The 576,716-nt window shown below is 39.0% G+C and overlaps 1 protein-coding gene and 1 non-coding gene across 3 annotated transcripts; one reads left to right on the forward strand and one right to left on the reverse strand.

Annotated features, from left to right (window-relative positions):
• Positions 1 to 17,774: 17,774 nt before the first annotated feature.
• Fbxl7 (F-box and leucine rich repeat protein 7) lies at positions 17,775 to 340,032 on the reverse strand. 2 transcript variants are annotated; one of them, XM_090332112.1, is made up of 4 exons: positions 339,710 to 340,032; positions 250,667 to 250,756; positions 22,756 to 23,367; positions 17,775 to 18,537 (listed from the first exon to the last, which is right to left on the reverse strand). In XM_090332112.1, exons 1-4 carry the CDS (start codon positions 339,744 to 339,746, stop codon positions 17,801 to 17,803), a joined length of 1,476 nt encoding a protein of 491 aa, XP_090188238.1. In that variant the 5' UTR covers positions 339,747 to 340,032; the 3' UTR covers positions 17,775 to 17,800. The 2 variants fall into 2 exon arrangements, with proteins under 2 accessions (XP_090188238.1, XP_090188239.1); XM_090332113.1 differs by lacking the exon at positions 339,710 to 340,032 and adding an exon at positions 298,843 to 298,892.
• A 218,614-nt stretch (positions 340,033 to 558,646) lies between these two features.
• LOC150064660 (small nucleolar RNA SNORA8) lies at positions 558,647 to 558,756 on the forward strand. The gene has a single exon (XR_016535312.1). It is a non-coding gene; the product is annotated as a small nucleolar RNA SNORA8 (small nucleolar RNA).
• Positions 558,757 to 576,716: the final 17,960 nt, after the last annotated feature.

Raw genomic sequence — 576,716 nt, forward strand, 5'->3', positions numbered from 1 at the left:
TACATCAGAACTAGGAGATCTTCAGGGGTAAGCCCTTGAATAGATAGATAGATAGATAGATAGATAGATACATAGATACATAGATAGATACATAGATAGATAGATAGATAAGAAACTGGTTCCTACTAATCAGCTATAGAAGTGGAACTGAAAATAAACTCAACAGCTCCACAGGGTTTTTGTTTAGATAAAGACATTATCTGCTCTACCTTGAGGACTCACCTAGGTGATTTGATGTCCCTGTGTTGATATAATTATGAATGTGGTAGGTTCGTTATGCATACTTTTACTATGCGAAACTTTGGCCTTGGTCACCTAGATTAGCCAGCAGTGCTTTGGCAGGAAACCTGGGGAGTTAAAATTGCTCATCTCTATCTGGAAAAAGTTTGATGCTTTCTCCCAAAGACCTCTCCAGAGGCACTATATGAGGATCTAAAGCCAGACTTGTTGACATATATGAAGATAAGGCAGCTTCCCAGGATAACTAGGGCAGAAAAGAACTTCGTAAGATGAGGAGTTATGCTCTGGGAAGTGACAGGTTGGTGCTCAGGAGCACTGGCCGCAGAAAGACCTTCTGTGATTTAATGTGCACACGAATGGAATACTCCTTGCATGTAATTTCTATTGAGATGCTTTTTTTCCTTATAATCTTCAGTTACTCATATTTGTTGTCATTAATTAGAAAGTTCTGATTAGAAAGCCCTGTATTGCTGCAGGTGGAGAACTCTTCTTTTGGCTGATTAGATTTGCTGGGGGCAATTTCAAGTTTGTTAGCTATTTCAGAGGCATTTGTGTATGGATTCTTTGAATTAAGTTTTATTCCCTTACGTACTGACCATGTGATAAAAAGAACGGTGTAAGATAGTATTTATCTAGAAGATAGATGGGAAATTCAAAATTCTCCCTAACTTGTCATCAGAGGTAATATGAGAATATGATATATATATATTTATAATATCCTAGGTAGGAGTATTTTAGTATATTATTTGTGACAACCATGATTTAAAATTTTTTAAATAATTTTCAGGAAAGGTTCAGTGGATGCACCTAACAAAGATCAACTCTTCCCTTCCTTCTGCTGAGCTTCACCTTCCAAGCTGCTTAGAGTACAGCTTGGATAACTCACACATTGTGGTCCTCTTCACCCATCTGTGGCAGCGAGTAGATCCCGTTCAGCCAGGCTCCCCTTTCAATCCTACATCCATCGTTGCTTCCACAAGCCACACACAAGTTTTGGAGCCTACTTCCTCATCTGAGTGCAGTCTACCTCCTCAGCTACTTGCCACACTCACGGCTCAAGTGTCAACGCTGCTCGTTGAACTCAGCCCCACAGGATGGTTAAATACGTGCTCATTGAGGAATGTGTCCTGAGCAATCTGTAGCCATCAGACCCTCCTTCCAAATTCCCAGGCTCTATCATTCCTGGCTACTTCCTTGTCACATAAATTTCTCTGTCAACACCAAGCCACCACCTTCTTTCCTAGGCCAGAATAGCACAGGGCAGGATGAGGGGAAGAGTTACCCCAGAGCTGAAAATACACAGATGCTTTATTTACTCTGCTTTTTTCTTTCTCCACCCACATTAGTAACTTTATTTTCTTCTAGCTAGATTACTGTTACTATTTTGAACCATTTTGATTTATTTTTAAATCAGAGAGTGATCAGTTACCAATGAAGAGAGGAGACCAAATCTAAAACAATTCAGTACTGTTAAAACCAAATCTCAAAAGATTAGGTTAGCTCTGAATAGTTTCAAAACTACTCCAAGTATAGCAAATTGATTATTCAGGAGACTAACACAGAATCAGGCAACAAGGCTAATTGCTGAGCCATAAAAATGTTACAATGATACTAAGGGTTTGTTGTTATTTAAATGTATCATGTTGGTATTTAGATATGCAGATTATTTTTTCATTGCTTTAGAATAGAAAAGCAAAGAAATTTGTACCAAGTTTCCTGGTGCAAGTTTCTTCTTTGAAGAAAACTGTTATACAATCCAACAAGCAGTGGACTTTGGGGTTTTTTTTGGTGGTTGTGGTGCTTGAATTCTGGGCCTGGGCTCTGTCCCTGAGCTCTTCAGCTCAAGGCTAGCACTCTACCACTTTAAGCCACACTGCCACTTCTGTTGGTTAATTGGAGATAAAAGTCTCATGGACTTTCATGCCGGGCTGGCTTTGAACCATAATCCTCAGATCTCAGCCTCCTTAGCAGCTAGGATTACTGGCCACCAGAGCCACCAGTGCCCATGTCTTGTAGATGAGGGTCTTACATACAAAAAAAAAAAAGCCCTTCACTGAACTAAGAAAGCAAATAAACCAATATGTCATCAATACTTTAATTCAGATCTTATGATCTGGGAATTCTAGGCAATATTCTAAAATTCACTCATGGCATCTGAAGGTAGCTGTAGCAATAGTGTGTGAATAAGAAACCAGGAAGCTTTGTAAATAAAAGGAAGTGAGCAAGAAATTCTCGAAGATAATCATGGATGATTTGGCAACCAGAACATGAAAACAGATACAAAGTTCTTCCGGATTTGCAGACTGAGGGCTTTAGTGGAAATGCAGGCCACTTATTACTCATACTTTTATAGCACTTTGAGGTTGATAAAGCACGTTCATTCATCATTTCTCACCCCTCACCCTATAACCTTGGGGAAAGATCTGGATCAGTGAGAAATAAGATTGTAAGAGAGAGGGGATAAAATGCCTTTTTTTCCCCATACTACTCTCCTTGTTTCACTGGAGACATGCAAAATAGAGCAACAAAAGATAGATTATCAAGAGCAAAATAAATAAAAGTTTATTAGCATGTTCACTGTGAATTCATATGGGAACACTCACAGAGGAGCCAATGGGTGGTTCGTGTTTGAGAACAGTAAGTTCAGCGGAGAAAGGAAGGGAGAGAAGAGCAAATGACTGTTGGAAACAATAAATGGGTGAAGAGAGAAGATGGGAGAAGTCACAGCTTGTCTGTCGGGTGTGATGCTGCTTCTCGGGAAAGGTTATTATTTCTGTGAAGAGGGTGATTTCTGAAAGTTGAGCTGTTTTTCAGTCTATGCTTTTAGGCAACTAAAAGATTTCATGAACTCATATACTGTAAACAGAATAATTCTCATTACAAAGTGATGAATTCTGAAGTGACATATCCTGTTTCCCTTCAAGGCCTCTAAGAATGGAAAAATTCTGAGTTCTGACTGGTTATGAAGCTACAAATACACAAAATTTGTGATTTTTTTTCTCTAAGCCTACCTGTATCTCCCTAATCCCAGACATTTTAGCACATGGCAGAGACCACCATGCTTGGCCCTTTGTCCTAATGAAATGCAGGGTACAACTACTGGAAGCAGCAAGGATAGAGACCAGTGATTGCCACCATTACTGATGTTCTCACTGCCACGGGCTACACTTCCTGAGGCTTTCCAGGAAGGAAAGATAACTGATGAATGACAATTATTAGTCCTTCCACCATGACACATCGTGGCCAAGCTATACTCCAGGCAGTGCTCTTCCTGATGGATCTATGTCTGGCCCCTGTGCCCTTAAATCAGATAAGCATTTTGTTTTATTTTATTTTTTCACAGAAAGCCTTTCATTTTTTCCATGGTTCAGTTCCACTGGTATCTTGCATAGAAAAATATCACCATGTACATTTAGCAGACACTAGAATCTTGCTTATCAAGTTTGGCTACTGGCATAACTGGAATGTTACGTAGCTCACATGATGATAGAGGCTGGGTGTCATCGGCAAGCTCATCTTTGGATGTACAAACATTTGCATCCCGTTTATCAAAGGGAAATACTACTGTAATTTTAAAAAGCACAGAGGAAAAGGGGAGAAATATTTGTCTATCTTTAACTTATCTACAGGAAACAAGTTTTCTTTTATCTTTCCCCAGTCCCTCCAGAGAGCTCTCATTTCCCTAAATGAGAACAATAACAAAGCAGATGCTCAGAATATTAGTGTGTCATGATTTCAGCATTCTTGTATTATTTCAAAACTTCTCTGGGCTCCTGTGCCTCTTCTTGAGGAAGTTAGAAAGGATAAGTCAATGAGTTCTTTGTGTGAAGGTCTGTGATGTCCATCTTACAAAATTTAACTCATCTTCACTTCTAGGAGCCTTTGGACAAATGTTCAGGTATAGTTAAGCAATTTAACATATACAGAGATTTAAACTGTGACTGACCCCATCTTTGCCCTTGACATGCTACAACCCTCTGAGATTCAGAAGTGTGAGCTGCTGATCAGTCTGACTGTAAGATATGGCCTTTGGAAAGTGATTAGGAATTAAGTAAGGTCACCAGGGTAGTTGAATGCCAATAGTTTTGTAAGAAGAGACAAACCAGATAAGGGAGAAATCTACATGTGCTTCCTGCTAGGTGATATTTTGTGCTACCTCAGGATACTGCCAGCTAGATGAAGATTCCAGAAATGTGGGTTATATAACATGCTTTTTTTTTCTTCACCAATGTAGCTTCTCTGTGGTATTTTGCTGTAATAGTTAAAATAGACTATTGTGTATATATGATCATGATTGTGTATTTTCATATGTATTTTCATATTTTAACCCAGACAGTGGCCAATTTTGCCTTGATCCTGGTTGTGAAAATGATAAAAAATCTTTAGTTTTTACTCCTCTCTGGGTCCCCTGGGGAGCTCCTTTTGAAGCCTCTCTTCTTGGTTTTTAGATGGCCATCTTCATTCAACCTGTGAGAACTCTGCCTGGGCGCTGTCCCTGTGCTCATCAGCTCAAGGCTACTGCCCTACTCCTGAAGCACAGCCCCACTTCCCCTTTTCTAGATAGTGATTAATTGGAGATAAGAGTCTCATGTTCTTTAGTGCCTGGGCTGGCTTTGAACTGTGATCCTTAGATCTTAGTCTCCTGAGTAGCTAGGATTATGGGTGTGAGCCACCGTGCCTGGCTCTAAGTAACTAATTTCAATTTAATTTTTAAATTACTCATTTTAATTACTTCCTCACTACTTCATTTCTCACATTTTGAGATACTAGAGATTAAACCTTCAATATAAGAATTTTCAAGGATGAGAAAGGTAATTCATCCTATAACAAACAAAGTCCAGCTTGACTCCAGGCTCAGAGGAACAGAAAGTCTAACTCATCTTCTGAATAAGAGATAGTCTGTGAATTATAAAATATAGAATGTCTTCAAATAGACTTAATGACAGTAATCGTTTATAATGAAAAATGCATTATAGCTAGCTTCCACCTTATTAAAAGGCATGCTTGCTATGACTCATATGCTTGGAAAAATAATTCTTATAGAACTTCCTTCTTTTGATATGGTGGTGACATTAGGAGAAAAACTTGGTGGAACTGCATGGCAAAGAAGCCTATAATCAAGGCATTGCACACTTAAGGCCTTAAGGTCTTACACTTTAAGAAGAATGTGTTGATCCATGTTTGGTCTTACTTCAACAGCTGGTGGGTAACTTGAAGGTAGGAATTCTGTGTGCTTTTCAGAAGCAGGATGATCATAAATAAAAAGACCAGTGAGTTGAAAGTGACAGGCCTTTGACGTGTCTCCCTGTGGTATTACCATTTGCAAATGGAAAATTTGGTATATATGGGTGAACCTGAAGCTTGTGGACTCTTTTGTTTGTAGCTCTGGTTTTCCCTTTTTATCAGACATGGAGAGTGTAGAGGCTCCTTCATTTTATAGTTTAAGAGAAACTTACCCAAGCAAATTGATTCTCCTATCACCAAGCCTCCTGTAATCTCTGATCTGAACAATCCTTTTTCTTTCCCTATTCCGAACATGATTTTACACTTCTGGGTAAGACATATTTTTTTTTGTTTCAAATATATTTCATTCTGAAATAAGATCTCTGTGATGAAGTGGTTTTCACATCTTTGAAATACTTCACATCTTCTGCCATTTAGCTGAGTCTTTACACAGTTCGATCTAGCCACTCCATCAAAAAGAAAATACCAAGAGGCAGCACGGGCAAAAGGTTGGATGTGATCTTTGGAAATGATTTCCATAGAATACTGGCTACTTCTGATTATCAATGGTTTTCTGGAAAATAAGTCTGGCTAGAGGATTCTAAAAGTCAGAACAAAAGACGCATTTCACTAGTACCACATTGAAAAAAATATTGTGTTTGGCAAAGGGGAGTCATTTGAATGCCCTCAGTAAATATCCCCATCTTCAGTCCCAGTAACTGGAACTGGGAAAAATATCTAGGCCATGAAGTCCTGTCTGCATCCTAATTCATATGGGTTATTTATCCTCTTGGCTTCCTCCTACGGCAGTTCAATTTTATTGGCTGAGACAAACATCTTTTTTGTCCCCATTCCAGCTGCCATAGAATATCTTATTCTTCTATTCTTTCTTGTTGGACAGACTGGCAAGATTTAGAATGATTCCAATAAAAATTGAGGGCAGATGCAGCACTCAGTATTTTTGATAGATGTGGCTCCATTCTTATTTTGTGTCTTGAAGTTAATGTGTCTTCTAAAACGAAATATAATACTAAGCAAGTGAGAATTTCAGCATCAACTTTTTTATAATACTATCAGCACTGAGCATTCCTTAGACAAAGATATGCATGGACATAGTTATTAGGTTTTTCCTTCCCTCTCTCCCTTCCTCCCTCTTTCCTTCCTTCTTTCTTCCTTCCTTCTTCATTTTTTTTTTTTGCTAGCCCTAGGGCTTAAACTCAGGGCCTTGGCACTGTCCTTGAGCTTTCTCAAGGCTATTGCTTTACCACTTGAGCCACAGAACCACTAATGAGGAATTAGACCCAGGGCTTTGTGCATGCTAGGCTGACTCTCTCCCACTAGGCCACATTCCTAGCTACCTTTCTTCTTTCCTTTTCTTCCACCTGACATAGGCCTATCATCTATCTTACAAGTACGTATCCTCTACCTTTATGTATCTGTTTATCTGTTAGATGTGTGTCTACATATAAAAATACATTTATATGGAAACCATCTCATTGTAGAAAATATAAACAATGGTAAACTTTTAAAACAATATGACCATCCCCCAATGAAGGATGAATTCTTTTGGCCATTTTTCAGTCCTCTACTTAATAAAGAAATTAAATGATTCTCTCAAATATGAACATCAAGCCATTGACCAAGCTAGAAGCAACTTCTAGACTCTGAAATCTTAATTTACTAATTAATTAACTTGATGAGACTTGAATATATTATAAAAACTTAAAGGAAACCATTTATCTCTGTACTGTCACAGGCACTGTCTGTGCTGCTTTGTGGGGAGGGGTGTCTGTGGTGACAAAGATTTCTGACAGTGGTACTCCACTGAGAGCCTACTCCCATAGATTTCTAATGACTGCAAGAATGCCATTGAGAATGCAGGCAGTAATTTAGGAAACACTTTGGTGACATCCTGTCTTCAGAACCGTGGCACACTCATGGACATTGATAAGTTGTTCATGAAGTCAGGAATGAGTGAAGTATGTTTGCTCTAATATTAGTATTACTCTACTTTTCTTTTCAATTGGAATAGTGGGAAGTTTTCAGGAAGGCTAGAAAGGGGGCCTTTTCATAATTCTACTCTTTATTCTGATTCTCCTTAGGCAGTAAGTTGATGAGAAATAAAACTGGTTTTGTCTAAGTCTTTCCATTTCCTAACAAGTGAAGTAAGCCAGACTCAAAGGAACATAGGCTCAATGGTTTCCCTCATTTGTCATAATCAGTAGAAACCTTGGGCTCTGCAAGAAGAGCAAAACCTAGATGCATAAGGCCGTATAGTATGACACTAAATGAAAGGACCTCTAGGATATAGAAACAAAAGCCATATAATGAGTGATTGTTGTCCTTAATGTACTATGTTATCTCTCATCTCTTTTGCTGTCCCTTGGTTATCTTATATTGTTAGTGTATCTCACTTCGTTATCTGATATATTGGATATATTTGTATTTGGTTATTTGAAATTGGATACGGAATGGGGGAAAACAAGATAAAGGGTGGGGGTAGGGGGGAGGGAAATGGGGACCAAGACATGAGAAGAGGTATCAATGTATGTGAATTAATGCACCTTCTATCTGGCAAATATAGTGTAACCCTTCTATTAATTACAATAAAAATATATGAAAAAAACTGGTTTTGTTCTGATGCGTAAAAAATCCTCCCAACATTACATGCTTAATGTTAATTTGAAGTGAGCTAAAAATTTTTGTATTAATGATATCTTGAGATAAAGACATTATCAAGAGCCCTTTTACTATGTGATTTTTGTGTGCAGCACTCATTAAAACTGGAAAAATGGAAAAAAGGGTTTCTCCTGTTATGAAATATTTTAGGAACAGCAGGTATTCCCCCAATACTGGTGAATTGAAGTGTAAAGTTTCTAGCTACTGTCCTTTCAACCTAAAATGAAATTTAGTGTTTTTAAAGTTCAGCTATTTATATGTTGAGTGCATTGCTGGGCATGTGGAAAGGGTATCTTCGGGCTTTAAAACAAGAGAAAGCTCAAAAATTTCTTGATACTGTGATATTTTTTGAGAAACCAGTGTCAAAGAGAGCTTTGGTATATTTCTTTAAATGGGTTTTCAGAACGATTGAACCATATCTATCAGAAGGCTGTTATTTAATTCACCTACAGCTTTCAAAGGACATCTGATAGTTACAAGGAACATACCACAAGTTCTCTATTCTCTTAGAAACAAAGCTTAACACCATAAGTATGACACCAGGAGCAGGAAAATGAAGAGGAAATGACAAATGATGAACATACAAACTCATGATCGACCAAACAGTTGCCACACCCTTCTGAATACCCACGATCTATAAAAGATAATAAAATCCTTTAAAATAATGAAAGAAAAATAAAACCCTACAAATATGCTAACAGAGTCCATAGTCAATGGAATAATTAAATCTTGGGAGAATATGGTTATAAAATTTAATAATTATCCAATGAAGCTTAGGAAACATGGGGGCAGGGCTGGGTTAGGTAAGAGGAGGGAGAAAGATGGAAGGTGATATTGATCAAGATGCATCTCTCTCAAAAACTGACATGTTGAATGGCAACCTCTTTGAATGACTACTTAAAACACTGAAATATGATTCAGAAAAATCCCTGAATGAACTCTGCCATTCATATGCCAAGAATGGCATGGAATACCTCTCTGGCTTTCCACACTGATTAGTTCCCTTCCTAAGAGTGTCTCCCTAAAAATTTTGTGTCCTTGAACAATGATCACTTTCTGTGCGACAGTTATATTTTTGCTGAACATTGGTCCGTTTATGTTTAGAGAGGTTTCTGAAAGTACCTCACACACTAATGGGCACAAACATCCCTCTATAATGTGTTTAACACCTAATCAAATGGCAGTTCTTACGAGCCCAACTAGTGGTCATTGTAACCCAAACTAAAACAGGGACCAAAATATGTAAGACCAAAAGCTAAAAACATAATATTAGGTATAGGGCTTATATTTCTTGTATTATTTTATAGTGTGATTTATATGATAAAATTGATATCACATAATTATTGAATATATTATATAAGAGGAAATATAAGACCACGCCTAAATTTGTATTTTATAGCACAAACAACTTTCAGTTGAACTATAGAAATAGAAATGAGTTCATGAAACTTATTTTGCTACAAATAATTTATTAACATTTATGTAATATTATATATTTTTAGAAGTTGATTTTGTTATTGCCATGTGTGTGTGTGTGTGTGTGTGTGTGTGTGTGTGTTAGATACATGGAGATATATGCATGTGTATATATGTTTGGGTATATTCATGGATGCCTGTAAGTATTTCACAATTTTGTAATTGTGAGACTAAACAGATTAGAAAGGAGGAGGAAATGAAGATGTTAGTGGGTGAACAGTATCAACAGACATTGCATTTGTGAAGCGAAGATAGCAGAATGAAAATGAAAAATTCTATGGTGAAGGGCCTTTGAGCAACTCAAAATCACTTAGCAAAGTGAGGGCATGGATAGAACTGAGAATGGTGGAAGAGAAGGATAGAGGGGATAACACTGATCAAGAAATATTGTATTCAGAATCTAACTTGGCAAATGAAAACCCCTTTGCACAGCTACCTAAAATAAAAGGGAGAGTGATGGAAATGTAAAAGAGGCTCTGTTAGGGTGTAGGCACTAGTGAAAGAAGGTATGGGAATGGAGAGGGTGAAGGAGGGTTAATATGATTACAATATTTCAAGTTCATGTGTGAAACTGGAACAATGAAGCTTGATGAGATTGATTGGAGAAGAGGGGGGAGGCTAGCGAGAACGACAGAGCAGGCAACATCTGATCAAGCAAGGTACATTGTATGCATATGTGTACATGTCAAAATGAAACTCCCTTAACAAATAAGTGGTGCTAATTAAAATGCACAGGAAAGAGAAACAAAAATGTTCATCACTCTCAAATGTGGAACTTTTAAAAAAAATCCAAAGGAGTCATTACATAACGTAACATGATGACCTTTACGAGCATCCTGCCACTTGTGTTTGAAATTAAAGACACGCTTTATAAGGAGTGGGGACTAGTGCTCTTCTGTGGTGGTAGGTTTCGTATTTCCTATTGCTTTCCCGTGCTCACTATTTTAAAAAGAAACATTACACACGGGAGCCCCAAGGCAATGGTGCCAGCAAAACAGTGCCAGCTTGGAAATGTGGAAGGAAACTGGTTTTCATTCTGTGAGTGAGAGGTCATTATTTGAATGTCTCCCTCTCCTTCTTTTAAATCCACAGTTTCTTGATCTCCAGCCTTCCAGCACAGCCGTGGTCATTATTCTTCGGATGTTTTAAAATTGTAAACACAGAGGGGAGCCAACTCCAGTCCTACATGAGTCCCACAGTCCTGGCTCACTAATGGAAAGATTTTGTCGATGCCATTCACATAGATCAACCGTGCCATAAATCACGTGATGGCCCAAGTGGCTGCAAGGAGAGCAAGAGAAATGGTCTGATGTGTCTCCCATGCCTGCTTCTCTGAAGGCAATGATTTGTTGGGCAAAATGATTTCTTCAGGCAGTTTACTAAACGGCAACTAGCTATAAAACACTAGCCTTTCTCCATTAGCGGGGGGTGGCATTGTGAAGGAAGGAACTGGACAGTTGAAATCTGGCACATTTGTATGGATTTCCTAATAAGTAAAACATATAAAATTTTACCAAGGCAATTATATCTACTTTGGTGTCTATCTTTAAAATAAAAGGCTTTCAGATAGAAAGAAAGGAGACTTACTTTTTGCTAGTGATAGTCTTATCCCTTCATCATAAATGAAAATGACCATGATGAGGTTGCTTAACTTTTAAAGGTAAATACCCATGAAGAATTCACTTAGGATGTGGAACTTGTGATTTTGGGGGGTCAATTTTCTTGATCGAGGGTGGCTATGTGCATTAGTGCTTGGGTAAAGATAGGAGAAAAAGGAAGAATCAATTACTGGTTAATCTTTGTAATTAGAAATCCTCTCTCCATATTTTTGCCGGCCTCTCTAGACATGAGCTCAATAAATCTACCTAGACTCTTGATGCTCTTAAAAAGCCAAGACGATTGTCTGTATTCAGTGCAGAGAAACATGTGGCAGGTCGAAGGTCTTTCTCTGTTTAGTTCATTCATTTTGGATAGATTAATTTATATTCATAGCCCTATGGGGCTGGACGTGTCAAGAGACGTTCTCAGCAATTTTAGCAATAAAATCCATTTCTTCACAATGTTAAAGATTATTCACTTAGTTTCAACCCCAGTCTTGAAAAGTACCAATCTCTTCTTTAGCAAAGAAACATGGACGAACTGAGAAACTTTAATCTGAACTGATATAGGTAGGTTACACTTACATGACACCATAAAACACATTGGCTGAAAAATTCAAGGATTATGAAGGGTTGGGGTTATCGCATCTCTGAGCTAGTTTTTGGAAAATTATGACTGCAGATTCCCAGGCATAGGGAACCTGGGTGTGGAGTATTTTTGCTTATGCTGGGGTTTTATTGGTTGGTTTATTTTGTTTTGAAGGAGGATCAACAAATGGTTCTAAAAATCTTTTTTTTTTTTTTTGCCAGTCCTGGGCTTAAGCTCAGGGCCTGAGCACTGTCCTTGGATTTTTCTCAAGGCCAGAGATCTACCACTTGAGCCTCAGCACCACTTCTGGCTTTTTCTAAGTATGTGGTACCAAGGAATCGAACCTGGGTCTTCGTGCATGCTAGGCAAGCACTCTTCCACTAGGCCAAACTCGTGGCCGGTTCTAAAAATCTTACATAGTCTGTCAAAGAAACTATGTTCCAATATTGTGTTCTCATAATTCTCCCATCCAATAAAACATGCACACACGTATGTCTGTGCATTTGTCTGTATAAAACAATGTGCTATTGTTTTCATTTGACTAAAAAGAGGTAGTACAAATAGTTACCTATAATTGGCATAGCTATTGTGATAATATTAGTGTATAGTAGCAATTATTTCATTAGCCTTATCAAATACTGTCAGAATAGGCTCCATGCATCCTGCTTTGGACAGTCAAGAGCAATATGGTTGGTTTCTGCTCAATGTCTACTTGTCAGAAAGTCCCAGATCAAAAGTCTTTTTTTTTAAGAAGTCATTTAAATTTTGTATGTCTCTCCTAACATCATTTTGTAAATTCTACCAAGGCAGAATTCCTAGGGACAGAATGCATTAGATTTTCAATAAATAGTTGCTGGATTAATGAATAAATATTGTTGTGCTTTATAAACTATGTCATCACCAACTGTTATTTGTTCTAAGTCCCTTTAGAGTAAGGACATTCAAGTCATTCTCCCAGAGTCTGATATAGCACCAGACCTACAGTAAATGGTCAGAAATGGTTATGAGCCACTTTTGTGATGGAAGATAATTTTATTTTCCAGTCTCTATTACCTATGGCTCATTATTTGGGCCAGGATAGGATTAAGAACACACTACTGTCATCAGAATAACATTCAGTAGCTGAACAGTACAAAGGCAAACATTTCACAGCGTGGAAATGCCTAGCAGGAAATATTTATGTCAATGATTTTTTAAAATGGTTATTCACGCCACTCTTCACACACTTGAGTGAAGCAAAGTGACTTTACCAAAGAGCTTAAAGACAAATTTCCTGTGTAGGACATCAGATTGATATCTGAGAAGGAAATTGCTCCTTGGCTAGCTCTGCAGGTGATGCTGCATCTGCTGGGTTTTTTTGGTCATTTCATATATTTCATTATCTTTACAGAGTTGTACAAGAGGTTTCAAATCAACTTTGTCCTTTTATGTGTATAATGCGGATTGGTCAGTGTTCCCCCTTCCACCCCATACTATCTTATCTAAATTTTATCCATCCCCTCAAGTTTCCTAGCTCCATTTTCACACATGCAACATCTGTCAGGGCAACCTGACTCTCAGGTGCCCTGTACAGCTCTCAAGGGGAGATGCTCTTTTGTCCTGCTTACAATGTAAGCTGCTCTGCTAGGCCGAACCGGTCAAAAGCTGGAACTATGGCACTAGGAGATGACATCAATCTAAAGAAGAAAAAGAGAAATAAGCATAACCCTTTGCATTTCTGGATGCAGTGTCCTTTATCTGCATGTTAATGGGAATGTTTCGTACCCCTACCTGGCAGACCTCTTGATGAAATGTGCCTGAGCTACTTTTAGGCACCAGGATCTGGGTTTAGATAATTGTGATAGCATTGGCATCCTCTGTGCACAAACGACATATCCCTGATCATCCAGTGTCTCTCCTCACTGCAGAATGATTTCCTGGGTAGATATCAAAACCAAGGAACCAATGGACTAACAGCACATAAGAGGAAAACCAATACTGTGGCACAGATTTTCTATGTGAACACATTCTGTGAACTGTTTACCTAGCCTTTTCACATTTGCTTTCCCTTTTCTATTAGCTACCTAGATTTCTTCCCAATTAGCTTTTCTCTGAAGTCACTGTGCCTGTATGGTATAGGACAACTGGACCACCTTTGTTTAATTTCTCTGTGACAATGCAGACATGGGAAAGAACTTTACTGTATTGCTTTTTCCCCTCAACACAGCCATTTCATTTTGTATGTTCTTACATACCATATTTTCCAAAGACTTCTTGTAATTGTGAAAAAAATTCACAATTTTAAGAAGTCATGATTCTCAAAGGTGAATTTCATTTATTGTTAAAATTACTCAAATATCAATAAGGAGCTACCTAATTTATGTCTCAAGACAACTCTATTGGTTTATGATTTAGCAGTAAAGTATAAACCAATAGCATTAGTTAAGGCAATGCAGGATGAGAGGAAGTTGGAGAAAAAAATGCATTTAAGTTTCTAGCATTTAAAGCCATTCAAGTTGCTATGGACAAAGTTCTGATTAACAACCAGAGCTTGCTTTCTGCTGCATTGGCTTTTGCCATCTAGAGCTTTGGATGCTTTTGGCATATCCTTTTTTTTCTAGTTGACTGATGTTCATTCCCATTCAAATCAGGCTGCTATGCTTTCATCTCAGGTCCTAATGCTTTCAGATTAGGTCTTCTGTCTTCTCTTTCTCCTTCTCTTTTTCTCACCCCTCCCTTCCTTTCTTCTATTCCTTTTCCTCTCCTCTCTTCTCTTACATCTCCTCTCTTCCCTTTATCTTTTTCCCCCTCTCATTTCCTCACTTTCTTCTCTTCCTCCTCCTCCTGCCCCCTCCTACTCTTTCGTCTCCTCTTCCCCCTTCCCTCTCCCCTGCTCTCTCCTCTCCTTTTCTCTTCTGTGTTCTTTTTGCTTTTATTGAGTTGATACTTGTTGGTGGTTGGCATGGTTCTGAAGATCTCCTCCAGTCTTTGTAACCAGTTCCAGGGGCAAGTTTATTCCAGTGCATAGTACTTCATCTATAACTGTGTAATCTACATAGCTCCGAAGATTAAATTTTTATGTATTACACAAATTAATCTGGTAACTAATCTGACCTGAATCGACTACTAATGTATAGTCTAAAAATAATCTTATGTAGAGTCACTGCCTACATGTAGAAATATTAACATGCTTGATTAAGGGTTCTGTTCAAATTTTGGTTATACGTGTTACAAAATGCATCTAATGCAATTCCCTAAAATGTACAAAATTATGAATTCCTGAACTGCTACAAACATACTGATTTTTAAGCCCCCAATCATAGGGCTCAGGAGGGTCACAAAGGCATGACTTCAACTTTAGAGGAACAACAGTAGTCATGGCTTGGGTCTTTCAACATGAAGTGAGTTTCTTGCTTGCTTTTCAGTGTTAGCATCTAAACTACACCATCCTCTGGCAAGAGTATTAAAAAATGAAGCTGAGAGTTATTACCAACATATTGCTTTATTTCTTGGTGGTAGTAAATTAAGGCTTTCTAGAGTCGTACAGCACGCAGTGATTTGAACATTAGAATTGAAAAAAAAAATAAAACAAAACAATGAGCTTTCAAATTTAGCAAAGCCAGGAAGGAAGTGATGTTTTGAAACATATATTTTCCAGTGAGGCCATTTGCTTGGCCTCTAAAACTTGGCTGAGCGATTTTCCCAATAGCCCTGGTCACAGATTCCTACCCTGATGAAGAGGAGACTGGGAGAAAGGAACGGAGAAATGGAACAGGTGCAGGGCCATCAGTGTAAAAAATCTGGTAGGTCTCCTGGCTTAGAAGGTAGTACGGGGAAGTGGTTTCTCTGCTCTTTCTGTGGCCTACTCTAGCATCAAGGGTCACTGACAATTCTTTGCGATTCTCAAATTCTGTAACTTTATTATATAGAGTCACAGGTCACACCGCAGCAGTATTCTACTTTCAACTTCTTTTATAGTTCTGAACTCCAGCTATCATTAGTACTGACTTGAGCCAAACAATCTGTTTTCCCCAATGCATAGCACATAGTCTTGATTGCATGTGTGGACTGATGGTGATATTATCAGGACAGGAAGCCATGACTATATGATGTATGGAAAAATTGGAACAGGTGCCACCAGTGAATCCTCCTTCCTGACAAAAGACAAAAGTATCCACAGGAGCCTACAGCGAGAGTGCAGTTGTCAAGTGGTGTGCAAGCTTGATCTGAAGTGAATTCAGTGCGCTTGGCTTGGAGATGTAAGAAGTTCTGTGATTGATTGGTGGACAACTGAGAAGGATATGGTGTGCAGTCTTAACTTGGATGAAGAAGGAAGGGGTGTGGCCAGAGAATAATTTGGGAAAGGTCAACTTCACTAACAAAAGACAACTGAGATTTGTGAAAATGAACAATGGAATTTCTTCTGGCTATTTGAGTTTACATCATTCCTGAAACTAGCACATTGATTTCTGTCCAAGTAGGACAATTTTTAAATGTCCCCACTCCAATTTCATATTTTGTAATGGTTTGAACATCCTTTACCAAGTGCTTGGTTGGTGGATTGGCATCTGCCTTAGTGGGGTGTCCCCTGTTCCATTTGTCTGGCAATATTGAAACCCCAGAGTCAGCTTTGGATTCTTTACTGGAAGACTTGGGGATGGCAAGAGGGAAGAGGAGAGGGGAGACAAAAAGTGGCAAACTGCACAATTCAGACACTTCTAATCAGACCCCCAATAGGTTTCATGGGATGAAGTCTGGATGCATAAAGAAATAAATAGATGAACAGAGTCACAACATGATCTGAATGACAAAGAAGCGAGGCATGTGTCCCTGCCAGCTGCAGGACAGATGTGCCTGAGGCATGCCACATGTGCACTGAGAGAGATTTAGAAAACTTTTGAGGACATGTGCTCCCCTGGGCCTCACTTGTTAATGAAACATGGTGAGGCCCCTTCCTCCTGTTTGCAAACACGCGGGAGACGCAGCTTCACTGGAAACCAGTGAAGTGGATTGTGCTTGGCTGTGATGAGGGTTTCATCATGCTGTGCTAAGATGGTTCAGAGTGTGTGGGGGGGGAGGGGAGAAGGGATGGGGGGAGGGTAGGAGGGATGCCGAAAGCACTTGTGCATAGAAACCAGGGCATCCAGAGAGCATGAATGGCAGTTGGACAGGAGCCAAAGGACATACGGGGCCCTTTGTGCACTGATGTCGGCTTTGAAGGACCTCCTTTGTCTATCTACAAAGTCTGTCTGATCAGAAGTGAATGTCTAAGGACTGCGAAGTTCCACGTGTGAGCATCTGCTCCTTCAACTCGACAGCAGGCACCGAAGCTAACTCTCTAGCTAGGGTGGCTTCTGACTCAGGGGTGGAGAAGCAGAAACCCAAGGAAGGGAGATGCTTTCTCCAAATCACACAGCTGGCTGGGGTTGGTGGCGGAGCAGGGGAAGAAAATACCTCGGGTCTTTTCATCCACAAATAACCTTTGCTTGCTGTGGGAAGGAAGTTTAGGCCTCAGACCCCCCGCGCCCCAACCATTTCACAGAGCAGGGCTGTGGGAATGTTCTCTTTGCTGGGGTGGAGTCTGGAGAGGGGGGTGTGTGGAACGGGGGTGGGGAAGGGGTGTCAGGGCGCAAGGATTTCCCAAGCCTGAGGTGCATCTTGTGTGAGAAGGGAAACTAAGCACAGATGGCCCGACCCAAACACTGGGAGACGTTTGGCTTGCCCCTTCCTAATGTCCACTTCTGTTGCTCAAGAGAAAAAGAGACAAGGGGGGGGAAAGAGAGAGAGAGAGAGAGAGAGAGAGAGAGAGAGAGAGAGAGAGAGAGAGAGAGAGAGAGAGAGAGAGAGAGAGAGAGAGAGAGAGAGAGAGAGAGAGGCCAGATTTCCAACAAGAACCTTTGGAAGAAACAGCTGCTGCTAGGAGTGGGTATGGGCGGCTTTCCGAAGCCCCGGGAGCTTCCATGGGGCCCTGGCGCGCGTGGGGTGGGGTGGGGGGGGGTTGCCTGGCTGTGTCCGCTCAGAAGAAGGCAGGGTTGGTGTGCTCGATGGCGCAGCGCTTGCAGTGGCGCTTCACGAACCGCAGGGCCTCCACGGACACGTCGCAGTCCTGCACGTTGAGCATCTGCAGGTCGAAGCAGTTGGCGGCCACGATCTGCAGGCCCTGGCCGGTGATGCTCTCGCAGGACTTGAGGCTGAGACGCTTGAGATTGAAGCAGTTCAGGGCCAGGCACTCCAGGCCCGTGTCGGAGACCAGGGGGCATTTGCCGATGTCCAGAGACTTGAGCTTGGCGCAGTTCTTGGCCAGGTACTCCACGCCGTGGTCCGTGAGGCCCTCGCAGCCCCTGGCGTTGAGGTAGCGCAGCTTGCTGCAGTACTTGGCGACGTAGCGCACGCCCACGTCGGTGACACGGCTGCAGTGGGCGATGCTCAGGTACCGCAGGCGCGACTCCAGCTTGGCGATCTCGCGCAGGCCGAAGTCGCTGACGAAGCGGCAGTCGCTGACGCTCAGCTCCTTGATGGAGGCGCAGTAGATCATCAGGTAGCGCAGGCCCTCGTCGGTGAGGCGCACGCAGCGCCGCAGGTAGAGGTGCGTGAGCCGCGTGCAGTGTGCCGCGATCGTGTGCAGCCCCTCGTCCTCCAGCACGAAGCAGTCCGTCATGTCCAGGTAGCGGATGGAGATCTGTTTGCCGTGCAAGGGGGACAGTTTAATGGAGGCCTCCCGGGTCAGGCTGATGCACGTCACCTTGGAGCACCCTGCACAGAAAGTCACAGAAGGCATGCTCAGAGCAGCCCAGGGAATGGGGGGGAGGAGGAGGAGGAGGATGCCTCATCCCCGGACCTGCTCCCCGCCCACACCATCCCCACCCCCGGCTCCCCACCGGGCCCTGAGGCCCTCTCTGCCCACCCGCATCCACTCCTTCCTGCCCTGGCCAAAAGAAAAGGGCTCCCCGCGCTCTCTCCACTGGCTATGGCCCCTGGATAACCAGAAAGACAAGGCTCGTGCTAACAAATGACAGGGAACGAATATCCCTACTTCTTTCCTCTTAAAAGAGTTCATCATCTATAATTAAGTGTACAGTGTCTGAATACATTGCAACTTTACACATGCAGTATGTTCCTTACACATGGACTGTAGTCTATACAGTATACATACACTTAAATGTACTGAACTACTTAGATCTATGTGTAAACAAATACAAATAGATGTGCATATTGCATCCAAACATATATACCAAAGAGAGACATTCGTTTGAGCATTTGGGACCAATAGACACACATATGCCCAAAGGCAAGAAACCAATTGAAGAAGAAAGGGTTATCAAGACAATAAGGAAAAAGTTTGGTTGCAGTATGTATGGAAGCAAACCTACTAGTGATGTGAAAAATTGGAATAGGCAGATCTTGAAGCTAGAATATCTGGAGTCAATATTTCATCTTTCCCACTCTTCATTGGTTCATCTGTTAATATCTACCTAAAATGTCTAAAAGGAAATCCCAAAACATTTAGAAAGGAGATGATCGTATTCTCAGCAAAGCAGCTGTGAAGAGGTGAGAAAATACTTTTGTTTGGATCCTGGAAAGCTCAGCCATTCACTAAATGTTTTTTAGCTCCCTTCCAAAGCAGTGAGATAAGATGACAAAGTTTAGCATGTCCTTGGTGTAGCAGAAAGGACACGGAGTTTACTATATACATAATTTTCTCTCTGTACTTTGCAAATCCCTGTGGCAGTTCTGCAGTCAGATGACTCCACTTCAGACACCTCTGCACTTTGGCTCTTTTCTGCAATATCCAGGCTTCTCCATGTCTATACAACAGCATTATTGGGGACTTTTCTCTCACCCCCTGGCAAGCTTCCCAGAAAAGTCTGATAAAACACAGGTCCTGAGAATAGCAGGGTTCAAAGGTCATGGGCTACCATGGCAAGAATTTGAAGGAGGAGTGAAGTGTACAATGCAACACCAGAAAACAGATGTGACCCATTGGGGGCTGAATCGTGCTATTCAGAGAACTCTGTGCTTTTGTGAAGTGTAATTGCTCTCCCAAAGTTGAGCTCTGAAATCTCCATTTCATTTGAGTTTCTTTCTGTGGGGTAGCTGTAATCCTGCATACATTGAATTTATTTGTCTATCTGTGATATCTACAAAGGCATTCTGTTTACCCAGATCACATTAAACTTTTATCCCTATAATTTTGGTTCCAATTTCATCTTTATCTAAAAATATCTAGCAAATCTGTTGGACTCCAGGAAGGATATAATATTCAGCCTAGGAAAATATATACCCTATCTTACAAAATGAATCCTAAATTTAATGAAAGATTAGTTTAGCTGGGGTAAGCTATTTTGATAAGATTGTAGTATCTTATATCAATAATTGGGTTGACCACAATCTTCTAGATTTGTTGAGTTTAGACTAAAAGGAAAATAAATTGCTTTGTGGATATGCAGGTAATATTTATGGGTAGTTCACACATTCATCTATTATAGATATGTGGAGAAGCTGAGAAATCATCCACTTTTGACTTCATTTTTAAAAGATGAGACATCTCAGGCTCATTGAGTTTATGTCCCTTGGACACTCAGAATAGTCTAAGTCTCTTGACTGCTGATTCAAGGATTCCATGGAGAAGTGGTACTCAGTTGAAACTATGTTGGAAATGAACTATACAACTTGTGGATGGGGTTGGGAGGGAATAAAAATCTGGCGGAGAATGACATTGTCCAAAAAGAAGTATGTGCATTACTTGACTAATGAAACAGGAACCCCCTGTACATCGTATTTATAATAAAAATAGAAAATCACAAAAAAGAGTGTGTGTAGGTAATATATGACTAACTGAGTCATAGAATTTTTGCTTTGGAAAAGGGTCTGTAACACCTGGTGAACTTCTAGACATGGAGGAACAAGGTGATGGAAGTGATGAGATCTAAAGGAATTGCTGAAAGAGAAATGGTTTGGATACACACAGAGACTTGGTCAAGAAATGAAAATAAGGGAAATATGAGACAAGAAGACAAGGTGGGTGACTGAGGAGTGTCTGCAAGGATTTGATGGAAAGTAAACCTGGAAAGGTCAGCTGGGATCAGAATACGGAGGGGGCTGCTTTAATATAAGACTAGGGTGGATAAATATTCTTCTGTAGGGAATGGAGAGGACAGATGAAACAAAGGTGACCCCTCAATTAATTTGTTCTTCATTACCATTTCCTTTTATTACTGGGCAAATGTCTACTTTGGGATATAAAATAGAGAAAACCTGCTACTGACTTCTGGGCAGGTTAATATGACCGTGCACCCAGTGTCAACAGCTGTGAGGAGCATGTGGCTAAAATTTCCATTTTGAAATAGCCAATGTGATTTCATCATTTTGAAATTTAAAAAGGATCCCAAAGAGAAACCATAATTACTCACAGTCTGTACAAAGAATGCATGGGATGCTCCTTTAACACAGATAAAACTCCCCAAAGTTTAAAATAACTTTTTCCTAACCTGAGAAAAGTAAAATGTAGTACTTATAAAATGTTCAGTCGATCTGACTGCAAAAGAATAGAATGTTGTGTTCCAAAACCTTTTTAATCAGAGGTAACATTTAGAAAAAGCTTCGTGAACTGTCCCAAATCACAAAGTGTAGAAGTGAGTTTCTACCACACCACAATGTTTTCTTTTTCCAGAATTCCTTGGAGAGAAAAAAAAATGTAAGAAACCCTCCTCATTTCCTGTTGCTATATGCCAGTGGCTGCTCATGACTAACCAAACACAGTTATGATGGTTTTGTCCTGCAGCCAGCTGAAACAGAGGAACAGCAAGCTGTTCTCCAGCAAGGAAAGAATCTGCAGAAAGTAATCGACTGCCTGCTGAAATATTTTCAAATGTCCCTTTCTGAAAGGTAGCAAGCTGAGAGCCAGATTTACCTCAGATTTTGTTGGAGGGCATCATTTACCTCAGATACTTGTAAATCCCAAATTCTGTTTATTTGCCCGGCACAGTGGGTTTGACTTTATGTTCCCTCCCCAGTAACCTCTGAGGCTGAGCCTCTCGCTCTTGACTTCTTTCCTTCCCTGCCTCTCAAGCCTTCATCTTTTGACTGTGCACTGGATGAGATAAAGGAAGGCTGTTAGTTAGGCTGGACCCCTGTCTGGCGCCAAAGTTTGACTCTCAGCTTTAATTCTTCCTGCTTGAGAGATTTTTCAAGCAAAGCAGCCATAGTGGGGATTCCCCCCCCCTCTTTTTTTAAGGAGGAAAGGTTTGCTTCGATGAACTTTCTCTTTCACTGTGTGATAGAGAATACAGCTAAAAAAAGGTCTGAAAGTATCTGAGGTGAGAAGGGTGGAGGTGACATAAAAGGCACTAGTTCCTCATAGTGGCTTTCCTCAACACTGAGAGAATGACAAGCCATCCTGAGCATAGCCTGCAGCTGAGGGGGTTTTTGTTGATTGTTTTTTGTGTGTGTTTTTGGGTGTGTTAGTCCTGGGCCTTGAACTCATGGCCTGGGCAGTGTCCCTGAGCTATCCAGCTCAGTGCTGGGACTCTACCATTTGAGACACAGCTCCATCTGTCTTTATAATGCTTAATTGGTGTTGAGTCTAACCCACTTATCTGACCCGGCTGACTGCAAACTACAATCCTCAGAACGCAGTCTCCTGAGTCCCCAGGATTACAAGTGTGAGCGCCTGGGCGCCTGGCCACAGCTAAGTCTTTAATTAATTTATTTTTATTTATTTATTTTTTTGAGGCCTGAGCACTGTCCTTGAGCTTTCTCAAGGCTTAGCACTCTACCACTTGAGCCTCAGCACCACTTCTGGCTTTTTCTCAGCAGAAGACTGGGTCGGAGACCACACGGACCCTCGACGGCCTTGATTTCAGCGCCCCAGGCTCTCTCCACTGCCCCTTCTCGGGCATCCAGCCAGTCGGCCCCTGTTCTGGTCCTCTGGATGGAGGCAGCCCGCGGGCAGGCGTCGCTGCCTCGACTTACCCGACACGTCCAGGTGCTCCAGGTTGGGGCAGAGGGACACGACGTCGAAGACGGCCTCGTTGGAGATGTTGTAACAGCCGGAGACCTCGAGGCGCCGCAGCTCGGGGCAGCACTGGGCGATGGTGTAGAGGCCGCGGTCGGTGAGGCGCCGGCAGCCGCTCACCACGACGGTCTCCAGCATGAGGCAGACGTTGGGGGTGTCCTGGCAGAGCCGGCGGGTGAGCACCCGGAGGGCGCGGTCGGCAGGCACGGTCTCCCCCGCCAGGCGGATGGTCCTCCAGAGGCGCGCGTCCCAGGCCAGGTTGTACCAGCGGCGGCACACGCGCGCGCAGCGGCACAGCTGGTTGGTGGGCAGGAAGGAGAAGACGTGCACCAGGGCCGGGTCGGGCAGCCGGTCGATGCTGGCCTGTTCCTTCGGGGGCCTGGAGGCCAGGCGGATGAGGGGGTGCGTGAGGCGGGCCGGAGGCGGAGGGTGCACCAGGGCCACTGTCTCCCCGGTGATGGATGAGGACGAGGTGGACGAGCCCCGTCCATTCTGAAATCCTGGCAGAGCGGGTGGGCAGATCAAGGCTGGGCTGGGCGTGCTCAGGGTGCGCATGCTCAGGTCCGAGTCTGGGGAGGGGGACAGAGGACACCGCGTTAGGGAGGATGGCCTGCGCGCAGAGCCCCAGGCGGGCGGGGGGCGCAGGGGGACGCAGGGCTCTCCACGACCGGGGGCACCCCCCACCCCAACCCCTCCAACAGCAAGGGCTCAGCTGGGATCCTTTCTTGTGATCCGGACACAACAGCCCTGGGGTATAATAACAGCACCAAAGAGCCTGGCATGGCGGAAAGTCATTCCTGTCTGCGCTGCTATACCAAAGGAACCCTTCCTTCTCTCTTGTGTACTCGGTAGCAGATGATCAGGAGAGCCTTAAACAGAAACCAGAAGCATGGCACGGCAGCTCACGCCTGTAATCCTAGCGTCTCTGGAGGCTGAGAGCTGAGGATCGCGGTTCAAAGCCAGCCTGGGCATGAAAATCCTTGAGACTCTTATCTCCAATTAACCACCAGAAAACCCGACGTGGGGCTGTGGATCAAGGGGTAGGGTGGTAGCCTTGTGCCAAAGAGCTCAGGGACAATGACCAGGTCCAGAGTTCAAGTCCTCCTTCCCCTCCAAAATACATACCAATTAATGTGTGTGTGTGTGTGTGTGTGTGTGTGTGTGTGTGTAAACCAATTAGGTCTTTTATGTCTTCTATTCAAGCTATCATGAAACAGACCAGGGACATCATCCAAACTTAGAGCACTGCCTCTGTTGTATTTTTCTTAGAGCAACAAACAGTGTACTTGGAACCAAGAAAGAAAGATCATCTTAGGCTCTGAATGCTGATGTCCAAGCAGTTATGGAAGATCTTCAAATCTCTCTCTAGCCTGGATTTATTCCATTCCTCTTGAAAGATAAGACGTTTCACATGGCCCTGCAGACACCTGGACAGAGTTAGGTCCCTGAGGCACAAATATGTTTACTGTGAATGAAAGAGTGTGTGTGTGTGTGTGTGTGTGTGTGTGTGTGTGTGTGTGTGTGTGTTACAATGTCTTTGCTTGAGTCCTACAGCACTGAAGGGAACAGAGTGAATCCATGCAGGGTGCTAAGTTTACCCGTGCCTGTTCTTTGCCTGTAACCATACCTGAGTGTCAAAGGAATTGCTCAGGAAGTGATGGGGAGCCCGATCGTTCTGGGGAGCATTCTGCTCTGTGGGATGCAGCCATGGTATCTTCCCTACTCTCCTGCCTGGGCTCAGCAGCAAACTCTCAGGAGAAATTCTAGACTTCTCTCCCCTCCTCCAAAGAGGGGAAGTAGTGTGCAAGGTTTGTGATTTCAGGATACACACTAGTGCTGGCTGCACCAGGGCTTTCCTGCTCATTCTACAGGGGTTGAGGACATTTGCAAGGATACAGTTCATCATCATTGGATAACTAGCATCATATCATTAAAAACTGAGAAGTGATAAATACCAACTACATATATGCAAGCCCAGAAATTATGCCAAAATATCTATGCTTGGTAGTTTTCTCACATATAGCTATTTACATGTATGAATGCATCTACCAGCAATATAGCTCCTATATGCAAGCCATTAAGTTTAGAAATATATTTTATTATAAATAAAATATGCATAGTTTCTCACACAATGTGTCCAGAAGTTATTAATGATATTAGGTATGACTTATAGACATATAAATTGTTATGTAGAACTATCATGTCTACCAGAATATGTCTGGAGACAAGGAATAGAGCATAGCTTCAAGTCCAGACCAGAAGAACAGACTGGCCAAGTCTGCTTTGTACATAACTTCCTTTCTGAGAAGCTCAGCTAACATAACAATTACCTGATTTTTTTTTCCTGAGAACTTTGAAACAGGGATTTTAATCCCTAGATTCCAGACATACATGCAAGAGAGGGGAGCTAATGAGAGCCCTGAGATGACAGGCAAGAGACAGCTGTATTCTCCTTCTGGCCTTAAGATGGTGTGACACAAGTAAACAGATCGACAGCTGTCTATATTGAACTTTGGATAGTTTGTGTGTGAACATTTATTGAGACTTGAATATTTCTTTCCTGTGATTTTCTACTTACTGTCACCTTGAGATGAGATCACACTCTTGACCTTAGTTATCATGGAGCTGATTTTAATACCTGGTATACTTTTGTGCTAGTTGTGTGTGTGTGTGTGTGTGTGTGTGTGTGTGTGTGTGTGCCATTACATCTTTTTTTAAACTTTCCCTTTCATTAAATGAAGACATTCGTGAATGGAATATGGTAGAACTCCTTACTACCAGAGATATTTTTGAATGGAGAAAATGAGATTAGCAAAAAGTGCCAAATAAAATATACATGACCAAAGCTTCTGTCAAAAAACAGATTATCTGCTGCTTGAAACTGACCTCAAATTCTGGTTTATAGCAAAGACTCTAGGTCATTTTTTTGAGGGAAAAAATGTCACCTGAAATATCAGAAAGAAAATGCCCGGATTTAAACATAGTAGTGTATTTCTCTAAAATACTTTAAAATCCCAGAACATACATAGGGTAAGTAGCCTTCTCCATCAAGACTTGCTCTATTTGTTGGCAGTCTTTGAGAAGACTTTTTTTTAAGGACTAAGTACATAAACTGATAATGAAATCTGTTAAAAAGTGAGTTCACTGACTCATAAGCATGCACCATCTAATAGCATTTCAGTCAATAACGGACAACAAAAAGATTGTGGCCCAATGATAAAGCCATCATAACTTCATAAATAGACTTATTCTGTGATGTTCTCATAGCAATGAAATCCTCCATTGATCCATTTTTTAGTGTGGTGTGTGCGTGTGTGTGTGTGTGTGTGTGTGTGTGTGTGTGTGTGTGTGTATGCTGGTCCTGGGGCTTAAACTCGGAATCTGGTCCTGTCCCATGAGATTTTGCTCAAGGCTAGCACTCTACCAGTAGAGCCACAGCTTGACCTTTGGCATTTTAGTAGAAAATCTTTTTATTTAGAAATTAGAATTTCAAGAATTTCCTGCCTATGCTGGCTTTGAATGATGATCCTAAGATCTCAGCTCCCTGAGTAGTAAGATCATAGGTGTGAATCATTGGCATCCTGCTGTAGCTCTGCTGTTCGAAGATGTATGAGAAGGTGGGAAAATGAACTGAGTTGTAGAAAGTAAGAAACTTCTCATGGGAAATGTTCCCCATGTACCAAGAATGCACATTTGATTAGTATCAAATAAAAGAATTAGAAAAGATGTTAATTGTATATCTGTAAGACTTGAAGAAAGATAGATATTAACACAATCAAAAATCATGAAAGAAGAATTAGAAGAGAAATGAACACAAAATTGTATAGGGCATATACTTTGAGGTCTGTATCTCTTAAAGATATTGGAAAAGAAGACAGAAAAAGAATAAGACCGAATAAGCAGACAAGATGGCTGCTAGAAATGTTATTGATAAGGAAGGGATGCATAGAGGAATATTAAAATTCCATAAGTTACACTAATTTAATTACATTTGTAGGCAGAAAACAGTATTCATTTATTCAGTGAGTGATTTAACAGACCATTTTACTTGTGCCCAGTTTAGATCTAGGAAGGGAGCTACTGCATTTGACTAAATTATAAACTAAATCCTCCGAGCCCACCTCCTTTCTGTACTCCCAAACCTGTTAAAAATACTGCCACAGCCTAGACTTTGGCATATACAATTTCTTGGAATCCATTAGGATAGAAAAGTTTGTCTAATTCTTAGGGCAGGAGACATCAATTCTCAAAAATCTGTTTGACATAATGGTGTTCCTTAATTCAAATAAATATACTGTACTTTTTATGTATTGATGCAATTTTCTGTTGAATAATTCAAGCTAACAGATAAGGGGTGCTGTAAAGTTTAAGGAATTCTGGCTTCATTAATAATGTAGAATAGCCTCAAATATGTCATTTGTGCTAGAAAAATCTGGTTTTTGTTCTTAAAGGACTTTAAGTGTGTTAAGAACACAACAAATATTAACTCTATTTTTCTTGAAGAACCCCCCCCCCCAAACATTTGGTCTCTCTCTCATGGTTAAAAGGTTCTGAAAAATTTACATCTTTAGTAATTACAATACAGTATCAAAAGTATTCAAGGCATCTTTTACACACATGCTTATTAACTACATTTTTGTGTAACTAGTGAGCTGCCTGTTTTGTACAAGTTTTTATTTTCAAACCACTGCTGTTTATACTCTAGAAAGTTTATTTATATTATGGGCTTTGAAAGTCAAAATTTACAAAGCTACCTTGAATTTCCTCCTTCTGATTACTAAAATTTTGTGCAAGATGCTTTCCATTAGAAGTTGTGTTTCTCCTCAAGAATCCTTGCCATAAAAAGCAAGGTTCTTTTCTTAGCTTAAAACTCAAGTTTAGAAAAATAGATCCACAAAACCTAGCTACTGAGAAAATAATACACTCTTGAGAAGTTTCTTATCTTCTTGTTTTATTTTAAAATACTTTCTTTCAATGTGTTCAGATCATGCAAGCAACCTGGAACTGACTTCAGGCACTAGTTACTATTTAGTAGAAATTTAGCTAGAGAATCAAGCCTTCTCTTTCATATGGAAGGATCCATGTTAGGACACAAGAAAGAGTTCATCGGGGAACTTTTATTGGGAAATGATACCTACAGGATCAAATGATGGCTGACTCCTTCCTGCAGACATAACACCTGTTCTGCTAGTCACCTGGAACAGCTTCATTTGTGTAGATCTGTGAAGATCTTTTCTGAAAATTATTTTTTGTCATTTGTGGAACTTGATCCCAGGGCCTGAGCACTGTCCTTGAGCGCTTTTGCTCGAGGCTGGGGCTCTACCACTTTGAGTCACAGCACTACTTCTGGTTTTCTGGTAATTAATTGGAAACAAAAGCATCGCAAACTTCCCTATCTGGGCTGGCTATGAACTGTGGTCCTCAGTTCTCAGCTTCCTGAGTAGTCAGGATTACTACTATATCTAAGCTAGTCTGATGTCTAGCTCTTTGTTGACGCTTTAACACCAGTTTGTCAGTGCTATCCAATATTTGATTGCTATGTAAATTAAGCCTAGGTTCTATTTTGCCTTTAATTCTTCTGAAAGAGAATATTCACCCAGCACTTAGCTAAAGAAACTTTTACACTGCAGTGATCTAAAACCCATAAATAAATAAAAAAAGCTAGTGCAATGTACAGAACAACTTCTTTGGATTTTGCCTACATTGTGCGTATCCAGAAGGATATTCCAGGAAATTTATGTCTGAGGAAAGATTAGGTAACTTTGGAAACTATCTTAATCCTAGATCATAATTCACCAGATTCTTTTTGATTTTAGCATGTGTTGAAATGGTGCTGTCTTAGAAACCTACTTTACTTACAAGGTGGGAAAAGGGGGATAGGTATTCCTTGATGGAAAGTAGAATGTCTTGTCCCAGAAAAACTACTAGTAGTAGGAGCTACTTTTGTCACAAGGCAAAAAAACGAATCTATGAAGGAACGAAGGAGGAGCTTTTTAAAAATATATAAACTTCACTAAACAGTTGTCAATCTTCCATTTTGATAATAAAAAAACAGAATGGGTGGGAAGAAGGGAAAACGAGGTAATTGGGAAGGGATGAGGGGAGGGAAACAAGGATAATACCATGAGAAGGGTTATCAATGTGTGAGAACTAATACACCTACTACCTGATGAATGCAACTATAACCCCTCTATACATTATCCCGACAATAAAATAAAATAAAATAGAAAACAGAGTGGGTGCCAAGGGCTCATACTTGTAAGCCTAGCTACTCAAGAAGCTGATATCTAAGGATCGCAGTGGTTTGAAGTTAGTTCAAGCACAAAAGTCTCTGAGACTTCATCTCCAATTATCCAGCAAAACAAAGAAAAAAAAGAAATGAGACTGGAGGCCTGGTTCAAGAGGTAGATACCAGACATGAGTGAAAAAGTTGAGTGAAAAGATAAAAATCCTGAGATCAAGTTTCAGGACTGAAGCAAAAAAAAAAAAAAAAACCCAAACAAACAGAAAGCAAGAACCAACACAAAATCAAATCCAAAACCACAACTAGACCTTAGGTTCAAAATCTTTCACAGGCAGTACCTGGCCTTTAGCAACATTTTTACTGGTTTTTGTTGTTGTTGTTGTTGTGGTGGTGGTGCGTGTTAGAATTTATTTTTACTTAAGCATGATTTATTTATAGGCAGGGGCATGCCAGTTTTCCAAGTGTTGAATAGAAGTGCAGTGCTTAATAAATGGCCTGAATCTGGGCAACATTGTTGAGGTCAATGATAGATGAAGTTGGATTCGTATGTCTTCTCTATCATATACACTTTGCCTCATCTGCATGGAGCCATTGAAACTCATGAGCCACAAAACAGGAAATAATTTCACCCTCTTCACAAGCTAGCCTAGCAAAGCCCCTGACAAGAGATAGTATCATCAGTAGAGGCTTTTAAGACATTGCTCATTCTCTACTGATGTCTTCATGGGAAAGAAGTTTTGGGCTTCTCTACCATGGCCTCTGTTCTAAGGGACATGGAGGCCTGCTACCTCTTTCAGCTTCTCCCACGACTGCTGCAATAGTGCCTCTTTCTCTTCTGCTTTTCCTTTTCCCTAAGCAGTCACTTGCTGACCCTCTCTGTGGCAAACCCCTAACAGGGAGGTGGCCCCGGAATTGTATCCTTCATTCTTTTCCGTCTCTCAGCATCTGGTCTCTTCACAACTGTTTTTGCTTCCTGCACAGCTATGATGAAAATCAGTTGTGACACAGTGACCCACTTTTTATTGATTGTAATGGACTCTCATGGACCTTTTGCTTAGTCTGGACTCATATACACAATTTTCCATCTTTCGGCCTCCTAAGAACTAGAATTACAGGTGTGATCCACTGTGCTGAGCTTCAAAAAATGGATAAATGACTAATATCATGCTTCACTATGAGTAAATGCATTACCTAGGAAATAAAGTATACTTTTATAGAATGTGTGTGTCAGACTTCCAGAAAATTCATACCTCTGAGCACATGCTCGTGATACATGAAAACTCAAAGTGAATAAAAAAGAGAAATAATTTTAAAATTGGCCTAGAGTTTTAGGACTTGTGTGTGTGTGTGTGTGTGTGTGTGTGTGTGTGTGTGTGTGTGTGTGTACGCCTGCATGTTGACTTTTGTGCATGTACCTCAAAGTAGTATTGTTAGATCATGCAGAAGTTATATTTTTAGTTTTGTGAGGAATTTCAACACTTTTCTATTGTGGTTTAGCACTTAATAGTTTGTATTTGCTTTGATATTGTATTTCATGCTAGTGGCTTGAGTTTTCTTCCAGGTATTTTGCTACTGTCATATTTGTCTAGTGTTAAAATACTTACTTCTGTTAAATTAGTAAAATATTGCCAAAGATACAAAAATATTTTGGATGCCTTCTTTATGGGTTAACCAGAGGAACTGTTTGAGCCAGAAATAGTTTCAGTTGATTCAATGAACTGCCTAAAGATAGACTTAAAAAATATTTGGGGCCAGATTATTTGTAGGCTGATCTCTATGTAATGGATTAATTCTTTCTGGTGAAAATTTCAGGTGTCTTTAGATGATTTATAATAAGAAAAATATAAAATTACGTGGTTATTTCACCTCTGATTACAAAACAAAATACTACTACTTCATTGCTTTGGAACTAGTATTAAGTAATTTTGGAGAAAAAATAGCATCGTTTATAGTTAAAAGTTTGCTTTGCTATGCCTCAATCATTAAGACAATGAAAAGATGATTAAAATATCCCCTTGCAAATGGTGATTTTGACTCATTCGCTGATGTTGAGTCATATGAAATAACATAGATGAATACTCAGTGATAGCTATTATAGTATTAAATGCAGTACACAAGAACATACATTATTTCCATTACTAAAAATACCCCAGCCAAATATAGTCAAGTAGTTATGAAATAGAAATTTTGAGTATTTCAGGAAAAAAAATTGAGGAACATTGTCACCAAGGCTGGCATGTGACATAGCAAACATGTAGTGTATAATCCAACTATTTTTTTTTATAATTTTTTATTGCAATTAATAAAAGGGTTACATGATATTTGCCAGATAGAAGGTGCATTAATTCACATACATTGATACCCTTTCACATGTCTTGGTACCCATTTCCCTCCCCCCCCCACTACCCCCATCTTGGTTTTCCCCCCTTCCCTATCAAATTTCAAATAACCAAATACAAATAAATTCAATATATCAGATAACAAAGTGAGATACTGTAACAATATGAGGTACCCAAGAGACAGCAAAGGAGATGAAAGATAACATAGTAGATTAAGGACAACAATCATTCATTATATGGCTTTTGTTTCAGTATCCTGGAGGTCCTTTCAATTAGCTTCATACTATATGGTCTTATGTATCAAGGTTTTGCTCTATTGCAGATCTCTGCTAGTAGAGCCCAAGGTTTCTCCTGGTTATGACAAATGAGGGAAACCATTGAGCCTAAGTTCCTTTGAGTCTGGCTTACTTCACTTAATATGATTTTTTCTAAGTCTTTCCATTTCCTAACAAATGGGTCGATGTCATTTTTTCTGACAGCAGCATAGAATTCCATTGTGTACAAATACCACAACTTGTTGATCCACTCATCAACTGAGGGACATCTAGGTTGGTTCCATATCTTTGCTATGGTGAATAATGCTGCAATGAACATTGTTGTGCTAGTGGATTTAGTATGCCCTAGATTTTGGATGGTTGGGTAAATGCCAAGTAGTGGAATTGCTGGGTCATAGGGGAGTTCTATGTTTAGCCTTTTGAGGCACTGCTATACTGCTTTCCATAGTGGTTGAACGAGTTTGCACTCCCACCAACAGTGTAGTAGTGATCCCTCCTGGCTACATCCCCTCCAGCATCTGTTGTTATTAATCCAACTATTTTTAAACTTAAAATTCCTAGAAATACTTTTGACTCAAACTATCTTTCAATATTGGAAATAGTTTTACTTTTTATAACTTGAATTAAAGACTAAAAACTAGAAGCAACCCTTTCCAACCATAAGCTACCTAATATTTCATCATAGCAAGGAGTATCTACTTTCGCCACAAAATTCCTGAAAAGTATAATTACTCTTCTTGGCATTTGACAATGCTGTATAATCAAAATAAGATATTCACATCAGAGTTATGAATTTTGTGTAAGTCCACTGTGACTTAGTCCCCCATATCATAGTCGGTTGAAACTACATTTGACTGATGAATAACCTAGTAGGAACAAATATGGCTCCAAAGTTGGAAGCATGTTACAATATAAGAGTCTGTCTTCTAATTAGATTCTTCAAGAGAATAGCACTTGAAGTGATCCTGGAGTAAAGCGTGCCAGAATGCAAGAGGATGAGGAGATCCTAATCAGATTTCATGCCGCTCTACTTTACACTCCTTAACCCAATCTCTAAATTAGCATGGACTCCAGGTAGGTGTGATTTGGAAGAAACATTTACCAAAACAATTTAGAGACAGATCCTTTAAGAAATATTTCGTTTTCTAGACAGGGCCCTTTCTCAACTCTTCATTTCTAAAATATTACATACAGAGTTTTGACATGGGCTTCTCTCCTCCATGAAGTCTTGTTGTTCGCTTAGCAGCATGGTGTCTTGTAAGAAGCTCCCAGATGGATCAGTGTGGGAACCACTGTGTTTCTCCCTCTTAGCACTTTTGCTAAAGAGATCCTGAGTGCAGTATGGGAGATGGATACTATTCAGTGTCACAGGGCTGACACCAGAATTACTCAGACCTGTTACATGGAACCTAGAGATCTGAGGAGAGAGACTGAATCCCCCTTGATGGATGGACCTCGTGATCTTCAATTCTGAGAATGGTCCCACTACTTCTCTTTGTTTAGAGGCCTCCATGAAGAAACTGGACTGTTGCCTCCAAACTGTGCAGAGCCAACTTGAAACCTACCAAAGGAAATTCTCTCCTAATGAATGAGTATTCAGCTTGAACATACCATAAAAAGACATGCTATAATAAGAGCAGATGTTAGTGTATTTCATAGAAAGCAACTCGAGCCAATTCCTCAAGTCATCCAGATACTTCTTTTAATCCAAGAATCTGAGTTCTTTTCTGTATATTATTCAGTTCTCTTCAGTCAACATAATGGCAGCAAATGGCCAAAACACGCTGGCTTAGAAAGCAGATCATTTAGATAATGATACTGGTGTAGACACAGATGTGACACTGGGACCACAGGGACATGCAGAATTCTCAGCTTCCCATGTTGGGGCATCTGTACCTTTTAGGGAAAACAAACTTATAACTTCACAGCTTTAAACATCCGGTTCTATCCAAACTCTTAAACATATGCTGCAAAGAAGGGAAAAATTCCCCAGAGCCATGTGAAAGCAAGATGAGCATATAAAACTGTCACTGTCACCAGGCACTGTGGCACAGTGGCTCATGCCTGTAATCCTAGCTATTCAGGAGGCTGAGATCTGAAGATCATGGTTCAAAACCAGCCCGGGCATAAAAGTCCATGAGATTCTTATTGCCAATTAATCACCAGAAAACCGGAAGTGGCACTGTGGCTCAAGGAGTATGGTGGTAGCCTTGAGCTGAAGAGCTCAGGGACAGCGCCCATGTCCAGAGTTCAAGTCCCATGACCCACAAAAAACCAAAACCAAAACCAAAACCCCAAACTGTCACTGTGCACGCTGAAGCCACAGAGCAAGTATTAGGAGCAACTACATGAGAAGTAGCTACCTGGGACCTTTCCCATTTGGAGTATCAGACACTGAACTCAGCTGTGGATCATTGGGGTTGATGTTTATAGGCCTTCCTCAAATGCAGTTTTCTGCCTGTGGTCATCACAGCATCTTTGATTGAATGAACAAGGCAAGTTCATGCCATTGGAATCTTTAGGAATTGGTATTCTAAATGATTACTGATTTTTTTTTTAAAAACCTGTACAGTACACAACAAGATATGACATTGCACCTGGATTAAAATTCCTTAAGAAGGGAAATACAGTTATTTATATTCATGTGTGAATACTTTGTGGTTCATGCTGAGGTGAGAGAATCAGTCAGGCCTTGGTCTCACATAGATGGACAAAATTTGGTATGACATCTGATTTAATTTTGATTTTGCCATATTCTTATTTGTTCTAATACTGTAATCTCACATAGGAAGCATCTTGGTAGGAAGTTAATTATAGCTGATTAATTAAAACTCATAATAACAAGTAGCTAGTACCTGATTCATCTCAAATCCAGATGCTTATATCCCTGAAAAATACTCAACGCGATAGAATTCAGGGATGGGCCTAAGTGAGAGTACTAGGTCATGAAGATGGGTCCTTTGTGAATAGGAATTGATACCCAGATAGCTCTCTTGCCTCCTTTTCCATGTGAGTATGAGATCAAGAACACACATGAACATAAAGAAAACCTCTAGGAAAAGATGAAGAACCTCCTTTCTGGATTTTCCAGTTTCTAGAACTTAAGAAATAAATTTCATTTCTGCATAGTCCACACTGTCTATCATATTTTGTTATAGCTGCTTGGATATACTAAGGCATTTAGGAAGCTATGGAGGCCAAATATACAGCTTTTATAAGTTGTAGTAGACACTGTAGAATCTACTAAGATGAATGCTAAGAAATTGTCCTTCTGATTATTCCAATATCTCTAAATCTCTTAATATCTCTACATGTTTTGGAAGTTACATAAGTTTCTAATGTGTTTCTAAAATGTTTAGGTTTGGATAAGAGTCCAGAGTGTTCTTAAAGATTTTTACAGTTGGGCTCATTTCACAGGTTTCCTATGTGATTTATCTTTGAATTATGAATTGAAATCATCCTTTACAAAACTGGAGGTTGTTAAACATGACAGCGCACACCTGTAATCTCAGTGCTTGGGAGGTTGAGGCAGGAGAATCACTAGTTTGAGGTCAGTCTTTGGAACCTCCTGAGGTCCTGTCTCACAAACAAACAAACAAAATAGAACCAGAAATCTATGAATGAGGCCAATGGCTGCTTATGTTTATAAAGAATACCAGAAATTAGTATAATGATGGTTTTCTTTCTCCTTGAACCAAACTGTTTACACTTGAGTCAATCAATTCTACTTCAGTTTTTACCTTAATAGTCTTTGGTTTTATGGTTTATGTGTGATACATGTTCTAGGTTGTATGGTTTAACTAGCTGATTTGGTTAATGGACAATGATAATTATCCTGGCATTTATGAAGGCGTTCATGTAAAAGGCATGGGGACTATCTTCCTCATGCAAAGTAGGTGACTCTGATTTCCTGTCTCTGTTGGTCATCTTGCATCTGACAGTGGCTCACCTGTCTTTTAGCACGAAGAATAATCCTGAGGACCAAGAAAAGAAGATTTTTTTCATTTTCTCCTTGTAATTCTGAGCCTGTTCAGAGGGTGGCAAAGACCCAGCACATGAGAAAGGATTACATGTAGTAGGGTTTAGCAAACTTGTCTGTGGAGCTGCCCTTCAATCATCTCAAGTGAAAGAATATCGTAGTCAGGTGCCAGGGCTCATGCCTGTGATCATCGCTATTCAGAGGCTGAGCTATGGAGGGCCGTGGTTCAAAACCAGTCCAAGCAAGCAAGTTGAAGAGATTCCATCTTCAATTATCCAACAAAATACCAGGATGAAGTTATAATTGAAATGGTAAAACCTAGAGCAAGATTGCTAAGTAAGAATGGGAGGCCCTGAGTTCCAGTTCTGATTCTGGCACAGAAAAGCTCTGGGGAGGACATCTATGAATCAGCGAATGAATGATGAATACAGAGTACTATCATTTATTTTGTATAAATAAACTGATTATACATAATATATGTATATATACTAAATACAGACACAATGAGGATATCACAAATAGGGCAAATTCTATATCCAGAAAAAAAAAATCAAGAATCTGAGAAAGCTGGGCCGAGAATCTGAAAACTGGAATTGGAATCTAATGTATTTACATGGTGCACTTTTTTTTTTCTTTTTTTTTTTGTCGGTTGTGGGACTTGAACTCTGGTTCTGGGCATTGTCACTGACTTCTTCAGCTCAAGGCTACTGCCCTACCCCTTGAGCCACAGCATCACTTCTTGTTTTCTGATGAGTAATTGGAGAGTGGAGTCTCACAGACTTTTTAGTTCCCAGGCTGGCTTTGAACCTCGATCTTCAGATCTCAGTCTCCTAAGTAGCTAGGAGTGTGAGCTACTGCGCCCAGCTTACATGGTGCATTTTGAAAATAGACCTAAGAGCCAATTACTCTTGGTACTAGTGGTCTGCCGGGGCCTACCGGCAGCAAATTGGGGTTCCTGAAATAGGGGGCAGGGACTGGAAAAAATAGAAGAGAGCCAAACACATCGGGTCCGGGAGGTCTGCAGCCCAGGCAAAAACTGCAGCCTCGTTTATTATCAACTCAAAGCTTATATCCCTTCTGGAGACCAGGGTACTGCCAGGTGTTACATCCAGATGGTTAATCAGGGAACTGTTGGGGGTTACATTCATATGGTAAATCTCAGATCAACTGAACAGGAGAAGGCCAAAAAACAATAAGACAATCAAGCAATTATCTGATGCAAATCAAAGTACAGTTTGATTCCACTCTGGCTCCCAACAGTGGTCAATACAAGGAGCAAATTTCTGATGAATGACTCAACAGACAATGACGTTTTCTTAGGTATGTATATTTAACAAAGCATTACTTTTTACTTTCTTAGCTTGGATATTTCTGTCAACATTCTTCTAAGAAGCCATTAAAAGCACCTTTTCTTATCCATCTATATCTTGGAACATGCTTAGAGACTCTAGCTATATTTCTTTGGCATTAATGATTTATTTTGTGGGGTTTCACATTCAGGTCCCTGGGTAGCTCCTGTTTGACTGATTGCAAGGCCTCCCCCTTCTGGTGTGTGTAATACATTGATGTGGCTGCTCATCTCTTAAGATGAGCTGGAGGAACTCAGAGAGGTTTTATACACTCCTTGTTTCTCAAGTATTCAGAATTTAAGTAATAAAACATTACTTTTTTCAAATCCATTTATCTCAGTGGGAACTTCTCTACCTAAATGATCTCACATGTTAGCATTTCAATCAGCAGAACCTTCCAAGCAGAACAATGTTTCAGAACACTAAAGTAGGGGCTGGGAGTTTGGCCTAGTGGTAGAGTGCTTGCCAAGCATGCACAAGGACCTGGGTTCAATTCCTCAGTACCACATACATAGAAAAAAAAAGCCAGAAGTTGTGCTGAGGCTCAAGTCGTAGAGCTCTAGCCTTGAGAAAGTCCAAGGACAGTGCTCAGGCCCTGAGCTCAAGCCTAGGACTGCCCCCCCCCAAAGAACATTAAATTAATATAATGCAATTATTAAATTAATGATAAATATAGCAAATTAATATAAATGATATAATGATTGGCAGCACATGAGACTATACATTATTGTGGTGACCCTCTCTATCCATTGGTTCATTCAACCAGTGGAAGACTGAAAATCTTCAGGAAGCTACTTGTCCTGAACAAGGGCAGACTTTTGTCTTCATTCCTTCAACAGTGCAGTATACCAACAACTCATATAAAATCTGCATTTTGTTAGGTGTTGAAAGAAACATAAAGACTTAAAATTTATGGGAAGATGAGTATAGGTTATATGCAAATACTGTCAAATTTTATGTATTATACTTGTGAATCTCTGGAATTTAGAATTAGTTCTAGGACAAATACTCTAAGAAGAACAGTATATATAAATGCTGTGTATACATTATATTAGGGATATATATCATGTACATATGATATACACATGCACATACACTTATCTTAGGGAATATATATGTCTATATATCTATGTATTGTTTTTGAAAGTTCTATGAACTATTTAGTCCTCTTGAAGAAGAAATGGGAAAAAAGTCATTATAAGAAATGGGATTTGTTGGCCAAAAAGTAGATACTTGGCAGGAGGGGAGCAGTACAATGAAGTGACTTCCCAGCTGGAAGGAACAATACACCTAGGGAATAGGACTGCAAATGCATAAGCTATTGAACAGGCTCAGAATGTAGCTCATAGCTACAGTCCTTCTCTAGGCATAATGGATTAACTGAGCTAAGGATATGCTGAGCTTTATCTACTTCTCTATGAAAGCAGCTCAGGAAGACACCTTTGTCCTTAGTACATATTCTTAGCTCTAGATTTAAAATCTAAGGATAATTTTATTAGAATATATGCATAAACTGGTCTTTGAGAGAGAGCTAAACTGCAGCTCCTCATTGTTCCCTTCTAATATCATCTCTTCTTCCTCTCTTCCTCTGTCAGTCTTTATCTCTCTCTTTTCCTCTCTGTCTCAGTCTGTCTGTCTGTCTGTCTGTCTCTGTCTCTCTCTACTCTCTCTCTCTGTCTCTCTCTCTCTCTCTCTCTCTCCCTCTCTCTCTATCTCTCTCTCTCTCTCTCTCTCTCTCTCTCTCTCTCTCTCTCTCTCTCTCTCTCTCTCTCTCTCTCTCACACACACACACACACACACACACACACACACACACAATCTACCAATCAGCCAAACTAGTGGCTAGCATTGGGGGGGGGTCACTGGACATCAAGGCCAAGTTTATAGGTTATGGCCCTAGTATTTTCAGGCAAATCAACAAAAATTTAATATAATTGGGAAGAATAGCCGTTATCTTTGTTATACCTGAACTAAGTGGCTTGATGGAGATATTCTCCCTGTAGAATTGTCCTAACTCATGGAGTTCCAGGGCTGCTGGGAGGGGTGGGGGTGAGTGAATCTGATTTATGGTGTTTACATGGAGGAAGCCAAAGGTCAACAGAAAACTCTGGCTAGATAATGTTTTCACTTTTGGCACAGGCACATCAATTGTATTACAATTTTAGGCTGATTTTGTGATGTATCTTGTTCTTATTTGGATGAATCACAGTGATACTAGTCTGGATGTGTATCTCAGAGGCAGAGCGCTTGCCTAGCATGTGCAGAGTTCTGTCCTCAATTCCCAACACTGTAAGAAAATCACACACACACACACACACAAGAAGAAGACAGATGCTGATTGTCAGTGATGGCTTCCTAGTTCTGCATCTTCTATTCTTTTTTTTTCAACTCAGTGCTTTCTCCTTGGCTCAACCATAACTGGTTTCTGCACTGTCAGTGGAATTCAGAACCATGCTTTTGCTTATCCAAAGGCCGACCTTGTTCAGACTTCAATGTCATATTTCTACTTTTTCTTTTAATTCCTCCTTGATATGACATGAAATACAGATGAAGAAGACACTTCATTCTTTTACTGAAGCTTGACTTCTAATCTCCTATACTAACACATTACCTCTGTTTCAACTCTTCCTTCTCATCCTTCTTGTGAATTTATCTACTGATTTCAAAATCTTTTTAGCTCTAGAATGTATGCCTAATACAAACCATCACTCCGCTCTCTATCTAATTAAAATATGTATTTATCATCCTGAACACCAGTCTGTAAGCTCCATTATAAATAGAACAAAATATTCAAAATATTTGCTGAATAAGTGGCAAACAAATGAAGGATTTAGAGTCTATACACTTTCTTCTTTTATTTTCTTTGCAGCAAGCTGAATAAGTAGATAGAAGAGCAAATAAATATTTTTTGAAATTAAAAGATCCTATAGAGGAAGTAGCACTGTGGCTATAAGTGGTAGAGAGCTAACTGTGAGCAAAAAAGCTCAGGAATAGTGACCAGGCCCTGACTTTAAGCCCCACAGCCAACAAAAAAACAAAACAAAACAAAACAAGATCCTCTAAAACATTTAAGAAAAATTATACTTTCTGTTGTAGTTGATAAAATACCTTTAAAACATGTTAGCCTTTTTCAACTTCAGATTCAAGAATTTTTTTTCTTTTTTTGTGGTTCATGGGGCTTGAACTCAGCCTGGATGCTGTTCCTGAGCTCGTCAGCTCAAGGTTACCATCCTACCCCTGGGCCTGGCATTGTCCCTGAGCTCTTCAGATCAAGGCTACACCCTGCCCTTGAGCCAAGCCCTACTTCTCATTTTCTAGAGGTTAATTGGAGATAAGAGTCTCAGGTCCTTTTATGCCCGGGCTGGCTTTGAACCTTGATCCTCAGATCTCAGCCTCCAGAGTAGCTACAATTACAGACCTGAGCCACCACGCCTGGCTCAGACCTGAGAATTTTTATATCATGTATCCCTCTATCTTTCTGGCTTAAACCATTAAGTTCAATGCAAAGACTCCATTATTAAGTTGGTATTGAGTTCAGACCCCAAATTTGAACTCCACCACCAAGCTTAGGTATAACAAATATGGATAAATGATATGCAATCTGGATGACCATTCCTAGTGACAATGGAATCCCATTATCTTAGTTGTAATGTGTGCAGAGAAAATACCCACTAGCTGCAAGGGTTCCAGTTCTAGCATCTTCTTTTTCTGAATTAGAATTTCAAATCTTCTATAAAGTTTTAGAAGGATTTTCAGTTGTTTTAACACACACTAAAAGCTTCAATTATATCTAATTTCATATGTTTGATAGAAAGCATGAGTCTCGATTTCCTTGAAATTAACTAGATAGATGTTGTAAGATGTAACTTACTCTTTACATTTCTACCAGACAGGTAGCAGAATCTTTTCCTTGGGAGGAATCTTTTAGGCAATTCCTTCAAATAGAAAGTATGATTGTATTTATCAGGAAATCTGTGTTGTCAATCAATAACCTCTCCATAGTTCTGATGACATTGAAGACTTGTGCCATTGTGATTTATTTACTGTTTATGCTCTACTTCAGTTGTAAGTAGATAGACAAATCTTATATTTCAATACATTCCAGAATAAAACTGTTAACAAGTCTTACTTTTGTTACTAGAATATTCTTTCTTTGAGATAGTTATTAAAACCAAGAAAAATCCCAAAAGTGTCATTGACACATATTTTACTTTGACAAATATGTCTTAGTACTGAGCACCTGGCTTATCTGCATGTTGGCAGGAAGGACTGGAGTTCTTTTCTAGGTGAGAATCTGATCATGGCTGTGGAAGGTGAGTTTGACTCTTTTTTATGTGTAATGAAGAGAAATAATACAATTCATCTTATAGCATTATACACTTGAACAGAACATGAAATTTGAAACATATGACTTACATACCTCATGATTAGATAAGGCCATTTCAACGAACTGACCAATTTTGGCCTATTGCTGGATTACACATGAAAATAAATGCTTCATATGGTTATTTTTCAATTGGACCCTGTAGATAATATCACATTCATAATTAAAATAACAATCAATTCATGGCGTGCTTTTATGTAATAGGGTCACTGAAATTCAATGGGCAATTGTCTTTCTGATATGGATGGTTTTTATGATTCAAAGGAATTGGTCAAATGATGAATTTGTTGATTCTAAAAAGCTCCTTTTTAAGGTATGAACTCAGTACTGATTTGTAAAAACCCTAGGGGATTATACTCATTTCTCATTATGAAAATGAATGGGAAGCTTTCATGATTTCATTTGATCCTTTGTAAGAGTCCCTGTAAAAGATTTTGTCCAACGGTATACAACAAACCCGTCTCTGTCCATTTTTGGCTCTTATTGCTGGAAGCATTGTGCTTAGCACTGATTTCTGCAACCATCACAGGTCACCATCAACTAGGTAAGCATTGATTTCTTAATCTGTAAAATGAGGAAAGTAATATTTACCTCATGGCATAGTTAAGAAACTAGAAATGAATATGACTAAGTCCAGGTAAAATACTTTGGGAAGAACTTGCTGTATAAACATTCCCTTGTCTTCATGCCTTGAATTATACTAATGATTTAATGAACATCTATGAGCTAAATGAAAATACAGTAGGTTAACAGATATAGGAATACAATCCCAAAGAAGAGTGCACTCAATCTTCTCAACCATTTCTATAACCCATGTCACTGTCACCTTATTGAAATGATTGTCATCTTGTACCTGTACTTTGGCTGTTATGTCTGAGTTACTGTTGCCATTTGCATTCCAGTCTCTGGAGGATCTGTTTTTCATAAGGTGTTAGACCTGTGTCCCGCTATGCTAAAAATACCCGAACAACCTCTTCATCTCCCTTCATCTCTTTGCACACTCAACATGGTCTTCTATTATCTGCTCCTTTTTACCTGTATGACCTGACTTTCTACAATTCCATCTCTGGTCTCTTTAAGTCTTTAATGTCCCAAGAACATCCAGAACATCCAGGACTCATCGTCTACCCAGAGTGCTGTCCTGCAGGAGCTTGGACAATTCCTTCCATTTGCACCCAAAGTCTTTCTGTATCACAGGCTTGTGGAAAACCAGAACTGCTGCTCCTGACTCCCTGTTCTACAGCTCTTGGTGGCAGCATTGGCAGGGGACAGTGCTGACAGGAGGAGACAGAAGAACAAGAGGTTGATTTTGACTGGAACTCACTCTTGTTTCTTTCCTGTTGGGTGCTATGGGTAGTGATGCACTGACTCCCTCCACATGTGGTTCTCACTGTTGTCAAGCAGTCTCTTCCTCTTGGTCACATCTCTTGACCCTGCTTGATCCCCAAAACCAGCACCTGCTCCACCATACTGTCAAGACTGTAAGAGATAAAAATCTTCCACTCCAGCTTGTCCCTGTGGGTTGGCTGTACCAGGTCATGTCATGCTTCTTCTATGCTGTTCTCTTCAGTTACTGCTTCAAATATCCTTTAACTTGCCTTTTGAATCAAAGAGGCCTCAGAGGTCATCTCTAGCAGAAAAGCTTTCCCAATAATCTCCTCAGAGCGATAATCTTCTTGCCCTTTTTGATTACCATCTCATTTTCTTCCTACTTACAGCCACCTGCCACTCAGTATATTAGCTTTGAATATAACCAGTTTAACTGTGTGTCTCCTTCTAGATGAAAGGTGCAGAGGACTTCACCTTCCATTCCTGATGCCTCGCCAATGTGTCGCTTGTGCAAAGTGTATGCTAAACAAATGTTTGCTGAGTGGATAGATTCTAAAATATAAAATCCATATTTGCCCTTTTTCTTTTCAAGGTTAAGTGGTAAAGGTAGTATGAACAGAAACAACCCCAGTTTGTCTAGACTAGCAATGAAGCTCAGAATGCAATGCTTCAGGAAGCATGATTATCCCTAGATCATGCTTATAGTAAAGGCACTTGGTACATTGCTGACTTGAACAAGAACTTAAAGATAATGAAAAGATTCTACTTCCCTGACATGGTTCAGTACTTGTGATTGAGGTGCCTAGATTATATCATGATGCAAATAATCCAATTTTGTTAACATATTATCACCAAGCTTAGTTAATAAACTAATAATTGTCTTTATATCCTTTAAATTCATTCATAGCACATGGAATTTAAACAGTTAAAGACAGGGTGAATCAGAAGCTCAAATTCTTGTTGGAATGACACAGGAATGGCCTTTTTCAGGTCTTCTGCAATGTTTAGAAATCCCCAATGTTGAGATCTGTCAGTGATCTGCTCTTTCTCTGAAAAAAAAAATGGTCTAAAGCAGGTTATCATAAAAAATCATCTCAGGATAAAAATGATTTATTTCCAAACCACTCACTTGCAAGTTGGCTTGGGTGACTGAACTAGGATGTTGTTTTTGTGGACATTTTGGTTCGGTTTGCTTTATATCTTAGTCTGTGTTTTCAGCCTGGGGTAGCTGTTGAATAATCCTGTGTTTGCAAAAGTAAAGAATGAGTGGATACTGGAGACAGAAATGTTCAAAGCACAATGCTATGTGCTTGCAGACATTTACAAATACACTGGTTCACAAAATGTCCACATGTTGAATTTACCTAGGGAATTTTAAAACAACACAAATGTCTGGATTCCATCTTCCCCAGAGAGTTTAACTTGATTTGCATTTAGAGTGCCTCATAGGCCCTGAAGTTTTTCAAACTCATGAGTACTCTAATGTGGAAGAAAGCTGGAAAATACTGGCTTAGGGAGTCTGAACATCATGCTTTTTTTTTTTTGCCAGTTCTGGGACTTGAACTCAGGGCCTAAACACTGCCCTTGGGCTTTCTCAAAACTAGTGGTCTGCCACTTGAGTCACAGCACCACTTCCAGCTTTTATCTATGTGTGCGGTACAAGAAATTGAACCTGGATCTTTGTCCATGCTAGGCATGCACTCTACCACTAGGCTAAACTCTGGTCCAATCACTGCCATGCTTTAAATGCAGGTTTCTATTGATTCCAGTAAGAAAGATGTGACTTCTGCTATTTTAACTTCAAAAGCACCACAGGTACTTCTATAGCTTCTTACAATGGTAATTAGGAAAATCTCTGTGGCTCAATGTTTTTTCAAGCTATATGAGCCTTGTTTTTAAATAATCAAGATACTCAGAAATCATTTGTAAAAATAATGATAAACCATGCAAAAAAAGAACTTTCTTTTAATTTTAGATATTATTTGGGATATATTTAGAAGGACTAAATGTCAACTCCTGCAGAGAAGAATGCACTGTCAATATGCTGATTTTCATACGTCTAGAAGAGTTTGAGTAAAACTTCAAGAGGAATGTTTCAGTAGTGGTAAGCTATATTACAGGAGCACAAAGGCTTTCTCTACAGTGATTTATACGATTCATTGTCTACAGAAGGGTGTTAATATTCCCATTCTGTCTCACATTTTTCTACATGTTTATCCACTTAGATTCAACATGACTATCCAAACTACAGAGGAACCAAGTTCAGATGTTCTCAACAACATGATCAAAGAAACTAGAGGGATGAGCATTGGGCTTCACTCTACTTATTGCAGAAAGATAAAGGTTACTGTGCCACTTATCATAAAGTAGAGAGAAATTTCCATCCAAGTAGCAGGATGGGCAGTGAAAATTGGTGCAGAAGGTTATGCTTTCAGTTTCGTCTCTTTGTGTTTGAAACTTGACCAAAGGCTCTGAAAATGTTACCTGGTTATAAAGATCAACCCTGGATGTGATGACTGTGCCTTTCAACTTGATTAGAAGCACCTAAAGCATATTAAAGCATGCTATTATTATTATTATTATTATTATTAAAGCATATTCTGGGCATTTTCACCGGGTGCTTCACAAAAACCCACTCTGATCGCAGGTCATACCATCAAAGAGTTTGGGGACCCAGACATAACAGATGCTGTAAAATGAGGAATCTGGCCCAGTACAGGCATTCTCCGTGTTTGCTTTTTTTGTCACCATGAAGTGAAGAAGCTCTTCTACCACGCATGCCTGTTGCCAGGATTCTCTCCAGAAACATATGGGGCTGCATGACCAAAAACTGAGCAAAATGATCCCATTATTCCTAGGTTATTTCTGTCAGGTATTTGGCCATAGCAATAAGAAAGCTTACTAATCCCATGGACAAAGGTTAAAATCAAAGAGAAAAAGGCTCAGTGGCTTCTGGAAGAATTTGTGTTGGCATTTAAGGTAGAAGTTAAAATAACAGCAACGCAGATAGTTAAATCAGTATTGGATACTTCATCAATGTTAATTAATATTATTTATTGTGGTCACTGCCTGAGTGGTAATGCAGCATAAATTATTTTAGTTACCATAGATGTACTTTTAGGCATACTAGCATATACTCCCTGCACAAAGGGCTGTTTGTGATATTTCCATTCATGTATGTCATGTACTTTGATGACAGCCACCTTCTCTATTGCTTTTTCTCTTCTTTCCTCATAATTCATTCCTTTTTTTGTTTACATTTATTTTTGCCGGTCCTGGGACTGAACTGAGGGCCTGAGCACTGTCCTTGGACTTTTTTCCTCAGGGCTAGAGCTCTACCACTTGAGCCACACCATCACTTCCAGCTTTTCTATGTATGTGTACCGTGGAATTAACCCAGGTCTCTGTGCATGCTAGGCAAACACTCTAACCACTAGGCCAAATTCCTGAACGTACAATTTTAATGAGTTTTGTTATTCCATTTTTATGCAAAAATTGTGTTTTACAATCAAAGCCCTGTATTAAATCTCCTCCTATTTCAACTGCTCTCTCAGATTGCTGAGCTGGTGTTGGGAGGAGTTGAGAGGATGCATTTAAGAACTTCCATAGCTTGTGGCACCATTAAATCAAGGTAGGGGTGGCGGTGTTGGTCAGATTCCTGGATACCTAGAAGAGCAAGTGGCTGCTGAGGAGAACATGGTAGATACGGAGCAAAGAATCCTGAATTAAGTCATTATTTCTTAAAACACTGGCATTTCCCCTGTGTCCTTTCCATTACAAATGGAAGTATGTACTTAAAATGATTTCACAGACCTCAACACATAGTCAGCCATGCTTCTAGAGTTTACTAAAATAGCAACATGAGGTGCTTTTTAATTTCTACAAAAGAGCTATGGCTATACATAGATGGACAACATCATGGGTGGCAGTGACCATCCCGTAAGTATGTTTACCAAGGTGCTCATTAGCTAGCTGTCATCACAGCCACCCCTCCACAAAGCTGAGAAATGCACATGGTCAATGTTTATCACTGCTAGACATGTTGGGCTGGTTTGGAATCATTTCCAACGACAGCTGTGCAAATGGATGATGCTGTATGACTATGCAGACTTAAGTCTCCATTTGGCAGTGCCTATGTATGTGCAAACACCAAAAATATGTTCACTTTTGATATGTAGGGGACTCTAATTTGGGATTTAAAAGTCAATCCAAAAGGGAATCTTGCTTTCCCTTCTCCACGTTTTCCTGTCACCTCCCTCTCCACAGTGATATTGTAGACTGCCATGCCTTTCCCTTGAGAACCTCCCAGAGCTTGCTCTTCTCTGCTCTCATAAACATAAGGAGTGAAACATTAGCTGGAAATGTAAACTTGGACCACGCTTCCAAACACAACAGAACAATTGGTGGTCTTGTCAAGTCCAGTCTCTTCATTAGATAGAACTATAGCCTTGACTACACTGTATTGTTTATAAGGTTCATCCCCATATATAAACGATTTTTTAAACTTATGGGAGATCCACATTTAAAAGTGAAATAAGTCTTTGTTTAGAAAAGGCAATTTATCTGTCTCTTGAATTGGTAAGCCTTTTTCTTTCCTCTTTCCAGGCGAAAGCAAAACAAAGCACTTCTTAGCCTTCTAATTGAGGTTGAGTTACAATGAAATAGTTCAATACAAAAAAATAACAAAAACCCATCCCAGTACGTTAAACCATATTTGGGATGGCACAGTTGTTAGATCAGCAATGTGGCTGGCTGAGACATTACCCTTGGAAAATATGTGGTGAAGAGACACATACGTGCATGAGTATGTACTTGGGCAAATGTATATGCAATTTCCAAAGACTTGTCAGATTTTATTGAGACAGAGGATTTTCTCCTTGGCTCTGTATCTATTATTTCTACTGTTAATGAAGGATACTGAAAGATGCCTGGTGTATGGGGTAAAAAAGCTCCACACATAGGAAAAGCATCCACAAACCAGTATAATGGGGGGGGGTAAAGTAAGGATAATTGAACTCAGTCTCTGAGGATACAGTATAACTTTGGACATGTGCTAAATAGGATGCATGGAGATTGCTGCTTATAGAAAAAGAGAATATACTTCTGAGAAAGGAGAGCCCCTGGGAAGCAGGGATAATTTAGTTCTCTCCAACTTAAATATTCTGTGCCTAGTTTTATAGCCATTATTAGTAAAGACTTAGGTAAATATACCAGGTCACCTACTGGGACAAACGCCCTTTGCTTTGTGTGTATTCTGACTGTACAAAAATACATATGGGCACAAACATACATACCCATGTGTGCATACACACACACACACACACACACACACACACACACACACACAACTCACAGAGAGAGAGGTAGAGACAGAGATACAGAGAGATAAGAGTGACACAGACACAGAGAAAGACAGAGGACAGAAGTAAAGAAATGGAGGGAGAGAGACAAGAGAGAGATAGCGATATGGTAGAAAATTATTTCTTGATATTCTTTCAACAGATTTGTAGAAATTGAGACTAGAACAGGATACATTCAGAGTATATGCAGCACATGACATTTCAGCTGCATGACTGAGGTGATTTTCTTCTTTCTTCACACTCACCATTGTCATTCATATACACAAAACACCATAAAACCTCATTTAACAATGTGTCTAATGAAAATAAGGATTTGGACCCGTCTTTTGGGTTACACTTTGCCAGATAAACAGAACTAGGCTTAGAAAGAAAACCTGATAATGCATCAAGGTGCATTTATAAATTGATTTGTTGAACTAAAATCCCTACAACTAGTTAAAGATGACAAAAATAAACAATGACTATTTGTATATTTTTATCATGTTAAAGGAAAATCATGTTGGGGTTAAAATTTCTATCCTCTTCCACCTGTCATGAGTGGAGACTGAGGTAGAAATTAGCAGCCTCACATTCCTCTGGTAGTCTCACTTTCTGCTTACATACTCATATAGTCACCTCCTCTTGAATGGGCACTGGATTTAACAATATGCTTGGGAATACAATCAGCAAAAGTGGCAAGAAGCTCTGCCAAGAGGGCTTTATAAAAGTGCACTATGTTTTCCTTGCTTTTCTTTTTTCTCCTACATGCTTACGGATGAAACAAGAAGCCATGCTGGAAGCTGCCTCAGAGAAATGTGTTCACATGGGAAGAAACCAGAGCAACAGACGGCTCTGTCATGGAAATCCTTCATCCGCCAGTCAGCCAGCAGCTGCTTTCTGCATTCACAGGAGAGACTGAAGTGGATTCTTCCCCAGTTAAGCCTTGATGACACCTCGATCACCATTTTAAGACAGATGTAGGGCCAGAAGTCCTATATCTTAGCTATGCCAATGATCTACTCTCAGAATCTGAGAGTTAATAAATTCTATTGCTTTCAGTTACCAGATTTAGGAGTGTTGAGTTACACAGCAATAAATAGCTAACATGTAGACATTCTTCATTATTGCTTGGAAAGCTGGATTTTTTTTAACAGAAAGAGGTAAACACATGCACAGAATTTAAATTTATTATAATTTTTGACTTCTTTTCTCATGTAGAGATATTTTATTTTGAATCTGTCTGCTATTTTTTCCTATCCCATTACATAGTTAGAAACACAGTGATGTAAGTGGTAAAAATATTCCCATATATTAAATTAAATTCCTTACAGAAAATGGTATTTTTTACCATATCAAATTTCTCCATCTTGAATTTGCTATGTTTGCATTTTCACAGGCTCTGGGAGACAGTTACCAGCCCAGTTTAGTTGATGTGTTCTCTGTCCTACACGTGTCAGAAGGCAGTGCTGAAGGGATTGTCTGGGAATGATTTTTGTTTAGGAATTGCTTTTTAGTCAATTACACACTAATTGTTTTGACTTAAAATTTATACATTGAAGGCCTAACCCCAAGTATGGTGATATTTGCAGGTAGAACCTTCGAAGAAGTATATAAGGTTAACTGAGGTCACAATATTGACAAGGTTTTAACTGAGTAGGTTTTGTGTTCTAAAAAGAAGAGGCATCAGAGAGTTAACACGTTCTCTCTCTTTGTGGGTACATAGGGAAGAAATGATGGGAGCTTCCCAGCAACCTCCAAGCCAAGAGAAGAGGCTTCAGAAGGTTTGCCATTTTGGTTGGACCTTGAACTCACTTTCCAGTCTTCAGAACTGTGAGGAATACATTTCTCTTGTTCCAGCCTCCTACATTTTTATATGGCAGCCTGAGCTGGCTCATGTGGTTTTGCTTGTCCATTTTTTTTTTGCAACAAAATATTAGTCAAGAAAGATGCACTTAGAAGGGTTATTTTGTCATATAAAAAGGATGATTATCTAATAGAAAATAATTCCATATGCAGTTATTGTTAGGCAGTTACCCTCGTTTGAACTTCCATAATACACTTAATGGAACAGCTTGATATTTAAAAGTGGATTGCTTCTACTTGGTATAGCTTCTTTAAAACTGGAATTAATGGAGAGGTTTCCATTTCTACTGTTTGATGAAAAACTGTCATCAACTTCGTGAGCAAAGTTGAGTGACCGGCAGTTTGGGCCAAGCAATTTGAGACTTAAACGAATAAACAGGTGACCATGTCTGGAGTTGCTATCAAAACTTTTCACAAACAAAAATAATATCTGCAGCATGGCCACAATGTTCAATGTCTTCAGGCCATAATACTCAATGGATACACGTGAAATCTGAACGAAGACACTGGAGATGGGTGGGGCTGCGATAAATGAGCAAGGAGAAGCATGAAAGGGGTGATTGTGATCCAGGTGCATTGTACACATAAATTCACATGTTAAATGGAAATGTTTTTGCACAACTATTTGAAGAAAACAATAGAAGAGTTTGTTATTAAAGTAGTGTTTATGTTACCACCTGTAGAGTGGCAAATACCTCCACAGTGCCCAATTGAAGTGTATAAAATTCGCTTCCTGTGAGTTTCAGAATCCTGTGTAAAACTGAGGTGAGGTAGCAGTGTTTTCTCAATGGTAAACCTGGTTTGATGACTGACAGCTTTTTCAGACCTGGGTTTGGTGGCTGCTGAGAATCTCATGAAGTATTTTGGTTAAACTAGCAGCAAACCAGTAATATTTTCACTGCTAGAAACAATGAAAAATGAATCAAAGGCAAACCAAACCTAAATCTCCCGCCCCCCTCCCCGTGGTGACATGAGAGATTCAGACTTTCTTACCCCATGCCCTGTAGTGTTAATCCTCAGAAAACAAGTATGCCAATACTAAAAGCATAGGTAACTGAAAACATAGATTCTCAGGTTACCTTTTTCTCTAGGATGACTGAAGGGTGTGTAAATCATAAAATATGAGGGCTAACTAGGAAAAAGGATGGTTTTCAGTTAGTGAAATTTTCAACATTGAGAATAAGCTGTGATTTTGAATAATGGCCTTATTCATGATACTGCATCTATACCTAAAAGACAGTGAGCTAGTTACCTTTTATTCATGTTTCTAAAATGACTGAACTAACTGACACAATCAGAATACATAATTTATAATACCTGTATCAGAATTCTTGGCAAAGTTTTTTTTATGTGAAAACTCTGGAAGAACTCTCTGAGTCGGTGATTATATAATCATGAGATTTGCTTTCTACAAACCCAATAGCTTGACCTCGGCTTACTCTTGAGAGGTTTCGTTCAAGAAGAAGCAGTTCTCTGATCTGAAGGTATGATTTCCTCCTAAGGAAATTGTTGGTATTTCATTACGCTTTCTGTCAGGTATGAAATGTGAGGATTATAGAAATCTCAGCTGTTTAAGAACAAGGAAGCAGCTGGAAGCACAATTCCTATTTTGTGAACAGATTAATTCCTCCTCTCATTCCTACACAATGAAGAAGTCACCTGCCCAGCAAAAGCTGTCACCTCATCCCCAGCCTCATCTGCTCCTGAGAACACCTGGCTAGCTGAGCTCAGGCCACAAACCACAGATAACCTGGGACCAGCTCTTTCCCTATGGTATCATCTAGAAATTAGGTTCCATAGATCGGATATGACTGCTCAGACAATCTGGAAGCTTTACTTAGAATTAAAACCAGTGAACCTGGCAGTAGTGAAGATTGTTTTCTAAAAGTAACCAATCAGCTCATAATCTCTGAATACCATTAAGAAGTTACCTTCTGGGATTCCACAGAAGGGAAGGGCAGAGTGCTTTAATGGAAGAGTGACAATTCTGGAATCCATCTTCTTGGGGAAGTTAATCTCTCTAGATTTTCAGATCTCCAAAATGGGAATAAAAATGGTTTGAGAATGGCTCTTTTGAGGGATGAGTATCACCAGGAAGGGTCAGGATGGATGGGGACAGATAGGATCCAAGTACTTTCTATGTATGTATGAAAACACTGAGATCTGCTGAATTTGCTTTAAGAAGGGGTGGGGGAACGGTACGGGAGAGGAAAAGATGGGGGGCACCTTAAATGCCTGTGTGGAAGTGTCACAGTAAAATCTCCCATGTACAACTGATTTAGCTGCATAAATAATCTTAACAGAATTTGTCTTAAGACTCACAGCATACAAAACCTAAATAAGCATACTGCTGCACCAGGCAGAAATTTTTAAGTGCATAATTCAATAGGATGTGCTCAGTGTTGCCTTTTTATTATTTTAAATAAAACTCAGATTACCTTAGCATCCATGAATTTACTAAGTCCCTATTACCAATCAAATCACGCACATGGTAAGAACAGGCTCTTCTCAAACAGTGGTGAAGGACCAGCTGTTTATTTTTAGGCCATTGTAGACTGCTGGTTGTGCAAACTTTAATAAAGTGAACTATTGATAAATGAAATGAGAATAAAACACAGAAGTGTCCCTAGACTGCTGTAAGATATAGTTCTAAATGCTTCCTCTCCATTCCTGTGCTTGTCTGCTTTGCACTCAGCCCGTACAGCTCATGACTAGACAGGGGGGCAGGCCCTCAAGGTAAGCAGCTGTGTCTATCCCTGCATGGGGGACTTCCTGCTTTCCTCACAGTCAATAGTCCCTCTCAGTATGGTGCTGGGCACGCACAGGCTTGCATCCTCAGTCTGTCTGATAGTGAGATCGGCCCTTGGTTTCTGCTGGCCCACAAATGCATTGACTGAGAACAGAGCTAAGCATAAGGAAAAGCAGGAAGGACACAGACTCAATTCCCTTGCCAGGTGGAGACAGCAATGGTTTCTACTGTGACTTCTGGAGGTGACAGTAGCAGTGAGCTAGGGGCATCCTAGAGGTGCAGAGGGCAAGGTCATTGCTACGGCCTACTGTCCTTGAGCTGCAGGTTCTCTGGATCAGAGATTCTCCTAAACAGTTAATGAGAAACTTAACCTTTTAAAAGCTGTTTCTGCATTAATCAGCCAATAGATTTAATTCTTTGAAACTCAGACCTATGCGCGAATGGATTTAAGACAAAATGGTGACAATAGATTACAGTGGCATGTGGTATCTATCCAGCATCCATAAACCTAGATGCTTAAAATATTTTGCTTTGATCTTAGTATTCTTATTTCATTTAATAATTCTATCTCTACTGACTTCATTTTTGGTCTAATTCTCAAAGTGATGCTCTAAAGAAATATTTCATTTTAGTTCCAACACCAAGCTGAAAAATCAATGGACATTTTAAAGTTACTACCTGAAAAGTTTAAGTGACAGAGGTTAAAAAAAAATAAGCCATCTGTCCACTCATAAAGGGCATTGGTTTTCACAGGTTGTCCTTGTACTCTGGATGAACTGACACCAAAAAGTCACTCTTGTGAGATATTAGGCAAAGATTTAATCTCCTAAGACCGATTAGCCACATAGAAGACCACTCAAGTGAGTGTCCTGGCATCTAATAGGTGACAGCAGTGGTTTTCTGCTCAGTTGCTATGGGCCTCTTTAATCTCCATGGAGGTTCAGGAAGGAGTCCAGTCCACTCATATGCTTCCTGGATACATGTGTTTGCTGATGGTCAAGTGCAAGCAGAGTCTGTGCAGATATCTTTTAGGATGCTTTAGATTTAGCAAAAGGATATTGGAACTCTAGATTGCCTTTTCTCTCTCAAACTCTAAGAACCAATTTGCTGCCTTGAAAGATTTCTTCTGGCCTTTATGAATACTGGACTTCCAGTTCAATCAGTTAGTTTACTTCTAGCAAATCTAATAATGTCAGGATTCTGTGCTGAGAATCACTTCTTTGCATTCCTGAGGGGGCCATGCAAGGTTTTCACTTTGGTGGTCAGGTGTGGCCTGAGTTGAGGACAGCAGGGGTGCATTTGTAAAACAAGAAGGTATAGAAATACCCTGGTTACAAAGGATACAGGAAGAGGGGAAGCACAGTGAACATTCCCAAAACACAATGTAGGGATAGAAACACTCAGTGAGGCCACATCTCCAAGTCCTCTTACTTCTATCCCTTTCTCTCAGCTGATTATGTGACTCCTGCTTTGACATAAATGAAAGGCAGTATGGCTCAGCAGAAAGGAATACCAGAAGGAAAGAGTCAAGGTTTTCTGTAAATAATAAGACATTATAGCAGTCCTCAAGAACTTGCAGATGGGGAAACTAATCGCAATTCTGAGAATGAGTTCTATATTTTGAATCCATGCAGCTCTACCATCTCTTACTTCCAGGTGGTATTTCTTGGGAATATGGAGAAAGCTTTACAAGAAAAGGGCCATCACTGGTCAGTGGGCATTTGGTAAAGAGCTCTAATAGACACTCCTTTGTGAGTGTGTGCTGGTCGTGGTGTCTGGGTGTTGTCTGTGAGTTTTTTGTTCAGGATTAATGTTCTACCATTTGAAACATAGCTCCACTGCCAGTTTTCTGGTCATTAATTGGAAATAAGAGTCTCACAGACATTTCTGCCCTGGCTGATCTTCAGATCTCAGCCTCCAGAGTGGCTGGGACTAGGAGTGAGCAACTAGCTTCTAGCAGAGAGTATTTAAAGGCGATCCTGTTAAGTTGGTACCATGCATTCATGTATATAGAATTGGGCTGGTGTTAGTGTTATTAGGAAGTGCTGGCCAGCCTTAAGAGAAGGGTCCTCAGGAGACATGCTTAAGTCATTTACTGGTTGTGAACTTCCTGCTATCTTAGGAGAACATTGTTATAAAAGCATGAAACTGGGCCTGTCGTGAGGGCTCAAATCTACTTAAGAACAGCGATTGGAGGATCACGGTTCAAGACCAGGCTGGCATAAAAGTTCACCAGGCTCCATCTCAACCAATGGCTAGTTGTGGTTGGGAAAACTTGTCATCCCGATGACAACAGAAGCAGAAAATAGGATCATAGTCTAGATTTCCCTTGATATAAAGCAAGGTCCTATTTGGAAATAATTATTGGGGTATGGCTCAGTGGTAGACTGCTCTGCCTAGCAAGCAGAAGGCTTTGAGTTCAAACTGGAATAACAACGAAGTAAAAAACAAGAGAGAAAGAAAAGAACTAGCTAAGGATTCAATGGCTCAAATCTTAGCAACTCAGAAGGCTGAGATCTGGAGAATCACAGCTCAAAGCTAGTTCAAGCAGAAAACTCTGTGAGACTCTATCTCCAAAAATGTCTAGGATGACTGATGTTGGTGGCTCCTGTCTGTACTCAGGAGGAGACTGTGATCTGAGGATTGCACTTGAAGCCAACCCAGGCACAAAATGACAGTGCCCAGGGCCTAGGGACAGTACCAGGCCATGAGCACTATCCCTGAGTTCAAGCCCCAGGTCAGGCAAAAAAAAAATCCATAAAAAAACAACAACAAAAAAATGACTAAGAAGAATCTGGGCTAGGTGATAAAGTACCAGCCATGAATGAAAACTCTGTGAGGTCTTAAGTTGAAACTCTGGGTGATCCTGGCCTCCTTGAGTGTCCTGGCTCTCTGGTCAAGATCTGTATGCTGCCTCCCCTGTGCTCATCTGAGCTCCCAATATGGGTATGTATGTACTCGCACACAGAGTTTGTGTCCTATCCATCACAGGACCCTCACCAGAACCGAGATCCCACACCGTCCAGGTTCCAAAACCTGGGAGCCAAAATAAACTTCTCTAAATAAGTAGCCTGCATCAGGAATTTTGCTTCTGTGGTGAAAATCTGATAAGCTGTGGATCCACCAGACTGCTTTCATAGGGCTGAGACCATCATCACCAGTGGAGCAGGCCTGAAGGCAAGCATGGCAGATTACCCAAGATACCATGTGAGAAGTGACAAAGTAGGGTGGACCTTAGAACACGAATAAGGACAGGTGTGGACACTCTTCTGGGATAACTGTTGACAGCATCATGCTTCTCTTTAGCAGAAATATTAAGGAACAGTCATTTCTTTAGCAATCGTGGGACTATGGTAAGAACTTGTAATGCATTACAAATTATTTTAAGGGAGAAATTGGCACCACAGATGGGCTCAGCAATGCAGAAATGAGTCCAGAGCAGATATTAATGTCATTACTAATTTTCTCTGGCTTGTTAATTTTCCCTATTACAAGATCTGCCTTTTAATACCTATGGAGAGATGGATCCAAATATTAGATTGAAATTATTTCATTATTCTGTGTTATTTACCTTGCCGAGTACAATGATCTAAACAGCAAGGCATTAGAAGGACAAAGATAGATGCTCAGATTTTCCTAATTGCATCTCTTTACTCTCCATGGGTTTGAAATATGATTAAATAGACTTGTCACATAAATTAAAAGACAACATGAAGGAAATTAGTCATCTGTTATTATTCACATTAGTCTAACTTTGCTTAGAGTATTATATTATAAAATCAACAGAGACTATGCAAAGAGTATAAAAGTCTTCCATTCAGGTACTAATACAGGCCTCATTCTTGTTCCATAGCCAAAATAAAATCATGAAATAAGTAGGGAACTTTTTGAAAGCTTGAAAAGGATGTATATATGTTGCTATGGAGAAAAACCATTGCAAAAGTCAACAGTTACAGGCACGCTGTCATAACTTAGGTAAGAATGGATACTAAAACTAGACATCTGATCTAGCATGGTGTTAATGTGTGATCAGAAGTAAAAAGCAAAGTGATCTTGAATTAAACTCTCAAATAACCAACCACTCAATAAATGGGCTAACAACCCAAAGAGAGACTTCTCTAAAGAATTGAAAATGGCCAATAGACACATGAAGAAATTCTTAACATCTCTGTTCATAAAGAAAATGCTAATCAAAAGAACACCGAGATTCTACTGCACTCCAATTAGAATGGTCATTATCAAGCAAACAATAATGAATGTTGGCATGAATGTGGGCTAAAGAGAACATACTGCTGGTAGAAATATAAGCTTGTTCAACTACTCTGGAAAGAAATATGGAGGCTCCTCAAAAAGGTAAAAATAGAAGTACCCCAGACATTCCTCTCCTGGGCACTTATCCAAAACATCACACTGGATTTAGTAAAGCTACTAACACAATCATATTCATTGCTGCGCTAGTCACCATAGCCAAAGCATAGAATCAGCCCAGATGCCCAACAGGAGATGAATGGTTAGAGAAAATGTGATCTCTCTCAATATAGACACACACACACACACACACACACACACACACACACACGCAGACACATAATGGAATTTTACTCATCCTTTAGAGAGTATGATATTGTACCATTTGGAAAGAAATGGAAAGATTTGAAAAAAAATGTGTTAAGTGAAGTAACTCAGGCCTAAAAAGACAAAAGCTGCATGGGTTCTAGAATTAGAAGCTACAATTAGACTATAAACCTAAAAGTAAACACACTGGATTGTATACCAGTGGTTATAAACACACCAAGTGAAATATGGTAGATTTTCAAGGAAGATCTCAAAGTGTGATTCCTTAGAAAGGCAAAGTCAAGTGCAACAAATAAGCACCAGGAAATGTACTTGTAGGAGGTGTGGTTGGGCCAAGAGGAAAGGGGCTGGATGAAGGAAGAGAAGGGAGGGAGAATGCAATCAAGAATTCAGTGTTTGCCTGGTACTGGTGGTACATGCCCGTGTAATTCTAGCTACTCAGGAAGCTGAGATCTCAGGATCAAAGTTCAAAGCCAACCTATGCAGGCAAGTATGTGAGATTCTTATCTCCAACAAACTACTCAGAAAAAGTCAAAAGTCGGATGGTGGCTCAAGTGGTAGAACACTAGCATTTTTTGTTTTTTCTTCAAGTCCTGGGGCTTGAACTCAGGGCCTGGACACTGTCCTTGAACACTTTTTGCTCAAGGCTAGCATTCTACCACTTGAGCCACAGTACTATTTCCTGTGTATGTGGTTCCAGGAAACTGAACCCAGGGCTTTGTGCATGCTAGGTGAGTACACTACTACTAGGCCAGACTTCCAGCCCCAGAACACTAGGTTTGGGGACAACGAAGTTCAGGGACAATAGTGTACCTAGACCTTGAGCTCAAGCCCAGGACTGGCAGAACAAAACAAAAAAACAAAAGAAATAATTCAATGTATATTCTACAAAATTAAGAAAAAAAGTAAGGAAACAGATGGGTCAGGAGGGTGGGAGAGAATATTGAAAGAATTCACCCTGACCAGGGTATTCATAAACTGTTGGTTTAATGGCAACTCCTTTGAACTACTAAAAGATAATTTTTAAAAAGGAAAACTAGAGTCGTTGAAAAATGCAAGTTATCTAAGAAATTGTTTATCTATACAGAAGCAAATTCAGAGACCTTAAATACATAAGATCACAGCTACAGACTGAAGTTCACAAGATAAACATAGGTTTTAGTGTCCCTTCAGTTTTACATTTATTAATTCTTCAAGTAATTATTGACAAGTTTATGAGGGGGACTCTCCATGTTCTGCTGATTAGTTAAATCAACAGACTAAGTTAGTTGAATATAAACAATTAAAATGAAACAAATTTGGTAAATTTCATTACTTCTGGCAGGCCATTATGCACCACAAAATGAAAAATTTTCCAAAAAAAGCTTTCCCTGAGTTTAACTTTCAAATTATTTTCAGAAGGTAGTGAAGCAGGAACATCCATTTATCAAATGTTAAGTGGAATTGAGATTACAAAAATAGCCATTTATGAGGTCGAATGATTCAGAATGTGATACAATATAATGCTTTATTAGTTTAAAGGAGCCATTTTCTTGTCTTGAAGCATGTGTTCTGAAGCTGGCAGTTTTGAGATTACAGAATTATGAGCTTGAGGAAGGGTGATTGCTTAAGAGTAATACACTAGTGAGTACAGAGTCGGCACATTAGACATAAGATAATCTGCTAAATGACTATTAAATATACTCAAATGACTCCATTTCCAAACTAACTTAAAATGCAGCATGATATTTATCTAGCTTAAAGTGCCAGAAACAGTTTAATATGATTTAATTCATTTTGCAAGCGGCATACAACTACACCATAAGAAATGTGAGTCATAGTCACTATACTCAGCAAAACCAGCATGCACGTGTTTGATCATTTCCTCCCATGCTTTGTTGCAATGTAATACTATATAGTTATATATTTACAGATTCCAGGGCTTGGCAAATGGACACACTGGGAGCCTTTTTTCGTCATAACGTCGAGGAGGACTTCAAGAAAATGACTTTAGACTTTTGCATTCCTGTGGAATGCTCTCTGTTGAATAGCAAGTGAATCAATCAGTGCTGTGCTGATTATGAGATCAGAGAACATTCTCAGACGGGGTACTGTCAAATGAGCTATCTGTAGAAAGTAGGCTTGAACTACATCTTGCAGGCTATGGTGGAAAAAACCAAGGGTATATGGACAGGGCTTTCCAGAGAGAGGAAGCTCTGAGCAAAATCACTGAGTTGATAAACAGTATGCTGTCTTAAAGAAGTGTGTAAAACTCTGTCAGATCACCTTGTACATGGAAGTAACGAGTCTGAATGATTACAAAACTAGAAATGAACACAGAGCTTTATGGAGGGCTATAATACAGAGATAGCATGGTGGTAGAATTTTATTATGAAGGTTATGGATTTGAAGTTACAAGCTCTCCTAATTAAGAACAATCATATGCAAGTAAAAAATATATGGTAGTCTATGGCTCTAAGTTGCTTCTCTATTATAACATATCTTTCTAATCTTTCTAACTTCACTTTCAGGTTAGGCATGGGCAAAAGTTGGATCATCTTACTGTAGTCCATAGAAGTAAAGACTACAGTCACAGATAAAACTAAGGTAAAGATAGAGGAACAATTTTTAAAGTAACACCTGGAAAGGGGTAATCACATCTGGCTACGGGCACAATTTGTAGCCTTCAGTGGTTTTCTTGGATAGATGGGCTATTTATCAGACATTGAAGTCAGTGGTTTAGTTAAATGTAGATGTGACCAATGGTATATATTATCTCCACAGCATTTGCTGTCTTCATGCAATTAATTCTCAGTTTTTATGGATCATTGCTTATAAATTATAGAATGGCTGCTGTTTCTCAGCGTAAGCAAAAGCACAAATCTTCATTTAACCATTGGTAGAGCATTTTAAAGAAAACTGACATTTTCCCAAGATTTAGTGATATGGATTTGGTTTTAAGGGAAAAGAAATTCACACAATTGGTTTTTTTTTTTTTATGGATTGGCCTTTTGGGCTGAGAGGTCCCATTGTTGGTGTCTTTGAAGATAATAAGAATAGGCAGGGGATGTTTATTCTTTAGGGAAAACTAGAGAATTACATGTTTTAGTGTCTGGAAGGGAGAAGTAGCTTTATGTGAGTATTTTCCCTGCAGTAAGTATTTAGGGGATTATTTTCTGTGACCTTTGAAACACTTTTAATTTTCTCAGCATGGAAGCTCAGTATTTCATCTCAGCAGCAATTATGGGGAAAACAGCTCTAAGTAAAAGTGGACAGAAAGAATTGTCCTCACCAAATGGAACTATTGTATATTGTTTTCAAATAAGTATTTTCAAAGGACAAGGAAGGACGGAGGGAGTGAGGGGGGGAGGGAGGGAGGGAGGGGTATAAACCAAAAAGGAGAGGGAAATGGGAAGGAAGGAAAGGGAGAGAGATCAAGACACCGAGGATTGGAGATTTTGGTTATATGACTATGAAGATGAAGTCTGAGTCACAGAATCCTCTCTGCCTCTGCTTCTTTTTTTTTTTTTGCCAGTCCTGGGGCTTGAACTCAGGGCCTGAGCACTGTCCTTTGCTCTTTCTCAAGGCTAGAACTCTACCACTTGAGCCACAGCCCCACTTTCGACTTTTTTGGTATGTGGTACCAAGGAATCCAACCCAGGTCTTCGTGCATACAAGGCAGGCACGCTACCACTAGGCCTAACTCCTGCCCTGCTTCTCTATTTCTTGGAGAGCTACATTTCCTCTTGCATCCAAGTAACATCAATTTGCTTTCCAGGCTGCCTCTGTCTCTGTAGGACCAGGCTCTCAGGTGATCCTCGAGTATAGAGCTGTGATTCCCATTCTCCCTCCTGGGAGCCTTTCTTTTGGTCATATTCTTCCCCTGTCTTGCTGTGGGTAAGGGTTCGATCCTTTCCCTAAAATTATTCAAACATCTGCATTTCCATCAGGGACCAACAAAGAATGGGAACAGGTGCCTGGAGCCAAAGATGTTTCCCTGGGCTGTGAAGACTTTGATTTTAAGAACCATCCAAGTTTATACATCTAGCCTTCCAATCATGTAAAGAGAACCCTTAAACAAATGAAAACACTATAGCAATCAGAGAGAAGTTCTGATTAAAACTTAGTTGTGTAAGATCATTATAGGATACTTGAATTTAGTCAGATGAACGCCAAGAAATGTTTAGAACTTTTTGTTTGCACCAGTCAATACATTTCATCTTTAACTTTAGGTTAGTTTGAGCTTGCTTTCCGCTCACTGCAATGTTAAAAATGCTTTCGATAATGCAATATTTCCTTACTATTTTCTAAATTTGGATTCAGAAATCTCAATCTACTTTTCCTATAGAATCTACTCATTTGTTTTTACTGAAATCTAAGCTGTATGACTTGAGATTCATTTGGGCATTATCAAATCTTTTTTAACTTTACTTCTTTCACAGCTCTAGAATGCCTGGGTTAAATGATTTCTTCCAAGAGTGGAGGTGAGCCTTTGACATTCATCTATTCACTTTTCAGTCCCCACTGTACCCACCGAGCACCACATTGTGTTAGCTTACCTTAGTCTTCCTGTAGTTCTGCTAAAGGAACACCTCTGTAAGAAAAGAGGTTTATCTTGGTTCTGGCTGACAAGGTCTCCCTGCCTTATCTGATGATACGATAATGTTGCTGGCTAAGTCTGGAGGTGACACAGAGTATCATCAGGCAAAAGGAAGCAAGGATGCCCAAGGGGCCTGCTCTAGTCTGTCTCGTTCTTCTCATAAAGCCACCAAAACTTAATCTTGCTGGCCACACCTTCATAACTGTACTTAATGCTCATCACGTCCCAAATGCCCTACCATAGTAAGATGAAGTTTTACTCTCTGAAAACCCCACAATGGGGATGATATTTTCAGACATCAAGCCTTGAATTTTCTTCAGGCCTTTGAGGATCCAAGGCAGAGATCTCCACGATGGAACAACAGCCTGTCAATCAAGAAGGTCTTGTCATCAAGGCAAGACCATGCCTACCACTCTGTCTGTCTCCACAGAGATGCCTAGAAAAGTCTCATCTGTTGTTGACCTGTCAACTTCCTGCTCTTGTGGGTAGAAACAGAAGCCTACCCTCTGGCCCAAGGTGACATCAAACCTCTTTAGGTTAAAAAAATAAACAAACAAAAAACAAAAACAAAACTAAATGGGGATCCTAAAAAGAAAATAACCAAATAGCACCAGCTGTAAGTGAAAAAGATTCATACTGAAAACCTTAGGATTTCCTCAGTTTTTGCACAGTGTTTTCTCTTTAGCATTCCATTCTTGAGGTTTTTATTACTTATAGGCACATGTATTAGAGAATCGATAAAGTAGAAAGTTCAAGTTTAGGATGGTTAATCTGCCATCTACCAGTGCTTTTGGGGAATTTCCATAGGCCAACTCAGTGACAAAACCCTTTGCTGTACATTATGTGTGGGGATTGTGATCACCCAGGCTGTCTCTCTGCAGAATGCATCCACACACAAGAAGCCCATCCCCACACATGCTGCTGACAGATTCATGCTGTGCAATGCCTGCATTCCTGAAGGGCCCTTCTCCGATCTGTTCATAGGCCTCTGCTTGGATTCTAGGAAAGCCTGCGTGTAGATCTTCTTAGTCTTAAAGACGGAAGACTTCTTTAAGACTTGCTAGTCTTAAAGAAGATCTGGAGAATGAGGCTCTATTATAGTTAATGACTCAGAATCACCAATGCTGGGCATTTTTCCATTGGGTCAGTTTCATAAATGCCACTTTTTGAGATGTCAGTGTAGCTGTTTCTATTTTGCTCCATGACCTTGGGGGTGTATATAAAGATGCTTCTTGCCTTCAGCCCTACAGGTGGCAGAGCAAAAGAAGTCTGATTTGTCAGAAGATCTCAAGGGTTAGCCTTTGGTCTCCCAAAAGCAATGGTATGGGAGAAATGTACCTGTCAATCACTGGGAAATGTTATGTATCTGTGGTCTGTTATGCAGGCATTCTTGAAGATCTGTACCTGTGTCTGGTTTAAAAGAAGGATATGAAGAAGCAGTACTTCTGACTCACGTACTTCAGCAAAGGTGCCACTATTATCACACCTAGACTCCAGCTACCAGGTGTTGTCTTGAAAAGGTGAGGTAAGTCATAAAAACATTCACTGTTAAAGAATACAGTGGGAAGAAGCATGCCACCCTAACTAAAGCTTATTATATACTGCAGAAAATACAAATATTGTCTCAAAATACATTCAAATAAGTTTTGTAACTGGAAGGAAATTTGTTAAAAAGTACAGAGAGCACAGGAAATAAAGGAGGACAAGAAAGAACTGTGGCTTTGTCCAGGCCATACCCATAATAGTAGCTACTGAGGAGGCTGCAATTGGAGGGCTGTGTTTTGAAGCTAGCCTGGACAGCAAAGTTCATAAGTCTCTATCTCTAATTAACTACCAAAAGCCTGGCTGGAGATGTGACTTGGGTTGTAGAATAGTAGCTATGAGCAAGCAAGTAGAGCAAGAATTATGGTCTTGAGTCCAAGCTCCATGAGTAGCACTTAGGAAAAATGAGTTGTGATTTTATCATGATCCCCAATCTGATGTTGGCTAAGACATGCAACTCTTTAACCAGTAGATGACTCCAGAGATTTTCTAATGGTCCTGTTAACTCTAACACACATGATCATCAGGCCCATAATAGTGAGAGCCATCCTTCTCCTAGGTATTAAATTGGCTAGAACAATGTTTAAATTGTTTGACCTTGGGGATGAAAATGGAAAACTACATTATTACATAGTTAGTAAGGGAATATTCATACATACATGGATAAATGTGAGAAGAATTGAAATGGAGCAAACAGTTTCCCAAGATAGACTCTCAAGCATCTATATGTATATCAGAAAATGAAGTAATCCACCTTCTAAAAGAGTTAAAAATCTTCTTTATAATTGGGACCTCTCAATATGAAAATTAGAGGGCACTTCTCCATAGCTGTAAGTAAAACCTGAAGAGATTCAGTAATAACAACAAAAATAAAGAATTTGACTTGATTTTTTTTGTTTTTGGACGTGGGGCTTGAACTCTGGGCCCGGGTGCTGTCCTGTCCCAGTAGCTCAAGGCTACTGCCCTACCCTTTGAGCCACAGTGCCACTTCCCATTTCTAATGATTAATTGGAGATAAGAGTCTCATGTACTTTTTTTTTTTTTTTTTTGGCGAGTCTCACATTTTTTTTTTGACAGTCCTGGGCTTGAGCTCAGGGCCTGAGCACTGTCCTTAGACTTTCTCAGGGCTAGAGCTCTACCACTTGAGCCTCGGCACCACTTCTGGCTTTTTGTATATGTATGGTACTAAGGAATGAACCTAGGTCTTCATGCATGCTAGGCAAAGAGTCTACCACTAGGCCAAACTCCTGACCCTGAGTCTCACATTCTTTAGTGCGTGGGCTGGCTTTGAATCAGGATGCTCAAATCTCAGCATCCTGAGTAGCTAGGATTACAGGTATGAGCCACTGCACCCAGCTTCACTTGATATTAACAGGAATTTTCTATCTCCCACGAATTTTAGGAATTACAGGCTGTTAAACATGAGACATGTGTGAATATGTACAGAGGAACACATTAGACATGAGAATTTGTGATCATTAAATTATATGAAAATGGAAAATTTGTGTCTGTTACTTTCAGATCCTTCATTGAGATTTGATTTCATAGAAGTCTTTTTTTATTGTATTTTAGTAGGGATGATGTATGGAGGGGTTGCAGTACATTTGTCAGATAGAGGGAATATAACTTCTTCAACATTGATCCCCTTCCCATGTTTTCAATAATTCTGAATCGACATCTTCAGTGTCTACACACTGAAAGCTAGTCTTTTCATATTAATTTATATGTTCTAATCCTTCTCGTGACCCTAATAGTGGTTTATTTATAACGAGGTTCAACTTAAGAGTCAAACCTGAGTTAGCTTCCAACCATTACAGTCAGAAATTGTGGAGCTTTGACAAGGTAATCAAACAAAGCACGAGCCTTGATTTCTTTGCCTGTGAACCAGGGAAGAGTCTCTCCACTTTGGTCCTCTGAGCATAGCTGATGGGATAACAAAGTAGTATCCCTAGCCTCTCAGAGAAGCCAGTTCTACCCTTGAAGTTATGACAATCAACAATGTCTCCTCACAGTGTTCAGAGTCTTGTGGGGTGAGATCACTCCACATTCAGACTCTCTGAGCTGAAGTACGTATGTTTACTTATTTGAGTGGGTGATGGGAGGATGGAGTAAAGGATGGATTAAGAGCTCCAAGTATAGTCTGTGCTGAGTGGTCATCAATTCACCTGCTCTCTTGGTTTCAATTCTAATTGGAAACTCTGAGACCTTCAGAGGCTTCATCCATCACCTCTTTGGATCATTCCACCATCGATTCTCTACTGGGGTACGGACACTTTAATGACTGCTTTAGACTCGTTCAGCACTCCATCTTGATGAATAGTATCGGAAACTAACTTTAAATAGTTAGGAATATTAGGGAGAAGAAGATAAGAATTTAAGGTATTTTAAAAAATTCCAGCATATTAATAACAAATGTTTTCTATAGAAAAATTTATTAGATTATAGTAGTGAACACATTTCCAGACTATATTGTATATTAATACATCCTACTTATTAGCCATGAAATAATATTTTATTATGTTAAATAGCTGGTGATCTTTTACAGAAATATAGCAAAGGTGGCTATATTAAACATCCTCCTAGATCATTAAAAGGTAAAATAAAGGGAAAAATTTGTAGATCTGTACAGTTGTTCTAGTTTGGTTTTGATAAAAAGGGAGGCAAATAATTTAACCTAAAACATGAAAGTAACTCAGCTATTTTAAGAAGAAAACAAACAAAAAAGATGAACAAAAACTAATGACTTTCTCCATTTCTCCATGGTGTGTAAATTACTGAAGATATAGCAGTAAAAATGTACACATCAGATAATTTCCACCAAAGTATCTTTTTGAAGACAAAAGTTATAGACACAAAGATATTTTTTAACCTGTCTTTCTAAATACAGTATAAAAATGTCTTCAAAGAGTCATACTGTTCTCAGCTCCCTCTGGAATTAACATATACAGACAGCATAACACTGCAAAAACCCTTTGCTTCCTTCTGAAAACCCTTCTTTCATTTAGTGAAAACCAAAAAGAAAACCAAAAAATTCTGCAAGACAAAAACATAAAACAAAGTCTTCTCAGAATGAGATATTAGCCAAATAGTTTAGTTAAAATGATGATGTGTGATTTATACTTACCATAAAATTAATTTGTGAATGTCTGACACATCTAAAATATGCATTATGTATGTACATATAAATATAATCTTCCCACCATTTTTAAAATTCTTTAATAGCTTTAAGGACAGATTATACTATAGTTCTCTAGAGGTTGTTAGAATTGTAAGATGAAAAGAAAGAAATGGAATAAGATGAATGCTACATCATGAATTACATTACTCAGTAATCCTACATTTTTTTTTTTTGCCAGTCCTGGGCTTGAGCTCAGGGCCTGTCCTTGGACTTTCCTCAAGGCTAGAGCTCTACCACTTGAGCCTCAGCACCACTTCCAGCTTTTTTCTATATATGTGGTACCGAGGAATCGAACCCGGGTCTTCATGCATGCTAGGCAAGCACTTTAACCACTAGGCCAAACTCCCGGCCCTAATCCTACATTTTCTTGAGCCACTGTGCTAATTTGGAAAATTATTTAATGTATCAGTTTCCACTTCCTTCGTATATACCTGCTGGTCCTGGAACCAGAGACATTTCAAACATATGCATCAAATAACTACCCTTACACATATAGATCAGAAACTATTATGTTTTAATGAAAATCATCCCTTGCAAACTATCTTATCATATATCTGTTAGTAGTTTGAGCTGTATCACCAGAGTAAGGAAATTATTTCGACAACATTTTATGCCAATTCAATTGTGTTGGTTTTTGCACAACAACAAGGAAAACATTTGCTTCTTTCACCAACTTACTCCCTTACTAATGGCCTTAAGTAATTCCTTGCATAGAGACTAGCGGCTTTCAAGTGCTATGAAAACCTTTACTATAGACCTGTATCTACATAATTGCTGGAGAGCTATGTAGAGGGGGCTTAGGGGCTCTTCTGTACTCTTACTCTTCATTTGCATAGCTTTAATTCAATCTAAATATTACATGTAATATCAATACTTTAGTATTGATATTTGGGGCACCTCTGGAGCCTCAAATTATTTTGAGTTTCCTAAGCCCTTTGGAATGATAATTTGGACAAAAGAAAGTGAGCTCATTTCATTAAATCTTATTCAATCTGTGGTCACACTCAGGCTGTTTTGAGGGGAAGGGTGGGAATGGAAAAGGGGAGGAACAAAATGATCAGAGGAAAGAGTTGTAAAGAACAAAAGGTATGAGGATTGGAAAAAGACAGCCCCCACTGGTTTCTATAGGAAAGAAAAACCAAGTGGGTCTGGTTGTACTGTAGATAGACTCAGAAAATGGGCAGAAAGTGCATCTGGGCTAGTAAGGCAGGAGAGGTGCCCCTCGGGGAGAGACAACACATCCTAGCAGTGCTGTGGGCTTTGCAAAGGAGAGCAAGATGTCCGGGCAGAGAGGTGCAGCATTGTGGGAAATCTAGTGTGTAACGGGAGGGGCAGGCTTGTCATGGAAAGGCAGGTAATGTTTGCAGCATCTTCATCGTCCCACTAACCCTAAAAACTATCTAAAAGAATGAGCTCTTTCAACTTGCTATGCAGAAACAACATTTTGTGTAGAAACTAAGTATGAAATACTTTCACTGTAGGGCCATAGTTCCGAATAGGAATGGTAGCCTGGTTTCACGCTTAATAAGCTGACTGAGGAAAGTCATGTGTCCCTCTGAGTGTATTGTTTTTTGTTGGTATTTGTATTTATTTGGATTAAAATCAGAGGAGTTGTGAAGATTAAATAATTTTTAACTTACAACAGTGTTTCAAACTCTGAAATTGTGGCTCTATCTGCCTATCACCTACTTGTTCACTGATTGTTATGTTTACACTTTTCATCTTTCATACTGTAATTGAGTGAATAAGCAACCCTTTAGACCTCTTACTTTCAGTCTTCTCTTTAGTGAAATCCAAGGAAATACATGATCTCTACATCTCTCTTTCATTTAGGGACTATTAATTAAGCCTGGCCAGGGGGAAGTAGGCACTTTCGTTCAATTCTATGCTTGCACAAACTGGCAAAAACTTCTGGAAAGGTACTTTTACAATATTATTTGTAATTTCTTACGTTCATACTTTATTCTCAGAACATTTTTTATTAAAGAATTTATTAACATTGATCTTTACATCATATTTCAAATGACAAGTTTAACAAACAAGTGTTCAAGAAGAGAATCTCTATATAAAATCACTGGACTTTGTTTTTAGAACTTAATCAAAATTAGGCTAAGGGTTTGTATGTCATAAAAACATTAATTTATGAAATAAAACATTATATCTTTAGAGTCATATATTTTTATGTCTATATAGTTATGTTTATATTTCCATTACCATGTCCATGGCATTGGGTATGCAAATATTGAGTCCTCGCTCTTGTACTCTTTGGATTTAATAGCCACATATTAAGGATACCATGCACCTTTTGTTCCTTTGGTCTTGACTTTTCTCACTCAACATGATTTGCTCTAGATTCATCCATTTCCCTGTGAATGCCATTATTTTATCTTGTCTGTCGGCTATGTAGAATTCCATTGTGTATATATACCACATTTTCTGTATCCATTCATCTGCAGTAGGGCATCTGGATTGTTTCCATCACCTGGCTATTGTGAATAGTGGAGAGATGAACATAGCTGAGCAAGTGTCCTTATCATAGCTTGGGTTATGAAGTTCAGGATAGATGCCCAGAAGTGGTATGGTGGGATCGAAAGGAAGGTCAATTTTCAGTTCTTTAAGAAACCTCCACACTGCTTTCCAGAGTGGCTGAACTAGTCTACATTCCCACCAGCAGTGTAGTAGGATTCCTTTTTCTCCACAACCCCGCCAGCAACTGTCATTGTCTGAGTTCAAAATCTTGGCCATTCTTGTTGGGGTAAGGTGGTATCTTACAGTTGTTTTCATTTGCATTTCCTTTATGACCATAGATGATGAATATTTTCTCATATGCTTTTCTGCCATTTTAATCTCTTCTTCTGATAAGTCTCTCTTTAGTTCCCTTGCCCATTTAGTGAATGGTTTGTTAGTTTTGGGCGGATTAGTTTCTTGAGTTCCCTGTAAATACTGGATATTAAGCATTTGTCAGATGTATTATTGGTAAATATCTTTTCCCAATTGGTTGGCTGTCTCTCTACTTTTGCGACCATGCTTTTATCTGTTCAGAAACTTTTTATTTTTAGGTAGTCCCATTTATTGAGTCTCTCTCCAATCTGTTGTGACCCTGGGATTCTGTTCAGGAATCTTTTGCCTGTGCCTATGAGTTCCAGTGTCTCTCCTACTTTATCATGTAGCAGTTTCACGGTTTCCAGTCTTTGATCCACTTTGAGTTAACGCTGTGCATGGCAAAAGGCTAGGGTCAAGTTTTTGTTTTCTGCATGTGGCTGCCCAGTTTTGCCAGCACCAATAATTGAATAGACTGTGTTTGTTCCACTGTGTATCTTTGGCTCTTTTGTCAAATACATGTTGACTATTGGTAAGTGGTTCTATTTGTGGGTCTTCTATTCTGTTCCACTGATCTTCTGGTCTGTTTCTGTGCCAATACTATGCGGTTTTTGTTATTATAGCTCTAGAGTAGAGATTGAAGTCTGGTATTGTAATGCCACCTGTATTTCTCTTTTTACCTAGAATTGTTTTGGATATTCTAGGTCTTTTCTTGTTCCATATGAACCTTTGGATTGTATCTTCTCTTTCAGTAAAGAATGCCTTTGGGATTTTGATGGGGATTGCGTTGAATTTGTACATTAATTTTGGCAGTATAGCCATTTTCACTATGTTGGCTCTCCCTAGCCATGAGCATGGGACATCTTTCCATTTCCTAGTGTCCTCTTTAATTTCTTTTATTAGGCCTTAAAGTTGGTTCTTTGAAAGAGTCAACAAAAGATACAGACCCCTGACAAGATTAATCCAAAAGAAGGAGAAGGGAGACTCAAATAAACAAGATTAGAGATCCTACGGGAACAATCACAACTGATATCCAAGAAATTCAGTCCATAATGAGTAAGTACTACCAGGATCTATATTCAAAGAAACAAGAAAATCTAGTAGAAATGGATGATTTCTTAAATAAATAAAGGCTACCCACACTGAACAATGAAGAGGTAAACAAATTGAACAAACCAATCTCTTACAGTGAAATTGTGGAAGCAATCAGGGAAATGCCAACCAAAAAGAGCCCAGGTCCAAATGGTTTCACTGCGGAATTCTACATGACCTTTAAAGATGAAGTAACATCTATACTCTTGAAACTCTTCCAAGAAATAGAAGCAGAAGGAGCAATACCAAACTCATTTTATGAAGCTAATATTACTTTCATCCCCAAACCAGGGAAAGACCCAACAAAAAAAGAAAACTACAGACCTATCTCTCTAATGAACTCAGACACAATACTCCTCAATAAAATATTAGCCAACAGAATCCAGAAACAAACTAAAAAAATTATACACTACGATCAAGTAGACTTCATCCCTCAGATGCAAGGCTGGTTTAACATTCGCAAATCAATCAATGTAATACATCACATCAATAGAGCTAAGGATAAGAATCATATGACAATTTCTCTGGATGCGGAGAAAGCATTTGACAAAATACAACATCCATTCATGTTGAAACCACTAGAAAAAATAGGAATAAGAGGTACATTCCTCAAAATAATTAAAGCCATATATGAAAAACCTACAGCCAGTATTATACTAAATGGTGAAAGACTAGAACCATTCACCTTAAAATCAGGAACTAGACAGGGATGCCCACTCTCTCCATTTCACTTCAATATAGTGCTGGAACCCTTAGCCAGAGCAATAAGGTAAGAGAAGGACATCAAAGGGATCCACATAGGGAAAGAAGAAATTAAACTATCCCTATTCACAGATGACATGATCCTTTACCTGAGTGACTCAATAAGCTCCATTCCCAAACTCGTAGAATTAATAAACCACTTTAGCAAACTGGCTGGATATAAAATTAACCTGCAGAACTCAGTAGCCTTCTTGTACACCAACAATATAGAAACAGAAGGCCAAATCAAGAAAATGACCCCATTCGCAATAGCCCCCAAAAGAATAAAATACTTAGGAACTAACTTAACCAAAGATGTAAAGGAATTATTTAATGAAAAGTATAAAAGCCTAATGAAAGAAATTCTCAAAACTTTTAAGTTCTGGTATTTTATCTTTCAAAAACACTTGTATATAAGGAGTTTGTTCTATGAAAAAATAACATAATTAACAGACCCTTAGTAAATCTTACCAAAAAAAGAAAGGAGCACACCCAAATAAACAAAATCACAGATGAGAATGGTAATATCATGACAGAAATTACCAAGATCCAGAGCATCATAAGGGAATACCTTTCAAACCTTTATGCCAAAAATTTTGAGAATTTACAAAAAATGGATGAATTTCTAGCCAATATTAATAAACCCACACGGAACCAAGAAGACCTAATCCAACTAAACAGACCTGTTTTAAGCACTGAAATAGAAATGGCAATAAGAGATCTCCCATCCAAGAAAAGCCCAGGACCAGAAAGGATTCACAGCTGAATTCTATAAGGTCTTCAAAGCAGAGCTTACACCAATACTCCTCAAACTCTTCAATGAAATTGAAAACAAAGGCTCTTTGCCAAACTCATTCTATGTAGCCACTATAATCCTCATCCCCAAACCAGACAGAGATTCATCAAAGAAAGAGAACTATAGACCCATTTCTTTGTTGAATATTGATGCACAACTTCTCAATAAAATACTGGCCAACCATCTTCAGCAACTCATCAAAAAATTATGATCAAACAGGATTCATCACAAGGATGCAAAACTGGTTCAACATGCACAAGTCAATTAATATAATTCAACATATCAACGGACCAAGGACAAAAATCATGTGATTTTCTCAATAGATGCAGAAAAGGCATTTGACACCCTTTATGTTAAAAGTTCTGGAGAAACTAGGAATCCATGGAACATTCCTCAGTGTAATAAAGGCTGTGTATGACAAACCCACAGCTAGCATTATACTTAATGGCAAAAAGCTAAATCCATTTCTTCTAAAATGAGGAATGAGACAAGGATGCCCACTCTCTCCACTCCTCTTTAACATAGTATTAGAATTCCTAGCCAAAGCAATAAGACAAGAAGCAAGCATAAAGGGGATCTAAATAGGGAAAGAGGAAGTGAAACTTTCCCTCTTTGCAGATGACATGATTCTGTATTTAAAGCACCCTATACACTCCACTCCCAAGCTGCTTGAGCTGATTCAAAATTTTGGCAAGGTAGCAGGGTATAAAATTAAACCTCAAAAATCAACTGCCTTCCTATATGCCAACAATGAGAGGAAAGAGGCAACAAGTAGGAAAGGAACTCCTTTTGCAATGGCCTCAAAGAAAATAAAGTACCTAGGAATTACCTTAACTAAGAATGTAAAGGACCTTTTTGATGAAAACTTCAAAACTTGAAAAAGGAAATTAAAGCAGAACTGAGGAAATGGAAAAACCTCCCATGATCATGGACTGAAGAATTAATATCGTGAAAATGGCAATCTTGCCAAGGGCTATATACAATATCCCAATGTCATTGATTAAAGAAATAGAAGATGCAATCCAAAACTTCATATGGATAATAAAGTACCCTGTAGAGCAAAAACAATTCTTAGTACAAAGAACAGTGCAGGAGGAATTTTAATACCAAACTTTAGACTATATTACAGAGCTATAGTAACCAAAACAGCTTGGTACTGGTACAAGAACAGGCCTGAAGACTAATGGAATAGAACTGAGGACCCAGATATTAACCCACAGACATATGGCCACCTAATCTTTGATAAGGGGGCCAAAAAGTAGAATGGAGGGACCCAGGAACACAACAAATCAAAGAAAGTCTGGATAAGTGGGACTGCATTAAACTGCAGAGTTTGTGTATGGCAAAGGACATAGCTAGCAAATTAACTAGAAAGCCTACAGAGTGGGAGAAGATCTTCACTAACCATCCAATGGACAAAGGCCTGATATCTAAAATATATCAACAGCTCAAAAATTGAATCACTCCCAAATTAATCTTCAAAGAAACAACCATCCCACTAAAAGATTGGCCAAAGACTTAAAGAGAGTCTTCTCTGCAGAAGAAATAAGAATGGTCTATAGACACTTACAAAAATGCTTGACTTCATTGGCCACAAAAGAAATGCAAATGAAAACCACTCTAAGATTCCACCTCACTCCAGTTACAATGGCCATGATCAAGAAACCTAATAACAACAGATGCTGGAAAGGATGTGGCCAGGAGGGATCACTACTACACTGTTGGTGGGAGTGCAATCTCATTCAACCACTATGGAAAGCAGTATGGCAGTTCCTCAAAAGACTAAACATAGAACTCCCCTATGACCCAGCAATTTCACTACTTGGCATTTACCCAATCGTCCAGAAACAAGGACATTCTAAATCTACTAGCACAACGATGTTCATTGCAGTGCTATTTACCATAGCAAAGATATGGAACCAACCCAGATGTCCCTCAGTTCATGAGTGGATCAAAAAGATGTGGTATTTATACACAATGGAATGCTATGCTGCTGTCAGAAAGAATGATATCGCCCCATTTATAAGGAAATGGAAAGACTTTAAAAAATCATATCAAGTGAAGTAAGCCAGACTTAAAGGAACATAGGCTCAATGGTTTCTCTCATTTGTCATAATCAGTAGAAACCTTGGGCTCAACTAGCAGAGATTTACAACAGAACAAAATCTAGATACATAAGGCCATATAGGATGACACTAAATGTAAGGATATAGAAATAAAAGCCATGTAATAAGTGATTGTTGTCCTTAATGTACTATGTTATCTCTGATCTCTTTTGCTGTCCCTTGCTTATCTCATATTGTTACAGTATTTTACCTTGTTATCTGATAATATATATGTGTGTGTGTGTGTGTGTGTGTGTGTGTGTGTGTGTGTGTGTGTGTTTGGTTATTTGAAATAGGATAGGGATGGGGGAGAAACAATATGAGGGGCAGTGGTGGGGGGAGGGAAATGGGGACCAAGACATGAGAAAGGGTATCAATGTTCATGAAGCAATGCAATGGTGAATACAATGTAACCCTTGTATTAATTAAAGTAAAAATATATTGAAAAAATACTTGTATATATGCATAAAGATAAACATTCTAGAGTATATTGAACATGGTTGTTAGTGATACCAAAATATGCCTTTGTTAAGAATGGTTAGCTATGATAAATAATGTTATTTAAATTTATAGCTATTTGAGAAGAGCTTGGTATTGGAAGTAAATAGCCAAAGTGAACTTTTAAAAAAGCACAAGTCACAAAATATTTATATATGTAACATATATATGAAAATGTAGAGAAAAAAGATGTAAGGAAGAAAGAGTAAATGAAAAAAATTATCTATACATGTTTGTGTGTGAATATATACATATGTATATATGTATACAGTACATACACATTCCATACTCAGTTAGCCCCCTTCCCCAGAGATCTTACTCTTCTCATTACTTCTTTGTTCTCTAAATATTTTAACTGTAGTTAAACATTACTTTGGAAGTCAGAAAAACAAAGCTATTCAAGAATTCCCTTTAAAACCCATCAACATCAGACAATCCTGGGTTCAAGTATATGCTTACAGTTTTTTAACAGTGCAACTGGGCAAGCTATTCAAATGCTAAAATATAATCTTCTTTACTGCACAGTGGGTTAGACTGAATTCTCTTTGATAGGCAAGAGTTAATTTAAAAAGCATGTCTTCACTCCTTATTGTAAAACCTGGAAAACAAGATATTTCACAAAGCTTCATTTTCTTCCTTCTTTTCCTCCATAGTTAGAAAATATCAAGACAGCAAGCAAGGCCTCTTATAAAGTAGAAATACGCATCTAGATTTATTTCATTTACTTTTGCCTGCTAATCCAACCTATGGAGTGCGTGGTCTCAAGGTGGAGCAAGCATGTCCTGGGGTGCTCAGGCTGGAAGGACAGTGTGTGATACGCTGCAGCTGGAGGATCTGTCCTCCTAGCTACTCTCTGGCTAGGAGTACGACTTATCACCAAGGTCTCCAGAACACGTGTCTTCCCTGTCCCTTCCCCACTGCTCCAGTACCTCTCCTCAACTCCAGGCCTTTTTGAGCTGTCCTTTCTGCTTGGTAGACCCTTCATGCCTCCTCCTTCAATTAACAAGCCACTTCCCATCTCTTCAAGATGTCCTTTCCTTGAGAAGAAAGAAGCACAGCTAATACTCTAGGTCAGTCCCACCTCATTAAGATGCAGTCACGAGGCCAGATATCTCTTGTCTCTGTTGTCCAGGATAAAATGCTCACAAATTCACAGAACCAGTATCCATGGGCTCTAGTCCTGGGAACATTTACCAGAGGGCTATGTTACACAAGTAGTATGTCTCCATTGCCTTGCATTGTAACAGACCTCACTGCAGGACCTTCCTCAGGAAAAAGACTCAAAAAACCAATATACCACATTCTTCTAGTGGTGAGTCCTCAGAGAGTGATACAGCGCTCACCTTAATCTGTTCTTGGAATAGATAATTTAGATGCTCAGATATTCCTTGATCCTGGCATAATGTTTGGTATATAGAAGCTCCATTTTACATAACAGCCAAAAGGAAGCTGTGAAAATAAGCACAATTCCTGAATCACAAAACTCGAGTCCTAGAAACTTCTAAATATCTATGTTCAGCTCCAAGTTCAAGAAGCCAGAAAGAACTTATCTACATAAACACTTTTTTTCTTTTTCTTCTTCCTTTTTTTCTTAAGCAAGGAGAAACAGTAAAATCCTCAGTTGATTCAACCTTAAACTGCAGCTCAACACCTTTTCTCTGGTAGAGCACCTATCTCCTGACTAAAACTCCAAGCTTTCATGCTCATGCAGAATATTCTATTATAGTTTCTAATCCAAAGTGTAAATTACAGGGGCCTGATAAATTCATCCTGAAATATTAAAAAAATCAGATGCTATTTTCCAAACCTTATCAAATGATTCCCGTAGTTTAGAGCCAAAAATGATGGAAAAGTAATTTGCCTTCCCTGATCACTTACATGCTCCACAAGAGAGGAGGCGGGTATGTCACACAAAGTAATTTTCCCATAATCTCTTCTTTCTCGGGGTAGTTAAAACACAACAAAGTGTTTGATTTCCCCCAACTTTTTTCCACTGATGAAAGATGACAGATAACAATACCTAGTTTCATAAATGGAAACCTTTATTTTGTGTGATTAGAATCTTTTGTGCTCGTTTGTGTCTATGGCAACCCATCTCATACCTTACAGGTATGCTGAAAGCATATCAGCTGCCAGTGCAGTACTAAGTGAGCTACAATTTAGCAGAGACTGATGGGCATTTCACCCTAATATCAAATCCAAGCATATTCACACACCAAACCAGCTCTGACCTTGACACCATCAACAGAGCCCATAAAAGGATAGAGGATTGGCTATGTCAGCTCCATGGTTTGAATTCTAACTATCTCTATTAGATTTTAAATACCTTTCACCAGCTAATAGTAGGACTGTTCTACATATTTTCAGGAATCAAGAAACTGTGAGTATAGGAGGCCACTGGGGTACCAGCTCACAATTTTAGATTATTTATCCATACACTGTGCTTTGAAGATTTAGTCTTCCATCACGCTGTGAAATTCCAGGAATATAATAATATCCAAGCTCATCACATCTATCTGTCTCTCTGTCTCTCTGTCTATCTATCTATCTATCTATCTATCTATCTATCTATCTATCTATACCTCCTTCACAGTACATTAACCCTTTCTTTCTTTTTTCTTTCTTTCTTTCTTTCTTTCTTTCTTTCTTTCTTTCTTTCTTTCTTTCTTTCTTCTCTTCTTCCTCCTCCTCCCCCTCCTCCTCCACTTCTTCTTCTTCTTCTTCTTCTTCTTCTTCTTCTTCTTCTTCTTCTTCTTCTTCTTCTTCTTCTCCTCCTCCTCCTCCTCCTCCTCCTCCTCCTCCTCCTCCTCCTCCTCCTCTTCTTCTTCTTCTTCTTCTTCTTCTTCTTCTTCTCCTCCTCCTCCTCCTCCTCCTCCTCCTCCTCCTCCTCCTGTGGGTCATGGGGATTGAACTCTGGGCCTGGGCGCTGTCCCTGAGCTCTTCAGCTCAAGGCTACTCCTCTACCCATTTTTCTAGTGGTTAACTGGAGATAAGAGTCTTATGGTCTTTTGTGCCTAGGCTGGTTCTGAACCTTGATCCTCAGATCTCAACCTCCTGAGTAGCTAGGACTGCAGGGGTGAGCCACCGCACCAAGCTACATTAACTCTCTACTTGAGATTATTATGAGAAAAATGTAAGTTATAAGGCAAGAGAAATAAATATTAAATCTCTATGGAGTTACCTTGAAAATTACTGTATACTATAGGGTCTCGCTGTACCATAGATCTCACTCACAATCACAGAAGGCTAAAGGGTTCTTATATTTCAGAGCAGATTTTAAACAAGTGGAGTGAGTCATTGTTTCATGAACTCAAGTAGGTATCTGGCAGCAGTAACACGAGTTCTATCCCAGCTACATGACACAGAAAGAACAACCCTTCCCCGCCCCCGGCAGCCCTCAGCAGGCAGCATCCACCAAGAGTAGTCTGAAGAATATGTGGCCATGTGAGTGATTCTGAACAAGAGTATGCCTGCTTTCAACTTGGCCTTAGTTTACAAACAGGCTAAAGCAGGAAAAGAAGCCATTTATGTTTCATTTTCAGAAAGAAAATACTTCGTGGACAAAAAATTCTCTGCCCAATGGTAAGGTTCTCCAAAAGGACAAATGGATGCCAAATGAAAAGAGTGGTTGCAAACTGCCCTGGCAGCATGCTTCAGGAAATGGCTGGGTGTGTGTAGCTTCAATTACACATATAATAGCTCTACAAGTTTTACATCAAGAAAGGCTGTGTTGAAAAGCTGTTTTCAAAAGCAAAAGAGAAATGGTCCATTTGCCAAGGGGTAAAGTAGCTTTAGGAGAAAGGGAGGAGGTAGAATTTCCCAGAGCTGGGGACAGTCTTGACATAGGAGAGAATAAAGGTAACTCTTCTTGATACAGGAGTTTTCAAACAGACAAAGGAAAATCAACCACTGAAATCCCCCTATATAGTAAGCCCCGCTCATTAGCTACTTTGTGGATGAAAGAGCTTTGGAACAAACAGTGACATCCAGATGTTAACTAGTGTGTCTGAGTCTCACTGGAAATAGACACGTCTCCTGACAGCTTCGGGAATTCCACTGGCTGCTAGCCCGGGCAACTGGCAGGAAAAGCTGTGAGAATTAAATGAGATAATGCTTGCAAACACTTGTGTAGCAGTGTGTTCTACGAAATAGTCACAATTCTTAGTGATATTGCTAACAATCATAACAACTGCCTGGAGACCTTTCACCCTGCTATCATGGAGATGGCCTTAAGATGTTCAGTTTGTACAGTTGTGTCACCACTGGATCCAGAGATGGAAATGTCTTCTGCACACATGCTGAGGTCAAAAGGGACTCAAGCGAGAAGAATGCATCTCGACCACTGTTACCCTTTCATCATTCTCCCCAGCCCAACTTCCTTCTATAATGTGTCTTAGTGCTCCCAAGAAAGTGTGCCTTCTTACGTGTTATTGGAATTGAAAATCTTTTACCAGCTTTAACCAATGATGGCGTGTTTTTTGGAGGAGATGATGCAAATAGTTCAGGTATCTAAGCTCCAGTGGATTCAGACATTATCAGACAGGTGCCTTGGAAGGCGGGCATTAGAAGCAGTTCCAATCTTAACTCCATCTGTATCTGGTTAGTAAACCATGAAGCCCTAAGGCACCGCGTGCCTCAATGTTCACATTTGTGTATTGGGAATGAAAAGAGTCTTTCACTCAAATCCATCAAGTTCTGAAACAGAGTGAGAGTGGAAAGAGGATTTTAATGTACTTTTCATCTGAACAGGTATACTGGATGTAGGCAAACTATCAATCAGTGAAACTGCTTTCATGTCACAAGATTACAAATCAAGTTAACAATCAAGCTCATGCCTGTTAATCCTAGCTACTCAGAAGGCTGAGATCTGAGGATTGTGGTTTGAAGCCAGCCTTGGCAGCAAAGTCTATGACATTCTTATCTCCAATTCTTATCCCCAAATCCCCAAACTCCAGATGTGGAGCTGTGGCTCAATTGACAGAGTGCTAGCCTTGAGCAAAATAGGTGGGAAGGAAGGAAGAAAGGAAGGAAAGGAAAGGAGGAAGGAAAGAAGGAGGGAAGGAAACACATTTTGAAGTAGTAGTGATTAGTCTGATTGGTTCATCACTAACTCCTTCATTTATTTATTGTTCGGTAGCTTACATACCAACGTGTAAGAAAGAATAACTGATGCTAAGGTTAAGGGGAGAACCCTACACTGTGTTCATTGTACAATTACCTTTACCACAATTCTGAGCCACAATTTCCCATCCTGCAGCTTCAGTTACCTGTGAACAACTGATGTTTAAAAATGTCAAATGGAAAAGCTCCACATAAAGTAATTCATAAGGTATTGTTACACATCATTCTGAGTGGTGGGATGCAATCTAGTAGCATCCTGTTCCATACTGCCCAGAATGTGACTCATTCCTTCGTCTAGGATGCCCGCCGGCCACAGCCAACAGGCCCCTGAGCCACTTAGTACCTACCCCAGTTATGAAACTGATTGCTATAATATTATAGAGGGTTTGGGACTGTGTGAGAGTCTAGATCTCCTTTGGGGGCTTAGAATGTATCATATCATGTAACTGTAATCTCTCTGAACATCACCTTACAATACTTTTTTCATATATTTTTTATTGTAATTAATAGAAGGGTTACATGATATTTGCCCGATAGAAGGTGCATTAATTCACATACATTGATACCCTTTCTCATGTCTTGGTCCTTATTTCCCTCCCCCCACCACTGCCCCTCATCTTGTTTTCCCCCCTTCCCTATCCTATTTCAAATAAACAAATACAAATATATCCAATATATCAGGTAACAAAGTGAGATACTGTAACAATATGAGATAACCAAGGGACAGCAAAAGAGATGAGAGATAACATAGTACATTAAGGACAACAATCACTCATTATATGGCTTTTGTTCCTATATCCTAGAGGTCCTTTCATTTAGCATCATCTATATGGCCTTATGTATCTAGGTTTTGCTCTATTGCAAATCTCTGCTAGGAGAGCCCAAGGTTTCTACTGGTTATGACAAATGAGGGAACCATTGAGCCTATGTTCCTTTGAGTCTGGCTTACTTCACTTAATATGACTTTTTCTAAGTCTTTCCATTTCCTAACAAATGAGGCGATGTCATTCTTTCTGAGGGCATCATAGAATTCCATTGTGTACAAATACCACATCTTGTTGATCCACTCATCAACTGAGGGACATCTGGGTTGGTTCCATATCTTTGCTATGGTAAATAGCACTGCAATGAACATTGTTGTGCTAGTGGATTTAGGATGTCCTTGTTTCTGGACGATTGGGTAAATGCCTAGTAGTGAAATTGCTGGGTCATAGGGGAGCTCTATGTTTAGTCTTTTGAGGAACTGCCATACTGCTTTCCATAGTGGTTGAACGAGTTTGCACTCCCACCAACAGTGTAGTAGTGATCCCTCCTGGCCACATCCCCTCTAGCATCTGTTGTGATTAGTTTTCTTGATCCTGGCCATTCTAACTGGAGTGAGGTAGAATCTTAGAGTTGTTTTGATTTGCATTTCTTTTACACCTTACAATACTTTTTTTTCTTTTAAAGAATTTATTAACATTGATTTTTACATCATATTTTAAATGACAAGTTTAACATACAAAGTGTTCAAGGAGGGAATCTCTATTTACAATCACTGGGACTTAGTATTTAGAACTTAATTACAATTAGGCTAAGGGTTTCTATGTCATAGAAACATATTAATTTATGAAATAAAGCATTATGTCTATAGATTCATAGGTTTTTATGTCTATATAGTTATGTTTATATTTCCATTACCATGTCCTACACCTTACAATACTTTTTAAGAAGAATGTCCTCCCTGTAGAAAGGTAAGATTTGCTCTAATTACACATGGCTTTATATTTGCAAATAATTAAATTCCTAATCAAGAGATAGAATTTAGGAATGGGTGAAGATTATTAATTGGTGCCTAACACATGAAAAAAAATTTGCACAAACCCCACAGGAGTGGAATTCACTAAGCTCTGTATTATGAGAGCAATAATTCATACATTTTAGCCTTAAGAAAGCCCTTAAGTAAATTCAATCTCAGCAGCTGCCATCTTGAATTTTAGTTTTCAAGAGAAAGTATAATTTCAGGCAACCACATTTGAAAACATTAACCCCTGGCTTTGTTTCCTTAGAAATAGCTAAGGATTTGGGGGTTTCTCCAAGACTGAAATAACAATGAGGCCCCTAGAGTTTCTGCAGAAGGGGGCTTCTTCAATTTCAGGAGACAAATTTCAGGCTCTCAGCCACAACAACGTTCCCAGTTCTGTTAGTTGTATTAGAAAGCTTTACTTTTGTTTCTTTTTAAGTTAAGTGATTCCATTAAATTATGTTCACTGGCTCACACAGAAAATTATCTTCTGGCCAGAATTTTTTGTCTGTTACACTAAATTTCCTTTCAGAAAGGATAAGGGAGGTACTTAAGGCAGCTGCTGTGGTATAAAGAGGCAGAACTGCCTTCCAAAGGGATCACTGATTATTAGGAAATATTCTTAACAAACAGGTGTATGTGGGACACTCTACAGTGGTCAGTCTATGTTTGTTTGATCTTTTTCTACAAAATATAGTTACTGGCTATAGAACTCACTTGGTGCTGTGTAACAAATCACTCACTACAAGCTTAATGTATTTAAGCAATGCTATTTGTCACCTCACAGTTTTTGGCCTGGGCAAGTCCTTAGCTTAAGAGTCTTACAAGGCTGCAGTCAAGGTATTAAGTGTTCGTTTTAAGAGTCTGAACTCCTTTTGCAAATGTTCATGGTTGTTGGAAGCATCGAGATTCTGTGATAGTACCGCAAGCAAAGTCGGCCATTCTCAACTTTTAGAGTTTCACTTCCCCATGCACTTGTTAAGATCTCCCAAACCTTCCTATAGTTCAGGAGGAAATTCTCTCTACAGAGGCTCTGCTGTTTCAGCTGAGAGCTTTCCTATGGTTGGGTTAGGTCCAGCTAGGATAAACACGTTGGGTAAAATTAAAACCAACTGATGGGAGAGCCCATTTATATCTACAAGATTCCTTCACCGTTGTTATGAAAAGAATGTAACCTATTCAAGAAAGCCTCACACATTTGAATAAAGAGATCTTGCTCACATCAAAAAGAGGGAATCCTTCAGAGAGCTAGAGTCTTGGGGACCATCACAAAATGCTGGATATTGGCTAGATTGTACCTCTAGAAGGTTGGATAATTATGTCTGCCAAAAGTCTGAAAGTTCCATTCCACTCATCTCAATAGTCAAGGTAATTAATTCTTTATTCCCCCTTCCTCTGCCCCATCTGTGTGGAGGAATATATTTGAGGGTGGTTTTTATTTCAATTTCATTGATGAGGAGATTGAACTTAAATTTATGTGTTTACATATCTTCTATGAATCATACCCTTTGTTTTTTCACTTTTAGCTTTTGCATTTACTTATGAAAATTATTTCAAAGCACTTTCTGTTTTCATGTGATATGAACACCCTCTTCTCACTCATTTACTTGTAGCCATTGAACTATAATAGTAAATAAAGAGTCATGTCTGAAGGATATCCAAGCAGACACTGCCCCCTACGCTAACTTGCTTGATTTAGACACATAGAAAAACTGAACTATGCTTTTTCGATAATTGGAATTATTAGATAATTAGAAAGATATTTAGAACTAAGCTTTGATGGAGCCAATAGGTTGATGGTCACATAACCAGAGACTTCACACTGGAGGGAGCAATACACTACTTGTAACCAATTTTGTTATCAATTGTAAGCAACCATCTGTCTTCTTTGCCTTAATTCTGTCTTTCCTGTTTCTTTCCAGGAGCTCCTAAAAATGCTTCTCTGTTGGAGTTACCCAATTCATGACTTACTGTTTATGAAGCACAATTTAAAATTGGTTTTACTTGGATTTTCTTTTATGTAGATCTTATTGGTTTATTTTCTTTACCATTAAAAAATCCATTTTTAATACAAATACATAGGGGGAAATCACAAACATTTACATGTTCATCAGTTTGTTGCATAAATAGACTTAAATGGAAGTGCTGTGTTCTTCCAACAGAAAATGAAATGGACTCCTGTGTATGTAATGACACAAGGATAGGCAATCGTACAGTTAGTAGGGAAGCAAGCTCTAATGGATGAATAGCTATGATGTCATATGTCATAAAAGTCTAATTATGTGTATATTTGCATAATTACATATTCATAGAAAAAAGTTTGGAAGGACATACACGAACAGTTCCCCACCCAATGTAGTGGGTACAACATCAGAATGAAATTAGTCACTGGGCTTTGGCTTTTTACTTTAATCAGTTCTGTGTTCTTTCATTTTCTAGACAGAGTTTTATTTGATAGTTGAAAAGAAGATAAAGAATGATGCTATGAGGCTTAATTCACTTTCAATAGGAATCACTGCATTTGATTGTATCTGAGTTATTTGAATAATATTAAGTCATGCTTTTTATCTGAAGGACATTCATTTAGCAATATGAGCTCTTTCCAATTCTTTAGGCTAAGTGACTTCATCTTATTTTTTCTCAACTGAGAAAACCAGAGTCTGGTTCTTAGTTTAGATCAAGGCACTGGCTCATAGGAACACTGATACTGTGAACTGCTTTGTTAAATGGCAAATAAATTCAATACACCACCTAAACATTAAGAAAAGAGAGAAAAGGAGGGCAGGGATGGATGAGAATGTTGAGGGGTGATAGTGATCAAGATGCATTCAACAAACTGCTTTGTTGAATGGCATCTCCTTGTATAAATACCTAAAGGTAACAAATAATTTTTTCATATATTTTTATTGCAATTAATAGGCGGGTTACATTATACTCACCAGATAGAAGGTGCATTATTTCACAAACATTGATACCCTTTCTCATGTCTTGGTCCCCATTTCTCTCCCCCCACCCCCACCTCTCATCTTGTTTTCCCCCCTTTCCTATCCTATTTCAAATAACCCACTATGCATATACACAATATATTAGATAACAAAGTAAAATACTGTTACAATATGAAATAACCAAGAGACAGAAAAAGAGATGAGAGATAACATAATACATTAAGGACAACAATCATTCATTATACGGCTTTTGTTTCTATATCCTGGAAGTCCTTTCATTTAGCATCATACTATATGGCTTTATGGATCTAGATAACAAATATTTTGAAAAGCAATTTATGTATAAGTATGTCTCAAAATATTGCCTTGTAGTTGTACAGATGTTCAGTGTTTGCATGTAGCTTTTTTAGGTAAAACGGTTTTACATGAAAATGAGTGTATGGAAAGCAACTCCCATAGGGACATCTGGGTAGCATGAAGAAAAAACAAGGAAAGGAAAAGGAATTGCTAAGGAGCAAGGGTAAGTGTAGCAAATAAAAGGCCCATTAAAAGATACTTTTATACTTTTATAAGGTTCGTAAGACCAATAAAATTTAAAACCAACAAAATGAAATCTATACCTATGGTCATTTGCTGATAGCTGCCGTTACAATACATCTAGAGTTGAGATAAGCCTCAAGGCTGAAGTTTCCTGTCAACAGAGTAATGGATAAAGAAACACAGTATATATTCACAGTGGAGAAGAATGAAGTGATGTCATTTGCTGGAAAAATGAATGGAACGGGGTGAGGATTATCATTTTAAGTAAGACAAGCAGGTCTAAAGGGTAAATGTCAGATTTATCTTTCATTTGTGGCAGTTGGGGTGAGGAGAGAGAAAAAGTCATAAAAGTAAAAAAGGAGCTCTGCCAGAGGGGTAGAAGGAAACAGAGAGAAAAGGGAGGAGGAAGGGGGGGAGTAAGGAAGAGTAATAGAGGGGATGAATTTGCTTAAATTCATTATATATAGGGATGAAATTGTCGTAATGAAACCGCTCAATTTGTACAATGAATACCATCCAGTGAGTATTGGCCAATAAAAATCTGCAAGTACTTGTATATTTGCTTCATGGATATTTTTGTTACATTTGGCACTGATAGCCTCATCCTCTTGCTTTATCACTCTTAGCTGGTGGAACTTGACCAGAACTAATTTCATCTCCTTTCTTTTCCTGCCCTCCTCCTGGGCAGACTTGAATGTTGGTCTTTCTTGGTGTTCTCATATCATACTTTCTTTGTACAGGGGAAGTTTTGACTACTTGAGGATTGTTTGAAGAAAGATTCCTTATATTTAAGCTATTAGAAATGATAACCAACAAAGACCGTGAAAAGTTTCTCCACTATGATATGCCTAGCACATAGAACAGAGAGCAGCAACTGATTCACTGAATGAATAAAACAAAAAACAAGAGCCAGCAGCTTATTGGTTCAATGAGTAAGAAAAGGACAATGGCCAGCAAACAAATGGTTGAAATGAGTACAAGAGTGAATGAGGGATGGGGAGTTTGGCCTATGGTAGAGTGCTTGCCTAGCATGCACAAAAACCCGGGTTCGATTCCTCGGTACCACATATATAGAAAAAAGCCGAAAGTGGTGCTGAGGCTCAAGTGGTAGAGCTCTAGCCTTGAGAAAGTCCAAGGACAGTGCTCAGGCCCTGAGCTCAAGCCCAGGACCAGCAAAAAAAAAAAAAAGAGTGAATGAGGTAACTGCCTGAGGAAAGGGCAGTTTGAAAAGTGTACTGCCACCTCTCTTATTATCTGAGGCAGCGTTCAGTTCCCTATGGTCAGCCATTGTCACAAAATCCAGAAATAAACAAACTCATACACTTTAAATAACTTTTATTACAATACATTTTTAGAATTATTTTTTCTCTTTATTAGATAGTGTTGACTGTGCTTGATGTATGAGTTAAAATTTTTTACAGAGGGGTATTCATAAGGAAAAACATAATAGATGATAGATAATAAAAAGATGCATAGACAGACAGACAAACAGACAGACAGAGAATTTGGTAAAGTTTGTAGTTTTAGGCATCTAATGGGTGTCTTCCAACAAATTCCCATGGATGGAGTAGGGAACTATGGTATTCAGAAAAAAACACAAATTATTTTGACTAGGCTTGGGGTAAATCCATGTCAAAATATTTCCTAGCATTCAGTAATCTGCTTTAGGAGCATACAATTACCCCGGGTGCTAAAAGAAAGATCATTCTTTTCAGTTACCTGAGACTTCCAAAGAGCTACAATTTAAAAGAAAAGTCCTGACAAGGTGACAACGTCTCTTATGCAAAGCTAAAAATACGTGAAAATGATTTATTCAATGACAGATTTGTGCAGGACTCTATTACAGCCTGAAACTTCACTATGCAGTACTACTTTACTGTATTTGTAATGTTACATTCTGGGTTTTAGAGTCAGAGAGAATACCACTAAATGCCTTTATGTCTGTGTGAATCAGAAAGACTCTCTAGACTTCTATTTTTCATATTTAAAATAACATCCAAACCCCTAGATTGTTTTGAAAGTTGAAAACAAATTGTAGAGTAAAAGACTTATTAAACATTCCAGAAAAATATCACTCAATGTCTTTTCGTACATAGTTCTAATAATTCTACTATTGATTCTAAAGATTCTATTACATATTATAAATGCACAAAATGAAAAAGTGCATACTGTAATTCCAAATAAGGCTTTGTCTTTCAAGGTTGATTAGGCTACTTTCCTTCCTTTATTTCCTCTTGCATTTTACATTGACACTAGAGAGTAGAAAATATCCAAAGAAATGGAGTTATAGTATAGGCCATTCACTTCACTCTTTCCCCAGTGCTAATCTAGCTTGTGACTGTCACTATAAGAATCTATAAGACAATCAGCTATAAGACTGATTTCCTAAAAAATTACAGTTTGACTAGAGGGCTGGCCTAGTGGCAGAGTACCTGTCTTGCATGCATGAAAACCTGGATTCAGTTCCTCGGTACTACATACATAGAGAAGCTGGAAGTGGTGCTATGGCTCAAGTGGTAGAGAGCTAGCTAGCCTTGAGGAAAGCCCAAGGACAGTACTCAGGCCCTGAGCTCAAGCCCCAGGCCTGGCAAAAAAATTATAGCTTGCATGGGAATATTTACTAAGAGATTAGAGCAATAATTCATAAATCACCATTTATTTACATTTGGAAAGTACCTGATAGTATGTATGTATGCAAAAATAGCCCTGGAAAGTCATGATTTGATTATCAAGCACAAGTGACCATTGAAATATGAAACTATTGTTTACAGTGAGGAGTCCAGCTCAAATACTTGGGGATATTTCTTAGTTAAATGGGATTGACATTTAGTTTGTTTGGATTAAAGAAGTGAATTAGTATCTAGTGGATATGGCCATTTTTTTTAGTTCTGTAGGTCTGACATCCATATTGCCCTGTGCAACCTTGCTGAGAACAGAGCAAACTGCAGACTGTGAGTCTGTCCAGGCTTTTAAGTTTCAAAGCCATGGGCTGGGTAGGCTGCTAAGGGAGGGAGCCATGGGAGCTCAGAGGATGGAGAAATATCTCAGGTTCACTGAGCTGCTCAATGCAAGGAGAAGTCACTGAAGGTCACAGACTTTGTACCAAGGGACACGGGCATGCCAAGACCTGGGTCTTGGCTGCCACACTATTATTATCTTTTTAGTGGGGGGATCTTTCATAGAAGACAAGACCCTTCGGGGGTGGTGAGGGAGGTGGAAAAAAGTCTTCAAACTACTCATCGGAAAGCATAATTTTCAGAAGTGTAAGAATATGAGTAATACATGTAGAACAAACAATGGGAAACTCCTCGTTAATGAGAGAACCAAGAGGGTGTTGATTCAAAAACAAGTGAAGGCCTGGCAATGTGGCTTAGTGGTAGAATGCTTGCATTGCATGCATGAAGCCCTGGGTTCAATTCCTCAGTACCACATAAACAGAAAAAGCTGAAGTGGCACTGTGGCTCAAGTTGGTCGAGTATTAACTTTGAGCAAAAGAAGCTCAGGGACAGTGCCCAGGACCTGAGTTTAAACCCCAGGACTGGCAAAAATTAAGAACAACAACAACACAAAAGAAACTCTCAACATCTCCAATACTCTTTATCACAACAAATTCCAAGGATTGGAAATGTTATTGTTATTCATGTTGGTGTTTTATTGTTGTCGATGTCTTTTTAGGGGGGCAAAAAGGAGGGCTCAGGAATGAAGGGAGGAAAGACGAACATAGGCAGGATATGCTATGTGAAAAAATTAACTACGAGACGTTTCAGAGATGGGAGGGGAAACCCGGGGAAAGGAAGGAGAGGATGACACTGTCCAAGAAGCATCGTGCTTATTACCTGACTTACGAAATTGTAACCCCTCAGTACAACTCCTTAATGAAAACAATACAGTTAAACACACACACACACACACACACACACATACACACACACACACACACACACACACACACACACACGACAAATGAATGGAATTTATGGGCAGTAAATGGAGAATTTTGTAATAAGGTTTCTGGGTCAGCTGCAAACCTGGACAATGCTCCATAGAGCAGATTATCCTTTTTTATGGTGGACAGAATTCACTTGGACTGCACTGGACAAAAATCTGCACATTCCCATGTAACACCATAGAATCTAGGCTTTTAGTACAGCTTAGTGAGTCAAAGCATGCTCCCTGTATCAGTACACAATTCTTGGGTGGTCTGATTAATCAGTGTCCAATAAGAAGCTGAAATGACATGTTTCCCTCTCTCTTTGCCTTCTTTCAAAGTTTTAGATAACTTAAGTCCTAGTGTCAGAATCTTCCTAGAAACCCCCGAGTAGAATAAAAAGTATACTGAAGATTCTTGGAGCATACTTCTAAGAAGGTACTCCAAACTCCATTACTTTTCAATTGCTTCACATGGAAGCATAATGTTGATTAAGGAATCAGTGACCACGCTTGCTGTATTTCCTACTAAGAATGAGTTTCAGGTTTCTGGGGACAAGATTGAAGCAGAAGTCACACAATAATATTTCATGATAGCACTCAGATGCTCCTCTCAGAGGGTGCTTGCTTCTGTAACGTAGTTTTCCACTGTGGGAGGGACTCACCCAGATCGCATTGTACACTGCCCGCAGGAAAGGAGTCACCTCTGGAGAGTTTCTAATGAGACTTGTGAAATTCAGAGCAGAGACAACTGTCTTCAAAGGTAGATGCATGTAACTTCCTAAGGAAGGCCCAAGACTTTCCAGAAAGGAAGATATTAAGTTCCATTAACCAGAGCCTGCAGTAGTTAGAGATTTTATACCATAAATCCTAGACTGGGGAGGGCTGTTTTAAGACTAAACAGCTACCTTTGTTTTGACCCTGAAGGAGAGGATTGGGGCAGAAAGGGTTTCAGAGAGCCAGAAGGTTGTGGATGGAGTCTCACAACAGGGCCATGTTTCTCTGTGGGAATGGACTCCAGAAGCCCATAAACACAGACATCGCCCCTCTAAGAGTCCTGCTGTTATGTTTTGCTTTCTGCCAGAGTTGGGATGGCAGCATACCACAACATTCAGTGTCTTCTGTGAGATGGTGTGTCGTGGCTAAGCTGGCTTGTAACCAACATCTTCCAGATGTCAGCTTCCCATGGAGCTTGAATGGCAAGGGTGCACCCCTGTGCCCAGCCAATGATGCAGAGGGGGTGTGGTGTGTATATCCAGTGTGGCCTGGAATCACAGCCCACATCTCAGCCTTCGAGGACCTAGGATGACGGGAGTGCATCGTTGATTTCTGGATTAAAACTATAATATTTAGTGGCCGGGTGTTTGGCCTAGTAGTAGAGTGCCTGCCTAGCATGCACAAAGACCCGGGTTCAATTCCTCGATACCACATACACAGAAAAAGCTAGAAGTGGTGCAGTGGCTCAGGGTAGAGCACTAGCCTTGAGGAAAGCCCAAGGACAGTGCTCAGGCCCTGAGCTCAAGCCCAGGACTGGCAAAAAATAAAAATAAAAAAACCTATAATATTTAAAATGCAGATCTTAATATTCAACTTTCCAAAGTTATGGTCCCACTGTAGAATAGCAACTCATATTATTACTGTCAGAAGCTCTTCTAGGAAAATATACATTAAGTGAAGACTGATACATTTTTATGCCAAGTAGTGAATTTTAAGGCAAAGAGGCAATGCTATTAGAATTAAATTAATTATACACAATTTCAACTCTCTAATCGTTACCATATGTTGCGTAGGTGACTCCTCACATTAGAACAAAATATAACAGTGGAAAAGAAAAGTCTGTTTTGTTTTTAACTATTCATTTCTTGAGATGGCATTGAAATATGACTTTGGAATGCACATAAAAGTGTAGCGGCAGCTTTCCAAAAGGATAAGTTTTCTTTAAAGATACTATAACACTTAGTAACTTTGCAGGTATGCATTCCCAAGGATTCAAAACAGAAAACAAAGAGGAATTCGTAACCAGTAAACTGCAAAAAAAAAAACAAAGAAAATAAAAGATAAGAATAAAAAAAGGCTCGAGGTGGCTCTGAAATTTGAAGTGGCAACCCTAGGGTTATTCTTAACTAAGGAGATAAGAGTTCCCTGCTATTTTATTAGCTACCTAATTCATGTTGAGAAAGCCAGCCATCTTACCACTCCAAGAATATAGGACTGGGGTATGGGCTTCAAGCAGTTACTAGCACATTACCATCACTGATTTTATGTTTTATTTCTGCTATAATTAATAATGGTATTAACCTAAAGACCAAATAACTTTTTCAGAAATCCAAAAGTAGTGAGGTCAAAAAGAACCATACATACAGTTTACCTGTGTGTTTACTTTTCTTCAATCTTTCTTAGACCACAGAGGTTTTTTTTTTCCCCCAGGGCTATTCAAATGTGCCTTGATCAGATGCGGGGACTCACCCCGTCTTACTAGCTTCTCAGGTGGCTGAGATCTGAGATCTATAGTTCAACGTTAGCCTAGGCAGGAAAGTGTGTGAAACCCTTAGCTTCTATTAGCCAGCAAAAAGCCAGAAAACAGAGCTGTGGCTCAAGTGGTAGAATGTTAACCCTGAGTGCAAAAACTAAGGAACATTTTGTAGGCCTTGAGTTCAAGCCAGTGTATATGCACATAGCAAGCAAGCAAACAACAACATAAAATCATGTACTCAGATAGTCACTCTATTTTCTTTCTTTTTTTTTTTTAAGGGTTCCACTGCAAATTCTCGTGCGCCTTTCTAATGCTCAACTGCATCTCATGGCAACACTATACTCAGCACTGGTCCCTAGAGCTTTGAACCTTTAAGCCACCCAGAAGCCTGGCACATTCTCGGCGCCTCCCACTGCATTACCGGAGGCCATGGTGTAATCTCAGAAGGTGCTTGGTGAATGAGAGGAGGCTCCCTACTGGAGGAGGTTTACACATTCTATACGACTGATGACAACGCCGCTTAAAATGCTAATTTTGAACTTCCACTGAGCTTTATTCATGTACTCAACCTCAGGCTGCCAGGTTAAATACAGAACACGCAGCTCCATTTCATAAAATGAATATTTTTAAGTGTAACTACATTCCAAATATTGCCTTGGTAACACTGAAGAAATTACATGTTGTTTTTACTAAAAATCAAATTTAACTGGGTGTTCCATATATACTAAATTGGACAAGTCTAACACCATATTGTACAAATAATCACCAGCAACAGTACCCACTCAGCACTGGAGACAGCAAGTACTTAAGGTGTTTTATGGGATTTTTCACTCTTGTGATAAACTGGTGGGCCACATATTATCCAGAAGATAAAAATGGAGTAAAATAAACATAGTATTGTGATGTTAAATATCTTAAATCTTGATCTGAAAGCTTGGCTGGCTCCAATCTTTGCAGAGAAAGGAAGGGCTAGGGTTTTCCACAGCAAGAGTCCTGAGCTCCTTGAATATAGGAAATGCTTAATCAAGGTCCTTAACAGTCTTTGGCATGGAGGATTGTTGTACACACACACACACACACACACACACACACACACACACACACACACACATGCTGGTCTGGAAAATATTTATAACAGGTGTTACCAATTGCCTCCACAGAATACTGGATTTTATGCAATTAAATTTGGAGTGAGCCTTCCAACATAAATGCGTGGCTTATGACTCTGAGTAGGTGCAATGGATTCAATACTCAAGCCTGCCAATATATGGAATCTTGGGAGGTGGATGTGCTCTGTGGGCTCTGGAAGTAGATTTGATATAAAATGGTGATTTTGCTACCCTTGGGAAGACCTTCTCACCCATGTAATGACATAGCAGGAAGACCCTCACCAGATGCAACATCTTCATTTTGAACTCCCCTGTCTCCTGAACCGTGAGATATTTCTTTGCATGGAAAGTTTCCCAATTGCATTGATTTCATTACAGACAGAATCACAGTGTGGACTGAGGCAGTCTGATTTAACTTGCTATTGATTTAGGCGATATAGGTTATACAAATGAGTATCAACCACTACTGTAACGATGTCAGTTCTACTGCAATGTCATTTATTATGTATGCATATCAGCTCTAGGAAATGCAAAGATACTTGAGTCAGAGATAGGGAAAGATATTTAAGAAATTTAAATGCACCACAAGCAGTGTGTGTCGATGTCCAAAGAAGACAGCCCTCCTATTTTCAGATGAGATCATGACTGAATGAAGCCAGAAAGAACAAGGCTGAGTTGTTTAGGCAGGACTTGGGACAGCTGTGGGAGGTGTGAAGGGCAACAGAGAACAGAGAGGACCTGGCCACGCATCAGTAGATGGCTGGATCTGCTACTCCTCCACACGCCCCTGGTGCAAAGAAAATGAAGCCACAAAGGAGGAAAAATGCAGCTGTGGGACTCACGAGACACTATGTGGAAAATAAACTATATAACTTGTGGGTGGGATGGGAGGGAAACACTGGGAGAGAGCAAGGGAAGGGTGACATTGGCTGCAAAGAATTTTACCTATTACCTGACTTATGAAACAGTAACCCCCTATGTCACTTTCACATGAAGAATAAAAATTTGGAATTGATTCCAAATGGTGATATATAAGGATCTAACTTTAGTTTTTAACAGATGTTTAACTAATCCTGCTAACACCATTTGTTGGAGAGGCCATCTTTCATCCATTTTTTTTTTTTGGTCCCCTTATTGAAGAATAAGTGGCCCTAGGTCTGTGGGTTCATTTCTAGTCTTCAGGCCTCAGGCCTGTTCTAGTGCCACTACCGAGCTGCTTTTAATACTACAGCTTCGTAGTAGAGTTTGAGGTTTGGTATTGATATTTCTACAGCACTTTTCTGGCTGCTAAGAATTGTTTCTGCTTTTCTAGGGCCTTCATTATTCCATGCGTTCCCTCATTTGTAATAATGAAAACTGCGAGGACAGTCCTAGCAGAGGATCACAATAGCTCAAAAGGTATGTACACATGACCATATAAGACTAAGTGGAATGAACTCATAGATATGGAAACATGCTTTAGTTATCATTTTTAGTGTATTGTGTGATGTTATTTCTTTTTTCTTTTTCTTTCTCTTTCTTTCTTTCCCCTTTGGTTTATCCCCTGTTGTCACTGTATTTGATTTTGGTATTCTGTCTTGTTTATACATTTATCTGAATTAGGGAAGGAAAGGGGAATAAGAAAATGATGAGACAAAGGTCCACTGTAAGAGAGATATTCACGAGACACTGTTGGAAATGAACTTTACGACTTGGGGGAGGGGGCAGTGGGAGAAAAATGAGGAGAGAGTAAAGATGTTCAACAAGAAATGTACTCATTACATATGCAACTGTAGCTCTTTGTACACAACCTTGAGAATACAAGTAATCTTTTTTATAAAGAAGAAAAAAGAATAAAAAATATTCAGTGAAAAAAATTAGAAACGAAGCCACAGGAACAGTGTAGAGGAGAGTCTGGTTCTTTGCAATGTCCAGACATAAGTGTGCGGAAATAAGTTTTTCCCTTCACTTTAGGACTCTTCTCACTTTGACATTACTCTTCCTGATGCAGTCACTACCTAGGCACCTGCTGATCTGAAATGTGGATTGGGGGGAGCAGAGAAACTACACAGGCCCCAGGTCCCTACAAAATGCCATGAAATCCTCACTCTTGAGCCATGATTTTCTCCAAGCACATAGCTAATGTATCTTTTCTAACAGCACACATTCACTATGATGAGTTCTTACAATATTTTCTTACTATTATTAATTTGATAAAGGACATTTTATTATGTTTAAACATGCATATTGCTTGTTTTCACCCCATCACGCTCTGTTGCCTCATTTCCTCTCTTTAGTCTCCCCTTTCTGCTTCCATACTTTTTTTCAGCTTATTTATTATTTTTAATGTGAAACTTGTCTAGTATTTTCAACTATGTGAACACCACATATAGGGACATAAAATAAGGACTCTAGGACGCTGGTACTGATGCTGGTCAGAAATACCTCCAAAAGATAATAGAAACATTGGCTTTGGAACATTTTTGTCTTGCTTTCTGGATCCCATTCACTAAAGAAGAAATTCAAGATTCTGGCCTCTATCTCATAATTTTGTGTTTATAAATTTGTGCTGTAAGGAAGCCTCAATGATATACTGGCTAGAAAATTTAGAGAATCGAGTTTGTTCTTGTTTTTGTTCTTACTTAGGCAAGTTGTCAAATGGCTGGGTTTCTCCTTTGCTGCATCTCTGTAAAGAGATGATTAAAATACACAATGCCTCTCAAGAATTCTCATACTACAACCAAGGCTGTTAGATGGAATTACTTTTACCTATTTGTATTTCAAATCTTTAATAGTTTAGAAAAATTCCTGAAACCTTGGAAAGTATTCAGAAAACAAATGATAGTATCTCCCACCATCACAAATACATGTTAATTTAGAAATTAAGAAACTATTTATGATACAACTTCACAGCTTTGTTTTCTGCAATAGGAAGTGTGTGTGTGTGTGTGTGTGTGTGTGTGTGTGTGTGTGTGTGTGTGTGTGTGTGTATGTTGGAACTAGGGCTTGAATCAGAGCCCTTCAGAGCCTGGCTTTTCCAGAGCCAGAGAGTATGGCTCTCTGCCACTTGAGCCATCCTTCCATTTCCAGCTTCTTGTTGGTTAATAGGAGATAAAGAGTCTCATGTACTTTTTGGCCTGAGAGGCGTGTGATCCTCAAATTTCAGCCTCTTGAGTAGCTAGAATCACAGGGAGAATCCTCCACTGCCTGGAAAGTAATTTTATTAATGATATGAATATGGCAAGCTGACTTTATTCAGATGCTATACCCTGTGATAACCTCGAACTATCCTAAATAACTGCAAAGTGTACTTAGAAGAATCAGTTCCAAGATATATTTGGTATTCTACAATAAAAGATGTAGTGTCTTACTGGACAGAGATCTTGCATTTTCTATGAAGTCTCTTTTTTTAACCAAATTAAGATTTTACTGGACTACATTCAGATAATATTAACATTAGTGGACAAATTCCAAGCTTTCTTCGGTTTCTGGTAATTATTTAAAGAGTGACAACCAAAGTTCTATTAATATACTTACTTCAATCAGAAGCCGCATTAGCAAGCATAACAAGAAAACATAAGAAAATAAACATTGAAAATTGGACTTTTAAGGCATCCCATCATAGCTTATGGGTTTTATTAAATAAATGCCAAAATAATTAAATTACTGCAAAATTTTAACTAAATGCTTATTATTTATTTTGGCTTAAAATAAAACACCCTGATAGTTTATAATATCTCATGTTCCAAAATTAATATATTTGATTTACTAAAATAAAAACATATCACAATGAATTAGGTTCACATCTAGGTCTGGAAACTTCTAAACTCAGAATCTGATTTTTTTTTTTTTTTTTTGTGAAAAGCCTGGCAATTTTTAGACCATCTCCAAGCTATGAAAGTTTATGATTCAGGAAATGGTTTTCAGAAACTACCGACAGGGCCCTGAAAGTATTCCATTATGTCAATTCCAAGGATGTAATGTAAAAAAATGTGCTGTGTTTTCCAATATGAGTCAGTGGGCAAGACCCGAGTTTCTCCCAACATGTTGCCTGGGACCAGGACTTACAATGTTTATCTGCCAAGCAGAAGAAAATTACTATGGTTTAAAACCCAGGGAATGGATGATCTTTTTAGCTTTCAAATTACTTTGATTTCAACCATAGAAAACCTTTAAACCTTTGTCTAAAAATAAATGCCATCTGGAATTTTCAGGGTCGGGTGGGGTGGGGTGGGGTGGAGGGGGTGGGGGAGAGAGACAGCATGTTAGGAATGCTAAGGAGCAGTAGAGGGCGCTGCAGCCACAAGCAAAGCCAGCAGGAACTCTGACATCCTTGTTGGTTGGTACCAGACAGCTCCTGGGGGCACCTGGGGACGGAGGCATCCTCAGGTAGACAAAACACACTAGGCATAACTCAGGAAAGCACTCTAGTCTGCATTTAATCTTTGCACCCATTGCATTTGGGGGAGAGGTGGCCCAAATCCAGGGTGGTACAGGAGGAAGATGGGGGAAGTCACTGAAAACAAAGGGCAAGCCTGGCTCAGAGACTAGAATCCCCAGGGTAACATCTCTGGGTTCCTGAGATGGTCTCTGTGATGAGGGATACGTTTTTCTGTTACATATCAAAAAGTGGGCAAACAAACTCACAGGAGAGAAGCTTTTCTGTAAATGTGCGAAAAGGCCCTACCGTTAGTCTGGTGATTGACTACCTGAACTTTGTGCACAGATTTCCCACTTACGAGCCTGGCATGACACAGGAGATGAAGACGAAAGAGTTTATCATTTCAAATACAATATTAATTGCACTTGTCATTATGTCAAATTGCAGTCGTGACTCTGACTTCCTTCCAGGAGATAAGTACACAGGCTTTTAAACACAAGCCCACTATTTTTCAAATGACAGGCTCAGAGGTCTGTTATTGAAAGAAGCTAATGATCGTAATTGTTGAGTGTAAGAATGATTCAAGTATTTGTTAATGGTTATTCCTGGTTGACACATATTAACCTTAGTGGAGTGTTGGGTTGCTACGTACATGCTTCTCTTCACCCAAATAGAAATACAGATACCCACCTGAACACGCAAATTGGAGAAAACAGCTTCTGGAGAAAGTTGCACTCTTGTGAAAGCAAGATCTAGTCTGCTGTTCCCTGACGAAATACAAAGGCCTCTGGGGCTCAAACCCTGGGCTTGAATCCAGATTGCCAAATGCAAGCTATGTAACTTGCAGCCATTTACTCCATCTCACTGCTCTCCAATGGTACCTGACATAGCATGTTACCATCAGCCTCACCAGTGCACTGCCTAGAAAGTCTCTGCCCATTTTCCTCCTGATTCAGAAACTGCTGGTGGGACTCAGGTTAATTCTAACCTATGAGGTGACGTCTGTGATACCTGCCTTGCCTCTGGGCCTCAGTCTCTTCATCTCCCAGATGGGACAGGTGGAGTGACGGTGAGAAATACAAGTTACTTCATCCACAATAAGGACAGGATAAGCATTTTCTTGTTGTGTGCTGGTCCTGGGTCTTGAACTCAGGGCCTAGGTGTTGTCCCTGATCTTTTCTCCTTTCCCACCCTCCCATCTCCAAGGCTAAAGCTTTACCACTTGAGCCACAATTCTACTTCCAGGTCTTTTGGCAGTTTGGGGAAGATAAAAGTCTCATGGATTTTTCCTGCCCTGGTTGGCTTTGAACTGTGTTTTTTAGATCTCATCTTCCTTAGTGGCATAAAGTGTGAGCCAATGGTGCACAGTAATAGCAGGATAAGCTATATGTGATGCGGTCTAGAATTGCTGTGTACATTTTCACAATGAAGGAGAAAAAGAGCAACCCTGGACAATTCAGGTTATTAACAGAAAAGAAGTAGAAAAGTGTTATTTTGCTATCTCTATAATCATTACTAGAATGGAAACCACTTGAAAAGGAGAGATATCTGGACTTCTAAAATCAGGGCTACAGGAATTCTTGGTGAGGGAAGGCCTGCCATACTTCAGAAATAGCCATATAGACCTCATTTGTTTGCTCTATCCCAAACCACCGTGTGTGTGTGTGTGTGTGTGTGTGTGTGTGTGTGTGTGTGTGTGTGTGTGTGTTGAGAGTGGGGCTACAGTAGAAAAGACACCAAAGTGGCATCATTTGAATAGTTCAACTTTCCTTTTCACCCCAAAGAAGGAAGTTAGCTGAAGTTTTGCAGCGACTCATGACTGAGAACTCAGAGTTCTAAGCTCAGGCTTGTAAGATGACAGGAAGGCAAATGTTTCCCCAGGTATTCAGCAAGTCCCCCTCTAATGCATGGAAAACTCATTCCTACCCTTCCACTCCACTGGGAGGCAAGAGAGCATGATGATTATAACCAAGGAACAGTCCTGGACACTAAAAGTCTGGAGTTCTAAGTTGCTAAATGTGTAAACCAGGATGGTGGTGGTGGTGATGATGATGATGATGATAAGGTACTTTCCTTGTAAATCTGGAAGGCTCAGAAATGAGAAAGGGCAAAGTGTCCACAGCCAGTAGGAACACAATGGCCGTTCACCATAGTCGAATTAGTTATCAAAGCTCTGAGAGATTCCAGGTTGGAATTCCAGCCTGGAACAGCTACACTAGAAAAAAAAATCCACTCTCTAAACTCTTTTTTTTTTTTTTGCCAGTCCTGGGCTTGAGCTCAGGGCCTGAGCACTGTCCTTGGACTTTCTCAAGGCTAGAGCTCTACCACCACTTCCAGCTTTTTTGTATGTATGTGGTACCAAGGAATCGAACCCGGGTCTTCGCGCATGCTAGGCAAGCACTTTAACCACTAGGCCAAACTCCCGGCCCGTCTCCAAACTCTTAAGAGCCCTGATGTTAAATCAACTTGAGATTGGTCTCTCAGGAATGACCAGAGACATGTTTCATATATAATTATGAAATTAAAAAAGAACTCTTCATAATAGGAAGATGGATGCTAATAATCTAAAAACTATTTTAGGGAAAGCTCTTTCTCAGTTGAGAATATAAGTAAAATTATGATTCTAATTAATGAAATGGGAATGATTTCTTACCTTTGAAACTTAATTCACCATGAAGCTATCCGATAAAGAAAACATTTGTCAAGGACCTATGTGGTACCAAGACATTCACTGAGAGTGAGCGGTATCTCTGTCACTGGGGAGAAGGTACTCCAGTAAGAAATCAGCTTGGGCTGGGGATGTGACTTAGTGGTAGAGTGCTTGCCTAGCATGCATAAAGCCCTGGGTTCGATTCCTCAATACCATATGCTCAGAAAAAGCCAGAAGTGGCACTGTGGCTCAAGTGGTAGAACACTAGCCTTGAGCAAAAGCTCAGGGATAGTGCCCAGGCTCTGAGTTCAAACCCTAGAACTGGCAAAAAAAAAATCAGCTTAATTTTGTTGTAGCACTACAACCCCAAAGTTTTCTAAAACCTTCTTGGATACAGGCAGGCTGAAAACCATGATAGAGGAAGAAGCTGGCTTTCACCTAGACTCCAGTTAAATCTTGGGATGCATTTCTTTTCATTGCAGATGCTGTGAGGAGAGATGGCCTCTGTGTGTGCGTGCATGTGTACACATGTGTGTGTACGAGTGTGCATGTGCATGGGCACCCCCACACACACCCTGTTTCTTGACGGGGAAAATAATGCAGAAGCACCACTTCCAGTCAATATGCAAAAATAAAAGGATAAAACAGAGGGGGCGGGGAAGTGCACCGCAAACAGGAAACAGGGACATTGTTGATTATGCTGAAAATGTTGATGCTGTAGTTTGTTATGGGCCCCCACACACATCCAGAGATTGGAGGAACAATGTCTGGGGATGGCCCTCTCTACCAGGACAGAGAAGGACAGCAGGAGGACAGTACTTGGAATGTGATGGTAATGGGGTAACCGAGAGAAGGATGAGGGAAGGAGAGAAAGGAGAGTTGAGGGTGAAAGGGTCTAAGTGCCAATCATGAAGCAGGATGGAGGGAAAGACAAGCTAAAAGAAGTTTAGGCAGGAAGAAATAATGGAGCACTTTTAGAGAAGAAAAGGGGTGGGAGTCAGAAGTAGGTACTTGGTGGAGGAGAAGCTTCTTTAAATAGTGATGTGCTTCTCCATGAGAGCACCTGAGAGGAGGTGAGGATGAGTGCAGAGGCTGCAGAGCCAGGACAGTGTCTAGAAAGTGTAACCATCCAGACTCAAGAACAGAGCAAGAATTCTGGAAGGGATGGACACAATGGCTCTCGCCTGTAATGATGTCTATGTGGGAGGTAGAGATGGATAGGATTGTGGTTTGAGGCCAATCCAAGTAATGTTTGGAAGATTCGATCTCTATCAATAACAGCTGGGGCTAATGGCACACGCCTATTACCTCAGCTATATAAGATGTGTAGAGAGGAGGAACACAGTCCAGGCTGGCTTAGGGAGCCCTAATCATAACAAATAACCAAAGCTAAAAGGGCTGAAGTTGTGGTTCAAGTAGCAGAGTGACTGCCTCCTAAGACCATTCCACTAAAAAGAATTCTGATTAGACAAGTATCTTATGCTGTAAAATCAACATAAACGCTCTTCTAATGCTGAGGTGAGGGCCTGCCAGATCCTGGCATGGAAATGATTCTATAAACAAAGAAAGAGTGTATTCTTGCTTTTTCAAGGAACACAAAACAATCCTAGTGTTTATTTCCCCTGATTCTGGATAACAGAGCTGGTCTATTTTCATTATAAACTCAATGTGGGGATCTAGCTATGTCCTCAACACTGTTTGGAAAAGGAGAAGTGGCCAGAAGAACGTGGCTATGACATTGCACATTTGATCGCTCAAGTTCAACAGCCACCAGCCAGTTGGGGCAAGGTGCGAGTCTGTGCCATCCTGGCTCTGCAGAAGTAGCTGCCGTCTCTGTCTGTAGGCTTTCGTTTCAGCAGAACTCCGTGGGGAGACTCAACCTGGGAGGTGGCTGCTGCCAAAACCTCCTTCATCTGTTTCGATCTGGTTTGACCTCATTGTCTTCAATTTGCAAAGTGGTTGACTTCAAATAAACCCAAAGCTTTCATTATGTCCGTCTTAAGAAGGGATCTGATATTCAAAAAAATTATCTTTTATTAGGGACATCTTCCCCTCCATTGGCCTTTGTTTAATAAAATATTAAAAGCAAAAATAAAAAGGTATTATTTTACTTGTTCTTCAGATTTTACATAGGTTGAGATCACTCTTGGAATGAGTACATACATGCTTGGTTGTAATCATAATGATAACGTAATAGGTGTTTGTTAAATTGCAGCTAGATTCCCAAGTTTCCAGATGTTTGGCCTTAGCTGACAGTATCCAGATGAACAATCACTTGTTTTTTCATTTTTCATATAACTACAAGATTTTATGGAGACATAGCTCTTTTAGTCTCAAGCAGTATAATTAGAAATAAACATAATCCTATCATGTAGGACTCACTAAACCAATGAAGGCATTCGGGACCCATCCAGACCTGGCCACATTAATATTCCTTTTGGCTGTGTGCAAGGCACAAGGTTGGTGACTACCAGGGAGGTGCCATGGCCCAGACAGCTGAAGATAATGAGCTCTTGGGCCTTTGCAGAAAGAGCTGTCTGTCCTTGTAAGCAGGTCATCTCCCAGGCTTAGCTAATTGGCTTCCCTGAGATCATCGCCTGGAAAGTAGCATCAATCAGTTATTTTATATGAACATCAATGATAAACATCTTGAGAGGCTAAACTAATGCTCAGAGGAGGGCTTAATGGAGTTTCCCACTTGGCAGGCAATTGGGTTAACTGCTTTTCATCTTGGAAATCATTTTGTATTTGGTAGATAAACTTGCCAATTTCAGACACCCAGGTAAATTAATAACCAGAATGTTTTCTGCTCTATTTATAATGTACACACATTTATAATCACAAGGAATCATAGAAAACTCAAATTCATTCCAACATAAAGTCCCACTAAATTTCATTATGAAATAATTATTACTAATTTGCTTATTGATGACCTATGATAAATAACATCTATCAACTAGAAGTCAAAGCATTAGGAAAATATGTAGATCAAAAAACTATGATTCACACATACACATATATGTAGTATATACCACCCACCAATGGTGAATGAAATTATTCTGTTTGCTAGAAAATTGATGGAATTGGAACTCATCATGGAGAGGGAGATAAGCTGAACTTAGATAAACAAATGTCTCGTTAGTGATGAGCGATGGGCCAATACGACCAAAGTACATTTTCTGTATATCATTCGTCCATAATACAATCCACTGACAAGTGTTTTCAAAACAGAGAGCTAAATGAAAGGACCTCTAGGATATAAAAACAAAAGCCATATAATGAGTGATTGTTGTCCTTAAGGTACTATGTTATCACTCATCTCTTTTGCCATCCCTTGGTTATCTCATATTGTTACAGTATTTCACTTTGTTATCTGATATATTGGATAAATGCATCCTTGGTTATTTGAAATTGGATGGGGAAGGAGGGAAAACAAGATGAGGGATGGAGGTGGGGGGAGGGAAATGGGGACCAAGACATGAGAAAGGGTATCAATATATGTGAAGTAATGCACCTTCTATCTGGTGAATATAATATAACCCTTCTATTAATTACAATAAAAAATATATTAAAAAAGGCAAAAAAACTAGAGGGCAAGGAGAAACAGGAGTTAAGAAAGACCTACAAAGAAGGTGAAATGTATGTTATATCCATGGGTATAAATTTCACAATGAAACATCTTTGCAAAATCTATGTGAATTTAAAACATCTTTTGGAAATAGTTACTTTACATTTTTTCTATATCACTTAAAATTTTAAGTTTTGATACATTTTCTTTTTCACACTATGATGTAATGTGAGTGAGTGAGTGTGTGTGCGTGTGTGTGTGTGTGTGTGTGTGTGTGTGTGTGTGTGTGTTCTGATCCTAGAGCTTGAACTCAGGGTTAGGATACTATCCCTGAGTTATTTTTCCTGAAGGCTTGTGCTCTACTACTTGAGCCATAACCAGCTTTTTGCTGGCTGAGATAAAATTCTCACTAACTGTCCAACCTAGTCTGGTTATATTTTTTTTAAAGAAAAGATTAAATGAGCATTCTTGGTGCAAATTTACATTATTAAGTATTTGGCCACAAATTTCAAAATGACCTTCTCTCTCAAGATAAGAAGGGCTAATATTAGTTCCTTTCACTTGCAATTTCTAGCTATGAAAATCTTTTTAAAATGATGTTTACTTAAAAAATATGGCTTAAAAAATGTGAGGTGGCTGGGTTCTAGTGGTTCACACCTGTAATCCTCGCTACTCAGGAGGCTGAGATCTGAGGACTGCGGTTCTAAACCATCCAGGGCAGGAAAGTCCATGAGACATTATCTTCCATTAACTATCAAAAGCTGAAGGTAGAGCTGTGGATCAAGCGGTAGAGTGCTGGTGTTTAGCAAAAATAGCTCAAGGATTGTGTCCAGGCCCTGATTTCCAACTCCAGGACTGGCATAGATCAAAAATGCAAACCTCTCTAAATTCTCTCGAAGTAAATGACCTGCTCAAAAGTGTGCATCAAAACTGAAGCCAGTGTGAGGATGTGGGTTCTAAATCCTGCAAACTCACAGCAACCTCACTTGCAATCACATAGTTTCCATGGACCAAGGAAAGAAAGACACCTAGACAGAAGTTAGGACATGCTCATTCTTTGAAATGCTGTTTGTCCCTGACAATGGCTTCATCTGGTTTGGAATCACACTTTTGTTTTCTGAATAAACCCTTAATATGATTGCTCATTGTTATGTTGTGACCAGATTATTAACTTTGGTGCCACTAGAGTAAAAAAAAAAACAAGAATATTGCAATGCACAAAGTTTAAATCAGTTTGACATCTAAAACATGCCAAATAGTTGTACCTCGAAAATACGAACATGTAAATATATTAATACATGCATACATACATATACACATAGAGTTGAAGATTTCCTGTTTCAGTGTTAAGGAAAATGTGAACAGAAAGTCATCACACCCTTACTGTTCATGCAATTCTTTCATGGTTAAGCCTTCCTGCCTTGTTAACATATGATTTGGATGCCAAATTAGCTCTGTGTTCACTGGATTCAGAAAGGCAACATGATTCCAGAGGCAGGAAGGACAAGAGCTTCTCTCAGTAAAAGAAGGATTATCACCTTCCAGAAAGGAAAAAAAAAGAAATCTAGCTATTGATTAATATTTCAGCCATTTGTAAACTTTTTTTCCAATTTACATTTACAAAGATATTTAAGAGATTAAATACTTTTTATTTGTAGATGTAAGAACAGAATTGAGCAGGAGGTAAGTTAAAAAGAAAGAAAGATATGTTGGTCATTATCAGTATGACCTGATCATTTCAGTGGACTTTCTAACAGGGTGACCAGATCACACATACACAGACACAGACACAGACACAGACACACACACACACACACACACACACACACACACACACAATGATAATAATGGTTTCTGTTGTAATAACTTATATTTGTAGGCCTCAGCTGCCTAGGCATATTTTAATTAGGTTTTATATCGAATTCATGAGATAGACATGGAAAATTTGCACTAGATTGGTGAGAATCCAACAGTATTTCTCAAATATAAATATATTTTCATAACACTCTACAGATAGTTTCAAATGAAACGTATTATGAATTAATCTGAAATAAGTTACATTTTCTCAATTGTAGTCATTGGCTATCACTTTACTTAAGCCATCCGTCAGCCCAAATCCAATATCTAGCCATTTGATTTAATGCAGACTGCTGAGGTTTGCTGAAAGCAAGAATGTGAGAAATTTTAACCCCCTCAAAGAAAATATAGAACGTTTTATAGTTGATGAAAACAACTATATATTATTTCAACCTCTCTCCCAATTATCCTATTGTAAATAGTCAATTATTTAGATTGAGAAAATCTTAAAGTTCCAAAAATAATCTACCAAAGCAGAGATTTCCCATCAGCAGCAGACAACTGTCATCTCTTTCAAATAATTCTCGTTAAATAAGGATTAATTCACATGGCCCTTACACTGTAAATATGCAAAAGTTCAGAGACAGTCACTAACATCATTACTATAGGCACTAAATGTCCTAAAGGGCTTAACAAATTTTCCTGTGTAATGCCTGCAATGAAGATTTGTTTCTTAGATGTCGGACAGGTATTTTGTACTGAAATCCTGTCAAAGTTTGCAAATACTTGTTGCCTTGTCTCTAAGGGGTGTCCCACATTGCATCCTTTATTTTTTATCATTCCTTTCAAATGAAATCATCAGCTGCAAAGAAAAAAATGTTATGAAATGACTATTGAAAATGCCATTGAAAAAAGACAATCTATTGGTACATCCAAAACTAGAGCTGAAAGGCTGATGAAATAATGGGTACGACATGTTTGTAGAAAGCATAAAGGTCAGGGTCAGATAAAAATAAGATACCACCTCAAGCAAAATCCTCAGTGAAATGAAATAAAGAGCATTTTGGAGACAGCACCAAGTTGGAAGCGTTTGCACAGGACAGATGAGCTGTGTCAGTGGATTACTTAGGCTCGGATAAGGGAGGGAGTCGCAGTCCTCAGAGGAAATGCTGGGATTCAGGGCTGCTGCTGATGTTGGTTTTAATGTGTATTAATTGGAGCAAAGTTTTCACCAAGACATTTCAGATGTGCACATGTTGATGAGAACAATGCTCTTTTGCTTTCTTAAATGTTTTCATTTTTTATAGTTTTTAGGACTTGAACTCAACGCCTGGGTGCTGTCCCTAAGCTTTTTCATTTGAGGCCAGTGCTCTATCACTGTGAGCCACAGCTCCGCTTCCGGTTTTCCGGTGGTTAATTGGGGATGAGTCTCAAGGATTTTCCTTCCTGGGATGGCTTTGAGTCTGACACTAATTCTCAGTTCTCAGCCTCCTGAGTAGCTAGGATTAAGATGGGAGCCACTGCATGATCTTAGTTTTAAAGAAATAAGTTACCATACCAAAACAGATAAGAAAGCTGTTTGCTATAGAAATTTTTCTATTTCTTAAACCTCTGCATTCATAGGAGCCTGCCTGTTGCACACGCGTGAACGGCATCTGTCTTTTATGTCACTGGGGGAGTGGATGCATATCATGGTTGGTAGCTTTGGCTGAGGAAGTATTGTACCACTCAAATTCTCCAAATGAGCATGTCAACGCTTCCTCATTTATGTCAAGTAAGTCATTTTCAAGGCATCTTCTGAAATCCCTCTTCAATTTTACCTTAATTCCTCGAGAGTGTTCATTAACTCTGTAATCCTCCTACTTTGTCTTTCCTAGTAGTCTGGGTAGATACACCAAATAGTAAGGAACACTTAGGTCTTTCCGAGGCCACATACAATAATAATGACAATAATATTGAGCATTCACTCTGTATTAGGCTTTGTGCAAGAAACTTTATATACTCTTAACAAAATTAATCATGCCACCTGACAGCCCTTGGATGTTAATTTTAAGCCTGAGCACTCGTTTTTGCAGTTCTTATTTGGGGGAAGAGGAAATGAGGTTTAGCGAGTGTGAGCAATAAGATTTTCAGCCAAGGTCCACAGGTCTGTTTGATGAACATGATTTAAGTGGGTGAAGAAAAACCGATGGGCTGTTCTGAAAGCTTGGAGGGGTGAGGATTTCCTGACAGGTGATTCACTTTCAAATGAAATGACCATCTTCATAGATTATCCAAGAGAGAGAAGTCTGCCACGGTGCTAGAAAATATACTACTACACAGCTCTTAGCTGTTATGCTAAGTTTAGCAACTCCGTACAATGATGATAAGCTGAGTGCTAGCAAGAAGAGATTTCTATATACTTAAGTCAATAGTCATGGTATAGTCTCAAGAAAATGTGATTCTCTAAAGTTCCACTTAAGGAAAATGTCTTGGGGTTGGCTAGTTAAGATGATGGGCAAAGTGATGTATTTAACGTAAGCAGACTTTTACAGGGGTTCCCACATGGATCCTGACAGACAGCTGTTTGCAAAAATGAAGACAGTTAACACAGGCACGTTAGTGCTGTCAAGACTCTATTCTTCACCTTGAGCCCCAGCTGTGTGTCAGGAACAGACCAAGCAATGAAGAGACAACAAAACACAAGTTCTGCTGTGTGCTCTATGCAAACTTACATTTAAAAGGACACCATGGAACTGCCATTCGGGACAAGTATCTCTTAATCATAATTTATTGGGTCTCAGTTACATCCTATCCACCACTGTCCTCAGAGGCTATCCTGCCATCTTTTACTCAAATTTGTACTGAAGAACAGAATCCAAGACGTCAGGAGAACACACAGCCGTGTCCACAGTGTCAAATAAAGATGAGAAAGGATTAGACTAACTGTGAAGAAAGAGTTCTTGGCAAAAAGAACATAGTTGGCTGTCATAAGACTGTGGTCAACTCTGAAGGGATTTAGAACTGCATACAGAGTCTTATAAAAATCCCCCAGCTTCTTATTCCACTTAATGATGAAATGTGTGGCCTAGAGCAGATTGTCAAGATTTGATACTGAACTCACAAAGACAATGAAGGAGCTTGAATGAGAATTTTCAAGTGTGCACAGAAAGCAGACTCAGCCACCTTCCTCAGGACTGCTTCTCCTCAGTCACTTCTTCTAAACCTGAGCTCCTGCTCCCTCCTGCTGAGTATCCATCCATTCACGATGTACACATTTGGGTCTACAGATCTCTGTGAGTTAAATTTCCTAAAGAATAGGTGATCATATGTTCAAGTTTGTTGTAAAATTCCTATTTAGTACTGCTATTCTTAACTCCTGCTCTCTTAAACTCTCTTCTCTGTGCAAGATAATCCTGCCTTATTGACATCTTCCCACTCAAAATCTTTGAAACGCTTTGCCATATGATTCTGATTCCATGAACTGTGAAAGCATTCTAAAATAATAATTCGTTTATAGCTTGCTGAGTTTTTATTCAGTGAATCATCTATAAATCAATGCTTGGATTCCGGTCTTGGACGCCATCCCTGAGCTTTTTTGCTTCACTTGCAACTTTTTTTGTGGTAAATTGGAGACCAAAGGTCTCATGAACTTTCCTGCCAAGGCAGTCTTTGAACCACCATCCTCAGATCTCAGCCTCTTGAGTAGCTAGGATTACAGGAGTGAGCCACAGTTTCTTGGCTTAATTTTCTTTTTAAAAATCTTGTTGATAATATAAATCTATATTCCTAAGTAGATTTTGTTACTATTCAGTCACTCAGTGGGATGAATAATGCCTTTAGGGTCCTGAATGGATAATTTATTAAAGATAAAATATCTTTATTCATATAACATGGCCATTGTGAAATATGTTCTCCAAGAACATTTTACCTAGATATTATTATATGATCAACTTTAGGTAGATCTCAGGTTAGATCCACGAGGAATTAAAAATTACCCCTCCCCAATGAAATAGTTTAATACGATAGTTACACAGCTTCTGAAAGTATTACAGAATCAAGTTTTAGGCTAAGAAAGGCACAATTTCTTCCTCACTGGCTTCCAGATGATGTCACATTGAAATTTAGCACAGTTATCTTTTTTTCTTTCACTCTTTTTATTGATGTTTATGGGATTCATTGTATCTCCTTATAATTTGTACCCACTTTCTACTTCTAATTCTTTGAAAACTCCACCCTTTTTACATCACCAGATGCCAAGACAGAAGATTCTGCATCAGTGGTAATAAAAATGAGCATTAAAGAATTATTTATTCTGTGTATATGTAACATGCTTCTATGTCAAGTCCCAAAGAACTTAGTGCCCATAATGTATTTCTAATTGTCAAGAGGCAGGGTGGGAAATATAGCGGTCCTGGTTGGACAGGTCCATTTTCTCATTATTTACCAAGGAAACTCAAAGAAGACACACTTTGTAGGGACAGCAGAACAGACCATCTGAGGTCTTGTTGCTAACAACTCCTGCTGTTCGGTGATGAGGCAAAAGAATCCTTTATTCAAACCTTTGATTTTTGAGATATGATGAGTTTATTTTCTTTCTTTCTTTGGGTAAGAGTTTTGAGGGAAGTGCCTAAAAAGCTGTGCTGCTGCTGATATCCAGTGGGATACTGATCCATCTCACATGAGGGCAGCTGCTCTGTCTCCTGCCTATCCACACAACTCTGATTAGCCATCTCTTTTATGACTACATGCAGCTCATTTGTGACAATGCTTTGGCAGTGCATATTTAAAACAGCTACCTCCTCAGTTCCACTGAGAGCTCCATTGGGCAAAGTGAAGGTCTTGTTCATGTTTGCATTCAATTATCTAGCCAATGCCCAGCTCATGCCACTGCTTCTTTTAGAAATGAGTCCCAGGAACATTCCTTTGTCAGCACATAGGAAGATAGCAGACTATCTGCAATAAATTCTGGAAATAGGAATTATGGCCATGTGCCATGTGGTACTTTAACTCCCGGTATACACTGCATTGAATTTTTATCTAAGTCAGAGCTCTCATTTGCAAATAGAACATTTCATCTCCCTGAGAGTCACAGAGGTGCATTTAAAGCTGAAAATTCATTTAGACCTTCTGATACCAGGATATTCTCTTTTCAAGAGAATATTTGCTAAACTCCAATATGCTACCATGAATGAGAAAACTGAACCATTTCTTCAGTCTGCTGCTGCCTTATGTGTGTGTGTGTGTAGTTTAATTTTTTAAAATTGATAACATATTCACATAAATGCAATGAAAGTAAAAGGATCCATAGGGAAAATTCTAGCTCTTAACTGCCTATCAAACTCCAACTTCATCTCTGTTATTAATTTTGGTGTATACTACAGAGCTAATTTTATATAAACAAATATGTTATTTTATTTTGGATAGACTATTAATATATCTGTGCTAAAAGGGAGTTTCTAATGGTGTAAAGAAACTGGTCTGAAGGTTCATACATAAAATAAATTAATTCAACTGAGTGGACGGGAAAGGGAGATAAAGAAAAGAAAAAAAAGCCTCAGTGATTTTTGTTTTGTTTTGTTTTTCTGTCATTGTTTGAGCAAAGGGAAAAAGAGAGGATCTGTTCAGCACTTGGCGAGCCTGGGATGCCTGGGTGGTTTAAGAAAGTACTGTTTGGTCACCAGTCTTTCCAAATAAAAGTTTAGGAGCTGCCAGGAACTTGAAGAACAATAGTAGCCTGACTGGTTTGCCACAGCTGTGGTCAGGGCAATGATGTGAAATTGCACCAGCGTTCTTCATCCCTTGGCCAGCTGGTTTAATTTCTGTGTCCTGAAGTTCGCGTTTTTCTTTGCTACCTCTCTTTGCTCATCTGGGCTATATTAATGGAGAAGTAGGAAGGAACCACAGCAATTATCTGGAAAATTAAGTGGAAAAAAACTCCAAATTACCTTCTCCTGAGAGGGCCTGGGCAACTTTAAAAGCTAGTATTTCCTATGATGAAGATGACTTCAAGTATTCAGAACATGTAATTTCTTTCAGGAGCCTAAAGTTTCATTTTTTTAAAGCACAAGCATTGCACATTTCTCGTCTAAACTCTAGGCTATTATTGAGATGTCTTAATTTGTGTTTATTAACATCTAGTCTGCTCCAAGTAGCCAAAAGCAACTTCCATTGATTTTAGATCAAGGTTGAAATGCTATCTATGTTGAATAGGATGCATCCCCACCAACCTATTTCCATGACCATTACAGCCATATAGTGTTTGGCCTTGCCAAAGAGTTGGCCACTGCAAGGCAGAAACGGAGACTGAAGATTGTCTTCTGGTTCAGAGTTTACATCACTAGGGCAAATTGGCCCACAGAATCCACTGCCTCCTAAGACTTCCAAATCAGACACAGGATGCTCTAGCTCAGCTCTGAAATGAAATGTGTTTAAACCGCTGGAAGTATTGGATGCTATCAACAGCTACATTTATATAGGGAAATACAGGGAAGTGGCTATGGGGTCAATTCAAGATATTCATAAATGTTATACCAGTTGAGGTGTCCTACTAGTTTATTACTAATGCTGTGCTTTTTCCTTTTTTGGGGGGCAGAGGGGTGCTGGTCATGGGTCTTGAACTCAGAGCCTGAGCACTATTCTTGAGTTTTTTTTTTCCTCAAGGCTACTGCTCTCTATTACTTAAGCCACAGCTCCATTTTCAGCTTTTTTGGTGGAAGGGGAATTACAGTAGAAATGGGTATAAAAGGTAAATCAATGCAACAGTGATACTCACTAGAGACTGTATTGGAAATGAACTTTACAACTTGGAGGTGAGGAGACTGGGGAGAGAACAGAATGGGTAACATTGTTCAAAAAGAAATGTACTCATTGCCTTACTTGTGTAACTGAAACACCTCTATATATCACCTTTACAATTAAAAAACAAAAACAAAAAACAAAACACAGTCTCCTAGACTTTTCTGCCTGGGATAGTTTCGAACTTTGACCCTTGAATCTCAGCCTCCTAAGTAGCTAGGATTACAGGCATAAGACACTGGTTCTCAGCTATCATGTCTCTTTTTCTTTTTTTGCCAGCCTTGGAGCTTGAACTCAGGGCCCGGGCCCTGTCCTTGTGCTTTCTCAAGGCTAGCACTCTACCACTTGAGCCACAGTACCCATTCTGACTTTTTCTGTGTATGTGGTACTGAGGAATCAAACCCAGGGCTCTATCATGTTTATTTTAAAAAAGTGAGAGTAGATGAGCTAATAATATCATATGCTAAGAACAAGCCTATTTATTTTAGATGTTTTCTAGAAAGTAGGTTTACCTAGAGGATAAAACTAAATCCCTTTAGACACGTGTAGCCAAAGGGATCCCTTATTTACACTCTGGTTTTGAAATCCACTTTGCAATTCTATCTACAAATAATTTGTATTTTTTTAAGTCAGAAAAAGCAATTCCTTTGACACTTCTGTTCTTCTGTTTAGATAGATAACCCAATTGCTTTGATGCTTCCCTTGTACACAATTACCACTGTCAAAAGCTAGTAGTCTTTGTTTTCATTTTGGTGGTTTCGGTCAAGAAGTATCAACAGACTGCAACTAGATAAAATAGTAGAGTAAGGTTGACGGGAATCCCTCTGTAGAGGAAGAGGCAGTAAATACGTTAGGATATGTAGACCAAACAATCTCTGTTGCAAATATTCAACTCTGACAATTGATAGGAAAGATGTAAATGAATGAGCATGCCTATGTTCCAATAATAATGTAGTTAAAGTAGCAAGTAGAGAGCAGTAAGCCAGACTTGACCTATGGGACAGCTTATCAGTACTGCAGTTAAAAGATTCTGGTCTTCGCTGTGGGTTCTATGTTGGGAAATGTGTCTTTATCATCATTGTGTTTTATAGCAAAATTCCCAGTGCCTCTTTCTTTAATGCCTAACAAGGCATTTTTGCACTCAATGTTAGAAAACCATAAAGATTTTGATAGGATTTTGAAAATCCTATCACACCTCAAGATTTAGTCATAAAATTAACAATTTATTCTTCAGGCAGTCTTATTCAAGGGAGAAATGTATAGTCCTGAAATATTATGGATCAATCAATAGAAGGGGTTGATTTCAAATAACATTATGACTTTAGTGAGAAAAATATGTCTTTAGAAAAGCTTTCCTAACCAAAATGTATGTCATGAATTGGAAAAAGAACAGATCACAGATTGTCACTGAACACGTGTGGGGAAAGGCAACATGATAGTTTTCTCCCTTCTAGTATTTCCACTTTAGGACATGTCTTCCTCCATTCCTACTCTGATACATTTATGGCAGCAATTTCATGAGTATGTCATGAAAGCTATGACATGCTCAGCTTCCATGGCAACTGATTAAGGAATCCTATTAAGGTGAGCAGTCCTTTCATTCTCACAAGATAATTAGCTTATAATTTATTGTATTCTACTTCCCCAGTGAAACAGCAATGCAAGGATCCATATTTGCCTCTGGAGAGAAGACCAGGAAGCAAAATTTGCCACCTGTATGTAGATATTTCTATGACTAAGTCCTTGAGGAAGTTTTGGTTATTGTTGTTGTTGTTTAAATTAGGAATGCATATAGGACATACATTTTTAAGCTCATCTTATACAAAAGTACATAGATGGCAACTGTAGTATATGGATCTTATTTTTCATTAGAATTTTTTCTCTGTCTCTGTCTCCATCCCTCTCTCTCTCTCTCTCTCTCTCTCTCTCTCTCTCTCTCTCTCTCTCTCTCTCTCTCTCTCTCTCTCTCTCTCTCGTCCCAATCTTGAGGCTTGATCCCAGGGCTTGGGCTCTGTCCCTGAGCTTCTGTGCTCAAGGGTAGCACTCTACCATTTGTACCATAGCTTCATTTCTTGCTTTTTAGTGGCTAATTGAAGATAATAAAATAAAATTTAACAAAACTGAAAAAAGAGTGTCAGGGGCATTCTTGCCTGGGCCAGGACTGAACATTAATCCTCAGATCTCAGACTCCTGACTATCTAGGACTACAGATATGTGACACCAGCACTCAGCTTAGAATTCTTTCGATAAAATTTATTTATTTAATTATATTTGTAGCAACTCTACATAGTTGTACAAAGGAATTACTGTTTAGCAAATCCATTTATGCATCTTCATTGATGTTACGCTGTTAATCTTTCTCCTCATTCCTTCCAGTCCCACCATCCTTCTCAATTGATTAAAATCTTTAGAGCTTAGTTCCTAGATTACTGGATAGGATGCTAAGCTTCCCAATTAGCACTTAAGATTTGGGTGAAAGAATGATATTGTACCATTTGTAAATACATGGAAGACTTGGAAAAAAACATGTTGTGAATTAATTCAGACCCAGAGAGATAAGGGATGCATGGCTTCCCTTATATGTGGATTTACCTTACAAACTCGTAAGTAAATATGTTGACATGTAAGTGTATACAGATGTATTAACTGAAATATAGTTGATTCAAGGGAGATCTCAGTCTAATTCCTTAGAATATCAAAAGACAAAAGTTCATTGAAATAAAACACCAGGAAGGGAGTATGCACAATAGTGATGGGTGGGTAAAGAGGCCAGAGGTTTATGAATGAAGAGTTGAAAGAGGGGAAAATGCAGTCACAAATCAATGTCTATCCTATAAAATTGAGAGGAGTGTAAGAAGGGTTGGATAGGTGAGGATGTTGAAAGGGGTAACAATGATTAAGATGCATTACGTTCTGGCACCAGGAGTTTGGCCTAGTGATAGAGTGCTTGCCTAGCATGTACGAAGACCTGGACTCCATTCCTTGGTACCACATACATAGAAAAAAATCAGAAGTGGTGCTGTGACTCAACCGGTAGATCACTAGCCTTGTGAAAGCTCAATGACAGTGCCTAGGCCCTGAGTTTATGCCCCAGGACTGACAAAAAAGGGGGAGGAGATTCACCACATTCATAAACTGCTTTGTTAAATGGTCACTCCTTTGTGCAATTACTGATTGTGGTACAAATCAGTCATCTCTTAACTGCATACAAGACTATATTTAGGAAAATGCAAGTCAAATTACAATACAAGAGAATCACTTTAGGTTTGTGGGGTTTTTTTGTTTTGTTTTTTTGCCAGTCCTGGGCTTGAGCTCAGGGCCTGAGCACTGTCCTTGGACTTTCTCAAGGCTAGAGCTCTACCACTTGAGCCTCAGCACCACTTCCAGCTTTTTGCTATGTATGTGGTACCGAGGAATCGAACCTGGGTCTTCGTGCATGCTAGGTAAGCACTCTACCACTAGGCCAAACTCCCGGCCTAGGTTTGTGTTTCTTATCTCTGTATTCTACCCATCTCACTACACAGACTTCTATTCTCTCATGGAATTTCCCTACCCTCTCAGGTCTACTTGAGGAATCCCTGGAGAAACAGAATGCACACAAGCATATAGTGGGGGTGAAACCAGCAAAGAAAATGCACAGAATCAAACATGAAGCATCCACTGGCTCAAATCCCATGATATATCCACCTAAACCTTCAAATGTCTTTTAAAATTTTATGAACCATTTGTGTAAAGGATCATGCTAAAAGCAAAACAAAACAAAATAGCAGTTAAATTTCTCACAGGAAATGCATCCTGCTTGCTCTCTCCGGCCTGTACTGAAGCCAAATTTCTATCTGTAGAGGAAAGACCTTTTGTGCTGCTTTTTCCCCTGCTCCTCTCTTACTTACATTATTCTTAGGTTGAAAACAATAGGTTTTTTGTTGTTGCAAGGCAGGGATAAAGGAGCCTAAAGTCAGCACACAATTGTGTGATCCTTGGTTTGTCTTGAATCTCAAAGTTGTTAATAAAAAAATAAAATACACAGTCTTTACAAAGCCTGTCATCTGACTCATACCCAGAGATAAGGCAGTGCCAGGAGTCTGTGAGTCAAAAGCCTGATGGTTCCACTTGCAAGGCCGCCCTCAGTACTTAGTACTTGCCCATTGGAAGCACTTTTCCGTATGCTACTGACCCATGTGTAGTTCAGCTAGGTGTTTATGTGGGCTTCGTAAGCTTTCATTTGGTTGTCCTTATGAACATGGGGGTAGAAAATGAACTTAGGAAATGATGATGGCTTGAAAACATACATTTGACAAATCTCATTTTTTGTTTTACCTTTTAGATCTTCATCCTAATTTCCTAGCCCATTCGCTTATTAGATGTCTACAAGCTACCTCTCCTCTCAGCCAGCAGATGTCACTACAGTTGGATTAAATGATCCACAAAATATTTTTGAGCTATTCTGAAAGCAATCTGAGAGTTTAAACATCTCCTAAAACTTACGAGAGTTTAGAAGGGCACTCTGGCATACAAGTACCCAATCTATTCAAGTGGGATTTTAGAGAAATAATGATGGGAAGGTGACACTGATCACATGCATTATACTTATTAACTGACATGTTGGATGGTGACCCTGTTGTAGATAATAAAAGAAAAAAGATAATAAAAACAAAGAATAAAAATAATATAAAAGAAAGTAGTAATTAACTTGTGCCATACTTCAGATAAAAGGAGAATGCTTGTCTCCTTTTTCCTTCTTTTCTAATGTATAAATAGACCTGAATGAAATATCCTCATTCACTCAGTGGCTAACGGATTGGTGTGTATAAAGAGCTGGGGAGGATACAGGAAGGAGAGAGCTCTCTTTCTAGCAATGCCCTACCACCAAATAGAAACAGACTGGCCTATCAAAGGGTGGGCAATGGAACAGATGGGATAAACATGGCATGCACTGAACACTGCCAGGTGTCCAGTCGGCAGATATATTGCTGCTGTGGGTTTTCTTTTTATATATAAGGTATTCTTCATGCTACAAATGTCCCAATTCAGGCACATTAAGAGCAAAGTTCAAGTTCATCTGATTCACTGCTTAAAAGAGGTGTGCAAATATTTGTTGAACAGACAAGTGGATGAAATCACATCATCAACCTAAGAAGAGAGATGGCAGACGTGTGTGAAATTTAGAAACACTAAGGAATGTGAACTCATTTTTCATCATCATCAATAATTCTTATCACTATTCATATTACAATACTGGGGGACTCCCATATACCAGGCCAACACTGTACTTCCTGAACCATGCTCTCAGCTCTTCTGTTTATATTTTTTTCTTTCAATAAGATCACTAACTTTACCTGGGCTCCTCTGGGACACACAATTATCATGCCTATGGTTTCTGAGTAATTCAGACTACAGATATGTTCCTTCAAATTTAGCAAGCTAAACTCTCAAAATAAGTCTATGTATAGGACTCTTCCTATATTACGCTGGGAGGAGATAGCTGGCCTTCAGATCATAATAGGCCCCTGAACTCATTTCGCACATGACAGGACTGACAACTATATTTTTTCCTAGGCTCCTCATTGGCTACCTGTAGCCTCTGCCTGTACTGATAATTGTGCATGGCCTGTGAATGATGTTTATCCAATTGTCTTTGACAGAAAAAAAGTTTTCTCACTGCTGAATGGAATGGATGGTGTCCTTCTGAATGTGAATTTAGTTGGATAAAATGATTTTTGCAGATGTAATTAGGTTAAAGTGTTTTGGATAAGACCATCAGATTATTCAGGAATTCCCAAATCCAATAAAATACATCCTCTAAGAGATACTCAGAAGAGAGACACTGAACAGAAAACAGAAAGGCAGAAAGTAAAGTCATACAGTTTCAAGCCAAAGAGCTCCAAAGCCACTGGAACCCTGGGAATCTGCGGAGAGCCTTCTAAGGGAACACAGCTCTGCTAGCCCCTGGACATCAGACTTCTACCCTCAGGAGCTGTGGAAGAACTGTGGAACAAGAAATGTCTCCTGTTTCCTTTCACCAGGTCTTCAGCAATCTGTCATAGGGAACTACTGCCTTATTTACTGGGCACCTCAATCTTCCTGTGTAGCATTGCTTGCTAACACTGCTCCTACGCGGGTCCTGCCTGCTACAGAGGGTCTTGCAGCACCCTTCCCGACCTGGCTGTTACAGAGGTATGCAGCTGGCTCACACATGGAATCGGGGCAGGGGCTGTTGCCTGGAAGTATACAATCTCTTTCCCCTTTAAACTTCCCCCTTTCCCAAAATGTTCTTTATGTAACTTCTCCCAAGTTCTCGGTCCCTACCTCTCTGCCCAGCTACACTATGCAGGTCAGCTACAGAGTTGTTTAACTGTCTCTGGTTCACAACCCAGCGAGCTGTGGTTCAGTGCCAACAATGGCAGAAATGAAGGTTCTTCATCCACACTCTTTCTTTATATGCATCAAGGATATGAGCCAGGTTCCAGTACCTGGGTGAAGATCATGAAAAAAAAAAAAAAACTCCCTCAGTTACCATCCAAGATCCCTGGAGAAAGCTGCGTGCCCTTTGTCCAGTCTGATCAGAGCCCTGTCCAAACTGCCTTTTAGGGAGGTGATTCCAGCAGCCCAACCGCTGCATGTCCTTTGCGCTGTCAGAGAATCCTTTGAGTTGTCAGAGTGTTCCTTCCACCCACAGAGAAGGATGGCACTTGACATTCATTTGACTCTCACATATTTAATTTTCAGATGTTTTCCTGCACGCATTGAGGACACAGGTAAGCACAACCCCCCTGTTTTATATGCTGCTCTGGAACGAGGATGAGCTGCTTTGCTGGACTATCACCAACATACAACCAGCGTGGCGCTTCCCCTAGGAAGAGTGGCACTGCATTGTTCAGTTCAAGCGTGGAGAGGATGGTTCACTTTAACGTCAAAAAATCACACTCTATAGCTAGGACTATGGGCATTAGCTACTGCATCTGGCTTTCATTGATATTTTCAGGGTAACTTGGCAGAAGAGAAGATGCCTATAGAATTGGAATCTTATTCTGGATCTGTCATTATGTAAGACCATCAGTCTCTAAGCTTCCTCATCTATCACAGAATTCTTGGTTATTACTGTCATTAGCATAAAATTAAATACAATGAATTTAGAAAGTGAAGAATTAGAAAGTACAAGTTAAAGGTAAAAATCTTGAATATTTGAGGAACTTGTTTATGGTTTACTATAAATCACATAAAACTTATGATATATAAGTGGAAAAACTTAGGTCCAGGCTATCTTTCCATATAAAGTTGTATGATATTTTAAATACTTAAAAGTAGTTCAAATTAGGCCACTCTTTTGTGGTCTTTTCCTTCAAATAGTATAAATGTATTTCTTAAGCTCTGATCCAAGAATTCTGTGAGAATTCTGTCTTTATGGCATTAAAATGATCCATTACTCCTGTTTATTATTGAGTTAATAAAAACCAAATATCAAAACAACAACAACAACAAAACACACTCTACAACCTCCTCTGTTCTGTTGTGCTTCTTCTGTGATTGTAGAAAATCATTTGGGCCTTTGCCAGGAGAAGGGAGGCATCACCAATTTTGCCATTCAGCACCTGCTCAAGTGAGCTGTCCTTCCACAAAAAGAGGCCTCTCGGAGACACAGCACCCCCTCCCCCTGTGCCAGATGCACCTGGGGTTCGGGCTCCTCTTCCCAGCAGGCCGAGGAAGAAGGCATCACATGTCTTTATATCTGCCCCCTCTCCCACTTTGTGTAATTATTTCTAATAAACTCCTTCTGCTTTCCTTGTTTAATTGTTCTACATGAACATCTCTGGGCCGTAGGTGGCACCCAAGGCATGAACTATGCTTTTAATACAATTTAAATTTACCATTTTGATGTGCTGTGAAATACACATCCCGTATAATTGCTTTACATTAGGGATATAATTGCTTTTAACTGGAGTTATCAAGACCAAGTTCTTTCTGGAGAGAAGGCAGTTTGTAGAGATAAGAAAAATACTATATATAAGACCATAGTATTAAGCTTTTACAACTCAATAATATTTTAGTTCTTGATTGCGGTTTATAATATTAAATGCAGCTAACATATATTGCGCTACCACCACTTCAACATAAGCCATCCATAATTCATATATGATAATTTTACAAAGCAGGTCTTATTTTAGACTTATATACATGCATTCACTGTCCCTCTCCATTTAAAAAAAAAATCATGTCTACCCAGTACCTGAGATTGTGATCTTATTTGGAAATAGGATCTTTGCAGATGTAATTTGTTGTGATGACATCATACTAAAATAGGCTAGATTCTCAATTATCTGATGTCCTTAGCAAAGAAAAAGAAGACAGAGTGGCACCTGGAAAAGGAAGCAGTATCAAGAAAGAGGCAGAGACTGGAATGGTGAGTCTATCATAGACAGAATGTTGAAGAGAGTCATGAATGTCAGAAAGATGCCCCAAAGGATTCTTTCCCTGACCTTCAGAGAGCAGAGACAGATGCTACCTTATGCCAGAATTCTAGTCTCCTGAACAGGCTGATAAACATTCACGTATTTACAAATAACCAACTTATTGCAGTATGTTGTGGAAACCCTGGAAAACAAAGGATATCTTTTCCTGTTCAGATCAGTCAGGAGGAATGATAGAGTCACATAATAGAAATTACTGTGTATGTAATACTGTAAGATTATATAGCCAAGGCATTCAGACTGCTAAGAACATCCTTGAAATTATTTCTTGCCTCTCTACATTTATTTCTTACCAATATTTCCCAGGGAATATATTTTCTTGGAGGAAAAAGAATTTTAGATGGAAGGAGATGGGCAGGGTAGTTTCCTCTATAACTGGAGTCTAATATCAGAATGTTTTCTTTCTTTCTTTTGGTATTTGAACTCAGGATCTTAAACTTGCTCAATAAATGCTCTACCATTTTGAACAACTCATTCTGTTTCAGTTTACATTTCAAGTGGTGTCTTGCTTTTGCCACAGGCAACCTCAGACTGTAATCTTCCTACGTCTACCTCCCACTTATTTGTGTTTATAGGAATGTACTACCATGCTCAGTCTTAAGAGTATCTAAGTGAATTCAGGCTTTGTGCATTTTTTTTTTGCCAGTCCTGGGTTTGAGCTCAGGGCCTGAGCCCTGTCCTTGGACTTTCTCAAGGCTAGAGCTCTACCACTTGAGCCTCAGCACCACTCCAGCTTTTTTCTATGTATGTGGTACCGAGGAATCGAACCTGGGTCTTTGTGCATGCTAGGCAAGCACTTTAACCACTAGGCCAAACTCCCAGCCCGCTTTGCGCATTTTTGAACCCAACTAATATTAGCGTTTCTTTTGATGACATCACTTCTTCTGTCAGGACCATACAGACTCAAATATTTCCTGCTGCTGAATTCCTCTGTATTAACTCAGCTTCCATCCATTAACACTTCCTTTTGTCCCATCTTTGCACAACCTCCATTCATCTTCATTAAAACCCTGGTCAAACTCACCTCCTCCTTCAAAAGGCCTTTCCAGCAAGCATGATTTGAAATAAATTCCCCTTTGTCCTTAGACTTTAATGCTTTCAAGTTTACAATTTAAACAGGTGCCAGATATTCTCTACTATGAGCTCTTCCAATGGGATTGTTTTTACCTAGTTGTTTTACCTTTCTCAGGCTGTTATACATTGGTACTTTGAAGTAACAGATATTTCAACATCAGCAGGCTGTAAATCTGAAATCAAGGACTCAGCAGAGCTGCAGTCGTTGGAAAATACTGGAGGACAAAGATCCTTCCTGGCCTCCTCCAACTTCTGGCAGCTTCTGGCATTCCTTGACTTGTTACATAACTCCAATCTCTGCTTCTTTCCCCATACATCCTTCTCCTCTCTGTACTGTATGTCTTCTAAAGCCTCATGCCACTGGATTTAGGGTCCCCCCCCACAAATAACTCAGGATAAGCTCATTTTGAGATCCTTAATTAAATTACATCTGCAGAGACATTTTTGCAAACATGGTCATATTTACAGGTTCTGGTGGTTAGAACACAGGCACATAGTTGATGTGTGTGCAGGGTATCATTCAGATCACTACATTTATTTCATCCACCTGTACATGTATGTCACATATATGACAAATGTTCTGCTATATATTTGTTTACTAAATGGATCAACTAAAGAATGAAGGCATTACAGGTCCCAGGTCTAGATTTTTACCAATTAATTATCATGCATTGGATGAAAACCTCAATACTGCAAAGGTACTGTAAGTTTGCAAAGGATGGTTGTAGTCTTGGCATGGAGAAAGCAGAATAAGCTAATAGGAAGGAGGGGGGAAATTTAAGTAATACAAAACATCAAAATATATCATCAGAAATCGGCTCTGTGGAAAGTGGTAGAGCTCCAGCCTTGAGCTAAAGAGCTCAGGAATAGTGCCCAAGCTCAGAGTTTAAGCCCCATGACTGACCAAAAATACATACATACATACATACATATATATATATACATATATATATATCATCAACAGCCATACTTAAATATTCCTTAAGGGAAACCCAAACAGTGATAGATCTAATTTGAATTCTGTCTCTACCTGTAATCATCTAATTGCTGCAAGTTCTATATTTCATTTTTCGTTTTTATCCAATAAAGAAAAAAGACAATAATTGGAGAAAAGTCAACAGATCCCCTAAAAAGTTCTCAAATGCTAAAATGTTGGGAATGTTCAAGGCCTTTGCAAAGGCCCATTCTTGAAAAGACCTGGGCCTCAGGGAGGGACTTTCCAGACTTGATGGAACCAGTGGGAGCTAATGCCAAGTGGGAGTCGCTTTCATCACTGAGGCATTATCATCTGGGGAGGGGAGGAACTCAAGACTCCAGCACTGCCTCTTTCTCTTTTTTTTTTATTAAAGAATTTATTAACGTTGATTTTTACATCATATTTTAATTGACAAGTTTAACAAACGAGTGTTCAAGGAGGGAATCTCTATTTACAATCACTGGGACTTAGTATTTAGAACTTAATCAAAATTAGGCTAAGGGTTTGTATGCCATAGAAACATTAATTCATGAAATAAAACATTATGTCTATAGAGTCATAGGTTTTTATGTCTATATAGTTATGTTTATATTTCCATTACCATGTCCATAGCTTTGGGTATGCAAATATTGAGTCCTCATTCTTGTACTCTTTGGATTTAATAGCCACATATTAAGGATACCATGCACCTTTTGTTCCTTAGGTCTTGACTTGTCTCACTCAACATGATTCACCCTAGATTCATCCACTTCCCTGCGAATGCCATTATTTTATCTTGTCTGTTGGCTATGTAGAATTCCATTGTGTATATATACCACATTTTCTGTATCCATTCATTTGCAGTAGGGCATCTGGGTTGTTTCCATCACCTGGCTATTGTGAATAGTGCAGAGATGAACATAGCTGAGCAGGTGTCCTTGTAATATCCTGGGTCATGATGTCCAGGATAGATGCCCAGAAGTGGTATGGTGGGATTGTAGGGAAGGTCTATTTTCAGTTCTTTAAGAAACCTCCACACTGCTTTCCAGAGTGGCTGAACTAGTCTACATTAACACCATCAGTGTAGTAGGTTCCTTTTTCTCCACAACCCCACCAGCAATTGTCATTGTCTGAGTTCAAAATCTTGGCCATTCTTGTGGTAAGGTGGTATCTTAGGATTGTTTTATTTGCATTTCCTTTATGACCATAGATGATGAACATTTTCTCATATGCTTTTCTGCCATTTTAATCTCTTCTTCTGATAGGTCTGTCTTTAATTCCCTTGCCCATTTAGTGAATGGTTTATTGGGTTTTGGGCGGATTAGTTTCTTGAGTTCCCTGTAGATACTGGATATTAAGCATTTGTCAGATGTGTTGTTGGTGAATATCTTTTCCCAGTTGGTTGGGTGTCCCTCTACTTTTGCGACTATGTTTTTATCTGTACAGAAACTTTTTATTTTTAGGTAGTCCCATTTATTGAGTCTCTCTCCAATCTGTTGTGACCCTGGGATTCTGTTCAGGAATCTTTTGCCTGTGCCTATGAGTTCCAGTGTTTCTCCTACTTTATCATGTAGCAGTTTCATGGTTTCCCGTCTGACGTTGAGGTCTTTGATCCACTTTGAGTTGATGCTTGTGCATGGTGACAGGCTAGGGTCAATTTTTAGTTTTCAGCATGTGGCTGCCCAGTTTTGCCAGCACCAATAATTGAATAGACTGTGTTTGTTCCACTGTATATCTTTGGCTCCTTTGTCAAATACAAGTTGCCTATAGGTAAGTGGTTCTATTTCTGGGTTTTCTATTCTGTTCCACTGATCTTCTGTCTTTCTCTCTTTTTGACCTTAGCAACAGAAGTTGGCATATTGCTGCAGAACACATGCACACCAGGATGAACTGCCTCATCCCAGGTCCAAGGCAGCTGGACCACCAATTGTGGACCTGCTAAGATCATGAGTCAAAAGAAACCTCTTCTCTATCTGAGGTGATTATTTAAGGCATTTCTTCATCATGACAGAAGGTAGACCCATGCCAATGCTGTCCACTTAGAATATCATAACATTACCCAATCATTGAAAATTCCCCTGTGAAAACAATGGTTGCATGGACTTGTAACATGTTGATTCATTTAGTAGCACTTGAGTTAGGAGAAGACAAGGCCTAGAAATCTAGGTCAGCAGCAGAGGCTATTTTTAGGTGCTTCATTCCTGAACAAGGGCTCACTTCATGGTGACAGTCCAGTCCAATTAGTCAGAAAGACACGGGCATTCCAATATTCAGTTATTTTTAGAAACTGTTTTTTTTTTGTTTACTACCCTAATGAAGAGGTATCTGTGCTCTGGAGATGTCAAAGTTCGAGCCCATAACAGGCTCCAATATACACCAGATGCAGCTGAACTGCAACCTGGCTTATGAGGATCTGATTGAAAATTGTCCTGCATCTACTTTGCCCAAGAATGATTATGTGGTTAGTAGGCTCTTTGGCATGGAAATAAAACCAGCTGCTAGCTCACCTCCATTCCCAGGGCAGTAATCCAGTTACTTTTCATTTTCTTTCTCTTAAGCATGGGACTTCATATTAGAAGGTTCAGATTCCCCTGTATGGACTCATTTCTTTCCTGTAAATGGAGAGTTGCAGTGCAGTGACAGGCTTACATGCTTGGATGCACTGATAGGATGAATGTACCATTTTCCTATGATTCTCCTCATTTGTGTATAAAGCACTTCAAAGGAGCTTATGTGAGTTGACAATCAGTTGAATGGAAAGGTAAGCTAGTTGGTGCTGGAAGCATGCCCATTATTTGAGAGGTCTACAGGGCATGTGTGTGTGTGTGTGTGTGTGTGTGTGTGTGTGTGTGTGTGTGTGTGTGACAATGAGATTCAGCTATTCTGAATTGTCTCTGAAGACATTTGGCAATTTCTGTCTTTCTTCTAGGGTTGCCTTTACTGCTACTTGGTCAGAACAATGCAGAGCAACAAAATACCTGGACACACACGACCACTAGCAATTATGAAGGCAGAGGCAATTTTATTTCCTTCTGGAATCATGCCCTCTGTTTCTTAAGTGTTGATAACCTCGTGGAATCTTCTGAAGTTGAGACAGAAGGTTGCTATATCATTCCTAATGCTGTAGTGTGGACATGACCAGGAAATAGGCGAACCTACCCTCAGATGAATGGAAACATAAAGGGAAAAGGATATCCAAAATAGTGATGAGGGTTAGGCACATCAATAGGGGTATTTTGATATATTTATTAAATTACAAATAGCAGCATAGTATATATAGTATACTATATATATATAGTATATATAGCATAATATATATATATATATATATGACAAGGAAGTCCAGTAAAAAGCCAATATTCTTTACCATCTCCATTTGATAATATGTGATCAAATCCTTCATTTAAAGGTGCTGCATACCTATCTTCAGAGATTCCTTTTCTATAATAATAAAACTTGAAGCCTGGAAATGGCCTACAGAGCTATGTAACTCACTTCTCTAAAGGCAAATCTCAGACTGAGCAAAGCCCCTAGATTTGACCCAGATCACCAGCAAGGATGTGGTAAGAGACATGCTTGTTAATCTCAGCTCTTCCACTGTCCATGAAGCGCCACACAGCCATATTCTTCAAAGTAACCTCCACTAAAGCAGCGACATTGACTAGTGAGGAGGGTGGAGAATGTGGTCTTCCAGGGCTGCAGTAACAATACAGGTGGTCAGGGATCAGCCATGGCCCTCTGACCAGTTAGGGATCATCTAGGTAGAGCGGAGTGCCCACCTGATGAAAAGAACCCATTGGAAGCGAAGTATCATAGTCCTCATTCTTGTTTACTTTGGCCATGCTCTACAAATCTGTTTCCTGTGAAAATGATCACAACCCACATTTCCATTTCCATCTTCATACCTTCTGTATGTTCTATTGTTCTGATCTCTACTCTTGCTGACACCATTTTGTCCCTACAAACCAACCCACTTGCTTTCATTTGCAATTTGATAGCTTATTTCATGCCTTTGGTGCAAAAAAAACTTCAACTTTGGTTTTGTCCTCTGTGGTGGCCTCACTTATTGGAAACCCCAACCTCTGTGACTACATCCTAACTGATTTCTGTAGTTATAGAAAACCAAACAGCTGTTTGGTTTCACTTTAAATTTATTATCGCAAGAATCAAAGTCTCAGTACTGTTTGTCAATCCTACTATATTTCCTTCTTAAATCCATGCTTTTACTTCATGGATCTTTCTCCTTAAATATCTCACAGGCATTGGCTACCTCTTCAACATCAACATCTGCTCTTAAAATGGGAAAAAAATCACTTAATTTTGCATAGAAAAATGCCTTCAAGTAGAATAAAGTTCTCATCCTTACTTTCTCAAGAACTTTGCTACTTTGTCTCTTTATTATGCATAACCAGCAGCTCCATTGTAACAGTCTAGCCCTATCCTTATCAAATACATTCATCAACTTCTCTCCTATGAAGAAAAGGCTTTCTCTGGACTTATTAGCTCTCTGCACTAACTGCCCTACTTTTAAGTATCCCTTTACAGTTTCTGGTCGATTTCTCATTTATACTCATGACACTTTAAACAAATCAAGCAAGTTATACATTTTATTATTCCTTCTCTTCCTCCATTTTCTTCCCTCCCTTTCTCCCCCCCTTCCTCCCTCTCTGTCTTCCTTCCTCCCTCCCTCCCTTCTTTCTTTTTGTGCTTGCCTTGGGGCAAGAATTCAGGCCTGAGTGCTATCCCTACTACTTGAGTCACAGATTTGCTGCTAGATATTTGGTACATAATTAGAGATAAGAGCTTCAAGTTCTCTCCTGCCCAAGCTGGCTTCTAACTGTGATCCTCATATCTCAGCTTCCTAAGTAGCTAAGACTATAGGTATGAGCCATTGGCACTCAACTGTACTTAAATATTCAAAAAAGGTCCAATGATTTTTCCCCCCTAGGAAATTATTTTAACTGAATCTCCTGTCATTTGCCTCTAAAGCAAGTGCTTACAGGATTCTCTTTTCTCAGTGTTACATACTCACGTTAGCTTCTAGCTGTGGAATATGCTTTCTTCTTTTTTAAACAATATGTACCAAACATAGAGAGCTCCTTTCCCATCTTCGAAAGCACTTACAGTTTATTTGTTAGTTAAAAGAGTATTCAACAAAATAAGAATTATAATTGTAATTTTGATGGTTTTACAGTATATACATATTATATTTTCAATAATTTTGAAATTATTCTACGATAATCATTAGCTCAAGTTTTTGGATTATTTTGTTCTATTGACCAAGTAGGCAATCTCTACTACAGCTATAGAATTGCTCAATATGTTCATACATAACAGGTAAACTTTTGGTTACAGTTGGTATGGACAACTCCGTTCCGAAATCTTTTATTTTCTTACTGACATTGCACCGTGATGGCAGTAAAAAGACATTTTAATGAAAGAGGGAATTAGGACCACTGTAACAACAGTCAATGCAATATGCCTTAGGAACTGAATGCAGCCACGTTGAAAGCAATGATTAGGAAAATGACTTAAAAGTATCACTTCCGCTTCAAGAACCTGTAAGCACACTCTTTACAACCATAAAGAGCTTTTGTGTAGAAAGGCAGTCTTTCTGATCTTCATAGGGTGGCATGGCAGAAACATACCCAAATCCCTGTGTGAATAATTACTCTGGCTCATGGATTAATGTCTATACTACTCTCTTCAGAACATTAAAATCTGGACTACTGTATAAAATGCTGTGGTCTGAATGAGTCATTTTTGTAGGGAAATACCACCACAAATCTTCAAATTGCTTTCACAAAGACAAAAACATCATTAAACTCACAGTGTCTGGAATGTACTGATTCAATAGGATGGCTATGTTGAGTTAAAACTCCATGTCTAATTCCTAATAATTTTGAAAGTAAAGAGTAAATGATCTTGTATTTTTTCTGTATAAAATAACATGTGTAACTTCTGGGCTTTCTCCTTTAAATTATGCTACATTCTGAATTAGCGGAGTATAAATAATTTGTGATGCCAAAAATATAGGTAGAGCTTGTTCTCTTTTTCTGATTGGTATCCAGTAACAAATGTGGTTTCTTTATGTGAAGTAAAGGAAAAACAAGTCACTTTGATCAACTTTCAGCTTTTGCTTCAAGTTACTACTACTTAATGTTACTTAGACAAACAATGATTCATTATTGAATATTTTTCATACTCCTTGCTTTTTATTTATTGAAACCCAATTTTTGTACTGTTTTTAGCAAGGAAACATAGACACAGTAATGTGAAGTGTAACTCCTATACTCCCCTTCCCCTTCCTCTTCCTTTGTAGACCCCAAATCGCCCCTCTTCCTTATGTTACAAGGACAATGGCCAAGGAGAAAGCAGTTAATGTACCTGGTACCCACATGATGTGGCAATTAATTTTCAAATCTGTTTTTGACAAATATGAGTTGGATATCTGGAATGAGGCAGGAATGATTAGGTTTGGAGTAAAGAGAATAAGGAAAGGGGAGTTTCTGAAATCTGTTACTAAAGAAATTAGTGTTCCAAGTGTCTGTGGTTCTAGCTTTAAAATGAAAACTTTTTTTTCCTGAAATAACAAAGTGCCAAGTTCTATGTAATGAACAGGTTTTTCCATGATGAGTTTTGTGCAAACGCTATAAAGTCGAAGCTCAAGACTTTTGGAAAAAAGAAAGATCAGGCTGATTTGTATGGTTTAAAATTATATATTATATTGCCACGAATTTGCTGACTGTATCTAAAAGACTTTAAAATGCTCAAAATCCATTCAGAATTATTCTGATTCATGTGCAATTTCATCTAATATGAATTGCTCTATAGGTTCTGGTTTTCTTTTTTATTGAGAAAGCATGGAAACAAGGGGTGAATTACATCTCTCCAAAGGCAGCTTGCATGAGAGAAGATGGCAACTGTTCTAATTAATTAATTAATTCATTCATTAATGTAAAGGTGATGTACAGAGGAGTTATAGTTCTCTAATTCAGGTAATTAGTACATCTCTTTCAGGATAGTGTCACCCCTCCATTTTTTATCCCAGATTTTTCCCTCCCCCACAAGTTATATAGTTCATTTCCAACATAGTGTCTGATAAGTATTACTGCTGCATTTATTCATTTCTTTTCTTTCCAATAACATAGTTTGTCTACTCTGCTAAAGAAACAGTGATAATAACCACCAGAAATATGCATATGACTAAATGCATTAGCAACTACCAACAAACAAGAATTTTACACATGAGCTATAAAAATCCAAAAAAAACACCCCTCAATTGACAGTATCCATCACCACAGACTTAGTACAGCTAGTCTGCTTGTCATTATGAGAAGAGAGAGGGAGAGAGATTTAAAAATGCACCAGGACCTTTGATGACTCTTTGATAGCTACATTCTCTAAGCACACATCTTAGATAACCATGGATTTACTGGATTCCGTGATGTCTTCAAATTAATAAAGTATAAAATAAATCTATTTTCTTTGGTTTGTCTAGTGATTTTTAAATAATTTTAAGAGAAAGTTTAACAAAACATATATTTTCTCTCAAAAATTATATTTAAGGAATATACAAATATTTTCATGGGTTTTTATTTGGTTTCGTACATTGCTGGGTTCACATGAGAGAGTGGAACTGTATGTGATTTATCTCCCATTATCCTCCAATGCGGCCAACAAGAGAAATTAGCGTTGTCTTAGATTAAATTGCCTTGCACAAATGAGTATCACTCGAATGTAAAACAAAAGTTATTTAACCTTGGAATTTAACTATTCTAAAAACCAGAATAGAAGTTTTCAAACTATATATAGTTCATTTCCTTAAAAGGAAATTCTTATGTGTCTCTTAGGATACAGAAGTTCTATATATCAGACTTTTAAAGCTTCATTCAACTTCTCCTTTATTTTTCAAAATTGTGCACATGCACAATAATTTTCTATGTCTAACATACAAGATTTGAACCCACTGGTTGTTTGCCATATCAGGCTAATTGAATTCTTTCCTCCAATCACTAGAAGAGAAAGACATAAACATATGATATGGAATCTGTTACCTATGCATTACCCATGTGGGAGTTAAGAGTCCAGAACTGTGTTATTTGGTATAATAGAGGTTGATACCCAGGTGTATTTAATTTTAAGTGAGAGAAGCCATGTTACAAAGTAGAAAAAGAACTTAGTCTAGAGGTCAAGGTGGGGATTTGTCCCTAGTTCATAACTATATACAATCTGTAAATTTCAGCTAGTCCCTAGCTTTTGTTCTCTCAGTTCCCTGATATATAAAATGAAAACTGCCCATTTTACTAAGTTGTTATGAAGAGGAATGGACTAATGTATATAAAGCACATTTTAACATGTATTATCTTTGATTAGTTCATTTATTGTAGAAATACATTCTGTTGGGTTATTGAGCTTCATAAAATAAATTGGTAGTATACAGATTAGAGATATATAAGATTCATATATACATAGATGTTATACATCATATATATGTAGAATGCCAAGAGTATACATTGGTTCAACACCATAACTACTAATTGATATTGTCCTATAACTATTACTTTTATGAAAACACAACACATTGTTATGAATAAGCAAGGAACCCAGGGAAGTTAAAATAAGTCTTAGGAGGACATTTCTGAGAACTAATCTACAGAAGAAGTTGTTTTGCTTGCGTTGATGTTGGTGCCACGAGGTTATGAAAAACATATGAGAGAAATTACAGCAAAAACAAGTGAGAAATTTTCCCTGCCTCACCATCACATATGCTAAGCCCCAGACACAATTGCCCTTTTAGAATGCATTACAGAAGCTATGCTTAGCAAATGGGTGCAAGATGTTTGTGCAGATATATACACTTGCAGGCCAGAACTAAGGAAACTGGCAAACGCTTATAGCAGGCAACATTTCTAGTAGGTTGCCAACCCAGATCTACTTTTTTTTTTCTTAAGAGTTTTGGCAGCTGTCTTCCATCTCTTCAGATTACACTTGTAATTGGTTGTTTCCAAGGAAACATGGACTTGAAACCATGATCATCTTTATTAACTAGCTTTAACATGGAGGCATGCCCTAAGTGAAAACAGGGAGGGAGAATAGCAATTAGGATAGCAATTACCATCCATATGTGTAGGATGCTAATTCCACAAGCATGAGTAGTACACTCACAGTTCGTTAATCCAAATGTAAGTCAGCACATACCCTACCCTCATTTGTTAATGATTTGTTTAACAAAGAGCTTTAGATTTATATATATGTTTATTTATTGTCCAGGTTTATTATTGTTGCTATTACTTTGGCTCAAACTTTCCATAGGAAAATCCAGGAGAGTTTAAAGGTTACTTTTATTACTGAGCAATAATAAAAATACAATAAATATGTTCTAGGCCTTCCTTAAAAAAAACTCAGTATTATTGGATATATTTGTATTTGGTTATCTGAAATTGGATAGGGAACGGGGGAAAACAAGATGAGGGGTGGGGGAGGGGGGAAGGGAAATGGGGACCATGACATGTGAAAGGGTATCAATGTGTGGGAATTAAGGCACCATTTATCTGGCAAATATCATGTAACCCTTCTATTAATTACAATAAAAATATATTAAAAAAACTCAGTATTCTTGTTATCTGATATATTTTATATGTGCTTAATTGGTTATTTGAAATTGGATAGGGAAGGGGGGAAATCAAGATAAGTGGGAGGAGGGTGGGAGGGAAATGGGGACCATGTCATGAGAAAAGGTATCAATATTTGTGAAGTTATGCACCTTCTATCTGGTGAATACAATGTAACCCTTCTATTAATCACAATAAAAATATTTTTTAAAAAACCTGCAAAAAAATAAAAAAAATAAAAAAAACTCAGTATTTTAGGTGAAAACTTGCCTGGTCACACCATTACTGTACCTGCCTGTTCAGAATCTCTAGTGTGTCTCAGCAAAGACTGATGATGAAAACAGTATGGGTGAATATGTTTTGATAATGCAATTTGACAATGAAGTTGTGTTGGCTGAAATTATTAATATGTAGGACTAACTTATCATTTTTCATTATCAAAAGTATACAGAAATGTGATAGCTTCATCATGCAATTCTATGCCTCATTATAATTGTGAATGATCTGATGTGAATATATAAAGCACTAGTTTTTATACATTCTGTAGTTTTTCCCACTGAATAATGGTACTAGCCAATATCCAATACCCCCACTCAATCCTGATTCATATTCTGTACCAACTTTGAGAAGAAAGGCATTCAAGAAGGAAGACTTGGTATATAATGTGTATCACAAATGAGGTTGAGTATCAACAACATGAGTTCTGTTTACCGAGGTGCAGTGGAGAGTGGCCCGAAGCTAAAGAACAGCCCATTCCTCACCAGTTTCTCAGTGTGTGGCGATGGGATCTCAGAGTGTATTGGTAGATAACAGGTAGGTATAGATAGTAACTTCCAGAAACAGGAAGAAACAGTTGAATGTACGTGACATAAAAAGTAGAAGGAATAATTCATATAGTGTAGTTTTCTATCAAATTACAAAAAAGAAAATTATGGGCTCTCAATAATGCATCAATCAATTCTAATTCAATATATAAATCAATTATAATCAAGAAATAATTTGCCTTTGCTTACTGGTTTTCCTGTTTCTTGTTCCATAAGTAGATTTGTTTGTGTATTCAGCAAACAAATCTCCTACTATCTCTGAGTTATATGATATTTATAACATGTTCAGTTGTGGTTACGCTTTCTTAACTTCAAATATTTAAAATTAGCATCAACATATATGTATATATTTTTTTACTTTACATTCTTTTTTTACCTTGCATTCTTTAAGGACTGTCTTTGAATAAGAGTCTCTGCATATTTTATAATCTGTCACTAAGTTACCTTCACATCTCCAGTTATTTGTTTCTGAATTTACTACAGTAACAAAGAACATGGACAGGAGTCCCTTCTATCCCAGGGGTCCAGGAGAATCAACTGAATTCTCACATCTGGAATCATTCAGAACCATGGACAACAACCAGACACACATTCCCATCCACCTCTAAATTCCAAAGTCAAAACCAGCGAAGGCGAAGCTTTCATTACTTTGCAATTAGTCATTGTTTATTGTTAAATTGTCGTTATTTTTCTATTTTTAGGCTATGTCAAAATTTTCACTACATGTAGCTTAACATGATTTAATTAAAATTCCTTACTCTTAGAAAAAGAATGCACTGGTTCCACTTACCAGTACAGAATAGAAATCTGGACTTCATATATTATAGTAGGGTTATGCCAAGCTTGGAGGTGAAACTCCTGAAGATGGAACATGATTCTGTAGTCTAACATGACAGTGAAGTGGACTAAGAAATAAAAACTCACGGGGAAGCAGTAAAACCCTACATCTAGCTTAATATATAGGCTCAATGATATCCATGCTGTAGTTACTGGAGCTTGAGAATGTTTATTTATTAAGCAAAGAAATACAGATCAAATAAAAACTATTGAGAGGAAGAAAAGATCCTGGATTATCCTTGTGGGCCCAAGGTAATCAAAAGTGTCCATATAAGAGGGAATTGGCAGGGTCAAGGGAGAATTCAAATACTGTAATTCCTTAGAAATTCAAAGTTCAACAAAATAAGCTGCAGGAAACTAGTACTTGAAACAGGTAGGATGGGGTCAAGAGGAAAGGAGTAGATGAATGAAAAGAAGCAGGGAGAATATAGGAGAGAATTCAATATATGGCCAACATAATTAAGAAAAGTGAGAGAAGGAGTGGGTTGGGAGAGATGGGTGAGAATGCTGCAAAAGGTAACATTGACCAACATTCAATGTATTTATAAATTTCTTTGTTAAATGACAACTCCATTGTACAACTACTTAAAGGCAATAATTTTTCAAAAGGACATAGGGACATGCTTCAAAAAGCAATCTTCAGGTCTCAACCTCTTGAGTAGCTGTAATTACAGGCATGAGCAAACAGCACCTCACATATACCATATTATGTTTAAAAATACTTGAGCTTGAGCTCAGGGCCTGATCCCTGTCCTTGGACTTTCTCAAGGCTAGCACTTGAGCCTCAGCACCACTTCTGGCTTTTTTCTATGCATGTGGTACCAAGGAATCAAAGCCGGCTCTTCATGCATGCTAGACAAGCGCTCTACCACTAGGCCAAACTCCTGGCCTAAAAGTACTTTTAACCACAGTGTGAAGAGGTTATTATTATTCTCATTTTTAAAAGGGACCTAAGTAGCTGCCCCGCATTCATTTGACTTTTGTGGCTGAGCTATGTGGTCTAATTCCAGCAGCATCCCCGGTTCAGCCTTCAGAAGTGTGAACAATACTACAGCAAACCTCTGTATTTAAGCATCTTCCCTGGGCAAAGAACAAGAGAGGATGTGAAAGCAGCTGGATGAACAGCAAGACTAAGGGGCTCATGCCACTTCAGCAATCTTTTATGGATAATTCACTAATTCTTTGCAGCTTTTAGTTTCTTTAGTAGATAGTTTCACTTTGAAAAGCTAGTTCATAATATGACTCCTTAGTTCAGAGCCCCATGTTTTGAGAAGAAAGAAAGGACAGACAGCATTCCAGGCTCTTCTGCAGTAGCCAGTTACACTATAGATCAAATGCCACCTAAGAAACAGATCTGTACTCCACAGGTTGTCATTCCTGATCCGAATGACTGCATCCAGATATGTCTTTCTCCAAAGAAATCCTAGGATGTTTATGTCACAGATTTTCTATCACATTGAAATATGAATATATATATATATGTGTGTGTGTGTCTATGTATGTAGATAGTACTATCTTACTTGTGCAAAGGAGCTCCCATTTAACTAAGCAGCTTATGAATACAATGCATCTTGGTTGAATTCTCCCCTTTGATCACTCTCCCTCATTGCTCCCAATACCACCTCGATTTTCTTTTTTCTGATTTAAATTTTTTGAATATTTTTATGATCTTCAGATTCAGTCTATGAACAGTGTCTCTCGACCAATGTCACACTTTCAACTTTCTCACCCACCCCTCCCAACTTATGCTTTCCATTACTTATCTTCATTTTAGATTATGTAGTGGTTTTTGCAGTTTAACAGTGAAGTTTATTTGTACAATGCATCACTTCAACATTTTCGCATCCTTTTGGACTCCTTTCTTTATATTTCTCAATGCTGTCGTATCTACAATTGAATGCTTGCCAGCACTCTACTTCCTTCCCTCTACATTCTTCTCCCCTTCTCCCTTGCCCTCACCTTCCAATCTTTTACTTTCTCAATTCCTGGTACTTATTTTGTTGGACTTTGACTTAGTCTAAGAATTCTGGTATTTGTGCTCTCCATGGAGTCTATTCCTCTTTGGTTAGTTCATTTGTAACTTCTTGTTTACCACCAGTATGTTCACTAATACAACATATTTTTCTTTGGGTCTGACTTGCTTCTCTTAATGTAATTTCTTCCAAGTTTATCCATTTAGTTACAAATAGTAAGAAATCATTCTTTCTGATACACGAATAGCATTCCACTGTGTATATATACCACATGCTTTTGATCCATTTGTACACTGACAAACATCTGGGTTAATTCCCTATCTTGGCTATGGTAAATAATGAATATGGTTGTGTTGGTAGCTTTAGTGTGGATTTGTTTGTTTTCTATTAAATAAATACCCAGGAATGGAACTGCCATGGGGTAGGTCTATGTTTAGGTTTAGGCTTGAACTTGGCCTGGATGCTGTCCCTGAGCTCTTCAGCTCATGACTACCATGCTACCTTTGAGCTAAGCCCCACTTCCCGTTTTCTAGAGGTTAATTGGAGATAAGAGTCTCAGGTCCTTTTGTGCCCAGGGTGGATTTGAACCTTGATCTTCAGATTTCAGCCTCCTGAGTAGCTAGGATTACAGGCCATAAGCTACCACACATGGCATTATGTTTAGTTTTTGAAGATCCTCCATACTGCTTTCAAAAGTGGTAAAACTACCAATAATGTAATTGAGCTCCCTTTTTGTGACAACCCCACAGAATTTGTTTTTGGTAGTATTTTTTAATATTGGCCACTATAACTAGATTGTTGCATTAAGCAGTGAGAGTTAACAGATATCTACAGAATGTTACCCAGCAGAGCTGGAATATATATTCTCAGCTGCCCATAGACTATTCTCTGAAATAAATTATATCTTAAGTCACAAAGCAAATCTGTCTTTTAAAAGTAAATCTGCATTTAAAAAAAATGAAATTATTCCCTATATCTTGCCAGTCCACAATGGAAAAAAATAGAGCTCAACAGCAAAAACTATCATAGAAAATTCTCAGACTCACGAAGACTGAACAACCCATTGCTGAATAATGTATTTTCTTAATTTCATAGGGTATGCATTGAATATTATGACTGTGTTTTCTCACTCATCTTTTTTAAATATATTTTTATTGTAATTAATAAAAGGGTTACATGATATTTGCCAGATAGAAGGTGCATTAATTCACACATATTGATACCTTTTCACATGTCTTGGTCCCCATCTTAATGGTACCAATGACTCATTTTTGATTATCAGTATGTTATTCCATTCTTCTACAACATTGACTTGCTGGTGTGAGTATGAAATTTTTGTAAAAGCTAGAATGTTTTACTACTTGTTGTGGTAACAAGAAAACCGTTTGTTTTAAAGTTTGGAGTATGCAATGTCAAATTGAAAATTTTCATTACTCTGGTGCCTGGAAAATGAAATTGTTGAATTGCTATTGTTGATTGGCCTAATAGTCAATTACATCAAGAAAACACACAGACACACAGACACACAGACACACAGACACACACACACACACACACACACACACACACACACACACACACACTTCCAAACAGAAAAGACGAAAGGATGATGCAGATGGGCAGAGTATAAGCTTATAAGGAATTTCTGCATTTCACTCTGGCATATGCTAAATTTCTTCCTCAGAGGATTTTTTTCTGCCCACAATCTATTCATTTAGTGTATGATAGTGTGTAGATTTGGACAGTTCCAGATGGAAGCATTCAAGATAAATACTCTAATAAGGTAACTGGCTCCACCAATGCAATATCACTGATTGGAGAATTTCAATACAAAGCATTTGGTAGTCCCTGGATTGCAGCCTCTTGCTTTGTCCTGGGAAAAGGTAACTGGTGGAAGATTGAGTCCCATGCCTTATGGCAAATTGGCAGAGGAAACATATTTGCCTTTATGCTCTGTGGCCTGCCTTCCCATGAAATCACAGTGATTTATGTTTGGTGCAAACAGATTTATATATTATGCCAATGTTTTTTGATCAATATGTACAAGCATTTCCCTATATGATACAACATACTGATTCTTGCCCTGGTTGTTATTTTGATAAATTGAGACTTGAATACCCTAAAATCGCAGGCAAATGAATCAAGTTGTCAACATTCTTGAATCTGATTTATACATATGTTGCTACTGCTACATAAGTAGCAAATGCATGCATGCATATACAGTCATCTTCCACCTGACCCCTGGGTACCACTGTAGCCACAGTGCACAGAGGTGCACAGAGGATGCAGGGATGCAGGGATGCAGGGATGCAGGGTTGAGTGGCTCCTTTTGGGTCTGGCACCAATGGTGAATATAATACTCCAGGATACCATACACTCTACACTGCACATGCACCATCATGACCTATGCATGGATCTCAGGAATGGCTCATTTACCATTGTTCAAATTTGTAAATGCAGACTACCTTCTTTGGTGCCTTTCCATTACATTTCTATTTTAAAAATAGTTTCTATTTTAGAAAGGTATGGAAACAGCTCAGATACTTTTCATTATGCTCATTATATATACACATATATATATATATAATGGATTTTTGGGGTGTGAGAGTATTAATGTTTTATTTATTTATTTTTTATTGTCAGGACAATGTACAGAGAGGGTACAGTTACATTCGTCAGGTAGTAGGTGCATTACTTCTCACACATTGATAGCCCTTCTCGTGTTTTTGTGCTCATTTCCCTCCTGTCACCCCCTCCCAATCATCTTGTTTTCCTCCTTCCCTTTTCTGTTTCAAATAAACAATTATACACACACACACACACACACACACACACACACACACACACACACACACACCAGGTAACAAAGTCAGATGCAGTAACAATATGAGATTAACCATAAGGGCAAAACAAGAGAAGAGAAATAACAGTATATTAAGAACAACAATCATACAAGATAAAGCTCTTGTTTCCAATCCTAGAATTCCTTTCATTTAGTCTCCTCCTATATGACTTTATGTATCTAGGTTTTGAGGTATTGTAATCCTCTGTGAGGAGAATCCTAGACATATACTAATTATTACAAATGAAGGAAATCATTGAGCCTATGTTACTTTGGGTCTGGCTTACTTACAATGGAATTTTACTCATTCATTTAAAAGAATGATATTGCATCAAATGAAAAGAAATGGATGTAGCTGCCTGGGAAAAAAATTACGTTACGTGAAGTAAGCTCCAAGAGACAAAGGTTGAATTTCCACTCTCTTATGTGGGTGCTAGAACTAATTTCTCAACATAGAAATTTGGCGTTAATATTTTTGGGCAGGGGCTGGGAGTTTGACCCAGTGGTAGAGTGCTTGCCTAGCATGTACAAAGACCCGGGTTCAATTCCTCAGTACCACATGTCTAGAAAAAAGCTAGAAATGGTGTTGTGGCTCAAGTAGTAAAGCTCTAGCCTTGAGAAAGTCCAAGAACAGTGCTCAGGCCCCGAGTTCCAGCCCCTGAGACTGGCAAAAAGAAAAAAAAATGGGGGCATTAAGATTTCAGGATTCTGGATTCCAGGATTTAATTATAGTCATCCCCAAATCATTAGGCCTCTGAATTATACACTGATGACCATGGATCTCCACCTTCACATAAAAAATTGTACAATTTAGCCTACAGAATTGTGTGACCTAGTTCTTTTCTTTGTATTTTCTCTCTCTCATATGCACATAATATGCTTATCCACACATATATAAATTATTTATATATATGCATATAATATATATCTACTTCCACATATCAATTTTATAAAAGCTTTAATGGGATTTTTATATGCATTACAATTTATGAAAATTTCGTATACACCTATAAACTCCTACTTTTTCTCTTTCTCAAAAACCTTGATGAATACAAGTTTTAAATTGTTACTAATGAGAAATAGACCAAACATTTCATGTTATTTTCCACTCAAAACAGAACTGGAAAACTTTCCTTAGAGTAGAAATCTGTGAAGTCATAGGGCAGTAGTGTTTTGATGTGGGAGGAGAAATGATTCTATACAGCTTATATGGAAAGATGAGCTCATTATTTTAACTTGCCTAGCATCTAAGGACATCCTGGGGAAATAAACACAACTTACATTAGCTATAACTCCAGAGCAGAACAGGAATGACCTAGAACTTGCAAACATTTTTACAGATGCTTATATACTTGAATCCAAACAGAGGACCATATTTCAGAAAATTTGAATACATTTATGTATGTATGTTGATTGTGTAATATATGTCAATAGACGAAGAGATAGCCTTATCATATAATTACCATGTACCATACACAGGGGATGTGTGTGATTTAAGTTACTGCTATCTAAATATTTAATATGATTTTTCATGAATAAACACACTGAGGTACAGGGGAGTGGGCATTTCAGTTAAGTGCATAACTATTATGCACAGGGACCAAGTGGAAAGTGATTGGATTTGCATTCACAATTACCTTATGGTTTTAAGTAATAATATATACTGATTTTGATTTTCAGCCCACAAAAAGATTAGAAACCAAACATTTGGACTATGTAAGAGCTGGTACATATAACTTAGAGATAAAAATGAAGTGTACCGTATAGAAGTATTAGAGCAAGAGAGGAAAAATAAAACAACAAATAGAAAGCAGATGTAAGCCCTTTATAATTACAGTGCTTTGCAGCCATTTAAGGATGCGAACACATAGCACAGAGCAAATAATTAGATTTTTTTCATGATAGCCAGAAAGTATCATGACCCAGTGCTGTTCAGCATGAACTGTTGGAGAAAATAATCCTTAATGCATTTTAGTTACATCTAAAACAAAATGCTAAATTAGAAAATATAGAGAAGCATTTCATTAGTCTTTCAGTATTCTGCACAATGCATACAACTGACAATACTTCATTCTCTGAGCACAATGACAATTTTTTGCAAGAAACATTTCAATTAGCTTTCAAAACAAATGTGTGTGGGAAGCAGTACTTTCATTCTTCCTCTGTAGATTTGTAGTTTGGTGTAGGAAGGTTAAATCATTCACTCGGCCACTGCCGAGTAATTGTTACGTAGACAGATGGCACATGAATTTGAAATCTCAAACCTAGTTAGAGTAAAATGAATACGTGGAACTGGAGTCACTCAGTAAGAAAGGGACTCTTGCAGGTAGTAGTCTGAGATTGCTCTTCAGTAATCCCCATCTCCTGTATTCATTCTGCTATGACTCTCCCACAAGCATGCAAATGAGCAGCAGAATGGAGCACACATATGGCCCAATGTCGTTCTGTGATTAGGTCATTGAAGGCCCACTTCCACCATGCCAGTAGATTCTCTAATGCTGACTTGGATGAAGCAAGCTCCTTGGTTCAGAACTTGCATGGACTGGAGTCGAGTATGGTCTCTGATGAACACACAGACGAACAGAAATCTGTGTAGTTTAACAACTGGTGAAAAACTGAATATTTCCAACCAGGCCAGGAGTTTAGAAGCAGATTATTTCCTGGGAATGCCTGGAAATATCTCCAGCCCCAGAAGCCTCCTTGAAGCCAGGAACCTAACTAAGCCGCACCTGAGTTCCTGGTCCCCAGTCAAAACTTTTGTGAGAAAAGTTATTATGAATGTATTTAAAAGCATCGACTTCTATGTTAATTTTGGATTCATTAGTATTTATACTTCTTCATTTTTACCAGGCTTTTAAATGTGGTTTGCTATTAATAGAGTCAGACTTGTATAGAATTTAAACTAACTGCATCAACATTTTGACAGCTTTATTGTAATTTCAAGATTAGAAAAAGCCTAAAAAACATGTCATTGAAAAAATATATAGCATTGATTTTTGAAAACACCCTACTGATTGATTAATGGTTTATAATGTATACCTTAGACTTATGTGGGGGCCATATACTATAGCAAATCGAAGCAACTATAAAAAAATGTTGCTCAGATATATGCTAGACTATTTCAAATGTGTGTTTATACTTGCTACTCTGATGACATGTGTTTATCTTAAATATTTAGTAAAATTATAATGAAAGTCATGAATATTTCCTAACAATATTAGACTATTGTGACCCTAACATATAAGTCAACCAGAATTGGTCCTGTTCATTTTATTCTTACCCTATAAGTAATCCAAGATATTAGACAGCAAAGATAAGTGAAAACTTATGCACAATCATACCCAACCACATAAGAACAAGCAAACACTACCAGTAATTTGCTGTAGGTATATTTTATTAAGGCTGGATTTTAATTTAAAAAATGGTTTCTAAAATTAACACATTGCCAAAACAACCTTTGGGTTTTTTTGTTGTTGTTTTGTTTTATTTTTTGCTGGTGTTTGAACTTTCAGCACATTTCCTCAGCCATACCAGGAACCAGGCCTTCCTTCAGTCCCGCTGGCTCAGGGTTCCTCTTTAGGACAGGATCTGCCTTCCAGCCAGCACATAGCTAGGGAACATACACCACACTGACCACAGCTTCTCATTCTCACTGGAGTCAGAAGCATGCCTGCACATATAGCTTCTGAGGATGAAGCTGCCTGGAACCACAATTCTCCCAAGCTTACATTCTCACCTAGCTTGGGATGACAGCTTTGAGCCACTGTGCTCAACTACAAGTTGAGAAGGGGATTCCACACACTTTACTGCCTGAACCATGATCATCTCAATCTTAGACACAAAACAGCTGGGATTACAGGGGTGAATCAGTGACGTGTGGGTTAGACTTCCCATATGAGCAGAGGGATGCATTTCTGCATTATGTTAATTGCTGGGGAACATTTCATTATGCCTAAGGTATTGGGTCGGCCTTTTGTTTCTCATTATTTGGTAAACATGAAATTTAGCTAACACTTAAAGATAACAGAGTTTTGCAGTGTCAGTACTCCTAACATTTGGGGCTTCCTCGTTCTTAAGGTTGGGAGTGTTTTCTATGCATGTTAGGGTTCTCTGTAGCATCCTTGTCCTCTTCTCACTTCAGACAGTAGCACCCCTGACTCTCAGCTGTGAAAACAGAATTTCTCATCAGATATTACTAAATTGTCTGTTGGGAACAAGAGTATCCATAGTTGTGAATGGCTTTTGTTGACAAATAATGGGATGTCCAATGGACTATTTTCACTGGACATTTTCCTGATGTAGCCTGGACTGGACCAAAATGTGCTTCAAAAGCCTTCTGTGTGTGTTCACCTGGTTGTTCTTTCAGAATGATTTGGAAATGTGCCTACCAACAGCTTAACAGTGAGCCCTTCTGCTTCTCTCCCTCCCTCCCCCCCTCCCTTCCCTTTCCTTCCTTCCTTCCTTCCTTCCTTCCTTCCTTCCTTCCTTCCTTCCTTCCTTCCTTCCTTCTTTCCTTCCTTCCTTCCTTCCCTCTTTTTTAGTCATGGGCTTGAACTCTGGGCCTGCTGTCTCTGAGCTCTTCAACTCAAGGCTAGCATTCTACTACTTGAGCTACAGCACCACTTCTGGTTTTCCGGTGGCTAACTGAAGATAATAATAGTCTCAGGGGTTTTCATGCTATAGCTGGCTTTGAACCTTGATTCTTAGATCTCACCCTCCTGAGTAGCTAGGATTACAGATGTGGGGCACCGGTACCTGGCTGTTTCTCTCTTTCCTTCTAGTATTGAACAGCCAACAGTGCCCTGTTTATTTTCAAACCTATGTCAATTTAACACCATCTCATTGCTTCATGTAATGTATTTTTTAAAGACAGGTGTCTTAAAATATGTCCTTGAACTTTTTTTTTCATCTGTCTTTATATGTATGTGTGTGTTTCTTTCCTGTCAATTTTTTCTCTTTGGTTTTCTAAGAGTTCTTTAGATATTAAAATATATAACATAAAATCTCTTTCCATTTTCTCATGCACCTTTATTTTCATTTGCTTATTTATTACCAAAGTTTTTAATATTATATCAACACAGAGTTGATTTTACAAATTCATTCCTCAGTACCCATTTTATAAAGTCCTTTCCTTCAAGACTATGTAAGTACTAAATTATGTTTTCTTTTTAAATATTTTCCTCCTTTTCTCCAGTTTTAAACCTGAATCTATTTTAAGCATCTGACACTGATTTATTTCTGGAGCAAGGTGTAAAGTGATTTGTGAAAGACATGTGGCATTGGGGAGTCAGCCTCGAGGGTGGGACAGTTGAGGAACTTGTACTTTGTCATCAACATGTCCTGACTTTCCTGCTTTGTTTGGTTGTTGCATTCTCTAGTTCCACTTGCCCCTGATCCCACCAGGATCATAATTTAATCATGAACTGTAAGCCAACCAAGACAAATGGAAGGTGAGAAAAGAACACAGTAGAAAAAGAAACCACTTTGATGTTAACTTGAACATAGGAAGGTTCCAGTTGTAGGGAGAGTGAAGATGTAATATAAAGGGGTTGACTCATTCCCATTTCGTTTCTTTCACAGCTTTGGGGATCTGGAGAGTTCTTTTAGCACACGGACATTTTACACATGTGCAGCCCACTCATATCTTCAAATGAACCTTCATGGAAAGTCTACTTGTTCTCATTAACAGACACAACAGTTCAGTGGTTCCTGACTATCCTGTAGCTACAATCAAATTATGGATAGTTGTGTACATTGCCCCCTCTATTACAACACCCGAATGCAGCTGGTTACAGCATAGTTTTGAAAAACTGAAACTGTGCAGAGCTTTGACAGGAATTTAACTTTCTGTTCATAACGGGAGGTTGATGTATTGTGGATTCTACGACTCTCCTTAGGATTAGCATGGATGTCCTATAGCCTCTTAGGAGCAGGACAAGAATTCAAAGCATGATCCAGAAAAATAAAAGGAATTCAAAATACCCAAGTCTCAGGTCCTCACAATGCTAAGCCAGCCTCCTCTTATGCAGTGTGAATGGAGGCAAAGATCTTTCTGGTTTTGAGTAATTCCATGCACACTTTGATAACATTTCCTAACTTCCCCCCCTGCCACCACACACACTTCTATGAAAGAACTGGTGAAAAGATTGGAAAGTCAGGGTGAGACGTGGAATTTGAGACGACAAGGCAGTTTTTGTACACTTATCGCTGATTGTTTTTTCACATATTGATTTATTTTGGAGGCTCACACAGTAAAATACCATTTATTCTCTTTGAGGCTATCCTATTGAGTACAGAACTTCCTACTTCCAAAACATGCTTAGAAAAAATGGCAAAAATCAGCACACAGGAAATATTCACATTCATTCTTGTGCTCAATTCACTTGTGCCAATTTTTATGAATAATAAAACATGCAATTTTTCTTCAGATTTTTCTCACCATATTAATATTTCTCTTTTTTCTTATTGCTTTCCACCAGTACCATTTCTGGTAGTAGTCAGTGGTCAACAATTATCTGTGTTTCCATTAAAACATTTGAGAATGAGAAAAGCCAGTCTTCAACATCTTCAGTTATTCGATCCACAAGTTGCTAATATGAAGCCATGAATCCCCTGGAGGCTCTCACCTTCTGGCTGTGGATTCCACTTCGAAAACTTTTATTCCCCTAGTTAAGAACAATAGAGCTATGAATGACTAGAATCATCCTAGATCACCTAAGTCCAAAGTTGACAGATGAAATGTGATGATGATATATCAAAACATAATGACCTCAAGACTTCCAATGGCACAAGCCATTGTTTGGCAGCAGTATTAGGACTGAATGGTCTCAGAATATTCTCAGAATCCTCTCTGCTTTGGGAGAAGATGTGCTGAGAAGACTGATTTATAGCCATTGGAGGTATTCTCAGGAGGCCCTTGAACACTGTAGCAACCCATTGCTATTGACATTTTTTGTCATCTGGAAGGATTATTATTAATTGCAGGTATTTCCAAATTGACCTATGAAAATAAAGAAAGGAGGGTGAATAATTAGCTCTCAGCTAACAAGGAAGGGGTAAAAATATAACTAAGCTATCACAGAACTAAACTATTTTCACTTACATCAGGGCAGAAAGAAGTATTGGAAACACATCCTTCTTTGCAGGATTGATTTATTGCTTCTGTTTAGCACATGGTTAGAAACTCTGTATGAACTTAACATTTTAGAGTTAAATATATTTGAACAAGCTACGCGAAAAAGTCAACTAGATTTAGTGAAAAAGAAAGGAGAGCTCAGAAAATCACTTAAGTTTCAGAGCCAGGAGGATTAACCACTACAGTGCCTCATTGGCTTGCTCATGAAGCAGGGGAGAGGGGAGTGACAGAGGTACTCAGGCCTAGGAAGGGCTTCTGTTTGCTCATTCATGTTTCTAACCTCTATCTATTGTAGTAGGGATGTGCAAAGATAGAATTTAGTGATATTCTTTATTAGTCCTTCTTTTTCTGTGTTCTTCCTACAGTTATTTGTTCCACAAGTAGCTAAAATGAAGTCATGAAATTCCTGGGCATGCTAACTGTTTGTCTTGCATTTAGAAATACAGCTAGTATGTGTATCATCTTAAAATTATCTGATTCTATTTAATAAAGACCATTGATAGCTCTTCTACCATTACAATGATCATAGCCAATGAATTCACAAGCTGCTAACATGAGACAGTCAACTTCTCTTACAACCAGATGTTCTCTGCTCAAAGACCTCACATATTTAGTGATTCTCAAGGTCAGTCCTCAGGATCCTGGACTATTTCTGTGTGACTGTGACAACGCTTTTAAGAACAACCTAGAGGAAGAATGATTTATTTTGGCTCACTGTTTCAGAATATTAGTGTCATTGTTAATTGTCTCCATAGTCTTAGATAGGGAGTCGTGGCAGCAAGAGTTTGTGGGGAAGGAAGCTGTTTATCTCATGGTTGACAGGAAGCAGTGTGGAAAACAACAGGGATAGCTTTCTCCTCTTTCTTAGAGGTTTTCACAACCTCCAAGACAGCTTCAGCTTCGTAATCTAGGAATCACACATTCAACACAGGAGCCTGTGAGGGACATTTTAGCTCAAACCATAATAAACCTTGCAGAAAGGGCAGATTCTCTGGTTGCCACCCAAATCTCACTGAATCTGGAGGCAGGCAATTTTGTCATATGCATATAATTAAAAACCACTTATCAAAATCCAACCCAATCATTTTGCAGGTGACAATGTTGGAACCCATAATGTCAAATAAGTTTTTCTATGTTATCACAACTAGTTGGCTGTGAAGTCAAAGTCAGTATGCATATGTAATAACCATTCCAGGATGTTGCCTGTCCAGAAATTACAGATTTGCCCATTAGGACACAGTTGTCTGACTCTTATCCTAAACTAATAAATACAAATTAGATACCATAAAAACCTTTGAAAGAGATTGGACTCAGTGGAAACTAAAATGTGTCACTCTAAATTCATTTGCCAGTGTATCATTCCATTCCACCCTGCAGATATTACTTCCTGAATTTACGAATCAATGAACACCTCTCTGAGAGGAACTGGATTAAGGACTTAACTGTCTGACTAATAGGATTCAACAGTAAAACAAGTACCTCTGTTCTAAATTTCTGAAGGGAGAAAAACAGTAATCACTCAAGACATATGGATGCATTTTCTCAAAGAGAATCCCAAGAGAACTTCCTGTCCATACTTCCTTATCTGAATTTTTCTAAAAAAAATTACGCAGATTCTTTTTTGAAGAATGAGTCCTTTTAACACTTATTTTGTACATACACTTTAAGTTTTTTCATGTATATTCACAGATAGAAAAAAAGCCAATTGCAATCAATTGCTTCACTAAGTCCAAAGGCTCCTATGAAAACTGGAAATCTTCTGAAGTTGAGGTCAGCTATTTTCCTTGATCGTCCTTGAGCTACTTGAGATAGCTGATTAGTCACTTGCCAAAATAAGCGCTCAAGGAAATAAATGGTCTGCTGAAAGAACAAAGCAAGAGATATTCAAGCACTTACTGAATGCATCAGTCACAAGCGCTATAGGGGGACAAGGAAAGATAGAGAGGCGGTGTCCCGGGGAACACGTATCTGGCTCAGCATCCAGCCTCTGCATGCAAGAACAGAAAAGCGCTACTTCAACTGCAGTGACAAAATCTATAAACTCTTATCACAACAGCAACAGAAACAACTTTGCCCTCAAGTCAACATTTCTCTGAAGGAAGAGATTAATTAAAGCAAGGGAGGGGGGAAATCCCTATACACATCCTTCTGAAGTAAGAATGAATGATGGGAGTGAAAGAGCAGTCTTCCCTGGAGTTGTTTACAGTTCCTCAAGAACCTTCTAGAAGAATAACTTGCAGTTGATGGATTTAAAAATGTGGCTTTAACCAGGAAATGGAAACAAGAGCTTTTGTTGTTGTAGCTGTTGTTCTTCTTCCATGTTATTTTTGTTTTCTTTTCTTCTTGCTTGTTTGCTCATCTTTGTGAAGGTAAGGGAGGCACACAAATGGAAGGACAAAGGGTAAACAAACGCAGTAGCTGTGCTCACAAGACATCATGTTGAAACGAATTATACAACTTGTGTGGAGAGTAATGGGAGGAAAGAAATGTGAGAGAGTAAGGGAAGGTATAACGTTGCCTGACTTATGTATGCACATTACCTGTATAATAAAAATTTTAAAATGTAAAGGATTTTACTTTAAGAGAATGACTACGAGCCGGAGGCTAGAGGTGAATGTGTTCAAGTCTGAACAAATGTCCATATAGTGAATAAAATGAAGCAGTAAAACATATCATGGGGGGGCCAGGAGTCTGGCCTAGTGGTAGAGTGCTTGCCTAGCATGCACGAAGACCTGGGTTCAATTTCTTGGTAACCACATACCTAGAAAAAAAGCTGGAAGTGGTGCTGAGGCACAAGTGGTAGAGCTCTAGCCTTGAGAAAAGTTCAAGGACAGTGCTCAGGCCCTGAGCTCAAGCCCAGGGGTGGCAAAATCATAAACAAAAACAAAAACGTATTATGACCAAGGCGCTACTGGTTCAATAATGTGCCTGAAAATTATGTTGTTGTAGGATAAAATGAATATTTTAAAATTCAAACCTAAATATATTGAAATTACCTTTGCCCTAGAGAGTCAGGAAAATCCAAGGGTTTGACATAAAATAAAGTAATGAAACCAAATGCCTTAGCAAACTCAAGTGGGTTAACTAATTATCAAGCTATCCCCTTATCTATAATTTCTGTCCAGGAAAACATCATGACAAAGCACAGGCTGACAACTGCCTGTATATGTTCAGGATCTTTCCCTTGGACATATATGCTAAACACGTGCCTTGTTCTTCCAGCTCTAAGACTGCTTTATAAGATCTCTGCTTTCCCAGATGACTTCTGCTTTAAATTTCATTTTCTATTCTCACGCTGTATTTTAAGAGTACTCTCTCAGAACCCTGTGCAATCTGAGCACTCAAACTCAAATTCTGAAGACTTACAAGATAGAAATTCAAAGTATTTGCGTATTTGCTTTTTTCAAGAGCAACTTGAGTGTTTGACCACAACTTATAATTCCTAAAAAGAAAGTAAAATGATTTCTTTGCTTTTCTTTCCTGTGATATTCCCAGAATGTTAACAGACTTTCTAATTTTTCATTTACAATGTGGATTATGTTTTCCATCCATTACTAGTTTCCGGTTGCCGTGAAATCGTTATGTAGCCAGGGAACACATTCTTATCTAAAAACTAATCTGACAAAAGAAATATGACTTCAAATCTAAACCCACTGCAAATATAAGAGAAAAAAACACTCCAAACATTACATTTGAATGTTTTAAGATAATTCATGATATCAAATCATGCTGACTGTATTTATCTTTTATGAATAAACTTGTTGAAAACTGGAAAAGTCCCAAGTTTCACTTACTTCTCTGTATAGTAATATTCAACTTCATATTCAAAGTGATAAACAATGTGCCTCTTTTTTTAAATGCATGAATTCAACTTACTTCAGAACTGAAACTAAACTCATTTTTTATTTCTTATTTTTCATTTACTTTATTTATTATTTTTATTATTTTTTGCTTTTGTGTCAGTACTGCAGCTTGGATTCAGGGCTTTTCTTAGCTTTTCTGCTCAAGATCTGGCATTCTACCACCTGAGTCACAGGCCAACTTCTTTCTTTCAGCTGGTCAGTTGGAGATAAAAGCCTCACAGACTGTTTTGTACAAACTGACTTCAAACATGACCCTCAGGTCTCAGCCTCCTGATTTGCTAGGATTATAGGTGTGAGCCCCTGGTGCCCATCTTAAAGTCACAAAATTTAAAGATATGTTAGTTCAATTCCTCATACAGTTATTAACCAACATGCTTTGATTTGTCTTTGTTGGTTTTTTGTTGTTCTATAATCTAAGTAGCCATTGAAAGTGTCCAAGAAACTGAATGGACTGAAATATTCACAGGGAGAAGATGACTCAACAGAGAAGTACAGGTCAATATTCGTTTGCTTTGGCCCTGCTGGCTCTGGGGTCATATTCTGTGATGGAGGAGGGTTTCCTTTGCACTGTAGTACGTTGAGCAACACTGATGATCTTTATCCACTGATACCAGTACTATCGCACCCTCCTCCCCTCACTTGCTCCAAGTCGAGTCAATCTTCAGGTTGCAGAATTTTCCAAAAGTTCTCTGGTTTAAAAAAAATCACTTTGGATTGTGACCCACTGGAATTGGTAAAGATGCCAAACTGAAATTGTGGTAGAACCAGATGTTTAGACATTCTTAGACAATGGAGAGGAATTACAAGCCAAGTTTTAGAATGGCGTTATGCCCTGACAGCCCACTTGGTGACAGCCCAAGTCAGTTCGGCTTCTCCTGTTGGCAAAAAGGGATTTGGCAATAAAGTGGCCAAGAGCAGAGAGAAGCACTGACTGCGCAAAGCAAGACAACTGTAAATGCAAGAATAAATACCACATGGAAAAACCCTTTCAGTTCTGTATCTTGTCATCTTATGTTGGATCCATCTGTGTGTATATCAATCTAGTGACTCTTTTCTATGGCTATATTTTCCTTCACCTGAAAAATACTTGTGAGCCTAATTCACATGTGCTGATTGAAACATTCTCTGCTGATAATAATATAGGACACCAGAAGAACTAGAAAAAGTTGGCTTCATTATGACTTGAGTGGCTAGGTTATCTCATTCTAGTCTCTTAGAGTTGGGCCACTTGGCTTGTGGCTCCTTTCATGTAGGGAACAAAAAAAAAACCACTTAAAATTGTGATTCAACTCTAATTTGGTCCATCTCATCGTGCTTTGGGAGGATTTCTCTACTGAGGTTTGTTCCCTAGCCATCTTTACATAGGGCATGGAAGAACAAAATTTACAACTAGTGTATCTGTATTCCGAGGAAAGTTGGAGGAAGAAGTTGAAAGCAAAATAATATCTCTACTACATTCTAAGCATGCATTTTGTACATGCCACAGAAGCATCCACATAAGTCCAATTTTAGCTTTCTCAGGACTAAAGCTGGGACCCATGTTGCTTCTCTCTCTCCCTTCACTGGATGGGAGTGCAGCCACTGCCATGACTCACTGGCAGGTTCAGTGCTCATGAGTAATATCACAGACCACATGACTATGTGACCCTCAGACTTCATAGGTTAAAATTGAATTCCCAATCCAATGTTATTAGGGGGTGGGCTTTTGAGAAGTGACTAGCTCAGGAGGGTGAGACCCTCATGAATGAGATCAGTGCCCTTTAAAATGGGACCTGAAGCCCATGGTTTCCGTTGCCCTCTGCTATCACGTGACATGGTGGAACTGCAGGTGACACTGTCTCCCCTGTGTGTGATAATACTGCGTGAAAGTTGGGCTGAACTGAGGCAAATACCACCTGAACACAGCCTGCATCTTTGTGTCTGTAGCTCTGGTATCCTTTGTGAGTCTTAAGACAACCTGCATCTCATCTTCCCTCCCAGGTCAACAAGTATCTCAAAGTCAACCTGAAACAAAGCCTTGCTCTTCCACCCAGTCGTCCAGGCTATGCACTTAGAAGTCACTCTTCTATCAGAATCACCCTACAATCCAAGGATAGGACTTACTAGGAAACAAGTTTCCTGCCACTTATTTGCATGTATCATAATGGATCTGCCCCCATTTTTCTGACCTCTACTGGGTTTGCTCTCCTGTTGGCCCACCCTGCTCCCATCACTGTGACAATCTCTCTTTTTCTAAATGCTAAACATACACTCACTTCAGAAACTTAGGAGTTTTGCTTCTTTGTAGCCGAAATGTTTCCAATCTTATACTTTTTTTTTTTTTAGCAGCATGGGAGTTTGAGGTCAGAGTCTTAGACTCCATCAGCTGGGCTCTGCCATTTGAAATATACTTCCAGACTGGGAATTTGTACTTGCTGTTTTGGAGATAGAATCAGGTTTTCCTTCCTTGGCTATTTTTGAACTGCAGACCTATGGATTTCAGCCCCCTGGGTAGGTACAGATTTCAGCACAAGCTACCCATGAGCTACTAAGGCCTGGGCATTCTTACCATGAGCAAGGCAGCTCATTGTTTTACTGAGAATACTTTTCTATGCTCTTTTTTTAACCTCTTCCTATCCTCTCTTTCTTTTCTTTCCTTTCTTGTACTAGGGTTACGATAAGGCTTCGTTCTAGTCAAGTGCTCTACTAAAGATGGGGTCTTATTCTTACCTAGGCCAGTTTCAGGTGGTGATTTTTCCTACCTCTGCCTCATAAATACTTGCATTTACAGGCATACATCAGGATGCCTGGCTTTTGGAAACTTTAACACCGCTGTCATGCCCCACTACGTTAATCACTCTAGTTAGTGCTATTCACCATGACTAAGTTTCAGCACGATGTCACTGTTTTCCAGTTTGTTTATGGCCTCTTTCCTCTCCCTAAGTTATGAGCTCTAAGAAGGCAAGAATTTTTATTTATTTACTGATGCTGCTTATGTATGACAATGATCAGATTCCTTCAACTATGTTTAAACCCAATTCAAGCTACATTTGAATGAGCTACTTACTGCATGTTGAGCACTTGAATGAATATAGACTATATTTTAAAAAATAACATGTTAGCTAACATTTGAGTTGTTCTATCTAGGCTGAGTACTGCATTTTATAGCTTCAACATTTTTACTGAGAAACTGATTCCTCATAGCCATAGTCTCCAAATAATTAAATATTTGAACCAAATATTTAGACTATTCATGGAGAAAGGTATTAACTCAGGATGATCTGATTCTTAGTCGATGGTAACAGTTTTAAGTTTGTTCAGTAGACTGCACGGAAATTTCATATGATAAGTTACACATTGAAAGAAAATGTTTGTAAAATTAGAAAGAAGCCAACACTGAATTGGCAGGAAATAAGTTATAAAAATGCAAATGCCAGTTATAACGTAGAATCTTCTGTTCATTTGCAAAGCTCATGCATTGGGCCTTGCCTGTTCATTCATCAGAGAAGCACCTATGAAATATCTCCTTTGTATACAGGATATTGGTATATAGCATCTGTGTAGAGTTATAGGGACTGGATGAAGTAGCTATCAACAACATACAGGCTCTGTCTCTGAGCTGCTTTTCCAATCACCTGTGTCTGAAGGCAGTAAAATTATTTTCATCAGCCAAATTCTGTAATTCATTGGCTTTAAGGAGCTTGAGCATTCTTGTTAGAGAATTGTTTGCTGCTCGTCTCCCCAGACTCAAGATTTTTAAAAAGTCTGAACAGCTTCAAAATTAAGATGTATTATCTCTACCACCACAGGAGGAAAACGTGTAGGAGTTGCTTCTCAGATTTTGATTTATGAAAGACAAAAACGTTTGTATTCTTCACCAGGGAATATTTTTACATAAATCCCTTCTCATCAAGTAGCTTTAGACAGAACTATCTCTGGGGGAAAGGAAGTAGAAAGTTATGCATTGCGCAGAAGTGGACTTAAGCAATCTAAGCACACATTCAATGACTTGCCCTATGTCCATTTCAGCTTCAGAAAAACCATTAAGTCCACCTTCATCTCAGTCCTAACAGGAACCATTAGGAGGAGAGGGGCTGGGTGTATTTGTTCTTGACCTCCAGTCCCGATGGTTTGTTTCACTACCTGTGCTTTCTGTTCCAGGCGAAGGGTGTCTTTTCTTCTGGAGTGGAAGTGTTTGGAGGTTGCATTTCTCTTCATTAAATGGTGCTAAAACTCCTAATAAGAGATTCATTTTCTTTGCAAAAGTTAACTGGAATATATATTTTCCTTCATTCTTTTTGCCTCACATCTTGCTTTTTCAGCAAGAAAATGTTGTGGGCTCACACAAACCAGATGTGCTTTCACAGTCTATAATCTTTAACTCTTTTTTTACACCCAAGTCTCTTCCTTCTCTGAAAAAGAAGAAAAATACAGAGAAGGAAGGAACTTTTAATCTCCCACAAAATGTGGAAAATGCCAGCAAACAGCTTCTCAGATACATAATTCCATCCAATTATCAATCCACAACTTCTGGAGCAAAAAGATCAAACTTGTTTTCAAGGTTGAAAATTCATATGAGAACTAAGAACACACTTCCAAAGATACCTTTGTATTTATTAGGCAGTGGAATTGTTACTAAAATTAAATTTCTGTCAGTGTCATTGCTCAGGTCCAACTAGGCAATCTAAATAAAAATACCAACAGTATCATATTTTGTCTATAAAAATATGTTCTAACATGGGCTTCATTATCTTTGTGTTGTGTTATTTGTTGACAGGTTTAAATGAAGTGAGGTATGTTTGGTTGTCATTCATTGAGAATATACCTCCAAACAAAAACAAGCAGGTGATATGTTATGCTCGCTTAGGAAAATGTTGAGCAAAGATCTTCTGTGTGTCACATAAATGCGTTGAGTTGTGAAGCTGATTGTGTTCTTTTTGTCTGAATGTGACAGGCATTTGGAATAATCTCTGCCCACCCCAGAGACTGAGCTGATGCGAAGCACTTGGGAGAGTACTAGTGCCTCAGTTGGTTTTGAGTCTCCCGACCTTGCTTCCTTTTTCCCAGTTTTCTATTAGTCTTGTTGCTCTCTACCGCTTGTATTTTTCTTAGCCAGATAAAATGCAGTGTATGAAAGTAGGCAAGAATTCATGGAGACAGAGAAAACACATCCATTGGCAGAAAAAAGTTCTCCCCAGATACATAAGCAATCTTGTTTTGTTTGAGGAACAATTTTTTCTTTGATTGTTAATAATTACCTTTCTCAAAATGTTTCACATAGAAAAATTTCAGTGAGCATTCATTATATAAATCGATTGTGTTGTTATAAATGCATCAGAGTATATGACAAGTAAAATATTTTCTTTCACCCAAGTTGAAAATGCCGTGAAACTGACAAAGACAATCAAAGCAATCTTGTTTGTTATTCAAGATTCCTTTGCTTACTTATTACTTTTTCTTCATGATCCACTGCCACCAAATGCAATTCCAGGTTATGTCTGGAAGGAAGCAAGTGGCATATTCAAGAGAACTCAAAATGATTCTGTGCCTAAATCAGGGAACTGTGGGCAGATCGGGAAAGGAAGACTCATGCCTTTAAAAATCGTGCAGGTGCTAGGGAGGCAGCTTGGGGAAGATGCACAGAACTTGCTTGGCATGCACAAGGCCCTTGCCTGGGTTTAATCTTCAGCACTTCAGATAATCATAATAAAATAAGGGTAATTTATTTGTAACATGATATTGAATCCTAGAGCCTCTATATCCAACATGTAAATGTGAAATGTAGGCCACCCAGTAGCTTGTGGGGAAAGAGATGAGGGAAACAGAGGGCGGTGACTCATAAATTTCTCCGCCTCTTAGAGATAGAAAGTTCCAGAGGCCAGAAATTAGAGAATAATCTTCAAAGAACTTTCCTTTGGAGAGAGTTTTGCTGTGAGTGCCCGTCCCCAAGATCCACAGAAGTGGGCTGAGGGTATCCTTTCCGCACTTGGTTCTTGGAAGGAAGCCTTCAAAATGAAATGCTTGAAAATACACTGAAACATCCCTTTGCACCCATTATGGTGGTTATCATGAAAAGATAACAATATGCGTGAGTGATGATGTGGAAAATGTGATGCTCACAGGAATAGACGGTTGAGTAGCATGAATGGACAGTCTTACTCTTCTTCATAGACTAACCAGAATGACCAGAAGTAGAGGATTTGCCTGGCATGTGTAGGGTCCTTGGTTTGGTCCCCAGCATCATAAAAAAAATGAATTACCAAAAAGAAACCCTCAGCTATGCCAGTAATTCCACTCCTATGTATTTCTGCAAGACATAAAACCACATACACACACATGCACACACACACACACACATACACACACACACTTGCACAAATGTTCTCAGTGGAATTATACCTGAGAGCAATAAAATGGGAATAAACCCAACTCTCACCAACTGATGAACAGATCAATAAAATGCATTACATGTGTGGATGGAATATTGTACAATAAAATTAATACTGATACACAGTGCAGAATGAATTTGCCAATCTATGTTATGTTAAATCGAAAAAGACGACAGAAGACTAGAAACTTCCTTTTAAAGGAAATGCTCAGAATATGCATATCTACAGAGGCTAAACAAGTTTATGAGTTGTCTAGGATGGAAGAAAGGGGCAAATTGAAGGATAAAACTAAAAGTGTTGGACTTTCTTACAAGATCGATGAAAGTATTTTAAGCTGCGTTTGTGGGGATAATCATACAACTGACACTGATCAACTACACAATTAAATGAATGGTATGGCATTAAGTGAACAGTATGGCATTTGAATTATACCTCAGTAAAGCTCCAGTGCAAAGGAGACATTGCAGCTGGCAGCACTCGAAAGGCAGAGTCATGGAAAATGAGGAGGAAGAGAGTGCTGCCAGACATTCTCTCCCTGAAACCTAGAGGGAGAGTCACGGATGGATATCAGGAGTATGGATGCCTTATCACATGAGGGGAACCAGTGGCATACAATTATTATTTCAACCCAAAGGGATGTGTTCTCTTAACATAGAAACAATACTCACTCCTTTCCTAAGGACCATGTCCTTATTCTGATGTGGCCACTGTGAGGCTTTCTGACTCACAAGTGTGTGGCATGGCTCACACATCGGTGCTGCCTGGGAACAATCGTGGATATGAACAGAAGTGTCAAAGTATTGGGGACCGCGATGGTAATCGAGGGACAAACATCTAGGTAGGGTACAATGTAAGGTTCCCTTTCTTTCTAGATCTGGTGAGAGCTTCTCAGCTTTCTGTCCAAGTTGGTGCTGTACAGATAGAATGAAGAAAAAGTAAAGTTGTTCTGCTAAATAAAGGAAGCCAAAACAGGGGGTTCAGAACAGAGATTCATAAAAGAAGAGTTTATGTTTTGGAGGACATGTTTTCTTGAGCACAAGATGCGTACTTGCACAGAACGGTACCCTTCAGATAATCATGCATACGCATGAATAAAGCATCAGCATTTTCTTCCTACTCTTTCGTAGATTAGAAAAAAGCCAAGTGTGTATGTTGCAGTTTTCTGATATGGCTAACCTCACAGACCACAATCCCACCAATGTGAGAGACCACACCTTGAAACATCAGGACTTACAACTGGATGTAAGAAATCCCCAGTAGTTTACATATTAAAAAAATAAAGTAGTACCAAATAATCTCTGCAGGTCAGAAAGCATTTTCGTTAGTTCAGTATTTCATTAATTATCACAAGTACTTCTTCGATTTCTCACTTGAAAATTCTGCAATTGAAATGGAGACAGATGGGCCGGGATCGTCTGGGTGGACAGTGAGGACTGAGGACGGCTCCGTTCTGCCTCCTGGGGGTAAGGGCTCCATGTCACATACTGAATGAGAACCCCAACTGTGTGGTTCCCAACTCACCTGTGTGACGTGCATAGAGGAAATACAAGATTTTATGTCTGAAATTTCTTTTGATACTTTTATTTCTTTATTTACTCAATTTTAATCAGATGTGGTCAGAACTGCGTCTAATAAATTCACAAATAAGATGGACTTAGTATATCTCATACCTAAGGTGCAAAGCACACATGAGCATGAAGCTTAATACTTTCCTCATTTCTCAAGAAGGGACATGACTTCAATATAGAAAACACAACCAGAGCATCGATAACGACCCCGTGTTGCCTGATTAACTGGTGATCCCAGTGACAAACTCCAGAACTCTTAGAAGTCCAGAAGTGATGGATAATAGGATGCTTTGCTAATTACAGGAAAGAGTTTTTCTGTGAATGCTTGTCTTATGGGACTTTGGGAACACAAAAGATAGTAAGACCTAGGACTCTCATCCCACCCTGTCTGGCAGGAACAGAGGGGAGAGGACAGCCACATCTGCACAGACCATTCTGCAAACATTCTGGCTTCTGTCCAGCCCATTGCAAAATTAGCTTTCCTTTAGTTTGGAACTTTTCCTTAATCATTCAGTTCTAACACTGGTTAATGCAGAGATCATCATGAAAAGTCATCTCTGTCAAGTAAACGTTTACCTTGTATCTGGTTTTACTTAATTACTTCTAGATCTCAAGGAATTGCTGCTGGATTTGAGATCCTGGGATTTTTTTTAAAGATAAGTTCATCTATGAAAAGTGTCAATCTAATAGACAACGAGACAGTTTTTCATTGGCATCAGCTGAATGTTTTCTCTCAAATGTGGAACCACGAATTTCTACATGTCAAGTAACCACTTTGGGTGGCATGCAAGTATACACAACTGTATTACCTGAAATATGGTAGACTCAGGGAAGATGTTAAGCAGCATAATTATTTAGAAAGGCTAACTCACACTCCAACAAGATAGACACCAGGAAAGGGATATTGAAAAAGATAGTGGGATCAAGAAGAGGGAGGTAAATGAATGAAGAGGAAAGGAGGAAAAGAATGCAGTCATTAAATTCAATGCATGTACCACAAAATTAAAAACATTGACAGAAGGTGTGGGGCTGGAAGGACGAGTGAGAATAGTGGGAGTGATGTGGCTCAGGACGCTCCAAATTCATAAACTGCCTTGTCAAACAGTACTACGACTTAAAGATAAAAAGTAAAGCAAAGGTATCTGCTAAACATTTATGAAGAAATAATACTTTGGCTTGTTTGGGGGATGTATGAAAGAATCACACAGGATGCGAAACAAAACAGCAAGGACTCTCATCTTTATTCAGCAGGAGAAGCGCGTCAAGTACTCTGTGGTAGCAAAACAGGCTGGAATGAGACATTTTCATTTTCCAGACTTTAGGCAACAGAATGGTAGCTTAGAAGGCACGACTGTGGTTGACAGCCCGGATTCCTTAGTATACATGCTCCTTAAAACTAGTGAGGGGCAAAAGAGACAAAACTAGAAACATTCACTGCATTAATAGTCTCTGTGTGTTTTGTACGTGCATATGCATCCTACTTTGTGCATTGATGTATTTCACAATTAACTAGGTATCCTAATTTGAAACATAAACCAAAAATGTACTACTTTATAAAATAAGTTTTGGGACCTCTAGGCTCAACATACTTAGAAATCCCACTATACATACATAAATTTCTCCTGAACTTAGTATCATCTAATTTGTTCCGTCTTTGAAAAGCTTAAGACAAAAAACAAATATGTTAAATATATTCCATCATGCTTCTTAAACATTCAATGGGATTTCACTGACTGTCTTTTCATTTTGTCAATTTTGGGGCTTAAATTCAGGGCTTGGGTCCTGTTCTTGAGGCCTTTTGCTCAAGGCTAGTTCTCTACCACATGAGGCACAACTGTTACCTCTGGCTTTTATTTTTTTTTAACTGGTTAGTTGGAGATAAAGTTAAACCTCAGGACCTTTTCTGCTTGGGGTGGCTTTGAAGGACCATCCTCAGATCTCAGCCTCTTGAGTAGCTAGATTACTCATGCTTGGAATTACAGGATTACAGGCATGGGCTAATAGGGCCGGCTCTCCTTAGCTAACTTTTGGAAAGTCTCTTGAAAGTAGCCATTAGCTGTACATGATTTACAAGTAGGGTTAGTTTGAGTTAAACGTCATGCCTCAAGGAAAACTGAGTTCTGAATTTTGTAAGTTGAATACATGAAATACCACGTTAAAAATACAAAAGCTTATTCAAATTTCCTTTGTGTAAAGAATATGAAGCACCCAGAAAAGCAACAAATCTTACCTTGAGAACAGTTAGTAAGAAACAAATCTTGATTTGAAACTGTCAAATAAAATATTATGACTTGTATGAACCTCTATACTCCCCTGGCCTGCCTGGCTGAAATCGTAGTATTAATGATTTTTCAAGGACCTCCAGTGACCTCTGCTTTGATAACCCAGTAGGCTTAAAACTCCCATCTTGCTCAAATCCAGTGCACTTTGGCATTCGAGAGCTCAGTGTGCATTCTTTTCTGAGCAGTCCAGATTCTTGGTTTCTCATTTATCTGGATCATCACTCACTACTCAGAATAAATCTCACTATCCCTCAGAGCACCTAAAAATGGCCTATTCTTTCTTGCATTATCACTATACTTTATCTCTTGCATTTAATCTCTATTCTAAGACTTCTGTAAGCAGTATCTTACGAGCTGTAAATTCAAGTGTGTTGTTGCTGTTGTTTTTTCTTTCACTGTTGTGTGTTTTTTAATTGTATTAGGACTTGAACTCAAGGCCTAAGTGTTCTCACTTAGCTTTTACCTTTCACTGCATTCAAGACTAGATCTTCATTAACTGCTTATGGAGTAAAAAAAATCTCACTGACTTTTCTGTCTAGATTGGCTTCGAACCATGATCCTCAGCTCTCAGCCTCCTGAATATCTAAAAAAGGTGGAAGTGGAGCTATGGTTCAAGTGATAGAGCGCTAGTCTTGAGTACAGGAGCACAAAAGCTCAGACTGTGCTCCGAGTTTAAGCCCCAGGAGTAGTGCTAATGTACACATGCATACCCCACTCCCCCACTCCACACACAATATCAACATTCATCAGCTTGCTCCTGAAACACCTTTCACAATAATGTCACTTGGGTCCTTAGAGTCATTAAGCTTAAAACTCACATCACATATTCTCTCATGTTCCTTGTCATTAGCTATGAATCCTAGCTATACCAAACGTATCTCTTAATGGTCCCTTCTATTTTTTTCATATATTTTTTATTGTAATTAATAGAAGGGTTACATGATATTTGACAGCTAGAAGGTGCAGTCCCTTCTATTTTATCACTACATCTTGCTCAAAACCTCTGAAATATTCTCTTCATCTCTATTTGATTCACCACAAATGCCATTTTCAGAACCAACACCTTGAAGGATACCTAGGACATAAATTCTGAAATGAATTTCAAAGCCTCCATACAAAATTAAATAAGTGACAATCATTTTGCCGAACATGAAAGACCCTCGAGCGTGTTCCACACTTTCATCCCTCACCCAGACTTTCTCTTGGTCTTCTCTATATACATAAAGTTTACTTAAACTATGTCAAGTGCTCAAGACCTTTGTCAAGTGCTCCCCTTAAATATTTCTCTTGTGTCTTTATTGAGGAACTCCCTGATTTGTTTGAGCATGATAGCAGACTTTCTTTTGTGACTATCTTGTAGTATCCATTCTTCCTAATATCATGTTCCAGTACTTTTAAAATACTCAGGACACAGTGATCGAATTTTATTTGAATTCCATTAAGTATTTGAGAAAAAAAGTTATACTAGTTTCATTTTCTGAATATTAAATTTGTGTTGGGTTCACAGCAATGGATACTACCTAGTGTTCACACCGTGCTCAATCAAATGCCTAACACGGAAAAATTTACCTGCCTTAAGGGAAATAGATTTGTGATAAACTATTAATCACAATAAGAGCAAGACAGGGTAGGAAGAGTGAGCAAGAGAGAGTCATTGATGGTGCAAACTTCTTTGTGCATCCTGATCAAAGTGCAGGGGCAATATCTTGATTTTGAACATAAGTCACATCAGTCTACAGTAGAGTTCCACAGCTGGGTGGTATGGTGGTTCACACCTGTAATGCCTGCTACACAAGACTCCAAGACAGCTCAAGCAGAGTGAGTAAGACCCTATGTTGAAAACAAATGTTTTATAAAAGAGAAAAAGGGGCTGGATCCTGGCTCTAAGGATAGAGTGGTTGGCCCAGTAAAAGCCCTAGATTCAATTTCTAGTATAAAAATAAACCTATCAATAAAAATTAATTAATGTAACTAAACAAACATATACTATTACCCAAATAGTCTTCACTCATGTCTGTAAAAAAAAGAAACAAAAACTCCAAAATGGTAGGAGTCCTACATCTAGCATGTTAACATTATTTACTTTTGTATAAAATATTGCATACTCAAAGCAAATATAAACGAAAGAGACAAGAATAAACAGAGGCTTCATTTTAATCCCCCAAACCAGTTATGCTGCTTTTTGCTATTTGGTGCATCAGTTCATTAAAATTATTAAACATAAATGCTCATTTTTATTCATTGTGCCTCTCTCCTTGTTTTTGTTTTCTAACAAATAGATTCTTAACTCCTGAATAAAATAGCTAATTTTTGTCTTGCCCTAGTTATATGGAACAGAAACTTGAGGAAAGAAAAGTATTCCAGACATGAACAAATAAACACATCTGTGGAATTAACGCAAGAGCTATTTGGTTAACTTTGCCAGAACCAACTTTCAAATATTGAATTTTATATCTGGGGGAAAATGTTGAAGTATGTAAAACAAACACATCCTGGGTAAAAGAGCTCCTAAGATTCACCAAAGGGAAATGGAACAGAGAATTCCTCCATCTGTTCATACATTTTTTTTTCACAACATTTGGAAACGTGCTGGACAGAGAGATAACTTTGTTCAATCCTGAAGTGCGAGTTGACATGCTTGTTGTTTCTGGCACCTTGTGGCACCAGGAAGGATCTATGAAGTCTGAAGAGCTGGCCAGGAAAAGGTGGCTGCCAGTTGCTGGAGGGGAATCAGAGCCCTGAACACAGCCTGGTCCACCTCTCTCCTCTAATCACTTTCAGGAATTCAACTCATCAAGGAAATTCATCATCTGGATTTGCTGAGAGCAGAACTGTTGGCATGAAAAGGTAATCCATGTGTTCTGAGATGTGTCACCCACCACAGAGCTGATTAGAGGGCTGACAGAAAGCGACTAGCAGTAATCCATGGTCCACCGTCCTTCATTAGTTCATTCAGAGGAACTATTTTCCCATTTTCTTTCTTTTCCTCTCTGGTATTGTTCTCCTCTTCCCCCCCTTCCCCTAGAAGACATCTACCTTCCTTTCTGCAGCTTTCCCTCCGGTAAACAAGAGGCCTCCCTCTGAAGGTGGCCCCGCTAAGGTACAACTTGCCTAGAACATTTATAGCCTCCTTAAAAGAGGCCAATTAGACATCAGTGCTAGAGTGTTCAGCTACTGGACTGGAGTCCGGTCGCTAACCTCGTCTTCAGAGGAGGCATGAGTCTCTAGCTTTCCTTCACAGGCATCTGAATGTCAACACACAACCAATTTTGACATTACCAAAAGGGCTCCAATCTAATGTAGATAATGTTCTGGTTTAATCCTTGGTATCAAGCACTAGAAAGTGGTTCACTTATATTACCCAATACACCCAGTGTATTTTCATATTGGAAAATATACTTTGCGAGTAATTTCTATCAAATAGAACAAAAAAATCCCTATTTTCAGTTTAAGATAAGTGATGGGGTGAATGTGATAAAAGTATATTATATATGTCCTTCTACCCATATACGAAAATAGCATACTAAAACTCACCAAACTTGTTTTAAGGAGGGGAGGAGAGAAAGCAGCTATGCAAAGAACAAATTGCATCTATATACACCTATGCATACATGGTGATGTCCCAAAGAAACCCTCTGTACATTTTTAAAATGTAAATTTTATTGTAAAGGTGGTACACAGAGTGGGTACAGATCCATAAGTTAGGTAATGAGTACATTTCCTTTTGAACAGGGTTGCCCCCTCCCTCATTTTCTTCCACTTTCCCCCATCCCAACCCCCCCACTTTAAGTTGTAAAGTTCATTTCCAATGTAGTATCTAGTGAGTATTACTGCTGAGTTGGTTCTCTGTGCAATTAACTGGCACAAATTCAAAGACAAAAATGAAGAACAAAAGGATGTGTATATGTATTTATACACATATAAATAGGATGTATATAATATTGTATGTTTACATATGCATAATATGATCCCTACTCACATTAACAATCTAAATGTTCTACATTCAGCTAATAAGATAAATTATTATTATTATTATTATTATTATTATTATTGAACCAGAGTTTGAACTCAGGGCCTTATAGTCACTAAGCTTGCTTGCTGAGCTGATAGTATACCACTCGAGTCATGTCTCTAGCCCTGGTATTTGCTGGTTATTTTGGCGATTGAGTCAGTGTACTTTTCTGCTTGGATTGGCTTTGGACCAAGATCCTTTAAATCAGACTTCTAAGTAGTTCTTGAAGGAATTTTCATAATAGAACATAATGAACAAAAAATGTTGTACAAGAATTGTTCTGATTTCTTTTGTGTAACTATAACCCTATGTACATTACCTTTACAATAAAAAAATTGGGGAGACCAAAACTACAAAGGCATGGTGTGATTATTACCAAGACATACTAAAATCCTATGCAATTATTACAGGTATGCTACATATTTCATGAAGAATTTATAAGCCAACAGGATCAGTTATAAGACCAATGGCATCAATGGAAAAATTTGTGACACTTGTCACAAAATCTATATGAAACAGGAAAAATGTTTTTAAAATTTATATTAAGCTCACGCTTATAATCTTAGCTTCTGAGAATGCTGAGATTTGAAGATTGCAGTTCAAAGGCAGCTCTGGAACTAAAGACCATGAGACTCTTATCTCCAATTAACTATTAGAAAACTGGAAGTGGAGCTATGGCTCAAACTGGTAGCCTTGAGTTCAGGGACAATGCCCAGGTCCTATGACCGACACCCCCAAAAATACTGTATTAAAGTATTGTGTGGCTAAGTAAAATTTCAGGTGTATATATCTATGAGGCTACTGAGGGAGTGTCTTGATAAACAATTACTGCTTTCTCTTAAGTTTGTTTTGCAAAGCATAGAATGTGTCTTGCATTCCTTAGTTATGTGTTGGTATGGCATGGTATGTGAGGGAAGGTTAAGGTTAAGGCCAAGGAATTTGCATATAACACATTCAACCTGGTGGGCATCATCTGGCTATCATTTTTCTAATTTGTAAAGTTGGGATGAGTTTAGGTGTACTGAAATAATCAAATCAAACCATTATAATATTGCCAGGAGTAGAGTAAGCATCAAAAAGTTAATGATTATAATTACCATTATTATTTAGTGTCAACATCTATATCCACGTACTAGATGTAACTAGTGCAAATAACTACTATTTTCTCTTGTTTGACAAAGAATCGTGTTGATATAACAATCTACAATGATGATGCCAACTAGTCTTACAATTTATGAAAAAATGCAAACTATTATTGACAATGCACCTTATTATTGACAGACTAAGCTAGAACATTTTGCCCAGTTGAAGTTTGTGTGCAGATTTCTACCAAATTAATTCAGAGCTGGATTGGAATCAAAGTATTTGTTTTCACTCACCTTATAAGGTATTTAAAATCGAGAAAAGATTCTAATGACAGAAAATTCTCATGGTATTGTTGGGAATGTTAATCATAAAAGGAATAAATCATCAGATTTATGGCTGTCTGTGATGTGGCATCATCACAAAAGTTTTTGGAAGACAGAGATTCCAGCACAAGCTCGCTGCTGGTGTTGAAAGGGGAAGGCAATGCTAAATTATCCAGAACAATAAATGCAGAAACAGAAAAATAAACGTTCAAAACTTGACACCAATTTCATGTGGAAAGGGTTTATGAATGGGAAAATACAAAAGGCCCTGATGTCTTTCCTGGCTTGTTATGCCCTGTGAGGAAAGACAATCCTTAATTTTATACATTTTTGGTTCCTATTTCAGGGTATTTCTATTATTAGTTAAATCTATAGAGATTACTTCTCTCAATTCAATTAGATCCATACATTCATTAAATATTGTAGTCCTCCAAGATGCTAATGTCATTCATCATCCAATCCTAATTATACAACTGAACCAAATTCAATAATGTAGGATACAAATCATCTTGCTCCTTTTGTAAGAGACTCATAAAATGCCTGAAAAAAAGCCTTTGTTCCTTGCAAAACAGACTTGCCCAGAACAATTAGAAGACCTTTGTAGCTTCGCTTAACCAATCACGAGCTTGGGATTTTGGCTTAGATAATCTATTAGCCTCATTTTACTTGAAACTAAAACAGAAAAACAAATTATCTCTAGTTTAATTATTGTGAGGGATATTATGAGGGCCATATGAGCTGTTTGTCACAGCCCTTGAAAATTAGAAAATACTGTATAGGACTTTGAACCTCACATAGTTTACATTCCGTTTAAGTAATTCTCTTTGATGAATAAATTATGAACCTGAAAGACATTATTTTTTAAACCTAAATTCCTGGGCATAATGGATCCAAGCTTTGTATGCAAATAAACATAGGGCCATGAATATTTGAGTCCTTTTAGTGACAGAGGTTATATTTAGCAGCCTTGCTTTACTTATTTGTCAATAAAGATTTATTGGAACACAGTTATGTCTCCTTACTGACATAAAATCAAATGTTGTAGGCATACCACTCAGCAGTTAAGTAGTTCTAACTTGATGAATCAAAAGCTGAAGTTAGTTATCTGAATCCCAAGGAAAAGTTTGCTAATAAATACCTGCTCTATTAATCAAAGCAGTCTTTAATACACACATACACACACACACGCATCACATCACAAATAGGACACTAAAGGCTTAAATTGGTTATCAATAGCTATAGTAAAGGCATTTGATAACATCTAATATCCATTGATTAGGACAGGATATGAGAGAAGGGTACCAGCAGGAGAGCAAGGGCCAATGGAGAGGATGAAGAAATAGGAATATTGTCCCAGTATGTTACATGCAATGAAATGTGCTAAAAGAGTTTTAAGGAGGAATGAAGGGAGATAAGAGTGGTGGTGAGTTTGATCAGAGTACTTGGTATGTATATATTAGGAAAATGAACTCTCACCCCTTTGTACAACTAATAGATGCTAATAAAACATCTTGTAAATGTTAGGTAGCAAGCACATGATGAAAACAATTTCCCGAGACCATTTCTGTTTAAGTTATTTTTAATGTAGGGTCTAAAGACTTTGCCAAAGACAGCCTTGGACTTCAATTCCTCCCAGTCATCCTGCAAATCTGGGAACACAGATGCAATCAATGCTACCATATCTGGCGTATTGATTGAGATGAGGTCCTCACTAACTTTTTTCCTAAGTTGATGTCAAACCGTGTTTCTCCTCATTTCCACCTGCTACATAATTCAGTTACAGGCATGAGTCACTGTGCCCAGAACAAAGTCTTTATATAACAAACACAACAATAATTCAACTTAGTATTGAAAGATGGAATAATCTATTAAAGAAACAAGAGAGGTAGGTGACCTCTCATACCTGTTTTCTTAGTTACTCAGGAAGATCTGAGGATTGCAGTTTGAAGCCAGACCAGGCAGGAAAGTCCATCAGACTCTTATCTCCAGTTGGCTGCTAAAAAGGTAGAAGTGCAATGCACTCCCGATCACATAACATGTTTCTCAAAATAAATTCCAAGAAATAGAAACAAGAGTTGGTTTTGTTATTTTACTTTTTTATTTTCCCTCTGCTGCTATTTTTGATTTCTGCACTCTTGCATGTTCATTTATTGTTTTAGGGAGGGTAATGGGGGCACAGAAATGGGGGGGGACAAAGACTGAACTAATGCAACAGAACTAGTACTCAGGAGATGCAAGGCTGAAAATGAACTACACAACTTGTTGGGACAGGGGCTGAGGGCGAAAACTGGAAGAAAACAGGGGAAAAAGTGGTTCTGTTCTAAAAGAAATGTACTTATTACCTGCTTATGTAACTGTAACCCCTCTGTATGTTACCTTTAAAAAAAAGGTGGAAGTTGAGCCATGGCTCAAGTGGTAGAGCATTAGCCAAAAAAGCTCAGTGACAGTGCCATGACCCTGACTTTAAGCCCCAAGACCAGCACCAAAAATAAAAATCAAGGAAGAAAAGAAGGACGGAAGGAAGGGGAAGGAAGGAAGAAAGAAAGGAAGGAACGAAGGAAGGGAGAGATAGAAAGGAAGAAAATCAAATTATACCCTTAGAAGAAATTCAATGATGTCCAGTACTGCAACTTTAACACTGAATGTTCTGATCAGCATAACAAGACAAGAAAAAGCAATGAAGTCTGTGGGATGAAATGGAAGAAATCAAAACATGATTAGGTCCAGATTCTACTATTAGTGATATTCAAAATACAGTAATCTGGGGTTAAATTACTAAGTTCAATTACAGAGCTTTACAAAATAACTCTAAATAAGATCAATCTTCATAAAAGATAAATTTCCTTTCCATCCACCAGTAATGTTCAAAGATTTTATGTTGGAAAAAAGAACATAATGTTCAGTAAAATATGCCAGACCCTAGAATATTACAAACTGCATGACTCCATTATTTATGAAATTCTAGCATAGGAAACTAATTGATAGCGACAGAAAGTGAATCCATAGTTTCCTGAGGTTTGATAGAGATTTGACCCTGAATCAGAGCAGCAGGGAACACTGGGTGACAGGAATGTTTTCTCATACTGATTATGACGTTGTTAGTAGGCTTGTATACAATTTGCTAAAATTCATCAAGTTATGTCTAAAGTTGGTATGCTCCATTCTATGTAAATTAGACCTCAACACAATTGACTTCATAATAAAATTAAAAGATGAAAATTATACTTTTAGTCAAACCCATAAGATTTATGACAAAAATCTTAAAAATATAAAATTAAAGACATGAAAGAGACTTAGAGAGCTATAAATATTAATTCCAATGAAACTTTATCATCATAACGTTATGAGCAATCACCAAAATTATTTAAAATTCAGTGAAATTTTATTCTAAATTCCAAGAGGTGTTTTGTGATATTTTAATATCAGTTCCAAAAACAATCTCAGCAATAAAAAATATAGATCAGGGTCCAGGAGTTTGGTCTAGTGGTAGAGTGTTTGCCTTGCATACGTGAAGACCCGGGTTCGATTCCTTGGTACCACATACATAGAAAAAAAGCTGGAAGTGGTGCTGAGGCTCAAGTGGTAGAGCTCTAGCCTTGAGAAAGTGCAAGGACAGTGCTCAGGCCCTGAGCTGAAGCCCAGGACTGGCAAAAAATATATTTAGATAGATAGATAGATAGATAGATAGATAGATAGATAGATAGATAGATAGATCATTCAATCCATTCAGCAATACAGTACAAGAGAGTATAATTTAAAATTGATTCTGTCATCAGATTGTTATATGTGTAAAATATTCATTTCTCATATTGTCTTTATAGAAAAGGAAATTATATAAAGCTAGAATTATGGAAATTATATCTGAAACAAATGCTAGAAGTACTTAAAAGTTATCTTAAAACTTAGTATACTATATCTCAGTAAAATCTTTGCTTTTGAGCTGGGAAATGGCCTTTATATATTTATGGTAGAAATACTAGACAATTTGCACTGTGATACACTCTTCTACTGTGTACAGAAACTTCCTGTCACAGGCTTCAAATTGGCAACTGTAGAGTTTATCCAAAGGAAATTTGAGTGTTACAGAGTAGAACATGGTGAAACTTGCTCAGAAAATACTTGATATTATGATAACAAAAAAAAAACCCACCTCGGTGAATCCAATATCAAGAAATGTGTATGCACAGAAAATGTGGTGTATGTGCACAATGGAATTTTACTAATCTATTAGAAATAATAATATTGTACCATTCATAAAGAAATGGAAAGACTTGGAAAAAATAATATTAAGTGAATTAAGTCAGACCCAGACAAACAAATGAAACAATGGTTTGTTTCTTTTTTGGTAGATCGCTGGTACCTATAAATCTATAAACACCCTGGGAAGCATACAAGTGGTTTCAAATGAGTTAGCAAAAGCGTGATAGCACTAGGGACAACTTAAATGATATAATCTTGTTGGTCAAAGCCCAACAAAATCAACACCAGGAAATGGATACAGGTAAACCAGGGGACGAGGGGTCGACAAATGATGGGGCAGTGGGTGGGGGAGAGAATACAGTCAAGAATTCATTATATATACCACTAGATTAAAAAAAAAGTGAGGGAAGGGGTGGTGAAAGGGGGTGAGAAGGCTGAAGGGGGCAACACCAATGAAGAAGCACTGCATCCAGAAACGGATTTGTTATATGGCACCTCCTTTATACAATTACTTAAAGATAATAGAAAGTTTTAATAATATTTTATATCCTGAGTGATTTCATTAGCTAAACTACAAACTGTGCTAGTCATTCTTGCTTAAACAATAACCTTATCAAAGCAGAGAATTACGTTAGGGAAGTTGTTGCTGCCTGGCTACCAACTAAAACAACAGATAGAAAAATGGGAAGTGAGGAAATGAAGGCAATAAGGAAAGAAAATGTTTGGGTGACTGTAACTGTGACGGGTTGCTGAAGACTGGCATGGTGGAAGGGGAGGGTCAAGAGGGTCAACTGACAATGCCATATTCAAATGGTGGGCCTTATTGGGAAAATTACTGTTGGCCAACACATTTGAGATAATGAACTTTTTTAATTTATTAAATAGGAGAGGCGAATGAAAGTCGCCAGGTATACATACAAAAATCAGACTTATGATTTACCATATCATATTTTACTGAATTATTAGATGACCTTATGATATTTATAATAAATAGATGATTCCATGTGCTTATAATCCAATTTGACCAATCAGCAATGATATTATTTGATAAGGACATTTCAAGAATGGAGAAAAGCCAAAACCATTACTGAATCATTCAAAATAAATATAATCCAAACATAATGCTTTTAGTGTAGAATTCTCTAAATTTGTTGATATTTTAATCCACAGTCCTCTTTCCAATGCATCCTTCCATATGCCTCTCTGAATAATGTTTTCAGAGACAGCCCAAAGGAAGATTACAAGGGAGATGTCCTGGAGGTACCCAGAATGTGAGTCCTTTATTAGTATGCTCGGAAGATAATGCTAATAATTATGACTAATAACTGACTGCATTTATATATGCAGGCACTTGTGACTCTTCCTTTGAATGACTTTAACACACAGCCCAATGCCTGGCACAGAACTGGTATTCTGTGATTTTAAGGATAAAAAGTAGTATTTTGTGCCAGGTGTTGGTGCTTATGCCTATAATCCTAGATATTCAGAAGCCTGAGACCTGAAGATTACAGTTCAAAACTAGCTAGGGAAGGAAAGTCCCAGGAGACTCTAATCTCAAATTTACCACAAGAAAACCAGAAGCTCACAGTTGTAGAGTGCTAACCTTGAACAAAAGAGCTCAAGGACAGTTCTCAGGTCCTAAGTTCAAGCCCAATGACAGAGAAAAAAGGAAGAAAGAAAAGAAGGACAGAAAGGAGGAAGGAAGGGAGCGAGAGGGAGGGAGGAAAGGAAGGAGGAAGGAGGAAGCATTTTGATACTCAAATAGACATCAAATCCTTATCCACTGTGTCTCTGTGAGCTTCTGATGGGAATCTCTTTTTAATTCAGAATCTCAGTGCTCTGTGTCTTCTCCTGGGTTGTCCTTTGAGCACTCAGCTGGAGTATAGCATGATCATATATCTTACTCAAGGCATTTATTGTGCACATTGCACATTAGTCATTGCTAGAGAATACCCAAGATTTCTCTTTCTTGGTCATACATATTTTTATAGAAAAATTAATTTCTGCTCATATAAGACTTTAGTTCAGGAGGAAAAAAACTGTGAGAAAATCAGGGAAGTGGCGACACTTCAAAAATTGTATTCAACATCTGACTTACATAACTGTGAACCCCTCTGTACATAATTTTAACACAGAAAAATTACAAAGGACTTTAGAAAATGAAATACACTCCTAAAGGAACAAAACGACTGGATGTTAAAAAAGGAATTTGTTCTCATTTATTGTTTCTGAATCCTTCTCATCATGATTCTTGTTAAATAGATGATGAAATAAAAAAAACACTGGTGTTGGCAATTTGCAGTTGGCACTGTAATGGAATGCCAGAAGCCAGATGATATTACCAAACTACAATTGCTGCTAGCTGAGCTTTAAAAAAGCCCATCTCTATAAAATATCTTAATAATAACTGCTTTCTGAAAAACCAAAAGCCTTTTTGAGTTGGAATGAGATAACTCTTTAGCATGGTGCTGGAAAGTCACAGCTGGTCAGTAAATGATGTTTATTGTAGTTCCTGATAAGTTTGTCAGTGAAATCAGGAATTATATGGTAGAATGACAGCAGAAGAACTATTTATTTTCTACAAAGATCTGTCCTGTAGATCTCAGAGAAATCTCAAGAATAAAGCCTGGACTAGTTGTTATTGTTTTCCCAAGGAGAAGAAAAAAAATGAAGGTGTGAAATTCCACCAAGAAACATGCCTTCAGATGCTTAGCTCCTCCCTGGAGAAGTGTGTGGATTTTAAAAATACTGTCCTGAGACTCGTAAAGTCAGCCATGCTCCTAAGAACACACTAGTTTGAGTAAGATCCTAAGAAGCGATGACATCCTCTGAGCTTGTGACTGACTCTGTATGATGTCCACTGGCAAGACCCGCTCTGCTGTGGGAAACTGCAGCCAACAGGCCCAGGGAAGAGTTAATACTTTCCTTGGGAGCCAGTAAAATGGTTGGTGAAAGCCTTTCTTTTTTTTTTTTAATCACACCGTGTTCAATTCAAAATTTTGTCTGAATTCTCATTCAGGAAACCTTCAAAACGTCTTATTACTGAAAGAGGAGAAAAGGACCATTTTTGTTTTCTCCACACTGAAAAATTGGCCAAATGGTATTTCTTTTAAATATCATGTATTTTTCCCTTAGTGGAACAGCCTGCTGTTATTACAGCTGAAAGTAACAACTCCCCAACTAGGAAATATTTCCAAATCAAAATCTTGTGATGATTACATGGCACAGATGCCTGACTTTTCTCTATTTGTTGGCTTATTTACAGGCCAAGGCAGCCTTTAAATGGCCAAGTATATATGAAGATGCATTTATTTAGTGAGTCTTCAGCTTCCCTTTCCAAGTGGACTAAAATATCTAAATCTTATAACGGTTTAGGGCAGACTGACTATTTATTTGAGCAGTTTGGAGATTTTCCACTCCAGTTTATCTTAACCTTAACTAATATCCATAAGCCAAAAAGAAAGATTTGAGATTTGTTGTCATTTGTCTCCCCTACTTTTATACTTGAACAAGTACCATTAAATGTATTAAAAACAAAGCACTCTACAAGAATAGTACAGTGAACAGCTATGTGCTAAGAGTTAAGTGTTAATATTTATCTTCTATCGCTGTCAATTGCATTTAATGTTGTCTCTTGGTATGTGAAGGGTTTATCCTTTTTCACGTCTCTCTTCTCACAGATACCCAAATCACTGGATGTTCAGGTTCTTTATGTAAAATGGAAGAGCATAGTTTCTGATGTAACTTAAGCCACTTTTAGGTGATTTACACCACCAAATATAATAAATAAGTTATATACAAACCATTGCTAACTACTCCTATATTGCTTTTCTCCTCTATTGTAGAGGGAATAATGACAAGAAGTATTTTTTTAAAGTCTGTGGATGTTCAGCTCAATATTTCATTGTTTTAGATTTGTGGTTGTGTGAATATGTGGCTAGAGAACCCATGAATATAGTGTATTTATACACTAACTGTATTTACACACACAGCCATTCCTATGTGCATTGTAGTGTCTTGGTCTGAGTGCTCAAGTTACTTGTGGAACTTGTGACTGAATCCTCAAAATACATCAGCCTATATGTTCTCTGTGGTCACAATTATTGACTAAAATATGATAATAACTCAATATCATTATTAACACAGAGCCACGTCCTCTCCAATGCCTCAAAAAGGTCCAGGAAAGCTGAGATTGTTATTCTGTCTAGTTTATAGCCAGAATCTTCCAGTCCTTGAATAGAATATTTCCCCAGGCATTTGTCTTTTGTGACACTGACATTTTTAAAGCACCTGGGCCTATTATTTTGCATGCTGTTCCTCTAGCTCGACCTGTGTGTGCTTTCCCACACATAGATTCAGGTGTGTACCACTGCAACTATACTGCTGAGGTGTACTACTCTTTAATCTCAGTGTGTCTGCAGGAAGATAGGCCAGTGCTTTGAGTTTCATTTTTTATTACTCAAGGTCCTGGTCACTGATGTGCAATATAACTGGACATCGGATTTGTTGCACTGACTAAAGAAGTTATCATGATCACTTTTCCAGTAGAGTGGATGCAGACAAGTTAAATAGGATGGGCCTTGGGGTTCAGTGCCTTTTCCTTTAATTCATTTTTATTTACTTTAAAATTTGTATCATTATTTTTAAGTTCATGAGCCCACTGCATGCTGGTCAATGGCACCACTTGCATCACCCTTTGCACCCCTCCCACCCCGTCCCTTCTCTTAATTTTCTTAGTTTTTTAGAATGTGCATTGAATTTTATGACTACATTCTTCTCGCTTCCATTATGTAACTTAACATGATTCATAGATTCCAGGAATAAGGAACCGAAAAATGTCTTTGGAGAGATATTGTTGGACCCACCATAATAGACTTAAAAATATACATTCCAAAGAAAGTATAAGATTCTGAAGAATGAAACCAAGGCTGAGTATAGTATAAAAATATCAACATATAATGCTCACTAAACCTTCTGTACATTTCTTCATTCTCCAGGGTTTTCCAGGGAATATTTGTTCATCACTGTACTGAACTGGCTTAGAAGACAATTGAGAAGCATCCTTGCATTAAAAACTTAACCGTTTCCATTCAGAACCACAGAAGTTTGGTTAAAATATTTTAAACCTAAATTCCCTTGAATTTTTGCTAAGCACAAAAAATCATTTTAATAATTTAACTCCCTGTACACTAACATGGAACTATAAAATGGGGTAGGAAATCAAAGAATGTGGCTCCAACAGCAGGGACAAGGTTTTGCTGATGGAGAAGTGAGACAGAAGGAATGGCTCTAAATAATTGCCGTGTTGGAGGCAAGGTCAACAAAAAGCCTAAGAGACACATGTTGGAAAGCATCCAGAATAAGCAAGTCACAGGTCAGTGACAGTCTGAACAAGAACAGTTAGATAGTGCACAGATATGGAAGGATTTGCTGTCTATGTAGATTTTGGACCTCAGAATATTAGTCTGTTTGAATTTTAAGGTAAAAAAGAAAAATGAGATGTTCCTCTATCTTTCATGTCCCAGAAGCAACATGTGGCTACCCTCAATACTGCACCAGCCACAGGTCCTTTGCCTTCTGCTTTCTTTAAGAGTTTATTTGCTGCATTTCATCATCACCTTGTGGCTTTCATTACAAACAACAAAAAGAAAGAAAGAAGGAAGAAAGGAAGAAAAGGAGGAAGAAAGAAAGAAAGAAGAAAGAGCTTCCCCCTACAAAAAAAAACAGAATTTATGAGACATATCTTCTGCTGTGGAAAAGAGAATAAATAAAATATTAGTGCTTCATAGGTTGATAGCTATATGGGAAAACTAAAGTGTATGTGTGTGTGCATGTGTGGGGGGGGTCAGAGAGACAGAGGCAGAGATTCAGAGACAGAGGAGAGAGAAACAAAAAGAACTTTTGTGCCAGATTTAAAATACTGTTGTTTTTAAAATTTTTTTATTGTAAAATTGCCAGATAGAAGGTGCATTACTTCACATACACTGATACCCCTTCTCATGTTTTTGTCCCATTTTCCTTTCCCCACCCCCTCCCTTCATCTTATTTTCCCCCTTCCCTTTTCTATTTCAAATAAATAATCATATATAGGATATACCAGATAACAAGGCAAGATACTATAACAATATGAGAATAACCAAAGGACAAGAGAGATGAGAATGCCTCGCTATGAGTAAAGGGCTGGGCATGCCAGGGCTTGAGTGAGCCATGGGGGTGGGATTGCAGAGCAATCTGCAAATGCAGAGGCCCTGCAGTGGAACCTTTCCCTGGGTGCTACTGAAAGAACCAGGAGCAGAGTGTGGTGGGAGGAAACCTGGTCTTACCTGAGAGCCTGGGCTGGATGTGTGTGTGGCTCAGTCACTTGTGATGACGGATGGTGGGTAAGGGCTGGCTCACATTTTCTTAATTGCTATATTGAGAACAGGCTAAAAGGCAGACGAGTAGGGTGAACCAGACCACCGCTTGAAAGGGCAATGCTTCCGTGCTTGTCCCCCTGTAGGGAGCCAGGACAAACGCCATTAGATGGCGCCCGTTTCCTGACTCCTTAGAGGTAAACGACTTCACATAAGGCAATGCGGTGCTCGACTACGTGTCCTAAGTTATGCGCATGCGTGAGTCACATGATGATCCCTGGCCAATCCCGCGGCACCTCGTTGTGGCTGTAGGGCGGCAGCCAATGGTGGAGCGATCCGTGTTCCTGTTCCCTATATAAGCTGCTGCTTTTGATGCCTCGGTCCTTTTTCGCTTCCTGCTCCCCCTTCAATCAAAAGGCTCTCCATTAAAGTATGATTTGAGAAGAATCCTCGCGTGGTGGTCGTTCTTCCTCGCTGGTCGAGGAGCTCGCCGCAACTGGTGCCGGAAACCCGGGACCTTGGGAAGACAGGACGACAAGCGAAAAGGCCGAGGAGGATTCAGAACTCGACATACGGAGAGGAGACGTCGGTAAGTATCAGCCTGATCAGCTGAGATCCCCAGGTATGCTGTTTCTTTGGGTACAATTCTGGGTGCTTGCTGTTGTCCTTCCTTGCTTGCTGCTGGTGTGTTTTTGTTGCATTTGTCTGCGTTGCGGCAACTCACAGATTGTTAAGAGAGCCAGTAGGACATTGAGGAAGCACCAGGATAGTCTCTCTGAGGCAGAATCAAATGGGGAGGAAAAAGGTAGGCCAAGAAGAAAAGGGAAAGAAAATAAAAAAGGGAGACTTTATGTCAAAGAACAGAGGGTGGACGCACCCTTTCAAGATACCGGGCAGGAGGGAGATAAGGAGGACCAAGGCATAAGAACAATGGAGCCGCCCCCAGGGCAGTCTTACCCGGATCCGGGCAGGTTTCAACTTTTACAAATAAGGGAGTCTAGAGATGAGGAGCTAAACGATTCAAATGAGGAGTTAAGCAACTCAGATGAGGAAGTGACTAACAATTCAGATGAGGAACAGGACCCGAAAGAGGGAAAAGGCTTGGAGGAGGCGGCTGCTAGGTATGAGGAGGGTAGGTATGGAGTTCAGCGACCTCTTCTGGCCGGAGTGTCTAAAGGAAATGAGCAAGAGAGAGCCATGCCCTCTGCGCCCCCGCCTTATCCTGTGGCGGCCGGAAAAAGTCATTTCATAAAAGAAAGCACGTGGTCCCACCTGGCGGCTGCGTTCCCAGTTTTTGAGAACCCAGTTACCCAGGAGAGGACCTTTGAACCAGTCTCCTATAAACAGTTAAAGGATTTGATGGAGGCAGTACGTAATTATGGAGTTACGGCCAGTTATAGGCTCAAGTGTGTCGTTATAATCCAGGTCAATTACTTATGTTGTGTATTTTAAAGACAAAGAATTATCCTACAGGGGTCTTATGGCAGGACGGCCCTCTGTGGTGGCTTCATGGTAATTCTCTTGGAGCAAGAACTGTTCAATATTTTCCTGAGCTTGTTGCAACTCAAGCCCTATTGGGCCTAAAGTATTGTTTGATGCATTTTGCTAAAATACCTGATAAATTAATTATTCCCTATACCAGGAATCAGGTGGAAACTTTGGCTGCCACTGTGGATATATGGGCGATTTTATTATGTGCCTTTCCCAATATTATTGATAACCATTATCCCAAGCATCCCTTGCTTGCCTTTGTAGAGAGAAATTTGGTTTATTTTCCTATTATTACCTCTAAGAAGCCTTTGGCTACAGCCTTGACTATTTATACTGACGGGTCAAAAACTGGCCAGGGTGCCTTTGTGGTGGAAGGTCAAAATCCAGTCGTGTTATATTTTCGACCGGATGTTCCCCAGGTCACGGAGTGCCTGGTGGTTCTAGAGGTGTTTAAAAGATTTGAAGAGCCCTTTAATCTTTTTTCTGATTCACAATATGTTGTTAATGCTGTTAATTCTCTTGAAGTCGCCGCCTCAATTAGGCAGGCCAGCATGGTTTCTAACATATTATTACAGATTCAATCCCTTATTTTGGCAAGAAAGAATCCCTTTTATATAGGGCACATGAGAGCTCATACCTTGTTGCCAGGTACCATGGCTAAGGCTAATGCCCAGGTAGATCAGGCAACTAGGGCCATGGTTTTGACAGCTATTGATTCTGTAGAATCAGCAAAAACTTTTCATCAGTTATATCATGTACCTGCTAATACTCTTAGAATAAAATTTAATATAACCAGACATGAGGCACGAAATATTGTTAAAGCCTGTCAGTCTTGTGTGATTTTTCTCCCCTCTCCTAATGTGGGGATAAACCCTAGAGGCTTAAAACCAAATGCCCTATGGCAAATGGATGTTACTCATTTAGCGGAATTTGGAAAATTAAAATATTTACATGTCTCAGTGGATACCTATTCTGGTATAGTACATGCCACGCCCTTGGCAGGAGAAAAGGTTTCCCATGTAAAAGTACATTGTTTAGAAGCCTGGGCGGCCTGGGGAAAACCCCTTCACTTAAAAACTGATAATGGCCCTGCCTATACTTCTCATGGTTTCCGCGCCTTTTGTGCGCAAATGCAAGTAGCCCATACAACAGGGTTACCATACAATCCGCAAGGACAAGGAATTGTGGAAAGAACCAACAAAAAATTAAAAGAAATACTTCAAAAACAGAAAGGGGGAATTGCGGAAGGAGCATCTCCCAGGGAAAGACTTTCCCTTGCACTTTTTACTTTAAATTTTTTAATTTTAAATAGTGATGATAAGTCAGCAGCAGATAGACATGCTGCCCAAAACCCAAAAATTATAACTGAGATGGTTAAATGGAAGGATGTTATTACAAATAATTGGTGCGGACCGGATCCCGTAGTAAGGAGATCCAGGGGAGCTGTTTGTGTTTTTCCACAGGAGCAGGAAACACCGCTTTGGGTCCCGTTGCGATTGACGCGAAAGGTGGAAGGAGAACCCGAGAAAGGCACTGACGATGAAGATCATTCTCATGTTGGTGGTAATACTAGCAGATCCAGTGATGGCCCAGGAGAGGATTTTGTGGGCGCTGATGAAGATCTTTCCAATACCGATGCCTGTGAAGCATGACGCTCGTGGTTTCCGGTATCTTTTCACGACCAATTCATCATTGCAGTTACCTTTTCTTCCCATGGACAGACAGTTGGACAATTATGTCTTTATACCGTTAATTTATCAAGGCAATTAGGTCAAATGTTAACTGGACAATGGTCACATGATTTTGAAAACCTTACAAGCCAATTGAGATATGAAATTATGATTGTTAATTCAACCAGGGTAAATGTGGCCCCTTTTCGGGAAAATTACTGATTGGATATTACAGGCGTCCTCCTGGGTAAAAGAATGGGCTGGAAGTTTAGCCTTATTGGGATTAATGATGTGTGGGTTGGGGATTTTGTGTTGGATGCTATGTAAAATGAGTTATAAACGAAAAGGAGATAATGCTATTATAAAACAGGCTTTTGCAGCATTAGAAATGCATGACTCCCCCCAAGTTTGGTTAAGTATGCTTGGAAAGAAAAGGACATGTGGTCTGCCTATGGTTGGTCTGTCGCCTGCAAGCCCAAACACAGAGGGATAAGGTAGTGATTTTCGCAAGCATTAGCCGCCTTGGAAGTTGGATCCTCACCCCAAATATGGCTTTCAGCCTTAAAGGGCAATTGAGCCTATTTTTCTGCATAGCCTTTGCACCCCGGGGGACAAGATCCCATTGCACAGGGACAGGTATGCAGCTTAAGATCTGGAGCAAACAGGATGCGAGGCGTATGCACTGCACTTGGGAAAAGGGAGATGCCTTTTCTCGAGAAGAGCACGTCTGTTTGCATGTGGGTAGATGCCAAAATTTCCCACCTCTGAAAAAAGGGCATCGGACTGGCGGGTCACCCTCTGGGAAAGAGCCTGGAGAGGAGGCCTTGCACTGTCCTTATCCTCTTCAGAGAACAGACCCCTACTCTTGCCTGATGCTCAAAACAAGAAGGGGGAGCTGTAGGGAGCCGGGACAAACGCCATTAGATGGCGCCCGTTTCCTGACTCCTTAGAGGTAAACGACTTCACATAAGGCAATGCGGTGCTCGACTACATGTCCTAAGTTATGCGCATGCGTGAGTCACATGATGATCCCTGGCCAATCCCGCGGCACCTCGTTGTGGCTGTAGGGCGGCAGCCAATGGTGGAGCGATCCGTGTTCCTGTTCCCTATATAAGCTGCTGCTTTTGATGCCTCGGTCCTTTTTCGCTTCCTGCTCCCCCTTCAATCAAAAGGCTCTCCATTAAAGTATGATTTGAGAAGAATCCTCGCGTGGTGGTCGTTCTTCCTCGCTGGTCGAGGAGCTCGCCGCATCCCCCTACAACCCACATGTTGGAACCCACACAGATGGGCCTCCTTCTTCCCTGCACACCTGCTGCAATGTCCGGACAGAGTTCATTCCCTTTCGGTCCTCTGGCCCTCCATGATGAGAGGACACAGTCAGAAGGCAACATGGGAGGATCAGATCCTCGCCAGCCGCTGAATCTACCAGGAACTTGATCTTGCATTCGGGAATAGTGAGAAAACAAACCCTGGTTTCTAATACATTACCTAGTCTCAGGTATTTTGTTACCACAATACCAAATAAGCCAAAGACAGAAAGTGGTGTCAGTCATTTACCACAAAGATTTTTTTTTAAGACCAGAGAGGCAGCAGCAGACACCAAATCTATTTTGAAAGGATAGAAGGATTTTCATTTTCAAGGATGGGACTGGGACCACACTGTAATGTGTTAACTTCTCCACTTGATTGTAACTTTCCTGTAACTATTATGTGTCTCCTGGGACCTGTCGAGCTTTGGCCTCTACAGTTTACAGAGAGCAGGTGCGCCACTTGGAACACATTCCGAGTAGAGTACTCATTACAAAGCAACACAACAGTGTCCAGAGACACACAGCGCCTTGAAAATAGGATTCCAGCATACTTACCATTTGAATCCATATGCAACTATGTGACAAAACATAATCTGGGACAATTCCCAATCTGAATTCCCTTGCCAAAAGCCTAACAGCATTATTGATGCTGCTTTGGCTGTATTGAAATAGTCCAAAACTGTATTATTACGCACTGAAAACATTTTGTATTCCATAAACTTTTCTTAACATGCTCTTTTGGTTTGAACACACATAAACAAAATCCCAAAGAGAAAGACGTAACTCGAAGAAGTCATGCAAAACAGACAGAGCAAAAGCACATTAGATTATTGGCCCTGCTTCCTTTAAATGAAAGTGGGGGGCGGATTATTTCTTTGCTTCTGCAAATAATGTCCTGGAGACTTAAAAATGATTAGAGGATCTGATTACTGTTTGGTTCCAGAAACAAAAATTAACCAGCCAAATGAACTCCTGGGCATGGAGATGGCACATCTTGTGGATTTCAGCACCATCAACTAAATATCAGCACCCAGCTTCAGCTCCTTGCACACTATGTTATATGCACTCACCGAACACTTACTTGCTGGCCTGTTTTGGTTTTTTTTTCAAGTAAAGGGAATGAACTGGGAACTTTAGGTCAAGGTTCCACTTTACACCTGCTAAGATTTGGCACCTCTGGCTTCTGTTTGGAGACAAACTTTCTTGTTTCATAGTTGCATGCCTCTGTCTCATTAGCTGAGAGATGGGAACAGAATGAGAGGCCAGATTCCTTCCCATCCCTAAAGAAGAGGCATACAGAAGAGTACATACAGTCTCTGCACTGGGCAGAGAGCAGTGGGGAAGAATGACCCGCTCTGGGAGTCTCCTCCCAAACTCAGATTTCTCTCTGACTAGAAACCATGGTAGCAGAAAACCATCCATGATCCAATTGCATCCCAGCCCTTGGGAACAGATCAAGAAGGGGTAAGGAGAAAAGCTTTGCAGATTGTGAAAGAAATAAATTTTTCAGTGTTGGCCATGAAAGTTGCATCTGATCAAAGATAGGAACGAGACGAAAACTGAATTATGAAGCACACTCAAATTGTTGAAAAAACAGACTGAAAAGATGGAAAATAGAATAGGAGTAATAAAGGGTTTGGAGAGGCTCAAAGTGCATTATATGCAAGAACAATGAGGCCACATTTGCATAATGAATATGTAATGATAAACAACATAAAACCAACCTAGTTGTGAGGGTAAGCCTGTGGCATACGACAACAAAAATCAATACAAATAAATGTGTCAGCCACTTCATGAAAAGGAGAAGCTGATGCGGCAAAAGGAAGAGAGAGGATTTTTTTTAGAGATGGACAGAAAATAAAACAAATTAAAGGAGGTTGAATACTATCAAAATACATTATTTGCAATCATGGAGATGAAACAAGAATTTCTGTTAGGGATGATATTTTAAGGGGAATAGAGTGCATGAGATGGATTGGAAGAAGATAAAACACTTATAGAGATGTAACAGTTCCCTCCCTGTATCTAACCAATTTAAAAGTGGGTGAGGGGTGGACTAGGAGATGAAGGTGGTAAGGGACACATACACGGAGGGAAGGCTGAGGGTACAAGCAGGCACACATCTCCACCTTGGTGTGCACCTTGGTTTCACATTTCCATACTGACCAGATCAAATGCTCCCTGAAGACCAGGCTGTGTAATGAGGTAACCACAGTGCCCTCATGGTTGACAAGCTGAGTTTTCCCAACAGAGCAGACAGTACATCCCCAGGGAATGAGCCTTGCTTTCCTACTCTCTGCAGAACTTTTAACATTGATGCTTGAATATTTGGTGCACTTCACTCGCCTGTGTGTGTTAAAGCCCTTCTATAAGGTAAGACAAGGACCTGATTTCACCACGGGAAATTATGCATCAGCAGGAACAGTGATGTTCTCCCATCAGGAGCATGGAAGCATGAAGTCAAAGTAGTGAGATGAAACCAATACTCAAAGATGGGAGTACCCCCCAGAAAGATCCATGCTAAAACATAATGGATGAACCCATCCCGAAGATGTGCTGACAGAACTTTCACCCCTCTCTGCACCACTCATACCACACAGGAAACACAGACCTATGTGAGAAAAGATTGTATAGATTATATTGCTCACCTTCCGACTCTCATCATGGCACTATTCAGGGAAAAGGACATTAAAAATATCTCATATTGTTACACTATCTTACCTTGTTATCTGATATATTATATATATATATATGTTCATTTGTTTACTTGAAATAGTTTAGGCAAAGGAGGGAAACAAGATGAGGAGAGAGCGTGGGGGGAGGAAATGGAGACAAAAACATGAGAAAGAGTAGCAATGTTTGTGAAATAATGCACCTTTATCTGGTGAATATAATGCAACCATTCTATTAATAAAAATATTTTTGTATTTTTTCCCTTTTCAGTGCTGGGAATCAAGCGCAGGATCTTGCATGGAGACACGTCCCTACCCTAGGTAAGAATAAGAGGTCCACCAGCAGATTACAGTGTCAATATCCTAGAAAAACAATGGCTCACCCCAGCTTCTGCATGATGGTTTACTCTCTATAACAACACTTCATAGAACTCCATTATCTCATTGCAGAGTTCTTTCTTCCAAAGAAGAATCAAGGATTTCTTATTCTTAAAAACATTTCTGCTGCAACCTAAAAGTGAAAATGGTCGCTGCCTTTCTCTGGCTTTTGTGTGGCTGCAGACCAAACACATATCCCCGCACAGGCAAACGTAGTGAATGTACATGTGTCTTAATACAGCCAGGTAAAAATATAGATCTGTGTTCTTGAGATATTTTATACAGCTGCATACTTTCTGCATTAAAAATGAGAGATCTTGCCAAACCATTTCAATGATGCTTGCTATCCTTGCAATGCAGGAGGATGAAATCTGAGGATTGCAGTTCAAAGCCAGCCTGGACAGAAAAGTCTGGGAGATTGTTATCTCCAAGTATCCTAACAACTAGATGTGAAGCCGTGACTCAAACTGGTAAAAGCCATGACTCAAAGTGATAAACAAAGGGGCTTAGGGACAGTATCCAAGCTCTGAGTACAAGACTCATGACCAACAAAACAAAAGAGAAAGGGAGAGGGAGAAGGAAAGTGAAAGGGAAAGAAAGTAGTGGAAAAGAGAGAGGGAGAGGGAAAAAGAGAGCAGGAGAGAGGGAGGGAGAGGGAGAGATCTATAATAATCTACAATTATTTATAGAATTAAGTATTCAGGCATTATATAAAAACAATTGGCATTTTAAAAAATATAGCTCCCATTAAATTACAGTTATTTTCAATAATTATAATGATTAATGTGTACTTTAAAAATTAGTCCAATCTTAAAACTATGTATGTTAAAATGTGTGCAAAAGTTGCTTTCAATAGTCTTTTGGGGTCTGAAAATAGAAAAACTATATGAAGATGATTATTAGCCAATTAGACTTTCAGGCATGAATAATTAAGAGATTTGCAATCTGTAAATCAATATAGCTACAAAAAATACCCCACAAACCCTCCAAACTATCCCTGTAGATGGATCTCATTTTCAAAGGTATTTCTTACAGAAGTTGGGGGTGTAGAAACGGTAGAGACAAGGCAATTTGAGAACATAAACCAAGGCTGGAGCAAGCTTCTAGTTGAGTAACAATCCCCATCCTCCTGCCTCGCAATGGAACACTACATGGAACAGCAAAGCAAACTGTGCCCAGAAGAACTCTGGAAACCAAGCCTGGTAGTGCAGCCGAACCAGCATCACATGTGCCAGCAGTGCAAGTGGCTGCAGAAGGATCACAGGGAAACAGGAGCAGCAAGGAGCTGAGATCCCTGTGCAGGACAGAGACCTCCCAATCATATCACAGAACCCGGTATGAGTTAGAAGGCAGTCCTGTCACTAGACCAGGTACACCTTGGAAAACTCTGCATTTGCCTAAGCAGGGGCACATAGTGTGTCATTTTCCCTTCCATCCTAATTAGATGATAAATCTTGTTTATTCATTAGAGCCTTCCCTCCTATCTTCTTCCAATTCCTACTCTCATAACTACTGCCTTTCTAGCACATGAAGCATTATCTTTGTTTGTTGGCTTCCTATAAACACTGGAGCTGTGGTAGTAATTGTTCTTAATTCTTTATTATTATACTTTATATCATGGGTATATCAATCAATCCTGATTAGTTTTACAGCTAATGTCTTTCTTGCGGAGCTGAGGGAAGTCTCTTAAGTGCAATGGTCAGATATGTGACTACTGATTCATTCTGCTAGTACAGTGGCAGAATCTAGTCACCACAATCCAGTCACTACCTATTCTAAACACTGTGAATCCTTCATCTGAAAGAAAATAGAAAAAGAAAACTTACAAAGGTACACTTGGCCTTACATTCATGCATGAATCCCAACACAGAAACACAAGTTATATATAAAAAAAAATCATTCAGCAACCATGAGGACACCGTTCTACAAGCTGCTCAGACAGAATACAGGGTGGTTCCATCTTCAAAGTGAAGATAGTTATTTTTACATCCCTTTACTAGATTTAGCCTGTAAGACAGAAGTCTCCATATGTATCCATGGATTTTGTGCCCAAACTTAGCTAGACAAATACATGTGCATTGAAATTCAGTGAAAGTACTTCGTATCATGGATGTCATGAAGGTGTAAAAACCAGAGGACAGGGCAGCTAGTGCAAGAACCGTGATTACTTTGAGCCACATAAACCAGAAAATAATTGACTGTTTAAATCTAGTCTATCCTACCCAATGTGAATGAATTCTGTAGGCACCAGGCTCTGTGTTATGCCTATGGTCACTACAGGGATTCAAGAGTGAGAGAAAACAAACAAACAAAAAAGAATGCCTGGGCTTCACACACTACTAGGTGGAACAAAAGAGAGCAACTACTCTGCCCTTTGAGGGCTCCAGTAACTTACACCACATTTCAGACATGTGATTTCACTCACTAAATATTTTAAGTAGTTTCATATGTTATACTGCCAAATGTCATAGAGCATTCTGGATTTAAAAATAAATAAATAAAAACACACAGTCCAGTCTCCAGTACAATTAACAGGGACAAAACAGAAGAAATGTAGTAGGTCTTGAATTTGGGCACTACCATTAAAAGATGGAATCATTTACAGGACTTGAAATTCATTCTGTTTAACATCACCGAGTGGTGCTCTGCTTCCTGGGTAGTTTGTTGAAATCCTTTCTCAATCCTATGTTCAGTCCTAAATTTCAATATGAATAATCTCAGAAAAGAACATTTTTGATCTCAAGGAATTTTCCTGTTCAGAAAAAAAATCAGAATAAATAAGCTCTAATACCAGTTAAGTACCACTGATTGTAAACAAATTTAAAAAGAGAAAAATGGTTGGGGCCTGGAGTTTGGCCTAGTGGTAGAGTGGTAGAGTGCTTGCCTAGCATGCACGAAGACTCAGGTTCGATTCCTCAGTACCACATACACAGAAAAAAGCTGCAAGTGGTGCTGTGGCTCAAGTAGTAGAGTGCTATTCTTGAGAAAATGTCCAAGGACAGTGCTCAGGCCCTAAGTTTAAGCCCCATGACTGGCAAAAAAAAAAAGAAAGAAAGAAAGAAAGAAAGAAAGAGAGAAAGAAGGAGTGACTACCACTAAAGTTCAGAGCTTAGAACTTTTGAATACCAACGATATTTCTTACGTAGTAACTATATGAGGAATTCTAGGTCCTGAGCAATTCCCCAAGGTCATTTCTAGGAAAATTTAAAATTGACAAATTGATGAGTGACAGCTCTCCCAGGGTTTCTACCTTTCTTGTTTTCCTCAACTCTTCTGGTCTCCACTTCAAAAATTTTTCTTTTTTTTTTTTTTTTTCCCTTGTCAGTCATGGGGTTTGAACTCTGGGCCTGGGCCCTTGTCCCCAAGCACTTCAGCTCAAAGCTATCACCCTACCCCTTGAGCCACAGCACCACTCCCAGTTTTGTGGTTAATTGTAGATAAGAGTCATACGGACTTTAGTGCCCAGACTGGCTTTGAGCCCAGATCCTCACATCTCAGTCTTCTGAGTAGCTAGGATTACAGGCGTGGCCACCGCCTATATTTTTTCCCTTCTCAAAATTTTCTAACCTCATGAAATCTATAAAACACATCATCTACTTAAGAATTATGAATATATGTGGGCCAAAGTTAGAAGTTATTTTAGAAATACTGCGTCTGAAATTAACAACTTACGTGCTTCTTGCTGTGAAAATCATGAGCCATGACTTTTTATTTATATCAGTCAATGCCTGCTGACTTCATTATGCTTCTTTTTAGTTCCAAGCTGCTTCACACATACAGATAGCAAAGTGATAACTGTCTGTATGTGTGCTCCATGAGCAGGACTCCAAAGTTAAAGGAAATCAAATATTATGACAACAGCGTCAACATGTTAAATGGAAAATAAATTTTATTCCACAAAGAAAGTTAGGGTTGGTAGCAAAAATTGTGGTGTGACTCAAGTGGTAGAGTCTCAGCCTTGAGTGAAAATGCCAAGTGATAACTCAACACCCTGAGGTCAAGCCTCAGTACTGGAAAACAAACAAACAAACAAACAAAAACAATAAAACAATGTGAATGCCTACTGTAAATTCAGTTTCAAGTTTTAAATGCTGAAGCATAGAAATCTTCATAGCAGATAAATGCCGGTATAAAGTATGATATTCTAATGATTAAAAATGAAATATAACCTCCTTTTAGTATTCTACTCAAAAGGTGGCCGACAGTTAAGTAATGGTAAGGAACGTTTGCTCATTTGAAAATGAAGTGTCCATTGGAAATGCAGTTGCAACAAGATGAAGTCTTAGGAGTGCCTCTGTGCCATACTACTTTACAAGATGGAGTATACATGAACACAGTAAGGAATGATGGGAGGAGGGTCAGAGTCGGTAGAGAGCAGGTAACAACGTGCAGCCGAGGGACTCGTTGGTGGAACCACACATTGATGAAATGGAACTAAGCAATGCAAGGGCAATGATGGGAGGGAGGAAATGAGAAACAGAGGACAACCTATTCCCTAGCAAAGGGAAGAAATGTACATAACACCCGACCTGGAAGAAATGGTTTTCTTGTCAATGTTCGAATAGTTAAACTTTTTTTTTTCTATGTTAGAAGTTTTTATACAGTTCACTGTTCATAAATTTTGTTGACTAGAATGATGATGCTAAGTATTATAAAAGTAAAAAAGTGATTGTGACTTTAAGTATAACTATACCACAGTACTGTGAAATATATGTAAATAATTAATCTCTTTAAAGAAACTTTTTAAATGATGACATCAAAGGGTTCCAGACGTCACATTCTCTTGGGGAACAGTCTCCCTTTTGATGCTGTGAGAATCACTTGCACTTTCCACTGCCTGATTTTTACTTGAGCTCATTGGACTGAGCTGGTTCTTCCCAAATTTCCCAGCATCCCTCACTTTGCCTATTGTTCAAGTGACTTTGCCATTGTCTCCACATGTCAGAGCCCAGTTGTAGGAAGCAGTATTGCACAGTGCCTAATTCTTCATTCACTTGTCTGTCTTCATATTCTGTGAGTCTTTAAAGCAAAACTATGATCTGGCCAATCCTGAGTACAGTGGTCAACCCAGAGGCACTTAGTAAATTGTGATCATTGCTTTTAATGTACTATGGGAAGTTATTTCTTTTCACTGTTTTCCCACTTACAACTTCTCATGTTGTTACTGTATCTATCTTGGTTACTGTTATATTGTATATATGTTTGTTTATTTGAAATAGGGAATGGGAGAGAAAAAAAACAAGATGGTGGTGGGGGAAGGGAAATTGGGAGAAAAACATGAGAAGGGGTAGGTATCAATGTTCAAGAAGTAATGTACCCACTACCTGACAAATATAACTGTAACCACTCCATATGTTACCCTGACAATAAAATACAAAAAAACATAGCAAGTAAGTATAAAAATCAAGAATCTCTTCTTTATATAATTATAGATAATAAGTATTCCATGAAAGATGCTGTACTGCCCTGCATCTCATATTACTTCCTTTATGAATTTTATTGTGTTTTCCCTTTCTATTACATTCTTATGATTTATCTTGTTCCAATATTAGAATTATTTTTCTTATGTATTTATCTTCTAAAACACTCATCATACAATGCTGATAAATACTGTTAATTTTAAGACACACAATACACACATATTCTTTCCACACATATATACAACAGTGCATATGTGTGTATGTATGTACAGCATTCTTTTCACAAATTGACTATTTTCTAAATGGACTGTTTGCGTAATATGCCACACCACTGCAAGTAATTTCAGCCTGTATTTTCCTGGTTCCCACTGATAACTTTTGATATAGAAACGCACAACACTAGATCTGTCAAAAAGATGTATGACTGCTAGAATCTAGAATCTAGAGTGTAGAAATCTAGAATCTAAGCAAAATAGTTTATATACTATACCAGCAAAAAACAATCATGAAAACTCCCTACCTTCCTTTTTATCCCAAATCACCAAGGAATGCCATAGTGCATTGGGAAAATTCAATACAAATAAACACCACTGACAATGCAGAGAAAGAAAAGAATAAGTCCCACTGGAACATAAAGATAATCAAAACATTCCCAAAGGAAAACAGGAACTGACTAAAAATTAGTTCAGTATAATGGAGTTTGCTTCTTCCAAATGTGTTATTTAAAACAATAAACTATATATACATACATTCCCTTCTACATGCCACTTAGTGATTCTGAGATACACTTGTTAATGTTAGAATCAGCATTTGATGAGACAGGGACTAAATACTGAACTCCAGTTTTTGAGTCACATGAAGGCCCGATTCTTTCCTTTAGCCTGACTAGCTCATATAAGCAACCAACCACCAGCAGACTCCCCTTATTATCATATTTAAGGACATATAATTTGAATTATCTTAGTCTCCCAAATCAGAAAAATGAATTCCATGCAGAAGCCTACAATTACTTGGAACTAGCCAGGGATTAGCAATGCATGTATTATTGAGCGTGTCTGTGACAAAGAATACTTTTGGCTTTTGTCTATCCATATTTTATCTGTATTCTATCTTGAGAGGAAGCTTTTTAAACATGTCTTTTTGATCACATCCATGCCTCTGGAAGTCTTTGAGGGTTGGGTGTCCTCAGTATTGACATCTTTGTTCCAATTCAAGAACAGCCACTCTTAGTGAGTAGGAGAGAGTCCTACTGAGGACACATAACCACTTTTTCATCAACCTTTAGATAGGTTTTTTTTTTTGAGTGTAAAAAAATGGAAATATCAACATATTTGATTCCTTTTTAAAGACCAATCTTGGGATGAGTTTAATTTTCTTTAAAACAACACGATCAGTTCAGCAAACAATTATTGGAAACTCTGCTTTCCCAACTTGTACAAACAGTGTTTTACAGAATTTATGTATTGTCAAAGGCATCATTTGTGGCTTTGTGTGGCTATTACATTGAGTTTTGTGTAGTGATAACTTAGCATTTACCTAGCATGCTCAACAGTATTGCAATTAAAGGGATGCTTTATATTATGTATACTATACTGTACTACATATGAACTCAGAATCAGGAGGTCAGCTAAAGAAGTCTACAATTTCCGTATGTTTTCCAAGAGACCTCTAGACAAGCTGTCTGGACCCATTACTAACTTTGATGTGGGAACATCTAACCTATTTCTGCTGGCATTTTTTTCTCTCTCCCTTTATGTGCTTGTTCCATAAAAGGAAGCCTTGGTTTGAAAACAAGACTCTTCCTAGGAAGTGAAGTAGAGAAGGTCACATAGAGTTAAGGCAGTCACTAATCCTGACGCTGACTGGAGCCGCAGAGGGACCCCAGTCCTATGGATTGCCCACATGTGAACGTCTAGGCTCCTAAAGTATGAAGCGATACACAAATGATGCTGTTGAAAATCACAGCATGCCAAAACCATGGCCATGACCCTGTCTCCTGTCTTCTCACTGGAGCATCTCTTCTCAGAACTCGTGCACTGCACCGCCAGGTGCTCATATTTTCTCACTTGGAGTCACCCAGATACTCCCACAGATCTGAATGAGTTCCTCAGACATCTACTTCAGAATCTGTAGACAGTGCTCAAGGAAACAAGAACAGCAATGCACGTTCCTAGCTCAGGGTACAGTCTAGCAACTCAGCTTCTCCTGCAGCTAGACCCAGAATCTGCATATTTCATAGACACCCAAGCCATCCCTGCCTCTTTAATCAGCTTGCAAATCCTATCTAAAGGGATATTATTTGCTGATTAATTTGAATTAAAGTTAATGAACCATTAAACAGCCTTTGATTTTAACCTTTGTAATTTAAAATGATTCTACATTTATAGTCTACATTCTTATGCAAATGAATTCAATAATGCCAATTGTGAGTCACTGTAGAAAACAGATACTTGAGCTCTGTAACTTTATTGAAAGAGTGACAGAGAAAGAGAAAGACTTCACCTTAAGTTGAAGATAACCTAAGTGTGGCAACCAACATTGATTGTTATTGTTTCAAATGGAACTTAGAAATAAAGGACAGTTTCCTATACTTACTGTTCTACCTTTATTTTGTTCATTTAACTATTGACAAATAAAATTAAAAGTCCCTACTGTAGCTCTGTGATTCTTAGCTTTTTAAAATTAAGACTCTTTTTTCAAACTGTTTTCTCTAAAACCTATATGCATTTACAAAATTTGTATGCAACTTAATAGCCTGATTTTAAAGACACAAGATTTTATAGTTATATAAGGGATAATGGTTTGGAACATGTACTGATTCTAGGTTTTCATAAAAATTCTGGATAATCATTAGGGTTTGTTTTATGGCAATAGTAAAGTTTGAACTCAAGGCCTCAGATTGCTGGTTGGGTGCTCTAGACCATGGAGCCATACCTCAAGTTCATTTTTGTAATGATTAATTTTTAGGTAGGTTCTTTCTCTTTGTTCAAACCTCATGTTTTCTAATGCTCACTGTAGCTGAGATAACAGATATACATCACAAAACACATCTATTAGTGCAGCCTTGGTCTCTGGAATCTTGGTCATAGATAGCCTCAAACATCAGTCCTCCTGGTTTCAGTCTCCCTTTTACTTAGCTTCTATTAGCTATGAAAAAAGAAACCTACAGATAATCTGGATGATAATGATGATGATGGTGATGATGATGATGATGTATATGACTTCAAAAAAATTCTCACCTTACCCTACTTGCAAACTTGAAAAGATTACTAGCATTTCTTTAAATCTACTTTTTGGTTGGTTTTGGTAAAATTAAAAATAGTACTGGCTTTAAAGTTGATGAGCAATCTCATGTTTAAGCTCACTCAGGGGAAAAGAAAGGCATGATTTCATGATTTTGCTTGTTTAGGCAAGTTTTTAAAATATGCAAAAGAGAAGTAAATGAGTTCCTGTGATAGCTTAATTAAGACTTGTGTGCATAGATGGTCTGTCATCTCTTATGAGAAATGTCTCTGTCACCTCCAGCATTCTGTTTTCACTCCCTCTACTCCCAATCTGTCTTCTTACTTTGAAGCTACAATGTGGAAGCCGTCTGTTTTGAGTTCTCTCTGCCCCTTCAACTTACCCCTAGAAATCCGACAAACTATGATCACATTCATCTCACAGCACATATTTAATCTTATCATTCTTTGGCTCAAAGCTCTATATTTGTTCTCCAATCACCTTCAAAATTAAATATAGTTCTTTGACCAAACCCTTAAACAAACCCATTAAATGTGTCATCAAAATAAGCCACTCTCTCTTCCATCTTACATCATATTCCAATGGTGAATGTAAATGTTATGCACTTAGGCTGTCTAGAACTGATCATTTTTATAATCCCTTATGCTTGGAAAGCCTTCTCTGTCACCCTTTACCTAAACAAATGAATTCTTGAAATCCAGCAGAAATAGCCAACTCCCCTAGAAGTCACTCTGATCTTCAAAGGAATGTGATCTTCCATTTCTGTAAACCTTGACAACATGGTAGCTACAAATGCTGGAAATTCCTATCATCTGTCCGGTATAGAATTATCTGAAAGCTTCTCTTTGCTGTCTTAGAAACATTTACAAAAGATTTTTCCATCACTCACCCATGAGTAGTCTTACTGAAGAAGGAAGCCTTATGAAGAAGGCCATAAGCTGCTTGTGCAACCATTTTCACAATGGGAGCAAAGATATCAATGATTAAGCACACAGGTGTTATAGGAAAAGACTAATGGAGGCCCTGAGCCACTAACAACACTTGTTTTTCTCCAGGAATGACTATGAGTACAGCATAGATTCAAGAATTAGAATTGTTCCACAGGTTTTCAGTGCCTACCTTGGAATTTACTCAGCGCTTACTCTGGTAGAAATCAATATATAAGCTATTTTTTTGAAAAAGAACACATTTGAGTTTCTATAAAGCACTGCTAATGAAACAAACCAAGCATACACTGAATGCAAACATTCTGTAAGAAGTCCAGCAGTGAAGTCTAGGCATGGTAACTCACCTTTGTAATCCTAGGTACACAAGAGGCAGAGATCAGTAGGATTGTGGTTTGGTGTCAACCAGGTAAAAAGTTGGTGAGATCACTTCATAGCAAACCTGTAAGGCAGACTAGCACATGTATCTGAACAATCCAAGGCCCAACAAAGGAAAAATGTGTGAGATCTTATTTAAAAAATCGCTAGCAAAAAGGACTTGGAACATAACTTGCATAGTAGAATGCTTTCCTGGACAGCCTAAGGCCCTGAGTTCAAACTTAACATGCAAGCACTCATGTGTGTGTATACACATACACACACACACAGACACAGACACACACACACACACACACACACACACACACACACACACACCAAGCCCGATAGAGATTTAATATCCTAAAGCAATATCCTAAAGAAATTGGAGAATTTGGATGCAATGACTATAAGGTGAGAAAAATTTGTACACAAAGATAATTTGTTGTGGGAGTGTTTGGAGGTGAATGCAGGGCCTTGCTTTGTTAAGCAATTGCTCTGATATCTCTGCCAAAATTCTATCATTTTCTGCTTTCTAGCTTTTTAAGATAATTGCTTTTTCCCCCTTGCGCTATCCTAGACCATGATTCATGTGTCTAAAGCCACTCACATTCCCAGGGCTGCATGTACATATGTGTGCATCATCACACTGAACTTACTGGTTGAAATAGAATCTTGCTAAGCTGTAGCTCTGGCTGGCTTTAAACTAAGAGCATCTGAATCTCTGTCTCCTCAGCAGCTCGGATCATAGATTTCTAGCCAGCAGGAAATCTTTACAAGAATTCAGGAGGAGGCTCAACTTATAGAACTGGGGGAACAAAAATCAAGCAAAAAAGTCATGGTGTTATTTATTTATTTTAAATTCTAATATCTGGACTGCTTCCTGATTCAAAATAATCTGTTACATCCCCTGTAGACCAGTACCTGTCACTTAGAAGATAAGACATTGACGAAAATGAGTTTACCTTTAATTTGTGTTGAAAAATATTGAACTGCGTTGTATCCATACACTGCTTTGCTAAATGGAAACTCCTTTGTACAACTACTTAAAGAGTATTTAAAAAATACTAAAGTGCGCTTGAGGGCCGAGAGTTTGGCCTAGTGGTAGAGTGTTTGCCTGGCATGCACGAAGACCCGGATTCAAATCCTTGGTAGCACATACTTAGAAAAAGCCAGAAGTGGTGCTGAGGCTCAAGTGGTAGAGTTCTAGCCTTGAGAAAAATCCAAGGACAGTGCTCAGGCCCTGAGCTGGACTGGCAAAAAATAAATGAATAAATAAATAAATAAATAAATAAATAAAATAAAGTGCGCTTGCCTAATATTGTCTAATATCTGAGGCAGTGATGGATATAAGCTGAGTCCCAAATGAAGAAGGACCCAGGTGCAGGACTCCTTTACTCCTGTTGGCCATTGTTGAGCCCCACCTGACACATGAACTCCACCATAGTGGTATCTGTCCTGAAGGACAAAGAGTTTCAAAAAGAAAAGAAAACAATACAAGCAATACAAAAGGTGGCAGAAAGAGGCAGACAGTAATGCTGAGAACACAGTGGGTATGCCTCCTCTACAAATTTTTCTGGAATAACTGCAAGTATTACATCAGATTCAAGCTCAGACCTGGTATTTTAAGTGTCAGAGAAAGCTTCTAACTGAAGCTAGAAACGATATGTCAACTCCATGACCCTAGGATCTTTTCTGGTATTGTAATAAAGAGCCAATTTCTTTCACTTAAGCAGGCCAGTGTTGACTCTGAGCTCCATTATTTATACATTGTGTGAAATAGTTTCTCTGGAGATGCTGTCCCTCTGTGACAAATGGAGATACCAGGTTTCTGGGGCAGATATGAAGATAATCCGTAGAAAGAGCCATGCACAGTGACACACAGTGAAGATTCTATTGATTGTGCAGTTGTCCCCAGGGACTGTCAACGATGGGAAGGTATTTTAAGTTCAGCTGCTGGAACTCAATCTTCTTCAGACTAATTTAGGAGGGGGCTGCTATTGTCAAAGAACTGTTATTCAAAGGTAATTGAGCCAGACCCCTTCCCAGTACAGGGCTGTATTGAATTCTTGCCATGAAACCAGCTGCATAGATCTATGAGAATAAAGACCCATGAGAGATCTCTTCCAGAGGCCCGGGCACCCTCTGGCTTGGATTTGCTTCCAGCCTGGAGAATCCAGAGTTGGTTTGATCCCGGGAGAATCCTCAATCATCCTTTAGAACTGTGCAAGTGCCCAAGAAAAGAACCATAGCCGAGGGAAACCTAAGTTCAAGGTCAACCTTCCTTCACATTTTGATTCCAAAAGTAAAAACAGTTATTAATCCGGAGCCTAAAAAGGAATTATCCTAATCCCAGTCTTTACTGAATTGGGTTAGACTTGCAGACAGCAATTTCTGTTTTTGTTTATTCCTGAGCAGGTCTGTTGCCTATACTTAAATGCTCTTGTTAAATCTCTCTGTTTTATAGCTAATCACATTTTTATAGCTGCATGAAGCTTTCTACAAGGCCCTTGCTGAGCTTTTCCTGTAAATCAAAACCTTGCTTGGCTGTTCTGACTGGGGGGGAAACTGGGTTAGTTTTACCATTTATGGTTGCAAAGTCCATCCACAGTTTTTGTTCCTTTCAGTGTTTTGTCTTTTTTTTTTTTCCTTTTCACTCAAGCCCTTCCCCTGTTCTTGCCTTAGTGATGTATATCCCAGCCTCTGCTGATGCACACAGGAACCGATCATTTCACTCCTCGCCACAGCACATTCATAAAGGTGTCAGAAAGACAGGGGGATCCTTGGCAATGCAACTGCTTCCTGGCAGAGGACTGCCAGGCTGGCCTAAAGCTGTTTAGGGAAAGATGATCTGGTAGGCTCCTGGAAGCAGTTCTCCAGGGTCTATTTAATGCATTAGCATACCTTCTAGTGGAATATTGTAGAAAGTGCACAGGACATTTGGCCCAGCTTATCTTCTTGGGCCACTTACACCTCAGGATTGTCCTTACTGCCCATCCTGCAACAGGCAGGAAGGATTGAACACATTTTGCTTAGGTGAAAGACTGAACAACATCAGCAGCCATCTGTATTATCATTCAGAATGAAAATTCTCCCACCTACTGTGGGGTCAAGGATATTAATGGGCTAGTAGGTAAATATGATCAAAGTACCTATGAAAATATAATGAAACTTCCTGTTAATGACACAGCGCTTACATATCATTGCTGTACTATCTCCCATATACTTTCAGTCATTTCTAGATCTCTCCTAACACCTACCGCAGTAGGTGAAAATAGTATGAAATTCATTGCTCTACCATATTTTTTAGGGAATGATGCCATAAATAAAAAAATCTATACATGTTTGTTAGTTTGTTACAGGTGTGAATTTAATCTGAATAGCTTCAATTCATGATTGATTGAATCCAAGGTTTTATAACCCAAGGCTACATGATCCATGAATACCAGATGAACCCTGTCTTTTAATCTAAAGAAAAGGAGCAAATAGTCCAGACATTGCACTTCATGCTTAAAGCCCCACAAATTTTGTCTCACTAAATCTAAATCTACCCCAACAATTGCTATAGCAGTAAGCGCCGCTGTTCACCAGTGTAAAGAATCTTCTCTCCCAAGGTCTGTCTTCATTCCCACTGTGTTGAGAGAAGAACTCTGAAGAACAATGTATATTTATTCTAATCACTGACCAAAGGGACAGTTTCCTAGCTGCACGTGGTTATTTGTTTTAATTGCATTGGATTTGGGTTGCACACACAAAGCTGATTATTTACAGTAATTATATAGCTTTGAACATTGGAAAGCAAATGTTTCTTTTTTAAAGGGAAGAAATACTTCATCACTTACCTCATCTGTTTTTTAAAAAAGCATACAAAAAAGCATTTTCCTATGTAATGAGGATAGCACAAAGCCTGGAAAGACACAGGGCTATTCCAGTGGTTCTCAGCCAGAGACGACGGGAGCTAATTCCCATCTCTGTCTGGGGACGTGGCTGGTTATCCTGGAATGCAATTGGCTTTTGGAAGCTAGGCTAGGAATGTGGCAAACCACCCTACAATGCACAGAACAGTCCCCTACGGTGAGGAATTGTGAAGAACCATGTCAGCCATGCCATTGTGGAGAAACACTGGTTTAGCTGTCTCTGGATTCAGCTCCACCCACTATTCGTCAAATGAGCCGGTCACTTTCCCTTTTTGAGACAAGTTCCTTTCTTCAATCTCACACATGTTTTCATGAGCAACTATAAGTTACAAAGAATTATTTCTCTGTGTTACAGATGAGAAACCAAAGCAATAAGGCCCTATGCTGCTCAAAGTAAAGAGGTGATAGGATAGGGGACAAAGGGCCTGCCAGAGGAAGTGTGCCCAGTGGTGACCTCTGCTACCACAGGAGGTGCTGTGCTTAGGGATCTTCAACAGTGAAGAAGGAAATCTCAGAAACTGCCTCAGGACCTACTCCATGAGCTTGCTAGAGAGAAATCATTATCGAACTATAAATATAGGTTTCATATGTGCCTTCTACCTCATTGAAAATCTACATCTTTTCCTGAATAAGAATAATAATTAGGATTCATGGTAATAACATAGACCTGATTAGAGGGAAAAAACAGAAAATAGCAACAAAGAGAGAGAACGAGAGAGAGCGGCGAGAGGGGGGGAGGTAAAGCCCTTGAATTGGTATAATATACCAGTCTAGCAAACAGCAATGCTGTCAGCTTAGCTATCAGGTCAGCCTGCAGCTCCTAGCAGGGTCTAAGGAACGGAAGCGTAGTCCATGATGATGTTTCCAAGTGATCTTTCTTGGCTGTGGACATGGATAATGAGACCTGCTGCTCTGGCTTTGCACTTAGCAGTTGAGCACAGAGAGAACCTAGACTTCTACACCAATTGCAAGTATGAATTCTAGAATTCCTTTTCAGACCTACTGTGTGGTTGTTTTTGGTCCTTGTCAGCACCTCTAGAATCTCACCAAATAAAAGCATCAGGTAGTACACACCAAGTATGTGACATACCAGTTATACAGTCATCTCACTGCCATCTGACTTTGAACACTATCAGAAAAGAAGATCAGATACTTTCTGATCTTACTGATGGCTGGAAATCTGTGCCCTTGTGTCCAAGTTCACTGCACAACTGTGCCTAGGTTGGACATTTATAGGAAAGTGCTCAGTGATCTACAATATTTCAAAAGAAATAATGCAAGATCCTAACTGCACAATAATGAAGAAATAAGAGAAAAGTAAATTAGAATAAAAATAGCATGTGAGGATGAGAGCTATGCTTACATACTAACCTTGGAAGTGAACACATATACAAGCATTATACCTATTAGATGACATGGCCACTGTCGGGAGTGGTGAGCCTTCTTTCTAAGAAGGCTCTGATTCTGGGTAGTATCGTTCATTGATAAAAAATTCAATCCATATGCGATGTGCACAAAGCAAATTAGCATGTTTATTTAGATTCGGGAGATGGACTCTCTACTCAAATTATTATTGAGCTTTTATCGAAGCTTCACAAATCTCTGATAAGGTGTAAAATCAAGGTGGCTTGCACATATTTCTTTACTATCTGTTGTTTCCAATAAAAGTCATTGGCTTCATTAATGCTTTTCAATAGCAGTCATCCAATCGTGATGATAATCAAATTCGTGCTTATGAATCCCCAGTCAAACATGACTGGCAAGTGGGGTAAAGAAGGTCCACAGTTCCTACATAAAGTCCTAGAGTTCTATGAAACAATTGCTATTTATTTCTGTATTCACATTGCATTACCTGCCCTCAGAAGGAGCTTTCTAATCCTAAGTGGAGGTACTGAAAGAGACTGGGGAAAGTTGGAAGTAGGGGGAAAAAGCTCAACCCTAAGCACCTATCTCCAAATGCTAGCCCTGCTCTTACAACTTGGGCCCGCTAAGAAGATTATTACCCAGAGGACCACCGTGAAGCTCGAATGAATGAAAAGGAAAAGGTAACTCTTATGCTCAGAGCTTTTGCTTTAGAACCAGCCGTGTGGGTTTCTGAAGATTCCCCCAACATAGTTTCCTGAACAGAAGTTCTGTTCATATTGAAACCACCTCTTCTCATCCATGGTGGCCTTGAGTTGTGAGTCCTTCTCAAGTTTTATTATGGGAGAAGACAGCTGGGTATTCTAATTAATTTAACAAGCATTTAGGTTTCACAACCTGCCAGAACTTGAGTGAGAATGTAGGGATAGGCTTACATGAAACATTACATAAATGCTAAACCCACAAGACTGCTTCTAGAATTTCTCTGGCCCAGGTAAAGACTGTCTTCACTTAATTCTTATTGGCCCACGCCTGATGTTTGGCAGGCATGGCACTGTGCTTAAAAGTCCCTGTAGGTGGTCACCCTGCTTCCCTGTCCACAGGTTCCATCCACTGGCACTTGAATGGGTCATAATTCCTGCTATTTTTTCCTTCTCCAGAGATGTATTTCTAAGTGCTACTGCACTTCCAAGCCATTAAAACCCCATTCACTAAAGACACAGGTCCAAAAAAGTCAATTTCACCTTCTAAATTACACCAAAACTCCATAAGCTGCCATTTTTCCTAATTCTATATGCTCAGGTCTCGTATAAAATGCAGTAATTAAAATAATAACGGTAGAGGTCATATGTTTTGTTCATCGGCAGAGAGCAAGAGGTTCAAAGATGAGAAGGGCAATAAGCAGAACTGCAACCAAGTCTTTAGCTCAGCTCAGGTAATAGGACTTGCAAGTAAATGAGCAGGTTTAGATTAAGGTTCATATGCAAAGGAATCCTTATGACTTGTATGATATCGAGTGCATCTGGTGTGGTATTGATATTATTCAAACTCTAAAAAAACTGAATGGAACTTTACTTTGGAAATCTCAGACCTGGGGACATAGCAAAAAGATCTACTTGGTTCTTTATGATCCCAAAGCACTTCTGTGAAGAGTAGATCCAACTACATTTCAAAGACAAGACAACAGATAAAGTGAAACTACTCAGATTCCAAAGAACTTGGAGAGAAAAGAGCTGTCTAAACAAATCCAGCCCAAAAGCTAACTGGAAACAGCATGTAGAACCAGAGTCCAATGTAAGCTTCAGTACATGAAGCCCATAGGCCCCTTATAAGGACCTTCTTGGAAAACCACAACAGCTGCTTGCTATTCTCTGGCAAAGACACCAACAAAGCCATGATGAAAAGCATTTTCCCCTAGTAAAGGGTTGTTTATTTGTATATCTGTTCTGCTCTCTGCCAGTCAACTCAAAACTCAGGTTAGTGGCTTCAGACCTGATAGCAGGTCATGGAAAGACAGACACTGTAGTTGTAATGCAATATGTACCCATTACTATGGGTATGACTAAGAAGTGTGCCCCAAGGGGGAACAGACATCTCGCTAAGTTCTCCAGATAGACGATGGAGATTCTCCTTGTTTTTCTGGTTTGTTTCTGTTTTATTGGTGCTGGTCCTGGGGCTTGAACTCAAGGCTTTGCGTTCTTGCTTGGCTTTCTCATTCAAAGCCTGTGCCTTACCACTTCAGCTACATCTCCATTTCTAGCTTCTTTCTGGATGATTATAGATAAGAGTGTTACGGCATAGGAGTATACACTCGTTCCACCACTCTGGAAAACAGTATGGCAATACCTCAACTAAACATAGAGCTCCCCTATGACCCAGCAATCCCACTCCTTGGCATTTACCCAAATGCCCAGAAACAAGGGCATACTAAAGCTACTAGCACAACGATGCCCCTCTGGCATCTGGGTTGATTCCATATCTTAGTTATGGTAAATAATGCTGCAATGAAAGATGTGGAACTTATACACAATGAAATTCTATGCTGCCATCAGAAAGAATGACATCACCTCATTCGTAAAGAAATGAAAAGAACTGGAAAAAATCATATTAAGTGAAGTAAGCCAGACCCAAAGGAATATAGGCTCCATGTGGTTACTATATCTGATTTGTTACTGTTATATTGTATATATGTTTGTTTATTTGAAATAGGGAAGGGAAGGAGGAAAACAAGATGATTGGGAGGGTGAGGGGAGAGAAAGGGGGACAATAACATGAGGAGGGGTGTCAATGTTCAAGAAGTAATATACCTACTACCTGACAAATGTAACTGCAACCCCTCTATACATGACCCTGACAATAAAAATTTTAAAACACTGAAAATTAAGAAAAGTGTAATGGCTTTTCTGCACAGGCTGACTTCAAATCATGATCCTCAGATCTCAGCCTCTTGAACAACTAAGATTACTTACGTCATTTCCTACCTCCCTGTGGAAACTCTCCACTTAGGCGCTTCTGTACATCTTTCAGCACGAGCCTTGTTCAAAGATTCCCTCCTGCCTTGTGTTCGCACAATATCATTCAGAATGTGGAGAAATCATCAACCAAGTGCTTTTACAAACTTTATGATTTAGTTATGTGCAAAAGTAAAGGGTTTTTTTTGTTGTTGTTGGAGATGTATTTCTATCTGGATCAATGCTGTTTGTCACAGAAAGTGTTAGAAAAGCTAGGACCAACTGCCCAAAATGTCCTATCAGAAAAGAAATGTCTTTAGTAAGTGTATGAGTTAGCTTTTCACTGTTGACTGCTGTGACAAAAAAAGTCTGACCCACTGCTGCTCCTCATGCCCCACCAAAACCAAAACAAAAACTTAATGGCGAAAAATGTCTATTTTGGCTCAGCGTTTTAGAGGAGAGGGCTTAGTATATAATGATGGCAAGGAAGCATGGAACACGAAGCTTTCAAAGATTATTCCAGCAGCCCACTTCCTCCAGCAGATCCGCATATCCTAAGGCAAGGACAAAGCACGCAAACCATTAGTCATGCCCGACTCATAGCATTCTCGTTCTGGCTTCATAAAGCTCAGAGTCATCTACAAGGCAAAATGCATTCAGTCTACACCCAGGAGTTCTAGTAGTCTTCACAGTTACAACACTTCAAAAAAGGGTAAGTTGAAAGACTCTTCTGACAAGGCAAAAAGAGTGGTGAGCCCACAGAGAATCACAAAGAAAGAGCTATCAATGTGTGAGAAGTAATGCACCTAATACCTGGTGAATGTAATTCTAACCCCTCTATACATTACCCCAACAATAAAAAAGAAAGTTGCACAATTCCAATATATAACAGCACAGGGTAAGCACTCCCATTCTGGAAGGGGAGACTGGGGAAAGGGCATAGTAAGGGAAAATAGGACCAAAGCAAGGTCAAAACCCAGCTTGGAAAACTAGTGGTAAGCCCTACAGACCTACACCTGGCATCTGTGACATGACATGCAGGTGGTGTGATGTGAGAGTAAAGGGCTTGGGTAACCCCATCCTGTGGCCCTGCTGCTTGTAGCACATGTGGCTCATCTCCAGTTGAGGCAACTCACTCCTGGCAGTCCCATGCTCCTGGAACGGGCAACCTCCTGCGGTTTCTACTGGGCAGCTGCCTACAGGAGCTCTGACCCTCGACAGAAGGCTGAATTTTCCAAGCCCTCCATTGAAATCTTGGAGCAGTCTGCACGAGCCCATGACTCTTACATTTAACATGCCTACCCCAATTCTCAACTTGGGAAAACATATGTGGAGGCCTGTACAAGGAAGGAATCCCTGAGGCTCTCTCTTTGATCAAAAGAAAGTCTATCAAATGAATTTACTTTTCTTAATCCAGAGTCTACATGCTAGCTGGAATCTGACTAGTTCATAGGATGACCACAAGGCCTCTTTCTTCTTGCTGCAATTATAACGTGCATCTCCTCTCTTTAATGATTCGAATCTCTGATTCCCTAATTACCTTCAAATTCCACCTTGCTCCTTTCCGCACCCCATTGTACATTTTTCTAACCCTTCAGCTCTGCTTTTTGCTTTTGATTCTCACCATGAACTTGGCTAACTGTAGATAGTTATATCCATGCTACAGCCTGAACAAAATGCTGCCTGAAATTTCCTTGGCTAGACTACTTACTGTGATCTTAAACTTGGCCTTCCACAAAGTTTCAGGGTACAGACAAACAGAGCAGGCATATTCTTTGCCAATCCCCAGGGGAGCTCTTGCTCCTATCTGAAACCTCGGTAACACAGGCTTTACTATCCTCATTTCTATAGGGGTCCTGGTCTTCTGAGCTCTCACAGGAACCACTCATGAAGCCTTGTTTATAGCATCCCAAAGACTCTGTAGCCCATATCTCCAACCACACCCAAATTCCTTCTGGCAACTGGGTCATACATAGTTTCTTTTCTTTCACTGAAACCACCATGATGTTATCTGCCACTATAATTCTGAAAAGGTCTTCAGATCAGAGCTAATCTGCTGCTGGTACCATAACCTGGACTTCCAGAAATATGAACTTAAATAACCATCCACTTCTTATAAAAAGTTCCCAGTGCCGGGTTGTTTTGATAGTAATATAGAACAGACAGACATAGTGTATCACATAAGATTTACCTACTTCCCTTATCCATAATCCACCTCCTACCTAGGATTATAGAAGTCAACCACCATACTCAACTTTGAGTTCTATTTTACTCCCAAAAGAACACTTGAGAGGAATTACAGTGCTTTCATTTTCCACTCAAGTAAACTAGAATTTCAGTAAACTAAAGGGATCCAAACACACACGAAGAAGGAAAGAGAAGTAACAGATTTTTATAATATTACATTTATAATTTTATGTTACTTGCTGAATAATTTTCCCTCTACATTATTTTAAAGAGTATCATTTTAGTTATCTAAAACTACTTCTCTGGCATCCGTGCCACATGGGGAAGGACACACAGGAGGGGAAATGCTTCATGTCATTGCCAAGGTTGCCTCTTAGACATGCTCTGAATGGAGTTCTATTAATCAATTTATTTTCCATATCCATTAACATCCTTGCCTTCTTTGTGATGTCCCAGAATGCATGCATGGTGAAAATCTACAAGGGATCTCATTTGTCTGAGCACACGTGAAGAATCAGGACTCAGGCCCGGGGTAGGAATTCTTGCAGAGCCCATCCCTGGATGACAGGAGGGTGACTTGGGCCTTCATTGCCACTTAGTTCTGACACAGTCACACTTTCACACCCATTTCCTACACTAAAGCCACATGACTCCAAAGTGCCTCTGTATAAATCACAGCGTTTTCAAAAGACATTTCTTAGGTGGCTAAAAATAAACAATTCACTTAGTTGAGGGTTTGGAGAAGAACCAAAGTCAAGTTTTAGTTCTCTGGAGACAATCTCTCATCATCCCTGAAGCAATGGTGAATTAATTAATTAATTATACGTGGGAAGCAGACATTTTCCCCTCTGTGTTCCAAATGAAGAAGCAGCACACCACCATTTCCTTTCAGTTAGCTCTCTCATGCTACTTCACTATGCCCCTGGCTGCTTGTTAACTTTGCAAAGAGGGATAATTAGAGCAACGTTTATTTATTGTGACTAAACACTGTCTAAAGATTAGATCCAAACACAATGGAATCAGGTGATTCCATATGCTTGTGCTACCATCCAACAAATAGAAAATGTCAGACAGGAGAGTGTTTTCCCAGTGTCTGTTACAGCTGAGGAGTTTCCAATCAGACATAAACACTTTTGAAGCCATGGGACAGCAGACTGTGTACATCAGGTAATACCTAGCCCACAGGAACTATTAAAAAGGCTAGTAAAAAGCCTTTCTCTTCACTGAGAGTCTTCTGGGAGATATATTGTTTCATTCATGGGTATAGGTTACTCTGGAATAAATATAACTATAATTTCTTAGGTGGGTATATATATTTTAGTTCAAACTAAAATAGAAAGAATACATGGACAAATTACTTAAGATAATGTTTACAATCAATATTCCGTGTATGTTAAAAATAAAAGAATGGGAGAAAAACATGGGAAGGGGTATCAATGTTCAAGAAGTAATGCACCCACTACCTGAGAAATGTAAATATAACCCCTCTATGCATCATTCTGACAAAAAAACAATTAGAAAAAAGAAAAAAAACTCATAAAAATAAAAGACAATGCTGACATGATCATCTTTATATAAATAAAGATGAATCATAATATTCAAAGCATACCTCATGAAACTGGGAAAACTAAGGTAGGTGGAGTCAGGAAGGATTAGGGAGAAGGATGAAAGGGGTGGCATAGATCCAGGAGCACTGTACTCATAAACTGACATGTTGAATTGTAACCCTCATAAACTGACATGTTGAATTGTAACCCCACTGTACAACTACTTAAAGACAACAAAACTGTAACTAAATAGAAAAAAATCTATTTTTGTGCCTCCATTTTCTAAAGCTAATACATTATGTGTTATTTTTGAAGCCAATGTAAAATGAAAATAAATTAAAAATCACTTTGCTCAATCCTATGGTATGCTAGCTAGTACTAAGCACTGTAGGTGTGATCTGCGTGTTTTCTTTTTCTCCTGCCAGGTGGTAAAGCTATTTCTCCAGCTTTCTTGCAGATAACATAAAGCAAGGCTTCTGACTGAGTACTGGGCACAGAATGTGAACAGAGGTGACCACACAATTAGCAGTTAGCTTCCTCCTGGGAATTGCCAAAGGAATTCTTCTAATGTGGCATCTTTATTGAGGGCCTTGCTGGTCACAATGGACACAGCCTGAGCAAAGCTCTTTCTCTCCTTCCTCTTGCCCTCTCTGTGACCATACTGGTTTATAATGGAACCAATCAATACATTTATAATAAACCTACCAAATTAAGTGGCTGATACTTTGGGTGCCATTGTTTTCCATTAGCATCTTCAGACCAATAGAAACCTGAGTTATTCAGGTGACTGACACATTGTGATCATATTTATCTAGCTCAGGGAAACAAAACAGACATTACTTACTAATGTAATAAAGTTATCTTGACCAGGTGGTGCCAGATATTAGTTCCACTCTAAAAAAATAAACATTCCTATTCATTTGTGTTCTTACTCCAAGTCTTCAAATTTCCTCACAAAACTGAAAGAAAATGTAAAACTAAGATAAAACAACCACCAACAATTGGTGAGAATCAATTGCTGTTGCTGATGCTGAGCTGAGACAATAGAAGTGTGGGGTATCTCTTTGTACACATTTGATGGAAATTGTCCCTCAGAAAACTTGTACCAGGTTTTTAGCACTCTCACATAATCTTTAAATGCCATACACTTGTTTATATTTTTAATAATTATGTTTTCTGAAATGATGGTTGATGAATATGAAAATACTACCATTATAATTTTTAAATCTTCTAGCAATTTTACAACACAGCAGTAAAATATTCTCAGCTCTAGTCACCATTACTATGTTGTATAGCACTACCACTTACTCTTCCTAGCATGTTGTATCCATTAAATAACTTCCTCCTGGCATTCTACCTTCCTCAACCCTTCTCAAAATATGAGAAACATGATTCTATTCCTCATTTCTATATCAACAATTTTAGTTGCTATACAGAAATGAGAACATGAAGTATTTGTGTTCCTGCCCCTATGATTTTCACTTATCCAAAATCATCTCTAGGCATGTCCATGTTACTTCAAATGACAGGATTTTCATTCTTTTTAGGGTTGAGTAACAGTCCGTTTTCCATCCATACTACGTTTTTCTGGTGAAATGAAATTTCATTGAGATTTTTTTCATATGCATTTTTCTGATGATCAGTGATGGTAAGTGCTGTTTCATAGCTTTGGGGTAGCTCTATATCTTCTTTTGAGAAATATTTATCCAAATCCATTGGCCCTTTCTAAAATGAATTCTTTGTTGAGTATTGTGTTTGTTCATATGTGTTAACTCTTCACATGTTCTGAATATTAGTCTCATGTTTAGTAAATAGTTTGCAAATACTTTTTCATGTCTGCAGCTTTTCTCTTCACTTTTTTCCATATATCCATTTCTGCTTAGGAACTTTTTCATTTTACCAAATCCCATTTGTCTACATCTGTCCTGAACAATTTCCCTATGTTTTCTTCCAATAGTTTCATAGTTTTTATTTTACACTTGAGTCTTTGCTCCTGAATTAATTAGTTTTTATAGATAATGAAAATAGAATTTGTGTGTGTGTGTGTGTGTGTGTGTGTGTGTGTGTGTATTTAACAATGAAATTAATCAAAAGCAAGTTTCTTTGGTCTTGTCTTTTAGGGGTTGACAAAAACAACAACAAAAAGTCAACGTTTTCCAGATTTCCCAGTTTGGTAAGTCTATTATCTATCTGGTAGCCTGATGCTTATCAAAAAATAGTGTCAAGGAGCTAATCAAAATCATTTTAATCATTTAAAAATTTTAAAAATGTGATTTTCAGCTCTCTAATAACTCACATTCCCTGCCCCACTCAACAATCTTAATTTAGAAAAATTCAAAGGTTTTATGCCTATGTGGGCTATCTACATGACCTTTTGGTCATTGACATTTATAAGGTCCAAGAAAGAGTCTACATCTGTCCTCTTATCTCAAAATACAGCAACTGTACGTCGAAAAAGGGTGGCTTTCTATTACTCCTTACCAAAGCAGTAGATCAATGGCATCTGTCCATCTTACCAACTGAGGCATGTTTCCTTCCATGCATAGATATCACTGAGAAACCTGGAGTATTGTAGAATTACATCAGTCTTTGTGCCTATGTCTAAAAAGTCAAAATTCTCAACACTGGCTTGACAGAAGTCTATGCAAAGGCTCTGATTTCTAATCTCTAAACTCAGGAACAATGCATGCATGCTTTATTTGTCTTTGGAGAAGATTAATTTAATTTAGTTTCCTTTCTCTGTGTTTGCTTTGGACGTGTTCACATATGGAGCTGAAACTGACCAGAACTTGGCAGGGCAAGGCTGTAATGTGATGTATATCCTTTCAACCACCCTCAGCCAACTTGGTGAGGCCCTCAGAGGAGGCAGTGAGGACAGCTCCATCTCCCATACATAGGAGTAGATGAGAAGGAAAGTCAAAGTGCACAGTTTGGGGCCAAAACACTAGGGAGAGTTGGCGCCTTCCCTGTTCCCTATGAAAAGAATTCTTTATACGCTGTTGTCTTTCTTAGAACAGACAGCTTAAAAGCAAGGGGACGAAATAACTAGACAGCAAATCAACTGAAATTTAACATTTTTGGACTCTTTTTTGTTTTCTGCATGAGGTTGATATTTTATGAATGGCTCATCAAATCAGTAGTTAAGAAATTACTACTATGGTCTGTCTCCTGAGAGATGTACCTAGAAACATCGTGTTGTCTTGAACAAAAACTATTTGCTTCTGACTTTGATCGAAGACTTCATAAAATTCTCCTCAGAAAAAGAATGATTTCATCAAAAAACTAAATGAGGAGTAAAGTGGTATCTGTTTTAAAAAATTGTGTTGTCACATTCAGTATCTTCTCTTTCCAGAAGTTTCTTGAGGTCAGAGATTCTATTTCATAATCATTTCTCTATCATAAAGAAAATCTAGACAGAACTACTAAGCTATAAATCTTATCCTTGTCCTATTCCTGATGATAAGGAAAATGGTTTCACCAACACAAATGCATATTTCTTTTTTAACACAAGAACTTAACATGTGTGTTTGAAAAGTTTGCTTTTAAAGTTGAGGACCATATTTAATCCAAAGCTCTGCAATAAAGCAATAGAAATGACAGATGCAGGTCATTTAACCAGATTGGGAAGATACTAAATTTCTTTCTTGTTTTATTGTTATTATAAAGGTGATGTACAGAGGGTTTACAGTTTTGTAAGTCAGGTAAAGAATGCATTTATTTTTGGAAAATGTTGCCCTTCCTTCACTCTTTCCCAGCTGGAAGATAATACACATAAGTAACAACCTGTTGCCCCTGCAGTCTGATGGACAATTTTGTTTGAGGGGCAGAGACACTTTATGAGATGTTACCTATGTTTTCTTTCTTTCTTCCTTCCTCCTTTCTTCCTTTCTTTCTTTCTTCCTTTCTTTCTTTCTATCTTTCTTTCTCTATCATTGCTAGTCCTGGGGTTTAAATTCAGGGCCTGGGAATTGTTTATTCTTTTTTTTTCAAGGCTAGTGCTCTACCACTTGAATCACAGCACCACTTCTGGCATTTTCTGTGTATGTGGTACTGGGGAATTGAATCCAGCACTTCGTGCATGCCAGGCAATCAATCTACATCTAGGGTACAATCCCGGCCCTATGTTTGCTTGTTTTCTTCTTTAAACAATTTGTTTCATCTTCTGTTTCAAGTGATCAAGGAAGTGTTTTTCTTGGCCAGCCCAACCTTCATAAGTAGCTATGGTTATACCTCATAACGAGTTCTAAAGTAAGAAGACTTCTCAATTTACAGATGAATTCCAAGGGCAAAATCACAGAAGATCAAACCTCTCATGAGGTAGGAATCCTTTCTGTGGCAAAAAGAAATGTTTTCAGTAGCACTGTCAAAGACAGCCACTTAGAACGAGAAATTATTGTTTCAGAAAGTGTCTGAGTTTAAAATTACAAAAATAAAAAGTTGTCATTGTTTTCTAAAGATATAATCATTTTTTCTGCTTCTCAAGTTACAGAGTTCAGTGAAAATGTTGGCATCATTATCGTCTTGAATTTGAAGGCTCAAAAGTGGGGTCAACAAAGTATTACACACAAATCAGATATGACAGCACAAAAGTGAGGAAGAGAAACCTAAGTCTTCCTTAGTTCACTTCCAAACCAGCTTGTCACTTTAAAAACATCTGAAAAAATGGTGGAGACATGGAATATTGGAACCAGAAAGGAGCCCTTGAATTTTACAGCCAAGAAAATGCTCTCCAACACAAAACCCTGTATGCAACAACTTCATATTGCTTTATTCAGCATTTTTATTCTTAATTTACAATATTTCTTTCACTTATCGTAAAAGCATTCAATGTATTAACTTGAGTGCTCCTTGATTTTTAAGAGCAGTATAGCTTAGTTGCTGTTAAAACACTTTGTGAATAACTTGAAATGTTCATCTTTTAGGATATTCAGAACCCTGCTCATCTTTGTGCATTCTTCTGTCACTTAGGAGAGGGATATATTATTGCATCATTAGAGATTTGACGTTGGATCCAAAAATCTAGGATAAGCTTCAGCTTTAATTGATGCATCCACATCATTTTCTCTCCCAGGAGCACATCCTCTACTGTACCTCTTCTTGTTTTCCCACAAACCCTGGATTTCAGAATAGCACTAATGTGGAGAGCCAGTCCTCTCACACTCGTGTCATGGTACCTGTGTCCTTGCTACCTAGTGTCCATCTCAATGAGATTCCAGAGCCAGATAGCTTGCTGTCCTAAGCGGTGCAGCACAGTCTTGCATATAAGCATTTTAACTTCAAAGATCAGAACCCAACACTTACAGACACTGAACTACAAGACACTGGTTACTGCCAATTTCCTGCTAGGTGCAGCCCATACTGGCAGCCACCAGCAATGAAACAGGTTAAGAAGAGTGAAGACTATTGTACTAACATGAACCATGGAAGCAAAGACTGACAAAGTCTCTAGCAAGGGTAAGAAGGGTCTTATGCTCCACGCATGAAAACTGCTTCCTAGTGCTGGTTTCTGTGTGGAAACAGCAGCAAGATTTCCCAGAGGAACTGTGTCTTTTAGGTAGGTGGATGTTTCATTAGGAGTTGAGGAAAAAGCAGAAGAAGCACAGAAAGAGTAGCATGATTCTACAGTTGGTTGGGACCTGGGGCAAAGATGAGTGGAGTGTTGTAGCTAATATGTATCATATAAACCTGGGGATTGGTGAGAGAAGAATTCCAAGATCGCTCACATGGAACCATACATGACATGCTAACTAACAGTGGCCTTTTCTTTAAGGTCTACTTTTTCTTTAAATGTGTATTCGAGCATAGTAGACCACATCTTTGAAAATACAAACAAGAAGGCTGAGAAACAAAACATTCATTTCCAAATAAATTAATATATTTACTACAAAGTGTCACACATCATAAAAACATTATTATAGGTATAGGTTCAGTTATGCAGTAAAAAGTAAACCCACTCAACACTGGCTTTACACAGCAATGGGAAAAAGAATGATTTTGAAGCAGTGTTTACATGCTAAATAAGCACTAAAGGGAACATAGCTTCAGAAAAGAGGGAAGAGACTGAAAATTTTGGAAGAGGTTTTAGGTTTAAAGAATCAATTCATCCAACATGCATTAGGAACACCAGAGGCAGGGTAGCCTTTAAGAAAGATAAAACTAGGCCCATATGGATTAGTTTAATTCCAGATGGAAAGAAGCAGATCCAGAAAGCTGGATGGATATAAATTAGAAATTATTAATAATATGGAGGGCTTGATTTATGGAGAGTACATGCAACAATGAGTTGGAAGGAGTGAAAATTCTACTTACAACCACTTTATCTCAGTTCATGTTCTCAGTCTCATGATGCTACTAGCAGAGACCATTTCAGTGGCCAAGTTCTCTTGTACAGAAGAATGAGTAATAACTGAGGAATAAAACAATCATCTATCCCTTCTGTTGATGCCAAAGGAAAACTAATCCAAGCCAAGAGTAAATATTCATCTGATAAAATAAGTGGTCCCATCTAGTGTAATCAAAATACATTCAGAATCCTTCAAACTGCACCTTTAAGTACAACCACTCAGTTTGTATAGAACAGGAGTTTTATGGGAGAAATGTTAGCAGGTATTAAATCCAACAAGCCTACAAACAATAGCAATGAAAGCCTTCTGCCAAAGGTCAGCAATGTATGTGAAACTTTCCCACTGCTTATTTCCTTCAAATGGACAATCTCTAACAAAACAAGACCTATAATTCATTTCTATTAGTAAAAAGAGCATTTATGTAAAGATACTGAAATGACAATTGGAAGTAACTAAGGAGACTTCTTAGACTTTTCAAGGCCCAAATTTATTGCAAAGCATCCAGAAAAACTGAGATGATTCAAGATTGTTATAGATAATACCAAATACAGGACAAAATCTTATGTACATATTTTAATCTCCCAAATAAATTTTATTTCTATGCACAAAAAATTGAAATACAAAAGTGAAACTGAGATGTGAATTTTATTTTGGATAGCACCAAGAAAAATAAACTACTCAGGAATGGATTTATCCAAGGAAACGCAAGACTTACACAAAAATCATAGAATAGTTTTGAGAGACAGTATACATGTAATTAAAGAGAACTATATTGCCTTTATGTATCAACCATAGTATCCAAATTGATTTCTAGACCCACATACTTCAAGATAGCCTACAAAGAAATTATTAAAGTTCATCTACAATAAAAATGTGTTCAATTACTAAAAATAAAATAAAAGTTAAATTCTGGAGACAATTCATCTTTTAACACCGTTTCCTTTTGAGGGCATCACAATCTCCCTTGTATTCAAAATAAACATATAATTTCTATCTGCCTAACTCTAGTACAGCTCAAGGAAATCTTGGGGAAAAGCTGGTTGATATTGGGTTCATTCATGTAGCAGAGACTGACACGGGGCTGCAAATCTAAAGGGTGCCTCTAGAGAGTAGACCTGAAATCTTGATGATCTGTCTGGAAGTAATCTAGTTAACTAAGAAATATGAATACTTTATGATTACCTAAAGCACTAATAAATCCACCTGTAAGTGGCAAAGTACCAGAACTACCTGAAATAACTACAATTTGGATTTTTGTGAGTAGGAGAGACGCTACCACAATGGCTGGCATGGAAGAATTATCCTATGGGCTTTCAAATTTAGCAATAGTCACCTCCCCTCTCCCCTTTCCTTTGGTTAAAAAGAAAAACCCCTGCCTTATAAACACTGGACTTCTGAACCTTGATAGTGACAATAATGAACTCTATGGATTGGAACTAATCCCTCAAGTAAGGAGAAAGTTCACCAAAGTTGGCTTTATGAACAGAAAACATGTGCCCAATCTGGTTTGGTTTGCTATGTATAACATAACCATCCTTAACTGTTTCTTTCAAACCTCATGATTTTATTCGAGTGTCATTCCTTAACAATGTAATTCCTGCAACAATCTTGGACAGTCATCAACATGTCAATTTATACATATATATTTGTGTATATACTATATATGTACGCATATATTAGTTTCCACTGCATAGAAGTTGATTACTAGTAAGATATTTACAGCGATATGAAGCTAAGTACTGTGCTTTGTTATATAGGTACAAATATGAATGACCACTTATATCCTTCTATTTTTTTTCTTATGGTGCTGATCATTGAAATTAGGGTATTTATCATACATGATAGGCACATGCTCTACCACTGGGCGCATTGAACTTTCTCTCAAGCCCAGACCTGAGCCTAGAATGAACCCAGGCATTGCAATAGATTGCTTCCAATTCTTAATCTTTCCAGAAGGTTGTTGATCATGCTTTCATCTCAAAATTGAGCAAGAGGTAGATTACAGGGCTCTAAAAGCTTAGTCAATTTTCTACTCCATAGGATTAAAATGCAGTATAACTGATTCACAACCCCCCACACATACACACAGACACTAGATTTATGTCCAAATGCATGTTCTCACTAGGGAATTACATGCTTTTTCCAGTATGGTGCCATTGATCCATGTACTTTTTGACCTTTTCCTTGTGGAATTGTATTCAATGTTTAAGACACCATTCAATGTTTAAAACACAAATGGCAGTGGTCTTCTGTTTTAAAGATGTATTTATTGACAAAAAATAGTAAGAGCCAAGGTACATAGATAAAATGGGTAATAAAGCATGTCAATGCTATTTGGGGTAAAAATAGGAGCTATAAGAAAAAGCATAAGATTCATTTTCTTCTGTGGCTTTTTTTTTTTACAGAATCTAAAGATAATTCCAAGTAGACCAAAACTACTTAAGCAGTGATAGTATTGTTGGACTTAAGTGTACCCAACCTAAAGGACAAATGTCATTTGGGATGAATAACATCTGCTTCAAAATGAGTTTTTTTCATGATCAGTGGTTACCCCCAGTTTATATGCTAAGACCACTGACTCATCACCAGACTTCAGGGAGCCAAATGGTTAGGTAGGGATGACTATATTTTCAATCCATTACATGCCATCAAAGATGGCACTACAGTCACTATGGATCATGTGTACAAATATATCAATAGTTTCTGGATTCAAATAGCTATGGCTTAAAATTATTCTGACATAAGTAAAAGAAAATAATTTTCCTGTGTTGAACATGTATAGACCTCTTTTGCGTGTGAGGGTTGGTGGTGGGGCTGGACCCTGGGCCTGGGTGCTGTCCTTGAGCACTTCAGCTCAAGGCTACCACCCTACTCCTGTGCCTGGGCGTTGTCACTGATCTCTTCAGCTCAAGGCTACTGCCCTACCCCTTGAGCCACAATGCCACTTCTGGTTTTCTAGTGGTTAATTGGAGATAAGAGCCTTAGGGTCATTAATGCTCAGGCTGGCTTTGAACTGCGATCCTCAGATCTCAGCCTCCCGAGTAGCGAGGATTACAGGCGCGAGCCACCATACCAGGCTCAGACTTCCTGTAATTATTCTTCTAAATACATTGTAACAACTTTTTATATGGTACTTACACTCTATTAGGTATTATATGCAGTTTGCAGTAAAGTATAAGAAGGATGTGTGCAAATTATACAAACTGCTATGATATTTTATAGAAGGAACATGAGCATCTTTGGATTTTGGAATATGCAAGAGTTCCTGCAACCAGTGTCCCACACATGCTGACATTTTTCTCTAACATCAATGACTTTTAAATGCTCAAGAAAACTGTAGTCAAGTTCCTTTCAGCAGCTCTTCTCAAATCTTACTTTGAATCTTTTGGAAAAATCTGGTGAAGCAGTCAAAGCTAAAAATAGCAACCATACACTTTCTAAAAGAAGAAAGGAAAAGTGGTAGATAACTAACAAGAATTAAATATAGGAAATTAAAAAAATCATACGTGAATGTATAAGTTCAGAGATAATTAACATCCTAAAATGTGACTTTCATCATAAAAAAAGTCAAAGACCAAACAGAGAAAGTGAATATGATCAAAATATTCATGTATGGAAGTCTCCTGGTAAAACACCTCCCAATATTCAATTTAATATAGGCCAATAAAAATACATACATATTCAATAAAACCATCACCACAAAAAACCCTCTATGAAAACAGAATCATTTTTAGAAACGAAATGAAAACATTGTTAATATATCTAATTTTAAACAGAAGGAAAAAGAGAGGCAATACTGGCCAAATGTGTTTCAACCACATACAACAAACTCTGTCTCTTTAAAATAATACCTCTTTCAAATAGCTTAAATACGTTACTTGCTGATATTTCCTGGATGAAATCCTCTTAGAGATATTAAGATGTCTTGAAAGTACTTCTCTTTATTGTATTCTGATATGGTCAAACAATATGTATAAAGGCTCAAGAAGGGAGTTCCTTGGCTTTCTTTATCCCTAAAATACCATCAAAGTAAGGAAGAGCCCCTCCCCCACCCCAACTGACATAATCCAGAGGTTAGTCAGATCATTTATCCCCCTTAGTTTAAGAGGATTTTTTTTTTTACAGTTAGCATTAGTGGCTTCCACTAACAGGGACAGTTCCACATCTGCTATAAACATTTACATCTAAACATTTAACATTCCCTTGTTAATAAAATGCCTTTTAATCTACGTAGCCTACAATGTTTATAAAAGGTCATGTATTTCTTTCTGGCCTTATCATCATTAGTAGGTCAGACCAAGATTTCATGATGAACCAAGCAGTCAAAGATGGATCTCTACATAGTAAGTGAACCAAATTACCTGTGTGTGTGTGTTTGCATTTGTGTGTGTGTGAATGTGTGTGTGTGAATGTGTGTGTGTGTGAGTGTGTGTGCATTCCAACTCAGCCAAGCCTGTAAAGTGCATCAGAATTCGCAGTCCTAATAGACTTGGCCCTCAGTCCTGAAGTCTCCGCCACTGGCATAGCTATACTTATAACTGCAATTGATGATGAGAGGAAGAATTAGTCTTATCTCAAACACGAAGTCAGCTTTAGTTAGCCCGACTGACACCTATTGTTCAAAATAATATCAAGTGTCTTAATTTACCTCAAACTTCTAATGTAAGAAAGGATTTATGGGAGAATCTTTTAGGAAAATATCTCCAATTACTGACTCAAGGGGAAATATTTTGTGCTGAGGAAGGAATGAAGATTGGCTAGTGAAAAAGAAAATTAATTGAAAAGAGCACATAAAAACCTCTAGAAAAACAGGAAAAACACAGAATACTATAGACCACTATCTTTTTCAAGTTAGTATAAATTAGTTACACAGGAGTAACTATACATATATCAAGTACACATATCAAGTATATGTAGAATGTACTTGAATCAACTTCACCCCCTATAGAACTCTTTCTTAATCACTCTCCTCCCTCCCCATTATTTTCATCATGCAAGTGTCAGTATCTGAGAACACACTTGAAATCACCCCAATTCAGTAAAGGTAAGGTTCTTCTCATTTATCTTAGATTCAGACCTCCCTATTGTATTGTAAGTACAGTGAAAGAATATCCCAGCAAGTAAAGTAGATGATTAACTAAAGGAAAAGTCTGAAAGCCCGTGTTTCACTTATCCATCTTGGGCTAGACCTCAAGATGAATCTTGAAAGAATTTTCTAATGGACTAAATAAAGAGGGGTGACATTACACATTACAAATGGTTTCTTTATTCCACTGAGTTTGACTATGAGAGTAATCATTAAACTAGGTATTTGTGCTGCAGACTGCAGCTTCAGATCTTTGAGATGTCCTTGCTATGTTCGTGGACAAGTTTGAGGAAGTAGATAGCTGATACAACACCAACCAGGAATATTGATGTAACAATATGATAAAATATTTTTATATTAAATAGAAGAGATGAATCAAAAATTCATTTCTATTGCCAATGACACAGTTAGAAATTTTATCAGTTATTTTTATTGTCACAGGAAAGTTCAGCATGAGTTCTCAATTTACTTCAGATGGAAAGTTCCTGATTTTGAAAGTTCCTGATTTTGGCTATTAATGTTGACTTTTTTTCTGTTACTTAGATTGCTCCATGCAATTAAAAGTCTTACCAAACAACAGGCATGCTTATCCTTCACCATGCATGTTCAACTTCACAAAGACGCCTGAATTTTTTGTGGTCTTTGTGGCAGAGGGAAGCAGAGCAAGGCTAATCTTAAAGTATTCACTATGAAGTGACCCACAATCTCCTCTCACATTTCATTAGCAGGAGAAATGACAGAACAAGCCTGAAAGCAATGAAGTGGGAGTCTATTATACTCAAGAAGGAAGGAGAGAAAGAAGGAAGGAAGGAAGGAAGGAAGGAAGGAAGGAAGGAAGGAAGGAAGGAAGAAAAGAAGCATAGGCAAATACTTTGAAACAATTATACAACTTCTTATAATCATTAAGTTTCTTGAAAGAAAGCTCCACTCTTAATTTAAATTGATGCCATCATGATGATGGTGGGTGTTCAGAGCATCATAGATACACATGACAAGAACAGATTTATTGGAGACAAAATACCAATGGGAGGAAAAGGTGGCAGGAGCAAAAGACCAGAAAGCCATCAGAATAAGAAGTAAGGTTGATGCATGTAGAAGATAAATGGAGGGACAGGGGGTAAGGAGAGTCTCAGATTATCATATTAATTGTAAGACAGGTTTTTTGTTGTTGTTTGTTTGATTAATTGGAGGTAAGAGTCTCATAGGCTTTTTACTTCCAGGCTGGCTTTGAACTGCGTTCCTCAGATCTCAGCCTTCTGAGTAGCTAGGATTACAGGGGTCAGCCACTGTGTCCAGCTTCTGTATGACAGTTTATGCCATCAAGTGTTTGTGGTGTACAAGATGAATGATCTCTAACTCAGTATACCTTTTGATCTACTCAAGAAATTATACGCAAATGGCAAGCACAAACATGAAAATGGGAATATAATAGAGAAAAGTGACTAAGCCAAAGTCTTTTTCTTTACAAGGATCAAGCACACTGCTAGTCTGGTTGATATTCATGAAAAGAAGTGGAGAAAAGAAAAAGGACACAACAGAAAGGTAAAAGATCTCACAGAGAAACTTACAATACAATATGTTGAAAACGAACTTTACAACTTGGTGAGGGTTGGGAGGGAGGAAAATGGGAGAAAAATGTGGGGTAGGTAACAATGTTTGACAAGAAATGTACTTACTACCTTACATATGTAAGTGTAACCCCGCTGTATATCACCATGACAATACAATTAAATTTTTTTCATATATTTTTATTGTAATTAATAGAAGGGTTACATGATATTTGCCAGATAGATGGTGCATTAATTCACATACATTGATACCCTTTCACATGTCTTGGTCCCCATTTCCCTCCCCCAACCCGCACCCCTCATCTTGTTTTCCCTTGTTCCCTATCCAATTTCAAATAACCAAATACAAATATATCTGATATATCAGGTAACAAAGTGAAATATTGTAACAATATGAGATAACCAAGGGACAGAAAAAGAGATGAGAGATAACATAAATCACTCAATATATGGCTTTTGTTTCTATATCCTAGAGAACTTTTAATTTAGCATCCTACTATATGGCCTTTGTATCAAGGTTTTCCTCTATTGCAAATCTCTGCTAGAAGAGCCCAAGGTTTCTACTGATTATGACAAATGAGGGAAGCCCATTGAGCCTAAGTTCCTTTGAGTCTGGCTTACTTCACTTAATATGATCTTTTCTAAGTCTTTCCATTTCCTAACAAATGGGGCAATGTCATTCTTTCTGACAGTAGCATAGAATTCCATTGTGTACAGATACCACATCTTGTTGATCCACTCATCAACTGAGGGACATCTAGGTTGGTTCTATATCTTTGCTATGGTAAATAGTGCCGCAATGAACATTGTTGTGCTGGTGGATTTAGTATGTCTTTGTTTCTGGATGATTGGGTAAATGACAAGTAGTGGAATTGCTGGGTCGTAGGGGAGCTCTATGTTTAGTCTTTTGAGGAACTTCCATACTGCTTTCCATAGTGGTTGAAGGAGTTTGCACTCCCACCAACAGTGTAATAGTGATCCCTCCTGGCCACATCCCCTCCAGCATCTGTTGATATTAGTTTTCTTAATCCTGGCCATTCTAACTGGAGTGAGGTGGAATCTTAGAGTTGTTTTGATTTGCATTTCTTTTATGACCAGAGATGTTGAGCATTTCTTCATGTGTCTATAGGCCATTTTTGTTTCTTCTTCAGAGAAGACTCTCTTTTAGTCTTTGGCCCATCTTTTAATGGATGGTTGTTACTTTGGAGATTAGTTTTGGATTGATTCAATTTTTTGAGCTGTTGATATATTTTAGATATGACGCCTTTATCTGTTGTAGGACTGGTGAAGATCTTCTCCCACTCTGTAGGCTTCCTAATAAGTTTACTAGCTATGTCCTTTGCCATACAAAAGCTCTGCAGTTTAATGCAGTCCCACTTACCCAGCCTTTCTCTAATTTGTTGTGATTCCTGGTCCTAATTAAGAAAGTTTCAACCTATGCCAAGAAGGTCTAGTGTATCTCCTATTCCTTCTTGTAAAGTTTTCAGGGTATCGGCTTTTACCTTGAGGTCTTTGATCCATTTGGAGTTAATTCTAGTACAGGGTGACAAAGAAGGATCCAACTTTAGTTTTCTGCAGGTGCTTAACCAGTTCTGCCAGCACCACTTGTTGAAGAGGCTATCTTCCTTCCATTCTATTTTTTTGACTCCCTTCTCAAAGATTAGGTGGCCACAGGTCTGTGGTTTAATACCTGGGTCTTCAGTTCTATTCCATTGGTCTTCAGGCCTGTTCTTGTGCCAATATCAAGCTTGTTTTGATAATGATAGCTCTGTAATAGAGTCTAAAGTTTAGTATTGAAATTCCTCCTGTGCTGTTCTTTCTGCTAAGAAGTGTTTTTGCTATACGGGGTCTTTTATTATTCCATATGAAATTTTGGATTGCCTCTTCCATTTCTTTAAAGAATCACATTGGGATATTGATGGGTATTATGTTGAATTTGTAGATAGCCCTTGGCAAGACTGTCATTCTCATGATATTTAGTCTTCCAATCCAGGAGCATGGGAGGTGGTGACTTTAACACACCACTCTCACCTTTGGACAGATCAACAAGGCAAAAACTCAACAGAGAAACCTTAGAATTGAACAACTATATAGACCAACTAGATCTCACAGACATCTGCAGATTATTCCACTCAGCAACAACACAATATACGTTTTTCTCAGCAGCACATGGAACATTTTCTAAAATAGACTACATTTTAGGCCATAAAACAAACCTGAACAGATTCAGAAACACTGAAATTATTCCCTGCACTCTCTCAGACCACAAGGGCATCAAATTGGAACTGAACACACAACTCCACCAACGAAAACCCTGTAACTCACGGAGATTGAACAACACATAGTTGAATAACCAATGGGTGATTGAAGAGATCAGAACAGAAATCCAACAGTTTATGAAATTTAACAAAAAGGAGCACACAAAATACCAGCTCCTTTGGGACACGCCAAAGGCAGTACTTAGAGGAAAATTTATAGCTCTGAGTGCCTACAATAACAAATTGGAAAAATCGCAAACCAACAATTTAATGTGTCACCTTAAGCTCCTGGAAAAGGAGCAACAAACCAACCCTAAACCCACTAGAAGGAAGCAAATTATTAAAATCAAAGCAGAATTAAATGAATTGGAATCCAAAAAAACTATAGAAAGAATCAACAAAACAAGGAGTTGGTTCTTGAAAGTATTAACAAAATTGACAAACCCTTAGCAAATCTTACCAAAAAAAGAAGGGAGCATACCGAAATAAACAAAATCACAGATGAAAATGGTAATATCACAACAGAAATTACCAAGATCCAGAATATCATGAGGGAATACTTCTCAAACCTTTACGCCAACAAATTTGAGAATCTAGAAGAAATGGATGAATTCCTAGCCAATATTAACATACCCACACTGAACCAAGAAGAGCTAACCCAACTCAACAGGCCTATTTCTAGCACTGAAATAGAAATGGCAATATGAGAACTTCCACCTAAGAAAATCCCAGGGCCAGATGGATTCACAGCTGAATTCTACAAGGTCTTCAAAGCAGAGCTCACACCAATACTCCTCAAGCTCTTCAACGAAATTGAAAATGAAGGTTCTTTACCAAACTCATTCTATGAAGCCAGTATAACCCTCATCCCCAAACCAGACAGAGATTCATCAAAGAAAGAGAACTATAGACCTATTTCTTTGATGAACATCAATGCAAAACTTCTCAACAAAATACTGGCCAACCGTCTACAACAACTCATCAAAAAAATTATACACTGTGATCAAACAGGTTTCATCACAGGGAGGCAAAGCTGGTTCAACACACGCAAATCAATTAATATAATTCAACACATCAACAGGAGCAGGGACAAAAATCACATGATTGTCTCAATAGATGCAGAAAAGGCATTTGACAAGATCCAAAAGACCTTTATGCTAAAAGCTCTGAAGAAACTAGGAATCCATGGAACATTCCTCAATATAATAAAGGCTGTGTATGACAAACCCACAGCTAGTATTATACTTAATGGTGAAAAGCTAAAGCCATTCCCTCTAAAATCAGGAATGAGACAAGGATGCCCACTCTCTCCACTCCTCTTTAACATAGTATTAGAATTCCTAGCCAGTGCAATAAGGCAAGAAGCAAGCATAAAGGGGATCCAAATAGGGAAAGAGGAAGTAAAACTTTCCCTCTTTGCAGATGATATGATCCTGTATTTAAAGAATCCTATAGACTCTACTCCCAAGCTCCTTGAGCTGATTCAAAACTTTGGAAGGGTAGCAGGGTATAAAGTTAACCCTCAAAAATCAACTGCCTTTCTCTAGGCCAACAGTGAGAGAAATGAGGCAACAATCAGGAAAGCAACTCCTTTTGCAATAGCCTCAAAGAAAATAAAGTACCTAGGAATTTCCTTAACTAATAATGTAAAGGACCTTTTTCATGAAAACTTTAAAACCTTGAAAAAGGAAATTAAAGCAGAACTGAGGAAATACAATTAAATTTTATAAAAAGAATGAGAAAGGGAAAGGGAATGGGAGGGAATGGAGAGAATTGAAGAAGAATTATAAATGTCAGAAAGGAAAGAATGATCACTCACTGCAGAGTCTGTGCATGTGAAAGGAGAATAAGATAATTCATGAAAAATCTGGACTAATTACTGTTTATATATTTGAAAGGCAAAATCCTCGAAATACATAAATTACTACACGTCATGAATAGCAATGTGAATATCTAATCACTAAATTGAATTCATAATTCAAACATCTCCTAACAAAAGTCAAAATAAAAATCTATGAAAGGCACATCACCCAGAAGACTGCCAGATAGTTACAAAGGCTTTGTAACTAGTCCATCCAAGCTCTCACAGAAAATACTTGATGAATGCATTCATACATCCCAATGTATGTTAATACTAGAATTTTCTGATAGCAATACCATACAAAGATTATCTATAGGAAAGGAAATTGATAGGTTATATCATTCTTCAATGTAAAAGAATGCTCAAAACCTATAGGAAAATTCAATCCAACAATTATGGATAAAGAAAAATTGGTCACAAACAAACTCTTGCCTCACAAATTGAAAGCATACAAAAACTGCTTAGTCCAATTCACACTACTGAAGGAAAAGAAACAAAAGTCATAATTAACTCAATTGGTCACCAATAGCTGAACAAATGAAAACTAAAACTAAAGTCATTTGGAAAAAAAACCCACAAAAACACCTTCATAATAAGAGTAGCTAACCGGGATTTCAAGAAAACTTTTTCAATCTGAAAGTGTCCTGTTAAGTTGGGCAACCTGGTTGCTGATATGAGGGAGTGGGGCCACCCGGGGAAGGGGGCTAGAGATGAGAGCAAGCCTGATGATGTTAGAAAGGCGCCCGGTTCCCAGTACCGGAGACGAAGTCACAGGAATAGCCGAGAATAAATAAATAAGGAAAAGAAAAATGTCTACGGCCCTACCGCCCTGAACGCGCCCGACCTCATCTGAAAGTGCCTACAAGAAACTCACAACTAATAATACTAATAATGGAGAGAGCGCAATTTTCTCCTGAGGTTAAGAACAAGGTAAGACAGTATCACCAAGTGTTTGCATGTACGGTCACTACTATCCTCAGAATAGTACTAGAATACATAACACAAAAGTCAAAGCAAACAAGCAAATCTGCGCATTTAAGAAATAGTCTACTGTTTCTTGATACTAGGATGTTGGTAGTGAATTCACTCTAAGCATTTTTCACAGTCATTAAGTTTACAAAAGCAATTGTGCCAAATGTAAACTATATAGAAATATCTAAAGTCAAGTTTATACTTTCTTCTTACCACATTTAATTTCTCCTTCATAATATAAGCACTATTAACCGTTTGGTGTATATCTTCTGTAATATTAACTTGGCTCGCACAGTATGTTTCTATATTGCATAATCTTTCATATTGTGATAACTTTGTAATATGATGTTTTCATTTAATAACAAATCAGGAAATCCCTTCTAAGTTAATACAGGCAGACTTTAATAATGCTATAGAATTCCAGGCTTGGTAACCCATAGATAACATCATTTTCTCTTGGTCAGCTGGGTCATTTTCCGTTGTTTCTATTCCAGAGAAAGCCTTGGTAAACATCTTGGTATAGATTTAAATGTGCAACTGCTTATATATCTTAAAAATCCTGCTTTTTCTTTTTAGGTCTTGGATAAATGACTATGAGGGAACTAATAGATCAATGACTATCCACATTTTAATTATAAGAAAGCATTGCTAGATCACAAACTTCAAACCTATACTTTCCTACCGTTGTGGTATAAGAATAAGTATTTTCCTACATTCTTCCAAGCCTTGAAGTAGAATTCTATTTTTAGGTTTAACAAATTCAATAGTTAAACTTTTGGATTTCATTGTCTCCCTAATTATCTAAGAGGCTCTGTACCATTTTATTTCGTTTTTTTGTTATTGTTTTTTTTTTACTGCAGTGAATTGCCTGTTTATATCATTTGCATATTTTCTTGTTTAGTAGTGTTGACCCTTTGCTATTTAGATTATAATTATCTTCTCCCAGGCTATCATTTGTCACTTGACCTTTCATAGAGTGAGTAAGTCAGAAATCATGCTTGTAAACAGGGTTTGCTTCTGGCTAGCTTACGCAGAAATGGATGAAGAAATATGAGGTAGACAATCAACCAAGATGTCAGGGATCTTTGAGGATACAATTCTAGGGAAATGTCCACACCAAGTTGTTTTTTCTCTGCATCCCCGTTGTCACTGCAAAGACTGACTCCCACTGCTAGATGTTTCTCAGTATAATCAATTCTATGAAGCATCTCCTTATTCTGAGTCAGAGTTTAGAATGATTAATCTTCATTGTACAGCTAAAGCCACAGAGTCAGCTGTAAGGGAAACTGGGATAGTAGATTTCTAGATTGAGTCTTAAAGAAGGAAAAACATTATCCCAAAACATGACTGAATTTTTCGAATGCTACTAAGTATCCAGTAAACAATAATCACTTTATACATCCCAAAAGAAAAAATTATATTAAATTCCAACAGGAGCCAAGAGCCTGGCCTATGGGCAGAGTGCTTGCTTAGCATGCACCAAGCCCTGGGTCCAATTCCTCAAACAACAGAAACAGAAGAAGCTGGAAGTGGCAGTATGGCTCAAGTGGCAGAGTGATAGCCTTGAGCAAAAAAAGCTCAAGGACAGTGCCAAGGCCCTGAGTTCAAGCCCTAGGACTGGCAAAAAAGAAAAAAAATCCAATAGGGACCATATTAAATTTATAAGTTAATTTTTTAAGACATTCTCGTTTTGATGACATTAGTTCTTATCCAAGAACTAGATATATGTGTGTATTTCCTTGGGTTTTATTTCATGTTCATCAATGTAATCTTGCTCCCTTTGTGCAGTCTTTCTTCATTAAATTCATTCCTACCTATTTTATGGAACTATTTTCCCCATCTGACTCTAAACAGGATCTTTCTCATTTCCATTTTTATAATGTCACTCTAGCCAATTTTCTAACTTCATTAAAATACATAAATGAGACTGTAAACTGTAAATTGGGCAAGTACTTTCTAAAACACTCCATATTGATAATTTAAACATTTTATATAGAATGGGTTTCACAGGACACATGACCATATCCTAATTCAAAATGATTTTTACATTTACCAAATATATAATTTTTTTCAAATTGGCATATCTATTAGATGTTCACTCAATAGCTCAATAGTATTCAGTTTCCTTTTGTCTCTGCTATAATGGCTAGAGGCATGTGCACACATCCATTCTACCAATAAGACAATGTTATCTTATATTTGATATGATTCCTATGCAAAGATGCATTCCCAACTTCTCTGAGTTTATTTCTAAGAGGTGAAATTTTAGGTCTCAGTAAGTATTAGGAAATTACCTTTCTCTATAAGAACCCACTACAATCCAAAAGCTAAAACGCTCAAGTGAACATGAACTCGGCAATAAGCACAGAAAGCAGGTTATTTTTCCTGTAAAACACTTAAAGGATTTTTTAACAAAATAAAGATTACAGATATAGCTCAACACAAAAGCAACCCTGATTCTCAGTACAAAATAATCCAGAATAAACATCAGGGCAGCAACAGTTCAGGCTTCTGGTGAGATAAAGCTCTTCATCAAAAGAAGAGACATCCCCCAGCAGACATTACTGGCTTCTGGGATAAGGCAACTGATAAGAGCCTGAGCTGAAGCTTTGTGAGGTGCAGGGCTCCCTAAGTCCATCAACTTCTCATAAAATGAGTGGGTTCACATAATGAGCACCTAGGTAGCTCTCAGTTTCCTTGTTCCAAGAATTTAAGTTTCGTAATGGGGGCACTGTTAATCAAGACCATGGGAAATGGATGACATGTCTGGACTCATAGAAAGAAACAGAACTATTTGGAGAATACTAAAACCATAATTTCAGGCAAACTGAACAACTATAGTTTGTTTATAAAGACCTTCTACTCTTGGCTTGAGGATACCCATTCACACACAAAGTACTGATTCATTTAGTCAAAAGTTGCATTCCTAAATCAATTCTTTTTTTTTTACAATAAAAAAGCAGTTTTATTAGAGAAATGAAAATGACAGAGAAAATTGAAACTGGATTGTAGAAGCATCTGAAATCTTCCTCTAATAGTCTCCAAAGCTCGAGGGTCCTTTAATCTTAGCCTGGAGTTACATGGTTTAGTTATCCTCACTATTCCCAGGCTCCATATAAGACCAGCTCTTCAGATCAGCCAAGGATTCTCACTGGTTAACCTCTTAGTGGAGGTATTTGGTTTTTCCCATTACATACATCCAGGAATAAGATGAAGTTCTTGTATTCATCTTGGAGGTCACAGGAACATTTCACGATGGGTAGCCACGTGCCAAAGCAATTCCTATAAGCACGGGACTGTATGATGATTTGTCTCATTACCTAGGTAGTTCCTTTGACCTGGACCACATTATAAGAGAATGATTCTGTTTTCCCTGTGAAGATTCCTCAATCCTGCAAAAGACAATTAAAAATAGCACCATTTCTAAAATGTAGTTTTTAAAATTCACAGATTGTGCAGGGCTGTCTCCTCAGAGGTCATTTTTTCTCAAGGAGCTCAGTACACGTTGTGAAAAAGTGTTCATCGCAGGCATAAATCAGTTCTTTTGTCACATAAGTTCCGTTTATGCTACGCTCCAATTGATCTTGTTGACAGGGGACTTCAAAAGTGTTGAACTAACACATGTGCTGAGATTTGAAAATGATATTTGTGTGTGATGTGTGTGTGTGTGTGTGTGTGTGTGTGTGTGTCCATATTGAGGCCTGAACTCAGAACTTGAGTGCTGTCCCTTAGCTTTTTATGCTCAATGCTGGTGCTGTACCATTTGAGTCACAGGTTCACATCCAGCTTTTGGGAGGTTAGTTCAGTGACTCTCCTCCCTGGGCTGACTGTGTATCACAGTCTTCAGATCACAATGGCTTGAGTAGCTACAATTATAGGTATGACTAACTGGCACCCGGCTGAAGCCATCAGTGTGGCTCTACCAGGAAGTGTTTCTGAAGCCAGGTACTTTACACATGCCATACCAAATTATCCACGTTCCAGTGAGAAGCAATATCTATTTGAATCACAGCCATTATGAAAAACTTTCTAATATTACATAGTATGAAAAGGTATGATGAACATACAAAACTTACAACAGGTAGTTTCTGCACAATCACAGAATCCAAATCCATATATCTAAATGACTTTAGGCCCTTGTAGAATTCTATTACAGGATTTTTTAGAAGCTTAAAATAAAACTTTAGCCTATTATACAAAATGTATCCAGTATACACAGAAAAACTACCAAAAATGTTGGATATCATTCATATTTCAGTGTTTCAAGGGGCCAGACTAGGCACCTGTATTAGTAATCAGGAGGTTTTCTTGTTTCAGAGATTCATTTTGGGGGAAATAATTAGAGGCTTTAAATCCTGAAGAGAACTTTGAATCTTTCAAGAACTAAATTCAAGACAAAAATGAGCTGTAAGAAACAGACATCAAGAATATTAAAAGAATTGGTCACTACCCTTGTCTCGCCCATAATCCTAGCTACTCAGACACAATCTGAACATTGTATTTAAAATCGCAGACTCTTAGCTCTGATTAACTGACAAAGAGCCGGAAATGGAGGTGCTACTAAAGTGGTTGGTAGAGTGCCAGGTTAAAATGAAAAAGCCAAACAAGAGTGCAAGAGTGAGAGTTTAAGCCCCACTTCAAGCATAAAACGAACAAAAAAGTATATTAAAAGAGATAACACTTCTGAGCATGTATTTGAAATCCATCAGACATTTGAACTGCAAGAGAGACCGTCTATGACTGGCAATAAGTACTACTAAAAAAAAGTAGAGAAGTGATTGTTGGTTTTATTTTGTGTTTCATGTGTGAATTTTCTTTATTTACTAAATTGAGACAGAGCATTCTCTCAGAGTGCCATTCTTGTACAAGTGGATTCCCAGGCTCCTTCCTCAATGATGTAAATGAACTAATTAAAAAACTCTACCATTTGCACATCAAGGTAAGTATCTGTAAATGGCCAAGTTCTTCTGGCCTGATTTCCAAAACGCTTCAGGAGTATGCCAGGGAGTTATGTACACTTATCCTCATGTAAAAATAAACCCTTCTCTGAGAACTAATTGGTCCCACTGTCTGCAGGAGTTTAAGCCAGTTCAGTTAAGTCTAATTAGATCACTATTTGGTTTATTTGACTCAAGTGAAGGTAAGTGGAAATTTGCATGACCATAAAACTTATTTCCATGTGTTGACAGCTTCATTGCTGTTAAGTGATGTTTAATAGTTCTCCAAGTTTGAGTCAAAGTCATTAACATTTTCAGTCAATTGACGCGTTTTGTAAATAAATACCACTCTAAGGAAAAGTGATATCAGGCTGTCCATGCCAAGTTAGTAAAGCTGAGGATGCATATAGGGTCTGGTAGCTTCTATATAAAAATTACTCAACAGAAAATGACATGATCATTGTAGATTAATGCAGTAAAAACAAGTGGGTAAAATCTGTTCCATTAATGTTTTTCTATTAAAAGTATCACGCTGTGAACTGAAATTTGTTTTGGATTTCACATGACCAGAATAAAAATGATTGAGTTTAGAATAGGCCAGTATGAAGCGGGCAGACCTTATAGTCATCAGTTACCAGGCAAAACATCAAGACAGGGGCTAGGACATAAGGAGCACCTTGCCCAGAAATACCAAAAATAATGGGCAGAAATTCAGTCATAGGCCACATTTTTTTTCTTAATGTTCATGAGAAGGTCACATGACCACTCTCTGTTTTGCATGTCTGAAATACAATTGATATACACCAAAAAATGCTTTAAAATGTATGAATAAATGAAGTTTTACACAAGTATATTTCCTTGAAACTGTTAACTATTCTAGGTAAATAAAAGATTACATGCCAGAAGTTTCCACACAACCCTCTGTAGTATTTCTCTCTCTGTTCTTCCAGGATCCCATGCAATTGCTGATCTGCCTTTGGTTTCTAAGACCAATGTGCTTTCTCTAGAACTTAGCTAGACCATACAGTGCAGATCTTTTTTTTTTTAATTTTCCTTAGTTATTTCTCTCACAATGATCATGTTGAAATTCACTGATGGCAGTATATAATCAACAGTTCATTCTTATTTATTTTTATGTAGTATGCCCTGCTATGGTTAATTCCAATACTATTTCTTCACTAATTTACTGATAAACATTTGAGTTGTTTCCAGTTATATTCTATTTATAAATATAAAATTTAATTACAAAGGCTAGTGGGTGAGGAGGGAAGAGAAAAATGAAGCTAATCAGTTAGCAGCCATGAGCCAAACCAACAAAAGAATGTCCAACCCTTAAATGTATGCAAATTTGTTAGTTTATTTTTATTAAGACAGTATCTGTAAGTAATTATGGGATACAATGCAATAATTCAATACATGTGTACAATGGGAAACATTGACTTAAAATCTTTGGAAGCCAACCACCAGGTACCACCGCCTCCTGTTTATAGACTAGTCATCCGATTAAGACAGACAGGAAGAACTTTTCATTCTGGACTGTCCAACAATACCCAGATTTCCTCCACCTTCTTTTACCCAGCATGCCCTATGTCTAGCCTTTCTAATCTTTTCAGTTTTAATAGGTCTGTACTGATGTCCCATTATGGTTTCTACTGAGAGTTCCCTATTCAGTATTTTCCTAATGAGATTGGGTCTTTCTTTTGTAACTTTTTTTTGCCATTCTTATATTTTCTCCAGTGAAACACTGAGCCGAATGTTTGGTTCATTTTTGACTTCTTATTGTCAAATTATAAGAATCATTTGCCAAGGTAAAGTTCTGCAAATATTTTCTTTGAGCCTGTGGTCATCCATTTTTTAATTGTCTTGAAGTAGTTATGCAAAGGAGCTGCCATCCAACAAAGCATTTATGAATACAATGCAAACTGATCATTTCTTTCATCACACTCCTCAACATTACTCCTGCCTTTACTTTTTAAAAAAAAGTTTGTAGGATAGGTATTGAATTTTATGACTCAATTATCCCCATCCATTTAAAATATTAGTAATTCCTTTGAAAAGAAAAATAGACTAAGCTATTTAAAGAAATAGATTCTTTTATATCACATTCAAAATAATATTAATTATTTTTGTGTCTTACTTAATAAACTTTCACAGACTCGAGATGATCAAGATTTTTCTCCAGTGTTCTCTTGAAATCTGATTCTGTTGGATTGTTCTTGTTTTAGTCTTAGCTCTTTCATTGTGGTCTTCAATGCATTTTGAGTTCTTGTTTGTATTGTGAGACAGGAATCAGCCTTTTCATTCTTGTACACAATGACAAAGAGCCAGATAAAAGGATGATACCCAGAGAACACTGTTGGAACACCTAAATCTACCCAGCCAATAAGTCTGGGAAAACTAACACAACAGGCAGACCAAGGGCAATCACAACCACACTGCGGAAGCAAAGGTTCCATGGGACTATTGGGGCCCATAAATTTTGAGTCAGACTCGCAGACATGGATTGAAATGAAATAATCATCTCAGCATCTTTTCCCCCACACTCCTGCCTAGATGACACATGAGCAGTCAGCAGTGGTTATAACCTTTCAAGATTAATGTTTTAAAAATCCGAGCCACAAGAACACCTTTGGATATCTACATGCTGCCAGAAACAAATCTACTTGCCGGAGCACCGTTAAAGTAGTTACTTCAACACATTCCCCTGCCAAAATACAATACCCTCTTCAGTTCCTTTCTACTTTCAGGGCCTCATAAAGTTGTTGTGGTCATTGTCCATGAATAATCCCTAGCTATTCTATTGTTCCCTAGGTTGATACAAACTACAAAACTTATCCATCTATATCGAAAATACAAACCAGTAATATGCTAGTGGGGCAGCCAATAAAGAACACTGGTTAGATTTACAATGCTGAAGTATACATTTACTTGTAAAAAGAAAAATAAGTATGTAAGAAAAGGAAATGAAAATGTGGCCATTTTTTTCCAAAAGTGTAAGAACAAATCTGGCTCCAAAAATGTTCAAATTGACTTGGCCAGGACTCTGAGTGTGCATAGACTGAGGCATTAAAATAGTTACGGAGTCTGAGTTCAAGTGGTCAGTTCTCCATAGTTTCCCGAGAAGTTCATGTTCATCTGGAGTACACTGTTCAACAACCAACCTCAACGGGGCATGGAAGAGGAGAGAAGGGAGGCATAGAAAATTAATGTGGCTAACAGAGGCTGAATGCAAACATGCGCTTCACAGAAGGATGTTTGATAACTGGCTTTACCTTCCAACAAATGTGGCCCCTTCACATGTTCATGTTTGAACAAGAACCTCCTGGCTCTGTGAAAACTCAGCATGTTAGAACATGCTTGAACATGAGCATAATCGTCTGGGCACTATGAAAATTCAATAGTTAAACCAGGCTTTAGATCAGACTGATAGGAAAAACAATCATGAGAGGAATGTTCCAAAGTTATTAAGATGTAGAAATGGCCATGTTATTAGAGGAAAAACAATTAAGGTAAGCCTAAAGCCAGAATCCAGTGTCCCTTCATAAGTGATAACTCATATTATCTAATCCATTTTCTTCACCTATTCTTAAAAATGTGGATTTCAGTAGCAAACAGGTGGCTTCCTTCCCCAATAATATATATATATGTATATATATGCAACAATATGCACTCATCCTCCCCCTGGATTCCATCTCAGTATTTCTTGGTTCTTCCTTTTTTTCTTGGATTTTAGACTTTGCTGTTTCTACCATTTGACTTGGCAAGTGACAAACTGTACAACACCATGGCCTCTACAAATTAAGAGAGAAAAAACAATACAGGTAGTAAGTACATAAAGAATGTTGGACTTGGGGTCTTCTACTTCTATAGTATGACATTCAATTAGGTTGACTTTTAAGGGTTCTTTTCACATTCAAAATGCAGATCATTATGATTAGCCTAATTAAACCATGAGAATTTATGTGGATCAGATGCAATTACTTGTTAAATATCCTTACAGGCTCTCAATACATTTTAATGACTACCATGATTTTCTTTATTATAAGCTAAGTGGATACCTTGAACTAATTGTATTTATGCTTGTACTCATGCTGGCCTCATCACAACACAGTGTAAAATCTCTGAAGACTCATAGTCCATAATATCTCATTCCAAGGGAATAAATATCCTCCATTCCTATCACATGGTAACATGCCATTAACATTAAAAGAGATAATTTTAGGAAATTTCAAAATAAGAAAATAAGCTAAATCAACAATGTACTGGTTAAACATTTCCAGCAATCCCACGGCATCTGGGAGACATTTGAAAACAATTTAAGGGTTCAGATCAGCCAAGGAGAATGTCTAATTTCCACTAATGTCATAGTATCTTTTCAGTCCTTGCCATACCATGCGAGCAGCATTTGAGACAGTCTTGAAGCCTGCTTCCAGCTAAATTTAGTGAGAATTGTTTTTTGGCCTTCTTTCAAGTTCTTCATTCCAGAGCCAAGTTGTCTGAGTTCAGTTCTTAAGCTGACCACTTACCAGAAGCATAATCCTTACCTCTTTCCTCAGTCTCTTTATCTGGGAAATGGAATAACAAAAAGCTACTTCATCAGTAGCTTGTGTAGCTTAAATTGGAGGAAACTAGAATATGTCCAGAAACAAACGAGTTCCTCATTATGTATTGATTATTTTCAGTACTATATTAATTCAAAGTAATAGTTCAAAAATAAATTTTATATGTTCTTTCTAACATAAAAAGTAGTACCTCTCATTTGCATGAGCTATGCTGTATAGTCTATTATTCTCACTTTACAAATGAAGAAACAGTCTACAGAGGTTGAGTTAAGCATGCCAGTAGATTCATCATGATTTTCTACTTAGTACTTTCTTCTCCTGACAAACTACGCCCATTGAACCTCAATGCCTCTAAGAGTTTCTTCAACATGAATGAAGCAATTCGCCTGACCATAATTGTCAGAGCAGAGAACAAGCTGTGAAACAAGCCAAAATTCCATGTTTGAAAGGAAGGCTAAGCAATTACACTGTCATTTTCAAGTGAGCAATGGAGCCAAGTCATTTTGTTATTGGACAGAACTTTTGATCTGTAAAGCTTCTTATAGAATTGAACCATGAAAGCCTATTTCAGAGACACAAAGGGGAAATATACCTTTAAACTAGTCTAAGAACATATGAATGAGTTTTCATGTCATGGATGCATTAGGTATACTTATGACTAGACATTATAGCTTAATGAAAGAGCATCACTAAAATAGAAACATGGATTTTTAAAACCAAATGTCCTCATAAGAAATTGTGTGCATTTTGTTGCAAAAGAATGGCCCAATTCAAATTATCCTTAAGTATCCATCAGCTCATGAAAATTGTTGAATATTAGGATGTGTTAACTGGAAAGAATAAGGCAAACATAAAGTTTCAGGATCTAGGAATCTGTAGAAAGCTTGTATTTCCAATATGTATTTCTCTACCATTGTCTTGGATCCACTGAAAGATGAGAACACTGACCAGGTGTCTCCTCACACAAATAGATGCAGGTGCAGGGGCAGGGGGGAAGGGGAGGGTCTCCCCTTAAGTACATCAGACCCGCTGTGTCTGAAAGCCTCATCCTGAAGAACATCTCAGTTATGACACTTATTTCTGTAAAATCACCTTGATTCATGAAAACTTCAATTATCTTTTGGACCTCTGAGCCACTACGAGCCTCCTAAAAGTCAAACAAAGGGCACTGTGAGACTTAGGAGTGGTTAGCTGGTTAAGAGAGAAAAGGGATCAGGAATTTTCCCATTTTCTCACCCTCTGCTCCTTCATGAGGTGGGACAGAAGGGCCCATCATCTTTTTAACATTGTCCCGTAACACTTTCTGATTGAGGAGTATTCTTAACAGTTTGCTCTAACCAGTAATATAAAATATAAACAACTTGCAATCTGTAAAGATATATTTAGAAAGAAAAAGCTCAGCAGGCTTTTGTGGCCTGACAATTTCTTTATCCTTTTTCATGAAGGAAAGTAGAAATTTTTTAGGTAATGTTTAAGGCAGAGATCATCTATTTTGGCTTTACAAAGGAAGGTTATACCAAATCAGATACATAGAAAAGAATCAGAAATGGAAAGACTTAGAAAAGATCATATTAAGTGAAGTAAGCCAGACTCAAAGGAACATAGGCTCAATGGTTTCCCTCATTTGTCATAATCAGTAGAAACCTTGGGCTCTCCTAGCAGAGATTTGCAATAGAGCAAAACCTTGATACAAAAGGCCATATAGTAGGACGCTAAATGAAAGGATCTCTAGAAACATAAGCCATATAATGAATGATTTTTGTTGTTAAGGTACTATGTTATCTCTCATCTCAATTGCTGTCTCTTGGTTATCTCATATTGTTACAGTATCTCACTTTGTTACCTGATATATCAGATATATTTGTATTTGGTTATTTGAAATTGGATAGGGAAGGGGGGAAAACAAGATCAGGGGTGGGGGTGGGGGGGAGGGAAATGGGGAGCAAGACATGTGAAAGGGTATCAATGTATGGGAATTAATGCACCATCTATCTGGCAAATATCATGTAACCCTTCTATTAATTACAATAAAAAATATATGAAAAAAAGAGAAAAGAATCAGTTTGGACACAATTCCTTCAAGTATTTTCGGGGGTTAACATGAGTTCTAGAGCCAACAGACAGAAAATGCAGTAAGGTGACCACAGCCTTCAAAGGCCCCAGCATTGCACAAATGCACACAGCCATTCTCACAACACCACCGCTCACCACCACACCAGTCTTACCTCCTTGCCTTGACAGATGGCAAAGCTTTCATCAAATTCTCTGAGTTTAGACGACATGGCTTTCTCAATTCAGTGGTAAAAAGAGGATTATTCAATATTCTGTGACTGTTTCAAAGAAGTGCATCAGCACCCACTTTTTTTTCCGATTTTTGCCACAGTACAAGAAGTGAAGAAGAAAAAGATGATGGAAGTGAAGGTTTGCCCATGTTGTTCCTTCCAAGATAAAAGGTCTTCCAGAAGCAAGCACTTCTCACTTTGCCAGGGGTGTGTGAAAGTGTGCGCATCTCTGAGCACTGTATCAAGAATCACAACGATCAAATTCTTTCCTGAGTTCATTCGACTTATGGAAAGTTTAGTCTATGGATATAGTCTAGTAGCAAAAAGCTTCCTTGATATGGGTTCTATCCCTGGCTTCACCAACAAGGAGCCAAAACTCATAGATCTTTAGCTAAAGTGTAGCTAGTTACTTTCTTCTAAAACTGCAACGAGAAGAGAAAAAGATTGGCGAGACTGATAGTTCAAACCAATTGAAAGAGCAAAAGTTCCATCAAACATGATTTTAACTCTTGATGCTGAAGAGTTTGCTTAGATTTATATAGCTTCAGCTGTCTTTGTATGGCCCATAAAAAGTTATTACGTGAAAAATGTGGCAACATACAACATTATTTATTACAGACCCTCTGAAATAAATAACTGTTAAACATATAAAAGTGTTCATGTAGTAAGTGTGAAAAGCAAATGAAACCTGTTATACAAATTATAATTCAATGAGTAAAATGCTACTCTGGTCACAAGAAGAGAGGCAGAAATTAGTTCAAGATTTATACTTAATGGATAAAACAGACTCTTAAATAAAACCAGCAAATCAGTTTAACAGTTGGGCCAGTTGTCACAGGATATATGGATTTTAGGGAACTGGACAAGTAAGATGAGTGACAGATCAAAGTTCTAGTACAGATTCCTTCTCCCAGGTTCCCTAAACCACTGCCACAGGGCCCATCTGGATCTGTCTTAGTCTAAGAATAGAAAAGTTAATTTATTTGCTTCAAGGAATTCAACTGAGTCTAAATCAAGTGAAACTTCTTTCCATTCAAAACCACCTCAGTTATTTTTCACATTATGAAGATTTGCACTTAGGTGTAAAGAATAGATTTCAGAGACTATAAATTCTTAATTTGTACAAAGTCCCAAATCCTTATCCAATTACTCTAAGCAAGCCAGTATCAGAAATCCAGAACTAGTTATGACTCTGGATCTGAATTGGAGTTGAACAGGTGCACGAGCTTTGGCAGTGTTGGAGGTTCAAGGCACAAATTGGCCTGAAGATGCATACTGGCTAGTTCCTAAATGGTTTTAGTTTTCTAGTTGAATATATATATATATATATATACATATATATAATAGAAAATACGGAAAAGCACATATGAAGTTGACTCGTTAATTTTCTATTTTAAGAAAAATACATAAAGCCATAGAGAAAAGTGAAATGAAAGACATCCCTGAAAACTTGGGTTGGAACTAAAATGTTTGCTCAGCAAGCATTATGTCCAGTGGTGCCTTAGTTTAATCTTCAAGTGATGCAGAACAGAAACAGAAGGAGGAAAAGGAGGAACTGGAGGAGGAGGTATAAGAAGTAGGAGGAGGAGAAATAGGAGGAGGAAGAGGAGCAGGAGAAAGAGGAGGAGGAGGAGGCGGAGGAGGAGGAAGAGGAGTAGGAGGAGGAGGAAAAAGGAGAAAACAAAGGCTAAAGGATTATAGGGTTACAATGTTTCTGATATCTCATCTAAACCCATTGAAATTCCCTGTCAGAGAGCATGCTCTTTAAAGTGTCACTGAATCCCAAATCATGGTGAAGGTCACAATAAGGTCAAGGCTCTCTAGAGAAATAAAACCAGTAATAAATATTTTACAGCATCTCTTATAAAGAATTGACACACTTGATTATAAAGGCTTGGAGTCCTGAGGTCTACAATCAGCAATGCAGGAAAGAGCCCAGGGGGCTGAGGTTACAAGTTTTGATCCAAGACCAAAGACAGAAGAACAATGTTCAGATTCTAAGGCAAGCAGGAAAACAGGAGTACTCAACTGTCAGCCTTTGCTCCTGTCCAGATCTTAAACAGATTAGATGAAGACAGCAACATCATGACAGCAAAGTGTTTACCTCCGTGTGACCATTTCATCCTGAAACATACTCACAGGCACCTAGAAAAAATACTTAGCCAATTATCTCAGTACCACTCTGCCCAGAGAAACTGACAGATAAATGATCCTCATAGCAAAAAAGGAGAGTGATGACTGTTGACAGGGAGACTTTCTCCTCACCATTTCCTCTTGCCTTTGTGAGGAGGAATTCCCACACAACTGAGATACTTCCTGTCTCTCATACCTCTTAGTCTTCTAACCAGAAGGGGAGGAGAAATCAATTAGTTGAGTCTGAAGGAGAAACCAAACAGTATGTGTGGGGACTGGCTTTATACCTCACTGTAAGTTTATGCAGAGAATCTCTCGCAGAGTCATGGGAGGATTTGGGGGGATATCAGAGCAACTCCAGAAGTTGCTATACAGCATAGAGCGTAGCAACCATCAGATTCTTTCAACGAGTGTTATAATGCCTGGGGACCTCAACAAATGCCAGTTGGGGAGTCCCAGCAACCTTGGCTAAGGTTGTTTCTCAGCTGTACTATTCCCACCCTGGTATGAAAGATGTTCTTAAAATATAGTTCCTCCACTGGCCCCAGAGATACGGATAAAGCTGAGAGTTGAGAAGAGAACAGACTAGTCTCCTATTACTCTAGTGGGTACTAACTGAGTTCCACTTGAAGATATGCTAAAGTCGTAGCCCCCAGAACCTCAGAATGAGACCTTATGTGGAGACAGAATTGCTATACAAGAAATAGCAGTCATGGAGATGAGGTAATCCTGTAGTGGAGTACTTAATCAAACATGGAGGTCATACAGGTGAGAGGGGAGAGATATGGAGACACAGACACACAGGAGAGAGTCAGGCAGTGGACAGAGCCTGGAGCGATGCATCTACAAGCCAAGAAACACAGGAGTGTGGCTAACTACCAGAAGCTAAGTGAGACAATAAGTCTTTTCTTCAGGCTTTCAATGGAATACAGCCTTGCTATCCTTCCAATTTCTGACTTCTAGGCTTCATAGCTGTGAGACAATAAATTTCTCTTGTCTGGAGCTCATCCCATTTATGATATTTATTATGGCATCCTGAGGAATCTAATATGGATTAATGTGACATTAATCTTTACCCCTCCAGACACATAGAGGATTCTTTGCAATACTGTAAATTGTAATCCAAGGGAAAAGAATCATTTTCCTAGGTATCCCAAAATCTGTCTGATATTCACACTGGGAGAGACACAAAAAGCCGGACAGAGTCCACTAAAGACAGCAAGAATATCAGAATTCCCACACATAACACCATTGGGTCCCCTCTGCCCCCAGCCTCCAGATCCAATGGCAGGCTCAGTCTACTTCTGTAAATTTTTAGGAATATTTAGCACTGATCAAGATGCATTGTATTCACAAACCACTTTGTGAATACTACTTAAAATAATAAAAATACTAAAATAAAATTTTAAAAGAATATTAACCAGCCTGCTAGACAGCTTCCATATATGTTATCTTCTAACCTTTGAGATACAACGAGAGATAGTATTTATCCCCATTTTGATGGACTGAGACTAAGTGTTGCATATATCCCACAAATGAAGAGCCTAGTTTTCAGGACAAGGCAATTTTAGCCTAAACTCTCAGCTTTAAATACCTTAAAGATACTTTTGGACTCAAAGAGAATCATTCCCAAAGTTAGATTCCATAATTTGGGGACTTGTGAATAAACATAACAAAGAATTATTCAACACTTGTTTCTTAGATGGTAGCTCTCTAAGGACCATGACAAAAAGAAACACTACTTCAGCCATAGTGAGACCAAAAGAAGATACTCTCAGAGGAGGAACAGAAAGGCCCAATGCCTATGTGATCATATACAATATTTATCTAAATGAATTCCAGGAAATAGAAACATGAGGTGCTTTCTTTGTTGGTTGTGTTTTCTTTTCATTTCGGTCTTATTCATTTATCTGTCTTTGGAAGTGGAAGAGAGGGACAAAGAAATGGAGGGAGAAGGGTGAACACATACTGCAGTGATTATCACTAGACATTATGTGGGAAATAAACTTCCGAGTGGGGATTGGAGGGAAAAACTGGTAGAGCATGAGGGAAGGGGTGATATGGCCCCCCCAAAAGATAACAATGTAACTGTGACCCCTCCACATATCACCCTTGTAATAACAATAAAATTCGAGTTAAAAATGCTTTTTGGATCACATATTCCCACAGGCTAACTCCTTCATTGGCTTTTACCAATGAGTGTTCATTCTTCTAGAGGGCATGGCTGGCACCGAATGCACCACCTTATCCTTGACTCACCTTGCAAGGCACCTGACCTGTAGGTGCTCAGGCTGGATGCATACATCAGACTGAGGCTTTGACGCCAGAGTACTTCTCTAATTTCTGAAGATATTATAATTGGCTCATCTGTACTTCTTTCAGTACCTTCCATTTTGAGTGGCCCAAGCTTGTTGCCTCATACTGACTTGAATTACTCTTTTTAATCATGCTATCACTTCAGAGCTTACTACTCTGAAGAAAGTGGTCCAGAAAAGGTTGTCTTAGTTTGGGCTGCTTAGAGCTGTAAGTTCTGAAGAAAGTACTTACTCTCATTACTGAAGTGGTTGAAATAAGAGCACCTACTTCATTAGGTTCAAGGTCGCGTGAGTGAATGCACGTGATACCCTTACAAATGTGCCTGGCATAGACTGAACACTATAAGATGTTAGCTGCTTTATTATAGGCCTTGCAGGGCTGACCTGTTTCCTTGTTAGTGAAGGAACTGTTATTTTTACTGTCTTTTGCCTCCTATGATATGTGTGTGACTTGCTGCTTTTTTTCACAATGTTCTGCTTTTTATTCATGTTTGTGCTCATTTGTGCTTTTGCTCCTCAGATACTATCTCTAGAGTGTTGGTATTACTTTTCCCTTGACTCTGTATCTGCCCTTCCCTCTTTTATATGAGCTTGAAAATCTGAGCTCATAAGAGAACCATCCACACTGGCTCTAAACACTAACCATTGGAAATTGACTCAATTACATGATCAGAATTTTATTTTATGTTGTTACTTTATGGCCGCTCCAATCATTAATTTTTCTAACTTCTCAGAGAGAACACTAACCTCTCCCCCCTCAAAAAAAATCTGAACTTCTCACACACTATTTATCAGCAGAAAGAAAATTAAAGTAATGGAGGAACTGAGTTTCCATCACAATTATATCTTTGCTCTCAGCCAAGATGTAAAGCTGGGTCATGCATGGATTAGATATTCCAAACAAAGAGGAAGAAAAGAGGAAGAAGGAAAAGAGGAAGAAGAGAAGGAAGGGAAAGAGGAAAAAGAGAAGGTAAAGAAGTAGCAGGAGGAGACGCTTTCTGCTCCCTTCTTTAATCAAAATGAATTGTACTATTTATAATTTCAAACATGTGGGCTTCTCATTAAGTACAGAATATGACATTTTTAATTATATTTCCTTAATTCTTTCTGACAGATACGTGACTTTTGAAACATATAAGTATATTTTATCCTATTAATTTCAAAACTCTTGAGAACAGGAACTGCCAGAGAAGTTGCTATAAGGTCTAGGACAAGAAAAGGCAACACAGAGCTCCAATTAATCAGCAGCCACATATTCAAAGAAAGGGATTTAGCATGATTTGGAATATAAAGTGATGAGTACAAATGGATGCATTCTGAGTTCAAAGGGCACATTCATATTGCACATACTAATTTTTATGACTCCTTGCTAGAGTCTATTACTTTTCTAGTATTGGCTGGTCACAGACTTGTGCCACTGAAAGACTTTGCACTGCTAATGCAACCAGAGAACACACTTAATAGGACACATATATGACAAATAAAGAATGGCATGATGTTATAAAGACGTGGTCATGTTCTGTGTGTCTGTGGTCCTAGAACTTCATCTCAACCAACAGCTAGGCACTGTGGTGCATCGGTGTCACCCAAGCTACAGCAGGAAACATAAGTAGGAGGATCATCAACTGGGCAACAATTGAGGCCAAATCTAATTAGAGCAAACAGTGACTAGAGTTAAGGCTCAATCAATGGAGAGCCCATCTAGCAAATCCAAGTTTCTATATTCAAACTCTAGTTTGGCTGAAAAAGAAGTTTTGAAAATAAAAAGCACTCATGTTAAGGATATTAATAAACTATTCACAATAATTGTTATATAAAGGTCCTTAGTGAACATGTGTTAAATGACCTGATACGAATGAGTCCACATTAAAATGTTCAGCACATACCATTACAGGTGTTGCTTTTTCATAAGAAAGCCCAGAGAAGTCAGGAAAGACACAGAAGGACGTCCTATGTGAGAAGGTACAAGATTTCTAGAAGGAATGCTTTTCTACACTCGAAAAGATCCATGTTTCCTAAACCTTTCATTCCATGCAAATGCTTTGTCAAATGCAATGAAGACAAAGAGAAACATGAAAGCAAAAGAAGTGGTAAACAGGGCTGGGGGTGGCTCAGTGGCAGAGTGTTGGCCAAGCAGGTGCAACACTCCAGGAGTAATGTAGATTTGCAGTAAAAGGAGCCAACCTCTGTAGCTCTGCTTTCCCCTGCTGCTCACAGTGCCTAGACTGCCACTGACCGTACCTAATAGAACCGTACGGTTCTATTAGGAGTCACTAGGAAGCTAGCAGTGAGGGTGGAGGTCTTTATCACTTTTTACATCCTCCTGCTCAGTCACACAACAGAAAACATAGGTCAGTTCATCCACAAAGTCTGTCAGTGTCTCCTCTCAACTGACAAGGAAAACCCACTACGTAGTCATGGCCTAGAAGGTTTTGCCTGAACACTCCCTTGCCTTCTACTCTACATTTTCTTTATATCTCAAAACCTCTCTTCTGGGCAGTAAAAGGCATAAAGACCAGATAAGAAAATCTACCTAATCAATCATAGTCGCTTACAAGAACAAAGATGTACCACTTGTCCCATCTATGGGACCAAAATTTCTTGGATGTGATTCCTTTGCCCATATGTACCTTTATTTATGTATTTTATTTTTAATTTTATCTTTAAATAGTTTTACAGAGAACTGCCATTCAACAAAGTAGTAGGTGAATACAATGAACATCGGTTGGTACCCTGCGTCATTTCTAAAGTTTTAAATACACAGGATATAGGGAAAATGCTCTTTTCAACTAAAGAGCTTCTTTCTCCTTATTTGCAAATCAGTCTAACAGCCCTGGGAAATCAGAGACATCCTGAGGAAGTTAGTTTATCATCAGGAAGTTAATCCCTAGTCAGAAGAAGTAAACAGACACATTAACCTGAATTTTAAGGTCAGACTACATCCAGGGCAATAAAGAGCAAGTGTTTTCAACATCAGATTATTTGTCCTCAAGCCTTCACATTTCCTCTTTACCAAGAAGTTGGTTATTTGGTGGAAAATCTTCCAAATGCCCAACAGGCAGATAGTGAGTGCAGAATAAGGGAGTGTTACAAACTGTCTCTGAACTCACGCATGATATGGGAGGTTTGCTTAAAACTAAAGTGAGTAACGATTACTCTGGGATGTTCATGCTATCTAAATCATTAAGAACGCAAATTTACTTTTGAAAATTCTTTTTAAAAAAAATGTGTTTTGTATATGGGCCAGTCCTTGGGCCTGAGCTCTTCTTCTCAAGAGTACAAGAGTAGCACTCTACCATCTGAGCCACAGCTTTACTTCTGTGTTTTAGAGGTTTGGGTTTTTGTTTGTTTATTTATTTGTACAGTTAAAGGCAAGAGTTTCACAGACTTCCCTGCATGGACTGGTTTCAAACTGCAATACTCAGATTTTAGCCTTCTGAGTAGCTAGGATAATAGCATTGAGCTATAAACACCTGGATTACTTTTGAAAAATCATTTAGAAGAAACCAAAGCATGGAGAGAAATTATCCTTTCCATTACCAGTTTGTGACCCATGACTGAATATATCTGTGCACCCCATATAAGTGGCTTAATATATGTATTTGAACTTATACTTCATTCTGTAATAAACTCTCATTGAATTAAGTTGCTGAAATTTTTGCCCCTCCCCCCAAAATTCTTAATAATGATTTAAGCCTTCATTATAGACATACTTAGCTCCAGTTAGATGAACCAGAACATTTATGGCTAAAACATATTATTAATTAGAACTTTTTAGTAAAAAGTACCGACCAGGTGGAAGAAATAAACATAAAGGAAATACATATGAGTGATTTTTTGGACATAGAATTAGAATATAAAGATTGAAATGGTGTTTTAGAATGTTATCTTAGATTTCCACACTGACACATCAGTTGTGTAAAACCTAAAACAATGAGTTTCCATTGCTAAATCTAATGCTGGCATGCACATTTGATTTCTTTATTTAATTGGGCAAACTGAATCCACACTTTGCTCAAATCTCCAGAAGTGTCCAGTGCAGGTTTTTTCAACAGTTACCTAACTGGCAATTAGCAACCTCTTATTAATAATACTATCTTGGTGATAGTGGTTTGCTACTCGAATTTGTAAAATATATTCAATTTCAACAGTTCGTGCCTTGCAAAGCTTTTCATTATAATCCAGACATTTTCAGAGATGGTTCAGTTTAAAGTCTGGTTTCCTTTTTTTGAAGTTTTTTTTTAATATATTTTTATTGTAATTAATAGAAGGGTTACATTATATTCGCCAGGTAGAAGGTGCAATAATTCACATACATTGATACCCTTTCTCATGTCTTGGTCCTCATTTCCCTCCCCCATTTGTTAGGAAATGGAAAGACTTAGAAAATAATCATATTAATTGAAGTAAGCCAGACTCAAAGGAACATAGGCTCAATGGTTTCCCTCATTTGTCATAATCAGTAGAAACCTTGGGCTCTCCTAGCAGAGATTTGCAATAGAACAAAACCTAGATACATAAGGCCATATAATGAGTGATTGTTGTCCTTAATGTACTATGTTATCTCTCATCTCTTTTGCTGTCCTTGGTTATCTTATATTGTTACAGTATCTCACTTTGTTATCTGAGATATTGGATATATTTGTATTTGGTTATTTGAAATTGGATAGGGAAGGGGGAAAAATAAAGTCTGGTTTCTTAAGGCAAAGACAAACCTATGCAGTAACTAGTCATTCCCTTCCTCATATTAAGAAAAGAAGATCCTAATGGAATAGTACTTATTTATAATCTTCTTCCTCTTCTAAAGCTTCACCCCATGTTTCAATTTGGATCAATGTATCTTTACAGCTATTTTAAAAGACATTTCTTCAGTGTCACTTGCCCTTACTATTTTCTTTGCCTTTCTAGGTTACAGGTTTTGTCCCAACTTTCTCTTAAATATCATTGGACATGCTATGAAAACAGTATTTTCCACTTTTGGGCATTTCTAACTAATGAGTAACTGCATGGCTCTATTTGAAAATTAATATCATAAATTGCTAATTAATCCTTTTAGATTATATAGGGTTTAGAATGACTGTCATAACTTCAATATCAACCTCTCACACTGTCTGCTGCAAGGGTAGCCTCAATTTGAACCTCACAGTTCATTATGAAAGCAGCCTGGAACACTGACTTTGTATTCTAGTACTAGGAATTCAAAATTGATTCTTAAGTTGTCTGAGGAAGCATTTCAATGAAAGACAATTAAGAGCTGGCATTAGAAAAGATACTTTTAGTAATTACCTTCAAAACATACTGATGGAATATTATACAAATGATTTAGCATGAAATTCTCAGAGACACGTAGGGCAGGAAAAGGCATTAGTTAGGTGGGTAAATATGATCAAAGTATGATCGGTGTATGTATGGAAAAGAAACTGTGAATCAATGGATAGAAATAGTAAACATGCTTTAAAAATTATAACAAAGAAATTCTCAGTAGACCTGCATGACAATTATAGGAAAGGCACTGAGAATAGGTCATAGAAATCAAGGCTAACGGGCATCTTTGTCACTAACCAATTTCTGTGACTTAGGGCCATAACAATCCTGAGTTCCATTTTTGTCTTTCAAAAAAAAAATCACTACCTATGTCTCAGAACATATGAGATAATGACATTAGGGTAAACGCAATAATGCTTATGAAAGTACTACCAAAGGTTTAGAATGTGTGTTAAATCTGCTTGGCAGTTTAAAAAGCTAAAGACTTATTGGGGAACAAAACCCATCTTAAGGGGAACGAATCATTTATACCTTTATGAGTGATTCATGTAAACTGTGTCTGGAAAGAAGAATCGAGAAGTAGAAAGAAGACAACATGAAAAACACAAAGTGAATACCAGAAAAGCCACATGTTTGAGCATTTTCAAAATAACTCTGTTTAAGTACTGGTCTATAGTACTGTCAGCTCTAGTACTGATAAACTGGGAACTTTAGGATCCATGAAATATATATCAGTAAAAAATATTCACAAATCAACTCATTTTACATGCCCCTAATGAGAGATTTAAACATCTAAACTTTTTCCAAGAATTAAACATGCAATTTTGCACTGCGATATGAAGTAAGTCAATGAATACACTATTGAGAAATATCAGGCTGGCTCAAAGACAGTGTAAAATGAATGGATTAGATCAGTTCAGGAAACTGTCAAGGCTTTTTGATTCTCTGAATTCCTGTGACTCCATAGCTGCCTGGTTAGCTAGCCTATGTTTAGAAACCAGCCCTCACATCCATAACTTGTGCTGTCACATGCCAATATCTGAACTTGAATATCTTTAAAGCATAGCTGGGTGATGCCAACACTTCATCAGCCAATTAAGTTTGACCTAGGAAGTAAATGTTCCAGAGGGAAGGTGGAGCTGTTGAGATATCACACTTAAAGGTACTTCCTGCTATCTCTTTGTCCTGTGAAAGGAAGTCAAAGCCCAGATTGCTGTTTCTAAGAGTGTCCTCCTGTTCTAGTCTGATGCAACAGAGTCTGCAACTGATTCACTCCACACTGGTGGTGTTCTCCTCCACTAGCATGCATTAAATGTGACCTTTACTGCTGAAGGTCAATGGGAATTCTTTGCAGAACACCCCAAGGATTCAAAAAAAGACTAAAACAATGTGGAGGAGAAAGAATAGCAACACAACTGGAAAGAATTACACTGTGTCTTACAATGTTGGAATGCAGGTTGTGCTGAGAGGGAAAAAAATCTGAAGATTTCACAAAGAAATGGAAACCGTCCAGCTCTCTACACAGACCCCAAATCCCCTATGGTGTCAAGAAATCAGAGACTTAAACTGTCACAAGAAATACAATGGGTTGTAAAGAAATCCTATACAACTTATCAGAGAGAAAGAGACTTGCTGAATACCAATTCCTTAAAAGGGTTGTGGCATTAGAGTTGTAAAAACAAGATGCACAAACTTTTCTGTGAGACTTTGGAACAGAATGTTAGTCACAGGTGCCATTCTCAGAGGGAAAATTTATCAGTTTTTTTCCTCCTCAACACTGAAAATCCCAACACTACTTCAAAGTGTTGCAACCCGCTAGTACAGGTATGATATATTATCCTTCAGAATATACATCTATTTTTTAAGTAAACACCATTCAGACCTTTAAGCTGTGGATTCTAATATGTTCTTTCCAGACACTATAAAATAGAGGTGAAAAACCAGGACAGGATAGAGGGGCTAAAGAAATTCACCTTAATTCACCAGAAATCCATGGTGAAATCAGCTTCCACTCTGCTGGTGCTTTCTTGGCATCAAACATAGTTCTTGAAAACAGTGCAAAGGACTCAGAGGTGCACTTTTACCTGCACTCTGATATAGTCATCATAAAAAGGCAGAGATCAATTTGACACAGGGGCTCATGCCTTTAATCCTAGCTACTCAGGAATCTGAGAAGTAAGGATCACAGTTCAAAGCTGGACTGGGCAGGAAAGTCCGTAAGACTCTTATATCCAATTAACTACTTAAAAAAAGAACCTCAGAAGTGAAGTGGTGGCTCAACATAGTAGAGCCTAAAGATTCTGGGATACCACATATACCCTGAGTTCAAGCCCCAGAACCAGTACAGGGAGGGAAAAAATTATGTCAGGGATTACTTTGCCCCCCCCACACACACACCAGGGTATTATCCTTAACTTGGGTGTTAAAACACCTACAATCCAAGCTGAAGGCAGACACAGAGCTTATAATCTTAGCTGGGTTGCAGGGAAAGATAGGCTCCTGGGTCAAAACCAGCCTGGGCAAAGAAAAGTTCACAAATTCCTATCGTAACAGAAGAGTCTGGGTACGTGCATACACCAGTCATCTTATCTATAAAAGAAGCATAAATCATAAAGAAGTGACCATGGTTTAGGCCAACCCAAGCCAAACTGGGCAGAAGCAAAACATGAGTAGAGCAAAAAATAACTAGGGCATGGCCCAAGAAATAGAACATCTAACTAGCAAGCACAAAGTTCTGAGTTCAATCCTCAGTAGCGCTAAAACCAAAGGAACACACATTTGAACAAAAAAATTGGGGACTATCAGGAAAATTTAAGAAGAAAACCTAAGAGTCAGTAATCTCCTGTGACTTTCAGAACTTCATGGGAGAAATCGCAACATATGGATAAACTCTCAGCAGGCACCATACACCAGAGCAGATTACAAAATTACCAATCTAGTGATAAAAATGTGATTTAAACCCATAAGAAAATGGCTTTTCTGTTGAGACAGGATCTCAGTGCATAGTTAATGTCACCCTATACACTATAATTCTCATGTTTCAGGATCTCAACTACTGGAATTAAAATTTAACCTGTGTCTACTAGGATGGCTGTGTTACAAGACTGCTGTGAGATTTTTTTATAAATTTAATTCTATTGTCAGGTGATATACAGAGGGTCAACTGTTGCATACCTAAGGCAAGAACAGATTTGTTCTTGCACATTGTTACTCCCTCCCACATTTTCCATACATCTTCATTTGTGATTCCAAAACCAAACCTACCAAGTACCAAAGGTTTATCTAGTAAGAAAAAGCACTGGGTAAAGTCACTCAATGAGGATGGGGATAAATCTTTTAGTCACTCACCCACAGAGGAGACTGTATGGAGATAACACTGTGTGGAGATACCACTGCATGGAGACACCACTGCATAGAGATACCAGTGAGTAGAGATAGCACTTCCTGGAGATACTACTGCATGGAGACACCATTTAATGGAGAAAAAGACATGGCTATATACTTCATCTGGAAAACCAGCCTAGAAAAATCACCTGCTCAGCAAATCACCCTGAAACACACACTGGTAAATTAGACTGACTCCAAAGTGGCTTCTTAATAATTAACATATTCATTGATTCAATATCTACAACAACCTGGATTCATTTTTAAGACTAGCCAAGGTTAATCCATCCTTTTTAAATATTACTGCTGTAAGGGAATGGATGGTCTCTTTCAGGGGACTAAGGCTCTTCCTCTGAAGTGAGATCAGGAAAGAAATGCCACACTACTTTATGAATATCCAGTTTGTAAACATTTGGTTTCATATGAACATCACAATTTCCTGATTTGCTTTTCTACTTCTTCCCTCAGGATGACAGGAAATATGTCAGGGCAAAATGTGTCAAGCATTGGCAGATCTTCACCTACTTCCAAATAAAAAAGGCAAAAAAAAGAAAGCTTAAAGTTCCCAGGTAGTTCATTTTGAAGCATAAAAGGCATACATATGTACAATTATATATAAACATACAGGGTCATTTGCATATATTCACAAACAGGTTAACTAATATAGGGTATACTCAGGGGAGGATTCTCTGGTGCAATTCCTTTGAACAATTACCAGTTTAACAAAATGAATACTGGAAACTGGAACATGTGTTGTCAGGAGTAGGTGAGGTCAAGGGGAGGGGGTAGACACTGGAAGAGGTGGAAAATGAAGTGATAATATTCAATATATTTATGTGAAAATGGAACTAGGAAAATGGAAGAGAGGGATAGGGGCTGGAGAGATGGGGGAGAAATGATGAAAGAAAGCACATTGAAAGCATTGTGCTCACAAACTGATATATTGAACTTTAACCCCTTTTTACAACTTCTTAAAGACAAATTTCAAAAATTAACTAAATAAAAATAAACTTTACTTTCATTTTATTCATTTTTTTGTGGGCTATAGCGCTTACACTCGGTCTTGGCACTGTCCCTGAGCTCTTCAACTCAAGGCTACTGCCCTACACTGAATCAAGCCCCATTTCTCGTTTTCTAGAGGTTAATTGGAAATAAGAGTCTCAGGTTCTTTTGTGCCTGGGCTGGTTTTGAACCTTGATCCTCAGATTTCAGCCTCCTGACTAGCTAGGATTACAGGCGTCAGCAACCACAGCCAGCACTATTACGTTTATTTTTATGCAGTTATTGGCGGTCCTGGTGCTTAAATTCAGTGCCTGGGTATTGTCCCTGAGCTTTTGTGCTCAAGGCTAGTCCTCTATGACTTTAAGCCACAGTGCCATTTCTGGTTTTCTAGTAGCTAATTAGAGATAAGACTCTCACAGACTTTCTTTCTTGGGCTGGCTCTGAACCAAGATCCTCAAATCTTAGCCTAGTGAGTAGATAGAACTACAAGCATGAGTCACTAATGCCCAGCAAGCTTTATTTTTAAATGCATGAAATCCCATAGTTCTTTCCTCCAACAATTGCACAAAGCTCATATAGAACTGTATTTCTGTTTTTGCAAAGGAGGAAAAAGAAAGAAAGAAAATTTAAATAAAAGGATCAAATATCTAACCTTCACTAACCAGATTTGCACATTACATTAACTGAATTTTAACAGTGGTCTGATGTCCATATTTATCTTACCAGGCAGATGATGAAAATGTATTGCTCTCTGGTATCTTCCTTTGTTGAGGAGGAAACACCAACCTGCCTGCCTCAAGTGTCATGTCGGTGACATACAAGAAATAATGCCACTGCTTGATAGACAAGTGTGACCCATCTGTAAGAGCTACTTATATGTTGGTCTGGGGACAATTATCATACAAAAGGTAGCTTTGGGCTATCTAAAACCAGTCAAAACTATGTAGAGAAACTCTCCCAGCAGGGGTAAGCCTTCACCACGAATATATGTATTATTATACATACAGAGAAACCACAGAACTCCACAGGCCATCTTTATTCCACAAGTATGCTTCCAAATCTGAGGAGCAGCAGATAGTAAGGCTCAGAAACAAAACCTAGAATTTTCTTTCCACAATATCCTATGCATATGAGGAAAGGAAACCCTATACAATGCCATGAAAATCTGCTGAAAAGCTTCAAAACAAGTGCAAATGACACTAAAATGTATTCTGGACCTTCATTGCACACCTCATTTAGGAAGAATACTTTCATCATGATTAAGAAGAAAAGAAAATCATTGGTGCAATTTAATATCAACTTTCCCCAAAATAGCTACCAGAGAAACACTCAATCCAAAAGAATGGAGATTTTCTATCTACTAGAGAGAAGATGAATTCCAACATTTGTTTATATAAATAGGTCAAATTCTTTATCAAGAATACCAACCAGACCAATCTCTATATCAAAAGGATGCTTTTCAACTCTTCTTTAAATAACCAAGTAAATCTCATTTGCTAATAGCAATGACAGAACTTCCAGTGTTCTAGCATGTGGTTCTATAACCACATTCACCATATGAAAAACAGTATGCATTATCAGAAAGCTCCCCTCAAGTCAGCCTATCACATCTTCATAAAGGAACTGCATCTGCCTTAAAATCCAGACACACAAATCCCATTACATCTACTTTAATGCACAGGAATAACAGAGCAACTGAAAAGAAACATAGCAAATCCTTTGCCTTCTCCTTTTCAATCATCTCACATGCTCCTCCTCACTAGAAGAGAATTAAAACTCCTAGATTTTCTTTGCCTTCCCCAAATCACCAACCTTGGGAAAGAAGGAGATAATAAAAACCAGATGCCTACCTTCACTGGTAGCCACATTCTTCGGGGCTTTGGTTGGCGTGTGATCTGTACTTGAACTTATGTCGGATGAGATGCTTGAGCTGCCTTTGCCTGGAGAAAACAGAAAGGAGTGGGTTTGGAGGGTTGTAATTTCAGAATTGGTCCATGTCTTCCACACAGGCCCACACAAACCTACATCATTTGTTTTTGAGAAAGGAGCTACTATATCAAGAATGAACTTTATTAAAGGCTTTTGCTTTATGTAATAAATACCTTTGGGGAACTATCTGAGCCAAATTAAAGCAGAACTACAGCCCCTTTATAATAGGTCTTGACTATAAACTCAGATAAGATTATCAAACATGGTCAGTTATGATCACATAATCTTACTTTGGCATTCATGTGAATAAGAAAGTATGTGTGGGGAACACAACTATAGCATTAGTTTTTATTTGCAACTATAAAACATACATTTCTCAGTAAAAAGAAACAAGTAAGTCTAAGAAGGAGGCATTATCTGGGGAGAAGGACCTTGCTGTTTTACATAGATGTACAGCCTAAAAACAAATGCTATGTTTTAATGGGTCCTTTAAAAGCTACAGTTCAATTTTCTAAGGCAAGATTTCTCAACTGGGATGACTGCTCCGTCCAAGGGGGCATTTGGCAATGGCTGGCTCGGTGTTGCTTGTCACAACTGGGACAAGGACACTACTGGCCATCTGCTTGGTAGTGGCAAATGATACAGTTCATCTTAGAACGCAAAGCACAGTTCATCATGAGAAAAGAAAGAGCCAGCTCAAATACAATTAACCTAAAATGAGGGGTCTGGTCTTAGTTCCAACCTTCAAGGCAGGGATGAGTTTGTCCAACTCTAGTTTTTAATATAATCACTATATAATCATACACATCAAAAGTGATAAAAGTTCTCCAAATGCCACAGAAAAGACCTCCCTGTGTGAAACACATTATTACATTATCTCTTTCTGTCTTTATATGGAAAGAACTTGTAATTTGCCTTGAACCAATACAATGTAGAAAAGGTGAGAGGGATTTGGCAGGTGTAATTGAAATTTTTAAGATATATATATATATATATCACATTTATATCACATTTTCTTGATCTATTCATCTACGGAGAGGCAACTGGGTTGATTCCATATCTTAGCTATGATAAGTAATGCTGTGATATGCTTCCATCAGAAAGAATGATATTGGCCAATTTGTAAGGAAATGGAAAGCCTTGGAAAAATTATATTAAGTGCAGTAAGCCAGACCCAAAGAAACCTAGCCTGCATGGATTCTCTCATTTGTAGTAAATAAGACTATATCTAGGATATTCTTGGCAGAGGATCACAATAGCTCAATAGCTGTGCGCATATACAATGATGCTTATCGAAATGAACTCCAAGAAATGGAAACAAGAGGATATTTTTAGTGTACCGTTTGCAGTCAGTTTTTTTCTTTTTTCCTCCTTTCGCTTATTCCCTATTGTCATTGTTTTTTATTTCTGTGTTTTGTATGTAAGTTTATCTGAAGGGGACTCACAGAAACAGAGGGACAAAGTTGGAAATGAATTTACAACTTGACAGGGAGGGGAGGAGGGATGTGGGAGAAAATGAGGGGGGGGTAACACTGTTCAGAAGAAATGTACTCATTACCTTAACTGCTTAATGGTATCTCCTCTGTACATCACCTTTAAAATAATTTTAGTTAAAGAAGCAATTGTAATTAATCCAAAAGGAGATTTCCCTAGGTGGTCATGTCCTAATTAGGCAAATGGATTTGACCGTGTCTGGAGAAGAAATATCCTTGAAGCCCAAACACCATATGGACTCGCTATTGGTGGAAAGGCATGAGTCCGCTTATCAACTGTGGGTGCTGGAAAGGGGACCCAAGAACTAGAAGAAAAAAGGAAGAGGAAGGAGAGGGGGGAAAGGGAATGGGAGAAGGAAGGAGAAGGGAAAAAGAGGAGGAAAGAGAGGGAACAAGGAGAGGGACAGGGAAGGAGAAGAGGAAGGGGAGGGAAGAGAAAGTAGAAAGGGAACAGCCTTGGCCCATGCTTTATTACAGCTTTTTGACACCCTGAACAAAAGACACAGTAAATCCATGCCCAGAATTACAACCCAAAGAAACTGTTATCATAAATGTACCTCAGCATGCTGCTCAGTTGTGGAAATTGTATGCACCAAAAGAAAATTATTGCCATCACCAAGTTATTATATCAGAAATTAATTCTTTCCATCCATATATTTAGAACAAAACTCTGACATTCAACTAAGAAATGGTTGGCCACTAGTATCCCTTGCCCAATGGTAAGTCCAACTGATTGAATGTTTATGTTCCTCAAATTCATATGCTTTAAGGGCTTTGGGAGACAATTAATTCATGAAAGTAGAGCCCTCAACCATGGAATAAGTGCCTGTAGAAGCAGTCCCTGGCCTCTTCAGCCAGGCAAGGACACAAGAAGCAGCTGTGCGTGAACCAGAAAGCAGGTCTCTGGCAAGCCTGCACTGTTCTGGATCCTGGACCTTGGACTTATCAACTCCCAGAACCTTGACAAATAAGTTTCTGTTGTATATGAGTTACTCGGTTTATAAAAGTTGGACAGAGCAGTTTATAAAGACAAAGACAGGCTGGGCACAGTGGCTCACACCTGTAATCCTAGCTACTCAGGAGGCTGAGACCTGAGGATCAAGGTTCAAAGCCAGCCCAGGCACAAAAGGACCTGAGACTCTCATCTCCAATTAATCTCAAGAAAACAGGGAAGTGGGGCTTTGCTCAAGGGTACCACAGTAGCCTTCAGTTGAAGACCTCAGGGACAGTGCCTAGGCCCAGGGGTAGGCGGGTAGCCTTGAGCTGAAGAGCTCAGGAACAGCAACCAGGCCCAGTTCAAGCCTCATGACCCACAAGAAAAAAAGACAAAGACAAACACAGTACATGAGTCCACCAGTTGAATGTACTAACTTTAAAGACTAAATTCATACAAAGTAGAAAAACATGAACTAAAGAGCTTCAGGATTCTGCTTTCTCAGGTTGAATGTCATGGAACAATTCACTCTGGAGAAACATCATCTGAAGAGGGGAAACCAATAGCTGATGTTTTTCTTCTCCCATTGCTCTAATTCACTGTGACTTTGAGCTCTGTGACAGTGCATTATTTACATTGCTTCTGCCTATTTACAACCCCCTCTCCACTGATTACAATGGTGCTTGGTGTGCAGTTAGCCAACCTCTGTCACCTGAAACTGGTCACCGTTATCTTCCGTGGTCCACCATTGGAGATAGACAGACACAACACATGGGGTTCTGAGCTAGATGTGTCTCATGCTAGTCTCAGACTGCAATTTATCCTCCCTTGTTTTCATCATGCTCAGAGTCCACATCTGGCAGGGAAGGCAGATGGCGTAATTCCTAATGGTTCACATAGCTGCTGATTCCATGAGGCCATTACTCTTCTAAGCCAGGTAATGAAAATACTTCCCACCCCCCTGTCCCAACAAAAAGAAAAAAATTATTGAGCATCACCAATATACAGACTTAAATTATTATAATTATATTACTGCTTGGTGATATACAAATGGAGCACTATAAATTCATTCCATGTGCTCTATTTCTGATTCAACCAGAAAACCAAAACAAAATAAGAAACCAGGCACAAGGCAGTAAAACCCATAACATTCAAATTAGCAGACTAATTTAACGTGATAGATGATGTTATTTTACTGAGATTAACTTGTTTTTCAAACTTGAATGCAATACTGGCTGCTAAAGCCAATGTTCTCTTGGTTTTGGCAAGCCTGTCCTAAGCTGGGCTACAGAGAAACCCAACCTACCCATCCCTTTCCTCTACTGCTATGCAGGACTACTTCTGTTACAGCTAGGTGACACATCAAGCAGAGCTCACTTAGTCTTATTGTATCATTACCCTCTTTAAGTTTACTCTTTTCTTCTTCCATATTAGCCCAGAACCACTGATACAGACTCCTTCCTTAGAAGACAAGAACCTTAGACATGGAAATCTTATGCCAGGGCTCTGTTATAAGAAAAAGTACTATACAATTAATATATGTTATAAATGTTCATTAAAGCATAGTGACTGCATATATTGATTGGTTAATTTGGTATTTGAATACATGTATGAATGAGTAATCATAGGTTGGGGTAACTAGATAGCTATCACTTTGTACATTTGTGTGTGTGAGTGTGAGTGTGTGTGTGTGTGTGTGTGTGTGTGTGTGTGTGTGTGTGTGTATTGAAACCGGTCATTTTAATATTATCACCAAAAACCACAAAATAATCCTAGGCTAAGATAAGGAAGATCACCATTTCAGGCCAGTCTTGGCAAACTGACCTCTCCCGAGACAGTCTCTGGGTGCAATGGAGTGTGCCTGTCATCCCAGCTGCTTTGAGGAAGCTAAAATAGGAGGACTGAAGTCTAGGCACATCTCCAGGCAAAAAGTGAGACTATCCCAATAGAGCGAGTGCACAATAAAAAAGAGATGAAGGCACAGACCGTGATAGAGTGCCTGTCAGGCAAGCATGAGGTCCTAAGGTTCAAATTACTACAAAATAAGCATATATGTAAACAGATTTTTGTTGAATTCAAAGCACAAAAGAAAACAACAAATTAACAATTTCCCAAGGAATTTTTCAATCACATCTGAGAACATGTATGCATATCCTTCAACAAGCCACAAGTTCCAAAGTAAGAAATGTTGGTCTATTGTGCACAGATTAAAGTTGTGGGACTGGGATGTGGCTCAACTGGTAGAGTGACAGGCTAGATAGCTCCAGGCCCTGAGTTTAAAACCCAATACCATCACCACCCAAAACAAACAAAAAAGAAAAACAGTTTAAAGTTGAGGGTGCGATAGCATTGATGGTGTTCCTTGGTTAACACTAATTGGGTTATGTACACTAATACTTTGTAAATATTAGTAAATATTCACTTTTAATTGTATATTTCTGAATCTTTTCTCATTATTACCTCCCAAGAAAGGTTGTTAGGTTTTTTTTCTTTCTTTTTCTTCCCTAATGCTCACCAGCTCTGGTAATATTTGCTGTGGTTTTCTCAGCTTTATGTCTGAGGGTAAGAGTTAGCTTTTCGACCCCTCAAACACCAATTTCTGTCCCCTAGATGGCAATGTTATCGTCACTGAGTGTGTGACCTTGAATAACTAAAAACATTCAATACACAGCCTAACATTAAGATAAGGTAAAGGGTTGTTTGGAGGGGTTGATGAGACTGTTTAAAGGGATGACACTGACTAAGATGCACTGTAATTAAGAACTGCTTCACTGAATGGCAACTCCTTTGTATAACTACTCAAAGATAATAAAAAGTATTGTCTAAAAAGAACAAAGTAGCATAAAGATGAGTAGAGTAGATATATGTTGTATGAGGTAATTGTATTTTCTAAAGTTACCCAATACTGAATTAGTGAATATTGAATCATTTCTTGAAAACAAATACCTCTGGACACATTTTCTTCACAAATCAATACACAGCCTTGTGTTTATGCGTGTTTCTGTTGAAAGACATCCTACTTGAACATGTGAACAGTTTGATTAACATTAAACTCAAGGCCAACAGCACAGAAACTCATGTCTAAATGTAGTGTCTAACATGTACAAGGAATATCACAACTTCATTGTTTCTAGGAACACTAGTTGGCAGTTTTCTTCTTTCTTTCTTTCTTTCTTTCTTTCTTTCTTTCTTTCTTTCTTTCTTTCTTTCTTTCTTTCTTTCTTTTTTTGTCTGTCGTGGGACTTGAACTCTGGGCCTGGGTGCTGTTGCTAAGCTCTTCAGCTCAAAGCTAGTGCTCTACCACTTGAGCCCACAGAACCACTTCCTGTTTTCTGGGGGTTAATTGTGGACAACAGTCTCAAGTCTTATTGTGCCTAGGCTGGCTGAGAACTGTGATCCTTAGATCTCAGCTTCCTGAGTGGCTAGGATTACAGGTGTGAGTCACCGGCTTTTGGCTAATCAGCATTTCAATACCACTACTGGACCCTGTAAAACAGTGGAATCACTAGTAAAAAGTGCAAGATGAAAATATAGTATATGTGTATGTGAATATATATATATATTTGTATATGTATATACAAAACCTGTCTATATATACAAATGATTGTATATATACACACGCATACATACATATACATGGCACTAAATAGATCACAAAAATCCCACTGTGTGGTATGAGTGCTGAAACCTGAGTCTTAGGGACACTTGGGCAATCTAGGTCCAAATGAGGACAAGTGAACCGATAATTTAGTATTGAACAAAAATAACCATCAAAGCAAGAGAAACCTAATCCACTGAGGGTTACTATTATCTACAAAGTGATTAGGCTATATCCATTTAATTCCCAGTCCCACTGCGGAGAATTCCATCAATAGATCAATCATCTTAGTCACTTGGTACACACTGTGAAACCTGGGATATTAGCGGAATGTACTGATTTTTTTATTCCCAAGTTTTCACCTCTCTTCCCTCATCTGTGCATGTCCCATAAGTGTCACAAGTATTAATTTACAAGATGACATGCAAACTTGAGCAAGTAGGGAAAATTTGAGAATTTGAAGACTGATCAGACACAATCAGATTGATCAGCAATGTGGTCCTGCAGTTTGTAACTAGTTTTCGGGAGCAGCTAGGATCTGAAGTCAAGAAGCCTGAGTTTCAAACAAAAAAAAGTTCACTAGACACCAACTCCAAAACAACCAGCATAGAGGCATAGCTGAAGTGGCGACAACCATTCCAGTAAGCATGAGTCCTGAATTCAAGCCTCAGTATGGCAAAAAAAAAAAAAAGCCCTACATCTACTATTTTCTGGTCTTAAGCAAATTAGTTAAACTCTCTCCATTTTAGTTTCTTTAAGTTTCTTGGCTTGAAAGGGTGAGGGTACATTTTAGGATCATATAGATGCCTCAGAAATACTCAGTATCTTACAGGCACATTGTCTGGACATTATTAATACTTTTACGTTGCTTCTGGAAGCACACACATCTCCATGGAGTGTTCAAGAGGAAAAGGAATAGCGGGAGGGGTTTCCTTGAGAAGAAATGCCCAGAAAGAACTTACAGGGTACCATATTTTCTCCATGATTGAAGATAGAACTTTATTAAGAGGGATTTATAAACATATTCTAATGTAAAAGTAGTGTTCTCCTCTTCTTTATTCCCTTATTTTGCAAGCTCTACTACTTAAAAAACAGATTATCAAGATTTCCTTTATGATCTATAATTAACATAAGTGTGCCATAAAGAAAAGCTAATAGAAAACCAAAGTAAATCCAGAGACTCCTTGTTTTTAACTTTCTTAAGAGGGAGGCCCAGAAATTTCGGACTAAATTGATTTATGAATTCCTGCATGACAGGGATTAGAGCTGCAGACTTCTAACGTGAAATCCACAAGCAAGTATGTGCACGCACAGTGGTGACCTCACCCCACGTTTCCTGTTCTCTCCAATACCGTGTTTTCAAGCTGCTGCTGGCGGACCCAAAGAACCTGATTTTATATGAAACGTCCACATTAAACACGCACAGGAAAAGAAAGAGATTGTTCTCAATACCACAGAATTAGATCAGGGAAGCACTGGGTAAATTGACTTCACTGTCATTTTTCCTGATTGTTATCTTCAGATACTTGACTCCTTTGATCCCAAGTTTAAAAAATCTCTACATACAGAGTTATATCAGTTATCTCAAAGAACTATTCAGTTTAATACATACTAGTTTATGGAATGAAACTAAATACATATTGAAAATATGTACTGGGTCATTCAGTCCTGAGGTGAATCATTGAATAGATGGTTCCTGCAGCCTTAGCAGCCTAGATGTAGTACACACAACCTAGAATGACTGTCTTAATGTACATTATGTACACATTGAACCATATAACTTCAGGGTAGCGAGGGAATCGGGGGAATGGGGAAGAAAGATGCAAGGGTTTACAGCAGTCAAGTCGCACTGTACTCATAACCTGACTGATAGAATTGCAACTTCTCTGTACAACTACTTAATAATAATTAAGTAATTAATTTAAAAAAAAGAAAGTATGGTCCATGATCCCTCCCTCTCCCTGGGCCAGTTCTCCAAAAAACCTTACCCCTGGCCCTTTCTAAAAGTGCACATTGTGCAGTGACTCTATCTGTGGTAGGTGCATAATTAAACAACTAATAACTTCCTCATTTTGCTCTAGTTAGACCCCAGGTCCCTCTCTCTGTGTCCCTTGTATCTCTGACTCTTCTCAGTGGTACTTGCTAGCCCTCTTCAATGGTAGTCAAAGTCTGTTAATGTCTCTGTCTCCTTTCTTTTTGTCCACAGTCAGCTTCAGTTCACTGTGACTGACACACATTGGGTGATATCTACTTTTCCTTTCTCTTCTGATTCCCCCAACCCCACCCCTTCTATTGCTTGCTTTATGCTGCAGAAGTCAGAAGCAAAGACTGAGAAGGAAGAAAATGAAACAGAGGGGAACCCTCCAAGACAGGCTTTTTCTCTTGCCCACTACCTGATCTTCAATTTCCCAAACCACCTAAAACAGCCGCAGGGCCGATGGCCTGCACAGACTTCTCCCAGGTCAAAAAATGATACAAGCAGGCTTGAGGCAGCATCTCCAGAGGCCATTCAAAACCCTCAGCCCCAGACACAGAGAGTTCTGGGTTTTCAAGGAATAGAGGATGAGAGTTCTGTGAAGAACTCTATGTTCAATTCAGGAAGGGCTCTGCAACCCAAGTGACAAGTCACAGGGAATCCAGATTCTCCCATGTACCAATGACACAGAGCTGGTACAGAGTAAAAGCATCTGAACACACACCTGCTACCCTGGAGCTGAGCAGCAGAGAATGTGTCCAGGGGCTTCCCTTTGTCCCTATGTGTCTGCTTTCCATGCAGCTGCAGCCTCAAGGGAGAGTGCTGGCAAGATTGACTCATCCCAAAGCCACACAAGCAATGCAAAATCAGCCTGTGAAATATTGCCACCGGTATTAAACACATGACTTAGCAGCAGTAAGATGCCTTTTGTATGCCAAAGATCTATTTGCATATTTACAATGTCATCTGAGGACCAAACAAAATTATCAATACAGCTGAGTACCAGTGTCTCACCCCTGTAATCTGAGCTATTTAGGAGGCTAGGATTTGATGGCCATGGTTTGAAGCCAATTCAGGCACAGAAGTCCATGAGACACTTATCTCCAACTAAACTACCAAGAAAAAGCCATTAGTGGAGCTGTGGCTCAAGTGATAGAACACTAGCCTTGAGCACAAAAGCTCAAGGTCAGTGCGTAAGCCCTTATTTTAAGCCCCAAGACTGGTGCCTATCTGGTGTATGTATGGACACTTAATATCTATTTAAATGTGTTTAAATGAGAGTAAGTGACTGCTAAACCTGATTGGACATTTATTCCTAATGGAGTAGAGCTGGCCCCACTACTCCCTACTACAAAACAATCAAAATGAGCAGAGCATGGAAAACACAGCTTCTGAACTCACCTAGATTCCCAGGGGGACACACTGCACAGCATGTCAGTACTCTCCATTTGTTTCCTAAGGGATCATCATAATACATTACCAACAACTGGATGGTAAACTAGAGAAAGGATATTAACAATATGAAATCAATAGCTATATTATCTCTATGAAATCAATAACTTTGAAGCAAGGCTCCACAGAGTCATACTCTCTTCAGGAGGAATCTATTCTATGTCTCTCTCCTAGTGTTTTATGGTTGCCAGCAATCGGTGGTGATCCCTTGTGTTAGGGAGCTTACTTCCAGCCTCTGTCTCAGTCCTCATCATATGGCGGTATACTGTCTTCCCTCAGTTTGGCCCTGGTGTCTCTTCTAATAAGGGAACCAGTTGTGTTGAGTTAGGGACCCTCCTACTCAGTCTCCCTCATCTCAACTAACTACATTTGCAACAAACTTATTTCCAAATAAGGTCATATTCTGATGCTCCAGGAAGGCTACAAATTGGGGAAGAGAAAGAAGGCTGCTAAAACCAGTAGGTACTTCAACATTATTTTCTGCAGAATTAAACAGAAAGCAGAAAATTCCATCATCTCTGTATGATGCCATGCTTAAGTTTCACTATATGGCAGTACTGTTAGGAGAAGAAATGCAATATTAGCAAATAGAAGCTAATACATTGTGGAATGCAACAAGGATGAGCCTCTAAGCTCTGTTTAAAAAAAAAGCCAGGTACTTTTAGCATAGCACCATAGATGGTTTCACATTGAAAAGGGCAGGCGAAATTTCACCAAATGACCCACGACAGAGCCAGAGGCTCTCCCATCCCCAACCCCATAAACACACAACTACTAGCCTTTAGGCAATTCTTCCAGAGTTAACACAGATTCCAGCTGACACAGAGACAGCTGCTGCTGCCTCTGCTACCGCTGCTGACAGATGGTGCTTCCCAGCTGGGTTTCTGAACAGAATAATGAGAGCATCAGAACCTGGGACAGGCTAAAGGCCACACATGTGTGAGGCTCCATTGTAAAAAAGGTCACTCACAAGTAATTGCTCACAAGTCAGCATCACAACAGATTTGATTTGCACCAGCAATGAATCCCTCTTGGCTGAACTCCACCTTCCAAAGGGCTCCTGAGTCCCACAGATCAGAAGACCATGTCTTGCTTCACAGACTTATGCCAGAAGAAACTACTGCTCCTCTTGAAGCTCAGTGTTGTTCTACCTGATTGGGGAGTGTCTTCAGAGCTGTGTATTCAGTCCTGGAATCCACAGCCTCTGGTGTCCACAGCTAATAACTGCCTCTTCTGATTAACTCATTCATTCATCCACCATCCTACAGCACACACGATTCCATGACTTGCATTGGTGGTGGAGGATTTTTCGGGAGGGTTTTGAGGATAGGGAAAGAAAACAGCAAACCACTACCTCTTGTATCCTGATTGAGATGAAGGAGCAAAGGACCTTTCCTAAGCCTGTGGTTTGCTGGGGCTGAGTCCAGTTCCAGTCAGCCCATCACAGACAGTATACTTGCTGCTCCTCACTGCTTCCGGGCTTTGATACACATGCACATGATTCATCTTCATGAGTATGATCCATTTATATCCATGGAAATCCTACATAATAAACTTGTTCAAAGGTTTTTTGACTCCTTATTTGTTGCCTTTCAAGCCCAGCAGCAAACTCACCAACAAGTGAAAGGGGAATAAAAACAGTTACATATTTAAGATCCTAATCTTACCTACCACAAAACAATCTTAGGATCTCATTCTGTTTCCTATCCCACATTGTCCATTTATTAAAGAATTGCAGGCCAAAAAAATCGATTGTCAAAATTCTATGGAAGGAAATGAACAAAAGATTCATACAGCCCTGTTTAGTCATAAGGACTATAAAAGAAGAGGGTTCCTACCTCACAGACTTGGGGACAAAATAGAGCTAAGCAAGTGCTTAAATTTCCATTTAATAGGAGTCTGCAGCAGAGCTCCCTCTCTTCCCCCTGGCTGGTGGGAAGCTCAAGATTTTCCCTGCACAGAGACCCCTCTGAGGTTCCCCTCAACTCTCCATTCCCACTTTCTTTAGTAGAGTCCCCACTTAGAAGCCATCCCCCTCTAACACCACTCAAACCAGCTCACTGCCGTGAAATGAGGTCCCAGAAGACCTAGATGTTACGAGGAAAAGAGGAAAGGACAACGGTATTAACTAACGTTCTCCCTTATGAACTGAAACAGTGCATGTGCATACATATATACATATATGTATAGAGACATATAAATATGCATCTACATATGTATGTATGCATATGCACATGCAAAGACTGTGGGTATATACACATGCATATATGTATATATGTTATATGCACATGCCCTGCACACATACATACACATACATGTGTGCATATGCGTGTATGCACACACGTGTAAGACACTAACATGTAGGTGGCCCATGCCCCTGCTGTCTTCCCTGAGAGCAATATTTTTGAACTTGCTCATCCAGTGAGATCATTCCAAGAGCAGGTGAGTGTCCTCAGTTTCTTCCCTAGCATGCCCCTTAAAAGTATCCTCATGTCAGTCCTGTATCTCTCCCTTTCCTTAGGGTAGGAGCACTCTTCTTTCGCCTGGGCCCATGGTGGGACGCGCACCTCTTGTCCACAGGAGCAGAGGCCAGCAGAGGGGATGAACGGCAGCAGCTGAGAACGCCAAAGGACCCCAGTCCTTCCACTGTGGTGGTTCGAAGGAAGCAGAGACTAAAGAACAGGGAGTGCAGGACCTACCCTACCACCGCCCCAGCTCTGAAGCTACACCACCTCTCCCACCCTCATGTAGCAGCCACACAGTCCAGTGATCTACTCAACTTAGGTTTCAGTAAGGAGCTTGGCCATCTAAAAGGGACTTCCTGAACAAGCTTGTTCACTAGGAGAGAAAGAGGTGTTCTCTCTCTCCTCTGTCTCCTGTCTACCCCATCCCCCCACCCAGGTCAATGCATTATCACAGGACGGGGTCAGGTATCACAAGAGCAAGTCTTCTGTCTTTCTGTTCCATGTCCTGCCTTACCCTCCCTGCTTCCACACAGGACAAATACTCAGTAGAGGCTGACAAGGGTATCTCCTTGGACTTCCCCAACTCCAGAACTTGAGCTAAATAAGCTCCTTTTCTTTGTAAATACTAGTCCGTGGTATTCTGGTATGGATTAAGACAAATGGAAAGTCTGCTTTCCTGTGAAGATATCATGCCCAGCAAAATAGCCAAAAGGAAATCAGGAAAGAATATCAGTGAGATGTTTGCAGCTCGTATCAGCCCTGATGCACACTTGCTGCAGGACTCTCCGTTATGTGGCCTAAGAGAAGACAAAAGCAGAGTCTATCTGTTGCACCCGGTGGTAAAGGCTCAACATGCAGAAAGTTTTTATTTTTTTTAAATTACTTTATTACTACTGGGGCTTGAACCCCAAGCCTTTTGTTCTCACCTGGCTTTTTCACTCAAGGCATATGCTCTACCACTTGAACCACATCTCTATTCTCAAACTGTATACATTTTATACATCACCAAAAGTATACCTTGAATTTAAGAAGGGGGAAAAGTAATCCTTCATGGTAAAGTTGTTTTTCTTTTTCTAAGGGAAAAGAGTCTTGGTAACTGTTGAAAGTATTAAAGGCTGAGAAAGTTTAAAGTAATAATCCTAGCAGTGATGCATTAGAATATTTTAAATAAGCGCAATCAAGTAAAAAATAAAAAGCAGTATACTTAGCCACATGAGAAATCAGAGAAACCTTTCATGTCCTGAAAAATAGTTTAATTTGTTCTGGGCAATAAAGAGGTAACTTGGTAGACCTTTCTTAAAAAAAAAAAAAAAAAAAAAGCTTTAACTTAGCTTCCACCTATAATCTATGTTGTATTTTTTCAAAACTTTATGCATTAAAAAAATCACTCTCCCTAAATTTTACATGTACAGCCTTTTTATCATATAAATTGTGGTCATAACCTAAGTTAAGGTTTTCAGGGGCCGGTGAAGGGAAAGATCTGGCTTCTATAAAAGGAGATACATTAAGTAAAATAAATCTTGCCTGAAACTGGAATGGTTCTTGAGTATAGCAATTAGAAGTTAATCTCTTTTCTCTTTTGAAAGTATAATAGCTTCTGCCTTTTGAGCCAGAATAGATCAAATACTCTAAGGACAGCTGTTGTTTCTTTTCTCTGATGTACTTATTCTTGGTTAATAATCATAAAATTCCCAAGAATCCTTTTCCCACACTCTTCCAGAACAAAGCCATCACTTCATCCATAAAGGCATCAGGAAGTCTTGGACCCCAATGCAATCCAGCCCCCAGAGCAAACAGCAACCTGGGACTGAGATTGCAATGCGAACATTAAAATTTCTGCACTCTAGTTCTTCTTCATTCACCCCATAAAACTAACTATCCTCATCCTCTAAGGCAGATTGCATTCGATGAACACAGGCTGTTGAATTCAGGTAAAAATTTGAGAGGACAAGTACCCTCATAAAGATATCACTAGGATGTAATTTAACTCATTTAAATAAAAAGTTAGAATTTGGGGCATTTGAGATGCTCTTTTTTTTAATATGATATTATCTAGGGTAATGTTTTCAAATATATGATTTGGGACAGATAGAATAATCGTATTGGCCTAAAGATTTATCTGTATCTTACAAAGATGAGATGGAATAAAAATGTTTTGGCCTGTTTTTCCTCATGCCTTTTTCAAGCCTTCTAACATAATAGTTACAGAAAAAATAGAGTATTGTATTTTCCTTAGTTTCTACTCTTCATGCAACACAAATGGGTGGGGATAAAGGGTTTCTCCTCAGCAACTGGCAAGCCAGCAATTCTACAGCAGATTCTCTACTGTCTCCATTCAGTTCTAACACTCTAGCTGAAGGTAATGTCAGGGGACAGATGTTGAAGTCTAGGTTAGAGCCATCCATACCTTCTGACCAATTGGCTACAAATCAAGGCTCCCACAACTATCTTCTTCACCTTGATGGATATGGCTTGAAAATGCATACAACTCAAGGGGCCCCTTACTTTTGTGGGTTTGTTGTAAAGGATGGCCCATTGGTCCAAGATTGGTGGTGCCCACCTGTAATCCCAGCTAATCAGGGTGCTGAGAACTGAGAATCTCAGTTTGAAGACAGCCTGAGCAGGACAGTCCAAGAGACTCTTACTTCTAATTAACCACCAAAAGAACAGAAGGGATGTTGGGACTTAAAGGGACCCAGTGCTAGCCTTGAGCAAAAGAACTCAGGAATAGCACCTTGACAAAAAAAAAGAAAGAATGGACCACAGGCTATAGATGGAGAGATTTGTGGCATTAGCTTTTGTAGGAAGGGCTATTCTGTCATCTTCCAGAAACTCCTCCAGAAACAGTTATTGCGTTCATCTACACAGACACTCTCCAGGTTCTGTACTTGGGGGTTTTTATGGAGACAGGCAAGACTGTCTAGGTCCTTGGTCATTGATAATCAGCTCAACTTTCTGCCCTTCACTTTGGAAACTGAGGAATGAGTCCGCAGATTCAAATCTTCTAATCTCTTGGTGGCTTCCCCAGGGGATAGGCTCCAAGTTACAGCTGTCAAAAGAGGGCCTACTGTCAGCCATCTCATTCTCATACAAATGACATTGTTATCACTCTGGAGGTTCCAGGTTTAGGAGCTGTAAGGAGACTACATATTCATATCACAACACACAGCCCATCTGTGTATCAAGGCACATCATCAAGTCCAGTTCAAAATCATCTGACCAGTTTCCAGGTTGGTTTTGGCTTAAACCTAAATTCTCTCCTGTGACCTAAGAAACTTTATGGGTAGAAAGTTACTGCTCTCTGCTGGAACGACACCCAGGTGATCTTCATAAAAGGGTCCCTTTGTTTACATCTCTGTCAACTGCAGTGACAAATACTTATAGTCACATAAATATCTGTTGAATAAACAAAATAGTAGCTATCAGGTAAAATATTCTCTGTCACAATATGAATACAATATGCCCCCTTTGATACCAACTGCTGAGCTTTAGGGAAATGATCGGATCCTGAGGGCTCTGACCTAATCAGTGGATCCATTCTCAATGGGGTCCTCATACTATGACACCATTGGGTATCGATGAAAAGTAGAAGGTAGAGATTGGGGATAGGAGAGGCCCTGGAAAGATGTGATCTTGTCACCTGCCCCTTCCTCTTCCTCTCACTACTTCTTGGCCACCATAAGGAAGCAGCCTCTGTCACACACTTTCTGCCACTGTGGCCTCACATGCAGTCTCTCCTTGGACCCAAAGCAATGATCCAGCCAAACATGGACTAAAGTCTCAGAAAGAATGATCCAAAATAAATCCTTCCTCCTTTCAAGTCAGTCCCTCAATGTCTTAACTCATAAAGAACAGTCTCATTGCAGCTGGTTTTCTGTGAATTAACACATATAATGTACTTCATTCCATATATATGTAATACATTGCAAATATATTCCATAAAAAGTATACATATGAATGCTGCTCTAAGAGAGCGGATTATCTAGTCATATAGTACTTCAATATTAAATTTCTACAGCAGCATTTTAACCCAAACAATTGATCCAGATTTAATCCAAACAATTTATTCAGATGAATAAATTTTGACCATTTTCTCTACCCCGATGCTTCTTTCATCCAATCTGGATACCAGTTTCCCAATTCATCACACAGGGGCTTTAACTCCAGTCCTCATTCTAACTTTTGCTGGCTAAGAGTAACATCGCTTCCAAACAGGACTGTAATACACCTTCACATCCTCCAGGACAATCTCCCCTGGGTCTCAGAGGCCTTTTCTCAGTTGGAATGCTAGTGCCATTTACAGTCATTTGGCACTTACCAAAGAAATAATCACAACTGACATTTATAGCCCTCTGGAGAATATACCAATTTGTTTTTTTATGTATGTTTTCTCACTGCCTTGCATTCCTATCTCCTTACATGCCCTGGGATCATAGACTTGCACACACGGTAGGTGGCAAAAAACCAATACCACGGAGATCCTGGGAACAGCTTATTGTAGATGATGACAATTCTGTAAGTGTTAGGAGATGAAATTGAAAAGGACATAGTGAACTCTGTTTTATGCACTGTTTCATTACAGAAATATAAAGATTAACCCTACTTCCTCATCACTATACACAGACATACAGAGAAGATTAGCAAACAAGTAATTCACAAGGAGATGGACAAATCATATCTCCACTGACATCAAGAACAAAGGAAGAAAGTCAGTGGTGGCCTCAGCCAGCAACAGCCGAAATGCAGGGCCACTCTCTGGGTTATGGGAAAGCTCAGGCCTTTCTGCAATTCTACCACTGAATACCTGAATTTCAAGGCATTTCATTGAACCGGTCTTTGAATCTCTCTATTTTAGAGCCACTAGCTCAGTAGCATCTACTTCTTTAGGTTCCTGGGACTCCTCTTCAGCTCCATCCTCCATGGCAGAACCTATAGATCCACTGCACCATCTACCTCTATCCCTGGTGGGAGTTGAGAAGAGCAATCCATGCTTCTAGTCCTAGCCTGAATCCCCTGCATGAGGAATGCAGATGTGCACTGAGGCAATGGGTGTTCACATCTTTCATGTACAACATGCCTCCCTCACTACTGAGTAAGGAGCAGAACCTCCCTTTCAAAGACTAGTTAAGTTTATTGCCCTGGACCGCCCAAGATCAGACAGATACACTTTTAACCCTTCAACTGTTTACTTTCCAAATACCTTACCAAATTCCTGACCTGCTTGCCCTACCATATGTCCTCCATCCAATTCTATGACAAGCCTGCAGGACCAAGACATTAAGACATTAAACCTCTGTTTGGCCTTCTCAGACTCATTCCAAAGGAAAATATTTTACTTTCTTTGTATGGTATAGAGGTAGAAGCAAATGCTTTGCAAATCTGCTAATTAGAATCAGTCAAATCATAAACTGATAAACTCCAGGTTTATCAATGAATAAATAGTAACTGTCATATGTAGATAAAGAACAAATTAGACAAAATAATTGTGCCCATTCTATATATTCTATAGTCAGTAGTGCTAAATATGAAAATAACTGAAGTTCATTGGATGAAGTCATAAACTCTTGTTGCTGGTATAAAGTGTAATAGTAAACTACCACTAAAAATATGTAGAGTATTAACATACTTTCCACATAAAGAGAACAAATTCACTACCTTCCAAGCCAAGAAGCATGTCATGCTAATTAAACAAATAAATAATAACAATAAAGCATGCATGTTTTTATACCCATCTCGTATATTATTTAACTTCTTACAAAACTCTTGAGAAAATCAGTTTGCTAATTTCAAACTTAAATCTTTGCACTTGAACACTTATTAAGAATTTCATGATAAGCAGAGAAAGAGTAATTTAAAGAATACTGAAACCTACCAAAGAAAAAGGCAAAGAGTAGAAAAGTCTGGAAGAAGTGGGAGAGGGAGAGAGACACAGGAAAAGTAACAGCAAACCAATTCTAGCCATATTCCAATTCAGTCATTCTTTCTCCCCTTCCTTTTCTTCCACTTTGTTTTTGTTTTTCAGTGACTCAAGGATTTGAACTCAAGGCCCTTTGCACTTGTTTGCAGGTATTATACGACTTGAACCAAACCTGTTTGCCTTCATTATTTTTTAAATACATATCTTGTTTTCTTAGCCAGCTGGGATCAAGAGCTCCCTGTTCTTGATTCCAATAGTAATTTTTCATTTTAAAAGTTCTCTCTCAAACTGGGAATGTTTGCTAAGGGCTGCTATTCTACTAGGTGAGTGGAATTGTGGTCTCTCTTTAAATAAGTCCAATATTCAACTAAATGTATAATCATGTAGAAGCACATGACTTTCTTGTTTGAATATGCAGATTTTATTCTACAATATATCTCTCATCAGCACTCCTTTTATTTTTCATTTTCAAATGTAGACAAAAGTTTAGCTGTAGGCTAAAATATGTAGTGAGCTGAGCATCCACAGTAAATGTCTCCAAATAATGAAAATAACCTCTCACTAATAAAGCTTCCTTTTGCTCTTTGTGGCTAAGCTGTGCTAGATGCCAAGAGTAAATTTCAACATTTAATCTATGTAGAAAATAAAAAATGTTAAAGTAAAGGCTTGGGCTAGATGAGTAAACTAATCTCTTCTTCTTCCTAACGGCCATGTGCAATCAGCTTCTACATGCAAGGGCAAAGAATCCAGCACTGTCATTCAGGTCCCAGGAAAACCCACATGTTCAATAGGAATCCTGAACTTAAACAGCCAACTAGTGTTGATTAGATATTCCAAACATAGGAAGAAAGATTATTAGTGATGGCAAGCCTTATACTTGCCATCTAAATTCTAAAATGTGTCCTAATTATTAAAATTATTATTATGCAAAGTTCTGGAGCAGAGAAGATGAAAACAGAGCCAAAGATGGGCAAACTGAAGTCCTACATTTTAGTTCTAGAATTGTCTAAAAGAGATTTAAGTTCTCTGGGTCTCAATGCCTTCAAAGTGTGGACATAATAGGTCCTCAGTGCATACTCATTTGTTCATCTCAAAGATTTCCAACTATTTCCTTCAGAGGTCTGAACTCAGGGCCTCGTGCTTGCTAGAAACACTATCACTTAAACTACGACTCTAATTGTCTCCTTTTTTGCTTTAGTTATTTTTCTTATAGGGTTTTGGCTGGGGCTGGGGGGATGTGCTATTTTTTTGGTGGTGGTAGTGGGGGTGATGTGAGTTTGGGGGAATCTTTCAATTTTGTCTGTGTATTTTTGCTGAGGACTATCATCCTCCTACTTACACCTGACACATAGCTGAGATTCCAAGCATGCAGCCTTCTCTGTTATTTTCTTGTAGAGTGATGGCTCACTAACATTTTACCTATTCTGGATCGTAGATCGTCCCATCTTCCCTGGTGAGTATCTGCGATTACAGGTGTGAACCACCAGATGCAGCCATTTCTAGTCCTTCCTACGATGCCTTCAGTGTAGAAACATTCTGAGTGTCCTTCAGAACACAGTACGTGAATGTCCCAAGAGGTGGCTAGATATTCCTCACAAACGTCAAGACTCACATTCTGCAGAACCACTGGGACTGTTGTCCCTAAGCTGCTGTCCCTCCCTATCAATTGAGAAAAAAATTCGTAGTGGAGATTCAGTCTTCTACCTACATCGATCCTCCACCTTGCCTTTTTCCTTACCCGTTGACAAGAAAATGATCTGCAAGGGATACAGCGACATTTCTCTAGTAAAGATCACCCTCCTGACCCGTAAAAATTTCCAAACTCAATGGAGAGTCATCCCAATCTGATCCTACGTGCAAGTAGGCAATACACTCAGGTGCAGAGATGCGAAGCTCCAAGACAATCAAATGAGAGTCCCTGAAACACTAAGGAAATGAAAAGGCAAACTAGAGTTCAAGACTTATTATCCATGCCATTCAAAAGCAGCCTTCTTTTTTAAAATAATTTTTATTGTGATTAATAGAAGGGATACATTATATTCAACAGATAGAAATTACATTATTTTACAAACACTGGTACCCTTTCTCATGTCTTGGTCCCCATTTCCCTCCCACCCTCCTCCCACTTATCTTGATTTCCCCCCTTCCTTATCCAATTTCAAATAATCAATTAAGCACATATAAAATATATCAGATAACAAGGTAAAAAATTGTAACAATATGAGATAACCAAGAGATGGCAAAAGGATGAGCGATAACATAGTACATTAAGGACAACAGTTACTCATTATATGGCTTTTGTTTCCTTATCCTGGAGGTCTTTACATTTAGTGTCATACAATTGGGCCTAATGTCTCTAGATTTTGTTCTATTGTAAATCTCTGCTAGGAGAGCCCAAGGTTTCTACTGATTATGACAAATGAGGGAGACTACTGGGCCTATGTTCCTTTGAGTCTGGCTTACTTCACTCAATATGATTTTTTCTAAGTCTTTCCATTTCCTTACAAATGGGGCAATGTCATTATTTCTGACAGCAGCATAGAATTCCATTGTGCATAAATACCACAACTTGTTGATCCACTCATCAACTGAGGGACATCTGGGTTGGTTCCATATCTTTGCTATGGTAAATAGTGCTGCAATGAACATCATTGTGCTAGTAGATTTAGTATGCCCTTGTTTCTGGATGGTTGGGTAAATGCCAAGTGGTGGAATTGCTGGGTCATAGGGGAGCTCTATCTTTAGTCTATCAAAAGCAGCCTTCTTTTTTTATTGTAATTAATAAAAGGGTTACATGATATTTGCCAGATAGAAGGTGCATTAATTCACATATATTGATACCCTTTCACATGTCTTGGTCCCCATTACCTTCCCCTCCACCCCCACCCCGGTCTTGGTTTTTCCCCCTTCCCTATCCAGTTTCAAATAACCAAATACAATTAAATCCAACATATCAGATAACAAAGTGAGATACTGTAATGGAGAATTATTCTTGCTATATAAATAGGACAGCCTTAGGAGATGCATAATAAAATAATAATGCAAGGAAATGTTAGGATAATCTGAAGAATGTCCCCAGACAACACAATGTAGCTCATAATTTAATCAATAGGTAATAATGTGGCCTTCACCTTAGCCACTGATATTAAGAACCAGAAATCTAACAGTGGCTTAGGTACTCTACTCAATAAAATCACATGCTAGGCCTATGAGTAAAGGTAAAATGCTCCAGAGATTACAGCACATCCAGGCAGCTCAGACTTGGTTGCTGTCAGTAAAATATCCTGGAATGTTAGATGATGGGCAGATTAAAAAACAATGAAAGGTCCAGAAGCAAAAGGGAACTCTAAGAATTCAAAGACCATAAGAACTTCACTGGGGCTACAAAACATAGAAGGAAGGGAAGGAGGTGGGAGAGGCCCATGAAAATTTAAGTCTTACAGTCCATGATAGGGAACTTGAACTTGATCCAGAGAGCTAGGAGGAGGCTTGAGAACTTTAAGAAGGAGGCTGGCATGCCAAATTGCAGAAAGTAAAGGGAGGGAACTGGACAAAGGACAAGCAGAGACTGCAATATTAAATAAAGTAGTACTGGAAAAGGCAATAGTAACGAGAAAAATAGAGTTAAGAGAGAAATCTAGTAGACATACGAGAAATTTGTAAGTGCACATGTGAGGCAGGCACAGAAATCCCCAGATGGCACCTAGGACAAGTTCCACAAGCCATCAGAGATTTTCTAAGAGATTTTATAGGGAGTTTTACTGCCTCGCCTGGTGTGTGTGAGCAGTTTAACATGAGCTCCTCCAGGTTTCCCCTGCACACAGAGGCAGCCAGAGGGCAGCTTCCAGGCCTCTCCTATTCTTTCTTGTCAAGGCCTCTCCTATTCTTTCTTGTCAAACTCTTATTCCTATTTCTTTACTGTACAGATGTGGTCCAGAACTCAGTCCTCTCTTCTCTTCCATTTCTCTTTGCCAACTTCCTATCATTTTCCTTTTCCAGGTCAAAGGTCAGGATTCCTTAAGACAGATTAAAAAGAAAGATCATTTGTCTCAGAAGACACGGTATGGACATAGGTTTTCCAAAGCACAGAGGATCACATTTGAGCCAAGAATTCACAGTAACAGCCATCATTAACTGCGGAGCAGATGGAGAAGCCACTGAAACATGTGGACACATAGGGTCCACAGCTGCTGCCTGCGTCTCATTTACGCATCATCACCTCCAATGAAGACACTGGGACCATAGCAGTCTGGGACCTAGACTGCTTTACGAAGCCCACACAAGCCCAGAGAACAAAAACAGCCATGCAGGTCATATATTAGCTTGACCTGATCCCCATGAGACCCTTCTAAAGTCTTCTTAATGTATGATAGCCTTCTGGCTTCAAGAATTAATAAGGGAACAACTCACTTCTTTTCTTTGTGGTGCTAGGGATTGAATCCAGGCCCTTTCAAATACTAGTCATTGTATCATTTTTTAAATATACAACCTGAAATTAGGTTTGGTAGTACTTTGTAATGATATCTTTGGGAGGCAGAAGCAGAAAGATCATGAGTTCAAAGCCAACCTGGACAACACAACCTGGACGTATCAAATAAATGGATAAACCAACAAACAAATATTATATCCTGCGCTAGGTGCAGATGTGAAATGGAAGGCCTACTTAATGCCAAGGTTATTGAATGCTCTGGTCAGAACTGTGGCATCTCTTCGTCTTATATATTTGCCGTGTTTCTCACTAACTGTATCTTGTGTATAATTCCATTAGTTCCAAAAATAAGAAAAACCCCTGGAATCTCTTTGTGATCCTCACTAATTTCGTAACCCACTTAAAGAACAGAGACTAGTCATCTTAAACAGAATTAGAAATGAATAACCAGTTTTTATTTTTTTGTCTTAAAAAAAGAGAGAGAACTAAACTCCTCAAAAGTTGAACAAGGGAAAGCCCTATGATGTTAGTCTTCAAGAGTTTATATTCCAGTAATTATTGCATCACAATGATGGAAACACAAGTTTGGAGGTCAGAGGTGACATTTCTACAAGGGGAGAGAGGGTCAAAGGAGATGTCTCTCAGTTATGCAAAACCTGTCAGTGGAGACTAGAATGTGACTTTTGCCTGAGCCCTCCATGTGTCAGCCAGTCACTGATTTACATATCAGTAATTTCAAATGGTAGTAACTTGAGTCTAAAGTATTGTTTAAAGTGATGACTTATTTGGGAGAACAACAGCATTCATTTTAAGAAACGTGACCATTCAGTTGTGACAGTAAATAAATCACACAGCAGTCTCTTCGCAATCTACCAACATCAAGCCATAAATCTTTGACTTCAGCTTTATACCAGACATAATGCTGTAGAGAGAAGTCTAGATTTAACTCAGTGACCTCAATCTTGCCTCTGCTGGACAGTAAATCTGATGTAAAAATGAGCAAATATGGGTGGCTGAGATTCAACCTGGCATAACATTGAGGCTTTGTCAAGGATCCCAGAATTTAGAGAGTTTTTAGGAACAAGAAAAAAAAAGTGAAAAATAAAAACATATGCTGAACAGCTGGGGGAAAGAAATTAAAGCATGGGAAGAGATTACACCTTACCAAGGAAAATTCTCTAGTCACTTTTTCTCTTACATGATCCATTCTAGAGAATTTAATCTCAAGAATTAGTGTCTCTATAGGTGTCAGCTAATAAACTCTAGCCCGTGAATTCATCCATTCTTTCACTGATTTCATAAAGTTTAACAAACAGTGCTTGGGTTAATCTCTTGTTTACTCTGGGGACTTGGGATAATTATTTGAAATTGTTGCAGCTCAATTTCTCTATTCTTAAAATCGCGACAACACATGTGCATAGGTCATAGGATACCGCCACCATGATCCCGCATGCTCTGAGCCAGACACCATGCCAAAGCCAAAAACAAATGATGCAAACCAGGTCCCTGTGCCTTTAGCACAGGATATAAGTAGGTGACCGAAACTAATAAATACAGAACTTCCAACTCAACTAAGTGCCGAGAGGAATTGCATTGGGTTCTACTGAATGAAAGGCATATCTTCTTTGATAAGGTTTTCATGATGGCTTCTCTGATCTGGGGAGTTCTGAGCTGAAATCTTTGAGATGAATTGCCACATAAAGAAATGACGTGAAAATCCTCCCAGGATGATTGAGAAAAAAGACCCTTATCATGGAATTAGTCTAGAGTGTGTTAGGAATGGGAAAGGCTTAGGTAAGGGTAATCTGGCTTTAGTCCAGACACATTTGGAAGTCAGTGTATGGTTTTCTAGCATGAGATCGATGATTTCTGTCCTGTTCTATTCTGCTGTCTGCTGGAGGGTGACTGGACCAGAGAAATACAGAATGGAACAAGCATCAAGAGGCTTCCCCCAGTCACTTGAATAAAAGATGATGAGTATTCAGTTTGAGATGGATCCCCAAGTCACGGTCCCATTAGCCTCTTTCCAGGTATTACAAGATACCTAGCTTAAACAAGCTAAGTTGTCCCAACATATGGAAATTTACTAGATGGCTTTTTCATAAAAGCCACTGGTCAATTAATTTTTAAAATGTTTTTCAGTTCATACTGTCTAGATGTTAGTTTAGATTGAGAGGTCAGAGTCAATTAAGCAAAAATAAGATGCCTAAATGGTACTGTTGGATGGACTGTAATGTGTTACTGTTTCCATTCGAGATGAAATTTGAATAGAACTGGGAATGGAGAAATAGAGAGTTGGGAATGAGCAGGACGAGTGAGCCATTCCCCACTGAGGCTCCTGGAGAAATAATGGAAAGGAATATCCTCGTTCTCAGTTTCCCACCTAGAGGTAAAAGTAGGAAATACTTTATGTGTTCCATTGCAATCTATCACACGTTTGATGAAATAACAAGGGGGAAGGGGATGTGAAAGAGAGACAGTGAAAAAAGGAGGAGAGAGAGAGAGAGAGAGAGAGAGAGAGAGAGAGAGAGAGAGAGAGAGAGAGGGGGGGGGGGGGAGAAAGAGAGGGTAAAAGTAAGGCCTGATTTGTCATCACCAAGAAGTGCTAATGCTGGCTTCCAAACCTCCAGCTCTGAGCTGCTCATCAATCTTAATACCCCATAGATTCTGTGAAGAACAAACATGGAAAGCGAAGGAAGTTCTGAGCCAAATATTGGAGTCTAGCTTAGAAAAATGAGCTTTGCAATGACAGCACATATTTTTAAGAGCTTATTGGGATCTTACTAAGGAGACCGGCTCCAGCCTTGTATTCCACATATTTTCTTGATTCCTAAATTAATCATTTTAAATCATCTGTCTTAAAATGAGCCAAATGGAATTTTCCTCCAGAAATATCCATTCATTGGCATCCCACAATTAAAAAGAAGATAACATTTATGCCACTAGCCTTAAACAAAAATCTGATTGAGGTTTAATAAGATGTATGCTAAAATATTTAAGAAGCTACAACTCTAGCATAAAGCAAAATCAGTTTTAACAGCTCATTGGGATTTATTATGCACAGCTTAGCAACTTGATGGAGTTATAATCACTGATATCTGAGCCTCTGGTGGAAGAAAAATGATTATAACTTCTTATCAGCACACCTACACTCATGTCCTTCTCCATTAATATGACTCAGAAAAACTCAGATTAAATTTAACATATATTATTACAGATATAGTATGGGAAATGTACTAACATTGACTTGGTATTTTTGAAGTTTAATGTTAATTATTTTATTGTCTTTATTCTGTAAGCTATCTTACAGTTTTTTTTAATAAAAGAAGGTTTTCCATGGGATAGGAGCCTCCCCTATCTCTGGTAAAAAAAATCTCTACTTTTATAGTTCATCATCTTTTGTTCTATGCTTCACTTAAATTGTCTCATCTCTTTCTATAAGCATAGATGAGTAACCACATGTAACAATATTCATCTTTGGTCTAGTACACTCTTCCACCCTTTCTTTTAGGTAATGCAATTATAAATGGGTTCTGCATTACAGAATGTGCCATAATATAAAAAGAGTCTCAAATGTTCCTCATGACCATTTTCACCTCTCCACACCTACCGCTAAGTATACACACTTCAAGTTCAAGAGAAAGAAGTAAGCAGGTATAAAGTTAATTAAATTAGCTATCCTGGCACTGGTGGCCACACATGTAATGCTGAATACGCAGGAGGCCGAGATCAGAGGATTATAGTTTGAAGCCATCAGGAATAGAAAAGTGCCTGGGACACTTCCAATTGACTTCCAAAAAGCTATGTGTGGAGCTAGGACTTAAGTGGTGCAGCACCAGCCTTGAGTGGAAAAGCTAAGTGACAGCATGGATGCACACACACAGGTATTTAATAAATTGAAAGTCATGAACTGTTTTGAAGAAAATATATGTGATTGCTTGCAGAATCCTGCAAATATTTAAAAGGGTTACCACTGGATACTACTTTGCTCTGAGATGACAAATCAAAACTACATGGCTGGGCCAGGAGTTTGGCCTAGAGGTAGAGTGCTTGCCTAGCATGCACATTGACCCAGGTTTGATTCCTCCATACCACATGCATAGAAACAAAGCCAGAAGCGGTGCTGAGGCTCAAGTGGTAGAGCTCTAGTCTTGAGAAAGCCCAACGACAGTGAGTTCAAGCCTCAGGACTGGGGGGAAAAAAACCTACTTTGTAGTAATATTCACAGGATAATCTGTTGGAAATGAACTTCACAACTTGGAAGGGAGTGTGGGGAGATAGAGCAGGAGAAAAACATAGTAAGGGGTAATAGTGTTCAAGAAGTAATATACTCACCACCTTACGAATGTAATTGTAACCCTCTACACATCACCCTGGCAATAAAATAATTTTTAAAAAAGCAATTACATTGCACACACACACACACACACACACACACACACACACACACACTACTTTGCAGTAGTAATATGTGACTTAGATACCTGCAGTGACTTTTCCCTCAGGCTTCAAACAGTGAAGACTGCACTTAGGTTTTCCAACTGCCACTCAAATTCTCAGATTTTGTTCTTTTAATTTGGGATCTTTTTCTGTTTGTGAACCTGCTTCTCTCTCTTCTTCCTTCCCACTCTCTGACAGACACAAGCCAGGCTTGCTCCCAGCCCACTCTGTTCCCCAAAACATATACCAGAGAAATGGAGGATGGAAATGTGTACACTCCAAGTAGAAGAAGCACAAGATTGTGAGTAGGAATTCTTTCTACTCTGGATCGAGGAAATTTCTCTAATACTAATAGGATATGCTAAAGTCTCATGGGGAATGTTGAATGAATTTGATCTGTGTTCTCACACGTAGGGAAAGAAGAAAGAGAAGTCTCCCAAATGTTCATACAAAGGTAAAAGCATGTGTACCACTCTACCTGGGTGAACACTGCCATGCATGCTGTGCTGAAGTATCATTTCACTCAGTACAATCAGAAGGATACTGCCCCATCAATAGATGCTCTAAATAGTAAAATAGATACAATTTTCCTTTGCTATATCTTGAACAAATGCCTATTACTATTCTCTCTTTTCTTTCTTTTTTAACCAGTCTTTGGGCTGGAATTCAGGGCCTGAGCACTGTCCTTGAGCTTTCTCAAGAGTAGCACTCTACCACTTGAGCCATAGTGCCACATCTGGCATTTTCAATGTCTATCGTACCAAGGAATCGAACCCAGGGCTTCGTGATACTAGGAAAACACTAGGCTAAACTCCTGGCCCTTGTTCTCATTTTTCTTTACCTCACACAAATACTCAGAAAAATGGTCTCGGAGGAAAGACCTTTTTGTTAAGCTAAGGCCTGGGAGGTCCTGTTGGGTCAAAGATTGTGCTTTTTAAGCTTGGATCCTTATCATGGACACTATACCATCTTACTTGTGGGCCAGTTTTTTTCCATAAGCAGGGCTACAGGATGTTCATGGTCCCCTCCACACCCGTAAAAGATTAAACATTTGCCAGGTACTGGTGGCTCACGCCTGTAATCCTAGCTACTTAAGAGGCTGATATCTGAGGATCGTAATTTGAAGCCAGCCCAGCTGGGAAAGTCTGTGATACTTTTATCTCCAATTAACCAGCAGAAAACCAGAAGCGGCATGGTGGCTCAAAGTAGAACAACAGCTTTGACTAAAAAAACCTCAGAGTCAGTGCTCAGGCCCCAGGTTCAAGCCTCATTCCCTCCCCTCCGCAATGATTAGATATTCTTCATAAATGTTTCATAATTTCATAACCGCAATAAAACGGTTTCTTCTGTGTATGTAGGTGTGTATGTACATATGCATGCTATCTGTGCATTGCAGAATATTCAGTGTTCAGTTCAGTAAGAGCTGCTGTTTATTTTAATCCTTCATTTACCTGAAGTATATTTTCATGCAATGAGTCAAATAAGATCTAGCCTTACTATATTTTTCTAATCAGTGCTCTAAAGCATGTATTCCATCATTTGTCTTTTTTATACTAACTTGCAGTTTCATTCTTGAATATAATCATCTGCAATTTGAGTTTATTTTCTTCTTTATTTATACATTTATTTATGTACATGAATTCTTTTTAAAATCTTTAGCTATAAATCATACATTTATTAGTATGATGGTTTTACTAATACCTCCATTTCTCAATAATCTGAAAGTTTCTCTGTATCAGGATATCTTTCTATTTTGTTTATCATTTCTAACCTCATAGCACTTAAAAGATTTTTCTTTTTTTATTTATTTTGTTGTTGGGGTTGTGTATTCAGGGGTTACAGTTACACTTGTCAGATAGTGGGTGCATTACTTCTCACACATTGATACCCCTTCTCATGATTTTGTCCCCATTTCCCTCTCCCTAACTCCTCCCAATCATCTTGTGTTTCCTCTCCTTCCCTATTTCAAATAAGCAAAAAATGTATATACAATATACCAGGTAACAAAGTCAGAGAGAGTAACCACATGAGATTAACTATTAGGGGGAAAATGTGAAAAGAAATAACATAGTACATTAAGAACAACAATCACAAAGATAAAGCTCTTGTTTCCATATCCTAGAGTTCATTCCATTTAGTTTCATCCTGTATGATCCTATATGCATAGCTTCTGAGCTTTGAGATCCTCTGCTAGGAGAGTCCTAGATGTGTACTAATTATTACAAATGAGGGAACCATTGAGCCTATGTTCCTTTGGATCTGGATTATTCATCCAGTATGCAATTGAACAGTATTTCTTTTTTCATATATTTTTATTGTGATTAATAGAAGGGTTACATTATATTCACCAGATAGAAGGTACATTATTTCACAAACATTGGTACCCTTTCTCATGTCTTGGTCCCCATTTCCCTCCCCCACTCCCACCCCTCATCTTATTTCCCCCCCTTCCCTATCCTATTTCAAATAACCAAATAAAACATATAAAATATACCAGATAATAAGCTAAAATACTATAACCATATGAGACAACCAAGGGACAGCAAAAGAGATGAGAGATAACAGTACATTAAAGACAACATTCACTCATTATGTGGCTTTTGTTTCTATATCCTGGAGGTCCTTTCATTTAGTATCATACTATATGGTCTTATGTATCTAGGTTTTGCTCTATTGTAAATCTCTGCTAGGAGAGCCCAAGGTTTCTACTGGTTATGACAAATGAGGGAAACCATGGAGCCTAAGTTCCTTTGAGTCTGGCTTACTTTACTCAATATGATTTTTATTAAGTCTTTCCATTTCCTTACAAATGGGGCAATGTCATTCTTTCTGACAGCAGCATAAAATTCCATTGTGTATAAATACCACATCTTGTTGATCCACTCATCAACTGAGGGACATCTGGGTTGGTTCCATATTTTTGCTATGGTAAATAGTGCTGCAATGAACATCGTTGTGCTAGAGAATTTAGTATATCTAACTAGAAAGCCTACAGAGTGGGAGATCTTCACTAACAGACAAAGACCTCATATCTAAAATATATCACCAGCTAAAAAAAACTGAATCACAGTTGGACAGTATTTCTACCTGCGTACCTATTAAGACACTGTGAAGTGAGTTGGTACAGCTCTAGAGATTTGAGACAAGTTTTAACTGGGTTTTAAATTTTCATTGCTATCAAACCTTGGGTTCTAATTCACATTATTTTGCCTCTGGGAGTACACATTTTCATGCGGTATCAGGAAGCTCATGTGTCTAGGATTGACTGGTTATAGTACATGAGAATCACATTTAGCAACTCAGCTTGTCTTGCCTATAACTCTCTAGTTCTTTTCACCTTCATCCTAGCTCATGTATTCTGTGATACAGTTAGTAGTTACTGATCTGGACCTTAGCCTGAAAAAGCATTCTGGTTTCTCTGATTCTTGATTTTCTTGGAAAACGAAAAGGAAGAATGATTGCCAGGGGATTCTGCTTTTATTCTGGGATCAAACTGAAATAGACTTGAACTGTTTGATTGCAAAATCCAGAGTGAAAATCAAACTCCTGGGATCATGTTTGATTCCCTGGGGGAAAATATTTCTTTTAAAAGACAACAGTTCTCAATTACGTGCAGTAACTTGTCCAGCCGAGGCCAGGATAAGACCAGCCTGCTGAGGGGACAAGCTTCAGGGAGAGGGGACAAGCTAGTCACCAGCTAATGGTTGTTTGAATTCGGCTTTGCATATCCCTATACTCATGATAAAAGATCAACTGGAGGGCCGAGAGTTTGGCCTAATGGTGCTTGCCTAGCATGCACGAACACCCGGGTTTGATTCCTTGGTACCATATACATAGGGAAAAAAAAGCCCCAAGTGGTACTGTGGCACAAGTGATAGAGAACTGGCCTTGAGGAAAGCCCAAGGACAGTTCTCAGGCCCTGAGTTCAAGCCCCAGGACTGGCAAAAGAAAAAGATTAACTGGAAATAAGTTAATTTATAAATATAAATATGTTATAATGTTATTTGCAAGCATTTGTAATTTGATATTTATAAAAATGTATAAGCAAGCTAACTTATAAATGTGTTAACTTATAATATTTCAATATTAAGTTGAAATGTTAAGTTATAAAGTTAATTTGTAAACAGTACATACTAAGAATTACTAGAGGTGGCATAGAACCTAGCAAGCAGTAGGCCCTGAATTTAAACCTTCAAATCCTAATATGACAAAAGAAAAAGAAATTAAAAAAAAGACAAAATTGCTTATGAATCTGTCAGTCAGCGAATTGCTGACCTGAGAAGAAAAACTAACCCTTTATATGCTAAATGGGGTAATCAGTAGCCTTCTAGGTCAACTGAACCCATCAAATGAATGATCCTTCAATGTGGCTTTTGAAGGAATTTTCAAATCAAAGACCATTCAACAGTGGCCTTGGTTATAAAATGCCAGGAAGAAGGTTGGCTCTGCTGACCAGCCAATGGCATCTGTTCCTGGAAACAGGATCCATTCGTCCTTGTCTAGTGGTTGGCATAACTCTAAATCCAGGATCTGAATGATGCTCTGCTGCTTGACCCTGTCACCTCCCAGTGGTCCACTCTGGATCTCCTTGTCACACCTGCCCTGTCCTGCCCTATCTCCCTCTCACCTGACAATCCTACTGCCAAAACCTGCCCCTACCTGTCAGGAAGTAGAATCTGTTTCTCTGCCCTTGAGTCTAGAAGGCCACAGTGTGACTCGGTATTGGCAAACACTTGAGATCTATCAAAATAGCATAAACAAGTGACTTGTGAAGGACTGTGCCGCAGTCCCAGAGGGACTTCTTGGTGATTTTAAGAAAGCTACCTCATCATACTTGTACATGGGAAAGAGGAGCTCTGGTTTCTTCATCTTTTGGTTTTTGTAACAAATATTAAGTAATAGTCACAACTAATCCTCATCACTCAGACAACATCACCTAATCATAATCACCAAAGGCACTGTCCATACCAGGACATGTGGGGACTACAACTGTAATGCGTGATTTGGAGGAGACAGCCACATTCAGTCTGTAGTGACCAATAAATGCTCACAAGTGGACTTTAAGGTTAATTCTTACAGGCCAATGACCTTAAAGGTTAATTTCAAATGCCAGTGATCTCTAAAATTAAGTCCAAACAGACAGTATTGTGTCTACTCAGTGAATAAGCTACTCTGAACCCTTCCTTGCTAATGACTCATTAAGAAGGCCATTTGATAAGGAAGCTCCAAAGAGTTCTCATAGAAAAGGTTGAGACCCCATGAAGGAGGTAAAGCGGGTCCCTCTTGTCCAAGATTCGATTCTCGAGTTCAACTGCTTCACATGAGCCAACTCTAGTCATGGACTGGCCTTAGAGACAAGAACTTCAAAACTCCTGACCCACACAAACCAGAATATTACAAAAGAGTGCCTAAAGGTGCAGACATAAAATTTAACTTGACTTCTTATGTAACCACAGTGACTAGAACATACAGGGACACATTTATAAAAGAACAGAATTGCCTTATTTTGAAATATTTATACTTACTCTTTTCTAAAGCAATTTTGTTTAGTTGAGAGAGGCAACAGTGGCTTTCTGACACATGCTGTTTTTCTGGATAAACAATTATGAGATATATTCTAAAGCACATTATGATAAGCAATGCCCTGAGATCTGATCCTGCTTCTCTCCCGGATGCCAACTATTCAGAGTCCAAGAGTGATCTATTCAGATTCATCTCCAGAGCTCCACTTCACACAGGGCTTATGGCCAAACAGCCAGTGAGAGCAAGTTAGACTTTGCATGTAGTGGCACATTAGTCACAAAGCATAACACCACTTCCTATGAGTGACATGAAGGACAAAGACAATTCCCGCTGTCCCCCATCGTAACCTCCCTGTGTGCTGAGGTTCCTGTACATCTAAAATCATCACAACCAAGAGATCTGAAATGATAATGCTGAAGAACACAATGCTGCCAAATCCCACCAAAATAACACAGGAACACCCACAAGAAATCAGTGCATTTTGGAACAGCTATTTATATTTGATGTGTATTTGATGACGTGCATAGAGACTCAATTGGAAGTTGTGAATGACAGGTACAGCTGAATCATTTAATTCTCTGCAATATGTTCCACATCAAAGATGACAAAGCCATGTACAAGCATTCTGCTGATCCAAGACCATCCCATCTCAAGTGAATGGAAATTTTTGCTCTTTCTTGGAGGGTAATGGATGGGAACAAAAGGAGTTTAACATTTTCTTTTGTAAGAGTACCTTCACTTTTGCTTAAATGGGCACAGAATCATAGCCATTTCTCTTTTAACATACAGTACTGCTATTGCTTGTTGAAATTATAGAAGCATTTTAGATGTAGCATCCTGGGGGGTTCTGAATAACTCATGCCAAAAATACCGCAAGAGGTAGTGCTCTTTAGACATCCAGAATTCCACGAGAAATATTGCTATGGGTTAGTTTGTTTAGACTTTGCCTTCTAAGTCTACTGGGCTTACACAAAAGCCATCAGAAGGCTAGCCAATTAAGACACACCCAATGATCTTCTGACCTTCCATGCCATGCTAGGAGTAACAATGCTTCTCACTGAGATAAAGACTCCCATGCTTGGGAACTACATCTTAATTATTGCCCAAAGGGGTTTTCCCCCTGCACCCACTGTGTTTTATCCATCAGTTTTTTCAGAACATGATCCCATCTCCTATTCCCTATCCCTTTCTTTTATACAAGATATTTTTTGGCAGGAAGTTCCAGAAATTTCTCTATTCTCACAAGAATATCTCTAGGCACTTTCCCAGTATAATAAAGAAACGTTTTATGTCATGGGTGATGGCCAGTTAATGTCGATGTTTCTCTGGATACAGTACAGCATTACCAGCCAAGGGAAACACCTGCACAGCTCTGTGTTCCTGCATTACATCCACGAGCTCATATCCCATCAACAAAGAACAAAAACCACAGGTGCCGAGGGGAAAACAGCTCTACATAAATCTAACTCAAGACCATCTTTTCAAAATAAACATAATTGTAAAAAGGAAGAAATCTAGCTAGTAAACATAGACAGCCCTGTAATTACACTGTATTTATAAAATCTATTCTTATAATGTATTTGATAATGTATGCAACTGTATTTGATAATATCTGCATAACTCATTTTATAATGACCACAGAGGAAAGCACAAAAGGCAAGAGTTCCTTGCAGACATCAGAGTGGCAGACAAATGCAAGTGGTACTTAGCCAGACCTTCTGGCTTCTATTTTCTGAACAACTTCAGAGTACAGATTTAACTAAAGTGTTCTTTAGACCTGGACATCTCTAAATTAATATATCCTTAGGACTACATATAAACACACACCTACGTCTTATATACTAATAGTAGTATTTCATTAGAGGAATCAAAACCCAAACAAAAACAACTAAAACCGACTTTGATTTCCTTGGCAATGTCCAGGCCCTGGGAATATATCCCACCACAAGTCTTCATGAAATGAAGATACAGTGCAGCCAGCTGGATGGAGAACCAATTACTCTTTGTCACAATATTATCTGACTTTCCCTCCAAGACAACTGATGCCCACAGGAAACTCACACTCGTGGAGGAAGAACCTAAATGCCTGCATGACATTGAGAGGATGGAAGCCAGACCCTGAAGAACCCACATGGTGCCTTGCAATAATAAATGCCACATGGATGACATCGCCAGAGACCATGTAAAGCCTGAGGGTCTAAGGATGGGAAGAGGATAGTTACCGGATTATAAAGAATGAGCGATTGAGCCACGCTTGTCAGATGCTGTTTCATGGTAGACAGATTAAAATGGAGCAAGGCTCTGGAGGTTCTGTCATCCAGGCTGCTTCTCAAAACATCTCACATGAACTTACATGATTTGGGAGATTCTATCAAAGTCTTTCATAAAAACTTCAGAGCAAAAGAACGGATCCTGTTCTCTGAACTCGGTGTCTACTTTCAAGCTGTTTCCATGCTGGTCATATTCACATCGCAGTTGGAGAATCCTCAGGATATAAGATGATCAGAAAAGGTCTTCTTCTGCCTCAGGGAATGGGAAGAACAGATGTATAGACAATAAAGGGAACTAGAAAGATTGTACTGACGACCGTAACAAGATGTATAAACACTTGGTAATGATGATCCAAACTGATGACCCAAATACCAGCCAACTATTTCATCTGAATCTCAAGTGCTATCCAGTTAATCAAGGGTAAATAAAGGTAACTTAGTCTCATCCGATATGATTGAATGTACCTAGTGTAGAGCTATTGTAATCCTCTGCTAGGAGAGTCCTAGATATGTACTAATTATTACAAATGAGGGAAACCTTTGAGTCTGGCTTACTTCACTCAATATGATTTTTTCAAAGTCTTTCCATTTCCTTACAAATAGGGTGATATCATTCTTTCTGACAGTAGCGTAGAATTGCATTGTGTATAAATACCACATCTTGTTGATCCAATCATCAACTGAGGGGCATCTGGGTTGGTTCCATATCTTCCCTATGCAATGAACAGCTTTGTGCTAGTGGCTTTAGTGTGTCCTTGTTTCTGGACATTTGGGTAAATGCCAAGGAGTGGAATTGCTGGGTCATAGGAGAGCTCTGTTTAGTCTTTTGAGGAACCGTCATACTGCTTTCCATAGTGGTTGAATGAGTTTGCACTCCCACCAACAGTATAGTAGGGATCCCTCCTGGCCACATTCCTGCCAGCATCTGTTGTTATTGGAATTCTTGATCCTGGCCATTCTAACTGGAGTGAGGTGGAATCTTAGAGTTGTTTTGATTTGCATTTCTTTTATGGCCAGAGATGTCAAGCATTTCTTGATGTGTCTATAGGCCATTCTTATTTCTTCTTCAGAGAAGTCTCTCTTTAAGTCGTTAGCCCATCTTTTAAGGGATGGTTGTTTCTTTGAAGATTTGTTTTGGAGAGATTCAATTTTTTGGCTGTTGGTATATTTTAGATATGAGGCCCTTGTCTGTTGTATGGCTAGTGAAGATCTTCTCCCACTCTATGGGCTTTCTATTTAACTTCTAGCTATGTCCTTAGCCATACAGAAGCTCTGCTGTTTAATGCAGCCCTGTTTGTCCAAACTTCCTTCAATTTGTTGTGTTTCTGGGTCTTTGTTAAGAAAGTTTTCAACCTGTGCCAAGGAGACTTAGTATATCTCCTATTCTTCTTGTAAAGTTTTCAGGGTATCTGCTTTTACCTCAAGGTCTTTGATCCATTTGTAATTAAATCTGGTGCAGGGTGACACAGATCTCTAGCGTATGGAAGCAAGAGCTCTATCTTGTGTGGTTGTGGTTCTTAATTTTATGTTATTTCTCTTATTTTTTGCCCTTTTGTAAATCTCATGTTGTTACTATATTTGACTTTGTTACCTGGTATACTGTATATACATTTATTTGAAATAGGAAAGAGAAGGGGGAGAAATAGATGATTGGGAAGGAGTAGAGGGAGGGAAATGGGGACAAAAACCATGAGAAGGAGTATCAATGTGTGAGAAATAATGCACCTGGCGAATGTTAACTGTAACCCCTCTATACATTGCCCCGACAATAAAAAAGAAAATAAATAAAAACTTCTGAAATCTAAGTCTCCAAACTTTCATGCAAACACACACAAAAATGAATAAAAACAAGCTTTTCAGATATCTAAAAAAAAGAATAAACAACTTCATATAGGACATTAAAACAAAAGCAAAACATAACCCCTAAAACCCTTGTTTCCTTATCTTGACATTCATTTAGATTAACGTCATATTATGTGGTCATATGTCCACAGCTTTTGAGCTTTTGTGATGCTCTGCTAGGAAAATCTTAGACATATTCTAATTTTTACAAATGAGGGGAACCATGAGCCTACGTTTCTTTGGGTCTGGCTTACTTCACTTAGTATAGTGTTATACTTTATATTCCCTATTTGTTCCTCCGGCTCCCACCAGTGCCCGCCACAATATCATCTGTTTCTCTTTCCCTATTCCACATCCCTGTCTTGATGTACAGCTTTCGTTGGGATTCTTTCATCTTTTTCCCATTTTGCTCTTTTCTAAGTAGCTCCTTAGTTAGATCCATGTTCTAAGTTTTTCTAGGTAAATAGCTATGTATATAGACATATATCCATGTACACATGTGTAAAAACATATTTAGGGGTTTTTATTTGTATTTTATTGGTGGTTAAGGATAATAAAAAATCTATATGCAGCAAAAAAAAAAAAGAAAAAAGGTAACAAATGTCAGCTATCCTACTCCACCGTTAAGTTAAACCAAACCTTTAGATCCACTGTATCATTGCCTTGTGGTGAATTTTGCCACTCAGTGCAAGCTAACACTATAAAAATAATACTCCATATTATTTTATATGATAAAATATATTTTATAGTCTCAAGAAGACACAGCTTCTTGCTCTCATTTTATAAAGTGTAGCTCCTGAAATGTTATCATTCTGAGACATCAAATGTCATCACCTCTCATATTCCTTGAAAATGGTTCACTATGAACCCAGTTTGATGATAAAAGAGGACACAATATAAAGAATTGTATCACTCCATTTCACCAGCTACCACTGAAAACTATAAATCAAACATACACACACAAAAATCACAGTGTGCTCAAATCAGGCAGAGGAAAATACATCACTGAGGACCACGAATGTCAGATTCCAACCATTTCATTCTGTTTATAAGCCTCTAGTTCTTCTTCATAAACTACAGTGCTTTGTTCCTTAGGCCAGGGTGTAGTAAGACAGGCATATTGTACTAAAACAAAAAAAGTAGTAAGTAGCTACAGATTACACCATATTTCCCAAAAGATGTAAACAATCACTCAGTGCATTTCATTCTGCTTATGTTATGACATGCTAGCTTGAAAAAAGTTGAAGTCTACCCTTTAAGAAAAAGCTACAGTTACCAGTCACGCTTCACTGCAAATAAAATGTCCTGCTGAGCAGTCTAAAAACCTAAGGACCAAGAAACAAAATACATTTTTTAAAGTAAAGGAATACTCTCATGTTATCACAAGCTTAAAACATAAAGCCACTATAAAAGAAACATTTAGTCTAAAACAATATGGCCAACCACTTACAGTTCTCACTCAGACAGATTCATAGGGATATGTCTTCTGTGATCACTAAAAACAGAAAGATATTATGACTGAAAAGAATCAAGAAAACACATGCATTCATGTAATTTTCAATTCCCTGTTGGGCCTCATCCAACAATCAAGCTCTAGATTTGCTTTGTATTTCAAGGGAAAGGCAGCACATGCAAACACAAATGATAAAAGTAAATAAGTAAGGGAATGAATGAAGACCAGTTTATACAAAATCTCATTTCCATGTCAGAATAAGTTAGGGGCAACCTTGGATTACTCTATAATTCAGGTTCAGAAAAAAAACTGAGATACAGCTTTTGAAGGGCTACTTTTGTTGTTGTTGTTGTTGTTGTGTTGTTTTCTAATCCAGGATTGTTCAATCCTGCAGAATTCTGGTTCAGAGATAAACCACCTGGGGATGGGATGGGGTGTCTGTCCTGCAATCACCTGGATGGTGGGCAGTTAATTTCTACCCAGTGGAGGTCAGTAGCCATGCTCCCTTATTTCCCAGTTACAACAATAAACTGTGACTCCAGATAACAAAATGTCAGTCCCATAGAGGTAAATATCCTCCAGCTGAAACTTACCATTCTGATGCAGTGATGACAAAGGAAATCCTAATCCTTCAGAAGGGAAGATCAGCCTGTGTAGCCACAGACACAAGTGATCCACTCTAACATCTGAGGACCTCCTCTCACCCTACCATGTGCTCTGCTCAAGAGGCAGAGGATGGAAATGCAAATCGGTCTTCACCCAACTTGGAAAAACACAGAATTGCCTTTATCCCACTTGTACATTTTAAAGATACTCATTAAATGTGCTAGGGATACAACATCCTGAGATAAAGAGGAACCAGCCAGATTATCCCAGATAATTCCAGATTTTTCTTGGCCATTTCCCTCTAGAAAGAGGTGCAATGCCTTAGTCCCCCATGTTATTCAAGGAATAAACCATCGGAAGTGCTGCTTTCTGGGGTCTCCTAGCTTTGGTGCCCCCAGGGCATGTACAGCCAAGACTCTGGACTTTCCTAAGCCTTAGGGGCACATAAAAACCCCAAGATCTCTCTCTCTCTGTAAACACGTGTCCTTGTACCTTGTATATGAATTTGCTCTGTTTCCCTGGACTCAAGGTGGTAACTAATGCCTTTTTGTTTCATAAAGTACAACCCAGATCTCCCCTGCTCAAAGTAATCTTCAAAAGAAATGCTCCGTAGGGGCTGATGTTACGATTTGACACAGATATTTAATAAAAAGACATTGCGTATGTCAAGCCTATTTAAGACATTAGCAAGTTTGCTAGAATCTTTTAGAAAATAGCAACAGGAAGAAAACTCTTTAAAAAAAAGAAAACTTTCCTGGAAATAAAGAAATTATAGGTTTCATTCTGTCTGAACAAGTTATTAAATATAAGGACAATATTCCATTCTATATCTCAACCTTTCTGCTTGTGGGTCTCATTATGTTACCTCATTGGGGAATGGGAGAGTGAGGAAACTCTTGATGTTGACGTTGATCTGCGTTTGTGATGATGTGTACCAAGGACCAAGTGTTAAATGATCACCCGCCATGAGATGCTTCCTCTCTTGGGCTGTAATGAAGCAAAGCACACTAACATTCCTCATGAGTGCTGGCCAGTTGAGACAGGGCATCCAATGAGGTGAACACATGACCTTACAACAGAAGAAACTATCTGAATTACCTTGATAGAAGTCACTGTTTACACAAAACCAAAGAGGAAACCAAGATGATTCCAAAATCATCTGAGTGGAGCCTTGCCTCACAGGTGAACCTTTAGTACAGAGATTTCTCTTCAGCCAATATCACCTTCACTAAAACTCCTGTTGTGTATTTCCTCTTCCTTGACACACAAAATCAAAATGAACATTTTACTGTGATTCAAAACTTTATTAAAAAATAAAAGCTATGTATTTTTCTGAGTGAGAATGATTGTCTTACTGGCAATCTTGATAAATCTCTACTGAAGCTTTCTGCTGCGAAATTCTTTGCTGCCCACACCTTCTGTCTCTCTATTTAAAGCCAATGGGAATGCATGGCCTTCAGCAAACACTGCATAATTTCCAGAGTCTCAGACATGAAGGGCTCAGAGCCACTCGATGTAACTGAGCAAACATTGATTGAGCTGCTCTACTGCTCACTGAGCCTTGGAATTAAAAATAAATAACATTTGACCTGTCTCTCTTCAAAGATTTCACAGCCTATTATGTAAGATAAACATCTGCTATAAACCCCAAAATGAAATGAGAGAGGTGTGCCCAGTCACGCTAGAAGAGAGACAAGAAGGCGATTAACTTCACTTGATGAATCTGGGCTCCGGAAAGGCATTGGCAGGACCCAGGGGAGACAAATGCCCGTCCTGGTCCTCCCTTTCAAGGAAACTCTATGCATAAAGTGAATAAACTTAGGTTAATGAAAATCAAGAGCTGTCCTCCTTTAAGGGTAGAAGGTAACTGTAAAATGTAAGGGGACAGTGGGGAATGGGTGGATGAGTGCAGGTAAGTTCACACTGCTTCCCATGGCTGTTTTAGAGAGGGTGGATTACAAGTGTCAGGCACCACGCCTTCCTCCTACCCCATCTTTGAGTCACTTGCATATTAAACCAATCAATATTGAGCAAATGACAGCCAACAGGGCAGACACTCATTTTCACCTCCTCAAAGCCCAGAGCTGGAGTCAGTCATACCCCCGGACTTCATATGCTAGAGATAAGTATTGTAATACTAGGCAGAGTTCTTTCCCTCTCTTCAAACAGCCCCACAGTTAAAACCATGAGGCATGCATGCATGCAGGTATGTACAAACATATGGATACAGTCTAGGATACACAGGCTTTTTGTGCTTGTCTTATTCTTACTGTTATTAATTTCTTTTTATTTATCTCAGAAATCTGTATTTATTTTAATTTTGTTATCTTTAAGTAGCTGTACAAATGGGTTTTGATTCATCATGTGCCGTTATTAAATTCGATTTTTTTGTTTTCTTTTGTTTTGTGCCTGTCTGGGGGCTTAAGCTCAGGGCCTGCATGCTATCCCTGAACTTGAACTCCAGCTCTACTTCCAATGACTTCTTCCTACTCTTCATCTTCCTCCTCTTATCCTTCTTCTTCCTCCTCCTCTACTTCCTCTTCCTCTTTTTCCTCTTCTTCTTCCTCCTACTCTTCCTCTTCCTCCTCCGCCTCCTCTTCTTCTTCCTCCTCCCCCTCCTCCTCCTTCTCCTCTCCTACTTTTCCTTCTGTGATTAACTAGAGATAAGCACCTCACAGACTTCCTGCCTAGAGTGGTTTCAAATCTCAATCCTCAGTTTTCACCCTTCTCCATACTACTATTAATGAATTCTGACACTGAAGAAAAGAAATAAAAGACTAAATAACCATGCAAAAAAATACTAACACAGACAACATTGAAAAATATTTGGTGATTGTAGAATGTTGGCTCACACCTGTAACTTTAGAGAACTGGATGGTGGAGATTGGGGGCAGCCCAGGAAGAAAGAAGTCTATGGGACCTCATAACAGCAGTATGCCCCTGTTACCCCAGTTTAGGGAGACTGCACAATGGCTGGGCACAGTGACATACACATGGCATCCCCACTGACATGGGAAGTACAAGTATTTGACTGTAAACACAGATTGGCTTTGGCCTAAAATAAGAGCCAATATTGAAAATAATTAAAGCAAAACGGATTTTGATCCATAGCTAAAGTGGTAGCCCATATACCTAGCAACTGTGTTCCCACAAATTCAATTTCCATCACCACCAAGAAAAAGAAAAGGAAAGGAAATGTATAGATGGAGCTGTGAACCAGTGGCTCATGCTGAAATACTAGGAGATCTAGAGAGTCACCATGTGAGGGATAAAAAGTTCACCAAAGCATATCTCAGAAAAATCTAGGCTTGATAGCACACAGCGCTAATCCAGATAGGGATCAAAGTGTGGAAATCTTGGAAGATTCCCTCCCATTGTGGCTGGCATAACTGTAAAAAAGATGGCCAAGTGATGGCATTTAACAAGGCTTGTACTATGCTAGTAATGAGGCATTGTTTGGAACCGGGAAACAAAATTAAAGGCCATAGATACAAATGGCCAAGTCAAAGTCTTGGTTAGTTTTTACGATTTCACGTCCATTTGGGGATTTGAATCTGCTTGTGGAAAACAGATGTTTGGCTGCTAAAACAAATGACATTTTAAAGTTTGATTTCATAAAAAATTAAAGCACAGCTATAAACCAGAAGCTCAGAAGGAACCAGCCCACACAATCACAGTCAGATACTGAGTCACTGGGCCACCCCAGTGTGGGCAAAATCATTTGCATGGAGTAGTGGGAAATGGCTCGGAAGCTGTTTTTGAAAGCTGGCTTGACGAAGGTGGTGCAGGTGGGATCTTGAGCAGAACTGTACACTTACAAGCCACCACCACATCTTTCATCTGGACCAGCATTGTTTATCTAGTACACAGCATCATTTCAATGACCAAAATAAGCAAAGGGCAAAAAATGGCTTTTAGTAAGAGTCACCGGGACTTTTGACAAACCTTGACTACATACAGATCTGAAGGCACATCTTCTAGTTATTAATTTGACTCAACTCATACAGTTTAAATGTGAAGCTGCAGAAAGGAAAAGAGGCTACATTTTCAAGATGCTGTAGTGTCAAAGAAGAAAAATGGTTTCTTTATATATATCTTATTAAAATTGGTGACTAAAGTAGAAAATCTACAAAAACGACTGTCATCAGTTATCTATAAAGTCCTAGACTTCGATGGAATGGAAGTTACGGCATATTGGACTAAATCTTTTCATCTGACATACCAGAAAACAGAAGCCAGGAAAATTAGGATGCCTGCCCAAATATAAATGAAATACATCTAGAAATGTCCCTGAGTCTGCAGGAAAAAAATGTCCCCAAAAGTGGTGCTGATGAGCTGTTAATGTAGTTGAAATTAAGTGTGTTGGTGTTCTTCCAGTGCAAGGGGCTCAGAGTTTCAAGTGTAGCAAAATCATACAGGCCAGCTCAGCATTTGTGCTCATTCCTTTGATAAAAGGGTTTCTTCTCTCACAGCCTCCCCTGGAAGGACTCTGTACAACTCACTGTTGAATTATGGGAGTGGGGGAATTACTCAGCAAGGATCTTTCTGTCTTCCTACATGAGAAACTCTTCCAAAGATAATCTGCAAGTTTCTAAGGGGAAGAAGAAAAGACAGCATATACGAGTCAAGAAAAGCATGAAATAAATTTATGACCTCTAATTTTATACCCCTGTGCTAATAAGCAAGACCACCTGAACCCCTTTTGGAAACTATAGAAAAGTAATCATTCGATTTTTCAAATGCCTGTAATACTCATTTACAATGAAATTAAAATTTCCCAAAACCTTGCTTCTTTGCATAAAATGTGTGAGTCATGCAGCCAAAACTAGGGTCTAGATTTCCCAACTTCATGTGTCTTATTTAGAAATACAGTATTTGTAAACTCTTTTGTTAAATGGCAACTCCACCGTGCAACTAAAGATAATTTTAAAAAGTACAAACAAGGTCTTTTCACTCCAGTGTTTACTGTGAGTCATGGTCATGTCATGTAACCACACCAGCTCTGAGCAATGGTCATGTAGTCAGTCCAGTTGGCAAGGAAATTAAAATAAATACTTTATAGATATCCTTGGGAGAATGGACTAGATTCTCGCTCAGTATTCCTAACTCACTTGCTTAAACAAAACAACAGAAGCTAGGTCACCTTAGCTAACCCAACTTAGTGTAGACCAGCAGTTGTTCAGTATTACCAGTTACACAACAATAACAATGGAACTGGAGCACAGATCCTAGGAGAGCCCAATCTTACTTACTTCCAGGTTTTCTGGAAACAAAATAATGAGCTTAGGCCCCACACTTTTGCCTCTCTAAAACCAGTGTCCATATCCCCAAGCATTTCATTCCACTGATATTTACATTTTTATTCACATAAATTATACAAGAGGGTTTTACAGTGATATTTACATTTACACATGTATTGTACATTGATCAAATTGGTTCCATCTCTATCACCCTTTCTTAATTCCCTCCTCATCCCCTCTCTTTTGTCACATTTTTTATGGATTCTATTATGCTATTTCAATACATGGATATGATGTACTTCTACTAATTCTCCTGTCATTCTCTCCTTTCCTTCTTCTCCCTTTCTATCCCCCTCCTTCTCTTCCTCACCATGAAAACATATTGTAGCATTTTTACATGTTAAATTTTAAATGTTTGCTTTTGTTTTATAAAATAAAGAACATGCAATGATTACTGAACCTTTGAGTATCATTAGTGCCAGATCTAAAACAGCATGCCCCTTAACCTCTTAATTTTCTTAATGTATTTCAGACGTATGTTATATTTACATCTGACTATATATCCATCCATCCACCATTGGATGCATTGATTTGTGAAAGTCATTTGTCTTCAGGGTTTCTGGACCATATTCAAACTAAGAGAAACAATGAAGAAAGTGATACTGTTGCTTACAAAGCAGCTAATTTAAATGATGAATATGATTTTTTCTTTATTCCATTTCATATAATTCAGGAACTCTTAAATTTTCCTTTTTGTTTCTTGCTACAGCTGATCTTGAGAGTGTATCCACTTATTTATTCAGTACATCTAATGCATACAGAAATTCACTTTCACTCAAGAGAAAGCCTATAGCCAGGCTTCACTGAATACATATTTGTATACATACACACACACACACACACACACACACACACCACAGATACTTTCTACCCACTAGACTAAGGGTAAGAATTACTTTTTTTTTGTCGTAGGACTTGAACTCTGGGCCTGGGCGTTGTCCCTGAGCTCTTCAACTCAAGGCTACCATCTTACCGCTTGACCCACAGCACCACTTCTGTAAGAATTACTTTCAAAAGCTTCAATCACAATCTAAGAATCATTGTCTATACTAACATGACAAACATAAATAAAAGTTCTGCTCTTCTGCATTCATATGACAACAATGCCCATTGTGAACTTTTAATAATAGAGGACAAAAGGAAATCTTGTAATAATACTTTATGTACCTTTGATAACAAGGATATTTTATCCTGAGTTTTAAGAAGAAAGAGTTAGCTGGTAACAAAATGTTTCCACATATCCTTAAAAGACTGTGACTATAAGAAAAAATATGTTCAATTCATCTGTGAAATGTGCTGATCAGGAAGAAGAATTTCCAATGAATGCATCTAAATGTGCTATGAATTTATTGCAAGAGCTAGGACTGAACATCTCAGAACATGATGGGACACCCTGACACAGAGTGGCTGGAGGGAGAGATTTTTACCCAAATATTTAAATCTGGGGCTTGACATATTTCAGCAGTATTATTCAGTATTATTCAGTAGTATGTAGTCTGAGGATTTCACTTACTAAAACATCAAGCCTTCTCAAGCCCAAATAATTCCCCAAGTACCTTAGATTCATTTTCCACAAGCAAAGAAGGATCAGTTTTAAAGTCCAACATTCTGCTTGCCAAAACATCAGCCCAACAGAAATGTTGGAAGAGACAAGTTCAAGTGGAGACTTTAGTTCTTCAGGCAAACTTCAAGAGCCAGGAGCATAAGAGAAAGGAGGGAGAGCTCCTCTAAGAGTGCTTGGCTTCCACGAGGATGGCTTCAAACAGGAGAGTGTGAAGTATTTGCAATAAAAAGAACTGACTTTCAGAATTACTTTATTGTTGGAGATTTTAGCAACTCTATTTCTCATAACCAGCACAAACCCAGCAAATGCCAGAAAGCATACTCTAAAAAGTAATTTATCAGAAAAAAATAAGCCCAGTTCCACTCTCCATATAAGACTGATGCATAAACAGTAAAGAGAAATTAATAGCATGAAGTAGATACAGAGTATTAATTTCTATCATGCTTGTTTCAAAAATGAGGTTCTACTTGTTCAAGAAAATGCCAATGACGAGACTGCAGATTAAAAGAACAGAAAATCATTACCACTATAAAACATTTGGTATTTTCCAGAATACCTGCCAATTCCACCCTTCAGAGATACTTCTGTATCTTTATAGCAGAAAACACATCCAAACATCATTTCTAGATGAAACCAAGTAACCATCAGCAAAAGAGATAAATCACATGTTCTGTATTCCCTAACTATACTTTTTCATGTTGGAACCCATTCATTGTATATCATGTTGCCTAAAAATCTTTTCATACTTCCTTTTCTCCATAATAATTAGTAACATCTCATATATGAATGTCAGGAGAATTTATTCTATTTAATATCTATATGTGTCTACACAGGGAAATTAAGACCCACCAGGACAAGGGTTTTGATCTTTATTCATTGTCCTATCTACCCATAGAGCCTAGAAACACTACATACAGAAGAAAGGAGGGAAGGAAGGAAGGAAGGAAGGAAGGAAGGAAGGAAGGAAGGAAGGAAGGAAGGAAGGAAGGAAGGAAGGAAGGGAAGGAAGGGAAATGACCAAAGAGAGAAAGGGCAAGGGCAAAAGAAGGGGAAAATCTGACCTTAAAATCGTGAAAATGGTCTTCTGTGAAAGATTTCGGATCATTTTTAGTGAATAATTCTTAGGCTAAGACACATAAGTGCTCTCTGATATCAGTCCTTCCTTGCAGAGTGAAGGCATTTTAAAAGTTCCTGGGCAATACTTTTAAATTACACACACGCACACACACCGCATATTTATGCACACATGTTCAGATGTTTCTATATACTCTAGCACATTGTCAGCTCCACAGCTCCTTCCAACTCAAATGCTTATGGCCTCCATACGAGACTTCCACACTTTTCACAACCCTACTCTGTGTTGTGCTGTATAGTGGTAGGTTGAAAGGCTTCTAGTAGTTTTAGACATATGTTTCTTCTCAATGATCTCTGGGAAATATTTCCTAGTTTCCTGCTGTAGCTTGATTCCTTATTCCTATGCACTCTCTTCCCAAAATATGTGTTGCTTCTTACGCCGTGGATGAACAAACGCTATTTCTATTAATAATGGAAATACCTCTCATCTGCTGTGTACCTCCTCTGTGCCAGGGAATCTTGCATTATCTAGGTTTGTTTCCTAACAATCTTCAGAGCAATGTGCCTTGTGAAGATCTGGTATCTTGTGCATGAAACATGGAAGATTTCCCTCCAGCATCGCAGACCGGCGTACATGCTCCAAGTCGCTGGTAAACCTGCCAAGAATTCTGGGTGCTTTCATATCCACAGCAAAACTTGATTTATGTCTGAGACTCTATAGACTAAAACCTCAACCTCAAGTTAAGCAAGGGGAAAATAGTTCCCTACAGAAGGAATCTGACTTGGAGGATATTCAATGTGGGTTTACTCTTGAGGACTGAGGGAAACACAGATGGCCTCATCTACAAGTAGGTGTCGTTGCTGAGCTCTTGATGAGCAGCTCGAGCTTAGTCAGTAGTTTGGGGTTGTTGTTGGAATCCTGAGAACAGGCTATTTCTATGTTAACTCTCGAGGGCATATTGATCTGAGTTCACAGAGCCACAGCCACTTACAGTTAGACCCAGCCTGGCACCTGTGTAATTCCCTTGGCCAGCTCCCCTGGGCCTGGCAGCAATAAAGAACAGAACCCATGCCCTGCGTTCTCAGGTTTAAAAGAACAATTGGACTCCAGCAATGTTTCTTTCTGCATTGTAGAAAGGGAAATAAAGCCTTATTCTCTTAGAAAACCAAAGGGGAAAAAAATCAGCTCAACTCCCTGTGGCTGCAGAAGAGAACAGCTGAGCCCCTATAATCCGCCATGCCCCTGCTCATCGCAACTTTACCATGCAAACAGAGCCACTATGGGCTTTGTTTGTAAACAATAAAAACAAAACCAAATAGCGATATTTTGGTAATAGATATATAACACAATATTTGCCATATTGGACCACCCAGTATCATTAATTACATTTACAATATAACCACCATTACTACGTTTCCAGACTATGTCATTATCCCAAACAGAAGCTCTCTGCTTATAGAGCAGTAGTTTCTATCTCCCCCTTCATTCATCTCTTGGTAATCTTTCATCTTTCTCTTTCTATGAATTTTCCTGCTATATGTAGTTAGGTAGATGCATATTCTACATATTTCGTGTAATTCATAAAAAAAATATTTATTCTTTGGTGTCACCCATTGTCAAGGGTTTAGGCTAATGTCTTTACCACAGTGAGCTACATGAGCTACTACACATGGAGGTCAGGATTCCTCACAGCACCTGTTATCAAGCCCTGTGTCTGAGTTCCAGAGTTCAAGGCTTACTCTACTAGGCTGAAAGACTTACTGGAAATCATTTTTTTCTTCTTTTTTCTGTCATGGGGCTTGAACTCTAGTCTTGGGTGCTGTCCCTGAGTTCTTCAGCTCAAGGCTAGTGCTCTACCACTTGAGCCACAGCACCACCTCCTGGAAATCTTTATTCATTTATGTCCATAGCATTCAGCCAATTTGCTTTGAACAGAGTATGCCTGACCCAACTTGTCTCTAAAGCACAAATGAAGCAGCAACTACACAGATGGCCCATGACATACAGCAGTCTGATTTAGCATTTTCCCATTTTATGATTGTGTGCAGACAATACACATTCAACAGCATTCCAGTTACTCACACCTAGAATCCTAGCAACTCAGGCTGAGTTCTAAAGAATGATGGTTTGAAGTCAGCCTGGGCAGGAAAGACTGTAAGATTCTTATTTCAGTTAACCATTAAGAATCCAGAAGTATAGTGGCACTGAGGCTCAAATGGTAGAGCATTATCCTTGAGCTTAAGAGCTCAAGGACAGCACCCAGGCCCAGAGATCAAGCCCCATGACCAACTGGAAAAAAAAAAAGAAACAAAAGAAGCCAGAAGTGGAACTGTGACTCAAGTGGTAGATTTTCTACCTTCAAGGGAAAAACACTAAGGGGCAGTGCTAGGACCCCAATGAAGCCCCACTACAATAGACTCTTGGTGAAATTCTGATCTTTCTGATTCTAGTAAAACACAGAATAACAGCCTTACTCAGCCCCAAACTCTCAAGGAAAAACAAATAAGTGCCTATGCAATGTGGCATGTTGCTGATGTAGAATGTTTGGCAGATTGGATACACTGAATATAATGTTTTTAATTTACATTGGATTATTGGGTTGAATCCCACTTCAAATCAAGAAGCATTCTGAAAGGTAAACTAAGCTTCTCTTGTCTTTACAAAATGGTGTAGATTCCATCATTATAAAATCTTCATAAAATTTACTTATCTTACTTTTAAAGTAAAACAACCCACAACTGACTCTATATAATTATGCAAATTTTTGAATTGAACTACATAAAAAGCTGCCATGATACATCCTGGAAATCTTGGTTAAATATTTATTAGTTATAAATATATTCCACAGGACTTAGAAAGTAGGCCAATAAAGTTTAAGTAAATAAAAGGTCCCTAAACATGAATTACAGATAGTTACTTTTAGGGTAAATTAATAATCTAATTTTTAGTTACTCATAATTTTAAATCTTTTTTTGCTTTAAAATACTGCTGAAGTTCAAGCTCTAAATAAACAAGGTATTACCTATTCATTGACATCATAGTAATTCCTATTATTAATGATGCAGATATTGTGAATATCAAAGTAGACAACTGATGTCAGAATGTCTGACAAGAAGTTCTTCAGTAAATAGAAGAATCTTATTCCTCATGGAGAGTGGGACATATTGTTTCATGGTCTATAAATCCCTCCAAGATTAAAGGATACCATGAAATAGTGAAGATGATCTGAGAACAAGAAGAATATGAAGGAAGGAACATGACTGGTTTAGAACAAGAAAAAGGAAGATCTATGCTGCAGAAATAAGCCAAGAATGAATTTCATATTTAAGCTTCTCGCAAGCCAAGCTGAGACAAAAGTAGGGATCAAGGTCACAATGTAAATCAAAGTACACACACACACACACACACACACACACACACAAATTACCACATGTACCCAATAGTGTAACTGCACCTTCACATCCAGAAAAAGTCCTAAAATAGACTTCAATAACAAAACATTTAGTATGCTTTATTAATTGCTAATGATTTATCTCATATTACAAAACAAGTTAAATCATGCAATTAAATCATGCAAATAAGTAAGATCAATCAGATGCAGATTTCCATTTTGCTATAAACACAGTGTGAAACTGGACAATGTCCTGTTTTTTTCCTGTTTCCTAAACATCCTTTCTAAGTCTGAGAGAGCAAAATCATTGTTCTTGATATTGCAAATAATTCATACATGACAGGCTCCCAGAGTTACTGCCAGTTGGATAATTATGCATAAGTAATATACTGTTCTCATCTTTTGTAGAGAAGGCTTTGTAAGGCATGTAGGCTCTCTGTTTAAAAGGGAAACTTTTCAAATATGGTGCCGAACAGTTAGAAAGAAAGGGTTACATGGCAACACAGATGCTCTGGGTCAAGTACATGTTCTGAGAAAGCAAGTGGCATGCAAATGAACATAATCCAGTGAACCAGCGCCCGAACAGGCGGTGTTTTCTCTAATCAAACCCCGTGCTGTGCCACAACATATCAATTCTACAACAGTGCTGGGCACAACACTCACTTTGAGAGGTAAAAGCAAGGGTCTTCTTGTTAGAAATATTTTCTATCCTATTCTCCTAGGCCAAAAGAGTAGATGTACATTTTACCAAAAATTGTCAGCAGAAAAAAAAGAAAAGAAAAATTCTAACTCCCACCCTGTTTTGTATGGCCCAAGGCCCAGATTTAAACTTTAACATTTGCTCATATGCTACTGTGTAAGTCAAGTCTTGAACTGTTTCGGCTGCCTCCATGGGGAGGTCAGGATGATGGGTGCACGTGTGGGTGAGCCAGCTGTTGGATGGTGCTGGTTTGCTGAGTGAAGGTCAAGGTGAAGGTAAGATGACTGAGACTTCATTAACACTGGGCAATGCCTTGGCATAAATGGTTTTCTACAAAGAGCCCTGGAGAATTTGGGTCACCAAAAAGGGATCTGAAGTTAACTGAAACATTAAATCTTAGCAAGAGAAAGTTCTAAAACAGTTGGATGACAAGGCCAAGACATTGCAAAGGCTATGGTTCTATCTCTGGCCTTTTACCTATTTGAGCAAGAAGTGAATGGAATTTTCCAAAATCCCTTCTTGGTGCCTGGGAAGCTAGAGAGGCTTTCAGAGACGGAGGCTACCAGAGGAACCAGGAGATTCCGAAGTACTCAGTCTAGGTACTTAGTGCCCCCAAACCACCTCTCAGAAGTCCATGTTTTGTGTTTGTTTGGCCTGTCACCAATCTCACCATCTCAGCTACCAGAAACATTAAATACATCCAAGAAACCATTTGTTAACATGATTTTCATTCCAGGCACCAGCCATCTCCCAATAGCTTAGTGACGTAAATGAGTTTTCCAAGCCTCCTTGAAGGAAAAATAAAAAATACTCTCAACAGTTGCTTTTGAAAAGTCCTGGCAAGCTTCTAGGCTTATATCTTTTGAGGACGTTTTCATTTAGAGCACCCCTGAGAGGTGGAAAGAAAAATGTAATCTCAGACAATATTCCCTTTCTGATAAATATTTCTGATAAATATCCTCTAGCAGAGAACATCTTCAGAAGTATAGTCTCCAAGGTCTTTATGCACAGAAGCTCCTGTGCTCAGGCTCTTGCGTGACAAGCTCTCTACAGGAAGAGTGCGCACAGCAGCCCACGACTGTCCACAGCCCTGCTTCTGCACACATTCTTCCTCCTTCACTGCTCACCTGGCTTCTTTCCTCTATACTGGATTCATACTGGTCCAGTCCTAGTGTTCGATGTCTCCCACAGACATCAGCATTCAACAGAAATGGAGGCAGTCCACAGAGAATGGAAAGAACATCCATACATGCGTTACAGCTGTCTGAAGGGCTGGAGTTCCATTGTACACATAAACCGCTTTTCTTAAAAGGCAAAACAATTCAATATATAGCCTAAAATTAAGATAAGTAAAGGAAGAGGAAGGCCAGAAGGGGGGGGGAAGAAAGTTGAAAGGGGTTACAATGATCAAGATGCACGGGACTGATAAAAGTCTTTGTGAATGGCAACTCCTTTGAATAACTACTTAAAGACAATAAAAATATGTTTTCTAAAGAGAACACAATTTATTTACTAGTTTTAAAGAAGCCAAGAATATAAGTATATCCTGTGAGTAAATGGCCAATAAACGTTTACTATGTGCTAATCCTGTGCTATGTGCTCCTAACTCATTTAGTAAACAAGGCAGATGTAACCCTACCTCATGGAGCAGAGACTGAGGCACAGAGAGGTTTAGGAAATGCTCATAGTTTCATACATAAGTATACCAAGAATCACATTGAGAGTACCTTGTTGCCAGAACCTGGAGTCTGCATTTGATGAATGCTGGCCATTATCATGTTTGCTCTTATTAATGGGCTATTTCAATGGAATAATTAGGATGCGTTTTTAATGTCCATTCCAGTACACAGGTGACATCATGTTTTGTCTTTCAAAGGAGATCGCCTTGTGAGGTTCCCTGTATTCCAAATAAAGCAATTTTTTCATAAAGTTCTTTAAGTCAAAGGACTTCAAAGCCAGAGTTTATTAACTCCATGGAGGGTTTTTTTTATCTTGTTACATCATTGTCCTTGGTTTTTCCCTTTCTAAATTTTAGGTTAATACACTAATTAATGAAATATTAAGTAATCTCCTAGAAAAGTCTCTTGTTGGCTTAGAAAAGAACTGCTTGCGTCTTTTCCTAGTTCAGCAGGAAACCCAAAGGCCAATTTGGAAGGTTTCTTTATTGGTCAGGATTTGCTGTTTTGCTATCTGGGATCACTGCTCTGTCATTTCTGGAACAGAGAACAGGTAGAACAAGCTTACAAGGCTTGATTTCAAGCTTCCCTGGTAAAGGACAATTAAGGCAACCTTTCACGATCCCTTAGCCCCCCTTTACTCTTTACAGTTCCTAGAAGTAGTTGTAGAACATACTGAAAAGGCAGCATCCCAAGAGGAGAAGGAGCTGCTCAGACCCATCAGGGTCCATTTCCCTCTCCTAAAATGAGAATACCCTTCTACATTCTAGCCCGTTGAGTCACATGACTCTGGGGTATAGAATCTAGAGGAGATTTCTTTCTGAGGTCCTTAGCTGAACTACAGATGGGATGCAGGTGCAAATGAGCACAGATGAGACTCCATCCACTCAGGGAATAATCCTCAGCCTTGGGAACCAGCTACAATGGATCCTGGAATTGTCCTTGCTGCTTATCAATAAGTAAAAGCCACTACAGATGACACGGGATATGTGCAGGTGGGCCACCTCTCTGGTCTCGGCCAAACTGGTAAACTGGAGAGCTGGCAGGACCCAAGAGCTAACAGAAGGTGGGAGCAATCAATTCCCTTCATTTTCTATAAACACTTAAGAAGTACCTGGAATGCAAACATGGTAAAACAAAATAAAACACAGTAAACTTTGGTTTCCAACTTTTCCAGAAGTTAAGATTCTAGCCTTGAAAAATATTCTCTGCACCCTCTATTACAAGAATCCTCTAGTCTCACTAGCCTTTATATATCTTTTCCTTCTTCTGGTCAGCACTCCACTGATGCCCAATTCACAATGTTGGACCCTTAACAATTTCTATAAATTTGATGACTGTAAAATCTATCATCAGACTCTACATACATATAAAACGTAGTGTTTTTCCTAAATGTCTGTAATACCTCACTTAGCCATTTACTAATTATCAGATAATTCCTAATGACAAATGAGAAGACCAACAATTTTACATAAGTAAAGATAGAACAAAATTGAAGATGAAAAATTGAGAGATTAAAACTTTTATTACTAAACAGTCTATTATGTGAGAAACCAAAACAGGTATGTCTATTTAGCTATTATTTATATATTTATAGGTACAACAAACAAAAATCACAGATTTAAAGACTAAAACTACTTTAAAGCACACTATACAGTATCTGAAAATACTCTAGTTTATCCATCATCCATGACTATTATCTTTAAAATAATGTATACTTTGGGAAAAAATAAAATAATTCTTTTTAATGATGTCTACCAAAATTGTCCAGGTTCAATAGTCTGTACTTGTAGATCTGAAAGAAAGCTACAAGATAATTGGGAGGGGGTAGAGGGAGGAAAAGGGGGATAAAACATAAGAACGGATATCAATGTTCGAGAAGTAATGTACCTGCTACCTAACAAGTGTAACTGTAACCCTTCTATAAATTACCCCAACAATAAAATGCAGTTAAAAAAAAAAGAAGGCACATATTTTCTAAGAATTACTTTACACAAGGCATCAAAACCACTTATATTTTCCTTTGGGTTTAGGTGAATTTGAAATTTCACTTCACTTTCAGATCACAAGGTACCAACGTACTCAAAACCAATTTTAACTGATATACAAATTCAGTGACTTCCATTCTTAATCCTTATTTAATTGATTTTAAAAAAATACAGTGACATCCAGTTGAAAATGACAATCTAGACCTGGCAGGGCACAGTGGCTCACGCCTGTAATCCTAACTACTCAGGAGGCTGAGACCTGAGGATCAAGGTTCAAAGCCAGTCAGGGCACAAAAGGATCTGAGACTCTTATCTCCAAATAAATTCTAGAAAACAGGAAGTGGGGGTTGGCTCAAGGGTAGGGTGGTAGCCTTGATCTGAAGAGCTCAGAGACAATGCCCAGGCCCAGGGTTAGGGTAATAACCTTGAGCTAAAGAGCTCAGGGACAGTGCCTAGGTCGAGTTCAAGACCCAGGACCCACAAAAAAAAAAAAAAGAAAGAAAGAAAGAAAAAGAAAAGAAAATGTTAGTCTATACCTTTCATATTACTGCTATTCAATTTAATCTGCATTTTATGTACATTTACAACGGTGGTGTATTAAAATTGGGCCAATACTTGTCACTAGAGTTATATGAGGAATCACTCTATAGGAAAATCAGATAATATAATGAAGTCAATAAAAGGATGTGTTCAGCAGATCTTTATCACAATGATTTGGTGGTTGCTTGGTTAGCTAAACTAAACTACTAAACTAAAGCACTTTGTGTATTTTGAATCCTCAACTCATGAAAAATTCTGTTGGATTACCCCATCACACTTAATTTCCTTTCCTACATAATAAGTGAACATATCAGCTAATAAAACATTAGAATGCTTCATAAATTAATGTCCTGGTAATTTAAGAAAGAAATAGCATGTTAAGACCTATGTCAAGAACCACGATGATGAAAATAAACATGATATATATGATAGGAAATAGGGATCCATTGTAAATATACAGGACAAAGATGGAAAAAATAAACTTACGTCTACCAATTGTTCTTGGGATATTCCCATGAATGAGAAACAATAAATCAGAGATGTTATCTCAAGCTCTATAGGATGTGTAGAATCTAGGAGCTGTATCTACAGGAAGACTTTTTCCTTTCTTCCTCTGTACAGAGAGAATTCCAACATCCTTTGTAAAAAAAAAAAATAACATTTTGGATTGTCATAGCTAAGTACACTAAGGAAGACAATGATATCTTCAGCCGAAACCCAACAAATACAATAGTCTATAAAGAATAAGGTCAGATGATAAAGGTGAAGGTCATATGATGCTTGGACAAAGAAGTTAATGATAGACTCTGCTCTGAAGTAAAACCAGGACACAATGAGTATATTGGGAGGCTCGAAGGGACTTCAAAGAGAAATTTATCGTCTCTACTCATCCACATTCTGTTCTGAAATGAATCATAAGCATAAGTCAAAGGACAAACTAAAATTAAATGCTGTAAATGCAGTGCGTCTTTTTTTTTCTTTCCATTTGCTTTAGGGAGAAATTAAATTACGTATGGATGTATGGGGGGGTGCAGAAGCTGGGACAGTCAACAACTCTAAGCAAGGGAAACTGAAGTAAAGGTTTTTTTCAGGGCCTATTGAAAAATTAGAAATACTACAACACAGTTGGACACTTAAACTCATAGCACGTCTATGGTTCAACAGCCAAATACCACCGCTGTACCATGAACTTCTCTAGACGGCCAGCTTGGTGCTTCACTTTCGACTGTTCTGTGAAGGTGGAAATGAGGCCCTGCCTGACAAATTCCTGATCTCTTCCTGCAAGTTTCTAGTTTCATGAGGATTCAAGTTTGAATGAACATTTTAGCCCTTGCTAGATTATTCATTAAAGCGGGGAATATGATTTATTCAACAGTCTCTAGCTCAAACTCTGTTATATATTAAAAACAGTAAAAATGATTGTTGGCTGATTTTCTTTTGGAAACGCTGGAAGAAAATGATTTTTCTCCAAGGCCAACTCTCCTCTGTATTACTCACAAATTGACATTTATTAAGCCTATATTTAGAATTTCCCTACTCGGGAACCTGAAATTTTCTTTCAGCAAGGAAAAGGTAACTGTTTAGAACACCCATCCTCACCTGAACCCCTAGACTTTTTTCAGGCTCAGAAAACCAGCTATTCTGTACTCTGAAAGCAGGAGAGTATTCCAGTTTGTAGAAAGGCACATAAAAAGAAAATCACAGGGACATTAACACTGAACAGAATAACTTTGTGCGAGTTTGAGTATGTCTTGCAATTTAAAAAGCAGAGAAGGAATTTTCAGTTGAGCATGTTTTTGATTTGCCCCTATCAAAATATGCAAAAAAAGACATTATGGATTCTGACATTTCTTAGTCTGCTCTAAGTCTCCTCACAGTACAAAGGGTCATTTATGATTTGGGAAATAAAAAGCTAGGAACTGAGGCTATCTGGCTGTTTACACAGGTTGAAGTTGTGTCAAAGGAATAATGAGTTATTTTGTTCTAAGCAGATAAAATATATGGTCATAAGTTCCGCAGTAGGCATTTGTAGAATCGTATTCGAAAAACATGTTCCAGCATGGACCATGCAACCATGTGTGACTACAAATAATGTGTCATTTCAGGATTATAAAAATGTTCATGGGAGGTTTGCTAAGGTGATGGTTATTACCTCATTTAATAACCAGTGACATGAGATAATAAAAGGACTGGAGATGCCTACGTTCACATAGTACCATATATTAAGTGATTTAAATTTAAGAGATCTGCTTGTGTGTTATCTAGAGCTATATGAAGGATAGAACTAGTATACTGACAAATACTTAAATAAATTGATATTTTTGTCTTAAAATGTAAATGAAGCCAGATCATTGCTATAAGTACACTAGCACAATTCTTCATGTTTAATTTAAAGATGAGATTTCTCCAAAAGTGCTGTCCACCAACCAATGAAGGGCATAATTTCTAAAGTGTATTTTTCACTAAGAAAAGAAAAGCTCTATGTGAAATAATAATATATTATTACATATATGGTATAATATGCTACCTTTTAAGAAAGTAAGAAAGAAATATATACTTATATCCTTACTTTTTTAAGAAGAAACAGGTATAGCATAAGGCAGGAATAATGAAAGTAGCTCCATAAATATGTGTGAATGGAGGTAATAGTTCTCAAAATGATAAAAAAAAATGATACATTTTTTAAGATCAGTCCTGGGGCTTGAACTCTGGCCTGGACACTGCTCCTGAGCTCTTTTTGCTCAAGGCTAGCATGCTCCCCTTTTGAGTCACAGTGATAATTCCAGTTTTTTGAGTAGTTAATTGGCGATAAGAGTCTCATGGGGACTTTTTTGCCTAGGCTGGCTTCAAACCATGATCCTCCTGAGTAACTAAGATTGTGGGGGTGAGCCAGCAGCACCCAAATGATTCTTGTCTACTGACATACAGTTTTGCTTTTTGAACCAATCTCAGGACTCAAAATATAAATAAATAAATAAACAATGAAATTAAGGAAACAATAAAAAGGGTGGATACATGGCTCAGCCAACTGAGAGTGAGGCCCTGAATCCACTCAATACTAAAATAACAATACTAGTAATAATAAAATAAGCATTAAAATAAAAATGAACTCTACATGTGAGGTATGATTCCTCCATTATCTTTTCAGGGATAGCCATTCAATTCAGCAGAATTGCTTATTTGCATCTTGACAAATGACAAATGGATAATGAAGTCATCTTTTAAAAACGCTACTGTGATGAAATATTGATAAATGCAACCAGGAAATTACATTCCCTTACAACTTTCTATTTCCTTAAAATCCATACATTGAGTGAAATTCAGGATCTTTCTAAAAAACTGTGATAGGTATTTTTACAATGACCAAGAATTAAAGGCAAAATGCTTCTGCTTTATAAAATAATAACAAATGTCATTTGCCTAACATTATTTAACAAATAAAAGAAAGCATAGAAGAGTTAGTTTAAAAAAAATGGCTTCTGGGCTGGTAGTTTGGCCTAGTGGTAGAGTGCTTGCTTAGCATACACGAAGACCCGGGTTCAATTCTCGGTACCACATACATAGAAAAAAAAGCTGGAAGTGGTGCTGTGGCTCAGGGTAGAGCTCTAGCCTTGAGGAAAGCCCAAGGACAGTGCTCAGGCCCTGAGCTCAAGCCCAGGACTGGCAAAAAAAAAATGGCTTCTTTCTAAATAGACACTGAGGGTTTCCAAAGGTATGACCCATAAAAGGACAATCCATCCATCCACCTTCCTAAAATAGTTTTATAGACTGTCTAGTAAAATTTCTAGGAGACTAAGAGTCATCAGTATGTCTCCCTCACCAATAGAAGCTTCTACCTAAAATAAAATGAGTCAACAAACATCACACCCCCCGTGGTAAGTCAGAGATGACTCAGTCCTTTCTTAAAGAAGTGGGGCCAGTAAACCAAGAATTGTACAGAGCAGCAGGGATCACTCATCCTCTAGAAAGCTCTTGTGTGAAACACTGGGAAATTTCCCAGTATTCTCTATCTGAGCTTTATGCCTGTGGCTAGGTAAAGAGAAGCCTGAAAGCAAAATCCCCTTTATAAAGACCTGGCGATCTTTTGTGGATTTCTATTTACATCACCAACCCACGCATCCGAGAGCATATGGGATCCACAGATCGTCAGAACTCAGGACTGCAAACCAAGCTACGACGCCGTAGAACTCACTCACCATTGAGTATGATGAGGTGGTGCTGTTGCATTTTTATTGCCATTAGAATAAATTGTTCACAAGAGAAAGATGCCTCTGCTATTAAAATAAGTGAGGGGGAAAAGGCCCAGGTATATAACTCTGTTTTATGTGAAACCCACAGCCAACCATCTGCAAATCATTTTAGTTCTGTAAGCTAATAAAAAGTGCATGTGCCTTTTCCTCCTGTTTATCCTCTACAAGTTTTTTTCTTCTGTCTACCACTCATAAGAATACATTTTTTATATTGTCCTCGACCAACATTTTTCCATTGGCTATCCTAATGTATGCTGTCTCTAAAGCCGTTCAGGAGAATTACCCAAACATGCGTTCTGAGTTTGTGTGAGCACTGGAGTAAGCAAATGGATTTATTTCCCCCGTGTTTTAGCTGGAATCCCACTGACCCAGTGCTATCCACCAGTCCCTCCAAGAGAACACTGGCCTGCTCTGGGTCTTTATAATCAGGGTAGATCTATTTAAATAGATTTAAGTAGAAGGCTATGCCAGGATGCATGAAGAGAGAGTATCAGGTTCCCTAAGCACATTTGCCATTCATATTCTGAGCTCACAAATGCCAGTAATTTCTTGAAAAATTGACTTTGAATGTCAATGTGAATCTGTTGATTTCTGCTCTGTGATTTAGCAAAAAATAGATAAATAAATAAACCAGAACACAATGATTCTACCTCCTCCAACCCCACCAATGCAATGACATGATACAAAGCATAGGAGCCATTGAAGAGTTGCTGGCAGCTTCTGAATATACTAACGATATTAATTTTCACTTCAGTTTAATAAGAATAACAAATCCATTGGGAAAAAAAGAATTTGGAATTCACTATGAAGGTGAAGCACATGATACAATCAGTCAGTTGATTTCTAAAATTTTCCTGTTGCTGTTAAATGCCATCACGAAAATCTTCTTGCAGAATGACTGGTGTGGTGGTTCATACCCATAATTCCAGAGACTCAGGAAGTCGAAAATCAAAAGAATCATAGTTTCAGAACAGCCCCTGAGACCCTCATATCTCACTTCAACAAGAAAGTCATGGCTGTTATCCCAATCACACAAGAGACACAAGAAGGAAGTGTGAGGTCTAAGTCTAGCCTAGTCTGGAAAAAGACAAGACTACCTGCAAAGTAACGAAAGCCACAAAGTGCAGTGGGCTTGGCTGAAGTGATAGAGTATTTGCCTAGCAGGTGTGAGGCCCTGATTTAAGGCCTAATACCTCCAAAAGGAAAAAGAATATTTAACTATAGTGGCACCTTCAAATTTCTTGTCACGTGGCCACTTTTTCAAAATTCGGCTGACACACTGAATGGGTAGGACACAAAAACAGAAGCTGATTGCTACTGTGCAAGTCCAGAATGTATTCAGTAGTTACAGTGAGTTACCTGTTCCTGGGTGAAAATAAATCAATACATGCTTACTTACATACACAAATACATAAAACACACATACATACACACATGCATACATGCATAGGGAAGTAAGTCCTGGCAGGAAAAGGAAAAGGATAAAACAAACAAATCATGTATGAGTGGCATAGACAAAACAGGTCTGGCAAATGTTTAATGTGACTTTCTGAATTCTATGGGAAACTCAGCTTCCACTTACCTCCGTGCTGGTACAGTTGAAGAGTCAGTTTTCTCTGGCTGCAACTAACTACTTCTACAATGCAAGGATGTAGTCACGCCTTGCCCTGGCTCCTGCTCAGGGGCTTTCATGTTGGGTCACTGCATCCTTTTCTCTATAGAATCTCTCCTTTGCACTGTACACTGGAGTAGCTACCTCAGGATGATATTTAGAGGTGGGAGACGAGGCACCATATTTCAGCCACCCCTCCCTCCTTGGAGTACAGCAATATGTTGAGGTAGAGCCTTCTCCACAGCCTTGGGTGGGGGAGGGGTGAATGCAAACCCCATTCCAGGGGCTGGCCAGGTCTGCACCAACAGCTACTGACTGCTAGCTTCATAATCTACTCCTTTAATCTTTATTGACCTGACATTGTTTTAATGTCTAAGCAGTGAGTCATTTAGGGGTCATGAGATTGGAAGGGTTTTTTTTTTCTGCATTTGTTTTGGAGTCTTCACTGCTTTAAAACCTGTCAAAAGTGTGCTTAACATTGTGTTTAAGATTCTGCTTCCCACCAAAGATAATACAGATGGAAAATAAGCCTATGAAACAATGCTCCCAGACGGTGGAAGCATTATACATTAAAAGAAAATGTTACACCACTACCACGACTACCCACCTTTAGAATGATCAAAAAATTCCAGAATGCCAACATTGCCAAATGCTGGCAAGGCTGTGGCATGACAGACACTGCCCTTTGTTACTGGTAAGAATACAGAATAATGCAAACACTTAAAATACAGTTTGGACATTTCCCTTTGTAATTTATAATTATTATTTTCATCATCAAGTAGTTCTACAAAGGAGTTGCTATTTAATAAAGTAGTTTGGGAATACAATATATCTTACCAAACTAAACATACTCCTATCCTATAATAGAATTCATTTGCTATTTCTATGGCTGTGAAGCCATAGAAAACCATAGAGAAAATTTAAATGCACTTAGATAAATGAATGAGCCCATCTAAAAAGGCTATGTGCTGTTGGACTCCAGTTATCTGCCCTCTGTAAAATGTAAACTAATGGAGGCAGTAGAAAGATCAATGTTTGTCTTACAGGTGGTGACACAGATTCCAAATTAAACATTGAAAATATTGCGTGATACTCTAATGGTAGCTGCATGCCGTTACACATGCTTCCAAACCCACAGAATACACCCCAGCAGGAGTGAACTATCATGTAAACTTCTGATGTAAGGTCATCGCTGTACAAAATGCAAAACGCTGATCTGGGATGTTGACAGTGGGAAAGGACAAAGGCAGGGGTGGAACTTTCTGTACCGTTTGCTCTATTTTACTATGAACGTGAAGTGCTTTTAAAAAAGGAAAATCTATGGGGAAGGAAAAAAAATAAAACAAAACAAAATATGCTGCTCCAACCTGAAGTAACTAGAAACATTTCATTCAATAGTCCTATATTCCTAAAAGTACCTTCACGCCTCCCTTGTCCTCTCACCTAGGATATAAAAACTGTGAAATGCCAACTTAAGAAGTAGTCCCATTTTGGAAATAACCCCTAATCATCCTTACATTCCTCATGCTTCCAAGATTATACACACCAAGAATTAATCATGTTTTGGCCTTTGATTCTGCCAAGCCATATTATGAAACTCTTGATCCCAAATTCTTCCCATATTGTACAATGCTGGCAAAGGGAAGAAAAGCTACTGGGATCCCTCAGTGGTGAGGTGATTTTTCTGGCTTGCCGAGTTATTCTGACTTGATCTGTGTTCCTCTTATTGGCCTTTAGAGTATCAGGCATTTTTTTTGCCAGCCCTAGGACTTGAAACCAGAGCCTGAGCACTGTCCTTGGGCTTTCTCAAGGCTAGAGCTCTACCACTTGAGACACAGCACCACTTCCGGCTTTTTCTATGTAATGTGGTACACCAAGGATTCGAATCCACGCTTCTGTGCATGCTAGGCAAGCACTCTACCACTAGGCCAAACTCCCCGTCACAAATATCAATCATTTTATAAAGCTGTTTCTTCCTTTCTTTTATCCTCTCTTCCCTCCCTGCCTCCCACTCTCTGATAATCTGATAAAACTCATGGCTCCTCATTCATATCTGTATGTTGTTAGGTCACTGTGAGTTCTTTAAAAAGTATTCATAAACTGCCTCTCTCCCTACCCACCGCATCAGAAAAGAAAACATCCTAATATCGCTCATAACCACCCACTAGAAAAATGACTTGGGTTCTCTATGGTGACAAAAATGAGAAGACAGCTCGTGAGCCAATCAGTTTTTTCTCATCTTTACCAATTACTGATGATTACCCCCATCCCCAGAGCACCGAGAGATGGGGCACCCTGGTTCAACACACAGGGTGAGTCTCCAAGAAACTTTCTCCTCCACCCACGTCAAGCACTCCAATGAGTTTCAATCTGACCTCGATTTCCCCTCATGCTGCATACTCAAAGATCCACTAGACATTTCCTTCGGGGTGTTCCAACCTTATGAAATCTGAAACTCATTACCCTGTTCCCAAGTCTTGCCATTCTCGCTGCACTTCTCTCTACAAATGACAACCCCACTCACTATTCATCCATGTTAAAACATGTGAGAAAAGTCCTTGACTCATCCCAGGTTTTACTGAGATCCAAACAATCTGCAAAGTTCTACCAATATGGAATCCTAAGCAATTCTTGAAAACTGTCACAGCTACAAATGTACAATTTGTAATGCCAAATATAAAGTAAGCTACTACTAACTCGAAGGCACCATAGGCAAACTTCTTTATTTTCTTTGTTCATTGTCAGAAGATGTAAAATGGACAGGATGAAAATTAGAGCAGATACTGGAGGTACTGCTGGAAATGACATCCAGGAGAGAAAAAGCTGGTCTCTGACATTTCATTTTTGACAAAAGGCAGTTTAGTCCCTGTTGGCCAATAAAGTTTGAAAACCTGATATTTTTTTTACTCAACTTTAATTAAATTCTTTAGCTTCAAACTTAGCCAAGGAATGGTCCACATGACACAGACAATAATTTGTCCATCAGAATACATTCTCATTGAATTATCTTAGAAATGTGGTCTTTATCCAAAAACTGGCCCCAGAAAAAGTCAACTGAAAATGCTTTCAGTCACAGCTTCCCTCTTGAAAACTAAAATGAATATCTGGTCCAGATTGTTCCTTGTTTACATCATTTGTCATTCCAAAATATTTTTAAATGGTGGGGAACAGTAACTTTACACTGGGAAGTCCATAAATACATAATCATTATCAGGCTATTCTATACAGATACTGTGAAAACATTGCCACAGTTTGAACTTGACCTCCACAGATGCTAAAGTCAGGCCTAGCGTAAGGTGCTTAAGTAACTGTGAGTGCCCTGGGAAAAGATTCACATAGGACTTTTCAGGAACCTGACTAGCTTCCCTGAAGATGAGATGTTATAAAAAGAGCAACCCTAGTCTCTGCATCTTACAAGTATATGACTCCAAAATCAGGAAAATATAGCTATCTATATCTGATAAACTATAATAATCTATCAGAAAGACACAATCTTTTTAACACCAAATACTAGTTCATGGAATAGATTTAAAACACATACACTGTGTACACACACAGACCCAAATGCAGCAACTGTAGGAGACTACTATACTCCACTCTCATCAACAGATACGTTATCCAGGCCAAAAAGAAAAATCAACACGGAAACCTCAGATTTTAATGACACCATCACGATAGACAAAATGGACTTAACAGACATCTACAGAATACTCAACTCAGCAGTTACACAATATACATTCTTCTTGGCAGCCTATATATTTTTTCTTTAAAATACAATGATGTTCTAGGATATAATAAACTCTTAGCAATTATAAGAAAATGTAATGACCTCCCTGTATTCTATCAGACAATACTGGAATAAAACTAGAGATGAGCAGTGAAAGAACTACATTATTGTACGATGAGCACATCACTGAAGAATTAATTGAGAGGGAAACCCAAAAGTTATTAGGAACCAATGTAAAAAAAATCTGTCAGAACAGTTGAAATAAAGCAAAAGTATTGCTAAGAAGAAAATTTATAGTTCTAAGTGCCTACACCAAGACAGAGTAACTTATTATACATCAAGATAGGGTAACATTGCATTAGCAGCTCCTAGAAAAACAAAAACTGCCAGATGGAAAGAAATAATAAAAGATTATAACAGAAATCAATAGACTAAAAATATCTATACAAAGAATAAATGACATAAAAGGCTATTCCTTGAAGATAAACAAAATTGATAAATACTTGAAGCTCACACCAACGCTCCTGTTGCAGACTGAATAAACTAGGGAAGGGAGGGAAGGGAAGGGAAGAAAGGCACACACAGAAACAGACACAGACACACAGATACAAACACACACACAGAGACACACACATACACACACACAAAGGAAATTACTCAGACTTTAAAACAGGGTTGCCATATTTACAGTAGCATAAATGAACCTTTGGGCATAGATTAAATAGAATAAGCCAGGCATCTTAACAGATACCACACAATCTCATATGTTATCTCAGAGAGTGGAACTCAAAGAAGCAAAGAGAATTGCAGTTGGGGCAACACCTAACTTAGGGAAAAGTTCAAGAGTTCTTTTCTATAGAACAATGACAACAGTTAACTATACAGTGTATATTTGAAAATGTCTGAGAAAGTAGATTTTAAGAGTTTTCATCATAAAAAACACATAGGATAGTGTGTGCATGTTAACTAATTATATTTGGCATTACATGTTCCAAAATATCATGTAGCAAACCGCAAAAGTACACAATTTCCTAAATTAATATATATTAAATCATTCTAAAAATTCCTTAGGCTTTAAGGTTCTCTTTCCTTTAGAAATGTAAGGACCAAGGCATGAGGAAGGGTGTTAATTTAGATGCTAAATATCCTGAGAGATTCTGCCAAAATGAGTCTGGAGATTTTGACGAAAATCAAAACTAAATGAATCTATGCCCTGAGCAAGTGAGTAGGAAAGAAACTAAGAAACTTCGCTCTTCAATGGGTCATGTGGACTACTGAAGGTTACTAACACTTCCTATCAATGTTTTTCATAGATCCTAAGGTTCTGATGTCACAAGGAGAAGATAAACAATAATGAGGAAATATGGAAAACCACCATTATTTTTTCTTTGTGGTTTTTAATAGAGGGGTTAGTTATATTCGCTAGATAGAAGGTGCATTACTTCACACATATTGATAAACTTTCTCATGTTTTTGTCCCCATTTCCCTTCCCCTACCTCCTCCCCTCATCTTGCTCCTTCCTTCCCTTTCCTATTTCAAATAAACATATATATATATATATATAATATACCAGATAACCACTGTGACAATATGAGAATAACCAAGGGGCAACAAAAGAGATAACAACAATCACTCATTATATAGCTCTTGTTTCCATATCCTGGAGGTCCTTTCTTTTAGCCTCATCCAATATGGCCTTATGTGTCTAGGTTTTGAGCTATTGTAATCCTCTGCTAGGAGAGTCCAAGGTTTGTACTAATTATTACAAATAAGGGGAAACATGGAGCCTATGTTTCTTTGGGTCTGGCTTACTTCACTTAATAATGATTTTTTCCAAGTCTTTCCATTTCTATACAAATGGAGCAATGTTCATTCCCATGGCAGCATAGAATTCCACTGCGTATAAACACATCTTCTTGATCCAGTCATCTACTGAGGGGCATCTGGGTTGGTTCCATATCTTCGCTATAGTGAATAGTGCTGCAATGAACATCATTGCACTAGTGGCTTTAGTATGTCCTTGTTTCTGGACGATTGGGTAAATGCCAAGGAGCGGAGCTCTATGTTCATAGGGGAGCTCTATGTTTAGACTTTTGAGGCACTGCCATATTGCTTTCCATAGTGGTTGAATGAGTTTACATTCCCACCAACAGTGTAATAGTGATCCCTCCTGGCCACATCCCCTCCAGCATCTGTTGTTATTAGATATCTTGATCCTGGCCATTCTAACTGGAGTGAGGTGGAATCTGAGAGTTGTTTTGATTTGCATTTCTTTTACAGCCAGAGATGTCGAGCATTTCTTTATGTATGTATAGGCCATTCTTATTTCTTCTTCAGAGAAGACTCTCTTTAAGTCTTTGGCCCATCTTTTAAGGGATGGTTGTTTCTTTGAAGATTTGGAGTGATTCAATTTTTTGAGCTGTTGTTATATTTTAGATAGGAGGCCTTTGTGTGTTTTATGGTTAGTGAAGATCTTCTCCCACTCTGTGGACTTTCCATTTAACTTGCTAGCAATGTCCTTTGCCATGCAGAAGCTCTGCAGTTTAATATATTCCCATCTGTCCAAATTTTCTTTAATTTGTTGAGTTTCTGGGTCTTTATTAAGAAAGTTTTGACCTGTGCCAAGGAGGCCTAGTGTATCTCCTATTCCTTCTTGTGAAGTTTTAGGGTATCTGCTTTTACCTCTGTGTCTTTGATCCATTTGGAATTAACCCTGTGCAGGGTGACAAAGAAGGATCCAACTTTAGTTTTCTGTAGGTGCTTAGCCAGTTCTGCCAGCACAACTTGTTGAAGAGGCTGTCTTTCTTCCATTCTATTTTTTTTGGCTCCTTTATCAAAGATTAGGTGGCCATAGGTCTGTGGGTTGATTTCTGGGTCTTCAGTTCTATTCCATTGGTCTTCAGGCCTGGTACCAAGCTGTTTTGGTTACTATAGCTCTGTAAGAGAGTCTAAAGTTTGGTATTGAAATTCCTCTTGCGCCGTTCTTTCTGCTAAGAATTATTTTTGCTATAGAGGGTCTTTTATTATTCCATATGAAATTTTGGATTACTTCTTCTATTTCCTTAAAGAATGACATTGGGGTATTGAAGGGTATTGCGTTGAATTTGTAGATAGCCCTTGGCAAGATTGCCATTTTCAGGATGTTAATTCTTCCAATCCAGGAGCATGGGACGTTTTTCCATATCCTCAGCTCTGCTTTAATTTCCTTTTTCAGGTTTTTACAGAGTCTTGAACTGTGCTTATGAATGTTTAAGATCTACAGTGTTGAAAAACTATAAGCATGTCAGGTGCTGTTTCAGGAAGTAAATTGTTAAAATTTACAGGAGAATGTACAGGAGAATTTAAAGAATACTCAAATGAACATCATTCAAAGGAGATCTGAAACATAACCTTGGTTGAAGTTATAGGAAGATATAGATCTGTGAACCAGAGGTAGTACTGAGTAACACAGGGCTCCAAGATTGATTCTGTAATGCTCCATTTTAACACATCTTTAAAAAGCCTACCATGAAGTGAATGAACTATATACTGGGGAATAAATGGCTTCAAATGTTGACAGTGAAGACTATAAGGCACAGATTACCTGTATTGTAATTTTATAGTTTTGCTTACCTACATCCTGTAAATGTTTACTCATGAATATTTTGGAGGAAAAATATCACCTTAACATAAAGGAAGTGATTTTTTTCCTGCATATATCCCATCTGCAGGCAACAGATAAGGTTCTTGTCTTTCAAACTACATTGCTCTAATTTCTGATGAGAAATGTAAAGGCCATTATGGCATAACATCATCAAGAAAGTAATTTCTGCAAATTTAAAGAAACAAGTATTTTTTCCATTGGTCTCAAGGATAATAACACAAAAAAGAACCACTATAACCGACATCAAATTTTCTTCTTCTATTGTCTCATTCAGCTGTTTCAAATTAATTTACTCATTCTAGTACTTGAATATAATAATTAAATGTAGGATAGTAAAGAGATCTAATAATCCTATTGTGTCTTACATTGCTGAAGAATGCTTATTTTCTAAGAATTTCATCTCACTTTAAAATTACGTTATGCTCAAGGCCATTTAAAAGCAAACTAAAACAAAAGCCAAAGAAGGAGAAAAAGCAAAGAAGGGTCCTTTTTCTGTTCTACGTGAACCCAGTCTGAAAGGACAAAGCACTCTGGTAAAGGTCAATGCACTTATTGTGAATAGCTAGCAAGATTCAGCATAGCTCCACCCAATCTTGAAAGCAGACTTGCTCTGAAATAAACCCAGGAATGACGCTGAGAGCCCAGCATCCATGCAAAGCACTCCAGGAAGTTTACAACAGCTTCCAGTACTTTCTAGGAAGGCTAAAATCCGTCCTTGGCATGGGAGATCCTTCCAGACATCGGAAAACAACTGATCACACTGAGAACAGTCTAAGATGGAATATAAACTTTTATGCCCTTTCCTTTGCTCCATCTACATTTGATTATGAGGTTCCCCGGTCCTGAGGCTGACACACTCATATTCTCCTCATTTCGTTGAAGTTTGATTTTATGCAGGAACGCTCCTTTTCTATTTGTGGACCATTTATTTCAAAGCACATTTCCCTCTTGTGGAAAGCAAGCTCTTACCCTGTTTCTTGGAGTGCCTCCGGTCTGTTTCAAATAAGAGCTCTAATTGTTTTGAGATTCTGACATGAGATCCTCATTGTTTTACACTGATTGAAGGGCTTCTTGAACATTGCTCTCAGGACAGGATGCTAATCAAAACTTTATGGGCAACCAAAAGATGACTGAAATTCTTCTTATTCCCACAAACAGGGATTGCTCTCCTCCCCAGTCAAGGTGTATGCAAATGAGTTGCTTTACCACATAATCCTGGTGGGGTGGGGGCGGGGGAAAGTAAATGAGGCAAATAGTGTATCCTTAGTCTGCCTTCCTTCCACAGTCCTCCTCTATCACTCGTGCATCCTAGAAGCAGGAAATGCTGCCATCCTCTCTTCCAAGCCAAATCCCTTTGAATTTACACATTAACTCCAAGCCTAAGGGTCCTGGCAAAAGGCTTCCTTCATCCAAACCCTTACAGGTAACCTCATTGACTTCTTACTTTATTCCATAATGTTACAACACTTCCAACCAGCACAGAGAATGCTGCCTTACTTCTTGGTGATAGCTTCATGCTCAAAATGGTGTGTGTGTGTGTGTGTGTGTGTGTGTGTGTGTGTGTGTGTGTGTGTGTGTGTGATATAAAATATCGCATATCATATATAAATCAAGATGCATTGTACTTATAGGCTGATATGTACAACTACTTAAGATAAAATTTTTTATGTTTAATTGTTAATAAGGCACTAAGAAATTGACAATTAGCAATAAATTGGAACAATTGTAATGCTACACAGTAGCAAATTATTTAGTAAAAGGACAATCATTTTGAACACAAGAAGGTGCCTTGCAGCCATCAATCTGATCATGGAGATGGCTACAAAGGACTCAGGAGCAGGCAGAATGCACAATCGATGAGTGACTCATAGCCCCAAAACACAGAGTTCATTACTACTGAGAACAAAGTACAACCTAAAACCTGTGGATCACTCACATCTGGACTTATCCTTTCCATACTGCAGACCCCAGCTGACCACAGGTAGCTTAAACTTGGGAAAGAAAAAGCACAGGTAACTGGGGATTATTAGGAATAAAAACAAAAAGACAGGACAGGAACCTTCTTTGCTTTGCTACCAGAGGGCATGGTAAAATATTCCACACTTTTCTACATAAAAATGGGTTGAACTGAGAAACCATCATGAAAACTTAACTTCTGTAGACCTTATACACAAAGAACTCCCAAATCACTTGAGGAATTTTAGCCCATTAAAAATTCTCACCATTTCTCTATAAGCACTGTTACTACCTCTAATGAAACACAGGCACAGGGAGATAATTTTTCTGGCTCTCACTCTCACAGCTCATAAGAAGCAGATCCAAGATCCCAAGTCTGCAATAAGATGTACACATGTTATAGAGAGACATTTCTGTGGACACCCTGAGAATTTGAAAGCTAGTGGGACAGGTGATAAGCATCACCGCTCTGGAAGCTGGCTGGCCATTTCCCAGTTTGCCACCATGAGTTCACAAGCCATCCCATCCAAGTATCTCTCTTTCCACATGTCTCCATTGATCTCTGGCCTGGCAACATGGAATGATGTAGGCCACAAAATGTACTTGCTGCAGAAAGGTGAACTTTGAGAGCTAGAATAAGTGGTGGAATGCTGCTGAGCAAACTCAAGATCCTAAGTTCAACTGATACAGGAAAGGGAAGGAGGGAAGATCAATATAGGTGTTGTATGTGCATTATACTTTAGACACCTCTGATAAATATGTGAAAGAGAGCCTAACACACATTCTGGAAAGAGATAAAATGCAGTGTGTTAGTGACAATGAGAAAACGTGGGAACTCGCTAACATTATTTATTGCTTTTCATTATAACTATAGCACCAACCCCATAAAGCATATCTCAACAGATTTAATTCTATAATCGGAAAGTCATACACACACACACACACACACACACACACACACACACACACACACACACACAGTTACCAGCTTGACTCAGAAGAGGAGGAGAAAAGGACATAAAATATAATTCCACCAATATGAAAGGAATGTCTTAAGTTTCTCTGGAAGAGACGTATCTGTTCATTACAGAAATGAACTCTCCAACCTCCCAAGAAGAAAGTTTTATTTTCTCTCACAAATAGGCCATAAAATCCACTCCTTGAAGTGACTTCGTCAAGCATTGGCTAAACATGGTAAGAATGCCAATGTCTTCAGTCCCCAAATCTCATGCTGAAATCAATTACAGGAGCACCTCCATTCACGGGGCCCAGTTAGAGGGTGGAAGAACAAATCAGAAATGGAAAACCTCCTAATGAGCCTTCAGAAGAATTTTATGCCATATACCTAGATGACAACAAAAGCCAAGATACAGTCCCTGTAACATGTCCACTAATATCCAAATGAACTGTGGTAAATAAATAAAATGTCACTTTAAGCATCCTAATTCAGTGTAGTCACACTTCTTCCTCCTCCTCATCCCTTCTCCTGATCTCTGGGGACAGTTTAACCCTGTACCTGGGCCACCAAGCAAAGGTTCCACTTCTCCATCTCTCCTGTGGTTGAGTGGAGCAACAAGTCTCCATTTGGGGAACAGGGTTTGATGAGATTGATGTCTACATCTGGGTCAATTTTGGTATTCCTATGAATTGAATCACAGATGCATAAATGACAATTTGGGGATGACAATGTGCCAACAGGGTACAAGGAATCACAGCATCAATTTCACTGGAGCAAAGAAAAAGAGCACTACCCACATACCTGTTGGCCATCAAATGGAGTTTTTAATGTAGCAATTAGGGAGACCCATTATTATCTTAGACAGACACACATTTCAAAGTTTAAGCCTTTTCTAGAATTTTTTTCTCAAAATAGGAATAGACTTTCATGCTGAAACTAAATAGGCAGTATTTAGGAGTTGCATTGGCATTTTAAATCTACAGATTGATGATGATGATGATGATGATGATGATGATGATGATGATGATGATGATGGCAGTGATGACGAAGAAGAAGAAGAAGAAGAAGAAGAAGAAGAAGAAGAAAAAGAAGAAGAAGAAAAAGAAGAAGAGGAGGAGGAGGAGGAGGAGGAGGAAGGAAGGAAGGAAGGAAGGAAGGAAGAAAAGAAGGAGGAGGAGGACATGATGATAAACAGACAGATAGATAGATGCCAATATGAAAGACGCCTAGAATTCTTTTACACTATCACCAATATATTTATCACCTGTAATACAAACCTCAGCAGTATGGAATAGGGCAATGCAACATCGCATGCAACATTCTAACCAATGAGTTGTTTTTATTCCATTACATGGGAGACAGAGGCAGTCAACCCTGTTTGGGGATATTTACCATACTTTTTGGACGATCTGAGTGATCATTCGGTACCACTATGCTTTAACAAGATCAAGTTTGCACTTACACTTCTAAACCTTACAAAAATCCCAGGAAAAGGCTTACGTCGTGAGGGAAACAAATCCCATTTGAAACATCAACCCAACATGTGTCATAGGCTCTACAAACAAAGAGGGGACTGACTAAAGGAAATGGGACAGACTGCCCCAAAGTGACTGTCCAATGCTCACGTCAGAGAGAGATAGAATATGAAGGGTTGGTGGTGCTGGGACAAGAGGAGAATGAGAACAGACAGAGTGGGGACTAGACATGACAGCAAGTGGCTCGCAGGAATGACAAACTACTACAGACAGATAATGAATCCGTACTGAAGAAGCCAGCAAAGCAGAAGTCATTCCCAGAGTCCTAAATGTACTCACCCGAGTCCTCAGGTAAGCATTCTCATGAGGATTGACAGAGAGACATCCTAGATCACCTTCAATGTCAATGAGAACAGAAATCTCTAATTTCCATTAAAAGCTTCAGGTGAATCCGAATAGCTCAGTACAAAGAAATGTGTCCCTATCTGATGAATGCAACTGTAACCCCTCTACATATCACTCTAACAATAAAATACAATAGAAAAAGGAAATAATCATTGCTTATGTATTTAATGAACCCAATAACAAACACTGAGCAGTAATAAATATAGGACAATACTCACAGCTCCATCATTTCTCTAGGGCTTTCAGTGTGTGCAAAGAGAAAAGGGACATTTTTGCTGTGATTTAGGGGTGTTCTTCATTCTCCTGTTCCCAATGAGCCAGGAGCAACGTACTTACTGGGCTGTAAGTCTCAGAGCTACAAAAGTGAAGGTTCACCACATTTTAAATGAGCAAAAAGAGGAGCAAGTTCAGTGTTCTCACAGAGGAAAGCTTTATTTCCCAAAGTCAACATTTCAAATGAGATAGTTAGAAACACCACCCAATGCCCAGGGTAGAATAACAAAGCAAGGGTGGGAATTCAAAATTTTACCTCCTTGATACAACTTTGTCATACCAACGATAGGAATGGTTTCCAATAATAGCATCCCATTAAATCTAGCCTCTCTTCCTCTCTGAGTGCTCACAGCATCTGATTAGGACCCTATCCTATTAGCATGCTAATTATAATCACACCCTAGTTAATAGAGTCTCATTCAATTAGCACCATCATCTTACTGCTCTAATCTTAAATCACTATGGCAATAGTTGTAATTGTGCAAGAAACATCCCTGCCCGGCTTCTAAACATCAAAAGAAAAACAGCATTAGTGCAGCTCAGATTTCATGACCATGTGCACATGCCACATTAGCTAACTCAAGTCTTCTCACTACGCTGTACCACCCTCTAACTCAGGTATCCTTCATTTCACAAGGTCAGATATTGGGGACCACATTAAAATAATGCCATATAAATGTGTTGGGATCAGGCAGAAAATACATAGTTTGATCCTGCAGCTATTGAAATGGGAGCAGTAAAGTACACCTACAAACAAACAGCAGGCACACACAACGACCCCACACAGAGTCAATATATGATACTATTTCCCTCTGAGCCGAGGATTCTCAAAAGGATGGAATTCTTTCCATTTTTAGAATCATTAAACATCCTGCTAATAGAGGAACTGGCATAGGAAACCATAAATTAGGCTGTTAGCTCTCATTCACACCAGCTCTATCTTCATATCACACTCCATCTCCCAGGAGTATCTAGATTTACCACAAGAAAAAGATGTCTCAGAATCTCTCTGATAGCTTTCACACCAGTAGTTTCCATGAAGAGAAATCTCCCTAAAACAAACCACATTCTTCCTTTCCTCTGCAGAGCCCTGATCTGAAGGGAAGTCTCCAAAAGAGGGAGAAATAGAGCGGAACTCAGGCTCTCCTGTGACAACTTCTCTTAGCTAGAGACAGGAATTTCCTGTTTCAAAATTGAATTCCAACAACTTTTTTTCACCCTTTACTTGTCTGGCAGAATGGATTCATGGCCAATCCACACGTTTACTGTGCCAAATCAGGAGACTAAAAGTGGTGGGATGGAAGCAGTTGAGGTAGACTATGACCTGTCTCCTTTACAAGTGAGGCTTCTGAGGTCTCCTGTCCTGTGAGCAGCAGGGCCCCGATTTTAACTCACTCTCATTGGCTCCAAAGCTGTTTAAGCAGCAGCCCCCACCTTCTCCATTGTACCCTTCTCTGGCTTTCTCAGCCTACTGAGTTCCTAGAGGATGGATAAGCATTTGATTCTTCATTGTACCTCATGGGTGGACCAAACAAATGCTGACACAGAGAAGATGATTCATAAATACCCACTGGCTCACTGAATTGATCGAGGAATGAATGTCCTGGATGAAAAAATGCCTTCATGAGTCAGTCTATCAAATACCCTTTCCAATTCTGGGTGGTGTTAAGTGATTGAGGAGAGGCCAGATCTACTCTACAGGTCCCACAAGCAAGTTAAAGGAATGTTGGTCTACCAGAAATGAAGATGTCAGAGACAGTAGCCACTCTCCCAAGTCCACGCCTGAGGTCTTCCAGAAATGAAGATGTCAGAGACAGTAGCCACTCTCCCAAGTCCACGCCTGAGGTCTTCCACCTGCTTCCCATCCAAATCCTGAGGCTTCTCCCCCCTTTTCATCTTTGAGGCTCACCCCCTCTTCCACACCCTCCCACTGACTCTTGCCACGCCCCCCAGCTGCTGCTCCCCCTTGCCACCCAGCGAACCTCTCTGTGAAGGCCTCCAGAGGTATCAATGACTTACGCTCCCTTCTCCCTCTGAAATAGAGAACAAAGTAAGGATATATGAAAAGAGCAACAGATAAGCAGGAAAATGGAATCGTTGTTTCGGGTAATTCTAGGGTCAAGAACATGGATTTTCAGTGTAAAGTGAGATCAAATAGCGAACTATGAGGCTAGGTTTCAGCAACTCCAAGCCAATGCTGGCTCACCCATGGTCACGTGACCCTGTCTACCTGTCCAGCTTTCCAGGTGTGAAGCTCAACTCTCAGCATCCTATCCTCCCACACAGCCTAGCACCTAGGACTGGCTTCTGCCTCAACATCGGTTCTCATGTTTTCCCCCACCTCCTTCTCAGTCATGCTTCTCAGCAAGCTCTTCCTTATCTCTGCAGGCTCAGCTCAAGGTGGCCTGAAATAAAAATTCCTGTGACCATGCATAGCTAAAGTTCATCACAACCAAGAATGAGGATTCTGTTATGCTCCTGTTCCATACAAATAAAATGTCATGGTCATGGCAGATGAAGCAAACGTAATGGGGAGTACCCAGTATATTCCCATAAAATAAGGGGTTATGTATTAAAAACAAACATACAGCTAAGATCAAAGAAAACTTCATTTTGAAAACATATACTGATCTGTGCCTGGCCTTGACAGGGCATGATCAGTAATCTCCACATAAAGAATAAGCCAGGAAATACAGTACAAGCAAACAAAAGGTATGTTTAGAAAACGCTGCATTTCCCAGTTTGGTCCAGGCATCATGTGTATGAAAGAAAGGTAGCCTGAGAGAAAAATGGGAAAGAATCTCAATACAGTACCACATACCTACGTACCAGTAAATTATAACTTGATTTACAGACATTAGAGTTGAAGATGAATTTCTGAAGAAAGAAATGGATTGTATTGGTGAAACTACATAAAATCCAGATCTTTGTACTATGTTATAATAATCATTTGTTTTTTAATTAATTCCAAATTGCTCAGGATCAGACTGGCTCTGAGTTTATAATAATTTGATAATCTCAGTGGAACATTATTTGAGCATAATAAAATGACTAATAAACTACTTAGGATGATCCTGAGACTATATATTAATTTTCAGTCATCTTTTATCTTGCTTATGACTCAACTCCTGCATGTTGTATCTGTCTAATGAATCTGCCCCTGTCCCTCATGTAATAAAGAGGCATTGAATAATTCCCCAATTCTCTTAATAGCCAATAAGATGAAATGTTGATTTCATGCCATTAACAGCTATGTCCAACAGCTGTCCGCTGACTACTTCTTCTCAGTGGTACTCTCAGCCTTGGTAGACTTCAAAGATCCCCTCTCAAAGAACAGTGAACCATCAGCAAAACAGGGCCCTGGGGGAGTGATGGAGATGTCTGATTTCAGTTCCAAAGTTGAACAAATGGATAAGACAGATGGGTGTCTATAGCTCAGTCGACTCTGAGCTATCGCGCCAAAACAAACCTGAATCAAAATTGTCATGGCTTTCTCAAAGGTGACTCAAGATAAGCTTATTTGGGCATATTGGTCAAGTCATTTTAGTGTATGAGCTTGATTTCCTGATCTACCACACACAAGGATTTGACACAAATTCAAAACAGACAAGCTGTGCATGTCTCCTGTCACCTGAAGGTTCCTTTCTAGGAATTTCTAGGAATAACATGGGTTACCCAGCACAGACGTCCTGCCTCCACCGCTGCCCGAGCAGCACCCTGTCTACCCAGGCTTCCCCGGTAAACAGCCCCTGACATTACAGTGCAGGTGGTTTATGCCTCTGACATTAGAGTGCAGATGGTTTATTGGGATGAACCTTCAGAATCAATCACAAAGGCAGATGAGACAGAGAGAGAAATTGTCTGTATTTTTGCTACAGGGATCATGTAATTCTCTGAGGAAGAAACCAATGGGGCAACATAACCCCTCAAGGTTGTCCCAAATTCTACACTGCCTTAATCCATCACTGCATATGGACTTGGAGATCTAGGTACGAACACCCTGGGCATCTGAAGTAGAAGCATGACAGTCTTCAAAGACATGCTCTGGACAGAGACTGGGACAGCCATCGTAAGAATGTCACATTTTCTAACTCATAGGGAATGAAAAGGGGCCAATCACAGTGATCATGAGAAAAGTGGTGGAAAAGAAAGAGTGAACTGAGAACATCGATTTTGACATTGGTGTGGCAAAGCAGGGCGGTTTGGTTTTCTCTAGGCCTCAACCTCTTTCTCCGAAACGAGCTCTGAGTTATTTCTCTCGCTGACGTTTCTATGAGTTGACTCCGTATTTCATTCTTGTTTCACATCAGAAGTTCTCCTGTCACCCCATAGCTTACAACTGTCCCATGTGGGGAGAGGCACCTTAGGCCCCAGGAGCACTTGAAGTAAGTGTGAAGCATGGATATCCAGCAACAGAAAATTGACATCTACACACTGCACTCGACAGCCAGCAACCCTGTGATTCAATGAGATTTGCAGGCGGCATCCTGGGAATTTCAACCTTAGAATGAACACAATTATTCAAGTTAGTTCTATCTTTATTACCTATGCTGCCCCTTGTGAGGCAATTTTCCTTACTGAATGTAAAGCAATCTCAACCAAAGCATTTAAAAATGATTCTTTTCCTATTTATATTAGGCAGCATCAAAGAAATGACTGTTTGAAGCACCACCAACAGGAGGGAATTGCTTTTTTATTGCTCAGCTCACATTGTTATGACTTTGGGAGTGGAGAAAGACTCCCCAAGGAAACACTGTCTCTCCAGCAAGCTTTCAACGGAATCAACAGGCAAGGTCTTGGGGAGGGGGTGGAATATTAAAACTGAACCGAACAAACAATGCAAATGCAAATAAAACGAACATGAAAAGTAGACCTTTTAAGATCAAAATGCTATTCCTTGAAATTTACTTTTCAGAATGTTGTGCAGAATGTTATAATATCCATTATCCAAAGATGGCTATGAACTGTTTTCTGATCAGTGAAATTGCTATTGATCTTGAAATTCGACAAACAGACAAAAATGAGCAGGTAAGCATCTCCTAGAAGTTTGACTTTATTCACTGCTACTTCAAAGCAAACATTCTATGGGTTAAACATCAGACATCCTGCAATCCTTTCCCCATCATCATATCCATTTGTCTGAACAATGTTCAGTGGACAAGTAAGCTGAAAAACAGAGCTGTATAGGTATCATGGCAGTGTGAGTTCTCTTCCATGTCTACGCTGCATGGCACAAGTTCACAAGGCTCAGGTGTTTTTATTCTAACCTCCCTCCACAATGGCTCATATGTTGAGATAACATCCCTCTTTCAACTCTATACAGGACTCTTACATCTTTATCCTCTAGGAGATGCTATATTATTAAAGGCAAAATACCAATTAATATTTGTATGAGTTGTATTTCTGGAATTCTTTACAGGAGATGACTCTATGTTTCTATGAATTGCCAAATAAGAAAATGGGTGGAATAATGGAGCTCACTCAATTTACAGGAAAGAATTGCCTCATCTATATGGACACAAATGAGCACTGTTCTCCCTTTTTTTCTCATAGTAATTATTTCATTTCCAGTTTGAACAATGAGAACAGCTGAGGCTGAATATTGACTAGAAACCATATCAATCACAGTACACACTATACTTTGTAAAGCAAGGAGAAATATAGATGCAAAGCCTCAAGATAAATTAGATTTATATAAATGTAAAAGAATTCATAGGCCTCTGACTCTTTCATCCAGAAAGAAAATATAGAGCCAAAGAAATAATTGATGGATCTAAAAGTTAACACTTTAAGCTATTCCCTGAAATTAAATCATCGTAGAAGCCAAATTCCCAAGTCAACCGAAACACACACTGCAAAACAGCAATTTTTCAACTAAAAATACACAGCAGCATTTCACTCAATGCTAACCACTAAAAAAAATAGCTAAATAAATAATACTGTAAACTGATGAGGATAAAGTCATCAGCACTTCAACACTGGAGTTATACCCTAAGGCCGTTTCTGCCTTCCTTCTTTCCCAAGGGAGTCTCTTGATTTTTTTCCCCAGGTAATCCTCCTGATCTCTACCTCCTAAGCATCCAGAATTATGGATTCATATCACCTCGACTGACCTTCATTTCAGCACCTGTGTGAGTTTGAAGCTTCTCCCTGGCCACTGGTGTCCTTGTCCCCAAATGACCAGTGGGACACTAGGCTTCTCCCCCTCCTCCAGAGCAGCAGAAGCTGGTAGAGATCCTCTATCCGGACTTGCAAATAATTTAGTGATTATCCTCTAGCACAATTATATCCATTTGTATTGTGGAACCTATAAGAAAAGTTTGCAAAACCTAGATTCAGAGTGCCTCCACCTAACCATCACTTGCCAAATCACTTTATCTACCAAGGAGCAGCTTCTTTACCTAGACGAGGGAGAAAATGGTTGTGGATGAAGTCCTTGTGATCTAAAATGTTTCATAGTTTACAAGCAATCTCTCAGACATAATCATGTAGAATCTCCCTGCCAGGAACTGGCAAGAAAAGGACAAATCCTCAAGTATATGTCAGAATAATTTCAATCAACAACTGTTTACAATGCGTAGCTTTAAAACCAGAGGGAATATAAGACACATTCCAAACTGTGGAGGAAATACATACTCATTGTTCATCTTCTCCTAGCTTTTGATTTTAAGCACGTCGAACGACTACCCCAGGTGAAGGGCTATCCAGACAGGAAGGTCAATTAAAAAGTTAATCATACACTGTGGAACCACAGAATCACTTCCCAGCTCTGCTTTGCACGCCACAGATTCTGAGGAATATGCTAATTGTCTTAGATACCAAAGTTATTGGACACTAGATAGCCTGCCAATTTGTCAGCAGATTGTTGCTTAAAGAGCAGCTGATTGGCATTTTGGACAGCCACACAAAGTGAGCTGAAAACTTCCTTCAGAAGGTGTTTTTCAGTTTTGGACACCTTCTCCATACTGTCATTCAGTCCTTTTTATCCCCAACTGGTTCTCAGTCACTACAGTTCTTTTAAACAAAACCAAGATTGATCAACATTCTGGCTGCAACACAGATGACAAGGCAACAGGCAGGGGTCAAAGGAACAGAGAAGAGGCACCAAGACTCCAGCAAGCCACAGGAATTCCAGCTGTGGCTCCATTTACCCCCCCCCCCCACCTGTTGTGTACCCAGGAGGCCTCCAGCCTTCTGCATCATGGCGTAATGAGTGCTTATCTTAGTGGTTGTTCTGAGAACTAAGGATAAATGTAAAAGGTGCTTAAAGAAATGCTGTCTAGTCATTGTTCAATAACTACTAGCTACTATTATTATGTGATTAAGCATATAATCAACTTGGCAATAGCCATACTCTCCAAGGCCCATGAATAATTATTTTTGCTTTGTGAGCTACTTTGAGAGAATTAAGTAACATTGATTTGATTCTTTACATACAGAGGTAGTGAACTGCTTTCATCTACTCTCTATCTGTTCTCTTCTTTCCTCTCCAAGTATTTTTGAGCTTTCTTCCTCCTCACTCTGACCAAGTCTCATGCCTTCATCCTCTTCCTGGAGAAACCAAGCATTCCATGATAATTGGAACACAAGAGACTTGACCTTGATCTTTGACTTAGCCAAGCTGCTACCACCATTTGACTGAGTACCTGACTGAGGCACAACATCCAAACACTTTTTAAAGCTGATCTTCTCTAACTTCTACCTTGCCAAAAAAATCACTTACTTGAAGCAAGAAGGTCAATTCACATTTACAAGAGAAATTCCTGAAATTTTTCTCCAGATATCCTGATTGTCTTTCCACTGCTCCTTTTTCCCAGAAAATGCAGCACAGGAATTTACCACAGACAGGGTAGCAAACAAAAAAAATGTTTTAATAACATTTCTACACATTGCTCAAGGCTTCTAAAGTTACAATTATGAGTTCATGCAGTGTGAACAACTGTTTTTCATTTTGTTCCTTGTTTTTAAGAATTTGAATAGGAACTGATAGAAAGAGCACATTGAAACACACACACACACACACACACACACACACACACACACACACACACACACACACAAACACGAATAGAGACAGCTCCAGAAACCGTCTGTGATTCTTCAACATGCAATGGGGGAAAATGTTGACCGTGTGTTAGAATTTCATTACAAAGGAAAATTCAGAAATGGTTTGGGATTAGTTTTGTCAAAAGTTTTAAAGCTCTACCTCTTTGGGTACTAGTGTGTTTTAAAAAGGCCCCAGCAAAGGCAGCCATTCACCTCCACTGCAGTGAGCTGCTTCAGACTTCTGTTACCTCACTGTACCTTATTAAAGCCCTACAGAAATCACTGTCGAGATAATCAGTCGAAACCTTGGGCTCTACTAGCAGAGATTTGCAATAGAGCAAAACCTTGATACATAAAGCCATATAGTATGACACTAAATGAAAGGACCTCCAGGATACTGAAACAAAAGCCATATAATGAATGATTGTTGTCCTTAATGTACTATGTTATCTTTCATCTCTTTTGCTGTCCCTTGGTTATATCATATTGTTACAGTATCTCACTTTGTTATCTGATATATTGGATATATTTGTATTTGGTTATTTGAAATAGGATAGGGAAGGGGGAAAACCAAGATGGGGGGGGAGGGTAATGGGGACCAAGACATGTGAAAGGGTATCAATGTATGGGAATTAATGCACCTTCTATCTGGCAAATATCATGCAACCCTTTTATTAATTACAATAAAAAATATTTTTTTAAAAAAGAAATCACTGTCAATAATCACTGTATGGTACCTACAGAAATCTCTGTCCAGAAATTGATCTGAAATGTAAGAAATGGAATATGAAGACTGTAGGGGAAGAAGGAGGGTATAAGTAGAGAGAGTCTAAAAACAAATATTTCCTATCTCCAGAGATCCTCAACTCCTCTTCTAGGAAACCTGTTTTTTTGTTGTTGTTGTTGTTTGCAGGAAACACACACAACTTGTAGGCATTTCAGAAATTGCAGGCACTATCCTGAGCTATCATGGTTCAGAGAATAGCTAGGTTCCAAGTTCACTGCCCAACTAATCACTTGGGTTCTCATTCAATACACCAGGAAGATAGTCTCCCACAATCAAAACTTGAGACCTGACATCACTGACTGAGAAGGGTCAATGTGTTCTCCCAATGAGCTCATCCATTAGCACTTGTTTCTCACTGTGATGTCGGAAGAGGATGGAAGCTTAACCTGGCTATAAGGTTTTAGAAGGGGGCCTCTGGACAGCAGATGGGGTTGAATTGGGCCATCAGGTTGGAGCCCATTATTATTTTATTTGTTGGCTTCATGCATAAAGATCTAACCAGAATGCTGGTTGCTGATCCAGAGTAGAAGGTTGAAGGTATTGTGAAGTGCATGCTCAGATGATAGACAGTGAATTACGGTGTGTGACAGCATCTGTAATGAAACAGAGAATTAAACTCCCCCAATGAATGAAGGAACAAACGAAAAACATTTAAAACCTCATACCGCAGACATGTTTGAAGAGCTAACATAATGAAAACTAAATTTCAAAATAATGAACAAAGCCAATGTACATAAGTTACAGGAAGTCAGATTTAGTCCAAGGAGGAAGACTTGTGTAATTTTTAGTTGTCCCAATCTGAGCTGGACTAACCCTAAAAGGGGGCCTGGGTTGAGGGGAGTCCTCACTGTGGCAAGGTAAAGGATGTGGTGCTTGAGACTTTATGGAATCAACTATGTGACTCTAAGCAAATGCCTCAGCAAACATGCTGTCACATGCACTTATGTTTGACAGAAGGTTATTATTTGGCTGTAAGGTAATCCTGCTTTCCCTACTTCTATGTGTATATTCCACCACTGCAATGGCTAGCCCAAGTCCTAAAGCAGCTCCCAGAGATAACTGTAGCTATAGAGTAAGGCTAGTAATGGTCCTTAATTACTCAAAATCAACCCAGAATTCAGTGTGTTCCTTCCAGAAAAGGAACTTAACACAGAGCTGGAATAAGCTGAATCTCAAGTGGAAAGAAAAGTTACCTCACTTTTATCTCTTTTGGTTTTACTCATTCATTCATTCATTTAGTTATTTATTTATTTATTTATTTATTTATTTATTTATTTATTTATTTTGCCAGTCCTGGGCTTGAGCTCAGGGCCTGAGCACTGACCTTGGACTTTCTCAAGGCTAGAGCTCTACCAATTGAGCCTCAGCACCATTCCCGGCTTTTTTCTATGTATGTGGTACCAAGGAATCCAACCTGGGCCTTCGTGCATGCTAGGCAAGCGTGCTACCACTAGGCCAAACCGCCCTCCCCTCTTTTGTTTTTTAAATGATTCAAAAAGATTCCTCAGATCTCTGCCCTTAGCCTTTCATGGTCAGACCGAAAACAACAGTATGTGCTACACTGCTACTTTCCTTGGAATGAATCCATGAAACACTATGTTTCTATTTGTGTATGTATCAGGTGGGATTATTTGCTAGAGGCAAAAAATGAAGACCAACTTGTTCTTCAGAACAACAGCAGCCATAAAAAGCATCTTCAGGGCTGGGAGTTTGGTGGTAGAGTGCTTGCCCAGCATGCATGAAGCCCTGGGTTCAATTTCCCAGAACCATGTGCATAGAAAAAGCCAGAAGTGGCGTTGTGGCTCAAGTGGTAGAGTACTAGCTTGTGCAAAAAGTGTCCAAGGACAGTGCCCAGGCCCTGAGCTCAGGCCCTAGAATTGGGGGGGAAAAAAAGAAACTAAGTGTTTTGAGGCCAGGAGTTTAGCCTAGTGAGTGCTGGCCTAAATATCTTTAACCCAGTATGTACATCTCCAGGAAGTCATGTAGCAACCATAGTCCAGGTAACAAATAGAACATTATCTTTTGAGAGAATTCTGGGATCCTTCTCCTCCTCCTTGTACCCTAAATACAGTCCCAAATTGCATCGCCTGATACAATTATAAGTGAATGAACATTTTAGTGAAGACACGAGTCAAATATTATCTTCAGGGCCAGACTGAACTATCCAAAGAAGTGTGTGTAGAAGACAACTGTGTACAATGAAGATTTTGCACATCACCGAATATCTGTATGTTCCTAATCCTCTGTGCATTGCACTGTGCTCATGCTTGAAGTGCAGTCATTGTGTGGTGAGGGTAAAGCCTTCACGATTTGGGCCCTACACTTTTAGAAGACGCAGAGTTCACCAGCTCTTTTCTCCACCATGACCATAAGAAGCTACAAAGAGAAACTGGCTCTCACCACAACACAGGCTCTCACCGGAACCTGACCACACAGGCAAGCTCTCTGCCTCCCAGCCTCCAGAATGATGAGAAATAATTTTCATATAATTTATAAGACATGGAATATATGGTCCTTCATGAGAGCAGTTCCAACTGAAAGCATAGAGTATTTACAATGGTAGAGAAACAGTGCTTTCAAATTACCACAAGCTACAGATCCTCAAAGTAGCTCCCTGGATCCTCAAAGTTCAGCACTTCATTTGCTTGAAGTCTTAATTTACCTTCTCAACAAGGCACACAGTGACTAATTAAGATGGTAAATACCTTCTCCTCCCACACTGCTTGGTCATCTTAATGTTCCATTTTCTTCATTTAGAGACCTAGGTCCCTTGTAATATAACAAACACATGGCTTGCTGAATTACAGTGTGTGTCAGTTGTTCTTTTTCTTCTCAACAGTGTATGGGCCAACATGCGTGCACACACACACACACACACACACACACACACACACACACAAATGTACATCTGACAAGGTCAGAATTTTTACCTGTTTACCAACTTATCAGAAGAATATAAGAAACCCTGGCACATAATAGGAAGTAACATAGGTGTGTTAATAAATGGGCCAATGACTCCATACTTAGAATTGGCCCATCTCATAGGCCTACATGCGCTGTAAGACTCCAGAAAATCAAATGATTCTCTCTGGCCTTGGATTTCTTTCTTGGTGAAAAGGGGGAGAAAACTGTCTCTGCCCCATCAAGTCATCAGGGGAATGAAGTATGACAGCTCATGTCCAGTGCTCATAGGTTAAGGACACAGTAAACTTTCGATTAGCATTAGCTGCCACAGTTCCTAGCTATGTCAAGATTCATTTCCCAGGGTGGCTATGGGTTTGAGATTATTTACACTTTCTCCTCATCTGGGATGGGGAAAGGACCCCCAGCAGAGCAGAGGGCTACCAGCATCAAAGCCCAGTACTTTTGCTTCCTCAGCTCCAATCAACAATATCCAGGGCTTTGTAAAGGAGCTGCTAACAGTCTGTATGCGCGCGCACACGTGTGTGTGTGTGTGTGTGTGTGTGTGTGTGTGTGTGTGTGTGTGCTACTGTCTCTGACCTGCAGAAGTAGAATAAACAGAATACTGAAACCACTGAGTATGTGATAGTGAAGCACAGAAACCTTAAAAGGAAGGGAAAGCCTCTCCTCTCTTCCTACTGGAACCGAGATTTGTTTATTTGGCTTACCTAGAGTCAAAGCTAATGGATCTAATGGATTTGAATCTCCCAACTCAGTCCCTAGATTTCTACTCACTGGCTGTAACTTGCACTTTCTGAAAGAAATCTCAGAACAAATGGGCCTGTATAAAAGAATTTACCAGAACATACCAATCATTTAGACATTGGCTTGTTTCTAGAAAGCTAGAGCTAGGAATGTTATGGCAAGTGCTCTCCTAGAAAAAATTCCAAGTCTGACTAAAGGCAATAGAACCTAGCGCTGAAAATCCTATCACTAAGGATTTAGAGGGAGAAACACTTAAGAAACACTCATCAAGTTATGTATACCTTCGCTCTAGGGAGAAAAGCAGGGATTTAGGGACCAACTAAGTCGGGAGCAGTAGTGGGAATGGGAGAAAGATAGAAAGGAGAGAGAAAGAGAGGTGACAAAGGAGGTGGAGTATTTACTGATTCCTTGGCAGTAATGGGCTTCACTTGCCTATTAATTCTAACAAGGTTCCACAAGGCTAATCTTCTCTAAGTGATCCATTAAAGCACTCTGAGAGCAAAATGAAACAAAGGGCCAGACACTCAAGGAAGAGATCATGACAAATCATGCCATTAAGGAATTTCTCTGTTCAGGAGTTGAAGCAGAAATGCAATTGCAGATTCCCAAATTGATGTTCTTACACAAACACATCCCCAAACATAAATGTGCACATGAGAAATGATTGGGCAGCTCCAGAAGGAAGCCAAGATTCTAGTTATGACAAACTCCCAGGCAGTACTTGAGTCCAATAGCCTTTGCATCACACTGAGTTGGATACTGCTATCCTACCTCCTAAGGGAAGCTTCCAGAATAACTTCCACATCCCAGGATAAATATGCAATAGTGACATTTTCAAATAATCCAACAATAATTGAAAGAGCTGCCAGGTGCCAGTAGCTCAGGAGGCTGAGATCTGAGGATGGCAGTTCTAAGCCAGCCTGGTCAGGAAAGTGTGAGAGACTCCAGTTAACCACCAGAAGATTGGAAGAAGTGCTGTGGCTCAAAGTGGTAGAGCACTAGCCTTAAGCAAAAGCACTCAGGGACAGTGCCCAAGCCCCAAGTTCAAGCCCCATGAACTACAAAAAATAAAAATTTTAAAAATAAAAATTAGAATTGCAATATCAGTGGGACATTTTACATTGTACTGTGCACAGTCATGAATTACTTAAATGCTGTCCATGCATCTATAGCTAAAGGTTAGTTGAGTCTATAGTAGTTTCACTGTAGTCTATAGATAAGCAGGCACTAAGGATTTCTATTTTACATTGGAAATATACCATGCCTAATTTGAACTAAATCTTGTGACGTATCTTAATTCTCGGATTCCTGTGATGCTTGAGTCTATGTTTAGGGGCTCCTTTCACTGCCTCAGAATCTTGATGTTTTAAATAAGAAAGATGATTACTGACACACCAAATCCCCACAGGCTTCACTACATAGAGTTTTCTCATGCAATAGCACTGTATTTACTACACCCAGTATAGGAGGGGAAAAAGAAACAGAGGAGAAAGGGAGAAAGGGCCATGTGACTTTTTTTCCTCTAGTTTATAATTCATCCATCAGAGAAATCTTGACTCATTCGAAAAGAGCACAGGAACGCTAAGCACAACGCGCCTTTCCAGCCAAAGCTCACAGAACCTCCCAGAGTTTTCTATTGGTCCCTTTCAATCAGCTGAGTGTGAGAAGTTTCTCCTATAAAAAGTGAGTAGTGTATCTAAAACTGATCCGAGTAAAGCTTAACTTGGGCTGGAGTGAAAAATCAGAGGTAGCATTTACGGATAACAGCTGGAGAGCATTAGTTCCCTGTCTCTCCTTTTCTCTCCCAAGGGCTGAAAATTCTGCTGTTCAGACAGGAAGTCGTCATATACCACACACTGTACAATCAGAATGCTGGGATGGAAGAAGTTAGAGGATTAGAACTGTGCAAGGATTTTGTTTCAGGAGATGCTAGAGCTATGACTCTAGTATCTCTGACTGTGTACATGTACCTAGAACTGACACACACACACACACACACACACACACACACCCTCACTGTGAGCTTTGTAAAGACCTAGGGTTAGTCGCCTTTGTCTTTCATTTTGCCACACATTTTTAAAAGTCACTCAAAGACCTTCCACAAACTGATAGCTAAGAGTTTCTGATAAGTTCCTAGCATGCGTTTACATTTGAAAATATAAAGAGACAACCATTTAACCTTTGGTTAAAAAAAGTAATAATAATGCTCATATAACTAACTGCCTAGGATATGAATATATATTTATATTCCGTATATGTGAAAATGAAAACATGATCTGGAAAAGTATAACTTAAACAAAGGCTCAGGTGGATACATGTCTTTCTGTAGCACATGATGCTGTTAAACAGCTTCAATGGTAGTGGGGGGATTTGAACTCAGAGCCCCACTACCTCTTACCATCTGAGACACACTCCCAGTCTTGTATATAACTATGGTTTCTTCAATTTGTTTTGTTTTCTTTTGAAGGAGTGGCTTCTGCTATAATTCCACAAAGCTTCAGAAAAATGAACCAACACAGACACCAGCCAGGGGAGAAACATTCACATTCTGTGGCCACAGCTCCAAGTTTTGAACAGGACGATAAGAGTTTCCTTCACACCACATGCTGAATAGCTCTTCTGCATTCCTACCAGTCTGCTGGCCCTGGCTCCTCCTTTGTAACCGCCTGTCCTCTGGGGGACAGGCTATAAAACCAACCCTTTCTCTTCCAGTCGGCTCCAGCCAAGTTCACTAGATAGGAACCTTTACTTTCGGGCAGAAAATTCCTTTCCCTTCAGCGTATTGGGGATGTGCTGTTAATCAGGCGAGGTAAAACACTACGTTATTATGCAAAGAGGGGGAGGAGGAACCGGGGCGAGGCCAACCCACACATCCATCATCCTTCCACGAGTGGGCGGGGTTTAAAGTTTCCCTAACTTCCAAGTTCTCCCTTGACAGGCAATATTTCTGTGCGATTTCCAGCCCCAAATAACAGATGGTCCTTTGCCTGTGTGGAGCCCCGAGAGAGAGCCCAGACAAAGCTCGACCACCCGGGCCTCGCGGGACCCAGAGGTGCTTAGTTTCATGAAACTGTCAGACCCGGGCAGTGCGCAAAAGAATGCAAGGTTCCCTACGTCTTCCAGAAGTTCTTTTCTTTCTTTCCTTTTTTTTTTTTTCTCTTTCCTGCTACAGGAAAAGTCCTGGAGACGAAAGCACAAAGGGCCTGGGAATGTTTCTTGGTTTTATTTTTAAAGACGTTTTCCGCCATCTAAGCAAACCACCAGCCGGCACCCCAGATGCCCAGGAGAGGGGCAGTTGAGACACTAGTACACAACCACTAGAGGAATGCAACTGATACTCACTCCAAGACAACCTGGGACATGGTTCAAAGAGCACAAGCACGGGAGACGTAAAAACGCAAGCATCCCCCAGACCCACGGGCGGATAACTCAGTGCCAAGGAGGAAGGGCCAGACCGAGTGCCCAGAGAGGCACGTGTGGGAACCAGGAGAGGAAGGGGGGTCCCGGGGGACTGGGGGCGCCGGGCCCACTCACCCTCGCTGCCGTACTGTTTGCCATTGTTCGCGCCCATCCTGACGCCGTCATGCCCGCCGCCTCCCGGGACTCTGCATGGCTGGGACGCGCCTCCTGCGCGCTGGGCCGGAGGACCGCTCGCCCGACGGGACCATCGGCTGCGCCGCCGCTCCACTCCGGGCCGACCTCAGGTGGGGGCGGTCCCTGCTCTCCGTAGGAAAGGGGCGCTGGGTCCCCCGCCGGCACCCCGGATCGCGGCGGGCGGGGCCGGGGAAGCTGCGGCCGCCGCCGCCTAGAATCCGCGCTCGGGACCCGTGGGAGCCGCGCCGACGAAAGCCCGCGCCCCGGGGCCGCCCAGAGGCTCCCCACACCGCCGCCGCCGCCGCCACGGGGTCCCCATGCGCCCAGCCCGAACCCCCTCGGCGCGCGCCCGGCCCCCCACGCCGGTGCCCTGCGCGCGCGGCCCCACTGCCGCCTCCAGGCGCCCCGCGCGTCCGCGGCTCCCCGGGGAGGGCGCGGCGGCCACTTGTTGCGGACGCCCCGAGTGAGCCGAGGCCGGCGGCCGGGCGCAGCGCCCGCGAGCCGGACTTTTGTTAGCGCCAGGCGCCTCCTCTCGCCGCCCAGCGTCAATCACAGCTGGAGCCCCCGGGAGGAAGGCCGGCCCGGAGATGCGCGGCCCTTTAAAGGGGCAGCGCGCCTTTTTCTTTGGGAACGGGGGGCGTGGAGGAGGAGCGCCCCCCGGCTCGGGGCTCCGGGCTCGGGCCGTGCGCTCTGCGCGGAGGTGCGTGGCCGCCTCTCTTGTCCTGATGCTCTTTTCTAGGCTGAGCCCGTGTGTAAGATGAGCCCCCAGGCATCTGTCTAATCCCCTGGGGCTGTGGGCAAATAAGGCCTAATTCCGGTGTGGGGGTATTTAGATGAACTCCGTCCCGCTCCCGAGGGGACGCTGTTCAAGGTCCTCCCCTGGCTTTCAGGGCTGTGAAACCAGGCTGGGGAGGGCAGACTTGAGAGGTGAACTTAATGGGAGCCCAGTGTGCGTGTGTGCGTGTGTGTGTGTGTGTGTGTGCGCGTGTGTGTGCGCGTGCGTGTGTGTGTGCGCGTGCGTGTGTGTGCGCGCGCGCGTGTGTGTGCGTGTGTGTTCTCTCTCTCTCTCTCTCTCTCTCTCTCTTCCCCCCTCCCCTCTCCTCTCCTTTCCCCCCTCCCTCCCCTCCCCTCCCCTCTCCTCTCCTTTCCCCCCTCCCTCTCCTCCCCTCCCCTCTCCTCTCCTTTCCCCCCTCCCTCTCCTCCCCTCCCTTCTCCTCCCCTCCCCTCCCCTCCCTCCTTCCTTCTCCTCTCCCCTCTCCTCCCCTCCCTTCTCCTCTCCCCTCTCCTCCCCTCCCTTCTCCTCTCCTCTCCCCTCTCCTCCCCTCCCTTCTCCTACCCTTCCCCTCCCCTCCCTTCCCCTCCCTCCTCTCCTCTCCTCCCCTCCCTTCTCCTCCCCTCCCCTTCCTCCCTCCTCCCTTCTCCTCTCCCCCTCCTCCCCTCCCTTCTCCTCTCCTCTCCCCTCTCCTCCCCTCCCTTCTCCTCCCCTCCCCTCCCTTCCCCTCCCTCCTCTCTTCTCCTCCCCTCCCTTCCCCTCCCTTCTCCTCCCCTCCCCTCCCTCCTCTCTTCTCCTCCCCTCCCTTCTCCCCCCTTCCCCTCCCTCCTCTCCCCTCCTCTCCTCTCCTCTCCCCTCCCCTCCTCTCCTCTCCCCTCCCCTCTCCCCCTCTCCTCTCCTCCCTTCTCCTCTCCTCTCCCCTCCCCTCTCCCCCTCTCCTCTCCTCCCTTCTCCTCTCCTCTCCCCTCCCCTCTCCCCCTCTCCTCTCCTCCCTTCTCCTCTCCTTTCCCCTCTCCTCCCCTCCCTTCTCTCCTCTCCTCTCCCCTCCTCTCCTCTCCCCTCCCCTCTCCGCCTCTCCTCTCCTCCCTTCTCCTCTCTTCTCCCCCCCTCCCCCTCTCCTCTCCTCCCTTTTCCTCTCCTCTCCTCTCCTCTCCCCTCCTCTCCCCTCCTTTTCCCTCCCCTCCCCTCCCCTCTCCTCAATGAAGGGAGTTTTCCTGGCTCAGGCTCAGAAGGTTAAAGAGCTTCTGAGCCAGGTATGTTCTCCTCACTGGTTTTTCTTGAGGTTGGCGTTACCCTTTGTTTAATGCTTTAAATTACTTTTGGAGATTCTCCTGGCATTTGTAACACCTTAAAATGGTCCTTCGGGGTTCCTTCTATTTAAAGAGTCAGGTCACTGGCAATGTCGTATTTGCTTCCCATATAACTACCTAGGATGTCTTAACACGGATTCACGGTGAAGATTAGGAGATTCATGCCTGGTGCAGTGGCCCACGCCTGTAATCCTAGCTACTCGGGAGGCTGAGATCTGAGGATCACAGTTCTAAGCCAGCCAGGGCACAAAAAGCCCTGAGACTCTTATCTCCAATTAACCTCTAGAACATGGGAAGTATGGCTTGGCTCAAGGGTAGGGTGGTAGCCTTGAGCTGAAGAGCTCAGGGACAACACCCAGGCCGAGTTCAAGCCCCACGACCCACCAAAAAAAAAAAAAAAAGGATTAGGAGATTCATGCAAAAAAGGACGTTGGCACATAGTGGTTTCCCCTCATAGACTTTGAATGTTTTTAAATTCAATGAACACATATAAGATGATATATATATCATACATAAATAATCAGGTGTCATGTTCATATCTTTCTCAAAAGACTTGTGACTACATTTGTAGGCTATTAAATGATTGGAAGTCTTATAACTTTTGTTTGGTAATTTCCTTTATTCTAGTCCAATTTTCTGTCTTAAAATAAAAGATCATATTTCAAGTTTTAAAAAATCTAGATTTATTACACAGATGTCATGCATACCAATAAGAATGATAAATACCTCTCTTTTCAAGGCTAAGATTTGTTTTTTCATATTACATCGGTAATATTTCCACCCTCCCAATGTGAAAGACTGAAAGATTGTATTTTAATATGCCCCTTAATACCCACAACATTGTCATGCCAATGGTCTGTAATTCCCAAATATCTGCTGAGCTTAATTAAAAAACCATATGGTAGGAAAACATAAAGGGGTCACTGACAGCTATGTTATGTTAATAGTAGATTTCTGCTGGTCTGGTCTTCATCATTTCCTGTCCTCATATTTAAAAGGTGCCCCAAATAAAATGATTTAGGAGACTTATTTGAAGACAAACCAGCCATAAAGTGATAGAGCAGATAAAGTTCATCCTGATGTCTCACACAGAGTTGAGAATTTGCTTTGTGTATACAATTATCTCCTAGATGGTCCCAGTCAATACACAAGACAAGAAACTGAGGCTGGAAGCATTTAGAGGTAAAGCATCACCCTGTATCTGCCAGCTCCACTCAGTTTCTCCCTTCCACACTCCTCCACGTCCCTCATCTGGCCAATATGCAAACTGAGATCACTGCCATTTTCTTCCTTTGGAATGAGTCATCTTTCAGGGTCCATCATATCAGATAAAAGCTAATCGTGAAATGCAAATTGTATTAAACAACAATTATCTTCCCTGAAATTGAAGTGTTCAAATATTTTTTAAGGCTCTGCTCTCTGCTATAATGAGGGTAGTGGTGATCCAGTGTCTGAAATTCCAATTTAAAACAAACAGAATGATAATTTTATTAGTAAGATCCTCCTAATTATAGTAGATACAAATGTATGTTGGCATATGCACAGTGGAGTTGTGGCTGTGAAAGCTTAAAAAACATAAATAAAAAGAAGATCCATAGGGCCGGGAGTTTGGCCTAGTGGTAGAGTGCTTGCCTAGCATGCACAAAGACCCGGGTTCGATTCCTTGGTACCACATACATAGAAGAAAGCTGGAAGTGGTGCTGTGGCTCAAGTGGTAGAGCACTAGCTTTGAGAAAACCTAAGGACAGTGTTCAGGCCTTGAGTTTATGGATGTCATCAGCGACCACAGCCTGGCTTTTACAGTGTGTGACAGTTTTATAACATGTCAACGTTGGGGAAAGGTGGATGAAGTAAGGAAACAGGCTCTAAGCAATACACCTTGTCCTTCCAGCCATCTTGGTGCCTTGCTGGGTGGGGGTGGGGCTTTCCACATACCTCTGAAAAACTCTAGATGCAAATGTGTCCTGAGTTTTTAAGATCCAGGAAAAGCTGACTTCCCTTAGGTAATCGGCCCTCGATTTCCCCCCATTGTGTCTTCATCTGGTTTACTTTGCTTATATTTAACACCTTTACTAAGTGGCCTCATCTGGTTTTTCTCTGTTTATGTATAATACTTTTGTTAGGTTTAATTCCTTATACCTTATGTGGTCTTGGCCTACATAAGCTTTGTGCCAGCTGCATTCAGCACTGCTGGTCTTTGAGACAACAGTCTACCATTAATCCTCTAGCTCTCCAATAAAGACTTGCACAATTTGGCCTCTAAGTGGTGACTTCTTTGTTCCTCATGACTGAGTTTCTTTACAACAGGGTAATGGATCAATGAGATGCCTCTGTAGTATCTCTTATGTAGTCAGGTGACTGGAAAAGTATCTTAAAACTTTACTTTGAGCCAAGTACTATGGCTAATATCTCTAATCCTAGCTCCTTCAGAAGCAGCTAGCAGGACTGTGGGAAATGTTTATGAACTTCCATTTCAACTAATGAAAATAGCCAGATTACGCAGTGTGAACCTGTGATAAAATGGGAAATATGAAATGCATCAGGAGGTAAGAGGCAGATGGGATGGAGGAGAATTATGAAAGGAGAGGCTCTCATCAAGAAGCAGTGGACATACCAGCTTACCTATAATCCCTAGCTACTCAGAGGCTGAGATCAGAGGATTGCAGTTCAAAGCCAGCCTGGTCAGAAAAGTCCATGAGATTCATACCTCCATTAGCCACCAAAAATGCCAGAGGAGAGCTGTGGTTCAATTGGTGGAGCATCAGCCTTGAAAAGCTAAGATACAACGCCAAGAGCCAGACTTCAAGCCCCAGTATCAGCATTAAACAAACAAGAACCGTCTTACACAACCAACTGAAGTTCAGAAAAATTTTTAAAAGTTAGATTCATGGCAAAACAAATACTCATATCAGAAAGAAAATAGGATATAAATGAATTTTCTTATTACCAAACATTGATTATATTGAATATAGTCAGTAATTAATATACATAACTATTTTACGATAGATAACTTTGGCTGGCTCTATGGAAGAATCAAATCCAGGGCTTCATGCATGCTAGGCACTCTACCACTAGGCCACATGTCCTGCCCCCTATTTCTCTTTCTATGGTCACCTGATAATGAGCTGGTCAGGGAAAATTTTCTAGGAGAAACTGAGAGAGATTTTGCTATTGAATAAAACTTTAGAGAAACTACCACAGTTTCTCCCTTTTTCAAGCCTTCGACTCCAATGTTTCTTGAAACATTTGTGATCATCTCATGAACTGAAAGGAAAGGACAAGAAAACTATGATCTAATGTCCTAAAAACATGTGTCCACAGGAATAGTCCTCACTATAATAGAATCATAAAGCTGTCTGTGTGGCCCATTACTTCAAGCCAATTGCAGAACTGAAAGATAAATAGTGTCCATTGAAAGAAAAATACAGAGGACATAATAAGGATTCCATTCATCATAAACTGTTTTAAAATGCCCTACTGCTTAGATAAAAAATTTGAAGTGGGGCCAGGAGTTTGGCCTAGTGGTAGAGTGCTTGCCTAGCATGCACGAATACCTGGGTTTCATTCCTCAGTACCACATACATAGAAAAAAGCTAGAAATGGTGCTGAGGCTCAAGTGGTAGAGCTCTAGGCCTTGAGAAAGTCCAAGGACAGTGCTCAGGCCCTGAGCTCAAGCCCAGGACTGGCAAAAAAATTTGAAGTGATACAGAAAAGAAGCCAGAACAAAACTGCCAACTTTCCACAGCATAGACCCTTAAATATGTCACATTGATCGAGTGGCATTGTACTCGTAAAGTTGCATGTTGAATTGAAACTTTGTTGTACAACTATTTAAAGATAATAATAAAAATCATTCTTATCTACTTTGCATCACATTTAAATATACTTCTGTTGTTGCAATGTGAATATTGCACACTTTATATGAAGAAAGTATTTTCAATGTCTTAATGAAAAGTAAAGCTGAAATTTCATGTAAAGTAGGATGACTAAAACAGGAATAATGTAGCACGTTTGTATTATAATATAGAATAATAAATTTTCTTTCTAAATCTATTATCTATAGACAGTACAAACGTTCCTGGAATTTCATATAACTTTCTTAAACAATTGTTATTTAAATTTTAATTAAGTTCATAATTTGCTTTCAGTGGAAAGATTTGCATTTGTTGATGTGTTATGTATGTGTAAATTAATTCCTTTTCAATTTTATTTGATTATTTTAAGTAGTTGCACAAAGCGTTTCAATTCAACATGGCATTCTATCCCATTTCTCCCAACCCTACCCCAGTACATTGGTTTCTGGGTCACCTTTCTCTGGCCAACCGAAAGGACTGTGCTATATTGGGCTAGCTATTCCTCTTTCTAGAGGCTGGTGACCAGCGGGGAAAACGAGAAGAATTTGTCACTCCGTGGTCATGGCAAGCCACACAAACTAAAAAGAAACCAGAGAAAGACATGGGTAATAAGTGCCTCTCAGCTTCCCAAGGTTCCAGGGTGTTTGCGCACCAGAATACATGCACTTGCCCAACACCGTTTCAAGCCCCGAAGATGCAGCCATCATAAGGCAGCAGTAGCATAAATAAGTAATCTCAGAGTAGAAAATAATCCAAGATATACAGGTGGTGGTGTTTATGGAAGTGGATAATTTGGTTGAAATGATCAGAGAAGATGGTTTTGTGGATGCATCATTCATTTGTGCTGAGATTTGGATGTGATGCTTAAAGAGATTTAGAGGATAGAATATGCACAAATAAACAACAGTAAATACAAAATCCCTAAGACTAGACTGAGCTCAGCATAAGCTAAAGTGAGATAGCGGATCACTGTGTCAGTCTCCTGTGGCTGTGTTAGTGTATGGCAAGTTATCTCAAAACACAAAGGCTGACAGCAAGCAATGTATTTCCAATATGTCTTCTGACAAGTCTTCAGATCAATGGAGGCCATTTTCACTCAGGTCAGCATGTTGTCTTGGTGCCACAACTCAGATGTAATTCAAGTTTCCCACGAGTCTTTCTAGGGTCCAGGTCAAAGAGGTGCTCTTCATGGTTGCTGCCAAGCACATCTGAAACCCACATCAACGTCAAGAACAAGAGAGAAGTTACATGGCCAAGTTCAAGTCCAGTGATGGAGAGAGATAGTTGGCCCAATTTTCTGCATTTCAAGATCACAGAACTGACAAAGGTGTGAGTAAAGGCATGCTTACTGGTTTGTGGTGAGGAAACAGGAAGCCAGATGGTCATAGGTTTGTGAGCACAAGAAGGATTTTGAACTTTGCTTTTTATTATAATACAAAACAGAGCTTTTAGGGGCAGGAGCTTAGCCTAGTGGTAGAGTGCTTGCCTAGCATGCAAGAAGACCTGGCTTCAATTCCTCGGTACCACATACATAACAACAACAACAGCAAAAAGCCAGAAATGGTGCTGTGGCTCAAGTGGTAGAGCGCTAGCCTTGAGAAAGCCCAAGGACAGTGCCCAGGCCCTGAGTTCAAGCCCCTGGACTGGCAAAAAAAAAAAGCCCAAAGCTTTTAGTAGGGACATCATTTAATCTGATTGGTATTTCAAACGATCACACACTAAGCCTGTGTGTAAATAATTGGCAGACACTTGGAACGCCTTGAGAGTTGGTTGTCTAGAGGAGAACTTTGGCATCCAGAAACCTGGATTGCACATGTTGAACTTGAGACATCATTTTGACACAAAGTAGACATGTGTGGTTGGCAGTTGAGTCAATGAGTTTGATATCAGAGCAGAGAATATTACTGGATATACTGATCTGAAATTCTCCAGTGTATAGAAATTATTAATGTCTGAAATGAGGGGAGTTAGGAAATGTAGACAGTGTAAAATGGTGTGGGGGGGAATGAGAAGTCATTGACCAAGGAAATCAAGAAGTGTGCTATTTAGATAGGATGACATATAGGAGAGTAGGCCTTTGGGAGAACTGTGATGACTTGCTTCAGGAAGGAGGATAGATCCTAGCCTGTCAAATGCTGCTGTCATTCACTGATGTATGTACACTCAGCTGGGCAGAAAGTAGGCATGATGAGGCTGTCAGGAAACAAGTACCAAGCCATTTCAATGGAGTAGCGTGAAAAACTGGAGTGCATGGAGGAAAGAAAGGAAGATTCGTTTCATTTATTCATTTTCTTGAGCTGTGCTGTATAATTTTTAAATCTATTGACAGGAATGGTGGTAGGCCTGACAGTGATCAAGATGTATTACGCTCATTCATTCGCATGTCAAATAGAAACCCCTTTGCACAACTATCTAAGGATGGTAAAAATAATAAAAATGAAACCAAATATATTGATGGGAATAATCCAATAGCAAGGAGTATAGAATAAGACAAAATTCTTGAGTTAAAGTAATAGATTGAACCCTAAATAAAGCATGAGAGAAAGGACTGACAGAGAGGTAGACTGAACTCAGATGCCAAGAAACTGGCTGAGCTGTGGCAACCAAGTAGATGCTGCTATTCTAATGATATTCCTGAGCCAGCAATCAGCAGGCAGGCCATGGAAGGCCTAGGCTGTCATTCAGGCACTGCGAGAAGAACATGCTGGTCGTGATGAGTCCCTGTCACTGTCCCCCTCGACCTACACAAGCTGCCTGTATGCTGGTCCGACAAGAAAGTTTCTTAATAATAGAATTGCAGCATGGGGTGGTTTCTCAGGGGTCAGCTGGTGCAAAGCAGCTTTGCAAAATCCTATAGCAGCCTTTGCCAACTACTCAGCTAGGGGGAGAGCAAAACATTGCAATTACAGTTAATTGTAAACCTCCCTAGCTGCTGGGCAATCTTCAGCTTCATTTGTGTCCTGCAATCCAGGCCTGGGGTCATGTGTTTTCTGGGTCCCTCCACAATTGGTAGAAATAGATGAAGAAAAGCCATTGGCATTAACTTCATGATTTGCCCTTCCAAAGCTATGGCTATATTCCCCATATCTGCTGCAAAGACCCCCTCCCCAGACACCCCCTCCCGTGGGAATGTCTGCAATGGTCATAGAGCTTCCTTGCCTAACATTTCACCAGTCCCTTGGGGGGAAACCAAACCTATGAAGATTTACAAAGCTTCTGACCCTTGCCTTAATTAGAGACTTCTCCACATCAGTTTCTTCATTTCAATACTACTGAATCTATTTGGAACTGGACGGGCCTTTTTGGGGGATGAATTCTTCCTGTCTACTAAATGCATATCTGTACATAGAATCATCTCTAGCTTTTACCCACTGGCCAATTGGGTCTCTAGATTTTAGGGAAATTAAGTCACTCCAACCTGAAATCCAATGACCTAAAACCTCTCCCAGTTTTAAAACTACTTCAACGAGTAAGTCATTGTTCCAAATCAATCTGTTCTCCTCTCTCTAGCCAATCCAGCTTCCATAATTTCCTTTCCTGCACGTATTCACAAACTACGCACAAATCTCCCCATAGGCTGTCTTTCTAGAAACTACACATTGACAGGAGCAGCTCAAAAGGGATCTAAGTTGGATTATTTGACAAACTTGGCCGGTTGATAGGAACAGAGAAATAGTGACAAACTGACATAATGACATGCCATTTTTTTTTTTGGTCAGTTGTGAGGCTTGAACTCTGGGTCTGGGCGCTGTCCCTGAGTTCTTCAGCTCAAGGCTACCCCCCTACTCCTGGGCCTGGGTGTTATCCCTGAGCTCTTCAGCTCAAGGCTACCACCCTACCCCTTGAGCCACAGCACCACTTCCTGTTTTCTAGTGGTTAATTGGAGATAGGAGTCTCATGGACTTTAGTTCCCCAGGTTGGCTTTGAACTATGATCCGCAGATCTCAGCCTCCTGAGTAGCTAGGATTACAGGCATGAGCCACTGTGCCTGGCTTGACATGGCATTTTCAAAAGAAAAGCTTATTTAATGCTGTTAAGCTGCCTTAGGATCCAGGGTTAAGGGAATAAATAGATTTGAGAAGTTGAGGAAACAACAGTTACAAGATCCATAAACCAGGCAGTTAATACGAATGCTCTTTACTATTAGTGAAAGACTGAGAGTAGTTGCTCACCGTTTAGTTAGCAACTTTCCATGGTCCCAATCTTCCCTCCTCTTCTCACTACCCTTCTTCAAAAGATTAGTTGTCACCCATCCTTAAAATCCACTTCCACTCCTGTGCTCTATTCTTATGCCACTATGCTCAGCTAGCCAGACTATACCCAGAAAAACAGCTGCCTGTCTATGTAAAAGTCCCAGCTGAGTAGGACTAAGAAGAAGCACAAACGCTGGTGGTTTCTAACAGATTGCCATGGGCCTTTACTGCCCTTGCCCATCAGATTCATTTCCACTCCCCATTCCACTCCACCATTTAGAATCCCCTGGATTCTCAAGCCTCCTCTCTCCTCTGACTACAAAAGCTCTGCCAATCCTCAGGCTCAAGCGATTTTGCTAGATTTCTCTGCTGAGAAAATAGAAGCAGGTAAAAGAGAACTTTCTAGACTCACACCACCATTCAATAGTTGGGCTTCTTATTCTTCCCATCCTCCTCTCTGAAAACAACCTTCGAACTGATTACTAGATAATATCCACTCCACTTAGCCTGGCACCAACAACCTAAATTCCCCATTCCTTCTCCATTACCCACATAGCACATCCTTTAATGTATTCCAAAGGAATCTCACACTATTATCACTGCCCAAGGACTTTCCTCAACACAGTGTAGCTACTTTGCCCTCACTTGGCAGGGGAGAAGAGCCTGGATAGTTACACACTCTTACCTCCAGCTGCTCTCAACAAAGAAGAGCTGGAAATAGTGCATAAATACGGTTGTTCCTGTGTAATTTGAAAGCACGAGTTTGAAAAACCACATTTTTCTCATTGCTAACCTACCTGCCAAGTCTATAGCTTTGTCCTTACATCCTTCTTTCAGTCTTTCTAGAAGACTATAAATCAAGATGTTAATTGCTCCCTTATGATTTTAATCATTTCACGATCTTCTTAATAATGCTATACAATTTTCCCAAAATCTCATGATCCCTAAATCCTTTGGGTTAAAGAGGTTTCAGGCCTGATATTTTCTATTCCCCGTCCCCCCCCCCCCCCGCCGCCATGTTCCCTGTACGATTCCACCAAAACTACCCTGGGAGTGTCCCAGATGCTGTGATGGTCACTCTTTGTCCTCCTTTTCCCTCCAATCAGCTCTATCTAGGCAAGTTCACCGCACTATCCTCAATTCCTGACTCCCTTCTCAAGCACATTCTCCATCTCCTATAAACATTTCTACTCCTCTGTCTGCTCTAAGCTTTGGAGTCACTACTCTAAGGCTTATTTCTGGTTTTTCCTCTTCTCTTCTTGTCCTCATTCTCTTAGTTTTCTCACCCAGTACTAGATTTCATGATTTCAAATACTATCTACAAAAATAGTTATCCCTAACTTTATATCTCTACTTCAAATCTCTCCCTTAAATTCTAGATCTGTATGTCGTACTGTCTCCCTGGTTTTCTCACTTGAAATGTGAACATCAATATCACAAGCTTAGCAAAGCTCAAAACAAACTTTTGCTTCTACCCTACTTTCAATAAACATCAACTCTATCTTCATATTTGCTTAGTCCACAAATGTTGGTGTCAGTTTGGGCTGTGAAGCCATACCTTCAAAATATGTTTGGACTGCTAGCTGAATCTTGGAATGACTTCCATTTCTGCTTGCTGGTTTAAGCCATCAGAATTTATTAAGGAGTATCTGGACCACAAACTTTGGTATTTATTTCTTCACAATGCCCTTGAAATGGTAACCAAATGATCCTTTTTTAAAGAAATCATATGAGAATCCTCCATTGTTTTACAATCTGTCCTAACATTATCTTCCTACTTTATTCAGAAAGAAACAAGCCAAGTTCTTATAATCAACATGTCTATATTTCTCTGCAGCCCCCCAATATTGGATATGTTCTTTCTACCTGCCTTGCTGCCAGACTCTCAATCTGAATGATTCAACATCTTATCCAAATTCTTGGTTTCTGCATTGTTTATTTTCCCTGGACCCACAATCCCCTTGATTCTGCCATGATGTGGATCCTGGAGTTTCTGAAGCCATACTCTTTCTTTGTGCCTTTATGAACTTGCCCAACTTTCACCACTATTTTTAGTTTGTGGTTTAGAGGGGCCTGGCCTGTTTAACTAGGCCAGGTCTTTGTCTTCTCTTGCCACTGTTACTGCAACTGCTTTCTTTCTTACTGTAGCTTTGCATTTCCTGGAAGGAAGATCTTTCACCTCAGGGACAAACACCTGAATTGTATGGTCGTTTCATTTGTTGGCCCATCTAGTACATATTCACCTTCAGACATAAGAGGCAAGATGCTGCTGGCTTGACCATCCACACAGGCTGTACTTTCTTATTGACTTCCAAGCCCAGGTGAGAGCCAAAAGAACTAGACCCTGTCTAAGGTTCACTGTTTACTGGCCAAGGAAAATAGGCAGACCACAGCAGGGAACTGGGGTAGAATAGAGAGCACAGGTAATGAGTGAGGCAAGCCACATTTCCAGAGGGTGCGCTTTAGACTGGCATCTAGTAATGTTTGGTTCTTCCCAGTGTTTCCCACCTGTGAGTCTACAAGGTGTTAGTGGGTGTTTGCATGGAGGTAAAAAGAATTTGGGGGGGGCATTAGGTTACAGAAACATTTGCTCTGTAGGGCTCTTCAACCCTTTAATGTGTACTGGCACCCTCCAAATGTTGTCCTCATTTCCCTCCTCAGAACTGACCTTCACTATTAACTTGTTCTCACTAAGTAGCAACTAAATGTTGACCACAAATGTCATCTACAAGGCCAAGGGCCTCACTTATTCACTTGATCCGAAACTTGAAGAACCAGAAAGGAAATTTTCTGTCCACCAGCAAATTACAGCCAACCCTAGAGCTGAGCCCAGTCCCCACTACAGAGGAAAGGGAGCACAGAGGGTATGGAAATGAAAAGCAGTTTTAACCTGGTTCAAGCCATCAAGGCAAATGTCAGCAGAGCTGCCAGCTCCTTGCTTGTCACTTTCTTCCTGAGGCATGACCAAATTATTTCTACATAACAGTTGTTGAAAACAAAGGTTTGGGGAACCCAGTTGTTCTTGGACCCTTGACTTTATTCTTCCCTGTCAAGCTGTGTATCCAGAGTGCTGGGTTTTATGGTCAGAGAAGGCCTCAGTATTTTCCTTCACTTAGTTCTCTTTTGTCTCCCCTCAACATTTTCACCCTTATACTTTGATAATCACAAGAATAATCGTGACAGGTTCACGGATCTAATTTACTAAAATATTCTTCTGAAGAAATCACTATTAGGTTGAACTTCGGAAAACAAAGATTTGAAATTATCTGGTAGTTTATCTCTCAATCATTTCCATTTTGAAAAAAAGGAAATGGGATACACATAAAAGCTAGGGACATGGCCAAGAACCCTAGCTACAAACAACTGAAGAATCACTATCTCAGATAATACATTTTGAAGGGGAAAATATGTAATATCTAAACTTGGAGGGAAAATGTGACCTACTTTCATTTTGTAATGTGGGTTTATTCTCAATGGAAAACAAAATACTAAAAACTAAGCTAAATATTTAACAATAGTCTCTAACACAAAATTTGCAATGATCATTGGCCTAAAAGTGAAGTTTATATTTGTGTGTGTTCTTATTTACAAAATGATATTCTAAATGAAGAATCTGGAGGATAATGCTAAGCCCACTGAAAATACTTCAAACTAGGTCCAGTGGAGTAGCATGTACCTGCAATTCCAGTACTGGGAAGGCTGAGGCAGAAAAATCACAAGTTTGCGACCATGGAAGGATATCTTATTTTCCAAGAAATCAGAATAAACAGTAGCTGAAGAAATAACAATATAGTAATTCCTTGTGAGGGACATATTGTGGTCACTAAAAATAGCATTTGCCAAGAGATCTGTATGGTTGGAGAAGGATGAAGATACGCCTGACCAAGAAAGCCAATGAGTGGAACAAATGGAAATGTACAGCAATAAAACATGCCGACAATGCTACATGGCCAAGGGGTAATGAGATGACAAGAGGACAACCAGGATCGAGCTCCATGTGTCAGTCACAAGAAGACTTCCTGACCATCAAAGTTAGAGGAGCACATGAGCATGCTTTTACATCTCACTGACATTAACTTCTTAGCAAATGGTCTACATTTCTTACGTGTGGGTATCAAGATGCACGTCAAACCATGCTCATATTTTTCCTTGTCTGCATGGAGTCTGATATAAAGAAAAACGATGACAACAGATAGCTGATGCAAGTGAATCTCAAATAATGGTTTCATCCAATGCACTGATCCCTCAAACAGGAGCAGCAGCCCTGTGTTAATTCACTTCTCATTGTTAGAACAAATTACCTGAGATTGGCAGACTTTATAAATAAAAGGAACGTTAGTCTCTAGCTTTTGAGGTTGAATGTTTAAGAATAGCAGCCCCATTGATTTGGCCTCTGCTAAAAGCTTAATGGTGGATGGTGTCACAATGGCGGGAATACTGGTTGGAAGATATCTCAAAACAAGGAGCAAGAGAATAATTCAGAGTTAGCTTTGCTCCTATAATAGTTGCTTGTCAGGAGAATGTGGAGGTCACCTTGAGAAAATCCTTTCCTAGAGTGAGACCCACAATGACCCAATGACCTTCCACTAGGCTCCACTCTTAAAGATCCACCTTCTCTGACATCACCACACTAATCTCCAAGCCTCTGACGCCGAAACCTTCATCAACAAATCACATTCAGACTTTCAGGAGACTTAGGAATGCAAATTCCATGCTGCTATTTGGCTCAGTGGTTCTGTATATGGATGGGACCATCCAAGCTAAATCTTCAGAGCTGAAAACAGGAAGATGTAAATGAAGAATGGAAGAAAAGCATCTATACATTCATGCTAAATTCTTATTCTTTTTTTTTTCACTCTGTCAACAGAGAATCCAAAAGCATCTGGTTTAAAAGAAAAAAGGCCCTCTGAATAAGATAGAATATACTTTGGTATTTACTTAATTTTCTTCAGCGACTGAATACTTTAATATTCTTTTCCACCCCTCCCTTCAACTTAACTACCAAGCAAAGTTCAACAGTCTAACGTGTAATACTAGCTCCCTCTGGGTGAAGTAGTATGCACCCGTCATCCCCAGAGACACAGAGAAACACAAATAGGATGATTACAGTCTACTCACAGGACACAACGCTCTAGAAAACAACCAAGGAGGAGAAAGAGATTTGTTTTCTTTTTCTTTGAGTATCTTTAAGTAGTTGTATGAAAGAATTTCCATCAACAAAGTAGTTTATGGATATAGTACGTTGTGATGTATTTAGGCACTTTTATCATTATCATTGTCCTCTACCCCCCCATCCCAGTTTTCTCTCATTTTCCTCGATTTTATGCATTGGATTTTATACCTGCATTCTCCCCCACCTTCCTCTCTTCATACCTCTAGCCTCTCCTCTTGATCCCATTCCCTTCTTTTGAATAGCTGTTTCCTTGGTGTTTATTTTGCTGTCATTTTTTTTGGCTCCACAGTTTTCAAGAAAAATCCACAAAGGATCATCTTCCACTCTTTCCATCCTTCAAATCTTCCTCGCCTCTTTCTGTCCAGTACTTTCATCTTAAAGCTCTGCTAATAGGCAATTGATTCTTTTCATTTCTGAAAGCCACACTAACTTCCAACTTGTGGTCTTTCTGCTGGGTATGTTGCTTGTTTCTGAAGAAAATGTGACAAATTCTGCTACTTATATGAAGTCTTACTCTTCCATCATCAGTGTCTACATTGCAGCAGAGAATTGTACCTCCTCAGACTTAAGTTGTATTACAAAAACATCTACATTATAGCACATCCTTCATGACCTGTTGTTACTATAATAATATTCCTCATTAGCCTTTAGCTGTGGTGAAAGAGATTGTAATCCAAAATCAAGTATTTGACTTGCTTTTAATCATTAATAAATCATTAATTGTTAATAAATCTGAGAAACAGATTTTGATATAGGCCATCTTTTCCTTGTGTAAATCTTCATTTCTGAACATCAGCAAGTCCTTCTGAAATTCACAATTCTCTCTCTGAAAAGCTGTAAATAACCAGTGTTGATTTTAAAGCAGTACTCGTCAATATTTTGTTATTTGTAATAAATTCCTGCTTGGCATTTGCATTGATAATCAATCTTTGTTTGCTATTCGAGCCATTCATAGTCCCTTTGATATATATGAGTTCATTGAGGGGAAGATACTACATGCAAATGAGTATACACTTCCTTACAGAAAGCAGCTGTCAGAACACATTTATATTCCTTCAACAGAGAAGAAATTCATCCCACAGTGGCTTCCATTCAAATTGCTGTGATATCCAAGTAATCATTCCCCTGCCCAGATGGAATCATTTTCTTTATCATAAATACATACTTGATCTGTATTAAAGTTGTTCAGGGCTGAAACTAATTTTATGTATTTGGAATATTTTAAATGGATCTCAAACAGAAAATAAAACACAGTTTGGTCATACAGAATTTATATTCAAAAAAGTAGTTTCAAATTTTACAGAAGTTTCTCCTCCCATGTAAGCAAAAAGAAGAGATGTCAAGTCTGGTTTTGGAACACAGAAGGGAGAGAACCTAGTTTGAGTTAATCTAGCATTTGAGATTTTGTGAGGGGAGTTCTCTTTAAGGGGATGGAGTTGTTGTGCTGTTTTTCGAGATAGGATCTCACTACAAGAGCCAAGCCAGTCCTATATCCTCTTATGTCCTCTTGCCTCTCTCTCCCTATTGCTTGATTACACATTCGTACCTCACTAGTGTTGAGATTACAATAAATGTCACTTGTGCGTGGGTTGTTTCAGTGACACTGTCTTTCTTTGGCTATGGAAAAAATATTCTGCAATTAGATTTAACTTTTTAGTTTCATTTAGAGGTTGATTAGAATTGTATTTGCAATTTGCTTCTCTTTAAAGAAAATCAATATCTTCCCAATAGTAAATGAAGGCTTTTGTGATGAGAAAATCTCTCCTGTCACAGACAGGACACATCTTCCTCACTACCCGCACTTAATGATCTCAGCATGCTCAAGACTATGACCTTAAGGCAAGCAGACATTGACTGCCTCATACCAATGGGGGAAGCCAACTCTAGAGTTGAAGTTAATCAGTTAGGAATTGCCAGCCTGTGGGAGGTAAAATGTAATGCCCGTTGGCTTACATCAACCATCAAGATGGTGTGCAGTGAGAGAGGTTGTCGTCAGGATTGCCAAAAATCCAAATCCCACGTGGTTTCACAGATTAACATCAGCCCTGAAATTATATCTGGGAGTGAACTGGAAGTGAGCCTGGTGTATTCAGTGTAAGTATTACATAACCAAATAGGCAATCCAGAAATCAATGAGCGTTTTTTTTAGGCCTTGGCAGATGTTTTGAACTATCTGGAAAAAAATGATCAATACCATGTGTAAACCAGCGGAAGATTGTTAATGACGCTGATGTCCAAATCTGTCGTTCTTAGGTGGCTTCTGAGCAGTTCCTTTCCCAGTGTTAGTCCTGAACCCTTTAGAGATTGGAAAGAGTGGGTTTCTCTAAGTGTGTAGTACCTTGGGGTGCACGCAAGTACCCTTGGTGGGTTCTATGATTATATCGTCAAGCAGTGTTATAGGACAATTTTGGCAGGAGAAAGATTATCATATGGCCATCACTTTCAGCCTAGAACTTCAGATTTCTGAAAACAGAGACTCTGCTGTCACTCCCCCAAAAATCGTCTGCATAGAAATTGAGAAGTCTCAATGTTGTAGGAAGTATATGGAATGCAGCAAATAATGACACCAAATATCGGCCCCACAAAACTGGTACCCAGGAAAAGAATTTGAGCCTTATAAAAGGAGAAATGTATTTTAAATTTCAAAGTAGACTTGAAAATTAACCCAGGATTAAGTAGTTACAGCAGGGATTTTAAAAAAATCTCTATTTTCTCTATTGCATTGAAATGAATTCGAGCTATGACCATAACATCTAAGCCATAAGATGAATTTTTGTTTTTCTTTTGGGGCTACTGTGGTTTGAACATAGGAGTCTATGCTTACAAACTTAGTGCTCTATCACTTGAGTCACTTCTATTTATTCTTCTGCTGGCTAATTTTGGAGATAGAGTCTAGCCAATTTTTCTGTTCTTTCTGGCCCTGTACCACCACTCATTCTCCATATCCCAGCCCCTGAGTAGTTAGGATTACAGACAAGGGCCACTAAAATCTGGCTTAAAATGAGTTTTTCTCTAAAAAATTAAATTGAGTCCTTAGTTGGCAGAGTATCCATTAATTTTAGGATTGTCTAGTCATATCATAAGTCATGATGTAGTAGAAATATCTGGGTAGGAGAGAAAAAAGTAAAAAAGAATGATTTCTTAATTCTTTTAACCTGTCTAACTTTTTTCAGAGGAAGTTACATGAGACTCTATCTTCTGTTGGATTGATGACTATTTGTCCTAGTGTCAAAGATATTTAGAAAGGCAATCTGCAATCCATAAGTAAATCTCTCCTGACACATGCTTTACAAAGGACCTGATATACATTCTTCACTCAGAATAACTGTGACCCTCTCATTCAATAACCTTATCTGTTATCCAGAAGATTGTTTGCCTGTTTGTCCTATACTTCACAGCAGTGCTCCCTCAGTAAGTTAATGATGAACTAAAGAAAATTCAAAAAATGTATCCCTTTGGCGCTATAAAAAAAGTCACACCAAGAATTACCAACAATGCCTGACTTTACATTATAAATTAGCAATATACAGAAAACCCATAAGAGAAAGTTCTGTATACCAGATATGGTCTCCACACTTCACATAGAGTCTAAAATTAAGTTTAACTGTATGCAACCCTATTAGATTAAGACTACTATTTTCTTTTAATTTGTGGCTATATACGTTGCTTTGCAGAAATTCTTAAGACTGATTCAGTGTCATTTGCAAGTCTTTGCTTCTAGATCTTTATTCAGAATGTTTCTACCCCTGTTTGGGAGCCCTAATGTTTCCCCTAACTCTTTTCTTTAAGAGTTTATGGTTTCAAATCATCCATCAAGATCTTTGATCCATTTTCAGTTGAAGATGGTGCAAGATAATTTTTAAGGATCTATGTTCAGTTTTCTGCATGTGGAGATCCAGTTTTGCCAGCAGTATCTGTTAAAGAGTCTGTCTGTATTCCAGCATATACTTTTTTTGCATCCTTATCAAATATTAAATGGCTGTAGATCTGTGGATTCATTTCTGGGACTTGTATTCTATTCCATTGGTCTTCAGGCTTGTTTTTGTACCAGTCTCAAGCTGGCTTTGTAATAAAGTTTGAAGTTTGGACTTGTTATTTCTCCAGCACTATTCTGCCTGCTAAGGATTACTTTTTATATTTGGTGTCTTTTGCTATTCCCCATGAATTTTTGGATTGATTTCTCTTTCTCACTGAGGAATAGTCTTTGGAGTTTGATAGATATTGCATTGAATGTGTATATTGCTTTGTTAACGCTTTGTTAATGCTTCCAATGCAGGAGCATAGATCTTCCCATTTCATTAAGTCTTTTCCAATCTCTTTTGCTTACAAAATAGAAGAATTTTTCCCAGATGCACATCAGACAGTAGTTTAATACCCAGAATATACAGAGAATTTTTTTAAAAAATTAACACCACAATCAAACAATGGGCTGAAGATAAACTTCTCAGAAGTAAAAAGGACCAGTAGACACATGTAGAAATGGTCAACATCTCTGGCAATAAAGGAAATGTGAATCAAAACAACAATGCGATTCTATCTCACATCAACGAGAATGTCTATTATCAGGAAAATAAATAATAACTGCTGTTGGCAAGGATATGACTAAAAGGGGACCCCAATACACTGTTGGTGGAAATGTGTCAAGAATATGGGAGATATACACAATGGAATTATATTCAGTCATTAGTGAGAATGGTATTGTACCATTTGTTAAGAAATGGAAATAATTGGAAAAAAATATGTTAAGTGAAGTAAATCAGGCCAGAGAGACAAAGGATGTTTGTGCTCTTTTATATGTAGAAGCTAGATTTATCTTATGAATTTATAAGTAAATACATTGAGCGGTATGCAAGTATATACAAATGTAGTAACTGAAATATGATAGATTCAAGAGATCTCAAATAGTGCAGTTCCTTAGAGAGGCAAAATTAAAGTTCAACAAAATAAACACCAGGAAGTAGTCACTCGGAAGGAATGGGGTGAGGTCACAGGGAGGAGTATAAATGAATGAAGAACAAGAGAATGTAGTCAAGAATCCAATGTATATATTAAAAAATGAAGAAGGGTGAGGAAAGCGGTGGGGAGGGGTGAAATGTGTGAGAATGGTGGAAGGGGTGACACTGATCCATATATACTGTATTCATGAACTTCTTTGTTAACAATTCCTTTGTAAAAATACTTAAAATGGCAATAAGGATGAAGATTAAAGATTATTTTCATTTGTACATTATGATAATGGAGCCAAAAAATAATAAAATTGGTTTTCTGGGGTCATATTCCTAGTAAATGCCAGAACTGGGCTTTGAGCCCCAACAGTCAGGGACAAGCCTACAGTTTTGTACATCGTAGTGTGAAACACTGTCCTGAAAAGAATGCAAACAAACTGTAATGTAGTATAATGTTAAGGTTCACTGGGGACCTCTGGTTGAAAGAACTTTGTAATTAAGAGATCCATATCTTACACAAGTCTCTTCCTATGTTATCCCTACGATGTTAAGATAATATAGTAAAGTATGACAATGTGATATTTTATTCCAGCATTTTTTTGAGAAATGGTATTTCCCATGTAAGTACTATTAAGAATACTATTGTGAACATTCTACCACTCTTCTCAAGAATAAAGATTTCTTCCCAAGAACAAACACCACAGCAGGTTCTGAGGGCAGTAACTGTCCTAAAAGTCCGTCTAGTTGTATTTGAAAGGAAGCCAAATTTATGGAAAAAAAATACCCACTTCAAAAAAGTAATGAAGGCAATTTGTCAACAATTTCACACATCATTTGCCCACAACCTCTGAAGAGAAGATTTCCCAATTTCCCTTTTCCCTGGTGAACTTCTGAACACATGCCTTTTACTGATTCATTAATCATCATCTTCCCCAGGAAGTGAGATACAGGTCTCCCTGTAAACCTAAAATGTATTGTATGTTTTTTACATGATGTCACAGAAATGTACATGAGATATTATGAATCTTTCATATCAGAGGCTGCTCTAAGATCTACTGAATGTGCTATATAAATGGTCACAAAACATAACATACTTTTTAGAGTTTAGACTTCTGAAAATTCTGTTGAGAAGAACAGAAGAACAGTTATGGGAAAATAAATATGATTTACAGAAGAACGAGCAGAACTTCCCATGGTACCCATGCCTTAAATAATTAACAAGAACTCATTGTAAAAGGACCCACTTATCCAATAATTCGCTTAAAACCATTAGTTCTGATTGCCAACATGCATTTTTAAACAAAACGCCTGGGGGATAATCTGATGGAAAGTAATTAATAAGACCAAGAAAAAGGTTTACTGCATGTAACTTATACTATTTGTAAATCTGGGACTCATAAAATATTGTGCTGATTGAGGGAGAAGATGCAGATGTTTCTGCTATTTTAGTACAGGGAAAAAATGCAACACCAAGCCACCCAACTGAAAAGGGGGTTCAAAGAATTTGAAACAGCAACACTTATCAGATAAATGATTTTCTGATACATTGTAAGCATAAAGTACCATTGAACACTTGGATAACACACATATAGGACTCAGGCATAAAATGATAATGATAAGACCAGGTGACAAAGACAATGTATCCAATGTACAAAGGTTCTCTAGAGAAACAGAATTAATGAATTTTATGTATCTATCTCTCAAGTTATCCTAAACCTATCTCTCTCTTCCATCCTTCCTTTCTTTCTTTCTTTCTTTCTTTCTTTCTTTCTTTCTTTCTTTCTTTCTTTCTCTCTCTCTTTCCAGTTATCCTATTATCTATCAATCATCTATCATCCATCTATCATCTGTCTGCCTATCTATTAAACTACCAAAAAGTAAAATCATTTGACTATTTTTATATGATTTTCCTTAAATTATTATAATGCCAAGAAGATCTATAGTCAGAGATAGAACTAGGAAAAAAATAGTTGTGGAATTCAGTTCAAATCTGAGAATTATGTAGATATTAAAACACAGAGTTCAATGTGGGGAGAACCTGAAATTGTGTGTGCGCGCGCATGTGTGTGTGTAAGAGAGAGAGAGAGAGAGAGAGAGAGAGAGAGAGAGAGAGAGAGAGAGAGAGAGGCAGAGAGACAGAGAGACAGAGACAGAGAGAGACAGAGACACAGAGAGACAGTCTCATCTGTTGTATTTATACTCTATGCAGATGATGACTACCCAAAAATGCTAAAAATGAATCTTTTTTATTAAGTCTATTAATTTGAATGCTAATCAGTTCTGGAAATATCCTCATAGATAATTCTGTAAAAGAATTGTAAGTGGAAAACAGGAGAAATTTGTAGTAAACTTGGAAAACTATTGAATAATTTATTCAGAATGATCTAGTTCACCAGAGATTATGCTTACCATGTGTCCACTTGACTGGGTTAAGGGATAATCTGGTAGCTGAGAAAACATTTTGTTCCTCTATATGTCTTCAGGGATGAGGAATTTTATCCTTCAATCAATTTTCTAGGCATAAGAAAAATTGTGTTTGTTAAACCATTCAGTTCCTAACTAGAATTAGAAGTTAACTTGTATGTGTCTGTGTGCAACTATGGTCACATAAGTTTTCACCCAAATCATCAAAGTTCTTAATATAAAGATAATATTGGAGCTAGATACCAGAAAATCATGTCTGTAATCCCAGGCTGCTTAGGAGACTGAGATCTGGAACAAGCACAATTCAAGGCCAACCTAGATGGAGCAGTTCTCTAAATAACCACTGAAAAGTTGGACTGGATTGTGGTTCAGGTGGTAGAGTAATAACCTAACAAGGGAGAGGCCATGAGTTCAAATCCTGAAATACCAACAGGAAAAGAAATTAGATGGCAACAGCTTTCCTTTTGCCAAATCATGCAAGAGAATGCTTCCCTGGGGGCATGAGAGGGACTTAGCGCTTACTACTAGTGAACAGACTGTGACAAAAGTGATGGAATGTTAGCTATGAATATGTTACCACACACTAACATACAGAATAAGGATTGCCGGTGGTCAATATTATAGAAATAGTATTTCTGGAAATACTATATCTAGATATATGAAAGTAGCAGAGTGAAACCCATCAGAAACTGTTACAAGGGAGCAGGAGGAAGGCGAGAGAAGAAAAGGTAATATCGATGGGATGGATTTGATCAAAATTGTACATATCACATTAGAACCCTTTTGTTCAATCTAACTATTCTAATAAAATATTTTTTTCAAGGTTGCACAGGTTCAACTTTATCTGAAAGCTTTCAGTACACAAGATTCCTATCTCACCGGGTGGGGAGTGTAGCCTAGCATGCCCTAGGTTCCATTTCCTGGTACCACATACTCAGTAAAAGCCAGAAGTGGTGCTGTGGCTCAAGTGGCAGAGCATTAGTCTTGAGCAAAAACTGTCCAAGGACAGTGCCCAGATCCGGAGTTCAAGACCCAGGACTGGCAAAAAAAAAAAGGATTGTTATTTCAGAGTTACAATATTGGAGAGCATAGCAAAGAACAAACATTGAGTGAAAATTGAAATACACAGAACAAGAACAGAGTAGAGAGACTTTGGCAACAGTGCTAAAGTCAGTGTAGGACTGGTACAAGACAGAATGATTAATGGAACAGAACTATGATTTCTGAGAAAAGCACCACATCCATAGTCAGCTGATTTTCACCAAAGATATCAAAATTATTCATCTAAGAAGAAAGAGTCTTTTAAATTAATTAAGTAAAGATAAATAAATAAATCTACATACAAAAGAAAAAAATCTACATACAAAATCTACATACAAAAGAAAAAATAAGTTGAACCTCATCAAATTATTTTTTGTGCTTCCAATGACATAATCAAGAAATTGTAAAGGCAACTCTCAAAGTTAAGATTATAAATCATATATCTTATAAGAGGCTTGAATCCATTATAAATAATGAAGAGACAACTCTATTTCAAAGTAGATAAGACAGCTAAAAAGGCCTTTTTCTGGCCAGCACTCATGGCTCATGCCTATAACACTGGCTACTCAAAAGGCTGAGATCTGTGAATCACAGTTCAAAGCTAGCCTGGCAGGAAAGTCCACAAGACTCTTACCTCCAATTAACAACCAGAAGTGGAGCAGTGTCTTAAAATGATAGTGTCAAACTTGAGCATAAAGAATTCAGGGACAGTGCCCAGGCCCTGATTGCAAGCCGCATGACAGATCCCCCTCTCCCCCAAAAGATCTTTTCCTGAGGAATATATAGACATAATCAAAAGTCACATGAAAAGATGCTTGAAATCATTAGACATCACTGAAATACAAATCAACACAAAACTAAGACACCATGTCATCAATAGAATGGCTGTAATAAAGAGGTAGTTAATAGAAAGTATTGATAAGAAAGTGGATACATCAGATTTAATAAATATTAGATGAGAATAAAAACCATATAGTAATATTGAAGAAAAATCTGGCAGTTGTTGAAAAAGTAAATGTATGAAAACATCTGTCCACATGAGTAGTTTTCCATTGTATTTATTATTTCCCATTAGCAGAAATGTTACTATAGATCGAAGGTGGAAAAAAACCTAAATATCTATCAACTTATAAATGGATCTAATGAATGTCTACAGAATATTACATCCAACAGCAGAAGAATAAATAAAGCAAGTACAGATGATAATGGAGAGACACTAAAAATCAATGAAAAGTAAATATAAGCATCAAGCATGTAAAGAACAAATAATATACTGTTGAGTCATCTTTGAATCATTGAAGAATTAAGAAAAAAACAAATGAGAGCAGGATGTTAAGTGGAAATATTATAGCTATGAATGCCTACATTAAAAATAGAGTGTTCCAAAATAAATAATCTAATGATAACCTTAAAGATCTGAGAAAAGCCGGAACAAGCCAAACCTAACATTAGGCAGAAAGAAATCATCATAGTTGGGACAGAAACTAAGGAAATTGACAATAAAAGTACAAAGAATCAATAAAACACAAAGTTTGTTCCTTAACATAATAAACAAGATTGATAATCTGTTAATCCGCTAATCCAAAGAAGGGGAGAGAAGAATAAAACTAGTAACATATGAGATGGAAGAGATATCACAACAAATATAAAAAACTTTGAAAATTTATAATAAACTGGAAATTTAGAAGAAATCAATGAATTTTGGACTCAAAAAAGTGATGACTTAAACAGACATATTCAAAGTAGTGAGGTTGAAGCAGCAAGTGTCCCCCAAACTAGACAAGGTAAGTTGAATTTACTGCAAAACTCTACCCAACTTTTAAAGAAGAGATGACAAACTATTTGATAAAATTGAAAGGGAAGAAACTTCCCCAAATTTCTACACAGCTAGTGTTATTCTGATATCAGCCTATATTAGGACAAAATTTTAAAAAGAAAACTTATAGACCAATTTCCTTGATGCATGTAACTACAAAATTTCTCAGTAAGGTGATTGTAACCAATTAAACAACGTTAAAAGGATCCTACATCATGGCCACGTTATATTTTTAAAAAATGTATTGTGAAAGTGATGTAGAGAGAGCTCACTGTTATATAAGTCAGGCAATGGGAACATTTCCTTTTGAAAAGTATCACCCCCCTCCTTCATTCTCTTCCAATTTTTCCCTTCCTATCTCCCCTCCCCCTCAAGTTATATAGTTCATTTCAAATATAGTCAAATGAGTATCACTCCTGAATTGGTTTGCCCTTTGTCTCACTGTTTCTGTGCCTCCCTTTCCCTTCCCCAAATCAGATAAATTTATATACATGAAAAAGGGTATAAAAATTTTAAAAAGTGACAAGAGAGAATAAACCTAAGAAAACATGGAAAGTGTTTGTTGATCTGGATTTATCTCACTTTTCTATTTTGATTGGCTTCACACCAGAAGTATCCAGGTCTCAGCTTCCTTTGTAGCAGGGATTACAGTCTTGAGCATCCAGCTCTCTTCTATACACTGTTTTGCTGTGCCATTCAGTCAGACTCAGGAGCCAATATTATCTGATATTACAAAAAAATGTTCTCTCGATTGGGGAGCTCAATACTGCAGGGTGCTTTTTTTTTTCCTAACAGGTTCCCAGAAGGTCTGTCACAATGATCATCTTTGTAGATTTCAATGACATTTGGACAGTTTGAAGACATTTTACTTTTTCTGTTTTGGATGCATGTTTAAAATGGAAAGCAATAACAGTAATGGTTGAAATTTGGGGATATTCCTAAAGTTAAAAAAATTTAACAATGGAATACACACTGGAATCCATCTATCAAGCTATTCTTAAAGCACCAGAAATGAGATGGTGATCTGAAACTGTCTCTCCATAGCATAACTTTCAGACTTGTCTATTTGGTCCTGGAAATGTGCCTGCCAATCAGCTGTAGTCAATTACAAGTCTTGAAAGGGTCTTTTCATCAAGAATCAATTGTACAATATTTATGGATATGGCTTTGCCTGGGTACGTCATTCATCCAATACATATAGCTCCAAATTTTTTTTAATAATTGGTATGAGGAATGCCTTTAGGCACCACCAGTTGTAGAAAATTAAATATGGTCACTTTTAACATGTTTTGCTTTTCTTATGTTATTATTTCAATAGGAACCAAACCATTGTTTTACTCTATGACTGAAAGTAAACTCTTGACCTCAACCTTGTAAAAATCCAAGGTTCTAAGTGATTATAAGGACTGTGATTAATTGTCTGCTAATATCAGGAATTGTTTTCTTTTTCCTTCTTTTTATTTTATAGTGTTGTTGTTGCACTGAAGTTAGAACCCAGGACCTGAAGCGTGCTAGGCAAACAATCTACTACTGAGTTTCATCCCTAAACTGAAAATAATTTGATTAAAAGAAAAACATGCATGCACTATTCTATTGTTTTCCAGCACCCTATGTTGTTTGTGAACATTCATGTTCATTCTCATTGTCATCACTTCAGAGTTTAAAATTCTCCTTTCTGGAAGCTTTGTTTTTCCCCCATTGTTCTTAATTTTCAAATTCTACTTTATTATGTGTAAGTACAGATGTTATTCTATCCAAACTGACATTCACTTGGTGCTTTTGATCAGAAAACTTATAGAAATATTTGATCTCAGTTCTTTGAGTAATCCTCAATTTGTATTCATTCTCCTTTTCCAAAATACCCATTAGTGAGAGATGCTGGATCTATCTTCCATGTCTCTTAATTTTTTTTATTTCTTCCTTTTTTATTTTATTTTATTTTATTTTTTGCTTTTTATGCTACATTCCTCAAACATTTACAATTAAGTTGGCTGAATCGCGGGAATTACCAGTTTCGCATGAACACCTATTCTTGTACATGTTTACACTTGATTATTCATTTTATTGCCTTGTAGTTAATACTCCTGTATTATTTAGAGTTTTTTTTTGGTCATTCTTGGAAAGGCCTTTTCCTCATCAAGCCTAGAAAAATATTAGACAATATACTCTTCTATTACTACCCTTTCACATGAAACTAATTTTTACTGTAATGAATGAGGAAGAAATCCAGTAATATCTTCCATTTCTTTGTCATTCAAATGAAATCCACACTTATCAGATGCTGAAGCATGGGATGATTGTTTGGTTCAGACCTTCTGCTGTTGGCTAGTAATGGCTTCCGCAGGAACTCTTCTCATTGTGGAACAGGTTGATTCTGTTTACTGATCTAGTAACCTACCTAATTCTTGGTTATGTGCTTTGCGTTTATGATTCCTCTCTGCCCCTGACAGGGAATACACATTGACACTGAGATGACTTGTACATGTGAGGAGTAGAGGCTGAGTCTACTTTTTCCAGCCTCTTGTTTTCTGCCAAGGGAAGTCCATACCACATCGGGTTACCCTCACAAAATCTGACACCACTTTGAGGGTCTAGACCAAGTACCCACATGCACTTGGAAGGCACCCTACCTCTCCTTCTTGCCTCTGTTACCTAGTACTCTGGGCTAGGGAGTGCCACTGAATCTTGCATTATATCGGCTGGGGTCTGCCTTCTGTTGATCAACGGTTTCCACAGACCCATTGATCTGTTGATGCTATTTTCATGTTTTCTATTACCATCACAAGTGACTTTCTTTGCTGCTACTCTAATTTTACATGAGAAGAGCAAGCAGACATGGGCAGTCAATGTTAATCACGACCCTTGATAGCAGGCTATTTTCCTGTTTCTGCTGAAAAACAGTACATTCTCTGTGGTGCATGATCTAAAGGTAATCCATTCACTATCTTTATCATTTCACACAGTACTGTTTAATCTTGAGTTTTGCAAAAACAGGACCTGAAATGAATTCTACCCTTATTAAAAATTCAGACATACTGCCTGGTCCTTATGATTCACATCTGTAACCTTAGCTACTCGGGAGGCTAAGATCTGAGGCTCATGGTTTGGAGCCAGCATGGGCAGGGAAGTCTATGAGGGTCTCTTTTCCAATTAATGACCAAAAGCCAGAAGTGGAGTTGTGGTTCAAGTGGTAGGACATTGGCCTGAGAGAAAAAGGTAAGGCCTTGAGTTCAAGCCCCAGTATCAGCTCACATGTGCACACACATACATACATACACACACATACACACTTTCTACACACTAACAGTAAACAATTCAAGAAGAATACATTATTCTGATAGGCACACAGGTAAAAGTACTGTATAATTGAAAGAAGATACTGTATATTATGTAATCATGAATGATCAGAAAAAGAATAATAATCTGACTCTCTGTCTTCCGTGCATTCCCCATCCATACTCAGTCTTGACGTTAGGCCAGGTTTCCCGACCGATGTACTTTATAATACATCCATCATCCATCCATTTAAGCACACCATTGCTGTGGAGAGGAAATACTCAGTTGTCTGCAAAAGCACTTGGAAAGTTTGTATCAGTTGTTACTTTCATCTCTGTAAAATTACATCCCATACTTATTTCAGTTTCTGCTCCTGTCTATTGTTTGCGGTATCACTAATTGCCATTTTTCCTTGTCCAGTACCATTCTCTCAGCTTTAAAAAATTTCCAGTTTCCCAAATATGATGCTTTCAAATAAGACATTCTGTTACAAGTATAGAAATGTAAGTACTTTTAGAACTGGAAGCAGCCATTTAAAAATCAACGATTCCAATTTTCACATTTTAAATGACATGGGCAATGTTATTTAAGCAGAATTATCTCTTCCATTTCTACTACTCTAAGACATAGCCAGCTTATAGATAATTTCTGGGAGGAAACATAAAATTTATAAAAAGACTTGCTTTTGTTGTAGGTATCTGGGTGGTTTTCTTGATTTTTTAATTTTAAAAATCATTTTTACAATAGGTCACAGCAATGATTATAACTTAAGAAAAAAATAAAGAAATGTAGAAAATTAGGTCCACCAGCTCCTCATGAAAACCAACATATTTAACATGTGTTTCTCTAGATAATAGCAGCCTGCAGGGAAAAGTATGGAAAGAACAGTAACAAGATGTATTTTTCTGACTCAGGCTTTGTCCACAGGATTGCAAAATATTTAGCTTCCCCTACATTCCTCCCAGATAGCTCAACAAGTGATTATCTAGGAGCGTTTCATAGGAATACATATTGTCATTTCTTTAACTTCCATAGCAAGTGGGTAGATTTCTTTATATATTCTACTACTTCTTTTCTGTGTATACCACCTCCTGTTTTCTAGCAAGCAGGAAAGTTGGGAACCAGAAAGTTTCTATTGGAGATAACACAGTGCATTCTGCAAGGCCACATATGGACATTCTAAGTTGATATGGGCTCTTTATTAAAGAAAGAAGTCATGACAATGAGTCACTAGTCACTCCATATGCTCACTTTTAGAGAGCAGGGACAAAGCCTGACAACTGGATGAATTTGTCCATATGACTCAGAGCAAGTACCTTTAAAAGAAATACTTGAAGTAAAGAATGATTGTTCTTAAGTCACTATGAGCCAATTCAGTCTACTTTGTGTTGTCAAGATGATGAGAGTAGACACAAAACATTCATCATCTCCCTTCATTTTAAGGCTTAGAGTATGTTTTTTTGCCAAACCTGGGGCTTGAACTCAGGGTCTGAGCACTGTCCTTGGGCTTTCTCGAGGCTAGAGCCCTACCACTTGAGCCACTGCACCACTTCAGGCTTTTTCTGTGTATGTGGTACCAAGGAATCGAACTTGGGTCTTCATCCATACTAGGCAAGCAGTCTACCACTAGGCCAGACAGCCGGCTCCTAGAGTAAGTTTTTCTGAAGCAACAATGAATGAATCAGGCCACTGAATAGGCAAGATGAGAGCTCGCAAATCTTATATAGTTGTGATCCTTTTGTTGATAAGTTTGATGGAGTTTATGAAGCATTAGGTGGGTCTCCAGTCTTAGAGACTCTGTAAGAGAAACAGAAAATTGGAGGGACTGCAGAGGCAGAGATGCTGGGAATGAGAGAAAGTCTCTGAAATGCCCTCTGAGGTCTTACTCTGTGAGATGTCTTCCCAACACAGAGGAAATGTGTTATTAGTTGAGGTCCTTGTCTTCCTACTTGTCAGTATTTCTGGTGGCTTTCCTGCCTCCAGCTGCATCCTTGTGCATCCAGGCTGGAAGATACTGTGGTAGGACCAGGGCAGGTCCCCTATGCCAGCCTCTTAATGACAGGGAGAGGATCTTCTCTCCTGAAGTAGGGGAAGGAAGAAGGAGGTCACAAGAAGGTGGGTGACATCTTCAATTCCAGAGTGCAATAAACTTTCCTTGGCCTTTCTCCAACCCAAAGCCTAGAGGTCAACACCTCCCGGTCCACCTCCAATCCCTACACGCACACACGTGCATACACACTCCAGTGATTTTCCAGGAAGTTTCATTCAGACCAGAATCCATGCAGGTGCTGCCCCCTGGAGGCATAAAGTGGATCTGCTCATATTTTTGTATGCTGTAATAATCTGAATTTATCCTAGGAGGTCCGAAGTCCAGAGTCATTCTCATGGGCTGACAGCAAGGTCTCTGAAGCATGTGGAAGGTCTGAGAAGGTATCCATTCTTTGCTCTTGTAGCTTCTACCATCTGCCAGCCTTCATGAACTCCCTCCATTGTCTCCACCAGCAAGCTGACATCTCCCCTCCTCTTCCGCCATGGCTTCCGTCCTTACATCTGGCTCTGACATTTATTGGTATTGTTTTATTTTTGTCATGTGGGGTGATTACATTGTGATTACCCTGGATCTAGATTACCCAAGGGAGTTCTGATATCTCAAAATTCTTAATTGAATTTGCATAGTGTCTTTTGCTATTAGAGTAACATATTCACAAGTACAGGGGGGTAGGTTGTTAGCATCTTTAGCCTATCCTAAAGTTTATGCAGACAAATGTGGGGGCCAAAATCTTATCCTATACCTGGGGTTTATGTTGTAAAAGTGGCTGTGTGCTGACACGGAGAAGTCACAGCCATGACAGAAAGGTATTATTATCCTCAGGTCCCCTAGAAAAGAACCACTGAGGGAGGCACCAGAATTGACCAAGAGACAGAACCAGGACAAAGGGGAACGCCTGGGTCCTAGCCTTTACCAAGGATTCTGTGGGAAAGGACAAGGAAAGGTGAACTGCCTGGAATTGGCTAGGCTGAATAATTCTGAATAATAAGGCTTTGGGTGATTTCTATTTGCCTGATACCTTATCCTAAGATGATTAAGGCAGGAGAATATTGCTGCCTGTACAATGCACTGGAGACAGAGCTCTGATTGTTTGCTTTGTATGACAAAGTCTATTTCCAACTAAGTCATCGGCTGTCTTTAAGAATGGACTCTCATCAATTAGAGTAAGCTCTCTAATTACAAAGGCTTTTTAATATCCTAATTATAAGGTATAAGAAGCCATAATAACAACCATCCATGTTCAGATGGACTAGAGTTAAGCTCTGTCTGAACTTGGGTTAGCAGGATCCTGTTTCTCTTGTCTTGGCCTCCTGCTCGTGGACCCCTCCTCTGAACTATGTAACTTCATGATTCAAAGAGAAATCTACCTAACACAGACAGAATCATACTCTCCCTTCCGTACTATCAAATGTAGACAAACCTCACCCCTTCACTTTCTCTTTTCCCATGGCATAGTTCATTTTCTTGCTGGAAGATCTCTTACGTGTGAAATGAGAATCCCTTTAGGGAAGACCTACAGGAAAATGAAAAATCTATGTGTATTAGAATCTTCAGGATAGACCTGCCTCTAGAATTTAAGAGGACATTTTCTGAGTCTGGAAATGTACAACCAAACTGTTGATACTTTTATTTTCCATAGACTTGGAGTGAGGGACAAGATTTAAACATAACCTACTTCCTAGCAGTTGTAATAAATTATTAATCTTAGCTATGCAATTTGGAAAAATTATGTTTGGCATTATATTAATGCAGCCTTTTTGAATAATAGGAGGCCTGTATTCTATTAAAAAATTTATGTGAAGATACATAGAAAGCAGATTTGTCAAAAACAGATCAGCATTTACACTGATTCAGCCACTAATAAATTCTAATAACATCTTCACATTAATAATAAATGTGAGGCTCCAGTCTCCTCACCAAGTTGGCGCATGCCCAAACCAAGCATGCAAAGCGAAAGCCAGTATGTATGCAGCTTCATGTTCCAGTTGCTGAAGTGGCTGAATTGTCTTTTATGGCTATTTTTTTAAAGTCATAGAATATAAAACTAGCATGGGAATCTACAACTGGTATGTCAATTTCAGACCTTAGCTTTCAGTAGAGTGTTCCTCCAACCTTCATACCGTCACACACACACACACACACACACACACACACACACACACGTCATTGTGGCGTTTAAGGAAGGCTACCCTTGCAAACAATACACATGTAACAGCACATACAGAATCAACTCTGAATAAGACCTTTTATTTTCCACGGGAAGAAACAGGATGGCACAGGCAGGCACAATATGTCTTCTAGTGACTCATAAATGACAGTTCTCATGCTAGAGCGAGGCTCTGGCTGCTTACTCTTCATCATATAAGGGATAGAAGGAGCTGCTTGAGCTGTGAAGGTTAAGACATCCTGGTATTTTTAGTTTGGTGTTTTTAACTCATCAGCTCTGAACTCCAGTGAAGAACTAATCTGAAATCCACGGTTAACTTCTTAAATTCCTAGTATACAAGCACTCTCTGTCTAATATTATAGCAGTGTAACTTAACCAGGTTAACTTTTATTCATCTGTAAAAATCTTGTTTCTTGTGTCCAGCATGAAAAGATAGAAGGTCTGTCTATGATGGACTGCCATGTGCTTGCATTAGGCCTCTTTTTTTGTATAAGCATTATAGCCCTCATCGAGGTAGGGGGTCTTAGATGAGAATTCCTCAGAGTTCCTTAAAAGCTGAGATCTAAGAAAATGGAGAAAAGAGGAAACTGAGAGGAGTTGGAGTGAATAGAGCTGAGTAATGTAACACGAAACCTTTCCATCTGTGACATCTGCTGCATGCTTAACACACTAGGTGTGAATGTTTTTTATTGGGGTGAAGGGAATCACACGAAGGAAGTCATCTCTAGCCCAGAAATAAGAGAAATGCTGGAAGGTCAGAACCAGAGTTTGATAGGAGCCAAAGCAGCCAGCAGGTCATGGCCTCCTGGGAAACAATCAAGTTAGGGAAGCCTGGGACTTCCCGAAAAGTGTGAGCTAAATCCAAAGGGCATTTTCTCCAACTCAAGTGACTGTGGGATCTCAACGGGCATCTTAATCACACACGTTGCAAAACTATTCATCACTGCTGTGTAATGAAAGTGGGTTCTCTACGTCTCAGAATAATTCCCTGTGCCATCTTCTCGTGGTCTGGGTATGAATTGGGGGCTCAGTGAGGAACATGGAGACTTCTAAGGCTGAGGCTCAGAAAGAAAGTAGACATGTCACAGGAGAGAAAATCTAGAGCAGGGAAGCTGGAGAGAAGAAACAGAAGGAACACCAGCAGGTAGTGAAGGTTTGCTGTAGCAGACACCTAACGCTTGACGTCTGTCACCGAGTGGACACAAAGGAAACATTCCAGCTGAAGATATTGGTCAGATGGCTGGTGAGAGTCTACATGATCATATTATGATGTTTTGAAGATTGAATGCTCCAAAATTTAACAGTTGTTTTTAACATATAGCTTGGTTATAACTACCTTTTTGGGTCAATTGTAATGATTTGAGTTTATGAAGCTTGGAGAAAATGTTATATTCTATTATAAATACTAAGGATAAGCAAAAAATTAATAAATGATAAAGCATTACATCCATGATATATAATAAATATATAATAAATCCACATTATATAATAAAATACCACAGGAAGTGGTGCTGTGGCTCCAGGGATAGGGTGGTATCCTTGAGCTGAAGAGCTCAGGGACAGTGACTAGAGTTCAAGCCCCACGACCAACGAAAAAAAATAAAATATCACAACATACATGCAAATCCTAATATTATATATATATATATCAGAAATCAGTCTAAATTTATAACAAAGTCAAAGAAGTTTTCAGACAGATTTATTTACTTTTCTCTAACCAGAATATGCCAGGGAAACCTCCAAGCTTCAGACTTCTGAATATGATAAATACATTTAGCCCAAAGTCACAGTAGAACTAGAGAAAGTGAAGTAAATTATTCTGACACAGTGTGGAAGAAAACAAGAGCCTCCCCCTACATACACTCAGTACACACCAGAATATTTACAAAATACTTGTTAAATGCTTAAAACCCCACTTTCTAAAAGGAATTACAGTTTTCCAGCATGAGTTCAGAATGGGCAAAAATATTCACATAAGTCACCAAGTAAACTTTAGTCGGTCCACTTGATGAATTTATCATTTCAGAAATGTCCCTTTTGTCCCAATCATATTCTTTATTTAGAATTCTGCTTTTCTGGATACTAACACAGACAATCCAACTTTCTTTGGATTAGTGTGTGAGAGATGACATTCTCTCTTCTTTTTAGTATAACTAGAATCAGCTTTATTGATGTGTAATAATACTCATCAACCTCAGAAGCACATGAGGTTGGAAGCAAACCTCTCCCACGCTGATGATATAGCATACTTCTTTCACCCCATGATGATGCTTCATTCACTTCAGTTAGTACCCCCTTCCCTATCAACCACACATACACACATATACCTGCTCTCCATCCCTATCCTTTTTTTTCTTTTCTAGAATTCCATGAGATAGAAATCCTTCAGCCTTATAGTCTTTGTATCTGGCATCTTTCACTTAGCAAGATGCATCTGAGATTCCTCTGTATGGATGAAGTGGTATGTGAGCTAATAATTTTCTCTTTGGTGATAGGAGCACATTTAGAAAGCTAACCTATGGTTTGGTTTTGCACCCATACGCGTATGGAGATTGAAGTTCTCTCTAGGCTATGGCTCTGAGGCATTAAGTTTTAATCATCCCAGATGAAGTCTTATATATAAACATTTCCCAGGACACACATCTCAGAACGGATGCATGGAGTCCTATGACAGGTGGTTGGTTAGCTTGGTTCTCAAGTGCTGCACTGTTTTACACAGCAGCTGCATGGTTAAGCTTCCCTCCTGGTAACAGGTTGAGTGTTTCACTCCCTCCATATTGTCACGATTACCTTGAGGATTTTAACCATTGTCCTCTTTCAGCCATTGTTCTTGTAAATTTTGTCTAATTCTGTGGGTCTCTTGTATTTTCATAGATAGTCAACTACTACTAATGATCTTGAGCATCTTCTATATTCTTACTGACATTGATTTTAAGTATATTCAGATCTTTCTCCACTTTTAAATAGGGTTATAAGATGTCTTTATATGATCTAAGGGTTTGTTTAATCTACTGATCTAGTTTTCATTATGAAAGATGTTTATACTACATGATTTTCCTTGTTAAATTTACTTTGATGTCAATTATAAGTCTCTAGCTTTCTTTTTGTCAAGATTCTCATGGTATCTCTGTATTCTTTCTATCTTAGCCAACTTTAGATATAACGGAATTATATATATATATATTTTTTTTTTGCCAGTCCTGGGCTTGAGCTCAGGGCCTGAGCACTGTCCTTGGACTTTCTCAAGGCCAGAGCCCTACCACTTGACCCTCAACACCACTTCCGGCTTTTTTCTATGTATGTGGTACCGAGGAATCGAACCCGGGTCTTCATGCATGCTAGGCAAGCACTTAAACCACTAGGCCAAACTCCCAGCAGGGAATTATATTTTTAAATCTAATCTAATCTCTCCTTTTTAAATGGAGTGCTTGGATGATTTGCCTTAACTTAAATTGGTAGGATTGTGAATAAATCAAACACTGTGCTGTTTATTTTCTATTCCCTTGTTCATTCCCTCTAACTTCTGCATTATTTCCCATTTCCTATTTTGTTTAGTAATTATGCTACCAGCTTTCTATGGCTGTATGTATAATTCATTTATTTAGCTTTGGTATGCATGTCTTAAGGTTTACAATATCGCTATCTTCATTCAAATATAATTATATCGGTGTTTATATGCTGAATGAATTTAATGTCTCCATATGTTGTGAATTGCATAATATATTATTTTTATTTTAATTTGAAATAATTTTCTTCCTATGAGACTAGAATGAGAAAAATACAGTTTATATGTACCAAGATATCCATGAGCTCTAAGTCTCTACATTCTTTTGTGTAGACTTAGTTTTCCATAACTTTCTTCTTATGTGAAAAAAATAAAAAACACTTCCTTTAATTTATTTTTGTGGCTTGACCTTGGCCTGGGCACTGTCCCTGAGCTCTTCAGTTCAAGGCTACCGCCCTACCCCTGAAACCTGGGTGTTGTCCCTGAGCGCTTCAGCTCAAAGCTACCACCCTACCCTTGACTCAAGTCCCACTTCCCATTTTCTAGGAGTTAGTTGGAGATAAGAGTTTCAGGTCCTTTTGTGCCTGGGCTAGCTTTGAACTTTGATCCTCAGATGTCAGCCTCCAGACTAGCTAGGATTACAAGTATTTTTGGAGAGCAGGTTTACTGACAGTGATTTCTGTGGACTTTGCTTGTGTAAAGTGCTTTATTATTATTATACCTAAAATATGTTTGTGCTGAGAATGTTATTTTCAGTTGCCTATGTTCTGAGTCTTTTGAGGGCACTGCTCCTTTGTTTCTGGGCTACTTTTTATTCTGCAAAGAACTGTGTTCTCATTCTCCTCTCTGTCATTCTATATCACATCATTCTTCTCTTTGAAAGTTTTGAAGTTATCTGTTTATGTGTTTCTAGGAATTTGACAGTAGTATTCCTTAGCATAATTTTTAAAGTATCATTCCTTTCTTCATTTATTATCGATTTACCTGCTTTTTTATATGTCTATGACATGATTTTATATTGCTTCTCAGGTTATTAAATTACTATTAACTCTTCTGTATTTACAGTGCACTTTACTTTGTGTAGCTTCCATAGCACTCTTCAATGTAAATTGTCTTCTTACAAAATACTTTGGCTAGTTCTACTTTATATGGTATCCACCTTGAGTGTTGTATCTCTCAATCTTACAAATTCCCTTGTAATTTAAAAACATCTCTTAGGGAGCCAGGAGTTTGGCCTAGTGGTACAGTGCTTGCCTAGCATACACGAAGACCTGGATTTGATTCCTCTGTACACATAAATAGAAAAAGCCAGAAGTGGTGCTGTGGCTCAAGTGGCAGAGCTCTAGCCTTGAAAAAGCCAAGCCCTGAGCTCAATCCCGGGACTGGCAAAAGAAGTCTCTGCTTTTGTTTGAAAAGTGTTTTCTTTATATAATGAAAGTATGGAGTGTATTTATGATAGTGCTTTCCTTTCTCTGTCATTTCTATGTCAAGAAAGCAAAGGGGAAGTCTTCGTATAGGCTCTGGCTTCACTGAAAATCACCAGTGGGATCCTATATCTTCTGATTCTATATAGGGGTGGTGATGAAAATTGGAAAGGATTGTGGAAGAAAGCAAAGGAGTATACTTTCATCCAGAGGAAATTATGAATTGGTGATATTTATGCAGGGCTAATACCTTTATATCCTAAACCACACTTTGAATTGTCTGTATACAAATGTTGCCCTGAACCAAAGATGCAACTACTATAAAATATGTAAGATGTTTATGGAAAAACTAGAATGATGTTATGGGAAGCACAGCAATACACAGAAGTTTCAACAGCACTCAACAACAAGCCACCTATATTATATGGCACCACTGAGCCAAGTGGGGAACAGTAATAATGGACACCTCTCCCTCTTAAGAAAGCTGAGGGATTTATTTGCTAATGGAAACCATCATCTATGCTCAATATTGAGGAGCTTTATCTCCTTTCATTGTTAAAGGATGTGGAGTGAAGAACTTTGAAATAACGACCCCTGTATACATTATCTTCCCTGCCAGAATGGTGCCAGAAAGAGCAGCTAAAACTGGGATTTAAACAATCAAAATTCATGCCCAAAATGCTTCATGTTTCAAGAAAAATCATCCATCAATAGAATCAGGAATATATCAAGCTGAGCGGGGGGGAAAATAGGTGCCAACAGTAAATATTTAGAACAGTTTTCATTTAAAAAATAGTCCTCAAGGGCTGGGAGTTTGACCTAGTGGTAGAGTGCTTGCCTAGCATGTGCTAAGACCTGAGTTCGATTCCTTGGTTCTGCATACACAGAAAATGCTGGAAGTGGTACTATGGCTCAAGTGGTAGAGCACTAGCCTTGAGAAAGTCAAGGACAAGGTTTAAGCCCTGAGTTCAAGCCCCAGGACTGGCAAAAAAAAAAAGTCCTCCAACCAAAATTATACATAAGGATAGGTTCAAAGGCAGAATGAAGAGAAAATATTAAAAGAAACAAGTGCAAGCTAGAACAATAGCGATTGTTCAACAAGGAGAAAATACACTGACATGTATATTAATGAACTGTGAGGTGTAAGAGTTATGTTTACGTGCCAAGGTGGATAGACCCAAATACTTGGCTAAACATTATTCTAGTGGTTTCAAGGAACGTGTTATGTGAATGAATAGCAAGCACTCAGTACTATGAAAGAACTAGCTGATTGCGTTCACGAACATTTAACTAAAAGAATAATCAGAAACATATTCTGAGCGGAAAAGTCTCAGTCCTAAAAGCCAATACTGTATAATCCCTTTTATAATATCTCTGAAATGGCAACGTTATAAAAATGGTTTTAGATATTAATGAGAAGATTGAATATAGGAATGGAGTTAATCATAAGAGAATAATATAGATTCTGTGGAAATTTTCTGTCTCTTGTCTATAGTATTTAAATCCTAGTTGTGATATAATAAACTAATGGTAATAAAATAGTTTAAAATTGTAATACAACTGTAACAAAAAATCTGTAATAAATGTGATTTGCAAGATGTGGCCATTGGAAGCGGGATGCAATGAATTGCATCTTCCCTAAGTCATTTGAAGCTCTAATCCCTTGTGGTAACCATCTAGAGATGCTCAAATCCAGATGAGAACAGAAAGGTGGCCCTCTGAATGGCCTGTCACCATTATATGAAGGGACACTAGAAGCATTGCTCTCATTCTCTTTCTTCCTACTCTGGAAGGTGTTTGTGCCATTAGGCCTCTGTCCACTGCATTTCACATGCCAGTTCAAAAAGCAGATAAAGAGCACACCACGTCTCCCCATCTTATTTCTCACAAACTCACATAAAGATACAAATACCTTCAAATGTTTGGAACTGCCTTTGAAATGCCTTATAGGGGAGGATACTGAATCTGCTGGAGGTAGACGATCTCAAATACCATTGGATGCTTGATAAAAGATGGAGGCTTTGGTGTTTTCTTGGGGACTTTTCTTATTTCAGTAAGCCTCCCTTGGAATTCAGGAATTTACCTAGTCAGAGAAGAGGTTAACTTGCTTCTGCAGGCAGAAGAAAAACATGAAACTCACTGGAGAAACCATATAGCAAGGTGTCTAGGCTGACAAGATGAGGAGCAGTGTCACTCTCTGTCTCCTGGGAAGCAAAACGCCTTGTTTGGTTCACAAATAAAGCTGTATGTAGCCACTGACCAATAAGAAGCCACATATATTCCAAGTCCAACGTCTGCATGAACATTCAAGGGTTAAGTTCCAGTTTGTTATTCTAGCCCCAGCCATGTAGATGAGACTTTTCTGTGCACAACCTCTGGATGCAGAATGTGTAGAAAAACTGTCTCCACAGAATACGTTCAAGTATAAGTATGTGAGGAATGTATGGTGATCCTCTGTTTGCTTTTCATTAAGAATGGATTCCTGATATTCACTATCCCAAGCAGAAAATCAAGTCCAGTTCTGAAAAAACCAACTGTCTTTCTTTCGTGGACCTGTGCCAGCTTTGCAGAAAGCATTATACATTGTAGAAATGATGTGCCTTCCCCCAGCTGTACCGCCAGACTCAGAAATCAAATGGCAGGTTCCACCTTACAGCCAAGAGCCCTAGGTATTATTTTGCATTTGAGAATTCGCAGCGTAAAGAACTTCCTGGGCAGTTGTTATTTTGTGAACGCCCACAGTATGCTACCTTTGCTGAAACAAGAGCCCACTTGAATTTAGAGGTTGGTGTGTGATGGTGTGACCTTCCATTTGGCTCATCCTTTTTCAAGATGTAAACCATCAAATGGCTTGTTAAATGTAGAATGGAAGTGAGTTGCTCAGGGAAGTGAGTACACCTATGAGAAGCAAAAGTGACTTTCCAGGTAGTTTGATGGCTTACTTGGACCTTGAATGTAGCCAGACCAAGCCCAGGGGTAACCCCGAGCCCACAGTGGTTCCTGGGGAATATGCCACCAGCCCCCACCCGCATGCCAGTGAATTCCCTCTGCATCACGAGGGACCATCGTTAGCATCATTCACTTTTCTTACCGTTTCTCCCAAGATCTTCACATTTCATCTCTTCATGTCCACATTTGAGACGGTACCTTGGGCAAACAGGAGGCTGATTATTCTGAACAAATATTATCCAACACATAATAGATTTATTTATTTGATAAGTTTTACATTTTAGCATGTATTAGCCATGAAAGGGGGTTTCATGGTGTGATATTTCCATATATATGTACCAGGAAATCGGATCCAGTTCACCTCTTCCACCTCTCTCCTTCATTCCCTTTTCTCATTTCATAAAACTTCGACTAGGTTCTCACTCCTTCACCCTCTCCATCTGACTTCTTGCCCTCCCACAATCCTGTAGAATCGGTTTTACATTCCTGTCCTTCATTTTTAGTGTATATTAATTGCACAAAGAGATTTCTCTACTGTATGTCACAATGCACATATCACAGCTTATTCACAGTAACTTCACAATTTAAAAAGAAATAAACAACAAATATAGGGGTTCATTTAGTTTAATGTTGTTGGACTAAAATGATAATCATTAACCTGGGACCTAACAGTAAAATTCTAAGTCAAAAAAGAAAACTTCATTTTAGAACTAGAACTAGGAGAAATTAACAAAAAGAACCTATGTTCTTTCCCCTATTCATTCTGATTCCATGCTACAACTATGTAAGAGTTAACTCTCGAAACTACCTGAAGAATATTGCTTTAAAACAGCATGTTATAATTCAGATTCTTAGTCTCTATAACATTTTAAACCTCAAATAATCCATGTATACCAAATAGGAAGAATCCACTATGTAATTCTGAGTTGATTTGGGCATTTTTTCAAGCCCATATGTATGTATGTATATATATATATATATGAGGAGTAACTTTACTGACCTTATCCCTTCCACAAAATGGTGTGTAAATAGTAAAATGGATATTGTATATATCCAATCCTCTTTTGCATGTCGCATTTCACAGTGGTAAAGTACAAAAATGTAAAATGAATGCCATAGATATTCAATCAGTGTATTGTTTCAATGCAGAAAACACTTACCTGTGACCTAATATCTAACATGTCCCTTGTGTCACTGAAGTCATCTCTTACAGTTATGCTCTCTTCTTCTTTCAACAGCTAGAGAACTAGACAGAAACTATGCAGAAATAATGCCAAAACATCTGGATAAAAAGGAATAAAAATCAATTATCTGGCTGTTTTGTCTACATAACATCAAAACATGTAGCATTTTGTAGACAAAACATCCAGATGATTGAATATTTCACTTCTCATCCAGACATTTTGTTGTCATGTGGGCAAAGAGCACTGCCAAGTTACGGACATAAAAAACAAACTGCAAGCAAAATTTGTGGATTGTGAGAATTGTTTCTGAGATTGTTATGGAAAAGGATGATAATAAATGAGATAGTGTGCAAAGCTAATTTTCACAATTCAAGGCCTTAGTGGAGATGCCTTATTACAAACTCATAGTATAAGAAATGCCAAGCCCATTGAGAGATAAAAAGTATGCAGACAGTATTTTATTCAACACAGTTTATTTTATTATAGTTGAAGCAATGCATTCAGGGAAAAGCCAGTGATTACTCACTTTGTGATTACTCTACTTCGTTTCCCGAGGGAACAAAAGTAATTATTACAAAAGTATTAGACAACTAGTTTTAGTTGTCTAACAATGCGTCAACTTATGAATACAAGTTGAGTAACTATTTACCTTTGGGGATCCAGAACTTATGCTGGCTGCTTTCTCAGAGGCAGCCCATCATTAATTCCACGTAAACTCTGGCAGTGGTTAGGGTCATTTCTATTTTACAAACTTCCTTTTTTATATTCTGGAAATTGGATCTTGGAGATGAAGGGAAATTTCCAAAGTCTCACAATATGATGCTTGAAATTTCACATTTAGTCCTCTGAGTGGAATGGGTCTTAGAACACAAAGTCTCCATTTAGGTCTCCTTAAAAAGCTAAGAATTATGGCTAAACTGGAGATGCTATACTTTTTAAAATTTTTCATTTGTTATCTCTATTCTTCCTTGTTTCAAATCTAACATACCTAACTATGAACTAAATATGGTGGAATGGGATACTAATATTCAGTGGGAATATTCGTTTTATCCATGGAGAATGCGTGGAGAAGGCAACATCCATAAATACCATCTGAATATCTCACTGAGATCACAAAGCTTTACGACTCTACTCTTCCCATCCCTTTTTAAGTAGACAGAGAGGTCACTGGGGGAGAATTCTGTCTTCCAAGTCAGCCTTTTGTAGTTTCTCATTTTCTGGCAATGACTTCGGAATGAGATAGCAAGTAAGAGTGAATTGAAATTTGTTTTGAGCCAAAAGTTGTGTGATTAAGACTCAACAGTCTTGGATATTTTTTTGTTAGGTCAAAAAACTGTCAGAAAATATCAATAGGGAATAAATCTATGGATGAAGTTAGTTAAATGTTTCACTTGGGCCACATTGTACATTATTCACAGCAATAAAACTCATCTCTAGGATAACCCGGATCCTAAAGCCACTTTGCTGGATGGAGAATCACTCTGATTTATGAGTATGTGATTAGGGTTAGAGCAAGTCTCTTGCCTACAGGAGAAACTCACATGTACCTTCATCCAGAAGCTTCAAGGTGAATTCACTGTGAATATCATTCATGCATGAAAATTCCATGTCATGAAATGAACATAGTCTTTTTAAAGTCTAAATAGAGTTCTGGAATTAGACAGTGTTAATGGTCATGTGACTTGAAGAAGATACTGAAAAATACTAACCTGTATACTTTCAAAGAGTAAATTCATCTCGGTTGAAAGAAAATGACACTGAACTAATTTAGATGGCCTCTAGGAAATCAAATAGATCTTGCAAAGCAGTATGTGGATGATTTCAATGTAAATGAAACAGAAACATATGGAGTAAATTTTTGGAAAATTGCACATGATTTCAAAATTAAGGGGAAATGTTCTTGGCTAAAAGTAGTTGGGTTTTATCTAATCCAAAATATTTGAAAAATATATCGAGACATTTCATAAACTGAAATACGGCTAGTTTTTCAACTATTATGCATTTTCTATGTATAGTAGTTCTCAGAACACATTTTTATTATTGGAGGGTTGAGGCAGTCAAGTATCCAGGTACAAAACTACAATTTCAGGAAATTATAGGGCATAAGACAAGGCAAGGCCACACTGTGCAAAAGTTGCTACAGTACATTAAACATTATCTTAAAGAAAATAGCACTTAGAGAAACAATTAAAGGAGAAATTCTTTTATAACAGCCACTGCTTTATGCTCAAGAGACCAGAATCACAGACCTCTCTTTGATTCTCCAGAGTCTTTACTCTTATTGTGTGTTAACAATCCCTGGACAGATAAATTGAAAACAGAGGCTGCTTTTTTAGGAGCTTGTAAAATGCAATAATAAGAAAGGTAGATATTTCTACACATACATCTCAAGTTTTTGAAGTTGTCATGCCACACCTTAAAATCATTTTTGCTTTTAGGTCCATCCATTGTCTCATTTCCTTCAGTTATTTCCTAGACTAAGCTCCTAAGTAGCAGTGCTTTGCTGAGTGTTATGGTTGACTTAGAATACCTGATAAGCCATGGTGTGTTCGGCAAATAACATTAAGGAAGTACTTTTAACTTCCTTCTCATCTGCTCATTAACTTTTTCTCACAGGCTTTCCCTTACCACCTTAGTCCCACCCTCTCTCTATCCACTAATTTTTCCTAACTTCATTTCCTAGAATGGCATCTCCTTTTATTTACTGGCCATCATTCCCACTGTGATACTTTTCTACAAAGCAGGTATTTACAGTGTTCTCTACTCTCTGACAACCTAAGGAAAAAGGATCAGAAGACAAATGATCATTAGATGAGTATTCTCGAGGCTACAAGAAGAACTATTAGAGGAACCTGCCCTGGACTCTAGACCAATCTCTAAGTAACTAGAACTTGAACTTACAAGAAGGAAATCTATATTGCAGCTCTTGGACCAAGTCTGTCTTCACAGATCTACTTTACCAGGGCTACTTCAAAGGCCTCGGAAACTTTTTGCTTCTTCTTTTTTGATTTTCGATTTTTAGAAAATGTTATTTATTTATTCATCTTATTTTTATTCTTTTTTTATTTTTGGAGTAATCATCAGGTAGTGGCTGTATTACTTCTGGAACACTGATACCCCTTCTCATGTTTTGTCCCCCACTTTCTTACTTCTTAGTGCATATGAAGGCAATATTTCCTATTTTTCCTGTGATAGTAAAGTCATCACTCCTCTTCACACTGGTGATTTTAGTGATCTGTACCAGGAACTAGGCCATGCAGGATCTCTTTCATGTATTTCCTAACAATTTTAGCCCTGGAGATTTGATCTTGTTTAGTAGTTGCACAGACAGCCTGGTGCTGAACAATGAAAGAGAGAAGGAGGATAGACTCATGGAAATGATTTCTTCCCACACAATGCTGTAGAGATCAGTACTTACACCAAACATTCCATGTGTTTCGGACCCAGCTGGTTTTCTTGTGGAGCTGTCATCAGCTTAGTGACACAAAAACTTGGGTTTGCTTGCTTCCTCCCCTCATTTCACTTTTTCCCTCATTCCTGCTTTACTAGATCAGAATGCCATCTTTGCCTTAAACTAATTTGAGGCCTGAAAGCTAAGACATTTCCTATTTCCTATTTCCCACCTTCTTGGAGGAAATATGGTCTATAGATAGGGTAGCAATCTTGAAAATTGGTATCAGAGAATTATAAAGAGGGACACTACATTGCAAAATGGACTGCTTTAATGAACTGGGGGACCTATGACAATAATTAAGGTTGTGGTGGAGAGCACTGGGAGACTTGTAAGAAGGAAAAGGCCAACCTTAGCACATCAAATTTGCAACTTAAATAACACTTAAATCTTGAGGTAGCCTTAAAGGCACTGTTCTCTTCCTTCAGACACAGGGAGACAAGTTGAAAATTAGACCCCGTGTGTGGTGACCAGCATGGCAGGGCTACCAAGACGACCTATCCATGGTATGGGATAAGACTCCTATGGTTCAATTTGAACCTGAGTTAGATTGGTAAATCTGACAGTCTAAAGCTCCTGGTTCAGGAGAATTTTATGGGGCAGCAAAACAGCTTCCTCTTCAACATACTCAAGAGGAAAACCCCATTTGACTGCAAATGGTGCAAAGTCCTCACCTAAAGCAGTGGCCCTGGACATAACTCATCTAGTGTCCTTGGGGTTTGTCCTGACTTCCTCTCAGAGTAACAAGCTACAGGGCAGCATGAGAGACACAGACAATAACCAGCAAGGCCAAAAGAGGGGGAAATCAGAGCTCCTTCTATGGAATCTATGACAATGGAGACAGAGAGATGATCAGAGGATTGGTGTTTGATGTGTAAAATCCTAGTATAAAAGTACAGTGAGCACTTTGACATCTGCAACTATAAGGGAAACTCAAATTTCTTCCCTGGTGTGGAGATTTCAGTCAATTCACAGGCCCAAAGTTGCATAATTGAATTGGGGAAAGGGGAATGCCTACATAGTTGAGAGCTGTTACACAACATTTTCATTGATTTATTTGTGCCTAAAATTCAGTGTACCACAATCAGATTCAACCACTCTGTCATTCTTTCTCCACTTCTGTGCCTGAACTGATCTCATACAAGGAAATTTCATTTTTTGGTCGTGCTCATCTGTTCCCGGTGTACCACAATCAGATTCAACTACTCTGTCATTCTCTCTCCACTTCTGTTCCTGAACCAATCTCAGCAGGCTTTATTATTCCATTTTCATAGAAGTACACATAGTAACACAGTATTTTGACCATGTTCATCCTCATTCCCCGTCTCTGTATGTCCTCCGCTCCCATTTGTAACGTCCCCAGATAGAGCTATATTGCATTTCTGACATTCTTTTCTTTCTCTTCTTTCTTTTGGCATATGCACACTGTTCAAAGGGATTTCACTCTAGTGGTTCACAAGTGCATATGCCCTGTTTTTAATCAGATTGATCCCCTGGCTCTCTTTCACTTTCCCCATCCCCATTACTCTCTATTACTAAACCAACAGCTTTCCCTAAATTTCCTTTTGCCCACTTCATTCACAGATGTGGTGCATTTCTGTATGGTTTACTCTCTAGACTTCTGTAGGGTAGGTGAAAACATGCATTGTTACAAGTTAAGAGAAGTTAGCAGAGAAGAAATAGATGACAAGATAGAAGTTCAGAAAGGAAAGAATTTAACATAGGAAGTGGCTTGTCAATAAGCATTCTGTTACAAAATCTCCATTTGTTCTGAGGATTAACTCCTAAGTGTTTATTCCATTTGTAGAGTAGCAGAAGACAAGTTCTGCCCACAGCTGTTCATGAGAAAAAGAAATTACTCTTTGTTCTTAAGTTTTAAAATTATTTGAAAGAGAGAGAGAGAGACAGAGATGGAGAGACAGAGAGAGAGAGAGAGAAGAAAGCCTCTATGCACTGGAGCCTGGGCAGAGTAAGAATAAGAATAAGTGCCTATTTCCCTCCCCCTTACCCCCACCCCTCATCTTGTTTTCCCCCCTTCCCTATCCAATTTCAAATAACCAAATACAAATATATCCGATATATCAGGTAACAAAGTGAGATACTGTAACAATATGAGATAACCAAGGGACAGCAAAAGGGATGAGAGATAACATAGTACCTTAAGAACAACAATCATTCATTATATGGCTTATGTTTCTATATCCTAGAGAAATGGGGACCAAGACATGTGAAAGGCTATCAATGTATTGGAATTAATGCACCATCTATCTGGCAAATATCATGTAACCCTTTTATTAATTACAATAAAAATATATGAAAAAAAAGAATAAGTGCCTAGAGTAAAACTTCTGCTAGTAATAGCGGTGAGAGTAGAGAGACAGATTGGTTTGGCCGAGTTTCACTCTATTCTGGAAATCCGGCCTTGGGCTAGTGGATTAAATGTGGGAAGAGCCTAGGGAGACATTAAACAGAAATGGAGTTTTGGAAACTGTGTTACCCTGAGTTGTCTAGAAAATGAGTTTAGAGGAAAGTTTACCCACTAACACTTTCTCAAATTTTGCCATGCAAAGAGTTGAGAGGAAAGGGAAAGGGTTGGGAGCAAAGAGAAAAGGCAAATGCAATCCTGAGCTAGATAGTACATTTCCTAGATAACCACATTTTCTAAGAACAGTGCCAAATAGCGAGTCCACTGTAAAAGGTGCCTATATTTAAATGCAACAATGCTCAGGAAGAGACCTCTGAAGACTGGATTTCATTGAGATGCAAATGATCTCATCAATTAGATTCATCCAGTAATAGAGTCATAGATTGATAGAATTTGTGGAAAACATAGGCTACTGGGGGCTTGTGTATAAAAGTTGTATCTTATCCCCTGCTCTTCTTTTTACGCTCTCTGGTTCTTGGCTCTCACAAGGTGAGCCACCATTCCCGCCCCCATTCTCCACTACCATGATGCTCTGCCTTAAGCCTGGCCCAAAGTAATGGATTCGGCCAACCTTACACTACAAACTTGAAACTACAACCTGGAAACCACAAGCCAGAAATAAATCTCAGGTGCTTTGTCACCATAGCAAGAAACTAACACAAGATGTAATTGCTTGGCCAAACATTGAGAACAATTTGGAAGATAAATTTACCAATGTGTGATGATAAAGAGTTTGGTGTGGCCATTTGTCATACTTTGGCAAACTCTCCTCCCATTTGATAGTTTTGTTCTCCAGAAAAATGAAGCAGTTACCATGGAAACCTATTAGCAGACCTATTTCAAAGGTGCCCATAGGTTTTTTGGTTTTGGATTTTTTTTTTGCCAGTCCTGAGGCTTGAACTCAGGGCCTGGGCACTGTGATTGGATTTTATTTGGCTCCTGGCTAGCACTCTGTCACTTGAGTCACAGCACCACATCTGGCTTTTTCTATGTATGTGGTACTAGGGATCAAACCCAGGGCTTCATGCATGCTAGGCGAGCACACTACCACTAGGCCAAATTCCCTGCTTGCTTGTAGATTTTTAGTGAGCATATTCTTGAGGACCCTCAGACTAAGGAACATGTGCCCTTTGTCTCTGGGATCCCGGCTTACCTCACCTAACGTGATTTGTTCTAGTTCCATCCATTTCCCTGTAAATGACAATATTTTATTCTTTCTACTGGTTGTGTAAGATTCCATTCTATATAGGTACCACATTGTTCTGGCTCTGCATGTGGGGCATCTGGATTTTTCCATAGCTTGGCTATTGTGAATAGTGAAGCAATGAACACGGACGTTCAGGTGTCCTGGTTTGTGCTGTTCAGGGAAGATGCATGGGAATGGTATACCTGGGTCATAGAGAAGGTCTGTGTTGGTTGTCTGAGGAACCTCCAGACTGCTTCCCAGAGTGATTGTACTAGTTTACATTCCCACCAGCAGTGTAGTAAGGTTCCTTTTTCTCTACTTCTCTGCCAGCATTCCTTGTTCAAATTCAAAATATTGGCCAATCTTATTGGGGTGAAGTGGAATCTCAGAGTTGTTTGGATTTGAATTTCCCTTTGGCCATGGATGACAAGCATTTCCTCATAAGTTTCTTTGCCATTCTTACCTTTTCTTTTTCTTTTTTCTTTTTTTTTTGCCAGTCCTGGGCCTTGAGCTCAGGACCTGAGCACTGTCCTTGGACTTTCTCAAGGCTAGAGCTCTACCACTTAAGCCACAGCACCACTTCTGGCTTTTTTCTATGCATGTGGTACCGAGGATTTGAACCCGGGTCTTCGTGCATGCTAGGCAAGCACTCTACCAAACCCCCTGTCCGCATTCTTACCTTTTCTTCTGAGAAGTCTCTCCTTAGCTCTCTTGTCCATTTAGTGATTGGTGTGTTAATCTTTTTCTAATTGGTTGGCTGACTTCCTAGCTTAGTGACTATGCCCTTATCTGTGCAGAAACTTTTTATTTTGCTGTAGTCCCACTTGTTAAGTCTCTCTCCTATCTGTTGTGTCCCTGGGACTCTATTCAAGAAATTCCTGCCTATACCTGTAAGTTCTAAAGTTTCTCCTAATCTCCCTAGCAGTATTTTCAGAGTTGCAGGTCTGATGTTGACCTCTTCAATCCACTTTGAATTGATACTACTGCATGGTGACAAGCAGAGATACATTTTTAGTTTTCTGCCTATGGCTGTCCAGTTCAAAAGGATCCTCTTTGAAGAAATGATATATAGCAGCTGAAATGTGAGCTTCCTACAGCCTAACTGTAGAGTCAAGTAATGTTTATCTAAACAACCTAGTACATTTTAATCATCAAAGCCTCCCTCACAAAAAAAGACTACTTTAGACACTTGTGCTATTAGAGTGATGAAACCTGTTGAGAAGAATGTGAAGAGAGTAATGAAGAGAGGATAATGAATATGCAGTATGCTTGTATGGAAATCCCATAACAAAACTCTACTTATACAACTAATACTTGCTAATAAAAAATCTTCCAATAATGTAAACAATCTTTCACCTACTCCACCAAAGTCTATATGTGAAATTCAGATACTGTATCATACACATGGTCAAAATAAAGTGTCTGGAACCATCCATTTTCTTTGTTATTTCCTTTCTTAGCTTAACATAGTAGAGAGGAGAAATTATTTATTCAGTGAAAATGTCAAATTTTGTGAGTCACTCATTCAGCAATGCTTGGCTAATTTGATTTTGTTGGGCATTTTTATAAATCTGATATATTTACCCAGAGGACTTTTGGCACTAGCAGCACATTAAAATCAGCAAAAAAAAAATAACTATCTTAGCCTAGAATTGGGAAGATTCAATTGCATCCAGATGAGGACCAAATCGACTTCAGATTTCCAGAGCAAATAAAATTAATTGTGTCAAAAATTAATCCTTCAGAGAGTTCTGGAATGTATATTTATTCCCATTCTAATTACTGCACCATTCTAGTGACCCTCTGTTGGATTATCTACACATTCCCCAAGCCCCCTTTTTTGTCTTCCTTTTGGTTCATTATTTCCCTTATTTATGGAACCATAATCCAAAGAGAGACCCTAGATAGGTAGATTAGATAGAGGATTTGAATTAAAAAATCATTTCTGAATTTTTACCTTGTTTTGCACCCATGCAATAGCTTCACAATGAAGTTTTCCTTCCTCTCTCCTTCTTAACTCTGTCTAAATGTCCTGTTTATGTCTTAGGTTAAATGAACAACTTCGAATGGTGTGCTGGGACACAGGCAAAGGCCATTACCTGTGAAAGAGAGTGGATAAGATATAAAACAAGGCCACTGGAACTATGCATAAGTCCAAATCCAAATGACCTTTGTTCACAGGTGCCTGGGGTGACTTGTGGGAACATGGCATCCTTGTGAATGTGTCCCATGTTACATGACAGGAAAGGTAAGAGATAGCAGTGTTGAAATCCTCCCCGGATGTCTGACTTGCATGGTGGTCACAGAATGACAGCCAGATGTCCACATTCTCTGGAGTCTCCCCAATTTTTTTCTATGCTCCAAAGCCCCTCTACTCACCTAATGAAAGAATTCACTCAACAAAATCCTACTTGAAAACTCCCTTTTATTCAACGTCACTCACTCTCCAGTGACTCCTCTCGCATAATGTTTACACTGGCTGTTTTCACTCCATGATGGGGACTCACAAGAAAGAATTTGTGTTTTTTTAGATATATACACTCACCATTGTAGTTACTGTGGACTAAGCATTTGTGTCTGCCCTACTTCTGAATTCATAAGCTGACACCCCACCCCCTGAGGTTAAGGGGCTAGAAAGTGGGGTCTCTGGTTGGTGAATGTCTCAGAGTGGAGCTCTCTGGTTTGGGAATGAATAGAGAAGAGATAACATCAGTTCATTGACACTGGGGCTGGCAGACATTTTCGCAGAGAAGCATTTTGAGGGGCCAGTATCTTTAGACATTTCAGATATCACCTTCCATCATTTCTGCATCTAATATTCTGGTACATGGTATATATGCAGAATCATACCATATGAGGCAAATTGATGGGTCATTTCAGGAAATTAATCATAATTCATCAATCGTAACCTACATTGTACCATATGCACGATTTCTATGGTTGACTTCATTCCTTCTTTTTTTTTTTCAAAAATTAAACAAGGCTATTAAAAGAAGGGCTTAAGAGAAGGCTTAAGGAAAATATCCAAAAAGTTCTAGAAAGTTGAGAGTTGGAGAGACGATGGAAGAAGCAGAAACTTTCAGAATGAACAGGCCTCAGTTTATGGGCTTAGGACAGTTCTTTTGTTCAGGCCTGCTGTGTTTTTAATCTCCATGCATGAGTTTGATTTGCGGACAGTAATGTTTTCCAGCATTTTCCTAATCCCTTATAAATTCAAGGTAGTTTTAAGAACATAATAAGATTGATGTATTTATAAGCTCAAAGACTAAAATTGTATTTATTCTTATTTTAAAGATAGAATCTATACATTTGGACCTATTTATCTGGTTTTTGTTCAATTAAATATTTGAAAACACACATATTTATCAGCTAAATGAATTCAGGAAATGAGATCTTTAAAAATAGGTAATGGGTATAAATGATTTTTTTTAAACCAGAGTAAAAAAAAAATAAGGAAAGAATCTTACTATTTCTTTGGGTGGCTTTTGTTTACTGCATTGTTTGCTATTTTAGCACCAACCAGTAGGTTGAAATGTCTTATGCAAATGTATTCCAAATCTACACTGCAGCTTAAAACACTGTAGGGAGTAAATATGCTAATTTATATGCCAGTCACAAAAGGCTAACCTAAAATTTCTGTAGTTTGGCTCCCACAACCTTTAAAAGAATATGAAGATGATCTACTCTACCCTGTTTCAAATAGCTGGAAAGTAAAAGTGCTCCTGAAATGAATTAATTTAACAGGACATGCTTGAGTGGAGATTTGTGGTACAACTTTTTAACTTTCTTTCTAATGTGAAATGTTGGGTTTAGCAACACATAGAGATTTAATCCCTTGAAATTTTCAGCAATTAATTAAGGACTCAATATTCACATGCAGACCTATGCTATATGTTATTTAGCACGACTAATTTTGTAGGTACTATATCAAAGTAAAACAAAATTTTTACAGTGATTGGAATAAAGAATTTTTAGGACGTTTTCTGGTTCTTGGATACAATGATTTCAGCTGACCCTGAGATAAAATGAGTTACATTTCAATTTTTTTAAGCTGAGATTTGTGGAGCATCTACTTTGTGCCAAGCATGATGCTAGGAACCCTTGGTATGTCCTCTACTAGATATTACAGGCACTGCCTGGGACACATTTAAGATAAAGACATTTGTTCCCCCAGATGCCAGGCATTAGCTATGTCCTCCTCTAGAAACTGACCTTGACCAAAAGGAGCTGTCCTACCCAAAATTATATCCTTGGTGTACAGCTCTCATCCAATAATTGGTTGACATCCTGCCTATTTTGTCTCAGTCTGAGATAACTGAGGAGCGAATCCAGCTCTTGCAGTCTTTTGTGGACAAGCTAGGATCTCTTGTGCATTCTCAGTTTCCTCTCTCCCAGCCCTTCTTCCTTCTTTATAGGTGCAGTTGCTAGAACACAACCTTCTCCCTTTATGTTCACTTCCCTTCCTTGTCTTTTTCCAGGAATACTGACCTAAGGGCTTTATTGAATATTAAGTAAAATATTTGGTGTCTTTGATGAGTCAATTTACTTTTTTGTTGTTGAAAACAATTGTTGACATAAAACTAATAGGCAACAGGGAAAGCTTTTGTGGCGATTATGGGAAATTCCACTGGGTGGGCTTGTGAAAGGGTGGCCTCCTTAGTACCAGAGCTCTCTGGAAAGTGCTGGAGTGACAAATGGAGTCCCCAGGGACTCCAGCCCAGATGCAGATTGAATGAGACTGTTTCTACCAAAGTCAACAGAGACTGAGGCTGCTTTCTTGTCCTTAGAGTCAAGACAGAAATGTAGACTAGGAAAACTCACGTTAGTATAGCTAAAACATACAGGCTATCGAAAGGGAAGGTACTTGAAGATAAGGCTGGGTGAAATTAAAGGACAAACGTTTTCAAAGCTTTCAAAGCTTCTAGGGTGAGGCCATAGAAGGAACTCTCCAAAACAATGTGTATGAATGGTTTGGAGAAGGTAGAATACTGACCTGATTTGGAGTATATAAAAAGAAAATAAAAAATTCTGATATCTTCTAAAGCAAATCAAAGGCAGTCCTCTCTAATCACTCTTGAATGGCAATGGCTCTGCTCTTTGGAAAGCGATAAATGTAAATTCACTGAGCAGGAAATTATCTTTATTTATAATGCAGTTTCAATGTTTGTCTTTCTGTTGTCTGGAAAGTCCCATGTCAAAGAACTTTCTTACCATTTTATAGACAATTATTTATTACCATATGGATGCCACCCCAGGCATCAGCCAAGGTGACTTCATCTGGCCTGGCTCTGCATTGTGTTTTCAGAATTCTATTATTTCTTCTTTATTGGCTTTTCCCCCTGTTGTGCATTCAGTGACAGAAGTCAGAAGTCTACTCTGCTGCTGGTGCTACCACTAACTTCCCTGTGGTTTTATATCCAGAAGCTTTACCCCTAAGTTTGAAAATTTTGTTTTATGCATCTACACCAGTAGGAAAGAGAGAAATACTGTCCAGTATCTACTGAAATATTTATGTTTTATGTTGTCTAATGGGGATGCTATATAGATCTACTGAGTACTTGAAATGTTGCTAGTTCATACAAGAAACTGGATTTTTTAAATTGGCTTTTAATTTATTTATATTTAAATGTACATAGTGGCTGCCATGTTGGATATTACAGTTACAGGCTGACATTTAGATGTGTGAAGTCTCTATTACTATAAACAAGAAATATGGGATTCTGCTACAGCTTATAAATCATGAATTTTCATGGCTTCATTGCAGTCTCATCTAGTCATGGTCAGGCTTGCTATGACTTGAAACAGAAGTCTGAAGACCAAACTACAATCTGTAGACCAAATCTAGCCTGCTGTTGGCTTTAGAGGGGGGGGAATAAGAAAAAGGAAAGCAGCACAGACAGGCCTTGGAACTCAGCGTGCTCACTGCATTGTGAATTATCTACATCTACTTTCCTGCCACGATGATAAAACTGGGTAGTTTGGGCAGATACAGGCTGGCAAACCTGGTCATATTGTCTCACCTTTATAGAATTACTTTGCCCATCAGCAGAATATGGTTACATTTCTTTCACATTGTATTCCTTCTGTAATTTTAAAATCTGTTTTAGAGAATAAGGCTTTTATACCAGCATGATAGATGCCATTTAGATTTTCTCCTCGTTGTGACCACAATTAAATGCCATAGACTCAGTCACTTAGAATATTTTCTTTCTTCAGCTCAGCTTTTTTCAATCTGGTTATCTGTCCCAATGAGTCAAGCAGACAGCACATTAACCTCGTGGTGATTTTACAGTGCTTCTTGAGGATTGTTATAATTCTTCCAGATGACTTCCTTTCATTTCCTTTTAAAAGAATATTGAATTCAATTTAGTATTGTGTTACCATTTCATTCATGTTCCAGACGTTGAACTGTCTCACAGAGAAGACTACATGTACTGTCATTCAAAATACAATTTCTCATTGATAATAGATTAGGATCTTTATTTATTCATTCACAGTCACTTGTGGCATGGTAGATGCCATTTAGATTTTCTCCTACAGGAAAGTTATATATGGACCATACACAGAGAGAGAGAGAGAGAGAGAGAGAGAGAGAGAGAGAGAGAGAGAGAGAGAGAGAGAGAGAGAGAGAGAGAGAGAGAGAGAGGAGGGAGGGAGGGAGGGAGGGAGGGAGGGAGGGAGGGAGGGAGGGAGGGAGGGACAGAGAGAGAGAAAGAGAGAGAGAGAGAAGCTGTATTCTCTTAACGGTGAGGAAAGGACTATATTGCCTTTGGCCACAGTTTCTATTTTGTGATTCAGAGTATTGTAAGATCAGTATTCAGTCTTTGGAACAAATCAGTGTGCATGCAGATGTAGCTTTCTTTGTACTCACTAAGGGTGGCTTAATTCTAGTGAAGATATTGTGAAAATTGAAAGAAAATTTAAATAACCTTATAAATAAAAATTATTGTAAATGGGAAAAAAGTTAAAATGAGGATGATGACAAATTGTAAAAAAGTCTCAGGTATATCAACACATAAGGAGACTCAAGACAGGAAAACCAGAATGTAAACAGACCAGACAAAATTGAAGTCTGGCTTGAGCAAATCAAATATTCCTGATCACCATGAGACTTGGCATTGCCAAGAGGAAATCATTTTACAGACTCACAGCAGAAATGAAGATTGGTGAAGGAAGCACAGAAAGCCACTTGTTATATAAAATGAACAATTACACATTACAGTCTTTAGTGATACCGAGCTGCAATCCAAAAAATAAATAAATACTTTAGAGCACATATATCTACTCATTTTATGCAAGATCAATCTCTGTATCCATTTATTTTTACACACACACACACACACACACACACACACGAAAGACATCGCATACCCATAAATTTTGGCAGTGCTAGAGTTAGGACTCAGGGCCTTATGTTTGTTAGGCAGGTATTCTACCTCCCAGCTACAACTCTGATCTTGTTACCTGGCTGGCTTCCTACCTGGCCCTGTCTGGACCAGGAGCCATCTATTTTAGGCTTTCCATTGTTGCATACACCTAGTATTCAGCTGATTTGTGTGGAAATTAGAGACTCCTGAACCTTCCTTCTGGGCTAGCCTGCAACTGCAGCCCTCCCCTTCTCAGCTTCCATGAGCTTAGTGTAGGTTGAGAAGGGAACTCATAAACTTATCAGCCTGGACTGGTCATGAACAATGATTCTCGAATTCATAGCATTGTATGTAGCTAAGTTGAGGGGTGAGCCCCTGGCATCTGGCTGTGCACACAAAAATTGACTGAATGCTTACTGTGTGTTACTTTACTGAATACTAATGCTAACAGCAACCATAAATAAGCCAGACCAAGTGCTTTCTCTAAAGGCATTTCTTTATTTACATTCATTATTATATTAATAAAGATTAAACTGATAAACTCACATGAATGTTAAAAATAATGTCTTTTCTTGTTTGTAAACTTCACTACTGTTTTAAAAGGACTTCTACTGTTATGAATGAGACACGTTCTCAGTATTAGTTATTAACAACAATTTTTATTCTTTAAAGACAAAAGATGAAGGAACACTCTTTAAATAAATATGTGTGTACACATACATAATATATGCATAGCACAAATAAATATTCCCTAAAATAAAGAAACATTATCATCTGTCATTTCCATCCTCTGACAGTGCTATGAGTTCAGCCATTCATTTAGGTTCCTCTGGGTGAATAAAAGAAGAGGAAATTCTCTTCCAGATGCATAGTTCAGATGTCAGGGTTGTAGTATCATTGCCTACAGAATTCCCAACACCAGGGAACCTACCAAAGAATGTGAAGCCATGTTGCTTCAAATCTCCTACAGTGCTACCCAGCCAGCAGCCTTTAGATCTTGGACTGCCAAGAGAAACATGAATGCAAGAAATTATCTGAAAGAAACAACACAGCCATCTTTATTAGGGCTTATTTTTTTAAGTGAAAAAAATCAGGATATCTAGCTCAGCTCAGGAAAAAAAAAGTCACACTCCTTCATTGATGCTTGGTCCACTTGGTTGGAGTCTGACTAAACAACCAAGAAAAACAGATTTAAAAAAGGAAAAAAGAAAAAGCATTTGCAGGAATAAAAATATGGAAATTCTCAGCACTTTTTGGGGTATAAAATATTTCATCTTATGCAATGTCATCTCCAAGGGAGCTGGCTTTGAATTGTCCAGTGAACAAGGCATCCTTACACTGAGACAAAATGGGAAAGATATTATTCTTGTGCAGGCCTTCCTTTCCAAGCAACACCTCCCTTTGCTGTTATTTCTTATATCAAACAATGTCTTCACCTAAGTAAAAATTATTATATTTCTTATTTGGCCCAACGCAGTAAACATCTCTTAGTATTTTTAAGTATGTATGAAAATAGATTATTAGATCTTTCAATTAGAAGCAATAACCTACTTCTTTAGTCCTGACAGAACACAATTAAGTCCCAGAAATGTCCAATAAATGCCTCTATGTGCTAGCCATCTGTCCCTTTATATAGTGGAAAAAGATACTATTTTTCAAGAGCTCCTTAATCTTTTATTCTCAATACTATTTAAAAAAAAACCTTATTTTGTATCAACTTTAGCTTACTGGTCCTTGAAATAAAAGTGTGTCTTTGATGTGGTTGTTACATAAAGGAAACCCATCACATCAGTGATTTGTGTGAGATGTAAAATACCAAGAAACGTGCTGTGACTATTTGGCCCTTGGCAATAGATCAGCTCCTGAGGGTTCAGTTATTTCTGAAGATGGATGTTGTATTTCATAACGGAAGAGTTCCAAATACTCTTGAATATTGCAGAGTAGAAAGGGCAAAGGCCTGTTCATCTGATGAGCAAAAGTCCTCAGGAGACAGTGAGCAATACTAAGAAGGAAGGCCATAGACTATTTGGGTTGTCACTCATTATGAAGTATTAACAAGGAAAAGGGTAAAACTGTGAAAAATCCCACTCTTGAGATGTCATGCTGCCTGAAATTTTCTGACATGAGGTTATGGAATATGAATGTTCTTAAACAAATCTTTAAATAACAAAAGTGTACATGTTGCCTTCTATTAAAGTGTATATTAATTTGCCTCCTGGAAAAAAGAAGTTTAAACCCATAATTGTCTGACTTTTTGTTTAACTTGGGCTAAATGGCAAATCCTATACATAAGAATATGCCAGTGCCCACTAAAATAACTCCTTAGCCAAACCAGTTTCTCTTGGCCAGAAACAAAAATGAACAGGAAGCTATTCTAATGTTACAGAACGGAGAAAAATGCAGAATAAAGACAATTGTCAAAATTATGTTGCGTGTACCCACTAAAAGTCATCTGTCCTTAGTATAATACCAGATCCTACTAGATGAAGCTCCACTTCTATCCCAAATGGGTTCTGTGATCTAAGAACTTTCAGGGAAAGACACCAACTCTCTGGGTCTCATTTTAAAAAAAAAAAAAAAAGAGCAAAACGTCAGTGTGTTGTTTTGTTTATTGATTGTTGATTGGGAGGGGGTAGAGGGAAGGAAATGGGGACAAAAACATGAGAAGGGGTATCAATGTTTAGGATGTAATATACCTACTATCTGATGACTATAACTGTAACCCCTCTATACATTATCCCAACAATAAAACTTAAAAAAATTCAGTGTGTTCCTTCCTTTCTTCCCTCCATCTCTGACCTCCCTTTCTTCCTGCCTCCCTCCCTTTCTTCTTTCCTTTCTCCAATTTTAGTGATTGAACTCCATGCCTTATATTTTCTAGGTAAACCCCTACCACTTGGGTCCTGTCTCCAAGTTATTTTGCTTTTAGGATTTTTGTTTTGACTATGGTTTTGTTTTTTGTCCTTGTGTTGTAGATAATCTCTAGTTAATTTTGGCCAGACTATTCTGGAATAGTGATCCTCCTTCCTCTACTTCCCAAGCAGCTGGGTTGCACCAGCACAGGAGACATAGTATTTTAATTTTCATTTGCCTTATTTACTTTAGTTCAACACAGTAGCAATAACAACTTTAAAAGAAATTTAAAGGAAGGTGTAATATCCCCTCTTCCTTTTGTTGAAACAGTAAGAAAGATCTCTGAAAGCTAAGGCTAGTAAGACGGAATAGGATTTAAGAAGTCATAGTACAGGAGCTTGCCCTGGACTCCACAGAAACTCTAAATGAGACTTGCATTAAGGCTTTACTCCATTCTCTAATTGACCTAATTGACCTAATCTGAAACGAACATGGAGTTCTCTCTAGCTAAATCCAAGTTTAACGTGCAGAGCAAGCATGATAAATTTTGTTCTCCAGATGCTGACCAGATGTGGGAGCACTGGAGCCCACTGGCCTGTCTTGAGGGGAGGGGGAAGATGGGAAGGGCAGGACATTTACACTGTAGCCAGTCTCTGTTTTAGAATCCTTAGAGGTAATTTGTTTAAAACAGAAATTACTGAAAGTGATTATGACCTCTAGAAAATATCGTGTCATTTGTTCTTCTTTGTCTCTTGAGAACTTCCACACAGCTTCCTCTCATTTTTAAATGCATGAATCATCTCTGAGCATTCTGGACCACCTGGCTTATGTTAAAGTCCAAGAATCCTTGTTTCTTCCTTTCCTGGGTAAAATTCCCATCTTGGCCTGGGGGCTGCTGTTTCCCCTCAGACCAGCTTCTCCAGAATTCTCTATCTGTTAGCTGAGGGTTTCCCCTCACGCTTCCCCTGAGGAACACAGAGAGATCCATGAGCTGGACCTTCTGTTCTAATCCTTACAACCTCCTTACCCACGTTCTAGAAGTATCTCTACATTCCTTACCTCATCTGTACCAGGGCACAGCAAAATTATGGCCCACAAGCCAGTTGACCCTCTGCCTGCTTTTGGTACAGCCCACCAGTTTCTAATAGTTCTGATATTTTTAATAGCTGGAAAGAAAGATGAATACTATTTCATGCCATAAAAATCCTATGAAACTCCAACTGCGGTGTCCATAAGCAAAGTGTTCTTGGAGGCCAGCCAGGCTCATTTGTTTACTTACTGTCTGTCCCTTCTCTCCAGCTTTAAGAACAATGTTGTGGCAGAAACCACTGGCCTTGAAAGCTTAAAATATTTACAACTAAGGCCTTTCACAGGTTTGCTGGTTCTTGTTTTAAACAAATCTCACTTCTTCCTCCTAGCAGAACAAAAGGACCCTCCTTCTTCCTCTCCAAGGCTGAACTTCCTGTGTGAGCCCTCCCTGCACCAACTTTTCCCTGCACTGACCCTCTGAGCCCGTGGGCCCTTTCCCTGCCCACTTCACTGGACCCAGTGACACAACAGTTTTCCTTCAGCCTTTATGCTTCTTCACTTACCATCTCACTGCCCTTTCCTTATCTTTACATGCTAGAGTTCCTCGAGAGTCTCCTTCTCTCCCCCAATCTCCATGTCTTTAAACATCTTGGCTTTAATCCTATGCTTAACTGAAGCCTCACAACTTGACCTTTGGCCCATCTTTAATATCTCTAGAACGGTGGGGGGAGGAGAGAGAGAGACAGAGAGAGACAGAGAGAGAGACAGAGAGAGAGAGAGAGACAGAGAGAGAGAGACAGAGAGAGAGACAGAGAGAGAGAGACAGAGAGAGAGACAGAGAGAGAGACAGAGAGAGAGACAGAGAGAGAGAGACAGAGAGAGAGAGAGAGGGAGAGAGAGAGAGAGAGAGAGAGAGAGAGACAGAGAGAGAGACAGAGAGAGAGAGAGAGAGAGAGAGAGAGAGAGAGAGAGAGAGAGAGAGAGAGAGAGAGAGAGAGAGAATATCTATTTTCATTTCTTCTTAGTTTTCCCAGTGTCTTTGAAGCACATTCTTCTACTTGGGTCGAGTCAATTCATTGACAGAAGTATAGTGGGCAATCCCTTGGTGAAGAGAGCAGTTTTTCTCATCTTCTTTTTCTTAAAGCCAACAACCTGGCAGAAGACAAATATGAATTCAAGCGATGAAGATTCTACTATTCAAAAAGACAGAAACCATAGAAGAGGAAAGCAATCCAGTGTGGAGAATACCCTATCCTAGAATCTTGACATCTTTGCAGGTTGTGAACCTTAAAGGCAGGGAAAAACTCTTTTAAAGAGACTTAACAAGGTAAAAAGACCTGGCTGAGGGGCAGTGGAGAGAGGCATTTGGGTGAATCAGACATTGTACAATAAATGGGCCTTTTGTGTCTCTGAGTCTTAGTAGACACATACAGAGGATTATTCTGCATTCTTCACTTTTATAACTCCCAGGTAGTTTCTGAGGAATGCCTAGAGGACCTAATAGATTCCTTATTTGGTCCTTTTCAGTATAAGCTTGGAACCCCTGTTCCAGAAAATACCAAATTCAATGAAGAAAATGATGGAGACACAATTTACCAGAAAATGAATTTACATAATAGACAATGTAGGTATATTGTACTAAGCAAAATAAGGCAAGTACAATAAGACAATATGGGTAGAATGTAAAACTAATCCAACTCATAGAAGGAGACAGAGCAGTGGATACCAGAGGCTGGGGACAGTGGTACAGATCAGGAGGAAGGGGATATTTGGTCAAAGATAAAAGGACTAAGTTTGATTGATCTGTCATCCAGCATGCTGATGACAGATCAATCCTAGTATCTTCTCTATATTTGATTCACATACTTTGGTTATATAAAGGTCTTTCTCTGTGGTGTCGATACGTGCTACAATCAAATTCACTCTCTCTATTACTCTCTCTTTGTTTAATTTTATTATTCCTTAACTTCAAAAGGTTGTATATATCTCCTGTCCCCTTTTAAAAACAAATTTAAGGGAGCTTTATTATTCTCTTTTCATACATGCATATACAGTACGTTGATCATATTTACTTTCAAAATGTAAGTAAGAGTTTTATGTTCTCACCACCAAAATAAGTGATAGATATGGTAATTAGCTTTTGTTAACCATTCAGCAATTTAACACACATAAGAGAATCACACCCTAGACACATGCATGTATATAATTATATATGTAATTATGTATATTATACCTACATATCATATTCATAATGATTCTTTAAAATGATTACTTTTTTTCTCAATCTGCAGAGAGTTTCCTGTGCTCATGTTCCCGAAACCGAACAGGCCTTGTGCCTGACCTCAGTATTACAGAATTACTACCAGGGAAATTCGCCTTAACCATTTGCAAGCCAAACACTAGTCTACTGCATTCTCCATGGGATGAACCACTGGGTGGTTGAAGCCTGAAAATCCTAACTCTGCCATTTGGGAATAGTACAAAAGAACCCTGCACAGCTAAGAAAGAAACATGACACACGCCTATCATCAATTGCCAATCGTACATTGAAATAATGTAAGTTTGGTTCTGCTGAATATCACACACTTGAAGCAAAAATATATGGAACATAACATTGCTTTAAAAGAACTGTCTCATCTTTCCCCTGGATTGCTTTAGTTTCAGCTCTCTCCAAACCAACACGAGCCTACCAAAAATGGAGAAAACATTCCAGATGCTCGTGTGCTATTGTTCAGTCAAATGCCACCTTCATCTGGTCTGTGTTATTTGGTATCCATTTTTGAATATGAATACACATCTTATTTGTCCTTGTGATGACTGTTGAGCACTTGCAAGTTGCCAACATTGTTCTACATGCTGTAATTCTTACAACACCCTCACTGGATAGAACCCAGAATATCAGGCACTTGAGGGGTGCAAGAGTGAACCAAAGTCGTTTGAAATAGCAATCCTGTGAACTTTTGACTTGGACCATCAAATGCCTCTAAGTATATCCAGTTATTCTTCAGGTATAAGTGATATTAATCATCCAAGCCCATTGACTGCTAATAAAATGTCAAACCAATATAAACACGCTGTAAATGCTTGCTAGCCTCTACCTCCAGCATCGACTGCACATGCAGCCCTTGTTAGCGACGACACATTCTGAACACATTTCTCTTGTTCCTTTTTCCTAACCCCAAACCACCAAGGCAGCCAATACATGGGAAGACAAGACAGTTAATGACAACAATTCATTTATCATCCCCAGATACCTTTCTGTGTGCAAGAGTTAAGGAATCCCGAAACTAAAAGGAGATGATTACACAGGAGAAACATTTGTTTTAGGTAGAAGTCCGGGTTCCTTTGTGTTTTGCAGGGTACTCGGCTCCAGTTAAACAATGGAAACTTCTGGATCTTTGGGATCTCTATCAGAGCCTTTCAATGGGAACAGCAACTGAACCATGATAATAGGTTTTCCATTTCCAAGAGCCCTGGTGTTTTTTCAGAGTTAGAGCACAGAGGGCTTTTGTGAGAGCTAAGGCTGATGCACAGAGGAGAGGGACTGCAGGTTGCAAGAGATGTTCCAAGCTTTTCCTTTCTCTCTTTTCCTGTGAAAGCCAAAAGCCGTCTTTCTTCTCCATCACAGAGACACATTGTTATTAGGTAATTTGGGTTAGAAACACAGAAAGGAAAGCAGTTAAAAGAGACAAGCTTGGAAATTGTCAAACAAATAACCGTTCCAATGGTGCCATGCAGGGCACTGGATCTCTGCGAAGGCTTTTTTAAATTGAGTATGTCAGGTCCTGACTTATAACTTACTACTAAAAGCACAGGATGGTGTTTTCTCATTCTGTGTCCCATGCCAGTTCTTGGGAGCACTGCAGACTGGAAACTACTGGGATTAGACTCACACAAGAATACCAGCTTTCTTTATAGATTGATGTTTGAGTGGTACCAGGGGTTGAATACAGGGCCTTGTGCATTCCAGGCAAGTAGAGAATCTCTGAGCCACGTCCCCAGCCCTTGTTTGCTCTGGCCATTTTTTTTCTACCCTAGCCAGCCTGGATTACAATTCTCCTGTGTATACATTTTGTATATAATCTTGTGTATTCTTCTGGGCTGACTGGTATACATTACCATGCCCAGCCTTTTCTACTGAGACCAAGACTTGCAAACTTTTGATCTTCTTTGTTTTTAATAATCTCAAAATTTTGTCTAGGTAGCCTTAGACTACAATTCTTCTACATTCAACTTCTGAATAGATATATGCTCTATTTATATACTGATTATTGATTCATTACTCACTACTTTTTTCAAGACCAGTAACCTGTTTTATCTTTCTACCATGAAGAACCTAATTATAGAATTTCAGAGTCAGTAGGACTTTGAGATCATACTTTATCTGCTGTAATTTATAAATGAAGAAAGAAGCTGAGATCAAGAATGAATAAATGATTTTAGAGATCTTAGTAGGAGCCCAAGGGTGACTGAACTTGTGTGTGTATAGTCGGGGGGCGGCTACTTTCTTCTCCTCTCAGCAAAGAAAGTATCAGGTACCCCCTTTGGCAGCTGGAAAGGAAAAGGTGCCTGGAGATCATAGGCGTTGAGGTAATATGCAAAGCAATCATTGATGGGCAAACAGGCACTGATCAGGAAAATGAACCCTGGTCATGCAGCTTGCATGGATTCTGGAGTCCTCCCATGATTTACAAGGTCTGGCAAGGTGTGAGAGGTGTGGGATGGAACCAGCAGTGATGGGGCTTTGGCAAACATGAGACAGAAGCCACATCGACTGGCCAACAAGGATATATTTTGGTGTTTAAGCCACTCGTTACCATTCATTCACTAATGTATTCACCTGCCATTTCTGTGATCCCCAGGATCTGACAAGAGAGTTGGGGATACAAAGATACTGTGATGGACACCTTCCCTCTGGTTCTATGCTTAAGCCTAGCTCTAGGCATAGTGTCTTACAGGGATACTAACTATCCTTCCTCTTTTTATTTGGTTGAGGGTCTTGAACTCAGGGCCTGGGTATTGTCCCTAAGCTCTTCAGTCCAAGGCTAGTGCTCTACCACTTTGAGCCTCAGCACCACTTCCTTCCTCTTTAAATAGATTTTCAAATTCCACTATAGCAATTTCAGGAACACTGGAATTAATGGAGTTATTAAATGACCTGTGAGTTACTCCATTGTCCCGAGTCCAAACTTAATCTTAATTCTTTCTTTCCATAGGATGAGTTATTTTCATATTTCCTTAACTCTGTAGGGGAATTAATGGTGGCCCTTGCAAAGACATGTCCATATCTTTAACTTTATATCTTTGCAACTTTGTTTCCAAAATAAAGTGACCTTTGAATGCAAAAACAAATTCTTTGAAGATGCAGTTACATTGTGATCTCAAAAGGCTATCTTGGATTTTCTAGATAAGCTTTAAAGCCAGTGTCAGGTGTCCTTATGAGAGACAGAGCACTATATAAAAACAGACAGAAACTAAAGTGAAAAGGCCACAAGCCAAGGAATTCTAGCAGCCACTAGAATTTGGAAGGGATTGTTTATCCCCCAGAGGCCCTAGAGGGATTGTGTCTCTATGAACAAGTGGTCTTTGGAACTGGGAAAGAATAAATCTGTTTTAGTTTTTACTCACCACATATGTTGACAATGTGTATAGCTACCCTAGAAAACTAAGACTTGCCATCCTACAGTGTCTTTGCCCACTCCCCACATAAATGCTATGGGCCACATACTAATGATGGTTTAACTATCTAGTCACCCAAAAGGCATCTGGGAACAATGCATTTCAACAGCATACAACTCAGCCATGGATCAGCTGCCTCTCCTCACTTTGACTAGGCCGCCATGAAGAGCGAGCCTTATTTGTGCCTTTATATCATAATAGGTAAGTATATCGGGTCAATATCGGGTGATAATTCCTCATTTCTCAGTTAGAAGCATTGTCCAAATTGGTCTTCATGCTATAGGAATGATCCTCCCCTAGAAATGATGCTACTCTCTGTCCTTAATGAACATTGTGGTCTACTTAAGTATATATTCTCATTTCCATCTTGGAGTCACTTAAGTTACATTTTATTAGCCCTTCATATAGTACCTTAAGAAATTCAGGCTGTGGGTTGGAAGTGTGGCCTAGCTGTAGAGTGCTTGCCTAGCATACACAAATCTCTGGGTTTGATTCCTTGGTGCCACATGTGTCAAAAAAGTCAGCAGTAGTGCTGTGGCTCAAGTGATAGTGTTATCCTTGAGAAAGCTCAAGGGCATTGTCCAGACCCTGAGTTCAAGCCCCAGGACTGGTAAAATAAAATAAAATGAAGAAAAAAGAAAAAGAAAGAAGAAAGACATTCAGGTTCAAAAGTGTTGTTCAGCTCAAATTCATTAAATTTATGCCTCAGTCTGATTACTTTTGTGTCATCAGCACCCACACCTCACGTCGTCATCACCTGTGACATGAAGTCATGGTTGTAGATTCTCTTCTAAGTCTAGAAATCTAAGGTGGCCATAAAGTGCTAAGGGAATGTAGAAGAGATGGGAATCCTCTTTCCAGGGGACACTAAGAACATTCTGAATCCCAGGGGACTTAGGATTTCTATGGCTCTGGATTTAAAGGCAGGTGTCGTTCGCACATGCGGTTTGGTCAGTTCCTTGAAGGTGCTATCTGGAGGTCAATCCTTCCCTCTTTTTACCCAAACACCCACTGAAGTCCCTTCTCCACGGAAGAGGCTGAAACATTCCTTACTCCAGTAAAGCATCAGACTGCTTGGGCACTCCTCTCTAGAAATGGTTCAGGGGCCTTGGCTGCCATCTGGATATGGCAGAGATGATGCAGGGAACAAGGAAAGCAACAAATAACTGTGGCTTCCTTGTGTTATATTTTTCTCTTGCAAAGTTTCCATTTCTCTCAGCATTCCCACTGCAGGCTTTCCTCTTTGGTTGGTTACGAATTAAGATGTGACTCCTTGACTTGGGCTTCCACTTCGATCATTTGAGGTCTCTCCTCTTGGCCTCCCCAAGAAAAACAAATTGGAATGTTCTGCATATGTTGCTTGGGCTCAATCATATTTATTTAAATTCACTCTCATGTAGTTTATACTTCTCAACTGGCCCCTTCTGTGGGCTTCAGCCTCTTGTATACTTTTGCTCTGTTTGGGGTTTCTCATGCAACTCTGTATTGCAATTAAATTTATCATTCTGTAAACCTACGTCCTGCCAATGTCAGGAATCAAGACTTTCCAGCTATGACTGGAATTCACAGCTTTGAGTATTTAGGGAAAGCAGCATACTTTTTATATATGTTTATTTTTGTATTGGTGTTTAATTCCTGAATTTTGAAGACGTTTTGTTAACTTCTGGGGGGAAAAATGGATCTTTTTTCCCCCTTCTCCCAGCTCATTCTCTACTTTACTCCTATCCTTCCTGCTTTATTTCCTTCTTTTCTTCCATTTTTACCTTCTCTTTCTCTCCCTTCTTCCCTTCCTTCCTTCCTTTTTTCTTTCCGTCCTTCTTTCTTTCTCATCTATCCTTCTTTCCCTTCCTTCCTTCCTTCCTTCCTTCTTTTCATCTTTCCTTTATCCTTCCTTTCTTTTTTCTGTTACTTTCTTGCTTGTTTTTTTTGGTTATTATTGAATTCCCTCTCAAGTATTTCCTTTATGATTTTTCTCATTGGCTTTACTCTTTTTCCTTAGTCAGTGCTCTATCTTCATATTCTCTCAAAATAGACATTTGATAATTGATGATAATATACACTAGGAAATGGTTATCTCAGAGGAATATGTCCTCTGGAGGGTGTGCAAATTTTTGCTCAGCAAACATGCCAATTTTTTCCTACTTCAAATATTAATGGTGTTTGGCTGCAGTAGACACTTAATTTAGGTGAGCCAATGCCCCCGGAAACAGATGTGAGCACAGCAGTCTGGAGGTAGGAAATGAGCAAGGTCAGCTTGAGAGCAAGGTCTCATAAAAGGCTGGTCCACACACCCAATAGGAAGCACACAGTGACTTTCATCCAAATCTTAGCTACTTGGTTTGAAAATGGCCCTGGCTCTCCAAGGAAGATGGAAATGCACAGCCTAAGAATCATGCTATATTTGTACAGTCTGCCTGTGATCAACTTAAAACAAGTGAAGGGGGAAAAATATCACTTCTTAATTCTGATGGCACAGTCCTTATTCAATTTCATTAAAAAAAACCAGAGACTTGAGTAATTAGAGATTATTTTTGTCCAGCTCGATGACCATACAATAAACAATTAAGATTGTATGTATTCAAGGTGTGTAATGTGATGATTTTGGTACAGACATGAACTGATCATCACCATTAAACTAATCAGCACATCCGTTCCCACACTTGCAGCATTACTTATATGTGAGAGATGGGTGATTCGTGCTGGTGAATTCTCAAGTAGACAATATGGTGTTAATTACAATCACCATCCTGAACATTCGAGTATCAGAACAAAAACATTTTTTTCTCGTTATACTCTTGCTTTTAGATTTCCATTGTGAAAACATAACCAGGACACAAACTTTATTATAACTGCCAAACAGAAACCTAAATACAAAATCTGGTCATAAGGAATGTATATTTTAAGATAACTGCTATTCCACAGCAGATCCTAAACTGAGTCCCCATACTTCCCCCATCAAACCCAGCACCTAACACATCTCACCCTTTTTCTCTCCTACCTTCAACACACACAGCATCCCTTTTCAAAGTCCATTTCATGGCCATCCAGGTCAGAGACACTTTTGAGAGTCCATAGTGTAAGGACCTATCCTTACATCCTTAAGGACAAATCAGCATATATTTTGCTAAGGACCTGGTGTTTGCAGAGCAGGAAAAATAAACTTCAACCAAGAAGTAAATCTGGTTATTTTGTAGAACATGGACGCATTTTGGGAGACTATGATGGAAGAATGGAAGGCTGGGCATAATTCATGTAGAATCTGGTCCTGGTTTGAAACTTTCATGTTCTTGGGCTGTGCCGCTGAGAACTGGGAAGTCCTGACTCAGTTCTCCATGGAACAGCCCCACAGATTTGGAGAGTCTAATGTCACATCTACAATCCCTCCCTTCACCCCCAAAAAAGCAATAAAAAGAAAGAAAGAAAAGAAAGAGCCAATGCCTAAGGAATTGGATTAGCTCAGTTGGCAGAGCCAATGAATGTTTTGGGTAATGAATCTGAGACCCTGTCTCAGACCTAAAAAGAAAATAAAGAATAGAATTTCCCTAGACACCACTCCATGCACTTCTGCAGTGTGACAGCTCTCTGTACCATGGTCTATCTTTCTGTGCAGTCTCTTCAGCCCCAGCTCTGGCTGCATCCTCTGCATGAAAGGCCTTAAATTCTGCTTGGGCTTCCCTAATACTGAGAAAGATTTTGATAAAACAAGGAAGACAGAAAAGTACACTTTCAATTTATCAAGTTAAGATTTAAGCTGTATGTAGCACAGTGGTTGATCGCTTGAATTTCTGTCTTCCTTTTGTTTTATTTTATTTTTTATTGTCAGGGTAATGTATAGAGGGGTTATAGTTACATTCATCAGGTGGTAGGTGCATTACTTCTCACACATTGATTCCCTTTCTCATTTCCCATTTCCCTCCCCCACACCCTCCTAATCATCTTGTTTTCCTCCCTTCCCTTTCCTGTTTCAAATAAACAAATAAATGTATATGCAATGTACCAGGTAACGAAGTATACAGTAACAAAGTATACAGTAACAATATGAGATTAACCAAACTACAAAAAAAAAGAGAAAAGAAATAACATAGTACATTAAGAACCACAATCATACAAGATAAAGCTCTTGTTTCCATGTCCTAGAGATCCTTTCATCTTAATCTGGGAAATAGCTCCAACTGAAAGGCCCCAAAACAGCTCGGAGGGAAGGACAGTTCAGGGCCTCATGGGGGAGGCCTTGACCCCTGCCACGTGCATCAGGGCATGGTCATGGGCAAAGTCCACTTTGAGTTCACTCTCGGGGGCCTCAGGAAGGTGACAGTAGAGTGGCATTCTCTCTACTTGACAAATTCTCATAACATAGGGACATTCTGATCTCTCTTCTACCCTTCACTTGTCCACTCTTGCTATGACAAATTGCCAGAAGCTCAGAGCTTAAAACAACATAAACTTTTTAATGCAGAGTTCTGGAGGTCAGAGGTCCTAACTGGGTTTCCTGGGCTGACTTCCTCCCAGATCCTTGTGGAGAATCCACCCTCTGCCTTTCTCAGCTTCCTGAAGTTTCTGGTGATCCCTTGGCTCTGGTCCTGCTTCTCTCCGTCTTTGTCACAGCTCTCCCAACTTTGACCTTCTTGCCTCCCTCTTAGAAGGGCCTATGGGATAAGACCCCCCACCTCAAGGTCTTCCATTTAATTGCATCTGCAAAGTCCCTTGGCATGTTAAGGTAACATTGACAAGTCCTACGGACCAGCACATAAACAGCTTTGGGGCTATTTCATTTTCTACCACACACCCTTCCTTCTTCAGCTTCCTTCCGCCAGTGTGAATGAAAAATCCTCAACCCAGATGCTTCTCTAGTTACAGTGGGGTTAAATCCTAATGAATCTGTCATAAATGGAAAATAGCCTAAGTTGAAAATGTATTAGATACACTTACCTGTTGAGCACTTAGCTTAGTGTAGTCTCAATTATTTCCACACGTGGGCATCCCAGACACTTCCCCTCATATTTGTTTGGCAGACTAGTTGCTGTGGCTCACTGCCACAGTGCAACCTTCAGTGAGGTGACAGAGGACCAGGCTGGAAAACAGTCACAATCCAAGTACAGTTTCTCCTGAATGTACATTGCTTTCCTATCATGGTCAAGTTGGATAAAAAATGAAGTTGAGGCCAGGCCCTGGTGGCTCACCCCTATAATTCTAGCTATTCAGGAGACTGAGATCTGAGAATCATGGTTCAAATCCAGCCTGGGCACGAAGATCCATCGTTGAAATTGAGAACCAATAACATTGATGAGCCCGATCATTTTGCAAAACCTGCTTTGAGTCTCTCTTTTCTGACATTTTCAGGCTCACCTTAACTTTTCTATCATTAGCAGTGGAGTTTCCTCTATAAGCCACAGGAAAATAGCTATCTTTCTCAGAAACAACAATGGGAAGATGGATATTAAGCTTTCAACTTTTCAGTAGCTATCGCAGATGCAAAACAGTGAGTCGGCTAATGATTAAATCCCAATGTCGAATTCAGGAATGAAGAATGCTTAGCATTGCTAAGTCACAACCCAGTTGGTTCCCAAGTTCCAGATAATGGCAGAAGCTGTGGGAACCTCAGGAAAATCTGTATGGCTGAATTTGCACTACAACCTTTCATGAGGAGTAGTCAGCAACAAACCATCAGAACAGCCTACTTTGTGAAAGAATTATTTTCTAAAATGTTCTGGAGCTGAGCCTTTAAGAAGCTGTGGTCTTCTTTCACGGTTTAATAATTCTCAAATATCTAGCAACTATATCATATAGCTAGTGCTACTGGCTAACTCAGGAGCCAGATGACCTTCAGGACAGACTCTCGAAGACTTCCGCCAGCCCTTCTCATCCTCTTATCATACTCACCACCACACTTAGGGATTTTCGTTAGGCTGGGTCGGCCAAGGTTCAAATGTTTTTTGTTCCCCACCCCCCTTAGGACAGCTGTTTAATCATTTGAAAATACCTTCAGTTTCTGGTGCGTCACTGTTTCCTGCGCAGATAACGTGACCTTACCTATCTCCTGTTTTAGTGTGCTAGCCATGTTTCTGATGGATATTTCAGGCCTAGAATAACTGTCAAAGATATTCATGTTAAAAATAATTCTCCAAGCATTCTCCTTATCATCTCCCAGAAACTGTTGATGGCTACAGAGAAAATAGTTCCAGCAACTCAAATATGTTTCTTTTTCTCCAATTACTTTTTTTATTTTCTGAAGACTTTAAGTTACTTTCTTTTAGCATCATCCAAGAATATTAACAATTTTATTGTGTAACTATTGTCTCAAACTCTCCACAGATGAATTCAGCACCAATACAGATTCATACTGCATGAAGATATCTAAATTCAGACTTTCTCTATCAACTCACTAACCCCTTACCTTCCAACAATTAACAGCATCTGCCCTTCATGCATCTGTCTCAATGACTAGGACTCAGAAGGCTGTCCTGGCTCTTTCTTTCCGGATAATGCACCATTTCTTACCAATGAAGCACCCCTGCAGGGAAAACATGGGTAAATCATAGATGAACATAATGCCTAAGCAACCATTCAACCAGAAACTCCAGTGTTTCCTTTCCTGTAGATGGCTCTGGTATTACAGAAGTTTGTTTCTTGAATCCTTCTCCCTAGACTATGGAAAAAGAAAATAGCTCATCCCTACAGAAAATGATTGAGGGTACTAAAATAATATAAAAGTGACCTTTAGAAATTCTTCCTCTGCTCCCCTCCCAACATTTTAGTAGTTTATTAGAGAAAAGAGTCTCAGGAAGTTTCCTGCCCTATCTGGCTTCAAACCAAGTTCCGCAGATCTCAGTCTACTGAGTATCTAGGATTATAGGCATGAGCCACCAGTGCCCGGCTGTTTTAAAAAGATTATATCTTTAATTTCATCATGATAGCTGATTTTCTTTTAGTGTGACCAAGTGCTTTTATTCTTATAGATTCTGGGCTTTCTGTCTCATTTAGAATTCTATGGTCTCCAAATTATAAAGGAACATTGTTATATTTTCTTTGCAGCTTAAGTTTCTTACTTAAAATTTAGTTAACCCAAGGGGCCGGGACTTTGGCCTAGTGGTAGAGTGCTTGCCTAGCATGCACAAAGACCCAGGTTCGATTCCACATACATAGAAAAAAAGCCAGAAGTGGTGCTGAGGCTCAAGTGGTAGAGCTCTAGCCTTAAGAAAGTCCAAGGACAGTACCCAGGCCCTGAGCACAAGCCCAGGACTGGCAAAAAAAATTTAGTTAACACAAGTAATAGTAATTTTTCTCTATAAGATAAAATAGGGATTGAATCCCATCATTTTCACAAACTTCATGACCTGAATCTTTGGAAAGAATTTCCTGATTAACTAAAAGCTATCTGGGTAATTTTTGCAAGTTCATTTTGAACAGTGCAAAGCAAATTCTCAGATAAGAAGAGCTAACAGTGACTGACTTAATGACGTAATTGGGAAATGAGCATGGGCATGGTAAAATCAAAGGAACAGTGTTAAACAGCACATTTCCCCATATGTTTGTCAATTTTTTCACATTAAGATACTGTCTTGAGATTGATGCAATTCTTTTGCTGCTAGTACTAGGCTTGAATTCAGGACCTCACAGCTCTTGCTTAGTTTTTCTCTTTTTTTTTTCTCCTTTCTTTCTTTCTTTCTTTCTTTCTTTCTTTCTTTCTTTCTTTCTTTTTTTCTTTCTTTCGTTTGTTCTCTCTCTCTTCCTCGCTTTCTTTCTTTCTTTTTTTTTTTTTGTTCATGTTGGTGCCTTTAGTCATTAAGCCATGCCTCCAACCTGGCTTTAATTCTGGTTAACTGGAGTCTCATGGATTTTTCTGCTGGTTCTGGCCTCTACAGTACAACCCTCAGCTTGTAGGTGTGAGCCGCTGGTGCTTGGGTTGAATTGGGAAGATACAATACGCAATCACCAGGAAATGATAGTAAAATGTGAAATGTTCATGGGAAAAGTCCAGATCAGTTATCAGATCTGGGCAGCTGGGAACTCCTTGTGCCTCTTTGCCTGGAGGCAGGGCAGCACTGCACTTGTGCAGCAACAAGGATGCCACGAGCCTTCACAACATTTACTGCAGAGGAGAGAGCACGGGCACCCTCCTGCTCACTGGACTCTCCAAAATCCATGTGTTCAAAAGCATCTCCCAGTGCAGCAATAAAATCAGAAAGATGTGTCTTGACTGAGAATCAGTGTTGGTTTTTAGAATACTTTGTCACATGAATCATTTTAGTATTCTACTGCTTCCCCCCCTCAGTCACTGAGGGTGCCTCAAATGATAAATAATCATCATTCTAAGTGGTTCTCTTTCCCCCCAAAGAGTTTCCCTAGATGTGAAAACAAAGCTTGTACTTATAAAATATGAAGTGGTTACTTGGGGCGAGCCATGCTGGAGTGATGGATCACCGTAGGGAAGGATTGCAGGGCACAGCTTCACAGCGGAGGTCAGGGCCACTGCGTGAAAAGACGAAGATGCAGATAGCAATTCACAGGTGTCCTCTCCTAATTCCACTCTGGAGTTTTCAAAAGTCAAATGAGAGCTAGAATACTTATTTTGCTGTGGTATTACTTTGCAAGAAAAGATTTGTATAAAAAAATCTAAGTTTAATTGAACTTCTATGAATACTAATGTATGTGTGTGAATTCCTTTTTTTTTTCTAGTTCCAGTCCAAAGAGTATTTGTTCTCTGCTTCCTGGGGTGATGAGTATAACTTATTTTTTAGAATTTTTCTGTAGTTTAACAGAATGAAAATTAGGAAACACATAAAATATAATCAGAAAGAGGTCATTCTTAGAAATTAATTTTAAAAAATACAAATAGCTCAGAACCTTTCCAAAGAACAGATCATCCCCAAACCAATTTGACAAGCGAGTGTATTTAGCATCGGGTATTACTAAAAGCAGCTTAAACAGAATGTACAAACTTGAAACACTAAGATGCATTTGCCTAAAAGGTATGGGTACAGCCTGAATTGATGAAAAGACACTGTTTATTCACCATACATAACCAGGTTTTGAATGGGTATGAAAATTGCTGTTATACTTCAGCAAAGTTCCTTTTGGATTTGAATTGTAGTGACCTCAGTGATTTTGTACCTTAGCAATTATTTTTTTCCCTCACTTTCTGATTCTTGGCACCTTGGTGAACCTTTTAAACCTCCTGGATTTTCTTTTATCCTCAGCTTTCCTCTCCCAACTCCCCACACCACACACATTCCAAAGCTCACCATCTCCCTATTTATTCCTTTTGTCTCCCTCAACACCCTCTGCCTGCCTGCCAATTGGAATTCTTGGAACCATTCTACAATGAATGCACAACTCACCCCACCTCCACTCACTTTAGGGAATCTCTTGAGGGGAAAATGCTCTGCAGAGCTTTGCAGGCCAACAGCAGTGCACTGGAGTCTCTCTCTCTCTCTCTCTCTCTCTCTCTCTCTCTCTCTCTCTCTCTCTCTCTCTCTCTCTCTCTCTCGACATGTTTATGTTGCCAGGCTGAAATTATCAGGAAGGCATAAGTAATTCTTTTCCTCAGGTGCCCTAGGAACTCTTAAGGTGCCATGTAATTCACGCAAAATTACCATTGGAGAGTTCTCTCTCCTGAGCTGTTTTGTCCTGTATGCCCAGGGACATGTCAGTTCTCCCAAAGGCCTTGTGCCTCACAATTCTACTGTCAATCTCTGGCAATAAAAGAAATGCAAATCAAAACCACTCTGTGATTCCACCTCACTCCAGTTAGAATGGCAATGATCAAGAAATCTAATAACAGCAGATGCTGGAGGGGATGTGGCCAAGAGGGATCACTACTACACTGTTGGTGGGAGTGCAAACTCTTTCAACCACTGTGGAAAGCAGTATGGCAGTTCCTCAAAAGACTAAACATAGAGCTCCCCTATGACCCAGCAATTCCACTACTTGGCATTTACCCCCTCGTCCAGAAACAAGGACATACTAAAGCCACTAGCACAACAATGTTCATTGCAGCACTATTTATCATAGCAAAGACAGGGACCAACCCATATGCCCATCAGTTGATGAGTGGATCAACAAGTTGTGGTATTTATACACAATGGAATTCTATGCTGCTGTTAGAAAGAAAGACATCACCCCATTTGTAAGGAAATGGAAAGACTTAGAAAAAAATCATATTAAGTGAAGTAAGCCAGACTCAAAGGAACATAGGCTCAATGGTTTCCCTCATTTGTCATAATTAGTAGAAACCTTGGGCTCTCCTAACAGAGATTTACAGTAGAACAAAACCTTGACACATAAGGCTATATAGGATGACGCTAAATGAAAGGACCTCCAGGATATAGAAACAAAAGCCATATAATGAGTGACTGTTGTCCTTAATGTACTTTGTTATTTCTTATCTCTTTTGCTGTCCCTTGGTTATCTCATGTTGTTACAGTATTTTACCTTGTTATCTGCTATGTGTATATGCTCATTTGGTTATTTCAAATAGGATAGGGAAGGAGGGAAAACAAGATGAGGGGCGGGGGTGCGGGGAGGGAAATGGGGACCAAGACGTGAGAAAGGGTATCAATGTTTGTGAAGTAATGTACCTTCTATCTGGTGAATATAATGTAACCCTTCTATTAATTACAATAAAAATATACGAAAAAAACCCAAAACAATTCTGTCAACCCCCCTTTGGAACTATTTGCTTTATTGTCTTTTCTAAAACCAGCTGCCTCTTGTTGTCTTTTTTTCTCCCTCAAGTAAAATATCTAAGGACAAATGTTAATGGTAGGAGCTTATGACTGATTTCCCAGAGCTTGTTCCTGTGATAGAAACCCAATCTAGCAGTCCATGGGTACTAATGAGGTAAGTGAGGCCTGGGCCTTTATCTCCCAAATTGTGAGGTTTGGCATACTCAGCTTGGGTTCCACACCCTCTCTTCAAGCCACATTGAATCTGCAACAGGGTGGCATTTATCACACCATCTCTTAGAACGTTCCAGGAAAATAAAATATATTGTAGATATTCTCAATGTCTTCATTAGAGTTATAGACATATTTTTATTCAGAATGAGTGTCTTAGGAAAAAAAGAAATATACACTAGTCCATAATGCAGAATAACCTAGTGCACAATGCAGAAATCCCCAAATACAATGTGATCTGGTGGTAACTTTTTTCAGACAGGTAGCTATGACTGTCTAGGTAATGCTATTCACTTGTCCCTCTTAAGGTGTCATTTTCCTAAAAATACCCTCTTTTTCCTGTGTCTAGTGAGTTCGTGGCCATAGCAGAGTCAAAGATAGAAACAGGGGATTTTTTTTCACTTCTACTTTCTTCAGTGCTTACCTTCACCTTCTTAGTTAGGTACCTGGCTTAAGTGTTCACTAAAATGTAACAGTTGATATTGAAAACACACTCCTAACTTAAAAGTATTAATGAAAAAACAAGATTAATTTGGAATGTCAAAACATATAGCTTAATCACAAATGTATTAAATAACAAATTACATATGCAATGCTAATACTATTAACTTAAATCCTTCCACTTTAGGGAAGTAATGAACATTAGAACCTAAGAGGCCTGCTTTCTTCCGATGTGCAATTCCTACACAACACTGCATCCCTTTCCTGTCTGGAGCTGACTTCAGTCTCTGTCCTGTACTGTGTTCGTATTGTGCTGTTTTCTGGTCTTGTAAAGTCTTTGCCAATTGGTGGTGGTGGTGAAGGGAGGGATTGTATCCTGTTGTGTGTTCTCTCTGGAAAACATTTAGTGAGTATGGTTGTTTGTGATCTGAAAATGGATTATTTGGTATGAAGTTGTGTTGCAGAGAAGAGGGGCTCAGAGAATTAGGAAAGTGGGGTTAGTCATTAATGGAATCATTAACCGGCCAGATAGTATGGCTTTTTCCATCAGTAAACTTAAACTTTGGACAGACTAGCGAATGAAGAGAAGGCTGCTTTTACCGCCAAAAGAAGGTAGAAAAGCCAGTGACAGTACATCTAAAAAAGTTAGTCAAGATTATAGTAAAGACTTTGGAGCCATTAATAACTTCCAACCATACAGTCCATCTAATTAAAATCCCTGGACAATTCTGAGAAAGAAACTAATGCCCAGAAAGATTGTAAAACTGCTTCCTTAGCAAGCCATGAGGAGCTGCTCATTGAATTTTAATAGGACTCAGTATTCTACATGGAAGTGAGAAAGAAGGCATTCCTCAAAAAATTATTAACCCCCTTCATGCATTTCACTTGTGACAAGCTGATGGCACAATGACAAACCCAGAATGGCATTTTCATATAGCATTCCTCTACAGAGACTGGCAGATTCCAAACTTCCAAACAAGTTTTCCTGACACATGGGGCTCATTAGAGGTTCTCCATTTCCCTTGGCAGGGAGACAAGTTGCATTTAAATACTAACATGAGCTGCTTTTTGTAATAGATGCTGAGTGCACTTTGCCCATGTGTTGGAATGAGTTTAGCCATCCCTGGACCTGGGATGCAGAGGGTTCAGAATCATTGCATTCCAGAGAGATGAAACAGATAGGATTGTTATAGATCAGAGAAAAAGGAACAGGCACATCCACACTTGCTAATAGATGATGTGTAGATTTGCCTGAAATCACACACCATCTTAAAAAAAAACTCTCTGATCTTAGCAAGAATTGTTATTTTTATATTGTTTTCAGTTTAGATCTGAAGCTAGTTTGGAGATATATGTCCCTCAGTTAAATACATCCCTTTGTCAAATAGATTCCAGAGCAATGTTGTGCTACACTCTGGTACTTGGATGTGTTTGGGGGTCCCCAAAATATACACTTTACAACAAATAAAGTCCAACACCTTCTTGTAGCTCATGCTAGACACGAACTTTCACAACTTCCGGGCAATAAGTAGACACAAGCTTTGGTAGAAAAGAATGGAGTGAGATTGTAGCATCTCAACAATTAAAAAATGATTTTTACCAGAAGTTATGAAATAAAGTAAATCCCTACCCACCAGCAACAATTTCTTTCCACCAGCATTACCCAGTCTCCTCCTCCTCCTCCTCCTCCTCCTCCTCCTCTTCCTCCTCCTCCTCCTCCTCCTCCTCCTCCTCCTCTTCCTCTTCCTCCTTCATCTCCTCATGGTAGTTGAGGCAGTAGGAGGCCAAGTGTTTGAAACTCTTGATGACAGGGAAGGAGATAAATGGACCAGACTACTGGCATTCACTATGTGAGAAATATTGGTGTAAAGAAGATCATGGTATGACAAAACATGAAGGCAACATGCCATTGGAAAAAAAAGAATTATGTCACAGTTCATCTAATAACAGAGAGGATGAGGATGAGGTATTTCAATGTCTTCTACCTAGAATAAGTGAACTTAGGGTTAGAAAAGTTGTTTCCAAACTAAGTGGAAGCTATTGGCTGCCTGGCTTGCTCTCCTCCATCGTGGTTCTCATAATTCAATGGAACAGGCACAGTGAAGCATTTCTAGGTTCCTTCCACCACGCAGTGCCCGCCGGCATGTCTCATAACACTGGCAACGTGGATTTTCCTTCTCTTGTGCCATGCGAACACCAAGAGACACTTAATACACCTAACTTAGGGTACTTTCTTTGTGGTGGACTAAATATTGGCGTGCTTTCCAAATTCATATTTTGAAATCTTAACCCCCAATGTGACAGTATTTGGATATAGAATCTGCTGAGAAATTAAAGCCAAAAGAAAGTCATAAGGACATAGACTTTAATCTGATAGGTGCCTTTTCAATAAAGGGAACAACAAACACACTACCTCTCCTCTCTCCCCTGTTCCCTGTCCCTTGTCCCCTCCTCCTCCTTCTCTTCCTCCTCCCTGTCCCCTGTCCCCTGTCCCCTCCTCCTCCTCCTCCTCCTCCTTCTTCCTCTCTCTCTCCCCCCTCCCTCCGTCTCTCTCTCTCTCTCTCTCCCCCCACACACCCAAGGAGAGCGCTCCTCCCAGACATGGATCTGTTGCCACTTCAATTTTGAACTTCTATTCTGAAGAACTGTTAAAAAAAATTTCTGTTGTTTAAGCCATTTGCTCAATATATTGTATTATAGCAGCCTGAATAGATTAATACACATATTTTTAGAAACCATTAAAGCTCAATCTCTACCCTTATAATCTTGATTCAAAGATTAGATCCAAGGTCCCTTTGGATACATGTCAAGTTTATATGACTAACATTTTGGATTCCATCCTCTTGGGAAAATCCTTAAAAATATGACTTTTCAAAGCTTCTAAGAAGCAGTAAGTGAGCTCAAGTGTTAAGTGGGCTTTCAATAAGGTCCAAAGAACATTCAGTTGAGAGAGGACAAGGTTTTCAACACATAGTTTTGAGAAAACTGGGCATCCATATTCAAAAGAATTAAGTTAAATCCTTTTCTAACTTCCATACAAAAAACAACTCAAGATGGGGCAAAGGTCTAAACTTTACAGAAAAAGTGCTCTAGGAAATGGCACTGTGGCTTAAGCGGTAGAGCTCTATCTAGCCTTGAGCTGAAGGGCTTAGGGACAGTGCCCAGGTACAGAGTTCAAGCCCCACAACCAACAACAATAACAACAACAAAAGTGGTATAACAAGAGAAAAATGACCAAGCACCAGTGTCTCATGCCTGGAATCCTAGCCACTCAGGAGGCTGAGATTTGAGGAATGGGGTCTCAAAGCCAGTCTGGGCAGAAAAGTCCCCATGAGACTTTTATCTCCAATTAACCACTCAAAAACTGGAAATGGGGCTGTGGCTCAGCACCAAGGCTCTGAGGTCCCACACCAATTCCACACCAAGACCAAAAAAAACAAACAAACAAAAAAAGGAGTACGTTGTAAAATCCGTATGACATTGGATTTAGACATGATAAAAAAATTTAAAAAGTTGTGAATCAGAGAAAATAATTACAAGAGGAAAAGCACAAACTTCAGAATAAGGGAATCTTTACAAATAGTATATCTGATAAAGAATTAATGTCTGGAATATAGTAAAAACTCCCACCAAAAGACACACACACACACACACACACACACACACACACACACACACACACACACAACACCAGAAAACAACCATGTGAACTTCAAAACAGTCAATGGACTTCAATAGACATTTCCTTAAGAAATTATTCTAATGGGCAATAGGTACATAAAAAGATATGCATTATGAATGATTGAAAAATGCAGGTCAAAGCTACAGGATGGCAGAGAGAAGATGGCTCTGCATCTGAGGTGATGTCACTGGACATGGAGGAATGCCCCAAAATGCCAGCAACAAGAGCGATTAGGAGATACAAGGAAGGGTGTACCTCAGGCCTCCAGTCACCACCAGCCCCAGCCACCGCCTCAGTATCAGACTGTGACACCTTGTACCTTTCTGCTGTCTTACTTATCAGAGTGCAAATATTGCTACCTGGGAAGTAGGAATTTAATTCAGAAGGCTGCTGCATTGGGCAGGGTGAGGTGACTAACAGGAGATAACATTGGAGAAGCAAGCCATGTGAGATGGAAAGGCAATAAAGGGAAGACTCTCTGATGGCAATCTGAGTTCTAACCCTGCTGGCAGAACCTGGACAGGGACTGTGGGCACGTGTGGCCTCTGCTCTCCTCCCAAGACGTCTGGCTTTCGAGGCTCCTGGTCTTTTCTTTCTTCTCTTTCACCATTCCTCTTGTGCTTACATTTTGACCCCTAACTGGAGACTATTTGTGGTCATTACTGAGCACTATTCGGGTTCATTTCTTTCTCTCTTTGTATACTTTTAAAGCGTTGTCTGTCTGGCTCTCTGTTTCACAACTCCATTTCCTAGGAATGATGACGTGATTGCCTTTATATCTGTTTGGCCAACATTCTTTGCTATCATCATGGAAAGCCTATAGCATCCATCAACATGTGGCATTGCTGCCAAAAATCTGTGAGCCTCCTTGTCAGACTGGGTATCAGACACAAGGCACTCCAATTCTAAGTCAGAAGGGGGTAGATAACATTTCCCCAAATAAATGCCCAGTCCTCATCCTAATGACTTCAATCGAATTTGATAACCTATGGAAGAACGCCATACTTTGGGGCCCTGTGGATTGGTATTTTCAGTATGGCATTTTTGAGGGACATTGGAGGGCAAAGAATTCAACCTAGACCACACTCTGCTAAGTTAATTTATGTGTTCATATATGTATTATAAGAATAAGTCTCTTATTAACTTTACCTCATACACAAAATTTAAGGAAGCTTGTCCTCTAAAGTGAAATTTAGAAAATTAAACCGTGACATAAACAAATACATTTATTGTAAGGTCTGACTTCTCTCTCTCTCTCTCTCTGTGAATAAAGAAATCTCATTTTGCTTTAATGATGGGAGAGTAGTTCTTTTGATATGTGAACTGCAGTGTTTTTACCTCGTGTAGTCAGCTAGAGGAAACCTAGAAATCATACATTGTATGCACAAAATGATTCGTCTAGGCTGGAAAAGGCCAGCTAGCCACTACAAATGTGAACATAGTTCCCTTAAGAAAATATGTCAGTCACAGCTATCAGAAACAAGATGGCACACTCAAATTTGAATATTTGATGTTTTAAGTGCCAGTCATTTCTGCCAAGAGGAGGGAAACCCCTTGATAAGCAATCTTTTTCTGGAAATTGTGCAAACAGAAGAGTGAGAGAAGAGGAAGAGGAGATTCAGAAAGAAGGACACATTACTCCTTTTTGGCTATTTAAGTATTATCCTGAGGCTTTAATATCTTGCCACTTGTCTTCCAGTTTAAAACTGTTGGCATGACATTTGGATTATTTCTTCCATCTGTTCTATATTGGGGTACTATAAATGCTGAATTTTCCCCTTAAGTTGGTTTTCTTATTGGAACTGAGTTTTTCTTCTCCATTCTTTATTAATAAACATCAACAATTTAGAGGATTCTTAATATGTAATGGACTGTGGTAAGTGATTATCAAAAATTATCAATTGCATATGCAACACAAAATATATTGTGTGAAAACACACTTGAAATCACATATAATTATTCCAAATAGCTTCAATGACTGGTTAGGAGAAAATCAGCCTGAACATGGATCATCCCAAAGGGAAAAAAATTGAGCATATGATGGAAAGGTTAAAAACAAAAATATCTATTGTCTTTCTTTTTTTCTTTTTTTTTTTTTTGCCAGTCCTGGGCTTGAGCTCAGGGCCTGAACACTGTCCTTGGACTTTCTCAAGGCTAGAGCTCTACCACTTGACCCTCAGCACCACTTCCGGCTTTTTTCTATGTATGTGGTACCGAGGAATCGAATCTGGGTCTTCGTGCATGCTAGGCAAGCACTCTACCACTAGGCCCCATCTATTGTCGAAACCTGGCACTTAGCTTGAAAAGCTTCCTTGATGGAAATAACAGAAATGTTATTATTTCAAAATAATAATAATAAGAAAGACATTTCTGGGGCTATGACATGATGAAAATGTTTTGCTCACACAATCCACTTGGTATCTGACAAAATGTATGCCCATTGCCTCACACATGAACACTGCTCAGAAACTAAATGTAAGAATCAACGTTCAAGAAGTAATGTACTCACTACTTGATGAATACAACTGTAACCCCTCAATACATTATCCTGACAATAAAATAAAATTTTTAAAAAGAGGGATATTCCTCAAAGATCCCACAAAGGAAAAATGTGTCCAATTAGTATATATTTCCACCAGTAACACTAACTCTTAAATATTAATGAGCCAAAGATGCTTTTAAGCCAAATTATTTACTTTTCATGCACAATTTCTTCCATATGTACCTATTACTCATTACTTAGTCTGTAATGCTAGACTAGAGATATTCTAATGCAGGTAGAGTCCCAGATCCCCATAATTTTATTGCCTATTTATTTATTTTAATAATATGTTTTACCACAAAAGGATCAAAAACTTTAAAAAAATTCCTAGAATTTTATATCTTCTTGAACAATCAGAAACATTTCAGACTGTGAAAAAATATATAACATACATGGAAAAAGAAAAGGAAAGACACTTAGAAACTCCAGAAAGTTACACAACTTCCTCAAGTTGTTTGTATATTTCTCAGATCTTCAGTGAGTAACATGCATATCAATTATAGTGCAAGAAGATTTTTTTTTTAAATTTTCACCTTCTATAGGCGAATCATAGGTAAGAAAAGTAAAAAATCCATTCTTGTTTATGCTGTGCTGCTAAAACCACTTCGTACTGTATCACCACATAGTGGAACACAGAGGACAAGAAGCAAAATGAATGGACTACCACAAATCCTTTGCATGACAGTATCAACCTACCTGTAGGCGTGGAGCTCCAGTGACCTAGTTCGGCTCCACCTCTCAATACTGTCACCTCAGGAATTAACTTTTAATTGAACCCATAGCAGTAATGCCATCTTTTTAAAGTATATAAATGCTCCAAGCTTGAGTACATGGAAGGTAAGAACTAGGAGGTAGAAAAAAAGATATAGAAGAAAAATACAAATATTTTCTTCTTTTAAAAATTTTTATTGTGAAGGTAATATACAGAAAGGTTACTGTTACATAAGTCAGGTAATGAGTAAATTTCATTTTTTTGTAAACTTTATTTCCAGGTAATGTATAGAGGGGTTATAGTTACATTGGTCAGGTAGTATGTGTATTACTTTTCACACACTGATACCCCTTCTCATGTTTTTCCCTCCCCATCACCCACTCCCAATCACCTTGTTTCCACCCTTTCCCTTCCCTCTTTCAAATAAACAAATGTATATATCATATACCAGGCAATAAAATCAGGTACAGTAACCACATGAGATTAACCATAAGGGGAAAAAGAGAAAAGAATTAATATAGTACATTAAGAACAACAATCACACAAGATAAAGCTCTTGTTTCCATATCCTAGAGTTCATTTGTTTAGTCTCATCCTATATGACCATAGGTACCTAGGTTTTGAGCTATTGTGATCCCCTGCTAGGAGAACCCTAGATGTGTACTAACTATTACAAATGAGGGAAACCATGAAGCCTATGTTCCTTTGGGTCTGGCTTACTTCACTTAACATGATTTTTTTCCCAAGGCTTTGCATTTATGAATGGGGCGATGTCATTCTTTCTTATAGCAGTGTAGAATTCCATTGTGTATAAGTACCACATCTTCTTGAGCTATTCATCTATTGAGGGGCATCTGGGTTGGTTCCATATCTTAGTTATGGTAAACAAAACTGCAATGAACATCATTGTGCTAGTAAGTTTATTATGCCATTGTTTCTGGTCCTTTGGGTAAATGTTAAGGAGAGGGGTTGCTGGGTCATAGGGGAGCTCTATGTTTAGTCTTTTGAGGAATTGCCATACTGCTTTTCAGAGTGGTTGAATGAGTTTACACTCCCACCAACAGTGCAGTGAAAGATGCAAATATTTTAATCTTTCACAAAGGATGAGTTAGTATTAGACTGAAATCAGAAAAGCAACTCCATTTGTAATAGACTAAAAAATACCTAGAAATTAACTTAATAAAACATGTGAAGGACAACTATTCTGAACATTTTAAATTTCTGTAAAAGCAAATTGAAGCAGATGTAAGAAAACAGAAAAACCTACTATACTCCTGAAGAATCAACATCATGAAATGTCAGTACTGCCCAGAGCAATTTACCAATCCAGTGCAATGCCCATCAACATCCCAATAATTTTCTTCAAAGAAATAGAGAAAGCAATCCTAAAATTTATATGGAGTAATAAAAGGCCCTAAATAACCAAAAACTATCCTTAGCAGGAAGAATGGTACTAGAGGAATATCAATACCAAACTTCAAATGCCATTAAAAAGTCATAGTAATAAAAACAGCCTTGTACTGGCCTGAGGACCAGTTAGAACAGAATGAAAGATCCAGAAATAAATTCACAAATACATTAGCCACCTAATATTTGATGAGTCAAAAACAGCATGGAAGACACTCTCTTCAACAAATAGAGTTGGCAAAATTCCACTGGCAGAAAACTAAAGCTAGATCCTCATATATAACCTGCACCAGAATCAATTATAAATGGATCAAAGACCTCAATTTAAGGCCAGATTCCCTGAAAGTATTACAGCAAAAGGTAGGGGATAAATGGGATCACATAAAACTGAAGTTTCTTCATTGCAAAGGACACAGCTAACGCAATCAATAGAGATCCCACAGAATGGGAGAAGATTTTTTATCTGCTATGCACCAGACAAGGACCTCATATCCAACATATACTTAGAGTTCAAAAAATTAACCCCTCATAAATAAACTCACCAAAACTTAATAACCTAATTAATAAATGGGCTAAAGACTTAAGAGAGATTTCTAAGAGAAAGACGTAAGAATGGCCAATGGACACATGAAGAAATGTTCAACATGTCTGGCCATAAAAGAAATGCAAACCAAAGCAACATTGAGATTCTACCTCACCCCAGTTAGAATGGCTATTATCAAGAAAACTAACAATAACAGATTCTGATGGGAGCGTAGCCAAAAAGGAACTCTATTACACTGTTGGCGGGAATGTAAATGTGTTCAACCACTTTGGAAAGCAGTATGGAGGTTCCTCAAAAGACACAGAGTTTCCCTAAGACCCAGCAACTCCACTCCTGGGTATCTGTCCAATAGAACACAAACCATGCCACACTAAAACTACCAGCACAGCCATATTCATTGCAGCATTGTTTCTCACAGCCAAGATGTGGAATTAATCACCATCCCCCTCTGTGGACAAATGGATTAATAAAATGTGATACACATACACAAGCGCATGTGCGCACGTGCGCCACACACACACACACACACACACACACACACACACACACACACACACATAAAACGGAATTCTACACATCCGCCAGAAAGAACAATATTGCATCAAGAGTAAAGAAATGGAAAGGCTTGGAAAAATTACATTAAATGAAGTAAGCCAGTTCCAAAGAAACATAGCTTGCATGGTTTCCCTCACTTGTGTTACTAGAATGTGTTTATAAGTCTACAAGTAAACATACTGAATGTTTATTAGTTAAAAAGCAATACTGAAGTTGATTGAGTCTTATTTTACTTTTTCTGTAAAAACAGAACATTATTGTGAATGTTAATAATAAAGTCCTAACAAAATGTATTTTTTCCATGTCTTAAATGTTTCAGATCTTTGTTCTAATCTTAACAAGGTGACAGTTAATAAACAGAAAGGACGAATTAATAAGTTGTGGGGTACAAAGAAATATACTTCATTGGAGAAGGAGTATATCATAGTGTAGAATGAACAACTGAATCTCTGGGTTTTCTCCTTATTTAGCCCTATGTATCTCGGGTATATCATTTTTTTCTTTTTGAAGCTTGGGAAAGTACACTAACATATTTTATAAACTAAAAACCACCATCTCAGTAGTTATGGGTATTAAGAGTTTATTAATTATAAAGGTGCATTTAATTACTCACTATTTTGTTATGCTTTTCCTTGTATTCACTTTTTAGCAGGTATCTTCCTTCTCCAAGTGATCAACTTCTTTAGATAAAAAGAGAAATCATAAAATTTCATGTGCTAAGATTTGGTGACCCCCCCCCCCCAAGAGCCTTTCCACAAGGGATTGGGACAATGGCCTCACCTAGTGAGCAATTTACCCCTGGTCCAGGTTCCACTGGATATATGCAAAAGGAGTATACAACTGAGCTGTGGTAACAATCTGCTGAAGGTCACAGACTTCTTTCCAAATGTGTGGTGTTCAATAAAATTCCAGATGTATTTGGCCCTGAGCAATTTTATTTTGCTTTTAAACCCATGGGTATTTTGGAGAAAATTTCACCCATATGTTTTTTATTCATTTACACTGCAATCATTAAGAATTGGTTTGTTCCATACTTATCTAACTTTCAAGAACTAAATTTTTCTGAGTGTTTAAGAGCACTTTTATTTAAAGAATAAAAAGCCCCTCAAATAAAAGGGCAAATAGCAGGAACTGTTGTTTGCTGAAAGTTAATAAATTTTACATACCCAAAGTTTCTACTTTGAATCCAAACTCCAAACCTGTCATTACTTTATTGTGTCTAAAATTTACCTTGACCAAACAATTCTCCCATCCAAAATAAACAGAAAAGTACCAGGTGAAAACAAACTTAAAATAACAAAGCAGAACCCACACCTAAAACTCTAAATAGACTAGCTAATTGTACATTGATAATAAAGATGCAGTATCAAGCCAGATAAGTAGTTAGGGGCCCCCAATTTTGAATGACATTCAAAAATTCATTCCTTTAACAGCAATTCACTTCCTGTTTAAGCATATGGAATGATCAATTCTGTCTTACATTTATCAAATGCATTCAGAATTTTGCAACCCCTTGAAGAATTAAGTGCTAAATAATTACATTTAAAGTGTAACAATAGACACACATAATTACTACCATGAAACAAAAAATTATGCAAGTGTCAACCTTTGCTAATTTTTATAGAATACTATCAGTGAAAAATAACAAGAAGAAATTTGAATTCAGGCACTTGGCTTCTTTAATATATAATCATGAGATTAGTGACATTCTGACATCTATTTAACATTTAATTTTTTCTTGGTTCAGAGGTAGTTGAGAGTAGGTTTGAAGAATATTTAAATTACACAGTAGCAATAAATGTTCATCAAGTATTTATAATGTGCTATCCCTTTAAATGCACATTATCTTAATCTTCACATGAGCTTGTTAAATACATAGCATGAGCCTCCATTTACAGGTGAGGAAATTGAGTTGAACTTGTTTAAGGTCACTTCAAAAAGTGGGTAAAAGAACACACAAAAATGCTGCTTTTCAACCTCTTCATCTTTTGGGGGGTTGGGGGGCATGGGGCTTGAACTCTGGGCCTGGGCACTGTCTCTGAGCTCTTCAGCTCAAGGCTACCACCCTACCCCTGAGCCAAGCCCCACTTCCCATTTTCTGGAGGTTAATTGGAGATAAGAATCTCAGGTCCTTTTGTGCCTGGGCTGGCTTTGAACCTTGATCCTCAGATCTCAGCCTCCAACATAGCTAGGATTACAGGTATGAACCACCATGCCTGTCTCAATCTCTTCATTTTAGTTTCCTTTAATGATATTATTTCCAACTTCTTCAAGTATAAAAAGAAAACATGCTTCAAACAAGTAATATGATTTTTGTACAGTTAATGTAGGCTAGTAAAAATCCTTTCAAAATGATATGATTATTTCTGGAAGTAATCATAAAGGCAATAAAAATTAAAAAAAAACTAATGTTTCACTGGTTCAACATTTTCCTGCCGTGGAAGAGTGGTATTCCCACCATATCTTTAAATATTAAACTAAACATTAAGAATTCAGTTAAATGTTGCCATGATATAATTGATGTTTGACATTCTGTTGTGTCTCTTGTGTGTAGCTTTACCCACTGTTCTTTACCTGAGCCAACATGACCTACGCTATTTTATTCAGTTTTGTGATGTACCATTCTGCTGTCTATCCTGTCTTATAATTCACACCTAAAATGTCATAAGATTTTCTAGAGCAGATAAGCCACTTCAACAAGCATTTTTAATGAATCTCTTGACTAGGAAATCTGGTTATCATATGTGCCCAATGACTCCAATATGCCTGCGACTATAACCTGCATGTGGTTTACTCATTTCTGCAATTCACCATGTTTGTTAAAAATAGCCCTGTGTCCTTTAGTTATTCTGGTCTGACAAACTACCCCCACACCTAACAGCTTCAAGCAATATTTATTTTCTGAATGGCTCATTCTACACAGTGATTCTTCTCTTTTTGTCCATCCTGGCTGATCTCTTCTGAAATGCTTCCCATAAGTAATTGGTTAGCGGATCAGCTCTGCAACTGAGTGGTAAAGTATGACTACAATCAGATGGATGGCAGGTGGCACTGGCAGTTCAGAGAAATGACTAAGCTGGATGTTTCCCATCATCTGTTGCCCACACTTCCTCATACAGTGGTCTCAGGATTCCAGAAGAGGAAGCTTAGATAATTGTATGTCCTTGATTTGGGTTGCACAATCTCACATCTGCTGCATTTTATTGGCCAAAAGCAAGTCATTGTCATGACTCAGATTATGGGTGAGGAAAAAAGTCTCCATCATTTGTTGGGAGGGACTCTACTATAAATGGTAGAGATTACTCTTTCGTGCAAGTTTTCTCAGCCATCCTTCAATTCTATTACTAGCTTCCAATCTCTTAATTGTGAGACACCATTAGAGATAAAAGAATACTAGATCACTTATGCTTTTTATCTATTCTTTCAAACGTCTTTTCTTTATCTGTCTCAGTAATATATCTGGGAAGTGTTTAACTTATATTGACTTCAAAATTTCAACTGGAAGGAATTTGCCTCCAGATGAATCTGTCTCACTCATCCTTGATTTAGTTCATCTCTGAATTTCTGACTTTTGAAGTGTTGCAAATAAAAGGTAAGACTTTGGCCTTTTTGTCTGATAATCATAGAACAAGAGCTCTTTTTCACCTTACAAAGATCTTACCTTGCCTTGTTTAAATACACGGATCACAAATACAATCATAATGTAGTCAGATCAAATTCTAACCAAAAATTCCCCTTCCCAGACCTTTGAAAACACCATTCTCCTAATCATTCTCCTAACCTCCTATCAATCTTTCTAAATCCTTGACAATCAGGGAAATTATTAGCCACTCTCCATGTGTCACATCGAGTCTACACTCCAGCCTCCCCTCTCCCAAGATTAATGACTATTGATATCTACAAAGAGCCAGATGCTGCCCACCTACTAGCTAAAGAGTTCACTCGTCCTAACCTCACGTAAAGTTGGAGGCCCCTGGACTGGGTCATCCTCGTCTTTGACTCTTCCATTTCCATTTGACAAATGAGATCTATTGGATCTTCCCACTGTGTTAGTCATTAAGTCGTAGGTAATCAGACCCAAACGAGGATCTCGGGCAGAGGGGCACTAGATCTCAATGGGTCATAAGCTATTTGTCACCAGTGGCCAGCAGTGAGCTGATAACTACTTTCCAGAGGGGAATAGGGTGGCCCTTTTAGGAATACACTAAGGTCAGAAGTCCAGGAAGTGCTTATGGGCAGGGGCTGTCCCTCTGGCCAGGTGGTAAAATCATCAATCACAGAGAATATGATTCAAAGGGGTCTCTGGGGTTCAGGGATCCCAAAGGTAGAAAGAGCATGGTGCAGCTTTCTGGATAACTTCCTCCACAGGATCATGATTTGACTGCCCCTCAACCATGTTGATTTATGGAGTTGGCTGTTACGAATAAGAGAGTGAGTGCCCAAGTGGGTCTAAAGAGTGCAATAAGGCCCTGGGCTTCCTTCCTGCTGGGGGCATTGAGCATAGATCAGTTTTACATGGACTTCCAAGGGAAGAAAGCATTGTGGATTCCTTCACAAAGGTCTAAGAAACAAGTTGACAAGAAGGCCTCATAATGTGGTAGGGTCTATTGGCAACTCTAACTGGTAGAAGTCGGATAACATTATCGTCAGGCATTACAGTGGGGCTTTGGACCTGTCAGCCACAGACACCATTTATACAGTGATTGCTTTGGACAAGGAAAGAAGAATGCATTCTAAGTTCTAAATTCCACCTCCAATCCACACACTGGTGGCAGGTGGCCGGTGGGAGATGGCAGATGGCAGGTGGGCGGTGGCCTGGCTTCTGTCCTGCTAGTTCCTTCCTCCCTGTGCCACTTGCTGATTGGAAGAATCCACCCAGTCACTTCACCCTGAATTAGAAACAATCTCCAACATTGGATTGGCACAGAAAGCTCCCTCCACTGCAACCTGTCCCTCCCTGAAGGCTTCCCATGTGCTCTGATGGTGACCCCTAGGAAACAAAAAGTCCCCAATTCCACTTTTGCCATCCTTTTCTTTCTTAAAGCATTTGAATGGGTTGAGAGCAGCAGAGACCAGAGGAAAGTCAGCTCAAGACCTCTCAGAAAAGGCACATTTATTTCTGGTTTTGTGTGACTCCTTCCTCGAGCAATGTTAGTGGTGCAGCTGGAGCTTCACTCTCAGGCTCACATGATGTATTTCATCAGAGGCTCCTTGACACCGCAACGGCAGCACCTTGCCTTTGGTCTGCACTCTGGAGTCTTCCCTTTACTCTCATGATGAAGATTCTCTCCTCTGCAAAACCAAAAGCACCACTCAAGCTTATATTAACTTCCTCCTGTTTAGGTCCAGTCAGCATGACAGTGTCCTTAGGGTGTGAGTGTGAAGCCTCACGGAATAGGGAGAGGCCTAAGCTCTCTGGACCGCAGGACTAATGCAATGGCAGCTTGGGCAGAGTAAGCGCCATTGGCTTTGTTGGGTGAAAGGACACTAGCAACAAACTCCGTTTGTCCATCTTTCCTTTAATATACTACACAGTGGAATGACCTATGCTTTTACTCGATATCTTCATGAGCAGATAAATACTGATGAAAAATGACAAAATAAAGTTTACTGAATCTGCTTCCAGCTTAGGACTGCCACCCTTACATGAGAATTGTGTCCATTGGATTCCCTGGATTTCACTCTTGAATCTCAGCAATCTTAGCTTCTCCCACCTGGGACATACTCTACTCTATGCGGACCTGCAGGCTGGATTTTCACCGGTTTGCTTCATTTCCTTTACTTAACTAAAGATACCTCAAAACTAAACTAGAGAAGAGCCCTTAGGTTCACTCCTCCTACACTTTCTTAGGCCTAATTTTTGCACAATTGATAATTATCAACCAGTCAAGTATTTGTTTCAGCCCTTGAAATGATCCTTCATTGTTCTATTTCAAAAAGAAAAAAAAAACCCACAATTTAGATTTCAAGGAATTATATTACGCTAGATGTAAACTATGTTCCAATTTTTGTCAACTTTGATGTTTCCTTCTGCTGTAGTATCATGAAATGTGAATTCTAAAACAAAATTTACCACTTTCAAGGACCACATCCTCTCCCCTGACATAAGCATCAAAGATAACATTCTCGGGGCCTAGAGTTTGGCCTAGTGGTAGAGTGCTTCCCTAGCGTGCACAAAAACCTGGGTTCGATTCCTCGGTACCACATACACAGAAAAAAGCTGGAATGGTGCTGTGGCTCAAGTGATAGAGCACTAGCCTTTGGGAAAAGCCCAAGGACAGTGAGTGCTCAGGCCCTAAATTCAAGCCCCAGGACAGGCAAAAAAAAAAAAAGATCACAATCTCTAGTAAATATAGAAAATATAGATGGTCTATATTATCTGTTATATAATATATAATTAAATACATACATACACATGATATAAATATAAATATAAATATGTAAGCATATATAAAGTACATTAACAATATAAATATAAATAAATACAGATGTAAAATAATTTACATATGTATGTTAAATTTTAAAAAATATTAAATTAAAAAATATATACATTTGTTCCCTTTCCAGAGATAAGAGAAATTTCTAAACCCCTGAGGGCTAAGATACTTAAAGGTAATTTGTGTGTAGGGGTGGTCATGGGGCTTGAACTGAGCTTGGGGGCTTTCCCTGAGCTCTTTGGCTCAAGGCTACTGCCCTACCCTTGAGCCAAGCCCCACCTCCCATTTTCTAGAGTTGATTGGAATCTCAAGTCCTTTTGTGCCCAGGCTGGCTTGGAATCTCAATCCTCAGATCTCAGCCTCCAGAATAGCTAGGATTACAGGCGTGAGCCATCGCACCCGGTTTAAAGATAATTTTATTCATTCTTGTTTTGCGTGTGTTGCTGGAGATCAAAGGACTAATGTATATTAAGCATGTGCTTGACCTCTGAGCTCCTGCTTCAGCCTTAAAGTTCATTATTGTGACTACACAAGGTGACACTTCCAGATATGCACATATGTATGTCACCTCATGATCACAACACATTTTGCTCCTAGTTACCTTGGACTACTTGTTATGGATCTTTGTCCTTTGGATGTGAAAATGACACAGCATTCAAGTTAAGCATTTTAGACACAATTTAATATAAACTTTTCTACTAATTTTTATTCTCTTCTTCCAAGTATCTCAGGTATACAAGGAGCTGTAGAATTTTGTGTAAATAAAGACACCCTTGCAAGATGGATGCTTTCTGCAGGTTCATCTCAGGGGCCAGCTACCAAGACATTGCATTTCAGGCTCAGGATCTCTCTTCTTTATCCCTGCAGATAATCCTTAAATACTAGGCACTGTGTCTGGGAAATGGAGCCTGTTAGGTGACTCTATCTCTTTTTGAATAATGTAAAGTTTCTAACTGCCTGCTTATATTATCCCAATATATGGGACAAATTATACCTCCCCCCCCAAAATATAATTGAAAATCACCATTCATGCCCTAGCAGTTTGCTGACAAACTGCCCACCTGTAGAAGTCTAGAGAGATTATAAAGTAAAAATGCTGATCTCTAGGCCAACCCTAACTTCTGCTCTTGAATCTGAGGCTGGGTGATTCCATAGTGAAACATTTCAACACACATTTGTTGACTGTTCAAAGTTTGCAGTGTAAACAGAGGATACAGAGGTGAATGTTTACAGACACTCTTCAGACAATCACCATCTGGTGGATTCATACGTGCTTGACACCACCTGAGGCTGGCAGTAGTAGGAGCCATGGCAGAAAAATAATTTGAAAGGAGAAATTTGGATGAGGCGTCCAAAGACCCATGGCAGCTCAGTTGTGATGATGGGGCCAAGAGGGCTTCAGGTGTGGCAGAGGAAGGGAAAGACTGGCAAGCCACTAAAGGGCAGGTTTGCATGTGCATTTAGCAGTCACAAAGCTGTCAAAATAGTTGGAGAGCAGTCATATTACATTTTGAACTTTGGCCTTTAGCTTGTGACCCCTATTATGAATGCAACTATGACTCATAAAAGTTTTATGCAGGTGTTTTGTGTAGACCTGAGGACAAGATATGTATATGTATATGTATATGTCTCATAATGTGTAATTAGAAGTATAGAATTTGGGGGACAAATACTAATAGAAAAATATCTGTTGTGTTGGCTTTTCACATAATGCCAGTGACGCCATATGCTCAGAATAGCTTTCTATAATTATAGTAACATAAATTAATTGTACAAATAGTTAATGATGTGTGCATTTAAATAATTTATTCTAATCAAATTTGCTCCATCTAGATTCAGTCTTTCTTAACAACCCCCCCTCTTCCTTTTAAACAGTTTTGGATGGGTTTCTTTGTGATATATTTTTGTCAGTCACAGGAGTTGAACTCAGGACCTGGGCACTGTCCCTCAGCTTTTTGGTTAAATACTAGCACTCTACCACTTTGAGCTACAGTACCATATCTAGCTTTCTGGTGGTTAACTAGAGATAAGTTTCTCACAGACTTCCATGCCTGGGCTGGCTTCAAACTGTGATCCTCAGATTTCGGGCTCCTAAATAGCTAGGATTACAGGTATGAGCCACTAGTGTCTGGCTCATTCTGCTATGTTTTTTTTTAAACATACACGTAATGGAACTTCTATAATATTTACGCTCAGTGCCCTTTCTTTTCCCCCTCCTGCTACTCACTGTTTTCCCTAAACATCCCCCTTTAACAGTCATATATGTAATTCTGTTTTTAGGTCTAGATTCTGCATATGAATATAAAAATAAGACATTTGTCTTCTTCAGCATAGCTTATCTCTATTAATATTAGCTAAGCTTCTACCTGTTTTCCTGTAAATGACATCATTTTATTCTTTCTACAGCTCACTGTTATGCCGTCGTAGTATGATGTGCCTACCACATTCACTTTATCCGATCACTGTTACTTGGTATGTAGACTGGTTCTATATCTTGACTATTGGGAATGGTGTCACTATAAATAAAACTATGTAAATACCTCTCTTATATGTTGATTTACATTCCTTTGTAGATTTTCCCAAGTTAGAAACAGAAGGGTCATATAGTAGTTTTATTTTTCATTTCTTGAAGAACCTCCATGCCAACTTCCATAATAGTGGCATGAATTTACATTCTCATCAGATTTGGATTTCTCCAAATCCTTGCCGACACTTGATTTTACTTGTTTTCTTGATTATTGTCATTCTGACTGAGGTGAGATGGGATTTCAGTGCTGCTTTGATTTTTATTTCCTTTGATGGTAAAGTTGTTGGACATATGTTCTTATATTTATTAGCCACTTGTACTTCTTCGTTAGAGAGCTGTCAGCTCATTTCACTTTCTTTACAGAATAGAGAATTATAGTTCCATGAGTATAAAAATGTGTGAGAAAAAAACCCCACATAGATTGTTTGACTGCCACAGCCTAGAATTTGAATAGTTTGCTTTGAAGCTTACCTCCAACATCCACTTTATCAATATCATTTGTCTCCATGCTCAGTTTGTATGGGGGAGAAGAGGGAATATGGTTATTGAAAAGTCATTTTGAAATTCTCAACTGCATAAGGAGGACTAGGTAATATCCATGTTGCATTTTCATCTTCATGGGCCTAATGATTTATTTACATTTGTCTGTGCTGTCATTAAAAGGAAAATGACATAGGTTTTGCCTTCTAGTTGAAGAATTGGTTTTATCAGAAAGATGAAATAAAATTTCTAGCTGTATCACCAATGTGATTAAGGTAAGTTAGTTCCTCGGGCTTTTAATATAGGAGATAGGAGTTTTCAGAGTTCTAAAATGATACAATTTTAAGTCACATGAAATTTGAAATCTCAGGTACCAGTGCACCAAGGTATGGCAAGACTCATTTTCCTTTGACATAAGAAATCTGGTGCCTCAAGGAAAAATAGCACCAGTTAAAACAAGAGAACTGTTCATTTTTTCTATCTTATTTCAGTGATGCTACAGATAAAATACTCTTCTAAAAGGTATGTTGACATTGGCAGTCTTAAATCTATTTGAAATAAGTGTCTGTAGAGTACAGTCTTGCTAATATGTTGAAACGTTTTCTAAACATAAAGTGTGATTATATTGATTTGACACTTTCTCAGCAATATGTTTACTCTATTCACAAGTGAGAGAATTTTTAAGGCAATGCACATAACTTATATTACTAATAACATTTTTCCAGCATTTAGCATGTCTGGAGAGTATCAATTCTAACATACTTTGTCAAGTGAAATAATAAATAAAGTTTACTCCAATGTAGCAATGCCTTCTTCACCAAACATTCTGTCTCTGCTTTGTTTATACTGCTCTAGATTTACTCTCATACAGTTGGAGATGTTCTTTTCCACTGATTACAAAACTTACTTTACCATTTTGTTACTCTTGACTATCAATTTCTTAAATTGAAATAATATTCTTTAAAATGCTTAGGAAAAAATATATCTCTGAAACATCTCCTCTGGGGCACAAAGATTGGATGGATTTTACCCAATGACCAATTTATGCAGGAACAAGAGGAGTTTCCAGTTCAAAGGCACCATCTAGGAATATCCCTGAAAGCTTATTTAATATAAATCACAACTTATTGTGGTTTCTTTCTAGGGTAGAATACTGGCTAATTACTATAAGCTACTAATCATTACTAGCTACTAATGTAGCTAATTACTACAATAGGAAATATTTCTGAAATCTAAATTAGATCTAAACATCTAAACTAGATATTTAAATATTTATAAATTTACAGACAAGTTTTAAGGTGCATTAAAAAGCCATTTGTGAAGAGAAGCAAGAATTTGACTTTTGATTATAAAAGGAAAGGCATTGTAAGACTTATCCTCCCGCACAAACAACTTTCCAACACTGACAAAACTTATTCGGTCAGAAAATGTTTTCTTTCATTGGACAACTGGATGAATGTATCCTGATCATTGAGAAATGAAAGATGTGGAAAATAAATCCCACATTTGCTTCAGCATGTAGACAGCAAGCATTCTCCACACAGTGGCACAGGAAAATGGTGCTGATGTAAACAAGCACAGAGCAAACGTTATGTGAAGCTGAGGAAAGGAAATCTTGCGGAAGTGGATGAAACCTGTGCGGAAGTAGCTGAGAGGAAACGTGTGTGTGTGTGTGTGTGTGTGTGTGTGTGTGTGAGAGAGAGAGAGAGAGAGAGAGAGAGAGAGAGAGAGAGAGAGAGAGAGAGAGAGAGAGAGAGAGCGCTCTGAAATCCACACAGATGTTTCTCTTTATCCCTGAGCTGAGACTGAGCCATGCAGCTACATGGTGAGATGCATATACTTACGGCCGCTAGACCAAGAAGTTTGCAGATACAGAAATCACACAGTACTCAAAGATGTGGGATCCCAGCCCACCCATGGTAGAATGAGATTTATGGGCAACTTAGAAGTCCAATGTGGGTGTAAGACAGCTCCTGATTTGAAAGCCAGGAATGTGCCTGGAGAAAGAATAAGCTCCAAGGAAGAAAAAATATCAAATAGATTGCTGTTTAGGTAAAATAGACACTGAGTTAGATATGATCAAGAAGATGTTGCAGTAATATAACTGTCAAAACAATAGTAAAACTTTTAAATTTTTTTGTACGAAGGATTTCTAAATAATTATTGAACTGTTTTCGAGTTTTAAAAATCTTAAATTAAAAAAATATTCTTGTAGAAAGGAGTTTCAGTTCAACATGTCAGTTTATGAATCTGATGCATGATAATCAATGTCAGCCCTTCTATTATAACTTTCCTAATCTCTCAACCATTCTCATGTCCTCAAGCTTCCCAGCTCCATTTGCACATATATACATTAAATAGTATGACTGAATTAAAGGAAGATAACTTTCAACAGATACTCCCTATGAGAAAACGTCCCTAATGTTCAGAATGCAGAGAAAAATAAATACAAGGTAGGTGAATTAGAACCAGTAACATGTAATTTAACACGATAGGAACAGACTCTAAAATGACTACATTGTTAGAATTAGCAGGCAAGATGTCAAAGTTCTTAGATGTGGTCAAGGATCACAAGCATAAAGCGAAAATAATGGAAATCGGAGGAGTTGTGACAGTAAATAAAAATGAAATGGAAGCGCTAAAGTAGAATAATATGATATCTAAAAATTATGAAGGTACTAGATCATTGGGAATCATAGACCCAAGCAGGTAGTAAGAGGAGCTTAGAGGACACTCTTTAATAAACAAGCATCATGTGTGAAAATTTCTAGGAAGATCAAACCATTTAAGGTCTTGGAAAATTGTCCTAAAAGCACACATCAAGCAAACATTGAAGAAAAATTTCTTAAGACGCTATAGAGCACTGAGTGTGTGTAGTTGAACCAGAATTCATCTTTTCCCTCACTCCTTCCAGATGAATGGAAACTAGATCTCACACAGCTACAGACAAGAACACAGGCTGAGGGCCGGAAGCATGGCCTAGTGGCAGAGTGCTTGCCTAGCATGTACGAAGCCCTGGGTTCAATCCCCCAGAACCAAATACACAGAAGAAGCTGGAAGTGGTGCTGTGGCTCAAGTGGCAGAGCATTAGCCTTGAGCAAAAGTGTCCAAGGACAGTGCCCAGGCCCTGAGTCCAAGCCCCAGGACTGGCAAAAAAAAAAAAAAAAAGAACATGGGCTGGGCTATTGTTACAGGCTAGTCCCAGTAGCAGCTTTTCACCCAACTCCAGGGCTATGTGCACAGGCAGATGTTACTTCTAACACCAAGGACTATTCAACTGAGTGCATCCCCAATGATTATATCTGCCTCAGGTAGTTATATTTGTCTCAATGTAATCATATTTATATCAAGATGACTGTGTATCCCAAGTGACTGTGTATGGTAGCATGCTAGTGTGTGTGTGTGTGTGTGTGTGTGTGTGTGTGTCTCCAAGTCTGTGCTTTATGAGCAACAGTATCAGAAGCTTCCCATTACAATGTAAATAGATGTCACTAATATAGCCTAGACAGTTACTGAACAAATAGTAGTTCTAATTAGCATTTTAGTGGATTCCTTAGGAATTTATATAGAGGATTATGTCATTTACAGACCGAGATGGTTTTATTTGTTCAGACAATAAAGTCTGAAGTAATACAGCCTGCAATTATTTTGTTACAAGCAGAAAATATATTTTGTGAAATACACATCCAATTAGGGAAAAATTCTTAGTAAATGGAAATAGAAAGTTAGTGACACAGGCCAACAAAGAGCATCTAAGACAACATCACAGTCATTGATGACACAGCGAGGCTCTCCCCCAATATTAGGGCTAGAGCAATTACCTTTACGTTCACAACCTTGATTCCATTTTGTACTGGGATTCCTAGATAACACACTATAAACAGGAAAAGAGAAATCACATGATTTCTAGTCACTGAATGCCTGATGGCTGATATACAAATTCTAAGAAATCTAAGAATTTTGCAACTGGAAAAAATGAAGGCTACAGAAAAGGCAATTAGTCCACAGATACTAATACATTTCTATATACTAGAAAAATAATGGGGCTATTAATTTTTATCTATCATTTGAGAGAGCATCATAAAGATTGCCTATAAGCCCTAGACTGAGCATAAAAAGGACTCTCCAATGATTTCATATTTCTGCAGGTATAGTAAGATGCGGCTCCAGCTTCTAGAGTCTACCTGGCTACAGGTCTTATGCCATGCATCTAGCAATTCCTTGTTCCTGAAGTCATCTCTTCAGATGGGGCAGGGAGACTTTTTGAGCACAATTGTAAGTGGTTTCTGACCAGTCTGACACTGTTACAGGTCACAGTTTGCCCAGAGATAAGAAAGAGTGGAAAGGGCCAAGCCTGTGCCTTTGTTGAGTTTGTGTTTGAAGACACTGCCAAGACAGTTGCTCATAATGGACAACTATAATTATTTTTGCTGAGATAATTACAAAGTGTCCACTTATGTCATCTGAAAAAGTATGTGAAGAAACTTTCTAACACTGGGCTGTTCCTTTTTCAAAGACATATTTTTGGAATGGTATCAGAAGATCTGTACAACGGTATCAGAAAAATGGGTGTTTATGTGAAGGTTTAGAATGGAGACAGAATTTAAATACAAAGACAAGTGGGAAGAAAACTCATTAGGGAAAGGTTTTGACTTTCCTTTACTGGCCTTATGGGAAACTATACAGCACTGTTTTGTTTCCAGTTCAGTGTCTACAAATGTACTGCTACATTTAGAAAAACCTATTTTCTAGTTTGGAAAGGGTCTACCAGAGGGGAAAAGCAGTCTTATAAAGGAAAAACTTTTAAATATGGAATGCATCTGAATATAGAATGCAATTTGCTGCTCTTTTGTAATCTTTATTTTCAGTAAACTTCTTCAGAACACAAGGGTGAGAAGTCACAAGACTACGTATCTCCAAGCAAAATCTCAACATGGAAATGTAAAAACAGTTAAAGGAGAGATTATGTGATATTGTTGTCAAGGTGATTGTCAATATAAAAAGGTACCTGTAAATAAATGCATTAAAACCACAAGAAAATATTAATTTCATTCAAATACTGTTACTTAAAAAAATTCTGGTTTTGTTTAAAAAATATTAAAACCAGGGAAATCTGCTTTGAATTTTCAATGGCTTTTTCTCCCTAGAGCAACTGCCTCTTGAATATACACCATCAAAACATGCAGTCTGATGCTGGAGGGATTGTGGCCGGGAGGGATCACTACTACACTGTTGGTGGAGTGCAAACTCGTTCAACCACTATGGAAAGCAGTATGGCAGTGCCTCAAAAGGCTAGGACCCAGATATTAAACCACAGACCTATGGCCACCTAATCTTTGACAAGGGAACCAAAAAAATAGAATGGAAGAAAGACAGCCTCTTCAGCAAGTTGTGCTGGCAGAACTGGTTAAGCACCTGCAGAAAACTAAAGCTGGATCCTTCTTTGTCACCTTGCACTAGAATTAACTCCAAATGGATCAAAGACCTGGAGGTAAAAGCTGACACACTGAAAACTCTACAGGAAGGAATAGGAGATACACTAGGCCTCCTTGGCACAGGTAGAAACTTTCTTAATAAGGACCAAGAATCACAACAAATCAGAGAAAGGCTGGATAAGTGGGACTGCATTAAACTGCAGAGCTTTTGTATGGCAAAGGACATAGCTAGTAAACTAATCAGGAAGCCTACAGAGTGGGAGAATATCTTCACCAACCAAACAACGGACAAAGGCCTCATATCTAAAATATATCAACAACTCAAAAAATTGAATCACTCCAAAACTAACCTCCAAAGTAACAAGCATCCCATTAAAAAATGGGCCAAAGACTTACAGAGAGTCTTCTCTGAAGAAGAAACAAAAATGGCTTATAGACACATGAAGAAATGCTCAACATCTCTGGTCATAAAAGAAATGCAAATCAAAACAACTCTAAGATTCCACCTCACTCCAGCTAGAATGGCCAGGATCAGGAAAATGAATGACAACAGATGCTGGAGGGGATGTGGCCAGGAGGGATCACTACTACACTGCTGGTGGGAGTGCAAACTCGTTCAACCACTATGGAAAGCAGTGTGGCAGTGCCTCAAAAGGCTAAACATAGAACTCTCCTATGACCCAGCAATTCCACTACTTGGCATTTACCCAACCATCCAGAAACAAGGACATACTAAACCCAGTAGCACAACAGTCTTCATTGCAGCACTATTCACCATAGCAAAGATATGGAACCAACCTAGATGTCCCTCAGTTGATGAGTGGATCAACAAGTTGTGGTATTTGTACACAATGGAATTCTATGCTGCTGTCAGAAAGAATGACATCGCCCCATTTGTTAGGAAATGGAAAGACTTAGAAAAAATCATATTAAGTGAAGTAAGCCAGACTCAAAGGAACTTAGGCTCAATGGTTTCCCTCATTTGTCATAATCAGTAGAAACCTTGGGCTCTACTAGCAGAGATTTGCAATAGAGCAAAATCTTGATACATAAGGACATATAATGTGAAGCTAATTGAAAGGACCTCCAGGATAGTGAAACAAAAGCCATATAATGAATGATTGTTGTCCTTAATGTACTATGTTGTCTCTCATCTCCTTTGCTGTCCCTTGGTTATCTCATATTGGTATAGTATCTCACTTTGTTATCTGATATATTGAATTTATTTGTATTTGGATATTTGAAATTTGATAGGGAAGGGGGGAAAACCAAGATGGGTGGGGGGTGTGGGGGGGAGGGAAATGGGTTCCAAGACATGTGAAAGGGTATCAATGTATGTGAATTAATGCACCTTCTATCTGGCAAATATCATGTAACCCTTTTACTAATTACAATTTAAAAAAAAAGAAATTAAAAAAAAAGGCTAAACATAGAACTTCCCTATGACCCAGCAATTCCACTACTTAAGCATTTACCCAATCATCCAGACACAAGGACTAAATCCACCAGTACAACAATGTTCATTGCAGCACTATTTACCATAGCAAAGATATGGAACCACCTAGATGTCCCTCAGTTGATGAATGGATCAACAAGATGTGGCATTTGTACACAATGGAATTCTATGCTGCTGTCAGAAAGAATGACATCGCCCCATTTGTTAGGAAATGGAAAGACATAATAAATCATATTAAGTGAAGTAAGTCAGACTCAAAGGAACATAGGCTCAATGGTTTCCCTCATTTGTCATGATCAGTAGAAACCTTGGAGTCTACTAGCAGAGATTTGCAATAGAGCAAAACCTTGATACAAAAGGCCATATAGTACGAAGCTAATTGAAAGGACCTCCAGGATATTGAAACAAAAGCCATATAATGAATGATTGTTGTCCTTAATGTACTATGTTATCTCTCATCTCTTTTGCTGTCCCTTGGTTATATCATATTGTTACAGTATCTCACTTTGTTACCTGATTTATCGGATATATTTGTATTTGGTTATTTCAAATTGGATAGGGAAGGGGGGAAAACAAGATGGGGGTTGGGGGGAAGGGCAATGGGGACCAAGACATGTGAAAGGGTATCAATGTATGTGAATTAATGCACCTTCTATCTGGCAAATATCATGTAACCCTTTTATTAATTACAATAAAAAATATATAAAAAAACATGCAGTCTGAGATGATTCATGAATGGCAGAAAATAATGGCCTTTTGTTAAGTCTTCCTTTAAATTCTTATTTATCCACCCCTTATCCATCAAAATAATTTTTGTGTTCTCTGATAATATGCACAAATTACTTCATTCCACATCTGTCATTTTTACTCCTCCATTTCTTTAACATACCAGTAAAACAGAATTCTTTTCAAAGAGATCCTAAGCGAGTCCCTCCCATCTCAGCATGGTTTCCTCTGTTTGTGTCTTCTAATCTTATTTTCTTATTGTTTTGAAATGACTGAGTCACTGTTTCTGACCTAATTTTCTCAATTCCTTGTTTACATCAAGTAACCATTCACTTTTGAATCCATTCACATAGGGAAAATTTGATTTACAGAACAAAAAATTCCACTAGCACAGTAAAACAAATATTAAGGTGGTCTGCAGGTATTTTTATTTTCATGCATTGTATTGTTATTATCCATGTGATGTACCTAGGGGTCACAGTTACATTTGCTACATAATGACTGAATTGCTTTTTGGACAATGTCAAAATTCCCTTGCTCTCTCCCAGTTTGTCCCTTTTGTCCCCACCCACAAGTTGTCTAGTTCATATTCAACATAGTATCTAGTGACTGCTGCAAATAATAGAAATGTTTCTTCAACTAGATGTGCTAGCCTGCAGAGATGACCTTCGGAACAAGGAATTACCAGATACAATGCTGGCAGCCTTCTCTCTACCCGTCTAATTCCTGCAGCTGGAGTAGCATCTTGCTATACCTGCAGAAACCTGTCACAGTTGTAGAGTTTTCATGCTCAGCTAAGTGCTTCTGGATAATCTTTGGGCTGTCTTCTAAAGTGACAGTTAAAAATTAATTATTTATGTATATACAAATACACGCTTGTACTGCACCTTCTTCTCCTATGGCCTTTATGAGGTTTTTTCCAGTTGCAAAATGCTTAGCTCACTTAAGGTTTTTACATCAGCCATCTATGTAAACTAGTATGATCACTACAGAAATCACTAAAAAAATAAGTAATTTTTTTAAAAGATCTGTTTTGTGTAAATACCATTCTTGGTCATGTATCTGAGGGAGAATAAATCAGTAAAAGGGAAAGACATGAAAAATTTCTGAATATAAAAGAATATAGGTGCTTATTGTTCATACTAACCAGGCTGTGGAATCGGGTAGGGTGACCAACAATTGGTGAATGGATGGACTACCCATTTTTCAAAAAGTACATATTAATTTGTGTCTATGATTCATTTTCACAAATACTATATTTGTTTTAGATAGGCTAGCATGAACCAATAACTATCACTTTGTAATGATTACGTCAATATGAAGTCATAGTGTAAGATTTAAATCAAATTCCAACAAATAAACTTTATCTATAATTTGTTGCAATGCAATCAATGGTGACTTGAAAATCTTGTCAAAAAAGGAGTACAAGTCTGTGTTCTCAATTCAAAAATATAGCATCAAAATATAATACTTAGATTCAAGAAGTTGCATCATCTCTATTGAAAGTTAGAAAACATTACTGAAAGAAAAAAGAGATCTAAGTGATCACAAAATTCATGTTTATGGATTAGAAAATAACAGTGTTTAGGTATCTATTGTCTTGAAATTGATCTCTAGGCTCCATGAATTGCATCGTATAATTTTACAAAACTTGGTGTGGAAAGGAAAGAACACAACACGGGACTTATGCTTTTTTATTTAAAGACTAGGACAAAGCTAAAATAGTCATTACAGTGGGGTTGGCAGGAACACAAACATGAATGAACAGAAGAATTCATAGCCCCGAAGTGGTCCCACACAAGCATGGTGAATTGGTTTGCAGGGAAAATGTCAGATCTATTAGAAGGAAAAAGAAAATATTTCAACAAATAATTCTAATGCAAGTGGAGGGGCAAATGGAAAAGCTATTATGATCAAATCCTGCCTTTCATGATGCAAAATGTTAACTTAAGAAAAATAATGGGCATTAATGTTCCAGAAAAAAGCTATGCAATGTATGATAGATGTACTATGTGAAGTTATTTTTCTCTTCCCCCCCCTTATGGTTTATCTCATGTGGTTACTGTATCTGACTTTGGTACCTGGTATATTATATATGCATATTATATATGTTTATTTGTTTATTTGAAACAAGGAAGGGAAGGGGGAAAACAAGATGATTAGGAGGGGATGAGAGGAGGAAAACAAGAGAAAAACATGGGAAAGGGTATCAAAAAAAAGTAATACACCCACTACCTGACAAATGTAACTCTAACCTCTCTATACCTCACCCAGACAACAAAATACAATTTAAAAGAAAGATTCCATATAATGGACATTAATATATGATGTGTTAAGTGATTTAAATCAACTAAATAAGTAATCAGTGACAAAACATTTAAAAAAAGATTGGAGAAGGTCTAGATGATCTTTGTATAGGCAAAGATTTCTGCGGGACACAGAAATTATAAACCATAAAAGAAATACATGGATAAACAGGATTTCATCCAAATTTCACACTGCTACCCTTCAAAATGTGCTAACAAAGTTAATAAAATTGCAAACCATTTCTCCCATTTCTGGGGAAAATGATCTCCCTTCTCTCTCTTTTCCTTCCTTCCTTGCTTCCTTTCCCCTTCCTTCCTTTTTCATCTATTCATCTTTCTGTTTTACATTTGCTATCTAGCTTTCAGACAAAAATTTTATTTCCAGAATATATTTAAAAGCTCCTACAACTCAGTAACTAAGACATCAAATGTAGAACATGAAGTTTATACTTAATATATACTGTAAACGCATTTTGCAGTAATTGGCACAATGGTACTGTAGTGGTTGTGGCTGTTATTGAAATACTAGGCAGGCAAGGACCCAGTTAAAGAACTACCAGGCTATAGTAGTTATTTGAACAACTGTAGTTAGACATGCTTTCCTTCAGTTATTCTGAAAGTATGAATGATGTCTCCAGTGAATAAACAGAATTTTTTGAGAAAATAAGCCACAGTCCATTTCTAAATTAGAAGAACAAGACTAAATTAATAGAAAGTCTTTTAAATGAGAAGCAGAGATACCTTTGCTCCTCAACCCTGAGCGATCACTGCCAGTAGCAAGGAAACCAGAAATCACGGGGCCTCATTTCTCTTCTCTACAATATGGAAACTGAACAGATATAAACCTTGTGATTTACTCATACCTTTCTATATCTTGTTTACTTACCAGATACTTGTTAGTACCTACCATCTATATTTGCCAGACACCACTAATTCACAGATGAATTAAGACCCCTACACAGTTATTAAATCATCCAGTTGAAGAGGCACATAGAAACAAAGATTTCTAAGACTGCTAATGGGGTTCAGATTGAAGTAGGACCCCAGAGGAGCCTCTGGGTTTGGCATGTCCCAGAGCGAGCACTCTGACCTGCAGCCTACAGTGCGAGACACTCCAGAGGGACACAGATATGAGGAGAAATGGGGGAGGCTTGGGATTTTCTATGCTAGACCAAGAAGCTTGGACTTAATCAATCTCCTCCTCCTCCTGCTGCTGCTGCTCCTCCTCCTCCTCCTCCTCCTCCTCCTCCTCCTCCTCCTCTTCCTCCTCCTCCTCCTCCTCCTTCTCCTTTTTCTACTCCACCTCTTCTTCTTTGATAATGAATATCTATTTTAGAAAATTTTGCCAAGAAATTGACTGCATGGATTATAAATCATTTGGTAGTTTTCATTTTTTTTCTTTTTTAAAAATGTATTGTTGGGGTGATGTACAAATGGGTTACAGTTGCATTCATCAGTTAGTGGGTACATTACTTCTTGAACATTGTTAACCCTTCCCATGTTTTTCTCCCACTTTCCCTCCCCCTCCCGCTCATCTTGTTTTCCCTTACCTGCCTTTTTTCAAATAAACAAATGTATATACTATATACAAGGTACCGAAGTCAGAGACAGTAACACCATGAGATAAACCTTAAGGGAAAAAAAGAGAAAATAAATAGCTTCACATACATTTGGTAGTTTTCTAAACCAATATGCTCTAAAATATTACCTTTTAACATTTCTTGATGGGTCTTTCTTTATGTTGAGATAGAGGTGGTCTTCTACATCAGTGGCCTCAGTATTCCTTGATTTAACCAACTGAAAAATCAAACATATATGTAAAAAGTTGCATTTGTACTCAACATGTCACAGTCCTTTTCCTCTCCTAATTGTTCCCTAAACAACACAGTATGAAGACTATTTGCATGGCATTTTCACTGTATTGTGGGTTGTAAATCACAAGGGTACAGCACAGGAGAGATGTTTAGATAGAGGTGCACTGAAACAGCTGTAGCACTTTTGATATGCATTCAGTGCTGGAACCCAACGCTTTTCATACACTAAGGGATAGTAATGGTTTCTATCCTGGAAATAATATTTTTATGTTCTTTTAAATCTGCATAGTGTCACTCAAACTACACTAACTTGTGATCAAAAATAATATTTTTCCAGACTGTTTGACTAAAGGACACTGAAAAGAGTTTGTTTATTTTACTGAAAACAACAAAATAAATAGTCTCCTTGTTGAAAATATCTGTCACTCTCATTTCCCTTCTCTTTTTTTATGTAGTATAGGAGACTATGGAGTTTGGGTAATACAGAAATAAATTTATAATGGTACTTTTAAAAGGGATAAACATATGGCTGGATCTGTGATGATTTTCACAGAATGAAACCAGGTCTTTCACTTCCATTTATACTGGCAATATCACAGTTGTTAAACTGACAGAATATTCAGCAGCATGACATTTGGGGACAGCAATGTAATAAATATGAATTGGCTAAGTGGTTGAGGAACATAATTAAAAATGTTCTGTTTTGATTATAGTTGAACCACTTGAGCTATATTTCACAGCATCCTGGATTGTTTAACATATTTCATTTGTGGGTTCTTGTATTTTAAACAGAATATGAAGAAAAAACATATTAGGCGTGCATTTTGAACCTTTCCGTGGGAATGTATTTTTAATGTTCATATCACACAGCTGTGCGTAGTCTTTATTATGGTCAAATATAAGAATGAAAGCTGAATGTCCAAATCTAAGTGGCAAAATGTGGTCAGAAAACAGTTATCATGCTAAGTATTTAGGTCAGGATGAAGGGAAGTCTAACCTGACACAATACTGCAAGCTCAGGAAAGTGGAAGTGGATACTGAAAGTGAGAGAGCAGAGGGTTGTCAATAAACTTCCACCCAGGATGTGTGCCTTGCCTGCACTTAGAGGAGACTGGAAAGCCACTGGCAAAACTCCACATCTGCCATCTGCAGGCGCCCAGCTGCTCCTGGAAAATGATGGTTCCCTCTGAATTTCCCACTTCCAAATTTCATACAAATGTCTTCCATTGGCACGATTTTAACCACAGCCCTACTGGCCAGCAAATCTGGTTATTGCACCTTCCAAACTGTCAAGTCCTGTGCTACAGAGTGAAATCTGTAGGGACCACTCTGTACATAATAAACAATACTCCACATAACTCTCTAGACATGTGTATTGAAAGACCAAGAACCTAACATCAGAATTCCCATGTCTTTCTTTTTTTTAATCGTCAGAGTAATGTACAGAGGGGTTATAGTTACATTCATCAGGTAGTGGGTACATGAATTCTTGGATAGTGTTACTCCTTCCCATATTTTTCTCTCACTATCCCTTCTCCTATCCCCTCCCACTCTTGTTTTTTCTTTACCTTTCCATTTTCAAATACACAAATAAACATATATGCAATATGCCAGGTACCAAAATCAGATATAGTAATAACATGAGATAAACCTTAAGGGGAAAAGAAGAAAAAAGAAATAGGTTCACATAGTACATTAAGAACAACAATCACAAAGATGAACCTCTTGTTTCCGTATCCTGGAGTTCATGTCTCATAGATTCATCTTATATGGACATATATGTACATAGATTTTGAGCTATTATGATCCTCTGCTAGGAGAATTCTAGATGTTTACTAATTATTACAATTGAGGGAAACCATGGAGCCTGTGTTTCTTTGGGTCTGGCTTACTTCACTTAATATTATTTTTTCCAAGTCTTTCCATTTCCTTACAAATGGGGCAATGTCATTCTTTCTGATGAAAGCATAGAATTCCATGGTGTAAATATATCACATCTTCTTGATCCATTCATCTACATTCATCTACTGAGGGGCATCTGGGTTGGTTCCATATCTTAGCTATGGTGAATAATGCTACAATGAACATGGTTGTGCTGGTAGGTTTAGCATGGCCTTATTTTCTTAGGTAAATGCTAAGGAGTGAAATTGCTGGGTCTTAGGGGAGCTCTATGTTTAGTCTTCTGAGGAACCTCCATACTACTCTCCAGAGTAGGTGAACAAGTTTACACTCCTACTAGCAGTATAGTAGCAATCCTTTCTGGCTACATCCCCACCAGCATCTGTGGTTAGATTTCTTGACAATGGTCATTCTAACTGGGATAAGGCAAAATTTCAAAGTTGTTTTGATTTGCATTTCTTTTATGGCCAGTAATGTCGATCATTTCTTCATGTGTATATTGGCCTGATTTTCATCAACAGCATTAACAGCAAGAAGGGGCACATCAAGAGATCACCTTGGTGTTGTTGGCATACTAACAGCATCAGTCACATTCAATGTTCTATGAATTTTCACTGGAAATTCAACCTGTCCAAGTTACACTCTGAATTCCAAGTTCTATGCCTGCTGGCCAAACCTTTTCATTCTTGAGAAACAGACTCACCTGTCTCTACGATCTGTCCTTTCTTATTGTTTAAGAGGGTCATCTTATGTCCACGGGCTCTAATATTTGGTTTAGATTCCCCAAGGCACTGTGTCCCAGCTGGCATAAAACTGTCTTCACTAACTTATTCCATTTTTCTCTGAAGATAACTTTTATCTTATAAAATTAATTCCTTGGACATAAATGTTGAGTTTCTTATTACCATGGTAGTGAATAAAGTATTATTAAATCTGCAGATAATGACCAAGCAGAAGGAGAGCAGGGCAGTCTACTCTATAGCAAGAGGAATTATTTATTACAACATGTAACAGCCCCTCTGTCATAAAAGAATTCTAGTGGAAATCATCTGATAGCAGATGGTTAGTTATTTACCCTAAAAATGATGCCATCTCAAGGGTCCAGCAGTGGCTTCCGCAGCTGGCAAGCTAGCCACTCAGCAGAGGACACACCAAGGCCATCTTTGGCTAGAGGAAAACCATGAGTTCATTCCATTATTAAGCTCAATCCTATCACCAGGCAGAGGTCTATAGTCCATGTATCTACACAATAAGCACTGAAATACTTTGGAACAGGTGATGATTGCCATTCACACACATGACCTTTGATTAGTATTAGCATGAATGCAAAATAAATCTGTTTATATTGTCTGTGTATCTAGATAGTTCCATTCTCATGAGTTCTTTTCACTTGCTTTCCAGGGTAATTCCTTCCAAATCTTTGGCCACCCAGACAAGTGGTCTATGAATTAGTCCCAACTTTATCTTCCCTCTCATGCATAAGGAAAATAAAATACTTGAATTTCTTTCCACTGAAAGTATTTCCTCTTTCCCTGGAGTAGCTACAATGAAGCCACAGCAGTGTAAATGTGGTAAGTACCAGCATATCTGGTGGAACCAACTTAAACCAAGAGCATTTGTTTCCTGCCCTACTCTACTGGTCAGAGCAAAGTTTCCATAATAATGTACCATGAACAGAAGGAAAAGAAACAGATCATTGGAAAGGTCTCATGAGGGCTTGAGTCATCTGAATACTCAAATTGCTTTTACTTCAGACCTTTCCTGATTTATTCCTGATACTTTAGTTCTGCAAGTCATTTTTGGTTTTTCAAATTTTTAAATATATAAACCCACTTCCTTAGTTGTTTCTCCTTCCATTGTTTCTCATCTGTAGATTTTCTGCAACACTTCAAGAATGATTTTATTTCCTTATTTGCAGGCATTCTCAAGGTATTAATTCAGTTTTTTAATATAATTTTTATTGTAATTAATAGAAGGCATACTGTATATTCACCAGATACAAGGTGCATTACTTCACAAACATTGATACCCTTTCTCATGTCTTGGTCCCCATTTCCCTCCTTCGACCCCCCACCCCTCATCTTGTTTTCCCCCTTCCCTATCCTATTTCAAATAACCAAATACAAATATATCCAATATATCAGATAACAAAGTGAGATACTGTAACAATATGAGATAACCAAGGGACAGCAAAAGAGATGAGAGATAGCAGAACATTAAGGACAACAATCACTCATTATATGGCTTTTGTTTCTGTATCCTGGAGGTCCTTTCATTTAGTGTCATACTATATGGCCTTATGTATCTAGGTTTTGTTCTATTGCAAATCTCTACTAGGAGAGCCCAAGGTTTCTACTGATTATGACAAATGAGGGAAACCATTGAGTATGACTTACTTCACTTAATATGATTTTTTCTAAGTCTTTCCATTTCCTTACAAATGGGGCGATGTCATTCTTTCTGACAGCAGCATAGAATTCCATTGTGTACAAATACCACAACTTGTTGATCCACTCATCACCTGAGGGACATCTGGGTTGGTTCCATATCTTTGCTATGGTAAATAATGCTGCAATGAACATTGTTGTGCTAGTGGATTTAGTATGTCCCTGTTTCTGGATGATTGGGTAAATGCCAAGTAGTGGAATTGTTGGGTCATACGGGAGCTCTAGGTTTAGTCTTTTGAGGAGCCACCATACTGCTTTTCTCAGTGGTTGAACGAGTTTACCCTCCCACCAACAGTGTAGTAGTGATCCATCCTGGCCACATCCCTGCCAGCATTTGTTGTTATTAGATTTCTTGATCATGGCCATTCTAACTGAAGTGAGGTAGCAGGGTATAAAATTAACCCTCAAAAATCAACTGCCTTCCTATATGCCAACAATGAGAGGAAAGAGGCAACAATCAGGAAAGGAACTCCTTTTGCAATAGCCTCAAAGGAAATAACATACCTAGTAATTAACCTAACTAATAATATAAAGGACATTTTTCATGAAAACTTTAAAACCCTGAAAAATGAAATTAAAGCACAACTGAGGAAATGGAAAAACCTCCCATGCTCCTGGATTGGAAGAATTAACATCATGAAAATAGAAATCATTCCAAGGGCTATCTACAAATTCAATGCAATTTCCATCAATATCCCAATGTCATTCTTTAAAGAAATAGAAGAAGCAATCCAAAATTTCATATGGAATAATAAAAGACCCCGTAGAGCAAAAAAATCTCAGTAGAAAGAATAGCACAGGAGGAATTTCAATACCAAACTTTAGACTCTATTACAGAACTATAGTAACCAAAACAGCTTGGTACTGGCACAAGAACAGGCTTGCCCATGGAATAGAACAGAAGACCCAGAAATCAACCCACACACCTATGGCCACCCAATCTTTGATAAGGGAGCCAAAAAACAGAATAGAAGAAAGACAGCCTCTTCAACAAATGGTGCAGGTTAAGCACCTGCTGAAAACTTAAGTTGGATCCTTCTCTGTCACCCTACACCAGGATTAACTCTAAATGGATCAAAGACCTGGAGGTAAAAGTAGATACCCTGAAAATTTTACAAGAAGGAATAGGAGATACACTAGGTCTCCTTGGCACAGGTTGAAACTTTCTTAATAAGGACCAAGAAACACAACATATCAAAGTCTTGATAAGTGGGACTGCATTAAATTGCAGAGCTTCTGCATGGCAAAGGACATAGCTAGCAAATTAATTAGAAAGCCTACAGAGTGGGAGAAGATCTTTACTAACCATACAACAGACAAAGGCCTCATATTTAAAATATATCAACAGCTAAAAAATTGAATCACTCCAAAACGAATCTCTAAAGAAACAACCATCCCATTAAAAGATGGGCCAAAGACTTAGAGTCTTCTCTGAAGAAGAAATAAAAATTGCCTCTAGACACATGAAGCAATGCTCAACATCTCTGGTCATAAAAGAAATGCAAATCAAAACCACTCTAAGATTCCACCTCACTCCAGTTAGAATGGCCATGATCAGGAAATCTCAAGGTATTTAGAAATAACCTCCAGATTCTTTTGGGACACATGAGAAGGGAGTTAGTGAATTGATTTTATATGTTGACCTTGTCCCAACAACTTTGGCTTCTTAAACTTTATGGATTTCTTTCTCTTGTTTGAACCAAATTAAAAAAATGCTAAGTCCATTTTTCACTTAACAAACCAATTGAATAGTTGAACTTATCTTTGGTTGCTTGAGCCATGTTAATGCACACATCTGATGTGTGCAGAGATATTAATATGTTGACTTATTTAAATGTTATTATTTTGAATCTATTCTTCAAACATAGTCCATGACTATTTCTTAATGTGAATTACTAAAAATCTCATTTTTTGATGCACATATTCTTTCTGTTAGGTTGAAATTTGTACTTGCCTTGCTTGCACATATTCTTTTCTGTTATGTTGAAATTTGTACTTGCCACCAGGTACTTACTTCTAGGATAGAGACAAGGAGAGACTTCAGGAGTGGAGTGTATGGACAATCCATATCTCCATAGCCCCAGTGGCTCAGTTGGAGTCCATGGAAGGTCTGGAGTAAGAATAGAAGCGGTTGAGGTGACTCAGTGATGGTTCTGCCCTTGGAAAGGGTAGTGTGTTGATCCCTCATCAAGATCCATGCAAAACTTACGACACAGGATCTAGATCTTTGCTGATCACTAATTTTTGTGTAAAACTAGGGAATCCATTAATACTTGATTCCTACAGTCTATAAAATCTAACTTTTGGATTCTTTTAAAATTTTTTGGCAGTCCTGTGGCTTGAACTCAGGGCCTAGGCACTGTCCTTAGACACTTTTTGCTCAAGGCTAGCTCTCTGCCACTTGAGCCACAGTATGTGGTACCAGGGAACTTCGTGCATGCTAGGCAAGCACTCTACCACTAGGCTATGCTTCCAACCCACACTTTTAGATTCTTTATTTAACAGACTTTTTTTCTCATATATTTTATTGTAATGAATAGAAGGGTTACATTATGTTCACCAGATAGAAGGTGCATTACTTCACATACATTGATACCCTTTCTCATCTTGGTTCCCATTTCCCTCGCCCCCACCCCCACCCCTCATCTTGTTTTCCCCCCTTCCCTATCCTATTTCAAATAACCAAATATGCATACATACAGATACGCATATATCCGATAACCAGGTGAAATACTGTAACAATATGAGATAACCAAGGGACAGCAAAAGAGATGAGAGATAACATAGTAATTAAGAACAACAATCACTCATTATATGGCTTTTGTTTCTATATCCTGAAGGTCCTTTGATTTAGAGACATTCTATCTGGCCTTATGTATCTAGGTTTTGCTCTATTGTAAATCTGTGCTAGGAGAGCCCAAGGTTTCTACTGATTATGACAAATGAGGGAAACCATGGAGCCTATGTTCCTTTGAGTCTGGCTTACTTCAATTAATATATTTAACAGATTTCCAAGACAGATACCGAAGCTTTTTCAGCTTCTCTGACCCCTATTGTTTGTCCTTATTTGACCCAAGTTCTCCACTCCAAAAGTAGCAACCAAATCATTCCAAAGTCTACGTACTGATCATCCTATTTAAGTTCAAAGTCTGTACAATGACCATTGTCTTGTAACACTGTTATGAAATGCCTACTGATCTTCGATAGTCCCATTATATATGCATGTTATTTGTAATGAATGCTTTGTCTGCCTGCTGTGAATTGTTAATAGCCTATGTTTTTTAATTGGCCACGTGATCATTACTGCTTTCAAAGTAACCCAGTCAGACACCAAGTTTACTGTCTGTGAGGTTGAGTATCTAAAGTGTCAGTTAGGGAAATGGAAATCACTGTGGACATTTCTAGGAATCAAGGCTTCCACTTGCAATCAGAAGACTGCAAGGGTGAAAGATCAGAGAAGCTATTTTAAACAAAGAGCGAGATCAGAAGTGATGGGATCCCAGAAAGTGGTCACTAAGTGAGTTCAGATACCTGGAGCACAGTGCAGGTGACTGATTCCAAAAGTTTAACAAGAAGTCATTCTCTGTTTCCTACAGCCATTTACCATGACAGAACAGACCAATGCTGACACAGGAGAAAACTACAGAAATTAAAACAGCTATAAGAATTGAACTTTTACGGAAAGAACGACATCACCCCATTTGTAAGGAAATGGAAAGACTTAGAAAAAATCATATTAAGTGAAGTAAGCCAGACTCAAAGGAACATAGGCTCAATGGTTTCCCTCATTTATCATAACCAGTAGAAACCTTGGGCTCTCCTAGCAGAGATTTGCAATAGAACAAAACCTAGATACATAAGGCCATACAGTATGACACTAAATGAAAGGACCTCCAGGATACAGAAACAAAAGCCATATAATGAGTGATTGTTGTCCTTAATGTACTATATTATCTTTCATCTCTTTTGCTGTCCCTTGGTTATCTCATATTGTTACAGTATTTTACCTTGTTACCTGATATATTGGATATATTTGTATTTGGTTATTTGAAATAGGATAGGGAAGGAGGGAAAACAAGATGAGGAAATGGGGGTGGGGGGAGGGAAATGGGGACCAAGACATGAGAAAGGGTATCAATGTTTGTGAAGTAATGCACCTTGTATCTGGTGAATATACAGTATGCCTTCTATTAATTACAATAAAAATATATGAAAAAAAGAATTGAACTTTTAGTGTGGCTTTGTGCGTTCTACCGGAAAAATGACCTCCAAGTGGAATTGCTGGGTCATAGCAAAGCTCTATGTTTAGGGTTTTTGTTGTTGTTGTTTTACATTTGTTTGTTTGTTTTGCCAGTCCTGGGAATCAAACTTGGGCCTGGACACTGTCCTTTAACAACTTTGCCACATGACCCACAGCACCACTTCCAACATTTTCTGTGTGTGTGGTACCAAGGAATTGAACCCAGGGCCTGCTGTATGCTAGGCAAGCACTCCATCACTAGGCTACACCCCTGGCCCTATTTTTAGTTTTTTGAGGAGCCTCTATACTGCTTTCCAGAGTGGTTGAACAAGCTTATATTCCCATCAACAGTGTAGTACTGCTCTCTTTTGGCTGCATCCTCTCCAGCATCTGTTAGTGTTAGTTTCCTTGATAATGACCATTCTGACTGGGGTGAGGTGGAATCTCATGTTGTTTTGATTTGCATTTCTTCCTTCCTTCCTTCCTTCCTTCCTTCCTTCCTTCCTTCCTTCCTTCCTTCCTCCTTCCCTCCCTCCCTCCTTCTCTTCCTTCCTTCCTTCCTTCCTTCCTCCCTCCCTTTCTTATTTTTTTTTTGCCAGTCCCAGCGCTTGAACTCAGGCCTAAGCATTGTCCTTGAGCTTTCTCAAGGACTAGTACTCTACCACTTGAGTCACAGCATCATTTCCAGTTTTTTCTATGTATATGGAACCAAGAAATTGAACATAGGTCTTCATGCATGCTAAGCAAGCACTCAACACTAGGCCAAACTCCCAGTCCTTGCATTTCTTTTATGACCAGAGATGTTGAACATTTCTTCATGTGTTCACTGACCATTTTAACTTTTCTTCTGGGAAGTCTGTCTTTAAGTTATTAGCACACTGAAATCAATGTACATTGAGATATATCAATTCTAGAGAAATTTGGAGCCAGTTCCTTCACATCTTTAAACTTTTTTCTCTCTTCTATAATTAGTTCATTACAATATACTGCTTAATGCTGTTGAGAAAACTATAAAGCCTGAAATAAAAGTAATCATTTTTAATGTGATATAGTATTTTTGTTTAAATGTCTTATATTTAAGTGTATTTCTGTGCATAACATGTTAGTAATGTTAGAAATGTTATTAACATAAATTAATTGTACAAAAGGACTAGGTTGCAATATTTACAATCATGATAATATTATTTCAGAGCTAAAAAATCTTTAAAGGTATCAGCAGTAAAGCTAATCTATAAACAAGAAAAGTTCAGCCATGTTAAAAGAAAATATAGATATCTGTAACATTGCAGCAAAACAATATTGATAATACTTTATTTTAATTACAAATAACAATTTATAATAATACCAGTAGTATCTATTTCTGCATAATTTATATCTATTCTTTACAAAAATGAGATCAGTAATTTTGAATATTTTGTCTTAGAGAAAAATATAGATTATAAAATTATTGGTGATTATTTTAAAGTCAAAAATGTTAAAGACATTAACTTTGATCATTCTAAGTCAATGTCAGATCTCTTGAGAGAGGCATTAGCAGAGCAAATCACTTGGGACCCTCTGGCTCTGTTGTTAAAAATAAGATCAAGCCAGGCATTGTTCTCTTTTATTGCATCCCAGTGCCTAGCCTGTGGCTGGTCCACAGAAGTCAGGGAAGTCTTTCTCCTCTGAGTGAATTCTCTCTGGAAATGTCCATGGACTAAGCCTGACAAACCTCCTAGGTTCTTTCTGCCCAATCACATCATTAGCAAGGGGCAGCATCACTAGGCCCCGCCCTTATGAACGTGTGATAGCTGTTATGGGTGGGCTCAAAACTACAAGCTCTCTTCCTGGTCTCTTCTCATCACTGGCTGAATTACATCATGCTATTTCCAGGAAGAAAGCCCTCACAAAATGAACTCTCTCCTTTGGGATTTCCTAGGTCCCAGAACTCTATAACTGTATCTCAGTTCTTCCTAGTTTAACTAGTCTAATACAGCACTGGCAAACAAACTGGGACATAGATAATTAACAATTTAACATGAATTCTATTTTCTTTCCCTTCCCTTTTTCCTATACTTTAGCCAGAGAGAAATAAAAAATCTTAAAATTCATCAAATATATATATATGAAAAAACTTATATGCGTAGTTTTAATGGAGGAGGGGGTTCCAGTCATCCAGGATTTTAAGTATCACATTTCATACTTAGGGACAACAGAATTGATTCCCAAGTGGAATTAACAATTGTTTTGATTTCAAGGAAACAAAATAGTTCTCAAATTATTTTTCTTCTGGCTCTGTTAATCAACTACAGCCCAACTTAACTCTTCACAGTTAATTTTTAAAGGCAAGATTATAAGAATGTGTAGACCCAGAAGTAATGGCAAACTTCTCCTTCTCCGTGAGCCTGTTATCTAATCAGGCTCTTATAAATCCTACCCCTTAATATATTAGTAGATCTCAAGCCCTTTCCCACTGGCTTTTTTCACAATTTCTCATATCTCAATTGCTTTCTAACTTTTCTGCCTAAGTCTGTTTTAATTTTGGATTCATTCATTCTTCCTTTCTGAAACTAATTTCAAGAATTATTTTTCTAAGGCTGAGTGTGGTAGCCCATGCCTGTAATTCCAGATATTTAGGAGCTGGAAATCAAAAGGATCTCGGTCACCAGTAATCTTAGTTGCTGGTCAAGTAGAGATTTGGTGGCAGCTGCAGCTATATTGGCCTCACCTTTGACGATCCACCATGTATCGCCTCCATCTCTGTCTTGGAGGCAACTCTGTCCATCTTCCCATCATAAAATTGACAGATCAGATTATTTTTGTCTTGGTAACTGCGTCATTTTCCTGTATTGAATGTCCTCTAATGGGTGACAGTATGTATTAAACAAGCAAACCAACAAACAAACCTTCCTGTGCTCCCACCCTCATATATATCTGCTTCTCGTGCATTTTCTCCACATTGCCTTGCCTTTATACTCTAGGACTTTTCCTTCTAGAAAGGAAGCAAAGATTTCTACTGCTGGCTTTTGTTTGCTGTGATGGGACGCTGGATTGCCACTCAGATCATTTAGTGTTTAGTGACTTATCAAGTGACTACTTCATATCATTTTTACTTGAATATATGAGCATGGCAATACACCTCTTGGCAAAAGGATAAAAGGTTAGAAGAGGCAATCCAAAATTTCATATGGAATAATAAAAGACCCCGTATAGCAAAAACACTTCTTAGCAGAAAGAACAGCGCTGGAGGAATTTCAATTCCAAACTTTAGACTCTATTACAGAGCTATAATGATCAAAACAGCTTGGTACTGGCACAAGAACAGGCCTGAAGACCAATGGAATAGATCTGAAGACCCAGATATTCAACCACAGACCTATAGCCACCTAATTTTTGACAAGGGAGCCAAAAAAATAGAATGGAAGAAAGATAGCCTCTTCAACAAGTAGTGCTGGCAGAACTGGTTAAGCACCTGCAGAAAACTAAAGTTGGATCCTTCTTTGTCACCCTGCACTAGAATTAACTTCAAATGGATCAAAGACCTGGAGGTAAAAGCTGACACACTGAAAATTTTACAGGAAGGAATAGGAGACACACTAGGCCTCCTTGGCACAGGTGGAAACTTTCTTAATAAGGACCAAGAATCACAACAAATCAGAGAAAGGCTGGATAAGTGGGACTGCATTAAACTGCAGAGCTTTTGTATGGCAAAGGACATAGCTAGTAAACTAATCAGGAAGCCTACAGAGTGGGAGAAGATCTTCACCAACCACACAACGGACAAAGGCCTCATATCTAAAATATATCAACACCTCAAAAAATTGAATCACTCCAAAACTAATCTCCAAAGTAACAAGCATCCCATTAAAAAATGGGCCAAAGACTTACAGAGAGTCTTCTCTGAAGAAGAAACAAAAATGGCCTATAGACACATGAAGAAATGCTCAACATCTCTGGTCATAAAAGAAATGCAAATCAACACAACTCTAAGATTCCACCTCACTCCAGTTAGAATGGACAGGATCAGGAAAACGAATGACAACAGATGCTGGAGGGGATGTGGCCAGGAGGGATCACTACTACACTGTTGGTGGGAGTGCAAACTCATTCAACCACTATGGAAAGCAGTATGGCGGTGCCTCAAAAGGCTAAACATAGAGCTTCCCTATGACCCAGTAATTCCACTACTTGGCATTTACCCAACCATCCAGAAACAAGGACATACTAAATCCACTAGCACAACAATGTTCATTGCAGCATTATTTACCACAGCAAAGATATGTAACCAACCTAGATGTCCCTCAGTTGATGAGTGGATCAACAAGATGTGGTATCTGTACACAATGGAATTCTATGCTGCTGTCAGAAAGAATGACATCAACCCATTTGTTAGAAAATGGAAAAACTTAGAAAAAATCTTATTAAGTGAAGTAAGCCAGACTCAAAGGAACATAGGCTCAATGGTTCCCTCATTTGTCATAATCAGTAGAAACCTTGGGCTCTCCTAGCAGAGATTTGCAATAGGGCAAAACCTTGATACATAAGGCCACATAGTATGAAGCTAATTGAAAGAACCTCCAGGATATTGAAACAAAAGCCATATAATGAGTGATTGTTGTCCTTAATGTACTATATTATCTCTCATCTCTTTTGCTTTCCCTTGGTTATATCATATTGTTACAGTATCTCACTTTGTTATCTGAAATATTGGATATATTTGTATTTGGTTATTTGAAATTGGATAGGGAAGGGGGGAAAACCAAGATGGGGAGGTAGGGGGAAGGGTAATGGGTACCAAGACATGTGAAAGGGTATCGATATATGTGATTTAATGCACCTTCTATCTGGCAAATATCATGTAACCCTTTTATGAATTACAATAAATAATATTAAAAAAAGGTTCTAAGAAAAGGAGGAAGATAATCTATTTAAATTGAGCTATGGAGCCACTAGAGGTTTCCTTTTGCTGTGGACAAAAACAGAGAAAGATCCAGATGCCCCTCAGTGGATGAATGGATCAAGAAGATGTAGAATGGAATTCTATGCAGCCATCAGAAGGAATGACATCGCCTCATTTGCAAGGAAATGGAAAGACTCAGAAAAAATCATATTAAGTGAAGTAAGCCAGACTCAAAGGAACTTAGGCTCCATGGTTTCCCTCATTTGTAATAATTAGTACACATGTAGGACTCTCCTAGCAGAGGATTACAATAGCTCAAAAGCTACGTACATATGGTTATACAGGATGAGACTAATGAAATGAACTCTAGTATATGGAAACAAGAGGCTTATGTTTGTGATTGTTGCTCTTAATGTACTATGTCAAGTTATTTGTTTTCTCTATTTTTTCCCTTACAGTTAATCTCATGTGGTTACTGTATCTGATTTTGTTACATGGTATATTGTATATATGCTTATTCCTTTATTTGAAATAGGGAAGAGAAGGGGGAAAACAAGATGACTGGGAGGGGATGGGGAGGGAAAAGGTAATAAAAACATGAGAAGGGGTATTAAGTTTCAAGAAGTAAAGCACCTACTACCTGATGGATGTAACTGCAACCCCTCTATTCATTATCCCAACAATACAATAAAAAATAAAATAAAAAAACAGAAGGTGCTAGTTTCTAAGGAGAATGTGAAGCTTCATTATGGAAGCACTGATATTTAATACTTCAAGAGGTTCACTGGAGAGACCACATCCATCTGCCATGTTTCACTTTAAAGCACGTGTATCATTTAAAGGGCTAACACCACAAACAACTTTCAGGTATAAACTAGACAGAGTTCAGAAGGCTTAGAATCAGATGTCTACTTCTGAAGTCCCAATTTTGACACCTCTCCAGTCCCCAATATTGGGCTGCAAACACAGCTTTCATTATTTTTGTCTGTCCAATGCAAGCAATACTAAGAGAACCTTATTGTTGTTGTAATGCAAGAGACCAGTGGTTCTCAGCCAGGTCCAGTGACCACCCCAAGGGCCATTTGAAAATATCTGGACATACGGTTTGGTTGTCACATTGGGTAAGAGCACAGTACTGCAAGTCAGAGATGAAACTCCATCAGATGAAATTACACATCCTAGGGCACCCACGACAGCCTCCCTCCTCTGACCCCGCCAAATGTTCATGAGGCCGGTGTGGGGAAATTCAGTGATAAGCTCCAAAAAATGTTACCTATTGTGATTATATTCTCAGTCCCTTTGTCTCTGAACATCTTTCTTTTCTCTTTTGATGTGCTAAGATTATGAAAGCACAGTTCATTTTTAGCATGGTTAATTAAAGCTGGTATCTAACAATTTATCTAACTAGATATCAGCGTAAAAATCTGTAGGTACAGTTTGCATAATGTGAATCTTAGAATTCACGTAATGCGAATTCTTACAACATGAATTCTTATGATGTGAAACTGCTCCTTGAAATCGTCCTTAAGTGTGTTCAGTAAATAATTGAATTTTACTTCCTACACATAACATAATATTGCCTCTGCCAACCCCCAGAAAAAACACAAACTCCCATCCTGTCACCATGTGCACTTTGTGTGCTGAATCTTAAGGGAGAAAGCCATGTTACCCATCAGTCCAATTTCAATTTTACATGAACTAGTCTGGTCCATTAGGAGGCAAGGAGTAAATCATGTACCCCTTCTCATCACACATCCCAGCTGCACACCTAACTCAAAGTTTGTCAAGCTATCTAGGATAAAAATTTTGCTTTGAGCCATGGCTCAAGTGGCAGGGCACTAGCCTTGGACAGAAACAAAATGGCAACAAAAAATAAGTTATAGTCATTGACAAAACCTTGATTTCAAGCTTCAGGACTGGCACACACACACACACACACACACACACACACACACACACAAAAGAGGGTGAGAGGAGACTGGGCATGGTGTAATCCCAGCATTTGAGAGGCTGAGGGAAGATTATAGAATCCCAAGGCCAGCCTGGGCTAGATAAATTGTCTCCAAAAAAAGGAGGATGAGAAGAAAGAGGAGGAAATGGAGGAAGAGGAGGAGGAGGAGGAAGAAAAGGAGGAGGAGGAGGATCAGCTTCTTCCTGTCTCCTGGTGAAGTTATAACTGGAAGGTGGCCTATTGAGTCTCAAGATGAGAGCCCTCATCAGGATCGCTGTCTTCTACCATTTTGATCTTGGTTTTCAGGCCTGCAGAACAGTCAACATCTGTTGTGAGAGCCACTGAGCACTGCCAGTGCTCAGGCAAAGGAAGTAAGCAGGGAATGTGGGATGTGGTGTTGATACGTGTTAGTACAAAAACAGCCTACTAGGGAAGACTGCAGGGCTTACAGGATGCTGTAGACTGCAGGACACGCTGAGAAGCCAAAATCTGCTTTGTAACGAAATGGAAGAAAGGAGCTGCAAAGGAATGAGCAAGTGAAAGGAGTGAGGAAAGAGGAAATAAAGATGCCATGGTAACTCTGGTGGCATAAACCCTACAGGAAATAGAAAATCCATCGAACAGGAAGCCTTCTAATTCTCACTATTAACTCAAAATCAAGCTCTGTAACATGGAAGATGGCTCAAAATGAATAAGATAGGTTGAAATGTTTTCTTCCCGGTGGTATATCTGTGCCACACGCACTCTCTCTGTCCTATTTCTCTTCTGATAAACTTCCTTATCACCTTTCCTATGTCTTTTGACTGAAATATTCTCTAATGAGACATAAGGACTGAGGTCTTTTAGATATTCTAAACAATCTGGTAACATATTCGGTGCATTGGCCAAGATGTTAGCGATTAAGTGTGTCTTTTCCTGATGTGAACTCATCTGCAGGTTTATAATGTATAGATTAACTATGCCAAGGCCTAGAGTAAGTGGTACAAACTCTGATGCAGTTTCCATCATCCAAGTGTCCCTTGAGAAACAAATGAGAAAATGCATTCAGACTTCTCAGGAAATGGACCACATATACAACAGATTATTAACATGTTTATTTTTGCCACACTGCAAAACAGGGCAACCAACTGCTTTATTCCAAAGTTTTTCTCGAAGGATACACACACATTCATACCAAATATCATTGGGCAGTATTTTAATTCAGACTGCCTTGTATTCTAGGAAGTAGGTGCAAATCTTGAAACTTCTGGTCAGAAGCCCATAGTTTACTCAATTATTTGGCAGTTTTTGCTCCAGGAGGTAAAAACTGAACATTAATGGTATCAAGATAAATTGTGTGGCTACTAACCCCTTTGAGATCTAGTGAACAGTTTCAATAAGTCTAAACTCTATTTGACATTTGTTACATTTTCTTTTCACTGAAGCTTCTATTGGCTTTCTCTTCTAACACTGCTCTCAACTAAAAACTCTACTTTCTGGAAAGTGAATTTGTAACAAGGAGGAGAAAATCCTGCAGAACTGATTTAAAATACATACAGGGAACTTCCTAAATGGTTTTTGAAATAAAAAGTGGCTTTACACAAAATCTAGTTTCCTGAAAGTGATAAAATTCCATCTGCCAAGAAGAGAAGAGTGAGTTGCAAAGGTGCTAAATGCCTAACTTTCAGTACTGCATGATGTAATATTAAAGTTAATGACAAGAATCAGATATGTTTATGTAGACTATGGTGGCTCAAGCCTATAATCCAAGCTTTCTTGGGAGGTTGAGATTGGAGGATCATGGCTACAGGATAGCTCAGGCAAAAGAAATTTGAAAGACTCCATCTCACCAGTGCCTGAGGGGTAGTACATGTCTGTCTTCCTCAGGGACACAGGAAAGCACGAGTAGGAATGTCTCATCTCAGGCATAAAAAACAAGACCTTCCCACAAAAATAACTACTGCAAAACGAGGTTTGATACATGACCTAAGTAGTAGAATGCCTAATAAGTTCAAGGTCCTGAGTGGAATTCCAAAATTAAAAGACAAAAAACCAGAGAGATGTTTAGCAACATGAAAACAACTGAAATATCTTTTTTTTTTTTTTGCCAGTCCCAGGCTTGAGCTCAGGGCCTGAGCACTGTCCTTGGATTTTTCTCAAGGCTAGAACTCTACCACTTGAGCCTCAGCACCACTTCTGGCTTTTTCTAAGTATGTGGTACCAAGGAATCGAACCCAGGTCTTCATGCATGCTAGGCAAGCACTCTACCAGTAGGCCAAACTCCTGGTCCCAACTGAAATATCTTATAGTTTGAAATTTAAACTTCACTTAGCATTCCCTGTAACTCACTTTAGAATTGTTTTTTTTTGGGGGGGGGGAAAGGCATTTGAAGGAATTTGGTACACATTGTATTATATTCATGACTGTATATTATATATAGTGTCCAAACAAAGAAGTCTGCCAGAGAAACTTCTCATTATTCTATTTCCTACTGCAAACACACAAGATTCTTAATTCTAATAGATTGACTCTGCCTAGTCCAGGAATATTAATATTAATGACAGTCGATAGGCTGTCTAAGCTTAGAGCTTCATGAAGACAAATAGACGATTGAAAGTAGCCAACCTCAGACTCGGTGGAAACTATAATCAGTTGATTAAATAGAGATTTGAGGAATACCGATGTTTTGAAATACTGAAACTAATGTGCTGTTGGTTGCTGGCATTTCCTTTCAGTCCTCCACCTTCCCCCTTCCACAGGGATTGGTGTTTTGAACCACTGTCCTGCAGAGAGCAGAAAACCAACACAAACTGCTCCTGAAGCTCAAAGCTCAGAGAAAAGACACTGACAGAATACTTGAGGGATTGCCTGTTGAGAAAACAGACTCTCAGATCTACACTGCCAGCAATACCCTTAAAACAAACAGAGGGCCAAATCTTCCTTATCCTTGGTGTGAGGAGAAAGGCAGAATCCAATAGGAGATGCTTGTGGGTCTCCAGGGAGAGGGCGCATCTGCCACTCTCCCCATTTCTCACTCACCCATGGGTCTGCCAGCACAGCCTGACCCCATAGGAATCCCTACCTGCTGATGCTGGCTGGGACCTAGGCTGGAGTATAGACAAAGGGGAAATGCCCAAGCAAGGCTGTGACAGTAACTTTGGAGGATAGCCAGTGCTGTAGTATGCCCAGGAATGGTTCTGAAACAAGAGAGAAAAGTAGGGCTTGGGAAGGCTGCTCAGAGGTAAGTGTGCCCATACTTTGTTTGGCCCTCCAGGAAGCAGGTAAGGTAAACACAGTAGAAAAGAGACTGGGTAGCCAGGATGGTTATGTAAGGCTTGTTTCTTCCCCTAAGACTAGTTGATCAACAAAACACAGTACTGGGAATATTTAGTGAGGAAAAGGAGATAAACATAGAGGAGGCTGAACTACTTGATGTAAATCCCCACTTTCTGGTGGAATGATAAAAAAAATGTAAGCACAATTAAATTCACTTTTCAAGAAATACTAGCTCTTAGGCACTTAAGAATGTGATCTGAATTCCTATCTACCCAGTTAAGATTCTCTCCTCCGTCTTCTGAAATCTGTCCATAGTTCTTCTTCCTGAAGGAACTTGGAATAATGAGTTGCTCTTACCCCACAAGGAAGTGGCACGGTTGCCCTTGGGTCTTTGGAGATGGTGAGTGTCTTAGAGAGAATCTCCCACTCTCTGTACTCCAAGTGCAACAAGCACTGAAAGTCTTCCACCTGGTTTCAGTAGATGATTTTGCTTTCATCCGAGACTCAAGCAAAATCCTAGTGCCGGCTATATCTCCTCATCACATTTCTCTCTGGTCTCCTGGCTGTGTGTGTGCCAGCAGCTCCATCAGCAGTCACTGTGGAGCCTGTCCCGTGCTTGCTCATGGGCTCTGGCAGCTCTGTTCTCTCTGCAGGATCATCAGTCTTCCGCAGGCTGTGATGATAGGATGGATTTTTAAACTTTTTGGCAGAAAGAGCCACTTCCTGTGCAGAGAAAAAGATGAAAGCGAACCTCACGTGGTGCAGAAACACAGACGCCCTGATACATTCTGCACAGCGGGTTCAGCTCCCCACTCCTGGAACAACCCTGCCTCAGGCCTTCCTGACCCAGATCCCTTGAACTTCATCCGTCCCTCAGATCATTTTGCACCCACTGTTTCCAACACATGGAGCTCCAGCTTCAGAGCGTTGGTGCCTTCCGATGTGTTCCAATGGCTATCTGCATGAATGGTAACCTAACACCTCTGCTGTAAAAACCAAGGTGAGTGACATCTTGAATGAAACAAAGATCATTCTCTAGAGCTGTATTATTGCAAACGGTGGTAAATTATAGTCACTGATTAATCACATCTTAAAGGACTTGCTTGACTACTCTCCTGTAGCTTTGGGATATGTCCAAGACTGTATCTTGTGGTGAGCTTGTTCAACTTGGGGTCAGAGGAAGGTTTAGTGGAAACGTTGGGAAGAAAGTTGTGTTCCATCCTCTTCTCCAAGACTGAGACTTTGGCTATCATTAGGAACAGTGTGTGTGTGTGTGTGTGTGTGTGTGTGTGTGTGTGTGTGTGTGTGCGCATGCCCACATTCAAGTTGTGAAGGCATTGATTAAACCCACTGGGTTCAGCCTGCCAGAGCACTCCTACGTGCTTCTCCACCGTGACTCCGCACATAGGATTTTTATTTATGATTTTAAAGTTTTGTTCATCATAAATTGTTTTTGGGGGGAGGTATATGCTTTTCTTTTTAAAAATAGAGAAACAAGATTGAGATAAAGCTCTGAGGTAGAGACTGTATTGAGTGAGCATCAGGCCTTGGGTTCTGTTCCCCACACCAAAAATTAAATAACACGTCAGGATATCATGTTTCTTTGGATTGCTGACATGTTTGGGGTATCCTCTCAAATTTTAGAAAAATATTAGCTTCTTACTGTTGTCGTGGCGAATTACTGCATAATAGGCAGTTTTAAAGCAATAGAAACAGTCCTTCAGAATTCTGGGGATCAAGAACCTAAAATCATGGTGGTAGAAAGCAACAAGCCATGCAAATCCCACAGGAAAGACTAAGCCTTCCATGCTTCTCCCAGGCTCTCGTGACTCCTGGTGCTCTTGGCTTGTGTCACCATCACTTTAATCTCTGTGCCCCTATGGGATTCACATTATTTTCTGCTTCTCTCTAAGAATACCTGTCATCTTCTTCCAGGATGATCTCATTTAGAGATTATTTTTTTTTTGCTTATTTAGTACGGAAGATTGAGATTAAACCAAGGCCTAGTGCATGCAAGGAAAATTCTCTACCACTGAGCAACATTTCTAGCCCGTTATTACATTTCTAGTCTTAATTACATGTACCATATAAGATCATACTCACAGTTTCCAGCAGTGAAGACTTGTTAGACCTCACTTGCTTTATCCTAGCCATGACATGGACCCAAATGCACGGGTGTATCACTCAATCTGCCTTCTCCCTGGAGTCCTTACTGGCCCCCAGATAATATGAAATCTGGATGGGACAATGCAAAACGGTGAAAAACACCCTCAGAGAGAATGGGGACCTTCTGTAGCCTGATTCTGCCCACAAGGAGCACCTCTGATTAGGAGAAAGGAGCAATAATTTTCTTCATTGGTGATTTTCAGAGCAATCTTAAGGTTATGGAGAAGTCACTAAACTTCTGTCATGAAAATGATATACTTTTGGAGTTTGGATATCCATCATTTCATTTATCCCTTGCCTTATTTTCATTCAATACTAGCTTTATTTACTTTATATAAGATTATTGATTTTTTTTGTTAAAACCACAGCTGTATGGCTGTCGTGAACTGAAATTCTTACAGCATGATCTTCTTCCTATGATCGTGGGAAAGAGCAAGCTACTTTAAAAACACACACATGCACATGCTTCTTCAAGCCATATGGAAGTTTTATGTATTCAAATAGAGCTTTGTTTTCTCTTAATTTCCCACAAGGCCTTTGTCAGCATAGGGAAGGGGACCTGTTAGAATGGTTCCCCCCTAACTCCAGGGCTCTTCAGCTCTTGCTTTGGCTCTTAGATGTGTATGTGATCTTCTAACACTACACCACAATGACGAGTACTCAGTACAAGGCATGAGGAAGGAAGGACCACAGTCACTTCCACTGGGCAACTTATGCCTCTTAATGTTAAATACTATTTCAGACAAATCTACATGTGAATTTCCACAATATTACACAGGCTATGAGTATTCTATAAAAAATGTGGACAAATTCATGTGCTTGGATCAGTTTCTCATATTCAGTATGTTTAAAAATCAACATGATGTGAGCAAATTATTTGCAGATTGTTAGACAGGGTGAATAATCTGACACCATATGGAGACTATTCATGAACTACAGCAATTTCCACACTGTTGACTGTGTGTGAGATAAACAGTGTGCATTATTGATTTTCCATTATTTTCTTGGTCTATTACATCTAATGTGTAAATTGAGAGAAACACTTTTGAGAGATTCTCTTATAGGCATCTTGCTATTCATTAGCGAAGGGCAAGTTATTTGTGTTTGCCATCTTTTTTTCTACTTTAACCAAACACATGTTTTCCCTTTCAACTGATAATTCTCAGAGAAGAGAATTAAGTATAGAGACATTAACTGCGCAGCAACATTTACTTACATAAGTCACAGAGTCACACTAGGAAGGAATATGATGCCAAACAGAGGATAAGAACTGGGGTGGGTGTTTGTGAAAGGTACAAATGCGAATTTGGCTTGCAAATGCCCTGCTAAGCTAGAGCACTGTAAGTCCAATGAAAATGGAGATGTGTAACTAATTCAAAGCTCTTACTGGGGCCCTCTGGTTTTCCATGAATGCTCCTAAGCGAATATTTTTCTTAACTCATTTCACAGAGGGGAAAAAAAGCCAGGCACAGTAGTCACCTACTACTATAAAATGTTTCCAAACTCAGTAGCTTACGACGTTGCATTTATTTTCAGTCACAGGTCTGAACCTTGGCTAATGTGGCTTAGCCTTTAGGTGGCATTTATCTGGGTTGGCCGTCACATCAGATTTCTGCCTTTTCCAGGCCATCACACTGCAAAACAGCCTAAAGAATGTGTAGGTATCAGGGGAAAGGGTTGATATTCATGATCATAGTTACGGGGGCCGGGGGAGGAGTTTGTGTTCCACGGACCAAGACAAGAGCTATGACCCAGCCCAAAGTCAGTGCCATGTTCCTTCGATCATGTGCATGCTAGTTCTGCACAGCAGGAGAAGCTAAAGCCTCTGCAATTTCTGCTGTTGCCATGGAGACTCGTTGCCCCAGCCATTCGGTGTCCCAGTGTCCTGCCCTGGAGATGCATTGCACCCTGGCTACTACTGGTGATCCTTTGAATGACCACCATGGGACCATACATATGGCTCCCTGATCTCCTGTCTCCACCCCAGCAAGGTTATTCAAGCCCTCACCCAATATTATAACCAATCTCAGAAACACATTTTTGAGGGTCTATTTCCTGCAGCTACTTCTGGTACCAATTACATTGTCAGACACAGAAAATAATACTACACCTGGTATATGTTCATGAGGCTTTATGAGACATCAAACTGAATATTCCAGCTAAAAGAGAGAACTGATATAATTTTAAATGCATTTGGACTTTCTATGAATATCACATAAGTCAAACAAATAAAATATTTGGCAAAATTTCTCACTATCTTCCTTTTTTAAATAAATATGGAAAATTCCCATGACTGTTCAAAGTTTAAGGATATGAGAAAAAACAGTTTAAGGACATGAGAATCATATTATACAAGTTCTGAGGACTTAGTGATTTGTAAAAAGCTTGCCAACAAGGAATGGAAAGATGGACTATAATATGAAGATGGACTATAATATAAAAAGAGTAATAATTGAGAGAACTGATTTATTTATGACAGTTGTATTGCAGAGTTCCTAATCTCAATCTCTTAGTAAATGTAAGCAACGTGTCATCTTTATGAAAAGAAACAAAAAATTCAACTTACTGAGTAAAATTAGAAGCTTAAAAATGAGATCTGGAAATACATTCACAGCTTTAATCATTCTTGGTTTTTCAAATAAGAAGGAATCAAGGGCAAAATTTAGACTCTACGGATTCTGTGGACTATCAGCAAATCTATTTTATATCACATCTGAGACTTTTCAAAAAGAATATAGAGATGCTACAATATGTCTCCTATCTAGGACATCAAACAAACACTAACCTAAAATAGTTGCTTCTTAACTCAGGAGGTGAACTAGAAGTGCCAACGGGAGGTGATTTGCTGATGCTAAGCCGGCAGACACACATTTTAGTGATGAGGAGACACTTGTATCCATCTTTTATCCACCATCTGCTTATTCTTAAAGCCTGGATATCTTCAAAGTCTTGACACACACATACATGCAAACGAAAAACATTATGCTGTCATCTGAAAGGTGATAGATAGACTCATTGTTTGCACCTGGTGCTAAAAATCACTCTCAAGGAAGCTGCTTTAAAGAGGATTGGACCCTGATTTAGATGCTGACCAGGTAAGATCAGCATTGAGGATGAAAGCTTTCTGCCTCTTGCATTAATGTCTCTGGCTGTGTCTGGGAGGCTCTGAGGAGCTCAGAACAGTCCTCTCTGTCCTAATTCTACCTTCAGATAAAGACACAAGTGCTTCCATTTCTCAGGGTCTCTAGACCTAGTGTGATGGGTGTGCAGGTATTATCTGGCAAAAGTAGGTGTACGGCCCATGGCTTGGATACTAACCTGTAATTATTGTCACATTATACCTTTTCTTGGCAGTGTTTTCCAGCGGGCACTTCCTTATGAGGATCAGCGAGGATACCTTTAGAAAGAAAATGACTTGCCTAGCAGGGAGATTTTTAGTTCAGAAACTAGCTTCTACAATCTCAACTTCCCATTTTGAGCCTTCAGCAAGATGGCAGAAAAGAAAATCAAGATGAAATCCCATGAGACAGTGTATCCTGGGTTGCTGGGATTCTTCGGTCTAAACATCGACATGACTGTAAGAACTCTCAGGTTTTATCCTTTATCTATATGTGACCATACTAACTAATCCCATCCTCGTTTTTCAGGTCATCTCAAAGTCCCAAGAGGTAGCAAGCTTCGACATAGGAGGCCTAGACAGGACGTGAGCAGTGAGTAACTTAGGTGTCCTTTGCAATCTCTATCACTATGGCCTATAGGGACATCAGTCTTGAGGACTAGGCCTTTGTCACCTCTTCTGTCATGTACAGATCTTTTCAAATTAGTCCACATCCTATACAGTGTTTGTCACCTTCAAGTGGGATCTGCTATTTCCTTGACACAGTGCTTAGAAATTGAGCTTAATCTATGTGGAAGGCCCACTATTCACATTCTTGTTAACTATGGTTTGGATCTGGCAAGAAGAACTGATTTATCAGAACTAGAGGAGTGGCTGAACGGGTAGGAGGAAGAAAAGGAATTTCTTTTGCGATATCGCTGTGGGAAGAAGCTGGGTATGGTGGCACATGCCTGTCATCTCAGCAGTTAAATGGCTGCAGAGCGAGGATGGAGACTGTGAAGACATACTAAACCAGATGTCTGTCTCAAAAAAGGAAAGAACAGGACCGGGAGTTGTGCTTAGTGGTAGAGTGCTTGCCTAGCATGCACAAGGACCCGGGTTTGATTCCTCAGTACACAGACATAGAAAAAAGCCAGAATTGGTGCTGAGGCTCAAGAGGTAGAGTACTAGCTTTGAGAAAGCCCAAGGACAGTGCTCAGGCCCCGAGTTCAAGCCCCAGGATTGGCAAAAAAAAGAAAGAACAAAAGTAAACATGTAAATTCTGACAATAGGGTTGGCTTCTGAATACCAAAATGCTTTTCAAAAATGTTCCTGAGAAATGGGGACAAAAATATGAGAAGGGATATCAATATGTGTGAAGTAATGTTCCTTCTGTTTGGCGACTATAACTGTAACTCCTTTATTAATTACAATAAAACAAACAAAAATGTTCCTGAGTATAAAATTAGAAGGAACAAACACAAAAAGAGGCCAAATGCCTGTTTGTCCCATCTTTCCCCTCTCCGAACCCCCCTCCATCCCGCCTACAGTAAACTTATATTGAGTAGTTCATTTAATATGTCTTTCTGAAAGCCACAGCCCATGTGGTAAGGTTTGTTTTACATGGGCCACTAATGTAGAAGGCTTTGATATCTTATGTTGAAAATGGTGAAGTCAATTAATTCCATGAGTGTGAGCTTGGCATTGCATCCAGTTTACTCTTGGAGAGAGCTGCCAAGATCTAAAAACTGGTTTCTAAATAAAATACAGTATTTAGTTCTCTGAAATGAAGTAAAGCATGCTGCTTTAATTCGTAAAGAATGAACCCAAAATGTCTTGTCTCCCTTCTGTCTATTTGTCTGCCTTACAGGAGTCCTGAGTATAAATTGTTTCGGAGGGCTAGCAATACAGCTTCCTCACACTGCAGACACAATGTGTCCTTGCTCTGCTCAGACTGTGGCAGTCAGGATGCAGTGAGTTGTGCTTCGGTAACAAGCAGTCCAAAAGTCTCAAACCAAAAGCAACCTGTCAAAAATTCTTCTCCTCTTTGTAAGTGTAAAGTAGGAATCTATTATTGCAGACAGATAGATAGATAGATAGATAGATAGATAGATAGATAGATAGATAGACAGACAGATAGACAGATAGATAGATAGAGTCCCATTTTCTTAGTACTACTTCTGGAGCAGACTATTCTTTCCTGCCTTTTCTTGTGCTTGGTTGTCTTTTATTATAATAGTACTTTTTGATTACTTTATCTTTTTTTTACTGTTATCTTTTTAAAATTGTAGTTTTTCCTATGAGGTTTACATCTTATAGTAGTCTATTTAAAGCTGCTAACTATAATTATATATGTATAAAACCTCTAAATATTTACTTCCTCCACACATACTTCATGTTTCATGGAGCTCATGTCACTTCTTTTTGAAGTGGTGGAGGATGAAGTACCAGAGCTTGAACTCACAGTCAAGTGTTTGCTAAGCACGCACTCTACTGCTTAAGGCACACCTTCTGCCATTTTAACTCCAGCTGTCTTTTTTTTTTCTGCCAGTCCTGGGCTTGAGCTCAGGACCTGAGCACTGTCCTTGGACTTTTCTCAAGACTAGAGCTCTACCACTTGAGCCTCAGCACCACTTCTGGCTTTTTTTTTTCTATGTACATGGTACTGAGGAATTGAACCCAGGTCTTCGTGCATGCTAGGCAAACACTCTACCACTAGGGCAAACTCCTGGCCCTAACTCTGTCTTTAAGATATGGTCTTAGTATTTACTCTGGCCAGCCTGGACTGTGAACCTCAAAACAGCTGAGATGATAGGTATGCCTCCACACCTAATTTTTTCTGTGGAGATGGGTCTTGTAAGCTTTTTGTCTGGGCTGGTCTCCAATTGCAATCCTACTGCTTACTTTCTTCACAGATAGAAGGACATACATGTGCCATCAGTGCCAGAGAAACTTTTGATCTTTTTATATTGATAATTTTGTGTGATGGTAGCTGCTGTTAATATTCTCTTTTAATCCTAGAACAAAATTAGGAGTGATGTATATGTAGTATATAAATGTATAGGAGTATATATATGTATATGTAGTATATATATGTATATTCTGCATTTGTTATTATATTTATCTTTGCCAGTAAGTTTTATACTTTCAGATGTTTTCTTGTTACCATTAGTTCCTTTCAACCTGAAGAATTTCCACTAACATTTCTAGTAAAATAGTTCAATGATAACCATACTTCCTCTACTTTTGATTTTCTGAGGAACTCATTCCACTTTCATTTTGCAGAATTATTTTGCCAATTACAATATTCTTGGTTGGAAATTATTTTGCATCTTTCAGCAGTTTGCACTTAACATGATATCCCATCTCTAAGGTTTCTATTGGTAAAATTACCAACATCCTTGTATATGATAAATCATTTGTTCTCGCTACTTTCAAAATCCTCTTTGGCCTTTGACACTGTAATGATCATGTGCAGTCATATAGTATACATGTCTTTTTTACAGCATTATTTACAACACTTTGGGACTCCCGAGTCTGGATGTCTATTTTCTTCCTGTTTGGGAAGATTTCAGTCATTATTATTATTTTTAATTCTTTCTCTTCCGTTTCTGTAATTACCCATGGCAAATGTATTGTTTTCCCTTGATGTTACTCAATCAATTCCACGACTTTCTTAACTCTATTTATTCTTCGTGTATTTGTGTTCATGCCTTCATATCTGGTTCCTCTGACTGAATGATTTCAAATGACTTGTGTTCACAAATCCTCTTGATTGACAAAATCTTCAGAGTATTCCAGTTCGGTTATTATAGTCTGAATTTCTCTATGGCTTGCTTTTATGATTTTGCTCTGTTTAGATACTTGTTTTATTCCTGTATAATTTTCTTCATCATGTCTTTTGTCAGTTTGTGTTCTTTTATGGTTTATTGCACTTTGTTATCATTTTTAATATTTTATTTTATGATTAATTAGTGGAGACTTGTTTTCTTTCCTTGAAGAGGCTATATTTCCCCTAATTCTTAATTTCCCTAATTCTGATATCTCCATTTTCTTGTGTCTTTGTGCTGGTGTTGTGCCTTCACAATTATTATTTTATTGTAGTTTATTGTCTGGGTAACACATAGAGGGGGTTACATTCATCAGGTAGTGGGTACATTACTTCTTCTTTCATTTTATCTTATTGTTGGGGTAATATACAGAGGGGTTACAGTTACAATTGTCAGGTAGTAGGTGCATATTACTTCTCACACATTCATACCTCTTCTCATGTTTTTGACCCCGTTTCCCTCTCTCCTACCCCCTCCCATTCATCATGTTTTCCCCACTTCTCTTTCCTATTTCACATAAACAAATAAACGTATATACAATATACCAGGCAACAAAGTCAGCTACAGTAACCACATGAGATTAACCATTAGGAGAAATAAAGAGAAAAGAAATAACATAGTACACTAAGAACAACAATCACAAAGATAACCTCTTGTTTCCATATCCTAGAGTTCATTTCATTTACTCTCCGTCCATTACTTTTTTTTTTTTTTAACTCAGCCTGGGTGTTATCCCTGAGCTCTTCAGCTCAAGGCTTCAGCTCTACCCCTGGGCCTGGGCTTTGTCCCTGACCTCTTCAGCTCAGGCTACCACCCTACCCCACTTCTTAGGGATAAGAGTTTGAGGTCCTTTTGTGCCCAGGATGGCTTTGACTTTGATCCTCAGATCTCAGCCTCCTGAGTAGCTAGGATTATAGGTGTGAGCCACTGTACCCAGCCGTACATTACTTCTTGAACCTGGATAACCCTTTTCATGTTTTTCTCCCACTTTCCCTTGCCCACCCTCTCCCACTCATCTTATTTTTTCCCTTTTTTAAGTCTTGACATGCCAGTTTTGTCCGTGAGAAACTTTCACCAGTTAGCCTGGCTTGAGATTCTGAGAACTTCTCAAGTGTTCTCTTGGAATGTGGATGCCCTCATCCCTCCTCCCCACCCTCCCTGGCTCATTTCCTCCGGAGGGAGATGGTATGGGCTGAAGCTTAGTTACAGATGGCTTTGAGTCATCTTATTTATATCCCTTGGGATTCATGAGTCTGGATATTCCTTTTTCCTTCACCCTTTGTGATGGGACCTCTGTTAACTTCTGAAAATGACCTAACCTTTTCTTTAGGGAAAAGCAATAAAGTGTATAGACATCAGATGCAAGTTCCATCTCTCCCTGCTTTCTGAAGGGCCGGGAGGGGGGGGGGGGAAGCCCTCAGGGTTGCTCCACTTCTCTCACTCCCACAACTTTGCATGCCGCAGTGTTCACTCCGCATTTTGGTCCTTGGTTCCCCTAAAGTGTTCTAGGCTAATTGGCTACTGGCTTTGAAATGAGACAGAAGTAGGTCGCTCAGCAGCTGCCCCAAGGCCTCAGAGCTCATAGACACTTTTCATTCACTTTTTCTCTCAAGGTAGAAATTACAGGCTAAACAAGTATCTTTCAGTGATGAATTGTGCCACCTTGGGAGATTGGCAGACTATGAAAGTGTGCTCCTGACCCATACCAAGTGTGTGTGTGTGTGTGTGTGTGTGTGTGTGTGTTTTCTTGCTTTTATACTTATCTGAGGGGTACAAAACTGAATACTGGAAATGTTCCTTCCAGCATTCTGAACTACAAATCTACATTACATATATATATATATATATTTCCTTTTTTATATCTTGCTGGTCTCACTCCTTATTTGATAAATGAGCTTCAGGATAACTTGGATTCTTATTTTTCCTTTTCAATGAAGTTTTTTTTTTCCTGCATTTCAATTTTGAGAGACAGTACTGGTTTTGAACTCAGGGCCTATGTCTGCTTGCTTAGTGTACTACCACTTAAACTACAGATGCCAAGCCTTCTTTTTTACTGGTTAATTGGGATTAGAATCTAACAAATGTTTCTGCTCAGACTGGCCTCAAGCCAAAATCTTTCAGATCTCAGTCTCCTGGGTAGCTAGATGACATGTGCAAGCCTCTGCCATCCAGTTAACATTCTTTTTTTGATTAGATAAACGTATTTTATTTTTTATTTTTATTTTTGTGCAAGTCCTGGGGCTTGTCCATGAGCTTTATTTTGTTCAAGGCTGGTGCCCTACCACTTGAACTCTACTTCTACTTCTGGGTTTTGGGTAATTAACTGAGCTTTCTTGCACAGGGTAGCTTCAAACTGTGATCTGCTGATCTCAGGCATATGGATCTCTAGGACTTTATCAGAACTGAGTAGATCAGAAAATGCATGATTTTGAAGCATATATGCACAGCAAAACATTCCTACAACTCATCCAGAAAGTTTATTTGATGAAATTTTCATATGAAATAGAAAAAAACTGCATTATGCGGAAATACTCATATGTATATTGATGCTAACATATTTATATAGCTCATAATAAAGAAAATAAACATTTTTAAAGTGATTTTCCAAAATTACCAGATGCCTTAATACCCAAAAGGAGATAATTTTCTAAATCAACAATGTTGTAGTATACAGAAAAATATCAATAAAGTATGTCACCATTCTTATACCTATTATACACAAAATATAAGCAAATTTTCAAAAAATTAAATTAAAACTCAGTTGATGTTATTTCTTCAGAAAAGCCAGGCACATGTAGCTCTTGCCTGTAGTCTTACCTACTCAGGAGGCTGAGATCAAGAGAATCATTTCTCAAAGCCATCCTAGGCAGAGAAGTCCATAAGATTTCCATTTGCAAAATAACCAGCAGAAAATCAGGCTAGAGGCATTGTTCAAGTGGTAGAGCACCACCACACAAGCCTAGGAAGTATGAGTCCCTAAACTGAGGCAAAGCAAATGTATAAATACAATTAATCTTCAGAAAAAAATGAGGTGTATGATGTTAGAGAAAATATCTGAAACTTGATTGACATATGGAACGCGTTTTAGATCTGCCTTCTACTCATGCTATTTTAAATCTTCCAATGATTAGTATAAAAAATTTTATTTTTATACAATGCACATGGTTACATGTTACTTTTTTCTTTGCCGAACTCTACTTTAAAAAATATTTTTGAGAATAATGCTGTATGTAGGTCTACCAGCATAATCAAATCAATATGCAGCTTTGTAAATAAATACTTTAGAAAGTTACATAAATTGTTTTAATGTTTCCTTTTAACTCACAAAGTCTCTCTGCATGAAGTACTATAGAGTCACACTGGTGATTAATAATTGTAATTCTTTACATTTTGAAAATTTAGTAACCATATCTGTCGATTACAATTGATGTAGTATATACATAATTTATAACTGCAACCAAATAATACATAATAGTTTGTTATTCAAAATATAAGCAGAAGTTCCCTAAATGTACAAATACCTTATGTAATATAACCAGAACAAACTGAACTACTGAGACATTTTCTTCCATTTAAAAATGACAAGTCCTTTCTTCATCCTAATTTTAAACTTTCTCACTGGGATTAACATACTGCCTTTTAAGTCTCTTGTTTTTAATATAAAGGATCAAGGTCTATCACATTCATCTGCCATCTTTGTGAAATAGCAGCTCCAGAGCATTTCTACTCCCTCATACAGCCCCAAGCTCCTAACTGGCAATGCTACAGATCAGATGCAATATTTTATCAGGAAGTTGATTAGATCCTCAGGCCCTCCCTGACAAGGACATAGGCCCTCACTAGACACTGAACCTGTCTTGATCTTGGGCTTTCCAGGCTCCACAAAATTGAGGAAAAATTGTTTATAAGTCATTTCATCTGAGATATTCTGGTTCAGCAGCCGGAGTAGGTGACAGTATACCTTCAGCACAGTAAAGGTAGCGGGAATGTGGCACCTGCCTGCCATTATTTAGCTATACACCAAAACTGCAGAAGACCAGGAACAGCCATGAGAAGAGGACCTCAGGCTCATTCAATACTTCACCAAGGTTCAGTAGTGCTTATGAATCAACTCTTCCTTGTTGGCGTCATACCTTTGGTCAAACTCAAGAGTGCTGAAAGAAATGGTTTGTTTTACAGGCCACACTAAAACCACCAGCACAAACATGTTCATTTCCACATTGTTTACCATAGCCCAAATATGGAATCAACCCATGTGCCCCTCAGTGTAATAATATATGGATCGAGAAAATTCTACACACAATGGAATTCTATGCTTCCATCAGAAAGAATGACCTTACTCCATTTGTAAGGAAATGGAAAGGTACAAAAAATTATATAAGTGAAGCAAGCCAGACTCAAAGAAACATAGATTGCATGTTTTCCCTCATTTATAATAATTAGACTGTGCCTATAAATATACAAATAAACCCAATGGATAATAAAGGACAAAATCTTACATTTGAACATGATTAAACAGGACTCTAACATTTACACAGTGAAGCTAAAGGAGACTATTCATGGGAGAGGGTCACAGGGACTCAATATCTATGGGCATCTGATTATATAAAATAATGCTTATTGAAATGATCTCCAAGAATGGAAACAAAGAATTTTTTATTATAGTATTTGTGGTTCTTTTGTTGTTGTTGTTTTCTCCCCCATTTTATCACTTTTTTAAAAAATTTCTGTGCCCTTTGTCTTCTATGCAAGTTTATCTGATTTGGAGAGAGGAAGGAGAAGCACAGAAATGGTGGGACAAAGGGTAAATCAATTCAGTGGTGAAACTCACTAGACATTATGTTGAAAATGAACTGTACAAGTTGGGGGAGCAGATGGGCAGGAAAAACTGGAAGAAAGTGAAAGAGGGCCTGATACTGTTGAAAAAGAAATACACGCATTATACCTGACTTATTTAATTGTAGCCCATCTCTACATCACCTTTACAATTTTTTTAAAAAAAGTTATTTCACCTGTAGGGTAACTTTTGCAGGAAAAGGATTTAAATTACTAAAATCATGATAACTCTGGGGCTTAAAGCATGGACCCTCTACACTAGTATACACACGCATGCACTCACACACACACATACACACACACACACACACACACACACACACACACACACACAGAGTGAACTTCCCTGTGCCTGACTTTAGGATACTACTTATCACTACTGAAATGTGTGTTGGAATTCACATTTCCTCTAGGACAGAGGATGGGCCACACAGAACTATTCACTTCTCCTTACAACCACCATGACCAATTTGTATGGTGGCTTTGGCTTTGGACAGTGATATGTAATCTAGCAGACTGGATATAGGGTACATGCCTGTGATCTCAGCTACTTGGAAAGTGATCAGCAAGGGCAGAGTTCCAGGCCAGCCTGGGTAAAAATGTTAGTAAGACCCTATCTCAAAAATCTGTTTGTGTACCTCTAGTCATACCAGTTCCATGTAGGTTGAAGAATCATAGTCTGAGACTATGTCCCTAAGCTCGAAACCATAGTATCAGCAAATAGGAAACTATATCATGACCTACGCATCTCACTTTACAGCATGAAATTCAAGGACCCCTCACTCTTCTGCCATTATAATTAGTACCACATTCTGAATACCTGTCACCAATTCACACATGAGTTTCAGGAAACTTAAACTATAGGCTACCAGTTGAACAAAGCCTCCATAATAACACTCCTATCCCTCCAAAAAAGTTTCATGAGCTCATACTCATTACATACTGAAAATACTTCATGACAGTAAGGGTAAATGATTATTTAGATATAAGATACTCAAACCTTTTTATGTACTATCTGAGATAATCTGATTAGCTCAGGAGAATAACTCCAAACTCCTGCCAGAACATAACAGGTTTTTACATAGATCTAGTTGGAACGAGAAAGAAAAGCTGCATACAACTGTTCCAAGGATGGAAAATGCTGTACAGATCTGACAGCAGCTGTTTGCATGCCAAATACTTCCAGCAATTTCTAATTAAATCCAGCTAGGGAGAAGTTTTATGATCTGCATCACGTGACTTCTGTTTGTACCTGGGATGCTTTTCTCCCCTGTTGTGAAAGACCCTCAACCACTTGCTCTCCAGCAAAACTGATCTGTGTTGAAGATAAGAGTCTCAAGGATTTTCCTGCCCAGGTTGGATTTAAACTGCAGTCCTCATATATCAGCTTCCTGAGTAGCTAGGATTACAGTATGCGCCATCATCACCTGGTCATTCATTCATTCTCTCTCTCTGCCTGTCTCTGTTTGTCTCTCTTTCTCTCTGTCTCTCTCTCTGTGTCTGTCTGTCTCTGTCTGCTTCTATCTGTCTCTGTCTGTCTGTCTGTCTGTCTCTCTCTCTCTCCCTCCCTCCCTCCCTCCCTCCCTCCCTCCCTCCCTCCCCTCCCTCCCTCCCTCCCTCCCTCCCTCCCTCCCTCTCTATCTCTTGTTTGTCTCATGTCTGGCACTCTATCTCATGATCCCTACCTCTATTTCTGGCTTTTGCTCATTAACTGGAGATTGGTCTACCAAGGTTGGCTTTGGATTACAATCCTCAGATCTCAGCCCCCAGTGTAGATGGAATTGCAGGTATGAGCCATTATCTCCCAGGTAATTCCCAGTTGTCTGATTCCCAATTTGGCTCTAATAAATGAGTTGTGTGGATCACTGAGGGGAGCGCTCACCCCTTCCTGTAGGCCTTCGTTGGTGCCCCCAGGTCAGTTAGTGAGTGGTCTGCATAACTGTGCTTTTCTAAGTTTGGTTCATGGATTCAAACTAATAATCGGCAATGAAACATCACAACACACTGGTATAATACTTCATCAGCACTTTTATATGTTTAATCTGCAGCATGATTTCAATCAACTATATAAAGGACATTGGCAAATATAGAGATCCACATCATAGCATTGATACCCACAAAGAGTATGTGATTTTGATAGTCATCTGGCTCTCAGCTGACATATAAGTCCCGTCATCAGACTTCCTAGCCACAGTGCCACCACATATCCATGTGGCTACAGAATAATAGAGTCTCTTAAATTTACATGGGACAGTTTTGCTCATGTTTTGGTTTATTCTACAGGGAAATGATGTACATTTTTGAATATATGTATGAGACTCAAATTAAGTTCCAGAAATCAATTCATAATTTACATTTGTAAATTCCCACAGGCCAAAAAGACCAAAAAAAAAAAAAGGACTATGTAGGCCATGCTTTAATGGAAATCTGGCTGTGAATAAGATTTTCATTAAGGCAAACAAAATAACAACCCATGGCCCTTTGACAAAGTATGCAGAGTCTTAATGCTTGTTCTCATATGATACACATTCCAAGACTATGGGTAAGTATGTGACAGGCCTATGAATACTCTTGCTTCATTATTAATGAGATCAAACAACTTGAAAATATTTAATGGGAAAAAGTTAATGGAAGTACTTGACCTCTGGCCTAGTTGAACATTTTTTATTGTTCTGCTTGTGGTTGTTCATTTGTTTTATTGTTTAGTTTGTTACTCAGGATAATTAGCAGTAGTTGTTACAACAGATAAAGTCACAAACCAATGACATCACACACACACATACATACACACAGCTCACCTTTTGTTCTCACACCCTGCGAAGGAATTTGTGTATTTTTGAGTGGTATTTCAGAAGTGGGAAATGAAAAATGTCCCCTGGGATATTTCTGAACACCCACTCTGGAGGTACCATACAACATTTCCATATACCTGACACAGGCCAGTTACATTGCCCTCCCAATTTATGAGTATAGTTTTCCTATATTTCCATGAAACAGTAAGGTATGAGATACAAAGCATTCTTAGCAATGGGGTCTTCTCTGTAATTACAACATTCCAGAAGCGCCGAATACTGTTTTCTAGAGAGATCATCTAAGAGAGGAACTCTTCAGCACCATTAACAGGGAGGCTTGCTAATTTTAGAGAGGCTTCTTGGTTGTGAGGTCATTTGAGAGTCTCAGAGGCCCCTACGAATGACAGGAAAGGGGAGGGAAGAGGGTTTATCAAATGGAATAAAGCTGGAAAAGGCAGAGCATTTCAGATCCATCATCCCTATTTCCTCATGCAATAAAGGTTGTCTGTCAATGATGTTTAATATATCTATGTTTGTTTCTCTCTACCTCTGTCTGCATATAAATTTTTCCAAAAGGTCAAGTTCCCCCAAATTTGAAGGGTTAAGCAGCTAAAATTTATGTACTTAGATATAATTACATGAATGCACATGTGTGTATACATGTATGCATAGGTAAATATAAGGGCTGCTAGTGAGCTGACCAGGGAAGCCATGCCACGCCAGGACCATCATCTTGGAATTATCTAGGAAACTGGATTTCTTAGATATTTAAAGCCTGTTTATGTTCTACAATAAACAAAGGTGCTTCTTGATCCTAAGAACTCTTCCTCTTATTCATTCTTTTTGGTAAAGCAGGCCCAGTGAATATACTCAGAGTTCTATGCCGCATGCCATTATTCATCTTTAACTGCTCTTCTGAGCATTAATCAAGAAAGAATACCAATGTGATCCTTCCTGGATCGACTTATCCTGTCTAGATATCTGTCCTTGGTTTTACATAACCATCATCCTGTACACAGAACCCATCCTCTTACTGAAGGCAGGGTTGTTTTCTTTTTCAAAGTGTCCAGGCCCAGTCACACAGGCCAGTTCCCATCCTCTATGTAGCCATCGTGTTTTGCTTTGGTTTTATTGCTTCATACAGAAGACACAATCAGCCTTAGATTGCCAGGCCTTCACTTTTTCATTATTTATATCTATTGCTGTGTTTTGCATCTCAGTCACTCAACTTTTAAATTTTGTGAGCATGGGATTTTCTGAACTGTATCACACAATAAACTCTGGAATAAACACCCACAGGTGGAACAATGTATGTGAACCTAATAGACTCTAATTCAGTTCCTTGCAAAGTGAAGTCCGCAGTATGTTGACATACAACATCTATTTTTTTTCTCCTATCAGAAGAGGTTCTGACTCAGTAGCAAATTAGCATGACAACAATTTTCTGGCACGAGGGAAAGTTGTACATTCCATGTCCAAAGGAATTCATCCTTGATGAAGACAAAGTGTATCACAGGGATTTGGGTCTTCAATCCCAAACAAAATGCAGTGAACAGAGTATAGCTGTATCTACTTCCCCACTTTCCAAACACCACAGTGTCTCTTTTGGATTATAAAATTATGCAATGGAAACCAAACAGCCCAGGTTAACTTTTATCACCAACCCACATACATTTCCAATACTTGAAAGATGATTGTATATCTTAAAGAAATGGACTAAGACTTTACCAGCATCAGAAAGGAAATGACATCCACATCTTTGCTTGTTTTACTTCTTTTTTATGATTGTTCAGTTTGATGTGTAATATATTAAGAATTTGTACAAAAACTATGAATACAGAGAGGAACAGGCACCATTCACAGAGCTTTTTGTAAAGAACATTTAATACCATTACAAGTAGATCCTGTGTTAAAAAAAATGGGAAGTGCTTGGCTGAATGAAGTGAAGCAGATTTCTTTTACTGAAGGACTTTTTAGAAACTTTAATCAACTCATATCCATTGAGACTCTCCCAGATGTCCTCCCTCCAGATGCTGTATTTCCTAAACTTGCTTGACCATTTAAACTCCCTTGGCAATGTCTCTTTAACATCTTGACTCATGATAGAGTTCTGTAGAACAGAGTCTAAGAAAACAGCAGCAGATCTCTTAGAGAATTCATCCTTCCTTTACCTACACAGTGAGAAAGGAGCTCAGCAGCTAGTGGAAGATACTAAAACCAATTCATTCACTGTGAAAAAATTAAACAGGCAAGAAATTTTTATTGTTTTATTGTCATAAAATGCCACTGTTACCTATTGAAAAGTAAGTATCTAACAAAGAAAATAATATAACTGAGGCACAACTAAAGCTTAAAGAAGAAAAGTAGTAAAAAAGAAAATTACACGAAACCTTATCTGTGTACCACAGTCATATTGTTTATTCATGTTGCCAGGGGATTTTCCTGTACAGGCTAAAGCATTAATCCGTCATCCAGAGCATAGAAGTGAGTGGACACCTAGAGTTTAGGTCATCACAAAACTTTTGGAGATCCTTATGGTTATCATTCAGACATTATTTATATCTGTGTTCCTAGCAGTATCCATCAGTCTTATTAGTTTTCCTATAACCAAGAGACAATTATAACCACCTATAATAAAAGAGGTTTATATAATCTGAATATTGCCCAAAAGGAGTTACAGATATAATATATTATACAGATGATCAAATCATTTCTTTGAGATTGTTCAAAATGCACATATGGCACTCTAAGTAATTACTACTGCCAAAAGCCAAAAAATGACAATTTTATCTTGAGTTTCTATTGAGCTTACAAAACAACCTTCCAAGAAACCACATGGCTTTCTATTAGGGAATGTCACCATGTCCCAGGCACACCATAAAGGAACCCCATTACTATGCTATCTCCAGGCAGAGTTACATGTTTTCCAAACAAAAACATGAGATAATCTAGAAGTCTTTTTTTCCAATATGTAAACTTTCTATTTTCTCCCCATGGTTTCCAGGTTAGAGAAGAGGCCAAGGAAATTACTGTTCTAATGAAATGCAACTTAAGTTGTCCAATACAGAGAACCCATACTCTTTTCATCAAGTCTAATGAAAAGGATAAGGTAGCACAAGACATGATGATCTTGGATTGAATTCTCTCTCTCTCTCCCTCCCTCCCTCCCTTCCTTCCTGTCCTTTCCAATGTAAATATTCCCCTTTGCTGCAGGCTTTGGGAACAAAGAGGAAAGAAAGAACAACAGAAGTGATGAAGGAAGGTGCCCAAGTATGTTGAATGGATAATGTAGGAGGCACACACGAATTCCTGGGGACACATGGGGCGGACCAAGATTGGAGAGGAGCCTTCTTTGAAAAGATGAACGATATCATTACCAGTTTTTGTATATGCGAGGTGAATTCATTTTACTTCTACTTGCTTATTTATTTATTTATTTATTGTTTTTGTTTTATTTCCCCCACAGTTTATCAGCATCAGTTAGTTGTTCAGGAGGTTTCTTTTAGACATGTCCTATGGACATGAAAGAACCTCACTCTCTCCTCTGCCTCCCAAACTAATTTCAGCAAACTTTCTTGTTTCATTTTTGCCCATGTCCGGAGGATGAATATGACTAAAATACTTGGCCACTCTTTTGTTTCCAGTAGTTGTCTAAAGATGGTCTAAAGTAGCTTGTGAGTACCATTCACCTTGACCAATATCACCCTTTCATTATTCTCTCCCGTTCTTCCAATCCATCTTCTCCCTTCAATTTCTTAATTTCATAGGCTCTGCATTAACCATTACCATTTCTTTTGATGGTTCATTTAGAGAAAACACTACAAGTAAGTCCCACCGTTCATAGTTGGATGATCTCTGCTCAGGCATGTTTGTGCATTTGCTTTCCTGCTTTTTACTGTACTGCTTTCTTGGCAAGCTGTTGCAATGCTTCCTATCTTGTACTCTCTACCCTCGGCAATGCCACAAATCTCTCACATATTTGTTGTGACCTGTCTGGCAGGCAGTAACTAGGTTTTGGTTGGGCTTTGGTCCCTCCTCTTCTTAAATATGGACCAAAATAAAAATCAAAGCTTCTGACTACATTTGAAGAACTGAAATATCTTCGAAGCCCACACCCTCATTTTTTTTACGTGGCACAACCAGGTGGGGTAGAGACCAGTGAGCACTTCAATCCCACTTCAGCCCTGCTAGGCATAACCATCTGTAGATGTGCTGAAGGTGGAGCAGCTTCCTTCGTGGAAGCCACCTGATTGACCCTGATGGGTAATAACCCCCGCCTCACTAAAAACTGAGCATCTGCTTGTGGAAACAACCTGACCCAAATCATTTCCTTACTCCTGCTGACTTAGAGCCTCTTCAGAACACTTCCAGCCACAAATATTCCAGACTTCATCACCCCCACAGATCTCCTAGACCTCAATATTTCTACTTTCTTGTTTCTTTTTGTTCTCTCTATCGACTCCCTTCGGTCCACAAGAAAAGCCATCCTCACCATCCTATAGGAAAACAAAGCACTTTCCCTGACTTTTGTTTCCCACAAGCTCTATCCTTTCTCATTATGGAATAAAACATTCCTGAGAGAATAATTGTAGTTTACTCTTTGTAAGTTCCACTCACTTTTCAAACCCCTGTAATCTAGGGTTGTAGTAAAACTACTTTCCCTAAAACTGCCAGTAGTGTCCTGTTTCCCAGACCATTTTTCTGTCTCACTATGCTGCAATATCTGGCATGGATGACTATTGAATTCTATTTTGAAATTCTGTTCTTTTCTAGATCTGAGGCAAACTTGTTTTCTAGGTTCCAAGGCAAGTCCTGTTTTTGTTCACATTGTTGAACTCACATTTTCCAGTTTCATTAAAGATTTAAAATATGTTTAAATAACAAGATGAGGGGTAGGGGGGGAGGGAAATGGGGACCAAGACATGTGAAAGGGTATCAATGTATGGGAATTAATGCACCATGTATCTGGCAAATATCATGTAACCCTTCTATTAATTACAATAAAAATATATGAAAAAATAAATAAAATAAAAAAATATGTTTAAATATGTTTAGCATGGGCCGGGAGTTCGGCCTAGTGGTAGAGTGCTTGCCTAGCATGCACGAAGATTCCTTGGCATCACATACATAGAAAAAAGTTTGAAGGGGTGCTGTGGCTCAAGGGTAGAGCTCTCAGCCTTGAGAAAAGTCCAAGGACAGTGCTCAGGCCCTGAGTTCAAGCCCCACAACTGGCAAATATATATATATATATATATATATATGTTTAGCATGAAGTACTAAATGCGTTTAGGACTTCAATATTAGTTCACTAATTCTTTCAACATGCCATTTCATTAATGCTAGCAACATGATCTCATTTTGTAAAAGTGATGAAATGTGTCTGTATTGGCCCATTTTCTGCTGCTATCATAAAACATTGGAGACTGGATGTTTTAAAAAGCAGAGATTGTCAGGTACCAGTGGCTCATGCTTATAATCCTGGCTGCTCAGGAGGCTGAGATCTGAGAGTCTGAACAGCATGACCCATGGCACCAGGCTCTTGTCTGTGATAGGCTAGAGAGGAAGGATGAGAACTAAACCCATGGAGAAAGGACCCCTGTGTCTCATAATAAACCAGCATCACCAAGACGGACTAAGCACTAAGCCCACCCTTAGCAAGTTCCCCCAGTGACCCAATTACTTCACATTAAGCCCTACCCATTAAAAGACCTATTACCTCACCAGCATCCAGCACATGAAGTTTGGAGAACAAACCATAGCAATACGGTTGCATATATTTTATGAGACCATTCATTCGGCAGAGATGAGACCCTAATCCTGGTCTTTCTGGACTATTTCAGTGTTCTTTATCCAGTCTTCCCGTTCTCAAGCTAGTTGATGATCTTGGATAGGCCTTGATTCTCCTCTATTCTCGTTTTACGTATTTCCCTGTGCAATATCAGTTCCTTGGTGATGTTGTCAAGCCAATCTAAACTTGTCTTTCAAAAATTAAATTCACATGTTATCCTCTATGTTCTTTATTTACCTTCACTTTAATATTTCTATGTCTTATTTGGCTTATATAGGTACATAAGAGAATGATAGCTCATTACCCTACAACCTCTCTGCAAATTACATTTCTATTTTTGGGAGAGTGCTGTGTGGAAATAAGCCGATATAATTCCCTTGGGATCTATCTATGCTTCTAGTGCAGTAGTATTTGTGTTACAAAATTGAATATGCTGACATTTGATGTATATGTGTTTGCAACTGCTCTAGTCTCCTGATGGAAAATTCCCTTTATTAATATGGCCTTGTTTGTCTCTTCTGATTAATTTTGGTTGAAGCCCACTCTGTCAGATCATATCCACTCCTGTTTCTTGTCAGACTCGATTTCCTTGGAAAATCATTTTCCATTCTTGCGCTTTAAGACTGTGCTTTGTCAGAGAAGTGAACTCTGGATCATTACATTATTCAACACCTAAATTCCTTATCTTAGAGAATAACAAAAGATTATCATTCCCCAATCTCTAAGTAATCTTGGTTTATGTGACTGTGAAAGACTCTTTAACCCTCAGGCTCTGCTCATCCCCTCCCACTCTAGTCACAGTATCAGCCACCTCTAGGATTCCATGGAGGACCATTGTGGTGGCAACTCCAGCTGGATTCCAGCTTTTTTCATGCTTTTTTAGCATTATCTGTCTCTCTTTCTCTCTGTCTCTCTCTGTCTGTCTCTCTGTCTCTCTCTCTCTCTTTGTCTCTCTGTCTCTGTCTCTGTCTCTCTCTGTCTCTCTCTCTGTCTCTCTCTCTCTCTCTGTGTCTTGGTCTCTCTCTCTCTCTCTCTCTCTCTCTCTCTCTCTCTCTCTCTCTCTCTCTCTCTCTCTCTCTCTCTCTCTCTCCTCCTCCTCCTCATCCTCCTCCTCATCCTCCTACTCCTTCTCCTCCTCTTTCTCCTCTTTCTCTTTCTCCTCCTCCTCCTCTTTTCCTCTTTCTCTTTCTCCTCCTCCTCTCTCGGCCTCTCTGTCTCTCTGTCTCTCTGTCTGTCTCTCTGTCTGTCTCTCTGTCTGTCTCTGTCTCTCTCTCTCTCCCCCTCCTCCTCCTCCCTCCTCCTCCTCCCTCCTCCTCATCCTCCTCCTCATCCTCCTACTCCTTCTCCTCCTCTTTCTCCTCTTTCTCTTTCTCCTCCTCCTCCTCTTTTCCTCTTTCTCTTTCTCCTCCTCCTCTCTCGGCCTCTCTGTCTCTCTGTCTCTCTCTCTGTCTCTCTGTCTGTCTCTCTGTCTGTCTCTCTGTCTGTCTCTGTCTCTCTCTCTCTCCCCCTCCTCCTCCTCCCTCCTCCTCCTCCCTCCTCCTCCTCCTCCTCCTCATCCTCCTCCTCATCCTCCTACTCCTTCTCCTCCTCTTTCTCCTCTTTCTCTTTCTCCTCCTCTTTCTCCTCCTCTTTCTCCTCCTCCTCTCTCGGCCTCTCTGTCTCTCTGTCTCTCTCTCTCTGTGCATGCGCACGTGTGTGTGTGTGTGTGTGTGTGTGTGTGTGCACGCGCGTGCTGCCTTGCTCAAAGCTCTCCAATTCTTCTTATGTCTTATGAGGTTAACCATGCATAGAAAGCTCTCTGTGGTTTGGTCTTCATTTATTTGTCCAGACTTCTATCTACCACACCTCTCCTAATGCAGTTAATACATGGCACGATTACTGAGCTGACAGAAGTTTTGGCTCCACTCCCTCTTCTCATATCTTCTCTTCCACCATATACTCTCCCTCAAATTCTGCAAGGGAAGAATTTTGACCTTCATTAAGGATGACCTTCTCTGAGGAGTCCTTTTGACCTCACTTACATGGATCTAAATAATCTTGATAATCATTGTTTCACTTTTATATTATTTTAACTATATGTTTGATCATATTTCAAAGCAGTTCTTTTTTTACCTGTGTTAATTTTCCATCTATATAGAATTTAGAGAGGATTTGATTTTATGGACCCATATAACAATCACATGGGTAGATAATGTTGCTCTTTTTAATGTTTTGACAGTTAATAAGGCCAATGAAATTGCAAGAGGCAGGAATTTAAATCTAGTTCTTATGATCCTTAGACATCTTTTATTATTAAACCATATTTGAAGCACTAAACAGGTGGACTATACCTGAAGATTTAAGTACTAAGAGGCAAATGCACTAGAGAATATGGTTATCATAGATAAAATAACTGCTAGTAAAAAATAAAAGGGAATCAATGTGCATATATACTAGCTTACACAAAGATCATTCTATGGAATAAGCTCTAGTGACCACATATTCTTCATGGCATATAATTCAAGGGTATGTAAGTATCATCAAGTCAATATATTGTGGCTAAAAACGTATCAGTGTCTCTCCATTTCTCTGTCTCTTTCTACTCTAAAATCATGTATTTGATAAAGAACAAAGATGCAGAAAGACAACTTTTTTTCCTCAAAAGAAATTTACATGTAATTTAAATACAGGGCAAATGAAACCATAGAATATTATTTTTATTGAATCTTAACATTCTCACACTGAATTTTGTTATTTTTTTATTTTGACATCACATAATTCCTTTGATTTAAGAATACTCAATAAAGACAAGATTAATAATAGTTACTTGAGCTGAAGTATATGTTACCTTACTTTATCAGAAAAAAATCCAGATAAAAAACTCTTTATAGATAGAAATAGCCATGAGACACCAAGAATGAAAAGAACCTCTATAATATCTTGAAGAAAAAAACAGAATGAGGCATGAGAAGGTAGAAAGACTACCCATGTTCTTAGATTGGTGGAAGCAATATCTTGAAAATGTCCATACTGTTAAAGAGAATTTATAAATTTAATGCAATATCCCAGTGTCTTTTAGATATAGGAAAATATTAAAATTCATATAGAAACATAAAAGTCTTGAATAGCCAAAGCAATTCTTAGAAGAGAAAATAAACAACTATGATGTTATTCAAATACCTCACTTCGTTATTCTACAAAGATAGATTAAGAAAAACAGTGTAGAACTAATGTAAAAATAGACATGAAGACCAATAGAGCAGACTAAACTATGCAGAAATAAGTCCACACAGCTACAGATGACTGATATTTGACAAAGGAGCCCAAAATGTATGTTAAAGAATGGGTATGTTGAACAAATGGCAGTAGGAAAAACTAAATATCCACATACAGAAGACTGAAATTGGATCCCTGGCCCCCGCCATGTACCAATATCAATTCAAAGTGGATCAAAGAACAGAGAACCTGAAACCTTGAATCTACTAGGAGGAGGAAAACACTAGAACTTATTGACCTAGGCAGGAACTTCCTGAATAGAATTCCAGGGACTCAGGAAATAGGAAAGAGAATTAACAAATGGGATTGCACTAAGTTAAAAAGCTTCTGCACAGTGAAGGACCTTGTCACTAAAGCTAAACATTGCTGCAAAAACTGAAAGCCAAATCAAAGAGAGACAAACATACTAGCTTTTTAAATAAATCAAATCAGGAGCTAGAAATAGATCTTTAATATTTTATAAGGTTAACATAAGTCTATTTGAGAGATAATTCAAAGGCAGGCCGTTCTATTTTCTTTTTGAAAAATATCTATTGTTAAGTTATACAATGAGCTTACAAATCCATAAGTCAGGTTGTAAGTACAATACATGCTGACCAATGCCAGCTCTTTTATTTCTAAACTGTATTCCTTTGAGCAAAATGTTTAATATCCAAGCAAAGTCTGAGTGGACATCTCTCAGGGGGCTAGTATGACTCTCCTGGTACTGTCATCCATGTTATATAAGGGAAATTCAAAATGGAGTTCTCCATACACATCAGTTGCTATTTCTGCTGCCACTGTGACTGATGTGTTTACTAATGAATGTGCAACAGTTTAGTCATTTAAAAAAATATACTTTTAAAATACAACCCATACTGATAAAGCAATTTCTATCAAATATTCAGAGAAATCATTTCAGACTTACTAAAAAGTCTTCTATACTCAAGAGGTCAAGATTGGGAAAGGGCAAGCTCAAGGAAAAAACAAGATGACAAGAACTATCTTCTGTAAAAAACAAAAAAGTATTGCATAAAAGTAAGGTACAGAGGAGTTACAGTTATATAAGTGATGTAAAGAGTACATTTTTAGATAATGCCTTGCAAGATGCCTAAATTAGCTGCTTTGCTTCTTTCATGTGTGACAATGTACAAATACTGTTTAATAGGCACTTAGCCATCTCCTACAATGATTTTCTTAGAATTAAGAATACAACTGAATAAAACTTCACTTGGAACGCTATGCATGTTAGGGGGAAACAGGTACTGAGATAGAAAGAAAATTACATAGTGAATTTATTATTCAAGGTGGTAATTGCTATGAAGAAAATGGATCTGGGCGACTGCGGCTCATTCACGCCTGTAATCCTAGCTACTGAGGATCCCTGTTCAAATCCAGCCTGGGCTTCAGTGACAACACCCAGACCCAGAGTTTAAGTCCCTCAAAAAAAAATCCAGTAGTTTGGATATGAAAAGCTAAATATTGGGTCCTATTTTCTATAGTGTGGGAAAAGTAAGCCTTACTAAAAAAGCAGCAATATTTGGACATAGAATTACTGGAGATACAGAAGCCAGATGTCTAGCATTCTGGTAAGAAGATGCAAAGATCTCAACTCATCTGCCTACCCCAAGGTCAGTAAGAAGGAAACCAATATGGCGGATGCAGTGTGGGATATGACATTCCAGGGAGTTAACAAGACACCTTTTGTCTTGGGCTCTTGGTCAGTTTCTTTTTTCTGTATAGCACAATCTACAGTTTGTTTCATATTTCATACAGAGTTTCCTGTTTTATCGATCAAGGGACCTTTTTTTTCCTGTGCTACTAGTTCAGTTGCTTAATAAAATGAAACAATTCTTCCTATGTTGAATGATGTTTATCATCTATTCTTTGAGGTTACTGTGATTATTTCAGAGGTTCTTTTGCTGTCAATAACTTTGTTGTTATTATAGAAATTGTTATCAACTCTCTTGATGGCTTCTGGCAGATTTTTATTCTTATGATTATCATGGCTACTCTATAATGTTCTGTTTCTCAGTTTTATCTCTTCACTCTGTGTCTCTTTTTACATATTATCCTACTATTTTCTTTAAATTTTCATCTCAAAGGTGTGTTTAACTGAATGTATGTTCTCATTAAACTTTTTATCTGACACTTATCAGGACTCTTGTTTATTTTTCTTGGTGTATATTTGCTTCTGAACAGTCCAGTTTATGATTCATTTTAAATTCCTTTCTGCTTCTCTTCCTTCTTTCATCCCTGACTACTCCTTTATTCTGCCTTCTTTCTTTCCTCTATTTCTCCTTCATTTGTTTTCCTTTTTCACATAAAACATTTTGCTATAATATGATTGCATATTTTCCATGCCATTTTTCCCAGCTTTTCTTATAGAAAATACATTGCCCTTCTACACGCAGTTTGAAGTTCATGTAGATTCTTCTCTACTCCTTTACATCTTCTGTTGAGTTAATCAGGCTACATTTTAATGTTTCAGAACTTGCCTCTATCTCTCATTTGAAACCGTAAAGCATTCCACTCAACCCACTAAGTACATAGGCAATTTCTCTTCTTCCAGTTCTCCCTGGGGCCAGAAAGCTGGCCCCCTTCCACTATCTCTTCCACTTTATACACCACTATAATGGTGTATAAGTGTTACATACCTCGTGATTTTTTTAAAACTTTCCCCAGGATTCCTGTTATTTCATCTCCACAAGTTAAAGGACATTGATAAATGTTAAAGGACGTTGGTAAGTATTGATAAGATTTTGTTGATTGGGAGTCTTTCATTGTTATAGTTGGTAGTCTATTACTTAAATCTATACAGACAAGCTATTTCTTCAGCTGCCACTTTGAAAAGTGTTTACCATAAAATTTAGAATTTTTCCTAGAAATTTGATAATAAATTTCTGTTTATATTTTTGCTTACTTTATAATTTTGTTTGGTCAAACTTAGAACATTTTTGTGACTTTTTACCCAGTGCTTTCAAATTATTTATTAAACTAAAATTATTTATCACACAAATGGCATTACCCTGCACAGGTATTAATGTATACCACCAGGTAATCCTGGAAATTAGATTATGGATACTAGCTTCCCAATTTCTTTTATTACCAGCTTGAAAAGATCTGAATGACAAGAAAGAAAATATTACCCCCAGATAGCTTATATTTACCAGATTCAGATCTAATAAAATTCTATTGTATACTTGAAATTTGCTAAAAGATTGCATACTGAGTGCTCTAATCACACATGCATGGTGCGTGCATGCAAACACACACACACACACACACACACACACAGAAGTAAATATGCCAAATCATGGATGCATGAATTAAATTGATGGTGGTAATCATTTAAATGTGTATACATACTAAATTATTGTGTCATAAAACTTCACTCTGGGAATCAATTCCATCTTAGTGAATCTGAAAAAGAAAAAGAAAACATAGATTTTTCCCATTACTCTGCATCTTCTCTACCATTTTTTTTCTTTACTGTGCTGATCCTAGGGCATGAACTCAGTGCTGGGTACTGTCCGTGAGTTTCTTTGGCTCGAGATTATTATTCTACCACTTGAGCCACAGCTCTACTTCTGGATTTTTTGGTAGTTTAGTGGAAAGAAAAGTCTTACAGACTTTCCTGCCCCAAACCTGGCTTCCTTAAAGCAATCCTCAGATCTGTTTTCTAAACAGTTAGATTATACTACCAGAGCCCAGTTCCTCTCTATCTTTTCTCAGAAGAATTTGTTGTGCTTAGGATTGGAGATATTCATATTCTGAGCCTCGATAACTTAGAACAGTTAAGTAATTATGTATCAGTAGGCTTTCCCTTCTCCTGCTTCTCAGCTACTGCATTGCAGCCGTAATAATGGCCTCCCTCATTTCAGAGTGTAGTGTCATAGCAGACAATGCCTGTCTGTTTTCCCTGTCTTATGCAACTTAAGACTCACAGTGTAATGTGCTAGTCTGTTCAACTTCCCAGAGGTTTCTAATAAAATCTGAGAAAAACTAAGGAAATAGGTGCGTGTAAATAGGCTTTTCTAGGAGAAAGGAATTGTCGAGGGAATTCAAGGTATTGAATAACTTTTCTTAATATCACTTCAAAATCTTGGGGTCTTTTCTGTGGGGCTTCACCACACATCCCCATGTGTCAACACCCCCGGTTATTAAGCAGACTATAGAGACCCAGTCTGGTCCATATTTACCTTGAGCATGAATCTTTTCAATCGTTTTGTTTGGTAGCATGGATGTCTATTTGGTATTTTGGGGCATTATCAGACTTCTTTCTGGGATAAGAAGGAGAAATCATAGTGAGAAGCATATTGGAATGACTCATTCTAAGTGTTTAGTATCATCACAGCTAACAACACAGTGACAAACCAACACCTCTCCATAGTGCATCTGCTAGAAGGCTCTGTGGAGATCAGACGTGCAAATCAATCCTGGGCTCCAGAAGGATCTAATCTATGCCATTCGCGGGGAAAGGATTTCCCCCTCTGGTAAGCACTGGAAAGATCTTCGGTGGATTAAGACCTTTAGTTTCTCTTAAAGGATGAATGGAGCTTATAAGCCCCAAGGATTCAATAAAATCTTTATAGCTTCAGTACAGCAGTGTCCATCAGCCAATTTTGCGATTTTACTGTGTTTGTCTTTTGCAGAAATCCATGTGAAACCTCAAATGTTCCTTTTATGAGTTCTTTTGTTACACACACATGTTTCTGGTTAAATTAGTGGTGATTCAATCTGGAAAAGATATCTGTAATTAGAGTCTGATTTTTGAAGTTATTTTTTTAAGGGGATAGGAAGTTAGCACATTTTGTATCAACTTTTCCTGACAAACAACTTATTCTACCTTCACAGACAGTAACCCAGCACTGCAGCTCCTGGAATCCTCCAGAAGAAAAATGATACTTATTCTATATTGTAAAATAAAACAAAATAAAAGTTTCACAAAGTTCTAAAGAGCTTTGTATCTTCCTCAAAACTCAAGTGTGTCCTCATAAAAGCAAGAACTGATGACATTTTATAGCATGTTAGCTTTCAAACTCCACATGCATAATTATATCTTACGCCCAAACTAGTAGCTTCACTTCTCTAGAATAGGTATCATCATCATCATCATCATCATCATCAGTCATTTTCATGAAGAAAGAGACTAGAAAATTTATGTGTCTCAACTTGGGTTGAATGAAGAAATGTAATGTGAATATTTGGCCTCTGTTGTGGAAAAGCAGTTCCTATTTTTTTTCCTTTTCCTACTATCCAAAGGTACAATAGTGTCCCACCAGGCAGATGGCAGACATGGCACACCACTGTATTTGCTAAAATACTGCTAGACTATAGAACACCATAGTTCACAGGAGCACAGGGATCAGGCTGATTTAGAGGCTGTGACACATCCTTAGCACAAGAGAGGATAAGAAAAGAAGGGGATACAGAGACAAATTTTTCTTTAGACTTAAATGAATCTTGACTTCATTTGTTTTTTGGCAGTCCTGGAGGTTGAATTCAGGATCTGGGTACTGTCCTTGGACACTTTTTTCTCAAGGCTATTGTCCTGCCACTTGAGCCATAGCACCAGTTCCGGCTTTTTCTGAGTATGTGGTACCGAGGAATCGAACCCAGGGCTTTGTGTATGCTAGGCAAGGACGCTACCACTAGACCATGCTCCAGTCCCATCTTATTTTTTTGTCTCTAGTTTCTTTTTTTTTTTTTTTGCCAGTCCTGGGCTTGAGCTCAGGGCCTGAGCACTGTCCTTGGACTTTCTCAAGGCTAGAGCTCTACCACTTGAGCCTCAGCACCTCTTCCGGCTTTTTTCTATGTATGTGGTACCGAGGAATCGAACCAGGGTCTTCATGCATGCTAGGCAAGCACTTTAACCACTAGGCCAAACTCCCTGGCTTTGTCCCTAGTTTCTAATCCAATCATCCTGCCACATTCTTCACAATGTCATAGTGTGCCTAAGATTGATGAGGTAAGAAATACATGCTTTAGGAGCCAAGCAAAAGTCAAGAAGGTGATTCCCTACATTGTAATCCTGGACAAACCCTTTGCATTCAATTTCTCAACTACAAAATAAAATTGAAATAATACAAAACTAAACAAACTGGAGAGGAACATTTTGTTCTATAATTATATAAAATAAAGGAGGGGATAACAATGTTCACGAAGAAATGTACTCATGACCTCATGTATGTAATAGTAACTCCTCTGTACAACACCCTGACAATAAAATTAAATTAAAAAAAACTTCCTGGTTCTAGAAACATTGACAGCACTTTTTATAAATATATGCATAGTTGATATGTGTTTGCCATTTGTATGAAATATTAAACCAAATTTTCAAAGCAAATGAAGTATTCCTCTATTAAACTTCCATTATGAGATGAGATGAACTATGAGATTAATAAACTTCGCACCAGGTTTTTAAAAGCTCTAGAAAATGTGCTAAAGCAAATATTAATTTCAGAAATCCTTTAAGATAACTTGTTAGTTTCTCATAGAAGTCTCAGCCCATCTAAGTTATGTACATATATAATATATATAACTCATAGATATGTATTTGATTATATTATGGCAATTGTTGGTAGTACATGATAATAAGGGTCCAGAGAAGCATTTTTTGATCCTTTGATCAAAAACTGGATTTCTCAACCTCCTTGCTGTTGAATTTTAGGTCAGATGTTTCAACACTGTGGAAAACTTGTACAAGCACCTGAAACAATAAAATCTCTAGCTATTATGAAATAACTCCTTGAGGAAGAACCGCTCCAAATCCAATGCTTGATTTCAAGTACATTAAGAGACAATAGTTCTAATATTCACCAATTAAAGCAACCTAATATAGAGCTTCATATTAATATGAAGTTTATGCTAAATAAATTTTTGATGCATTCAAGGCATTGTAGAGTTAGAATGATAAAGCATATAGTAAAAATGATCGAACAGACAAAATAATCAAGTGTGTAAACACTAACAAATGCAAAATTTGGTAAAAGATATCAAAACATTTTTTTGCCAGTCCTGGGCTTGAGCTCAGTGCCTGAGCACTGTCCTTGCACTTTCTCAAAGCTAGAGCTCTACCACTTGAGCCTCAGCACCACTTTCGGCTTTTCTCTATGTTTGTGGTACCAAAGAATCGACCCCGGGTCTTCATGCTTGCTTCTAACACTAGGCCAAACTCTCAACCCAGGACGTCAAAACTTTTTTTTCTGCCACTTCATGAAATTAAATAGCTGATTCTGCCTAGAAAACGAACAGTCCACACAAAGAAAACATTTGAGAAGGACAAAGATGAGGAATGAAGTCAAATGGCTGATTAATATGAAGTTTAAAGGTTCAACATTAGAAGAGAGAAAATGGTGAATTGTTTCTAGTCATTTTTCTGTTTCCTTGAACCAATGGGAGATATAAAGGGAAAGTACATAAGGATGCCAAGTTGATATAAATTAATGTAAATCAAAATTATTGAATCATGAAACCACTAAAAGGGTAATAAAACAATACCTATGTGTCAAGGGCTCACTTCTGTCATTTCAACTAGTCAGGAGTCTGAGACCCAGGGGACTGATATTTTAAGCCATGCAAAGTAGAAAAATTTTCTGTCACAGTATCTACTATTGACCAGTAAACGAGGGGTAGAGTCATGGATCAAGTGAGAGAGCACAAACTATAAACAAGAAATCCAAGCAAGTGCACGAAGTCCAGAATTCAAACCCTGATACTGGCAAAAAGAAGCGAAGCAACTGAGTACACAAACAGAAGCTGAAGTGGAGATTTCCCTGTGAGGTGAAATACACAGCCCCAGAGCAGTACACACCATAAATCCTGTGTGTGTGTTTGTGTGTGTGTGTGCACATGCGAGCATGTTTCTCTACTGAGCAGAAAACTAAAAAGAGAGGATGGAGAGGGTGGAAGAAATATTAAAGAATTTTTCAAGAACTGCAACATAGTCAGGTATGGTGGCTCACGCCTGTCATCCTGGCTACTCAGGAGGCTGAGATCTGAGGATCAAGGTTCAAAGCCAGCCCAGGCACAAAAGAACCTGAGACTCTTATCTCCAATTAACCTCTAGAAAATGGGAAGTGGGGCTTGGCTCAAGGGTAGGGTGGTAGCCTTGAGCTGAGGAGCTCAGGGACAGTGCCCAGGCCAAGTTCTAGCCCCATGACAGCCCCCCCCCCACACAAAAAGAACTGCAACATAAAAACTAAAAGATCAGGTTTACATCTTATAGGCATTGAGAAAATAGGTAAGAGTATAGAAAATATATTCATATTCAGCATAGTAGTGGGGGGAAAAAAACTCCACAAGCGTGGGAAAAAAGAAGCTTATCCAGATACAGAAGTGTTCGAGAAAGCCCAACAAATAACAGCAGCAAATAACCTCTCCATGACAGAGCTAAAGTTAAAACATCAAGCCGAGAGAACAAAGGGAGAATACATGGAGTCTGGGGAAGTGTGAGAGGAGAGCAAGGTGGAGTGGTGTTAGGGTATGACTGACTACAGCAGGCCAGGACGACAGGCATCCACTTTGCAGGGAGAGAAACGCTGGCAGAATGCACAAAAGATGGTGTCCTTGGAAAGCTTTCGTGCACTCTAATGGCTTCTGAACTCACGCTGCTAATCTTAATTCAGTTAATGATCTCTCTTTGCTGACCTATTGAGACAAGTTTCCTTCAGTTTATAATTCATACAATGACAAAAAAAAATATTGGCTTTCCTCTTCACTTAGCATTCATCAAAGAAAAGGAAGTTTCTTTTGTGTAAAGAATTACATTTAAATCTCTTGAGTTGAGATGTTCTTGGTAGAAATACACTATATAAAATCCTAAAATGCCGAAGTCACTAAGGACATTGAAGCCTTTGCTTTCCCTCGGTTGAGTCAATCAAGAAGCTCTTTAAAAGGAATTTCAAGCTGGCACAGTGGCTCACGCCTACAATCCTAGCTACTCTGGAGGCTGAGATCTGAGGATCAAGGTCCAAAGCCAGCTTGGGCACACAGGACGAGTCTCTTCTCTCCAATTAACCTCCAGAAAATGAGAAGTGGGACTTGGCTGAAGGGTAGGCTGGTAGCCATGAGCTGAAGAGCTCAGAGACAGTGCCCAGCCAGAGTTCAAACCCCAGGACTCCCCCCGCCTCAAAAAAAAAAAAGGAGTTTCAATGATCTCCAATGAGCAGATCATTTGCCAAATCATGAGCATAACACTGTTGAGGAAATAAGTCATTTTATCTTATTAAAAAGTTTTAAATGATTCTTTGAGGAATAAGGAAGAAAACTAAGGCCCAAGACTAGAATCTCCTCTCCTCTCCATTCTTCTAGGATTCACCAACTTTACTTTCTCTTTAGATTCTGAGTTTCTTTCAGAAGCTAGCTACCTAGAGATTTTCATGGAATGCATTCCCCCAAATTTTTAGTATGTTCATCTATGTTTATGCATTTTTCCTTCTCTTCCATCTTCAACTCAGCTTCAAGCCTTGAAATTCAAAACCTACCTGTTGTTGCTGTAATTCTTACTTCTATATTGTAGCCAACTAAAGACTAAATCTGTGGGAAATACAAAAAAGTTCATCTTAGTTGAGAAACAATGAATTAAAGAAACCCTCTACTGATCATTTCTAAAGTACAAAACCTGTCTAGAATAATGAATAACAGCAGATGGAATCGAGCTCACGAAAAATGTGAGTACTGTAATGAAAGCACTTGAAAATAGATGGAGGATGGAAAGTGCAGGGTCATACAGAGCCGAGCCTTCTGTCAAAACACTCGGAATTCAGAATGAATTCGCCATTACAAAGTGAATGTTCACGGTCCTTTTCCTTTTAACATTTCATTTTGTGGAATTCATTCAATAAGCATCAGTTGAATACCTACCAAACACATTTCAGTTACTTTAAAAAGTTCAGAATAAGAGTTTCTGTCTTTTCTTGTGTTCTTGTATTTTTTTTCCCTTTCCTTTTGTCTTCAAAACGCTTCCTTCTTCAGGACTCATCTGCAGTCGTGTTTCCTCCTCACTGTGGTTATTCTTTTAGTAGTGGATGTATATTTCAGACATTCTTCTTTTTACTAATGTATGTGTGTACTTGTGTACTGGTACATACATGTTGAGAAGAATTCAGATCATTTGAAACAAACATTATAAATTCTGACCAAAGCTATACAGTTGAACATTACTTACCATCACTAAAAGAAACCTTAATTGGGAAATAAAATATTGCTACCAGTTTTTTTGAAGCTGAAGAACTATTAAGAACTTGCATGCTTCTCTTCATTTTTTTACTCTAGAGACGACATATCTCCTTAGAAATCATACTTTCTTGTGTGATGAATTTCCAGTTACAAAATCTGCAGAACCGATAATGTGTGCAATAGATAGCTAACTAAAACTGTGGTTCCCAGAAATCACTGCAGAGATTTAGGACACATTTTAATTTTTAAATTCTGAGGATTCTATGAAGTGACACAAATAAATCCAAAAGAGCACTCTTTCCATTTCCATGAGCTCACTCACCGTCGTGTGAAATGGCCAGGTATCTCCATTCTCTGACATCCCTCATTCTCCCTGGGCACTGGAAGTAATTAAGGAACTTCGCCTTTCCTCCCTGACAGGATTTCTTTCTCCATTTGGCTTCTATTAGCTGCTTCAAGTTACAACACTGAGAGAGGGTATTTTAAGTCAACCATATATAAATAAGAACTAAAGCTACTATTTGCTGTTAAAGAAAAATATGTATATATATTGAATATATAGATTATGCATAAGCCCTTTGTCTTGCTTATTGCTTCTTAGTGATAGATTCTCAAAACTGATTTAGACTTTTACAATAGATAGATTGCAAGTCTATCTATCGATCTATGAAGGTGCTGTCTCCTCAAAGGCTTGGGTAACTTGTCTAATAGACACATTTTATTATTTATTATCTTTTAAACACATTTGATACTACTTGGTATCATTAATGGCACACTAAGTATTGCTTTCTATTGAATTCCAATGAGTTATGGGGCGTTGCTCTCTTTGTTTTGAAATTCCTTCAAAAGACAGATTCTATAAGCTCATTAGGATGTGGTCAGAAAGCTGGTCTGGAATTTCTGGATATTTTTGTCTCCAGTCCCACACCTTAAGCAGATCTCTTAAGTGTGCCTATAATCATTTACTCTCCTCACTAGCAAATATTTCACCTCTAGAGGCCCGGGAAACCACAGGTATCAAAATAGTGCCCTGGCTGAAAACACAGCTCAGTCAGCAGGAGCTGAGAGCAATCTCTTCTCATGCAGAGCAGAGAGGAGACAGATCAAAGACTATACAATATCCAAGGAAAGTTTACCATCAGGGGGTTCCTGCGCATAAACTTCTTGTTCTAAAATAATTCACCTGGAACCTGTAAAATATGAAGGCCTTTCCTGATCTGCCTTCCTGAACACGAAGAGCAAGAGCATGGACCTTCAAGCAACAAACAGGACAACTTCTCAGGGTGAAGGGATGGGAATATTGGCTAAAAGCATTAGAAAATTTATTTATTAAAGATAAATTCCTACTGGCAGTTAATGGGGCTCACCAATGTTTTTATGAAAACTTGTGGGGGAAGCAAATGTGTGCTTGGATACTAATATTGTGAATCTTTTTATTCTTAACCTAGGAAAGCAACCTGGGGAAGGAAGATTGAAATGACTAGATTTTCCAGCACTAAAAGGCATATCTGTTTGTTCTCAAGGCCAATTCTCTTCTGACTCTCCTCACATCTCTGGATTTCAAGGCAGTAACACTTTTGAAGGGTGAATTCATTTTCTCATCTGTTGCATTCTGTTTTCCAAACCTGGAAGTTTGTCATATAACTTTAGCAGAATGTAAGATTTGTTACAATCAGGATTGAAACACTCTGACAAAAGGTCACTGACATTCATTCACAGAATATAATAGTTTTATTGATTTTAACAATTAGATTGAAGTGTATTTTTTTCTATGTGTTTAGCTAGTGCAGTGATGATTGAATTCACCAAGGTAAAGGTCTTGCTTTTTGGCAAAGCAAAAAAATAAAACCAATTTTTCAGCAAATGGGTGGGGCTAATGCGGTGTATTCAGAGAGTGACACTTTCTTTGCCAACATCTGCCTATGTTCATGGCTCCTTCACACAACAGCATAAATTTGATAACAGTTCTATTTTTTGTCTTAATAACTGATACAATATGACATTTCTTTTTATCCATGTAAGTAATTTAAAAGCTATTTCCAAAGAAAATGATAATTCATAATTTTATCATTTTTAATATACCTAGTAGGAAAACATTTTGATATTCTTGTTAAATCCCATTGAATATAAACTAATTATGCAGTTGTATTTCTTCCATCCTTTATTTGAGCTGTTCCTCTATTATTTAGGAAAATACGGTAGTTAAAAACCACACACACAGGGGCCGGGAGTTTGGCCTAGTGGTAGAGTGCTTGCCTAGCATGCCCAAAGACCCGGGTTCGATTCCTCAGTATCACATACATAGAAAAAACCCGGAAGTGGTGCTGAGGCTCAAGTGTCAAGTGGTTGAGTTCTAACCCTTGAGAAAATCCAAGGACAGTGCTCAGGCCCTGATCTTAAGCCCAGTACTGGCAAACACACACACACACGCACACACACACACACACACACACACACACACACACAGTAACCAGTGGCTTATGTCTGTATTCCTCGCTACTCAGGAGGCTGAGATCTGAGGACTGCGGTATCAAAACCAGCCCTGGCATGAAAGTCCATCAGACTCTTACCTCCACTTAACCACCAAGAAGCCAGAAGTGGAGCTGTGGCTAAAACGAACAAGCACCAACCTTGGGCGGAAACACTTGAGGAACAGAACGCAAGCCCTGAACCCAAGCCTAAGTACTGGCACCAGAAAAAGCAAATTTAATTTGATTTAATGCATTTGATTGGAAGGAACAACAACACAAGATCACCCTGCATGCATTTAAACATAGAAACTTCTTTATTTAGTAAGTACAATGACTCCTTGTTAAGTGAGCACGTTTATTAAACCCTTTAGTAAGCTGGTCTTACTCCAGTTCCTCTGTTGCTTTAAGTTCTGGATATACATGGTGGGTCAGGAGGAGAGCATGGTAAGAATCTCAGTAATTCTGTGCTGTTGAGCCTGTGTCTCAAATGCAAGAAGCACCCATCTTCCTTTAACTCAGATAGCTGTTACTAGTGGTCCCACCAAACAACTTTTGTGTAAATTTTCCTTGTATTTACAAAAATCCCATGACTTTATCATGATGGCACAGTTTGAGCACCTTGAATAGATGCTTCTAAAATGGGAATATATGCACAGAAAAAATTGAATTAATTCATCAGTTTTTCCAAATGGGCCACTCTATAGGTACTGAAATAGAAATAGAAATCCAGAAACCTAAACCCAGGAATGTAACTACACTCAATGGCTATCTTATCTATTGAGCCTGTGTCCACAATTATTTTTAAGTCATGAAAATAAAAGCTATTCTGTAAAAGGCAACTTCAAGGTCAAGAGCTTAAGTGTTTAAGATGTTCCATTATTTAACAGGACACAATGATTTTTTTTTCCTTTCTTTGACATTCTGTAGCAGACATAACATTTTCTGTTCCCTGTTTCTAAAACAAATTTAATTAGTACCTACCCTTTCTACTTCCTTTGCTCTCCAGCATCAGAGGTGACTGAAAGAATCCTGAACCTAACCACCTCCAGTTAATTGACATGAAAGGAGATTAGCCATTAAAAGCCAATTTCTTGAGGGCAGAAGGTGTCTGCTGAAATAGCTTCCCTTTCTGGGTCACTGCAATTAAAAGTTAATTCCTTGGCAATATACCTAGTAGGCAATAATCCACTCTGGTTTGTAAATTGACATAAATCTGAACCCTTGGACTTACTTCCTGTGTTCAGAACAAGGTCAGGAACAATTACAATGGCAGCCAACTTTGTCTAATCTTTTCCCCTTGTAATAGAAAGTCTGATGTAACCGTTAATTGGGAAAATAGAAAGCCTGACACTTTCCCACTCTCAGAGGTTTCAATGGGACTGCATATTAACAATTAACAATTGTAAAAGCAGGGTCCCATTGATATGCCAAGCATCCATTCCAGTTCCTAACCTAGGTCAGAGCTTCAAATACCACATAATTTGGACCAATGTCCACTCATTTATAAAGGGAGACAAAGTTCAGCAAGATGACATAATCAGCAAGATGATAGAGTTAGAAAACACAGTACCCTGTTACCCTCATGAAAACATTAAATAAGCCATGAGAGCATGTCTAGAACTCCTACTGAGTAGTTCCAGAAAGTAGCCAAACACCAACAGCTAAAAATCAAGTAACAACCTCAAAAGAAATAACAGGAAAATTTGCAACATTTTATTTGCCCTTGTTTGACTGCCTGCCCTGAGCATTCTGGGTGAAATGATAACTTGATCCTGGGTTACCCTTGAGGTAAAGCAGAGTAGATGAAAATCTGCCATGTTCTGTGGTGTCTCTAAGCTACCTCCACAAGACTTTGACTCCACCATGGCTGGGAGCTCATGCCAGAAAAAGCCCAGTGTAGGAGCAAGCACACATCTGAAAACTTTCAAACCATAGCCTTGTTGATGACTGGTGTATCAGTGACAGACTAAAGAAATAAATGGAACATCCACCAAAGGGGATGGGATGATGTGTCAGTAAGACTCAGAGAAATTCAGATATCTAGAAACTGAAATATGGGAGAATTAGAAAAAAATACTATACATAGGTTTGAGAAAACAGAAATCTGAAAAGGTCTAAGAAGACCCTAACTCTTTATATTGATGAAACAGTCCAGGTTTGCCCCTGTAGAGTCAGTGTTAATAAATACAAGTTATACAGGAAAGCAAGAACCTCTAAACTTGCCCCTAACTAGCCACATATTCTGCAGAAACTGTCCCCAAAGAAATACAGACCACTGGTTTTAAAAAGCATACTGTATTCATAAACTGCTTTGTTAAATGGCAACTTTTTTGTACAACTACTTAAAGATAATTTTTAAAATCAAAAATAAGGAAGCAAGTATTAGAATTCTTAGTCAGAGTAATAAGGTGAGAAGCAAACATAAAGGGGATCCAAATAGGGAAAGAGGAGTGAAATTTTCCCTCTTTGCAGATGACATGATTCTGTATTTAAAGAACCCTGTAGACTCCACTCCCTAGTTGATTCAAAACTTTGGCAAAGTAGCAGGGTATAAAATTAACCCTCAAAAACCAATGGCTTTCCTGTATGAGAACAATGAGAAGAGTGAGGCAGAAATCTGGAAAGCAACTCCTTTTGCAAGAGGTTCAAATGAAATAAAGTACTTAGGTATCAACTTAACTAAGGAAGTAAAGGAACTTTATAATGAAAAGCTTGAAAAAGGAAATTAAAGCAGAACTAAGGAAAAGGAAAAACCTCCCATGCTCCTGGATTGGAAGAATTAACATTGTGAAAATGGCAATCCAGCCAAAGCTATGTACAAATTCACTGAAATATTCATCAATATCACAATGTCATTCTTTAATGAAATAGAGGAAGCAATCCAGAACTTTATATGAAATACTAAAAGACCCCAAAACCATCCTTAACAGAAAGAACAGCCCTGGAGGAATATCAATACCAAACTTCAGACTCTATTACAGAACTATAGTAATCAAAACAGCTTGGTACTGGCACAAGAATAGGCTTGAGAACCAGTGGACTAGAACCAAAGACCCACAGACCTATGGCCACCTAAGCTTCAGAAAGGGAGTCAAAAAAATAGGATAGAAAAAAGAAAGTCTCTTCAACAAATGGTGCTGGCAGAATTGGTTGAGCACCTGTAGAAAACTAAAGTTGGATCCTTATCTGTCTCCTTGCACCAGGATTAATTCCAAGTGGATCAAAGACCTTGAGATAAAAGAAGATATCATGAAAACTTTACAAGAAAGAGATAAACTAGGACTCCTTGGAACAGGTCAAAACTTCCTTACTAAAGGCCCAGAAACACAACAAATTAAAAAAGTTTGGACAAATGGGACTGCATTAAACTGCAGAGCTTCTATATGGCAAAGAACATAGCCAGCAAGATAAATAGAAAGCCCCCAGAGAGGGAGAAGATCTTCACTAACCATACAACGGATGAGGGCCTCATATCTGAAATATATCTACAACACAAAAACTTGAATCTCTCAATAACAAATCCTCAAAGAAACAACCATCCCATCAAAAGGTGGGTTAAAGATTTATAGAGAGACTTCTCTGAAGAGGAAATAAAAATGGCCAGTAAACACATGAAAAAATGCTCAACATTACTGGCCATAAAAGAAATGCAAAACTAAAGAACTTTGAGCTTTCACCTCATCCCAGTTAGAATGACCATTTTCAAAAATTCTAATAGCAACAGATGTTGGTGGGGATGTGGCCACTACACGGTTGGTGGGAATGTAAACTAGTTCAACCACTATAGAAAAAAGTATGGTGATTCCTCAAAAAATTAAACATAGAGCTCCCCTATGACCCAGCAATCCCATTCTTTTGCATTTACCCAAAAGTCCAGAAACAAGGACATACTAAAGCCATTAGTACAACAATGTTCATTGCAGCATTATTTACCATAGCAAAGATATGGAACTGATCCTCAGTTGATGACTGGATCAACAAGATGTGGTACTTACACAATGGAATTCTATGCTGCCATCAGAAAAAATGGCATCACCCCATTTGTAAGAAAATGGAAAAACTTGGAAAAAAATCATATTAAGTGAAGTAAGCCAGACTCAAAGGAACATAGGCTCAATGGTTTCCCTCATTTGCCATAATTAGTATAAACCTTGGACTCTTCTAGCAGAGGTTTATAATAGGGCAAAACCTAGATACATAAGGCCGTATAGGATGAGGCTAAATGAAAGGACCTCCACGATAGAGAAACAAGAGACATATAATGTGTGACTGTTGTTCTTGATGTACTATGTTATTTCTCATCTCTTTTGTTGTCACTTGGTTATCTCATATTGTTACAGTATCTTACCTTGTTATTGATATATTGTATATACATTTATTTGTTTATTTTAAGTAGGATAAGGAAAGGGGAAAACAAGAGGAAAGGGGGTGGGGAAGGGAAATGGAGACAAAAACATGAGAAGGGGTAGCAATGATTGTTAAGTAATGTACCTTCTGTCTGGCAAATATGATATAACCCTTCTATTAATTACAGTGAAGAAGAAGCATAGGCAATCGAGTTAGTTCACTAAGTCTTTAAAAAATACCTTAAATAATTTTGATTATATTAGTTCATTAAATTTAAAGTTAAAAATGTTACCAGAAAAATAGAATATCAATGAAACAAAAAGATGCTTCTATGTACAGATGAAGAAAATGACAAATATTTAGTTTAATTGGTTATGAAGAAAGACATTACAAATTATAAAATTCAAGAATAAAAATAGAAACATTAGATTATTTCCTATAACTTAAAATGTTACAAGAAAGAAGTATAAATAACTTTAAGGTACTAGATAATATGTACAAATTCCTAGAAATATGCAGTCTTTCAAGTCTGAATCAAAGAAACAGATATCTTAATAGGCCTACAATTGGAAAAGAATTTGGATTCATAATAATAAAACTCCAAAATAAGTGTTATTATCAGCATAAAGTTTGACCACACATTTAAAGCAGAATTTACAGCAAACTCTTCCAAAAAATTAAAGTGGTAAGAGCATTTCCAAACTCTGTGAGTCCAAGATTACTTCTATTCCAAAGCCAAATAAAAATATTACAAGAAAATAAATCATGGTGCATTATCCCTAAAGAATATCAGTGCGGAAATTCTCAACAAAATGCAAACAAACAGAAGTATACACCTTAATCAACTGGTACTTAATCCCCAAAGGCAAGGATACATCCATAAGGAACCAGTCAATTTAATATGTCACCTTAACAAAATACAGAACAGCCAAAGCCACCTTCAGGTGATGGAGAAAAAGAAAAGTGTCAAAATCCAATGCCCTTTTATAGGAATACTCAATACTTACCAAACAGGATAGGAAGAGACCACTTCAACTTCAAATAGACCTTAAATTAAAATTTGTAGCCAATCTCATAAACCTTGTTCAAAAGACTGAAAGATTTGACCCTAAAATGAAGAATAAAAGAAACCTTCCTGTTGTTAACCAGTTCTCTTCAACACTGCACTAGAATTTATAGCAAGAGCAATTTAGCAGAAGTTAACACATAAACAAATGGCATTCGAGTTGAAAGGAAATAAAACTATCTTTGCTCACAGAGCATAGTCTTATATGTTGAAAGCCCTAAAACTTCCAAAACACAACTATTAGAACAAATACACTCACCAAGGTAGCAAGATATAGAATCAACTCACAAAAACAAGTTTTATTTCTGTACACAAACACTAACTGCAAAAAACAATTAGAAATCAAATCCATTTTGCTCTCATCATCTGCTTTCGTTCTATTGCCTGCTGGGCATGGTGGCGCATGCCTGTAATCCTAGCTACTCAGGAGGCTGTGACCTGAGGATCCCAGTTCAAGGCCCACCACGGCAGCAAAGTCCATGAAACTTTTATCTCCAGTGAATCACCAGAAAAAAAGAAGTATAGTTGTGGTTCAAAGTGGTAGAGCACTAACAAAAAAAAGTTCAGGGATAATTTGGGAAGAAAAAATAGTGGTTTTTTTTATCTTGTGATTATTTTTATTCTTTTTAAAATATAAACAATATTATATACATAGATATGCTGTTTTAAAAATAATTTTTATTATTTTAAGTAGTTGTCCAAAGAAGTTGCCATTTAATATATCAATTTATAGATATAATATATCTTGGTCAATGTTGCCCTTTCCAATTCTCACTATCCTTCCCCTACTCACCCCTTCCCACAGTCTTCTTAATTTTGTTGGATGTATATTGAATTCTTGTTGCATTTTCCCCCTCTTCCCTTCATTCATCTACCTCTTTACTCTTGACCCCAATTCACCCTTTTTGAGTGCCCACTTTCTGCTATTTTACTTTGCTGAACTTTGATTTTTGCTTTCTAAGAAATTATACTGATGTCTCCCTTGATCCTGCTGTATTTCGTTTAATGTGCTTGCACATCACCCCACATATTTACCTGTGAGTTTGTAAGCTAAATCTAGCTTCCACCTATAAAAGAAAACATGGATTGTTTGTATCTCTAGGCCTGGCATAATTTTTTCTAGGTCTTTATATTTCTTTACAAATAGCACATGTCATTCTTTCTAATGGATGACATAACCCATCAAGGAGCATCACTCAATCTAAAGTATTTTGCTATAGAAATCTTGACAAACTAATATAGTTCCTAGATCTGCAAGTGAGAATGATCTGAGCCTCATTTCTCCAATTCCAGAGGTAGACGAGCAGGTACTACCTGACTCCCCTTAGGGAGCTCTATTTCAGACTGGCTCCGAGCATATATTTGACCTGTACCAAGCAGATCAGAGTGGTCCTGGGGGCAATGCTGAAACCCTGGGTCAAAGACAATCAGCAGCTCTGGGTGGCTTCATAGACATGAGTGGCAACTGCTAATATCAATTATTCCACCAAGAGGGAAGGGGCTGAGAATGAAGCCAAGATAGAAAAAGGCAGATGGAGGATATAGAGAGAGACAGGTTCCAGGCTTCCCGATGGGAACACCCCATCTTGGCTTTTCTTCTGTCTCTCTTAGACTTGGTGCTATGAGATGCATTATCTCCCCTCCCCGACACTGAGTTAGTTTTCTCTCACACACAGCTAGAAAGCTTCTCACCAATCCAGGATTAGTTCTGAAGTATAACTCTTGCCCTACTATGCAATGTCAAGTATGACTTAATACTCTGAGATAAGTGCCAATGTTATCTCAAAATTCGTAGCACTTAACAACTGAGTAAAACAAAAAGATAAATCATTCAAAGCTCTCTTATGACTCTGCCATATAATTCCAAGGTTTTTTTCTAAATCCCCCAAACATTGCTTTCCTATTCCTGAAAGCAAAGCCACATCTTCAGGACACTGTGACCCTTCCCAGCCCCACCCCCACCCCCAGCTTCCTCCTGTGGGAGGCGTGGCCACTGGGTGTTTTGAAAGGAAATGTCAGAGGTGACCTAAGATTGCAAAGTAAAATCATCATCATCATCATCATCATCATCATCATCATCATCATCATCATCATCTGTTCTCTTAACTGACCAGAAGTTACTTCTTAGAAAGTGGTGCTGCCCTCTGTCTCATTTTCAGAAAGAGATTCTACTTTGAATTGACTTGAAAGAAAGTAGGGACAGATTTTCTATAAAATGTTTCAGAATGGCAACAAACTTGCTCCTCGGGCTTCTCCCGGATAGAATAAACACATTTCCTCAGGAGGGTAAATCTGGTGGATAACATCATATAGCTAGATTTCTTCCTCAACATTCTGCAGGTGTATTTGGGGTCTTAATGAGAGGCTGAATCCTGCAAAGATTCCTTCCCCTCACACCCCCTTCCCTTCCCACTTACTTCTGTGCACTTTTTTGGTTATAATTAATTAGTACATATTTACTATAGGCAATATAAACAAGTATCTCATGGATTGAATTGTTGAGCTCATGTGCTTTTAATTTTCTTGATAATGTTGTTAAATAGCTTTCTAACTTAATGGTCCATTTTACACCCATATCAACTATATTTAAAAGGATCTATTTTTCTACATGGGAAATAGCCCCAGCTACTCATTTGTTTTGCCTTTATTATCTTAATGAGTTAAAAGTTGAAATGACTGCTTTTAAAGAACACAATTTCCCTTGCTAGGAGGGACAGTGCAAACCTGCTCCCCCCTCTTGTAGCTTCCTTTACTGGTTGGCAGGATGAGGCCCACCTAGCAAAATGTGTTTCTTAGCTTCACCTAATTTCCTAATGACTAAGACTGTAAAAAGGACCAGCCTAGTTTTCTAACCAGACAGAGGAGTTTATTCAAAAACTTGAATGAGGGGGAGAGTTTTTAAGAAATACTAACATAGATGTTCAAGGTCCTTTCAAAGAGCAGTCCTTTGAGAAGTTGAGTGAATGCAACAAGTGCTTTGGATAACAGGTTTTGGAATTCAAGAGCAATGGAGTTCAAAAATACACTAAGTTGAGGCTGGGCACAGTGGCTCAGGAGGCTGAGATCTGAGGATCATGGTTCAAAGCCATCCTGGGCACAAAAGGACCTGAGACTTATTTCCAATTAACTTCTAGAAAACTTGAAGAGGGGCTTGGCTCAAGGGTAGAGCAGTAGCCTGGAGCTGACCACCCCCCCCAAATACACTAAGTTGAGAGATGTGTTCTTTTCAGATTCTCACAATCATATGAGATTTCTCTCTTCTATAAACATACAGAAGACTGAGAGTTTGCCCAGCTCCTCTGCTTGGCCCCATGCCCCAGGCCTGTGTAATTAGCAGGGCGTGAGGGGAATCACACATAAGTGATTCCAGCCATGGAATTGAGATTTTCAGAATCAGCTCCTGGGTTTTTGTCATTTCCTCTCATTACCAGTTTTTTTTTTAAATCTCCAACACAAAGGAAGGAATTCTCCACCCAGGGATATCTTCCTGGCTGATTTGGCCTCTGCTTTTTTTTTTTTTTTTAAATATTCTCTCACTGATTCTTGCAGGTCTTGAGCAAAGAATGATTTACCAGGCACAGCCTCTGTCTGAAAGCGATTAAGACCTAAGTAACCAGATGACAAGGCCTATGTTTCCTCAGGGAGGGGAGCTTTGAGAGGGTCTCATGGGGGATTTGAGAAGGAGATTGAACCAGGACACTGGACATCGGACACTGTGTACAGAATCTGGAGAGGATGAAACTCCGTCTTCCTGAGTCTCTGATTTCTCAAGATCTGTTAATAACTTTACCACTTGATGCTCTGGGATCACACAGAGGAAAACTAGGAGAGGAAGAATATTTCCAAGCTTTCTACTCAGGTGGGACAGCCAGCCGTGATCTCTAACTCCCTTTTTCTGGCTAACTCTCATGTTTCTGGCTAAGATATAAGCCTTCTGCTGATTGCGGCCATCTCCCAGGCTACCTCTGCACACACCAGGGGCCTATCATCAGTTTAGATGCAGTCCCAAGCCTGGCAGATTTAATAGACTCCTTGCCTTCACGTAAGTCTCCAGTCCAGTCCTGCTCGGTATCTCATCAGTCAGAGAAGCTACCCTTCATCCTTCAGGCCTCCCCAGCACAGGGTCCATCCTCCTGAATCTCCTTTGGCTCTTGAATTGTGTGCTCTGTGCCCTCGATACTTTTTCTAAAACCCCCTTTCACCTTCCTGCCTTTTCTTTGACAATGTTGACTCCTTTGCAGAACTCTGCAGCCATGTTATCTCTGTGTGTGTGCTTCCTTGAGATTCACCTCTCCTGGAAGTGGAGTAAGTTCCTCCATGTTCCCAAATCATCTCTCCTCTCCTTACCTCGTCTGTCATTCCTTGGGAAGTTAATGTATGGTCTTGATACGCAGTAAACTTTCTTCTCTCATTATCCAACAAAATCTCAGTCCCAACCCACTGATGACAGTCCGTCTGTAAGTCTCTTTATTTTCCACTCAGGCTCCATCATTCTATTTGGCTGCAGCTTCTGTATAAATGATCTCCCACTGTGTGCCTCTCGGTCTTTTGAAAGACCAGATCCAATTGTACATAGCAGGAATGGAGGCTTGAGGCTTCTAGCTGCCCTCTGAAGCTCCCTTCTGGCTGGGGACTACATCTTCCAGCTCTCGGTGCTGTTATCTTCCATTTGTCATCGCAGTTTGAGCACCTCAGGATAAAGACCACTCTTCTCCAGGTCACAGCTGGAAAACCCTAAAGGTAAGACTGGCCAGCCTGCCTAGAATCTCTAGCAGAAGAGGTGTAAATAGTCTCCTAAACATCCTAAAGTGTCCCAGAAAAGATGATTCAGAAATTTGTTTAATAAGGCAAAGGTGAGAACATGTCGTGGCATTTCTCTAGCCACAGAAGGGTGAACATAAGCTTCGAGAAAGAGCCCTTGCAAGTCCCGTGGGAGTTTTCACTTGATTTCTCCCTCACTGCCTATCCTAGAGGCATGCCAAAGGATGCCCAAAAGCAAGCTAAGCATTCTTGCCACATGTGGGCCTTTTTACTGAAAACAAATATTTGCATAGAGCATGGCATGTAATGATAGTGCAGCAGTGCAGGGACTTCTTCCATGGGTGGCAAAGAACTTGGCAGTGGCTTCTGGCTGCTGTGACATCCATGACATAATTTCTTTCAGCTCTGGTGTTGATGGGAATGTGGAAAGTGTTTAGAACCTTGTACAATCGCCATTAATTTTGCCTGGAATACACTCTTGGTGTCATGAAATGTGCTAGCGGCCTCTTTTGCTCACTCAAACCAGACCCATGCAGATTTTCTTTGGAAAGCCGTGGGGCGTGAGATTCCACTCTTCCAACTACAAGCTTCCCCTTTTACTTGTCAGACTTAAAATTAGCTCTATTGGCCTGAGTACACATAAGATTATTGGCCTAAATACTTCTAGAGGCACATACCTTTGTGGAAATATATCTTCTCTACAGTCAACCCATTTGGAATATTCTCTTTCACAAAAACTTCATCTTCTATAGGATATTTCAGACTCTGTGGAAGCCAAGACTTATATATAAAATGTCTCTTCATCCGAAATTTACATATGAACTTATTTGTGTGGACTACCTTAAAATAATAGTAGTAATAATAAATATAAATATTTTGTATACTATACTTTACAATGATTACCGTTGCAAAATCAGGATCTTAAGAAATGACAAGATATCTGTAGAGTATAAGATGTCCGCTAAATCATATTATTTTCATTCAGAATGTATGCTGTCAATATATAATAGAAATTTATCACCAACCCATTATCATATAAAACAACTGATTTGCCTAGAAGATACTAATTTTAACATTCTAGTTAAGAGAAAGATTTTACAGTTTAATTAATACAATATCACAAATGTTACATTGGTGGTTAAAGTAACAATAGAGAAATATTTTGTAACAATAGAGAAATAGTTCATTTTCTGTTACCATGGACTGGGTAGTATGTGAATAACAGAAGTTTAGTTGGCAGGTGAGAGATGCTACTCTGTGGCAGAGCATTGTCTGGTCATGTCCAAGGCTCTGGGTTCTGTCATAGTACTGCAAAAAGAATTTCATTGAGTTCGTGGTTATGGAAGCTTAAGAGGTCAGTTGGCACGGTGCTGGCATCATGTGTGGACTTTTTGGTTGTGCCATACCTGGTAAAAAAAAAAAGTAATTAAATGAGCATGTATGACATAGAGACAGGACAAGAAGGCTCTAAATTTATCACCAACCCATTCTCATGATAGCTTCTCTTCTCACTTAATAATGACCTTAATCCTAAACCATATTGCCACTTATTAAATCCTGCTTCTAATACTGCAGCCTTGGGCTTTATATTGCCAGCATGTGAACTTTGGGGACCACATACTAATCAGTACTTAGCTAGGACCACAGTAGTGGAAACATTTGCAAAGAGCAGAGCACACTGCACTCAACCAATCCTGAGTGAAGTTTCCCCTTTGGTCCTACAGATGAGGAAGCAGGAATTTCTCCATGCCATCTAGGCACAAAGGGCATCTGCCATAGGAGAGGCAAAATGGGTTTATAATTTCATGAGCAGTGTGAACCAATGCCATCTATTCCCATGCTGTGGATATTAACTATGTGCTCCAGTCATTTCTCGTTTGCTCTATTGGCTTCTCCATCTATTTTAACTTAGTTTATGCCAATTCTTTTCAGAAGAGTTTCTGCTTCATTGAATTGTGCCAGTATAGGCTCATGGCTAGAGATCTCTGCTCAGTCATAACTCTCTTATTCAGAAGCTCAAGTCTTAAGCCAAGGCAGAAACGTCAGGTATTGAAAACGGAACAGGTTAATAAATCCTGGGTGCTTGTTTGGAGGACCACTGCAGCATGCCCCTTGGCAAAACAAAGAAAAAAAACACCCATCATGTGTTCCAATTACCCACTGTGCATTAGCTCTGGAGTTTCGATATTTGTGGTTATTCATCGTATCTTCCTCTGTATTATGGGATTTGATCCCACTTTCAACGAAACAACTGATTTCCCATTTTCTTTTCCTTGTTCTTTTTGGACACCTGTTTCACTTCCTGGCAAGAGCCAGCCATCATCCTGGGCTCACTTCTCCAGCATCCTCCCTCTGAGCGCAGGGCTGCCTTTAGTGGTCTCTAGAGGTCTCTGTGTCTTCCAATGTTCGAAGCTTCTTCAGCGCCGTATCCAGCTGCTCTTCCTGCCAATGTGCCTATTTGTTCCTTCTCTGATCCCAAGTAGTGACACAAGCCTAATTATTCTCAGATGGTCTTTAATGATGTCATTTTATTTGATTACCTGGCACAGAATAAACGTGATCCATATGGATCATATACCCATGCATGAAATAAGGACCCTTTGTGAATAAACTCCCAAATCCCTTTAACAACAAGTTCTGTGTTGTATTCACTGCTGCTTTAGATAGTATAAACTTCCCTATACACTACTCTCTCAAGGGGGATATTTTCAAAGAGCAGTTGAGCGGCCTTTGAGTCAGCCAAGAGTTTCTCTGGAAATGACCCATCCAGCCAGATGTCAGGCAGTGATGTTTCAGGTACCGAGATTTCCCTTGTGAAGACACTGGTGTGCTGTGGAATTCAGTCACTTTCCATCTATCATGACTTTCCTTTTCGAGGACATATTGGTTTGGGGGTTGATTTTTAGGAATATGACTGTAGTCCTGTAGTCAGCATACCTAATCCAAAGCAATAAGTTGAAGAATTACATCATTAATAGTTTAGGTTTCATCAGACTTATAACACTGCCTATAAAAGTTTAAAAGGCTCCAAACTATGATGTTTAATCTTCTCCATGCTTCTCTTCCATGTGCTAAGGCAATGGGAAAGAATGATCACTTCTAGGAAATAATTATCATTTATAGATATTATATTGTGCAATTTTTCTATCTAGTTATCCCAGAAAAATAGTGAAAACTGGAAGAATTCAGTAAACCAATTAGGCATGATGTGGTTCATTATAAGATAAAGTACAACAAATTGGTAGCTTTGTCTTATATTAATAATCATCCCATTAATCATAAAAGAGAAATAAATTCAATTGCAATGGCTACAGTCCATGGGAAAATATACAGAAATAAACCATGTGAAAAATATACAAGCCCGACATAAAGAAAAAATAGTTTTGTTGAAAATCATTAAAAAATTGAAAAGACAAAAACCCCCATGTTTCATCATGGATAATATTGTAATAACCTGCCAAGTCATCTAAGTGTACCTTATAAATTTAATGCAATTTCCAACTTCCAAAGGAGGGCCTTTTCCAGTGGCAATTTGGCTTTAAAATTCATCAAAAAGATTAACTCACAGACTCAGTGACAATAATAGTGAACTCATCTGAGAATGTGATGACCAGATTATTAGATTTTCTTAAACTTTCCATAGTCATTTGTTTGAGAATTATGCAAGGAAAAAATGTAAGTACATTTTTTTTGCCGGTCTTGGGGCTTGAATTCAAGACCTGAGCACTGTCCTTGGGCTTTCTCAAGGCTAGAGCTCTACCACTTGAGCCTCAGCACCACTTCCATCCCTTTCTATGTTTGTGGTACTGAGGAATCAAACCCAGGTCTTCGTGCATGCTAGGCAAGCACTCTACCACTAGGCCAAACTCCCGGCCCCCAATATTTTAATGAACAAGTAAGAGCGTCCGGAAAAGAGATATTTAAACAACATTACCGTTGTGTCTTCTCAAATTGTCTCTTCTTTTTTCCTAACTAATGTAGGAACTATAATTGGTATTTTCTAACTACAACACTCATGAACTCACCTGTGGACTACTGAGACAGTATATTCATATTCTTCCTTTCTCTATCCTCTAGCTATACAAATTATCACTATTTTTTAACTGGCCATGGTGGCACACTTCTGTAATCCCAGTCTTTAAGAGGCTGAGGCTTGAAGATCATGGTACCAAAGGCTGGTATACATTGTGTGATCCTACTTCCCCTCCCCAGGAAAAAGAATGATAACAACTAAAATAAAAATAACTCAGGTGCCAGAGCTCACACCTGGAATCCTCATTACACAGGAGGCTGAGATCATGGTTCTAAGCCAGCCCAGTCGGTGAAGTATGTGAGACTCTTAATCTCCAATTAACCTCCAGAAAACCAGAAGTGGGCCTGGGCTCATAGTGGTAGAGTGCTAGTCTGGAGTGAAAGAGCTCAGGGACGGTTCCCAGGCTGAGTTCACACCTCATGACTGACAAAAACATAAAGTTAAAAAAGAAATTAAAAAATAATCTCTTCTTAGTCCTTTCACAACTGCTCAACCAAAGTCATGTAGGAGTTGGGGGATGAATATTTCTATTTCCTCACTGGCCCATAATACTCTCAGTCCTCACCCCATTTGCAGTAAGCCAAAGCCATGCATCTCAGTCTCCCATGGTGGCAACTTTGAGCATTCACACCAGACATGCCAGCCTCCCCTTTTTTCCCTCCCAGGCCCACACCCAAAGAGGCATCTTCACCCCCTGGACACTATCTCTACCAAATCCTTGTCTCTGAATCCGCTCATAGGTACAGAACCAAAACAATATGACCCCATACTTCTTACCCTTCTGCTTACAAAAATAATGATTCTCCTTCATTAGTTATTTGTGATCTTTCCACCCAGATAATAAAGCCCTTGACACAAGACATCTCATTTCTTCATGGAGAGTCTGTTACTACAAGGGGTGAAGCACAGAAATAAAGAATTTTTTTTAAATAACAGTTTGTCATTAGCAGCACATCGACGGGGGTTCTTTGACAGCTTACCTATGCACAGATAAGCACTAATCAAAGGAACAGTGATTCCAGTAGTGAATCTCTATGACGTGACACGTGTGCCTATCGTGTGCAGCGTAGCAAAGCACCAGACTCCAACAGACCTGGAATTTGACAAAATGGTCCTTCGTTGGTCATTTCGAAATCACTGTTCCAAAGCATTTTCTACAGTCTGGGAATGGAAGTGAGGCACACAACACTATCTATCATCTCACATTTTGTTTTTTCAGACACCTCAGGGTGACTTTGAAGTCAGCGCAGTAGACGTGTCTATTTTTATTATCCACTGAATCTTATATGAATCTGTCCCAGGATGGATCATATTTATACTGGAGTCATGTATATACCAGGCTTTACATGGTAAAAGCCATGGATAAAAACAGAAACTGACACCTTCTAAGGGACTAAATGGGTCTGTCAACACTTTCTTCACCTCTCCCTTCCATATTTAATCTATCTATTCTGCACTACTCATACCCAGACTCATTCAGTTTCTGGGTAGATCTCGAAACAGATTCTTTACTGTCTGCCCTTTCCCTTTGAGACAAAAATCTCATGACATAGAATGCATTGAAAGGCTAATCCATTTTCACAGTGGTTCCCAGGCAGGGGTGAGGACAAACAGAAATAAACCAGACAAAGAATCAGTGAAGTCAGTTTTAAAGACATATATGATATCTCAGACTAGGTATGACTCAATAGTTCAATGTAAGAGAATAGGATAATCATCAACAGACTCAAAATAAACTGTCCTAAAATCTCAGGTTTATAACACTGAAGTGGCCAGCATTGATAATTGCTACTTGGTTTTCCATTTTCTTTTGTTTCCTTTACTCCTTTTGGGCAGTGGGCTGCCCAAAAGGAGCATGAAAATAATACTCCTCAGATTTCCTTTCACATATCTATAACTATTGAGACTGTATACTTAAGAGACTCTTTTAAAAGAGGCCATATTCTTTCTTTCTTCATATATTTTTATTGTAATTAATAGAAGGGTTAAATTATATTCACCACATAGAAGGTGCATTACTTCACAAACATTGATACCCTTTCTCATGTTTTGATCCCCATTTATCTCCCCCCACCCCCACCCCTCATCTTGTTTTCCCCTCTTCTCTATCCTATTTCAAATAACCAAATATACAATATATCAGATGACAAGGTAAAATACTGTAATAATATGAGATAACCAAGGGACAGCAAAAGAGATGAAAGATAACATAGTACATTAAGGACAACAATCACTCATTATATGGCTTTTGTTTCTATATCCTAGAGGTCCTTTCATTTAGCTTCATCCTATATGGCCGTATGTATCTAGGTTTTGCCCTATTGTAATCCTCTGCTAGGGGAGTCCAAGGTTTGTAATAATTATTACAAATGAGGGAAACCATTGAGCCTATGTTCCTTTGAGTATGGCTTACTTCACTTAATATGATTTTTTTCTAAGTCTTTCCATTTACTTACAAATGGGGCAATGTCATTCTTTCTGACAGCAGCATAGAATTCCATTGTGTGTAAATACCACAACTTGTGGATCCACTCATCAACTGAGGGGCATCTGGGTTGGTTCCATATCCTTGCTATGGTAAATAGTGCTGCAATGAACTTCTTTATGCTAGTGAACTTAATATGTCCTTGTTTTTGGACGAGTGAGTAAATACCAAGTACTGGAATTTCTGGTCATAGGGAAGCTCTATGTTTAGTCTTCTGAGGAACCACCGTACTCCTTTCCATAATGTTTGAATGAGTTTGTACTCCCACCAGCAGTGTAGTAGTGATCCCTCCTGGCCACATCCCCTCCAGCATCTGTTGTTATTAGATTTCTTGATCCTGGCCATTCTAACTGGAGTGAGGTAGAATCAGAGTTGTTTTGATTTGTAATTCTTTTATGGCCAGAGATGGCATTTCTTCATGTGTCCAAAGGCCATTTTTATTTCTTCTTCAGAGAAGACTCTCTAAGTCTTTGGCCCATCTTTTAATGGAGTGGTTGTTTCTCTGGAGATTAGTTTTGGAGTGATTCAACTTTTTTAGCTGTTGATCTATTTTAGATATGAGACAAAAGAGGACATATTCTTATACAAAAAGCTATGTTTGCTTTGTCCTCTGCTTCTTACCTATAATACATAAGTAGCAACTGGTGCTCCAGAAACCTTTTTGTAAATACCTTAGGAATGAAAGGACAGAAAGCCAGGAGGGTTTTGGAACGTAAGGAACCACAATAGTGTATTGTAAGTCATTGCATAACAAATCACTCCTAAACTTAGGAGCTTAAAGCAAACACACTTACTGAGCTCCACACCTGTATTTTGACCACTTTGGGTTGTGCCAAACTAGATATAAATTTTTCAGGCTGTTGATTGGTATTGGCCATGTTTGCCAGGCTTCAGCCATCTGCATGGTCAGCAGGGTTTAGCAGGTTTTTGACAGCTTCATGTGGACAGCAAAGAGACGTGGAAACTTTCTGCTTGTGGTCTCTCTTCCAGCAAGCAGCAGAGCCCCAGGAGAGGAAGTGTGCAGTGGGATTCATATACTGTCACTTCTGTCACATGGCATTGTTACAAGGCCAACCTGGAATTGTGGGGTAGCAAAATATACTTCTCCTATAATAAGAAAATAAACCCTTTGTCTGAACAGAGCCATGATTTTCTTCGTGTTATGTTACCAGCCGAGTCAGCAAAATTCCCAAGGAGCACAAACACTGAACGACGTCATCAGATCCTGGCTCTTTTTCTGAGGATGCAATTGTGACCTCTTGAACCATGAAGTTTCCCTGGCCTGAATGGAAGAAACCTTAGTCCAGGCTAAAAATAAAGTCTGGTTTCTAAACAAGTAGCCATCACGTGGACACACCACACACCACTGACCCCCACTGGGGACACTTACTATAGAAAACAACCCTTTCTTCCACGGAATAACATTGACATTGTCACAGATCCCTCAGTCGGAGACCAGGCAGGGAGATAATGACACACTCATGAAGGTCGTTTCAGAGGTTTAGGAAAAGCATTCATCTAAAAGAGTAAATGAGCCAGGTACTGGTGATTCCCCTCTATAATCCCAAACATTCAAGGGACTGAAATCCTAAGGATTGTGGCTGAAAGCCAGCCGGAGAAGTCTGTAAGACTTCATCTCTAATTAACCAACAACTAAAAATAAACTGGAGTGATTGCCCAAGTGGTAGTACACAGGTCATGAGTAAGCAAGCTAAGCTGAGTGTGTAGCTCTGAGTTCATGCCCCAGTACCAGAAAAAATAAAAAGGCAAAAAAAAAGGCTGATACTCTTTGAGAGCCTCCTCTAGATTTCTGGGTAGAAGCAAATACAGGCCAAGACTGGAGCCTTTTTCTTGCCAAGGGCAATTTGGATGTTTCACAACATCTCAAGCCATACAAAGGTATCAGTAGTTATCAATATATATAAGGCAGAGGTCTCACATATCTGGCTGGCTGGTAGAACATAAAAATATTGCATGTTAATAAATGGTTGCTGCATGTTAATTATGGTACCTGCATTGAAATTAGCATGTGAAACTCCAAAAGTTTTGATTGGCAGAAAAATCTAGACATTCCATCTCTTCTTCATCTACTCAAAATACAAACTAAGAAATCATTGCCCCTGGAATGCATACAATGTATATCACCACTTCCAAAGCAGAACCAGAGATGAGGAACTCATTGTGTATTAGTAACCTTTCCATTGCTGTGATAGAGACACCAAGAGAATGAAAAGGAAGAGAGAGTTATTTGGGCCACAGTTTGATGGTTTCAGTCCAGGCTCCCGGGGCTTTGTTGCTACAGATGGGCAATCATACTAGATTATGGCTGGGCCACGTGGCAGACAGTGAAGAGAAAGGGAATAACAGGAAGTGGTTTGACATTCTCCTAATGACCTAACTTCCTTTCACTGGAGAGCGGTTCCCAATCTGCCCACAAACCTTTAAAACATGGGCTCTGGGGGCTGGGGAAGAGGGGACGCTTCAGATCCAAGCTAAAGCACTGATACTCTAGATTTATGTATGTATGACTTTTGTCATCTCAGCTTTAAAATGGACATCATCCTCACTCTGAAATTATTTAATAGCTTTCAGTGACTTTTCTTTTGCGATCTTCATTGATAGATGCAATGTCTTTATTATACAGAATCACCCAGGCAATGTGAAATACAGGTAGTATGCATAATCTGATACTATGTATATAACCATGTGTATGTCAGCAATATATTTCTTATATGCATGCTTCATTGGACTGAGATATTCTCTCTTTTTTTGCCAGACCTGGGGCTTGAACTCAGGACCTGAACGCTGTCCTTTGGCTTTTTCAAGGCTAGAGCTCTACCTTGAGCTCTACTTGAGCCATAGCACCATTTCCAGCATTTTTCTATGTGTGTGGTACTGAGGAATCAAACCCAAGTCTTTGTGCATGCTAGGCAAGCACTGTATCAGTAGGCCAAACTCCTGGCCTTGAGATACTCCCTTTTAATTCTTAGGTAAAAAAATCTGAAAGCTTTTTATCAAATCATATATTTGGGTAAAACTATGTCAAGTTTCTGCTTTCCTGATTACATTAAATAATTTTTCTCATGCTAAATAAATCTGAATCCTAAATGATTCATGAATTGGTTGGTAGTTTGATTGTATTCATCCCATCAGGGTCTGGCCCCTGCTCTCCTGATGCTGTTTCCATCCTTGAAGATTCCCCTTATACTTTCTTGTCTTTTTAAAGATTACACATATAAAAGAGAACATGTGGAGTTTCCCTTTGTGACTCTGACTTATTTCACTTAACTTGATGATTTCCAGCTCCATCGATTTTCCTTCAACTGTCATTATGCTGTTCTCCTTTATAGCTGAATAATGGCTCCTTGTGTATGTATACCACATTGTCATTATCTGTTGATGGGCACCTACACTGATTCATGATTTGGCAGCAATATCCAGGATGCATAAGTATCCCAATCACATGCTGATTTGATTTTTTTCTATTGGCTTTTTATGGATGCCACACACACATACATGCATAATTACTTAATATATACATCATATAAAATTCTTATTTAATAAAATTAAACATGTCATTTGAAATATGATGTAAAAATCAATGTTAATAAATGTTTAAATAAAAATACAATTATAATATATAAAGACATAATATAATAATGCACCTTTAACTTATCCCGGTCCTCTTTGGCATAGCATCACATGACCTCGCAAGTAATATCAGACTCTTACAGCAGTAGGACTTCATTTACAGGCTCTCATCTCTATGCTATTACTGCTATTTCCTTTCTACCATACCACATACAGTGCCCTGTTAATGCTTTCCTGTAAAAGTCAATTAACATCTCTGTGTAACTAATATTAGCTTATAATAATAGTTTTAAAAAGCCAATTAGTTTTTAAAGAATTTAAGAGTTCTTTGGTACTTAAAGTAATTATAGTGATTATATTAGAATAAAAACAATAGTTTCAAATTAGAATTTTCAGTCAAAATAGCTTATTTCTTAATTGAGAATATAACAGAGGTAAGACAAGAAATCACCCCAACAACTATTCAGATGTAGATTAGTATGTCTTGTTTCACCATTTGGTTTACTGCATGAGTTGTTCATTACATTATCACTTTTTATTTAGGATGGCAAGCTTATACTGATTTGAAAGAGATATCCTATTCCTAAATACAATTTTAAAATAGTTTGTAATTTTATTTTTTTTCTGTTGGTCATGGGGCTTGAACTCAGGGCCTGAGCTCAGTCTCTGAGCTCTTTTGTTCAAGGCTAGTGGTCTACCACTTTCTGCCACAACGCCATTTCTGGTTTTCTGGTGGTTAATTGGAGCTAAGAGTCTCACAGTCTTTTCTTCCAAGGCTAACTTTGAACCATGATCCTCAGATCTGAGTATTCTGAGTAGCTAGGATTCAAGGCGTGTGCCACTAGCACCTGATAGTTTGTGATTTCTGCAATGTAGGAATATTTCTCAAATTACGTAATGCACATGATTATATTCTTCACTGTTGTAGGCCATTTTTCTAGAATACCCCCTATCAGATCCTTTCAGGAGAAACACTGGAGCTGCCTTGTTTCTCATGAAAACTTTGGCCCCATATGACAGCATTCTGTATACACAAAGGGGCAAAACTAAACTCAGTTTTCAGTTTGCAAACAATCCATATTTCATTTTTCATTTCTAACAATCACTTGCTATGTAAAGTCTGTTTTCTTTCCTTTGAAACATATTTATCTATCAGACAATCCAGTTGATGTGATGACAACTTAAAGACAGATGGTCTATGTATACATTCTTCTTGAATGCTTCTCATTTAAATACTGTACAAATCTAACTTGTCATTCTTGGTTTTTCTGTGGCTAAAGGTAAACTTTCAAGAGAATACTTTCTCAGAGTAAGTCTGAGACTTTCCATCAGAACTAACAAATTGATTTCTCAAAGAGTCTCTAAGATATCTAAAATATAACTATCTCAAAAATGAAATCCTTCACATTGCCTCTTCTTTTCATTCTGTGAGGATTTGGAATAAGTTTTTTTGTGATAGTTCTGGTTATGATGACCTAGTATTAAATGTCTGAGCACAAGGGGCTAAAGGAGAATTGATTCTCTAATACATTTTCTCTATCTCTTAAGGATAAAAATGCAATTACTAGGGAAAAATCATTCTTAAAAATATTTATTACTAAGAGTTTAAATGCAAATAGCCATGGGAGAAATGGTTCATTGGCTCAGTTCACACGAAGAAATGTCTAAAATCAAAGCATTTTTCTTAACCCAGATTTCAATAAAACTAAGAGTAGATGAAGAGAAGAAAGATATTCTTACCTGACAAAAGGGAAGTGAGAGGGAACTGAGGAAATCGAAACCAACCCAAGAGAAACAGGCAAATGTCAAGACATTTTACTTATATCCCACTTACAGCTTGGTAGCCACTTCATCAGCAGCCAGTTGACATTTATTTTAGGCTTCCTTTGTAAAAAGACACTTCGTGGAAAATTGATACAGAAATCTGATATATCTGGTGTTTGACATAAGAGGTAAAAACTGATATTTACTGCTACTCATTCAAACTTTTACCAATAGTATTTAAGACCAAAAGAATATTATACTTCAAAACATAATAAAGACAGTACTTAAATAGAAGAATAGGAAGCCTGAAATTATGTCATGCTACATTCTGTACTTAATGGTTCTGTAGATATGCTTCCTTTATTCAATTAAAATTGAATAAAGACAGTGGTCTAAAAATAAGTAAAATTTAGTTACTAACTAAATATATGTGACTGGTGGAAGGCACACCTCATAATAACATACCCAGGAAAGGAGAGGCAAAGCCCAGCAGACCCTTAGCAGATTGAACCATCGAAGTCTATATGGAGACAGCATGTAGAGAAAGGTTGAATGAACACAAAAGTAAGTCACGGTTTTGACTTCTTTGTTGTTCCCTGGCTAACAGTGACATTTCCTGTCTTATTTCTGAATTACAAAATGCAATCATGAGGAAAAGTCCTATCCTGGCCATATTCTTTCAAGAGGGTCACGTTTTTCCATTTGATAAAATCTACCCGACCACAGACAGGCTTCGGGTGATAGAAAATAATTAATCATATTCATCACTTGCAATATTTCATAACTAACAGTATCCTTTTTCCTTTTCCTTTTTCTAGCACTTTAAACTAATATAATAATAAAGCATACCACACTGGAACTAAAGCTATAGTCAGACATGGCACTGTAGGAGGAAAAAATATAGGGCATGGAAACCACTCACAAAAGAGTATACTTGAGGTTCTGGGTTGATCCTCATGCTTTCAACAGCTCAAAGTCATAGCATGGTGACCCCATTTTGTAATTAAAAAAAAAAAGAATCTGAGACTTAGGCTTGGAGTGGTTCAGTGACTTGTTTGAAATTTCAAACCAAGTAGAATATCTAGGGATCAGAAGCTCTCCAAGTCTGTCTTCAAATAAATAAATGTGTATACATCTGTATCATATGTGCATAAATGTATTCATATACATGTATATAGACATGTATATATACATGTATATGAATACAAGGAAACTGGAACATGTGTTATTAAAGAAGGTGTGGTCAAGAGGAGGGGTCAGACAAATAGAAGAATGGTGGAAAAGGGCAGTCATAATGATCAAGATACAAAAGTGAAAGTGGAACCCAGGAAAGTTGAGGCAATGGATGGGGCAGGGAGAGATGGGGGAGACTGACAGAGGGAGTGACATTAATTAAGGATGCCCTGTACTCACAAACTGACATGTTCAAATGAAACCCTTTTGTGCAACTAGATGAGAATAACTAAGAAATAAGTTAAAACATACATAATAATGAAAAAGCTTTCATGGAATAAGTATGCTGAGCACTATTTGAAGTCTGTTATACTTTGTCCTCAAAACTGCCCACTATGGCTACTGCCATTTCACCTAAGAGGAAATTGACATGGGAGGAGGTAACAGAACCTAAGCTACTGCACAGTGCACACCTTTCCCAATGCTACAGAAAAGAGGTGATATTTTTTATTTTCTTGATTTTCTGTTCTATACAACTAGAACATAAAGGAATGTTTGCAGTATCATTAAAAATCATCCATCTTGCTTACTTTCCCTCCACAACAGTGGGCACCAGAGGCCGGAATTTGGGTTCCACTCAGCCTATATTCAGCTGTGTTGTCCTAGGCATGGCTTTCTCCACAGTGAATCATTGCTGAGCCCTGAACTGAAAAGGTGAAAATGGATGACAGTGATTTTTCTTGTGTGTTCATTGTGCTACTGAGATGTGCACATTTATATCTATGATTACTGTTCATAGTAGGAATAGGAACTGTGTTTGATTCAGTGACATTCTAGCCATCACTTCACCAAAAATACGTGGGAGGGGTGATCATTTATTTATTCGTATGTAAACACGCTTTAAGTATATTAAAATTTATTCTTATTCTGCAGATTTGTTGTTATCCTTAAATTCATGTATTTATTCCTTTACTTATTGTTTAAGGTATTGGACTTTTGCTAATATTAATTAGTTATAAAAGGGGGCTTCATTCTGACGTGTCTATCCAGGCATGTAAATGTGCCTTCCCCAACTCATCCCCTCTGCCACCCTCCCTTCTCCCCCACATCCCCTTTTTCTTTTCAACAAGCTTCATTGTTCTCCTCTCATACCTGCACATAAAGAATTTTGACCACATTCACTCTCTTTTGCCCTTTCCATTTGCCAGATGGCAATAGCACAAGACAATGTACAATAAAGCAGACATACGTTATCCATTCCCAAGATGGGAGTAAAAAGAACATCAATAAGGCAGTATCTGATAAGACTTTCAAAGCATAACTTCACTTTAATGAAGTCCAGAATTGGTTCTGTAACTAATAACATTGTCTCGCGATGTCTGATGGGAACTGAACGGAGGAGGTGTCCATGCAGGTTATTGTGGCCAGAAGGAAAAAGTCATACGCCTATAAAGTCACTAACCATTTACTTTATTTTACAGGGATTAAAGTAACAAGAACAGAAAATCCATGTGCAGTTCCTACTTATGACCTCCCCCTACCATGAGAAAGTTTTTTGTTCTGTAAGAGATATTGCAATATTAGAAATAAGGAAGAATTTTAAAATAAAGGAAGTCATTTAAAATCCTGGCAGTATTTCTAATTACTTACCTTCTGTTGAGTTCCTTTCCTGGGTCTGTTTTCCTGTTTTTGATATGGCATACCTGTCTTGTCTATGGGGCTTAATTCTGAGCTCATTTTTTTCTTTATATCTCAGAGCTTAGTGCTTTACAATGTCATCTAGATGCTCACAACTCAAAACTCTGTTCTCTTTGGGCTCATCTTCCTGTCCTCCAGATGCATACATCTGATTCTGTGTTTGACATCTCCATTTTGTTGTCTGAAATAGTCTTATCAGTGATGCTATTACTTCTGTCTCTATAAATAACAATATTCCAGTCCCTACCCTGAGACACTGGCCTTATGGTCTTCTTAATGACTCTCTTTAAGTCTATGACTGGAATATGTCCTTTGTTTAGCTTTTGGCTTTCCTCCCTTGAATAAGAGGATGAATATTTTTGTATTCTATCTTCATTCACTTGCTTAAAACGTAACAGGTACTCTGTAAATAATTGGATGGATACATTTGTATGAATACAAACTGGGAAGTGTTAGAAGTTCTTTAACAGGGAAAAGTTAGTTGTACTGTATCTATAATAACTAGCCATAGGGATAACTTTTGAAGCTGTCTAACTGAGCAACAACTTGCTTCCATAAACACTTTTGCAAACCAATCACGTTCACTCATCATCTGCTTCTGAAAGTTAGCCGATCAGAAGTACACTTATAGTAACCACACCTCTGTGTGTTCACCAATCAGCAACTAGTTCAACCAGAGAAACCAAACCTCTTCCAATATGACCCATAAACTTAAACCTCTCAAAGTTCGCCAACTCAGAAGGAAGCCTAAACAGCATTTCCAACTTTGGCAATAATGATCAATACGGCTTTCTCCGTCAAATATGAAGGCCGGGCTTAATCCTTTGGGAAATCTGCTAGGATAAAGGAGAATATGTTGAGTTACCATAAGTTACTTTGATATTGTACTTTAAATCATTAATTGTTAAAAGGACAAATGGGACAACTTGCCTGCATATTAAATTATTCTGAAACAACACACTTTTTCTCAAATTATTTGATTTAATGGCTATTATTTTAGTATGAACACACTCACCTGTTTTGGTTTTTCTATGCCTTTGTCTATTTAAAAATGTCACTGACACAACTCTATTTACTACAGCAGCAAGGTTCATCACCATAAAGAGTACCTCTTTCATAAGTAATGTACCCTAACGAATTGCTCCCTGAAGCTGCTCTTTCATTTGTCACAAAATGAACTGCACGGGGGCTGAGTGTTTGAGAAATGTTTGTTCCTTTCAACTCCTCAGTGATTGGTGATTACCATGTGCTTCATGCTTAGTAAACAGGATTTCTATCCCCAGCCCCATGGGGGAGATAGAGACTAGGAAAATGGGTGATACATTGGTATGCTCATACGATATATGATGTAACTCCAGCATGCCCTGAGAGGAGGTGCCAGAAGCCCACCTGAGGCTGTGGCAGGTCACTGGAGAAGGAGCGAAGTGCATCAAGTGAAGCTGTTTCTTAAACTTACAGAACCTCTCCCTCAGAGTGTTCGTTTTTCCCTCTACTGAGATTTGAACATAGGGCCTTGTGCTTGCTGGCAGGCGCTCTACCGCTTACATGACTACATCAGGCCATTTTAAGATAGAGTCTACGAGGGCCACGCTGCACGGCTATCCTCCTGTTTGAGTTTGCCCATGTTCCTAGCGATGATGCTATTAGTGTTACCACTAACGGTACAGGGTAGGTACTATTGCCAGCCACTGTCTCCTACGGCTTGAGATGACGGGGCGTACCACCACACCCAGCCATGGTTGATCATGACAGGCCTATCATTTTTTCATGTAGGTAGTACTCAGGCTGCACTCCCCCTGATCTCTGCCTCCCAAGTAAGTAAGACCATGCACCTGGCCCACCATAAGAGGAAATGATGATCCTTCGAACACCCCGTCTACAAAGACCAAACAACCTCACTCGAAAGGAGTTGCAAGTAGAACATAGTCAGAGAAAGGATAAGAGCCAAGTGAGCATGAATACAGAAGGTGACCTGCAGTCATCGGATGTCATTGCTCCAACCTGCGTGTGAACAACTGGATTTGCACGTGGTCTTCAAAGTCAGCACTCACGTCCCACTTCTTGGGACTGTCTCGAACTTTTGATTGCACACCACAAAAATGCCGTGTATACTTCGTGTACTATGTGAACATATATATCATATATACGTAATATATATAATCATATTTCAGGAAGTGGAGCTCAGGGAGTAGGGCCTTAAGCTGAATAGCTCAGGGACAATGGCCAGGCTCAAAGTTTGAGTCCCATAACCGACAAAAAAAATCATATTTCACTTCTGACAGGGTGGGAATCATCACCATGTGCACATCATAAATACCCTCACACAAACCTAGACAATATAGTCCCACACACAACTCATGGATGCAAACATGTGTGCTATACATTCATATGGCAGTATTGTAGATTTGCTTACCCCATTATCACCACAACACATGAGCATACAGTACAAGGTCATTCCAAAAGCCTCTGTGGCCAGAGGAATTGTTTTGGTCCTATTGTAATCTTCTGGGATCTCTGTCCAGTGTCTCTTGCTGCCTAAAACATTTCTGTGCAGCATTGCACACACACACACACATACACACACATACACACACACACACACACACACACACACACACACACACACACACACACACTGATATGAGTATAACTTTATCACTAGAATCTGAGACTCTCACCTTTTGGGAAGAGGGTCTTTGTAGGTGTAATTGAGTTACGCAGTTTGAGATAAGGAGGTTGCACTAGAATATCCAGTTTGATCCTGAAATCTTAAGACAGCAGCCATCATAAAAGACACCCAGAAGAAAGGCAGAAAAGGAAAATAACAACATGGAGGTAGAGTGATGCTATCACAAGTCAAGGATCACTAAGAGACATCAGAAGTTGGAAGAAGTAAAGCACCAAATCTTTCTTAGCACACTAGAGGGAGGAAGGCTGTGGCCATACTTTCACTTCTGGTCTCTGGAATGCCAAGCAAGGACTCCGTCACCACCACCACCTCCCCAACCCCTTTTGTTTTACTTGCTCTCTGAATGTCCAGGCTGGCCTGATCTATAGTCCTATGTATGCTACCTGCATAGCTGGAATGACGCATATAACACCATGCCAGCTTTTTGCTGGAAGGGAGATGTTATGAACATTTTCTCTGGACTAGCCTCCGTGATCTCCAAATCTCTTCCTATGTAAGTAGCTGGAATTACAGGTATGAATCTTCATGACAACTATAAGGATTAAGTATACTTATCAAGCAAGTATTTTCAGATAATTGGGATAAAATTCAATTTAATTAGCCAAGATTGCCCAGAGAGTATGGAAATGGCATTTGAAGTCATACTTTACTCTGAGCCTTTTCTACTATTCTTCAGTGTATCCTTAAATAAGGATACACTGGTTTTTTTTGGTTTTTTTTTTTATTGTCCGGATGATGTATAGAGGGGTTACATTACATTAATCAGGTAGTAGGCGCATTACATTTAGGGATACACTGTTTAATTCCTTCAATTATTTTCAACCAGTAATGGGAATGGCTCACTTGCTGTTTCTACCAGCCGCTTCTCTTCTATATCTGGAATTCTTGCCAACTATATCCCCTGACACTTTGTCCAGTTGAAATATTCAGAAATCCCATCACAAGAAACTGACAGGCCTGATCCAGTCCAGCTTCTGTCCTCAGAGGATTGTAGGCCAGGTGTTGTGAGGGAGATTTTCTGGAAAAAATGCCACATCTATTATTCTCAGTTTTATCTTTGGAAAGGTGATCTGACTAATGTCACTGAACACAACATTTAACCTTTTGGTGATATTTGATGTGAGAATAAATGAAACTGTCTATAAAAACAGGGCCTCCCCGAAATAAAGATGTTAAATAAATACAGTTAATGTGCTAGAACTAGTTGGGGGTTTTTGTGACGAACTTAATGGTTTGGGAGCAAAGTTCAAGAGTTTCAACTGTTCACTGCTGTTCCACAATTCGCTACCATTCCACAATTCACTGCTATGACATAGTTTATCCATGTGAAGACAGAATGAATCTGGCTGAGTTTTAAATGGCTTACAAATGACCTTTGCTCTTAGGAGAGTTGGTATCACACAGCCTAGGGAGTCTTCCATTAGCCCAGTCTCAGCACTCCTTCCTGGCTGTGGATCACGCGTCTCTGAGGACTGGGTACATAAGTAGTCCCTTGTAAGTAAGACAGGAAGGAACCAGCTCTCCCGAAAAGTATTTGGCTAGAAGCTAATCAACTTGAAATACTATTGAGAATGTTGATTCCATGATAAGTCTGTTTTGTAAGTGCTTTTTTTTTTGTCCCCTTTTTAATGGTGTAGTCATGGCCATGCTATTTGGCCATAGTTTGCTAGTTCTGCTCTACCATGCCATCTACCATGATAGAGAGCCTCACCAAAGGCCAAGAGGCATAGACCCAGCCTTACAGCAACTGAAACCTCAGAAACTAAACCAAGGTATTCTGTTCCATTAGCACACTACTCTGCCTATTTGTGACAGATGAATAGTGCCAAACGATTCTGTTTGTGACCATTTATACTACATTGTATTGCAATGTTCTGTTCTTTGTTTAACTTTCCAAGAGAACTTAATCCAGAGCCACTGTGAGTCTGCCATAAAGTTATATTCTCTCCCCATCTTCTAGGCCAGTGCCACTGGCAGGACACAAACTAGTGTATATCTAGAAAAGAAAACAGCACAGATGCTGCACACGCAGGGCTCATTCTGTGACATTTGAAGTGGGAGAAAGAGAAGACAGTAAGCACAGTGGTCACTTTATACTATGGAATAGGACATGATACCTGCAAACTTTTCAATTTCCATGCAATACTAATTTCTACTAATGGTTGATTCCTTTAACCCTGGGGATTCCATATGCTCTTCTCTTCTTAAATCTAGACTGTCTTGGATTATTTACTTCTGCTTACAGACCAGAACACCAGAGTGGTTGCTATGAGCACAAACTGAATCTAAACTAGAGACACAGACATACAAGGGAGAGGACCCTCAGAATCCTCTCAAGAGAAAGTGGTAAGAATGTATTACCATGCTGGGGTCTAGAGAATTTGGCATTGGAGTACAGTATAATACTCCCTCTCCTTTCCCTTTTCCTCTCCTGTTTGGTGGTTGTTGTTGTAGCCTTGTAGTTTGAAACTAGATACATGCTGACATGTTGTGACCTGACAATGCATCCTCCCTCCCTGTCATATTAGCAGGGGTTCTTCCTCCTCAGAGAGAGAGAGACAGACAGAAAGAGAGACAGAGAGGGAGAGAGAGACAGAGACAGACAGACAGAGAGAGTAAGAGAGAGAGAAAGAGGAGGGGGGGGCACCACAGGATTTAAGTAAATCTGAAATCTGTTACACAGATGGGAGGCTATAAGAGGAGTTGATGTGGTCTCAATTCAGAATCTGTTATAGTGGGTTTTTTTTCCCTTTGTTCTCTCCCACACGCATTCTGGCCCTGAGTTCATCCATCTCTATCTAGCAGTTTAATTTGTCTTTGTCCAGTTACTCAGGTTCCTCCTCAATGTGATATTAATGACCTTGTTCCAGTCTTTGAACCAGTTTGGCCCATGTCTTGCTGGTGGAACTGCTGCCTCTTCCTTGGCCCCTAAGTTGTAGGGCTGCAGGGCATAAATGGCCGCCACTGTTTTCATCTTCATTTCATTTGTTGAAGCTGGTCAGTCACCACACACACACACACACACACACACACACACACACACACACACACACACACACACTTTTATCACTTTTATTTCCCACTAACACAAGGTACATCTCCTCGCCCTTCTTCCAACTTCTTACCTGAACTCTAAGGCTCCATCCTTTCTGATTCTGTGAGTACTTCTGTGTCACTTAAGTTTATCTAGCTTTCAGTTCAAGAGAAACAGCCCTGGACTTGAGATATGACTATAACTTTAATTTTGTTTCCTTTCAATACATTGAGGTACATATATGTATTCATATACAATATCATTAACTATTAAAATATAATATATAAACCATCATTACTCATATTTGAAAAAAGCAAGGTCTCAGAATATATACTTGCTTGTCTAGCTTGCTCTTGACATGAAAATAATCATTTAATCATTGTTTTCTGCAAAGGCTAGTTTGAGTAGTGTCTTCCAGTTATTAAGAAACAGAAGCACACATTTTATTTAAGTAATAGAGTGATTGGCACTTTAATGAGCAAATCAAGATGAGATGTAAATGAAGTAAGCAAGCAACCTTCATGGGGCCATGTGTACTCTTTGTGAAACTACAGCAAGATCAGTGTACTGTAGTGACTCCATTACCCCAACTCTCTTTCCATAAGCCACCTTTTTATTGTCCATGTCCAGTCTTCTCCTCAGCCTATCCTGTCCACTGTTCTGCTTCATAGATTGCTCCTTATTGCCTTTTTCTTGTATTTGACTTCCTCTGAATCTCAGACTCTGTTCTGTTCTACATTTGTTCTACACATTCTCTTTCCTGTCTTACATTCAGCTTTTCAAAAGAGATGGGAGATGGTTATAAGCCAGGCGATGGTGGTACACACATTTGGGGAGACAGAGGATCACAACTTCCAGGCTAGCTTTGAAATATGTAGCAAGACTCCACATCAAAAAGAGAGAGAGAGAGAGAGAGAGAGAGAGAGAGAGAGAGAGAGAGAGAGAGAGAGAGAGAGAGAGAGAGAGAGAGAGAGAGATTGTGTTGCTTTAGGTTTGTTAATTACTACCAGCAACATCAGAATCCATGCAGAGTTTACTAGGTCAGTCAGTTCTCTCATGTCCAAAAGCCATACCCAGTGTCATCAGAAGTGGGCTGATTTGTAGGGTGCTATTTTCCAGAGCCTGGAAATCTAGATACAAAATGGTCTATTGTTTCTTGGCCCAGAAGGAAAGAGAGAATGTGGCAGACACTCAGTAAGAGAAAAACTATGCAATGCAAAGCTACTGGTAAGACCTCTCTGTTCCTAGCCCCAGGCATCTACAATTATGTTCATGGTAATTGACAGTTCTTCTCAAATACCATTATGGAATTATTATCATCTATTAGTAAATCTGATTTGCATGGGTAATACTTTCTCTTGTAAACGTATAGCCTTTTGAAGTGCTGAGTATTTCTTAAAACTGCTAAATGCACATGTGTATCACAATCATAATACTGGCTCCAGAGTAAGATGCACAATTGTGAAAAAACAGGACAAAAATAATATGTCCCTAGATATTTCTTTAAATGGTTTTAACTATTCATATTCTAAAGTAAGCTTCATTTCCTTTACATTATTTAAAGTTATTTATCTAAGTTTCTTATCTGCTGGGAATTCTTTATGGTTTTGAGCTTAACAAAGACAAAGTCTTTTTGCCAGCCATCTGTATTCTTAATGGGCCATCTTACCATCAATGAATAATTGCCCTGGAAACATTTAGAAACTCTATTTAGATAATTAAGAAAATGGCCACAGTTGGTGGACCTCTTTTACTCAATCCCAAACAAAAGTAAAAAACTATTGAAGGTCATTTATATGACATTTAATATACTCTGAGTATACATACCATGTGTATAATTGAAGGGCGACACAATGTTAATTATTCTGCCAGAAACTTCAGAAATTCAATCCATGCTGAGGCAGTGATAGAAACCGAAACTCTGTGTTCCTTATCATGGGACCAGGGAAACTGTATTCCATAGTCCATATCTGGCTTAAATTCATGTTTGTAAAATTCACATGGAGTACAGCCCAAAGGAAAACACTTAGAAGACCTGTCTCACAGGGAGGAAGTATTTAAAACAATATAGTGGAGTTTAATATTCCCAGGTAAAATGAGTTAAAATGCTAGTAATACAAACAAGCAAGAACAATAACACAAATGTGTCTTCGGAAAAAAATGTTGTTGAGCTACCAGATAGTGAGGAAGTCTGACACCAAGGGAAAACAGAACGCTCAACTGGGAAGCCATGTGCCCGAGGGCCTTGTGGTCTGGGTGCATTTGTCCAGTGAAAAAAACAAGTGATTCTGCTTTCAGTTTATCTGTTAATTTAAAGATAAAACAACAACCAGTATTTCAGTGTAAAGATCAAACATTAAGCCGGAGCCAGGCCCAAAGGCTCATGCCTGCAGTCCTAGCTACTCAAGAGGCTGAAATCTGAGGATGGTGGCTCGGAGTTAGCCTGAACAGGCTACTCAGTAAAGCCACAAGTGGCACTGTGGCTCAGGTGCTAGAGCTCTGGGCTTGCATACAAAGAGGCTCAGGAATAGTAACCAGGCCCTGAGTTCAGGCCCCAGGGCCAGTTTTTGTTGTTGTTGCTGTTATTTTAGAATTTTTAAAAAAGCTAAGCTGAATAATAACAGTGGAATAACTGCAAAGTAAAGAAAATGACAAACAATGATTATATGCCCTTGTACAGGAAAGCAGATAAACTTAGAATTGAAAAGAAAATAAAAGTCATGAGGAGATACAGCTCAGACTTAGAATTTCAACAGACATTATGTGACACAGATGAAGAAATGTGAGACTCCAGCAAGCACACTTGGAAATTTCAGTTATTACCACACCCATCCTCTCTTCTTTCCTGGTACTCAAAGTACTTGATTTAGCTAACAAATATTCACTGATATCCAAAATATTTAGGCTTCCGATAAGGAAAAAGGAAGTAAAATTGGCAATATTTGAGGATTTTTGCTTTTACACTGAAAGATGAAGGCTGTTTCACCATCACCAATGAGTCTCCAGAGAGATAAATGAAAATGAATTGATACTTACATACAAAAGAATAGGAAACATGCAAGACTTAATATGTTCTTGAAAGTAGCATGAAAACAAAGCAAGATTTAGACTTACAGATGACTTCTGAGTAGAAGCAGTGAGAGCTGAAGCAGAGTAGAAAGGTATATTTATTGTTCCATTTGTATATCACATGCATAAAGTGACTGCCCACGTTTTATTTTTTTATTTTTAGTTTCTTTTTTATTCTAATGTATAAAGGGATTACAGTTATATTGAACTAGGTACATCACTTCTCACACATTGATACTCCTCCTCATGTTTTTGTCGCCATTTCCTTTCCCCCACCACCCCCTCCCAATCATCTTGTTTTCCCCCCTTCCCTTTCCTATTTGAAATAAGCATATAAACGTATATACAAAAAAAGTCAGATACAGGGGCCGGGAGTTTGGCCTAGTGGTTAAAGTGCTTGCCTAGTACGCATGAAGACCCGGGTTCGATTCCTTGGTACCACATACATAGAAAAAAAGCTGGAAGTGGTGCTGAGGCTCAAGTGGTAGAGCTCTAGCCTTGAGAAAGTCCAAGGACATTGCTCAGGCCCTGAGCTCAAGCCCAGGACTGGCAAAAAAAAAAAAAAGTCAGATACAGTAACAATATGGAATTAACCAAAGGGCAACAAAAGAGAAGAGAAATAATGTAGTACATTAAGAACAACAATCACACAAGATAAAGCTCATGTTTCCATATCTTAGATCTTTTCCCACTCTGTGGGCTTTCTATTTAGCTTGCTGGCTATGTCCTTTGCCATACAAAAGCTCTGCAGTTTAATGCAGTCCCACTTATCCAGCCTTTCTCTGATTTGTTGTGATTCTTGGTCCTTATTAAGAAAGTTTCGACCTGTGCCAAGGAGGCCTAGTGTATCTCCTATTCCTTCCTGTAAAGTTTTCAGTGTGTCAGCTTTTACCTCCAGGTCTTTGATCCATTTGGAGTTAATTCTAGTGCAGGGTGACAAAGAAGGATCTAACTTTAATTTTCTACAGGTGCTTAACCAGTTCTGCCAGCACAACTTGTTGAAGAGGCTGTCTTTCTTCCATTCTATTTTTTTGGGCTTTCTTATCAAAGATTAGGTGGCCATATATCTGTGGGTTAATATCTTGGTCTTCAGTTCTATTCCATTGGTCTTCAGGCCTGTTTTTGTGCCAGTACCAAGCTGTTTTGGTTACTCTAGCTCTGTAATAGAGTCTAAAGTTTGGTATTGAAATTCCTCTTGCGCTGTTCTTTCTGCTAAGGATTGTTTTTGCTATATGGGGTCTTTTATTATTCCATATGAAATTTTTGGATTGCTTCTTCTATTTCTTTAAAGAATGACATTGGAATATTTATGGGTATTGCATTGAATTTGTAGATAGCCCTTGGCAAGATTACCATTTTCACAATATTAATTCTTCCAATCCAGGAGCATGGGAGGTTTTTCCATTTCCTCAGTTCTGCTTTAATTTCTTTTTTCAGGTTTTTAAAGTTTTCATCATAAAGGTCCTTTACATTCTTAGTTAATTCCTAAGTACTTCATTTTTTTTGAGGCTATTGTAAAAGGAATTGCTTTCCTGATTGCTGCCTCACTGCTCTCTTTGTTGGCATACAGGGAAGTGTTTGATTTTTGAGGGTTAATTTTATACCCTGCTACCTTGCCAAAGTTTTGAATCAGCTCAAGCAACTTGGGAGTGGAGTCTATAGGGCTCTTTAAGTACAGAATCATGTCATCTGCAAAAAGGGAAAGTTTCACTTCCTCTTTCCCTATTTGGATCCCCTTTATGCTTGCTTCTTGCCTTATTGCTCTGGCTAGGAATTCTAATGCTATATTAAAGAGGAGTGGAGAGAGTGAATTGCATGTGATGTGATGTTCTCATCTCTGCCTCATGAAGCATCCAACAAGGAATCTCAACTGGGAAATCAAATCTGTGCAGCTTCCTGGAACCCTCAAATATGAGACACGTGTTTCTAATGTGGTATATCCACAGGCTGCTTGGACTTCCTTACAGCATGCCATTGGGTTCCCATATGGGAATGTCAACAATCCACCTACAATAAAAAAGCTAGGGCCAGGAGTTTGGCCTAGTGGTAGAGTGCTTGGCCTAGCATGCATGAAGACCCTGGTTCAATTCCTCGATACCGTATACATAGAAAAGGCAAGAAGTGGTGCTGTGTCAGAGCCCTAGCCTTGAGAGAGCCCAAGGACAATGCTCAGGCCCTGAATTCAAGGCCCAGGACTGGAAAAGAAAGAAAGAAAGAAAGAAAGAAAGAAAGAAAGAAAGAAAGAAAGAAAGAAAGAAAGAAAGAAAGGAAGGAAGGAAGAGAGAGAGAGAAAAACTAGACAATTCATGGAGTCATCCATCTCCACACAGGCCATGGTCCCATCCATGCCCCGCCCTTCCCAAATCCACTACCTGCTCAGGAACTTTTATTTCAGGATCTAATTTATGGAAGACCCAAAACACTGGCCTCTGCCAACCAATGCACTCCTTTGGAATGCAGGATGCAGCTCCTTTCTAACTCTGCTGTTGGAGGAAGCCAATGCTGACTTGTGCAAGAGATACTTACCAGAATCTCTCACACAGTTGACATTCCCTATTGTCCCATCCCATGGACCATCAAAGAAAGTAATTCATTAGATAGAAATTACTGAAGGATCACTCCAAGAGCCATTATCCTGCTTAGAAAAGTTAAATGTGAACTGCTACCCAGGTCCTTCAGAAGTGACAATGCAGTCCTTGTATTTTGCTTTGGTGCTGACAACTGGGAGAAAATGCACACAAAACAGTTCTTGCAATAATTCAGCAAGGGTTGGCCTGTCCCACTTCATTTTAAACAAAAAGCCTTTTACATAAGTTTACTTTGCCAAAATCAACATTTTTAAAAATGCTACCTTTTCTCATCACCTCTTTCTCTGAAGCACAAACTTTTTAACCACCTTTTTGAATCTCAAGAGTTAGAGTCTGGGTACAAATATTATGCTCCGGTATAAATGCCACATAATCTAGTGGCTGTGGTCCCTGGAGTCTTTTAGTACAATATAGCTGTCTGAAAAGGAAACCTTTATTTTCCAACCTTTCAAATTCTGCAGCTCTGAAATCCTCAGCTCTGGATCAGGTTTGTTTTGATAATGCATGCCTCAGCTTCTCCAGAGAAAGATTCTTCTCCTTCATAAAACGATGGCTACTCCAGTCAAACCCTGCCATTGTGTTTCAGTGGACTGTCAATGTTTCCTTCACCACCTTTGACAGAAATTGTCTTCCGTCTGTGGCTCTGTGCCAGCTCTAAGCTGAAGCTCAGAAAGACATCCATGAAGGTAAAAGCACCCTTGCACAAAAAGACCATTGATGCCTCCCAGTGGAATGGCACCTGCTGGAGACCCTGCTCTTGAAACACAATGGGAAGTCCGTCCAGTGTCATTCCTTAATCCAAGTGACACAGAAGAAGACTTGCTAGTGACTTCTTATAAGGAAATGGACACCCGAACTTTTTCATGATATTTTAATTTGTCTCATCTTTAACTGATATATACAATTATGCTTTAGGTAGATAGAGTGTAATGTCTTGATACATAGTATAATGATCAAACCAGCATATGTAGTATGTCCATCACTTGAAACATTTCTCATTTCTCTGAGGTGAGCATTGAACACCCAGGCTTCCATCCATGCATCATCACTGATCACAGTAGCCTTCTGGGCAATCCATCAGTCATTCATTCCTCCTCCAACTATCTCTGCTCCCATTGGCCAGTCTCTCCCCATCCCAACCTCTTCTAACAGTTTCCCTGCTCAGCTCCTACATCTGCGGAAGAGAGAAATCATGCATCTCCCATCTTTCTGTACCTGTGTTGCTTCATTTTGAGCTCCAATTCCCTGTATATGGTGGTGAAAGGGTTCTGTTCTATGTGTGGCCCGTTTCCATTGTGCATTGCTAATATGGTACCTAGTTAGTTATCCTCGCTATGCTATTTTTCTAGAAGCAGAAAAGCCACTACCGGTGGAAAAATGTTCTAGATAAAATACATTCAATTCACTGGAGTAACCTGCTACTCATTTGCTTATTTCAAAACTCGTCTTCCAGGCTAGGAGTCTGGCCTAGTGGTAGAGTGTTTGCCTATCATGCATGAACCCCCAGCTTTGACTCCCCAGTACCACATACATAGGAAAAGCTGGAAGTGGTGCTATGGCTCAGGTGGTAGAGCTCTCACCTTGAGAAAGCCCTCGGACAGTGCGCAGACCGTGAGTTCAAGACTCAGGACTGACAAAAAAAAAATCATCTTCCCCACTTCCCTCAATCTTCCTTTAAATGCTGATGAGCTCTGTACTGACATTGAGACTGTCTAATTTAAAGCTAAAAGATGTGCGGCCAGGCACCAGCAGCGCATGTCTGTAAATTCAGCATGTGGCAGCTGATGCAGGAGGATCTTGCGTTTAAGACTAGACTAGGTGACAGGTCCAAGCCTGAGTAAAAGTCTCCATTCACTCACTCAGCCCCATCTCTTCATCCTTCATGAGCAAGAACCATTTACTCTGGGTTCCAACTAGCACCTACAGTCTCAGCTTTTGCCATTCTCTCTCACAACAGATCTAACATACAAATAGAATCCATCTAAAAACTATGAATTGTTTCTCTGCACACTTTTTTCTTTAACCATCCTCACCTGCAGAACAGAAAACTCTACCAGAATCGGAGAAATATCGGGAATAAGGAAATAGGAAAATGACAAGTGAGTCAGTGAACATTGCCTAAGAGTACTTGGTTAAATAAAAAGAAAAAGATTCCTAAAAGTGTAGGTTATATCTTATAAAGATATAACCTGGTATTTTCCAGTAAACTTCTATTCTCTCCCAGTCTGCACAGTGAAAAAAATTTAGTAGGATCAGGGAAGATTCCACTGGCGTTGGCCACGTGACAGTCATATGACCCCAAGGGCCACTCTAGCCATCTTTCCAGAAGGACTCATCTGGAAATGGTCTACCTTCTTCAGTGAGCACTGTGCTGCGAGCCTGCCTCTGAGGGGGAGGGGCTCTGGTCACTTCCGTCTGCCCTTCCCCTCACAGTGGCAAAGGCTTGGCATGCAAATGACAACACTCTGCTGCTCCCCAGTCTCTGCGTGACAATGACAGACAATCAGTGGCTGACTCCACTTCCTGTGAGAGACACCTGAGGAGGCAGAGGGTTCTATATTTCAAATCCATTTTACTTTCCAGTGTCTTCTCTTTGTTTTCCCCATCTGCTACCCTCCTAGAAATTCATGAATTTATGAGGCCATTAGCGTTTGGAGATGCAAGAACATCTCTCCCCAGATGTCATTTTGTATAAAGCTTTTTCTCCCTCTGTCCCAGTTCAAATAAACCAAGTCCAGGATCTAATTTGAATAAAGGCACAGACTTCACATTCTGTCACATTCCAGATGTTGTGAGTAAATATTATGACAGCCTGGACGCACAGTGCGTGGTGATCCTTGTAGGGACAGGCAGGCTTCAACTCAAATGGGCAGCTCAGACCATGGCATCAACAACGGCCTTGATCTTCTCCCAGGCGCTTTGTCCTAATGGTTCAAGGTGGTCATCTAATACCCATGATTATGCCCAGTTGTTTCATTCAAAACACTGAGTGACAGAAGCCTGTACACATGCCAACCTAGCTATGTTTATCACTACTCAGGAGTCCCTGGTCCTCTAAGATCACAGGTCAGATGCCCTGGTCATCAAGAACTTCAATACAAAAGAATAAGTGAACCAGATATGGTAGTGCATGCCTGTAATCTCAGCACTCGGGAGACTCACTCAGGAGGAAGCAGGTCTTAGTCTATGAGGAGAGAGAACAGAAGAAAAGGAGGAGGACAAAGAGGAAGAAGAGGAAGAAGCAAAGAGGGGAAGTAAACCAAGCGATCACAAGGCAAGGCCTTCTCTCCCTCACAACTTCTTTACCATTTCTTCTATTACACAACGTAGTCCATTTAATTCTGTGGTAAAACCATGTGCCAGCGTTGTGTCCACTGAGCATCGCCTCTGAAGAGGATCCTGCCCTTTCCAGCCTGGACCTTGGCATCCTTCTCAACATCACACCTTCCTTGTGAGCTGGCCTGAGGGACAGAACTTCCTTTGCCTTCTTCTGTGTTAGGATATTCCAGAGGAAAGGAATTGAAAACAGTCCAAGGACCACTCTCCAACAGGCACACCTCCCCTAAGGGTCTCTCACTTTAGTAATCTCCCCTCAGCCACCTCTTCTGAAGGCAGCTTTTGCTACTGAAAGAACTGCAGTGTGAGGGAATTGCTTTCCAACTCAACACATCTATGCATGCTTATCAAGCAGTAGTTCTATTCAACAGATGTGCACTGGTGGCCTTGTGAATAGACCATTTGCCTGAAGCCCAGATGTGGCATACGTACATCCACTTGACTGGACCTTATTGCTTTAATTGTATAATCTCAGAAATCATTTGTTTTAATTATAGCAATAGAAAGCATGTTCTATTTCAACATTTGAATTTTAAACAAAGCAAGAGTACATTATAATCTATCTGTTTCTGATCCAACTTTAATTGGATTCCAGAATAGATATGCAAACAGAACTGTGATTCAAGGGTATGTTAACTCTTTTTTGCCACAGAACTATGCTAGAAATATATATATATATGCATATGTGTGTATGTATGTATATACACTTTCTGTACTTACCTTATACTTGTATTATTACACATGCTTTCTAGTTTATAATCAGATGTCTGACATCATGGTAAAAAAAGAGAGAGAATGTTTCCTTGTATCAACTTTGTTTCTCAAGTTTAAATTGCTTATTCCTCTAATTTGAATCTTGTCATGAGCAAGATCAGATTTCAGTTTCTGCAAGTCTGATTTTGTTTTATTTTTCAAGTGTGTGTGTGTGTATACTATGACTTGAATCCAGAGCCTGGGCACTGTCCCTTAGCTTTTAAGCTGAATGCTAGTATTCTACCACTTGAGTTACAGCTACACTACTGGCTTTTCCCTGCTTTATTAGAAGTATGTGACTCATGGACTTTTCTGCTGAGGCTGGCTACAAACCATAATCCTTAGATTTCAGCCTCCTGAGTAGCTAGGATTATAGGATTGAGCCAACAGCATCTGTTTTTTTTTTCACTTGTTGACAAGACTGATGTCACATCACAATGTGAACACACACAATTATATTCTCTTCTTTTTTCTTTTTGCCAGTCCTGGGACTTGAATTGAGGGCCTGAGCACTGAGATTTTTCAAGGCTAGAGCTCTCCCACTTGAGCCACAGCAACACTTCTGGCTTTTTCTGCTTATGGGGTAACCGAGAAATCAAACCCAGGACTTTGTGCATGCTAGGCAAGCACTCTATCACTAGGCCAAACTCCTGGCCCTTAGTATTTTATGTCTTCATCTGTTTTTTAAAAAATATTTCTGCTACTGTCCATTAAAATGACTATATGTGGCCCCTAGATAGTGTGACATTCCATTTGGAAAACAATTTTTTTTGGCCAATCCTGGGGCTTGAACTCAGGATCTGGGCACTTTCCCTGAACTTTCTCAAGGCTAGAGCTCTACCACTTGAACTACAGTACTACTTCTACTCTTTTTGGTGTACATGGTACAGAGGAATCGAACTCAGGGCTTCATGCATGCTAGACAAGCAGTAGGCTACGCTCCTGGCCCTACAACAGTTTTTAACTTAAACAATAGGAAATCTGAAAGATGCAACAGACAGTTAAAAAGTCAAACGAGATTGCCAAGACTCCAGGGTTTGAAAAGTTAAATTCAATCAAGTTCAAATCTAATTAAACTTTCCAAAACATTTATAAGACAAATTCCTCACTAGTGTTTATTCCAAAATAATTTCATGAGGTCTAGAGCAAAACTACATTCACTACAATAGTTGTTCTTATTAGGAATTTTATTTCAAAGCCCCTGTGAAAACACGGAGGCACTACACTTGCCCACCTAATAATATTCCTCCTCTCTGAAGAACGTCCGTGCGCTCGGCCAGACCCTGGAGTGTCTGAATAAAGAGGAATCTTTTTGTGTATCTGAAACTGGGGTCTATTTACCGCCACAAAAATATTTTGTGTCAAGCCCTGGTCCTCTGCCTGTTCTAGAAAAGGCCAGGCTTCCTTCTTAGGCCGTGCTCTAGGGAGAGTGGGGGAGGGAGCCCAACCTGGTTTGCAGGGCATGCAGCACAAGCAGTTGCATGGTGGCCTCCGGCCTTTGGTCATTGTCCTAGCTCCCCTCGCTGGTCACACGAGGAACTGCACAGAGGCCGCTGCCCACAGGCATTCTGGACATTTGCTGTGCCCTCCCTCCCTCACCTCCGGACTAGCTTCTCCTCTGTCTCCCTAAGGTTCAGTCAAATCACCTCTAAAGTAGGATGCCCTCCGGGAGGGACTCACCTAGCAGCCCAACCTCCTGGGTAAGGCTGGCTTTGAACTGAGATGGTCAGATCTGCTTCCTGCATGGCAGGAGCCATTGGCACCCAGCTCAAGATAGCTACATATATATATACTCATACTGTGTGAAAAGGATATTAATTAAAAAACCTCTATAAACTTATTACCTCAAGTTGATATAATAATAACAAGTTTATTATCATCAGTACGTGAAAGAATGAACTATCAAACATTTCTACCCTTCTCTAGCTTAGGAAGTCTATTTGTGACCAAAAGTTTTTCCCATAGTTATAAATAAACTTAAGTCAAAATCATATATTCCGGATTCTCAGCATGTGAATTGATGAGGATGTTGCAGGATTGACGTGAACACCACTCACAATCAGCCAGCTTTGAGCGTGTTTGTACAGGAAAAGACTAAGTATGCGATTCCACTGAATGCCTCTCACCTCGGGTCACAAAAGATGCTGTTCTCAAGTACTGTACACTACGCTTATAAAAAGTAACTACTGGTCCAAGGTGCCGTCATTTCTGTTTTGACAGAGTACGTCAGAGAAAGCAGCTAACTAATTTTGCACAGATTGGATGTACGTAAACTTTCTTGAACTCTAGTTTTCTTTAAGCTTCAAAGCTTCTTATTGTTAAATCTTGTTTACTTTCAACAAAACGTGACTACTTTGCTTCAAAGTAAACAGGCTATAAAAAGTCTCATAAGTCATCTTGAGATTTAGAAAGCTCTTACCAAACAACAACAACAAAAATCTTAATGGGTTCAGTGTCCATGATTCAAAAACATACGGATTGAATTTCCCTTAAAATACACATGAGTTTAAAAGGGAAGGGTGAAAGTGGTTGGCCAATTGCACTTGAGGTTTTGTGGGAGCCAAGACCTTCCGAGAGGCCTGGCGATAGCTTTGTTTGCTTACAGTCAACCAGGTTTTCCTGATTCCAGTGACCTGAGTCCTTATGGCAGTTCCCAGAATGTGTGTCTCTTGAAAGGCAGGTTAACAGACAAAATCGTACCACTAGGAAGTAGCTGACAGGTACTAGAAATTTAGACAGTTTATATATTGTCTTGCCATCTGCAGCTTTCTCTTTGAAGCAGAAATCTTCCTAAAGCGTTCTTTTTCTGTCCAGAGTTCAGGTAGCATCTAAGTCTTTGATAATGAGTTCATATTTCTCCTCAGAAGCATGCAGTATAAATTATTTTGACAAAGTTTTGGCAAATGGACTATGGAGTTGATTGTGCTTTTTTTTTGAGATAAAGTCTCCACTACGTACATTCAATAGCCCACACTGGCAAAGAACTTGCAATCAGTCTGCCTCAAAAAAAAAATTACAGCTGTGACAGAGGAGTATATAATAATATGTTACAATATATGTATAGTCTATTATAGTGTATATAATACTATATTGTTTTTACATAATTCATATTGTAATTAAACATATGCATGTATTATATAGCAACATATACATAATATGTGTTACTGTAACAGCTACCTATTTATAAATAATGAAACCTAGATAGATATTTGTATATATCTTGGAGGTTTCATTATCTTTGTAATTCAGAAAGAGGTTTCTTCCCTGATTTAAAAAAAATAGGAAAACAATACTTACATTTCCTGATGTTAAGAAGAGATCATTAATTAAGTGCCACGTGCAGTGTGGTACTCCTTGGAGCCGTTGTTTGGGCTCTGCCAGGTTTCCTTGCAGAATGAATGCCCTGTGTGCACGCTGTGTGCATGTACTTTGCCTTTCCCGACACACGAGCTTTCCTGGGGCCAGATCAGAGATGCCATGCACCTAATCTACAGCTCTTGAGAACAGCATTGTTCTTTAACACGAGGTGAGAGTCATTCAATGGAATTGCATACTTAGTCTTTTTATATATAAACATGCTCAAAATTGGCTAATTTTGAGTGGTGTAAGTCCTGGCAAAATTCTCATCAATTCACATGCTGTTAATCTGGAATATATGATTTTGAGTTAAGTTTATTCATAACTGTTAGAAAAAAATTTTGGTCACTAATAAACCTCCTAAGCTAGAGATGGGTAGAAATGTTTGACAGTTCATTCGTTTTGCATATTGATGTTATAAACTTGTTATTATTCAATAAACTTGCAGTAATAAGTTTGTAAAGCTATTTAATTAATGCCCTTTTCACACAATATGAGCTTTTTATAAGTAGCTATCATGAACTGGGTGCCAGTGGCTCCCGCCTCTAATTCTACCAACTCAGGAAACAGATCTGACATCACAGTTCAAAGCCAGTCCACACAGGTTCATTTCTGAGATCCTTATCTTCAGTTAAGCAGTTAAGCCAGAAATGGAGCTGTGATTCAAGTGACAGAGCACTAGCCTTGAGCATAAAACCTGAGGGACAGCCCCCAGGCTCTGAGTTCAAGCCTCAGGAATAAATAAATAGCCATCTCTACTGATATCATAAAATTACTTTGAAATTTAATATATTTCTATATAGTAGTCATGTGCCATTGATAGCAACAAGGCAAAATATAATTTAATTTTAACCTGTCATTTAAAATAGCCATTTATTCCTCTTCCATGTGTATTTGGACAAGTGATAGAAAAATGAACTATGCTCTGTGAGCCTGAGACAAGCAGAATGGGAAAGCCCAATGGTTCCAGTGAAATAAGCAGAAATTACGTCCAAACCAAAGCTCTTCAGATAAGTCAAGTTAAAACAAAAATTTTAAGGAAATATACTCATTACCTTATTTTAATAGCTGTAACCCTTCTGTACATTGCTTTTACAATGAAATTTCAAAGAATTAAAGAAAACAAAACTGTTCGAGTGTGTGTGTCCTTAATGTGTAAGTGGCAAATGCTGGCTAATGGACAAAACAACAAATTGCAGTTTGATTTAGCCCCAGCTAACAGTGGTCCTAATTCAGGCATTTTTTGTAATTATTTTAACTATTCTCATTAAACAGACACAAGCATTTCATATTGTTATAACTAAATAGTCAACAATTCCAAAACTCCCAAACTTCAACAAGTGTTCTATAAATGGAAAAAAATGTTCCAAACCCACTAACAATATAACTGGAAATATGGAAAAGTTTACCAAGTTTACAAAAAGCCATCTCTGAATCATATGAACTAAACAAATAAAGAGCCCAAAGTGCTGACTTAGCACCAGAGGGTTAGGAGGGTGAAGACAAAGACATGGTAGGAAAAGCAATTAAGAAAAGATGGAAAGAACAACATCCAACTGAGGCCCAAAGTACAAAATAAGCTGAAACTAAGACTTCTTCAAATGCCAGAGCGATGCCATCAGAGGCAGCCCTTGTTAACCCTGGGCCAGCCATCCCAGCTGGCTAATTGGTGTTAAACATTTGCCATCTCTTCCTCCCACTCATTTTCACTCAGTTGCTATCTCCACAATTTATTTTTCTGGAGCTTTATGTGTGTGTGTGTGTGTGTGTGTGTGTGTGTGTGTGTGTGTGTGTGTGTGTGTAATAGGGTGCTAAAAGCTGTGCCTTTTCCTGGCCTCTGCAGGAATCTCTGGCACCCATCGAAATTCTTGACCTACACCTCTTAAATAAAGGAACAAGGCTCTACGCTCATAATTCCAGCCACTTACAGATGGAGAGAGGAGGCTCATGGCTTGAGCTTAGCCCTGGCAAAGTTATCATGAGGTACTTAACTTTAAAACAAACTGAAAGGCATGAAGGGACTGAGGTCCTGGCTCAAGTGGTAGAGTACTTTTCTTAGGAGTGTGAGGCCCTAAATTTAATCTTTGGTTTGCAAAAATGTAAGTGAATAAATGAAGGAATGAACAAACTGTCTGATTACAGGGAAATGTTGGCATAATTAGCAAGCTCCAAAGTGAAAACAATGCTTGGATTCCGAACACCGCACTTGGAAAATTAAGAGATGAGAGTACCAACAGAGACAGGCCAGAAGTTCTGAACCATCTCTGTCTGTGTGGCTCTGGGTAGTGTAACAGAGACTGAATACCCTGGATTTTGTAATGGTCCAGTCACAAGGCTCCTTTTGGCAAGACAAGCCTTGAGTCACCACAGTTCTACTTCCTGTGATGATCTGTTGATGGGGCCGTGAGGATAGCTGGGCTATACCTACTAGAGATGAGAGACAAGACCAATCGCTGAAGATGTCTTCAGATGACTAGCAAAAGATGAGAAGGTAAAATGTGGGTAATGATCTGATTCAGATACAAGGATGTGTGTGATAAAACAAAGAATCAATGTATACAAACTTCCCAGCCAAATGGAACTGTCACCAGATTACAGCTCTGCCTGGAAAGGAAAACCCTCTGTGCTTTCCCTTCTTAATGGCATAAGCCTGAGCCAGAGGAGAGAAATTATAAAGTGGAAATAAAAATCTGATATCATGTGACTTTAACACATGACAGGCATTTTAGGAGTTATGAGATGTGCTGAGATGCCAAAGCCTTCATCCAGAGTTGGAAAAACTACTGCACAGATCAAATCCAGTGGGGAATGGTGAGAAGGACTGACAATGCTGTCTCCTTGCAGCTTAGAACCTCACTGGTTTCCTATTTGGGATTTCCAGTTATGCTCTCTATAAGAACTTCCTAGGTAGTGTATACAAGCACATGGAGATTGGCTCTCATACATGGGTTATGACACAGGCACAACAACTTAACAAAAACATACACATTTATATTTTTAAAAAACAGTCTTATTGATTATCTAATGATGCTTTGCCTTATAAAATATTGGATTTTGAGAGCCAAATGAATTCTCAAGACTTATTATTGTTATGGAAGTGAAAACTAAAACCCTTATCAAGCTAAGTAATATGACTGGTCATTAGTGGCTGACAAGTAAATGGAATCAGTCAAGCTTTTGGGTTAACTTCTGAACAGCCCTGGGCCTGCCTTTTCCAAGGACAGTGAATCAGCTGGTCTAACATATCCATCTAACCTTGAGATTATGTTCTCATGTACTTCCTCTAAGGAAAATTTCATCATCAAATGGTAACCCTACTTATTAAAATGGCGCATGTGTACTTACTACAGCTATTTTATTTTCATTTAAATGTTCAAAGCGACCCTAGGACAAATGAAGTGACCTTAAAAACATGAACCAAGACTTCTTGGTTTAACCTCTTCTTTCCAGAGCTATTAAATCTACCATGTTAGATCAAAATGGTAAACAAATCCCAATTCACAGGACATTTCTGATATCTAATCATTGATCAACTGCCCAGAAATCATCCAGTCTAGATTCTCAGGACTGGAATGCAGTAAACACTTTCCGTGGCATGGGGAGGGGTGTGTGGTGGCCTTGGTGGCAGTGACTGGCTGCCATGCTTCTCAGAAGTAGATCTCATTGCAGTAGTGACCTTACAACAAATGGAAGCATCTATGAGATGGATCTCCTCCAGCATCCCAACCGTAGGAGGCAGGAAGGACTGGCCACAGATTTCTATTTAGAGATGTCCATCACAGTATTATTTAAAATGTAAGCAACTTCAACACTTACCAAAATGGAACTGAAAATAATGTGTGAGAGAATAAGATACCTCAGTAAAATTTTATTTAAGAACCAAGAAAAAATCTTCAGCTGAGAGAGAGGGAAGGGGTTACCTTGTCCAAAAAGAAATGTACTCTTTACCGGACTTAAAACTGTAACTCCTATATATCACCTTTGTAATAACAACAAAAAATTTTAGAACAAGAAAAATCTTCATAATTAAAAGTGAAAAGATAACTGCTGATGTATTCATTATCTTTAAAAAGATAATAATGATGCTCAAGCAAAGAAAACAAACCCAAAAGGAACCAAGTCAGAGAAAGAACAGCCATAAAGCAACATATTATTAGTAGCAGTTATCTCTGAAGAGATTCTTGGTGACTTTTTGTCATACTTTCAAATATATTACAACTTATAATAAACTCTGGCTTATATAAGCAGTAACAGAATTTTCAAATTGTAATTAGAGTAATTATAGACAGGGAGGAATGGCTATGGTAATAACTAATATTATAGCTTCCAACCTCCCAAACAAACAATGAGAACTAACTCATGCCCAGGAAATTACAAAGGAAATTAAAACATTGTATACTAAATAATAATAATATTATTGGTTTGGTTACAACTCAACATTCCAGTAACAAATGTTAAGGACATCTTAAGAGTTTTGTGACAATCTATTCACCGTATGAATCTAAAAAGTAAAATGGGGGGCCGGGAGTTTGGCCTAGTGGTTAAAGTGCTTGCCTAGCATGCATGAAGACCCAGGTTCAATTCCTTGGTACCACATACATAGAAAAAAAGCCGGAAGTGGTGCTGAGGCTCAAGTGGTAGAGCTCTAGCCTTGAGAAAATCCAAGGAGAGTGCTCAGGCCCTGAGCTCAAGCCCAGGACTGGCAAAAAAAAAATAAAATAAAAAAATAAATAAATAAAAGTAAAATGGATAACAAACCAATGATAGAATGAAAGAGAAATAAATTCTTTTTCTATATGTCTGTGAATTAGAGATAAGAAGAAATGGGAACTCCAATAAACATCAGGAACCATAGTTTCCCAGACAAAATTATGCATCATGAAATATAAGCACTGTGTTTGTAGATGAATGATTGGCCTTAATACTGGTTAAACACTTACATGAGAAGTCCCAAAATTCATGACATACCTGTAACATAGGCAAAAATATGAAAGCCACCACAGCATTCTAATAATGGACATCCCTTCACATGAGAACAAAGTAAAGGAGTTTCTTTATCCACTTTGAAGTGTGAGCACCATTTAAAGTTAAATTTTTTAAATTGTGTCTATGACTAGAAGAGCAAAAACCAATGTATATGATATCAACCTTGAAGTCAAGATTTTTGTGGAAACTCTGCTTTGCCCATGGGGAAACTCAAAGTACTTAGTGCATTGAAAGTCCAACCTCTTAAACTTCGGGGATCTTGTTTGCACATTTATAAAGGAACTACGCCTCCCATCCTGCTTGCCTGAGCCTCTAGCAGTGCTGATCTGGGGGCTCAGAATTTATGTGCATGAAAGAACTTTACAAATGCAACCCAGCACGGTGGAAGCTGCATTTTTCCCAATCTGCTAAGCCCATCAAACAAAAGAATATCATAACATTTCAGTTCCCTTCTTCTGACAAAGTGAGTAAGCCACTAATTTGCTCTCAAATCCCTGTGCTTGAAGCTGCTTATATTACAAAATCTGCCTTTACAAGGACATTTCCTTCTGCAAGAGCTGCCAGGAAACTTGCAAGCAAATTGGATGGTCCATATCCAGGTGACCTGAAAATCAGGACATAAAGCAACATGGAGAAGTCTGAGTCAGGGCCTTTAGCCTGCACACTTCTTCCAGGGACTGAGTGCTACTGTAGCTTGTGATAAATCATCAACTAGAGAAATATAAACACTGCTTACACAAACAAATTCAATTTAAAAGTCTCTTAATGAACCTTTAATGAGTTACATGTGGGCTATAAATACCCAGCTGGCTAGGCTCTCTCGACATATTTGCTTGGGGTGGGGGAGAAAAAAATTAAAAATGGATCAGTTCCCCTCATTTTATGACTCATCTCATTAACAAAATGCAATAGAAGCAACTGACTTTTGAATTAAAACAGCATTTGCAAAGGAGGAGGAATGCATCTGTCATTGATAAAGAAATGAACAAACTGAGAAAATGTAATTCCCTAGATTAGAGCAGAAGAGAACAAAAGAACTATCATGTGCTTGTTTTGAAAAGTGATGATTTATGAAAGAAAATTCTGAATTTTCCATTTATTACACATTGTATCATAACCACATTGATCTTTTTGTTTTTCCTCACATACTTAGAACTTGAAAATTGGGTAGGTACTCCTCATTTTGTTTATTGGCTCCCTCTTCTCTTTCTCGTTTCCTCTCTCTTCCCCTGTCCATCTCTGTGTCTCTTTCTTCTGTTGCTCTCTCTGTGTCTCTATTTCTTCGGTCTCTCTTCCTGCATTCCCTTTCCTCTCCTCATTTTCCCTCTCTCCTACCTTTTCTCCTCTTTTCTTCCCTCTATCTTTCCTTCACCTCAGCATTTGACTTGGGTGGAATAAAAGACAGGGTTTTGTTCATACAACTAAAGCCTGGCCAGGGAAAGGCAACAGAAGCTCTGATTTTTCCAATACCATCCATTTCTCCCAGTGCCTTTCCATGTAATGATAGTGGTGAGTACAGAGTCAGAAAAGAGAAGTCCTGCGGCTGTGAGGGGAGCCCTACCTGACACTTAACAAAGGTACCCAGGTAAACCATACCATCCCTGCCTTATCTGAGTACCTGTTTCTTTCATGAATGACCTTTCTTAACTGGGACTATTTCTCTCTTCTCATACCACACCCCTGATGTCGGAGATATGTAGTTGAAGGCCAGCTTCACCAGGCCAAGGCCAAGTAGCCAAGCAATGGTCTCCAAAGAAGGAGCTGCCAGCATAGAGACCATCATCCAACTAAAGTATGGGGGACTTATAGCAAACCCCACAACCAGCACAGCAGGACAAGGTCATCAGGACCTGAAAGCAGTTCTCCTTGAAGCTGACTTCATTTCATACTGGGGAAAGCTGTAAATATGTAGAGAGGAAAGGAAAACAAAACTCAGTTGGAAACATAGAAGAGACTTAGAGCAAAATTCCCCAGACCAGGTTGTGAACACAAAACCCAGCTCTAGTTATTGCTGCATCCGACTTTGAATCTCTTGTATGAAATGCTCCCTCGTGATAGTGAGCATGAGCGAGTCTTCAGAAAAATGAGGATGTAAATATCACATGAACAGGTGAGCATCTCAGCCCAGGTCCTTTTAGAAAATGTTATATTAAGCCACTAGCCACTCCAACGTGCTTGACTTGGCTGATCCATGAAGCTAAAATGCTTTCCTCATCTTATCCATGTCTTGAGGCTCTTCAGGTTGCACTGTTTTCAGAGTGAACCAGTTCCAATTGTGCCTTACATTGTCTAAAGGTGCAGACATTTATCCATTCACCACGAAGAGACCGGGGGCATTTTTCTTATCCTTGTCCATGATTTTGATGCCAACCACATAATACCTGACACTTATTAAGCATCTATTGTGCACCAGATACCACGCTAACTGCTTTTCATTAGTCCCATTTATTGTTAGAGAAGAAAAAACAAGAAGTAGTTTATACAGGTTGCCTACTATTTGTCAAGCAGTTCTTCCGGCCTCTCCCTGGAGGAGAGAGAGCACATCCTGTGGGTGGAAAAATGGCTCAGACAGAATGGAGTCAGGAGAACCATCCTGTTTGCATCCATTCCACCGGTTGCCTCTCAACACTTAACAACAGAGGCATGAAGAAGTGTTTCTCTTTTACGCAAATTCATGGAGAGAATGCCACTATTCTGGAAGAAGGATGCCCCTCCTCCTCCTTCTTCCCTTCCTCCTCCTCCAACTTCCTTTTCTTTTTCTTCAGTTTCTGCTTCTTCTGCCTCCTCCACTGCATCCTTCTGCTCCTTCTTGCTCTTTCCTGACCCCCTCACTCTCTCAAGGAAGTTTGTCAGTGCAGAGAGGTCTGATGTCTGATGGCCACTCACCAGCATTTACAGATGCTCCACGGTTTAATCCCATTGTCTTTTAAAATGTCTATGCAGTATTTAGGATGGCCCCACAGCTTGGTTGCCATTGTTGTCTGGTCACCAGTACACAAATCTTAGTGCCTCAGAATTGGTCCAACCTCTACCATTTATATTAACCACAGATATTCAAATGCAGTCCCCAGAGCTGCAGAGGAAAACATTGCAGAAAGTTTCCAGTTGTCTTCATTTTTTTTTGCTGTCTTTTCCAGATATAACCTAAATGACTCACCAGCTTGCAGAATCATTTATGTAATCCTTTGGTGTGTTTGGTTTTTGTCTTTGATTTCAGCATCACCTAAGCTAGAAAAATAAGATGAAGTGCTAAACTGTAGAAGCAAGTAACATTATCTTCAGACAGCTCAATCTTTTTCATTTGAGAACAAGCCTCCCCTTACCACCACGTCTGGGATGGGAATTTCATCTTTACAGCTGTCTTTGATTATCAGGAACAAGAGCTTGATTGGCTCTTCTGTTTTCATACATCTTCGAGGCACAGAGTCTAGAAAATAACACAGCTGTGGGAAAGACGTGAGGGATCTGAAATGAAACTAGGAAATGTCATTTTATTTCTTCACCCACTTCCAACTGATAAGTCTCCTGCACCAACATATCCATATCAAAACAGAAACACAGGCTAGGCACAATAACATATGCTTGGTAAGCCAGCCCCTTGGAAGACAGGGATTCCAGGAATCACAGTTTGGTGCTAGCCTGGACAAAAAAAGTCAGCAAAACCACAACTAACAAGCCAGGCACAGTAATACACATATGTAATCCAGGCTACATGAAAGGGATAAGTAGAGAAGTATCACATTGATCAAGGCTATCCCTGAGGAAAGAAAAAAATAAGACCCTACCTGAAAAATAGTAAAAGCCAAAAAAAAAATTGAGAGAGAGAATTGGGGATGTGACTCTGATAGCATAAGCACTTGACTAGCAAGCACATATTCCTAAGTGCAAATGCCAATACCACAATGACATACATACATACATACATACATACATACATACATACATACATGCCCCAAACAACATAGCCCGCTTAAACTCAATGAGACCATTGTCACAGTACAGAGGTCCATTCCATTGAAAGATGTCAGGTTGTCTCTACTAATCTCTTCTAGCGGATTTACTCTTTACCCACCACTACAATAAGTTTCATCAAGCAAATAGTGTAAGTGATGAATTAGTTCAAAAGAGAAGGCAAGCCATGGCTATAATTTTAGCTCCTCAGGAGACTGAAATCTGAGAATTGTGGTCTGGTGCCAGGCTGGGCAAATGAATCCAAGAGATTCTTATATTCAATCAGCTAGCAAAATGCCAGAAGTAAAGTCATGGGTAAAGTCGTGTAGTGTAAGTCATGAGCAGAAAATCTGAGTGAAAATGTTGAATCCCTGAGTTCAAGTCCCAGTATTAACAAAAGAGAGAGGAGAGAAAGAGAGAAGGAAGGAAGAAAGGAAGGAAGGAAGGAAGAAAGGAAGGAAGGAAGGAAGGAAGGAAGGAAGGAAGGAAGGAAGGAAGGAAGGAAGAAGGAAGGGAAGGAGGGAAGGACAGAGACAGGGAAGAAATCCGCCTCTGTAGTTGAGATAGAAAATTTTCCCCAATGGCCAGTGTGTAAGAAAGCTTGATCTCCACCACTGGAAGATGGTGAAACTTGAAAAGGAACAGTGGGAGGAGTAAAGGCCCATGAAAGAGATAACTGGACTCTAGCCCCTTCCTCACTCTCTAGTTTGCACCCTGACCATAAAATAGACTGATTTCTGTGTGCTCCTACCCATGATGTGTGGTTTCTCACAAGTCTCAAGAAATGGGGCTAATAAGATCATGGACTAAAACTGTGAGCCAAAGGCCAGAGACATGGTTCAGAGACATGCACTAACCTATGAAGTGCAAGGCCCTGAACTCAAACTCCAGGACAATAGAAACAAGACTATGAGCTCAAATAAACATTGTCTACATGTAAATGACTTATATCTCCAATACCAATTATAGCACACATGAAAGACAGAGAAAAGATAACTCTGGGTAATATTTTCCTATGCATGATATTTCTCATACTACATTTCTTTTACAATTAATTTCTTTTGGAAAAATGTATCTTTTATAAATGACTGATGGTTGCATTCAGCTGATGTGTTCAAAGGATACTGCGATAGAAAGTCGGCATCTGACATGGTTGGTTTTCTTGGCTTTATTGGTGGTAAGCCTGATATTTCTATTGATACAGTATAAAAAATAATCAAATGGCTGATGGAAACAAGGTTAGGAGACAGTATAGCTCAAGACTTAAGGAAGTTGACAGTAGACACGTCAGCCTTCCTGAGTTAAGGACACTGCTCTACCACAATGCTGATTATATGTCTAAGTGAGTCATCCTTAATGCAAGCACAACCAAGGCACCTGCCTGCTCTACTGTAGAAATAATTCCCCACATCAATGCTTGCCAAGACCCTGCCACAGGGCCTAGCTTAAAACAAGGAGTCAAAAAAAAGCTATAATTATGGTCAATACTACTGTGATTTTTTTTAAGTAATTTCTTATGATACGTGATTCCCTTATGTCTTTTTGCATGACTTTTTGCAAAACTATCGATTTAAGTTACCAGATTAACCAAGGCCTGAAGGGCTAAATACAAGAAGCTCAATTTATTAACACAGATTTTGCCAGCAAAAAAGTTATTGTTACTGCATATCATAAGTTCCAAGTACACAAAAAAGCTTGTCTACTTCAACTCCACGTCTTTCATCAATGAGAACTGTGAAGTTGTACATTTCCCTAGCAACTGATATGTTATTACGAACAGAACCATGCGGCTCATCCTTTAAAGCTCAGAGATGATTTTTAAAAATCACCATTTTCAAATGGGAAAAGGCAATCTCAAGAAGAGAAGCCAGATGTGGTTTCTATATAAATATCCCTAAGGAGACAGAGAAAAATAGGCATCTGAGCTAAGGGCCTATGACATGGAGCAGAACTGTTGTGCATAATTACTGTATCATGTAAGGACAATGAAGGAAGCAGGTGTTGATGCAAAGATTGTTCTTGTGTAGACTTTGCTTTTGTGCAATGTTCTTGGATGACTTCAGCCCCTCCGCCTCTCTCTTCCTCAGTAAATGTTACTGACATTAACTGGAACTTTATTCTGTTCCAGAAGCAATATGAATCCTGAGTGAGGAAGATGCTAAGCATATCAGGAAAGACTGGAAAAGTTAATTTAGTCATGCTTCAATCTCCACCATTACATGGAAAGCTTTCTTCTTTCTGGCCAACATGAGTAAAAGCAAAACAAACTTTGTAAATTGACCTGCAGCAAAGGTACTACAATGGGTTATAGATGTTGCTCAGAAGGGCCGGAAGTTTGGCCTATTAGTAGTGTGCTTGCCTAGCATGCACAAAGACCCAGGTTCGATCCCTCAGCATCACATACATAGAAAAAAAGCTGGAAGTGGTGCTGTGGCTCAAGTGGTAGAGTACTAGCCTTGAGAAATCCCAAGGACAATGCCCTGACCCTGAGTTCAAGGCCCAGGACTGGCAAAATAAAAGATGTTGCTCAGAGAGACATAAAAGATATAGCAATACATGTTTTGATACCCAAAATTTAATATGCTAGCAATTCTACATAACTGGACAGTTGATTGATTGATCTATGTTTCCAGGTCCTCTTTCTAGCTCCTTTGACTATTTGTGTCTACATTACCAATGCCTGGTACCCACAGAGAGTAAGTCTAAGATCTTCCATGGATACTAAAGGTACCAATGTTTGAATGCCTTACATAAAGTGGCATGGTATTTGTATAGAACCAGTATTCTTCCTCCTGTGAACTTTAAGTCACCTTTAGAATGTTATCAAGTATAATACACTATATATGTTCTGTAAAGAACAATTCCACTGCATCGCTTAGGATATGAGGACAAGAAACAAAGTGTCTACATGTACAGTGTGGTTGTGACTATCGTAGACCTAACGACACAGTACATATCAGCAGCAACCACTTTCTTTCACACCCTTTTGATCTGAAGTTGGCCGCATCTAGGAATGTGGAAGCCGAATGTGTCCACATCACAGTTCTGTAGAGTCTGGATTTCATGGCTTTCCTCTTGACTTACTAGGGAGAAAAGTGCTAGAAGTCTGGAGCATGTCGGTATGCTGTCACCATCAGCAGCGTCAGCTCAAACAGAGATGCCGCGGGAAGTCTATGGCCTGTGGAAAGCTGTTGACTTGGCTTCTGGTTTTTTAACAGACGGTGATTCTGAATCACTGAGACAGCCCCTTCCACCACTGTGACATGGTTGTGCTACTGAAGGTGATTTTTGCTATCAGTCCCTTGACATGAAGTAACCTGCTTACAGCTAGTCAGTTCCGGGTCCCAAGCTTTCTCTCATCATTTGTTTCTATGTGAGAACATAAACCATTGTTTGGCCTCACTGAGCTAAAAACAAAAACAAAAAACCTACATCCTAAATCACCAAGAGTTTTACCATCCCCCCAAAAAGAATGGGCATTCCTGTCAACAGATGCTCCATAAACATAAATTCTGTTCCTACTCAAATCAGCCTCATGGAGGCACTGGACAAAAATTGAGGAAAAACTCAATTTTTGTTCTCAACTTTCTATGATATAAATGCTGTCCAGGAACTCTTTGAAGTGTTCTTTGTAATCCACTGTTCCTATGTGCCTTTCCAATTTATTGTGTAATGATTGTGTTACTATCATAAGATGTTCTGTCTTTTATTCTAGAAAGATCAATTATTGGTGCCAAATGTTTTTACATTATTGGGTTTTCTGGTTTTGCTTGGCAATTTAAAATGAGTTCATAGAAATAGCCTTTGTAACTCCAGAATGGCCCATTTTTAATCAATATTATGATAATAACATCAAGTCCCTAAATAAAGTAAATTGATTAACTTCAGATATCACACTAACCTCATAATTCAGTGTTCCTAGCAAGAATGTCTGTCATACAAACTTCTTATCCTGAGAGGTACCTTTTCTAGCAAAGGAATCTCATGAAAGCAAGATCTGATGAGGAAAAGGTTGTGTTGTTTCATCTTGTAAATTGATGGTCCTAAGTCAAGAATGTCAAGACCCCAAATGGAAAGAGATGATGTTTTAATGCTACTCTGGTCTCAGGTCTTTTTGGAAAACATTAAATCTTCAGGGGCTGGGAGCGTAGTCTAGTGGTAGAGTGCTCACCTAGCATGCACAAAGTCCTGGGTTCGATTCCTCGGTATCACGTACACAAAAAAGCTGAAATGGTGCTGTGGCTCAAGTGGCAGAGTGCTATCCTTGAGCAAAATGTGTCCAAGGACAGTGCCTAAGCCCTGAGTTCAAGCCCCAAGACTGGCAAAAAAAAATCTTAGGATAAGCGCCAATTCTCTCCTAGGCAAAAAAAAAAAAAGATAAGTGGGGAGGAAGAAGAAGGCCAGCTCGCCATTATTTCAGAGTGATGTAGCTTCCAAAACTACCCATCAACATCATGGTCATGTGTTAGAGAGAAAGCTCTCTCCATCTTTGACAGCCAAGGCAGGCGAGGCCTCTCCAAGACCTTGAGCCTAGTGAGCAGTTTAAGTGAGCAGTGCAGGGAGAGCAGCAGGACAACACGGGGTACTGAAACCATGGCTCACCAATGCCAGTGGCTCTGTCCTCAGCAGCACCTTCTGCATCTGCACTTTGCTCACCTGTCTAGCTTACCACCTTCCTGCCATTTCCTCAGTAATTTCTATGCTTCCCTCCTTCAGGCTCGCTTGACCAACCCTGTCCCTAAACACTGGGGTGTTTAGCTCTGTATGCGCGCACACACACACACGTGTGTGTGTGTGTGTGTGTGTGTGTGTGTGTGTGTCTGTGTCTGTGTCTGTGTCTGTGTCTGTGTGTCTATGTCTTTCTGTTTCTCTCTCTGCCTCTCTGTGTCTCTCTGTCTCTGTCTCTGTGTGTCTCTCTCTGTGTCTCTCTGTTTCTCTGTGTGTCTCTCTCTGTCTCTGTGTCTCTCTCTGTTTTTCTCTCTCTGTTTTTGTCTCTGTCTCTCTCTGTCTCGCTCTCTGTCTCTCTTGATGTATGTGTGTAACCCCCCAGTAAATTCATCGGTTCTTCCACGTAAGTGGCAAAGTGGGGGTGGCAATCCCACTGATTGCACAGAACTGAGGGAAGCAACTGGGACACGGGGTAGATGACTGACTAGAACAGTGCTCCACACGACGCATTGCCTGGTGTTGCTGGCTGCTTCTGCAGGTCCCATGTCAGCCCCTTCCCAGTGGTTCCAGTGTCAAGCATTGAATGCTGACAATCTAAAGACTAGAGACTTACCTGGCCATCCATGATCTAGCCCCTACTTCATCCTCTTCATTTTCCTTACACTGTTTTAAGCACAGCACACAGAAAGCTGGGAGTATCAGAACACCCGACATAAATCAAAACCAGCCATGTCTCTCTCTAGATACGTGTTTAGACTTTGCCATCTGTTTGTAAATAACAACCCTCTTTAATAATGTGCCTTTGACCATTCAGCATGCCCTTCACAGTTTGAATCCAATGACATCTCTCCCTGAACTATACTCCAGATGACCCTATTTGGAAAAAATGGGGTTCTTCTTTACTTTATTCTTCTGGATCATTGTAATTCTATTCTAGACATATTATATTCTAGACATACTATACTATTCTATTATAGACATACTCATATTCACTCATTCTCACATTCACTCCTGTATTTGACCCAGAAGTGAGCATGAAAGGTGATCTATGGATGGAGATTAGTCACCAAAACTTGTTTCACATCACATCCTATGACGCTTGTGTTCTTAACAAGGAGCAACCTTCCAGAAATTTCTCTCTTCAGATATCAAAACCCGAAGAAAGAAATGCCAGGAGACCTTGAGAATGGCTCTGTGTGCCAATATGAAATAACAACCATCCTAAGAAGAGAAAGAGATGACAGCCTACACACGACAGCAGAGACCTGGGGTTCTGACTCAGAAATTAAGTGATAATCTGTTTAGAACCGCGCCAGTCTCCAGCCCTGAACTCAGCTGAGAGTGCTGGCATTACAATTCCACTGAAGTGAAATCAACTCTGATTTCACTCAGTATTTTCACTATCTATTGGGCTGCTTTCTTTGGACCACAAAAAGAATGTCTCCTCACTTAATCTGTTGCCTTGAAATATTTCTTTCTGAAAGTGCAGCCATCAACCACCAGCTATTGTTTAATCCTTAAACCTCAGGACACTGGAAGTACTTTAAAGGCAAAATGGAATGCCCTGGCCAGTCTCTACCCTAACAATCTCCAACTGTGCAATTTGCTCCTACTGAGAGGAATAGATGTCAAGAGCACTAGATACTTCATGCAACCAGGCAGGAAACAACAGCCTTAGAGCATTTCTGAATGATTCTAGTCCTTTCCTGAATCTGAAGTTTGAAAAACAATGGGAAAAGATAAGATTTGTTACTTTTAAAAAACTAATATAGTCATTACTTTTCAAGAGAAGATCTGTACTACAATTTAGTAGAACATACTAATCTCCATATCAATACAAATCTTAATAGTCAAGTCTTAATGACAACTGTGTCACGATGATGTTGGAGACAAAGTATAGACTTCGATGTTTATAGGGAAAATAATAGGCTCTACAATAATTCATCTACAAACCACGATTAAAATCCCCAGTCATTCAGTTGATTTTGTTTGTTTGACTGCATGTTTGTTTGCTTTTGAGGCACTAGAGATTGTCTCAGGGCCTTGAACTTGCTAGGCTGGCACTCTACCACTTGAGTCACACCTCTGGCACTTTTATCTTGAGTTATTTTCTTAATATAAATCTAATGTTTATGCCTGAGCCAGCCTAGACCATAACTATCTCATTAATTCTTCCTATGTGGCTGGCATGTTAGGCATGTACTACTTTACCAGCTTTTTACTGGTTGAAAGGAACTCTTATGAATGTTTTAGGCTGGCTGGCTTCTAGCCTCTGTCTTCCAGGACTATGAGTATGAGCCACTGTGCCTGGCTAATCTATGGAGTTTGGGGTCTGGGGGAGATAGGTGGTTTGGGGGTTTGTGGGAGGGTTTGTTTTTTTTTTCTTTAGCAGTACTAGAATTTGAACAGAGGGTTTCACAGCCATGTTTCCAGCACTGCTTGCTGCTGGTTATTTTTAGACAGAGTTCACTGACCTTTTCTTCCTGGGCTCACTTTGAACTGATGCTGCAGATTTCAGCCTTCTGGGTAGCTCATAAAAGAAGCATGAGCCACTGGCACCCAGCTTAATCCTTGGAGATCTAAGAAAGTCAGAAACAAAAAGGAAGCCACAGTTTTGAATTAGTAAAGCATACTCTCATCTCGTGAGCTATGATAATCTGGGTTCATAAGCCTAATGCAAGCATCACTTTCTACCACATAGATGCGATTTCACACAGTCAGGAGCTATTTTGTCAGCTGACTTGATAAATGAGCAAGGGATTTATTCAATGTGTGAGTTCACCAAGAGGAAGATCAACATTTGCAATTCCTTCCCCTTTTGGAAAATCCAAGAGTTATACTGTTCTAAAAAAAATAATAATCCATTAAGCAGAGCTGTTTGAGTGTCTGTCCATTTGGAGAACAAATTATCTGGACACTGTCGGAGGGAAAAAACACCCAATGATGTTTCACCAGACCTCAAGCTGTAGATATGAAAAGGGCCCCTTCTGAAGAACCCAAGGGAGACCACGCGATCCTCAGATTTATGGGGCAAGAAGACCACACTTGTGAGAGGATCCCCCAGCAGTCTCCAGCCTTTTTCCAAGCTTTGGGTTTGGCTTCTCCACCATCGAACAATCCCAGACATTTATAATGATCTACAGCTTCAGTTTGAAGACCATCCAAAGATAACTGCACACTCATCAAGTTTTATTTCCATTAGACTCCTCTGGAATTGACTAAATCTGTGTTGGAATTTGGACAGAAATGGATTTGGTTTGCCTTTTCACTGGAGTATGGGGATCATTCATTTCACTCATTAGGTCTTTGTAGATGATGGGAGTGCGGTAGGAAAGGCTGCTCTTCTGAAAGATTAAACCTGCATAATGATTCAAAATGATTCTTTGGTCTAGGCCTTACATTTTCCAGGTCAACACTCTACCACTTGAGCCAAACCTCCAGGCTGACATTTTGCTGATTATTTTGGAGATGGAGGTTAATGAACTTTTCTGCCTAAGCTGACCTCAAACCGAATCCTTTAGATCTCAGGTTGCTGAGTAGCTAGGATTACAGGCATGAGCCCCCTGACCTCCAGCTGGAATTTCCTAATAAATTTAATAGGCCATGTGATCACAGAGATGTGCCAGGAGACGTCATTGCGCAAACTCACGACAACATGGAACCACAAAATTAGTGGTGAGCAGACAGGAAAACAGTACAGGGAAGGAGCTGGGATGGCTACTCGTGTGTCCTGGTTGAACTCTGGGCAATTCACATTGTCTCTTTCCCAATGCACCTACGACGTTTATTACGTTCCAATTCTTCACGCTGAGCCCAGCTTCAGGAAGGCCCACCTGCCATTGCAACCTCCTTACCTTCCCAGCATTTTGCCACAAGCTCTCCCCTTCCTTTCTAGACAAAGTTCTGAGACACTGCCATCTTGTGGCTGCTCCCGGGAACAGCAAGAGAGCCAAACACCTGCCATACAAGGGAAGAAATTTGGGGTCAACTTTTCGCCAGTGGGAGTACTCATAATAATAATTTTAAAAAAGGGCAAATGCTCTACAAGTCGAAGGAATTTCTCCTTGGTTATTTACTACCAAGTAACATTCATTCATCACAACTTTTCCTTAAGAAAGAAATCTCATATTTCCAAAGTGCCATGTGCAAAGCGTGAGACACCTAGAAGTAAAGAGAGCATAACACATGTATCAATAGGTCTCCCGCACCTGGCACGCAGGTGGCAAGGGGTGGCCTTCACTGTGAGACAGCATTCTGCATCTAACACACGGTAGACCGCACATAGTCGGCTAATTATTTGGAAATTTCTCAAACCTTTACTAAAGCTGAACTAATAATGCTACAGAACACCTATACATTCTTCTGTGAGACTCAGTGTTTTGCTGTTTTTTTCTCTACTTCCACTCACTTTTTCCCCCTTTGTAAACAATTTGACAACAAGCTATGGTCCTCGTACAACCTCACTCTGAAATATTTAAGCATTTATTTCCCAAGTAGTATACTGATCTCCATAAGCACAGCATCAATACCACACTTAAGAAAAACAACCTGGAGGGCCAGGAGTTTGACCTGGTGGTAGAGTGCTTGCCTAGCATGCATGAAGTTTGATTCCTTGGTACCACATACATAGAAAAAGTTGGAAGTGGTTCTGTGGCTCACATGGCAGAACTCTAGCCTTGAGAAAGCCCAAGAACGGTGCTCAGGCCCTGAGTTCAAGCCCCAGGACTGGCAAAAAAAGGAAGAAAAAAAGAAAAACAACATAGAATATAAAAATCACCTGCAGCCTATGTGTACAAGTTTTACATGAACTTTGCGTTTAGACTTGAGTACGTCTAGACTCAAGTCTAAATAGCTCACCTAAGCTCACAGATATATTTTGAAATAACTTTAATTCAAAATCTAAACTATTTCTAGTCTCAAATATATCAGATGAGGAATCCCCAATTTGTATGGATGCATATTTCAATAGTTTCAAACTGTACCCAGAGAAACAATTTTCTAACACACACTGGATATTGACACACAGTACCTGGATGGCACTTTCCACAACCTTTCTTGTTTTCTACAACACACCCAGCCACCACACATACTGAAACTTGCTCACACATTTTTACTTGAGGAGAAAATGGCCAATCAGCCTTCACCTATATAGTTATTCGTTTTTTCTTTTTTAGCCTGGAACTATTTGTGTGGACTTTTAGAAAGCACACCACCCCGTCTCTGTGACCAAGAGACATCTCAGAAAGACACACAGAGATCCTGGAGTGTTCTCTGGGAAAAGCAGGAGAGACAGGCCAGACTGCTGGTGTTAACCGTTCACATAAAAGGCAACATCCTCTTCACCCCTAACCATGCAAGGAAAAATGATTTTATTCCTCATATCTGATGCCGGTATTCATTTCGATCAAACTTTCTTTAGTGAAAAGAATCATAGACTGTCAAAGACTGCTAATACATTCTAAAGTTTATAAAGCAACAAGAAGCCCACCCTGACCTGTTTCCTTTCTCACCTTCTCAGATATAGCCACTTGAATATGACAGAGAGAGATCATTACTTCAAAGCAACGAAACAATGTCACATTTTCCATATTGTTAACTTGAAGATCCTCCTCCACTAGCCAGATAGTCAACGCATCTGGTTTTAGGTTCAAGTTCAGAATATAATCTGGGAATCCAGTATATCTCTTTTTTATTATTTTATGAACAGGTTAATCTGGAAGACAGAACTACCAATATCACGAGAGTCCAGATGTTGCCTTCCTGGTACCCCCTCTTTTCAGTCATCTTCTAATACCTGGTGCCCAGATCTGGGAGAAAGGCTATGTTCCCTGCAGGAAACCCTGCTGCACTGGAGAAGCAAATACTCAAATCAGACTTGGCCCTGAGGGAATCTGATGATTGACTTGCAAATACAAACCTCTTTATGATAGAAAAAATGAAAGCACACACTGAAGTTGATGCAGAGACAAAAGAGCCAAGGAGAGAAATCTTAGTCAACTGACTGTACCTCCCAGGATACTGGATTATTTGGACAGCAGCTGCAGGATTTCCTAACCACACTTTGCTGATCATTTGGCCTCAGGTAATGGAAGCATAAAGACCTATGTCCTGCTTTCATTATGTCCTGCTTTCATTCTCTCTCTCTCTCTCTCTCTCTCTCTCTCTCTCTCTCTCTCTCTCTCTCTCTCTCTCTCTCTCTCTCTCTCTCCCTCCCTCCCTCCCTCCCTCCCTCCCTCCCTCCCTCCCTCCCTCCCTCCCTCCCTCTCTCTCTCTCTCTCTCTCTCTCTCTCTCTCTCTCTCTCTCTCTCTCTCTCTCTCTCTCTCTCTCTCCCCATCTGTGTCTCTATAGCTCTACCTCTACCTCTATCTCTATCATCTATCTCTCGGTTCTTTGAGGAGTGTGTGGCCTACTCCACAGGTCTGGGGCATGGATTTGCCCTGAGAAGATGCTGATTTACGAGAGAAGGGACGGGGTTACACTGTATGCATAGCATCCCCAGCCCCAGTGCTCAGCAAACCTCATTCTATCCCAGGATTCTCCATCCCTGGGTCCCCTCTGCCTCCTCTCCTAGACTTAGCACTTCACGCTGGCCCTGTCATGTCACTGGGATGAACACATGAGTTTCCTGCCCCAGTTGCCCCTGCTTGATGAGTTCATTTTCCAGGACAGAGCATCTTTTGGGAGCTTATGCATGTGGTGTCTGCATGTGTGATGCCCTATTGGAATAGGAGAGTTCTCTTATTAACTTCCCTCTACCCTGCCCCCCAATAAGGAGAATGAAAACAATCACGCGATCAAAGCTAACATATACACACTTCAATGTACCAGACTGAGATGGGTGCCATTTTTATGTAAATAAGACATAAGGAGAATCCCAGAGAAACTCAACAGTTTGTAAGCATCACAGAGCTAGAACTTGGCAAAGCCAGTGTCTGAGTCCAAGCAGTGAAGTCTATGCAAGCAAACCCTGCAGTACCCCAGAGTTAAGATGTATTCATTCACTCCATGTGCTCATGTCATTTAAGGGGAGGGAGATGCAGAGAAGGAGCTTGCCGGGGCCAACCGGCAGCAAACCAGGGTTCGCAGATTGGGGTTCCTGAAATCGGGGGCAAGGACTAGGAAGAAATAGAAGAGAGACAGACACACCGGGTCCGGGATGTCCGCAGTCCAGGCAAAGACTGCCGAGACTGCCGCGTTTATTTTCCACTCCCCCTTCTTCCCTCCTCCTGACCCAGGGAACCTCCAGGTGTTACATTCATATGGTAATTCTCAGGTCATTTACATAGAATAGGGCCAGAAAGCAATAAGACAATAAAGCCATCGTCTGATGCAAGTCAAGGTACAGTTTGATTCCACTCTGGCTCCCAACATGTCCCCCGTTTTTTATTTTAAAAGAAACACAAGTGCAATTTTTACTCTTTTCTATACCCCTAATTTATCCTGTCACATTTTCCAAAAATGACTTTGGTCCCTTGGTCCAACGGGGATTGATGGGCGGAGATTCAACTTCCGTGACTTCTTCAAGCTGACTCAGGGGCGCCGTCTCCACGCTTGACCAGGGACCTTAAGAAGCCCAGCCTGTTTTATCAAGGGGTTGCAAGGATTAGACACCAGGAACAACAATCTACTCCAACCTAGAGATCATACTTGACATTCAACAACTGCACAAACCATCCTTGGCTACAATAGTGTAGCTTACCTAGCACCCATTTGCAAAGGCTTTTTCTTGATTGTCTGGGGAACTAAATTTCTGCAACCTTAACAATGCTTCAGTTGTCAGATCTAAACAGATTAATAGAGACACAAGCCTCAGATCCACAAACTTTTCCTGAATTTGTGGCTGGTGTCAAAAATAAAAAATAAAAATTTTACTCAATTAGGACTTTAAACTACCCGCTATCACAGAAGATTGACAAGTTCCTTCCCAGTTATGAAAGGCACGGGCATTAGTAAGGCATGCTTACAAACTATTCTATGACCTCCCGGCTCTGATTAATTTGATTGGCCAAGCACAAGTGACTAAGATCTGACACCATCTCTGCCATCCAAGCAGAGGCTTTCGTGTCCCAGTAGTGTCTCTCCACACAGGGATAAACATGCCATTGGCATTTCACTTTGTTGGTTGCTGTACTTGAACTCGGGGCCTGGGTACTGTCTCTCAGCTCTCCAGCTCAAGGCTAGCACCCTACCACTATGAGTCCCGAGCTTGGTGCTTGAGTGCTTCCCCCCAGCTTTTCAGCTCAGAGCTAGCACTCTGCCACTTCAAGCTCCAAAACAACTCTGTCCTAGCATCCTGCTGGCAGATTAGACACCATAGTCTCACAGGGACTTTGCTTTGCCCAGGCAGGCTCAAAGCTGTGGCTTTCAGATCAATGAGTCCTACAAAAGGCCACTTTACTCCAATTAAAGCAACAAGGTGGTCAACACAGAAATAGTCTCTAAGCATGAGCTTACCTAGAACCTGGTAAAAGCCAAAGTTACATCTGAATAAGGATTGCTGTCCTTCTCCATGGGCTAGCTGGAAGTTGCTATAAGGTAACTTACAAGAGCAAGCTGAAATAGCAATTAAGCAATTACTTTGGTAGTCCTAATTTTCCTTTTTTCTCTTTCTTTAAACATTTAAGACAACTTCACTTTCAAATATTGTTTAGAAACCCATTTCCAATGTTCTTAATAACTTTTACTGATACTGGCTTAAACAATTAACACCTTAGCCTTTATTTGCAATTGAAAAACCTTTAAGGGCACAAAGAACTCCTTCTGCCTTCAGGCCCCCTAAGGCTCAAGGCACTCCTCTTGCCTTTTAGAAAAAAGGGCTCTTTTGCAGTTTAGATTACTGTCTAGAACTCCAACAACAGTTTAAACTCAAATAACAGTTTTTCCCTAATTCAAGAACTATAGACATCAGTGCACCAAAAGTCTAGGTCTGGACTTAGTTTCCTCTCCTTTTTTAAAATACACCCAATAGCATGGAGATAAACCTTTAAACATTCCTTTAAAATACTAATCACATTATCCACATTTTACCATCAGATTTCTAGTGTCAGTTTGCAAGAAAGGACAGGCAAAATTTCTGACGTTAATGAACAATTTTACATTTAAATCTCTAATACATGTTTCCAAACTTTAACTTAAAGTAATAAATCCCAAATTCCCTAACACCTCTGTGCTGAACAGGATACAATGTTTAAAATGTATACAGCTGTATGCCCTGCAATAAAATGCAGATTTCAGGATCTAGAAAAATGTTTACCAGTTTTTCTTTAAGACAACACAATAATTCTTTGAGACATTGTAAAACATTCAAACCTAATATTTTTGTTGAAGTTTTAAGCTTATATTTACCCAATTGTCTTTGTGTATAAGTATAAATTTATCCATTGTTTTATACAGCATGCTGACAATTTAACCTTGAACATGTTCACTCACTCATTCACACACATTCATACTCAAAGATCATAAAGCGCGCAAAATTAATATCGGCTGTTCGTTTTCCGGAAGTTTGTGTCAAGAGAGTTTTGCCAATTTTACTCTTACAGGTGAGAACCAGGTTCAAAACAAAACTTTTTGCAAGGCAACTTAGCTGGAATTTATTTTTCCAGGGCTTGTCACAACTGCAGACATGGGGGAGCGGCCATGCTAGGCCCAGAAATGTTCAAATAAATAACAAGGATGTGTGCTTAAGTATGCACAGAAAAACCGTAAGGATCCATACTTAGAAATGGTACCAATTTTAAAGACAAAACTGGACAAGAAAAAATATGTAACACGAACAAGACAGAGAAACGGAGACTTTTAAATAATCAGACATTGACATATAACAAGAAAATTGGACTCAATCAGATACACTTAACACAAAAAACATGAGCTCAAATGAATGTTTTCACCAAACAGTTATTTTTAGATTTAGACATGTCTTGCTGGTGGGACTCTCAGGTATGCCTTGTTATCAACAAGAAACTCAGAAGGGGAGGGGGGGTCAAGGCGTCCCTTGACCACCCAGGCCTCTGTTTTAGGCCCACAGTGCACCTTTTCAAACAAACAAACAAAAATAAAATAAAATAAAATAAAATGAAATAAAACACAGACATACAAGGGGGTCGGCCGACTTCTACTTACCTCTGGAGGCCTTTGCTTTTCACCTGGGCATCTTTTACAAAAAAGGTTATTAAGAAGAGGGCTGGTAAAGACAAAATAATGTCACATACTAAATTGTGTAGAGTCAATAAATATGTTAAAAGGTCCCTACATAATAGTAAAAGGAGGAGAAACACAGCTCATATGAATGTGTGGAACAAGTGGATCAGTAGCAGTCCCGATTGACATGCACAAATAACTCAGGTCCTTCCCACGTCGCAGGATGCACCACTGGAGGGTTGGGGGTGTAGGCCCAGTGAGTCGCTGCTTGGATGGCCACTTTCACTCTCCACGATCCGAACGCAGCGTTCAGGCAGCCAGCGGGCGTCATTTTCTCCTTGTGAAAAAACACATACATGCCCTCGACCCCAGGTTAGAACAGGATCGGGTCCATGCCAAGCACCAGTTAGGGGATCCTTCCACTTTACTAAGGCAAAAGGACGCTGCGCTCTTTTTCCCCAGAATCGCTGAGCAGCAGATAAATTATTTGAATCCAAATTCAAAAAATTTAAAACAAATAAAGCATGATTAAGTATATTCACAGGGGTAGCGGGATATGACTCTCCTTTCTGTATTTTAGCAATTTGATGTTTTAATAATCCATTAGCTCTCTCCACGATGCCTTGACCTTGAGGATTGTAAGGAATGCCTGTAATATGAGTGATATTATAGGAATGGCAGAAGGATTGAAATGCTCGGCTTGCATAGCCAGGGCCATTATCTGTTTTTATTTGCGAGGGAATCCCCATCTCATCAAAGCATCGAATGCAGTGAGAGATACAATGTTTAGTGGCTTCCCCAGCAAGGGGGGTGGCCAAGATAAAATTAGAATAAGTATCTACAGTAACATGAACATATTTTAATCGGCCAAATGATGGAACATGTGTGACATCCATCTGCCAAATGTGATTAGAAAGCAGTCCTCGTGGATTTATGCCTAAATGGGGGGCTGGTGAAAAAGGGACACAGTTGGAGCAAGTCTTAACTATTTGTCGTGCTGCTTCTCTAGATAATTTAAACTGTCGGCGCAAGGCTCGACTGTTTTGATGATGGATGGCATGTGACTGCTTAGCAAGTTCAACCTGAGTTAAGTAAACTCTGGTGGCGGAGTCAGTAACCACATTGCCCTCACTTAAAGGGCCAGGAAGATTAGTGTGAGCTCAAACAAAGCCAAAAAAACAAGGGTGGTTGCGAGAACAAAGCAAAGTTTGTACTTGGCGAAATTGGGTCTGAATATTGGAGTTAGTAGTTCCAATAAAGGGAACAGTTTCTATGACTTGAAGAGCACGAATTACATATTGACTGTCTGAATATAAGTTAAAGGGCTCGTCTTGTAACAGGACGAGTGCTTGTAAAACAGCCTCTAATTCCACCTCTTGGGCGGAGGAAAAACCCGTAACCCAAGATTGAGTTTTCCCATTAATGGTCAAAGCAGCCGTTCCATTAGAGGATCCATCTGTAAATACCAAAGCAGCAGAAGATAAAGGCGAGGCCTGTACTATGGAAGGAAATAGAAACGTATGACACGCAGCAAATTGGAGAAGTTTGTTAGACGGGTAGTGATGCAAAATTTTCCCCGTATAATTGGCCCAAGCAATGGCCCAAGAATCGCAATGGGTGAATAGCCAATCTTGCTGTTGTAGATTATATGGGACACAGATAAAATGAGGTTCCTGACCTAAATATTTACGGGAATCCACTCGGCACATATGTATCAGATTAGCTACCAATTCGTAGTAGGGGGTCAGCACTTTGCCGGGTGTTGATGGTAGATAAAGCCATAAAAGTGGGCCATCCTGCCACAATGCAGCAGTTGGGGAGTGAGAAGTAGCTAAAATGTAAACTCCCCATGGTTTAGAATAGTCACAATAGGTCACTTGTTGCTGGGAAATTGCCTTTTCTACAATTTGGATGGCCCTCCTGGCGTCAGGATTTAATTCGCGCAAGGATGTAGGGTTGGTATCTCCTTTTAAGAGATCAAAGAGGGGTTTTAACTCTCCTGTGGAGAGCTTTAGATAAGGCCGAAGCCAATTTATATCTCCTAAGAATTGCTGAAAATCATGAAGAGTTCTTAAGTGTGAAGTTTTTAATTGTATTTTTTTGGCTTTTAAAATAGTGTGGGCCTAATATATGGCCTAGATATGTAAAAGGGGGGTGTTCCTGAACCTTTTCAGCTGCTATTGTAAGGCCAAAGAGGCTCAGATCTTGCTTTAGTTGTCCAAAGGCTTGTCGTACGACGATAGGGTCAGAACAAGCCAACAAGATGTCATCCATATAATGAACAATATAAACAGAAGAAAATTTTTCATGAGTGGAAGAAATGGCTGTAGCTACAAAACTTTGACATAAAGTTGGGCTATTTGCCATGCCCTGTGGAAGCACAAGCCAGTGATATCGCTTCATGGGTTCTTTAAAATTAACAGAGGGGACGCTGAAGGCAAAGCGCTTACAGTCTTGAGGCGCCAGGGGTATAGTATAGAAACAATCCTTCAAATCTATAATAATCTTATAAGTATCCTTTGGGATTGCCATGGGTGAAGGCAAGCCAGGCTGTAGGGCCCCCATCAGTTCCATTGTCGCGTTCACTTTCCTCAAATCCTGTAACAGCCTCCATTTACCTGACTTTTTCTTTATAACAAAAATTGGAGAATTCCATGGAGAGTTAGAAGGGGCCACATGTCCCAAGTCCAGCTGTTCCTGTACCAGCTGCTGAACTGCAATGATCTTTTCTAGAGAAAGAGGCCACTGTTCGACCCATACCGGTTCTTCAGAGAGCCAATTTATGGGATCAGCATGAGGGGCAGGACAAACTACAGCCCCCGTTAAAGAATACCCTAATCCTTGTCTTGTAGGGTGAGACTGGGGTTGGAGTGGCTCTAGCTCCCCCTGTGCTGCTCGGCCTAGTCCCCTAAAGGGGAGGAGGCCTTGATCAAGTAACTGCTTAGTGACCGCAGCACTAGGACTAAACATATACACTCCCATTTTTTCCATGCTATCACGACCCCATAAATTAATTGGCAGATGATCCAAGACAAATGGCTGAAAATGACCAGAGTGCCCCTCCTCATCTCTCCAAACAAGGATCGCACTGCTCTGCTGTGGGTCAGTTGCTTGCCCAACCCCCTGTAGGGAAGTCATAGAGGTTGTCAGGGGCCATTGGGCTGGCCAGTGTTTTTTAGATATCACAGACACATCTGCTCCAGTGTCTAATATTCCTTTAAAGGGCTTTTCTTGTATAAATATAGTCATCTCAGGCCTCTCTTGTTTTATGCTTTGTACCCAATAGATATCAGAAGATCTAAATCCTCTCTGTCCACATGGGGAATTAGCAGTCTCCCCGGGAGGTAAAGGCACAAGTATTAGTTGTGCTAATTTTTGACCGGCTGGGATCGATACCACGTGTTTCGGGGCAGAGGCCATAACTTTGATTTCTCCAGTAAAATCCTGGTCAATTTTGCCAGGTGTAATCTGTATCCCTTTAAGGGCTGAGCTACTTCGCCCTAACAGCAATCCAGCCACTCCCGGGGGAAGGGGGCCGAAGACCCCCGTGGGGAGAGCTTGTGTCCCCATCTCTGGGGTCAATACTGAGCAGGTGGAGGAACAGAGGTCCAATCCTGCACTGCCTGGGGTGGCACGGAGGAGGCTGGAGACTGATCTTGGGGGGTTGTTAGAAGATGCACTTGTGGCCGAGAAGAGGGAGGGACTGCCCCATGGTTTTGCGGGGCCAGGGGCTGGCCCCTTCTCCAGTTTCCCAAAAACGGCCGGCCATTGCGATTTGTTGCTGACTTGCAATCTTTAGCCCAGTGCTTCCCTTTACCACAGCGTGGACATGTGCCAGGTGATTTTTCTCTCTTTTGCCTGGCCTAGCGTGGGCATTGCGTCATCCAATGTCCTATTTGTCCACAAGAAAAGCAACGCCCTGGGGGTCTAGCATCCTGAGAATGCCGCTGACCTCTATATTTTAGAAACTCACTAACAGTCTTTCCTTGAGGAGCGGCGGCTAAAGTAAGGCCTTGTACATGGGAGGGTCCAATATCAGCACACAGTGAAATAAAGTCCGTGATTCCTCCCTTATTCCTATGGGGTCTGATAGCCGCCTGACAGGCGGCATTGGCATTTTCATAGGCTATGTGTCTAACTATAATCCTCCTTGCATTCTCATCTTGTACTAGGCGGTCAGCAGTCTCCATTAATCGAGACAAAAATTCTAGATAAGGTTCATTCAGTCCCTGTTTAACTTCTACTAGATTTTTTGTACGATTAGAATTGCATAACCTTTTCCAAGCCTCTCTCGCCGCAGCATTTATTTGCAAATAGGCCTCCTTTGCATAACCCAATTGATCTTCGGTGTTTTTATAGG

This window comes from Megascapheus bottae, chromosome 4 (genome assembly GCF_031878675.1).
Source record: "Megascapheus bottae isolate mThoBot1 chromosome 4, mThoBot2.hap1, whole genome shotgun sequence".
Classification (NCBI taxonomy): Eukaryota; Metazoa; Chordata; class Mammalia; order Rodentia; family Geomyidae; genus Megascapheus; species Megascapheus bottae.

What these genes read in the sequence shown, in the direction of transcription:
- Fbxl7 (XM_090332112.1), bottom strand. Translation starts at nt 339,746, where the DNA reads ATGGGCGCGAACAATGGCAAACAGTACGGCAGCGAGG. An exon ending in CAAACAGTACGGCAGCGAGG is followed by an intron (nt 250,757 to 339,709) that starts GTGAGTGGGCCC and finishes TGTTTTCTCCAG; the next exon opens with GCAAAGGCAGCTCAAGCATC. An exon ending in GAATGTGGCTACCAGTGAAG is followed by an intron (nt 23,368 to 250,666) that starts GTAGGCATCTGG and finishes CCCCCTCCCCAG; the next exon opens with ACTCGGACCTGAGCATGCGC.